Genomic DNA, 576,716 nt, shown 5'->3' with positions numbered 1-576,716 from the left:
GTATTGGGGTTCCAGGAGATCCCTATGGGCTGCAGCATTTCTTTTGCCACCCATAGGGAGCTCTGACAATTCTTACACAGGCCTGCCATTGCAGCCTGCGTGAAATAACGTCCACGTTATTTCACAGCCATTTACCACTGCACTTAAGTAACTTGTAAGTCACCTATATGTCAAACCTTCACCTAGTGACGGTTGGGTGCATGCAAAGTTACTTAGTGTGTGGGCACCCTGGCACTAGCCAAGGTGCCCCCACATCGTTCAGGGCAAATTCCACGGACTTTGTGAGTGCAGGGACACCATTACACGCGTGCACTATACATAGGTCACTACCTATGTATAGTGTCACAATGGTAACTCCGAACATGGCCATGTAACACGTCTAAGATCATGGAATTGTCCCCCTAATGCCATTCTGGCATTGGTCGGACAATTCCATGATCCCCCAGGTCTCTAGCACAGAACCCGGGTACTGCCAAACTGTCTTTCTGGGGTCTCCACTGCAGCTGCTGCTGCTGCCAACCCCTCAGACAGGTTTCTACCCTCCTGGGGTCCAGGCAGCCCTGGCCCAGAAAGGCAGTACAAAGGATTTCCTCTGAGAGAGGGTGTAACACCCTCTCCCTTTGGAAATAGGTGTGAAGGCTGGGGAGGAGTAGCCTCCCCCAGCCTCTGGAAATGCTTTCATGGGCACAGATGGTGCCCATCTCTGCATAAGCCAGTCTACACCGGCTTAGGGATCCCCCAGCCCTGCTCTGGCATGAAACTGGACAAAGGAAAGGGGAGTGACTACTCCCCTGACCTGCACCTCCCAGGGGAGGTGCCCAGAGCTCCTCCAGTGTGTCCCAGACCTCTGCCATCTTGGAAACAGAGGTGTCTGTGGCACACTGGACTGCTCTGAGTGGCCACTGCCAGCAGGTGACGTCAGAGGCTCCTTCTGATAGGCTCTTACCTCTCTTGGTAGCCAATCCTCCTTCCTAGGTAGCCAAACCTCCTTTTCTGGCTATTTAGGGTCTCTGCTTTGGAGAATTCTTCAGATAACAAATGCAAGAGCTCACCAGAGTTCCTCTGCATCTCCCTCTTCACCTTCTGCCAAAGGATCGATTGCTGACTGCTCAGGGCACCTGCAAAATCGCAACAAAGTTGCAAGACGACTTCTAGCAACCTTGTATCGCTTCATCCTGCCGGCTTTCTCGACTGTTTCCAGGTGGTGCATGCTCTGGGGGTAGCCTGCCTCCTCTCTGCACCAGGAGCTCTGAAGAAATCTTCAGTGGGTCGACGGAATCTTCCCCCTGCAACCGCAGGCACCAAAAGACTGCATCACTGGTCCTCTGGGTCCCCTCTCAGCATGACGAGCGTGGTCCCTGGAACTCAGCAACTCTGTCCAAGTGACTCCCACAGTCCAGACACTCCTTCCTGCAGTGCACAACCATCTGAGTTGTCCTCCGGCGTTGTGGGACTCCCTTTTGTGACTTTGGGTGGACTCCGGTTCACTTTTCTTCTAAGTGCCTGTTCAGGTACTTCTGCGGGTGCTGCCTGCTTCTGTGAGGGCTCCCTATGTTGCTGGGCGCTCCCTTTGTCTCCTCTTCCAAGTGGCGACATCCTAGTCTCTCCTGTGCCACAGCAGCACCCATAAACCTTAACCGCGACCCTTGCAGCTAGCAAGGCTTGTTTGCGGTCTTTCTGCGTGGGAACCCCTCTGCAAGCTTCTTCACGAGGTGGGACATCCATCCTTCAACGGGGAAGTTCCTAGTCCTCTTCGTTCTTGCAGAACTCCAGGCTTCTTCCAACAGGTAGCAGCTTCCTTGCACCCTCAGCTGGCATTTCCTGGGCTCCTGCCCATTCTCGACACTGTCGGGACTATTGGACTTGGTCCCCTTGTCTTACAGGTACTCAGGTCTGGAAATCCACTGTTGTTGCATTGCTGGTGTTTGTTCTTCCTGCAGAATCCCCCTATCACGACTTCTGTGCTCTCTGGGGGTAGTAGGTGCACTTTACACCTACCTTTCAGGGTCTTGGGGTGGGCTATTTTTCTAACCCTCACTGTTTTCTTACAGTCCCAGCGACCCTCTTCAAGCTCACATAGGTTTGGGGTCCATTCATGGTTCGCATTCCACTTTTGGAGTATATGGTTTGTGTTGCCCACTATTGCAATCCTATTGCAATCTACTGTAATTTTACACTGTTTGCATTACTTTTCTTGATATTACCTGCATAATTTTGGTTTGTGTACATATATCGTGTGTATATAATTTAACCTCATAATGAGGGTACTCACTGAGATACTTTTGGCATATTGTCATAAAAATAAAGTACCTTTATTTTTAGTACTTCTGTGTATTGTGCTTTCTTATGATATTGTGCGTATGACACCAGTGGTATAGTAGGAGGTTTACATGTCTCCTAGTTCAGCCTAAGCTGCTTTGCCATAGCTACCTTCTATCAGCCTAAGCTGCTAGAAACACCTCTTCTACACTAATAAGGGATAACTGGACCTGGCACAAGGTGTAAGTACCTCTGGTACCCACTACAAGTAAAGCCAGCCTCCTACACCAATATCACCACATATAATCCTATAATCATTGGGTTAGCTTATGACGAACCAATTTCTACCTTTAACTGCAAGTAATGATGTAGAGTGAGCCTTACTATTAATCCAATATGTTCTCACATTTGTTGGCTCCAAGGGATTTCTGCATTGTCTGCTGATGTTACAGTTGGCTATTGTTCCACAAATACACTACCAATGCCTTTGGGGGCGTTGACATGTCAAGATCTTTAAGGTCTATGATCTCTGGGGATTTAGTGGAGCAGGATAGGTCTCATAATGATGTTATGCCTGTAGCATCTCAGACAGAGTCAAAGATAATAATTGTCTTTTGAAATCTATTTAAGAATAAATTAAATACCCAGGATTGGTTAGATTTCATAAAAAGGTTCAGTGTCCTCTGTTTCCAGGAGACATGGGCTATAAACAGGTTTTACACAAATGGATAAATGACTTATCATACCCCTGCTCCTCCACCTGATAAAGGTAGAGTCCAAAGTGTCCTTTGTACACTTCTGTTAACCTTAATATCTGGTGTAGTGGTTTATAATCGTTTTATTTTGCCCTATTATCAGTTAATTGGAGTTTCATTGTCAATTTGTTTTCTTCTTCTTGCTAATTCTTATTATTATACAATATATTTAACTGTGACAGAATGTGTAGAGTAGATGTTTTTGATAAGGAGCAGGAAGCTTTATGCAGTAAGAGTGATGTAGAGACATATATTTTATGGGGCGTGGGGATTTGAAATATATCCTCTTCTAAGGAACTTTGTGGGTATGTTGATTCAGCAGACACAGGTGAATCTCATTTTGGTCATCATGAAAAATGAAAGGCACTGTTTCAGTAAAAACATGGAAACATTGATTTCATCTAGGTAGGAATATATGTCAGTGCTGGGGACAAGGAAAAAAACATTAAAAGAAGAGGCATGGGTAGCACTCCTAGAAGTAGGTTTGATAATGCTGCCTTTTGGCAGGTGATTAATCAACCCTGTTTTAGGGATGTGAATAGTCCAACTACAGAGATTGCTATCCTCCTTCAAGAGTGAATAGAGCATTTTAGCTGTATATACACAACGTTCTGTAGTGGCGGGTAAGTCAGGGAAGAGGATCTAGACCTTGAGGATCCTGGAGTTGATTTAAGCAGCGCTACCTACTAGTATGTACGTTGCAACAAGTTATTTTAATTATTTCCAACAAACTCAGTAGGAATCCTCCAGGTCCAGATAAGCTACCTACCATTAATCTCTTTAGGGAGAATATCGACCTATGGGTCCCACTACATACTAATGTATTGAGTTCAGTGTGTAAGTCTGGAAAATTAGACACCTGGTCAAATGCCTTATTATGTTAACTTTTTAAAAATAAACTGCATGGACCAAAAAGTTATCATCTTGTCTCACTATTGGACTCCTTGGTTAAGGAGATGGGAAGGATACTGCTATCAGGACAGAAAGTGAGGACTGAGGAACATACTATACCATAAGACACACAGTATGGGTTCCATAAAAGCATAGGTACGGTGGACCAATGTTTGAACCTTAGCCTTCTGATTAATAATTATACTCTGGCCAAAAAGTGGACAGTTTATATAGCCTTTGTGGACTTGTCAAGCAAATTTAACTGAGGAAATCATGACAAATTCTGGAACTTGATGATGGAGATGGGGTTAAATTGTCAATTTTTAACCTCATCAGACAAATCTACACTGGGTCCACAGCAAAGGTCAGATATGGGAAGATTCTTGAATGTTTGGAGGCATTTGACGCCTCTGGGGGTATCGGCCACGCCACGGCTTTGTACTTGCACTCTGTTCTTGCACTGTTTCTCTTTATATTATACATCAACAACCTGAAGAGGGTCTTGATAGACAGGTGAAAGGACGTGCCCCAGATAGGGCACCATCCTGTCCCAGCCCTTTTATATGCCAAGGACATGGTATTAATGGCGTGTCCACCAAAAGGAATATAGCTATTGTTAAATACCTCTTTAACCTTGATGGAAGAACGCAACCTTAAAGTTAACCTTTGTAAATCCATAATTAAGAACTGGAAGTCTGTTTAGAGTAAATGTCGTCGTTCTTGGTAAATCATGTCCAACTTAGTTTGGCTCCTTTTCCTATTTGGGGGTTCAATATAATTCACAGGTTACATGGAAGCCTTTGATGATGGCTAGGAATCATCAGTTTTACACAGTCATTACCACATTATTAAAGTTTGCCTCCAAATGTAGGATGAAACCCATAGAAGAAATAGATAAAATATGTCGACTCAAGTTTGTGTCTTTGGTTATTTATGGGGCGAGAGTTTGGGATCAACCAATTTACAGGTTTTTGAAAATTCCTGCTTAAGAAGACTGCCAGCTGCAGTACTTTCGAAGGTCTAATTCGGCTCCGCCCTCTCCTTCTGCTGCACAGGATTTAAACGCAGTCGGAGGTCCTTCTTAATCGGCACATTGTCGAAGATTGCATTTCACTGGATTCAGCATCAGTGATGCCGTGGTTGATATCTATCAAAACGTTAGGTATGTGTGTGGGTGGGTGGACCGGAGTTTCACGATAACACAAAGACCTTAAATGAGATTAGCAAAGCTGATTTTAAAGTACTATTCTCAAATAAATTGATAGATTTAACGAGGATTGTTACACACTATAGACATTTGTGTTGCGTCGCTACTGGAAGAATGTGACTAGGGCTTAGATTTTAAACGATCTGTCTCATGTGTTGGATTTTAATTCTTATTTTACGGCATTTTACTAGCACCTAATGTTTGCATGTTATATTTTATTTTTGTCGACGGTCATTTGAAATCATGGAATTTTTCGATGAAATGGTTTTGAGTTATATGCATGTGTACGTGTGCTTTCATGGTTTTCTTTCGTATGAAAACAAAATAAACTTTATCAACTGAAACTGAACTAATAGCTGCTTCACACAACACATCTGTCACCAGGTCTAGCACATCTTGGAAGCAGATTTCCTTAGGGAATAGCTTTAGTGAATGTAGAAAATGTGTGCAGAAAATGTCATTTTTAAACCAGATTTTGTAAAGCAGAAAAAGTTAAGTTTAAATTGTGTTAATAAGTCAGCAATTTCTTCTTCACGCTTTGGTAGTGATGGAGTGTTAACTACTCCCAAATTAATTTGAGATGTAAGTAAATCATTAATGATATGTGGGTTGGCATTAGTAAGGGGGTTGTGGAGAGTCTGAAGCTGGAGTCTGAAGGTTATGTGTAGAAACAGTTTAAAGTAGCGAATAATTTTAAGTGAAGTAACTCTAACTCAGCCATAGGACAGAGATAAGATGCTGATGGCCTGAGTTCTTTAAACTCCGTACAACTATAGAAGAGGGGTTTTTATAGTTTGTTTGGTACAAATCTTCATGGATTTCTTTGGTACTGTCACAATGTGACAAAATGAGATCTTTGAATGATGAGGGAGAGGAAAGGCGAGGGATCTGAAGGCAGGAGGAATGAAGTATGGACAGGACAATGATGGGGAAGGAAATAGAGGGATGGCAATGCAGGTGGGGGAGAGGGGAAAAAGTAAGGGAGCTAGAGGAAGAGTTTGTGGGGAAATAGCAAACAGAGAGAGGGAGTGACAACCAGCGGAGAAAAAAGGGAAGAGATAGAAATGGAATGAAGGAAAAGGGAAGGTACGAAAGAGCAAGAGAGATGTCTCCCTCATGAATCCACCTCAAATGTCCCTATGCTTATCGCTAATTGCCAGCCTAAGTGTATAAATTAGCTGCCCCCTACCTAGTTCTCTCAAACTAGACTTGGTAACTTTGCCTCCACAGTGCTTGTTTCCAACGACCAGACATAGCTTACCCTAAAATAATTTTCTCCTAATACCAACCTTCATGATTTCTTCTTCCACAGTAATAGGCCGCCATTTTCAAAAAGTATGTATACAGTCCTACAGAAGCCTCAGTGGCCAATCATTTGAGACTATGAATACTTACTACTGTGCTAAGCATTTGTTCCTACTCTCACTTGGGTCCATCTTCATTGTACCACATGTCATGTGTTATTCCCACCTCTACTTTACAAAACGTTCAAGTCACCTCCTCTAGTCAGCAGGGCACCACTTAAAGCCAAGAGCAGCAGAGCATGTGGCCAAATGCAAAACTTCTCTCCTCTGTAGAAAAATCTGTTGACTGGGAGGAAAGTGTAATTCGCAGCCCCTGGAGACCAGACCACCACATGAGAGTGATTAAAACCCACTAAAAGAAAATATATCATAATACCAAACTTTTTCAGCTGCAGCAGACCATCAGCATTTCCTCTTACTAACCGACAGGGGGTTCTCTGCTGGGCTATCAACTCCAAAATGTATGCACTTTGTCCATGCTCAAAAAATGAACTCTGTCTGTCAGGCAGAGATGCTTCTGAATAAACAGATACACACACATTGCTGAACACAGGTGGACACTGAATTGCCTCGGGGAAGAGAGACGAGCATTTCACAATTTGGCTAATATCCTGGTATATCACATTTAATGAAATTTTGCAAGCACACAAAGATGGATTTATTGGTGAAATAAACCGCAGGAGCTCCAGGATGATGACAGAGTGAAATAACAGCATCTTAAACATGAAGATTAAGTATAACAGTGTAGGCGGATCAGGCCAGCAGTGACTGTCTCATAAGTGTAATACTGAATGACATGAGTGCCATCCATGAATTATATTCCACCATCAACGTTTATTCGCGGCGTACAAATTTACAGAGGGCATAAGTGAGCTAGATAGATCATTAACATTTAGAAGACTACTTAAATGCGTGTAGTGACGAAAGTCTTTGCAGCGTGGACAGCAGTACACCCCTTACTTCCCTGCTTTTCTCACAGACCCTGTGTGCTTACCCAAGTGTTCTTAAAATCTTCAAGCCTATGAGAGGTGCCCTAATGTGGACTGTTTTCATTAAAGTGCAAAGCTTAAGTAGAGCATCCGCAGTGCCCCTCTGCCTTCTCACTCGGATATTATGCTCTCCCATGCTCGAAACTAATTAGTAATGAAGAGTGCACCACTGATTTTTTGTCCTCTGGATATGGTGCCTTTGGCCCTCTTGGTAAAACCTGTTCTGTCCCTTAAATGTTGTGCGTTTCACTTCGTCCATGTTAGAAATTAGGTTTTTGGTTGAAGGGGGTATGAGCCCTCCTCCTGCAGCCTTTGCAATTTTTGTCAAGGTGAACTTCAAAAAGTCACTACATTAACCTGTGCTTAACAGTTTGGTAGTTTGGCAGGCTTAGCCTAAGGGCATGTGTAGAGTATTTATGTAGCACTTAAACAGTAATACAGTAAAAACACAACACAAGAAAAATCCCATACCAATTTTGAAAAATGTAGTAAAGTTTAGTAAATTATTTGACAACAAAATGACAATAATCTAATCAATAGAACTGGAGTTATGAATTCTGAAAGGCTTTAGTAAAAACTAGCACCGAAAAGATTGGAGCACCACCCGCGAGCTCCCTGTCCTACAAGACCAGGTCAAAGCTGAATCTTATACCCAACCATGATGGAGTGCAGTTTAAATACCCGAGGTAGATTGGACTCGGTCGCAGCTTACCTATGGACTTAGAAGAATTTTTGAAGAAAAATGTCTGGGCAGATAAAGTTCATCGGGGAAGGCAGATGGCGGTGTCTGAGAAGAAGGCATCAACCTCTGGGGGCCTCTGGACAAAGCCACTGTAAAGATTTCTATGTTCTGACTTAGGGCCCGATTTAGAGTTTGGTGGACAGGTTACCAGTGGCGGCCGGCAGCTCTAGGAGGAAGGGGGGTGGGCAGGGCAAACACACTCATTCTTTCACACACAGACACGCACGCACATCCATTAACAACACTCATACCATTCAAACATGCACGTATGCACCAAACATTCATTTTTTTAAAACATCACACACACTCATTCTTTCACACACGCATGCATGCACATCCATTAACAACATTCATACCATTCAAACATGCATGCACGCACCAAACATTCAATTTGAAACATCACACACATACACACACACACTTACCTTCGGCCTCCAGGTCCCAGGAGGGTTGGGACTGCTGCCTTCCCACATTGGCTGACCTTAGGTCAGCCAATGAGGGAAGGCAGCAGTCCCAGCCTCGTCACAGAGTGGGATGGGGTCAGTGAGACTGCTGACCCCACTCTGTGACGAAGTGTCACTGATTGACACTCGCCCTGGGCACTTCAGGGCTTAAACTCCCAGGGAGAGTGTCAATTAGTGATGCTTTCCTCATCACCCAGGGGAGGGCATCGAGGCACCTTTGCTGGGCAGAGGAGGTCATGCCCATAGGAGCTGTGATCTCCTCAGCCCAGCAAAGTTCAGCTCAGGCAACCAGGAGTCTGCGCAAATCGTGCATGTCTGCTCCTGGCTGCCTGACCTGAACATGAAGAGTGTCTGTCAGGCTGACCTTTGTTCAGCCTGACAGACACTCTTCATGGGGGGCAAAAGGTGGAGGGGTGTGGCCCCTCCGCCCTAAAGGACGGGCCGCCACTGCAGGTTACTCTGTCCCAAATGTGATGGATATTTCTTCCCATTTATTACAATTTCCATAGACTATTTGGGATCGTACTACAGCTAACAGGATATCCGTAACATCTGTGACAGAGTAACCCCCTCCGCTAAACTTTAAATCAGGCCCTTCGTCTGTTTTGGAAGTTGAAAATCTCCAGGTGACGAAGCTGCAGGCTGTAGCTGACAAGGGCTCCATGAGACTGGATACCCCTTCTGCAAGGTGCAGATGAACAAAATTTGCTGTTGCTGAGAAGAACATGGTGGGAGATACTGCAAAGTCAGGCTGACCTACAATGCACCTTGGGCCGATGAGCAAGCAGGTAGGTCCTGGTCTCCTTATGGTCTCTGGCACTTTTTTTGGCTTGAAAGTCCCAATTTTTGACTTTAGGATATCTGGTCACCCTTAGTACCACTTCAAAGCATCCATGACCTGGTGAGCACCACTTGAGAGTGGGATTCACTTCAAGCAAGGTCCAAGTGCAGGGTTCAAGTTGTTGGAACTTTTTGTTTCCCTGTAGCTCAGAACAGGAGGCGCGCCAACTAGCCCTTGGAGTCATTCTGGTAGTCCTGGGTTCAAGTAGCAAAACATTCCTTCAGCAGCAGGACAGTCTTCGGAGGGTCCAAGGATAGTTTCCAGCAGCAGAGCAGTGCGCTGAAGTACCATGCAGTTTCAAGCAGTTGAGCAGTATTCTGAACTGTGGGACAGGCCTTTGAATAGTCCTCCGCAAGTCCAGGAGTGAACTAAAGATTGGTTATGGCTGTTCTATTTTTTACCAGGTTCCAACTTTGAAGTTACTGAAACTTCTGGAGTCCCCCTCATAGATGGTTCTGTAATTTCCCTCTCTGGTCCGAGGATGTCTGGGATGACAAAAGGCTAGTGTGAAGTCCTTTGTGGGTGTGCTGAGGCAACTCCTTTGACATGTAAGTAAGGCTGTGCAGCCAATAAAAACAATTTCAGCAAACAGGAGGGGAGTAGGCAAAAATATTTGAGGGAACACCACTTCAAGGCTGACGGGTCTAACAACACTGTGTGCACCCTGTGGTTGTTCCTAAGATAGAATATATGGAGTCCCTGTGCCACACGGATGGTGCAGCATGGTATGGTGGTTCACTGCATTAGTGTTAAATCTTCCCCTGAATCCTCCTGTTTGCACAGCCCTTTGTTTCTGCACCTTGGAGGCACTGCAGTAAGATGGACAATATTTGTTTCTGGTCTATGGTAGATTTTGAGCCCTGAGATCTACCCTGTGACACATCTCTCTGAAACCAACTTGAATGTTTAGGCAGTTCTGCACCCCGACCTTCCCAGTAACAGGATTGGAACATTTGGGATGTCTAACCCATGACTTCCTAATCAGCATCTCTTTGGCAATTTGTTTGCCCCTCTCAATTTATGGTTGGATGGAACTGAAAACCTGATGGTAGGTTCCCCTCTGATTGTTTTCTTGTATCCTGCTAAGGCCCACAGTTTAGATTGACTCAAACTGTATGAAGAATCCCCACAAATCTAGCTAAGGTCCACAGCAAAGCAAGCCCTCCTTCACTCCTCACTATTGGGGGCACAATTTAGCATTGGCTGTCTAAAAAAATGTTAGGTTGGTCTACTGGCTCTTTTTCAACTAGGTCTGTCTCTTGGGCCTTTTATCCTCATCATTCTCCAGCTTCAGAATGGAAGTTCCACATTCACGCAGGCTCCACTACACAGGACCTGGACACTTTGTGTTTATAAGTCAGCACAAAGCGTTCTCCATTAACCATTGAACTAGCTTTCTAATCTCAGGCATTTAAAACAGAGCCTGAGAGAATGTCTCTTAACAGTCGACTATCAAGTAGATAGGAATTCTCCTAGTAGTAGGCAGCTATCTTCAGTATTCAGTACCATTCAGCTCTCAGGCTGTGAGTAATCATGCATGGGGTTTTAAAGGCTAAAGCAATCTATGATTGGTGACAGCCTTGAACAAATGAAACTCAAGATCTCACAATTGCCAGCTTCAAACTGTCAGCAAGGTGAATCAGTTACTGTTTCAGAAATGTATTTTTCTGTAGCAGAGATCCCAGGGTCATGCTACCAGTAGCAGACCTGCGTTTTCTGCTGCCTTTGGTGAAAAGACCCAGCTAAGACATTCACACATCCACCTTCCACAAAGACACACACAGTCAATCCTTCAAACACTTAACCTATGTGTTTAGTATATATATATATATATATATATATATATATATATATATAGATATAAAAGTTGCAAGGCACATGCAGACTTCATTACTCTTTACAAATGAATATATTTCAACAGACAGCTCAACTACCCACTGTCCAGTGACAAAAGAAATGAAGGAATAAAGTGATTTCTTAGAAAACAGGCACGCTTATGTTGTTATGATTTGCATGGGTAATTCATTACGTTGATATGAGGGTTCTGTTAACAACGTGTAACATAGCATATGAGATCCCAGATTTAAGAGGGCCTAGCGCCTCCGTGCACCACACTAGCGTTTTTTTTTAATGCTAATGTGGCCTAACGAGGCCAAAATCACTGCGCCAAATTAACAAAGTGCTGCATTGCGTGCATTGCGCCTCTTTGTAACCTTTTGTGCTACATTATGCAGGTGCCATGCATAATGTATGCAAAGGGGGCATTATCCCATGGGGGAGGGGCAAAAAATGGTGCAAAGAAATCTAAGAGATTTCTTTATGTCCCTTTTTTTGGCACTTTTAACGCCTGCTCAAAGCAGGCATTAAAAGAGGGCCCACCATTGTTTACAAAGGGTCCCTATGTACTGTTCAAGGTTAGCATAAAAATGTGGGCACCAACCCTGAACAGTACAACAATAGCGTAAAAAATGTTGCCGCTATTACCCCCTACCCTGCGCCATAGTGCTCCGTATCACAGATACGGCGCACACATCATGGCCGTACGGGGGCGCTAAGAGGCGCTGCACTACTGTGCAGCGTCACTTTCCTTAAATCTGTCCCAAGATTTCTTATTGTTTCTTTGTTAATGATGTTCGGCATTTCGATTGTTTGGGTGGTACGAAAAGTACACATATTATCACAGGTCTCCTGCATATTTAAATATATTACTCAGCTTTAACAAAAACATTTCTGAAAAAAAGCTGTCTTGCGTCGCACATTTAAAGCATGCACCGTTCACTGATGCCGAACAAAAAACAGCAGCATTTGTTTTTTCAAAAAAGTAATGTTCTGGGGCTCATGAGAGATAATTGGATATCTATCACAGTTCTGTATCCACCTGAAAGACAATTCGATACATTTAAATCGTTCAGATTTTCTTACTTTGTGAGGTACTTGTCACTTTCTGGGATGAAAGAGGTTTGCCTGTGATGACGCAAAAGTACTAATTAGAAATTATTTATGAATGCTTCTGTAAAGAAATGAGTAGAAAAATGAATAATACAGAAAATAATGTGCACGTTTGAAATTGTGACCACGGGGTGTGGCCGCCCATGTTAACGAAAATATTAAAAAGAAGACTCACATATACATAAATGATGAAAATGTACTAAAAATAATGTAGTAATGTGACATATTGAAAGATATGGCCTACGTTTTATTAATTATGTGCCTTAACTTAGCAATTGTCTGGGCCTAGTCTTAACAGGCCTCATCGCAGAAGCTGTGTTTCTAATGGTAAAATGTAAAACCGTTGGTGAAAGATGAACTAACCGTGAACTGCCTATTGTTTAACAAAATCTGCTTAGCAAGGAGTGTGAACTGACGGACAGAAGATGGTAGAGTTAGAAATGTAGCAACTATTGTGTAAGACAAACGAGGTGTACTTTCCCAGGACTTGAACAATGAAGACACTGACTGGAGAAGAAGAAGCAACATTTTCGATACCTGACGAGCCGGATGATGAGGACATTGCAAGACGAACAAATCAACAGTCTGAGAACCATGAAATACTAGAATCTATAGATTTGGTGTGTTTTAGCCATTGGCTATGTCAATAAACGTGTGACTAATTTACCAATTAGGATTTAGGGGACAGCCTGGGGGACTTTGATATAACATTGTGACCTAGGGAAAAGATTTTTAGATGGAGAGGGGAGAGATAGATGGATAGAGAGAGGGGAGCAGACTTTATTGAATTTACAGCAGTGACTCGAGATTTTGTCATTGGGCTCGACTCTCTGACTGAGAGCCTGATGTGATGCTGATCAACTGAAGACCTGATGAACAAAGGCTTACTCTGTTGCCTACCCATACCGAGGATAGATAGATATGACAATGTGACTGAATTGCATTGCCTTACTTTCTAGGTACCAACTGCACTGTTTATGTAGTATTCCTTATTTAAATGCTTTCTCCAAATTGTGCTCTAAATTGTTTTCGCATGACGTCCCCCATACTAATGCTGATACTTAAGGTTTCTCTATATGACGGTACTTGACATGACGTTTGACAATTGATTGACGGACAAATTCTGCTGAACTTATGCCACTAACTGGGTTATTGGTATTGATCTTCTTGTTGATTTGTGTTTATGCACTAGAATGTATCTTGATGCAAGCTTTGATTAGATTATGTGCATGGCATGTTCTGATTGACTAATCGTGGTTTCTTGAATTGAATAAAGTTTGAATTAACTTCATGCCTTAGTATTGTAACCAAAGGGCAATAAAATTACCAAATGTACATTTGAGGTGTGGTTATGCATGACTGAAAGGTCATGGTGTGTCTACCATTTGATGTACTTGATTAATTAGTTAATGCTTTGACTAATGTTATTGAAACTGTGCATTGATTATTGTGTACACTTGTCACAGTGTGGCTAGGATACTCCATGCGAATCAAAAGTTTCATCGACCTATACACGTCACCTTGTAAGTTTACTTATTAAGGACCAACGCGCTACCACCTGCGGGTAGATCCTGCCACCCAGGCAAATATTGGGCTGTGCCAGGTTTTAGGGCTGACTCTGTGTACAATAGTAAAACTGAATGTCAGACCACTGCTTCACTTATATCCCTCTATCTCTCTCTTCAAATTCCAGCCAAGGCTCACCTAATCCAGTTCTGTTTCCGAAGGATCAATGAATATATTTAACTCTATAGCTATGAACTGCTCAGCTCCTAGGGTGTGGGTCTGTTTGCCTGGAGATGATTTCTCTACAAGGCAGACCAAGTGCTGAATGTTCCTTTTATAGCGAAGTGGGGTCTAGCTCAGGAAAACAGGTTGCACGTCCTTCCTGAGGTCCATTGCACAAGTAGGCATTCGAAGCCAGCCATTTTATTATTGTAAGAGGGCAACTATGAGGTTTGTCGAATTTCCTGAAAATCTCTAGGAAAATGTGTCTCTGTCAATAATTTCACTTTTAATCAGTGAACTAGCAGTAGAAGGAAGCACATGGCCAGCAGGTGGCCATTTCTTCAGCAGCTCTTAGGATGTCATCTATCACCTGCAACGTAGTTATTTCTGTACTATGATAGGGAATGAAATCCTGATTGATATCTAAAATCTTCTCAGCAAAGTTCCACTGAATCAGATGTGCTGCTGCAGAGAAGAATGTTGTTGGACCATCCTCAATCTTTGGCCCAGTGACGATGCACCTTTGTTGGATTAGCTTGGCTGGTTGGTCTCGATCACCCGTCAGTTCTCAGAGCAAAAGTTGGAAAAAAGTTTCTAAGTACCAAGCTTTAGGAAACTTTAGGAAGAGTACACTTTAACCTCAGTCAAGGGTCCAGAGCTTTGGGGACAATACTGGAGGGTCAAGACTCATTCCAGAAGAGACGAGCAGCAGGGTCCAGTGTAGGTCTCTGGAAGCTTGTTGTAACCCTATAGCTCAAACAAGAGGCCATCCAACTGACCCTTAGACTCACATCTGGGGTCTTAGGTTCAAGGCAAGCAGGCCCAGTCTTCTGTCAGATTTTTCAGACAGCAGAGCAGTCTTTCGTCTGCATCTTCACAGGTCCAGGACTGTGCTGAGGAGGATACTTAGGGTGCCATATTTATGCCCAGTGCTACTATGTGAGAGGTGAAATATCATGACTGATCCCTAACCAGGGGTAAAAGTTCCCAGGGGTGACCCTCCTCACCTTTGCTGCATGTTCTGTGTGCTATACTGTAACCTATTCCACAGTGTTCTTCTGTACTAATGTCAAAAATAAAATAACCTTTGCTCCCCTAGACAGACTTATCTGTGCCCACTCAGAGGTGTGTCTATGATAATGAGCAACCCCTCCCTTGAGGTCACTCAAGACCATTTCTGTGGATTGTCACTGTTCCATGGCATTGGTGCCTGGCTGGCTAGCAGGGCGAAGAAGCAATTAGGCTTAAGGGTTTGTTACATTTGCTTGTGGCAGGGTATGCTACTTTTGCAGTGTAACTAAGAACCTGGGTACAGCCTGGATGGACATCCTGTCATGGTCATAAATCATCTCCCTGCACCCAAGCACTTTGTCCACTGTCAGGGAGCAATACACACCTCACCACAGGATAGCCATCAACAGTCAGTTGATACAGACACTAGCAGAATGTCACATTTGACTTAGGCAGAAAAATTCCAACTTTCTAAAAGTGGCATTTTTAACATCATTTGAAATCCTACTTTACCATTAGCTTGGATTTAAATTACTATGGCCCTCATTACGACCTTGGCGGGCGGGCGGCTTCGGACCGCCGGGCGGCCGCCAATGCAGCCACACTCCAACTGCGGCCATTAGGAGATCCCTGCCGGCCCAGCGGGGATCTCGGCCGCAACACAGGAGCTGGCTCCAAATGGAGCTGGCGGTGTTGCGGCCGTGCGACGGGTGCAGTTGCACCCATCGCGCTTTTCACTGTCTGCACAGCAGACAGTGAAAAGCTGCACGGGCCCTGTCAGGGGGCCCCTGCACTGCCCATGCCAGTGGCATGTGGCATGGGCAGTGCAGGGGCCAGTGGCATGGTCAGTGCAGGGGCCCCCAGGGGCCCCACGACTCCCCGTACCGCCAGCCTTTTCCTGGCGGTTCAAACCGCCAGGAAAAGGCTGGCGGTAGGGGGACTCGTAATCCCCTGGGCAGCGCTGCTAGCAGCGCTGCCCTGGCGGATTAAATCCACCGGGACCAATGTGGCGGTAAACCGCCGGTCCCGGCGGTGCGACCACAGCGCTTCCGCCGTGGTCGTGATACCATGGGAAGCACCGCCAGCCTGTTGGCGGTGCTTCCGTCAGAACAGCCCTGGTGGTCTTGGACCGCCAGGGTTGTAATGACCCCACATGTGTTTGAGTCATAGAATCATGGTTCTACCTATTCCCAAACTAAAGTTACATATTATGATCTGTTAATTGTAACATAGTGCTTTTCTATTTGAAGAGCCAGCCTTGCCATGGGAAAAAAATACTTTGACATTTTTTCAATGCCAGGTCATGCACAACTTAAGTACCTTTGTCCTATTTATTTTATAAATATGATGCACCTTGCCCTATGGGCACTTAGTACCTATCTTAGGAGTGATTTATAAGTACTAAAAAGGAAGGTTTGGACATGCCAAAAGGTTTATTTTTCCAAGTCAAAATGGCAGTTTAAAACTACCCACCCCGGCTGCAAAGTTGATCGGTAGACATGTTTAAAGTGTGACTTTAGTGGGTGGCACAATCAGTAGTGCAGTCCCTACCAGCGTTTAACTTACAGGCCCTGAGTATTTGTTGTACCATATATTTGGGGCTTTTAGGTCAATTAAATATGCAAATCAGGGATATTACAATGTTATCTTCTTTAAAAGGAAGAGCACAAACACTGTACCACTGGTTAGCAGGAGTAAAGTGTGCAGAGCCTTGTGGCCACAATAACTGGGTCGGCTGCAGAAAGCAAACAAATCTAGGGGAATATCATGCAAAAGATGGTCATTTCCAACACCTTGCCAATGAACTCTCCATTACTGTGAGGGTCTCTAGACACAGCTGCTACTCTGGGCCCTGCCCCTCCTGAGGCACCACCTCCTCATTCACAGTGTCAATGGTTTTGAAGTTTTCACGGTGATCCCAGTAGGAATGACCTGTTGCCCTAAAGTATGTAACAACACATATATTTACTGAATCATGGACTACAGACTATCAGGACAATTCAAAATAAATCTGAGGGGAATATTTGTACTGTTTGCATTGGATTTGCGTCATTTCTTTTTATGCAAATTCGGCGCAAACTTAACTCCATATTTATAATTTGGCGCTAGACCCGTCTAGCGCCAAATTTATGGAGTGAGAGTCATTTTTGTACCGTGGAAACCTACCTTGAGTTAATGACATGCAAGGTAGGCGTTCCCGGGCAAAAAATGACTCAAAGGCATTTGCGCCTTATTTATACTCCTGTGCAAAAATGACGCACGGGATTGGGAGGGCCTTAAAAAATTACTTTAAACCGGTTTAGAGTCATTTTTTATCGCCGGGGTTAGGGCGGGAATTAAGGGACCTGTGGGCTAATTTCCATGGTCTCCGACCATGGAAGCAGTCCACATATGCCCTTCCCTGCCCAGAGGGACACCCGCTGCCACCCTCGCCCACCCCTGGAGGACACCCATGGATGGGGGGACCCATCTGCGGTAAGTGGAGGTAAGTATTTTTTTTTATGTAGAAGTGGCATAAGGGGGCCTACCTTGGGCCCCCCTACATGCCACTGTGCCCAATGGCCATGCCCAGGGGACAGAAGTCCCCTGAGCATGGCCATTGGGCAGGGGAGCATGACTCCTGTCTTTCCTAAGACAGGAGTAATTTCCATGGAGGTTGTGCATCAAAAAATGACGCTAGTCAGCTTAGAGTCAATATTCTGGACTCTAACCTGACTTGCACCATTCTTTGGTGCACAACCCCCAGTCTTCCCTACACCTCCGCTGCCCGGTTAGAGTAATTTAATTTGCCGCTAACTGGGCCGCAGCGCCGGCTACCGTCATTCCATAAATAGGACGCCCGGCTGGCGCGTTGGAATGGTGGTAGACGGTTTTATACTTTTTGTATAACACGTCAAAAAGTATAAATATGGGCCTAAGAATCTTAACTTTCAAATGAGCCAACAGCTCTCAAGTAGCTACCTGCCATGTGATTATGGGTAAGTCCTGTAATCATCCAGTGAGGCCAAAGAACAAGAAATTGTTTTGAAGTAGAGACCATAGGCGCATGCATTTGAGCAGGGAAAGCATTAGGCAACAATAGCCAAGGATGTTGACTCCTAAATGGCACCTGTGCTTACAACCTTAAAAGGCGAGACTACAGTTTGACTGTCAGTCTCTTCCTTAGCTGCTAGTGACAGATTAGATCATATTCAAGGCCTAATTCTGATGCTTAGTTGTGGCTGCCCCAAGGACCCTTGACTCCATATTATGATGGGTCCCACTGGCTCAGAGCAGAGCTCAGTGCCTATCTTATGCACCTGCAGAGGTAATGTCAATTCATATAACTTAATATTTCTCAGAATTAGTTCATTACTTTCCACAGCACAGATCAGAAACAGAAAGAAGCAAACATTCAATCAATCAACCAACCAGGATTTGTATAGTGTGCAAATCACCCAGGACGGTGTCCGGGTACTTGGTCCAGGCTGCTTGGTGGCTTCAGTCGAAAAGCCAGGTCTTGAGTCTCCTTCTAAACTCCTGAAGGGATGGAGAGATCTGAAAGTGGAAGGAGAGGCTGTTCCAGGATTTACCAGTGAGGTAAGAGAAGTAACAACCTCCATTGTTGCTGCAGTGGGTGTGGGGGGTGCGAGTGAGGAAGAGCAAAGAGGAGTGCAGGAGTCTAGAGGTTAGGTGGATGCTCAGGAGCTGGTTGAAGTACGCTGGTCCTTGGTTGTGGAGGGCTTTTTATGTGTGTGTCAGAATCTTGAATTGGTATCTCTTGTGGAGGGGGAGCCAGTGAAGTTTCTTCTGGTGGGGAGTAATGTAGGTCCATCTGGGGAGGTCAAGGATGAGTCTGTCTGCTGAGATCTAGATGGTGTGCAGTCTTTTCAAGAGGTGTGATGTGATTCCAGTGTAGACAGCATTGCCATAGTCCAGGCAGTTGGTAAGGAGGGCTTAAGTGATGTGGCTTCTGACCAGAGTGGTAGACATTAAAAGATCTTTCCTAGGATGTAGAGGGTGAGGAAGCAGGCAGTGGATAACCCGTTGACCTAGCTCTTCATGGTGAGTTTGCTGTCTAATATGATGCTGAGCTTCCAGGCTTGGTCTTTGGTAGTGAGGAGGTCCCAAGTCGACAGGCCACCAGGAGTTCAGAACTTCTGTCTTGTCTGTGTTGTGTCTGCAGCAGTTGTCTCGCTACCAGTTGGTGATGCTATCATGCAGAGGTGGAAGTTGGTCTTCATGGTGGAGGGGTCTCTGGACAGCGAGAGGATGAGCTGGATGTTGTCTGCGTAGGAGATGATGGTGAGTCTATGGTTTCTGACAATCTTGGCCAGGAGGGTCATGCAAGTGTTGAAAAGGGTGAGGCTGAAAGATAAGCCTGGAGGGACCCTGCAGATGGTGATCTGAAGTGAAAGGAGGAAGGTGGACCATCTGAGTTCTTCCAGAGAGGAAGGATGCGATCCGTCTCAGGGCTTCATCTTGGATGCCGATTTGATGAAACCTCTTGATCAGGGTGTGGTGGGAGATGATGTCAAAGGCCACTGAGATGCGAGGAGGATTAGGGTGGCTGAATCTCTCCTGTCGAGGATGGTTCTCATGTCAAACATGCCAGTAAACAGGGCAGTTTTCATGCTGTGGTTGGAGCAGAATCTAGATTTGGATGTGTTCGGAAGATGGTTGTTTTCTACATATTCAGTGAGTTGCTGGTTGATGGCCTTTTCTAGGACTTTGGCAGGGAAGGGGAGCAGGGAGATGGGTCGATAGTTTCTGCGCTCAGAGGGGCTGGCTGTAGGTTTCTTGAGTAGTGGTTTGATCTCAACATGTTTCCAGTCATCCGGGTAGATGGTTGAGGTGATACATGTGTTGAAGATGTCTATGAGCTTGCTGCTGATGGTGTATTGCTGAGATTGAACATGTGGTGTGGGCAGGGGTCATTGGGAGCTCCTGAGTGGATGGAACACATGATGTTGGTGATGTTCTGTGTGGTAAGCTGGTTCCAGACAGTGGCCCTGTTGTAAGTGGGGTTGCCTGTGTGAGCTAGGAGTTAGAGGGTGAGGGCAGCAGTGGGTTGGGTTCTGATGTTTCTGTATATGGTGGCTATCTTGTCATGGAAGAAGTCAGCTAGGGTGTGGCAGAGTTCCTGGGAGGGGGTGATGATGTTCTAAGTCGCTGCAGGGTTGGATAACTCCCTGATAATGCTGAAGATTTCTTTGCTGTGGTTGGAGCTGGCTAAAATTCAGTTGGTTAGGGTGATCCTTCTGGTGTTTTTCAGGAGTCTGTGGTACTGTATGGGGGAGGTCTTGATAGCGGTCTGGTTAGCGGGTTCCTTGGTGGTGTGCCATCTCCTTTCCAGTTGTTTGCAGGTTTGTTTCAAGGTTCTCAGTTCCAGGGTGTACCAGCTGGATTTTTAGGAGTATCAGATGGGTTTGGATGGCTTGCTGGGAATGACCCTGTCAGCACTATTGGAGATCCAAGTGGTAACGCTTGTTCGATATTCGAGGAGGTGCCGGGGAGAGAAGTTGAGGGTATCCGTTCATTGACTTTCAGATATTCTGTTCCAGCTGCAGAGAGAGATGCTGGACAGTCTGGAGGTGTGGCTGAGGCCTGCTATGTAGGCGAAGTGGACGATTGCGTGGTTTGTCCAGGTGAGCTTGGTGGTGTGGCTGTATTTGACTCTGTTGCTTGTGGTGAAAATAGGGTCTAGCCTGTGTCTTGTGATGTGCATGGGGTGACTAGCTAGGTGAGGCCCATGGTGTTCATGCTGTCCAGAAGGTTGGCGTGTTGGTGTCATGTGGTAGTCAAGGTGGAAATTGAGGTCTCCAAGGAAGATGTAGAGTTCAGTGTTGAAGGATTGGGGAGGCGAGGAACTTGAGGATGGAATTGCAGAAGCCAGCAGGGGGTCCTGGGGGTCTGTAGGAGAGGGTGTCTCTAATGGTGGTTTTGCCATCTATTCTAAGCTAGAAGTTGAGGTATTCGATGACGGAGGTGATGTGGTCCATAGCAGCGGTGCAGTGGATGAACCTGCTGCAGGAGTCTGCTGCACAGCTACACTGTGGCCTCCATTAAGTGGGTCCTGGGAGGGACCCAGGTAGGCTGGCAACAAGAAGCGGGTGGTGAGAAGCATATGGAGGGAAAGCGTAATGGCAGGATCGGTACTGTGTGGACCAGCGGCAAAAAGCTCAAAACTAGAGCTAGTCTATAGCCACAGAAAATAAAGCTACAAACACAAATAAATCCAGCTGACCAGGACTGTCAATGGCAGGAGAAGCCCCAGCAGTGATAGCACAGCAGGGGCACAACGGAGGAAAGAGACACTGCGAGTAGAGAGAGGGAACTGGTGAGGACCTGGGTTGCTCATTGTTAACTGTTGCTCATCATTGCTCACTGTTTCTTAATGGTCCTGTCTGAAAAGGAGCTCTATGTCAGACTAATATTGAGCTAAATGAATTGACTTTATAAGGTCTAGGGCCATCACTGAGCTCTCCACTGATACTGCGGAGTCCTTTATGAAATGCCACCTGGTATCTTATCTAGAACATCTCAAGAAATCAGCTACTAGAACATATTTAGTCAATTTCACTGTTCCCCATGATGCCAGCAAATCAGTTCTGCCATCAAAGGTGACGGATTCACTGGGGTTCATCTTAATAGAACATCTTATCCTGTCAACTGTGACTGTAAGAGGACTATTCGTACATCACTGTAGCTAATTCTTAACTAAAAATCGAGTTTCACCTTCTGCAGCCGAACATTACTATCAGACAGCTCAATTTGTTAAGCACACTAAATAAATTATTCAGCTCATTTTCTTGTTACCTTAACGTATATGGTTGAATAAAACACTGAATAATATTGAAAACATAAGGGGATACGTTAAATCAACAAAGGTTAAACCATACTAAGTAAAATTCAAAGTTTCTAAAGTTGCGACGATGCACTGTTGTGAATTGGGTTACTAGCTAAGCCAGGTGAAACCCTTCCCAAGCAGCAATCACAATTTTTGCCAAGTTGAAACACAAGTAAACCCTAAATTAACCTGTGTTTAACCTTTTAGTAGCATGGCACAAAGCAGTCAGTCTTAACTTAGATGTAAGTTATAAAGAAGTAACTAAGAAGTAAGGCATGAAGTATTTATGCAGCTCTTCAAACAGTAATAAAGTGAAAACACAACAAAAGAAAAATCCCACACCAATTTAGAAAGAAAGGGCAAAAATAATACATTATTTGACACTAAAATGACAAAAATGCAATCAGTGGAATCGGACATATGGAATTTCCAAATTTGAGGTAAAAACAGTACCCAGATCACTAAGCACCAACTGTGGTTATCTGGCTGTACCAGATTGTGACAAAGACACAAGTTCAGGCTGACCACAATGGAGCATGGGCTGGATACAGGAACCCAGTAAGGCCCTCAGAACAAGAGTATCTTAAATACTGGTTGCGGATTGATGCGAGATCTCGCATTGAGGATGCATTGTGCAGCACAGGTGATGCGAACTCCTAGGGTCGAGATGCGTCACCCAGCAGCAGTTCTCAGAAGCGGCGAGGCTGCAATGCGAGGACCTATGTTGTCATTGAGGATACAGTTGATGAGGGGCTTGCAATGCTAAGTCCTGTGTGAAAGATTTGTCGCACACCAGCTGTTTCTGAAAATGTTGCAGAACTCATGATGCGGAGTCCTGCATCATCGCCCGAAATGGTATTGACGAGGGGCTTGTTCTGCGAAGGCCTGTATATAGAATGTGCCATGCAGCATCGCTTCGATAAGGCTGAGAGCTGCAATGCGAATACCTGTCTCAGAGTTGTGTAGCACATTTCTTCTGATGTGGAGGTTTGTGAGCTGATTCGCTGCATTGGTTCTGCTGGGACCACAGCTGAACTGTCAGAGCACCTTCGGGTACACTTCTAAGGATTTAGGACTGGGGTGCCACCACTTGGGAGGGTAGGACTCACAGCAGACAGAGTCCAGGTGCTGGGCTCAAACGTTCAGTCCTTGAGACTCTGATCAGGAGCCTGAGATTCTGGTTAGAAGGCCAGTCAAGTAGCCCTTGGAATCACTCTGGTGGTCCCGGGTTCAAGATGCAGGTCAATCCTTTTCACTCAGTCAAGAGGACAGCAGGGCAGCGGAGTGGCAGTCCGTCTTGCAGCAAAGTATCACAGCGGTCCTTATGAGTCTTCCACAGGTCATGATGTGTACTGAAGATTTGGGTCAGAGGGTCCAATATTTATACCTGATGCCCACTTTGAAGTAGGAGAAAGTTCTGGCGGTTTCCACCCACAGAGGTGTATAGGATGTCCTACTTTTCTGCCCTGGCCCCAGATTGTCTGGGTCACAAAACACTAGTGACAAACCATTTATGAGCGAGCTCAGGCAGAGACTTTGTGATGTGCAAGTGTGGTAGATGACAGCTCCTCCCCACCATCAAATCAGAGATGGCCCATCCTGCCAACACCTAAGGCCCTTTGTCTCACTGTCTTTGGGGGGGGGGCAATAAACAAAGACCAACTGCCATATACACCTACTCATGTGACACAGGATGCAGGAAGCATAATTCAAATGGTTGGAACAAGAAAATGCCTACTTTCTAAATGTGCCATTTTCAGAATTGTGACTTAAAATTCAACTTTACCACAAACAAAGGCTTTACATTATAATGCTTTAAACACCAAACTCAACATTTCTCCCAATTGAAAGTTATCACTTATTAAATGTAATAAATAAATCCAATATAATCCCATGGGAGTGCTAGGCCGTGCAGTAGTGAAAAGCAAATTTAAGATTGTTTCATTACCAGTACAAGTAGAAGTCAAGAGCACAAGTTCAACATTTTAAATACACTACACCCTGCCCTATGAGCTGTTTAGGGCTCATTCTAGGGCTCATATGTATAAAAAGGGGAGGATTAGGCCTAGCAAAAGGTTTATTTTGCTAGGTTGAGTTGGCAGTTTCAATTGCACAAACAGGCTGAAATTCCAGGCCTGAGAGATGTTTAAAAGGCTTTTTAAGTGGGCGGCACAATGAGGGGCAGCTCCTCCACTAAAGGGGAGGAGCGTTGTCCTGCTGCTTTTAGCAGAAGAAAAATAGAATGATAATAAAAACTCGTTATTATCATTTTAGTTTTTTGCTGAGCCAGGATAGTGCGGGCGAGGCTGGAGGGAGGAGTGGTGGTATGTACACCTTAAGTGCACATGTCTGTCTGGCCAGCCATGTTGTGTCGGACAAACAGACATGCATACTTTGCATTTCTCCACCTGGCTGTATTTCACAGCCAGGAGGAGAAAGTGCACAGGGTGCTACTCGCTCTGTGAGCGCCAAACTAGTCTGTTCACACCAATCATGGTGCTGCTGTTATGCTGGTGAGAGCAGTGTTGTGATTCACTGAGGGGAGTCAGGAAGCCTGTGTGCATCCGGATGAAGAGGTGGATGGAGGAGATGAACAAGTCTCCCATCCTGACCAGGTAAGTGTTTTTTTTTTTAAACCATTTAAAAAACAAAAATTTAATCCCAATCTGGTCTGCCACCCCGTGCAGTGGCAGCCACCACTGGGCACAATCAGTACTACAGTTCCACTAATAGAATTTTAGTTACAGGCTCTGGGTACATGTAATACCACTTTACTAGGGATTTAGAAGTAAATTAAAGTGACAATTTGTTGTAAGCCAATTTCATCATGTTTAAAGGAGAGAGCACAATAGTACTGGTGAGCTGTGGTAAAGTGCACAGAGTCCCAAGTCCAACAAAAAAGAGATCAGCAAAAAGGTAGAGGAGGAGGAAGGAAAAGATTTTTGGGGACGACAACCCTAATCCTGTCAGGTGAGTGTATAAATCCACCAAGCAGAATAACACATTTTTACTTATGAAAAATCGTCTTCTGATTTTACTCCTGAGGCTGTGAATCTGTGACAGCAGAAGTGGTGAATTCAGAAGATGTTTGCTTGTGAGCAAAGAAGCCGGTTACATTTCTTCAAAGGTGCACACTGTCTTTATAAATATCTGAAATAATAATTTCAAAGATTACTCGCCCTGGTCTCTGTCTCGGATGCATCGGATGTGAATAGCTCCCGTGGAAGCCAGATGGTGATGTGAGGTCTGTGAAGGTAATCTTGAGTGTCAATGTGAGGCACTAAATATTGGGTGTTAGGTTTGTAATATTGTTTAACTAGCCAGGGAGAAGTTATAAAAATATATATAAAAACAAATCTTATCTGTAAGCAATGTTCTTATAAGTAAACTTGACATAGAAATTATCTCAAGGGAAACGAATCTCCTCAGAGACACTGTAGAAACTATTGACTTTAGGCACAATACTTCAAAGATTCCTACAAATAATATGTTTAAGTATGAAATGTGATACAGTGATTGCCTGGGTACACCTCTGTGGGCTTCATCTGGAGTTACAGTTGAGATCCATTTTTTTATCTTTTATGAGCATGAAATCCATTCAGGGTGTGAATGTGATAATTTTCCTGTTCTGATCGCTCTCGCAAAACATTGAAGCACATTGAAATAGAGTAAAACATACATTGTGACTTGCAGAACAAATGTGCTAAATGATAAGTGGTATATTTTCCCTGCCTCATTCCGGTATCTATTTTAGTACCCATTTTCAGCTTAAATGTGGTAGTTCCCACGTAGTTGGCCCAAAACAGGCACTTCTTCCTGTTATAAAAAAGTAAAAAGTAATGGATTACGGTTACGCCTAGGTAGGTTGAACCTAGAGACAGTGTTAACTGTCTCATCAGCCTCATGTTTTCTCAAAACAATATATAATAAAATATAATCATACTCACAAACAAATGGCTGTAGGTCATCCTGCTTCAGACTTTGGTTAGACAATGATTCCTGCACATGTTGGTTGAGTCCATATAATAACTTAATGTGATACTTAATGGAGAGGCAAAGTGCATATTGTATTATTGTTTTGCCATTCCAAGATGGCCCCCACCTAGTGTGAGCATCAAGTTTTTATGTTTTTATTGCAAGCATATGCACGCCATCTTTAGTAGGCAACATGTTTTCTTTTTCTTTTTTTGATCATTCCACTGTATGCTAGCATTTTTTCTTTTAAAAAGAACACAATGTTTTCTTTGAAGGTGTCGGCACGTCTGACATTATCTATTTATTCCAATAAGTTGATAAGGGGATGGGTGTATTGGGTCGATGGACCTTTGGACTTGTTTCAATCAATCAATCAATCAGGGATTTGTAAAGCGCACTACTCACCTGTGAGAGTCTCAAGGCGCTGAGGAGGGGAGGGGGAGAGTATGGGGGGAGGTGCTGCTATGTTTAAGATGTTCACACCCTTAAGCCAGTACATATCATGTATATCAACAAAACAATCGATAAAATTATTTCGAGTCAGAAATTTCCCACACACCATGACCCTTTGGCCAGGAATAACCACACCTTTAGTATCAATTAGAAAATGTATTTCCCTAGATTAACAATGCTAGTATCACGTAAATTAGTCTCAAAACCACATGATATAAGTACAAAAACAACATAGGTTGATCGAATCTCCTAAAGAATCTCAACTTAATTAAGGCATTAATGACTAGTATTTCTAAAACTAAGGTACAGATCAACAGCAAGAGCAGTTGCACAATAGAAATAACATACATTGAAATTCTACAGCAGAGTAACATCACATCAGTATTTTAGCTGAATGGAAGTAAATCTCTCCAGCCTCAGATTAGCATCAGCATGACTGGGCTTCATGCAAAAGTTCAAGTCAACATCAATTTGGAAAATATCTAACTATGGTTCTATCAAAAGGCAGCATTTGGTACCTAGAAACAAAAGACAAATCAGTAGTAAAGACATTTGCATATTAGGATACCTGTCCTTTTATGGATTAGCAAGCGGTAATTAGACTTCATCAGGTGGGCATCAGCACGGCAGCAACAGGACATGGGAGGGGAAAATGGTTCAGGATCAGGGACTCTTAGCTCTCTAAACCATTTAAAAGAAGTATCTAAGGCAGGGAGTAAAGGCGAATCGAGCTCTAAGCATCGAGGGCAAGAATGAACACCAGCATTCATACATGGAGCACGAAGATAACAGTGGAGGTCTCAGCAGAAAAGTATTGAAGTGACCCAAAAGAAGGAGCTCTGAGAGCGGCCACACAAGTTCTGAGTGCAGTGCAGTTAAGTTAAAGTAGGCCCATGTTGTAGTTGGTCAGAGAATCATACGATAGCCATTAGTCCAATAAAATTAATATTCAAAATCAGAGATATATCTAAACAGTCTTTCTCACGTTGATGATTGGTTCTTCTCCCTTTACTCACATTGTTGACTTTGTCAAGAAGCAACATTTAGTATCTTTCCGTCAGTAGATTCATTGTTAGTTCCTGGGAACATTATTTTCTTATACATCTCAACTAAATACTTGTAACAATTTTAGAACATTCATGTTTCTACACACACTAACTAAAACACAGTTGCTAATGAAGACAGGAAAAACATTTGCTCATTCATAAGATTTGGTTAGCCTTCAATTAGAAACAATTACCTTGAGATCACATTTTATTCTGGCCCTGCATTTTTATAAATAAACGGTAGTGCAATACCAAGGCTTAGGCCTTGTTAGCTTGAGGCCCACAATTAATTTAAGCAAATACATAACATTTAATTGTAAGTATGACATATTACTGCATTTTATTAGTAATTTAAACTCTAAATAAACATTAATATCTTTCAATACAACATTTTTACCTTATGTGGTGGCCATTCAAGTGTGCAATTTTTTTGAGTTACATATTATTTTTTCTTATGCATATTCAAAATAAAAAATACATCAAATATTAATTAGTAAACTTTCAGCGCTCACAAAGGCCAAGTGGCCTTTACCCACAAAGGTTTGCATTGACTGGATTCACATAGCCTATAGCGGCACCCAAGTATGGCTGAGCCTTTACCTCCAAAGCGATCTCGTTTGTGAATCATTATGAATCATTGTTTGTAGGCAAGTGAGCCTTATTTTTACAGATTCCACGCAGCTCTCAACTTTAGGTTCTGGGTGATTAAATGTTTCAGTGGATATTCTGGCCTCATGTCTTGCAACTGTCCCAACTCTGCTCCTTGACAGTGAGCATTGTGACTGTGTGTGAGCACTGTGTCTGTCTGTAAAAGCAGAGGAAGAGGTATGCCACTGTGAGTGCTTGGTGAGCATGGTGTCTGCGTACATGTATACTGAGCAGTGTTTTGTGAATAAATGGTGATGATTGTGCCTTTTTGAATGTTGACCTAGCATTGTGTTTTGTGAGTACAGGGTAAGCTGTCTGACTACAGGATGAATGGCATGCCTGCATCACTGCAGGGGTGAGGGGTGTGCCTGTGTAAGTGCAACGTGAGAGTTTGTCTTCAGGCCGGACTGGTTGTTCTGCCATTTGACGGTTTCATGCTGAGCTGCAGGCTAACTGAAGCTTTCAGAGCAGGATGGGCTGGCAAGATCCAAGCATGCCTTGAAGGCCCCATTATCACTTGAAGACTCCAGTGATATGGGGTTGGTACAAACATTTTGTCAAGAGCTAATATTCTTTTCCAGTCCAACTCAGGTGTGCCTGTGTGCCAGCTGCTACATGAGTGCAGGGCACTTGCATGTCATATTTTTTATATACGTGCACCATGCTGGGGGCAAACTTATTGACTTTGCTAATGGTCGTCTTTAGTGTGATTGAGTGTACATGCCTTAGCTGCGTGCAATCTCACTGGGATGTAAGTAAAAGTGAAATACACCAGAGTCCGTTGGGAACATCAGTGGAGAAAAGCCTTAGCGAGGAATATTATCTCTTCTGGTGGAGTGCTCAGCTGTTACTTTAACCTATAGCAGATGTACTGTGCAAAATAAATTAATCTAAAATCCACTCACTTTTGAGGACTTCGGACCTCTAAATGATTATATATTCGTGCAATCTGGGATCTCATGTGTTTGTTATTTCTTTAGTAGTACATTGTGAACCAATCACTATGTTTAAATATACATAGCACTTGCAAGATGGGTAAGTGATAAGTGATAGCATGATGTGTTTATGTGCAAAGTTATGACAATATTAAGAATATTCTGGAAAATCTCCAGTCAGTGGTACATTAGAAGTGAAATTGGAGTTTTATTGAAGAAGAATTTTTCTAAAAATGTAGGTAAGTTTTTGTTTTTTTGACACCCTTAAAAGGTGGGTGAATCAGCCAACACATATTGCGCACCTTAATTGTCATGCAGGTCTGAGACTTGTTAAAAGCAATATCAAGTTGTAGCGGATAAATGAAATAACAGAAAATTAATGTGGACAAGATGTTAAGTTCAGTCAAATGAGACATTGAAGGTGTTTAGCTGAGTTTTTGACCTGTGTATGTCCTATTTGTCTATCAATGTGGTAGGTACAGGCTAATATTTTGACCATATGAAATTTCTAATATTTAATTTATCTGATAAAACTTGATATGGCCTTGAAAAAGCTCCAGGCCTGCATGTCAATTATGGGGCAAAACACATGATTTATAAAAATGATTCTTTAATAAATATTCCAATTTCACTACTAATGTAAAACTGGCTGGAGGCTTTTTAGAATATTCTTAATATTGCCACACTGTCTGCCTAAAAACATCATTCTAGAATTAATTTTGTGGGATGAAGTGGTGTTGCCCACTCATGGGTCTAAATAATTAATGATTAAAAGCCATTTAGGGAAACATAGCCCCTGAGTTTTACCTCTTCTTCTAAGACTCCATTATATGTCAGATCTTGTGACACTGTGGCTTACTCCATCCACTACAGGCATATGTGTTTGACACCTTTGTAACATGAATTGTGTGGTGAGTACAATTGAGCTGGGTAATAATAAAAATCTGTCATCCTTTCAATAGCACTAACAGTCCTCCTTATGATGAATGTTTAATCGGCAAATGCACCTTATTTGGGGTACTTAGAAAATGGTGCTTAATGTTTTGCAAAGTTTTACCTGAAAATTGTTTACATTTGCTTTCCTTTAGTGATAATGTAATGACGGTTATCTGAAGGATTCAGCTTGACTTGTTTTTACGTGTCAGGAAAGGACAGTATCATTCTTTCAGCCTCCATTAATTCTATGGAGTTGGATTTGTTTAGAAAAGACATAAGATACATAAGATATAAAGTGATAGTGAGGTCTCCTGGGCACCTTAGCTTTCTAGTGTAATGTCTGAGTTTTCTTCCTTGTACTGTGCACTTCACTAATGTTACTGGGCCCTATTCACAAAGGCAAACTTAGATCAAAAGTCTAAACTTAGACCAAAAATCTAACTTTAATCATAGTAAAGACCTTTGGTCTAAGTTTACCTTGGCAAATCAGACCCATATTCTTTATAAATAAATCGTGTTCCCCTTTCACTAGTTGCTGTATTTTCTTGCTCTTGTATTCAGTGTCTATAGACTACAATTACAATTGACAGTAGGCAAGTTCATTTTTAGGAAGTGGTGGTAAAGAAGAGTCTCTTAAGATGGCATGTGGCCTCTTGCTATCTTATGCATTCTCCCTACTACCTTAATATTCTCTGCTCCTCAGCCAGTGAGTGAGGTCATTGTATGATTGGAATGTTGACAGTGTTTGTGCTTGGATGAATGGACATTTGGGGGTGAGAAGGGATGAGCGGCAGGATGCTGCTCCTGGTGGGGCTTTATCTGTAGCCTACAACTAAGCTAATAAACCTACCTCTTTTACAGCCTACCAGCATCCATTATTGATTACAACACATACAGTGATTGCAAATTGGTTGATAAAATGGAGCCTTCTCTACCACAATCACTGGATAATGCCAGAAAGACCTGGAGTTTTGCTAATGTGCATATGGCCCTCCTAAGTGGGCATGGGCATGTATCAGCCTGTATTTTGAATAGACCCAGTTGACATTTTAATCATGCCAGTGTAATTCATGTAATTTTATTATTTTCATATTACTCTTCTTACGTGAAAATCCTGAAATTAGTCCATTGCACAAAATATCAGACTTACATGCCACTTTTCCAGTGAGCTCACAAGAATAACATTAATGTCCAGAATGCGAGCTACTTTCACTCCCACCACATGTTTTTTTTTTTCTCTTTTTTGCTTTATTTTATTTTACTGCAAAATGGTTCCTTGCGTCAAAAATTGATGTAAGGATGAACTTCACACTAAAATGTAGTGCTAAATGACAGGTTTCCATTTCAAGTAATTATGTGTCAATTCAATAAATTTTCGCATAATTTCACATAATGATGTGAAACCAAATTACAAAGACTTCACACACACCTTCTTGACCTGATGTTTCACAGCATAATGTGAATAGAACAATTATGTCTATATTTAAGTTACAATCTTAGTTATTACATCAACCCCTGTAATATCTTAGCACATAATATTTTCAACTGCCCTCTACAGACTTAACTGAATATTTGCATATACCCCTGATGTAACCAGGAGTACAATAAATTGCAGTTGTACAACTGCCTACAACTCAATTTACAATATCCTACAATGCCTTCCTCTATTCTATTATCAGTTATTTCTTTGTCTACCACTTTCTTTAATTCCATGTTGACAGTCTGACATTTAGCCTGGTGATTACTGTGTTCATATGGCTTTTACTCCCACATGCAACATTAATTATTCAATATAATTTCTTTCTCTTTGTCCCTTCATTACTGTGCTCTCTGCCAAATTGTTGTTGTCGCAGCTCATTAAGGGAGGACTACAAGCACAGATAAAACACAAATGGGGTTGTCGTGTAAGTAGCAACAGGGGGCAAAGAAGCGGGATGAACACAGCATTGATAAGGATAGTTATTCTAGTTGATTACTATTGTCCTGCTTCGACATGGAAACTGAAGAGAATCTTGCTAGGAAATACATGAACGGGTTGTTGACTGAAGCCGGATCAGCTGAACACGGGGAACCATAACACTTCAACACCCTCGTCCATAACCATTGTTGGGCTCTGTTTATTAGGACCTGTGATAGCATTGTTTTAACTAGTGTAATTCTCTCCAGCATAATTATTCATAATTACCTCAAAATGACACATGATTATGCGTAATTCTGTAAGAAGCGTAATCCAGCATTTAGCTCCATTTTCTTAGTGCAAAATGCACCCTTGCATCCAAAAAGGGCCAGAGAATGCATTTTCGCTGCAAAAATAGCACCAAATGGTACAGGACACAAATGGTAATAGGTAGCAGCGGCTTACTCTCACTTAGTTCATTGTTCCTGTGCACATGCTGTAGGATTTGTGTCCCAAACTACTCTTAATTTCTCAAAATGGCATAATACCATAATTTTGATAATTTTGTGTCACAAGAGTAATCCATAATTACTGAAATTACTCCGATTACTTTGGCATCATTATAATTTCTCCTCAGCATACTCTCAACATGACTTCTTGTACAATTAGGGGTGATTGATTGTGTTACCATGGGAACTATGCTTAGCTTCTGACGTCCATCTCCACTCTTCAGAAGCCCTTTGTAAAAGGGTGGACTATTGACTGTTAGCATTTAGTCTAATGATTCTTGAAAACTGACTGTTTCAATTTCTGAAACGTGCCCCTCAGAGAAGTTTGGACTTCCTTAGCAGTTTGAGTTTTCTAAGGAAAAGGGAGAAGAGCACTATATATATCTGACTATTATTTCTTATAAATCGGGGAAGTCACCTCACTTGAGGCTCAAGTAGTACTGTTTTGCTTTTGCTTGCGTGCGTAATTGTGTTCCTTCACACCCACTGCCTTGTGTAAACATTTATAATCCAGCGATGGACGCTATTTTCCTTTTCTCATTTGTGCATCCTTTTTGCATTCACTGTTTTCTTTCTTTGGCACTGTGTTTCTTTTGTGTTGGTGAGTCTGTATGTGGCTTTAATTTTAATGACAGAATTATGTAGTTTCGCCTAGTGAAGAATCACTTGTTGGATTTGCACAATATGCAAAAAAGGAAGCCGAATTCCAGTGTAATCATAAACATGTGGGGTTGAAATAAATTGGGGTTTTTCTAAAGAAGATGGATGTTGTTAGACCTGACAGCCTTAGGGTGGTCACCCCTAACGGTTTGCCTGCCTCCCTCCACATTTTGACACTGTTTTTGCTGGTTTTAGGACTCTGCGTACTTCACCAATGCTAACCAGTGCTAAAGTGCATATGCTCTCTCCCTTAAAGCATGGTGACATTGGCTCATACCCAATTGGCTTATTTAATTTACTTATAAGTCCCTAGTAAAGTGCACTACATGTGCCCAGGGCCTGTAAATTAAATGCTACTAGTGGGCCTGCAGCACTGATTGTGACACCCCTTTAAGTAGTGCCTTTACCAGGTCTAAGCCCTGCCATTGCAAGGCCTGTGTGTGCAGTTTCACTGCCAATTTGACTTGGCATTAAAAGTACTTGTCAAGCCATAAACTCCCCTTTTTCTACATATAAGTCATTCCTAACTTAGACTCTAGGTAACCCCTAGGGTAGGGTGCTATGTAGATAAAAGGCAGGACATTTACCTGTGTAGTTTATAGGTCCTGGAAGTGTAAAACTCTTAAATTCGTTTTTCACTGCTGTGAGGCCTGCTCCTTTCATTGATTAACATTAGGGCTACCCTCATATACTGTTTGAGTGGTAGATTCTGATCTGAAAGGTGTAAGGAGGTCATATTTAGTATGGCCAGAATAGTAATACAGAATCCTGCTGACTGGTGAAGTTGGATTGAATATTACTATTTTAGAAATGGCACTTTTAGAAAGTGAGCATTTCTCTCCACTTAAATCCTTCCGTGCCTTACAATCCACGTCTGGCTAGGTTAGTTGACAGTTCCCTTGTGCATTTCACTCAGAAAACACAGGATGCTCAGTCACATCTGCACACATCTGCATATTGAATGGGTCTTCCAGGGCTGGGAGGGCGGAGGGCTGACACTTACATGTCAAAGGACTGTGGCCTGCCCTCAAACAATGGATTGCCAAACCCCATACTGGGACCCTGGCAGACAGGATTGTACTGAAAGGGAAACTTGTGGACTTCTCAGCCACTCTTTGAAGTTTCCCTTACTTCAAAGGCACAGTTGGGTATTTAAACTGGGTCCCTGACACTACCAAGCCAGACACTTCTTGGCAAGATACCTGCTGGGAAAGAAACTCTGAACCAAAACCTGCAACCTGCTAAGAGAAGCCGCCTGGCTGCCCAAAGGACTCACCTGACTGCTTTGCTGTAAAGGACTGCTGCCTTGCTGTTGCCCTACTGCCTTGCTGCCCTCTGGTTCTGCTGAGAAGTACTCTCCAAGGGCTTGGATTGAGCTTGCCTCCTGTTTTCTGAAGTCTCAGGGCCAAAAAGACTTAGGGGGTTATTACAACTTTGGAGGAGGTGTTAATCCGTCCCAAAAGTGACGGATATACCACCAGCCGTATTACGAGTTCCATAGGATATAATGGAGTCGTAATACGGCTGGTGGTATATCCGTCACTTTACCTTCACTTTTGGGACGGATTAACACCTCCTCCAAAGTTGTAATAACCCCCTTAATCTCTGCAAAGAACTCCTTGTGCGACACACAGCCTGCTGGAAACGATGCACAGCCTGCACCGTGATGAGAAAATTGCCGCATTGCCGAGCCAGACCGACACAGCCCGGCTCCCCGAGTGGAGATTGATGCAGCGCCAGTGTTGCGACCGGAACTTTGACGCATGGCCCACCGGATCGACGCATCGCCAAGCCAGAGCAATGCAGCCCAACTTCCTGCTACAAGAATCGATGCAGCGCCTCCCATGCGGCAGAAATTTCCCTGCATCACCCACCAGATCGACACAGCTCCTGTGACTTCGTCCTGCATGCCCTGAATTCTCCACATCGTTCCCGGGGCATCCGAATACCTCGCAACTCGAAGAGGATCAAGTCTGCGCGCTGGAAATCAACGCAAAGCCCTTGCTGCGTGGAAAAGCATTGAATGTTTGTGTGCGCCCGGAGAAACCGACGCACACCTTCCCTTTTTCCATGCATTTTCTCCTCTGTGGTCCTATGCGGATAATTTAGATGCAAATCAAGTACTTTGCGCTCGCCAGAGACCATTGTTGTTTTTATGAACTAAAAGACTCTTCTTTTTTATTACAAAAGTGATAGTTCAACATGTATTTATAAAATCTTGATTGTTTTTACCTTAATCTACTCAGATAAATATACTATATTTTTTTAAACCTGTGTGGTGTAATTTTGTGGTGCTTATACTGTGTTATTGCATGATTTATTGCACAAATATTTTACACATTGCCTACTAAGTTAAGCCTGACTGCTCAGTGCCAAGCTACCAAAGGGTGGGCACAGGATAATTTGGATTGTGTGTGACTTATCCTGACTAGGGAGAGGGTCCATGCTTGGACAGGGGGTGACCTGACTGCCAACCAAAGACCCCATTTCTAACAGACGTCCATAAAAAAACAATCTAAAACGACTTGATTTACGTGTTCCATTGTTGGCACAGTTCTAAATTACAAGCAAGTTGTTGGTGGCACATTGACCAGGTGTGCCGTCATAGCCTTTCTGCCCATCATATAAGAGGACCAGAAATAGAGGATCATATTAAGGAATTACTGAAACTAACGAAAATCATGATATGAAATCCATTTTAGTAAGTTAGCTTTCATTTTCGGGAATATTAAATTGTGGCACATCCTCTTAATTCCCATACACCCTGCTGTTTTTCAAAAGTGTTTGAGATTGACATTTTTCCATTACTTTGGCTCATCTTCCTGCTCTTAACCAGACAAGCAAACTACTCTCTTCTAAATAACCAGGAATTCTTTATTGCATCCAACCAATATTTATACATCAGTGAAGAATGCGGGATGGGAAGCAGATCACATGTGTGGTAATGCTCTCTATTATGTATTTTAAAAGTTAATTAAGAGCACAACCTCACAGATGACATACAAAGAGACTGCGCCTCTGGCGAGAGAATGGTGGAGGCCACTGGAGCATCCCCTGTCCATATGACGCCCAGTCCCATTGAGGTCGGCACACACACTGCCACGCAACACTGCCACTCAGCATAAAAGCAGAGAACGCTAGATGGTGTCCCAGATAGTTAATTCTTCAGAATATTGTTGAACTAACGGCAGGCTATAGAGGAAATACCTTTCTATTAAAAGCACTGATTCTCCATCTGTAAATGCATCACTGGTCCTGCTGTATGTGTGTTTGAATACACGAACCTCGTGTGCATGGCGTTAATATAATTGATTATCTTGTACCTGGGTCAGATATTCTTCGTATAACGGAATGGTGAATAACTTGCCACACAGCTGTTTCAGGCTGTAGAGGTGGACTGAGCATTGTATATAACGAAGGCTTTCCAGCAAGAGACGCTCAGCATACTGAGACTTCAGACTGAAACTATTACTAACTTTCACTCTACCACCGAAACTTATTCTTTCCAGTTATCACCAGGAATCTCTTACCCACTTGTTCACAGGTATTAACATTTTCCAGCAGAGTGATCGAAGCATTGAACTACTAAATCTACTCAAAAGCACACAAACACGATCAAAAGTACGACTGTAAAATGAAAAGGATATTAAATTAAATGTCTGGAAATTATGTCAAGGAAGCATTTCCACATATTGTTGGAGAGAAGAAATTCCTCTCAAATTTTAGACGGAAACAATGACTGGATAAGAAACACATTGAACACAAGCACTCGATTGATTATTGCACCTGTCTTGGAGTGAAAGTAAAATTTGCACCCTAGGGGGGCGTGGCCAAGGCGTCAAGATGGCGGTCGCACTTTCGTAGTGCTCAGGACCCCTCTGTCATCCGCCTCTCATAAAATCACTCTCCGTGCACATCAACATCGTGAACGCTTCAACTGAGTTCCTTTATCCTGCCCTGTCCCGTGTGGCGAGTTTCCGGCCCTCTCGGCCCCGTGGGGCTGAGGTTTTGGCTGATAGGAGTTCTGCCGCTGCTTTCCCATCAAGATGGCGGCTGGGAGATGGCTCTGAGGCGCGGCACGCTGCGGTGGAGCAGAGGCGGCGGCCCGGGCGGCCTGGAAGCGGGCCCGTGGACCCCGAAGCAGAGGAGGTGCTGGCCGCGGCCGGGGCCGCCGTGACTGGAGGAGATCGAGGTAGGCCCCGGGCCGGCGGCGGCGCGACTCTCCGGCCCCCCCACCCTTGTTTCCCCCCCTCCCCGTGGTGACCGAGGGCCGGGAGGGGGTCAGGGGCACTCCATGGGCCACGACGGATGCGGGACCTGTCGGGCCCAGAGCCCGATATTAAGAGGAGGACCGGGGACCGCTGGGGGGACCTCCTGAGCAGACCAGAGCTCGCCGGGACACAGAGACCCCTGCTGAAGCTGCTGCGGGCCGAGACGCAGGACCGGGGTGTGGTGCCTGCCGGGGTGTGATCGGCCGGAAAGCCGAACCGGCTGGCTTGTTCTCTCTCCCCCCCGGGACGGGGGACTCTGTGGCAGGACGGAGCACAAGTGAAAGGTTTTGGAGCCCGGGGCCGACTGCAGTCCAGGGCCTAAACAACACATCGCCTCGAGGTGAGGTAAAAGTAAACAAGCAGCAACCACAAATGTGTGCTGGGATAAACGATGGGACACCAAGAGGTGAATCTGGACCTTCCGGGCCCGTGAGCAGGAAAGGGTCTCGTCTCTGTCCTTCGGACCATGGCTGGGTGCGGCCTGGGGGTGGCACGTAAGGGACTACAGGGAGCGCCCTCCTTTTTCACCCTTTTCTCAATTGCTGACACCCCTCCTCTGGACGCCAGGCATCCTTACCGGCTTTACAGGGGAGAAGTCCCAGGACCATACCGAGTGAACAAAACGCCACCAGGGTAAAGGTCACAAAAGGAGACAATAACAAAACAAAACAGTAAGTGGAAATAGACTCTGCCACACCGTGTTCCCCCAAATACCTCCGGAACTATCTAATAGACTCACAAACTAAGATATACCACAAGGGGAACCAGACTAGACCCCTTGATATCTCCCATCAGGCCCTACAATAGGGCAGAATGAAATTGACAGTCCTCTGCAACCCTAGAGAGGCTAAAACTGTACCCATCATCATGAGCAAAGACAAAGCGATCAAACAAACAACGGCACAAACCCGGATGGACCAATTCACCACAGGTAGAGTGGGCTCACGGTCGGACGACCCAACCACAAATGGCGGTAATAACCCACACACATCGTCCAGCTACCTGGAGGCGATCCTACAGGCGATTCAGGCCTCACAGTCAGCAGTCGAATAAAAAATAGGGGAGGTTGGAGTGGATGTCGCCCTGATCTGGCAAGATCTCCGCAATGCAGTATCCCGAATCACAGAGTCTGAGTCCAGAATCTCCACGGCAGAAGATGAAATAACAACTCTAAAAACCCAAATTTCAATGCTGACCAAACACACCTCAGATCTACACAGGAGGGCTGAAGACGTCGAAAATAGATCTCGTCGTAACAATCTTCGTCTGGTGGGTCTTCCCAAGGCCACTGCAGAATCATCGTTGGATACGTTCCTGGAGGAGTGGTTCCGGTCCTGGTTGCCGGCAGAACACCTCACGCCATGGTTCACAATCGAACGTGCCCATAGGTCGCTGCGCACGAGACCTCCGCCATGCTCCCCACCCAGGCCAGTAATAATCCGCCTCTTCAACTTCAAGGACAGAGACCTGGTCCTGCGAGAGGCTCGCTCCAAGGATAGCCTCCTCTGCAATGGAACGAAAGTACTCCTTTTCCCAGATTACACACTAGAAGTACAGCAACAACGCCACTCGTTTATGGAAGTGAAACAAAAACTTAGATCAATGGACATCCAGTATCGTCTCTTGTTCCCAGCAAGATTCCGGGTGATCTATAATAACGAAACCTACTTCTTTGAGCAGCCGACCACGGCGTGGACCTGGCTAATGGAAGAAACCCCACTAGACATGCACAGTGCAAGATCGCGGCCACCGCTTAAGACAACTCACCCAAGAGGGCAACAACTGATGCGCAGCCAGCGCACACGCTCTCGGAAACGAAGAGGAAGACATAGATCCAGCACGGACTCCCCTTCGGGGGTCCATCGATCGGAACCCGGACACCCACATTCGAAAGAGAATTCCAGAGCCACCCTGACAGGCCTAAAGCCACAAGACACAACTGGGGTCCAGTTGGAGACACAAGATGACTCTGACTTGTCCCGTAGTCCAATTCTGTGACTGCAGGGGTGGTACTTATTCTGAGACAGACTTAAGACAATGAACTCAGAAACAGAAGCGTTGTCTAACTTGATCACACATCGAATATTACACACTCATGCATGATCCGATGCTAGGGAGGGGTCCACCGCCACCGATAACACAGCCTCACCACTCGAAAGCCACCTCGCCAGTTTTAGAAGTCAGGGGTTAGATATATGGGCGACAGATGCTTCTTGGGGGAAGTATGGGGTGGGGAGGGAGTTGGGGGGCAAAGGGGTTTCGGCCTCGTTCTAAAGGCCAATGTTAGAATTTGTATGCAAAGGCAAGGTTCATATTTCCTTTTAATCAAGACACAGGACAGGATGCTTAATGATTTGACAGATATGATAGAGCCTGGGGACCGGCAGAGGGAAGATCGAGAGAAAAGTCCCTCAGAGTCGTACAAGCTAGTAGCTAAAGGTTGGCTCAACAACTGTAAAATTCCACCTACAATCACACACCCCCCATGAATCAAGTACAAATTAGGTCATGGAACATCAACGGGCAAAATTAAATGTACCGCAGTATTCACCTTCATACATAGACACCATCCAGAAATACTTATGTTGCAGGAAACCCACCTTCTAGGGGACAAATGTCCATTCCTGACTCGTAGGGGGTTCGATAGAGTGTACTATGCGGGATACACATGTGGATCGCGAGGAGTAGCCATCTCACTACATCGTGCCTTCCCTATGACACACATCCAAGTACGTAGAGACCAACAGGGGTGGTTTGTAGCCATTACCGGTAAAGTAGAAGGGAGCATATTTAATATAATAAGTATCTACGCCCACCTCTCCCTAGTTAGTTCAACCCTCCAGGCTCTCACAAAACTTCTTTCTGTCTTACCCCCTGGACACACTATACTAGGCGGTGACTTCAACGCAACCCCGGATCTGACCTTAGATGTAGACGGCCCACTCACCACATATGGACGTACACTGGCAACCGAAATTAAGGGGTGGTTATCTGCCACGGGATTATGTGACGCATGGCGGATTTGGCATCCGAGGCAGAGACAATTCACTCACACCTCAGCAGCCCATGCCTCCCAATCCAGAATAGACCTGATGCTTCTTCCGAGCACAGACTGTACAAACCTCTCACACATCGAGATTCTTGCCAGAGGAATCTCTGACCATGCCCCTCTCCGGCTCATACTAGGCCCGGCCTGCCCCCGGCGTCGCCCCATGTGGCAGATAAGCGCATGGTACCTCCAAGATGAATACTTTAAAGAACAAGTATGCCAGGCACAAGTAGAATACTTCCACCTAAATGAAGGTTCGGTAACCTCGGAGGGCACTCTATGGGTGGCAGGGAAGGCGGTACTACGAGGTATGGCCAAAAATCTGATACGTAATCAGGAACGTGCCAAAACGCTACATATCTCACAGCTAGAGCTCCGAGCAATAAACCTCGAAAGAGACAACGTAATAAACCCAAGCGAGAAACTGACGCAACAACTCCTCCTAATCTGTGAGGAGATACGGGGTCAATCCCTGGAAGCCGCGAAACATTTATGGAGGGCCAGCACCAGAAGGATATATGGCTGGGGGGACAAGACTGGGAAGATGCTGTATTGGTTGGTCTCCCGGGATCAGGCCTCCAGGATCGTCCCTGAAATTTATGACGGGGGTGAGGCCCTGGTTATGGGTCATATCGAAATTGCAAATGCTTTCGCCAAATACTATCATACACTGTACCAAGCATCTACACAAATAGACTTACATCAAACATGTCAACTACTTGACGAGATCCCCCTCCCACAGTTACCTATGGTGGAAGCACAGCTTTTAGAGGAACCCATTAGAGAGGAAGAAATTGGGATGGTGATCTCGACATTAAACGCTGGCAAGACACCTGGTCCTGATGGGTTCCCCCCAGAATATTATAAGGCATTTAAAGAAGACGTGATCCCACGTCTCCTATGCCTTTTTGCTGAAATAGGAAAAGGTGGATCCTTTCCTCCGGAACTAGATACTGCCATGATCGTGGTGCTCCCCAAAACCCAGCCCCCTTCGCCCCACTGCGCGGATTACAGACCAATATTATTGATTAACACAGAAATTTAAATTTTCGCCTCTATCCTTGCCATTCGCATTAAAACGGTCCTGCCGCAGCTAATCCATCCTGACCAATGTGGGTTTATGGCAACCTGCAGCACACAACACTGTATCCGCCGGTTACATGTAGCCTTGGCGGAGAGGCGCCGGTTGCCCCGAAGCCTGGCCCTCCTGCTCATAGATTTTGAAAAGGCTTTTGATTCGGTGGACTGGGGATTCTTTCTACTGGTGCTCCGATGGGCGGGAATAGGAAAACAATTTTGCCACCTAATTAAAGCACTATACACTAACCCTACGGCCTGTGTACAGGTTAATGGGACCATATCCCACAGGTTCGACATCCGTAGAGGTGGGACAGGGATGTCCTCATCCCCTCTTTTGTTTACCCTGACCATTGAGCCTCTAGCCCAGATGATCAGAGCGGACTCAGTATACCGAGGATGGAAATGGGGTCCATCTCATGAAGACAGGAGAGCCCTATACGCAGATGACGTTCTGCTATATATGGAAGAACCCAGTATAACTGGTCCAAGGAGCCTTTGCCTTCTAAGGAAACATGAACTAATCTCAGGTCTCAGGATGAACTCCACCAAATCAATCCTGATCCCGCTAGCATACACACAAGATTGCTTCGATTGGCAGAATACCATACCCATACGCAAATTAAGTTTTAAATACCTAGGGATTTGGGTAACCCTTCTGCCTGAATTAACATGGGCCAAAAATCTGTCTCCACTGCTAACAAAAATCAAAACAGACATGCAGAGATGGCAAACCCTCTCCTTGAATGTGATGGGGCGGGTGGCCCTATACAAAATGATGATCTTGCCGAGACTCCTATACATATTCCAAAATGTTTCCATCCTCATCCCCCACTCTTGGTTCAAAAATCTCGAAAGTATCACGGGAAGAATTCTATGGAGAGGTAATAGACATTGAGTAGCTGTACAATATTGCCGGAGAGGAATGTACGACAGAGGTCTGGGTGTGTCAGACCCCTATCTATATTACCTGACTACCCAATTGATAGTGGTCCATGACTAGTTTAACGGGGGATGGGATGACCCGGCATGTAAGACAGAATTGACACTCCTGGGGTTTCCGCAGGTTCTAGACATACTGTACGGAGCATCACTTCCTCGTGACATGGAGGAAACAACCAAAGTGGTCTTCCTGGCTAGGCGAGCTGTGCTACGCCACACTCACTGGAATACCGTTATAACCCTCCAGACTCCGCTATGGAGAGGGAAATGGATGTCTGCCTTGGCCACGCTGGAGGGATTTGCAACATGGGACCTAATAGGCATTTCCCTATTTGGAGACATATGGAAAGGTAAGGCCATTAAATCATTCCAAGACCTACAAACAGAATTTCAACTAAACCAGACACAGGGGGTCATTCTGACCCTGGCGGCCGGTGACCGCCAGGGTCACCGACCACGGGAGCACCACCAACAGACTGGCGGTGCTCCCAAGGGCATTCTGACCGCGGCGGTTCAGCCGCGGTCAGAAAGGGTAAACCGGCGGTCTCCCGCCGGTTTACCGCTGCCCCATTGAATCCTCCATGGCGGCGGAGCGCGCTCCGCCGCCATGGGGATTCAGACACCCCCTACCGCCATCCTGTTCATGGCGGGAAACCCGCCATGAACAGGATGTCGGTAGGGGGTGCCGCGGGGCCCCTGGGGGCCCCTGCAGTGCCCATGCCAGTGGCATGGGCACTGCAGGGGCCCCCGTAAGAGGGCCCCACAAAGTATTTCAGTGTCTGCTTTGCAGACACTGAAATACGTGACGGGTGCAACTGCACCCGTCGCACCCCAGCAACTACGCCGGCTCAATTCTGAGCCGGCGTCCTCGTTGCAGGGGCATTTCCGCTGGGCCGGCGGGCGCTCTTTTGGAGAGCGCCCGCCGGCCCAGCGGAAATGTTTGAATGGCCGCCGCGGTCTTTTGACCGCGGTGCGGTCATTTGTCGTCGGTACCTTGGCGGACGGCGGAATGACCCCCACAGTTCTTTAGATACCTTCAACTAAGACACGCACTGCGAACCCACTTGCCCACCACAGGCCCCATACCAGACTTTAACCCACTGGAAGCCAAAATTCTCATGGGAAAGATGGAGGGAAAAGGCATTTCTCAACTTAACAAAGCTTTAATCAACAACACTCCTGATAACTTAGCCATTTTTAGGACTAAGTGGGAATCATGGGTCGGACCCCTAGAGGAAACGGAATGGAGGGAAGCCTTGATGGCACCCAAGGTATTGGCAATCTCGGCAAGGTTCAGCATAATACAATTCTACTATTTATATGGGGCCTATCTAACACCATCCAAACTACAGAAAATGGGAGCCCGTCCGTCTGCCAAATGCCCAAGATGCCCGTATAAACCAGCAGATTTCTTTGACATGGTATGGACCTGTCAAAAATTACAAAAATACTGGGAAGGGGTGATCCGAGATATAGGAAGGGCTCTGGGTCAAAAAATACAAAAATCAGCCAAGCTAATCCTATTGGGGGTAATGGAAGAAAGGGGAGGAACACGTGCTAAACGAGCACTGACAGCTACGCCATTGTTGGTCGCTAAGCGAGATATTGCCGCAGCGTGGACGTCCCCAGAAGGCCTGTCGATCCAGAAATGGAGAAAGGGGGTGGACTGGTATGCCAATCAGGAGAAACTGGTATTTGAGCCTAGAGGGTGCCCACACAAATTCGAAAAGATATGGGGATGATGGCTAGAATAAATGACATAAACCAGATACGTAATAGGATACATAATGTTTCACAGGAGCACTGTGGGGACAAGAGCTGCCGAAAATACCACAACCCATTATTGTTGATGGCGAACAATGATGCCATAGTAATGATAAGATGTACAAATTCCATGCGTCCTTGTCTTGTACTTGAACCTGTTTTTCTTTCCTTTTCTGTATATGTTCGAAAAACAATAAAAATTTGTTTATCACAAAAAAAAATTGCACCCTAGATTGCCCACCATGGTTGGATCTGCTTTACCCTAATGCTGGCTAAAACTTAACACTGTGGGGCACATGCAGATTTCCTAAGATTTTGTGTCAGTCCCCATGCCAACTCATTTCTGGTATTTACTAAGTCATGCAAAGCCACTTTAGATGGCTTTGTTTGGGTTTAGTAAATGTAAAGTAACACAACACAACACATAGCGCTGCCTTGCATTATATTGCATCAGCTATGGCACTAGCTAGTCCTGTGCTTAAAAACTTTGCTGAAAAAATGGAAAAATACTTTGTTACTTTTCTAGCTCTTTGTGGATGCAAACCCTCTGTTTTAAAACTCTTCTAAAAAACAGGCATTTGATGTGAGCAGTTTTAGAGTATCAATGGTGTAGTGTAGTGTTTCATACAAAGGAGCTTCCCTCCACATAAACCTTGGGAGCTACCCAGAGTTACCTACATTCTTTTTTACATAATTTATATGGCACTCTAAGACACAAAGGCTTTTGCTATGACTTATACTTTGTCCTCCTTTGTGTCTGGACAAAGCTATGCCTCTCTGACAAGTTGAAATAAAATTAAAACATGTGTCAGGAACTGCTTTTATTCATTCAAGGTTAACTTGGATGGCATTCTACTACTCCAAAGCTGTATTATCTTCCCTGGAGTGGTTTTCAACTCTGCATGAATGCCACTTGGCAATTGTATACCTAAAGAAAACTATGCTATGTGGTGATCAGTTTTAGAGTGATGTTGTAGAGTGTTCAATTGTTGTGATGGAAAGGTCTGTTACATGGTGATGGACACATATATCTCTGCCATGAGTGCCCCACCTCTAACGATAGAAAACAAGGTAATGGATGGAATGCTTGAATTAATCTCAGCCACTGGAAGTCACTCAGGCCGCATCGCTTTTCACCCACCATGCCACCTCAGTTTGGACCCAGCCATATGAAAATTAGTCTTGACCCTGCTCCTCATGGGGACAATCCACCCTGAACTGTCAGGCCAGGTCCTCCCTTAACTGGAACACAAGCAACTTAAGAGACCTAGTTAAGGCTCTTCAGCCAGGTATAGCTTAGTTTCAGTAGCACAGTGAGCCCAGGACCAGCCTCTGGGCATACCCGTTGCACTTATGTAAAAACAACAAGGTCAGGGATGGAATGCTTGAATTAATCTCAGTCCATGGCAACTGCCCAGGAAGCATTCAAATTCATAATTTTTCACCCAGTATGCCACCTTAGTTTGGACCCAGCCATATGAAATCAGTCTTGACCCTGCTGCTCATGGGAGCAGTCCAGCCTGAACTACTATGCCAGGACCTCCCTGAACCGGAACACAAGCAAGTCCCTAAGTGGGACAGGTATGCCCAGACCTGGGTCCCGTGCACACTGTGCCACTGGAAAGAAGCTTTTCCTGGCAGATAAGCCCATAAGTAGGGCGAAACCTGTTCTGGGTTGCTTGTGTTCTGGGAATGCTTAAGGTATATATGGAACTAACTTTTTACATGTGCAGGTGAATTTCAGTACTTCAGGATGCCGTTTTGTTTGGTGCCAACTTCCATTGTGTTTCAAAAATTGTTTGTATTCTTTTTTGGTACCATGGTTTGAGTAGCCACTTTACAAGATGACATCCTGATTTGTTTTCATTTGTTATACTACTGAATTAAGTGATAGCATTGCTTTGCAATATAGCTCTACATTTCGAAAATCATTACTTTTGTCCAATAAAGTGGAGTAGTTAGGTCACTAAATATCAGGTGAGGAAATAAAGATCAAAGAGACCTTGCTGCACTCATTTGAATAAAAGACTAGCTCAAGTAATTTTTTGATCTTTGCAAGTATTTTCTAGGTTTGTTGTTTACAGCTGCTTATTCACTAAGATTAGACATTGAGATAAGGTTGAAGAAAGGTGTCAAGATGACACCAGAAGGGAAAAATAAGTACGTTTTTCATTCCCTCAGACATTATAAAGCTTCCAGTTCTTAGACTAATTTCACAGAATGCCAGGTGTAGTGTCACAGTTGAAGGTGTGATAGACTTTGAGCAATGCTTACTCAAATGAGGAATAATTAAGAAAAAGCTGTGGATTTTGCCTTCTGAGATTTTCGTGATTCTGAGAAACGGTTAGCATTATTGACTGTGAAGACGAAACAGCATGTGGTTGGAGTGTGCAACATTTCAAGTCTTACTTACCAGGCATTGCCTTTTTATTTGAATGAATCCCAATCTACTTTCATTCCTATTGAATGTTAACTGTATAGCTACAAATTCGTAATTTGTTGCTTGTTTTCAGTTTAGCTAATTTGTATGTGTATAGTTTTTATGTTAAATCGATACAGGTTTGATGTGATTGATGCTATTAGTATTTATTCACAGGCAGTTAGTGGGGTTGTGTGACCTGAAGAAATAGCCATGGGTAAACTACTGGAAGAAGTTAGTACGTCCATGAGGAATGACTAGCCTATATACCAGGCTTTAGTGTCTCAGTCCTGGACGTAGTTTAGGGACTGTCACTGGTAGCATGTGCTACTACTGAAGAAACTGTTGCTATCCAGGAAATGCTTTTATAACCCCTAGCATGTTGGTCACAGGTACATCCTCCAGAACATAAACCTAACACAGTTTTTTAGGAGCCTTTTTCATATTTTTATTTATTAAGGCAGATCATACATGGCCACAAGTGAAAGAAGCTGGGAAAACCTCAGTCATGCCTAAAAGGTGGGAAAACTGGATGGGGATAGGGGGAGAAGGAAGAGAGATTTAGTGGGAAGTATAGGAGAAAGGTTGAAAGACTGGCGTGGAAGTCTTAGTAGTTATATTGTGCCATTTCATACAATAATTATGTAAGGAGGTTGAGTAAACCCTTTCTTTATTTAACAGTGGGTTTTGCATTACAAATCAGACTTTTTGAAGTCTGGCTATAAATGAACCTTGAAGAATACATGTAGAATGTATTTCAAGTAGCGCTGTGGGCTTATTACCTGCTTCCTAGATCTCCACACTATGCCCCTCCTCTCTACACCTCTCCAATCTGCACCACTCTACCAACTCCAGTCCACTCCACTTCACTCTACGCCTCTCCACTATGCGCAAATCGACTTTATCCCACTTAACTCTATGCAACTCTACTAAATGCAACTCTACTCTACTCCACTCTGCACTATGCCACTCTACTCTATGCCACTCCAAGGCACTCTACACCACACCACTACACTCTGTACCACTCTACTCAGTGCCACTCTATGCCACTTTCTGCAACTCCACTCTACTCTATGCCATTTGACTCTACACCGCTCGACTCTACTCTATGCCACTTACCCAATGTCACCCTACTCTACACCACCCCCGTCCACTCTACACTTCTCTAGTGTACACCACTCATTTCCGTATCACTCTATGCCATTCCACTCTACTCCACTCTCCTCTACACCACTCTACTCTATGTCACACAACTCTATGTCACACAATTCTATGCCAATCTACGTCATGTCACAACTTTGATCCATTCTGAACAGCAGCCATGCTGCTGCATAGCAATGCTAAAAGTCAATGGTAAAGCCAAAAGCTCTCACATAGGTGAGACCTATTGGTTTTGCCAGTGCTTGTTCTGTATCATTACTCATAGAATTTTGCGCCTTCACTATTCATTCAGAACCACCAGCAATACTACCTCTTGGTTTTGTTTCCAGGCTTTCCCAACCATGAGACAAATCTATAGGTGTGTGATCACCTCACCAGCTTCTACCCTCTGCAAGTTCAAAAGCTCACACAGTACCCAATTTATAGCGTGAGGTCATCTTCCAAGACATCCACAAGAACTCCCAGGACTCTGAGTTGCCTACTCCTCTGCAAATTGTCCAGTCCCTCTGAGTTGTCCTCCATTTTCACTAGGGCATCAACTGCAGCCCATCAATAATATTCCAGCGCCTGCAAATCGTCAGTCCCGTTCAAATTTACCTCTAGGACATGCACAGAGGAACTCATGCCCTCCTGGACCTTGGCCATTATCATTAGCCCACTGTGCTTGGGCCCGCTAATGTGTATTTTATCCCAGAAACTGCCATTTCAATCACTTAGGGCCTCCCATAAACGTTAGTTTTTAACTCTTGTATATACTGGAGAAGGGCCCTCTCCCACAAGGAGACGGAATCGTCCTCTCCCTCTTTCCCCCTGCATCTGTTGGCATTAGCCAAGCATGACTTCTCAGTGACTAGTCCTAAACACCCTCACTCTCAACGTGATGACAGCTGCATTCTACAGTCAGTTCCACTCACTCCCTTTAGACCGTAGACAGGGCAAGCCCACAGTGATGATAATGCCTATGTGGTTGGATTCTAATAGAAAGGATCACGGTCCCCTCAGTCATAGGGAATGTGTATGTCTCTCCAGCATGCTCCTTGGCTCCTATATAAACACAGACCTCTCCATGTAGGCCACAGTTCCAGGTAAACCGTGGTGGTGCTGACGTCTTTACCAAAAGAAGTATTTCTTCTTTATTATTGTCAGAGGATAGAGACAACCAAGGTAGGTATTGGCGCCAGGTACCAACGATTGCACACCCAGAAGGTCAGTGTGAGAGTAATATCTCAGCTCCTTTATTACTGAATACCAGGGGTGGCTCCTCCATTAGGGTGGAGGAGTGTCGCCCCACGCCAGCAGTATACTGGATGACAGCCTTGGAGGGGAGTGCACAGAGCACTCCCCTCAAAGTGCATGAGTGTTTGGCTGGCCGTCTCGGGCCGGCCATACACACATGCGTTGTAGGCTTTCTCTAGCCCATCAACACCGTTGTTGGGCTGGAGAGAGCCTGCACAGGCTCCCAGTCTGCCTGCTTCCCAGCCAATCCTGACCTTGCTCTGAGCAGCGCCAGGATTGGCGCAGGGCATGCTGGGAGCCTGTGCCTGCAATGCCAGCGAGACGGACGAGAGGAGCGGCGCAGCGAGAAGCGAGGTAGGTTTTTATTTTTATTTTTTATTATTTTTTCAACCCGCTCCGCGTGATGCCCCCACCCCCCTCCTCAATAACAGAGCGAGACGTGGCTGCTGAATAGACCAGATAACTCTGAAGAGACTGGAGGTAACATCAATTTCACTTTCGGTTTTTCATGGAGCATTTGGAGGGCAAAACCGATTTACTCTTAAGAGCTTCTAAGATGGGTATGAGAATTACAGTGTCTCTGACAATAAGACAATTCCAAATTAAAATATGGCCTGACCAATTTAATCTTTGGATATTGGGAACGTAACCAGGATGCTTCTAAGGTCAGAGAACATGCTGGAGCATAACTCACATAAAAACTTAAACACTCATGAGTCCAATTTCTGTGACCATCAGTATCCGAGTAGTTTACTAAGCTACACTCCTAGAAATCAAAAAATTCCTGTATGATGGCTTTTGTCAAAACATTGCTGCAAATGGAGAGAGAAATCTTCTTTTGGAATCCTGCACCAACAAAACAATCAGAGGCTCCATAGTCCAGTATAGAAAGCCATGGTGTGTTACCATGAAATGTGCTGATGGTGACTGCCAAATGGAAAAGAGTCTTTCTTAAAGGAAAACATGTGTTTTCTTGTAATGAAGGACAAATTCTAACATAATGTCCTGCTTCTCCTTATCAAATGCAAAGTCCATCTTTTCGTCTTCAGTCTTTTCCCTCTCATGTCAATATGTTTCTTAAAGAGCCGGTTTGCACTGGTTCTCCTGAAAATATGTCTACTTTCCCTGTTTTGGATATGGCTACCAAGGCTGGATGCTAGTGAATTAATTATTTTTACCACAATGAGCACGTTGTTGTGCATCAGTTTATACATTTAAATCTATTAAAGAATTAACTGTGGAGGGATGAGTTACTCCTAGGACATTCATCCTTAATTTCGTCTCTTAGGCCTTACTTGATGAAAATAACTAATGCATGTATCCAAATCTCTGAATCCCTGTTTAAGGTTAGGTAAACTCACATAAGCTGGATGATTGGTCTGTCTTGTTTTAAAAATACATCATAACGGTTTCAGGAAATTATCAAAGTGAAATATTAACGGGCTGTCATTCATTACCAGGGGAGTGGCCCATGACAGAGTATCCTTGGTCAAATTACTTTAGAGTGGTAAACGTTGATGACTTGAGGGTGGGCCAAAAAATTAGGAGTAAGTGATAAACTCCTCTCCGCCAGCAGTGTTTACGGAGTTTTAGCCACTCTGAGTTACACATGTATTACACCTGACAGCCTTAGGGTGGTCTTACCCCAAACTTTTCATATTTTTGCCTTACCTTTTTGCTGGCTTAGGACTCTGAGCACTTTACCACTGCTGACCAGTGCTAAAGTGCATGTGCTCTGTCTCCTAAACATGGTTTGATTGGTACATCTACAATTGGCAAATTTAATTTACTTGCATGTCCCTAGTAGTTAGTCAAAATTACTTTATTCGGCAAATGCATAGCCATAAAATATACATAAGAGAAACGTACACAGCAATAAAAGAAAGGAGGAATAAAATGAATACAAGAATAAAATTCAATTTGTTAAACAGCACCCCCACACCCTGAAAGACACCCATGTGTGGGTAAAAACATGTAATCTAACAGCCAATATGTATTCTAAGAGGGGGCAGTGTACCTTGTTACCCCTCTATATATCTCCTTGATCTTACAGCAGCTTTTAAAAAGGCACAGACTCCTTGACGCACTTCGTGAGAATTTACCAAAAGGAGGTTACACAATGCATCCTTACTCTTCCTAAAGCCTAAATATCTTAAAAGTGGTTTTAAAATGCATTAAAATACAATCTAAAACAGGTACAGAAAAACATAAAAAGCAACAAGGAGTGCTCTCATTGATCATTACAAGGACAAGCTGTCCCTGAAAGTGCCACCTGTGTTCCCAACTCTGGGAAACTCAAAAGCCACACCACAGTATCAGCCCTAAAGTTGGAAAGGAGAGACCTTTCTCATCATGACAAAGGGAGAGTGAGATACAAAACATCATGAATCCTTGTTTAAGGTTAAGTAGGCTGGTCACTTGGTCTGTCTTTTTCCACAAATATGTCAGAACTTTTTTCATGAAATTATCAGAGTGTAATATTTACGGGCTGTCATTCATTGCCAGGGGAGTGACCCATGATAGGGTATCCTTGGTCAAATAAGATAAAATAAAAGCTACTTTTGATTGCTCAGCGTTGATGACTTGAGGGTGGTCAAAAAAATTAGGGCTGGATGATAAACTCCACTCCGCCTGCAGTGTTCACTGAGTTTTGGCCACTCTGCGTTACACATGTATTAGATCTGACAGCCTTAGGGTGGTCTTACCCCAAACTTATTGTATGTGTGCCTCACCTTTTTGCTTATTTCTTTTTGCTGGCTTTAGGACTCTGAGCACTTTACCACTCCTGACCAGCACTAAAGTGCATGTGCTCTGTCCCCTAAACATGGTTTGATTGGTACATCCACAATTGGCATATTTAATTTACTTACATGTCCCTAGTATTCAGTCAGAATTACTTTATTCGGAAAATGCATAGCCTTAAAAGACACATAAGAGTAATTTACACATCAATAAGAGAAAAGAGTAATAAAATGAATACAAGAATAAATTTACCTTCATTAAATAGCATCCCCCCGCAAGACACCCATATGTGGGTAAAAACATTTAGGGACTTATTATGACCTTGGCGGATGTGATACTCTGTCTCAAATGTGATGGATATCCCGTCCGCTGTATTACAAGTTCAAATATATGGAACTTGTAAAACGGAGGGCGGGATATCGGTCACGTTTGTGACAGAGTATCCCATCCTCCAAGGTCATACTCAGGCCCATAATCTATCAGCCAGTATTCTAGGATGGGCTAGTGCCTCTTGTTACCCCTCCATACATCTCCTAAATCTTACAACAGCTTTTAAAAAGGCACAGACCCCTACACACACTTCGTAGGAATTTAACAAAATGAGGTTACCCATTGCATCCTTACACTTCCTAAAGCCTAAATATCTTTAAAGTGGTTTTAAAAAGGCTTTAAAATATAATCTAAAAAAAGTTACAGAAAATCATAAAAAGCAACAAGGGGTGCTCTGAATAATCATGACAGAATTCCTGAAAGTGCCACATGTGTGCCCAAACCTGGGAAACCCAAAAGCCACACCACAGTACCAGCTCTGAAGTGGAAAAGGAGAGACTTTTCTCACCGTGATAAAGGGAAAGTGAAATACGAAACATCATGTTCAAATATACGAAAGTCACAATACAGTTTAACAGACTTTTTATTCACTTCACTCACAAATGTCTGGAAATGACAATGGTCTAAATACAGCCGTTTTCTCTTTTGCTTCGCCGATTTCCTGATTGTGTCTGGTAAATCAAACAGATTTGATAGATTCAAAATATCACACATTTCGTGCACAGAGGCTAACCACAGGCTGGCAAGTATATTAACTAAACTAAAGCAATCCATAATAATATCCCTGTTTACCTTTGTCTCGCCGTTAGACCAGTTGCTAATCTATAGAAAAAATGGAGCCAGCTTAGCTTGGCCAGGTCACTGATGAATAGGAGCTTGAGTTCTGTGTGCAGGATGAAGTTCGAACTTGAGGGCCGAAATGCATTATCCCCCTGCAAATATGGTTTTCTTCAGACTGGAGAGCGCCAGTATTGAAAAAATCCAAAATCCCAGCCCCTTAGAGTTTAGCGGGGAAACACTGAACATTATAGGTGTTAAGGATTTGGGAGATGGGCCCCTTTCTGTCCCCCGGGAGGTAGGTTTAAAATCGCTCCAGCTGCTCTACTAAACCTCAGGTGTGCATTTCTTATCACGTGCCATGCCCCTGCACTACTAAAAGTAACCCCTGAGTAGCTACAATTATTTATCCTCCCCAGGGGATTCCCCTTCACCATTATCATAGCCAGGTGTTTCTTTCCAGGTCCACAAGCCATTATTTACACCTTGCTGTAATTAGTGAGTAGATTCAGTTCTTTAATAAAGGAAACAACATTTTCTACAAGTAAACGCTCCCCTGGGGGCGTGCTATTAGAACTGCATAGTCTGCGAAGTTTAATGCAGGAACAAAATCCGTCTTACTTTTAGGGGTGTCACTAGTAACTGTACCCAGGGTGGAACACAGGTTGTTAATGTAGACCACAAAGGGCAGTGGGATCAGAATAGAACCCTTGAACACCCTCCGAACAAGCGGGAAAGAATCTAGTAACTCACCGGCTTTGCCAAACCGAACCCTGGCAGCCAGATTCTCATGAAGGGACTATAAGAGGTTAACTAGCTCCACCCCCACCCCTAGATCCAGCAACATCAGTAAGAGTTTACTCCTGTTGACAAAGTCAAAGGCGGTAGAAAAGTCCATAAGAGCCAGGTACAGTGGACAGTGCTTGGCGATGTTGTAGTTGTCAATTATAACATGCAGATTTAAGCACTGTTCAACTGTATCCAGGCCCTTCGAAAACCGAATTGATAGGGGCATCGGATGTTATTTCCATTCGCCCAGAAATTAAGCCAGTTAAAAATCACCCTCCTAGTTATTTTTTACCAAACTATCAATTAAGGAGGTGGAGCAGTAACACTGGGTGAATTACGATCCCCTTTCCTAAAAATCAGCACAATGATAGAAAGAGGCCATGATTTCGGCATCTGCTTAACCAGAGAGGTATTAGAGGTATATGTTAAAAGAAGCACCCACAGCTCTATGTTACACTTAATCAGGTCCATAGGGACTCCATCTAGGCATGGAGCTTTACCACTGGCACACTGTGTTATTGCCAAAATAACTTCCTCCAATGTGAAATGCAGAGTCAGTGAGTCTGCTAGTCATGCTATAGAATGGCCATCATCATTAAGATGATAAATAATCCTAAACTTAGAGACCCATTCGCATCCCGAGACATTGCCACAAAGGAGAGAGTTGGAAGGAGCATCCCTGGATTTGATCCTATTCACCAGCTCCCAAAAGGTCTTCAAATTTTTAGACTGGGAAGCTTGTTCTAAATTATCCCAGTCTTTCTGAAGCAATTCTTTTTTCCTACACCTAATGGCACATTTATATGCCTTGCAGGCCTCGTAAATCGATAGGGGGTAATTAGGTTTCTCAGATAAGGCCTTCCTAAGCCAGTGGTTAGCTACAGAGCAAGAATTGTCAAACCACCTGTGCCCTTCCAGTCTATTCTTAAGAGGTTGTACAAGGAACGTAGAAGGACTGCTTGATGCAATGATTTAAAGATTTAAAATGACTCATCATCGCATCCCCTTGTGCATCCAACAGACATGACATAAAGTCATCAAATGAGTCTTCAGAAACGTCCTTATGAAACCCCCCAGGTCCTTAGGTGCCACACCAACCTTAGGCCATCACTTGTGTGTTGGTTAATGGGGATTGAGGCATCAGGAGGTACCACCCTTTACAGTGGGAAGATAACTTCCAGGAATAAGGCATTATGGTCGCTCCATTCCATGGCAAGAGTACCTCCTTGATGGTAGTATGTCCTTGGTTAAAAAGATTCAATCAATACTAGAGGCTCGACCATGTCCCCTAAATGTGGGCAATTTCCTCTTCTCCTTACAGAACCATTCCATGACATTATTGAGATCAAGGGTGGCCAAGTACCCCTCCAGTTCCTGCCCTCTGTTGTCCGATCTCCTCAGCTGAAGATCCAGGGATCCAGCCCCTGAGCCATTTTGCTTGACTCTATGTTTGCATTGAGGCTCCCACAAAGGAGATTTGAAATTTGTTTCAGTTTGGTGGGACCTCTGGGATTCATCTCAGTTAGGAAAACACACAGGTGTTTAAGAAGACTACATTTATGAAATCGTTATTATAAAAACTAACCAGATGAAAAGAGAAACTGCTTATCACATCCTTAACCAGCATTGCCAAAAAAGCCGGATTTCCTGACTCAACTAATGACACATTCACACTCATAATAATACTGACCCACACAGAGAGTGCCCTCTGAGAGCTGCCAAAGGGCATGGTTGGACAGGAAAACATGTAAAACCCAACAAGAGCCTACGCTTGTTACCCAAGTTTCCTGTAAAACTGCAAAGTCATAGTGACCAACTAAGTCCAGCCAGGCTTTGATCTTTTCTTTAAAGCCAGCAATGTTCCAGCTCAGTAGATTAAAAGATAGAGCAGAATCCCCCAGATTGAGACCCGTGGAACCCTCTGACAGATGGTTCTTACACAGAGGATTGAAATCAATGGGATGAAATGACGCTGGAGGGTGAGACCCACCATCAGTGTTGCTCAAGAGGCAATCCACATTGGAAAGAACATCAAATCTGTTTGCTAAGGGTATAGGAGCCAGAGCACTTGAGCACTGCTGTGAAGCCATAATCTGTCCCGATGCGCGGGCTGCAGTATCTGCATAGCAAAGCCATCCAGGTGTGCCCAGATTCCGACTTGGATACCCATGGACAGACTGGCCTGCCACGGATCCAAAGTTCCAGTAGGGGGCCTATAGAAAAAGCTGAGGACAACCACACCAATGCTGCCCCTCCCTCCCTCCAAGGTAGTTGGACCAAAGGGGATGCTCCATTCCAGAGATGGAGAGTTGAAATTTACTATGATGCAATGACCTTCTACAGTGACAGGGTAGAATGTCCTTTGCACACAAAAAATAAAACCCTCTATTGTGTGCCAACCTGTCTAGAACTTCATTACCAAGCTCTACAGTGGACTCCTCCTGCCCTCTGTGCAACAGAGGGACTCTCACAAGGACGGCCACATAGGGACAATCAGCAGGAGGTAGGTTGAAAGTCGGCAGTAGCAGATTAGGTCAATGGGAGGACGGCCTTTCCATTCCACGAGAAGTGCATGAGCTGCCTTGACTTACAGGTGGGGCGGCATTCCACGCATGTTGAGGGGCAATAGAGAAGTTATATTCCCCCTTCTTGCCGTTGCTGGCACTTGCAACTGACTCTGGGTTATAGGGTAGCCCTCAGGCAAATGTTTGCTTGCCCCAGAGGTGTTTGAACTAAAAACATGTCTGACCTGAGGGGGAGTGGTGGGCCCCCTCAAACAAGAATGATTAGTACCAGGGAAAAGGAAGTGAGACAATAATTCCCAAGAGGTGGGATATCTTGTGGGTGCGAGAGGGTTTCCATCAGCTGGTCTAAATTCAGGAGCCTCACCATCACCGGTAAGAGTTCAGTTCTGAGCAGTACCTTAATTGTTCCACAACAGATGTCCCATAATTTCTCCCCGCTGATATACACCGACGAGGAAACCTCAGGAGATCCCTCCACACAAGCAGAAATAGTGCGAGTCAGATTATTAAGGGTGATTGACTCTCTCAGGCAGACATTGTGTAAATCGGTGATCTGGGTAACCTGTACTGACTGGGCTGACTGGGAGGTGTTTAAACGTCAGACCTTTCCCTCTCTTAGTACCGCTCTTTGATTTAATATGGACTTACGAGGACTGATCATTAGACAGAGCAGGTACTTTCACATCATCTTTAATGTTGGTGGCTCCCACAAGGGCTAAAGGCAAAGGATTTAGTGTCTCTGCAGTCCTCAATTCAGGGTGTGCTGCCTCTCTATGATGGTGACAAGGGGTCCCTGTCTCACTGCCCAATAAGAGCTGCCTCTCTGTGAGAGCAATTTCCGTGTTATTTACCCCCATTGCCCTCACTAACATCTGGTCAAAGGAGGTGCCTTTTGAGGGAGGAGTGGGGGTCAAACTGTACCAGCTGCCTTTTTCTTACCCATAATGTCTTAAATGGCAAAGTGTGCACCAGCACCCAGCAAGAGATGAAAGGCTTTTAAAAAAGTTTTCACATGAAGAGGCCAGCCACAAAGCACCCCCAGTGCAGAACCAAGAGGGGTGTCCCAGCCCAGCCTCCTCTGGGTTCAACGAGCGTGGATGGGCCCACCCTAGGCTTGGGCTTTGCCTGGGCACGTCCTGCACGGCAGGACCTGGAGATGGGCTTTATAGCACTAGGGTAATTTTCAGCAGGTGAGCACTGGTAGGGGTTGCCCCTATGCTCACTGACTTCTGGGATGCCAAGTCCCTCACCAAACTTCTCTTGCACTGCAGGGCCTGGAGATGTGCTTTATAGTGCTAAGGCAATTTGGGGGAGGTGAGCATGGTTAGGGGCAGCTTCCTATGCCCCATTAACTTCTGGGATGCCTGGTCCCTTACCAAACGTCTCTCACAGTAGTAAATTGCTCTCCATGTGCCCCTGGCCCATAAATTAAATGCTACTAGTGGGACTGCAGCACTGCTTGTGCCACCCACTCAAGTAGTTGCAGAGCCTGTCAGTGCAGTTTACATTTCCATGTAGACTTGGCATTTAAACCTTCTTGCCTGGCCTTAAACTCCCTTTTTATTACATATGAGTCACCTCTAAGGAAGGCCCTAGGTCGCCGATAGGGCAGGGTGTTCTGTAACTAAAAGGTTGGAAGTGTACTTTTAAGTTTTATTTGTCCTGGTAGTGAAAGTTTGTACCCCTCTAATAGGTGAACACTGGGGATTCCTTATTACATTTAATATGCTGTAATTTCTAAATGAGAAGGAGTAGTTACATCATGCTTAGTACCTATGGAATTGTAATGGTAAATCCTCTTTAATGATAAAATCTGTTTTATTGTTACAATTTTGAAAATGCCACTTCTAGAAAGTTGGCATTTTCCTTTTCCTAAGCTCTGTGTACTTGCAGCCTGTCTCCAATACATGACCGGCTGTGTGAGAGCTGGGATTATGCATTTCCCCCAGCCAGCCAGAACTCTTAAGTTGGATTGATGGGCCATCAACATCCTGATGGGCCATCTGGGGCATGATGGGAAAGGGGAGCTGACTGGTTCAACACAAAGCACTGCATAGCCCCTGCGTTGAGCCTGGAGCCAAGCAGGAAGAAATGACCTCTGTGCACTTCAAAGACCCTTCTTTGATTTAACCACACTTCAAAGGCACAGCTGGGTATAAGTAGTAGAACTCTGACCCTACCAACTCAGTACACTGCTGAACCTATGAAAACCTCTGTCAGGGAGAAGGACTGCTGTGCTACTATAAGGACTGCCACTCTGGACTGCTGCTCTGGAAGAACTGCTTTTCTACTGTGCTTCCCCGCTGCCTGCTGCCCTCTGCCCTGACGAGGAAGGGCTGGACCCATCTTACTTGAACACAGAGTGAATCCAAGGGCTTGCTGGCTTGCCTCCGGTTCTTCTGAAGTTTCAGGGACACAAAAGACTTTGCCTCATCATCACCTACAGCACCTAGAGTTTCCTTGCTGCAAATCTTGCCCTGCCATGTGGTGCCAACCTAGTCCTGGGCCCTTGAAAGTTGGTATAAAGTGCTGCAACTGCTAGGAGTCAGGCTTCTTCATCGGACCCGGTGCATCTTTGCTTTTCAGCGTATCCTCGTAGTTGTGAGTATGAGATCCGGCCAGATTGCACCTGGAACCGGCACATCACCATTGAACTGCCGCACTGGAACCACCCTATCACTGTATTGCTGCCACTTCAGGGAGACAATTGACACATTCCCTCCACTGCGTGAAGAAACCCAGCACATCGGTTTTGGAACCAGAGCATCTCAGAACCAGCACTTTGTCTTCAGAGCCAGCGCATCACCACTGTTGTGTGGGGAAAGTCGACTCCTTACCTCAACTGCAGGGCCAACACATACGCATCACTCGGCTGCACCCCACATCTAGCTGTTACAACTAGGATCAAGGTACATTTGTTCAGGGAGCCTTGCATGGTCCCCGTATCCGGCCCACACTCCATCACAGTCAGCCTGAACTCTTGACTTTGCCCCAAAAAATCATATCTCAACTTCTACTTATTGGATTTTTGTTGTTTTCATCTTGTTTAATTTAGAAAAATATAATCTGTTTTTCTAACTTAGTGGAGTCCATTTGTGTTTTTTTCACTGTGTTTGAAGTGTTGCACAAATACTTTACACATTGCCTCTTAAGTTAAACCTCACTGCTCTGTGCCAAACCACCAGAGGGTGAAAAGAGGTTAACTGAAAATGTGCATCTGACTTACCCTGACTAGGATTGTGGCTCATGCTTAAACAGGGTGCATACCTTTAACAACCCGAAACCCAATCTCTAATAGCATGTAACACGGAGTTCTGGCCAAATTCCACCAACTGCAGCATAGTGAAGTTTTTTCTTGGGCATGGCTCACCAACAGCGGCAAACCCTAGAGTGCTTTTTTGAAGTTACGAGGTCACCCACAGAGATTGTTCCAATGCGGTCTGTCATGGGCGGTCATGACTGTTCATGTTGGGAAAGCTGCAGCTCGATTAGAAAATCTACTCGAGCGGAAGCAAAACCAACTCCAGTAGCAGTGTCCACTTGTGCTCTGCATGGTGCCGTTCATGCTGGTTTCTCAGCGCGGAACAATCTCCTGATTCTAAAAACCCAGCATGATGTACCAATTTCCACCCACTCCATTTCCACAAACTCCATTGAATGTTGCTGATTTTTTTGTAACTTTTTTTGTAACTCCTCGGAATTCCACAGACTAAAACTCCATTAGTTACACCCACCCCTATATAAAATTCAACCTCCATTGACTGCCAAATTCTGTCCAAGAAGGAGGTCTGCCCTATTTTCTTCTGGTACACCCATCACGAAGAATGCAAGTTAATGTTTGACTTGTGGTTTTAGCTCCCTACATCATTGTTGAACCACTTCCTGTAGATGCACTAGGAGTGGAGGACTGTTCACTATTTGTTGTGACAGAGAAATATTTTGATTCAGTGAGTATCATTAAGGAATTTGCTTCATTCAGTTCAGCTGATTCCTATCAAGCTTTCTCTAGTTCTCCCTGAATTTAAGGTGCAGCCTGGGCAGTAGCTTGTAGAAGATTTACACTGGTTTCCTTATTTTGCCAATCTGTCAAATGAGCGTGAATGTTGGGAAGAAGATGTACAATGAAAATCCCCACCATTCAGTATTAAGCCTCAGGAAATTGCTAATCAAATGAAGACGTATGCTACAAGCCGCCTGTAAAAAAGTGATGAAAGAAAAACTGTTTGTGTTGAGCAGGAGCTCAGTCAAGTAATCTTGGCATATTCTTTCCTCCTTAAAGAACATAATTAATATATCAGCATCCACAATCAGACACTTCCAAAACATGTAACCAATTTGTAGAAAAAAAGAAAATAAATGTATGATTACCTCAAAGTTATAAAACTGGATGGGAAACTGAGCCCCTTTGGAACTGGGCAGTGCCTATGAACTCAGTCACCTCTAGGAGGGACTGCAGAAAGCAAAAAAGAAAACAAGCAAATCTAACAAATAATAGCATGGAGCATTGGTGTGAATCCAGTCAATTGGACAACTTCCCCTCTGACTCCATTAGACCTTTCCACCAATCCATTTAGGTCAGGGCATTCAAGGACATCCATTGATGTATGATTCCACTCTTCTCATAGAACTCCATTATCTTTGCTGAAGTGAACTGAATGCTATTGTCCATGGCACTCCAAATGGCAAAACGTTTTTTGGAATAAATATTTTACAAGATACCAAGACTGCTTCAGCAGAATCCTCTCTAATTTGCAATGTAGTCAGGCAAAACAAATGTATTTCTTCCCCACCCAACAATCCAAACAGATCTGGAAATTCAAGAGCACTATCATGGCCTGGTCCTCATATCTTTCACTGGGTATATTTGATTTCACTCATGCTACAATTTGATTATCCATACAGGGCCATTGATAATATGTGTTAACACTTGTCTTTGTAAAAGTGTTACCGAAATACTATTTATGGCCACCTTGGTAATACATCAGCCCAGTGATTCTGGAACAAGAAAATCAGTATCCCCTCTTTATCACTCATCCCTCAACAAACACCTCCACTTTAACTTAATAAAATGGAGATGAGTCCATAGGCATCAATTCGCCAAAATGCCAGGGTAAGTGGAAAATACATCATCTTTCCTTTGACCTATGATGACATCATAGGGAGTGATATCACATGACCTATTACCCTGTTGGCATTACACAAAGTGAAGTCAATTAATCTTTGTGACCAATGCCATAACATGTTTGGAAAATTAGCATACTTATGGACATGCTGGGATATAACAACATGCTGGAGTGGAGTGGAGAACCGTAGAAGTGATGTAGAGCAGAGTGTGTACAGTGGAGATGAGTGGCAGAGAGTGGTGTAGAGTGGAGTGGCATAACGTGATATAGAGTAGGATGGTGTAGAGCAGACTGAAGTTGCATGGAGTGGTGTAAAGTGCTGTAAAGTCGGTAAGACCGGCATAGAGTAGAGTTGCATAGATTAGAGTGGCATAGAGTGAAGTGCCATAGACTGTAATGGCATAGAGTTAAGATGTGTGAAGTACAGTCACGTAGAGTGGAGTGGCACTTAGTGGCATGGTGTAGTGTTGAGTGGCATAGAGTAGAGTGAAGTGGCACAGAATAGAGAGGAGTGGTGTAAAGTCGAGTGGTGTAGAGTGTGGTGGCGTAGAGAAGAGTGATTTAGAATAGAGTGGCATAGGTTGGAGAAACATAGAGTGGTGTGGCATAGAGTGCAGTAAGGTGGCGTACAGTGAAATATTGTAGAGTGGCAAAAAGTGGAGTGGCGTACAGTGGAATAGGGATGAACGGCAGGCAGTGGAGTTTTGTAGAGTGGAAGGGCATAGAGTGGAAAGGTGTTGAATGGAGTGACTTAGAGTGGAGTAGAGTAGAGTGGCATAGAGTGTTGTGGACTGAAGGGCTGTACAGTGGCAGAGAGTGACATAGGGTGCTCTGTAGTGACATAGAGTAGAGTGTAGCAGAGTAGAATATAGCTGTGTAGAGTAGGTGGAGTAGCAAGGAGTAAAGTGAAGTGGGGTAAAATAAAGTGGCATAGAGTGGAATGGAGTGGCATGGAGTGGCTTGAAGTGGCATAGAGTGCAGTGGAGAGGAGTGGTGTAGTGTTGAGTTGCATAGAGTATAATTGCAGAGTGGTGTAGAGTGGAATAGAGTGATAAGAAGTACAGTGACATAAAGCTGAGTCATGTAGAGTGGTGTTGGAGTGGTGTGGAGTGGCATGGATTTGCATTAAGTGGCTTGGAGTGTCATTAAGTAGAGTGGTATAGAGCAGAGTGGAATGAGTGGAGTGGCGTTGCCGCGTAGGCTCTCATTATCCTAATGAGACTACTGGATTTTTTGGGCAGCAAGATTGTTCACAGTGTGGGGGACTTAGTCTAACCCACGATGAAGGACCCTTGTCACCCCAAATTCGGGTTATGCTCCGGCTAACTAGCAGTCCCTCATCTCTCCCGAAGGGAAGATACAATTGGGCAGCCGAGCGCATGACAACTTAGTATTTCCCAGGGAAGTCATGGTCACTCAGGTTACAAACAGTTCTCTCATACAACGTGCGGTCTCATATATAAATGACAAAGGCAGTTTGAGTTTTAAAGATTAGTTTCATAAAACAACTGCATTTTAGATAACAAGGCGTGAGCCGCAATAACCAGAACCATACAACACAGTAAGATGGAAATAGTAACGAGGAGAGTGAAACATAAAAATAAGGCTATCATGTTGTAACTAAATTCTCTAAGTTATATTTCGAGCACAACATGTGAAGCTCTAAACCTGCCTTTCTGGTTTCCATGGGAGGACATCAACCCTCATACCTGAGCAAAGGCCTGTGATCTGGATCAGCATCTACAACAGGGCAGTCAGGATCTAGTTGTGGGTTCCTGGTTGGAATCTCCCTCTCACATGTACTGGGACTAGAAAGTGTTTTTATACTATTGATGTGAACTAACACCCCGATGTTCCTGCATAAGAATGTGTACTGTCTACGAACCATAAAGACTAAACTTCTACCACGTCTATCGGCAATGTACCAGACTGTATCCTTGACTGAAGCACAGAGTGAGCAAGAATGTATTGTTTGCGAACACAGCACTGAAGTAAGCTAAACAGTGTGATAGAAGGAAAATAAAACAAGACCGTGAAACTGGTTATTGTAAAATAACAGTGCGAGGCTAAAATAAAATGCATCTAGGGCAAAGTGCACAGAGGCCTAATACGTTAAGCTAACGCGCATAAAGCTACAATACAAATGGCCACACTACACCCTTGCCTTGTCGGTAGAAAGTGGTTTAAGCCGAAGCTAAAATATAATTCAAACCCTATCACATTTCAATATGTTAAGTCTACATCAAAGCATATTAATCCTAAATTTAAAACGTGAGCATGCGGCAAAAATGTCGAATCTCAAATCACAATGTCATTTTAAAAAAGTTCAATTCGAGTTGTCATGGAAAGCAGGAGAGTCTCCACTTCAGCAGATGACAAAACCGGAAAATCCATGCCAAAGACTATTAAGGAGCAGGTGTGTTCCAAAGCCCCAGTGTCAACCAAGGCGGCATCCCATGCAGAGCCTGCAAACAAGTTAATATCAACTTCCTCCAGGAAGGGTATCCTCGTAATTAGCTTCTCGAAGCAAACGCAGCCGCAGCGCGCATGTCTGGTAATGAGCCCTCATCTGGAACATCAACAGATCAGCATCAACCACTGGGGGACGTTGCTGTGAGAGACAGACGTCCAGTGCATGTTCAAAAGAGCACCAAAGGCACCGAAACACGGGCTGCACACAATCCAAAACCGGTCTGAATGACAGAGACCAGTCACACCCCAAAAGCTCCAGGAGTGTTGCACCAAAGTGCTGCATCATGCGTTCACGACACAGCTGCGCTGATGGGAGCGCCCACATTCGTCCTCGTTCCGGCGGGGCAGCCATTGCGTAAAAACAACAGCAACAGCAAAATGTCGGCTAATAAAGCCAAAGTTATCGGAAACCCTTCAAAAATGCTTCCGAAAATTGTATGAATAGCCAAAGGTATCAAACCGAATATGGAAGAGAAGGTATGAATGAAACCAACACCAACGGCTTTGAAAAAATGTGCTAATCCAGCCGTGCTGGACGCATTAAATATACGTCCCACGAGTTCACCAAAGTGGCTCGGAAAGTTGGTATTTAACAGGGACTGTATTTCCGCTGATGACCTTGCCACCTGAACTGCCTAGGTCTCGCGTGCAGATGTAAGGGCCACATGCTTCTGAAACAATAAAGCCTTCATTCTACTTAACTTGTCGAAATTCACCTTGGAAGTAGCAATGTGAGGCCAAATATCCGCTACCTCCCTAATTTTAGTGGGGGGAAACAACACACTTCCGCAGCAAGTAACAACCTTAGTGACCGAAACAACGTAAACTATTCCGGCCCGCATGCCACAACAGTCTTTATTATTGATGAGGACGTAGCTGCCGTTTGAAAGCACCTGGAATGTGCTTTTAATCAAGGGGACTGGAACTCCCTTCAGATAGCAAGCCAAGTTGGCAACCGAGGCATTGCACGCCCCATGCATGGAGAGCTGCTTACAAATCATCGAATGGCTGACTGAATTCTCGCATTCACTACCGCTAAGAAAGACTTCTCTCATACCATTGAGACATTTGTATAAGAAGGGAAGCTCCCACACCTCATGGATGTAACTATCTCTCAACTTCTCATATCTGCCTACCGGAACATGTTTCAGACAAGAAGTGAACTGTAATGTAGAAAGAGGCAGATTAATAACCCCTTGTATTAACCGATCCACAGAGGGAATCTCAGTCACGGTAAAAGGCAATCTTTCTAACTTCTCAATATTGAGCATGACAGAAGTCGCCTCCTTCTTAGCCATTAGTTGTTGTTGTCGCGTTAAATTAAAGGAAAATAATATTTCCCTGGCACTGATGTGCTGCCACGGAATGCGACCCGCCTTCAATGTTTGAAGTGTCCAACCCAACTGCATATTGGACCTGGTCTGACTCTGTCCATGATATAAAAAAGACATATCAGATCGTATAATGTCTATAGCAGAAGAAACAATGTTGTTAATAGTATATATCCGGTCGGATTAAGTGTAAATTCCATTATCCATAACAGCTAATACCTCTTTCAGATTTTCCTGATCTATCAGCCTTAACCGGGCTGCAGCCTCTTGTTGGGAAAGTTTCCATATCTCATTGTATACTTCATACAAGAAACGCTTCCTACGTGGTATCTTCGGGCCTTCCAAAATACCTGTAAGTCAGTGTTATTAGACAGGAGAGTGAGATGTGTCTTAACTGCATCTAGCGAGGATGATTTTAACCATTTTTGGCACAATTTTCCCACACTATATGTAGTAATTATGTCAGCATGTTCTGGCGATATATAGCGAGGGTCTGACCTACTTGTCCGGAACCCCCCCCGAGGAGGTGACAAAACGTTGATGACACTCGTGGGTGTCTATGGGCCACAATAACCACCCACCTGGACGTGTCAATGAAGTGTTAAATGTACCATTCTGGACCCAATCTGTAAGATCACAAAAAAAGTGGCATTGACGTATTTCTGCCAGTTAATAAATTTTGCAGGGACAGGTATATTGGGCATGTTCAATTCTCTGATCATGGCTAAGCCCAAACAGCTAGTCTGTTGTACTGTTTCATTCAAAAAAATCATTTCGACGGGAATGAGACATGCTCTAAACAATGTTTCTCTACCCCTAGTTTGCCAATGTTTTTTTCCCCAAACACTTTTCAAATCATTTTTTTTTTACCAATATTCATAACCTTCAATTGACAGCCGAGAAACAAAGGAATCTGAATATATGAATTTCGTATTAGTCAACAACATTTGTTTATCTTTAGATGGCGTTAATCAAAAATAATATGACTTAGCACTCATTTGATGGTGCCCAGAAAACTACGTAAATTTATCAAAATAAGTTTTGGAACTCCCTTTAGGGGGAGTCAGGCAATGTTCCCATTGTGCATAGTCAAATACTGATTTTGGACTACTTGCTTTGTGGATGAAATGGTGCCCATAATAATTATAGCAAAACATGTCACCATAATTGTCTTTAAACTGGTAAACATCTTCATTTTCATAAACAGTATAATATTGCAATTACGTCATCATTGAATCCACCGTTTTCACATCCCAATCATCAGAAACAATGCCTGGTATTACTATATTATTCATAGATAACTTTAGGACATACGGTATTTGAATTATCTCAGTGGGACCGTATACATCAAACATCACTTTATCTCGCACAATCCCATCAGGAATTGGTATAGCAGAAATGTTCACAGAAGACAAGTCTCTTTGGACCCTATGTGATGAAAAATGTGGTTTCAACACCTCCTCCACCTGTCCAAAGCCTGTGATCTGGATCAGCACCTGCAACAGGGCAGTCAGGATCTAGTTGTGGGTTCCTGGTCGGAATCTCCCTCTCAGGTGTACTGGGACCAGAAAGTGCTTTTATACTATTGTTGTGAACTAACACCCCGATGTTCCTGCGTAAGAATGTGTACTGTCTACGAACCATAAAGACTAAACTTCTACCACGTCTATCGGCAATGTACCAGGCTGTATCCTTGACTGAAGCACAGAGTGAGCAAGAATGTATTGTTTGCGAACACAGCACTGAAGTAAGCTAAACAGTGTGATAGAAGGAAAATAAAACAAGACGGTGAAACTAGTTATTGTAAAATAACAGTGCGAGGCTAAAATAAAATACATCTAGGGCAAAGTGCACAGAGGCCTAATACGTTAAGCTAACACGCATAAAGCTACAATAAAAATGGCCAGAGTAGAGTGGAGAGGCATATGGTGGTACGTTATGTGTTATCTTGATTTGTAGAGCACGACTTATCACCCAATAGGATGTCCAGGCACTGTAGACTAGAGTGGAGTGGCATATTGTAGAGTAGCATAGAGTGAAGTAGCCTAGAGTGATGTAGAGTGGCAAGGAGTGATGTTGAGTAGTATAGAGTAGAGTGGAGTGCCGTTGAATAGAGTTGTGTTAGAGTAGAGTGGAGTGACATAGAGTAGAGTGACATAGAGTAGAGTGGCATAGAGTAGTGTGGCATAGCATGGAATGGGGTGGTGTAGAGTGGAGTGGCATAGAGTGGAGTGCCTTACAAACATGGAATATAATGGTATAGAATGGAGTAGAGTGGCATAGAGTGTAATGCAGTAGAATGTAGTGGAATGGCATAGAGTAGAGTGGAGTGGCGTAGAGTGGAGTGTGGTAAAGTACAGTGGTGTACAGTACCATAGAGTAGAGTGGAAAGGCATATGTTGGTAAATTATGTTTTATCTTGATTTGTAGAGTACGACTTATCACCCGATAGGATGTCCAGGCACTGAAGACTAGAGTGGAGTGGCGTAGTGTAGGGTAGCATAGAGTGGAGTAGCCTAGACTGATGTTGAGTGGCATGGAGTGATTTGGAGTAGTGTAGAGTAGAGTGGAGTGGCATAGAATAGAGTTGTGTTAGAGTAGAGTGACATGCCATATCTTAGAGTGACATAGAGTAGAGCGGCATAAATTAGTGGCACAGTGTTGCATAACATGCAGTGGGGTGGTGTAGAGTAGGGTGGCATAGAGTGGAGTATCTTACAGTGGTGTGAAGGGTAGTGGCATTGAGTGGAGTGGTGTAGAGTGATGTAGAGTGGAGTAGTATATAGTAGAGTAGAGAAAAATGACATAGAGTAGAATGGTATAAAGTGCCATGGAATGGCATAGAGTGGAATGGCATAGAGCTGAGAGTTGTTTAGTAGAGTGACATAGAATAAAGTGGCATAGAGAAAAGTGGAGTGCCATTCAGTAGAGTTGATTGGTGTAGTGTAGACCGAAGTAGCACAGAGCAGCATAGAGTGGCTTGGAGTGGCTTAAAGTGCGGAGTAAAATGGAGTGGCAAGGAGTTCAGCAGTGTTGACTGGAGTGAAAGAGAGTGGTATATGGTAGCGCAGGGTAGGATCTTAGAGTGGCATGTAGTGGCATAGAGTGGGATAGTATTGAATGTGGGGACATAGAGTAAAGTAGCAAAGTGGCTTTGAGTAGAGTGACATAGTGTGAAGTGGTGTAGAGTAGAGTGGGGTAGAATGGAGAGGTGCAGACCGTCATAGAATGGAGTGGTGTACAGTAGAATGGGCTGGCATGGAAAAGAGTGGATAGGAGTAGAGTGGAATGGCATCAAGTGGAGCAGTGTAGAGTACAATAGCATAGAGTGGCATTGAGTGGCGTAGAGTGAAATGGACTAGCATAGAGTAGAGTGGCGAAGATTGGAGTGGCGTAGTGTAGCGAGGAGTGGCAGAGAGTGGATCTGTATAGAGTAGAATGGACTGGAGTATAGTGGTGTAGAGTGGCATCGAGCAGTGTGGCGTTAGTGATGTGAAGTCACATAGAGTAGAGTGGAGTGGAGTAGAGTAGAATGACATGGAGTAATATGGTGTAGCACAGAGTATAGTGGAATTGCGTAGAGTAGAGTGGAGTGGTGTAGAATAGAGTGGAGTGGCCTAGAGATAGTGGAGTGTTGTAGCACTGAGTGGTTTTGAGTCGCCATTAGTAGAGTGGTATAGAGTAGAATGGCATAGAGTGGCAAGGAATTGCATAGAGTGGAATGGAGTGATATACAATAGAGTGGAGTGGCATAGAGTGCAGCAGCTCAAGTGACATAGAGTTGAGTGGCATAGAATGGAGTGGCATAGTGTGGACTCACGTACATTTGAGTTTCAGAGAGTGGCATAGAGTAGAGTGAACGGCGTAAAGTAGAGTGGAGTGGCATAGTGTGGAGAGGCATAAAGTAGAGTGGTGTAGGGTGAGATGGTGTGAAGTGGCATTGAAAGGTGTAGAGTGCCATGAAAAGGCATACAGTGGAGTGGCAACGAGGGGCATAGAGTAGAATGCAGTAGAGTGCTATGGAGTGGTGTAGAGTTGGGTAAAGTGGTGTGTGGTATAGTGTCATAGAGTTGAGTGACATGCAGTGGAGTGGCTTGGCCTAGAGTTGAGTAGTGTAGAGTGGTATGGCATAGAGTGGAGGTGCATAGAGTAGAGTGAGTTGGTGTAGAGCTATGTGACGTAGAGTGGCATAGAGTAGAGTGCAGTTGCATACAGTTAAGTGGCATAGAATGGCATAGAGCGGAGTGCAGTGGCACAGAGTAGAGTGGCATAGAGTGGAGTGGTGTAGAGTGGCACGGAGTGGTATAGAGAGGTGTGGAGTGGCTTAGTGTGGAGTTGATGCATAGATAGAGTGGTACAGACTAGAGCAGAGTGGCAGAGAGTGGAGTGGTGTGGCATAACGCAGAGTTTCATTGAGTAGAAAGAAGTGATGTAAAGTACTGTGGCCTGGAGGAAAATTGGCATAGAGCAAAGTGGCATAGAGTACAGTGACTAGAATAGAGGAGGGTAGAGTGATGTGGAGTGGCATAGAGTGGTGTGGAGTGGACTGGCATAAAGTTGCATAGAGTGAAGTGGCATAGAGTAGAGTGGTGTAGAGTGGAGTGCTCTAATATGGAGTGGAGCAGAGTGGGGTAGAGTGGCCTTGAGCGGAGTTGAGTGGCATCAAGTGGATTGGCATGGCCTAGAGTGGAGTAGTTTAGAGTGGTGAGGCATAGGTTTGTGAAAGGTATGGGACGTAAAGGAGGTGAATTGCTAAAAAGCAATGAAAACAGGCATGTGGTAGCAAGCATCATGAAGGTGTGAATATTTTGGGACATGGCTGAGGAGGCCAAGATGGTGGACAAAAACTGATTGAGCTCCGCACCGCAATCCCGTCATCCCGATCTTTTCTTAGTGAGAGGCAGCCATCGGGACCCCTAGTTACACACTGCGGCTGGGGGCTAAGTAGAGGAACCATCCAAGATGAAACTGAACGACATCTGGCATCGGGGATCTGGTTTTGCCGCCACCCTGCTCTGGGTCCATGCCAGAGTAGCACTCGAGCCGGGCCTGCTGCTGCCAATGAAGGGAGCTATCTAGCCCTGCATTGGCTGAGAGTAATGAGTTGTTAAACCCCCCTTCCTTCCCCCTGTCTGTCACCAGGCTCCAAGGAATACACTACAGACAGTCTGTTCCAGAAGCTAGGCAGTGGGCTGCTGGGCCAAGAAACCATTGAGCTACCCCTGACGCTGTCTCCAGATGACTTGATTGGGCTTTAACTGGTGGAATCACGTGCCTTGCTTTTGTAAACTGCTGGGGCCTGGGGGAGAGCCTGCTATCGGCGACCTGTCTTACCACTGCCACTTAGCATGATTCTGGGGAGGATCGCACAATCCCCGACTCATATACTTAATGCTTCCTCCTGGACCGCCTGGCATTCCTGGCTAAGTTCTCGACCAATCCTGCCACTCCCACTTCCTGTTGCAGATCCGGAGTGACAGCCTGGGCTACCTGTCAACCACATCCTGGAATTGCTGTATCGAACTTTCATAATGGTCCTAGACCCATCATGGTGAGACTGTGTATTTTATCATCAACTTTGTGGGGGCATGTACGTCATCTGCTTCTACTGTCCTCTTTTTGGGGACCCCAGATCAGTGAGTGACTGTGCTTACATTTTTCAAACTTCCCCTTCTCCCCACTCCACTTTCCTGCCTCTGCTGCTGCCACAGGTACCACCACCGGAGTTGTCTAGGACCCATGACCTAGACTGAAGTGCCATTGCCATTGACGTCTGCTGACTCATTGGGGGATCACCCTCTTGGAGACGAACCATCATATCACCATAAACTAGTCTTATGTGCCATGTTCTGCAGCATTATTTTTAAGAAATCAGATTTTTCAAAACCTTTGTAAATACTGTTGTGACAACACATACTTTCAGAAGCCATATACTGTGAAGAGGCAATCAGCACATTTGTTTTCTACTCTCTCTTGACCTCTCCTACTGCAGTTTTACCTCATGCACCTCACCATGTCTGGATCTCTCTAGAACTGAACTCACCTGATATGCTCCTCCAGCTCTGCAATACCTATCATATAACAGCTGGCTTCCTTAGTGCCCATTTTAATGTCCTGTTCTCTGACTGCACTGCATGGCTACTCGTGATGTGATGTGAGGTGTTGTGGATTGCTATAACACTCACACGCAGGCCCAGACCTGCAGCACACACAACCTTCACTGTACACCTTCATCAACAGTCCTTAATCATGGTGCACCCAAGGACTGGTGCTACTGCTGCAAACTCCTGTGTGTCAACCGGGTTCTCAGCGTATTGCTGAACTGAAACATCGCTCTAAAGACTCTGAATCAGTTACTGGCAACCTTGATGTGGTTGCTTGCTGCCATAGAATGATGCCATGTATCCCTAGAATTGAATATTGTTGCCGTTGCCTCATATCTTACCCTGCTGTGGGATGATTATTGAAAACCTACTGGTAGGATGTCTTCAAGGAGAAAGCAGTGGCAACCCTCCAGTGCAAACTAAAGATCTGCAATCCCATCTCACCACTGTAAAGTACAGTGGTGTACAGTACCATAGAGTAGAGTGGAAAGGCATATGTTGGTAAATTATGTTTTATCTTGATTTGTAGAGTACAACTTATCACCCGATAGGATGTCCAGGCACTGAAGACTAGAGTGGAGTGGCGTAGTGTAGGGTAGCATAGAGTGGAGAAGCCTAGACTGATGTAGAGTGGCATGGAGTGATTTGGAGTAGTGTAGAGTAGAGTGGAGTGGCATAGAATAGAGTTGTGTTAGAGTAGAGTGACATGCCATATCTTAGAGTGACATAGAGTAGAGCGGCATAAATTAGAGTGGCACAGTGTTGCATAACATGCAGTGGGGTGGTGTAGAGTAGGGTGGCATAGAGTGGAGTGTCTTACAGTGGTGTGAAAGGTAGTGGCATTGAGTGGAGTGGTGTAAATTGATGTAGAGTGGAGTAGTATATAGTAGAGTAGAGGAAAATGACATAGAGTAGAATGGTATAAAGTGCCATGGAATGGCATAGAGTATAGAGTGGAATGGCATAGAGCTCAGAGTTGTATAGTAGAGTGACATAGAATAAAGTGCCATAGAGAAAAGTGGAGTGCCATTCAGTAGAGTTGATTGGTGTAGTGTAGACCGAAGTAGCACAGAGCAGCATAGAGTGGCTTGGAGTGGCTTAAAGTGCGGAGTAAAATGGAGTGGCAAGGAGTTCAGCAGTGTTGAGTGGAGTGAAAGAGAGTGGTATATGGAAGCGCAGGGTAGGATCTTAGAGTGGCATGTAGTGGCATAGAGTGGGATAGTATTGAATGTGGGGACATAGAATAAAGTAGCAAAGTGGGTTTGAGTAGAGTGACATAGTGTGAAGTGGTGTAGAGTAGAGTGGGGTAGAATGGAGAGGTGCAGAGCGTCATAGAATGGAGTGGCGTACAGTAGAATGGGCTGGCATAGAAAAGAGTGGATAGGAGTAGAGTGGAATGGCATCAAGTGGAGCAGTGTAGAGTACAATAGCATAGAGTGGCATTGAGTGGCGTAGAGTGAAGTGGACTAGCATAGAGTAGAGTGGCAAAGACTGGAGTGGCGTAGTGTAGCGAGGAGTGGCAGAGAGTGGATCTGTATAGAGTAGAATGGACTGGAGTATAGTGGTGTAGAGTGGCATCGAGCAGTGTGGCGTTAGTGATCAATCAATCAATCAATCACGATATTTATAAAGCGCGCTATGTACCCGTCAGGGTTTCGAGGCGCTGGGGGGAGGGGGGGGGGGGGTGGAGGTGTGCTGCAGTTAGCGGTCGAAGAGCCAGGTTTTGAGGAGTCTCCTGAAGGTGAGGAGGTCCTGGGTCTGGTGTAGAGATGTGGGGAGAGAGTTCCAGGACTTGGCGGCGAGGAAGGAGAAGGATCTGCCGCCGCAGGTCTTGCGCTGGATTCGGGGGACGATGGCGAGGGCGAGGTTGGCGGATCGAAGTTGACGTGTGGGAGCGTAGAAATTGAGTCTGGAGTTGAGGTAGGAGGGTCCGGCGTTGTGAAGTGCCTTGTGAGCGTGGGTGAGGAGTTTAAAGGTGATCCTCTTCTCCACCGGGAGCCAGTGGAGTTCCCTCAGGTGAGGGGAGATGTGACATCAGCGGGGTATGTCGAGGATCAGTCGGGCGGAGGCATTTTGGATACGCTGGAGTCGTTTGATGTCTTTGGTTGGGATGCCTGTGTAGAGTGCGTTGCCGTAGTCAAGTCTGCTGCTGACGAGGGCTTGGGTCACCATCTTTCTGGTCTCTGTTGGAATCCACTTGAAGATTCTGCGGAGCATGCGGAGGGTGTTGAAACAGGAGGAGGAGACGGTGCTGACCTGTTTGGACATGGTGAGTGCAGAGTCCAGGATGAAGCTGAGGTTTCTTGCGTGGCTGGCAGGGGTGGGTGGGGGTCCGAGGTCGGCGGGCCACCATGAGTCGTTCCAGGCCGAAGGAGAGCGCCCGAGGATGAGGATTTCCGTCTTGTCGGAGTTGAGTTTCAGGCGACTGTTGTTCATCCATTCGGCGATGGATTTTAGTCCTTCGTGGAGGTTTGTTTTGGCGGTGAGTGGGTCTTTGGTCAGGGAGAGGACGAGCTGGGTGTCGTCGGCGTAGGAGATGATGCTGAGGTGATGCTGGCGGGCCAGTTTTGCGAGGGGGGCCATGTAGACGTTGAACAAAGTAGGGCTGAGGGAGGATCCTTGGGGGACGCCGCAGATGAGGTTGGTGGCTTTGGAGCGAAAGGGGGAGAGTCGGACTCTCTGAGTTATGTCGGAGAGAAAGGATGAGATCCAGTGGAGGGCTTTGTCTTGGATGCCGGCTTCCTGGAGGCGGGTCAGTAGGGTGCGGTGGCAGACTGTGTCAAAAGCGGCTGATAGGTCGAGAAGGATGAGGGCCGAGGTTTCGCCGTTGTCCATTTCATGTCTGATGTCATCTGTGGCGGTGAGGAGAGCAGTCTCCGTGCTGTGGTTTCGTCTGAATCCGGATTGTGAGGGGTCCAGGATGGAGTTGTCTTCGAGGAAGTGGGTGAGTTGTGTGTTGACGATCTTCTCGATGACTTTTGCTGGAAAAGGGAGGAGAGAGATCGGGCGGAAGTTTTTGAGATCGTTGGGGTCGGCCTTGGGTTTCTTGAGGAGGGGTTGGATTTCAGCGTGTTTCCAGCTGTCCGGGAAGGTGGCGGAAGTGAAGGAGAGGTTGATGATCTTGCGGAGTTTGGGGGCGATGGTGGTGTTGGCTGTGTTGAAAACATGATGAGGGCATGGGTCCGTGGGGGAGCCTGAGTGGATGGTGTTCATGGTTGCCATGGTTTTTGCTTCGTCCACGTGGGTCCAGGCGGTGAGGCGGCAGTCGCGGTTGGAGACGTCGGGGGGGGGATCTGGCGGTGGGCCGGTGTTGAAGCTGTTGTGGATGGTAGCGATTTTCTGGTGGAAGAAGGTAGAGAGGTCGTCGCAGAGTTTCTGGGAGGGTGGGATGTCGTTGGCGTTGGCTTTTGGATTTGAGAGTTCTTTCACGATGCCGAAGAGTTCTTTGCAGTCGTGGGCGTTGTTGTTGATGCGTTCGGTGAAGTGGGCGCGCTTGGCGACGCGGATCCGTTGGTGGTGTTCACGGTTTGCGTCTTTGAGGGAGGCGAGGTTGTCGGGCGTGCGTTCTAGGATCCATTTCTTTTTGAGCTTCTGACAACGGCTTTTGGAGGTGGTTAGTTCGTGTGTGAACCAGGCTGTTTTTTTCTTTCCTTGGTTGGCGGTGGGCTTCTTGAGTGGGGCTAAGGTGTTGGCGCAGTCAAGGATCCATTGATGGAGGTTGATGGCGGCTGTGCTCGGGTCGGTCGCGTCAGGTGGAGGGTTTTAAACGAGGGTGCTGGTCAGTTGGTCTTGGGTGACTTTGCCCCAGCGGCGGTAGGGGGGTAGATGGATGCGGTGCTGCTCGGTAATTTTCTTATAGGAGAAATGGACGCAGTGATGGTCGGTCCAGTAGAGTTCGGAGGTGTGGCTGAAAGAGATGTGGTTGCTTGAGGTGAAGAGGGGGTCGAGGGTGTGTCCAGCGATGTGGGTGGGAGTGTTGACCAGCTGGCGGAGTCCGAGGTTGAGGAGGTTGGAGGTCAGTGCTGCGGTGTTGACGTCGTTGATATTTTCCATATGGTAGTTTAGGTCTCCCAGGAGGATGTAATCCGGGGAAGCGAGGGCGTGGGTGCTTGCGAGGTCGGCAATGGTGTCGCTGAAGGGGGCTCTTGGTCCTGGAGGGCGGTATATGAGGGTTCCTCTGAGGGTCGTGTTGGGGTCTGTGTGGATCTGGAAGTGGAGGTGTTCGGCTGTCTTGAGGGTGTCGTCAGTGTCGGTGTGGATTTTGAGGGAAGCTTTGTGAGCGATGGCTATTCCGCCGCCGATTCCGTTGGTTCGGTCTCTTCTGGTGATTTTGTAACCGTCCGGATGGCGATGGCGATGTCCGGAGCCGAGGAGTCGTTCCACCAGGTTTCGGTCAGGAAGGCCACGTCGGGTGCAGTGGAGTCGAGCAAATCCCAGAGCTCGATGGCGTGTTTTCGTGCGGAGCGGGTGTTGATGAGGATGCAGTTCAGGTGGTTGGGGTTGAGTGATTCTATTGTTGGTTTTGTCGTTCTGATGCAGGAGAAGTTGCAGGAGCGGCAGGAAAAAGGTCCTTTAGTGTGCTTCGGGGACGCCAGGAAGCACTCCGTGGAGGAGCCGGTGTTGAAAGCGCGGAGTTCGTTGGCTGAGTAGCGGACGCGGGGGGCGCGAGGACCAGGGGGGGTGGCACGGGGCGCGGTCCAGGCGCGGATGGGCGCAGACTGGCTTGCCTCTGGTGCGCCTCCGGCGCGCCAGCGGCGCGCCCGCTGCGCAGACGCGCAGCGCCAGCCATTAAGAAGGGAGGGGGGAGGGGGGAGGGAGGAGCAGCTGGTAGGCGGGAGGCGGGAGGGAGCGGCAAATGGGGGCGCGAGGGGGGCGGGGCCGCAGGGAGGCAGCGGCCGGGATCGGGGAGCGCACAAGGGGCAAAAACACAGAAAACGAGCAAAACTAAAGGCAGTCACAATAAGAAAAACCACACAATAAGAAATACAATACTGGCACAATACACGATCGGGGAGACAGCAATCAGGGGGGCACAATGGGGGCAGAAGCGCCGGCGGCGAGGCGCAGAAATAACGAAAAACAACTTACGGGACGGCGGAAGCGGCACACGGGTCAAGTGAGCCCACTAGCCACCAGGGATGAGGCGCAGGAGGATGCCTGCGGGTGGAGGAGGGCCTCGAACACGCAAACGGCAGCGTGGTCGTGGGACAGAGGCAGGAGGCAGCAGGTTGGTGCTGCGGTCGTGGGGGGCGAGCTCAGGACCTAAAACAGGTCAGAGTTCGCTCACTCGCGACGCGCAGCGCCAGCCAGTAAGAAGGGAGGGGGGAGGGGGGAGGGAGGAGCAGCTGGGAGGCGGGAGGCGGGAGGGAGCGGCAAATGGGGGCGCGAGGGGGGCGGGCCGCAGGGAGGCAGCGGCAGGGATCGGGGAGCGCACAAGGGGCAAAAACACAGAAAACGAGCAAAACTAAAGGCAGTCACAATAAGAAAAACCACACAATAAGAAATACAATACTGGCACAATACACGATCGGGGAGACAGCAATCAGGGGGGCACAATGGGGGCAGAAGCGCCGGCGGCGAGGCGCAGAAAAAACGAAAAACAACTTACGGGACGGCGGAAGCGGCACACGGGTCAAGTGAGCCCACTAGCCACCAGGGATGAGGCGCAGGAGGATGCCTGCGGGTGGAGGAGGGCGTCGAACCCACAAACGGCAGCGTGGTCGTGGGACAGAGGCAGGAGGCAGCAGGTTGGTGCTGCGGTCGTGGGGGGCGAGCTCAGGACCTAAAACAGGTCAGAGTTCGCTCACTCGCGACGCGCAGCGCCAGCCATTAAGAAGGGAGGGGGGAGGGAGGAGCAGCTGGGAGGCGGGAGCCGGGAGGGAGCGGCAAATGGGGGCGCGAGGGGGGCGGGCCGCAGGGAGGCAGCGGCAGGGATCGGGGAGCGCACAAGGGGCAAAAACACAGAAAACGAGCAAAACTAAAGGCAGTCACAATAAGAAAAACCACACAATAAGAAATACAATACTGGCACAATACACGATCGGGGAGACAGCAATCAGGGGGGCACAATGGGGGCAGAAGCGCCGGCGGCGAGGCGCAGAAATAACGAAAAACAACTTACGGGACGGCGGAAGCGGCACACGGGTCAAGTGAGCCCACTAGCCACCAGGGATGAGGCGCAGGAGGATGCCTGCGGGTGGAGGAGGGCCTCGAACACGCAAACGGCAGCGTGGTCGTGGGACAGAGGCAGGAGGCAGCAGGTTGGTGCTGCGGTCGTGGGGGGCGAGCTCAGGACCTAAAACAGGTCAGAGTTCGCTCACTCGCGACGCGCAGCGCCAGCCAGTAAGAAGGGAGGGGGGAGGGGGGAGGGAGGAGCAGCTGGGAGGCGGGAGGCGGGAGGGAGCGGCAAATGGGGGCGCGAGGGGGGCGGGCCGCAGGGAGGCAGCGGCAGGGATCGGGGAGCGCACAAGGGGCAAAAACACAGAAAACGAGCAAAACTAAAGGCAGTCACAATAAGAAAAACCACACAATAAGAAATACAATACTGGCACAATACACGATCGGGGAGACAGCAATCAGGGGGGCACAATGGGGGCAGAAGCGCCGGCGGCGAGGCGCAGAAAAAACGAAAAACAACTTACGGGACGGCGGAAGCGGCACACGGGTCAAGTGAGCCCACTAGCCACCAGGGATGAGGCGCAGGAGGATGCCTGCGGGTGGAGGAGGGCGTCGAACCCACAAACGGCAGCGTGGTCGTGGGACAGAGGCAGGAGGCAGCAGGTTGGTGCTGCGGTCGTGGGGGGCGAGCTCAGGACCTAAAACAGGTCAGAGTTCGCTCACTCGCGACGCGCAGCGCCAGCCATTAAGAAGGGAGGGGGGAGGGAGGAGCAGCTGGGTGGAGGCGGGAGGGAGCGGCAAATGGGGGCGTGAGGGGGGCGGGCCGCAGGGAGGCAGCGGCAGGGATCGGGGAGCGAACAAGGGGGAAAAACACAGAAAACGAGCAAAACTAAAGGCAGTCACAATAAGAAAAACCACACAATAAGAAATACAATACTGGCACAATACACGATCGGGGAGACAGCAATCAGGGGGGCACAATGGGGGCAGAAGCGCCGGCGGCGAGGCGCAGAAAAAACGAAAAACAACTTACGGGACAGCGGAAGCGGCACACGGGTCAAGTGAGCCCACTAGCCACCAGGGATGAGGCTCAGGAGGATGCCTGCGGGTGGAGGAGGGCCTCGAAAACGCAAACGGCAGAGTGGTCGTGGGACAGAGGCAGGAGGCAGCAGGTTGGTGCTGCGGTCGTGGGGGGCGAGCTCAGGACCTAAAACAGGTCAGAGTTCGCTCACTCGCGACGCGCAGCGCCAGCCATTAAGAAGGGAGGGGGGAGGGAGGAGCAGCTGGGAGGCGGGAGGCGGGAGCGGCAAATGGGGGCGCGAGGGGGGCGGGGCCGCAGGGAGGCAGCGGCAGGGATCGGGGAGCGCACAAGGGGCAAAAACACAGAAAACGAGCAAAACTAAAGGCAGTCACAATAAGAAAAACCACACAATAAGAAATACAATACTGGCACAATACACGATCGGGGAGACAGCAATCAGGGGGGCACAATGGGGGCAGAAGCGCCGGCGGCGAGGCGCAGAAAAAACGAAAAACAACTTACGGGACGGCGGAAGCGGCACACGGGTCAAGTGAGCCCACTAGCCACCAGGGATGAGGCGCAGGAGGATGCCTGCGGGTGGAGGAGGGCCTCGAACACGCAAACGGCAGCGTGGTCGTGGGACAGAGGCAGGAGGCAGCAGGTTGGTGCTGCGGTCGTGGGGGGCGAGCTCAGGACCTAAAACAGGTCAGAGTTCGCTCACTCGCGACGCGCAGCGCCAGCCATTAAGAAGGGAGGGGGGAGGGAGGAGCAGCTGGGAGGCGGGAGGCGGGAGGGAGCGGGAAATGGGGGCGTGAGGGGGGAGGGGCCGCAGGGAGGCAGCGGCAGGGATCGGGGAGCGCACAAGGGGCAAAAACACAGAAAACGAGCAAAACTAAAGGCAGTCACAATAAGAAAAACCACACAATAAGAAATACAATACTGGCACAATACACGATTGGGGAGACAGCAATCAGGGGGGCACAATGGGGGCAGAAGCGCCGGCGGCGAGGCGCAGAAAAAACGAAAAACAACTTACGGGACGGCGGAAGCGGCACACGGGTCAAGTGAGCCCACTAGCCACCAGGGATGAGGCGCAGGAGGATGCCTGCGGGTGGAGGAGGGCCTCGAACACGCAAACGGCAGCATGGTCGTGGGACAGAGGCAGGAGGCAGCAGGTTGGTGCTGCGGTCGTGGGGGGCGAGCTCAGGACCTAAAACAAGTGATGTGAAGTCGCATAGAGTAGAGTGGAGTGGAGTAGAGTAGAATGACACAGAGTAATATGGTGTGGCACAGAGTATAGTGAAATTGCGTAGAGTAGAGTGGAGTGGTGTAGAATGGAGTGGAGTGGCCTAGAGATAGTGGAGTGTTGTAGCACTGAGTGGTTTTGAGTCGCCTTTAGTAGAGTGGTATAGAGTAGAATGGCATAGAGTGGCAAGGAATTGCATAGAGTGGAATGGAGTGACATACAATAGAGTGGAGTGGCATAGAGTGCAGCAGCTCAAGTGACATAGAGTTGAGTGGCATAGAATGGAGTGGCATAGTGTGGACTCACGTACATTTGAGTTTCAGAGAGTGGCATAGAGTAGAGTGAACGGCGTAAAGTAGAGTGGAGTGGCATAGTGTGGAGAGGCATAAAGTAGAGTGGTGTAGGGTGAGATGGTGTGAAGTGGCATTGAAAGGTGTAGAGTGCCATGAAAAGGCATACAGTGGAGTGGCAACGAGGGGCATAGAGTAGAATGCAGTAGAGTGCTATGGAGTGGTGTAGAGTCGGGTAAAGTGGTGTGTGGTATAGTGTCATAGAGTTGAGTGACATGCAGTGGAGTGGCTTGGCCTAGAGTTGAGTAGTGTAGAGTGGTATGGCATAGAGTGGAGGTGCATAGAGTAGAGTGAGTTGGTGTAGAGCTTTGTGACGTAGAGTGGCATAGAGTAGAGTGCAGTTGCATACAGTTAAGTGGCATAGAATGGCATAGAGCGGAGTGCAGTGGCACAGAGTAGAGTGGCATAGAGTGGAGTGGTGTAGAGTGGCACGGAGTGGTATAGAGAGGTGTGGAGTGGCTTAGTGTGGAGTTGATGCATAGATAGAGTAGTACAGACTAGAGCAGAGTGGCAGAGAGTGGAGTGGTGTGGCATAATGCAGAGTTTCATAGAGTAGAAAGAAGTAATGTAAAGTACTGTGGCCTGGAAGAAAATTGGCATAGAGCAAAGTGGCATAGAGTACAGTGTCTAGAATAGAGGAGGGTAGAGTGATGTGGAGTGGCGTAGAGTGGTGTGGAGTGGACTGGCATAAAGCTGCATAGAGTGAAGTGGCATAGAGTAGAGTGGTGTAGAGTGGAGTTCTCTAATATGGAGTGGAGCAGAGTGGGGTAGAGTGGGGTTGAGCGGAGTTGAGTGGCATCAAGTGGATTGGCATGGCCTAGAGTGGAGTAGTTTAGAGTGGTGAGGCATAGGTTTGTGAAAGGTATGGGACGTAAAGGAGGTGAATTGCTAAAAAGCAATGAAAACAGGCATGTGGTAGCAAGCATCATGAAGGTGTGAATATTTTGGGACATGGCTGAGGAGGCCAAGATGGTGGACAAAAACTGATTGAGCTCCGCACCGCAATCCCGTCATCCCGATCTTTTCTTAGTGAGAGGCAGCCATCGGGACCCCTAGTTACACACTGCGGCTGGGGGCTAAGTAGAGGAACCATCCAAGCTGAAACTGAACGACATCTGGCATCGGGGGATCTGGTTTTGCCGCCACCCTGCTCTGGGTCCATGCCAGAGTAGCACTCGAGCCGGGCCTGCTGCTGCCAATGAAGGGAGCTATCTAGCCCTGCATTGGCTGAGAGTGATGAGTTGTTAAACCCCCCTGCCTTCCCCTGTCTGTCACCAGGCTCCAAGGAATACACTACAGACAGTCTGCTCCTGCAGCTATGCTGTGGGCTGCTGGGCCAAGAAACCATTGAGCTACCCCTGACGCTGTCTCCAGATGACTTGATTGGGCTTTAACTGGTGGAATCACCTGCCTTGCTTTTGTAAACTGCTGGGGCCTGGGGGAGAGCCTACTATCAGCGACCTGTCTTACCACTGCCACTTAGCATGATTCTGGGGAGGATCGCACAACCCCTGATTCATATACTTAATGCTTCCTCCTGGACCGCCTGGCATTCCTGGCTAAGTTCTCGACCAATCCTGCCACTCCCACTTCCTGTTGCAGATCCGGAGTGACAGCCTGGGCTACCTGTCAACCACATCCTGGAATTGCTGTATCCAACTTTCATAATGGTCCTAGACCCAGCATGGTGAGACTGTGTATTTTATCATCAACTTTGTGGGGGCATGTACGTCATCTGCTTCTACTGTCCTCTTTTTGGGGACCCCAGATCAGTGAGTGACTGTGCTTACATTTTTCAAACTTCCCCTTCTCCCCACTCCACTTTCCTGTCTCTGCTGCTGCCACAGGTACCACCACCGGAGGTGTCTAGGACCCATGACCTAGACTGAAGTGCCATTGCCATTGACGTCTGCTGACTCATTGGGGGATCACCCTCTTGGAGACGAACCATCATATCACCATAAACTAGTCTTATGTGCCATGTTCTGCAGCATTATTTTTAAGAAATCAGATTCTTCAAAACCTTTGTAAATACTGTTGTGACAACACATACTTTCAGAAGCCATATACTGTGAAGAGGCAATCAGCACACTTGTTTTCTACTCTCTCTTGACCTCTCCTACTGCAGTTTTACCTCATGCACCTCACCATGTCTGGATCTCTCTAGAACTGAACTCACCTGATATGCTCCTCCAGCTCTGCAATACCTATCATATAACAGCTGGCTTCCTTAGTGCCCATTTTAATGTTCTGTTCTCTGACTGCACTGCATGGCTACTCGTGATGTGAGGTGTTGTGGATTGCTATAACACTCACACGCAGGCCCAGACCTGCAGCACACACAACCTTCACTGTACACCTTCATCAACAGTCCTTAATCATGGTGCACCCAAGGACTGGTGCTACTGCTGCAAACTCCTGTGTGTCCACTGGGTTCTCAGCGTATTGCTGAACTGAAACATCGCTCTAAAGACTCTGAATTAGTTACTGGCAAACTTGATGTGGTTGCTTGCTGCCATAGAATGATGCCATGTATCCCTAGAATTGAATATTGTTGCCGTTGCCTCAGATCTTACCCTGCTGTGGGATGATTATTGAAAACCTACCGGTAGGATGTCTTCAAGGAGAAAGCAGTGGCAACCCTCCAGCGCAAACTAAAGATCTGCAATCCCTTCTCACCACTGTAAAGGAGAAGATCCATGCCCTGGAAAATCTTGTAGAAAATGCTGAGGCCATATCTTGATGGAACAATATCAGAGTAGTGCCCTCCCCAAACCCCCCAGGGGGGGATAAGGGCAATCATGCAGAGGCAAATATAGAAATCTTGATATGAAGCTTAATTCCTGTGGAAATACTGTCACCATTCTTCTCCCTCCTGGTACTCTACTCCACCCGTTGATAGCACATTTATGCACTATCCAGATAGGAATGTTGTCTTAAATGAAGCACGCAAGCAGGACAATCTGAGAGTTGACAGTGTCAAAGGCATGCTATTCCCAGACTAGACATTAGTGGTTCAACAGAAACAACACACTTTCCTTGAAGTTAAACGCAAACCCAGGGAACATTATATTCAATATACACTTCTCTTTCCAGCCCACCTCTGAGTTTAGACTGATGACACAATATCATTCTGAAAGATCGCTTGAACACAGTCTTCTTTGTAAGAAGCAGGATCTTTAATATAAGATATAGTTATACAAGAAACACCTCAGCCTACAGCTAATCCTTCCTTCGTTCTCCTTCTGCCTCTCCTCTCCTCCAACTGTCGCTGTCTCCAAGGAGACTCCAGCATTCTGTGTCAATACATTCTAGGCCTAGAATACCACACATCTTCCCCTTATTAACCAAAACTAAACATATATATATTTTTTTTTAACACAATACAATAAGAAATAAATAACTAATACAACTATACCATTCACACACATTGTTACACCATTACTCACATTGTTACATAGATTTATACAAAGTCCACTAACGATTTAGGACGTCTAATGATCCTAGAGCTCTTTCTCATTTTGACATTGTCATCTCTTTGTTCACTCTTTTTCCCATAACTTTTCACAGATACATCTTCCCCCACCCCAGTGATTTTTACCACTCTCCCAACATTCCATATCCTATGATCTTCAGTTTTTACAGCATTCTTCATGACTTTTAACACTTTGAGGGGAGAAGAGAATTTAGAATGACTATTAGACAGACCAAAACGAGGATTTCTTACTTTGACAATATCACCTACAGAAATCTCAATTTTCTTTACTGCCTTCCTTCTGTCAAAATTGGCCTTTCTCTCAAAAGCTTTTCTAACCTCTCTATCCATTTTACTTTCTTTTTTAAGCCCAAAGTCTGGTTCTAAAGCTACTTTGTCATTCACCCAAGATGGACACACACATTCACCCAAGATGGACACATCTGTGTGTTAGGTTTTCTGCGCCTGAACAACTCAAACGGTGTGAGACCTGTGCTTGTATGAGGAGTCAATCTGTAATTCCTGATTTTATGCAAAATCTCCTCCTTCCAACACTTGTTATTAACAAGAGCCATTTGAATAGTTTCTTTTAGTACCCTATTTAATCTCTCCACCATACCATTAGTCTCGGGATGATAAAGAGAGGCCCTCTTATGTGTAATTCCCTTGTCACTAAGAAATCTCTCCATGTCTCGAGAGACAAGCTGTACACCATTGTCCGTGAGGATGGAAGATGGGAACCCTTCCCTATCAAAGATTTGATTAAGGAAGTCTATGACAACTTGCGTTTCTACCGAAGATGTGATCCCAATTTCAGGCCATCTCGAATACATGTCTATTAAAACTAAGACATACTTGTCAGTGCTGGAATACCTAATAGGTCCTAAGATGTCCAATGAAACATCCTGCCACGGTTCCCTAGGCAGTTCCCTCACCTCCATAGGTTGGACTCTGCACATCAAGGTCTTATCAGCTCTAGAACACTCCAAACACTCCCTAACTCTCCGCTCAATTTGTACATCCATTCCCGGCCACCAATACGAGAGTCTCAATCTTTCCTTAGTTTTAGAGATACCAGGATGACTCTCATGCGCTATAGAAATGAGTTCTTCCCTTAGTTGCACTGGAGGAACAAGTTTGGTCCCCCTCAATAATAGATCCCCTTGAGAGGACAATTCATCCCTGACCCTCCAGAAACCACAAAAGCATTCATCTTGTTTCTCGGTGCCATCCCATCCATATTTGACTTTTTTTAGAACATCTTGTACCACTTTATCATTACTAAGACCAGTCATCCACTCATCCTCTTTGATTATACCTTTCCTAATCATGCATACATCAAAATCATCAAGACTCTCAGTAAGTTGATCTTCAAGATCAGAAACTTCATTCACAAGTCTGGAAAAACAATCCGCAACAAGATTCTGAGCCCCAGGTACATAATGCACATCAAAACAAAATTCCTGTAAGGTTACTACCCATTTTCTAATCCTTCCTGAAATCGAATCCAACCCCTTTTTTTCAAAAACTTCTTTCAGTGGTTTGTGGTCAGTTCTCACACAGAACTTACTACCCCAAACAAATTTTCTTAGTTTGTTTATCGCCCAAAATACAGCTAGCGCCTCCCTCTCGATGACAGAATAATTTAATTCTGCTCCCTTTAAACACCTCGAGATGAAAAGTATAGTCTTTTCCACCCCGTTGTGAACTTGAAGTAGAACAGCACCAAGACCTTTGGCACTAGCATCAGCCATAATGATAGATTGTTGACTTGGATCAAAGCTTTGCAAGCACGGAGCACATTTCAGGTCATGTTTTATCTTCTCAAATTCATCTTCACAAGCTTTGTCCCATCGAAATGTAACTCCCTTTCTAACCAACCCTCTAATGGCTTTGGTTTTCTCCGCAAAGTTGACTACAAATTTACTATAAAATTCTGCCATCCCTAAAAACTTCATCACTTCTTCCTTTGAAGTTGGGCTCGCAAGATTATCAATCGCACTCACTAAATTTCTTTTTGGCTCGATACCATGAGAAGAGATCCTATGCCCCAAATAATCAATTTCACTAAGATTGAACTTGCATTTTTCTGCTTTCAACGTTCGGCCACTTTCCCTTAGTCTCTGGAGAACTTGCCGTACCCTTGTATTATGTTCGGATGCATCTTTGCCATGCACTAGAATATCATCTTGGTATATCTTGACGCCATGAATCCCCTCAAGGACCCTCTCTATGGCACGTTGAAATACAGCAGCCGCTGAGACCAAACCAAAAGGCATACGGACAAACCTGTAAGTACCAAAGGGAGTTATGAAAGCTGTCAAGTCCTGAGAATTTTTGTGAAGCTTAACCTGGTGGTATGCAGAGGTCAAGTCAATAGATGAAAAACATTTAGCATCACTGAGAAGCGCTAACATTTCATTAATGTTGGGCAATGGATAGTGATCCACTATCACACATCTATTAAGCTCTCTCAAGTCCACACATAATCTCGGATCACCATTAGATTTTACCGCCATCACCACTGGAGCCAACCACTCAGTGGCTTCAACTTTCTCAATTATTTCATCCCGTTCCAGCCTCTCTAATTCTGTTCTCATTTTCTCCTTCACCATCAAAGGAACCCCTCTAACTTTACTGACTACAGGTGTAACACCTTCTCTTAACCTGATCTCATGAACATAGCCCTTCAAACATCCAAGTTCAGCCTGAAAAAGATTAGAAAATTCCTGCTCATAGGAGGGTCTACCATTATCTACCGTATTAACACAGTCTAAACTCTTCAGCCTAACAGACGGGGACTCGTTAGGATCAAGGTAAACCCTTAAATCTTTCTGATGAGACCAACTGATGAGGGAATCACCTCTAATAGAGACATATACCTTGCCAGCTATGAGTCAATCCACATATTGAATGGAACCTATAAAATACCCCAACAGCTTGATAGGTTCACCGCCATATCCTTTAGGAGAAATATCTGGTTTGAATAATTTTACAGAGGATTTCAAATGTTTATCAAATATTCCCATAGGAATTAATGTGATCTTTGCTCCTGAATCAAACATCATAGGGACACATACACCTTCAATACGTACAACCTCCACTGGGCCACTTATTCCATTTTTTATTTGTAACACAAATTCTTTTGGGGAATCTTCATCCTCCAATGTTATTTCTTGGACCCCTTTCTTTTGTGAACTAGAATTTTTGCAGCATGAAGTGACATGTCCCTTCTTACCACAATTTTTACAAAAAACCTTCCAACCTACGCAACCTTTGAAATTAGCATAGTGGCCAAACTCACCACATCTGTAACATCTTCCCTGTACCCCCTTCTTAACTTTGGAGCTATTGAAATTATCCTTCACTGATTTCTGAGGATTTGTCTTATCTTGTACATACCCTCCTTGACTGACAAGATGAACTTCATCCCCCTTTCCCTGTGAACTTGTCTTCCTGATCACATCAAGACAAGCTGAGCTATGTTCATGTGTTTTAGCAATAGATATCACCTCATAAAGTGACGGATTGTCTTTAATCCAAAAAGATTCTTTCGCTTTATCAACGTTGCATCCCAACATGAATTGATCTCTCAATCTTTCATCTTTACTGCTACCAAAACCACATGTGGAAGCTAGTTTCCGAAGTACAGTAATGTATTCCTCTACAGATTCTCCAGATCTTTGAAATCTTTTTCCAAAATGATACCTCTCCAAGACTGTGGAAATTTTCGGTAAGTAATGTAAGTCTAGTTTTTTAATACAGATTTCAAAGTCATTGAGATCTCCTGCATCTTCAACCGTAAGTTCAGGTAGATTTTCAAAGACTTCCTGTCCTTCAGAACCTAAACAATGCATCAGAAGAGACATTTTCCTTTCCGCATTTAGAGAGGTGCCACAAACTCGAGCATAGTGCGCAAAAACACTTTTCCATTTTTTCCACGGAATTAGTGGTTCACCAGGAGAAGGCAAAAAAAATGGTGGACAAGTAACATTCTGCATATTGTAAATTTCTGACAGTATCTTGTGCCTGTGTTATATTTAAAAAAAAACGTAAAATTAAATACACAATACAAATTAAGATGGCCGCCAGGAACTTCGACTCATATGATTCTTAATGTGCAAGATGGCAGCCAAGATGTGAGAATGAGTCTTGACACACAGAAACACGAAGTAACTTAAAATGGCTGCCAGAAATTTCAACTCAAATGCCTCTTGATGTAGTAAGATGGCCGCCAAAACGTGAGAATGAGGCTTGACACACAGAATCGCAAAGCAACATAAAATGGCCGCCAGGAACTTTAACTTGTCTGTCACTTGATGTAGCAAGATGGCCACCAAGGCATGAGAACGAGGCTTTACACGCTTAACAATGAGCGTATGCGGATGACGCAACCAGGAGAGAAGAAAGCTGTTCCGGTTCGCTGTAATTACCTTACTGTAGGTTAACGCTGTGCCGGTTTTGCCGTATTGATAGTCTCTCGAGTAAGCACGTGTCCGAGATAGTCGAGCTGTTGCTGTAAGTTAGCGCTGTGCCGGTTTCGCCGTGTTGATACTCTCTTGAGTGAGCGCGTGTCTGAGATAGGCGAGCTGCGCCGGTAGGCAAGGCAGCGCGTGGTTAACAATTAGCGCGAGCCTAAGCACCCGCTGAGCGTAGCGCGAGCAACAGTGTATATAAGTCTGGCCAGTCGACAATATACACTAGACACACAGCACAGCCCCTCCAAAAAAATAACAGACTGCTCCAGAGAACAGCGTGGCCACAAAAAAAACTTGAGATCGCACAATTACCAGGATAGGTAGTTGAGGTGTTCCGACTTCATAAGGGGTTTCAGCATCCCATCCTCGTCGCCAGTGAAAGATCGCTTGAACACAGTCTTCTTTGTAAGAAGCAGGATCTTTAATATAAGATATAGTTATACAAGAAACACCTCAGCCTACAGCTAATCCTTCCTTCGTTCTCTTTCTGCCTCTCCTCTCCTCCAACTGTCGCTGTCTCCAAGGAGACTCCAGCATTCTGTGTCAATACATTCTAGGCCTAGAATACCACACATTCTTCAATAAGAATTGGTCCTGGATGGAAAACTGCGGAATATCAAGCCCTGGCCCAACTGCGACCCCTTGCAGAGGGTCTTTGACTGCAGGGAAGAAATGCGAGAAATGTGCACGATGCCCATCTTTTGTGCCCTCCAGGTGCACAGCTCCCCAAACCAGGAGGAAGTTATCCAGGAATGCCATAAGGCACTACAGACGGCAGCGGACTTTGAGACCCTATTCCACACCACAGTGTGGATGAGGATGAATCCAAATCTCCAAGAGACAATGACTCACTCATCTCTGACATTGTTCCCCCAAGCTCGGATGAGATGCCCACGGTGACTACTCAGACATCAAGCAATATCCCTTAATGCACAGTTTGACTGTACTTGTGTGTTTGATATACTTGACTTTGCCATTTCCTTCATATATTGTTTGAGGTAGATTTCTTATCTCCATTGTCATTGTTTTTGTCAGACTAATCTTTGTTTCTGGGCCCTTCTTACTGTCTTGTGTCTTTAGGTTCACTTACTTAAGCTATGTGAGGATCTCGATGCTAGCCCAGATCGCTGACTCTTCTCCACTTCCTTTTAGCTGTGGCCGCTGTTCGACATAACACTTTCCTGCTCACCCCCTAGACTGGCTTCTTTCTAACAGTCCTATAGCTTCACTAATTTGGGCAGGCGCCTGTTGTACTCTTGCTCTTAATGGTATTCAATGTTCATTGTTCCTTTGTTGCATTTTTGTTTCTTTATTGTTGTACACTGCACTCACTCATAACTAATGCACTAAGTCAGGGTCAATGGTACCCAGCCGGGGCACCATGGGAACATACATCTGCGGACACCATGCCATGGCCGCTACTAATGCTATCACTTGGAATGTGAGAGATACCCATACTACATCTCATTGCTATGCAGTATATCCCCCTATACCCCACTGACAGATACACCTAGCATACCTGAAAGAGTCACACATCACAGACCGTGGTGCACTTAGTCTACAGAAGAAATGGAGGGGCCAGGTGTTCTCCATCAATTATTCCACCTTTGCTCGGGAAATATTGACATTGATTGGGGCGGGAGTCCCTGTTGCTGCTACATACACAATCATAGACCCAGAAGACCAATACGTATTGGTTGAGGGTTGTCTAGATGGTAAACAATTGCTCCTTGGAGCACTGTGTGCACTCAATATTGAACAAGCTCTATGCCTCATTGCCCTATCAATGACTTTGGTCTGCAGGAGTGACATACCCTGGGTACTAGGTGGGGATTTTAACAATATCTTAGACATGGGATTGGACTGCTCCTTTCCACTCTTACCTGCACACTGTAGCTACCTCTAATGCACACAACCTTACTACATGATTACAACATTGGGAACTACTGGATGTCTGGCACCACTGTAATCATAATACCGGAGTATATTCCTTTTTACTCACATGCATGTGTATTGCATGTTCACATCAATAGGTTTGTTTGTATTTGTGACCTTATCCTGCATGTTACACATACGAATATCTTGGCCACACCTATTCTGGCCATAACCAACTCCAATTACAGTTATGCTGGGAATAGGTCGCTCTGCCCATGCTCTCCTGGACATTGCAGATATCCACACTGGAGGACCCCCTGTTTTGAGTATCAATCAATGAGTATATCACTAAATATTTTGACATCAATACTGGTTCCGCCTCCTCTCCCTTGATCGAATGGGACGCATTTAAAGTGTCTGATCAAGGTCACTGTATGCATAAAGCACTAAACATGCACCACCATCTCACTAAAGACATTACTAACTTGGAGGGTCACCTATAAGGGTTTGAGGAACTCACACATTTCTCCAGTACCACCCAGGAACAACTACACACGTCCAGATGTGAACATCTTGCATTACTGGAAAGACTACGCTGTCTTAATTATGCAGAACACACTAAGAGAACAGATGCCGATGCAGTCCGCCTAGGACATGGCTGATACGTCAGGAGGTGGACAGATGTCCTATCCTCTCTATACGTACAATGCAGGGCAGTTATTGCACACCCAAAGGGAAATACACGCCGATTTTACAAGTCATTATGGGCCAGATGTATCATACAACTGATTTGCGATTCTCAAATAGCGATTTTTAAGAAATCGCTATTTCAGAAATGCAAAAAGGTATGTATGATTTTTGCGATTCGGTAATAACGATTTCTTAAAAATTGCAAATGCTATTACCGAATCGCAAATAGAGAATCTGTCCCCATTCGCACCTATGGGCCTGTTGGCCCATATCTGCAAATTTTTTGCCTTTCCAAAATTGCGATTTCTTAACCAGAAATCACAATTTTGGAAATGCAAAACCTCAGGGTGCTGGGGGCCTAAGTCCCCCTCTGCTGCACCCCAAATGTTTTTGGGGGGACATGCAAGGTGCACACATGCCAAAAGGGCATGTGTGCTTTACATGTACATTTTAAAAATGCATTTTAAATACATTTTTAAATTTTGCACATGGTTACCACCAGGTTCACCTGGTGGTAAATAGCGATTCATAAATGCCCAAATCGCATTTAGGAATGGCTTCATACATGTGCTAAGAAATCGCAGATAAGGAATCCTTATTTGCGATTTCTTATTTAGAGAGTCGCAATTTGCGACTCTCTAAACAGGGTCGCAATTTTAAGGAATCGCTATTTTTGCGATTCCTTAAAATTGCATTCAGAAAGTCTTTCATACATTCGGAACTGGCTTTTTGCATTCGCAAACGGGCATTCGCACCGTTTGCGAATGCAAAAAACCTTGATACATCTGGCCCCATATACTGTTAAATGCATCTGCTATTGCGGTACCCATGGGAGCCATCAATGACTTGCTGTACTACCCCAGATATCATCAGATCATAGGGAAGAACTTAATGGAGACATCACTATCTTTGAAGTGCAGGCAGCAATCTCTATGTCCTGATGGGTCACCATCAGAATTTTATAAAGTGTATGCACCCCTCCTGGTAAAAACAGCCAGAATTAAACAATTGGATGTCAAATCTCTAATCCCATAGCAATACAGAGCGGCATCCACCAGGGCTGCCTGTTATCTCCCCTCTTGTTTTCTTTGGCACTAGAACCTTTAGCATAGCTTTTCCATACCAGGGTCAGCATTGGAGAATTCCCCTGGGAGACGTTACACACTCAGTCCCCCTTTATGCAGATAACATATTGCTCTACCTCAAAGATATTCGATCTGTACCTCTTCCTATTGAGAGATTCCTGGCTGAATTGGCCACCATTTCTGGCCTTAAAGTTAACTGGACTAAATATTGCCTCTTTCCTTTTCGCACTAACAGTCCAGACCCGTAACATAGTCTGCATGGTGTCCAACGTACCTGGCAGGCTTCTACATTTCGTTTTCTCGGGATATGCATATATCATGTCCCTGAAGGCCTCCTAGAGGGTATGTCGTTCGTGATGTCGCTGTGCTGCACACGAACAGTTCTCTTTCTGTCAATCTCTGCTGCCGTCAGTGGTGGGAAGGGTGGCTCTAAAGAAAATGGTGTTTTTTCCTAGACTCTTCTTATACTTTGCCAATCTCCCTCTTCATCCACTGGCCCTTCTATTGTTTTCTGGCACATCTGATGGGTGATCTTATCTGGCACAATATATTTGCGCAAACCAGCGCTTTCTAAACTCTACCTCCCAAACGACTGAGCGGGACTTAATGTACCTAATCTCGAACATTATTATTTGGCCTCCTAATTACAGTGGATGGCACAATGGTTTGTGGTTTGGAATCTAGCAGGTACAGCTACGCTCCTTCCCCATTGGATCTGGAACGCCAACTTGCCATTTTTCATCCTCTCACAAAGGCGTTGTTGCTGACTGTGCTTCTCCTTAAAGTCCCTTATTCCTGCTTATTAGTGCTTCCTTAGGGCGATTCAACCTTTTTCCCCAGAACTGCCACTATTTAATGTGCCTTGTGGAAGCGTGTTTACTTCCTTTAGGGAATTAACATAATGGCACGCTGCACGTTTACATAGTGCAGGTGATTTATATCGTTACAGAACCCTCCTTGCCACTGAGGAACTCTTGGCTGACTTTGACCTTCTGCCAGGCCAGTTTCTGTTGCACGCTTCCTTTCTTGGTGTGTTGAACCAGTTATGGGGAGAGATACAACTGGAACCTCAGCAAAATCTTGTCATTCAGTACCTTTATGTCTTGGGTGCAGGTAGCCATCTGACCCATTGGCTGGCTGACGTCTGTAGTGTTGAGGGTTCTATGCCCTCATACTGCTAAAAATTTACAACACGGACACATGGTTACTGTCTTGGTAACTGGCCCTGGATGTGTGCTCTGAAACCCTTTTATTTGAATGGTCACCTGGCTGGTGACTCCTGTGATGGATGGGTGTGGGGTGAATGGTGGAAGCACGTCATCTGGCAACACTAAAATGAGTCCAGACAGACTCTACATCCCTCCCTAACTTTATTCCAAAGAGACAAACTATTGCAGGCCAAATGAAGGCGTCACCGAGGAACAGCCAACAGGATCACAATCAAGTCGAGCTTGGAGTTGCAAGGGTAGTTGTCATAGGGTCTGTGTGCTCTGGCTGTCAGGACTTAAGTGCACTGGCCTTTGCCTGATAGTCTTTGGGTGACCAGTCTCCATCCGTTACCTCAGTGATTCCTGGTGCCTGTCATGGAGCTGCCTCTGAAACATCTCTCTGGTCGGCATTCATCTCTCACTGGATTTCCCTTGAGGCTCTTGCCCCTGGATTGCCATTGGACTGCATGGACTGTGCCGCTCTGAGGGGGGCTTTGCGGAACTCCCAAAAGGGCTACGTCTAAGCCTCGTGCAACCCCACAGATGGATGGTCCAATGGTCAAGTATGCTCTCTTTGGCATGTCTCAGGTTCACGGAGGCTCATGGCAGGTTTCTGGGTGGTCAGCCTCCCACTGTGCCAGAGATGCCTTGTCAAACTGTAGTTTGTTTTCTGACATTGGCTCCACTCTGGTAGTGCAGTGCTCCTTAGGTGGCATGGGTGATGCACCTGGTAATATTGACGATCTTACCATCTATTTGTTTAGATCAACAGGTGGCAATGTCTTGCTTAGAGAAGTGATGACTTGAGAGACTTCGTAGCCACTTGCAGTTTTCGTTCAGCATGTGCAGTTACCAGCACGGATGTCATCGTTGTCAGACAGCCAGTGACAGGTGGCTGGATGGTTGCACTGAGAGACGTGGGGCCTGGATGCAGTTCGCACATGGTAGTGGCTTGCAGTTGGTCCACCTGTGGAGCTGTCTTCAGTGACACCTGTTCACCCTGTTGGCTGGCTTGTGTTGATGTATGCCCTCTCTGGTACTGGTACAAGTCCTCAGTCCTACTGTACTTCTCCCTTTCTCATTGCGCACCTGTGCTGACAGGTCTGTCACACAACTTTGTTTCCTCAAAACTTCTCAACATGGCGTCATGCCACGTTCCTTGCTCTTCTCCTCTCCATTTCGTTTCATGATGTGGTGTTGCGCCATGGGTCGCATGTTGCGTCACATGTACCTCTTGCTGGCTTGTGTGCTGCACCTTGGATGGTGCATCTTCTTCCTTTGCAGCCTCTCACAGGCTTAGTGCTGTCAATAGGACGTGATTCCTTCTTCTTGTGCACCTCACACCGGTCTGGTCCCTTCCTCAGGGATGTTCTAGGTAGTCCGCTCCCAGATGTGATGGTCACCTTTCCTTCTTCCTGTCTTCACTTAAGGGCTCATTGCTTGCGCCTCAAGACTATGCCATTGCAGAGCTTGCGCTCGCTTCCATTTGCTTGGCAGGGTTGATCACTTCTCATGACAAGCTCACTGTCAGGCCAAGGGTGGCCATCTGGTGCTGGTGTGTGACCAGCTGACATGGCCTCTTCCAACTGGCATATTGTCTAGTCCTTTAGGCCACTCTCTCTTTCAGGCTCCTGCCCGTGCTGTCCGATTGCCAGCTGCGGCTATCGGCGCACCTCTAATAGTGTCTCTTCCACCATTTTTGTTGGTTCCGGTCATTCCCGTACTCCGGGCCTGCGGTGGCGAACGTTTACCGCTCCAGTGTGTGTTGCACACATTCTCCTTGTGTCCTACTTGGGGGCCTGTGGCAATTTGAGGCTTTGCTGCTTGGCTGGGGCAGTTTTGGACATTGTGTGTGTATAAGCAGTCTATTGCATGTAGCAGCAGAGCAGTTTTCCTCCTGCCGTGTGCTTTGCAGGAGCTATGGTGCTAGCATGGGGAACTGCCACCAGGTGGCACTGTGATTGCTGCTCCTCTGTGGACTTGGTATTTCTCCTGAGACTGCGGGCCTTGCAGTTCATGCAGACGCTATGTGAAGAGATATCGGGCACGATTAATTGGAGAAGCAGTGCTGGCTGTTTGCAGATGTGGTGAGGGGCTGCTAAGAGTAGGTGCAGCCTTGCTCTTCTTCCCTAATGGCAGGCACGATAAACAACCAGCAGTGCGGTGTGGTAAAGTGACCACCAGTTGGTGCTACGGTCAACTCAAGAGGCCACAGCAGCCTTCCCACATGCTGCAGGCCACGCAGGTGCTAGATGTGCAGGGATTCACTCTATGCTATGCGGGTGCGGCATGAGCTACATGCTGCTGGTGGCGCTGCAGCAGCCGCCTTCATCATTGGTCGACTCGTGCACATGCTGCTGGCCCCAGTGTTGCCACTCATGCTGGCAAGCGGTTGTAGAGGCTGGCAGCAGAAATGGACGTATGCCCCCTCACCATCAGGTAATGATCTGCGGTGCCGGCCAGCCGACTGTTGGAGAACACCGCAGCTCCCTGTTCAGTCATGATGTGGCTCACACAGGCGCTGGAGGTGAGCGGGTGATGGGCTGCTACAGTCTTGGGGTGTCAGGGCTGCTTAAACTTTTTTTTTCACCCCAAGGTCGTTAGCCCCCCGGCACTGCATGCCGGGCACTTATGCGGGTGCAGTTTTCCGCTGTACTCCTTTCCATTGCTCCAGATGGGTGTCAGCATGGCTGGGCATTTAGGAGCATGCTGCCTCACACTGTGGCTCCATATCTCGTTGTTTTGTTTTGTTTTTTTCACTGAAGGGACGACGGGCAGCGTAGGGGTGGGAATGCTGGTTCAGGGCTCAAGCATGTCGCACCATGTCGGGAGGGCTTTTCCTCCTCCCCTTCCACTGGGATAGACGGTGGCAAGTGGGGCAGCTACCACATGCCTCAGCATGGACCTGCGGTGACCCTTTCTTACTTTGAGGGTCCACGGGGCTTGTTCTGTTGTTGGCGCTGTCTCCTCTTGGTGCTCTTCGTTGTTGCACCTCCTTCTCTTTTGTCCGCCCACTCTGCTCCCACATCAGTTCGTCTTGCTGTCTTACTGTAGGTGGGAGCTTCAAAGGATATATCTCCCCCACAAATGCTGTAGCCACCACATACTCAGGGTTCAACCCACTCATCGCCTTTGTAGTGTTGGGGGCTCTAGGCCCTCATGGTGCTAAGGATTAACCACACAGGCACATGGTTACTGCCTTGGTAATTGGCCTCGGATATGCGCACCCATACTCTTTTATTTGCACTAGATTGAGTCCAGCCAGATTCTACAGCACCTTCTGCATACTTATGGCTGTTCCCCTCACCGCACTATGTCGTCACTGGGATACGGACCTTAGATGCACGTGTACTTATAGTGAATGGCAAACCATCTTAACTTACCGTTCTTTAGTGTCCAGAAACACCCGTTTTCAGTTAATTAAATTACATATCTTACACAGAGCTCATGTGCCTCCCAGCAGAATGCACCTTATTTTCATCGTACCGGCGCTGATTGTCCTGTTTTTTGGCTCCTGATGTGAAACTTTTACACACAGCTTTGTCCTGCCCATCACTGACAGATTGCTGTGGAGCTGTCACTGCGCATTTGGCACGCTGCACGGGCACTATAGTGACTTACTTTTGGGAAGTATGCATCTTGGGATTCAACCACCACCTCACAAAATACAGAGCTGCAATACGGTTTGCGAACCTAGCTCTACTATAAGTGAAACCATTGATCACCCACAGGGCCAGCTTTAGGACTGGTGGCGCCCTGTGCAACAATTTATTGTGGCACCCACCACCCCATGACTTCCTCCTCAGTTTCACTCACTACTGCCCGGCAAATGTGCCCCTTATCTCTCCATCACTGCACTTTCACATACATTGTGTTTTAAAGCACTTGTAAAGGCTGGCTTTACTAATCCACTAAAATATAGGGGCATATTTAAGAGCCCTAGCACCATTCTAAGGCCATATAAGCGTCATTTGTTTGTACACTGATGTGGCGTTAGAAGGCCAAAAACACCATGCCATTTTTACAAAGTGGTGCAATGCATGCACTGCGTCACTTTGTATCCCTTTGCGCTACATTATGCCTGTGCCAGGCATAATGTATGCAAAGATGGCATTCCCCCTTTGGCTGGACCCAAAAAATGGCACAAAGAAATCTGACAGATTTCTTTGCGTTGTTTTTTTCCTGCACTTTTAACACCTGCTCAGAGCAGGCGTTAAAAGGAGGCGTATGTTGGTTACAATGGGACTCAGGGTGCTTTACAGGATTAACATCAACATTTCTCACTCTAATCCTGCAAAGTGCCGGACTAGCGTAAAAAAATCTGACCCTAGTCCCATAACTACCGCCATGTTGTGCCATGTTTTAAATACAGTGCACACATGGTGGCGTTTGGGGAGCACTAAGGGGTGCAAGAAAAGTGGTGCAGCACTTTGGGCAGCGCCACTTTTTTCAAATATGCCCCGTAGGGGCATATTTAAGAGCCCCTGGTGGCATTCTAATGCCACATTAGTGTAATTTCTTTAAGCTAATGTGGCGTTAGAAGGCCAAAAACGCAGCGTCATATTTAAAAAGTGGCGCAATGCATGCATTGCACCACTTTGTAACCCTTTGCGCTACATTATTCCAGTGCCAGGCACACTGTATGCAAAGGGGGCATAACCCCGTTAGAGGGGCTAAAAAAGGCGCAAAGAAATGTGACAGATTTCTTTGCATCATTTTTTTCCAGCGCTTTTAATGTCTGCTCAGAGCAGACATTAAAAGGAGGCTTCCATTGATTACAATAGGCCTCTGGGTGCTTTGCAGGATTAGCATCAACATTTTTTATGCTAATCCTGCAAAGCACCGGACTAGCATAAAAATTCTGACGCTACTCCCCTAACTACCGCCACGGTGCGCCATATTTTAAATATGACGGACACATGGTGACATTGGGGGGGGTACTAAGGGGCACAAGAAAAGTGGTGCAGACTGTGTGCAGCACCACTTTTTCAAACATGCCGCATAGGGCAGTGCTTCATTTGTAAATAAAAAGGTGCTGGTGCCCAAAGCCCTCTTTTTAAACACGCGGCTGCTGCAATTAAATATGTGAACACGGAATACAGAGGCAGCGTAATCCTGAAGCCATCTCGGGCCTCCTCAATCCGTTTACAGGCACTCTCTGCCCCTTCAGCTCACTCTTGCTGATTACTGCTTTTTCCCATTGTGACGCTTTTTTGTTTTTCTCTTCTATAGTCTTTCCAATATGTGTCTTTTTCTCGCAGCAGATGCTTGAGGCAGAAAAATATGCGCCGGCCCTCAAAAATAGGTGCTGGTGCTCTGTACCGGAAACAACACGCACAAATTAAGCACTGCCACAGGGGCATATTTAAGAGCCCCTAGTGCCATTCTAATACCACATTAGCATCAATTTTTACACTAATGTGGTGTTAGACGGCCAAAAACGCTGAGCCATATTTACAAGGAGGCGCAATGCAAGCAGTGCTCCACTTTGTAACCCTTTGCACTACATTATGTCTGCGCCAGGCATAATGTATGCAAAGGGGCATCCCCCCATTAGGGAGACAAAAAAATGACACAAAGAAATCTGTTAGATTTCTTTTGCGTCAATTTTTTCTGGAACTTTTAATGCCTGCTTAGAGCAGGCATTAAAAGGCAGCTTCTATTGGTTACAATGGGCCTCTGGGTGCTTTGCAAAATTAACGTAAAATAATTTGATGCTAATCCTGCAAAGCGCCGGACAAGCGTATTTCTGATGCTAGTCCCCTAACTGCCATCATGGTGCGCAGTATTTTAAATGTGAACCACACATGGTGGCGTTAGGGGGGTGCTAAGGGGTGCAAGAAAAGTGGTGATGTACTGCGTGCAGTGCCACTTTTCTTAAATATGCCCCATAGTTCAGTTTTTTTCAGCAAGCGTATTAACCCTCTATGCTACTTTATGTTGAGTCAAAGCTGCCACTAGGCAAAACTCCAATCTCTCTCTCTAGCAGGAATATTAATCACAAGAGGAATTTTGACATTTTAATTGTTTCTTGAAGGCTGGACGCACAAGGAACTTTTCAGCACGTGCTTTTAAATCGCAAGTTTCAAAAGTTATTGCTAAACACAGCGCCCCCATGAGGTCAGCGCCCGGTGCGGTCGCACCGCTCGCACTGCCCAAAAGCCGGCCCTGAATTCAGCCATAAATGGAAAGCAGTCACCCCACTGGCTGTTTCGGCATGGATTTTATCCATGTTGATGCGGGCCCCGGTGGAGAGCACCTTACTCTGCAGAGAAGAGGTGAAAGGTCTCTGTAAATACCCCATTTATTAAACATGGGGTGCACTTCTGGGAAAATAGTGCAAGGTTACATCCAGGGCCAGCTTTAGGACTGGTGGCGCCCTGTGCAACAGTTTATTGTGGCGGCCACCACCTCATGACCTCCTTCTCAGTTTCACTTACTACTGCCCGGCAAATGTGCCCCTTATCTCTCCATCGCCGCCCTTTCACATACATTGTGTTTTAAAGCACTTGTAAAGGCTGGCTTTACTAATCCACTAAAATATAGGGGCATATTTAAGAGCCCTAGAGCCATTCTAATGCCACATTAGCGTTATTTGTTTTCCCAGTAATGTGGCGTTAGAAGGCCAAAAACACCATGCCATATTTACAAAGTGGTGCAATGCATGCATTGCGCCACTTTGATCCCTTTACGCTACATTAGGCCTGCGCCAGGCATAATGTATGCAAAGATGTCATTCCCCCTTTGGGGGGGGGGCAAAAAAATGGCGCAAAGAAATCTGACAGATTTCTTTGCGTTGTTTTTTTCCGGCACTTTCAACACCTGCTCGGAGCAGGCGTTAAAAGGAGGCGTATGTTGGTTACAATGGGACTCAGGGAGCTTTGCAGGATTAGCATCAACATTTCTCTCTCTAATCCTGCAAAGCGCCGGACTAGCAAAAAAAAATCTGACCCTAGTCCCCTAACTACCGCCATGTTGTGCTGTGTTTTAAATACAGTGCACACATGGTGGCTTTTGGGGAGCACTAAGGGGTGCAAAAAAAGTGCTGCAGCACTTTGTGCAGCGCCACTTTTTTCAAATATGCCCCATAGGGGCATATTGAAGAGCCCCTGCTGGCATTCTAATGCCACATTAGTGTAATTTTTTTAAGCTAATGTGGCAATTGAAAGCCAAAAACACGGCTCCATATTTACAAAGTAGCGCAATGCATGCATTGCCCCATTTTGTAACCCTTTGCGCTACATTATTCCTGTGCAGGGCATAATGTATGCAACGGGGGCATCCCCCGTTAGAGGGGCCAAAAAAATGGCGCAAAGAAATCTTTCTTTGCGTCATGTTTTTCCAGCGCTTTTAACGCCTGCTCAGAGTAGGATTTAAAAGGAGGCTTCCATTGATTACAATAGGCCTCTGGTTGCTTTGCAGGATTAGCATCACCGGTTTGATGCTAATCCTGCAAAGCACCGGACTAGCATAAAAAATTCTGGCGCTCGTCCCCTACTGCCATGGTGCGCCATATTTTAAATATGATGGACAAATGGTGGCGTTAGGGGGGGCGCTAAGGGGCACAAGAAAAGTGGCGCAGCACTCTGTGCAGCACCACTTTTTTCAAATATGCCCCATAGGGCAGTGCATAATTTGTAAATAAAAAGGTGCCGGTGCCCAAAGCCCTCCTCTTAAACACGCAGCTGCTGCAATTAAATGTGTGAACACGGAATACAGAGGCAGCGTAATCCTAAAGCCATCTCGGGCCTCTTACAGGCACTCTCTGCCCCTTCAGCTCACACTTGCGTATTTCTGCTCTTTCCCATTGTCACGCTTTTTTGTTTGTTTCTTCCTCCGTCTTTCCAATACGTGTCTTTTTCTCGCAGAAGATGCTTGAGGCAGAAAAATAAGCGCCCCCCCTCAAAAATAAGTGCCGGAGCTCTGTGCCGGAAACAACAAGCACAAATTAAGCACTGCCATAGGGGCATATTTAAGAGGCCCTAGTGCCATTCTAACACCACATTAGTGTCAATTTGTGCACTAATGTGGCGTTAGAGGGCCAGAAACATTGAGCCATATTTACAAAGAGGCGCAATGCAAGATTACTTTTGCATCAATTTCTTACAGCACTTTTAACGCCTGCTCAGAGCAGGCATTAAAAGTAGGCTTCAGTTGGTTACAATGGGCTTCTGGGTGCTTTGCAAGATTAGCGTAAAACATTTTGATGCTACTCCTGCAAGGCGCCAGACCAGCATTTTTCTGACGCTAGTCCCCTAACTACCACCATGGTGCCCAGTATTTTAAATATGAACCACACATGACGGCGTTAGGGGCCTGCTAAGGGGTGCAAGAAAAGTGGCGCTGCACTATGTGCAGTGCCACTTTTCTTAAATATGCCCCATAGTTCTGTTTTTTTTCAGCAAGCATATTAACCCTCTATGCTACTTTATGTTGAGTCAAAGCTGCCACTAGGCAAAACTCCAATCTCTCTCCCTAGCAGGAATATTATTCACAAGAGGAATCTTGACATTTTAATTGTTTCTTGAAGGCTGGACGCACAAGGAACTTTTCAGTACATGCTTTTAAATCACAAGTTTCTAAAGTTATTGCTAAATACAGCGCCCCCATGAGGTCAGCGCCCGGTGCGGTCGCACCGCTCGCACTGCCCAAAAGCCAGCCCTGGGTACATCCACTACCTAACAACCGTCTTGTGAGCTCTTGAGCTGTATACCCCCATCTTCACCCCCTACACTCCCCGCACTATGGTACAACAACTGTACTGGGCGACTAATGTGGCGCTGTTGATATTGCAACAGGATTTGTATGACCCCAGAGGCAAAACTCGGCTTCCCCATCTTTATGACTTTCCATTCTGTCATTTTGAGTGAGTGCAAGCTTATTTCATATTACACTGTTTACTATTTCCTTTATTTGAATATTGGTTTTTATTATAACTGTTATAAATTTAATTTTATTAGGCATCTCTGTAATACAACAGGCCTCCCACATATGCGCCCTGAGTTATTAGTTTACACACTCTTTACTATTTTGCTGTAGTCCTACTAGCCATGTAACTTTAGGCGTGTAATCTTTTCAGTGTGTCCTGTACCATGTAACTGAACTTCGTACACCCTTTTTTTCCACACAAACTGTATAGCCAATTCTCTGTGGAACATGCTTTGTGTTATAATAGAAAAATGTTTTAAAATGCCAAAAAAGAAAGGTGTGATTGTGTTATTAGTGTAGCATGTATGAATTATAATGGCTGAATCCAACCCACACAAGATGTAATTTTATTTTAGTTGTATGAGTATGCCATAAGATGCAGGCATAGATAAACCATGTCCAAAAATGTGTTTGCAAACAGAATAGACTGAGAAGGCAGCACGAGAACTGGATACAGAGGAAGTGTATGGAAAAGCCGATGTGTGCAGTGATAAACAATATAAAAATGTAAAAAGATGCATATAAAAAGTACAGCAGTGAAAGATATAGTATTTGAATGCTAGTGCAGAGAACGGACACTAATTAAGATGAATCATTCTGTGCTTGAACAACACAAAGAAAAGACAGTGACGCCTGGAACGGACTGACCAATAAGGAGGCAGCAAATAATAGTGACAATGTTCTTAATTAATGGAAAGCAATGGGTGGGCTCCAAGCCCTTTATAGTAAACAATACCCCTGTATGCCAGCAGACAGTAAATACGATGTCAGCAGGCAAGACCTAAAAATCAATGATGATGTGTGAGAAGTGAATACTGCACTTTCGAGATTTGAATGCCACCACTTGTGGTCAGGAAAAGTGAGTTGCTGAGTATTGAACAAGAGCTTATGGTGAAAGGATCTCAGTCCTCAGTGGACTATCGAGCAGTGCCTGATTCACACCCATTCATTCACACATGCACTCACACACCCATTCCCAGCACTCACTAATACACATACATTCAAACATGCACGCACGCACCAACCATAAAAATAAAATAAAACTTACTTCGAGAGCAGCAGCTCCGACAGGAAAGCCTTGGAGGTTCCAGAAGGATTGGGACTGCTGCCTTCCTTCATTGGCTGACCTCAGCAATCCCAATCTCAACACAGAATGGGAGGAAGTCGGTGAGACTGCTGACCCAACCCCACTCTGTGACGAGGACTTAAAACTGAATTGCCCAGATCCAAAACAATCAGTGACACTGCCCCTCATCATTAGGGGGAAGGCTTTGAGGCACCTCTGTCAGGTTGAAGAGGTCACATACACAGGAACTGTGACTTCTTGAGCCCAGCAAAGTTCAGCTCAGGCAGCCAGGAGCCTGCGCATTTAGCGGATGTCCAGCTCCTGGCTGCCTAACCTGAACCAGAAGAGTGTCTGTCAGGCTGACTTAAGTTCAGCCTGACAAAAACTCTTCTTGCCCGAAAAAGGGTGGGGATGTTGCCTCTCAGCCCGTACAGACAGGCCGCTGCTGCTGCTATCGAGTGAATTTGAAAGTACAGCATCAAGGAAACAGTCATTTTCTTGCAGGTGGAATCGTGAAGGGCCTTTCTGTAGAGACTGGAAGGGTGACTTAAGACGATTGAGGTGCTCTGTCTTGCATAGGGTGCCTGCTATGTATCAGGAGTGTGCGGTATCTGTTCACCTCAGTGTTTGCAAGATTGAGGACTGTCTCAATGAAGGGAGTGTGGATACAAATATTCCCATTGGAAAATATGTCACTGATATTTATAGGTATCTGATTGTCTTTCTCTTGTTCTTTTCTACTCCTCTGCCCTTTTGAGCCTCTGGGATGTGGGGTGTGGAGTGGGGGCACTAGACTGTGTATTTTTAATATGGGGGAAAGGCAATATTTAGCACCGTTTTCTCTCTTCCCTTTGGGGTTGAGAAAACAAACTACCGAGGTTTTCACTTGAGTCTCCCCAAGTGCCACAGCCAGCTCAGGTTTCCCTGAGCTAACATGCATTTATTGACATTTGGCACAAACAGTTTTGGACTCTCTGAATTCACACGTCACCCTGTTGGGTAAAAACAGCTAAGATCTCCAAGATCTAGCTTGTACCTGTCTTTTTGTCATGGACAGTTCCGGTTTCCCTGGAAGTCTCGCATTTGAAATACTAGTTGTCAAAGAACTCACACAAGTCTTTGCAATTTGCAGAGATGGCTTAGGTATGACATTAAGTTATACAAGTCTTCGTGTTTGGAACAAACAACTGAGGTCTTCATGAACTTACAATAGTCTCCATAAGACAGCTTAAGTCTCTTTCAACTCATACAAGTCTCCTCAATTGGCAGAGACAACGTTGGTTTTTCTAGATATACACTAGTCTCCCTGATAGGCACCAACGTCTGTTGACCGCACACACATTTTCCAGATTGGCACAAATAGTTTAGGTCACCCTGAGCTCAGACGTATCTCTCTGACTTTCAGACAACTTAACTGTCTCTGAACTCCTAGCTGTCTCCCCAGTTACATGTGCAGCCCAGGTTCCCCATAACTAACAAAACCCTCCCTGATTTGTCCAGGTCTCCCTGATTTCACACAAGCCTCCCTGATTGGTGAAGGGTACACAGGCTTTTCTGGACTCACATGTCTCTTATCGTATTGAAAAATCAGGCAATTATCCCCTTTTAATGCCCAATTATTTCTGGACTTATATGTTTCTTCCCATATTGCAAAATAGGGCAATTATCCCCAAACATTGTAAAGTGTAGAACATCAACCTGGTGATGTTTTGTGATCCGAGTCCTGCATTTGGAACCTATGTGTTATTATTGTCAGCGTGATCATACAAACGGAGGTAAATTATAAGGAAGCATAAAGTACAATACCGACCTTGAAACACATGCAAACCCATGCATATGACGTGAACATAAAGACAGCGACCTTCAAGCTATGATGTGTGCATTTCCCAGTGCCACGTCCTTCTATCAGAAAGAAAGCTGTTGCTCCCAAAATAAATTATTTCTTTTATTCATAATAAACATAATGCGGTCCACACAAAACTTGAAATCATAATAATGCGGCTTGTTAGAGCTGTAAATAGCAGGAGTTATTGTTCCTCAAATCAATGGAATTCAGTGTATATTAATGAGTGGGAGGAAACGTTAGGTTGTGTGCCATTTTACGGTGGTAATTCAAATAGTATCTTGAATAGGGTTAGACGCTATTAATTTCACGAACTGCTAAACCTTCTTGAAATTTGAGCATTTTGACAACCCTCCAGCAAACACCCGAGTCCCAAAAACAACATTACTAACCTTTGTTGGTTCTCACCAGGACACTTCTCTCATGACCTACTTTTCATCTGAGTAATTTTGGCCCTCATTACAAGTTTGGTGGTCTTATGGCAAGACCACTGTGCTGGCAGCTGCCAAAATACTGCCAGTGATGTGGCGGTACATGACTGCCGTAATACGAGTCACAAAAGGAAGACCACCCAAATAAAGCCACAAATCCTAACCCACCAGGCCTACAAAGGACAGAGGAGAGATGGTCCCACGATGAGCACCACCACACCGACAATATCCTGCAGTCCATATTACACAAACCACAAATCAGCATGGTGGTCATTGCATGGCAGAAAACCATTGGCGGTGCGAATCGCCATGGTCTTAAAATCACCTCCACCAGAACCTGACACCACATTGGACAGTCTGAATACCCCACACCTGACACACATACACACACCACACACACCTGCTCACTGCACAATATAACACATCCTCACACACACCCACAATCCTTTGCAACCACAACTACTGACAGAGACATTGAGGAGCACACCAACGGAGGACACTGCACGTCGATACCATAGGCACCAACACACTTCCCACGCATGACACACCACAAAACTGTACCAGCAACACAATACACACATCGGCACTGCACACAAACACCAGATACCACCAGCATACACAACCAAACACCCCACCCCACCACGCACCCTAAACTGCACCCTACACACACAACACACCCCCCCCCACCCACAGCACAACCACCATGTCCCGTCTGAAGCACCCACGTTTCACAGATGCAGAGTTGAGAGTCATGGTAGATGAAATTATCAGGGTAGAGCCACAACTGTTTGGAGCTCAGGTCACGAAAACCTCAATAGCCAGGAAAATGGAGGTATGGTGGAGGATCCTTGACAGGGTCAACTCAGTGGGCACCCATCCACGCACAAGAGAGGACATCAGGAAGAGGTGCAATGACCTACAGAGGAAGGTGCTTTCCATGGCATCACGTCACCAGATTGGCATCAACAAGATTGGCGGTGGGCCCCCACCTACTCCCCCTGAGTTCACATTGTGGGAGGAGAAGTTCTTAGACACAATGACGCAAAACTGCGCTAACGCAGTTTTGCGTCAAAAAAATTAGCGCCGGCTAACGCCATTCTGAAGCGCCATGCGGGCGCCGTATTTATTGAATGACGTTAGCCGGCGTTAGCCGCCGGTGCCGTCTGGTGTGCGTTAAAAAAAACGACGTACACCAGGCAGTGCCGGCGTAGGGGAAAATGGAGCTTGGGCGTCAAGAAATGGGGCAAGTCAATTTTTTCGCCTCAACCCGATTTGCGCCATTTTTTACGACTCCCAACCCCCATAGAAATGACTCCTGTCTTAGCAAAGACAGGAGTCATGCCCCCTTGCCCAATGGCCATGCCCAGGGGACTTCAGTCCCCTGGGCATGGTCATTGGGCATAGTGGCATGTAGGGGGGCACAAATCAGGCCCCCCTATGCCACAAACATTTTTTAAAAAAATACTTAACTGATCTTACCTTAATGTCCCTGGGATGGGTCCCTCCAGCCTTGGGTGTCCTCCTGGGGTGGGCAAGGGTGACAGGGGGTGTCCCTTGGGGCATGGGAGGGCACCTCTGGGCTCCTTCAGAGCCCACCGGTCCCTTAACGCCTGCCTTTTGCAGGCGCTAAAAAACAGCGCAAAAGCGGCCGTACGTCATTTTTTTTGACCCGCCCACTCCCGGGCGTGATTTTTGCCCAGGAGTATAAATCCGACGCACATGCCTCGGAGTCGATTTTTTAGACGGGAACGCCTACCTTGCATATAATTAACGCAAAGTAGGTGTCCACGCTAAAAAATGACGCTAACTCCATGGACTTTGGCGCTAGGCGCGTCTAACGCCAAAGTATAAATATGGAGTTAGTTTTGCGTCGAAATTGCGTCAAAAAAAACGACGCAATTCCGGCGCAAACAGAGTATAAATATGCCCCAATGCATCCTGACGGCCTGACTGGAATAATCAGAGGACTCGACTCTGGTAAGTGAACAACATTCCCCAGGCACCAACGACTCCTGTCCAGCATGCGTCCCCACCACCCATCACTCCCTAATCCACCCCATCTCACACTTCTGCACCCCAATCACCCCACACCCCTCTCCTGCATGCCAAACCACCCCATTGCCACCATTCCCATACAGTCCCTCCCTAATGAATGGACAACAATCACAATGCCAAGCACCACAACTTGCACAATGCATCACTCCCTACACATCAAAAGATCACAGTCCCACTTCACAGTGGAACACCTGCATGGAAAACCATAGCACATGCCACACCAACTGGATGGTTCCACTGCGTTCCAACACTTGGCAATGACAGCAATGCTATCGACTATCCTCAACCCTCAATGGAAAATGGAAACAATGGGACAATCCGTCATCCGCAAGCAATGTCTGTGGTGCTGCATCTGTCATTGCCATCACTGGGAAGCAAGTCAAGCTACTTCATGCATCAGACAATGATGGGAACAGGTACATCTCCACAATGTGACTCTCTCCCTTTCCATCCACAGGCCCGCTTCCACTGCCACCAGATAGCAGATGCCAGAGATGGACAGCCCTCCCCAGGATGAAGGCCCCAGTGGATGTCTGGATATTGAGGACTTGCCTGGCCCATCCGGGACAACTGGTTAGTCCACCACCAGCCCCAACCTGGACACATCGGAGTCCCCCACCCATAGGGCTAATACAGCACAGCCAGCCCTTCATCCCCAAACCTGTGTCCAAGGACAGTCCAATCAGCAGTGTGCCCCACTGTGAGATCTGGCATCCTTGGCATGGTCTTCCCTGTCTTTTTTGCCTCTGCTCCCCATGTTTTGACTGTGTGCTGGACTCTGTTTTTGCTGTTATTGGTACTCTGGGCACTCTACCACTGCTGATCAGTGCTAAAGTACAAGTGCTCATGTGTAAAGTGTATATGTAATTGGGTTTTCCATGATTGACATATTTGATTTACTAGTAAGCCCCTAGTAAAGTGCACTAGAGGTGCCCACGGCCTGTAAATCAAATGCTACTAGGTGGGCCTGCAGCACTGGTTGTGTCACCCACATTAGTAGCCCTGTAAACATGGCTCAGACCTGGAACTGCAGTGTCAGTGTGTGCAGTTTTAAACTGCCAATTCGACTTGGCAAGTGTACCTACTTGGCAGGCCTAAACCTTCCCTTTTCATAAAAATAAAGCACCCCTAAGGTAGCCCCATGGGCAAGGTGAAGTGTATGTTAAAGGTGGGACATGTACTGATGTGTTTTATATGTTATAACAGTGAAATACTGCTCAATTCCATTTTTACTGTTGAAAGGCCTAGCTCTCTAATAGGTTAACATGGGAGCTACCTTTAAATATCCTTAAAGTGCAGTTTCCTTTTGAGAGCAGATAGAAATGTGGAGTTTGGAGTCTCTGAACTTCAACCATTCTGTGACTCTGCCTGTTTGTGGATTCCCTGTCTGGGTCAGACTAACAGTTGAGCTGTTTGTGAATCTCTTCTAGACAGTGACACAAAGAGAGCTGGGGTGTAGCTTGCAAATCCCGATGAGCTACAGTGGAGGGAGAAGTAGTCACTTACACCTGAATGGGCTGTGCCTGCCCTCACACAATGCAGTCTCCAACCACCAGGTGTGTATCTGGGGCCTGAGATTTTCATTTGAAGTTTGCCTACTTCAAAGGCAGAAAGTGGTATAAGTAGTGGACCCAAAACCCCAGACTTTAGATCATTTCCTGATCCAAGAAGAACCTCTGCCAAGGAGAAAAGCTGAAGTGCTGAGGAGGTTTGCTGCCCCTGCCTGTGAGTGTGCTTTGTTGGGCTATCCTGCAGTTGCTGCTTCTGCCTGTGAAAAGGGACAAACACTGGACTTTGTTGTGTATTCCTGCTTGAGAAGAATCTCCAAGGGCTTGGACTGAGCTTACCTCCTGTTTTGAAATCTCAGGGCCATCAAAGACTTCCTCTGCTAGCACCTGCACTTTCTGCTGAGACTCCTGCCCTGCCAGGTGGTGCCCTGTCCAGTCCCTGGGCCCTTGAAAGGTGAAGTTGGCAGAACAAGAGCTGAAATCCATGCACAGAAAGCCATGTGGGCAAATTTTCAACGCAACGTCTGCAACGCATCTGATAAACGACCCGCCACCCGCTTCGTGGCTAAAATCGACACTCCACCTGTATCGTGGCTGGGAAATCGATGCATTGCGGCTGGAGAAACGACACAACACCCGCTTGTGGCTGCTGATAACAACGAAAACCCCACGCAGTGCGTTTTCCTAAAAGGTGTGACCGAACTACACATTATCAGTGGACGTCAAAGTAATCGTGAATCAACCTATTGTCCTGCAAAGGTCTGTGAGATAGACAGAAAGGGGTGCATTATGCAGCAAGGATGATAGTAGAGCAGACAAATTCTGTATACATGTGTGAAGGGAGCCAACAGGCAAGACAGGAACCAGAGCTGCACCACACGAACGCCCTGCCAATAGATCAAGACATGCTATCACAGCTGTCACAATAGGAGTCAATGTTGGCCACTCAACACACACTGTGATGCCACTCTACATGACTTTGTCCTTATATCTGTGTCACCCATGCAGGTCAGCACCCATCGGAAAAGGGGGATTTGGCATGCCATCGCCAAGCAAGTGCGGTCCCTGTGGGGCTTTAGCTGGCAGAGCACCCACTGCAGAAAGCGGTGGGAGGACCTGAGACAGTGGGCACGTAAGACTGCAGAGGCCCAGCTGGGGACATCCTCCCAATGAGGGAGGGGTGCCCGTCAAACCCTGACCCCCCTAATGGCCCTCATTTTGGTAGTGACCTACCCTGAGGTGGATGGGCACTTAAAGGCAGCACAGCAGCGGCAAGGGGGTAAGTACACCTTGATATTGTCATGCATGTATGGCTTTGGCTACTAGTGGAAGATGTAGCATAGGTCATTGGTAGATGCACGTCCACTATGGGTATCAGCCACCCTGGCAGGATTGGTTTCAAAGATGTGTGTCCATACCATGCAGACAGTCACTTATGAGGAAATTTACTTCCAATTTGGGGTTTGTGTGGTCACCCTCAACAAAGTTTAAGAGCCCAGCTCATACCATCAGCATCAGTACACCTGAGGTGTCAGGGCATTGCCATCAGTATCAGCCTACCACTGTGACAAAGGTAATTAGAAAGTCCTCAATCAGCTGCCATGTACTGTATGTGTAGCTGCCCACAGTGGACCCAGATGTCGCAGTGCTATTTGTCAGTGGATAAGTGGCCATGCTACCTACCCATGCAGGATTTCGCTTGAGTAAGGAGTACAGTATATGTCTCCATAAACAACTATGAGAATGTGCCAAGCACTGGGAAAGTGTGACTAGTATGACCCTCATCAAGTACATGAGTGCTATTAATTCACCATCAGCAGTTTACATCAACATAGCTGTAATTTCCCCTATGGTGTCCATGGCATAGCAGCAGATACTGATGTTGTTACTGTGTAAATGTTGAGTCAGTATTGACCCATTGCACCCTGTCCTTCTCTGCCACCCTCTCTCCCTCTCCTCCTCTGTCTTTGTGTGCATCAGCATCATCAGGCGAAGGAGAAGGGGCACCAGAAAGTGAGGAAGATGCAGCCCCCGGGAACCAGGAGGCTGACACCAGCAGAGCCGAGGGGACCAGTGGATCAGAGGGCAAGGGAGTGCCGCGGGGAGCAGGATCGATGACAACATCTTTAGATTCCTCCTCCGATGGGTGCTCCTGGTGGTGGTGGACCAATCTGGGATCATCCCAGCACCATCCTTGTATGCCCCCCCTTATCAGCACTGCCCTCCCTGTAGCTCCCCACCCAGTTGCCATGCCCGCTCTCCCAGGAGGGTGGGCATCTCTTTCACCGCAGGCACCTTTGCCGCTGCCCCAGTGAGCCCTGCTGCCCTCAATGAGGAGGCTATTGACCTCATGAGGTCCATCTCTGTGGGCAGTCAACAATCAAAAATGCCATCCAGGGACTGGCATCACAGATGCAGCATTCCAGTGCCTACCTGGAAGGCATTCATGGTGCCCTGGCTGCCCTACAGAGGCTCTGGCCTCCTCATTGACAGCAGCCAGTGTCCCTTCTTCTTCCGTCTCCCCTCCAACCACCTGTTCCCAATCCCACAGCCTTCTCCCCTCACCCATTCAAGACACACTTTCATACCAACATGCATCCACATCAACTGACACAGTTCACAAGGACAAACACAAACACCACAAAAGACACCAAAGCCATGCACACTCACAAAAGACACATGCAGACACAACAACATCCACTCCCTACACAGACTTCCCACCACCTCCACCCTCACAGGCACTACACCACTCATACCTGCAGTCACCACATCATCACTCCAAGACCCTGCCACAAGTGCACTCATTCCCACCGTCATCACAATAGTAGACCCCCATACATGCACCTCATACACCACATGCGCACTCAGCACAACTGTCAACACCCTAAATGCAGCACATCCACCCTACCTGCAGACACCACCACAACATACATTCACACATCTGCCCTGCCATCTCCCTGCATCTCCTCCCCACTCCTCCCACTACACTCGCCAGCACTCACCCATACAACAGTCACACAGCACACACATGGCATCCACGCTCGCACCTGCAACCAAGGCACCTCATCGTACACACCTCATGACCACTACCTCTCCCTCCACTCCCATACATTTATCCCATGACCAACCTTGTGCCCCTAAGAAACGTTTTCCTGCAAGAATTTTCTCTTTTCCCTCCCACTGTCCCAGTCCCTGTCCCCCCAAGCACCCTGTTACCCTCCACAAACCCCTGCCTTCCACCTCCCAGTCCTCTCATGGTCCCCGTGGTACAAGCCATACCCCTCCTCAACCTAAGACTTCTACCCCACAAAGGCCAAGGTTACCCCTTCCAAACCCAGACCCAAGCCCCCTCCTCCAAAATCAAAGTCCAAACCTAAACCCCCCAAACCAAACCAAAGCACCCCCCTCCAAGCCAACACCTAAGGACCCCCCTCAAAACCCAAACCCCCACCTCGGGCACCCCCTTCACCCCAGAGGTGCCTGCATGCCCCATTGATGCCCCTGCCACGTGGAGGCCAGTCAGGAGTCAAGTTGGGACCATGGATATTGCCCTGTGTGCCTGGGGAGCACAATACAGTTGGACTGTCCAGTAGGCCTACATTGTATATAGTTACTTTTGATTTGCACATTTTGATATTACATATCTGCACCACAGACCCATTGGTGTTGAGGGTAACAAACTTGTCCTGGCTTTCCTTCCACATTTAGTATGTGTGGCATATGTGTGAATTGTTGTGTGTGGTTGTGTGTGAGTGTGTGTATGTGTGTATGTGTATTGCTATGGGTGTTTGTTTGCATGTGTGTGTGGCCGTCGCTAGCCATGGTGGGTGTGTGTGTTGTGTGTGGGTGTGTATTAATGTCCTTCCCTCCAGTGTGTGCTAGGCAGGTGTACTTACGGTTGGTGTCTTGGTCGCCATCACTGGTTCTAGAGTTGTATGGCCAGCAGGAGCATTGGGAAGACTTTCAGTTCAGGTTCTGTGGTGGCTGCGTACGTGCCTGTGTTCCTGAAGGTAAGTGACCCCTTTTATGTTGTTTGTTTCCACCAGGCTTTTCGTGTCATGGCAGCAGAAATCCTGGAGGTGTGTGACCTTGTAATATGGTTGGTGGAAACATACTCCCCGATGGCCTGGAGATGCATTCCACCGGCCTTGGCGGACAGTCCTCACTGGTGGGACTGGCGGTGACTTGGTTGTGTTCGCTTCAGACCACCGCCATGGTCATAATATGCAGTCTGTTCTTCCAGGCCCGCAGCTGTGCGACTGCCATCTCCACTGCGGCGGTCCTCAGACCGCCAAACTCGCAATGAGGGCCTGTGATCTGAGTCATGGCGGTGTGGCTCCTGAATAGTGAGTCCAGAAGATCGTGGTACACTAATATGGTGGACAAAATATTAAAGGACAAAATATCTTAACGATAAATAGATATAGATTTTGCACACCAAACTTCACATCTACGGGATTTGAGACTGTAGAGTTAAGAGTCAATAATAGTAAATCTATACTTCCCTATGTACACTTCCCTGTCTCTTGATATTTTGTCCAAGAAATTAGTGCATCCCTGTGTTCCTTTTAATGCAGATTTTCAAAGGTTTCTTCACAGTGTGACTGCCAAACACCATCAATGATGGTCAGGATTCCTTGGAACACAATGAATACATTTGAGTACTCCTTCATAGCCCATTGCTTTTAGCCTATTTCAGCCTATTTAGGAGTGCATTATATAAAAAAATTTACATTTTGTCTCATCTTTACAAAATGTTTCCTTGTTGGTGAGGGGTACCTTCCTGGATAAAACATGGCACTCACATTCAACAGGCAGTCTACAGTTTAGGGGCAATGCGTTCCGGATATTGACACTCCACCCCTTTTAGACTTCACCAGCAGCGACTGTTTGTGTTTGCCTTTAATGTGACCCCTGGTTTGAAAGTTCAGTAAGTGTGACTGACCACACCATGCTTTCCGGAATATTTTTATCCCAATTTAGGGAGAAATGCTGCTCTAAAATGACATACCTAGCCCATTTTTAGGGTCGAAAAGGTCTTGGAACCTGACTGTTGCTTACCATTTGTTGGCTTGCGTGACACTCTTCTTAACAGCCTTGTAATTGGTCACTGCAGACCTAATATAATTTCCGTTCCTGTCTGTGGAGCAGGGACCAAGCTCTGATTGATTCAACGTAATCAATGCCCATCCGCAATCCCTATTTAATTGAGGTACTATTTTGTTGTTTTTAACTTTAAGTGCCAGGCACACAGAAGGCATGTGGCTTGCAAAACGTGCCCAGCAGGAAAACAAAATTGCAAAGATTTATTTCTATGGTTAACTTTTATTTTGCCAAGTCTTCTTTTCTCACTTTGCACTCATGTTTTTTTCTGTTTTTGCCTGTGGGTGGTGTTCTCCAAAGATGAGGATTATTTTATTCTAAGTATTGGAAATCAGCATTTTTTTATTTCTTCTGTGTAATTTCTAAATTATATTTTAAACCTTTGATTATGCAGTGCACCCCAATCCACCCCATCCAATATGCCAACTCCAATCCATGCCAATCCACCACTACCCACCTTACACCAATTCACCACTCAATCCAATTCACACCACTCCAATCCAAACCACTCACCCCAATCCACCCCACTACAACCCACCCCACTTCAATCTGCCACACTTCAATCTGTCCCACTCCAATCCAAAACAATCTTCCCCATTCCAAACCAAAACAATCTGCCTTACTCCAATCTAAAACAATCTGCCCCACTCCTATCGAAAACAATCTGCCTCACTCCAGTTCCCCCTACTCCAATCCAAAACAATTTACTGCCCTCCAAATCAAAACAGTGTGCTCCACTCCAATCCAAAACAATCCGCCCCACTCCAATCCACCCCACTCCAATCCAATCCACCTCCCAGAATCCAATCCAGCCTATTCCATTCAAATCCATCCCCTTCAATCCAATCTACCCCACAAAAATCCAATCCAGCCAAATCCAATCTATCCCACTGCAATCCACACACCCCACCTCAATCCACACTAAAACACAATACAATCCACCTTACTCCAGTCCATCTCTCCAATCCAGTTCATCCCCAACACCAATCCACCCCACCCAATCACCTCAATCCAATCCACCCCAGTCCAGTTCACATCACTCAATCCAATCCACCTCACTCCAATCCAATCACCCCCACTGCAATCTACTCCACTCTAACCCACCCACTCCAATTCACCTCACTGCATTCCACCTCACTCCAGTCCCCCACTTTAACCTACCCAATACAATCCATTTCACCCCACTCTTATCCAACCCACCTCAATGCAATGCACCCAACTCCAATTCACCACACTCCATCCCAATCCAAACCACCCCACTCCAATCCAATCCACCCCAATCCAATCCACCCCACTCCAGTCCACAACATCCAAATCTAATCCACCCACTCCAATCTTATCAGACCCACTACAGTCCACCCCATTCCACTATAGTCCAATCCACCCCACTCTACCCCAATCCAATCCACTCTACCTCAATCCAATCCACCCCACCCCAGCTCAGCCCACTCCACTCCAGTTAATTCCATCCCACTCCAATCCAACCCATTCAAACCCAACCTATTCCAATCCAGTCCACCCACTCCAGTCCAATCCTCCCCATGCCAATCCAATCCACCTCATTTAATCCAATCCACCTCCCTCCAGTCCAGTCCAATCCACCCCACTCCAGTCCTCTCCACTCCAGTCCACTCCATCTAATTCAGCCAGGTCCAAACCACCATACTCTAACCCAATCCAATCCACCCCAAACCAATCTACCCTACCCCACCCCAGTCCCAACACTCCAATCCAATCTATCCACCCCACACTAATATAATCCACTCCACTCCAATCCACCCATCAAATCCACCTCACCCCATTTCAACCCACCCCACGTGAATCCACCCCACTTCTCTCCAATCCTCCTCACTACCTCAAGCCACTCTAACCCACTCCATCCTATTCCACCTTCACTCCACTCCACTCTACGGCACTCCACTCTATGCCACACCACTCTTCCCCACTCCTCTTTATGACACTGCACTCTACAACACACTCTGCCACTGAACCACTGAACTCTATGTCCCTCTACTCAACTCTTTGACACTCTAACAAATCCAGTCTACAACACTATACTCCCTCCACTCCATTCAAGGACACTCCATGCCACTTACTTATAGCAATGCTGAACAGCAGCCATACTGGTGTACAACATGGCAGAAACACATTGCCAAAGCCAATAGCTCTTGCATGAGAGAGACCTATTGACTTTGCCAAAAGTTGCAAAATGTTTTTATTGTATGTCAAAATATTGAGACCAGAAATCTACACCTGCATATTACTCCAAAATATTGACTATCGCTATATAGTGTAAGCAAGGACAGGGGAACAGATTTACTATTCTAACTCCACATCCCCTTATTTTGATGATGGAGTTCAAGTCGATATTGTGGATCTTATCACATAAACAGAGCACCACAGGTGCTAAGTTACCCAGTCTCTTCCACAGTTTTGAGTTGGCTGCTATTTTAAGTAGCTGAATAACTGGAGCAGCACTATTTTCACACTCTCAGAGGAGCTAATCTACCTCTGAATAATTGAAATGGACTTACCCCTGTGGTAGAATATTGTGTTATACGATACTCACATACCTTTCTTTTCATCTCACTCTCCCAACCAATGCCTTGTACTTGCGCAATTTGTAAACTTTCCTTCAGCACTTTGATGACCACACCATTGGATTCGGGATACTTTAATGCTGCCTTTTTATGCATAATACCTCTCTCCCTCAAGAAAAGTTCCACTGATTCGGAGGTGAATTGAACCCCATTATCAGGGAGTATAGAAGATGGAAAACTTTCCTTCTCAAAAAGTTCTTCTAGGAAACAAATTACATCTTTCACCTAAAAAAAGTTCACTATTTTAAAGTCTGGCCACCTGGAATACATATCAATACAAACCATGAGGAGCGACCTTTGACCCTGTCACTAGGCAGGTCGCTCCCCCCATCTGCCACGCAGCCCCCTGTGGGTTGAACCTCCGTTGCCGCTTTTGCCGCCTGACTACTCGCTCCCTTTTTTATTCTGTACCCCTGCGTTTGGCTTCTGTGCCACTTTGTTTTGCTTTCTGTACCACTGTGCTCTGTTGTCCCTCTCCCGCTGTCTTTTCCCATCGTTTTTTCCCCAGGTTTTCCCCGGGTTTTTCCCTCGCCGCTGAGCCCCTGCTGCCCCGCCCCTTCACTCCCATTGGCCGCCCGCTCCCACCTCCCAGCTGCTCCTCCCTCCCTCTGCCCTCATATGGAGGCTGTGTCTGCGCTCGTCCACGCCTGGACCGCACCCAGCACCAGAACCCCTGGAACCTGCACCCCCCGCAACGCACCCCCCGCTATGCCAGACTGCACTACGATGCAAGCACCCTCCACGCACTCAACACCAGACGAGACCACCCCTGCTACCGGGCCACCCTGAAACGCACCCAGGGGCCTTTCACCTGCCGGAACTGCAGATTCACCAGCATCCAACCCTCCATACCACCAGCCAGAGAACCCAACCACCTCTGCTGCATCCTCCTCAACACCCGCTCCGCTCGCAAGCACGCCATCGAACTCTGGGACCTCCTAGACTCCACCGCCCCCGACGTCGCCTTCCTGACGGAGAACTGGCTGAACGCCACCTCAGCACCAGACATCGCCATAGCCATCCCACAGGGCTACAAGATCTCCCGCAGAGACCGCACCAACGGAGTGAGAGGAGGAATCGCCATCATCCACAAAGACTCCATCAAAATCTCAACGAACACCGATGACACCCTCACCACCACCCAGCACATGCACTTCCAGATCCACACCGACCCCAACACCACCCTCAGAGGAACTCTCATTTACAGACCTCCTGGACCCGCCCACAGTTCAGTGACACCATCGCCGACCTCATCAGCACCCACGCCCTGGCTTCCACTGACTACATCCTCCTCGGGGACCTGAACTTCCACCTCGAGAACAACAACGACGCCAACTCCACCTGATCGACAACCTCACCAACCTCGGACTCAAACAGCTCGTAATGACACCTACTCACGCTGCTGGACACATGCTCGACCCCATCTTTTCCACAAGCCCCCACGTCTCCTTCAACCACACCACCGAACCACACTGGACCTACCACAGATGCGTCCACTTCACCTTCAGAAAACCCACCACTGCACCCAACAGCTACCACGCTGCTGCTGGGGCAAGGTCACTGAGGACCAACTGACTACCGCCCTCGCCCTGAGACCACCCACCGATCCCACCGACCCAGACACCGCCGCGACCAACCTCACACAGTGGATCAATGACTGCGCCAACACCCTCGCCCCTCTCAAGACCTCTACAACCAACCACACCAACAAGAAAGCCGCCTGGTTCACCAAGGACCTCCGGATCTCCAAGCACACCTGTCGGAAGCTGGAGAAGAAATGGCTCCACGACCGAACACCAGACAACCACACAGCCCTCAAGAGCACCACCCGCAGACACCACCAACTCATCAGGACTGCCAAGAAGACCGCCTTCAACGACCGCCTAGACAACAACGCACACAACACCAAAGAGCTCTTCAGCATCGTGAAAGAACTCTCCAACCCCAGCTCCAACACCAACGACATCCCGTCATCTCAAGACCTGTGCGACTCCCTGGCCACCTTCTTCCAACGCAAGATCACCAACATCCACAACAGCTTCAACTCCGACCCCCCCCCGCACCCACCACCGAGTCCACCACCCCTGCGACTACCACTCGCACCAGTCGCCTGACCGTCTGTTCCAGCGTCAGCGACGAAGACACCATCAAAACCATGAACTCCATCCACTCCGGATCCCCATCGGACCCCTGCCCTCACCACGTCTTCAAAAAAGCCAGCGCAACCGTCGCGCCCCACCTCCGGAAAACAATCAACTGTTCCTTCGAGACAGCAACCTTCCGAGAAAGCTGGAAGCACGCCGAGATCAACGCCCTTCTGAAGAAGCCCAAGGCGGACCCCAAGGACCTCAAGAACTTCCGGCCCATCTCCCTGCTCCCCTTCCCGGCAAAAGTGACCGAGAAGATTGTCAACAAACAGCTGACCCGCTACCTCGAAGTTAACAACATCCTGGACCCTTCCCAATCCGGTTTTCGCAGTAACCACAGCACCGAGACCGCCCTCATCGCCGCCACTGACGACATCCGGACCCTGATGGACAAAGGAGAAACAGCCGCCCTCATCCTCCTGGACCTATCAGCAGCCTTTGACACGGTCTCCCACCGCACCCTATCAGCACACCTCCATGATGCCGGTATCCAAGAGAAGGCCCTGGCCTGGACCACATCCTTCCTCTCCGGCAGAACCCAGAGCGTCTGCCTCCCACCCTTCCGCTCCAAAACCCCCAAGATCATCTGCGGTGTCCCACAGGGATCCTCCCTCAGCCCGACACTGTTCAATATCTACATGGCCCCCTCTCCCACGTCGCACGACAACACAACCTCAACATCATCTCCTACGCCGACGACACCCAGCTGATCATATCCCTCACCGAAGATCCCCTCACCGCCAAAGCTAACCTCCACCGAGGAATGAAGGCCGTAGCCGACTGGATGAAGGACAGCAGACTGAAGCTGAACTCAGACAAGACGGAGGTCCTCAATTCTCGGACCCACCCCATCAGCCTGGGACGACTCTTGGTGGCCCACGTCACTAGGCACAGCCCCAGAACCCACGGACCACGCACGCAACCTGGGGGTCATCCTCGACTCCACTCTCTCCATGACCAGGCAAGTCAACGCCGTCTCCGCGTCCTGCTTCAACACCCTCCGTATGCTCCGCAGGATCTTCAAATGGATCCCCCTCGACACGAGAAAAACCGTTACCCAGGCCCTCATCACCAACAGACTCGACTACGGGAACGCCCTCTACTCAGGAACTACAAACAAGCTCCTGAGATGACTCCAACGCATCCAGAACGCCTCAGCCCGACTCATCCTCGATGTCCTTCGCCGCAGCCACATCACACTCCACCTGAGAGGCCTGCACTGGCTCCCCGTCAACAAAAGGATAACCTTCAAGCTCCTGATCCACGCACACAAAGCACTGCACAACACCGGACCCACCTACCTCAACAACCGACTCAGCTTCCACACCCCCACCCGAAGCCTCTGCTCAGCCAACCTAGCCCTCGCCACAGTCCCCCGCATCCGAAAAACCGCCGCCGGCGGAAGATCCTTTTCCTACCTCGCCGCCAAGACCTGGAACACTCTCCCCACCATCCTACGACAGACCCAGGACCTGCTGGCCTTCAGAAGACTCCTCAAGACCTAGCTCTTTGACCAGTAGCACCCCCCACCCCCTCCCCAGCACCTTGAGACCCTCGCGGGTATGTAGCGCGCTTTACAAATGCAGTGATTGATTGATTGATTGATTGATTGATATCGATCAACAGATTTCAATCTGACTGGTCTGAATATGTCCAATGCTATATCTAGCCAGGGCCCTGCAGCTTCTTCTCTTGGTTGTGTCCTGTACTTCAAATTTTTGTCAGATTGGACACACCCATGACAACTTCTCAACTCTCTCTATACCTTGATATCCATAGCTGGCCACCAGTAACAAATCCTAACCCTCTCTTTTGTCTTAGAAATTCCTATGTGACTGGCATGAGCATGATCCACTAATTTTTTTCTTAAACTGTGAGGCAGATTTTATTTGCTGCCCCTCACGAACAACACTTCCACGACAGATAATTCATTTCTCACCTGTCAAAAACCTAGCAAACCCTCATCACACTGCTGTTTGGTACACCATTCCTTATGTATCATTTCTATGACTTTCTGTTAAATCTCATATTTTAATAATTCATTTTTCCAGTCTGTCTCTTGAATTACTACGTTTGTTACCACACATACATTATCTTCCTCTTCAAAGTCTTCACCAGCAAAATAATCTCCATCACCTTTGTCCCAGACATCAGTTTCCTCACCATTCTGTACTCCACAGAGCCTCAAGAGACAGTCTGCTTGTACATTCAATACTCCAGGCATATACGGCACCTCATACTCAAACTCTTGCAAAGCTACGGCCCATTTCTGAATCCTTTACGACAACATGTCAATCCCTTTTTTTCATAAATAATTCTCTGGGAGGCTTATGATCAGTTATTATTTCAAATTTGTGCCCTCACAGAAATTTCTTTAACTTCTTCACCGACCAGTATACACCCAAAATTTCCTTTTCCACTACTGAGTAATTGCGTTCAGCTCCTCTCAAACCTCTCAATATGAAATGTATAGTTCTAGTTTCCCCATGGTTTTTGCATCATTACGGCGTCTAGGCCACTAGAACTGACATCTAACATTATTATGATTTTATCATTGGTGTAAAAACTGCCTAAGTCTGATGCATTCTCCAGACTTTTCTTGATGACTTGAAATTCACACTCACATTGTTCACACCAGCTAAATTGTTTTCCTGTACTTAGCAACCACCTCTAATTTTCTGTCCTTTCTGCAAACTTGGGCACAATCTTGTTGTAAAACTCTTCCATCCCTAAGAATTCTACTACCTTGTCCTTGCTTTGTGGGGCTGGCAAATTCTTCATAGAATCTACTAATCCAACTCTAGGTTGTATACCCCTTTACGATATTTCATGACCTAAATACTCGACATTAGATACACTGATTTTACATTTTTCAGATTTTAATGTTAAACTACTCCTATGCAATCTGCTTAAAACCTCCCCCAACCTCTCATCATGTTTACACAAATCAGCCCCAAATAGTAGGAGATCATCTTGATATATCTTCACCCCTTTTATTCCACACAAAATTCTCTCCATTGCTCTTTGAAATACTGAGGCTGCTGATATTAGGCCAAATGGCATCTTGAGAAATTTGAATTTACCAAACGGAGTGACAAATGTGGTCAGTTCTTGATACAAAGGATGTATTTTTATTTGATGGTCTGCTGACCTTAGATCAAGTGTAAAGAAATGTTTGGCACCATTCAATTACCATAGCATTTCCCCAATGTTAGGAAGTTGATAATGATCCACAATCACCAACGTCTTTAATTCTCTTGAGTCAACACGCAATCTGGCCTTTCCTCTGGCTTTCCATGCCATTAGTACAGGTGCTACCCATTCTGAGGACTCAACATCTTTAATAATGCCATCTTTAACAAACTTTTCAATTTCTTCCCTCATCTTCTCTTTTACTGCTATTGGAACTCCTCTCCATTTTGCAACTTTAGGTTGAGCGTTAGATTTAAGCCTGATCTTATGCATGTAATTCTTGAGACAGCCCAAATCCTTTCTAAACAACTCTGGAAAGTTATTCACCCACACACTCCTATTTTCTGACACACTCTCAGCTTTGGGAATCTCTCTGAGTTTGAGTGGGGGCTTTCATTTGGATCCACATGCACAAATAAGTCACGTGGGTGAAACCAACTAATCAGAGTCTTCTTTACTAGAAATATATATTTTTGCTGCTGCTAATCTTTTTTTTAATTTGATGGTACCCCAGAAGTAACTTAGCAATTTAATTGGTTTCCCTCCATCTCCTATGGGTTTAATGTCCGGTTTCATCGACTTGACTTTACCTTTCAAACATTGGTCATAAAATGCTTTAGGTATCAATGTTATCTTAGCACCTGAGTCAAACAAAATCTAACCCTCCTGACCATTTATCAAAATCATTTTCATCAGACCATCAGGGGACCCATGTTTTGTTTGCAAAATCTGGTCTGCACTCACTGATTCTACATCACGTACATCCTCTTCATAGTCAATCTCCCTTACTTTCTTTGCACCATGTTTTGACCTACAACACTTGGCGAAGTGACCTTTCTTCCCGCAGGTTTTGCAAACTATTTTCCAAGCTGGACAATCTTTATTGTTTTTTACTTTACTCTCCACCGCACTACTTTGTACTCTTTTTGTCACAACATTTTCTTCTTTATCACCATTGTCTTTATCTGTGATGGCACCAAGAAGAACCTCTACACACTTTTTTAAGTGTTCATTAGTTTTTGCAGTTACCAACACCTCATTCAAGGAGGGGTTGTCTCTCTGTCACACATTTTCCTTTGCGTTCTCTAGTGAGCATCCTTGCATAAACTAATCCCTTAATCGTTCTTCATATGAATTACCAAATGCACCTGTCAAGGCTAATTTTTGCAATTCAGTTGTATACTGTTCTACTGACTCACTCTGGCTTTCCATTCTTTTTCCAAATTGATAGCATTCAAATACTGTGCTCATCTTGGAAAAGTAGTGTAAATCTAACTTTTTTATACAAATTTTGTGTTCATTAAGGCTTGCTGCTTCATTATCTGATACATCAGGAAGATTTTCAAATACTTCCTGCCCTTCTGTACCCAAACAATGCACCAATAAAGGCATTTTCCTTTCTGCACTAAGTGATGTCCCACATACGTTGGCATAGTTGTTGAAGACTTTCCTCAATTCCTGCCACTGTACTGGGGGATCAGTTGGTAATACTAAAAAAGAATGGTGCCACCAGAACATTCTGCATAATACACTGTATGATTTTCCTCAAGGAATACCTAAAAAAAACAGTGCCTAGAGATGTGCAAGCCCAAATATTTGATGAAGTACAAAGCTTGTCTCTGCAACACTTGTCATCACCCAACACACTGTACCACATCATATACTTGAGTGGTGTGTGTATGACTGATCAATGCACTGTTCATCAAACTTGAAACTGGATTCAGTATAATGTTGCTGCTGCCCGCATTGATTCAAGTTCTTCCTTGTTTGCTTGTCACTGCTTGACACATATCTCCTCCAGAATAAATATTGCCAAAATGTAGTCTTACCGGTGTCCGTATCACCGTGTGGATATGCTTTTCCTACAAAATGAAGCATTTGTTTTACTTCATTTCTACCTTTCGCTTCACGCCTGCATGAATTTAGTTAATTGTCAGTGTGCATAACAAGAGTTGTGAAAGTGTGTTGTTGCTTGGCAATGCTAGATGCTGAGACATTCTCCCTGTCTTAGTGACACGTGACACATCAACGTCAGACTGCTGCATCAGTTGACACGTTAGATGAGGTGCTCGTAACTAGAGACACTGCTAGCCATGATGCACAAGCTGGAGAGAGCGAGGACCTCACTGCTGTTATTCGCTCAGGTAATGATGTTCACCACTGAATCTAGAAATATTCATAACTTTACCCTTTTTTCTGATGACCTTTTCTCTCGAAGAACTTCACTGCTCTTTAGATGGATCTGCTAAGTTAGGGCATTCTTTTTTGGTAATGTAAAAGACTTGCAATTCACTTTCTTTCACTTCCAGCGTCCCCCGTTGCACGTCGCTCGTTTCCAAAATGTGGAAGTATCATTAATATGGAGGCGTCATCAGTTGATAAATGATTCCTTTATTTAAGTCCAAATGTATTAGCCCCATCCAAGACTTCCTCCACCTGAGTCAGCTATCAACTGACTTGTTATACATTCCAGTGATGATGTATTCAGTATTCCATGAATATGCATCTCATCTATTTACCACACACTATCTCTTGGAAATGTCAAACAGTAAATATACATTCATCAGAGAGGGACACTGCAATTGATATTTTAAAGCAACGCTGCAAAGAGGGGGTAATGTCCCTAAAAACTCATCCCTGTGAGTTTCACCTTCAAAAAGAGATGCCATGTAATTGTATTTGACAACTTGTGCACAGTACACCAGTTCCCAGATGTTTGAGAAAACGTAGACACTTTTGGAAAAACAAGGCATTTTGGGCCAGATGTAGCACACAGTTGGCACATCGCTAACAGCAAATTTCGCTGTTTGCGACGTGCAAACTGCACTTGGCAATGCACAAAACCAATTTCGTGATTCGGTTACCTGGTTACCGAATCGTAAAATGAGTTTGCGAGTCGCAATTAGGAAGGGGGGTCCCCTTCCTAATTGCGAGTCGCAGTGCAATGCCAGAATTGCTTTGTGACCGTGAACGCAGTCGCAAAGGAATCGCAGTTAGCACCCATTTCAAATGGGTGCTAACCCATTCGCAAAAGGGAACGGGTCCCTATGGGACCCCTTCCCCTTTGTGAATGTCATTAAAAAAAAAATTTGGGAGCAGGCTGTGGTCCTATGGACCACTGACTGCTCTGAAAAAATTAAACAAAAACGTTTCATTTTTTAGTTTTGTAATACATCTCGTTTTCCTTTAAGGAAAACGGGCTGCATTACAAAAAAAAAACTGCTTTCTTTAAAAGCAGTCACAGACATGGTGGTCTGCTGTCTCCAGCAGGCCACCATTCCTGTGAGTGCTGCGAGTCTCAAGGGGGTCGCAAATTGTGACCCACCTCATTAATATTAATGAGGTGGGCCTTTGCAACCCCCTTGGAATCCTACATTCCAATTTGCGACTTGCAAATTGCGAGTCGCCCTGACTCGCAATTTGCAAGTCGCAAATTGGAATATACCGACATCTGGCCCCAAGTACTGTAAATGTAACAGTCACATATCACTAAAGTTGCATCAAAATTTACGAGGCCTGACCACGTTTGTCTCCCTGGAGAGGGTATTTCAAATTTGTTGCATGGCTTTTAGTCTGTGTTCTGTAGAAATCTTTTTATAATGGTCATTGCAATGATTGTTTAAAGACATAGGCGGTCATTCTGACTGCGGCGGTCGGCAGTCGCCGCCCGCCAAGCGGTTCCCGCCGAAAGACCGCTCCGCGGTCAAAAGACCGCGGCGGCCAATCCGGCTTTCCCGCTGGGCCGGCGGGTGACCGCCAGAAGACTGCCGGCCGGCCCAGCGGGAAAGCCCCTTCAACAATGAAGCTGGCTCGGAATGGAGCCGGTGGAGTTACAGGGGTGCGACGGGTGCAGTGGCACCCGTCGCAATTTTCACTGTCTGCACAGCAGAGAGTGAAAATCTTTGTGGGGCCCTGTTAGGGGGCCCCACAGCACCCATTCCCGCCATCCTGGTTCTGGCGGTGGACACCGCCAGAAACAGGCTGGCGGGAAGGCGGTCGGAATCCACATGGCGGTGCTGCAAGCAGCGCCGCCATGGCGGATTCCCTGGGCCAGCGGGAAACCTGCGGGAAACCGCCGGCTCCCCTTTTCTGACCGCGGCTTTACCGCCGCGGTCAGAATCGCCCAGGAAGCACCGCCAGCCTGTTGGCGGTGCTATCCGCCGCCCTCCGCCATGGCGGTCATGGACCGCCAGGGTCAGAATGACCCCCATAGGGCCTGGTTTAGATCTTGGTGGATGAGAATACTCTGTCACAAACGTGATGGATATCCCGTCTGCCGTATTACGATAGCCTATGTAGGTTGTAATATGGCAGATGGGATATCCGTCACGTTTATGATGGAGTACTCCATCCGTCAAAATGTAATCAGGCCCATAGTTCAGGTGCAAGTTTTTCAAGGTGTAATTGTGATTTGCATAGGGACAATACAGGACTATAATAACACCATGTTACAATTTTGGAAATGGCAAAAATGTGTTAAACTAATGTGCACTGTAGGAAACTGGGTTATGAGTCGAAGGGTGTGAGAGCCCTTTCTCAGGGTGAACCACAAAAGTCACTACATAAATCTGTGCTTAACCCTCTTGTAGCTTGACACAGAAGCAGTTGGGTTTAACTTTAGAGGCAATTTGTGAAGTAGCTTTGCAAGTAAAAATCTAAAAAAACTATTTATAAAAAAATAGAGCATTTTTATAAATGAAATAACTATAAAACAACAGAAGTCAGTAGAACTGGTACATTTTTTAAGTTTCAGGTACAAAAAAGAACCAGGAAGCACTAATAGCCACTTGCGGTTACCTGGTCAAGCATGCCTGGGTCACAGTCACAAGTTGGAGATGATCGTGATGGAGCACAGGTCAGAATCAGGGACCAGGTTCATCCCAATGAAGAGTGTACCATTGATAAGTCTTAGTTCATCCAATGAGCTTCATCTGAAGCTTTCTGCTGGCAGTTGATGCAGTCAGTCACTGTTTGACGCAAGAGTGGGTCTTGTTGAAACTTCTCATTGGCAGGAGACGTGGTGACCGCTGCTAAAGCGAAGACCCAGCTCACAGTCCAGAGGAGCCCAAAACTCATGGATTTTCACCTGGATGCAAATTTTATAGATTTGTAGCAGAAGGAGTACACTCTGGTGGTAGCCAAGTGTCCATGACCTAGGTGGCACTTCTTGAGGATCAGGCCTTACTTTAGCAAAGGCCAGCAGCAGGGCTCGGGCAGATACAGGTAGTACTGGTTAGCCAGTCAGTTTCTGGGAGGTGTCTGGAAGCTTGTTGTTTCCCTGCAACTCAAACAGGATGTCAACCAACTGACCCTTGGAATCACTTCTGTGAATACTGGGTTCAAACAAGCAGGTCCAGTCTTCCTTCCTCAGATAGCATGGCAGTCCTTCTGAACCATTCACAGGTCCAGGATTTTTCTGATTAGAGGTTATGAAGGTGCCACATTTACACCTAATGTCAGCTAATGTATTGGGACAATCTTTGACCTACTTCCCAAACTGGTTCTGGTCAGTTCTTCCCCTGGGTTTGGATCCAAACCGTCTAGGGTGATAAAGGAAAGAGCAGGCCTAGGCAGTCATTACAACATTGGCGGTAAAAGCCGCATACCGCTGTGCAGAAGACCGCCAACAAACCGCTGCGGCCGCAGAAAACCGCCACAGCTATTCTGACCCACAGCAGGGAATCCGCCAAAATTCAGACGCCCACACAAGTCCGCCACAACAAAGGTCAGTGATAAACTGGCGATACCAAAACCTCCACCGTCACGCCAACAGAAATACGCCCACACTATCACGACACACAAATCCACGTGGCGGTCTTTCAACCGCAATATTCCATTGGCGGTACACACCGCTGTGCTCCAAATACACACACATATACAAAACACTACCACATTGGACAATTCAAAATACACACACCTGATACACATACACACACCACTCCTACACACCCAATACAATATAAAACACACACCCACATCACCCACAAACTCCTACGACCAAAAATCATGAACGAAGGCCAGAGAGAGACTCCACCATCAACAATGCTAGCATCTACAGGCACACAACACCATCACCCATAGAACTTCCACGCACCTCACACTACACACCACTACATATCAGCACACTTATCACCACACACACCACCCCACAATCACCTACACCACCCCATGGCACGGCAAATACACCCCAGGTTCTCGGAGGAGGAGCTCAGGGTCATGGTGGAGGAAATCGTACGGGTAGAGCCACAGCTATTCGGATCACAGGTGCAGCACACCTCAATTGCAAGGAAGATGGAGCTATGGCGAAGAATAGTGGACAGGGTCAACGCAGTGGGACAGCACCCAAGAAGGTGCGTTCCGTGGTCTCAATAAACCACCTTGCGGTTCAGCGGACTGGCTGCGGGCCCCCAAATCCTGCCCCACAACTAACAACATGGGAGGAGCAGGTCTTGGCGATTCTGCATCCTGAGGGCCTCGCATGAGTAGGTGGAGGAATGGACTCTGGTAAGTCAAATCTTAACTATTACATCCTCCACCCTACCTGCATGCCAGCACATACCCCCACCCTCACCCTAACCCCATCACTCTAACTCCTCACAAATGTCCCAACATCACAAACCACACATCCTAACACCAAGCCCTGCATGCAACAACAAAGCATGGACACCCATCACAAAAGCATGGCCACTGCACATACCCATACACCCCCCTAACCCATCATCACACAAGGTCCCACACAGGAATGCAAGCACTGGGGTACACGGTCACCCACCCATTGCACACCATGCCACACACAGATGTAATAAACATCCTTTTATACCCCTGCAGGACCCCTACCCAACGTCACCGGACAGGAGGGTCCACACATGTCCTCACCACCAACAGAAGAGGACCACAGTGATGACAGCACCTCTGTCCAACTGGATCTAGATGACCAGCCCAGCACATCGGGGACCTCGGGACAGTCGGTTCCCCTCACCCAGTCACAGGCCACCACAGACCTTCCCCCCTCTGGAAACACCCATGGAGCCCATACCTCTGTCCCCAGGACACGTCAATTAGCAGTGTGTCCACCACTGCAGGGAACCCAGGCTAACCCACCACCCCAACAACAACAGGGACCTGGGGGCAGTGGTAGTGGGCACACGGTCCAGGGGACGGAGGCCCAGGAACACAGGGGAACTGGGAGGGCTGCTGCGCGACAGGGGGCGGACAGGCCCAGGGAACCCACTCTCCACGAGGCCCTCTCCAACATCATGGGAGCATACCACCACTCCCAGGAGATGATGGCAACGGTACTGGCCAAGTTTCAGGAGACCCAGCGCCTGCAGGAGGAACAGTATTTGGGCTTCAGGGAGGAACTCAGAACCATCAATTCCACCCTGGGCACCATCGTAGGGGTGCTGAAGGAAGTCGTCAACACCTGGAGGGACACTGTGGCACTACAAGGGGCCCCTGACACTAGCCTGGACAATGAACTGGCCACCACCTCCGCCGGCGCTAGTGGACAGGAGGCACCACCACAGGACCACCACACCAGCACCCCACCCCCTGCAGAGGGAGAACCACCTCGCAAACGGTCCCTGAGATCCAGGACAAAGACAGAGAACGATGCCAAGACCCCAGACAAGAAATCAGACCACCCTGATTGTCATCCTACTGTCCCACTTTGTGAACCTGACCATCCTTAAACTGCCCCAGCTCCACTTCCTATGCCCATTTGGGCAATGCACCTGTGAGACTAATAGACTGGACTCTGCCATGGACATTCCTCCGCCATCACCCCTCACCATTTTGCTTCCCCCTCCAATTTTGAGCACTAAAATAAACACCCTTAAAGCAGAAAACAATCTGGAGTCAGTCTGTGATTTCAAAATAGTGTATTAGCAATTACAGTGTCAAAATGTTCTTTCAAATGCAATGTCAACATACCTATGTCACACAGCTCTAGTTATTGAGGAAACAAAGCAGATATCACACTGTAGGACCCACATCTGTGAAATCGTAAGGGAAAATGACAACTCAGTGACCATACACTGGGTGAAAACGACAGACAGTAGCGAGGTGCTAGTGTTAAAGTACATGTAGTAGGCAGGTTTGTATTCTTACCTGTGTTTCACTGGAAATATTGCTGGATCACTGAGTCCCTGTTGTGCATGTCTTCTTCTTCTGCTTCCTCGTCTTCACTGTCCACAGGCTCCACAGCTGCAACAACACCGCCATCTGGACCATCCTCCTGCAGAAAAGGCACCTGTGATCGCAAAGCCAAGTTGTGAAGCATACAGCAGGCCTCGATAATCTGGCACACCTTCTTTGGTGAGTAGAAGAGGGATCCACCTGTCATATGGAGGCACCAGAACCTGGCCTTCAGGAGGCCGAAGGTTAGCTCGATCACCCTCCTAGTTCGCCCATGGGCCTCATTGTAGCGTTCCTCTGCCCTTGTCCTGGGATTCCTCACTGGGGTCAGTAGCCATGACAGGTTGGGGTAACCAGAGTCACCTGCAAATGGCGAGGGACAACTGTTAGACACACACTAACCTGTAGGGATAACCCCAGACCAAGACAACCATTCCCACTGTCTTGCTTCCAGGTGCTCACCTAATAGCCACACACGGTGCCTCTGGAGTTGACCCATCACATAAGGGATGCTGCTATTCCGCAGGATGTAGGCGTCATGCACTGAGCTAGGGAACTTGGCATTCACATGGGAGATGTACTGGTCGGCCAAACATACCATCTGTACATTCATCGAATGATAACTCTTCCGGTTTCTGTACACCTGTTCACTCCTGTGGGGGGGTACCGAAGCCACATGTGTCCTATGAATGGCATCTATGATGTTGGGGATATTTCCCAGGGCATAGAAATCACCTTTCACTGTTTGCAAATCCTCCACCTGAGGGAACACGATGTAGCTCCGCATGTGTGTCAGCAGGGCAGACAACACTCTGGACAACATGTTGGAAAACATAGGCTGGGACATCCCTGATGCTATGGCCACTGTTGTTTGAAATGACCCACTTGCAAGGAAATGGAGCACTGACAGCACCTGCACTTGAGGGGGGATTCCTGTGGGATGGCGGATAGCTGACATCAGGTCTGGCTCCAACTGGGTACGCAGTTCCTGGATTGTGGCACGGTCAAGCCTGTATGTGATGATCACACGTCTTTCCTCCATTGTCGACATGTCCACCAATGGTCGGTACACCGGAGGACACCGCCATCTCCTCACATGTCCCAGTGGACGGTGCCTATGAAGGACAACAGCGAGCACAGAGTCAACCAACTCAGAGGTACGTACCCACAGCTTACACAGAACACCAATCATAATCTAAAAAGTGGCCTGTATGTGTGTTGAGCCTAGGCCTAGGCATGTGTGACGCAGTTGAAAATGAAGCCATGTGTGCCCCTGAAATGGCGGCTGCCTGACCTCTAAAGTGGGACAATGGGATGTGAGGTAACTGCGCTGACGTTGTACACCGTCGCGGTAGGCGGTCGAAGACCGCGGCGCAATGCTGCATTGGTTAACATTGGACCCTATGGGTCCCAGGAGCCAATGACGATGTACGCCGACTGTGACGGTACGCACCGCTGCGGACGTGACTGCCATTTTCTATCACTTCAATCACTCGATACCTGATCTTCGACAGGAGAGGACCTACACTGCAAGTGCTGCTGTGACCTCGGTCTGGAAGAGACAATGGCTTGAGTGGGGAAAGGGCCCCTGCCTTCACATCGGAGGAGGTGGAGAAACTCATGGATGGGGTCCTCCCCCAGTACACGCTACTCTACGGTCCTCCAGACAAACAGGTAAGTACACTGGTGTTGAAGTAAGCCTCAGCAAGGCCTACTAGTGCAAGGGGTTCACCCTTCTCTCCTCAGACCATATAGAAAGAAGTTGGCACAGAAACTGAAATAAAAGACAAAGGCCCTCATTCCGAGCCTGGCGGGCGGCGGAGGCCGCCCGCCAGGCTTCCCCCCTCCGAAATACCGCTCCGCGGTCGTAAGACCGCGGAGGGTATTCCGAGTTTTCCCCTGGGCTGGCGGGCGGTCTTCACAAGACCGCCCGCCAGCCCAGGGGAAAACTCCCTTCCCACGATGACGCCGGCTCGTAATAGAGCCGGCGGAGTGGGAAGGTGCGACGGGTGCAGTTGCACCCGTCGCGTATTTCAGTGTCTGCTTTGCAGACACTGAAATACTTTTAGGGGCCCTCTTACGGGGGCCCCTGCCGTGCCCATGCCATAGGCATGGGCACGGCAGGGGCCCCCAGGGGCCCCGCGACTCCCCCTCCCGCCATCCGGTTCCCGGCGGGAGAACCGCCAGGAACTGGATGGCGGGAGGGGGAGTCGGAATCCCCATGCCGGCGCAGCATGCTGCGCCGGCTTGGAGGATTCCTTTGGGGCAGCGGGAAACCGGCGGGAGACCGCCGGTTTCCCTTCTCTGACCGCGGCTGAGCCGCCGCGGTCAGAATGCCCCGCGGGGCACCGCCGGCCTGTCGGCGGTGCCACCGCGTCCCACGGCCCTGGCGGACTTGTTCCGCCAGGGTCGTAATGACCCCCAAAGTTTATTAAACCTCATGAGGTGGTACTACAGTTCAAACAGCACGCTTCGGTAATGTTTGAAGTAGCACACTGAACTGAGAGAGCATGGTCCTTTAATACCCAGGCAGGGGCTAAAAGGAGGTGGTACAATTATAGAAGCAAGACTTACATACATGTAAGGTCATGTGGAAATGCACAGTCGACAGGTAGGAGGGGCTAACAGTTTTCAAGGACTAACAGCTGCAGACCTTACTGGGCATGTGCAAAAGTGGGAGATGCTAAATATAACTTGTCACTAGGCAGATTTTCAAGAGTAGTTAACAGAAAGGTAGGACAGAGCACATGGTGAGCACATGACAGCATGTGGCAGAGAAAATGGCTGCCATGAATACAAAATGGATTCCGCGAAATGTTCACAATAGTTACTAAATACAAGATGTCTTCTGCTAATGCTTAATCTAATCGCTGCTAAACTACAACAGACAACCCTTTCAGCATTAGCTGAAGACATTTGTCTTTCTGGGATAATCTAAATATTCATCTTGTATATTTATGCTCATCATTTCAGCTATTTCCTTATCTAACATGTGTTGTGCTTTCATTTCTGTAATATTTCTTTTGGTAGGCATACAAGCAGTAATACACATGGAGCAGAACATTGGACCACACTGAATACAGATACAGCATGTGAAAAATATTGCAATCATTACACACAGGATAGTCAGTAGTTTACATCCCCAGGCGGAAACAAGAGCCCAAAACCATCCAGAAAAAGTCCAAGTACCAGTCTCTGTGTGGATTTCTGCAGCAATTTTATGCAATTTAGATATTGCATCATATACTGAAGGTGAGTGATCTGGAATAAAAACACAGCAACTACTACCGATGATGCGACATGCACCACCTCAGTCAGCTAATATCACATCTAGTACCATACAATTTTGGAGCGCTACAATCCTCGCAATTTGGAGCTCCTCAGTAATATTCCCAAGTGCCAGAGCTGCCTGATTGGTAACAGCTTCCACAACCCTAGTCAATCCTCTCACTTTCCTACTGTTTAACGCAGCACCCACAAAGGAAAACAACCCTAACATATTGTTGCAGGCTAGTATCCGTTTGGTCTACCTCATTTGTACTTATTGCCCTTTTATATCTATTTTTAATGATGTCATTGAACAGTTTAAAATCTCGGTGATATGATGCAGGGGCCAAAAACACAGGGGGTAATAGAAAAGATACATAACACACACCTGACCACCCAACAGGTAGTTGGTAATATCCATAGTTACCACAAACAAAATATGTATTATGTGAAGCTGTAAAACTACTATTATTTACACCCTCAATAGTTAAAATCAAGGTACAATCGCTTATCCCTACTGGAAGTCGCACAATGCTACGTATACATAAATCTGCTTTAGTTTTTGTAACAGAAATCACAAATTGTTCTTTCTTGTCAGAGTCTCTTATATTTGTGAAGACATATGGTATTGAAACATTGTCCGGTTGATACTCTTCCCATTCCCACTTAGTTCCTTTGGCTTGGGGATACCCATCTTTGTCTTGGTAGCATACTTTATTAAGGCGAAAAAGAAGTCCGCCTTCTGTACGTTTTCCAAATGCAAACAAAAGCGTATACCAAGCTTGACAAGAACCATTGTGTGAAAAAGGAAGAGGAATTAAAGGTGTTCCTCCTTTCTTTTGATGCACAGGTATCATTCCACATACCCAACAGTTAGTAGTATTTGTAGCATTATGAGCATGATGCAACATCTTAATGGAAGTATTATTGAAGTACGATTGACGGTGCTTCTGCTCCTGATAGGGAAGCGTAAAGTAATAGTGATCCTCTGGTACTGGAGTGGTGGCAACAAAAAACTCACGAGCAGGAGCCTTCTTTTCAACAAACCAAGTGATTATTGCTATAATCACCAAAACAACAACAAACTCCATAGTACTAATGATCAGTTTGTTATTCATTTTAGCAACACTGATAATCGACCCTTTCAGAAATGAATTAAAAACAATCGTTGGAGCTCTTATCCCTGGGCAGCCGCTGATTTCTTCACCACGGGCCAAGACGGGTGTCACTACTCTAATGCATGGGTGATCCCCCCCCTTGCCACATTGGCTCTCCGTTTCATTAACCCAGGGCGGTAGCTCACCAGTTTTTTTTTTTTTTAAATCAGATTCTTTCCTCGGTCTCAAATTATATCGCGACACTCCAGAAGTCGTATGGTCCGGGAAGACCTCTGTAGATTCGTCAGGTGATATAACACGGCCTTTCTCCATAGTCAAAATCTCTCGATGATCGGTCAGCACAGCAGGTTCCACCAAGGTAGGTAGCACTCTTTTGCAGTGAGTACTATGGAACCAATTCTTTCGGTTCATCACTCGAACTGCTGTCCTTGTCGCAAGGAGCACCTGTTCTGGGCCTCGCCACCTTGGTTCCAAGCTGCTTGATCTTTCAAAGGACTTAATCATCACCTGGTCACCAGGTCGGAGTTCATGGCCTTCACCCATAGATATGTCAGGAAGTGCTTCTCGAACCTGTTGATGAATAGAAACCAAATTGTGGGATAACTGTGCCAAATAATCATTCATCAGGACACAAGGTACATCATATACAGAATTTGGCTTAGGAACTCCCCAAATGTTCATTGGCCTCCCAAAAACCACTTCAAAAGGTCTAAGGCCGATTCGAGAGTGTGACACTGACCTAATAGACAATAATGCCAACGGTAATGCATCCGGCCAAGTTAAGGATGTGGAAGCCTGTATCTTCGCTAACTTCAGCTTCAAAGTAGCATTATACCTTTCCACCAACCCTGCTGATTGTGGGTGGAAAACTGCATGGAATTTCTGTTTGATCCCTAATCCTTTCAGGACATACTTAATAACTTCCCCGTTATCATTCCATAAAAGTCTGCAAACACCAAACCTAGGGAAAAATTATTTCAAAAGCACCTTTGCTGTTGTAATGGCAGTATTATCCTTTGTGGGGTACACCTCTATCCATTTACTGAAGGCACATACCACCACCAAGACATACTTTAAATTGTTGCAGCGTTCAAGCTGAATTTAATCCATTTGTAGAACTTCAAAAGGTGCAGTCGGTGTAGCAAACCCTCCCGCAGGAGTACGTGTCCCTTTTCTAGGATTGTATTGTAAAGAGATCAAACAAGACTGTACTACTCTCTTAGCTGTACTGGAAATTTCTGGATGCTCCCAAACCTGCGTAAGCAACTTTGTTATTGTTGAAGCTCCAACATGTGCCAGCCCATGTGCCATCTGAACCATAGGTTGTACAGAAGCTATAGGCAATTTTCATTTATCCATCTGCTTATTCCGCCAACAGCCCTCATCATCCAATTCTCCTTCTTCAGACCATTGCTCACGTTCTTTCACAGAAGCAGATTTCTGTATATCTAATAGGTCTTGTCTAGCATTATTCCAACGTTCAGCTTGTGACTTCACTACATACATAGAAGTAGTACTTCACTGCATCGCAGTCTCACGTGCTACGCGGTCCGCAAGAGCATTACCTTGCCCCATCTTATCGGTCACATTCTTGTGTGCACTACATTTCACAATAGCTAGTTTCTTTGGATATTGCAATGCAGTCAAGAGGTTATGCACTAATTCTCCGTGCATTATCTGTATCCCGTGGGATGTGAGAAAGCCTCTCTCCTTCCAAAGCAAACCAAAATCATGAGCCACTCCAAAAGCATAGCGGCTGTCTGTATAAATGTTCACACATAAGTCAGTACTAAGCTCACATGCTCGTGTCAAAGCTATTAGTTCAGCTGCTTGAGCTGACTTCTGCGGTATACGAGCTGTCTCCACTACTGTGTGTATTGTGGTGATTGCAAATGCAGCTGAGGTCGTACCGTCTGGCAACTTCAAACAAGACCCACCAACCCACGGTTCCCCGTCTACATCTGGAAGGGGCGTATCTTGTAAATCAATAAGACCCTTTGTCTGTTCTTCGGTAAGGAATATACAATCATGTGTTTCTTGTGACTGAGGCTGAGTCACCGGATATGACAACAAAGTGGCTGGGTTTAATGTTGCACATCTCTTCAGTGTAATGTGAGGATTCATATCCTGTCATGCGAGCGCTAGTTAAATGTTGGGTCTTTGTTTGATTTAAAAGAGCATCAACCGTATGGGGTACTAACACCAACAGCTTATGTGACAGAACTATCCCTTCACTCTAACGTATTGACACAGCTGTTGTGGCAACTGAACGAAAACGCTTGAGCGACAGGGTCAAGTACTGCTGAAAAATATGCACAGGGACGCTGCTTATCGCCATGTGTCTGTACTAAAACTGACAATGCACATCCATCTTTCTCATGTACGTAAAGTGCAAAAGGCTTCATGTAATCTGGAGTACCTAACACTGGTGCTGAACAAAGGGCTTGTCGTAGCTGCCGGAAAGCAGTCTCACATTCATCTGTCCATGGGAGGGGCATTGGAGTATCTTCAGTCAAAAGTGCTAGCAAAGGTTTGACAATGTGTGAAAACCCTTATATCCATTGCCTACAAAAAGAAGTAAGACCAAGGAATGCACGAACATCTTTCTGAGTAGAGGGTACTGGTGTGTCTAAAATTGCTTGAATACGGTCTGATGTAAGTGCACGGCCCTCCTTAGACAAAAGGTGACCTAAATAGGTTACCTTTGGTCTACAATATTGCAATTTCTTTCGGGACACTTTATGATGGTGTGAAGCAAGAAAAGAAAGTAAGGACAAAGTGCACTTTTCACATTGCTCAGGGGTATCAGCCGCCAACAAAATATCATCGACATATTGTATGAGAGCCACACCTTCAGGCAAAACAAAAGAATCAAGTTGTCGTTTTAACGCTTGACTATAAATACTTGGACTCTCAGTATAGCCTTGAGGAACTCTGCAAAATCTAGTTGATCATTTATTCAAAGTAAAACCAAACAAATATCGGCTGTCAGGGTGAATAGGGATCGAAAAGAAAGCATTCTTCAAGTCTATCACAGAGAACGTAGTTGGTGTCGGGGGAACCAAAGTAAGAAGTGTCGTGATGTCAGATACCACAGGATATTGTGGTATCACAATCTTATTGACTTCTCGTAAATCAATAATGAATCGGTAAATCCTGGTATCAGTATCCTTTTTCAGAATAGGAAGAATCGGACTGTTACAAACATTATTCAGAACTTCCTCAACAACTCCAGCTGCAATAAGATCATGCACAATTCATGTGAGTGCTTCTTCGCCCTCCTGTGAAATTTTGTATTGAGGCAAACGTGGCAATACAGCTCCCTCCTTGACACTAATATGTACCGGTGGAATAATCATTTGTCCCACATCAGTATCTGAAGTAGCCCACAAAGTACTAGGGAGTGAAGCTAATGCAATATCCTCTTTAACAAGATAAACTCTTTCCATCACAGGATGATTATCATTTAAAATAACACGCACCCCTTCAGGAGAGCATCGCATTGTAGCCCTGAAATACTTGAGCATATCAAGACCCACAATATTGTCTGGTGTATTTGGAGAAAGCAAAAATGGACATGGAGCAGTAAATTTATCAACATGGAATGCAAGTGGTTGTGACAATGGGCTAGGGCAAGGTGTTCCATCGAAACCTATCGATGTAATGGTTAAGCCAGACAGGGGAGCCCTTGGAATCAATTGTTTAGACAAGGCACTACGAGTAGCTCCTGTATCAACCAGAAACTGATCAGTAGAACCCAAAACATGTGCTGTTCCATAGGGACCCCTCTGATCTACTGGAACTTCAACTGATTCCTTACCCCATCCTAGGCAATCCTACACATAAGCAGAATCTTGGAAATCAGGCTGCACATGGTTAGACATCTGGTATTGGTTCCGTCTATCAAAAGTGTTAAACCCATCCTGCCCTCGTACATTAGCATCAACCCTAGCATGATCATTCGTGCTTCTTCTAGGTCCTGAATATCCTGAGCGATTTCTCATTCGTCCCCGACCACGTGAACACTGCTGAACACGTAGTGCTGGACAATTGGCAGCCCAATGCCCAAATTTCTTACAATACGCACACTGATCAACAGACAAATTCGAACGAGTGTAAGAAGGACCATAAGATCCACGTCCACCTCTATCACTATCTCTAAAAAGCGGACCATAAGCTTGAGCCAACACAACCTTCGTCTTTAATTCTTTCATCTTTTTATCCTCGCTACCTTTTGCTTCTAATTCCTGACGTTCATAATACTGAGCCATAGTCAAAAGAGAAACCGGAGTAGAGGAAGTCCATGAACTTTCACTAGCTTTTAGATGACTAGCTATTCCTGGTAACAGATTTGCAACATATTTATCGACAAACAAATGTCTGCCCGTATCATCTGACAATAACTGGCCGCTAAGATCATGAAATGCTTCTTCAAAGCGTGTAAAGAAATCAGAGACCGATTCATCTGCCTTTTGCTTACAAGACGCTAAAACAGTCCAATCTATCTTTTTAGGGGGAATAATCGTTTTTAACGTAACTAATATGGCTGCAGGAAGATCTAGAATCAACTGATATGGCTTTTTCGCAGGTTCCCTATCCCCGTCCATCTGTTCTAATTCTTTCCATGACACCCCAAAAACTACACGATCATAAATTTTACGAACAGTTCTCCACATATCTGGCGGTAATATCAATCTGAAAAATAAATCAATGTCAGCCAAAGTCATAATACAAGAACTAATTGCTCCCTCAACTTCCTCATAAAAGGCGGCTGGATATTTCCGTGGGTCGGGTAATGCTGTTTTAAGTGCCATTACATCTGCCCTATTCCAAGGAGTATACACCCAATTATAAATAAAATAACCCTTAGCATCAACAGAAGTTTTATCATCACTTGTACCCAATCCTGTAGGAGGAACATACAAAGGTGCGGCCTCCCGCATTGGTTTCGCGTGAACTATCATAGTCTTATCTGTTCCGAAGATGGAAGCTTGCACCCCGCCGGTCTGAGATGTCCGTGCAACTACGTCCACAGCCCTTTTCTCCTCTTGCAAATGGACTGCCACCACACATAATTTCACCAAACGCCTGATTGCATCACCCACCTGGGAGAAAACAAAAAGACCATCACGCATTTGCTTATGATCAGCTGCTACATCATCGGGCTCTAACTCATTAGAATATTTCCGATATAGTTCAATAACTTCTGAGCCAAATGCCTCAGTAAAATATAGTTGCTCCTTTTCCGTCCACCCTTTCATGTTGTCTAAAAGTTCAGAAGCAGAGACAACGCTACGAATTGTTTTACGAGCAATAGATCTAAGCTCAGACGCACGGTCTGCAGGCAACATAGAGCGACTGTCCCGCATCTTCTGTTGCTCCGAACTGGAGACCTTAGCTAACTCATGCGGGCAGAAGGAACGACATACGGAGGTGGAGGGCGATCTAGTAACAAAATATCATCATGTGGTTTATTAAGGATAGGATAGAGAGGTTGCCTAACGGTGTATTGGCCAGTTACCTGTAATTTACGTTCTTTCTCTTCTAGCTCCTTTAAGTCATTTATTTCTTTCTTTCTCATTTCCAATACTTTCACATATACATTCTTCCGCTGCTCTTTCTCAAGCAAGGCTTGCTCACGCTTCACTCGTCCACGCACTTCTTTCTCCCACATTCGTACACAGTCAAAAATATCTTGCCTAGACTTTCGCTTACACATACATTGTTCCACATACTCAATCTTTCGCAAATCAAATGACCCATGCATAGGCCAACGTAACTCAGGATCCACACGAGCGTATTTATTCCATAATGTGCTGTACATTATAGAAGAAAGACCATGTTTAACATACATATCTCTATTGGGCGTCCCCTCTGTAGGTGCCGGTTTTGATTCTTCCAGTCTCAAATTGGTACCATTACAAAAGCAACACATCCTACGAAGTGCGCTAAAAACAGGCATGCCAAAAATAGTGCAGAATATGCAATATTATAATCAAAGTAGCACTTAAGGTGCCGTTCAAATCAAAATTAAATTGGAGAAAATTCTCCTCATTACCTGCCTATATAAATTGCAATTTATATATCAATTCAAAGGACACAAATTGACTAGTCACCCAAAACACGAGAGCCACAGTAAGTAGAGCTAAACTTCATTACCAAACAAAGGCATCAAAACCCACAGCAAGTGCCATAAAACGGCTCTTACCAGTCACAGGGTGTCCAGGTTCCAACTGACAAGTTCTAAAATCGACCAAATGGTCACTGCATGACGAATGAACAAAAAGGATCTCAGTCGAGGACTGGCGCCACCTGGATGGTCAAATCAGAAAGAAGGGAAAAACGCCGTGGTTGCCAAGACTCGGGTCTCCTCAGGCATTGATCGTCTGCAGCGAGATCCCAATCCTTCACTGCGACCAATCCGTTGGGCGTCCGAGTCGCCGATGAGTCCCTGTTCGGGCACCAATTTGTTGAAGTAAGCCTCAGCAAGGCCTACTAGTGCAAGGGGTTCACCCTTCTCTGCACAAAGTCCTCAGACCATATAGGAAGAAGTTGGCAGAGAAACTGAAATAAAAGACAAAATTTATTAAACCTCATGAGGTGGTACTACAGTTCAAACAGCACCCTTCGGTAATGTTTGAAGTAGCACACTGAACAGAGAGAGCATGGTCCTTTTATAGCCATGCAGGGGCTAAAAGGAGGTGGTACAATTATAGAAGCAAGACTTACATACTGTACATGTAAGGTCCTGTGGAAATGCACAGTCGACAGGTAGGAGGGGCTAACAGTTTTCAAGGACTAACAGCTGCAGACCTTACTGGGCATGTGCGAAAGTGGGAGATGCTAAATATAACTTGTCACTAGGCAGATTTTCAAGAGTAGTTAACAGAAAGGTAGGACAGAGCACATGGTGAGCACATGGCAGAATGTGGCAGAGAAAATGGCTGCCATGAATACAAAATGGATTCCGCGAAATGTTCACAATAGTTACTAAATACAAGATGTCTTCTGCTAATGCTTAATCTAATCGCTGCTAAACTACAACACTGGGAGCATGTTGTATGGGCTATGCCTGTGTGGAGAGGGGTGGATGTAAGAAGGAAGGGGAGAGAGTGCGGCGTGCATGAAACAACAGGGAGTGCATGTGCCACATGGCAAGGGTAGGGATGGGGGCCAATGACTGTGACGGTGCAGTTGGTAATAAGTTTCTCTTCCCCCTGTACAAATCATGTAGATCAGCGCCCACCAGAAAAAAGATATTTGGTGTGCCATCACCAAGGACGTCCGGACCCTGGGGGTCTACCACAGACGGAGCACCCACTGCCGGAAAAGATGGGAGGACATTCGCCGCTGGAGCAAGAAGATGGCGGAGGCTCAGCTGGAGATGGCCTCCCAGCGTGGGAGGGGTGCCCGTTGCACCATGACCCCCCTGAAGTTCAGGATCCTGGCAGTGGCGTACCCGGAGTTGGATGGGCGCTTGAGGGCACCACAGCAGCCACAAGGAGATGAGTACACTCTCAATCTGCTGATTTTGCGCACAGTGAAGGTTTCAGGGTGGGGGAGCGGGCTGTGGGTTTCCCTAGGCCAGGGCGAGTTCCGTAGGCAAGGTCCCTCCGTAAGGCAGGCCGTGTGGTACCCCACCGCACCTCTGTCGAGTGCCAAGTACACATAGTCATGCCCCTGTGTCATCCATGTGTGCAGATGTCGTCCATAACCTAGTAGGCCATTTCCCAGGGATTGAAAAGTGGAACCCAAGAGCACGGCGTAGTGCAGGGGGCTTCTGTGTCTGTCGTGTCCGCCAACGGTAGCGGTATTGCATGCACTCAACATGTCTTTCTTCTGTCTTCCCCCCCCTTTTTGTGGTCTCCCTGTTCTTGTGTGCATTAGCATCATCAGGCGGAGGAGCAGTGTCACCGGAGCACGAGGGGGCTGCATCCCACATGGCCATGGAGGGCCACACTACGGAATCGGACTTCACCAGTGGGAGGGAGGGTGAGGGGAGCTCCACGGCGGGGACAGGAGCTGAGACCAGTGACACGGACTCGTCCTCTGATGGGAGCTCCCTTGTGGTGGTGGCAACATCTGTGCCCCCTATCTACAGGTACAGCCGCCACCCCCCTTCCAGCACCGCCCTCCCAGCAGCCCCTCAGCCTTTGCCCCGTGCCCGCTCACCCAGGATGGTGGGCATCACCTTCGCCCCAGGCACCTCAGGCCCTGCCCCAGTAACCCCTGCTGCCCTCAGTGAGGAGGCCATTGACCTCCTCAGGTCCCTCATTGTTGGGCAGTCTACCATTTTGAATGCCATCCAGGGTGTAGAAAGGCAGTTGCAACAAACAAATGTATTCCTGGAGGGCATTCATTCTGGTCAGATGGCCCTTCAGCGAGCTTTTCAGACTCTGGCCTCAGCACTGATGGCAGCCATTGTCCCTGTCTCTAGCCTCCCCCCTCCAACTTCCTCAACCCAGACCCAATCCCCTGTACCCCAGCCTATCCCAAGCACACCTCTAGGCCAGCATGCACACACGTCAACACACCAGGGAAGCTCAGGCAAATATAAGCACCACACATCCCTCAGGCAAGCATCACACACATGCAGACACACCAACATCCACTGCCTCCACTGCGTCCCCCTCCTCCTCGTCTCCTCCTCCCTCCCAGTCTCGTCTACACTCACACCTGCATGCACTACCTCTACAGCCACTACTGCCATCACCAGCACACACACCACCACACCCCGCTCAAGTGCAGTCACCACCCCCACTACCCTTCACATGTCCCCTGTGTCCTCTCCCAGTGTGTCTGTGACGCCCCCTCCCAAGATACACAAACGCAGGCACACACACACCCAACAGCCATCCACCTCACAACAGCCTCCAGTGCATGCACCTTCACCCAAAGTCACCAAACGAACACCTCCTACAACCACAACCTCTTCCTCCACTCCCAAACCCCCTCCAGCTACCTGTCCCAATGTCTCCCAAAAACGTTTCCTGTCCAACCTTGACCTCTTGGCCACACCTCCCTCACCCCGTCCGTCTCCTAGGTCCCGAACTAGCACCTCAGCCACAACATCTCCGGGACCAGTGGTGCCTGTAGTCACCGGAATCTGGAATGCACCGGCCACCAGGGCAGCCAGTGTGGCATGGAGCCACAGCACAGACAGTCCCCCACCTGTCAAGCATCAGAAGTTGGCCAGTGCCCGGCGGGAGAGAGGGAAGACTCCATCCACCAAAGCCGCTCCCACGGCTACAGGTGGGAGTGTGGAGTCAGCTGTGACACCTTCCAAGGTGGGGAAGGGGCACAAGAAACTCAGCAAGTCTGGGAAGAGCAGCACGGCGGAGAAGACCGCCATCATCCCCACTGCCCAGGAGGCCACCGCCACCAGCCGTGCTGCCCAGGAGGCCTCCGCCAACACCAGCCCAGCTGCCCAGGAAGCCACCGCCACCAGCCCGGCTGCCCAGGAGGCCACCGCCACCAGTCCTGCTGCCCAGGAGGCCACCAGCCCTTCTGCCCAGGAGGCCACCAGCCCAGCTGCCCAGGAGGCCACCGTCACCACCAGCCCTGCTGCCCAGGAGGCCACCGTCAGCACCAGCCCAGCTGCCCAGGAGGCGACCGCCATCATCCCCGCTGTCCAGGAGGCCACCATCAGCACCAGCCCAGCTGCCCAGGAGGCGACGGCCATCATCCCCGCTGCCCAGGAGGTCACCGTCAGCACCAGCCCAGCTGCCCAGGAGGCGACCGCCATCATCCCCGCTGCCCAGGAGGCCACAGCCGTCATCCCCACTGGGACAGAGAGGACCGCCAGCACAAGCCCCGATGGGCCATGAAGGACCGCCAGCACAAGCCCCGCTGGGCTAAAGAGAACCAACCGCCAGCACAAGCCCCGCTGGGACAGAGAGGACCGCCAGCACAAGCCCTGCTGGGCTGCAGAGGACCGGCAGCACAAGCCCCGCTGGGACAGAGAGGACCGCCAGCACAAGCCCTGCTGGGCCATGAAGGACCGCCAGCAGCTGAGTCACTGCAAAGGAGCCCGCCGCTCCAAGCACCGCTGAACAGGATACCGCTGTCTCAAGCACCGCTGAACAGGGCACTGCCATCTCAAGCAGCGCTGAATAGGGCACCGCCGTCTCAAGCACCGCTAAACAGGGCACCGCCATCTCAAGCAACGCTGGCCCATGAGCGCCAAGGGCACTGACGCTACTGAGTCCGTCACGGGCAGAATGAAGCACTCTGGGCACCATGCCCCCTCCAGAACCAGTGGAGAGATACATCCACTACCTCTCTCCTTAGCAGGATGAAGCACTTTGGGCACAAAGCCCCCTCCAGATCCAATGGAGAGATCCATCCACTACCTCTGTCCATAGCAGAATGAAGCACTCTGGGCACCATGCCCCCTCCAGAACCAGTGGAGAGATACATCCACTACCTCTGTCCTTAGCAGAATGAAGCACTCTGGGCACAAAGCCCCCTCCAGAACCAGTGGAGAGATACATCCACTACCTCTGTCCTTAGCAGGATGAAGCACTCTGGGCACAAAGCCCCCTCCAGAACCAGTGGAGAGATCCATCCACTACCTCTGTCCTTAGCAGAATGAAGCACTCTGGGCACCATGCCCCCTCCAGAACCAGTGGAGATGTCCATCCACTATATCTGTCCTTAGCAGGATGAAGCACTCTGGGCACAATGCCCCCTCCAGAACCAGTGGAGACTGTAATCCACTTGAGAGACTGTGGCTTTGCACTCCCCAGGATTGAACAGTGGGCCACCCACCCACTGTAAAGACTTGAGAGACTGTGGCTTTGCACTCCCCAGGATAATGCAGTGGGCAACCCAACCACTGTAGAGACTTGAGAGACTGTGGCTTTGCACTCCCCAGGATAATGCAGTGGGCAACCCACCCACTGTAGAGACTTGAGAGACTGTGGCTTTGCACTCCCCAGGATTGAACAGTGGGCAACCTACCCACTGGAGAGACTTGAGAGACTGTGGCTTTACACTCCCCAGGATTGAACAGTGGGCAACCCACCCACTGTAGAGACTTGAGAGACTGTGGCTTTGCACTCCCCAGGATTGAACAGTGGGCATGTGGCCCTCTCGTGGATTTGGCGTCGCGCAATCAACCGGCTGAGGTGCCCCCCCTTTCCCTCCCCCTGAGGTGCCTGTTTTGTTGCTCGCTGATACCCCTGCAGTGTTCTCTCCGTCATGGTTGGGGATCTTGTGTGGTCCTCGCCCATACCGTGTGGGCCCAGTGTTCCACAGACTTAATTGGAGCACTACCTGGACTACTATGCTTGGTGTATATTTTGTACATGGTGTATATATATATTTTTGCCTACTTGATTTTAATATATTACAATGGTTACACTCATTTTCTTTTGTCTTTGCATTCTTCCGGGGGCGTTGGGGGCTGTAATTGTGATGTATCAATATGTATTAGTGTGTGTGTTGTAGTGGGTGAGGGTGGGGGTGATGCATGTGTGTGCCTGTTTTTTCCCTCTCCCCTCCCCTGTGTCATAGGTGCAGTACTCACCGTGGTCTTCGCCGCCGGAGTTCGTGCTCCTGGTAGAGGAGCAGGAAGACTATCACAGGGAGAATTTGGAGTTCCAGATCCATGGTGTCCTAGTTCCTCGTGGGGTGTGTAGAGGTGAGCGTTTTCCCTTCGGAATCCTGTTTCCGCTGTGTTTTTATCCGCGGTGAATCCACCCCAGTAAAGGTGGCAGATTGGTAAGTTGTGATACTGTGGGCGGTACTTTGTCCTCCGTCTGTCTGTTGGCGGTGACCCCCACGCTGTTTGTTTGTACCGCCATGGCGGTCGGAGTATTAAAGTGGCTGTCTTTGTTGGCAGTTTCCACCACGTTCGTAATTGCAAACATTTTACCGCCGGCCTGTTGGCGGTCTTCCCGCCGCTTAAACACCGACCGCCAGGGTTGTAATGACCACCCTAGTGTCTAATCTCTTTGTGTGTGCTGCAGGCAGGGTCCTTCGAAGTGCAGGAAGGACAGGACACAACTCCTCCCCAGCCATCCGGTCAGGAAGCCCAAATCCCTCCAACGCATATCTGGAAGGAAAACACAACCTACAACAGGGAAGCCATTCATAGTAATGTGACCTTGGACACTGGCAGAAAGGCACATTTTGGTTTAGGCAGAAAAATGCCAAGTTTGCAAAAGTGCCCTATTTAGAGTAGTAACTTAAAATCCGACTTTACCATTAAAGAGGACTTTAAATTACAATCCAAAAGAGCAGGAGGATCATTTTTCTATCGGGTCCCAAACTGAAGTTATCACTTACTAAGTGTATCATGGTGACCAAGTATTAGTCTATGGGAGGGATAGCCTTGCAACAGTGAAAAAAAACTTTAGGAATTTTTCATTGTCAGGACATTGAACACACATGTCCTAATTATTAAATATCATGCTCCCTGACGTAGGATCAGTTAGGGCCTACCTTAGGGGTGACTTAAAAGTTTTAAAAAGGAAAGCTTAGGTCTGGCAAAAGGCTTATTTTTGCCAGGTCGCAATTAGCAGGTTACAATTCTGCACTAAAGTCTGCAGCGGCAGGCCTGAGACATGTTTACAGTGCTACTCTAATGGGTGGCTGTAGACCGGTCAGTGTTAGGGCGTTCTTTCCCAAAAACATTGATGATCTTATTGTTGCTGGTCTGAGGACTCTGTTCACATTACCAATGCTAACCAGTGCTATTGTGCATGTGCTCTGTATGGCAAAGATGGCGAGAGGTTGAGATGCACTTCTCGGTCTCTCCGGCTCTGTCGCTCTAAAGCTCGGCATAGCACCTTTACCGCTGGGCATTTGGTGCCCCCTGGGCTTTCCTCAGATCTCTGCCACTACTAAACACGGTTTGTCTCCCGGTGAGCACAAGGAGCTCCTGCTGGGTGCTCATACTTCAAGCATGTCCCTGCCTGGCCACCACGAGGAGTGCAGTGGCAGACATCATGGAGGGAGGTTGAGCAACGGCCTGCTCGGAGACCTCCACCCAACCTGCTTAGGAGACGTGTACAACCTCCCACACATGCTCCACTCATGAAGGGACGTGACCAAGGGACAGAGCACAGAGTGGCAAAGTGTATGCCGATTGTCGGCTTTCCGGGAAAGGAGGCGAGTTGGACCTGGACCCGTGCTTAATGCAAAGAGAGGCGGTGAGTGTGGATTCAATTGGAGGGCTGCCACCATCTCAAACAGAAGGCCTGTTACATAGAAGCCCTCTCTGCTCCCCCATGTCACCAGCTTGACTTACCAGCCTGCAGAGGAGGGCACGCGGCCTCCAAGAATACTGTAATCTACGCACAGCATACCTCTCAGCACAACCCACAAAGACCTCAAGTCATATGCCACAGACTGCCCTCAGTTTGCTGCTGACTCATTGAACCCTTTTGAGGCATGGACAGAGAACCAGAATAACGCCTTTGTGGGCAATGACTCATGTGCCCTTTGTACAAACAACGGGTGTAGAATATCACCCAGGCCAAGGTTGCACACCAACCACCGGTAGTATGACCAGTGCAACCTCTGGGGACCACTGGCCTTTTCTCCCCTCACGTGCAACTTCCCATCAACTTACCTGCATTGACAGCCACATCACTTGCATGATCCCATGATCCCACTCCTTCTGCTGCTTTCTGTGGATCAGAGTTCAACGCACTGATACCGCTTAAACATTTAGGCCCTTGCATGTGGCTGGGGAGGCTGAGGGGCATGAAGAATCACTAGGGCCTGGAGGGGACTTGGCAGCTCCCAGATGAAGAGCGCCCTCCCTTCCCCCATGACACATGTGACAGATCCTGTAATGCTACAAAGGCCTGAGGTGAATATGGGTAAAGGGGCCCCGCATTTCACACAAGGAACAGTCATACAACAGCCCCTCACCAGGTCTGCCGCCAAGTCTAAGAAAAAACGCTCCCTTAAAGAGATGCTCATGAAACCAACAGGATCGGTCTGAGATGCCATATCACCCCCAAAAGAGGCTGACACCCCCGTTGAGATGGTGGATAAAGAGGATCCGGTGACTTGATTGTTTCATGAGGCCCTGTTTTCCTTCCTTAAAGATGACTTACAAGCAATGAAGAGAGGTCTGTGAACAGCCTTGAGGGAGGTTTGCTGTAACGTGGTGGAACTAGGGGATAGAGTCTTGGTGGTGGAGGGCCATGAAACTGGAAAAGACGAGGAGGCTGAATGGCTACATCAAGAGGACCTACGCTTGTGAAAGCAACATTTTGAACTCCAGACCCATGCTGAAGACCTTGAGAATTGTTTCCAAAGGAACAATGTGCACATCCACTGGGTCCCATTGAAAGCAGAAGGACCGGACCTCGGTGGGTATGTGAAGGCTCTTTTCTGTCACATCCTGGCCACCACTGAAGACATGGAGCTAAAACTAGATCGAGTGGGGACGCCCAGACCAAATGGGGCACCACCAGCAGACATATTGACTTGCATCCATAATTTCCAGCTGAAGGAGGAGATTCTTAACAAAGCCAGAGAGAAACACTGAATACAACTTTGACACCACACCCCTGTCCTCTATCAATACTTGTCTGCAATCACGCTGCAGATGCACCATGAGTTTCACCCTGTAATGGTCCATCTTTGAAATGTGGGCATTACCTACTCATGGGGACACCCGTTCAGGATCATATTCCAACATGATGGAAACCTGCTCCAGCTACATTCCCTGCGGGAAGCATGCAGCATATTGGGCATTGTGGATCCTAATACCCAAACTGGCCACGAGGACTCTCCCACTGACAAACCCCACAAGAAGACCTGATGGCACCTTATCAAAAGCCCTTCTATCAAAGCTCACCTGGATTCTGCTACCATGACCAAGGAGAGACAGTCACTGATTCAGGCACCCTCCTGGAGTGCTGATAACCCTGGGGGGGTGCTGATTGCACAGAGACCTCTTGTAGGCTTACCGTTCCTGACTGGGTGGGAGGGCACTTTGAGGGCAGGGCAAGGGAGCTGTGTACCCTGTTTGGTGATAATCTCTGGGAGACTCTGCCCATTGTCCGGGGCTAATAGCCCATGATCCACCTGCCTATGTCAACGACCATCAGAGATGGACTTATGCCTATTGTGTTGAATGTTACAGTTCTTCTTACTTTTTCTGTTTTGGGGGGTTTTCAGCAGTACTGATACATTCCCAGACTTCTTACATTGGTGCTCTTCATGCACTACCTGCCACTACGAGCTCACACATTTTTCTATCTGTATCTTCCACAGCTCCTGTTACCTGTGAGGTTAAAAGACTGATCCTCAATGTTTTGGCCTCAACAATCCCACCAAACAGAGATCAATCATGTCCCTCCAAAAATGTATACCGTATACAATCTAGATGGTTCCTGTGGCAACTGGGGTCCATCAATGCCACAAAAAGGGGCGATATGGCTATATTATTTTCCTCCCGGTTTTGAGTCGACATACTCTCCAAAGTGACAGAAATTCAGGGACGACTTCTCACATATAGAATATGAGTAGGAACACTACAGTTTAGTGTAGCTAATATTTACACTCTCAACCAGTGTCATGAATCATTTATCCTAAACGCACTTTCTTCTTTATTGCAAACCCTGTACAAAGCCATATTGACTGGGGGCGATCTAAATTTAGTCATGGACAATGATCTTGATTGATCAGCCCAGCTCTTTGACCAGGCTGGAGCTATGACACCTCAGGGACATAGCTGGTTAGCGGATTGTGGACTGGCTACGTGTGGCGACTACAATATCCCACCTCCAAAGCTTACTCTCACTATTCTGCATCACACAAAACATATGCCCGGATAAATTACTTCCTGGCTTCCTCTGACATTATGACTCTCGTCCAAGACTCAGACATAGCTCTGAGAACACTCTCGGACCATGCCCCCTTGACCTTACCTACGGGCCTCACTCATGCCCACCAACCACCATCGATGTCACCTTAGAGACACTTTACTTCAGGCCCCCTTTATTGTTGCAGCCCTGAGGCAAAATATACCAGCTTAAATGCAGATCAATGACACTGGTCAGGTCACTATGTCCTCCCTCTGGGAAACTCTTAAGTTAGTTCTGAGGGGTGAATTTATTGCCACCTCAGCTTCAGAAAGCCACCTTTGCAAAGAAAAACAGCAGACCCTCGAACAGAAAGTCTCAGAACTCCAGACAATCCACAAACACACAGGTGCATCTCAAATCTACGACCTGAAGCATCTAGACCTCAATAGAGCGGAGTAAGCATTACTCTGACTGAAGCATAAGTTCTACCTAGGGGACAACAGTTGTGAAAAGCTCCTGGCACACCAACTGTGAGCTCAACGGCAGTCCAGAAGTGTCCAAGCAATCAGACATCCAGATCACAGAGGCATTAAAGACTTTCTATGAAACCCTGTATACGGGGATCAGGGAATAAGTGAAGACCCCTCATTTACCTTTTGACGCATTCAGTAACACAGCTCCCTTTACACACAGATGAGTCCCTTGATCACCCCACACATTTTGAGGAGGTGATCTCTGCCATTGCCGGCCTGAAGTCCACAAAGTCTCCAGGTCCAGGTGGCTTCTCACCACTTTTTTATAAAAACCTTTTGCCATGACTTAGCCCCTATCTTGACAAAGCTCTTCAACACCTTTGCTTCTTCGCGTTCCCTCACTGACTTTATTCTTGAGTCATCCATAGAGGTTATATCTAAGTAGACAAAAACCCCACCTTGTGTGGGTCTTATAGACCAATATCTCTCCTCACCATTGATGCCAAACTATTCACCAGCGTGCTGGCGCACCGTCTTAGCCCGTACATGTTAGGGCTAGTCTCCCAGGACCAGGCTGGCTTTATCTCAGGGTATCAGTGTGGAGACAACACTAGACGTCTCTACCATCTGATGGATAAAGTCTCACGCTTCACTGGCTTAACGCCTCCAACCAAATCCCAGCACATCTGACGTCATGTTCAGGGGTGAACAACACCTCATCAGCTTATATGCTGATGACGTGATCCTAGCCATCTCAATCCCCTTGCTGTCCCTACCAGCCATGGTCCAGGAGATGAAGACTTTTGGTAAATACTCCGGCTTCAAGATGAACATGGGGAAATCACTTATCCTGAACCTTTCTGCCTCTCCACAGACTGAAGCGGCCCTCAGAGCCCAATTCCTATTCGAATGGGCTCATCCCATGATCCCCTATCTGAGAATCCAAAGAGCAGTCGCTATAACGTACAATTTACTTAAACTATGACATCTGACTAAACAGATTAAGATGAACATTGTGAGGTGGGATAGGCTAGGCCTTTCCTGGTTCCGCCGGATCGCTGCTGTAAAGCTGACTGTACTTCCAAAAATCCTCAATTTATTCCATGCTTTACCACTGGCACCACCTAGACACACCCTGCAGTCCCTTCAGCTCTCTATCAATCGATTCATATGGGGAGGATGGAAACCTCACTTGCATAAGAAGCTATTGTATCAGACATCAAAGGAGGACGGTCTCACTGCCCCGTCTCGTGTGCGATATTACTATGCCTCGCAGCTTCAATTTATGGTAGAGTGGAGTAGACAGCTTACTGAGAAACACTGTTTTTTCATGGACCAAGCAGGGCGGGCTCCCATATATGGAAGGAACCATGACTCCCAAGGAAGCACTGAGCCTGGGGGACGTATCCCTAACCTGTAACACAAGCTGTCTCTCATGTCTGGGACACAGTGGCAACAAGAGTGGGGTTGATATCCTCCCCTTTTCCTATGATATCAATTTTAGATAACCCAGCCTTCACTCCCAGGCAGCAACCCGAGCGATTCCGGCACTGACAGGAGGGGGAAGGAGGATGGGAGCGCTGTTTGATCCACAAGGGATCATCCCCTTTGAACAGCTTAAAATAGACTACGTCCTAATAGAAGCAGACCGGGTCCACTATCCACAGATGCGACACGGCCACAAGCAGAATACCTTTTGACACACTTTGAGTGATGGCTGATTCTCAAGTGCAACAACAAGAGCCTGATCACTGAACTGATGCCATCCTCGGTAATTGGGAGTCCAAAACCCATACATCTGGACAGCAGAGATGGGAGGAAGAACTCAGCAGGACCATATCCGATGCCGAATGGGAGGATATCTGTCACACAGCCAGACACACAATACCTCTAGCACAGAGACAGCATACAAGATAGTATCCTATTGGTTCTTAACCCCGGATAGAGTAGGAGCTTGGCTTCCCAACTGCTCCAAAGATTGCTGGAGAGAATGTGGGGTGACAGGTACATTGATTCAACTGCTATGGCACTGTCCTAAACTTTTGGAATTCTGGGGAAATATACTGGACGAAGTAGACAGGGCCTTCAAGACCTCAATTCCCCACTTTCCGGACTACACCTTGCTTGGATTCCCTAATCCTCTGACGTTATCTCAACACTCCTGAAAGGTCGGCACATGGCACTAGCACTAAGAGCAATCCTGGTCTTATTGGGATCTGATAAAATCCCTCAATACACAGCTTGGCTGGATACATTATGGTTAATATTAGGTATGGAAAGACTGTTGCTTTCCTTGGATCAAAGATTGGAAGACTATGCTACAAACTGGGCTCCCTTTATACGTATACTCTCCACTGAACTCAATGAACTGACCTGCCCTACTTACCTGAAATTACTAAATGTGTTATCCACTCCGAAAAGCTTCACCATGCACACAGTATCATGACTCCCTTACCACCTTCACATGACATGCACACCATTCTTAGACTTGACAGACTCCTGTCTAGTACAACCTAACCCTATTGTTGGAAGGAATGGGGGAAAGGGGTTGTTGTGTTGTTTAAAGGAAATGGGCATAATGCTAATGATGCTGCTGGCCTCTGGGTTGTGGGCAATCAGCTGTGTCATTCCTGTTGCCTTATACGACACGCTGCCAGCCCCTCGGGTTATAGGTGAATGGCTGTGTATTGACTTCATTCATGTGACGTTCAATAAACAGAATTGAACCAAAAAGTGCATGTACTCACTCCTTAAATCTTGGTAATGTTGATAGTCCCCAATTGGCATGTTTACCTTGCTGTTAAGTCCCTAGTAACATGGTACTACCTTTACCCAGGGTCTGTAAATTAAATACTACTAGTGGGCCTCCAGCACACATTGTGCCACCCACTTAAGTAGGCCTTTAAACATGTCTCAGATCTGCCAGTGCAGCCTATGTGGGCAGTTTTAAGATGCCATTTTGACCTGGAAAACCAAACTTTTTGCCAGGCCCAAACCTTCTTTTTTTCATACATACAAGTCAACCCTAGGGTAGGCCCAGTCAGTGGAGAGAGCAGGATGCCGTGTAATTAAAAAGATGGACACATACCCTTAAGTTCGACATGTTCTGGCAGGGAAAATCTCTTACATTAATTTTTCACAACTGCATGGCCAACCTCTGCCATTTGAGAACATTGGATTTACTTATTAGATTTAATTACCTGTAGCTTCCAGAGAGAACAAGTAGTCAGTTCATGTTTGGTGCATTTGGAATTGTATTTAAAAACACTATCTTATGGTAAAGTAGGATTTTGAATTACAATTTTGAGATTGCCACTTTTAGAAAGTTGGCGTTTTCCCATGTTAGCCTTTTAGTGCATGCAGCCTGTCTCTGTGTCCCATCAGTGAGTGTAACTGATAGGTGGGCTTTGTGTATTCCTCCTAAGCAGTCACACACAATAGAGACCTTAGGTGTACCTGCATGGGCCATCACTGCCAGGATGGGAGGGTGGAACTGGGCACAAGCCTACTTACAATTGAATAGGCTGTGCCCTGCCTCCACACAAAGGACTACATATGCCCTTTATTAAATCTGGTGCCAGGGCAGGCTGCAGATTTTATGCTGCTAATGTTACCTTAATGGTGCTAGCTCTGAATTTGTGCCTCCGCACAAGGGGCTGCTGTTAGAAAATGGGGTTCCTGGTTGGCTAGGGTTGCTACCTCAGCCAAGCTGGAACCACAACTCTAGTCAGGGTGGGGGAGCTACACACCTAAGATAACCCATGCTAATGCCCTTGGTAGCTTGGCACAAGCAGTCAGGCTTATTCCAGAGGCAATGTGTAAAGTGTTGGCATGACACACACACACACTAGTGACACAATAAATATGCCACAAAAAACTCCACAACAAGTCATATAAAAATATAGGCCCTCATTACAACATTGGCGGTAAAAGCCGCTTACCGCCGTGCAGAAGACCGCCAACACACCGCCGCGGCCGCAGAATTCCGCCACAGCTATTATGACCCACATTTCGGAATCCGCCAAAATTCAGACACCCACACAAGTCCGCCACACCAAAGGTCAGTGATAAACTGGCGAAAACAAAACCTCCACCATCACGCCAACAGAAATACAGCCACACTATCACGACACACGAATCCACACGGCGGACTTTCAACCGAGGTATTCCATTGGCGGTACACACCGCCAAGCTCAAAATACACACACTTCTACAAAACACAGCCACATTGGACAATTCGAAATACACACACCTGATACACATACACACACCACTCCCACACACCCATTACAATATAAAACACACACCCACATCACCCACAAACCACTACTACCAAAAATTCCGAAAGAAGGCCAGAGAGAGACAGCACCAGCAAGAACAACAGCATCCACAGGCACACAACACCATCACCCACAGAACTTCCACGCACCTCACACAACACACCACTACATATCAGCACACTTATCACCACACACTCCACCCCACACATCACCTACACCACCCCATGGCACGGCAAAGACACCCAAGGTTCTCGTAGGAGGAGCTCAGGGTCATGGTGGAGGAAATCGTCCGGGTAGAGCCACAGCTATTCGAATCACAGGTGCAGCACACCTCAATTGCAAGGAAGATGCAGCTATGGCGAAGAATAGTGGACAGGGTCACCGCAGTGGGACAGCACCCAAGAAATCGGGAGGACATCAGGAAGAGGTGGAATAACCTACGGTGGAAGGTGTGTTCCATGGTCTCACGACACCACCTGGCGGTTCAGCGGACTGGCGGCGGACCCCCGCCTCCTCCCCCACAACTAACAACATGGGAGGAGCAGGTCTTGGCAATTCTGCATCCTGAGGGCCTCTCAGGAGTAGGTGGAGGAATGGGCTCTGGTAAGACGAATCTTAACTATTACATCCCCCACCCTATCTGCATGCCATCACATACCCCAACCCTCACCCTCACCCCCAGCACTCAAACTCCTCACATATGTCCCAACATCACAAACCACCCATCCCAACACCAAGCCCTGCATGCAACAACAAAGCATGGACACCCATCACTAAAGCATGCCCACTGCACATACCCATGCAACCCCCTAAACCATCATCACACAAGGTCCCACACAGGAATGCAAGCACTGGGAAACATGGTTACCCACCCATTGCACACCATGACACACACAGATGTAATAACCATCCTTTTATACCCCTGCAGGACCCCTACCAAACGTCACCGGACAGGAGGGTCCACACATGTCCACACCACCAACAGAAGAGTCCCACAGTGATGACAGCAGCTCTGTCAACTGGATCTAGATGACCAGCCCGGCCCATCGGGGACCTCGGGACAGTCGGTTCCCCTCAACCAGTCACAAGCCACCACAGACCTTCCCCCCTCTGGAAACACCAGCACAGCACCCACCCAGCGGGCCCATACCTCCGTCCCCAGGACACGTCAATCAGCTGTGTGTCCACCACTACAGGGAACCCAGGATAACCCACCACCCCAACAACAACAGGGACCTGGGGGCAGTGGTAGTGGGCACACGGTCCAGGGGACGGAGGCCCAGGAACACAGGGGAACTGGGAGGGCTGCTGTGCGACAGGGGCCGGACAGGCCAAAGGAACCCACTCTCCACAAGGCCCTCTCCCCATCATGGGAGCCTACCACCACTCCCAGGAGACGATGGCAACGGTACTGGCCAAGTTTCAGGAGACCCCGCGCCTGCAGGAGGAACAGTATATGGGCTTTAGAGATTAATTCAGAACCATCAGCTCCAACCTAGGCACCATCGTAGGGGTGCTGAAGGAACTCGTCAACACCAGGAGGGACACTGTGGCACTACAAGGGGCCCCTGACACTAGCATGGACGATGAATTGCCCACCACCTCCTCCGGCGCTAGTGGACAGGATGCCCCACCACAGGACCACCACACCAGCACCCCACCCCCTGCAGAGGGAGAACCACCCCGCAAAGGGTCCCTGAGATCTAGGAACAAGACAGAGCACGATGCCACGATCCCCGCCAAGAAATGAGACCACCCTGATTGTCATCCTACTGTCCCACTTTGTCACCCTGTCCATACTTAAACTGCCCCAGCACCACTTCCTATGCCCATATGGGCAATGCACCTGTGAGACTAATAGACTGGACTCTGCCATGGACATTCCTCCGCCATCACCCCTCACCATTTTACTACCCCCTCCAATATTGAACACTTAAATAAACACACTTAAAGCACAAAACAATCTGGAGTCTGTCTGTGCTTTCGAAATAGTGTATTAGCAATTACAGTGACAAAATGCTCTTTCAATTGTAATGTCAACATACCTATCTCACACAGCTCTAGTCCATGAGGAATCTAAGCAGATGTCACACAGTGGAACCCACATCAGTGAAATCGTAAGGGAAAGTGACATCTCAGTGACCATACACTGGGTTAAAACGACAGACAGTAGAGAGGTAGTAGTGTTAAAGTACATGTAGTAGGCAGGTCTGTACTCTTACCTGTGTCTCACTGGAAATATTGCTGGATCACTGAGTCCCTGCTGTTCATGTCTTCTTCCGCAGCTTCCTCGTCTTCACTGTCCACAGGCTCCACAGCTGCCACAACACCGCCATCTGGACCATCCTCCTGCAGAAAAGGCACCTGTCATCGCAAAGCCAAGTTGTGAAGCATGCAGAAGGCCACGATGATCTGGCACACCTTCTTTGGTGAGTAGAATAGGGATCCACCTGTCATATGGAGGCACTGGAACCTGGCCTTCAGGAGGCCGAAGGTCCGCTCGATCACCCTCCTAGTTCGCCCATGGGCCTCATTGTAGCATTCCTCTGCCCTTGTTCTGGGATTCCTCACTGGGGTCAGTAGCCATGACAGGTTGGGGTAACCAGAGTCACCTGAAAATGGCGAGGGACAACTGTTAGACACGCACTAACCAGGAGGGATATCCCCAGACCCAGACAACCATTCCCACTGTCTTGCTTCCAGGTGCTCCCCTAATAGCCACACACGGTGCCTCTGGAGTTGACCCATCACATAAGGGATGCTGCTTTTCCACAGGATGTAGGCGTCATGCACTGAGCCAGGGAACATGGCATTCACATGGGAGATGTACTGGTCTGCCAAACATACCATCTGTACATTCATCGAATGATAACTCTTCCGGTTTCTGTACACCTGTTCACTCCTGTGAGGGGGGACTAAAGCCACATGGGTCCCATCAGTGTCACCTATGATGTTGGGGATGTGTCCCAGGGCATAGAAATCGGCTTTCACTGTAGGCAAATCCTCCACCCTAGGAAAAACAATGTAGCTCCTCATGTGTTTCAGAAGGGCAGACAACACTCTGGACAATATGTTGGAAAACATAGGCTGGGACATCCCTGATCCTATGGCCACTGTTGTTTGAAAACACCCACTTGCAAGGAAATGGAGCATTGACAGCACCCGCACTTGAGGGGGGATTCCTGTGGGATGGCGGATTGCTGATATCAGGTCTGGCTCCAACTGGGTACACAGTTCCTGGATTGTGGCACGGTCAAGCCTGTATATGATAATCACATGTCGCTCCTCCATTGTCGACAGGTCCACCAACGGTAGGTACACCGGAGGATGCCGCCATCTCCTCACATGTCCCAGCGGACGGTGCCTATGAAGGACAACAGCGAGCACAGAGTCAAACAACTCAGAGGTACGTACCCACAGTTTACACAGAACACCATTCATACACAAAAGGTGGCCTGTATGTGTGTTGAGTCTAGGCCTAAGGATGTGTGACGCAGTTGAAAATGAAGCCATGTGGGCCCCTGAAATGGCGGCTGCCTGACCTCTAAAGTGGGACAATGGGATGTGAGGTAACTGCGCTGGCGTTGTACACCGTCGCGGTAGGCGGTCGAAGACCGTGGCGCAATGCTGCATTGGTGAACATTGGACCCTATGGGTCCCAGGAGCCAATGACGATGTACGCCGGCGGTGACGGTACACCCCGCCGCGGACGTGACCACCATTTTCTATCTGTTCAATCACTCGATACCTGATCTTCGACAGGAGAGGACCTACACTGCAAGTGCTTCTGTAACCTCGGTCTGGAAGAGACAATGGCTTGAGTGTCTAGGGAAAAGGCCCCTGTCTTCACATCGGAGGAGTTGGAGAAACTTGTGGATGGGGTCCTCCCCCAGTATACGCTACTCTACGGTCCTCCAGAAAAACAGGTAAGTACACAGGAAGCATGTTGCATGGGCTATGCCTGTGTGGAGAGGGCTGGATGTTAGAAGGAAGGGGGGAGAGTGTTGCGTGCATGAAAGACGGTGAATGCATGTGCCACATGGCAAGGGTAGGGATGGGGGCCAATCAGTTTGACTGTGCAGTTGGTAATAACTCCTCTTTTTCCCCTGTACATTTCATGTAGGTCAGCGCCCACCAGAAAAAATATATTTGGCGTGCCATCGCCAAGGACGTCGGGACCTTGGGGGTCTACCACAGACGGAGCACCCACTGCCGGAAAAGATGGGAGGACATTCGCCGCTGGAGCAAGAAGACGGCGGAGGCTCAGCTGGGGATGGCCTCCCAACGTGGGAGAGGTGCCCGTCGCACCATGACCCCCTGATGTTCAGGATCCTGGCGGTGGCCTACCCGGAGTTGGATGGCCGCTTGAGGGCATCACAGCAGCCACAAGGGGGTGAGTACACTCTCATTCTGCTGACTTTGCGTGCAGTGGAGGTGTCTGGGTGGGGGAGGTGGGCTGTGGGTTTCCCTAGGCCAGGGCGAGTTCCGTAGGCAAGGCCCCTCCGTAACGCAGGCGATGTGGCACCCCACCCCACCTCTGTAGAGTGACAACTACAACTAGTCATGCCCCTGTGTCATCTATGTGTGCAGATGTCGTCCATAGCCTTGTAGGCCATTTCCCAGGAATTGAACAGTGGAGCCCAAGAGCGCGGCATAGTGCAGGGGGCTTCTGTGTCTGTCGTGTCCGCCAACGGTAGCGGTATTGCATGCACTCAACATGTCTTTCTTCTGTCGTCGTCCCCCTTTTTGTGGTCTCCCTGTTCTTGTGTGCATTAGCATCATCAGGCGGAGGAGCAGTGTCACCGGAGCACGAGGGGGCTGCATCCCACATGGCCATGGAGGGCCACACTACGGACTCGGACTTCACCAGTGGGACGGAGGGTGAGGGGAGCTCCACGGCGGGGACAGGAGCTTAGACCAGTGACACAGACTCGTCCTCTGATGGGAGCTCCCTTGTGGTGGCGGCAACATCTGTGCCACCCCCATCTACAGGTACAGCCACCACCCCCCCTTCCAGCACCGCCCTCCCAGCAGCCCCTCAGCCTTCGCCCCGTTCCAGCTCACCCGGGAGGGTGGGCATCACCTTCACCCTAGGCACCTCAGGCCCTGCCCCAGTCACCCCTGCTGCCCTCAGTGAGGAGGCCATTGACCTCCTCAGGTCCCTCACTGTTGGGCAGTCTACCATTTTGAATGCCATCCAGGGTGTAGAAAGGCAGTTGCAACATAAAATGCATTGCTGGAGGGCATTCATTCTGGTCAGGCGGCCCTTCAGCGAGCTTTTCAGATACTGGCCTCAGCACTGATGGCAGCCATTATCCCAGTGTCTAGCCTCCCCCCTCCAACTTCCTCCACCCCGACCCAATCCCCTGTACCTCAGCCTATCCCAAGCACACCTACAGACCAGCATGCACACACGTCAACACACAAGGGAAGCTCAGGCAAACATAAGCACCACACATCCCACAGGCACTCACGCAAGCATCACACACATGCAGACACACCAACATCCACTGCCTCCACTGTGTCCCCCTCCTCCTCGTCTCCCTCCTCCCTCCCAGTCTCATGTACACTCACACCTGCATGGACTACCTCTACAGTCACTACGTCCCTATCCAGCACACCCACCAGCACACCCCGCTCACGCGCAGTCACCACCCCCACTACCATTCACACGTCCCCTGTGTCCTCTCCCAGTGTGTCTGTGACACCCCATCCCAAAATACACAAACACAGGCACATACCCACCCAACAGCCATCCACCTCACGACAGCCTCCAGTGCATGCACCTTCACCCAAAGTCAGCAAACATACACCCCCTACAACCACCACCTCTTCCTCCACTCCCAAACCCCCTCCAGCTACCCGTCCCAGTGTGTCCAAAAACCTTTTCCTGTCCAACCTTGACATCTTTCCCACACCTCCCCCACCCCGTCCGCCGTCTCCTAGGTCCCAAACGAGCACCTCAGCCACAACATCTCCGAGACCAGTGGTGCCTGTAGTCACCGGAATCTGGAGAGCACCGGCCACCAGGGCAGCCAGTGTGGCACGGAGCCACAGCACAGACAGTCCCCCACCTGTGAAGCATCAGAAATTGGCCAGTGCCAGGCGGGAGAGGGGGAAGACTCCAGCCACTTAAGCCGCTCCCAGGGGTCCCGCTGGGACTATGGAGTCAGCTGTGACACCTTCCGAAGTGGGGAAGGGCCTCAAGAAACTCAGCAAGTCTGGGAAGAGCAGCACGTCGGAGAAGACCACCATCATCCCCGCTGCCCAGGAGGCCACCTCCAGCACAATCCCAGCTGCCCAGGACAGCCTGCCAGCACAAGCCCAGCTGCCCAGGACAGGACCGCCAGCACAAGCCCAGCTGCCCAGGACAGGCCCGCCAGCACAAGCCCAGCTGCTGAGGACAGGACCGCCAGCACCAGCCCACCTGCCCAGGAGGCCACCGCCAGCACAAGCCCCGCTGGGCCATGAAGGACCACCAGAAAAAGCCCAACTGGGCCATGAAGGACCGCCAGTAAAAGAGCCCTGCTGGGCCATGAAGGACCGCCAGCAGCTGAGTCCCTGCAATGGAGACCGCCACCTTAAGCACCGCTGAACAGGGCACCGCCATCTCAAGCACCCCTGCACAGGGCACCGCCATCTCAAGCACCGATGCACAGGGCACTGCCATCTCAAGCACCGCTGAACAGGGCACCGCCGTCTCAAGCACCGCTGAACAGGGCACCGCCATCTCAAGCAACGCTGGCCCATGAGCGCCAAGGGCACTGACGCTACTGAGTCCGTCACAGGCAGAATGAAGCACTCTGGGCAACATGCCCCCTCCTGAACCAGTGGAGGGATACATCCACTACCTCTGTCCTTAGCAGGAAGAAGCACTTTGGGCACAAAGCCCCCTCCAGAACCAGTGGAGAGATCCATCCACTACCTCTGTCCATAGCAGAATGAAGCACTCTGGGCACCATGCCCCCTCCAGAACCAGTGGAGAGATACATCCACTACCTCTGTCCTTAGCAGAATGAAGTACTCTGGGCACAAAGCCCCCTCCAGAACCAGTGGAGAGATACATCCACTACCTCTGTCCTTAGCAGGATGAAGCACTCTGGGCACCATGCCCCCTCCAGAACCAGTGGAGAGGTCCATCCACTATCTCTGTCCTTAGCAGGATGAAGCACTCTGGGCACAATGCCCCCTCCAGAACCAGTGGAGACTGTAATCCACTACCTCTGTCCTTAGCAGGATGAAGCACTCTGGGCAGCATGCCCCCTCCAGAACCAGTGGAGACTGTTATCCACTACCTCTGTCCTTAGCAGGATGAAGCACTCTGGGCACCATGCCCCCTCCAGAACCAGTGGAGAGATCCATCCACTACCTCTGTCCTTAGCTGGATGAAGCACTCTGGGCACCATGCCCCCTCCAGAACCAGTGGAGACTGTCATCCACTACCTCTGTCCTTAGCAGGATGAAGCACTCCGGGCACCATGCCCACTCCAGAACCAGTGGAGAGATCCATCCACTACCTCTGTCCTTAGCAGGATGAAGCACTCTGGGCACCATGCCCCCTCCAGAACCAGTGGAGAGATCCATCCACTACCTCTGTCCTTAGCAGGATGAAGCACTCCGGGCACCATGCTCCCTCCAGAACCAGTGGAGACTGTTATCCACTTGAGAGACTGTGGCTTTGCACTCCCCAGGATATGGCAGTGGGCAAATCAACCACTGTAGAGACTTGTGAGACTGTGGCTTTGCACTCCCCAGGATATGGCAGTGGGCAAACCACCCACTGTAGAGACTTGAGAGACTGTGGCTTTGCACTCCCCAGGATGGAACAGTGGGCATGTGGCCCCCTCGTGGATTTGGCGTCGTGCACTCAAGCGGCTGAGGTGCCCCCCCTTTCCCTCCCCCTGAGGTGCCAGTTTAGTTGCTCTCTGATGCCCCTGCAGTGTTCTCTCCGTCATGGTCGGGGATCTTGTGTGGGCCTCGCCCATACCGTGTGGTCCCAGTGTTCCACGGACTTTCTTAGAGCACTACCTGGACTACTATGCTTGGTATATATTTTGTACATGGTGTATATATTTATTTCTGCCTACTTGCTTTTAATATATTACAATGGTTACACTCATTTTCTATTGTCTTTGCATTCTTCCGATGGGTTTGGGGGGTGTAACTTTGATGGACTGATTTGGATTAGTGTGTGTGTTGTAGTGGGTGAGGGTGGGGGTGTTGTGTGTGTATGTCCCTGTTTTTTCCCTCCCCCCTCCCCTGTGTCGTAGGTGCAGTACTCAATGTGGTCTTCGCCGCCGGTGTTCGTGCTCCTGGTAGAGGAGCAGGAAGACTATTGCAGGGAGAATTTGGAGTTCCAGATCCATGGCGTCCTCGTTCCTCGTGGGATGTGTAGAGGTGAGCGTTTTTCCTTCGGGATTCCTATTTCCGCCTTGTTTTTATCCGCAGTGAATCCACCCCGGAAAAGGTGGCGGATTGGCCTGTCATAATAGTGTGGGCGGTACATTGTCTCCCGCCTGTCTGTTGGCGGTGACCGCCGCGCTGTTTGTTTGTAACGCCGTGGCGGTCGGAGTGTTAAAGTGGCTGTCTTTGTTGGCGGTTTCCGCCGCGGTTGTAATTGCTATTTTTTTTACCTCGGCCTGTTGGCGGTCTTACCGCCGCTTTAACACCGATCGCCAGGGTTGTAATGACCACCATAGTGTATAGCATTAAATATCATTGGACCAAAAATGACATAGATCAGTAATATTCTGCTAATATAGCAGTTGTTAGATCATCATAGTGCAGACTTAAATAAACGCTCTGGTATTGCACATGACACACAAAACACTGTCACAAATGTCAAAACATCATTAGTAATGCCCCAAAAAGAAACATTTCCATACGTCTGTGCTTACATCACTAGGGGACACAAATGACATCCAATGGTGCAAATAATGTCACCCACCCTCAGGAGATCTGGCATCCCTGCACCTTTGTTGTCTGACGGGTAGTAAATACCAACGCAACTTGGTCCCCCAGGGCTCCTGTGCCCCTGTTACATGAGGAGGGGATGAGGCATAACAAAACCTGCCAGTGCAGGAGCTCCCACGCTCCTAGTATTCCAAAGGTGGTTTTATCTTGGTAATAGAGAAGCAGCCGGCGCCTCACATGGGGACCGCAAGCACTGGAGTCACTCTCCTAGCTGTGGGGAGGGGTCCCGAATAAGGCTACGGTGGGGGAAGCTCTCCCTGGGCTTCCCCGTGTTAGGGCTTAGTAGGGGCCGCTGCCTGCAGTGGGGTCGGGCATCAGCTCAGGAGGGACCAGGCCCTGATGACTCCTTCCCCAAGTGGAGAAAGAACCACTCGGCAGCCACCCATGTCCGTACGGCATGGCAGCTGCCTCTCACACTATACCTTCAGTCATGAGGGGTGCATCCGGAGCCCTCCAGGGCCTCTCGGACCGCTATCTCTTCTTCTCAAGGCAGCCCAGCTAAGGTACACCCCCTCACCACAGGCCGGCTCCTTCCTTTGTTCCCATCCGGGTCGCGGCAGTGATTGCTCACAAGCAGGTGCTCACTTGTGCCCTGGAGGCACTACAGGAAGCGTGCTCGTCCAGGCTATTAGCAGAGGCTGCAGGTGGGCTCCTTTACGTCTCCTGCTGGGGGAAAAGGGGCCCACAACCATAGTGACCATGGGGGCACTCCCTGCACCAAAGCAGATAAAAATGAAGCACTCTTATTGCGTTGCTTTAGAAGGAGATGAAACGCTCTTCATGTGCTGGAACAGTGGAGCAGGGAAAACTCTACTCACGCCCTACACTGCCTATGGAGAGAAGGCTAGAGAAACAGAAATGTAGGGAGGCACACCACCCAGCCCCAGGAGACAGCTGTGGGGGCACAAAGCTGCAGGGCCCAGCGAGCAGGCCAGAAAAAGGGCCCTGAGGAAACAGTGGCAGTCCCTCTAATGACCTAGCAAGTCACAGGTCAAACCAACAGCAGAGCAGTCCCAAGGCAGTTCCTGGCAAGTCCTTCCAGCAGTCTCTTGTGTCCAGTCAATCAGTGTCTGTTCTGTTTTCTGAGTTTAAATCATTGGGAACAGCCCCTATACATATACTCATTTTGCCCAGCTTCTAGAGGTGAGGAGAAGGTTCCAACCAGCTCTAACAAGTTCCAGGATGCCCCTTCTTTTCCACACTGGCTCCAGACAACAGTAGGGGGTAAACCAGCCTTTTGTGTCTGGTAGGACACAGTCTACACAAATGTAAGTGCACCCCACCTCTACCTCTCCCAGCTCAGGAAGACCACCCAGTATGCAGATGTACTCCTATTACACCTCAACCCTCCCTGCATGAAGGCTGTCTAGAAAGTACGCACAAAACCCAGCTGTCACTCTACTCCAGATGTAGATTGGAGTCAAGCTGTAAAAGTACCAGAGCTATAAGCAGAGAGAAATGCCCAAAAGTGGCATTTCTACAATGGTAAGAAAAAATCCACCTACACCCGTAAGCAGCATTTCTCACTACCATTCCAACCATACCAAACATACCCATGCCACCCCTCATAGACCATAAAATATCACTGAGCCACATGAAAGAGCATTTCCAATGCACTCCTATGAGGTAGGCGGCAATCACAGAAATGAGAAACCAAATAGGCTATTTGTCACTTCTAAGACAGGCCACACAACAGGACATATGTCCTACCTCTCACTTACACAGCACCCTGCCCTAGGGTCTACCTTAGGGGTGACATATGTAGTAAAAGGGCAGTTCCAGGCCTGGCAAGTACATTTAGATGCCAGGTCCATGTGAGAGTTAACTGCGCACGAAGGCTCTGCGGTAGCAGGCCTGTAACAGGTTTGAAAGGCTACTTCTGTGGGTGGTGCATGCTGTGCTGCAGGCCCACTAGTAGCGTTTAATTTACAGGCTGTGGGATTAAGAGATACCATTGTTCAAGGGACTTACAAGTAAATTAAATAAGCCAATCATACCAAATTTAGAAGGGAGAGCACATGCACTTGAGCACTGATCAGCAGTGATAAAGTGCCCATAGCCTAGAGCCAACAGAAAGAGCTCAGGAAAATAGGAGGAGGAAGGCTAAATGTTTGGGGATCGCCCTTCAGAAAGGGCCAGGTCCAACTGCTGCATGCGCCCTTTAGCAAATCTGGAGCGAGGGCAGACTGCAGACTTTATACTGCTAATATTACCTTATTGCTGCTAGCTGTGAATTTAGGGGCACTTCAGTTGCTATTTTCACTTTACACTTTATGCTGCTAATAATAACTGATTGCTGCCAGCTGTGAATTTGGGGGCAATTCATTATCACTGCTAGTTTTGGGGGCTATATTTTAAATATGCTTTAAAAACTATTTTATCCAAAGCGTGTCAGCAGTAGTGTGTTCACAACACACCAGCCCTGCCCTGCAGTCTTAAAGTAGGGAGTGTTTTCATCCACCATTTTATGGGAGAGGCTCACAGTCTGGTCGTTAACTGACTACATGCATATACATGCGGGCGCTGCACGGTGGCAGTAAGATCGCTGTCACTTCTCTTGCTATCAAGACTTTAAACTTTATTCAGCTAATATTAGCTGATTGCTGCTAGTTATAAACTTGGGGGCACTTCTGTTGCTATTTGCACTGTCCACTTTATGCTGCTAATAATATCTTATTGTGCTAGTTGTGAATTTGGGGGCAATTTAGCATTGCTGCTAGGTTTGGGGGCTATCTTCTAAATTTGTTTTTAAAACTATTTTATCCAAAGTGTGTTGACAGTTGTGTGTTCAAATGACACAGGTCCTGCCTCACAGTCTTCAAGTAGGGTAGTGTTTTCAGCCACCATTTTGGGGGATAGGTTAGTGTTCTGGTCATTGACTAACTACATGCATAGAAATACGGGTGCTTCATGGACGCGCCGCTGACATGCCACTGGGCTGGGGTGCCACTGGGCTGCCAAAGGCAACCCAGTCTTCAACCATCCATACCCAGCCATCACCAGAACCCCTGCACATTTCACTCCAGGTAAGCAGGCAAGGCTTATTTAGAAACATGATGCCCTACTAACACTGTGTAAGAATTATAACTCAGCTAGAGATAAATGCACTGTATGGGCACCAGGTTACACTGAGGGCCCCTTTTCTTGATAAAATTACAAGTTGAGAGGTTGGCCTAATGAGAAGCCTGTCATAGTTGAGCATCCCATAACCACAATAATTCTGAAGTCTTGGATTTTAAATGTCTATACCTTAATGCTGGGTCCCGTCCCGTCCAAGACACTGCATGAAATCTGGAACTTAATTAACGATGCCAATCCAGACCTTGTCTATATCAACAAAACATGGATTAGCAGCTGTGCACTGTTAGAGGTTACTGCCGCAGGGCTAATCAGTTATAAGATTTTGAAATGCGACAGAGAAGGGGTAGGTAGACCTATTATCTTTAAGGATTTGTATCCTTGCTCTGTGGGATGCAGTACCCTGATGGACGATTTAGCCTTCCAGCTGTCCTGTAACTCATTGGTGCTATTTGGAGGTGCTATTTTCCACCAACCGCCCAGATATAACTCTCAATTAACATCTGATCTCTTTAGCTGGTTGTCCCCTTTAGTTTTCAAATATGATTATTTTTTGGTGATTGGCGATCTTAACTTGCATTATGAAGTCTCAAAGAACTCACCTACCTAAGAGGCTTTGAAACAATGGATTAGGACCCATGAGGATTAAGACCCACTAGACAGGGCATGCCCTAGATCTGCTATTTTATCATTTTTCACAATTAGGATCCACAAGTTTGACCCGTTGCATTGGTCAGACCATTTCTTAATGAATTTCTCATTGACGCTACCAGAATATAAGAAAAAACAACAAATCTTCTCTCAGCCCCGAAAATAACTTGGAGAAAAGTTAATATGGACTCTTTTATAGGTAATTTCTGTCCTCCTGAGCAAGAAGAAAGTATGCTTTTAGAAACGTTCTTAGAAGATTTCAACTCAACCCTTAAAAGGGCTCTTGATGGCTGCGCTCCTTGGAAGTTAAGTAGCTCATCTAGACACTCCCCATCAAATAAATGGTATTCCATGGAAGTGAGGATAGGGAAGAGAAACTGCAAAGTGTTAGAACACATGTGCAGCCCCTGAACTGCACAGATGACTGCCTGGCATATGGAACAGAGATACAAATGTACCATAAAGTGCTCAAAACAGCAAAAAAAAAAAGACTACTTTATCAAAAGATTGGAAGAAAATAGTGGTTCCTCCAAAGAACTATTTAAAATTGTAAAAGAACTGGAACACCCTACTAGTTTAAATCAAACTATCAATGCCTCGGCTGAGCGTTGCGAAGAGAAGTCCAGATATTTGTAACAACAAAAGAGAAAACATCTACTCGACTTTTGAAACTCAACCCCCCTCTAAAAGAGTTGTCATAGAAACACCTAGACCTTCACGAAAAAGCAGTGCCTCATTTAGGCACTTTTGAGAGTTTTTCAGTTGATCAGGTGGAAAAGAAAATGTCAGAGGAAATATCTGGCTCTCCTTTGAACCAAATCCCCATTTTATTTATTCCCGCTTGGCCTCCATTTTAAGCCCCTTTTAACCAAGATTTTAAACTTTTCCCTGACCAATACTGAGTACCCCGCTACATGGAAGCAGGCTGTGATTTTATCTCTGGCAAAGAAAGCAGGGATCGATATCTCTGTTTTACCTAATTGTCATCCAATATCTCTGCTGCCACACATGTCTAAAATGTTTGCAAGACTAGTTAATGTCCATCTGACATCTTTCCTAGAAAACAATAATTTATTGGATGTGTTGCAACCTGATTTCAGGGTCAAGCACAGCATGGGAGTCACTTCACTGGCCTTACTGGACAGCATTAGATTAGAAGTGGATCAAGGAAGGGCTGCGGTTTCGATCCTGTTGGATCTATGCGCAGCCTTCTACACAGTCTCTCATTGTCAGCTGATAAAAATATTACATAAGAATGGGTTGCACTTAAAACCCTTAAAATGGTTTGGTTTATTTTTAAATAAAAGAACTCAGTCAACTCAGATGGACACTTTTAGTTCCACCCTCCACATACCTAAATGTGGGGTTCCGTAAGGTTCCCCGCTTAGCCTGACACTGTTTAATGGCTATGTCTCTCCCCTGGCTGGTATTGTCAGAGACTGTGGCTTTAAAATCTGCTCCTATGCTGGCAACACTCAGCTTGTTATCTCCATAGGGTTAACACAAACAAAGACACAGGAGAACCTCACTGGTTGTCAGTCAGAGGTAGCCTGGATGAAAGCACATTGTCTGAAGCTCTATGCTGAAGCAATACGGATTTTGCTTTTTGGAGGCACCATCAGCATCTGGGAAACTTCATGGTGACTGACATCATTGGCCACGGCTCCAAAACCTAGAAGGGTAGCAATGAATCTTTGATTCCTGATAGCTGATTCCCCCTCCTTGCTGTGTCACATCAATGCGACCTGTGACAAATGTTTTGGCCTACTCAGACGTCTATGTAAACTCTTTTGCTGTATTGCAGTGGACTGGCGAAGGACAGTAATCCCGCCATTGTTCAACAGTAGACCGGATTGTGACAGCACCCTATATCTAGGAATAGCAGATTTTGTATTTACTCTGTCACAGGCTATCCAAAATGAGGCAGGTAGACTCATCTGTAATAGTGCTCAAAACAGCTGAGTTTCACTGTGATTAAATACCCCTTACTGGCTGCCAGTCCACAAGAGGGCTAAATTTAAGCTGTTATTCCATGTCCACAAAGCACTTTACGATATTAGATTTCTATAGCCCTGCATGAGCTCTGCACTCAGCCAAATTAGTGCTGGTCAAGGCCAAATGTATTACAATAACAGAATGGGTGTTCGCTCTTTCACTCACTTGGCAGATGCTCATTGGAACTTTCTAGCTGCCGAGCTTTGTCTGACTTTATAGCATGCCAGGTTCAGGAAGAGGTAAAAGACTGAGGCCCTCATTACAACCGCCGCCCGCCAAGTTGTAACCGCTGTGCGGCCGCCACTGCGGCCGCACTCCCGCGGAGGCCATTACGACATCCCTGTTGGGCCGGCCAGCGGAAACCAAGTTTCCGCCCGCCGGCCCAGCAGGGATGTTGGCCGCAACACGGGAGCCGGCTCCAAATGGAGCCGGTGGTGTAGCGGCGGTGCGACGGGTGCAGTTGCACCCGTCACGCTTTTCACTGTCTGCTATGCAGACAGTGAAAATCTCCATGGGGCTGTGCCAGGGGGCCCCTGCACAGCCCATGCCAAAGGCCCCGCGACTCCCCTTTCCGCCAGCCTTTTCATGGCAGTTCCTACCACCATGAAAAGGCTGGCGGGAGGGGGACTCGTAATCCCCTGGGCAGCGCTGCAAGCAGTGCTGCCCTGGAGGATTAAATCTGCCGGGGCAGTGCTACTGCGGTGCTTCCGCCGCGGTCGTAATACCCAAGATTGCACCGCCAGCCTGTTGGCGGTGCAATCGACGAAACAAAGACCGCCGCCAGGGTTGTCATGAGGGCATGACTATTTTCCTTATAAATGCCTGCGAAATGTCTACAGGATTTAAAGTTGATCTAGCTCTGTGAGATCACTGTTGGGTGAGTGTTGCTTTAGAAATAATTTAAATATATAAATAAATAAATAAGGGGAGGAAGGAAACCTGTGCACCTCAAAGGGAAACCTCTAGAAGCTTCTTCCACTTCAAACGAGGCTCCTGGTAGAAATATTGGACTTCAGATGCCAACTCTTCAGTACACATCTGGACCTGTGGAGACTCTGTCACGAAGAAGGACTGCTGTGCTGCTAAGAGGATTGCCACTTTGGTAGGCTGCTGCCCTACTGGACAACTGCCTTGCTACCCTGCCGTCCTGCTGCCCTGCTGCCCTGCTGCCCTCCTGCCTGAATCAGAGGGATTTGGCCTGCACCTGAATGCAGGACTCCCTGAGTGACTCCAAGAGCTGGTCACCTATTCAGAACCACAGGGACATACCATGCTCCAAATCACCTAAGCCAGCACCAAGATCCAGCTGGAGCAAGTCCCTGACCCACAAGTGGCGGTCCTCAGGTCCTTGGACCTTGGTGTGACCTTACAAAATCTGAATTAAAGTTTTTGGGGTCTTCGCAACCATGAATTGGCCCACTGACACCAAGACTTTGTCACTCATACAACCCACCAATGCAAAGTTCTATCAGCCTGACCCTTCGTGCTATACTATCGACCGCTCACAGGGATTGCCACCATGACAACAACAACTTCACACTACAGCAACACCTGTCCACAAAGCCAGGCCTGCTCTTCCCGACACATCCATGACCATCCAGGACGCTTCCCTGTGGCCCTTCCACTGTGAACGGAACTCTTTGTACTGGACTGGGAAGGTAACTTTTCAGTTGGCCTGACCTTGTCCTTGTACCTTACCTCCACTCCAGTGAGAGCGACCAAACCATGTGACTTTCTCCTCATCTCGCATGGCCAGATAGCCTTTGACTCTTTGGAACTTTTGACACTATTTCCACTTAAATCTTTAAAATTGCATATCTCTGGTTCCACTGATTAGATAGTGTCAATTTGTGCTTGTTTTATTGATTAAAATCTACTTAATTTTTCTAATCTGGTGTGAGATCCTTTTGAGGTCTGTTTTCTCTAAGTTACTGTTTGAAGTGTTGCACAAATACTTTACACATTATCTCTAAGTTAAGCCTGACTGCTCTGTGTTGAGTTACAGATGGTTAAGGACAGGTTAATTTGGGTATTGCTTGTGACTTCACCCTGAAAAGAATTGCGGCTGTGCTTGATTAAGGTTTTGCCCCTCAATCAGTAATACAATTTCTTACAGTGACACAATAAGTGCTGCAGCCCCCTTGTCGTATTTAATTTACTGGTCAGGGGTACATGAAATAACATTTACTAGAGACTTATAAGTAAATTAAATGTGCCAAGTGGCTGTATGTTAATTTCACCATATATAAGTGAGAGAGCACAAGCACTTTTACAACTTGGTAGCAGGGGAAAAGTGCACAGCACAACTAAAACAGTTTCAGCAAAGGAAGGCAAAAATCTGAGTTGCTCCTGCAGAGAGGGCCCAGTCCAACTTGCACACTTTATAAAAATATTTGGGGCATGTAAAACCAGTGGACGGTGATAGACCCAAGCCTGACTTATGTCAGTCACCAAGGAGGCTCCATTCCCACAGAACAGAGGATCAACCTTTTATCCATTTTCGGCATGTCCACAGTTTATTTAAGACATATTTTGAAGAGACATAGAATGATTGATGGTCTTTCTTAAGCTGGGTCTTTAACATCATCTGAAATTAAGAATTTACCAATAGCATTAAATATAAAAAAGCAATCTCAGATGTGCTCTTGCCTTCATGAACCGAGTTTGTCAGCTTTGACAGCAAGTGGCAGTTGTCTAGGCTTAGGTGGCATACTACGCCAGTGAGAGTGCGGTAATGCTGACCAAGTGTCTATGCACCCCGTTCTCTGCATGGAGCAGAAGTTAAATTCACTGTCATTTAAAGTTCCTACTCCTACTACGCCTCTGTAGTTGCCCTCTGCATGTGCAATGTGCAATCACTCACTGATGTAAGCCTCACCCTTTAGGTGGCAGGACTTTGGGAATTCAGAAGTCATTAATGATCTGCTGGTGAGCAGCACCCAATCACCCCCAGCTGCTGTGTGTTAAGTGCAATTCTGAGTAGTAGTAAATAATATATCCATGTCAGCCAGCCAACCATGTTCCCTTGATACATGTCTATAGCCATGCATGACAGTGTCACACAACAGATCCAGTTGCAGGGTGTTATGGAGTGTCCTACTATAGTTGTGTGCCAAATACATCTGCAGCTCTAGGGGTAGCATACATTTCTCCCAAAGTAAAGTCAAGAATCTTCACACTTTCCAAAGTTTACAACTTTATCCACCTCACTTTCTCACAGCACAGCTCTCAGTCTTTGTAAAGCTGTGATATAAACATATAACCCACTAACTCTGTGTTTTTCGCTCAATTTAGATGCCTGTGATGGATAATCCTTTTGATTAATCTTACAGATGGAGCTCACCTAGGTGGGAGAGGGACCTCACTTGTTGTGAATGTGATGCCTTCACTGTTAGCTCACTGCCCTGCTACTACTACTAGCACCATTAAGAAGGCTCCTTGGAAAACCCTGAAGTAAGTTTTGGAAGATCACGAGAGTTAGCAGCCATCACTTCATCTATTCAGGTAAGAGAACTATGGACTGAAGTGAACTGGTGTAGTTAGGTAGTAACTAACGTCTACTGCAGTGCAGACAAGTACTTTGATCATACTTGTTTACATAGGTTGTTGTAGGCAATCTAGGCAATGACAGCATACCCTACCCCCCTAATGGTCAATAATATATATTCAGAGGGTAGTAGGACATGGGTCTATCTAGCTATAATGAACTATACATACACTTTGATAAGCAGATTTTAAAAACTGGCTGTGCAAAGTAAAAGCAAAACACAAAAAACCTTCTTCAGGTATAAAGTATCAGAACAATACTGTTTCTTTTCATTTTGAACCATATAAATAGAAGTTTTAAAACCCACCCCGTCCACCCACAACAAGCCCACCCCTCACCCCAAACAAATCATCCCATCCCCAACCAATGTCGAAAACCATTCTCATAAAAACTAGTCCAGCAAGTGGCAAAATCCCAGTCCCTTCCCAATTCCTTTCCTCTCCACCCACAGCAAAATTCCCTCCCACCAAAAGAAAAAATAAAATAGGGCTAGAAGAGGGCGTTCTCAATGTGGACCCAGCACGCCTACAGGTTTTCCTCCAGGCATCCCATCTGACAGCTCAGCTGCGTTAGTTGCTGAGAGACACTGTACTGAAATTAGTAGTCTGAGCGGGTGGGGCCGCTTGGGTTGCTCTACAGGCAGCTGCCAACAGCACTGGCAGTATTGTTGCTGGGAGGTTGGAGGCACTGGTGGCTGGCTGGATGAACTGGGGCCCAGGACATTGTCACGTGCCTCTGCCGCCTCCTCCTCCAGAACCACCAGCCATTGGTATTCTGCCTGGATAGCTTCAAAACTCTGCCACCGCAACCAGGTTGCTATCCTGTGCCATATTGGTGGTAGTTTAGCAGCATTAGGTGTATCAAGTAAATAAAATAAAAAAATAAAAACACAAATTGTAAACAATGCTCTGTATAAACTCTTGTTCAAAATTGTATAGTGGCACAGTAGCAGTGCATTGCTGATCTCCTAGGCCCATTGGAATGTAATATGATTACGAGTCACAGGGACATTTTGTACCCACATATGCCACACATAAAAGCACTGATTGGTTGAAAGGAGTTAAGGCTCAATAACAGCACACAAGATTTTAAAAAGTTATTTTTTTGTTTAATAGGATTTCTTAGTAAAAAACCAGACAGACATTCTGTGTCAAGAACGAAAAATAGCTTTCCTCTAAATAATGAATAAGGCATTTTGAACTATGGAGAACAAGTATCCTTGTTGTGCTAAAGAGATGGAGGCATGCTAGCTAGCACATTGGGCACTTTGCTACTCTCAGAAGTCTGCAGTTGGGGTAGCTTTAATGAACAATTGCCTTACTTTAATTCCAGATGCCCTGCTCTTATCCAAATGGACTTTATTTCTACCCTGATTCCAAAGAGGCAGGTGAATAATAATAATACTATGTCACACATGCCACGTATAAAATGTGGATATCCTGTCTGCCATAAGTATATAGTGAGAAAAATGATGAACTGCAGTAAAGGGAAAGGAACAGGATATATGGATTGTCTTTGGCATGTTTGCCACAGAGCATCCCATCCGCATAACTCAAAATCAGGCGATTAGTTCCACTTTACTCCATGGCCTCACACCCCAAAATAAATTATTTCCAACAAATACATTGACTTGGCAGTAAGGAAAGGAAACTTAACTTACTCTACTAGAGGGTGAGTTAGAGGGATTAGGCAGAGTAGGAAGAGGTTTTGCTATATAATAGTGGGGTCTCACTAATGATCATTGCCATTGTACTTGTTCTTTGGCTTAGTCAGTCACTATAGTTGATGAATGTCAAAAGGGAAAAACTTGAACAGGCGTAAATCCATTATGGAAGCCATGAAATGTATAAATCGCCTGGCCAGAAAAATGTGCCAAGAATGGATTTTTCTTTTTTTTTAGTCGGCTGGGATAGAACTTAGGAATGAATGAAAGAGTGAAGTACTAGGAAGTGAGGTGACTGAGTTGGCATTGGGAGGAAAGTGAAACACACACCTTATGTTCAGTTTGCAAATTGCAATGCATTGAAAACTTTGTAAATGCTGCTTTAGCCGAAGCAAAAGCACATTGCACAGCCATCACTTCAGTGCCAACTTGAACCATGCTGCAGTTAGGTCAGGGGTGGTGCAATTCTGTGGGCAGGGAGGTGATTAATGGTGATGGTTGGGCTATATTTCTCCCTCGCTTAACAAAAACAGTGAGTCAAGGAAGTAGATAGAAAATTAAAACACAGCCCACTTTGAACCAAAGCATTCTCAAAATGAAGCAAGCAAAGTAGGTGAGCACACCACTCTCCAGAAGAGCTCCCTTGTTTCTTCATCCAAGTAATTTTCCATTCATCCTTTTATTGTTCTATTCCCCATTGGTTGCCCATCCTTTAAGCTTTACATTCTCTCATCCAGTCTTTCACCATTCCAATCCGTCCATCTGTCCACATATATCCATCCATCCATCCATCTATCCATCCATCCATTTATCCATTCACCTATCCGTCCTTTCAACTATCCTTTGCTTTCACCGACCTATCCATTTGCCCACCCATGCATTCTTCCACCCATCCACCCGTTCAACATTTGTTTAACTCACACAAACATCCTTTCACCAATTCACCCTTTTACCCAGCCAGACATCCTTTCACCCACCGTGCATCCTATCACCCACCCATGCATCCTTTCACTGATATTCCATTTCATTCATCCTTTCTTTTAGCCTTCCATCCTTCTTTCCTTTTTCGATAAGCTCATAATTTTTATTGTTCATCATTAGCTTTTGTCTGCTGAGTTGCAGATATAAGAGGCCATTAAGAACTCAAACCCCACTGTAACTTCTAAAGTGGGGGGTTCATGATGCCCTCGAAGTGAGTATACTATTAATGGTCAATCAGCAAGCAATGTGACTTACCACTGCCCGTCCCTGCTGCCGCAGGGACTCCCACTACAACCACAGCTGCATCTGCTGCACTGGTGCTGTCTGCTGGCCCTGAGGGGCTGTGTGGCTACAAACGAACATTACACATTTTAGATGTGTGATACGCATCTCTTTATTATTTTTATAACAAAATAAAACTGCAGTATATCACTTCAGGTAGGTTAGCAGTATCACTTTGGGCATTTGACTGATGACAATGTTAGAAAAGCCAGGTAGTCAATCAAACCAAAAATGTTTTGTAATGGAGAAGGTTAGAAATGGGGTCTTTGGTTGGCAGTCAGGTTGCCACCTGTCCAAGCAAGGACCCTCACTCTAGTCAGGGTAAAAGAGAATCACCCTCAGCTAACACCCGCTCACCCCGTTGGTAGCTTGGCACCAGCAGTAGACTTAACTTCAGAGTGCTAGGTGTAAAGTATTTGTACCAACACACACAATACCTTAATACAAACACTACAAAATGACCCAACACAGGTTTAGAAAAATAGAGAATATTTATCTAAACAAAACAAGACCAAAACTACAAAAATCCACAATACACAAGTCAAGTTACCAATTAAAAAGCAAAAAGAGTCTTCATGTACTTTTAAACACACACTAACACTGTTAGCGTGAAAATGTACCTTGGGTGCATCAAAAATAACCCACACAGGCAAGTGTGCGTCAAAAAGGGCTTGCGATGCGTCGGTTTCACTCACGAGCGAGACCTTGCATCGTTTCTCCTTTCGTCGGGTTGTGGCTCGTCGTTTCTTCTCTCCGCAGGAGAGCGATGTGGCGATCCGGTCAACACTCTCGGGTCCGGGCAGGCCTTGCATTGTTTTTACACACCCATCGGTACTTGCGTCGGAAGTCCAGCCGCAGGATGATCCGAAAACCACGCAGCGCGGGTTGCAATCTCACCAGCCTCCATCAGCGATGCTGCACGTCGTTTCTCCAGCTCCGTGCGTCGATTCTTCAGTCGCCAAGCCAGCGGCGTGTCGATTTTTCAGCCGCAGATCGGAGTTGCGTCGATCTTTTCCCTAAACGGCATTCTGTGTGTGGATTTCTTCCTCTTAGGCTGCCAGCTGCTCCTTTCAGGGTTACAGGAACTGGATGGGCACCACGGGGCAAAGTAGAAGTCTCTCCAGAGACTCCACGTGCTGGCAGAGAGAAGTCTTTGCTGTCCCTGAGACTTCCAACAACAGGAGGCAAGCTCTAAATCAAGCCCTTGGAGGTCTTCACAAGATGGAAGGCACACAAAGTCCATTCTTTGCCCTCTTACCCTGGCAGAAGCAGCAACTGCAGGATAGCTCCACAAAGCACAGTCACAGGCAGGGTAGCTCTTCTTCCTCAGCTCTTCAGTTCTTCTCCAGGCAGAGGTTCCTCTTGGTTTCCAGAAGTGTTCTAAAGTCTGTGATTTTGGGTGCCCTTCTTATACCCAATTTCGCCTTTGAAGTAGGTCTACTTCAAAGCAAAGTCTCTCTTGAATGTGAAATCCTGCCTTGGCCAGGCCAGGCCCCAGACACTCAACAGGGGGTTGGAGACTGCATTGTGTGAGGGCAGGCACAGCCTCCCCTCCCTTCTAGCACAGATGGCTCATCAGGAAATGCAGACGACACCCCAGCTCCCTTTGAGTCACTGTCTAGTGAGAGGTGCAACCAGCCCAACTGTCAAACTGACCCAGACAGGGAATCCACAAACAGGCAGAGTCACAGAAATGGTAAAGGCAAGAAAATGCTCACTTTCTAAAAGTGGCATTTTCAAACACACATTCTCAAAATCAACTTTACTAAAAGATGTATTTTTAAATTGTGAGCTCAGAGACCCCAAACTGCAGATGTTCATGTGCTCCCAAAGGGAATCTACACTTTAATCATATTTAAAGGTAGCCCCCCATGTTAACCTATGAGAGGGACAGGCTTTGCAACAGTGAAAAACTAATTTAGTAATATTTCACTGTTAGGACATATAAAACACATTACTCTATGTCCTACCTTAACCATACACTGCACCCTGCCCTTGGGGCTACTGGGGTCTACCTTAGGGGTGTCTTACATGTCAGAAAAGGGAATGTTTAGGCCTGGCAAGTGGGTACACTTGCCAGGTCGAATTTACAGTTAAAACTGCACACACAGACACTGCAGTGGCAGGTCTGAGACATGATTACAGAGCTACTTACGTGGGTGGCACAACCAGTGCTGCAGGCCCACTAATAGCATTTGATTTACAGACCCTGGGCACCTCTAGTGCACCGTACTAGGGACTTACTAAAAAATCAAATATGCCAATCATGGATAAGCCAATTACATATACATTTTGTAAAGGAGCACTTGCACTTTAGCACTGGTTAGCAGTGGTAAAGTGCCCGGAGTAACAAAAACAGCAAAATCAGAGTCCAGCACACATCACCAACCTGGGAAACAGAGGCAAAACGTTAAGGGAGACCACGCCAACGATGAAAAGTCTAACAGAGGAACAAAGCTATGATGCCTCTGGGGCATTGAAGTGCAATGAAGGGGTAGAATAATAATTAGTCATTGAAGGACTTACGGTCTTGGTTTGCAACTACAATGGCACCATACTCATACTACTTTCCAGCCATGTTGCACTGTCATAGAAACTGCTGGCATACTGCTGTAGGAATGAATGATAATACATACAACACAACATTGTGGGGGTGGTCCACCTCTTGTTTCACTGTTTGAGCATGAGCAAGAAAAAGAAAGACTTCCCAAACAACATATGGATAATAGCTTACTTGGGCATGCAATCCTCACAGTAGACTAGCTGCCCTAAAATCCGCTCTCTTAGTCTTACAGCACCAGTCCACAAGATATGGAAGTGGAGGTCATCTACAATTGTGATACAGTTCATACTAAAAGGTCGGACTGTGTATTTAGGATGACAGAACTTCAGAACGTGAGGACTGACTCTGTCTTCACCATCAAGAGCTGTTGGCCCACTTCCTAGCTAGCTTACAGTGACTCACCTGACCCCACAACCTTCCCAGGGCAACAGATGATTTTGGTAACCTCAGACATGACACTCTGACTCCCAGGAGTCGTGGAAACAGACTTTACCCTTTTCTTTGTTTTACTCATGCGTGCCCCTGGTGAACACAAGAAAGAGACGAATAAAGGTTTTCAAACATTTATTGAATCAATAGTATTCTTGCATAGAGCGAATGAGCTGTGAGTATTAGACAGGTGAAACAGAGCATTGTAACCAGTGTTACTAACATGGTGAAAAGAATGAGTGGTCCAACCATGGTAATCTTAGATCTATATCTTCCTACCTATTACTGTCTGCATTCTGAGAGCATAGCGGGTATACCCTCTTCCCCTGCCTGATCTAGAAGGATAGTCTGAGACCCTACCTGGAGATCTAAGCCTGGCAGCTAGTCCAGAGTGAACTTCTCTGCATGATGGAATATCAGTGTCAGCAGAGCTGCATGTAGAACACAGGAATCGTTCCAGGAAAGTTGTGGAAAGCATACTCCTCTGACCCCTGTGGGGCAAACCAAATCAAAACTACACTGTGTTGAAGGCACAACTCTGATGCAATGATATGTCTAGATGTTAGAAGCTGTCTCTGAATGGGCAAAGCAAGCACTAGGATATATTTTTCTGTGTTCCTAGCCTTGAACAGAGTGTACAGATTACATAGCAACAAGGGATTTCTTAAAACTATCAACATGTACAGCTTTTTCTCAAAACAATATCATGCAAATATAAAGTGTGTAAAATGTCATGACACAGTAGACGGGTACTTTGCAGGGTTGCATTATGTACAGTGGTAGTCTTTGTTCCATAGATAACTAGAGAAGTCTTTCAGTTCCTGCATGTTTTACTACTTTTGCTAGCCTCATGGGTGTTCAAGATGCATCAAAACTGGAACAAAGATCTCACCTCTAACTCTGAAAACAAAGTCCATTTTGGATATTCCCTTGCTCAGAATGTAGAATAGCCATCTTTGAAAGATGAAAACTGAATTGCAAGTCTGATTGCTTCCTTGAATGGCAATCGGATGGTGTAGATGAATGTAATTCACGTAGTGCCATATGGCGTACAGCGCAATGCACACAGCTGTAAGCATTAAGTAAGATCCTTACTCCTGTTGTGCATAAAAGGACAGAGTATGACTGAGAATGGTGTTCTCACCTGATTAGTAATATCCCAACTCTATAAATAAACTTCTGCAACTTGCTTGGAAATTGCTTGGGTAGTCCTCTACACAGTTATGTGTATTTAGTGTGCTTTCACTTTCAGATGCGTTCAACCCTTAATATTCTTGTAGCCCAGACATTCTTACATTATGGTTGTGATCCTATGTATTATTTGCAATTTTAATATATATATATATATATATATATATATATGGAATACACCTTATGTTTGGATCTCAGTTCCAACATTAGATGTAACATTCTACTTATGACCATTCTTGTTTGTAGGTTCACTTTTTCGCTCAGAAGTCCCAGCCAGGATTTAAAAATGTATGTTATCTTATACACTGTACTTGGTGATTGTGTTTTATTTGTATTTTGATTGAACTCCTGTTTTTAATAATTTTACATGACTTTGCATTGTTTTATTATGATGTTTTGTGGTGTATGTTTGTAATTTACTTCTGTGGTAAGTAATAATATGACCCAATAAAGTTGATCTGTCTGACTGTGGAGTACAAGTTTAAAATAATGACTTACATATTCATGGTGTTTTTTGTCACAGACCGGAACCTTCTAACACTAAACATACATAAGTCACAACAGCCCACTGAACCAACCATAATTCAATTCCTCGGCTCCCTGGTTGCACACACAGACCGCTCCAGTGCATTAATAGTGGTTTCATAATGTACCATAGAACATTTCCGCTGATTAACTTAATTTGCATTTGTTTTTATATGTGGTTACCTGAAGGTGAAAACATGATACAGAATATTTTGTTTTTTACGTCACGACTTTGACTCCGCCCCCACGATCACCCACCATCTCCATCATTGAGCACAGTTCCTATTCTTTGTTTTTGTAATGCACTTTGACCGCTGCCGACGAGGAACAAATAACCTAATATTGCTGGCATACAATTCAAGAGCTTGATTTCAGAGGAGAGCTAGCTCTGAGAAACGGGTGCCCCTGTGAAATAAGGCACGGCTGCTTTCTACAATACAGCTTTCGTGTCAGGTATCCTTAAGCAATGTTCACTAACTCAGAGCGCGCCTCAGACAGTGCAGAGGCAGTGAAGGGTAAACGCGCAGTCAAGCAGGGAGAGCTGGAAAAAAAATCAGGCCGGATCTGAATGCAGACAGAAAACGCTTCTGAGACTGACCCACCCCCCAGCGCAAAGGGGAAGGCCTGCGAGAGTCCGGCACACGCTGCTTTCTCAGGCAGACTCCAGGGCATTGTGATGCAGATAGGGTCAGGAGGATAGAGGGGGAGAGGGAGCAGGGCGGATGGGAATGGTAAGAGTAGAAGAGGGTGCGCATGGGAAAGAGGGTGGGGGTGGAGAAAGAGAAGTTGGTGGAGGGGTGGGGACAATTTGAAATGAGAGGAGGGCACTCGGGGTGGAGATATGTTGTGGGAGGTGGACGGGACTAAACATCGCAGCTTTTTAAAAAGAGTGAATCGACCAAGGACGCTCCTCCCACTAAACGTCACTGGACACATGAGACAAAACAGGAGATGTCCAGACACTTGTTTCACACACAGACGCGCACCTGAACCGGCATAAAGCACAACACTGGCTTCCCAGCTAAGGAGGGGCAGCACATCCACCTGTCTCACGCGCACACCCTGGGGGCTACGAGCAGCAGCACGTGCACAGCCTCGATGCATGGGATGGTGGAGGGCGACACAGAGGAGTGGTCCTGCTCTTGGAGGAGATAAGCTGCAACTGCACATGAGGTCACACATGAAGAAACGGACCCTGTGACTGCCAGGAGTATCTGGCACAAAAGGGGGTACCAGGCTAACCGCAGCTCCGCCTCCACAGACCGTACAGGGGCTGTTTGTTTCAGCACCCGGACAGCTCCCCAGTCTTACATCTGGCTACACAACTCAGGTGTCCGCTTCAGCACCCGGACAGCTCCCCCCTCCCTGCGTACCTCACCCCAGGGGTCCGCCTTTTACATCGCTGGACGGCTGTCCAGTCCCGGAGTATCGCGCCTCTGGGGTCCGCCTTTCTTTACCCGGACGTCTATCCAGTCTGAACGTACCTCGCCCCTGGGATCCGCCTTTCATTACCCACACGACGTCCCCGTCACTGCACACCTCGCCCCAGGGGTGAGCATCTTCAGCACCCGGACTGGTGGTAGTGCCGCCACCTTGACTCCCTCCCTTCACAGCCTGCACTCGCACCCCCTGCCCTGCTGGTTGGCATACACGCCGCGGGTGGCTCGTGGCCATGGCGAGCGTCCAGCAAGGGGAGAAGCTGCTTTTCGAGAAGTTCTGGAGGGGCACTTTCAAGGCCGTGGCTACCCCCAGACTAGGAAGCTGCATAATGACGAGTATCACCGCCGCCCGGAGGGCACTGCCCAGGTAAGGCGGTTGTTTTCTTTCTAACATTACCGCCACCCAGTCACGAGGTCTCTGTCAATGACATCGGGACTTTCTGTGTGGCTCTCCTCAGAAAAGGGTTACTTGTCACAAACATCACAGTCTCCCCTGTATCTCTGCTCTAGTGAAGGGTGAATTCGGTTTCTAGCACTCACTAGGTGAGAGATCTCTTCCACCAATATCAGCATCTCCCACAGACCTCGACCAATGTACGGCACCATTGTCCCTAACATCCCCCCTCCATCGGAACTCTGCCAAGGTGAGAGAAGAGGGTGCCTCGTATAGCCCTGCCAAGTAGGTGTCAGAACACTTAGCAGCAGATGAAGGGTAACACGGGATGTGAAGGGGAGTTCGACTGGGCTCAAACGTGCACAAGGTCCCGCTTCTTTTAACCACAGAATCCCATACAATTAACTTAGCCATGTTTTCCGTTACATTTGTTCCTTTACCTTAATTTCCTTTGTCCATGTTATCCCTTTCCTCTTGCACGTGTTTTCTATTCCCCTTGCTCATGTTAACTCATTTTCCTTTTCACTTGCCAATGTCATTACATTCCTATAGCCCATTGTAGCCCTTTCCTCCTGACCATGTTTCCATTAATCTTGACTTTGTTACTTCATTCCTCTTGCTCATGTTTTTCCATCCCTCTTGCTCATTTTTCCATTCACCTTGCCCGTGGCATTCCATTCCTTTTGCCCATGATAACCCATTCCCCGTGTCCATGTTATTCCATTTATCTTGCCCATGTAATTTAATTCCCTTTTACCATTCTAGTCTATTCCTTTCGTCCATGTTATTCCATTCCTCTTGCCCATGTTACTTCATTCCTCTAGCTCGTGCTTTCCATTCCATTGCCAATGGAACTGTCCATGTGCTTTTCGATTTCTCTAGCCAATGTTATTTTAATCCTGTAGAGCAGGTTATTTTCTTGCCCGTGTTTCCGTTCATCGTACCCGTGTTACTTTATTATTCTTGCTTGTGCTTTTTTCAGTTCTCTTGCCCATTTGTCCAGTACTCTTGCCCATGTTCATCCATTTCTCTTGGTCCTGTTTTCTATTTCTCGTGACAATGCTTCCCCATTCCTCTTGCACGTGTTATTCCTTTCCTCATGCAAATTATTTCCATTTCTCTTGCCTGTGTTATTCAATTCCTCTTGCCAATATTATTCTATTTCTCTTACCTATGTTTTTCATTCTTCATGCCGGTGCTACTCCATTACTCTTGCCCATGGTATTTCATTCTTCTTACCCATGTTTTCCGTTCCTCTTTCCAAGGTGTTCCATTTCTGTTGTCCATGGTTTTCCATTCTTCTTATCCATGTTTTACATTCCTCTTGCCTGTGGTATTCTATTCATCTTGCAAACGTTAGTCCATTCCTCGTGGGCTTCATATCCTTATGTACTGTGAAAGCTAAGGACGAGATCTGCATGTTTCTCTTTTCATGGCTGTCTCCCCAAGCCCAGTCTGTGACCTTCCCTGGCTGTCCCGTGGGTCTGCATGGCTTCTTGTCCGGGCTTATGAGATGTACAAGCCATAGGACTTTGTTTCCAGACACAGTTTCCTAGTGAAGCCTGAGTGGGATTGTCGTCATTAAATAACCCATGCGGGGAGCTTCCCGTTGTATCTTTGCTTTTCTGTGCTCTCACTGATTGTCCCCGGCGTTCACTCTGCAGCCGGCTCAGGCATGTTGTAGTAGTTTTAGGACGAAAAGTGTCCATGTCCGTTATTGGCCCAAGGATGCACTTTACGGTATAAAAAAAAATATAATGAAGAATTATGTATGACACGTTCAGCTCATTTGCATTCTCCTTGTGTCCCCCTCCCCCGACAATTAGATTTTTACCAGAATGAAGTCTCAGTTACATGATGCGGCACTATGGAATAATCTCAGGCATTTTGTGTAAAAGTTGTAATGTGAAATGCTAGAAATTCATAAGATTACGTTGGCATGAATTACATTTCGTCCTGGCCTTCACAATTCTTTTGACCTACGCATTTCTACTCTTCTTTACTGCCACTGGCTGAGATTAATTCTAGCGTTCTATCCATCACTTAGTAGTCTACTTCAGTGTGACGCCCTAAAATGAATAGGCCGAGACACGTGGGACTTGTGCACACTGTGTCACTGTACACAAGCCATGCCTGACTAATAAGTCCTTATGGCAAAACTGGTCTTAGGTTTCTTGCGTTCAGTTCACGGAGGACTTGACTTGGTACAGCAGGCTGGATGGTTCCCACTTGGGCAGGGTCAAGAATGATTTGCATATGGCTGGGTCTAAACTGAGGTGGCATAGTGTGCAAAATGAATGTTGAACTGGGATGCAGACTGAGTAATTACCAGTGGCTAAAATGAATTCAAGCATTCCATCCATCACTTTTTTGTGTACTAGCAGTACAGGTGGCAGTTAAAGGGGTGCCCTTGCTGCCATGATACTCAGTGCATGGAAAGAAGTGTGAGCTCTCATATTTGATACACATTTTCCCTGCACACTAACCAACTGCTCTAGCCACCATCCAATGTATAAAGCCAGTGACAGGCAGTGTGTGGGGACAAGCAGTTGGCTCTTCTCTCCCCTGTGCATTCTTCCTGCACATTACCTTTTTGCTGCCCTATAGTATAGGAGGATGGAGAGTGCCTTGCAGCGAGCTCTCCTCCCTCCTGCACATTGTTCATGCATTCTACGCATATGCTGCCTGTGGTAACGATTACATGTAGCAGGGTGGTGAGGGCCCTGGTTCCTGCAGGTTCTTCTTGCACATTGGCATCATATGGCCTGTAAAACTCAGCATAGGCACAGCACTGTGGTTAGGTCCCTCTCCTCTACTCAGCGCACTTCCCCAGCATATCATCCATCTGCTGACTGTGGCACTTTTTCCCTGAACGTACTCACAGCACATTATCCATCAGGCTGTAATGGTGAGCTCTCATCGTCCCTCCACTTCATTTCTCTGTCTATCCAGCACATAGTCTGTCAGCAGCTTGTGATAGTACACAAGGGCAGTGCCTGTGGGGGATGGAGGCATGAGCTCTCTTCTTCTCTGAGCACTCTCCCAGCACATACTCTGTCTGCAGCCTATGATACCCAGGACAGGAAGAGCAGTGCCTGGGGGGGTCGTTGGAGGGAGGGAGCTCTCATCGTCTCCGAGCAATCCCCCAGCACATAACCTGTCTGCCTGTGGTACCCAGGACTGGAAGAGTAGTGCCTGAGGTGATGGAGGGGCAAGATCTCTTCTCTGAGCACTCTCCCAGCACATAACCTGTCTGCAGCTTGTGGTACCCAGGACAAGAAGAGCAGCCCCTGAGTGGGATGGGGGGTTAACTCTTTTCTTCTCTGAGCACTCTCCCAGCACATGACCTGCCTGCACCCTGTGGTACCCATGCAGGAAGAGCAGTGCCTGGGGGGGAGGGGGTTGCGGGGGTAGAAGGGTGAGCTTGCTTCTTCTCTGAATATTCTCTCAGCATATCACCCATCTGGAGTCTGTGATGCATTTTACTGGTAGTGCAGTGACTGTGGGGGGGTAAGCCCTCCTCTCCCCTGCCCACTTTCCCAGCACATTACCACATGCCGCCTGTGGTCCTTACAACAGGTAGAGTAGTGCCAGTGGGAGATGGAGTGTGGAACTCTTACATTCACTTCTACTTAGCACATTCAGCATCTGCTCTCTGTGACACTCAATGCAGGTAGTGCAGTACCAGTGGAAGTAAGCTTTTCTCTTCCCTCCCCACTCTCCAAGCACTTTACCCATCGGCTCCCTGTGATAGTACAGGTAGAGCAGTGCCTGTGGGGATGAGCTCTCCTCTTGCCTACCCACTCTCCCAGCACATTATCATTTTGAAACTTTGATACTCAGTACAGGTAGAACTGTGCCTGTGGGGGTTGGGCTTTCGTCTTCCAAGCCCACTGTACCAGTTCATTATCCTTCTACAGTCTCTGATACTCAGTACAGGTAAAATAGTGCCGGAATAGGGTGAGGGCTTTCCTCCTCCTTTTCCACTCTCCCAGTACATTATCCTTCTGCAGCCTGTGATACTCAGTACATGTAGAGCAGTGTCTGTGTGTGTATGTTTGGGGGGGAGGGCGGTTGTTTCCCTCTCCACTTTCCCAGTACATCATCCTTCTACAGCTTGTGATACTCAGTGAAGGTAGAGCAGTGTCTGTGTGGGTGTGTGGGATGGGGGAGCTGGAGTGGTGGTTCCCCCTCACTCTCTGCTCTCCAAATACATCATCCTTCCACAGCCTGTGATACTCAGTGCATGTGGAGCAGTGCCTATGTGTGTGGGGGCCGATGGGAGGGCTGGAGTGGTGGTCTCCTTCTCACTCTCCGCTCTCCCAGTACATCATCCCTCCACAGCCTCTGATACTCAGTGCAGGTAGAGCAGTGCCTGTGTGTGAGGGGAGGGGCGCTGGGAGGGCTGGGGAGGTGGTTTCCTTCTCACTCTCCGCTCTCCCAGTACACCATCCTTCCACAGCTTGTGATACTCAGTGCATGTGGAGCAGTGCCTGTGTGTGTTTGTGTGTGGAGGGGGAGGGGGACAGGAGTGGTGGTTTCCTCCTCACTCTCCACTCTCCCAGTACATCATCCTTCCACAGCCTGTGATACTCAATGCAGGTAGAGCAGTGGCTGTGTGAGAGGGGAGGGGCGATGGGAGAGCTGGGGAGGTGGTTTCCCTCTCACTCTCCGCTCTCCCAGTACATCATCCTTCCACAGCCTGTGATACTCAGTGCATGTGGAGCAGTGCCTGTGTGTGTTTGTGTGTGGAGGGGGAGGGGGACGGGAGTGGTGGTTTCCTCCTCACTCTCCACTCTCCCAGTACATCATCCTTCCACAGCCTGTGATACTCAATGCAGGTAGAGCAGTGGCTGTGTGAGAGGGGAGGGGCGATGGGAGGGCTGGGGAGGTGGTTTCCCTCTCACTCTCCGCTCTCCCAGTACATCATCCTTCCACAGCCTGTGATACTCAGTGCATGTGGAGCAGTGCCTATGTGTGTGGGGGGCCGATGGGAGGGCTGGAGTGGTGGTTTCCTTCTCACTCTCCGCTCTCCCAGTACATCATCCTTCCACAGCCTGTGATACTCAGTGCATGTGGAGCAGTGCCTGTGTGTGTGTGTGGAGGGGGGCGGGAGTGGTGGTTTCCTCCTCACTCTCCACTCTACCAGTACATCATCCCTCCACAGCCTGTGATACTCAGTGCATGTGGAGCAGTGCCTGTGTGTGTGTGTGTGGAGGGGGGCGGGAGTGGTGGTTTCCTCCTCACTCTCCACTCTACCAGTACATCATCCCTCCACAGCCTGTGATACTCCGTGCAGGTGGAGCAGTGGCTGTGTGGTAAGCTGTCCTCTTGCCGGCACAGTCCCCATCTGGCGCCCCGCACAGGGCTGCAGATGATGATAAGAGGCACCCGCCCCGGCCCCGGAGGATGGAGCCTGGAGCCCTCTTTGTGTGCCAGGCTTTCATCCCTTTGTGGGTCTGCTGCCAGAGCGTGTCATGCAGGACATCTGCTCAGGGAGGCGCGAGGGGCGGGGGCAGGCAGCTTAATGGGCAAAGCACCAGCTGCCAGAGCTGCGCAGAGCTCCCGGGGGTCACGGGGTCACACCTCCGGTTCTCCCTGCCTCCCCCCCCCCCCACTGTTGTTGATACCCCGAGTGGGATGAGCAGACCTGGGGCTACTAGGATAGAGGGCACCGAGACTCTCCTGTGGCGCGTTAGCTCGACAGAAGGAGGGCAGTGTCTGTGCCCTCTGGGTGTGTCTGTGCAAGAAGATACGCTGGATTATGGAGGAGGGAAATATATAAGGATGGCACATTTACATGGGCACTGGATAGCGAGAGGGGTGAGAGGAAGGCTCAAAAAGAGGTCCAGCACGGAACGAGACAGGGGCAGGGCAGGGAGAGATGGTGAGACAGGGCGTGATAAAAAGGAAAAAATACAAATTATGGAGGTTTGGAGAGAGAGAGAGATAAATAGAGTCCAAAATATGTCAGGACAATGACCGCTGACACACATACAAAGAGTCAAACATACAAGGACAAGGAAGAGATACACAAAGACAAAAACCCACATGCTCAAATAAAGAAAGACGAGCAGGCCAAAAAAGGCACACGCCAAATGTGAGACGAGAAAATAAAAAAAACTGCGAAAGAAAGATTAATAGGCTAAGAAAGACTTAAAGGAGAACACAAACAAAATGTATACATGTATATAGAAAGAAAGAAAGAGAGAAATAACAGTAGACCTTGCCGGAACTTTAAACATTTTTGGAAACAGATAGCCTTGTCAGCTGGAAACGCGCTGACAACATATTCATTCTTTACATTAAATATTTAGGTCGATGGCAGGAGCCAGGGCTAATTTAATGTATTTAAAGCCGGCCGTTTAAGATGCAATTTCTTCTGAGTTTGCTTCTGCGCAGGAAGAAGCCTGTGGAGACGTTCTACCTGGAGCAACGATTCCCTGGATGTACTGCGCAGCGCTATGTGGTCTAGCACCTACATAAAATGGCTTCTACAACTACGGTTTTGGGACCTCCCCAAAATTGTTAGTCTCCCACTCTCCCTTTCTTCAAGACGTAAAAATATTCAAGTGCGCTGTGAACCTTTTTCACAAACTGACCACGCAAATCACTATCAGTTCGCTGTCGAGCAGGTCATGTTTGAAATGCTTCTGCTGTGTGTTTTCTGTAACGCATCTCCTCCAATATGAATGAATGAATGAACGAATGCCTGAATTAGCCAATGAATGCGGACAATTTCCAAAGAGTGACTGAAGCCCTGCAAGACAGTTTCCAGGCGCCAGGATCTGATTCGGAATGTCTCCCTCTTATAAAAAACAATGATTCTGCTAGCCGCACAGACGAGGGCGACTTCAGGGATCCACTGACCTCTGAACCTGCTGTCGCACTAGTGGACTAACCAGCAGCCCCCAGACTGCCGATACCTGCTTGCAATATATAGATTTAATGCCTGAAAGCGAATAAAGCAGAGCTTTCCTCTAGGGCACCCATGCTGCAGAACACACGCTGCGCATGAAAGGAAGCTGTGGATGGAGGAACTCATACAATCCTATGCTTCTTTATTTGTATTATACACTGTGTATCAAGGATGGCTGAACAGAGACAGAAGCCTGGGTGAAATTTTAATCACACCTGCATAATTCGAGAAATGTCTGGGGTGCATCGAATCAGTTACATACTCGCCATCAGCTAGCAGTTAATTGTTGTGTTTGTTTTCAGCCGCGGTGCTGTTAGTCCTTCATTTTGTCAGATCCGGCACTTCCCTTATACAGCCCACCGTGGTGTCTGTGACGATGCTGTATAGGAGAGTCCCTCTTTTATTTTCCGGGCTGCATGATGTTCTCTTCCTGGCTGTGGCCTGTAGGAGCTGCCTCTGTGTGATGCGGGGGTCCCTGGCATGTTAGTTTGTAAATGCCCTGGGGCCATGTGTTTGTGTGTTGGGAGTGGGGGAGGGGAGGAAGGAGAAGGGCGGGCGGTGAGTTAATTGGCTCACAAAGTGTCCGCGACAATGGAAGAAAAGAAAGACTTCGTGACAAAGATACTCACAAAACATTTGCTATTTGTGAGCGCTTTAGGCCTTCATAAGGGAAGCAAAGGAGGTGGACGGAGCAACTAGGCTTCCAAACCCTAACTATCTGCCCCTTCCTGCTTGGAATGCCCCTTCAGAACACTCCCCGCCCAACCGCACTCAAACTCACAACCCTTGGGAGGATAAATTCCTCGCTAAAGATAAAGCCACATCATTTCAGCCTCATGAAAGGGGACAGCGGATGCTTCTGGTTCTTAGTGTACATGGATGCTAATGTTTTCACATTTTCAAAGCTGATGAATATTCAACATTTAATCTGAGGGAGTCTAACTAATCCAGTGATTTTTTTGCCTTAACAGCTCTACTTTTCTGAGTAAAGGTATTTATATGGATTGTTAAACTATTGGATCTGGAGAAAGCTAGAACACGCAGGATTTAGCTAAGAGATAATATTTAATTTCCAGATAAGCACTTTATTTTATTAACAGAGAATAAAGTAAAGCCTAGTTGTAAAACATCAACTATGATCATGTTAAAATATCATTGCACTCTTTCGGATTATTTGTGAACTGTTCATAAGAAACTGTCTCTAGCACAAATTGCACTGGAAAATGAGATCCGTCAGGAGCCCCATCTTAGTCCTGTACATTGGTTAGGTCACTCCTCTAACAACTAGCACGTGAGCTACATGATCAAATGTCTAAGATCAGCCCTCCCATCACGGCCCAGGCTTCTTATAACTCTTGATTTTCTCATCACTTTGTCACCATTGTGCGATACATAAGTATGGGAGTATCTACCGAAAGTCTCTATCATTGGTGGGTGGTAGATTGGTTTCTCTACCACCATCTCAATACAGGAAACAATCCCCATTTAAGTCATCAGGAATAATTCATACTTATTAAAAGTGTTCTTCTGTGATTGCTCACTTTATGAATGAATCGGATCAGATTAAAAAGCATCCATAATGGACATATCCAGTTTTGAAGTTTTAAATACCTGAAAAAAGTACTTCTCTTAGGATTAAACTCATCTTGAACAACTTTGTGTGGGTTTGAATATTCATGTAGCAAGGGTGTTGTCATGATGTATTGAGGTTCATTGGCAGGGCTGTGTGAGATCCTGAGTGCCAGACATCCAAGGAGAAGGGCAGATATGTAAAGATTGGGATGATTCAGCAGATTTCTTTGTGATCAGGTCATTGAAAGTTAGAGTAGAGTGTGTTTCTGGTGCTGGAGTAGGAGAGTGATGCAGACAGGAAGTGAGGTTTTTCTGGACAGCAGGGTGTTCATCCACTTGCTGGAATAGCTCTGAGTGCTGCAGGACAAGGTGTTGGTGCATCTGCAGATCAGTCGTGGCTCAGACTAACTGTGAGGGTGGCGGGGGTGTTGTAATTTAGGATTGGGGTGTTTCACTAGAGCTGCTACTCTCGGGCCTTCATCGGGAGGGGTGCTGGCAGCATGAGACTGGTGTAATAGTAGGTTTAGAGGGGACAGCGGGAGAGGAACACTGCAGAGGAGAGTTGTATAGAAAGCTTGCAGGTGATAGTGCAAGATCAATGAGAGCGGTTCAAGGAAAAAGAGGCGGAGCAGGGTTGCTGAGTGGAGGATGTCAGTGAAGATCCATGATCAGGGGGAGGTTAGTAGACTGGTTCAGGGAACAAGTGCAGAGAAGAAACTTTCGGGTCAAAGGTAAGAAGTGTAGGTGAGAGGAGCAGAAATGAGAGGTACAGGGTATAGTGAATGGTACAGGTGGAGCAGAGAGGTGAAAGGGAAAAGTGCAAGGAAAGGTGCAGATTGATAAAAGGTACAGGAGATGGGGTGTTACTGCAATATATATTCCCGAAATAGGCGAAGCAGGCACTATATAAATGCAATTAAACTACTTCAATATATGAAAACATTGATTTATAAAAAAAAAATATCGATGTCTTTTAAATATATTTGACAGACTAAGAATTTTCCAGATTTACGCTAGCATTAAAGAAAAACAATTTGCATATTTCATTTTTCATGGAAAAAGCAAGGAGAGTGATCACATCCTAGACATACGTTTACAGTGGATTCGTCACTTTGTTGACCGCATTCTCCCACTCTGAGCTCCTGCGGTTTGCAGCAAGGACCAGACAATAGGATGAACTTGGTACAGTCAGGTGTGAGAGGTAGGAGAGGATCACACATGGTGTCTGTGCTGCTAAGAGACACCCCCAGCAAAACTGCCACCACAGCCACTTGAAAGACAGCGTGACAGAGGAGACCCCATGCACGTTCCTGTAGAATGGACATTATTTAGAGATAACAGTCCCAGGCTAAGACCCCAGCTTCCCAGAGCACTTGTGTGCGAAATAAGGCAGTGTCTAAAGAAAGAAGTGCCAACCCCTCAAACCACAACTCCCTGCTCACATTCAGCATGGAATGAAAGGTGGTGAGCCCTGATAAATAAATCAGACACTCAACAACGGCGCTATGCGGACAGTCTGAGTGCAATATAAAGCATTTGGGGCATATTTACAAGAAAGTGGCCCATTGGTTCTGATGCACCACTTTTCTTGCGTCACCCCTGCCCCACCTAACAAAACCATGGTTGTTCCATATTTACAATACGGTGTACCATGGTGGTTGTTAAGACAATATCGTCAACATTTTTTAGGCTATTGTGGCACTTTGCTGCATTAGCGTAAAAAATGTTGACGCTAGTGCAGCAAAGCAAAGGGAGGCCATTTGATTTAAATGGGTGCGTCATTTTAAAAATGACAGAAAAAATGGTGCAGTGAAATCTTGTAAATTTCACTGTGCCATTTTTTCGGGCCTCCCTGCGTGGAAATACCCCCTTGCATACATTATGCCTGGCGCAGGCATAATGAGGCGCAAGGGGTTGAAAAGTGGCACAATGCAAGCATTGCTCCATTTTGTAAATACTACATGGGAGAAAGGCCTCCTTAACGCTGCCTTGGCATAAAAAAATGATGCCAGGGCGGCGCAAGGTGGTGCTAGGGGCTTGTAAATATGCCCCTTTATGTAGAAACACACATGAGATTTCCACCTCCCTGCTGACAGTCTGAGGGTAATACTAGGCAGAGTGGCTAGATTTAAACACTCCAACCTCAAGCCCAGCTTCCCACTGACCGTCTGTATGAAATGTGAGGCAGTGTCTCTAGGGAAATGTAGCACTGGTTTAACACTGACAGTCTGAGTGAAACATAAGTTACTGTATCTAGAAACTAACATCACTGTCCCCAGTTCCAGTACTCAGGCCCCAAACCCAAGCCCAACGCCTCAGTGACTTACTGTATGAAAGGTAAGGCAGTGTGCCTAGAAACATACTACAGACTCAAAACCCACTCTATGCTCACAGTCTGGGTGAAACATAAGGTACGGTATCTAGAAACACACATCACTGACTCCAGCTCCCCTTGGCAGTCTAGGTGTAATTTTAGATATTGTGGCTAAATTTAACCACCACAAAATCAAGCCACAGCTTCCCACTGGACCTTTGTATGAAATGTAAGGCAGTGTGTCTAGAAACATATATCACAGACTCAACACTAGACGTCTGCTGACAGTCTGGGCGAAGCATAAGGTACCATATGTAGAAGCACACATCACTGGCTCCAGCTCCCCGCTGACAGTCTGAGTGTAATGTTAGGCAATGTGGCTAAAATTAAACACCACAACCTCAAACACCAGCTCCCCACTAAAGGACTGTATGGGATGTAAGGCAGTGTGTCTAGAAATATACATCACAGACTCAACACCAGATGTGAGCTGTCAGTCTGAACTACACATACATTGCTGAATCTAGAAACATACAGCAAGGTATCCAGCTCCCGCTAACAATCTGAGTGTAACATTAGGAAATGTGCCTAGATTTAAACACTACATAATCAAGCCCCGGCTTTTCACTGACCGTCTGTATGAAACGAGTGTAATATTAGACAGTGTGGAAAGAATTACAAACTCCAACCTCAAATCCCAGCTCCTCTCTGCTTACCCACATGAAATGTAATACCCGAACTCCCAGCACATGATCTGTATGAAATGTAGGGCAGTGTGCCTAGAAATATACATCACAGGCTAAAAACACAAATTCCAGCCCATTGTCTAAATGGAATATAAAGCAGGGTGCCTCGAAACATACATCACAGACAGAAGCCCCAAATCCCAGCACGTGGCCTATATGGAATATAAGGCAATGTGCCTTGAATCATACATCACAGGCTCAAGCCTCAAATCCAAGCACATACTATATTTGGAATATAAGGCAGTGTGCCTTGAAACATACATCACAGGCTCAAACCCCAAATCCCAGCACATGGTCCATTTGGAATAAGAGGCAGTGTGTCTATAAATATCCATTAGAGACTCAAGCCCCAACTCACTCACAATAGTTTGTATGGAAAATAAGGCTAGAAATATACATTGGACGTTCAAGTCCAGCTCCCCACTGCCAGTTTATGTGAAATATAAGGCAGTGTGTCTAGAAATATACATTGGACGTTCAAGTCCAGCTCCCCACTGCCAGTTTATGTGAAATATAAGGCAGTGTGTCTAAAAGCATACATCACAGGCTTAACCTCAACTCCTTGAAATATAAGTAAGTGTGCCTTTAATCATACATCAAAGGTTCAAGCACCATCTCCCCACTGACACTATATGTGGAATAAGACAGTGAAGCCATAAACAAACACATCAATCCCCAGTTTCCTGCTTACAGTCTGTGTGAAATGTAAGGCAGTGTTTCTAGAAACATACATCACAGGCTCATACCATGCTTCCTGGTCACAGTTTGTCTGAAATACAAGATAGTTCATATAGAAACATACTTCAAGGGCTAGTCATGACCCAGTTCCTCACTGACTCGGAAATAAGCAGAGTGTTCAACAACATATATGAATGGCTCCATGAAGTAAACTCTTGAAATGTAGAAGATAAAATTCTGGGAACAGCAGAAGTTCTATATATGAGTTTATTCTTCAAGATATACATGACAGGAACTCCAGCCTCACGTCAAAGCTGCTCCACTCATCTCCAACTGACAACTCTCACATTCCCGACTCTCTCATGTATGGAGCAGCATGGGGGGAAGCGGAACATACCAACAACCAAATAATATTAAAACAATAAAAGGAATTTAAAGAAAGACAAGTGTCACATAATATGAACAAAATATTAACTAAAAGATTTGAACTATACCACACTCCAGTTGCCAGCTTACAGTCTGTGTGTAATGGCAGTGTGTGTAGTAACAAACATCACAGACACAGCACCACATTGACACCCAGACAGTCTGTCAGCTGAATCTTGTGTTATCCTAGCATAAGGGGATGAACTTCCAAGCAGGACTTGATTTGTAAAAAAATAAATAATTAAATACCTGCATGCCAGGGCCCTTGTCAGGAGGCCACTGCAGCTTGCACCGTCCATTGCCCCTGTCAGCACTGATAATGACAGTACCAACACTATCAACCATTAGGGGGTGGCATGGCCAACCATCACGGAAGATGGCCACTTCTTGAAGCAGCTCCTGTCACTGCTGCATAAATACCCTTATATTCGTATAAGTATCCAGTTACCACACTAAGAAAACCCAATACCAGCACTTTGAAACCTCAGCAGTAGCAGGCTCTTCTGCCACTGGGGTCCAGTTCTCTCTCCCCGGCATGGGAAACCGAGTGGCCTCTCCAGCAAGGATTTTCGGCTGCCCCGGGAGAATCAGCACTGAGGTGGCAGAAAGGGTCAGCGGCAAGGGCAGACGTCCAAAGGTGCTGGATTGCCTCCATTGTGAACCGCACCCAGTGACCTGCAGCTGGACCGCTGTGTGGCCCGAATGCTGCTGCTGAGAGGAGCATGAAGTGATGGCCTGAGAAAGGACCGTTGATGCCTGGGACCTCCAGATGGGGCAAGTGACTGCAGAGTGGCATGCCTGAAGTGAGGGCCTTCCCCCCACAAACACATTACAGACAATAAACTCTGCGCTTCTTGACCGAGAGGGCGGTGGGGTTAGCCCTGATTCAGACCATAGGGCATCCCGTTGCAGGGGCCTGACTATCCCGGCTGTGGCCCTCACAGGCGGTGCCTGCATCTGCAACACCACTTACGATCACCACCTTGGAGCATCTAAGAGCACAGAGGGAGAAAATCAGCTTTAAAGTTGCTATGGATGCAGAAGGGCAGGGGTAAACCCTGCAGAATAGAAACTCTCCCATTTGGATGCGGTAAGAAAACACAGCAGGCAGCTCCAACTACAGAAAGTGATTGTCGGGGCCCAGTGGTTACTGCTTTGCAACTTTTTGAATCCCCTCTGATACACATCTCTTGACACTAAAAACTGTTTGCTTTGTCAATGGGGATTATCGTCGGGGGTGCCCTCCCACACTCCACACTGCTGAGGGGGAGAACTTGTTTGTTGAAGCACAGTCCCGAGGGGACTAGAGGGGGACCAGGGACTTGGGACTTGCTGTCTGCCCCTCTGCAGGGTGATGGGCGACTACCACCAACTGGTCCCACCATACAGGGCAGGACACCAGGGAGATTGCAGTGAGGAAAAGGGAAAACCAGCAGGCTGCAGGCGGGCTTGTTTTTCGCCCACTGGCAGGCAGTGGCAAGTACCTTAGTGCCCTCCCCCTCCCAGGGGCGATGATGGGAGGCAAGGGCAACCACACTGTCAACCAAACTAAACTGGATAAATACATCTAGCCAAAGGAGGTTGTGGTGGTGAAGGAACAGTGAATTTCATTGCCAAGGCCCCCAGACTGCAAAACCTCCCTCCCTCAGTGATATAATGGCAGCAATACAAACAATCTGCACAGCCGTTGAAGGCAAAATTGGCACAGCCTGCATTGAAGTTATCTTGATGCAAGCAGATCTTCACAAAATCGGTGCCCATGTCAAAGAAGCGGGAGAATCAATCTCTAGCCTGCAGACAGACTCCAAAGTACTGAAGACCCAAGTCAAAGAATTGGGTGCTACGACAACGGCCCTAGAGGCGAAACTGGAGGATTTTGAAGTGCGATCAGGGAGAAACAACATCTGCATAATTGGAGTCCCAGAGCAGTCAGAGGGGCAGACGGTTGATTTATTTGTGGAAGATCTCATACTTAAACAACTGCAACCCTCAGACCTCTCGAAATACTTCTCTGTGGAGCGGACCCACAGAGTACAGGGTGGTCCACCAAAACTGGGAGCTCCACCACACCCTATAATATTACGCATCTTCAATTATCGTGACTGAGGCATCATACTGTATGCCGCTCACAGTCCCCCTGCTAGTCACATGTGATCATGCAACCTTCTTCCAGGAATTTACACTCCACATGCAAAAACTATGACAGTCCTTTCTTGAAGTCAAAAAAGGATTGAGGGAGTGTGAAATAAAGCACTCCATGTTATTCCTAGTTAGGTTGCAAATTTATATACGTCCAAAACTACAAGATGCAGCTTTCCTGAACCTCGGTGCAGTCCTCCTTTGACTCCCTAGGGAGAACTAGTTCTGGGAGGAGACTTAAATGCAGTGTTGTGTGAAGCCAGCAACCAATGGCCTTCTCACCATATGTCATCCGTCCACCGACCACTAGCTGACCTTATGTCAACGACTGGCCTCATGGATACATGCCATGCCTTTAACTCCACAGCATGATAATATACATATCACTCGGGAGCACATGGTAGCCTTTCACACATATATTATATGATTACCCTGGCTTAGCAGTTCCCCCAAATGGGCAAGGGTCACCATCTGGCCAGGGGTATCTCTGACCATTCCCCAGTTTACACAGTCTATGGACTGACGGACCATGGGAGCCGACTGAGAATGATTCTCAATCCTTGGTACCTTAAAATACTTCACATATGAACAATCCTTTGCGAAACCACAGAGCAATACTTGAATGAAAACAAGGAATCGTTTGACTCTGCACAAACTTTGTGGGAAGCTTATAAAACTATGATAAGAGTTCAGGGAGTAGCCTTGATAGCGCACAATAAAAAAAGAGGCCCCGATTGGAAACACTTGAAAGGGAAATCTGGGACTTGGAATCCCAACTAGTTGCAGGTGGACAGTGGAATATACAAAATACTCTCTCCTTGAAACAAAAGGAATACAGAGATGTAGCAACAAATGCTGCAAGGGCCTGTCACGAGCCACTCAACACAGCCTATATGAGATGGGAGATAGAGCTGGGAGGCTTCTGGCTTGGCTGGATGAAAGAGAGGCAGCTTCTCAGTGGGTCCCTGAGATCTTATAGGAGGGGGGTGAAAGAGCAAGAGACAGGCAGGGTGTGGCTACTGCCTTTGCGGATTACTATGCCCACCTATACTTCTCGAAATCTGCAGCTACAGAAGCAGACTTTCATGAGTTGCTATCTGACATACGGATGTTGATTCTTTTACAGGCTGATCAGGAGTCCCTAGAACAGGAATTGCCAGAAAGTGAAACAATGTAAGCAATCAGTGATTTGGTTTCAGGTAAAGCAATGGGCCCAAATGGCCTACCTACAGAACTCTACAATCTTACTGCAGTGAAAATTGCCCCCCATCTGTTGAGGATGTTTTTGGATTACCGCGAGATCAGAATATTGCCCAAGGACCGGAGAGTAGCTACCGTAGTGGTCCTACACAAGGAGAATAAACCACCTGAAAGGTGTGCCTCCTACAGGTCAATATCATGCAAAGATGAAAATCCTGGCGAGGCTCTGAGTGACGCAATTGGTCAAAGTGATTGGATCATTGGTCCACCCGGATCAATCGGGCTTCATTCTGGGGAGAAACACAGCACTGAATCTGTGGCGCCTGCATGAACTCCTGGGCCATGAGTCGAGAATTTGGGAGGCAGCCCTTGTGCTGTCTCTCGAAGTGCAGATGGTATTTGATACAGTGGGGTGGTCAATCATGCATGCAGTACTGGAGAAGTTGGGGCTTTGCCCCCGCTGTGTGTCCTGGATATTGCTTCTGTATTCCGACTTCCCTGCTCAGGTGACGGTAAACGAAGGCACATCTGCTCTATTCCACCACCAACGAGGCACAAGGCAGGGCTATCCACTCTCCCACCTAATTTATGCCCTGATCCTGAAGCAACTTGTGGCCTGGATCCAAGGGGATCCTTTGATTAGGGGACTACGATGGACAGCAGATTGGGAGGACAAAATGTTCCTATATCCAGATGATATCCTTATTTATGTAGCTGATCCAACTCTCATTCTTAACAGGATAATTGACATATTCACAATCTTCCAGCACCACTCAGGTTACACCATCAACTGGAGAAAGTCCTTGCTATATGTCCACCAGGGACCTGCACTGCATTTGTCTGCTGGCTGCGTGGCTCGGGTGGTCACAGGGGGATTTCGTTACCTGGCGATCTACATCACTAGGCACCCATGATCTCATTGTGCAACATTGGCAGACTCTATCCCTTTCCCTTCTGGATAGGGTAGTTTTATTTAAAATGAAGGCCCTCCCTCGCTTCTTGTGTATACTCCAAGATTCACCCTACCCAGTCCTGCAGACCTACTTTTGGGCAATTGATGGTATAGCCTGCACTCTTCTCTGCAATGGAAGGCCTCCTAAGATAGTATTCCAGAAATTAACACAAGGCTGAAACGATGGAAGGATTGCTCTTCCTGATCTCCAAAAATACAATTGGGCGTCACAGTTAATAGTTGGAAATCACTAGGTTCACTTAGCGGAAGACGAAACCAGCCTATAGAATGGATAGAAGAAACATGCACCCAGGGGGTTATTTAAGAGCTATCTATGGCAGATTGTGCGCCACACACCTCCCGAACCCTACTAAGGTCACACTAGCTCTTTGGCATACAGCCTTAAGTGCAATGGGCTGGTGGAATAGAATCACACAAGCCACTGCCTTGTGGGACACTGCATAATTGGGCACCCGGGCCTTACAGGGAGGCTTTCTAGGGTAGGTGACTTGTGGAAACAAGGTGAGGTGCCCCCATTCACACATTTACAAAAATAATACCATATGGCGCCCACTGAGACCTATTGATATCTACAAATCCTTCACGCACTACAAAACGTACTCTCTATGAGTGAAGAGCGGCCCAAGTCCTCCCTACTAGAAAACCGTTTGTTAGATGAGTACATGCCCAGGAAGGCGATCTCCCTCACCTACCAAAAGTTATTAAATGATTCTTCTGACCCCATGCTCCTTTTACAAGAGTGCTGGGAGCGATATGTGGGGGCCTGAAAGATGATGAATGGCTGGAGGTCCTAGCGTCCCTAGGGAGGTGGCCATAAGGTCAAGATTTTGCCTGATGCAGATCAAAATTCTCCATAGTCTTACTAAGCACGCACAACATTGGCCAAAATTGGTAGAACAGATACGGCACTCTTCCCCAAAAAATGTGGAGAGAATGGGGAACTTCTTTCATATGTTATTGGGCTGCTTGACATTCCAGAAATATTGGACAGATGTGTTTGACTGTAACAGAAGTGTCTGTGGATGTGCTATGGAACTAGTAGCAAAGTGCTGCCTCCTAAATGTTTGGGATGAGACTGATCGCACCCGTGTGGACCGCATTTGGTCCACACTGAGACTGATGACGGCTAAACGCAACATAGCACTGCTATAGGGAGCTGAAGCCCCACCACACCTTGAAGAGTGGAAGAGAGATATGGACTGGTGTATACAGGGGGAACCCTTGGTGTACAAAAGCAAATGTCTGAACAAATGGACATAGGTATGGGGGAAGTGGAATACATATCATGCTTAATTGTATGCTCCTGTTACAAACACTCATCAAGATGTCTGGGGCCAAAGATATCATATTTCTGGTGTTACCCTGTAGGTTGCATGGGGGTTCCGGGGTCACGTAATTACGATGGGAACTGAATACTGTGTACCAATACTTTTTTTCACTGAGATATTTGAGACAATGTCACCATGAATGTTTATGTTTTATATGCAATAAAAAGATCTTTTAAAAAACACTACTATCACACTCCTAGAATGTGACAATTCAGACTATTCCAGGCCCTCAAAACTATAAGAATGGCTTTAGCATCAGGTATTAGTAATTTATAATGTATATTGAATTAATAAACAACTGTTTCTGTGCTCATCTATAAATTAGACAAACACTGCCACTATGTGACAGAATGTCATCAGTACTGGTGCTGACAATTAAGTGCCGTGCCGAGCACCGGAAACCACTGGCTCAACTTAAGCACTACTTCCAAGGTGGGGCACCATGAGGCACCCTTCCAGGCAAATAACAGTGACATTGTCCTCAAACCTGCATCTTCTTCTTGCTAAAATATATTGTGGGGTTACTATACTCCTACTGACACCGATCAGGAATCTTCTTTCTACTTGTCCAGAAAGTTTTGATACATTAATGAGGAGCCGAAAAATAAAGGAAGATCTTGCATATTTTTGTTATCCACAATCCGGTTTTTGGTGATATAACTCTTCAAAATGTAAGGCTTTAGCAAATTCAAAAGCTTAAATACAATAATTACAAATAAAACACTGCAAGGTATGCCTAATGGAGAGGGTTTTGCATCCCAAAATGCTACAAACCATTATGGCTTTCTAAACATGGATAAAGGGCAACATGGAGGGAGACAACTGGTAGAACTGGTTCTGTCGAAGGGTATGTGGCTACTCTCCACTTCTACAAGATGAAATTCACCCCAGGAAACAGAATGGAAGCCTTATTATAAACAACCCAATGGACATTGTGCCCTACTCCTCCTGAGCACCTATTGTTTTATTTGAAGAGTCTCAGAGAGCGGGATGGAAGTCAAGGGAGATGTATCACCCATTTAACCCAGGATAAGAAGAAAACCAAACATTAACACATCCCCCATAACTGCTGACACACTCTATGGCAAAGATGTATGCTGCCTCTCCTTTCTCTCAGGTACCTCAGGTATACCACAATTCCTGGGATTAAGGACAGCAATACTGATATTTTGAGGACTCATGTAGGTTAATACTAAAACTATATGTATAATAATATGCTTATGTATAGAGGCTTTCAGTCGACCGTCATGTACATTAGACTATTATTGTGTTATTCACATTTTGATTCTATCCATAACAGCATGGGGCAGGGGGTCAGCTCACTTTGGCCATTGGCTAACTTTTCTACGAGTGCCTGCATTCTGCCTTTTCTCAAGGAGCACACCTACAAACAAAGTAGTTCCCTTCAGTGCCAGGGACTACTATTGCAATGTATTCTTTGCTAATGTCTTTTTGTTTTTAAATTGAGGTAAGCCTGGCGGTTTCCCCAACACTAAAGGTTTTCAAAAACCTTGACAAAAACAAAACAAGCATTGACTAAACCAGAAAACTGGCAGTCAGCGCCAGACCTACTGACTTTGCCAAAGCTTATTCTTATTGATTGTTGATTTTCAGACAGGCTTTATTTCAGGGGCGGGCCCATGTCTACTTCTGTAAATAAATCTTGGAAAGAAAGGAATTTATGTTTATTTGTGCCTACCAGTTGCTTACAATAGAGAATCAGACACTGCCATATTTCTGGCACTGACAGAGGCAGTTCTGCTACAGTATCGAAAACAGCACAGCATGTTTCCTGCCTGGATGTCTCTCTAGCCCACAGCTGGTGGAAATCTGGGTCCTCCTCTCTTCCTATAATGTACTACATGTCTAAATATTGGCATTCGTACCCGACTCTTCTATTACCTTCTGTGTCATGGGTATTTATATTATTGTGGCAGCATTAGCTTCATGATGAGGAACAGCACAGCAGGACCATGTTTTAATTGTAGCTATGAGTCGGTAGGTGGCTCGTAAAGACAAAGACCTGCTCTATAATAAGCATTGGCAAAGTCAGTAAGCCTGGGTTTAGTGTCCTAACACAAGCATGCAAAAGTGTGCATTTGTGCATCTTTTAACAACTAGGAGAGGGTAATTGAAAACAGTACCATATGTATTGCACTGCATGCAGTCCATTAAGGGTAGACATATTCACACAATAGCATCAGGCGAGGAATACTCCTGTGACCTGAGCCAGGATGTAATTGACAAAGTTGGCCAACAGAAAGTCAACATCCCATGTGTGTGTGTGTGTGTGCGCGCATGAGCGCGTGCGGTGTGTGTGCATGAAAAGTTTCATCCATCTCAGCTCCTTTCTGAAACTTGATAGGGTCATATTCAAGAGGCGACCAGTTAAAAGGTGTCAACCAACTAAAAGTGGGTGCCAAAACACATTTTCCCCATGCAATTTCCCATAGGATATTTAAGAAGTGATACAGAAGAATGGCTAAACAGAGTTACAACAAATTTGCCAGAAAGGTAGATTTTTATTTTAAAAAATTTGCTTTTTGTAATTCGTGGTTCTTTGTCATTTTTTGGTGCTTTGGAAAAGTTGCTTGCCCAACACAAAAACTTGAGTGCTTTCTCCACCCCTACACATCAGAGGAAATCTAATGTTTGGCTATCTTCATGGAGTATTGCTCCTCTTATTAATAGAAACATACAGTTCCTTTCATACTAAAGACCTTTCTTCATCAAGAACTATACAGCTTTCATCTAAGTTTCATTACTAGCCTTGCTCACTGCTCCGAGCCAGAAACAGACGAGCCACGGTTCACAACCTGGCACCATCATAGCACAGACTCATCTGTGATAATGAACGCCAAGCTGTAATAGGGTAAGGCAGAGGAGAACAGATGGGGTCCCAGATTTTAGAAGCAGGGTTTGTCTTCATCAGAATCACCTCTTGGAAAGAAATCTGCCTTAACGTTTCAGGTACTGCATTCTGAAATTGGACCTATGTGCCCTGAGTGGTAAGCTTCTGCCAACCTCAAGTCATAACTTGCATCAAGAGAGCCCAGAGGTATTGGTCACACTGCTTGGCAAGCTAGGCGGCTAATTAGCTGAGCAGCCAACAGCACTGCCAGGCACTATCCAGCATGGCAGCCAATCACACATCACATTCACGCCACCCGCTGCTCCTCCCGCTCTCTTGTTTTTCAATTTTGCAGTCTATTTCTTTTTAACCTGCCAGTATATTTGACATTGGCTGAAAGTAGCCACATTGATAATTCTGGAAACTGAAGTATTCTGTTTAACCACAAACATCAACATATAGAGCTTAAGCAGAAGCATAATCAAACTACCTTAACCATGCCCTCTAAAAGTACTTGTGGAAGGTTTAAAACCTGAATCCCCATGGCAGACACTTCTGTTGTGCTAAACGAAAGGTTAGGATGCAGTATTACATGCAGTCAGGCACCCAGGGGTACAAGCCCTCTTATCATGTTATGTAATAATCTGGAGCACCAGACAGATGATTTAAAATAGTACAGATCTAGATTAACAAGTCATAGATTTCTTTTCAATTTTCCTTTTTATTGGTAGGTAAACAACATAAAAAGTGATGCAGTATCCATCTTAAAACTTCCAGATTACAATCGTTGTCTCCATATGTTCTGTAAACAACTAATGGAATGTACAACCAGCCTTAAAGCTTCCAGATTTCAATTGTTGTCTCCGTATATTCTGTACACAGTTAACACGAAGTACAAACAGCCAACACGTGTTTCGTCTTGTAGATAAGACTTCTTCAGGGCTTAAACAATATCATGCTATGTCAGTCAATGATTGTTGCCTAAAAAGAGATCAAAGAGCAACAACCAACAAAGATTCGAAAATCACTTTGATAAGTGCTGGCAAATCAATATCCCGTAAAGTCCAAAAGGTAAGTACGAAATGTATAGAATGGATAACAATAGCCACAATCATAAGACAAGACCGAAGACTCACTGATAAGTGTTATATATTCTTGAGGTCTACCCCCACAAACAGAGAGTATGGCAAGCTGAAACGTCAATGAGCCCTTTTACCATGCCTGGGACATTCCCATGCAAACGCTGCCCCCGTTAAATAAGCAACACTATTTGAATCTGATAAACACATAACCCCCTTTGAAGGTAGAAGAAAGGGAGAAATAGCTCCCCGCTTAGAATAGGCATGAGCTGCTCTCTGAAGTGTACTGCTATCTCAGCAGATGAATTATCTTCTATGGAAAAAACTCAAAACCCTACATTTACACAAAACTAAGGAGTTTATTGTGGTTTATTTTTCTTTACAGCCCAGGAGAGGCCACTAAGGGGAAATGCTGGCATCAATCACACTAGACATTGTGCTTCCCAGAGGCAGGCAATACACTATTTTCAGCAGCTAGAACAGCCCTTGTTCTGTATGTAGTCACCTGGGACACTTTAAACAAAAAAAACAAGATTAGTGTGCTGGCTTGCCTATTCAATCACAGCTTACATTTAAGAGCACACACTGCGAACAAGCTGTAGGGTTGGAGACGCGTGATGTTATAGTCTCAGTTCCACACAGGTAACCGGTATGATCATGAGCACACACATTCTTTCAATGTGTGGAAGTAGTGTGACTACATGTACTTGAGATGCTATATTCTTTTTATTTTATAGTGCTACATGTTGGAAAAAGAAACACATGGAGGCAAGCAAGGAAAACATAGGTAATTGTGGATGTCAGATGTGTTAATAGACTATGGGGATCATTACGACCCTGGCGGACGGCGGAGAAGCGGCGGTAAGACCGCCAACAGGCTGGCGGTCTTTTTTGGGGAATTATGACCATAGCGGTTACCGCAATGGTCATCCGCCGCTTCTCCGTTCCGCCCGCCAGGGCGGAGACGACCGCTGGGCTGGAGACCTGGGTCTCCAGCCCGGCGATCGTCACTATACCGCCGGCGGTATTTGGACCCAGCTTACCGCCATGGATTTCCTGCGGTTGGAAATGCCATGAAATCCATGGCGGTAAGCACTATCAGTGCCAGGGAATTCTTTCACTGGCACTGATAGCGGTCTCCCCCACCCCCACCCCGACTCCCTCCCCTACACCCCCCACCACCCCTGCCACCCCCCAAAGGTGGCAGGACCCCCCTCCCCACCCCGACCCCCAACATCACTTCACTCATGCACACAAGACACGCACGCAGGCACCACCAACACACATACACGCACACACACTGACATACATGCAAACATGGCGAAGAAGGTGGCGGATGCCAGAGACTGCTTGCACATCTGCAAAGCGTATGTCAATAGTGAAATCCGAGCGAAGTCATAAAATTTAAACAATATGGTGTTGGGTGCAGGCTAGCCCTAACACCTGCCACTACAGGTGTCGGAGGGCCACACACTGAAGAGTGGGTGGTTGCCTAAATATTGAAAGAAGAGTGGCCAGGGCACACCAATAGCATGAATCCTGATAATGTTCAAGAATAAATAGAAAGTTCGTTCTTGGAAGATGATGTGTAGATATTTATTATAAGTGCAGGTAGAAAGTAGAAATCTCAATCAAAAGACTGCATTGTACAAAATGACCATGTGTCCAGAGCAGCCAGATGGTGATAAATGGTCAAAGTGAAACACTCTGCCAAAACCCCGACGTGCACGGCACTGGTTTATTCGCTCCACAAATACTTGAGGCTTATCATGGCCATCATTTGCCCATACTATTTGATTTCTCCCAAGGACTCATGGCTACCAGCAGCTTGATCTATGTACCTTTCGTGTTTACATATAATGTTTTATATACATCTGAAGCCTTGACAAAGTCTTGAAGACGAAACACGTGTTGGCTGTTTTGCTGTATGGACTTATTGTTACATTCGAACATCCTATTGTAACTTTGACCATTTATCACCATCTGGCTGCTCTGGACACATGGTCATTTTGTACAACGTAGTCTTTTGATTGAGATTTCTACTTTCTACCTGCACTTATAATAAATATCTACACATCATCTTCCGTAACGAACTTTCTATTTATTCTTGAACATTATCAGGATCAGGATTCATGCTATTGGTGTGCCCTAGCCACTCTTCTTTCAATACATGCAAACATCCACACACACAGTCAGACACGCACACCCACATTCAAACATACACGCACACAACCATGCAGACATATCTACAGACATACATACACTCATTCCCATACTCACGACACCCACGCAAGCATACAGGCACTCAGACATCCCCACTACATACACACACGCACACCCCCATGCACGCACACAGCACACAACACCCCCCATCCCCCTCCCCTCACGGACAATCGACTTACCTGGTCCAACGATCCTCCAGTAGGGGACGCAAGCCATGGGGGCTGCTCTGCCGACACCACACCGTCAATAGAACTCCGCCACGCCGAATCACAGGACGTGATTCGGTGGGCGGTGTTCTGTTGACGTGGTGGTGGAGGTGGAGCAACCTCCACTTCCCCGCCGCCTGCCAGTATGGCTGTTGGCGGCTCTACGTCCGAAAAAGGACGGAGAGCTACCAACAGTCATAATACACCGAGCGGCAAATCGCCACCACTGGCGGTCTTCCGCACGGCGGTCCCTCGGCGGTCTTGAGAAAAGACCGCCAAGGTCAAAATGACCACCTATATCTTCAACACACACTGCCTACTGAATCAACTTTTGGTACTGCCAATTTAGTTTTACTTACAAAAGTAATTGAGGCACAGGTAATTTGCCTCTGGCAGACCAAGATGTAGTTTTTAACTTCTACATTCATACACTGTTATTGAGTGATTTGGCTGTGTGAAAAAGACAGGTGTGGGTGGGTTTCGTGGGTATTTAGCAGCTGACACCTGGATGATGTTGTTGGGAGGAGAAGAAGGTCTGGAAGTGTATTTTGTGGTCACGGCTCCCAGACATCTCGCTGTATTTGATAAGGAAAGTGAGTCAATTGGTACGACATTGGGACAGGAGAGGGATGTACGAGCTGTTAATGCCAGGAAATGAATTACTTCTGCTTTGGATGAGTTAAACATTTATGTAGGATTTATGAATGTCTATAAGATGTTCTGTAATCTGAGCCAGAGGTGCAGGACAAAGAAGGGAGAGAAAATTAAAGATCATTGACATAGAGATGATAGGAGAAAGTGAAGTGTAACTGTACATGCCACACCGCAAGCTTGAAGGTGAGCCTGCTAAATGTAATTCCTGCAATGCCTGGCGAGAAGAAAGGAGCAATCAAGGTTAGTGATATAAAATATAAAAATCTGCTGAAAGAACTTACAGCCATATTTATGACCCCAGTTGCATCACACTTGCACCACGCAATGTAGTGCATGTGTGATGCAAACCAAAAATTAGATTTATGAAGACACGTAAGGCTACCTTGTGTGGACCTGAGTGGCTTCATAAATCCCAAGTTAAGCAGCACAGCGCAAATCACTAGGTTGCCTTACTCTATACCAGGGAGGCATTCCATGGGTGTTGCGTGAGTGTTTCCACGCAACATCCATGAATTTTGACGTAATCCCAGATTTCCTGGAAGTGGATGTAGCAAAGGTTTTTACCCATTCTGTGTCTGTGGGAAAAAGTGTTCGTACATATGGCCCCAAGATCCTACACTTCCCCAGGTGAAGCGTAACAAGGAGAAATATCTTTATTTCTCCTCATTTTTAGGTCGAGCATAGCGCTGCTTTTCCGACATATTGGAAAACCTAGAAATGTGTCAGAATACAGGGATCACCCAAGCTCCACTCATGTACGGCTCCCCAGCGCAGTGTAACACAAGGCCGCAACTTGTGCGGCTTTGCATTACACCATATTTACCAAGCCACGCAGAGTGCCTCTGATTGGCATGGCAAATCTCATTCAATTTAATGCTGCCGTTTGGTTGTATTATGAACGCACATATCTGGCTGATGATAGTTAGTAGGGCCCGTTTTTGCCACCCTCTGGTTTTTTAAAGTGATGAAGTCACAATTTGGAAGAAGCTTTTCTTGAATGCAAATTGCGACTCTTGTCTTTTCACAAGTTAAGCATTGAAAAGAACGAATTCAAAACTATGCTTTTTGATCCCTAAAAAGGATATGCATGTGTAGGGTCCACATACATATTTAAAAGAGGGAGCATGTGAATACAGCAGAGGGGGAAATAAGAAACATGAACGGCTAGGCACAGGTTGTCCTCGAGCTCTCTAGTACTTGCAGGGCTCTGTACGGACAAGGGCCTCCACAAGGCAGACTAGGTTTTACTTGTAGTCTGAAATCAGAGAAAGGGCTGGGAGAGGGCTTGTGAATGCACGAGAGGTCGTAGGCAGTCTCTTGTCCAAATAATCGTCAGCGCTTCTTCGCTTCCATACAATACAGGCCCCTGCTGATTTTGCGCATGCGTGCATGTGCGTGGATGTGCGCCCTCCTCTCTAGTCCCAGCCCTCCTTGTGAATGTACTCAAACACCAGGTGCTGAGCACTCTTTGTCCTCGCTCAGGTGTCCTATTTCAGCAGACCGGGACAGAGGACACCCTTTGGGACTCGGGGTGTAGGGTTTCTAGGCTGGCAGCAGGCAGTGTCATTCACCGTCCCTGGAGGCATTATCCTGATATCTCATTCCTCAGCCAGGTGTAGACTGTGGCTCTGGCAGACTCCCCATTGTTACTGAAAACCCCTGTTTACGCAGTCACCTCTTTCACCTCATCGCTCACTTGAGATTAGAAAAGGATTGAGGCAGAGGTGTCCACTTTTAGATCGAGGAAAAAAGTGTCACCTTCTACATGAGGTACACAATATTATACGTTCTTCAACAGATGCTGCAGCAAGGGGAGTAAAATAGGCAGCCTGTTTCCTACAGTTAGCAGGATAACAAAAGACATGAAAGACGCTGTTAAGTGGAGCAAATACTCAAGGTTGTCCCATCCTATGCGAGATGCTACACATTATGAACTTCATAGCTCACGTCACTTTAGAGTCTGCCACTTGAACTTTTATGCTTCACATTATGAATGCAGAAGTCCATAAGCCACAAAGTGGTATCAGTGCAAGCACCATGAGTGACTCAGTATTTCACACTGATAGCCGTGTACTATAAAAAGGCCCCCGAGTCTAGTACATTTAAGCGTGTACTCCCACTTCTCCATGCTTATCGGCTCCTCGTATCTTACCATTTCTTTTCTTCCCTGTGATGCATTCCCTAATCATTCATTTTAAAAGTCCATCCTGTATGAATTCCTCCTCCTTAGCATGAAAGTCTTTCATCTGTTATCTAAAGGTTATGACATTTCTTGGTGGGAGATACTCTCAGTGAGTTGAGATGAGGTGTGAGGTAAAATTATATTGAAATTTAATCCAGAAAAAAAGTCAATAAAAACACTTTTTGTGATGTTGCTCTTGTTTTTTTATATGCTCATGACAGTAAGTCAAATTTGGAACCTCCACCTGACTTTGGTAAGACATAATGAACACTGATGAGTTTTAGAACTGAGGAGATCCAGCAGGTGGTTTGAATGGTTTAACCTTGCCCCGGTGGTGAAATCCAACAGCAGCAATATTATTCTGCTTTATCAACTGTCTCCATTTTAGAGTTTGTTGCTGATTATATACTCCGAATATCTTGCAGTCCCTAATTACCCCAGAAAAAACAGAACTGATATCAATAAACTAAAAACGTAAAATAATGGTGCGGAATTAGTAGATTAAGATTTAAAATCAAGGAATTCATCATCGTTGATAAAGTATTTGAAAGGGTCGAAACCTCTCATATTTAGGATTAACTCTTGCAACATTTAACACCTGGGAACTGCACATTAATACAGTACCAGGAGGTTGGAATTGTTGGCAGATGGATACCGCCTAAGGGTTCGATCAGTTATTTTGTTCTACATTCAATCCATAACACAAACAAAACTTAACAAATTAACTTGGTCACTGTATAAGGGTGGGAGTTGTAGTGAGCAACAGAAAAAAGCATGCAGAATTGGTGCCCTGCTCCACCTACACACAGTACTAACTGCCTTGTTGCAAGCTGAAAGCACCTGGGTTACCAGTTGAAGTTCAAGGTCACAAAACGTGGAGGTCTGTGCAGCCAAGGGGGAAGTGGCCCGCTCATTCCATCTCTCTGGCCTGTGCTGTGAGGTTTCAATGTATCAAACAGCAAATCTGCGAAGAAGGGATATCTGAATCATGAAGCTAGAGCCTGGACTTTCCTTCTAGCGTGTTCATCATCTGCAGGTTGCCTCCAGATCACGCAGGCTATAAACCAAGTTCCATAAAAGAATACAGGTCCCTCGGCCACCGAGAATAGTCAGACGGTCTGAGAAAGCTAACTTGGCCTGCTACATTTTGGGTCAGTGCTTCGTTTAAAGGCTATTTTCTTATGGTTGTTACACTCACATGGGTCGATAAGCGATATTATTATTTTTAATTTTGTATGCTAAGGTGTAAGCGATAACATCCTCAATAAAAATGAATATCTTCTCCCCAGCCACCCCAGAAAGTGGTAGCTTTGAAAGGGGCTGTAACTGATTAAGGTAAAAGCTTTGTGTTAAGTTTCCAAAACTCGACACCGGCTGATGTTGCAACTGCAGTATGGACAGTCAGCAATTTCTGCTTTAGCTACTATATAATACCTCGCAAAGGCCAACGCGATACCTGCTCCCACTCCGAAGGCTTCATGCGGTTGAAGTCTCCTCAGCAGGCTGCAGTATGAAAGGATGCTGTCATATTCGCCCATTGTCTCCGGTGGACGACTCCAGCCTTACTGATAAGTGGGCGAATTAAAACACAGAAACCAAACTGTTAGTGATTTCGGATAAAAAGAAAAAGTGGTTGTGAATGAAAAGAGAATCTTAGTAGGGTTAATCGTGGGTGGCCTGGGTAAAATAAATTCTAACGTTTTACAACAGAAAGATATCTGAAGGGCACCCTGAGTACCAAAATATGATACTCATTTTCAAGTCTTGATTCTGTTTGCTATCTTGGTTGTGACTCAAGACCACTGGGCAGGTGTTCCTTAAAGTGAGTCATTCTGACTTCGGATTGTTCAGTGAGTCCACACTGGTGCAAATGCATATATCTGCCACAGCGACAGCTTCGGAAGGAGTATGTCTCTTAATCCGATTAACAGGATCCCCCTTGAACCAACAGAGCACTAAATCTATTTGATTCTATTCCAAGGTAACTGTGGGATGAAGGACCTAATTAGCACTTGAGCTCTTATCCTCAGTGTAGCCCAGGGCTGTGCTAACTCAATAAGGTATGGCATGCCCTCCAGACAACATAGCATGGAGGCATGGTATGGGAGGTGAACCCCATCATGCCGTGTTTCTATGTTAGTGGCCCTGTGACCCTTGAGGGGTCCAGGCTTCGGTTGCCTCTGCAGAGGTACTGCCAATGCACTGCCAGTGTTTCTGGAGCAACCCTCAGGCCTAACATTGAAGAAGGACAAGCAACATTTCCATGGAGGTCCACCCACAAAAGGGTTCTAGAATGATCCACAAGCACATATCTTGAGAGCCTTTTTAGGTCTGTAGCATGGTACTGTTGTACAAGGCGATGCACACAAATCCTTGCTAACGAGAGAACTCCCTCTTTGTATTATGTGGCCATCAGCTTTTGAGCTATGCAGTTGGTATAACAGAGGTGGACGCAAAGGTCTGAGAACCCTTCCATAGTACCAAACGGTACCGAAACCACTGAAAACTAGCACAAATATCTGATAATTTTCCTGGGCGCTATGCGGATAAAACCCCCATTTTTGTTGCTTCTCTACACAGTTTTGATCCATCGTTGCCAGTCTGAAGTAGCATAGCACGCATCTTGTTGCTTCACAGTGCCATGTGTGATGCTCTTATTGTAGCACTGTACAGATACTGTTTAGGAAGTGTAGAACACTTGCAAAACTACATGGCACTTATTGTAGGTTTGTAGTTGTCGATTCAGTTGCCGTAGTGTTCTGTTTCCAATATTTTTAAACTCTTTCTGCATTACTTTTCAGCCATTGTTGATGCATTGCACAGGACATGTTGCACAAATATATGTTTATTTTTGCAAATATTCACATCTTTTTTGTGGGGTACAGTAACTCTTGCTGCAGCAGTGCCTGTTTCTTGTTGCAGCCCTGTATATTGTTTAATTGCTCACTGTAAATCGGCACTACTTTTGTTTCGACACTTTGCAGCTCCTGCTCCAAGGCTACGTTTTGTTGCTGAATTACTACATGACTCTATTGTTGCAGAATGGTCTTTTGCTGAAGGACTTTGCAGCCCGTATGCATTGCTACAAATGATCCTGTTGCCTGATTTTTGCGCTCGTTGCAAATGTGCACCATTCTTGTTACAACACTGAGCAGCTTTTATTGCAGCGCATCAGTTGTGCAGGCTCTCCAATGCAAACTACACCGAGTGGGTTATTTATCGTGGATCATGAACCTGGTCTTAAATCAACCTAACTGTGCTCATGAATTTACACTAAATGTGAACTATACAAAAATTAAAAGGAGTGAGTCAGTGACACCTTGCATTTTAGTCACATTAAAAAAACAATATTATCGGCAATAAATTTACTCAGGAGTCCTCGAGTCAAATGTTGCAATTTCAAACGATTTCTGATATTCCCATTCCTTAAATTTGGATCAGTATTCTCCATGCAAACGTAGGAGCAGGTCCCATGACGTCCAACAAGTGACCTACCGAATCATCTGTCTCTTCTGTTTTTAATCCTCCATTTAATGCATCTTCTAAAAGCCCCCTTCAATTAAATTTCAGAAAAGCCCCTATCAAGTGACTGCCCCATTCAAGTACAGAAGCTTCGTATACATTTTATAGGCTTATCCTGATAGGGGCATTGTTCCCCCATCATGGAAAACAGAGGGACAGGACCAACTTTAATATTCTCATATTTCGTTTACACAGGGCTGTAAGGACACACATTACCCTAGCCTACAGCGTGGAGAAGAAAGGATGACAGATGCCCAGCTCAAGTGGGTCAGATTAACCCTTCCCCCTCCCCGTGAACGACTGGATTGAGGGTTATAAAGGGATTATCTTTGCCTGAGCTTCGTGCTTATTTGTTCCTGTATGAATCGCTGCAGTGGAGTCAGCCGGCCTTGAGTCAACACGCTTTCCAATTTAAAGGGTTGTGAGAGAGGCCTACTAGGTTTCCCAGGCCGTTCTGTGCATCTGAGTGCTTCTTCCTACTAACTCAACTGACCACTGCATGGTCGGCTGGCTGCATTGAACACATTGGGGTCGGCCATTTTATGGATGAAGCTGTGTTAATGCAACAGGTGCAGTGGGCCAGGGCTCGGGGCCATGAAGGAACCATTGCACCTCTATTATGGCCTCCTTTTTCTACACAGTCAGGATGGGGAAGGGGAGCCTTTCTCTTATTTACATTCAGGCTCATGGCACACCTGCAACGCCAGAAGGTGCAATTCTGATGTAGAATCACTTCCCTCTAGGTGATCACATTTATTGTGGCAGACACCTTCGGTGCTGCAGCTCCTCCTCCAAGGTCATCTTGTAAAGATGTACTTGTGCCATGGTTATAGGCTGTGTAATTCTGCCCCACAGAGGAACATGTGTGCTGGGGTGCGTGCTCAGTGGTGTGTCTCATGATTAGTGGGCTTCCTCAGGCCCGCTGCATGGTTCTTTGCCACTTATTGTGACAGAGAATAAAGCTGAGGTGATCTTTGTCAATAAAAAAGGTGCATTACAGACTCCTCAAACTCTGAGGCTAATTCACTAAGATTGTTCTGATGTTAAAGCGATTCATGCCTGGAAGAAGTCAGTCCCACTGAGCTTACACGTTTGAAGAGTACTTCAATGAGACTTATAAGGAGTCCACACAAACCCCTGGCCGCAGACCCACTCAGCTGTTTGCAATAAATTATGCTACATGTGGAGTCCTCAGTGCTCCTCTACCAACTTACATTAGGGTGCATACATTTCACACTGTATAAACTCCCAAAAATGCACACCAATGTGAGCTCATCAAGGTGCTTACACACCTCAAGGCCCCGCTGTCCTCATTACAAACCATCACACCTCCCCCACATATCTTCAAACGGGGTAGAATCTCTTCGCAGAGAAACATGCAAAATGGCTTCCATTCGGATGCTTGGTTATCATTGGCCAAGTAGCACTGGGCTGAGGCTTTTGAGGGGGTCCTGCACCCCAATGATGTCTGTCTCAAAACAACCAAAAGGGGCGTGGAGCCATTTTCCTTGTTTTTACAGGGTCTATGCCATCCTTACTATGTCATTATTCGTCCTCCTTTTGTAGTCACCTCGGGCAGAAATCCTCTGTCAACCCAAGCAACTCTGGGCCTTATTTTGAGTTCGTTTGGGCAGATTAAATACAGTCACCAAGGTGGAGTACTTTACTCCCACCATGGCAGGGGTACTCTGGTAGCCAAAGTTAGAGATATGTGCCAACCCAGCGAATATCTTTTGCATATCTTGTAAATATATTGAAAGTTTGACAGACAGCTCCATCAACATGATAGAACCATACATACATTTTATTTTTATTTTCAGAAAGTGAGAAAGAAAACCTCAAAGCTGGATTTTCTTTTTGAAAATAAAAATAAAATGATGTGCCCCCACGCCATAGGAGATTTTTCTCATGGCATAGGTATCAATTTTCAGTGTTCATCTGGCAGTGACGGGCAGCAAGTACTGGCCATGTGTTTGCCCACTCTACACTGGGAACGTGAACACATGGCTAAACCTCCAATGGCCATTACTCTGTTGAACTGTCAGAGGTGTATGTAGGCAGAGGGGACAGACTACTTGGCTGTCTACATACTGAACTTCCACTCGACTCTAAATGAGGTGGGTGAAAATTCACTTTGGTGGAAAGAGTCCTCTCTTGCCTTTGCAAGAGAGTTGCCTCTCCGCCAAAGTCTAATTCAGTCCCATGTGATTCAACTAACCTCCGATACCGAGATGTTATATTAATATATACATATATTGTCCCTACGGGTGGGAAATTGTTTCTCATTTGGATCCTATCAGCTTCTCAGCTCCCGGAAAGTACCTTGTACAGCAGCTTTTGTTTTGCTTGTAATCCGTACTTAAAGCTTTCACTTTGACCATTTTACTGCGTCCACCTTAAACAGCGCCCAGAAGCCTTCAGGGGTCCCAGTCACCCTGTAGACAACTCTGCAAAGAGTTATTATTGTTATTATTGTTATTGTTATTATTATCATCATCATCATCATTGCGGTTTCATATACCACCAACTTTGGTTAATGGAGTTCATTTTTTTTTTGTACGGGGTGTTTAAGTGATTTGCACGGCAGCACTAGCCGTTAGCCGCTTTTTTCCCCTAAAATAACGGGGCAGTGGCGGTAAACCGAGCAAGAAAGAGCTAGCACGGGTTCCCACGATAGGCAGGCTATGGCAGCTGTCTTTTCCCACAACCCACCGCCTGCCGAGGCCCCCCTCTCCTGCACCCCATGCACGAAGACAAGCACAATGCATGGGCAGCTTGCAAGTGTGGAATTAGCTGATCTTTTCCTTCGCCCCTCCCCCTCCTCAGCTAATTGCCTCCACTACACACAGATTCCTTTCATTCCGTTCTATCCCATGGACCCACAAACCCCCACAGAGGCGCCCGCCATCTGCCCTTGGAGAGGAAATAGAAGGGACCGCTTGCAATAACCACAACCTGTTTCTGCTCCGCACAGACAGCCAATCCTGCCCCAATAATAGACTGCCTTCTGTTCCACAAAGCCTTGCTGCCATCCAAGAGTCTCTGCTTCCCTACACAGCACTGCTACGGTGACCTCGGCATGCTTCCTGCACTAGAGAGCCATTTTATCAAATTGTCACTACGCCATCCCGAATACCTTCAAGCGTCTGTCCAACCAGCCCTTCCACAGTGGCTGCAACCTATCTTCTGTCTACTCAGCCGTGATACAGTAATCGCAGCCTGCGCGGCCACAGTGACATCAGTATTCTTCTACCCACCAGCCCTGATGCAGTAACAACAGTCAGCCTTCTGTCCATCCTGTCCTACTACAGTAACCCCTTCCTGCATCTTGCACACCAGCCCTGCTTGTACAACTGTCTTGGGGTATCATATATATATAAATACACTTGCTTATAGTATTTAACTCTGACTTTATATCGGAAACGACGACCTTCGCTGGCCTGCTGTGCTAAACAATAAAGGATGCTCATTCATTCAGGGATACTCCTTCGCTTCAAGGCTGCAGCCGATGAATTGCTCAAAATGCACTAGGAGAGAGGAGTAGGTCGCATTGCTGAATTTCTAGTTTAGCGGGGTGGGAGAGTTTCTCCAATTGTTACACTAGATTACATTGAAAAAGACACCGGCCAGCCAGTCTCAAGGGGTAGCAAACAGAAATAATGTCGGGGTGTAGCGGGAGCGCTGGAAAACAGGGGCATGTGGCTGCATTCAGGTATGCCCTGATTGATTATTCCCTCGTATTGATGTACCAATTCATGGTTGCAAAGGAGACGTCTGGGGGGTGCTATGGGAAGCGATGTGCAATCGAATATCGAGTACTGAAAGAGGATTTGTACATAATACTTAATTGCGTTTAATCGTCACTTTCTCGAGGCTCTTGAGTAACAGGTTTAACGTGTATACTCTTCATTGGTACTCAGTTTTTGATACTCAGAAGGGTGAAAGCGTAAGTCTTCCTGTTAGACTGACACTTGCAGACACATTTACAATGATATATCTGTAGAAGGCTCGTTACCCACTGAAGTTTGCACATGGAATGAGAACTTTGAAGTTTGTGTATTAAGAAAAAATATCTCTTCAGCAGGTGCATTAACCTCGGCGCTCATTCTAATTAAGATATTTCTTGAGAGGGAGGATCTGAGCGATTGGGGTGCATATGAACGTATAAAGGCAGGCAAACACTAGACAGAATTTAAAAATATTTGAAGAGTTTAACAAAACTAATAGGAATCGGGGAATACTGCTATGCTTGTTAACAAGGGGACTGATCCATAGATAGTCTGCAAGGCCACTCAGCTGGGGCACAGTTTATATATTTTTATTATTGTTTGCATAAAACACTACAAACATGAATGGCTTCTGGTCATAAAGGAGATAGGCATCACGATTAATTTTGTAGAGATGAGCAGTGGAGAGGATAAGACACATGGCTCTCCTTGTAAATATCTTTACATTACAAATTTAGGGCAAAGAAAAAAACACATTTCTCTTTTTCCAGTCCTGCATATCTAAGAATCTCCACTTATTTATTTAGATTGATTCTTTGTCTGAGGAAGAGTCCTAAGAGTCCGAGGTCTGGAAATGAGACAGAATTTTTGGTCAGTCCTAATACATCTACCCAAACTTAATGCAAAATCAACCAAAAATAATAGGTTCACTCAAAAACAGAATAATCAAACATCACTATAAGGTGAAGAATGTACAGCAGCAAAATGCCACTCAATAAATTTTCCTTGCGTGGCCAAGTGGGATGTTTCCTAAAAAAGACAGTTACCCTCATCTAATACGAGTTGCATTCTTCATCATTTGGGGACTCCTCTCTACAATAATCAGGTTGGTGCATAACTGGCTCCTTTAAGTGCTCCAAGCCAGGGTAGAGGTTCTGATCGGGTTCCCTCACCAGTGAGGCTTCATAGTGGGCAGAAACATTGTTACATCCTGATTTAGGTGTAATGCATTCTGTCTCTCTAGTTTCCCAGATACCTGCTGCTCAGCCAGTGTGTGTTGTCATAAAATGTTTATGTATGTCTGGAGAACTTAGTTAAAGAAAGTTGGCTGAGCAGCAGGATGGTGCTCCTGGGGGGGCATTGATACAGCATTGATACACCACTTTTAACCTGTAACTAAGACTTTGTTCTTCAAATAAACTTCATCATAAAACCTATGTTACTTGCCTACCAAGGATCTATCTGTGACTGCAACAATCGCGACAAGTTGGAAACTAACCGACACATAGAAGGAAAGTGAAGAGGAGGCAAAATTACAAAGAAAAACAAGGATATTTAAAGGGGAAAAGTGGACACCCTGCGCCCCACCACTATCTCAATCCATCAGACAGCCTGCGCTTTGTGAGGGAAATCTGCTTAATGGTTAACAGAAGAACATAGTATGCAGCATTTATGATGAAGAGTGAACCAGCAGTGAGTAGCATCAGCCATTTGAAGCTATGAAGTGCAACTTTATGGTACACTGTGGGTAACAGTAATGGATTGCAGCAAGAGTCTGAAGATGTCAGGGGGCTTATGTTAATGCAACACTAGAGTTGTATAGCAGCAGGATTGTAGAGCCCTAGGAAGCACTTAAATTGCCGTGCTGTAACAGTTTGCCACAAGCACTTTTGAACAAAGGTTCAAACAAAGTTTGAAGGGGGCCGCTCGCAGCAACAAACTCTGATTTAGCCTCTTTAAGTTACGGTAGAAGTGCGCACTTAGATGTGAGTCCCTGTCTGTTGGTGTTATTATTGTTCAAAAAGACATGCTTAATCAGTGCGTGCAGTGAAGCCAGGAGAAGCGCCTGTATATTTTCCTTGAGTGTGTGCCATCTGTGAAAATAACGCATTCTGCGAGTTCCAGAACTCATCAGCGTTGCCATGGGATGGTGTCACGCGCATGAGAAGAAATCGATCAGTGCGTGAGTTGATGGCGGGTGTGTATGTGTTTAAAACGTGAGTCCAAGCCATTGTGAGTAATCAGATGACATACTGTCTGTGCGTGTATGTGCCGGGGTGAAGCGGCACCACATGTGGGTGCAGGCGCCACATAGTTGTGAGTGCCCCCAAATGTTATAGTAGGAGCAGGGAAATGGAGGAGGCACTGCATGTGTGTGCACTGTTATGCCAGAACTTGTGAGGGATTGTGCTGACCTGCTGCATGCGTTGTAGCGCATATGAGGAAACATGCACAATTCAGCCCCATCATCATTAGCGCAATTCCTGTGTATCGCTGATTAGGAAAAGAAAACTGGTGAATCCTTGCTGAGTGGTCTGTCTTGGAGAGGAGTGAAGATCATGCTTGCCATCTCCCAAGTCCATATAGAGAAGGGACTATCCTCTTAGTGGCTGTATACAGTAGAAGAGTACGATAATTTGGAGGCCACTATGGATTGAGAAAGGACTTATACAGTGATTTCATGCTGGTGCTGGAGTTTTGAGAGCAATTTCGGGTGAGAGTTCGCTCACCAGGGATGTTGGGTGTTATTGGTGATATTATTCTATGCCATGCTGAGTTTGTAATGCCATGTTAAGTATATATCTGAGTGTATTTTTGAATGCTATTCTGAACTTGCTGCCTGTGTATTTTCATTAATGCCATGCTGAGTTTGCTGCCTGCGTATATTTTCAATGCTATTCTGGATTTGCTGCTTATGTATATTTCTAGTAATGCCATGCTAGATTTGTTGCCTGTGTATATGTTCAATGCTATTCTGAATTTGTTACCTGTTTATGTAATGTGATGCTGAATTGGTTTCCTGAGGATATTTTTGATGTTTTCTGAATTAGTTACCATTGTAAATTTTTATTGATGCCATGATGAATTGGCATATGCAGGATAGGATGAGTGTATGTGTGGTGTACCTTGTCCTGCGTGGTATATAGTGGAAAGAGAAGGTGCTTTATTTTGTCAGGAGTGGTTCTAAGTGTATGTAGTATCCTGTGGCTCAAGGAAAAGCGAAGATTGAGAGATATCTTTTCTCTACTGCTTGGGTGAGGGTGAGTGGAAGACACCCGTTGAGTTAAATTTTATGTAGTATCCTGTTGTTTGGGGCGAGCAAGGGTTGAAGCTTCCCTTTGCCTACTTTTGTCATACATGGGTGAGGGTGGCAATATACCCATTTTGTATTAGAGATTGTGGATTGGCTCTAATGTTATGAAGTATCCTGTGGTGCAAGGGTGAGTGAGGGTTGGAAGATACTCTTTGCCTACTGTTGTTATGCATGAGTATTGTTGGAAAGGGCCCTTTTAGAAATAGCTTTCTGGTTCAAAGAGACCTTTTTTATGAATTGCTACCTGAGTACACAAGATACCCTGTGTTTTGGGGATGAGTGTAGGGGTGAAAGAGGCCCCTCTCTGTGGTCAGAAGATGCCCTGTGTTTTAGGGGATGAGTGTGGGGGTGAAAGAGACTCTTTTCTATGGTCACAAGATGCCCTTTGTTTCGGGGATGAGTGTTGGGTAAAAGAGACCTCTTTTCTATAGTTATTAGAAGTCCTGAGTTTCGGGAAAGAGTGTAGGTTGAAAGATACCTTTTACTTTGCCTTCTGTAGTGAGAGTTGAAAGATACTCTGTTATTAAGTTCAAGATGCTATTGGGTTGTAAGAGACCCTTTGCATACTTCTTTGATGAGGGTTGAAAGATACCCATTATGTATTTTTATTATTTTCTAAGGGGGGAAATGTGTTACATCCGGATTTAGGTGGAATGCACTCTCTCTCCCTAGTTTCTCAGATACTTGCTGGTCAGGCAGTCGGTGTACAATGTCATAGAATTGTGTTTATGCCTGGAGAAATCAGTTGGAGAGAATGGGCTTAGCAACAGTGCGCTGCTCCTGGTGGGGCATTGATACCTCATTGATACATCACCTTTAACCTGAAACTAAGACTTTGTTCTTCAAATAATCTTCATTATAAAACCTACATTACCTGCCTACTGAGGATTTTTCTTTGATTGCAACAAACATGTAGAAAGCACATTAGGAAACTGCATCACTCATCTCTCCGAGGGTATTATTTTTCAATATGTGACACAGGGTTAGAAATAAAACATAAAATTAGCTTTAACCACCATCGGCTCATTTTAAATCTCTCTCTGATCCTTTTTAGCTCACCAACAAGGAGTAGTTTGGGCTCAATTGATCTGTGCACAACACTCATCTAAAATATAATATTACATCAATTTAACATGATCGTGGACACATAAAGAATCTGCTACCACTACTAAGAGCTATCAATGGATCCTACTACACACTAACATGTTGGTCATAGTTAGAAATTGGCCAATGATGAAGCATGCCACTGGAAATGGGTGAGAGCAACTTATCCTTTTAAGGCAGATCCCAGAATCCCATTTGGAAGAGCAAGGAGATTTCTCCAGAGGTACTTGATCCTTTACCAATTTTCACCTTAGAACTTGTTTAGCTATTCCATCCCAAGGCAGTCCGCTTACTTTGGTTGTATTTGCTTTATTTGTTGTTGTTACCATGACCTTCAAGCCCTAAGTAGCCATTTGGGTTTTGAATTAGTGTTTTGGTTTTGAAAACACTATAGCTAAACTGGAGAAGTTGGATGGTGTCTTCTATATTGAAGGCAACAGAGAGAGGATGGAAGATCAGCACCCTAAAGAAACCTGTTGTTTGTGTCCTCAAGCATGTTATCCTAGACATTTTCCTGTGCTGTCTTTGCTCATGTTGAGGCCCAAATCTGGGCGAGTAGGTGTCCACTATTTTGTTGGCTTCTAGAGCACAATTGAAGATTAGTGGTAACCATATTTTCCATGATGTTAGCATCCAATGGGACTCTTGTGATGAGGTTGTAATTGTTTGAGCCAGCTAAGTCAGGGGTGGCCATGCCAGGAGTAGAGCAATCAGAGTGCATGACAGGACATTCTTACGTTTCTTACTTGATGGGAGCTATTGATGAATGCTGAGAGTGGGATTGTGGCTATGGCCTGTTTATGGACAGTGGTGATGACAGTCGAGTATGGGTCAATCAGATGAAAAGGAGTTCCACTTCCAACTTCTATGCATTCTATGAGAAGGATAGTTTGAGGGTTTCTTTTTCATTCTTTCTTGATCGGAAACTCAAGTATGCACAGCATATTTGGAGTCTCTTAGTGGAGATTTTAGTGGATGATACAGACGAGTTTAATGGTGCTTCTGGCTTCATTCTTCACCAAATGCAGGGGGAACTGAACTAGGGTTAAATGTAATACTTTCTGGTTCCCAAGATGTTTCTGTCTGTAGATTGGGACACTGCTTTTACTGGAGCAAGATGAAGCTTAGTTACTACAGACAGCAGGAAAATCTCATTATCTAGTCTTGAAAAGGCAAGAGACTGTACCACTTGTTTGAAATATTTGTCAGGTAGCAAAGGTTTGATCACATGCAGCAGTCTAATTTCGAATTGTGTTCATTTAGCTAAAAAGTGTATGTGGGTTTTGAGGATGAGATTCTTGGCGAGCATAAATTCTAGTTGCATAGTTCGATCCATCAATAAGTGAGAATCTTCGATGTTGAGAGCATTTATTCATGCTTGCACCGGGGCTGAGCAACTGAGTGACAAAATCAGTTAGAATACCGTTTTATATGGTATGATCTCACTTGTGCTGGATTACCAAGCCTGAATTCTTTCTCGATTGTTAACAAGGAACGCAGTGTTTTCAGGGGAGGCTACTTTCAGGTAGAGTTATGTGTCATCTATGTAGAAGTGGTAAGACATGCTGGAGGTTTTCTGTAGAGAACCAACGTGTTCTATGTACAGGTTTAAATGTTTGTGCCATAGCATAGACCCTTGTGTACACCATATTGGAGAAGTCTGGGTTTGAAGTGAGATTTTAATGGATGGGCATTGATTGTCACAATAGCAGAAAAACCCTTTCACCAGGATCTGAATGGCACTCACTGTAGTTCAGCAGGGAACCTTGGAAAGTTACAAAATAAAGAACATCCTGAACATTGCTTTCTCAGCAGTGCACAGATATTACATTACAGACGCCACAGAGTGTTTTTTTTTCCCAATGATTTTGCCTGAAATGAAAAACACACAAGAATTGCAAAAAAAAAAAAGAGAAAGGCTTGCTCCCATAAAATAAATGTGCACTATTATTCTGCAAGTATGAATAGCTGTCAATGCAATCTGGCTAAAGCTTTGTCATGCTAACTGAACCATGGTTATAGTAAGCATTATTTCTAATTAGTAAAAACTCACTCACAAAGTCAAAATATTTCTTGAATATGTATCTGTTTTCATGATAGATGGCCTTGTGAGTTTTTCATGTATTTTAGGGTGAAAGCACATGTTCCCAGCGGCAGTTTCTATTTGAGGGAAGGAGACCATTGCCCCCCCCCCCCCCCCCCCCCCCCGCTGCACGCCACACTAAACGTGAACAATAGAATGGTAATGAAATGATTTCATTGCCATTTTTTTTTCACAAGTTGTGCCGCAGCAGTAAGGCCTGCCCCTTTGCAGGAGAAATAAGGTGCATGTCCTCCTTTGAACAGAGGACTAGAGCAGTTCTGGCCAGACACTGCAAAGTACGAGTCAGTTTGGCTTGTGTTGGCCAAACTGACATGCGCTTCATTGAAGCTCTCCACCCAGCTGCCTTGGATAGCTGGGTGGAGACCAAGCACAGGCCTAAAAGGCCTGAACGAGTGTCTGGACAGCCTGCTCCATCCAATCCTGGCCCTGCTCTCATGCTGTTTACAAGCATGACAGCAGCACCAGGAGATTGTTTAGGGAAGTTTCCTCTTCCACTCGTGCCGGTTGGAGTTTGGAAAGGACACAGAGGACAACACAGCTCGGGTAAGTTCAGTTATTTTATTTTTCTTTTAATGTAATGCTCGCCCATGTTTTATTGTGCATGCTTGTGTTTGTGTGCTATTTTCACTGTTTGTTTGATCAGTGGGGCACTTCGCTCACCCCACCACTTTGATATATTACCGGCCACTGCTGGATGTTCCACAACAGATGGGCTACAGGGTGCAGCACATACCGGCAGCCACAACCTACCATTTGATAGGTACCTTCTGTAGCATTTAGTATTACACACTTCTAGAATACTTGGATTCCGCCTCAGCCTATTGCACAGCGATTCTTCTTTTCTGGACATTGCAAACACTCCTGGGTCTATCTTGCTTTCTCCCCTCTTACAATTGCGCCCTCTTTCCTCATTCACACTCTAGAGCAGCCTCCTAGCAGCAGATAGCACATTATAAATCAGCAATACATAAATAAATACATAAATAAACAAATAAATAATTGCCAGTTTTCTTCTGCTTTCCCTTCTACTTTACTTATAGTATATCACACCGTCCTATGTGCACACACTACAAACCTGACTGCTGACAATTGTGTGCAAACAACAACTTTAACATGATAAGTATCTCACCTCAGTGAAGGTGTGCGCGCACTCTCTCTCTCTCTCTCTCGGCAATGCTGTCTGTCTTCAGCACCATGGGCAAGCCTCCTGTGTGAACCTGTCTCAGCCGAGAACCTCAGGCAAAGACTTAAATAACTAGACCTTTCAAAATGGATATAGCTCTTACTTATCACAGTTATGGAGCTCTCTAAATAACAGGTTACTTACGTTAATGGCACTCAATTTAGTAACCTCTGAAGAAGGAAAGGCCGACCACCTGCTGGGATTCAAAATCGCCAGCTGCAGGTCACAGAGGATACCATTTTACACACTAAGCCCTCATGTAGGTAACTGTATGAATTAAGCAAAATGGACAACTCACCTGCCTATGAAAATACCAGCATACAACTGGAATATTTTCCTTTGAAATATTGTGGAGCAAAAATATTGTAGTCAGAATATTGACTACCAAAAATGCCATGAAGGTACACATATATTTTGTGACAATAGTAGATGATCTACTACTTAGTTCCATATATATACGTATATATATATATATATATATATATATATATATATATATATATATATATGTGTGTATATGTGTATATACATGTGTGTGTATATATGTGTATAACACATGCCCTAAGGTAATTATAACTCAAGCCTCGCCATGCACAGTTTTTTCGTAAACAATTTTATTGCAAATATTGATTGATATTATCAGTGAGGTTACCAAAATGTCCTGAGTGCCGTAATTTGTGGGGTAATTAGCAGTGCTTGACATGGGCGTGAGTTATAGTTATCTTGAGGCACAAGTTATAGTAAGAGCTAAGGGGTCAAGGTGTCCCTACCTTGGCCTCTTTTCTTACTTTTCACATTTTTGTCTGGGACTTGGCTGAAGCTGAGTCCCAACATGGCTGCCAACATTTCCTTGTTAAAGTGTTGGCAGCAGTGTTTAATTTGTGCTTGTTGTTTCCGGTGCTGAGCACCGACACTTATTTTTGAGGGCCAGTGCTTATTCTTCTGCTTCAAGCATTTGCTGTGAACAAAAGACGCATCTGGGAAAGACGAGGAAGAGAAAAACGAAAAAGCGTCACAAAGGAAGAAAGCAGAAAGCTGCAACAGTGAACTGAAGGGGCAGGGAGTGGCTTTCTATGGATTGAAGTGGCCCGTGGTGGCTTCAGGATTACACTGCCTTAGTATTCTGTGCTTGCACATTTAATTGCAGCGGGCACGTATTTCAGAGGAGAGCTTTGGGCACCAGCACCTTTTTATTTACAAATTAAGCACTGGTTGGCAGCTAATCAGATCTCAGGATGAGATCGGGAGGGTTTGTGGAACCTTCACTTCCCTATATATAAAAGTATTTTTTTTTCTTTAAATACTAAAAACTACTGAATGGATTTACATTAAATAACAAAAAGGTCACCTTCTGGACCAGAAGCTACCTTTTTGCCGTACCGTGATCAAGACTGCGATAGTCGAAACGCGTTGGTGGTGATGATGGGTTGTTTTCGAACACATTAAAGAATTAGACAAAGGGGGTGATTCTGACCTCGGCGGTAAAATGCCCTTACCGCCGGTCAGAAGACCGCCATAACACCGCCGCGGCCGCGGTCAACCGCCACGGTCATTCTGACCCATAACGGCCAAACCTCCAAAAATCCGTCCTCCACTGCAGCCCGCCACATCGGCGGGCAGCGATAAACTGGAGATGACCAAACCTCCACCGTCACGCCAACAGAAATACGCCCATGCCATTACGACCCACGAATCCACACGGCGGTCATTCAAACGCGGTATTCCATTGGCGCTACACACCGCCGCGGTCAGAATACACACACATCACCAAAACACAGCCACATTGGACAATTTGAAAAACACACACCTGATACACATACACACACCACTCCCACACAATCAACCAACTATAAAACACACACCCACATCACCCACAAACCCCTGCGACCCCAAATACTGAGAGAAGGAGAGAGAGACACAGCAGACAATCCAAAGCAAGACACACTGAGGCACACTACACCATCACACACACCACATAGTAGCACAAAGCACCACTCACCAACACACTCCTCATCACATACACCACCCCACACCTCACCCACACCACCCCATGGCACCCCAAAGGCATCCACGCTTTTCAGACCAAGAACTCCGGGTCATGGTGGAGGAAATCCTAAGAGTGGAACCCCAGCTCTTCGGCTCGCAGGTGCAGCACACCAGTATAGCCAGGAAGGCAGAGCTATGGCAGCGGATCGTGGACAGGGTCAACGCGGTGGGACAGCATCCCAGGAATAGGGAGGACATCCGCAAAAGATGGAACGACCTACGGGGGAAGGTCCGGTCGATGGTCTCGAGGCACAACATCGCGGTCCAGAAGACTGGCGGCGGACCCCCACCCACCCCTCCCGAATTTACATCGTGGGAACAAGAGGTCTTGACCATCCTGCATCCTCAGGGCCTCGCAGGAGTAGCCGGAGGAATGGACTCTGGTAAGTCCCATCTCAACTACTATATCCCCCACACCCCACCAGCATGCCAACCCACACCCCCACCCTCACCCCCAACCCCCCAGCACACATCCTTCCTGACAATGTCTCACCAGCACAACCCACCCATCCCAACACCAACTCCTGCATGCCAACACAAACCATGGGCACCCATCACCTAAGCATGACCACTGCACTAACCCCTCCCCCCCACTAAATACCCTCACAACACCTCCCTCCAGGGAATGCCTGCACTGGGGGACAAGGGCACCCACAACACGCATGCTATTGCACACACAGAAACAATAACCAAACTCTCTTACCCCATGCAGGACCCGAACGACAACACACCAGCCAGGAGGGTCCAGAAGTGTCCATCCCACCACCGGAACAGGCCCACACTGAGGATAGCAGCTCTGTCGACAGTGAACCTGATGACCAGCCCGGACCATCGGGGACCTCTGGGCAGTCGGTTCCCCTCACCCAGACACAGGCCACACCAGACCCGAACCCCTCTGCCGACACCAGCACAGCTCCCACCCAGCGGGCCCATGCCTCTGTCTCTAGGACAGCTCAATCAGCGGTGTGTCTGCCACTACAGGGCACCCAGGCTAACCCGACACCCCAACAACAACAGGGACCTGGGGGCAGTGGGAGCGGGCACACCGGCCAGGGGACAGAGGCCGGGGGAAACCGGGCAGCTCGGAGGGCTGCTGTGCGACAGGGGAGGGAGGAGAGGCCCAGGGAACCCACTCCCCAAGAGGCCCTCACCACCCTCATGGGGGCCTACCACCACTCCCAAGAAACGATGGCGACGGTACTGACCAGGTTCACTGAGATCCAGGCACAGCAGGAGGAACGCTACATGGGCTTCAGGGAGGAGCTGAGAATCATCGGGACCGCAATGGGGACCATCGTCCTGGCCCTCCACAGGATAGAGGACGCGTTGCGGGACCATGGTGCACCACACAGGGCCCCTGTCACTAGGCCGGACCAGGAACAGCCTACCACCTCCGCCGGCGCTAGTGGACAGGAGGTCCCAACACCTCGACAGCCCCCCAGAACCCCACCTCCTGCTGAAGAACAACCACCCCGTAAGAGGAGCCTGAGACCAAAGAAAAAGACAGAGTAGGATGTCAAGACCCCCGCCAGCAGGACATACCCCCTCAAGTCTTCCCACTGTCCCACATTGCCACCCTGTCCAACCATGAACTGCCTATGCTCCATCCTTCCACAGGCAAAAGAACAATGCACCTGTGAGACTGAGAACTGGACTCTGCCATGGATATTCCTCCACCCCCACCCATCACCCTTAGAATCACATGTACCGGTATCTAGCACTGTAAATAAATCACATTTTGCACAGAAACCTGTTTTGAGTCATGCTGTATTATTACCAAAGGGATAACATATTACTGTTCAATTTCTGTTCTGTCAATTAGTCATGACAACATACCAATGTCAATACGCTGTATTTCATGGGCGAACCAAGCAGAAGTCAGGTACTGAGTCAGACAGCACTGAGAAGGGAAGGGAAAGGCATAAATTAATAAAAAACATCTGTGGGGAACTACAGAAAGTATAGATGCAGGAGGCTAGAAGCAATTGTGAAATGGCGTGGGTGATTCTTACCTGGGTGTTACTGGAAATACTGTTGTATCACTCTGTCCCTATTGTCTGTGTCGTCCTCAAAGTCTTCCTCCTCTTCACTCTCCACAGGCTCCACGGCTTCTACAACACCACCATCTGGACCATCCTCCTGCAGGAAAGGCACCTGGCGTCGCAAAGCCAGGTTGTGAAGCATACAGCACGCCACGATGATATGGCACACCTTCTTTGGTGAGTACATTAGGGATCCACCAGTCATATGCAGGCACCTAAATCTGGCCTTCAGGAGGCCAAAGGTTCGCTCAATCACCCTCCTTGTACGCCCATGGGCCTCATTGTAGCGTTCCTCTGCCCTTGTCCGGGGATTCCTTACTGGGGTCAGTAGCCACGGCAGGTTGGGGTAACCAGAGTCACCTATTAGCCACACACGTTGTCTCTGTAGCTGCTCCATCACATAGGGGATGCTGCTATTTCGCATCACATACGCGTCATGCACTGACCCTGGGAACTTGGCATTTACATGGGAGATGTACTGGTCAGCCAAACAGACCACCTGGACATTCATCGAATGATAATTCTTTCTGTTTCGGTACACCTGCTCATCGTCTTTTGGGGGTACCAAAGCCACATGGGTCCCATCAATGGCACCAATGATGTTGGGGATATGTCCAAGGGCATAGAAATCACCCTTCACTGTGGGCAAGTCACCCTCCTCGGGGAAAATGATGTAGCTCCGCATGAGTTTCATCAGGGCAGACAACACTCTGCTCAAAATCTTTGAAAACATAGGCTGAGACATTCCAGATGACATGGCCACTGTGGTCTGGAATGACCCACTGGCCAAAAAATGGAGGACTGACAAAACCTGCACCAGAGGGGGAATCCCTGTGGGTTGGCGGATGGGGGACATCAGGGCTGGCTCCAGCTGGGCACACAGTTCATGGATAGTGGCACGGTCAAGTCGGTATCGAAGGATTATATGGCGTTCTTCCATTGTCGACAGGTCCACCAGCGGTCGGTACACGCGAGGATTCCTCCTTCTCATCCCAAGTCCCAGCGGACGGTGCCTAGGAAGGACAACATGGAGCACAGAGTTAGCCAAACCACAGGTACGTACAGACAGCTTGCACAGTTAAAGAATGGCAATGGGTTGAAAGGCGTGTATGTGTGGCAATGCAAGGCCTAGGCCTGTGTGTCGCAGTCAAAATTAAGCCATGTGGGCCCTTGAAATGGCGGCTGCCTGACCTGTGAAGTGGGACAATGGGATGTGAGGTCACTGCGCTGGCGGGGCACACCGTGGCGGTAGGCGGTCGAAGACCGCGGCGCAAAGCCGCATTGGTTAACATTGAAGCCTATGGGTTTCAGGAGCCAATAACGAAGTGCGCCGGCGGTCGCGGTACGCACCGCCGCGGTACGCACCGCCGCGGACGTGACCGCCATTTTCTATCTGCTTAATCACTCGAGACCTGATCATCCACAGGAGAGGACCTATACTGCAAGTGCTGCTGTGACCTCGGTCTGGAAGATACAATGGCTGCTGTGACTGGGGAAAGGGCCCCTGCCTTCACGTCTGAAGAATTGGACAAGCTCGTGGATGGGGTCCTCCCCCAGTATGCGCTACTCTACGGTCCTCCAGACCAACAAGTGAGTACCCCGGGTGCTAATGGAATGGGCTATGCCTGTGTGGATTGGGGTGGATGTAAGTTGGTGGGGTGGGGTGGGGGGCGAATGAGGAGTGCAACGCCCGACAGATGAGAGCATGTGCCATATGGCAAAGTGGGTGGGGGGGGCCAATTACATCTAACATGCAGGCCATTGATGATTTCCTCCTTTCCACCCTGTACATGTCTAATAGGTCAGCGCCCATCAGAAGATCGATATTTGGCGTGCCATCGCCAAGGAAGTCCGGACCTTGGGGGTCCACAACAGACGGGGCACCCACTGCCGCAAGAGGTGGGAGGACATCCGCCACGGAACAAGGAAGACCGCAGAAACACTGCTGGGGATGGCCTCCCAACCTAGGAGGGGTGCCAGTCGCACCATGACCCCCCTGATGTCCCGGATCCTGGCGGTGGCCTACCCTGAATTGGATGGGCGCTTTAAGACATCACAGCAGACACAAGGGGGTGAGTATCAGCACATTCTCCTATCTTTCTGCGCAGTGGAGGCGTCTGGGTGGGGGAGGAGGGCTGTGGGTGACATTAGGCCAGGGCGCTTTCTGTAGTGTAGTCCTCTCCCTTAGGCATGGCCCTGTGCCCCCGGCCCCCACCTCTGTAGGGTGACAAGTACAGCCATTGAAGGTCCAGCATCTCCCATGTGCGCGTTTGACGTCTCTTGGCCTGTTGTCTTAGTCAGTGGTACTGAGTAGTGTACCCCGAATGCGCGGCTTAGTGCATTAGGCACCTGTGTCTGTCCTCTCCGCCAACGGTGTTGACATTGCATGCACTCAACCTGGTCTTCTTTTTTCTCCCCCCACCCTTTCTCTTCATCTTCTTGTGCATGTGTGCATTAGCATCATCAGGCGGAGGAGATATGGCATCGGAGCACGAGGGAGCTGCAGGACACAAGGCCCCGGTGGGCCCAGGAACAGACACTGAGGGCACCAGTGATCCGGAGGGCGAGGGGAGCACCACGACGGGGACCGCTGGTGAGAGCAGCGAAAGCGACACGTCCTCGGATGGGAGCTCCCTAGGGGTGGCGGCAACATCCGTGCCCCCCGCCTCTACAGGTACAGCCGCCACCCAGCGCACCAGCCCCGCCCTCCCAGCAGCCCCTCAGTCTTCGCTCCGTGCCGCTTCGCCCAGGAAGGCGCGCGTCTCCTTCGCCCCAGGCACCTCAGCCCCTGCCCCTGTTGCCCCTGCTGCCCTCAGTGCGGAGCTCATTGACCTGGTAAGGACGCTCATTGTTGGGCAGACGACCCTTCTGAATGCCATCCAGGGTGTGCAAAGGGAGGTGCAACAGAGCAATGCGTACCTGGAGGGCATTCATTCGGGTCAGGCTGCCCATCAACGAGCGTTCACTGCTCTGGCCTCAGCACTGACGGCAGCCATTGTCCCTGTTTCCAGCCTCCCTCTTCTGACTGCCTCCAGCCTGTCTCTGTCTCCTGTTCCTCAGCCTATCCCATCCACACCATCAGACCAGCCTGCACACACCTCAATACCCAAGAGCAGCTCATCCAAACACAAGCACCACAGATCCCGCAAACACTCACCCGAGCAACACCCAGATGCAGACATGCCAACAGCCACTGCCACCCCTGTGTCCCCCTCCTCCTCGTCTCCCTCCTCCCTCCCTGTGACGTCTACACTCACACCTGCATGCACCCCAACATCAGCCAGTGCTTCCATCACCACCTCACCCTCCAGTACAGTCCACACTCGTGCAGTCACCACCCCCACTGCCATGTACACGTCCCCTGTGTCCTCTCCCACTGTGTCTGTCACCCCCTCTTCCAAGACACACAAACGCAGGCAACCACCCACCCAACAGCCATCCACCTCACGACAGCCTACAGCACCAGCACCTTCACCCAATGACAGCACACCTGACTCTCCTACAACCACCTCCTCTACCTCCACTTCCATCTCCACTCCTCCAACCCTTTACCTTGGCCCTAAAAAACTTTTCCTGGCTAACCTTAACCTCTTTCCCCCCGATGACCTCCCCCATCCATCTTCAAAGAGTCCCAAGAGCACCGCAGCCACCACCAGCCCAGCTTCGGGTGTCACTGTTGTGCCTGGGTTCTGGAGCCCACCCTTTGCCAGCAGTGACACATCGAGCTGCAGCAAGGACACGTCCAGCCCCCCCCCCGGCAAGAGGACCCGCAAAACCAAGGACCGCCGTGCGAGGACCGACAGGGCTGCCCCCAAGGAGCAATGTGCGGCCACTTCACCACCCACACCATCTGGGGGAGGCAAGGGCCCGAGAGCCCCATCAAAGGAGCGGAAGGGCAGCAGGAGCGCGGAGAAGGTGGACCCCACATGCCACATCCCAGCTGGGAAGGAGGACACTAAGGAGGCCAGGAGTCCGTCCCCGAAGGGTCCAGATACGTCACGGTCCGAGGGCGACTGAACACGGAGTCCAGGCCAGGTCTGGCTCCCTTGACCTGCTGGATGGGCACCGCTGAACAGGGCCCGCGATGCAGAAGAGCACCGCTGAACAGGGCCCGCGGTGCAGAAGAGCACCGCTGAACAGGGCCCCGCCGTGGAGATAGGCACCGCTGAACAGGGCCTGCGGTGCAGAAGAGCACCGCTGAACAGGGCCCCGCCCTGGAGATAGGCACCGCTGAACAGGGCCCCGCCGTCTCAAGCACCGCTCCGCTGGGCCCCGCCGTCTCAAGCACCGCTCCGCTGGGCCCTTCCTCTCAAGCACCGCTCCGCTGGGCCCCGCCGTCTCAAGCACCGCTCCGCTGGGCCCTTCCTCTCAAGCACCGCTCCGCTGGGCCCTTCCTCTCAAGCACCGCTCCGCTGGGCCCCGCCGTCTCAAGCACCGCTCCGCTGGGCCCCGCCGTCTCAAGCACTGCTCCGCTGGGCCCTTCCTCTCAAGCACCGCTGAACAGGGCCCGCCGTCTCAAGCACCGCTCCGCTGGGCCCCGCCGTCTCAAGCACCGCTGGGTTCTGGAGCCCACCCTTTGCCAGCAGTGACACATCGAGCTGCAGCAAGGACACGTCCAGCCCCCCCCCCCGGCAAGAGGACCCGCAAAACCAAGGACCGCCGTGCGAGGACCGACAGGGCTGCCCCCAAGGAGCAATGTGCGGCCACTTCACCACCCACACCATCTGGGGGAGGCAAGGGCCCGAGAGCCCCATCAAAGGAGCGGAAGGGCAGCAGGAGCGCGGAGAAGGTGGACCCCACATGCCACATCCCAGCTGGGAAGGAGGACACTAAGGAGGCCAGGAGTCCGTCCCCGAAGGGTCCAGATACGTCACGGTCCGAGGGCGACTGAACACGGAGTCCAGGCCAGGTCTGGCTCCCTTGACCTGCTGGATGGGCACCGCTGAACAGGGCCCGCGATGCAGAAGAGCACCGCTGAACAGGGCCCGCGGTGCAGAAGAGCACCGCTGAACAGGGCCCCGCCGTGGAGATAGGCACCGCTGAACAGGGCCCGCGGTGCAGAAGAGCACCGCTGAACAGGGCCCCGCCGTGGAGATAGGCACCGCTGAACAGGGCCCCGCCGTCTCAAGCACTGCTCCGCTGGGCCCCGCCGTCTCAAGCACCGCTCCGCTGGGCCCTTCCTCTCAAGCACCGCTGAACAGGGCCCGCCGTCTCAAGCACCGCTCCGCTGGGCCCCGCCGTCTCAAGCACCGCTCCGCTGGGCCCTTCCTCTCAAGCACCGCTCCGCTGGGCCCCGCCGTCTCAAGCACCGCTCCGCTGGGCCCTTCCTCTCAAGCACCGCTCCGCTGGGCCCCGCCGTCTCAAGCACCGCTCCGCTGGGCCCTTCCTCTCAAGCACCGCTCCGCTGGGCCCTTCCTCTCAAGCACCGCTCCGCTGGGCCCCGCCGTCTCAAGCACCGCTCCGCTGGGCCCTTCCTCTCAAGCACCGCTGAACAGGGCACCGCCATCTCAAGCACCGTTGATGGTTCATTGTGCCCACCATGCCTCCTCCTTGACCAGTGGAGACTGTCATCCACATCATGGACTGTGGCTTTGCACTCCCCAGGATGGTCCAGTGGGCAATCCACACACTGCAGAGACTTGAGAGACTGTGGCTTTGCACTCCCCAGGTTGGTCCAGTGGGCAGCCCACCCACTGTAGAGACATTGAGAGACTGTGGCTTTGCACTCCCCAGGTTGGTCCAGTGGGCAGCCCACCCACTGTAGAGACATTGAGAGACTGTGGCTTTGCACTCCCCAGGTTGGTCCAGTGGGCAGCCCACCCACTGTAGAGACATTGAGAGACTGTGGCTTTGCACTCCCCAGGTTGGTCCAGTGGGCAGCCCACCCACTGTAGAGACATTGAGAGACTGTGGCTTTGCACTCCCCAGGTTGGTCCAGTGGGCAGCCCACCCACTGTAGAGACATTGAGAGACTGTGGCTTTGCACTCCCCAGGATTGAACAGTGGGCATGGTGGCTCCTCGTGGATCTGGCGTCGTGGACTCATGTGGCTGTGGTGCCCCCCTCTTCCCTTCCCCCTGAGGTGCCTGTAGTTTTTACATCTGATGCCCCTGCAGTGTTCTCTCCAAAGGACTCAGGTCTCCTGTGTGGGCTTTGCCCTTGTTTCTCAAGACTTTGGCCCACGGACATGCTGAATTCGTAGGATGTGCAGGACTTGGTACTTCAGTTATACACTGATGTGTATGTCATTTGTTTTGTTGTGGATATCTTTCATGGTTGTACGCTAATTTTCTGGAGCTTTTTGGTACATAAATATTTATTCCAAATATGATTATGTCCTAGCATTTTTCAGGGGTGTTTGGGTGGTGTCACTGTGACTTGGTGCTCTGCATTGGTGAGTACATGATTGGGGGGGCGCATATGTGTGTGCCCGTAACCTTTCGTCCTCCCCCTCCCGTGTGTCGTAGGTGCAGTACTCACCGTTGTCGTCTGCGCCGGACTTCGTACTCGTGGTAGATGAGAAGGTAGACGAGAGCAGGTATGATGTTCAATTCGGGTTCCATGCTGTCCTCCGTCCTCGTGGAGTGCGTAGAGGTGAGCGTTTTCCCGTTCGTAGTCTGTTTCCGCCGTGTTTTTATCGGCGGTGCTCCCGCCCCGGAAAAGGTGGCGGATTGGTGAGTTATGATAGTGTGGGCGGTACATTGTCTGCCGCCTGCCTGTTGGCGGTGACCGCCGCGCTGTTTGTCTGTACCGCCGCGGCGGTCGGAGTGTTAAGTTGGCGGGCTGTGTTGGCGGTTCTCGCCAGGGTCAGAATTCCATTTTTTGGACTGCCAGCCTGTTGGCGGGTTGGCCGCCACTTTAACACCGACCGCCAGGGTTAGAATCACCCCCAAAGTCTTTTGGAGTGCTGCGTTTTGTTTTTGGAAGAATATATATATAAATATGTGTGTGTCTATATGTGTATATATATTTTTTATATATGTACATACACACATATATATGTGTGTGTGTACATATATATTATATATGTACATATATGTACACACACACACACACACACACACACACACACATATATATATATATATATATATATATATATATATATATATATATATATATATATATATAGCTCAATACTCTAACTCTTTGATTGCTGCTGCGCTGGTGCCCATTCACAAAGTGATTGACAAAATCCACATGCTAAGTTTTACCAAAGAGCACAACACTCCAAAGGTATTGACGTTCTGCTTATTTTATTAAATCAAAGATAAAAGCGAAAAATGCCAACTTGTTTCAACAGCACAGGTTCTTGTTTAGTTTTTCTACATCTCATTATCTAAAATTTTCAGGTTGGTAAAGTGGGTTGCCCCATTTCTGTACTTAGATTTTTCAGTCTGGGCTTCACTTTGCGGTGGCACTTTTGGAAGTGATTTATTTCTCACCACCAGTTTATTTACCATAGAAGCTGAAATGGCAATACTGGGTTTCTAAATGAGGGAAATTAGAATCTAGAAACTCAACATTTCATGAATCTGGATCCTCCACACGGTCTTTTTTAAATATTGCCGAACTATGACACTGTCATTTCGATGCAATAGAAGTTGTAGAAAACACTCTTTCAGTTGAAGGTTTCTAGGCAATCATAAGGATGAGCACCATTTAGGAAAAAAATAAAAACTGCTTATTGACATCAAAGGGGTTGGCTGAAGATCAAACATATAGGTCTTGAGTTCTTTCCTGAAAGACGATGGGAGGGCACATTTTGTTGTGCAGAAGGGGTTGTATATATGCAGAAGGTGCTAGACATGAAAATGAGTGACTGCCAAATGTTGATTTTCAGAATCCTGGAATCTTCAGCAAAGATCTAATATGAGTTCACATATCGTATGTCCATGTTCAGGTAGGGATCGGGCATTAAATAACTTAAAAGAATGAGGCATGAGACTGGCATGATTATCAAACACAGCAGGAAATTAGGTTCTCCATAGAAGACGTTTCAACTTTTTTTTAACATATAACCATTAAGGAAGCTTACTGCTTTCTTGAGGTATCTGTTAGGAGTGGGTGGAACTTGCAATATTTCATTCTGTGGAGTTACATAAAATGCTATGAGATTCCACTGAGTTCTCCCAATGGGAGGAAAAAATGCATGTTGTGCTGCAATTCAGCATGAAAAGCAACATGTGGTATGCAGGAGTCACAACCATTTGGGGTGATTTTGCTGCGACTTGAGTAGAAAATCTGCTCGAGAAGCAGCCCTCTGACCATGACTGCTCGCATTAGAAAAATGCGCCGGAAGGTTTTGTGGCAACCAGAAATAATTTTAGGGGTTGCCAAATCTTGCTCGTGATCAGCTTACTTGCTGGAGCCATGCGGTGTTCCCATTGTCACACATTGCTCAAACAGGAAAAAAATTCTACCATGTGATGATTGGCGCAAGTTGGCTGGAACTGAACGTTAAATAAGTAACACTGAGTTACCAAATTCCTTCAATTTCCCAAGTGAAATTAAAAATTCCACGAATCCTAATATGCAATGGGGTACTGGAGTAGAAGTGCTTTTGCTTCAGCAGGGGAAGGGTGAATTTTGTTATAAAAGATGCTGCATATCTTGCACCTGGTCCAGTTTGGACCCAGCTGGGTGCAGATAGGCTTGCAGTGTGGCTTTGGCATGAGAGCCACACAGAAGTGTAAGAGTCTTCCTTAAATGACCATTCACCCAGAACATCAGAGGACAAATTCCTCCAGCTCATTTAAATTGTAACATGTATATGACAAGTAACTCTGTTCCACAGGGTAAATATTCAGTGCTCAGAAGAGTGTACTAATTTTGTGCTTAAAAACTTTAACCCCTTTACAGACAGTATTTGAATAATATACTACGTCTGTAGGAGCACACTTTGGCTGTCTCCGTGCTTGGGAGCTGACAAGTGAGAACCTTTATGTGCTACGCCTTAAAGCAGAGTATAATGGCACATTGAGATACTGTGATATGCACTTAATCATGCTGCAGAAATTAGGCTCAATTTCAGTACCTTCCACATATTACCAAAGAATGATAGAACATTACATGAAAAAGACTGATGTGCAAGGTCAAAAATCTGAACCTCATCAGGGTCATCTTAGCCTTTCATCCATCTGAGGTTGATGCACTGTAAATATAGTGCTTCAGGTGTCAATAGTGCTGTAGTAAGCACTGTCGGCAAAAAAATGTTGTTGTTATTTTGTTTGTGTTTGTCTAGTTAAAGGCATTAATCACTTCTAGGGAATTTATTTTTACCTGGATGACCATGTCGGTGTAACATTCTGCATAGTAGCACCACAAACATCTGAGCTAGGGTGGTTGATTAAATAGTGATTTTAGGAAGTTGTGCGCCACCGGTGTGATAATGCACTACTTCTGCCTTGGCGTCCTACTTTTTGATGAAGCTGATGTGAATTCTCCATGACCTGCCTTGTGAAAACCAAGGCTTGCCTCTGCATAAGAATCAGAACAAACTGGAGATCTGGGTGTACGCCAGATGGGCTAGAAGAGGGGCGGGTGACAGCAACACAAGTCAACAGGCAGCATACTGGAAGCAGGAGGACAGGTGGAGGAGTGCTGGGTCTTTGGCCCTAAGCCCTCATGCAACACAAAGGAGGACACCGACACATGGTTACTGTACATAGAACTGGCCCAGTGCATATACGCCTGGCCCCTTTTATTGGCAGGGTCAACTGACAGGTGAAACCTGTGATGGATGGGTGTGAGGTGCGTATGACAGGCCAGCCCTCTGGGAGTGGCTGGCAAACTAGTATAAGGTCAAACACTAGAACGTGTCCAGCAGGACACTACATTCCTCCCAAACTTTATTCAAAGAAAACAAATGAGTCCAACCTGTGGGAAAAAATGAACAATAAAGTAAAACACCACTGAGTTTGTTCAGGCAATCCGCAGGACATGACGAGTGGACAAATACTGTTGGGAGCACTCAGCTTCACGACATGCATCCACAGTTTAACTAGAAGACCCTGGGCACGAAATGGAGTGTGGATGGAGTCTGGCTCTCTCAATCATGTCTTTGGGGGTTTCAGTCCACCTGGGCGCTGTTGTTCAGTCCCACCTGGTCTCACGGTGTTGAAGTTTATTTAAATAGTTCAATTTGGAGGTGCATCAGGAGCAGTGGAGGAGTCTGCTGCAGAGATGTCTTTAGAGGCGACATGACTCCCTGAAAGCAAACCCTCAAAGACGGAGATGGGGGAATGGTGATAGGACATCTCTTTCTGAGGCCTTGGTGCTGGGATTCTCTCACACCAGAATTTCCTTGAGGCCCTTTGCGCTGGGTTGCTACAGGGCTGTGTGTTCTGTGCGGGGCCTCTCATGGGCCGTGCAAAGGGGTTGCTGCGGAACACCAAACAAGGACATGTACAGAATACTTGTGCAACCACATGATTAGGTGATACAATGGTCAGGTGTGCTCTCTTCAGCAGGCTCAGGTGCACATGGGGTCTAACAGATGGCCTCTGAGTGATGAGTCTCCCACAGCACCAGGAATGCCTCAATGGTCTCTGACTGTTTCATAGGCAGAAGCTTCCATTCTGGTGGTACGATGCTCCGTAGATGGTTCTGGTGAAGCATATGGTAAAGATGACAATTTTACCATTTGACAACTTGTTCTACAGGTGGCAATGTCTTGCTTGGAGTGAGAATTACTAGGGAGAGAGTGTGGCCATTAGTGGTTCTTCTTCTTCTTCTTTGGCATGTGCAGTCACTATCAGTGATGCCATCTGTCACAAGCAGCCGGTGACAGTTGTCTGGATGGCCACACTGTAAAGCGGGGGGCAGCTAAGCGGTTCATTAACTCCAGCAGCTAACTTTTGGTACTCCCTCTGTGATGTCACCAGTGACACCGCTGCACTCCGGTGACTGGCTTGTGTTGATTAATACACTCTCCAGTAGTGGCACAAGTCCTTGGTCTTGTTGCTCTTCTCCCTTTCTCCTGCGCACCTGTGGTTGTTGAAATCTTCCATGTGACGGGTCTGTCACGCACCTTTCTCTCCTCTTCTGTCTTCTTCTTCTTTGCGATGTTCCATTGCGCCACTCTCTTCACTCTTCTGACAGGCCTCTCTTGTTCATAGGACTGTTTCTCTTTTCCTCTTTCTTCTGATCAGGCCTCTCGCTGTCATGCTCTTGTCACAGGGATCTTCCTGGTCGCGTCCTGTTCAAAGGACTGCTTTTTTTCTCCTCTTTCTTCTGACCAGGCCTCTCCCTGTGATGCTCTGTTCACAGGTACCTCCCTGGTCACAACCTGTACATAGCACTGTTTCTCTTCCTCACTATGGACCTCTCACAGATCGTGTCTTGTGCGCAGGACTTGATTCTTCACTTCCTCGTTGACCTCTCACAGGTCCAGTCCCTTCCTGAGGTATCTTCTTGTTGCTCCGCTCCCTGGATGGAGGGTCACCTTTCTTCTATCTTCTCTTCTTCACTCGAGGATGTAGTGCTTGCTTCTCAGGGCTATGCCATCATGGCACTTGGTCCTGCCTAAGTGCGGGCGTGCTTGGCATGGTCTGTCACTCTGTACGACATGCTCAATGACAGGCCAACGGTGGCCATTCAGTGCTTGGGTGGCCGGCTGGTGTGACCTCTTCTATGCAACATTACTTTTCATTCTCTGAGGGCTCTCTCTCTCTGGGGCTCCAGCCTTTGGTGTCAGATTTCTAGGTGCTGCTCTTTGCGCACCTCTGAGCTTGTGCTGTTGGTCTCTCATCTTTTGTCAGGTGCATTCTGTGAGCTGGTGCCCCGTCAGGCAGTAGTTGGGCTGGTAGACGGTCTCTCTCAGTGGGCGCTCTCTGCTGCCACCTTGTGTACCAGTTTCTCTCTCTTGTGGTTGTGGCGGTTCACCACTGGAGGGCTGCCGGTGCTGTCTTCTTGCTTGCAATGGCAGCAGATGGCCACTCACGGGTAGATACCGCTTGCTTCTCTCATCGGGGGCTTTCCTTCTCCACCGACGGCCGCTGCTGTCAGGCCAATGTGTAATCAGTTTTCTCAGGGAAAAACAGAATTCTGGAAGTACTTACAGGCTGATGAGCTGGGTCTTGTGGGGATTGACACCCTCCTCTGCTATTGTGCTCCTTTTCTTTTTCTTGGGGTGCTGCCTTCTTAGGGTTTGCTGCTTTGGGCTGGGCTGCCTTTGGTTTCCTTTGGGCACTCTGTGGGGGTTCAGTCTCTTGATGCAGTGCCACAAATGACTCTTCTTATCCTGTGGTGGCTCTGGCAGCACATGCCCGCTAGGTGGTGCTGAAGCTGTCTCTACTATTAGGTCGTGGCAACTTTCCTCAGCTGCTGGCCGTGCAGCACTTCACTTACTCGCTGAGAGGCAACCCTCTGGACTCTGGGCACAAAGCAAGTTGAGAGGGGCTTTATCATTTGCATCAATGTCTCTGTTTGTAATTTGGAACCACTGGTTGCGGTGCCAACACGTGGCCGCTTGGTGGCACTTCAGACACTACAGAAGGCCATGGCAGCTTCAATCAACTGCGGGCCTTGCTGCTCTATTACGAACATGTCTCTCACCAGGGCACTGCAATTGCAGCATGTGAAGCAGACCAGTATCCCTGTCGACAGGGAGGTATCAGGGGGTGCGTTCTCTCACTGCTGCTCCGATAGCTGCTGCTTTAGTTTACTGTGGGTAATAACTGGCAGCACACAGCTGGGAATACTGGTGCGGGGCTTCCCTCAAAGCTTAGTCTTGTTAATAGGTTACACAGCCGCCGGAGCACCACTCACCAGGCCATCATAATGTTTTCCATACACTGTGCAGTTCACCGCAGGCAGGTGGGGCGCCACACTTCCACAGTAGTTGCCCAAAGCAAAACTCGCAGAGGCACTCCTTATGCGCAGCAGTGACTGCCTGGGCCTGGGAGCAGCAGGTGCTGCTCTTGCGGGCATTTCAGCTGCCATGAGGTGATTGCAGTGTCGAACCCATGCAGGTGTTGAAGGTGCGGGGGTTCTCAACTCTTGCAATGAGGGTTGGCAGCGTAGAGGTGCCCCAAAGGCAGTGCTGACTGTGAACCTTCACCCCCTTTCGTTTCTCTCAAACCTCCGGGCCAGTCAGTATAGCAGGCAGCTGCAAGAGGGTATGGACGACGGATGCCATCGAGCTCACTCTCTGGGTGGCCTCATTCCTGCCCTGCCTCGGGTGCTATAGTGCTGGCAGCACGTGAGGGGGTACCTTATGCTCTGGCTTCACTTCCCCCCACGTGGAACAACAGAGTTGCTGCCAGCCCACACGTGGGCCAGACCCGCTCATCACCATTGTAGGGTCTTGGGCCCTAGACCCTCATGCAGCACAAAGGAGGACACAGACACATGATTACTGTACATGGAACTGGACCATGGCACGGGCGACCAGCCCCTTTTACTGGCAGGGTCACCTGACCAGTGATGCCTCTAATGGATGGTTGTGGGGTGAATATGACAGGCCAGGCCTCGGGGAGCAGCTGGCACGCTAGTATAAGGTCAAACACTAGAACATGTCAAGCAGGACCCTACAGGGGCATGTCATGGCCACAGGGAAAGAGGTGGGGTGGGAGAACAACGGCAGTGGGGTTAAGTATAGTAAGATGGTAAGAGGGAAAGGGGCAGACCACAATGGGGAATTCTGCCATGGAGAGAGGACAAAAGTACAAACAAGAAGGAGGGAGACATGGTCCCCGCAAATAACACCAGGGAAAACATTATGAAGCAGAGAAAAGAGAATTGTCGTGAGAGGATATGACAGGCATCATATCTGCTGCATCATAAGTCCCAGTTTACTGCCTACCATTGTAATGTACAGAGACTCTCTGCCTGTAGGCAGTGTTGTCGCTTGTTGGGTGTCTTCTAGTGCTTAATTTGTGATAGAAAGGTGCCCAAAGCTCTGATAAAAAACTCTGATAACTAAGGGTGTGCTGAATACCAAGGCTGAAAGTCTTTAATCCATTACCAGACACTTCTTGCCCCTTTGTCTTCACCTTGCAGGGTCCTGTTTTCAGTTTGTGATATTTTTGCCATCATTTTCTTCCTCCATCTTTCCAATCTGTGTAAGTTTTGGCTAACACCATTCATAAACATTACTAAAGCTCCTGGTATTAGATACACAACCATAATGCCAATTAAATGCATTGCTTATGACCTCACACATTTTTTTACAGATTACATCATCAAAAAGAAATTAATTGTGGCATAACAGACACCACAAATTAAGGCATTTTTTAAATAAAATTGCTGAATGGGATATATATAGACTTTTTTCTCCCCAGATTTTTGAGATAACAGCTGGATGTTGATTTTGCAGTTATGCAAATATATTTAATATGTTTAAGGATATTTATTGCATGGCTATTTAACAACAATTACTATTTAAAATATATAATTTGTAGTAAATAATCTACTTGGTGATGAGACTATTGCGTGTCTTACAGCTTCATTTATATCTATAAGAATCCCTGTTACCAGTGAAAGTAAATGCAGCATCATTTCTCTCCATTTAATGTTTGTGAGTGCCGCTGCAGCAGCATTTCTCGAGTGTATAATTTATTTAATTATGTCCACCTGCTGACTGTGGTGTAGCAAGTTTGCATCGCCATTTAATATCTGTTAGAATGCCTCTTGCTTTTCAGTCTAATTACAACAGCCAGTTTTTTTACCTACATAAACTCTGGACCTCTTGTTGCTGACTTTGATACCAGTGGTAGCAGCTGCAAATCTCAAGAGGAGGGGCAGGTGGGGAGTGGGGGGAGGGAATAAACAAAAATAATTAAAAAAAATAAACGTACCTTTTCTTGCTGCTGCCAGCTGCCTCGATCCTCTTCTGATGGTGCTAGTGTCCAAGCAGCACCTAGGACACCAGCACAGGTTCCCCATGCAATCCGGGTGCTGCTCTCATGCTATGCTTAGCATGAGAACATCGCCAGGATTGGTCTAAGCATCTTGTTCTGCCACTCAGACACTGTGTGGGAGTCTGTGTAGTTTCTCCAATCTGTCTGTGCAACACAGTCGGGTTGGAGAAACCTAAGTGCGCCTGTCAGTTTGGCCGGCCTGAGACATCCAGCCAAACTGACATGCGCACTCCATTCCTCCTCCCCCTCCCAAGGCTCAGCCCGCCCCTCCCTACACCTGCCGGCTAAGCCAGCAGCTGAAAATTAAAACAATCACAAAACATCTTTTTATTTTTCAGCTGCTGGCTCTTAGCTGGGGGTGGGGGAGGCAGGGCGATACTCCTTCGCTATTGCAAAGGAGTCATCCCTGTGTGATACAGCAGGTTTTCCATCTCTATGCAGTCTCTTTGATAACATCTGAAGGAACTGAAGCTGTACCCTTCTGTATAATTCATGTGAGAACATTTAGTTGTTGGTAGCTGTAGTGATTGTCATATATGATGTTATCAGTCATGCTATCACGGATGTCTTTTATAATGTCATCTGTGCTATGAGATCATGGGCTGCAAATCTGAGTGTAATGAGTTATTTTATTTTTTTGTTTCAAATATTTTTTTGATTCTCCAAGTAAAACAAAAAACACGCAAAGAGCACAGTGAATTTCAAGGGATCCAAACAAACAATGGAATGCCACATACATTAAAGGGCAACAGAAAACATAAAATCAAATGTAAGTACAAAAAGTCAAACCAAAGATATTGGTGCTCTTCACATCCAAAGGAAGACATAACCTTAACAACATGTTCACTTCATCAAGGAATGTTAAGCAAATTTGCAGATAGTAGAGAAGAGCACCACATAATAATAATAATACTAATGTTGATAATAACTACCAATTATATATACGTAGAGGATGGCACATAAAAGTCAACTAATCATAGGTCTCTGGAGTGTATTCATAATGATGAGAATAAAAAAGAAGAAGGGAAAAGGAAGAAATAGTAAACAAAAAGAATAGAACACATGATAAGAGAGAAAGGAGAGGAGAATAAGAGGGGAAAAGTGAATAGGGAAAAGGGGGAAAATGCCATGAGGATATAAACCACAGTTCAGTATTAGTACTACTTGCAGATAAAAAAAGTGAGGAAAGAGTAAAAATAAAATAAAAAGTTCTGTAGAAAAGTGGTAGTAAAAAACTTCATTATGCTATAGCCATATAGGCATCCAGAGTTTGCCAAAGTGTTGCGATGAGACAGGTGTTCTTGGATAGATTGATAGATTATTGTGTATACTGCTAAGGTAAGCAATCCAGGCCCATCATGCATGGAAAGAACCATTGTTTTAAGCTTTCCATTCTAACAAGAAAACTTTTACAGCCACTGTCAAACGTAAGCACAATAAAGCCACATCTTTATCAGATAGACCTAAGGATGCGTTCAGTACATACGGTCCTGGGATGATAAGAGGAATAGAAAGGGGAAAGATATTATAAAAATACTAGTGATACAGTCATGAACTTCCTTCTAATAGGTAGAGAGGTATTTGCACATATAAAACATAGGATCACAGGTACTGGTGGTCTCCTTACAAGAACAGCAGAGATCAGAATCAAGCAAGTTTACCTTAAACATTCTATATGTAGCCCAACTGAGGAGATGGGCAGTGTAGAAGTGGGTTTGAGACAAAGTTATGAATAGTTTATTACGAAGGAAGGTTGAAGAAATATTTGTCCAATTATCTCTGTGAATGGGTGGGAAATGTGTCTCTTGTAAGTATGGTAGCCATTGTTTTTTAAGAGGTGATGAGGGATTAACTAGAGCACTAAGTAGCGTTTTGTAAATTTTTGACGCTACATGACCACCTCGACTTACTTGTTGGAAAAATAAAGAAAAATTCGAGGGAGGAATGTACCAAGTTTTGAAATCTTCGCTATCATTTTTAAAAAGCTATAAAAGTCCATATTAAATAATGAGTATTTGGTCTGTAAAGGGCAAATGAGAGAGGGCGGTCATCCTCCATCAGATTAGATACTACATTGATATATTTTGCGTGCCAAACCGGACCTATGTCAGATAAAATTATCGTAGACGTTTTTGAGTTCTTCAATAAGGAGATAGCTGAGGATTTAGGTAGGCTAGGAGAGATAGATTTGCCCAAAAGTCTAAGAGCTTGAATTGTATCACAGAAAATACCATAGTTAAAGCTGAAAAGAGTATGGAGACATGAGATGCCATTCAAGTAAGAGCCAAGGACCGAGCCATATTAACCGAAGTGTCAAGCCAGCCCACACTACAGGCCACAAGGAAAGCTGTTTGATAGTCAAACCAGTTTGGCAAGTCACATCCACCCATGGAGAGCGGAAGTCTACGTTTCTTAAGACTTATCCTAGGGTTTTTATTAGACCACAAGAAGTTAGATACTAATTTATCTAAAAAAGAGAAAAAATTAGGGGACAGCCGGACAGAAAGTATTATGGCCAAAAAATTAACAAGGTGCATGACCACCATCTTCAGGGTCTCCAGTCTACCCCACCAAGAATTTAATTAAGACGACCATGAAGATAATTGATCTTTGATTTTATCTAATATCTTTTGTTCGTTTGTAGTTATCGATTTCGCCAGGCCCCTGGAAAACCGTATGCCAAGATTTGAAATCATTTTTGGCTGCCAATGAAGGCCTGAATGTCCAATACAAGAAGCATGACAACAAACATTTAAAGGCATAACCTCCATTTTGTCTCTGTTCAACAAGTATCCAAAAAATTCTGGAAGAAATTAGATTATAGAAGGGACTTTAGGAATAGTGTTATTACATTTTTCAGAAAATATAAGAATATCATTTGCATATGCAGTTGTTTTAAATGTATGTGAGGAAACAGTAATGCCACTAATGTATGGATAGCCAGTAATCAACACCAGCAGAGGGTCTATATCCAAAAGGAATAACAATGAAGATAGAGGGACGCCTTGTCGAGTATCTTGGAGTAAAGGAAAAGGGGAAGAAAGAGCCCCATTAATCCTTATTCTAGCAAAGAGGTTTGTGTAAAAGAACATAACCGATAAAGAAAAAACATTACCTGGATTATAGCGATCCAAGGCAGCCTTAAGGAAGGGCCAATATACCTTATCAAATGCCTTTTCAGCATCTAAGACTATTGCACGGAGGCCAAGGAATCAGAAAGGGCTGCTTTCTCGATAATGTGAAAAAAAAGTGCCAGTTTGTGACTGATAAATGAATTTAGGAATAAAGGATGGGTCTATAATGTTTCAGTTCAAGATGGTCCTTCACCTCTTTGGGAATTACAACTGTAGTAGCTTCAGCAGCAGTACCTGTAACTGTGCTGGACATAGCGAAGTGATGTAACAAATATTCCAAAAGGGGCAAAATTGTATCGGAAATAGTTTGATAGCAATTAAATCGGGAGGCCATCCAGCCAATGAGCCTTGCTCCCAGGAATAAGTTTAAATGTCTGTATAATTTCCCTCATTTTGATTGGTTTATTAAGAGGGCTATTTTCCGCATCTGAGAGAGATTTCATAGGAACAGAGTTGAGAAAGATCACATATGCTTTCCCGAAGCTCCAATTTTTGGTTCTTAGAATATTTAATATATCTGCTGCCTTAGTTTTATTGACCCTTGAGAAACTATGGCCCATATTTATACTTTTTTAGCGCCGCATTTACATCATTTTTTGAAGCAAAAGTGGCGCAAACTTTCAAAATACAATTGTATTTTGTAAGTTTGCACTGCTTTTGTGTCAAAAAATGATGCAAATGCGGTGCTAAAAAAGTATAAATATCGGCCTATATGTGACGAGTCAATAGATTTATTGTGTCTAAATTTAAGATATGCAGCTAGGGACTTACTGCCCTTATTTAAATAGAAGAGTTTTTTACTTTTTTGAACTTGGACTGCTAAATGAGCTCTCTTGCTGATGATGGAATTATTTTCATTTTTGAGTCCTGTATTCTATTCCAATATTGAAGATTCCATGAAATGTCTATAAATAGAGGTCTTGTCTTTATTTAGCTTATGAGGAGAGGCCCAAGAGGCCTTGATATCCCTATTTCTTTTAGCCATCTGACTAATAGAGAAACCCCTGATAGCACATGTCAAAGCATCCCAAAAGACTACTGGGGAGGAAACCGATAAAGAGTTTTCATCAGAAATTGGGAGAATTCCTTATTCAGCCATATTCTGTCCTTCTCAGAATCAAGTAATTCAGTGTTCATTATCCGTACGCAACGCTCGGGACGTTTGGGGTAGAACACAAAAGACACAATGATAGCAGCATGATCAGACACTAGAATAGGTTCTGTTGTCTACGACATTTATACAAACAGGCCAATCTGTATGTAGGAGGGATGATATGAAGGATCATTGATCAAACAATAATGACCTGTCATCGTAAGCCAAAAACATATCAAATGGAATGGATTATCAAACTGCACACAAGCAATCAAGTTAATAAGTATAGGTAACGTATGGTCAATAAGACAAAAACCATTAGCATGCAAGGGGAAATTACATAAATATAGAAATCAAAATATCCGTTATTTATTGCAAAAGAAATAAGTAAACATCTATAGCACACCATAGAAAGAGGAGAGAGAGAAGAAGATGAGGAAGAAGAATAAGAAGATAACATCTTTCCCTCCTCTAGCCTTCCCCACCTCTCCCCTCCATCCTGCAAAATGCCATACAAATGGAATGAACATATAACATGAAGAGAAAAAAAATAAAAAATAAAAAATACCAACCATTAGTCACAAAACTACACATAAATGAAAACATTGGACCGCAATCATAGTAAAATGGTTCATCCTGGGCCCCCAGCGCTGTGAAATTCACTCGACAGGCTCCTCAGCGGTCCCCCCTCTGATAATGCCATCAGAGTGGTGGTTGCATCATGGACTTGAAGGCTCCGACGCAGTGGTGGCTCCATGGAGCTCACAGGAGCGCCGCCGTCCAGTGCGGTGCTCAAACCACGCCCCATAATGAGCTATCTTATGACTTTGAAATGTCCCTTTTGAGGTTGTGTCGGACTATTTACAAAACATTGGGACCGAAGAACGTAGCTTTACATTCACACAAAAATAACAGTCCTGATATATTAAGGTGCAGTCAGTGGAATATGAACCAATGTGATATATTTTTGTGTGACACAAAAATATGCACATTTGGCACAGTGTTATCCTTTCTATAGATCGTTTTTTTAATTAGATGTCTATCGAAAATGGTGCTGGTCCAAACAATCACAACCATTGCTCTGAAGAAGTAAAGCGAGAGCACACTGCTTAGTGCATAACAGGGTTTTTTCTTTTCAAGAAACGTTTTTTTTTTTGTTTTTTTTTTCATAAATTGGACATCTGAAGTGGCCTTCAAATGTTGTGTGAAACATTTCCTGCTGCTCTGAACTATGTGCAGCTGCACATGGGCCACTGTAACCCGCCCCCCCCAGCACTATTGTTCTGTGATTGCTCACCAAAGAAATTCCTATTATTGCTCCTGGACTGGCAGGACTTTGGACAAGTGGGAACAGCATAGCAGTCAATCTCACGCAGTTTGCCATAGGGAAGTGCTCAACAGTAACAGATAAATGAAATCCCTGTGCTGAGGGCCTCTGTGCTTGGAACCCATTCGTCCTGGCAAAATGTACCTCATGTTAATTTCCTAGGGTAGGGTGTCTCACCCTGTATGTTTGAATCCACACCTGTGGAGCCTGGGCCAACTGGGTGGTCTGAAAACTTTGTACACTTTCAAAAGCCGAACTTTCCCACATTTTTTCAACTTCGTTGGATAAGTATTTCACTTCGAACACCACTATCAACAACTAATACAAGTGATTCCTTTTCTGGTATGAGTAACATGGCAAATCACCCAAAAGTCAAATGCTCTTGGATGGGAGATGATTTTCATTTGCTTGGCCAGCTTGTTACTCCCATGAGTCTTCATTAGGACCAGAGAAAAGAAAAGTAGACAAAGACTCTTTTGGCAAATTTATTGAGGAGTACAACAAATAAAATTAATTTTTAAAAGCTCTGTCTGCAGCACCCTTGGTTCTTTGTTACATCAGTTACAGGATGAACCAGCCCCATCCTACATCTCTACTTATAACTAGCGCCAAACTTTATACTAGTCTTTTCAAATTCCCATCTTCATCCTTTGGGTATCGTCGCCATGTCTGTAATCAGCTACCCTTCCGAGGAAGTCTTTTTATCACAATGCTTTATACATTAGGACATTACATATATTAAAGAGATAACATTGAATTGAAGGTGGTACGGAAGACCAATGTCGCCTCTTTTCATCATCACATATCATTTAAAAATAAAGATGAATTGGTTTTCAGGAGAGCAAGCTTCACAATAAATATCCTAGAAGTAATATTTAAATCATAGTCGCAAGCTGGAAATCTTTGACGTTATTTCTACCTTCAGGTAGATCATGAAAGTTCAAAGTTTTCATTTTCTGAAAAGAAACGTAAAAATCGCCCAGGAAAGATTTTGTAGGAGGAAGACATATGAAACCAACTTTTGTGGGTGAAATTTTCCCCCCTCCGCACACAGATATTTTTTGGAGGAAAATCTCTGGTAAACGTTGTGTTGCTTTTCCTGAAAATATACTCCTATGCAAAACTGTGCAAAGCCAAAGATCTTGCAACCCGCAATAATTCCGCACCCCCCCAAAATAATACAGTGCACAAAATAGCTGTGCTATTCAACTCCGGATCTTCTGCTTTCAAAAAAGGCATCTTCTCTTTCAGGCATCACCACCTATGTGTTCCACTGGGTATTTCCAACATCTAGATTCACACCCATTGTTAGAGCCCCGTTTTAATTTTTTCCTGTTCCATAATTTCATCGCACCACTGCACAACTGCAGCACAGTGGGAAATTACACTTTCAGTCAGAAATGTGCTAATTCATTTTGTGAAAGTTACAGAAAAATGCCTGTGAGCACAAAGTGATTTCTTATTTGATTATGTTACAAGGGACAGGTAGCTATTCATGTGGACTTCTCACCGTCATTCAGATGATAGGCAATGAAAGGGCTTCATAAAGCAGTCCAAAAAGGCTGCAACACCAAGGCACAACTCTTTCTTACTTTATCTTCTCTCTCCCTCCTCCACTTCTTTACCAAGTCAGCATTAGCTTTATGCCGCATAGACAATTACAATACACAATACCGTTTAACTAAACAATGTCAGCACATAACATCCAGAGTGATTAAGTTGTTCAATGATATTGAAACTTGCTTTGCAGAAAGTAGCTCACTGAAGGCTATATCCATAAGTGCACTGATCCTTTTTTTGACTTATAACTTGAATCCAAAACTCTTGAATACTGGTTATTAATTTGTATGAGCTTCACGCCATCCTTACACGCAGGTTTGGGAGACAGAGATCCCTTGTTTGCCTCCTTACTCTCATGAGTCCGTAACTTTTTCTCGTTCACTCTTTTATACCCTTTTCACTTCAGCTCAATTTAAAAACCGCATGTAAGAGCTAGTTTGCTACATTCACATACTAAACCCTACCTTAATGTCTGTCACAGTCGACACAAAATACAGCCTGCAGCTGACTTATTGACCCATCACCAGAACAATGGCACACCACCAAATCAAACCCACACTTCTTATTAACATATTTGCAGCAATTCCGTTCCACACCACAAATGAACTCTTTGCAACACCAGTGATACCACCACCAACCAACCCATTATTCACTGCTAGCTAATTCAGTGTATCCCACCAAGCAACACAATATCACAGAACCAAAGAACACAATATTGTACCATAAATTAAATTCGAGGTATACCTTCAAGCAACTCAATGTCACACCATCAACTAACTCAAAGATACCCACACTAATTCAAATCAACTCAACCTTAATGCCACACTACCTAATACAGTATCACACCATCAACTAAGTCAGTGGCATACCCCCCCCCAGCTGAATCAAGTTTGCATTATACACTAACTCAATGAGATGGCACTATTTGATTTAATTTTAGATCACCAGCTAAGTCAGTGTCACACCACCAACCAAACCAAGACCTGAATTAGAGTTTGGCAGACAATGTAAATGTGGTTAGGGTGGCTGAGTACTTTACATCCACCACCCTGCCTTTACTCTGCCCACCAAATTTAGATTTCCTCCTGGCCTTGATATGAACTCTCTGGGTTTGTGTTAACCGCCATTACAGTGGTTCATACAAAGCCATTTAAAAAATTGGTGTGCATCCTTGATTGGCGACAGAACCTTACACAAACTTTTTTACGTTTTTTATTTGAAAAAATTCAGACTCCAGAAGTGTGAGTTTATTTTTGGAAAAGAAAAACTAATGGCCCAGACACCATGGGAGTTGTCTTCCATGATGTGGGGGTAATTTTGTAGGTCAAGCAAGCAAGCGCTCTGACCTGTTGTAAGTATTGTGGGCTTTTACCCAGGTCCACCGCATGCTCATCACTATCACTCTTTCATGGGCTTGCCTTTCAAAAATCCTTTGTTACCATTGGGAAATGCTTTACGTTTGTCCCTCCTTGGGGCAGTTTGGTTACCGCCTTGGCCGTCGACCCTGTTACATGGCTAATTGCACGTTTGCCGATACATTTGACTGCGAGCAAGCTTTTTTTTCCTTTTGTGTCTCTCCTTTGCGCTCATGCTCATGGCGGCCATGGAGCTTTGAATCACCTTGCTTATGTCAACTGTTTTACTTTTCATTTTCAATTTACGTGGCAAGAAATGTCCAGTTAGGAATTTACTACGTTATTAGCTCAAACTCGAGACCCATTGCATTGCAAATGCTTGTTTTATTTTACTTCTACTCACCACCAATATCCTGATGGTGAAGGACAATAAAAACAAAATACCCACTCTCTCTAAATATGGTGGACATTCGGATGCCTTACCTCTGACACCCCATAGCCCTTTGTGACATCAGAGAAAGTTTTACCCTGACAGAGTAAGTTTTCCTCTACTGCCACAGACCTGTCGGCCTGTCTGGTTCTAAATCAGCAGGCGGGCCATCTGAGACTTTAGCTGACAGGGCTGCAATGGAGTACCCTGTCCACTAAACTTTAAGTCAGATGATCAGTGTCTTACTAACAGTCATATCAATGTCACACTGCCAAATAATTCAGTCTCAGCCCACCAACCACTGCGATACTGCAGTACCATCTAACTCGATCGAACACTACCATCTAACTCATTACACCCTTCGCGACCAACAAACTCAACCAAAACAAATTCAGTGGTTCACAGTCAGCTAACTCAACATTGCATCACACTCGAAGTTTCGCATTGAGCCAATTTAAGCTTTCCCTTTTCTTGGCTGTAAAAATTGTTCTTGGGTGATTGTATGATGATGGGATAATGTCAGATTTATAAGGATTAAAGAAGAAAGCTAGGCAACAGAAAAGCAATGGTATGTATCTTATGTAAGGGTGTATGATAAATAGACTTGTTAACTTTTTCTCATCTATTGGACCATCAGAAATATGTAACTGAAAAAAGGTTCTTGCCTAGCACAGGGCAGTACGTGCTATGGATTATAGTAAGTTATGTGCACCCTGGTGTCTGTAAGAGATATCAGAGTACCCATTCATGAAAGGAAAACAGAACTGTACCAGATAGTGTGCAGCCATCAGATCACTAGCAGTGTAATAACCAGGGTTACCTGCTGGTAAATTGTTCTAATTGGATACAGCTTAGCCTCATACCATGAGGGAGTAATATCAGTGGTGACAATGGAGCAGAAATGGTGCAAATGGTGCTAATTAAATCAAGCAAAATGGATCCTCTGTCGCCCTGCTGGGTAGTAGGAGACAGTCATCATTACGGTGCAGTAGGACAGTGAACAGAATTGGGCCCAGATGCTAAAGCACCTGCTGCACTAGTGATTGCTACGCCAAAGAGAGGAAGCCACATACACTTAATCTCTTGTATGCATATAACTCAAATCTACGTGGCTAATTGAAATGGAAATTTAAGAAAAGCATCTAGATCAAGAACACATCCCAGTTCGAAAATGGTTTAAAAATGAAAATTTGAATTTAAATGGACATTAGATTGAATCATTATTTGAAAATTAAATTGATTTAAATTTTTGTCTTTTTCTTTGACTTCCCTCGCTCTTAAACCTGATCCTAATACTTACTGTGCATGATTCCTCATCATAACCCAAACTCGTATCCCTCACCTTGCCCATTTCTTTAACTCTAGCCATAACTTTCAACCTAAACCTAGCTCACCCCTTTTTACCAAACTCTGTAGCAATAGCGTTCAACATAAACTTAATTCACACATTCTTCCTAACAATTACTCTATCTTTAGTCCTTTCCCAACCCTTTAACTATAACCATAACTTTCAGCTTAAACCTAGCTCTCGCACTCATCGTAGTCATTAGCCTATCTCTCGTCCTTACACACCCCATAAACTATAATCATAACATTCAGCTTAAACATAACTCTCACATGCATTCCAATCATTGCTCTAGTGCCAGTCTTTACCTACCCAGTAAACAAAATCTTCTCCCTATCATCATCACTTGAAACATAACTCTCACCTCAACCTGAAGCACATTCCTCACCTATATCTCATCTGGGCTAACTCTAACTGCTTACCTTTTCTCAACCTAATCTCCAAATCAAAATGCTTACTTTCTTACTAACTGCTTTTTCAACCATTTATTCCAAGTACAGTTAATTAGAACTAATTTATTGAAACTAGCCACTGATTACCACATACCTGATGTCAACTAAGTACCATGGAGTTCTCTCAATAGTGCCAGATAGAACTAGAACTGAGAAGGAGACAAATGGGATCATTTAGAGTTTGTCAGAGCACGGCATAAATTGACCTGCCATACTCAAAATTCTCCCGCCCTAGTTAGATTTGGTGGAAGCACTGAGAGGCAGATTTAAGAAAAGTGGAGCTGCACCCAGTGCAGCGCCACTTTCCTTGCACCTCTTAGCACCCCTTTACTGCGACCATGTATGTGCCGTATTTAAAATAGGGCGCACCATGGCGTAGGGTAGGGGGAAATAGTGTCAGACTTTTTGATGCCATTAATGCATGCATCGCACCACTTTGTAAACCTGGTGCTGCAATTTTGGCATCGTTGGCCCACATTAGTGTAAAAAAATGACACTAATGTGGCACAAGGAGGCGCTAGGCCCTCTTAAATCTGGGCCTGAGGTTCCAGTGGTGTAGCCTGAACTAGCTCCACCAATGTAAGCCTGTGTCCTGACAGCCCATCTATCACAGGGATATCTGGTTAAAGTGACTGTCAACCTCCCATACATAGGGCGGACACTCATTACTAGTCTCTACCCAGGTTTGCTATGTGAGATGTATCCTTCGTCTGACTAAATCTTTCCACATTAGGTTAATTGTTATGTTGTTCTTAAAACAAAATCCAGATGTGGGAGTGTGCATTTGTGGCAAAATACTTTGCAAAATGGGTGCATTAAACACGGTGTCTACTCAGTAAAGTTCAGTATCAACAATGGAGTGCTGAACTGTCAGCTCCACTGAAGGCACAGTGATTCGATCCTTGCTTTCAGGGATCTTTACATTTGGCAGGTTTTCCTCCACCAGGGAGCTAAGGTCTTGCCTTCTACAGAAATCGCAGGTTGCTGTTCACCTGGCACGATCTAAATGGCCCACGATATTGTAGTGCAAGGGCTGGCATATGACTTTCTATTACCAAGAACACCATTTTCCCTACTGCAAATGATTTTAATAATACTAAGTATTGCACATGAGCTATTTCTCTGCAACTCACAGATGTTACCTTTGTATAATTTACTGTTGCTCAGTTTATTCTTCTTGCACACCTGGCAGTTTCAGGTGTCCATCCATGGGCTCAAACTCAAGATCCCCAGGTCATAGCAAACAACAAGAAACACGAGTTAACTCACTGAGCCATCTTGCCAACACACATGCAATGAGGTGACCAAGGACCACAGCTGCCAGAGCGCATTGGGTTGTTCAATGAATGTCCAGGATTTGAGCAGTGTGTTCGTAATCCAATGGTGCCTTCTGGTGATCTTATTCACAGTACATATTTCATGATGAGTACTTGGGGAGTGCTGAGGATATGTTATGCATTTGTGAGATACCTACACTTGACCATGATCATAGCTTCAGTACACCAGCAGGGCTAGAGAAATAAACAATCATAGATCAGGCACATGTGAGTGACTATGCCCATCCCTGCAAGCATGCGATGATACAGTGGCTTGTCCAGATATAATTTTAAGTCCCTACAGACCACTTCCACACTGACTTGGACCAGGAAGTCTATTCAGAGCAGAGACTTACAGAACATACTTTTAACACTGAAAGCTTCTGAAATCGACCCCCGCCTTCTGTTAAAGCAGTGGCTCAGTGGAGTAATGAATCCATTAAAGAGATCTGTGTTTCACTTCAATGTCACGGGTTCTAATCTTATGAGGCAGTCAGCCCTTCATCCTTCTCGATTTGTGAAATGAATACCACTGGGTACCAAAAACATCTGTATTTCAAACACAAGACTTGGGTGAACATATGCGTGTTATTCCTTTATTATGTTTTAGGTAGAACGCGTCTTTGCGCGCAGACATCTCTTAAGGCAGCAGATATGTTTTCTCACTTGTCTTTACCATTTTTCGACATTTGAGAAGTAAAGTAATACAGTTAAACAAATTACTCAGCGAGCAAAACCTCGCACATCCCCCAGCCTACTCACAAGAACCGCAGTCTTTCATTCAATATTCATAGAGTGTTCGTCCTGTTAATAGCAGACATCTGCAGCTACTTATACTGTGAGGCTTCAGAGAGTACTCGGAAAACAACGAGGGAAACCAAACAGGAGATAAATGAAAGACTGAGGGAGACCAAAGAAGAGAGGACAGGCAAAGAGTGGCAGCTGGTGGTCTTTGAAAGTGGTGGGAAGTAATACCCTCCCAGATATTCAGTGAGAGATCAAAGCAAACATCTCTTCCTTGAGGACAGTTTGTCGGTATTTCGCTCCCCTCCCCATCACAAAATGTGAAGAGATGAGAGCAAATAGTGCATTTGTAACACACCTGTCACATTCGTTTGCTTAAATGCCACAGGTTCTGAACTGACCTTCATGAAAAACTCCATTATTCATGGTGTGCCAAAGAAGCCTGAGCCCAAAGTCGCACTCCGAAACAGGTGTCAAAAGGTTTCTAACATAATTTCAATAAAGGATATCTAAAAAAAATCAGTGGTGATAGAGGCAGGTCAAAAAATGTAGGTGCACTTATTTTCCTTTTTCCATCTTGCCCCTTCCAAATAACTTCTAAGTCTTAGATGACTTAAAATCTCCATGCAATAGGCAGGCTGTAAAAATATTTACATTTACACAAATTGTGCAGTGGCATTGCAAGGGGCCATGCGTCCTAACGTAAGCAAGTAATGTGACCTCACACACTAGTTGGATAGTAAACAATGGCCATAATTTGGGCAACATGGGCTGATTGACCAATGGGTCCCAGTGCCATTGCACCTGTGTCACCATTGATACCCAGACCCCAAAATATTTTACAATTTTAGCTATTAAACATTCTTGCTAGACAGGCTTGAAAGGTTCCTGCAGCAGAGCATTTACACAGGCAAACCCTCTTACTAGTTCTGAAAAAAACAAGTTTCTCAAATCCTATGGACCGTTTCTTCTAAAACTAAAAATATTAGCTTTAAATATGAGCTCGAAAATACATTACATTTGGGCCCAAACCTTAGTTCATCTGCTTATAAAAATGCTCACCTTGCTATCAAATGACAATGTTTCGTTGTGGATAAATAAACTAATTTCACCCAAACCAAACATATTACTTTCACAAAAAATAATTGTTCTGTAAGATCACTAATTTATTTTGAGTAAATAGATGTTTGGTGCTGTGCTAAAACATCAATTTGATGTTTTCATTAAGTACTCATTTGTATTGCTTTCATAGAAGGGCTGATTCTACCTTGCATCTTGACCTTGTGCCATGGATGCCAACAATATGCTAAAAATTACCATTGTGTGTTAGGGTAAGCGGAATACCAAAGTAGGCATTGTTTTGTCATGGATAGCCGAAAAACCACCAAGAATTACTACAAATATACAGGAGTCAGCATTATATGATTGGTGTGCAATATTATTTCACCTGTTCATAAAAATGACAGTGATTGCCTCCATAAGCAAAGCTTAGCATTACACAATGGGTGGGCAGCATAATGGCATAGATGCCTATAACTGTCCAAGATTACCACCACTTTATCGAAGCCAACATTAAACTTAGGTTGGGCAGTAGGGATCATGTGCCTCATTTCACATTTTTAATATCAATTTGCACTTGTATCGACCTTGTCAATGTTGTCTACCAACAACTCATCAAGGTAAGTAGGTGTACAGTTTATAATTGTAAATCTATACGCCCCAATATGTGGTTACCTTGACAATATGTTTGCAGATGATATTCTGGAGTCAATATATGTGCACGTCAATATTACTGACCTCACCATTGTGACGTAAAACCACAGTGGGATCTTCAGTTAACAGCAACAACTTGTTTGTCTAACATTCAGGAAGTGAACAAATCTTAGTACACCATTAAGCATTAGAAAATCAATTGACCAATAGTTGTATGTGCATACTTTATTGTTGTAGTGTAAAAATGTATTATCAATCAATCAAGTAGAAATTCAGGTTAACCCTGGTAATAATCCACTGATTTTTCTGTTCTTCCAAGATACTCTGCTCTTAGTCAATCATTAACTTTATTTCGGAAGTATGTCATAAAAAGCATATAAAACATCTTATTTACAAACATAAATACACTTGAGCATAAGAAGACAATTTTGGTCATTAAGAAACTATAAAAATCCTACATTAAATGACGTACTAAAAATTTCCAAGATAGATGGCAATGACATAAAAACTAAAATTATCAATAAAATCAAAGCGTCCATGAAAAGCTTACAATCCTATAGCAGTTTCTAATTACCAATGCATTACTATTCAAATAAAAAACTGCGTGGCACATGTCTATTGTAATTAGTTTTTGTAAAAATTCCATTGCAGACTGATAATTCTTAATACCTGCCTGATGCAATAAGGGAATCAAGAAAGTGCTTCTTGTGCCTGAATATAGTGAGATGTGCTCTACTTTGTGGCATTGTCACAGTGAAATGGGGGTAGGGCACGCTCCCAAGCACACTGTGTCAGGAAAATAAATTTACAATGGATTAAATTTATTCTAAGATATGTTAAATAAAGCAGATAATATACGTTCTCAGTCCATCCCAAATCCAGTTCAATGGATTTAACTGTTGAAGTTTGCACATAATACTCAGCTGTTTTCATATTCAAAGCTCCTCAATAATCTGCATGGCGAGATTTCACAATAGCCTTAGCACAGGGCAAAATGTGATTTGGAGATGTAAACATTTCTATAAGGCCCAGTTTGTAGAAACATGATTTTACATACAGCAGCCATGGTATCTTACAATATCTAGAGATAAACAATCTGACATGCGTGCTGTCACCAAATCTGCCTCTGGATTTTGCCAACACTTGATCCATAAAAAGGAGAGGTGCGATTTTTATCTGGTCACCTATATAAGGTAGGCCCAACTCTTCATGCTATAATAAATTTGCAGTATTCTTTGAAACTGCAAGCATCCTACATGTAAATCTGTTTTCTATTCGTTGGAGCATGTCAATTTTTTGGTACCCCATACACTTGCCCCATATAGAGCAGCAGAGATGCATTTAGATTTATACAAGGCTATCATCTCAGACAGGTTTTTATGTTTGAGCCTCCTTGGAAATCGGAAAATGGCCTCCACATTCCTTCCCATTTGTTACGATTTCACATGGAGATGGGATTTTCATTTTAGGGATCAGCTAAAAACAATTCCTAAATGGCTAAATTCATTTGTTGTTTTTAAAAGTGTACCACCCATTCTAAAGTGCTTTAGTTTTGTACGTAATGGCCCACATGTCGTAGTATATGATTTTGAATAGTTTACTTTCAAAGTCAGGCCCTCTATGTACTATGTAAAATTAAATAAATTAGCCTATATCAGGCTGGGGCCAATTTATCTCCTTTTCAAAAATAGGGACAAGGGTGGTCAATTTCCATGACTCAGGGATTTCACCCTCAACTGTGCCTTTGAAGACATTTGTTAACACGGGCCCCACAATTCAATGTTTGATTTAAAAAGATCAACTGGGACCCCATTAAGGTTGGTTGCCTTTCCAGAGGCCGATTTATTTATTGCTAGAACTGCTTTGGTTACCTCAATTGTGATATCTAGTGATGCTCGGGCTAGGTCTATTTCAGAGGAATTATTTAAATCTCCCATTTGCAGGCTTCTCTCTTTCAGTAGGTTGGAAAACAGCTGTAAAATGGGATACCCATCGAGCTTCTGGGATTCTGACTTCTACCTTGGATGTATCATAATCAGAGAAAAAAATGATTGTTATGACCTTGGGGAACCTGGCACTATCCCTTAAAGAGGCGACCACAATCACATCTTCCCATATTACCCTCTTCCTTTCCTTCACAACTCTCTAGTACTCACGTCTAGCCTTTTAGTCACACCTAGGGTTACCTGGTGTTAATTTAGTGCAGCTTTTCTTCTCAAACTGATAGAAAGGCTGAAATTCTAAACATTTGTAATGACAAATGCTAAATCTGGTGCCTTGCAAGCACTCATTTTTGGCGACCAAGACATATTTTTCATCATCAATCTTTGGTTTCAAGAGAACGTAAGTAAATCAGAAAAGGAAGACAGAAGGAGGAAGAAAATGAGGAAAACAATGACAAAGGGACAAAGGCAGAGATAATAAGGAGCCTGCAAGAGGGAGATAAAGTGACACGGATTGTAGGCTGGAGGAAGAAGGAGGCATGAGGTGGATTCAAAATTAAGAATGCTTATTATTCAGTGCTGGTGCTGAGTTCCTAAGAAAAGCGTTGGCTCCTTGTACTTATTTTTGTTTACGAATAAGCATGGACTTGTCCTGCTACTATGAAATGCTCTTCTGCTACTTGAAGTGAGGTCCCTGCCACATTAAACACTTAAGTAACAGCATTTGACACAGTGGCATCCAGATTTTAAAAACACCCATTTAAGCTGAGGCTTCCTGCTTCACTTTATTACATTTTTCCAGTTTGCTACACTCGTGGACTGACTGTGACTTTGTTTATACATTTGCTAACTTTGGGGGTTATTCTAACTTTGGAGGAGTGTTAATCCGTCCCAAAAGTGACGGTAAAGTGACGGATATACCACCAGCCGTATTACGAGTTCCATAGGATATAATGGACTCGTAATACGGCTGGTGGTAAATCCGTCACTTTTCCGTCACTTTTGGGACAGATTAACACCTCCTCCAAAGTTAGAATAACCCCCTTTGTGTCTGTCCCATTGCACAGAGGCATGTGGTGGCTCTGTTCTCACTACTTTTTCCTACCATGTTGCTTCCATAGAAATATTGCTTTGTAGGGCCCAACAATTTCAGTATACTCGGGGAAAGGAGCTGTGATCCTCAGGACACTGAGCATACAATATCTATCTTGACTATAATATCCTACTACATGCAGCAACCCAATGCCACAGCAGCGATATCATAATTCCTATCAGGCTACAAGTTCAACTGATCTAAGTCAGAAACCTCTACCTAAGTACATAAAATGATTTAGCCTTCCATATTTTATTGTCTAGTTATCTTATTGAGGGAATTTGTATAGCAAACACCTTTCTTTGTGGGCTAGCAGAGTGCTAAACATACAACCAGTGTTGTGGGTCACTCCATGCTGCTCAGAGAGGTGTGGACAGATATTTTCATAATGTTTGAGAGTAGAAACATGAGTACAGACAGAGATGCATGAACAGTACATGAGCCGAGGACATGACAAGAGCAATGGGGAGAATAAGGAATAAAGGGAGGAATTTCAGCTAGGAACCCGGTCATTCTGAAATTAAGCATTCGAGACGTTCTGGCTCTGAACGAGGCTAGTTTTCTTATTTACTCTCTGACACCTTCCCATGGTTTCAGGTGATAACATGGTAACAATAACAACACAGTACAAACAGCACCTCAATATCTTCAGGGAGGCGGAGATGGGCATTGCATTCACAGTGCTCTGTCGGTCCTGTGGCCTCATATTGTTATACAAAATATTAATTTGGAACCCACTGGCCATGCAGGACTCCAGAGGGATTGACTCCTATTGGTTTCAGGCTGAGCGGCTCCAGCCTGACTCAGGTAATTGGCCTTGGCTGCAGACACGCCGTCCCTCCTCCTTGTCTGCTACATATGTATCCTTTGCAGTCCAGGAAGTGAATTCATGTTCTCTCTGTTGATTGATAGGGAGGCGGAAAGCTACAGCCCTCACCACATACATTTTCATGAATTTCTGGTTGCCTCTTTTGGCTGTGTGGGAAAGCTCCTGTTTGCTATTTTAACTGACAAACAATATTCTGCCTTGCCTACGCAATGTTTCCAGGGATGTTAGCGCATATCAACTAGCCCTGCTCATTAAGGACTGTTAGGGCGACCTGAGTGCAGAAAAGGGGCAGGCATTCGCTTTGCTGCCTTAGCACCACTTCAGTAAAACTGCTGACGTACCTTTGTCCATCCCTAATCCAAAGCATCCTTGTCCTTAAAATACTGGGATCCCTCACAGACTACTCAGTCCCATCGGCGATGTCCTCCACTACATTTCTAGAGCTTGCTTTGCCTTGTTTGCCTGCACATAGATAGCATCTGTTGAAAAGTAATCTTTGTCTTTCGATATAAACACACTGATGTCTGATGCATTTCCCGTTGCCAGGCTGCTTGTGCTAATTCATGCCCCTGGCACACACATATAGCTGCACTGGCCATACATGCCAGCCTCAGTGTAGAGTGCTTGGTGAGACAACCATCTCCCTCCTCTTCATCAGCCTATACTTGACCCTTCCAGTCACTTGTTGGCCACCTTATTCGATTCTCTGCAACCGATACTACTGCCAAAGGGTGGAGGGTATGGATCTGCCAGCCATTAGCTGGACGAGTGCCAATACGCCTAACATGGACTCCATCCACTGTTTGGCATGGTTATGTGACAATGCCTACTGCCGCTAATATTTATTTCCTAATTTGTTTTGCAATGGGGGTTTGTTGCCCTTTAAGATCAGAGCAGGCCCTCTTCCCTTCAAACATGTTGAATATATGGAGTGCTTCAATGAGGTAAAATAAAAAGAGTGAAGACACTGGAAGGGATTTGATGTTTGTTTTCTAAACTATGAGGGGGGCATTTATGTATATGTTTTCGAAGGTTTTGCTGCTGGACACGAGTTCTTAATAAATATATGAAATTTGTGAGTTTAAGGGTCTTATTTAGTGTTTGGCAGAGGGGTTACTCTTCAAACATGGCAGATATCCCTTCCACATTAAAAGTGACATTGGATATAATGTACTTGTAAAAGGGCAGACGGTATATCCATCACTTTGGTGATGGAATAATCAGTCTGCCGAACTCTAAATCACACCCAAAGCTTGTTCTTATGAATGAACAGCCAAAATGGGCTGCTTATGTGCTAAGTGAAAAATTCTTAAAGCCCTGCAATTGTTTCAGGATAGTTATCTATTCGGTTTTACTTAGTGTGGAACATGGATAGTAGATTTTTATGTGGTCTTCCCCATTTCTTCCAGTTCCATAAATACTTTTAATGATATATTTCTCAGCAGAAGGAAATGATGTAGCCAAGATGCCAGAATTCTTTAGGATCAGCACACCCACCCTCATGTATGCCTGCCAGGGCGCATGATCATGGAGTATGTGGGATTCTTCACATCTCTTTCAATTATTGCTGGCTCCTGAATTGGACAGGTTACGTATCATGGCGGGATAGTGGTATGGAGCTGAAGGGGTGGTGGAAGGCTTGGTATTCAAGTCTCAGCTATCAGTTTGAGGGCAAAGCAACTCTTAATGGCACTGTAGGGAAATGGCTGGCTGTGACAGACAGAGGCCTTCTTACTCCCTTCCTAAAAACCGTACTGTACACACCAAAGGCCTTTTCAGAGTTAGAGAGTTCTCCATGTGCTGATAAATCTTCGGATGGACAAACATGTAAAAACTTTTGGGGCACATGCTAATTGGTTCAGTGGAAGTAATTATCTACAGGACCATCCCCAAGGCAAGAACCAGCTCTTGCAGCTATTGGATGAATGATCCACATTAGGGTGGTCCTTTTTGTCTTTTTGTCTAGTGAGCCCATTTCCATTGTAAATGGCTTCCGTGTAAGCTCATAGGCTTGTAAGTATAGCCATTTCCTTCAACTTGTTACTTTTGTGGTGAGCTCCACTCACTGGCAGACGTCCTCTTCTATGTTTGAGACAGTAGATATGTACCTTTCTGAGCATCACCTAAGTGTTGCTAGTCCTTGTCTGCTTTCGTAATTTATCATGTTTTAATCACCATTCTTCCATTGATCAGTTTCTTCTTCTGCTCACATGGTATGTTCCTAGATTTGCTCGTCATCTGTGTGATCTGTGTTGGATTTCCAGTTACCATCTGGTCGATTAGCATTTAGCTAAATATAAGTCTACTGGCCACTCCCTTTTCATCAATTTTTGGCATCGCCTCTATCCTCATGTGCTGGCTCCATCCTGACACAGATTTACTGGCACTTTACACCATCATAAAGTCAGCAAAGTGGTACAAAGCAATGCATTGTGTTTACTTTCCAGCCCAAAAGGTTGTTCTCACTCCAAAGGTGCCCTTTTTCAGAGCAAACCTTCACTGTATACATGCATTTTACATGCTCCTTCTATGTTTGTCTACACATACGATCCTCTACTGGAAGGGTGTGCTTCCAGTGCCAATCGTATGCGAGGCAAGGCATGAGGCTGCGTGTAGTGCACCAGGGGAGACAGCAGCCCAGTCTCAATATCTCAGTAGATATACCTCTGCCCTGTATTTTTCATCTTGCCCAACGCAGCGCAGTGGATTTGGTTGCTGCGCTGTGTTGCGTTACAAATGAGCAAATCTATCCCCCGTCCGCCTAGCCCCCCCCCATCCCCACCCCTCCGACCCACCCACCTTTTTGTCTGTCTCAAGCAGCGCAGTAAATCAAAATCGCCCAGGCGTGACACCTACTTCTTGGTTCAACCTATTCCTTATTTTATGCACTGAAACTTGGTTCCCACATCATTTTTATAAAACCAGATCCTATTCATGTCATTTTTTTCTATCAAAACTAGAGCACCGCTTTCTGGTCTGATGCTTTAGAATAGAATCTTTCTCATCTAAACGTTCGCGCATTGAATAAGCGCTCAAGAATTATTTTGCCAAAAATAATATATAATTGTTCCAAGTGGGATTTTGTAAAACGTGTGCACTGATGGTGCTACTGTGACAAAGCAAAGCGCGAACTGGGGGGGGGGGGGGGGCGGGGAGGGTGAGAGGGGGAGCACTTGTCATTGACTTCATGCAAGCAAGGCATGGCTTTACTAGTTCTCTGTCGCCTATTCCTTTTTTTTGCACTTTTGTACAACGCAAACTCGACCTAAAGACATTGTTGCGCTTTGCACGAGCACCAGTTACATTGTGCAAGGTTGCACTCACTTGTTTAGGCGCAGCTAGATTAAGCAATGGATCCAGAATCCCAGGTTGAATTCAGTCGACACCCAGACTGGAGCATGTCATTGGTTGCCCAAGTCAAAAGTCGGCAGCTCTGGCCATAACTTTGCATATTTTCTTCCTCACCCAGCACTTCATTCCCAGAAGGAAGAGTTCGGTTTCCAGTACTTAGTTGCGACTCTTATAGTGCCTTAATTGTGCCAACATCACACATACAGCCTTCTCGCTTTTTATCATTCTATTTCACTCTCGCATTCTCTCCCTCCTGTATGTTCAGTTGCCCCTCAGACTCTTCTCCGACTTTCGGTGCCTGCTGAGTTGCTGCTCCGGGCCAGGAGAGGGCAGTATTTCCCTGTGAGCGTGTACTCGCCTTTACAAAAATCTAGTAATGGTTACTCTTGCTGTGATATTGGCTGGGAAATATCTGACATATTAAAGGACTTTTGAGGCATAAAAATGTTAATTTCCACAAAAGAAGGTATAATAACACAATGAAGCTAGAAAACGTCTCCTTCGTTTACACTGCCAGCAACCCGTCCCATTTCTGAACACGAATTATGTTCTTAACATGTTTTTTCATGTAGCACCCTCCAACATTTTAACCGTTTTTCTTTCTGCAACCTAGTGAAAACTTGGCCAAAAATGGAAGGTGCTTCCATTGTATTGTATTTTATTGTAGTGTTTGGTACTCCATTGCAGCATTTATATTCCCTTGGGGGGGAGGTGGGTGGAGCCTGGGAGTGGAAATGAGGTGTATGTGCGCGTGTGTGTGGGGGGGGGCATGTGTGCGCGCGCGCGTCTGTGTGTGTTGTGTGTGAATCTTGCAGTATTGAATGAATACACGTATGATTGGAATTGGTAGAGCACAGGCAGCTACCCAAAAGAGGTTCTGGTCTCTACCCGTAAGCCTAGGTCCCATTGCAGATATTGCCCTTAGGTGCCGGAAAAAATACAACTCTTGATTTACTTCCTAAACAGGTACTCCTATTTAATGTAAGGAGAAAAGCACGGAGGCTGTTCCAGGCTTTTGATGCCAAGTAAGCGAAAGACCTGCCTTCCGATCTAAACCTCTTGAACTTGGGAATTTGGAAGATGTTTGAGTCTGACGATCGCAAGCATCTGTTGATGACATAATGTTGCAATCTAACTGAGAGGTATTCCCGGCCTGATCCACAAAGAGATCTATGTGTTTCCATAAAGGCTTTTAAAAAGAACCCGTTTTTGCACACAGAGCCAATGCAGTTCCTCTAGACGGGTTGTCATATGTGTGTGGCAGGGAAATTTGGTTATTTTCATGGTCTGGCTTCACAGCACAGCTGTCGCCAGATGATTACTTGAGCATCACTAGAAAGAGGTTTTGGCTTTATCCTGATATTGGGAGCCATGAGTACATGTTTTGATTGGGTAGAAGTAGTGTACTTCCACCAAAGAACTGCTTGCCTGTGATCATTTTGCTTATTTACCAAGCTGCCTGAGCTCAAACTTTCAGTGGCATTCAGTGTAATGCTATTAAACAGTCTTAAAGAACTATAATTTATGGTGTTTTTCTATGGCAGCAGCACAGATGGGAATACGTAGTTATTCACCCACATGAATCTCTAGATCTGATTTTAAAGTGCAACTGCCACCTGACCTTTTAACATACACCAATACTATTCTTCATTTCTTTGCTTACATATAAAAAAATATTCATTTTATGGGTGAGCGCAAAGTGCTCCATCCCCTGTAGTAATCTCTCTTTGGGCTTCCAACCACGCCCATGTCACGTCAGTCACTTTCATTGGTTTGTGGGCTTGCCTTTTAAAATCCACTTGCTTTCATTTGTGAAAGGCATGCATACATCATGCCTTTTTCCGGTGTTTAGACCACCTACACAGCACCGGCAAACTACTGAAAACAGACGTGGCTCGATGTTTTCAGCATGGTTTCTCTGGTCTACTTTTTCTGTTTATTTTCCATGCAGCACGATCACGCTGGGGTTTACTTAGCGCGATCATGCTCGGTTTTTCCGTTTTCAAATTCAGCAGGATCACGTTGCATTTTACATAGTGCGATCGAGCTGCGTTTTTTTTCTTTTAATTCGTGTGGCAAGAAAAGTCCGGTTAGGATATTACAACGCTAATAGCTTTAACTCAAGCAAATGTGAGACCCGTTGCATTGAAAATGCTTGTTTTCGTTGTATGTTTCACAATACCATGAAACATTCCTTTAAAGTCAGTCCTATCAGCATTGCCAATGCTTTTTAAACACCTAAGTGTGTATGTGTCCATGCTTGCACGTTTATATTTACATATGTGTATGCCTGTGAGTGTTTGTAGATGTGGAGAGACTGTGGGGGTCATTCCGACCCCGGCGGGCGGCGGGTGCCGCCCGCCGGGCGGAGACCGGCAAAAGACCATACCGCGGTCAAATGACCGCGGCAGTCATTTTGACTTTCCCGCTGGGCAGGCGGGCGACCGCCAAAAGGCCGCCCGCCCGGCCAGCGGGAAAGCCCCAGCAACGATGAAGCCGGCTCCGAATGGAGCCGGCGGAGTTGCTGGTGTGCGACGGGTGCAGTGGCACCCATCGCGATTTTCAGTGTCTGCTTTGCAGACACTGAAAATCTTAATGGGGCCCTGTTAGGAGGCCCCTGCAGTGCCCAGGGGCCCCACGACACCCGTTCCCGCCAGCCTCTTGCTGGCGGTGTAAACCACCAGGAACAGGCTGGCGGGAAGGGGGTCGGAATCCCCATGGCGGCGCTGCTTGCAGCGCCGCCGTGGAGGATTCCCTGGGGCAGGGGAAAACCGGCGGGAAACCGCCAGTTTCCCTTTTCTGACCGCGGCGGTAGAATTGCCCCTGAAGCACCGCCAGCCTGTTGTCGGTGCTTCCTCCGTCCCCGGCCCTGGCGGTCATCGGGATGAGGCCCTGTGTGTGCCTGAGTGTTACCTATGCAGTATCATTGCTGATTTGTGACTGGAGCTTGCACTTCTCCCTGTGCTCTGCCAGTTCTTTTTCTGAGGGAAGCTTGCACTCAACTTCCTGCACTGTATCTGTGCTACGGTGTGCAGGCTGCTTCTGCCGATGTTGTTCACACCTGTCAGTACTGCTCTGCAATCAGCACACCCATGCAGCAGCCGGTAAAGGGCCTGAAAGAACTTTTCACCTGGAGAGTATGTTAGCCTCTGCTTCTGGATTCAAAATGACAATGCCATTTATTGCTTTGGAAAATGAGGTATTCTCCTTTTCAGGCACACATAATCAACCGACATATATACTGTAATATTAATCTTAACATTTCTTAGGTTACTTTCCAGAAATGCCAAGTGACTGTTCTCTCGGTCCTTCATTTCTCAGGAACATATTTTGAAATTTGCAAATGCTTACATCAGTGTCAGGGAAACCATCACTCATATCAGCATTTTGAGACGCTGCCTTTGTGCAACACAATTGTTGCTGCCTTGCAGAAAGTAGGGCTTTGGCTGAAGTTACTAGTTGGTATAGAAATGTCCTCTGCATGGTAACAGATGTCTACCCCTGCCATGAGTGCACAACAGTACTGTTCTCTGGGTCCCTATTGCTGATTTGTGTGTTGTAGGCAAACATGGGTCATGCGTGTGCGCCATGACATAGGTCTATCTCATGGATTGCAGTCTTGTTGGACCCAGAAGGGTGCCCAAAGGTCTACCCTCATGTATGGTGGTGTCAGTTTACGATGTGGCAATCATTAATAGTGAACAGATCCTTTTTACCCTGTATCAATAGAGTGAGGCTTTCAGGCTTGCTTACCTTTTTGAAAGTTCCACTTCTGTGTGCTAATCTCACAGTTGGCCTACATCAGATAGATGAGGAGTGTTGCACAGCCATGAGTAGTGACTCTGCAAAGGATGTATGTGTGCCGGGGAAGGGTGCTGTAAATCGTCAGAGCAGTACTGTGCAGTTTATGTGTAGTTAGTGCATGTACTGGGTGTATATATGCCTGTTGGGAATGCATTATATGAGAGATGGTGTGCTGTGCAGTGCATGGCAATGAAAGTATGTGTTGGGTGTATGTGTGTTTAAGTGAAGTACCATACAGGAACGGTGAAGTGTTTTGCACCTTGCATATGGTGAATGTGTGTGCTGTCAGTGTGTGTTTATTTGCAAATAGCACACACCAGTACAATATCGAAAATATACAGTACTGAAAAGTGTGCACAGACTGCGTGTACTAAATGCTGTGTGTCTCTAATGGCACAATGCATGGAGGTAACAGTACTGTAGAGTAAGTGTGCTATGAATGCACACTGACTGCAAGTGTGATTGCAAGGGTACATTAAATGGAGGATCCTAGGTTCCATTTTGGGAAGCCCATGCCTGCCTGGTAAAGACATGAGGAGAAGAGGAATCCCCCTAGATGGATTTATGTGTTGCCGAATTTCTATGAGCTGGGTGGGACACACTGGTGGAAGGGAGGAAGAGACTCCCCCCTTTAAACTTAAAAAGGGTGCCATCTGAATGAGTGAGAGATCACAAGGAAAGGGCCTGAACACATCTCAGTTAGGGTTTATGAGGGAATCATAAATAGTAGGGCTGGGAGACTTGGATTAAACTTTAAATTTATGTATCACTGTGGCTAACATCCAGGTGTGAACTCTGGTGACTCCCATGAACTGTTGTAGGTCTATCAACTTTAGAGTACACTTAGCAGACTGTGAAAGCACGACAGGTGTGTGAGCAGGAGAAGGTCTGCAAGACTTCTGCCTCTGACCAGGACTGGGGGTAAAGGCTGCTAGTCTCCCTGCTGGCTGACGGGACATCACCCAGGGAAACCAAAATCACCTGCCCTGGAGCCTGGAGCACCAGCACCTGCCTGCTTGCCAAGACCAGTGTGCCCTGTGAGGAAGAAAGAGAGCAAGCGAGCAGGTTCTGGTGGGGAACCCTACCAAGAGGACTCCCCGAGTGAGGTATGAAGAAACGGCTGTGCACTGGTCATTGACCCCGTGTGTGGAAATATTCAGTGACCCTCATATGCTAGTGCTGTGCAAGTGCTGTGTGGGAAGTGTCAGCCCTGCAGCACCTATTTGCCATGACTCCGTATGTCAGAGGGGGCCATTGTTCAATTATTTGCTGCTAGAAGCGTCAAGACATGGTATCACCTTGATCGGCATCCCCGTATGCCAGGAGGGCACTATGGTGAGGGTGAGCATGGGGGAGAAGTCTGAACCTCTGTGAAGAGTAGCACAGCAACTGTATGTAACCCTGTATGCCTGGAGGGGCTGCTTGCACTCACATTTCCAGGAGGTTGAACAGGAGATTGTGGTTGTGATATAGGAGTTCATACCAAGGCCTGCACCTGACTGATTCCCCATGGACCATGAATGACACCGCCTGAGACGTTGCACCCTTGCTCGGCACTAGTCAGGTGCCAGAGGATTGAATCCCATCCCCTCTCGTAAGGGGAAGAGTAACCTACCTAGACTTCGAGGAGCAGGAACAGTTCTGATCACGTGCCCGACAGCCAGCCCGACTTCACCAAACAGGATCTGGACTTTTGAGTGCCCATGAAGAGAGCACTAACTACACTGCTAAACACTTAAATATCGCCGGGTGTGTTAACCTAAAAATGGGCCTGTGGGACTCCGGGGGAATCGCTGCTAACAGAGCTGCAGCACCATAGACAATTTTGACTAATTCCTGAAGAGTAAAAGGGGAGCTCCTGACTACAGCCTATTAGTGAGGAATCCCTGGATGCAGCCACCAGTGAATGGGGAATAACCCTGACCACATTATAAGGAAGAGGGTGAAACAGGGATTTGCCTGACAACTACCAGAGCCCTGACCGCAAGGAGATTGTATTATTGTTCATAAATATTGTCATTCCTTTGAATATGTAGAGTTAAACAATAAAACACTTCTTTTCCTTATTGAGTATTGGACTGGACATCGATTTATTGATTGTACTGTGTGACTTTGAGTTATGAGTCATGCCCACTTACCTGTACCTACACTTCCCCCACTGAGGAAGCCTTTGACTGCTCGCACACAGCTACCTTTGAGGGTCAAAGCAACATTTTACAGCTTTTAATCCACTTCACTCAACAGGTAGTTTATCTGTCCCTGGCAGTAACTGTATGTACTGCTGACAGACCAATTTCAACTCTACAACTGAATAAAAATGCACATTCTGGAGAGACATAACATAGTACAGGAACTCTAAAAAAATCATGGGAACACAAACACATATACACACACAAGCATAACATATTCAGCACCTTGTGTTTTCTCCAGGAGCAACAAACACCCCTAGTGCCTTGATATGAGGTTGACTGTAGGCTGATTGTTCTCCACGTAGATCAATAGTTTGTCCTTGGGCGATATTGGCTTCATATTTGTCCACTGTGCAGGAGTTTGTCACAATGACAGCAAGAGCACGCAGGCAGGAGAGGGACATACGATGTGTCAGCAAGGATGAGTGACTGGTAGCGGGCATGCCAAGTTTCAAGGCTTATAGCTTCCTCCTTCCCGCTGCCTGCGCACATTAATCTCATCTTAAAATGGCGGCGAGGGTGGGCCGTGAGCCAAGCGTCGGAGGAAGGTCCTTTCTGTCACCTCCTGCTCAGCCTCAAATATCCTATGCCAAACCACCCATACTTCCTTTATTATAGCACATAGTCGTGAGATTACGTTTTGGTATATATCTTTTTTTTAAAAAAATATTTTTTTGCGTTTTAGTAAGTGATGTAAAAACGCAACAGACTCAATAGTGTTGAAAAAGAGCCCTAGGGCCTACTTTCGCAGACATGTCGTGTATGACATCCAGTCCTTCTGCCAATACAGGGGACTCTAGAAAGTCAGACTGAATCAATCACTTTGAGTCAAGTGAATGAGTGACCAGAGAAGTGGATAAAGGCGGTCTTTGACACTGTTCTACACAAAAGACTTATAAACAATTGACACTGCCTCAGGAAGACAACAAAATGGTTAAACTATGATTAGTGGGCCTAGTGCTGCTTCGACATGAGGGTTCGGACATTGATAAGACAAGTGACTGCAGGATTCTGTGTTAATACTTAAATAAGATTTGTCCAAAGTTAGACTACAGTGGACTGATCCTTGGCAGATTTGCAAGGCACCCAAATAAGATACCTGTGTTGCAATGTCGGTGAATATCCCAAAAATCAGACATGGAACAACTCTTAGCGTAGGCAAATGTTGGGCAATCTTGACTTAAACTGAAACAGGTTTTTTCATGCTTTTCAAAAGCATTGGTAGGATCATGGTATGCAGTTTGGCCTTAATCTACGAAGTTAGTAGTTGCCTATAAATCTACGTGAAGTAAGTGTAGTTGCATAGGCGATCAAAACATATGACTGTTAGACTCAAACAACCATATTCATTAGCAGGGCCACTTCTTCTGATGTCTGACTTTACACCAAGTGCTAAAATGAAGAGTTATGTTCAGTCAAACCTGAGGTGAAGCATACAAACCTGTACTTGCGGATATACAAAAAATACTACAGTAATGTTCCCTGTGAATGAAAGCCTGATTGACACACATTTACGATTCCATAGGCCCTCAGGTGTATGCCTAGCCTTGTGGAAATCCAATACTCTTTACCCTCTTCACAGAACTTCTATGCACAGGTGTATATTCATTAGGAATTTCGTTTATTTAGGCAAGTATTTCGATTTTATAGTTTGTTGCACCTCTCAGTCGTACCTATGTGCCACTTAATGAGTGGGGGTTCTGAGCTAGCTGCAGAGAATTTTCATATGAGGTCTGGATCCTCAACAAGAGGTAGGATTGGTGTGAGCCAGGTCAGCTTGAAGGCATAATCTGTAAATACTCAGGCCCATATTTATACTTTTTTAGCACCCCATTTGCCCACCTTTTTAACGCAAAAGCGAAGCAAACTTCCAAAATACAATTGTACTTTGTAAGTTTGCGCCGCTTTTGTGTCAGAAAATTACGCAAATGCGGCGCTAAAAAAGTATAAATATGGGCCTCAGTTCCTACAGCTGTTTAAACCAGGGAGCCAAATCACAAAGGTATTCACGAGTACATGAAGTAGTACTCCTGTCCATCTTCACCTACCCTTAAGTGCCTCTGTGAATTGGCTCCAAAACATCTAAAATAGGAGTGTTCATGGAATATTAATGTACAATTATCACAAATAGAAAGGACTGTGAGCAGTACACCTGGGATACTATCTCACCTACCCATAAATGCCTTTGAAATTGTTCCATATGAGTTAAGGATTATAAACTGCCAGTACAAAGCTCTACACAGAAACTGTATGTATTAGCTTTCAGTTGTTGTGTTGAACCTCCCCATGTCTTTTAGAGGCACTAGTCTCTTAAAGCATCTCCACAGTCGTCCAGAAGCCAGCCAGTCCCTGCATCAGGACCTCTTCTGCAGCCATTACCTGGCTGGAAAGCGGTGGCATTTTCAGCACTAGGCTGGCGCGGTCCACAATGGTACTTGCGGAAAGCGGATGAGCCGGACAGCACACCGAAGGCTGAATTGGATTATTGAATTTTTTCTTAGTACTGAACTCTCAGTCCTATTACTGTCTAGATGAAAAATTATCTAGTTCCCAGCGAGATAAAACATGTCACATTAAGAGAGATGTCAACGAAAGAGATACCCTTCTTCGAAGCAACTTGATTGAATTTCCAGGACCGCTGCACAGTGTTAGCGAGATGAAAAGGCCGTACCAAGCTCAGAAAATATGAAGTGCAAGCGTACCACGGAGGGCCAGACAGCAGGGGGTCACTCAGAATGAAGCGTCTCTGGGCCTCAGTATACTAAGCTCTTGAACCTGGTGCAACCAGAGCCAGAGGCGTAATGTCAACCTCTGGTGACCCATGCAGTGTATGGTGGTGATTGTAGGTGGCTGTGCTCAAGGCCACTGAACTTCTCATGAGCTATCCCCAGGTTAGTCAGGGGTGTAATGGAGAACTTAATTTTGATTAAACTACTAAAAAGAATCTTGCCACAAGGGACTTCATTCTCTCAGAGTGGCATGCAGGCAACGTCACAACCTGTCCCCTCCTCTACCATGACAAAAAGTTACATGGCCTTTTCCACAGTGAAACAGGTTAACTAATCTCAGGGCATCCATTCTCTGTAAGAGCAGAATTGAAAACAAGCATTGGCAAAGCAAAAGGACTATCTTGCATTTTGAGTACTGAATACATTATTACACAAAAGTCTGACGCAATAAAACAAAAATGTATTCCCTTGGGTATACAACGTATCTATAAAATAGAGAATTTAATGTGCAATGATTCCATTGACCTTTCAGAAAATAATTCCTTGTGCATTAGAAAGCAACTGTACTGAAGGGGATGAAATATTAGACCAAACAGCCAATAGCTTGAGGTGAGAAAAAGGTTATTCTAGGTAGAGCCAAAGATCCCTCCATTTATGTTTTAAAGTTTTAAGTTGATAAAAATTGTTAAAAACAGCTGTGCTGTCAGGACCCACTTAAAAAGGAATGTGGATGACAACGACATTTGCTGCTCGGCCAGTGAGGAGCCAAAGTAGGAGTGCCGAGGTGGACTGCTTAGCCCAGGTCTAGTATTTATTTGTGTATTTAGCTGTTTATATTGCGTACCACATCATAGTGCTTCAGACAGAGCATAGATTCAATTACAGTCAATAGCAGACAGGAGTCAAATTGAGCATAGTACATAAAAAAAAACTAGTCAACAGGTAATCGACTTTTAAGAGAAAGGTTGGGAAATAATTAGACAATTGTAACAAAGCACGGTGAAGGTGGATTTTCAGATGTTTCCTGGATGTGCTAAGGGTGTCTACAGTTCTAATTTCAGGGAGTAGTGAGTTCCAGACAGAGGTTACTCTGCCAGAGAATTAGTGTTTCAGTGCATGAGATATTTTGAAGTGAGAGACTTCTAAATGAAGAGAGTTTCAGTTCCTTGGGTTTCTTAGGCCTCCTGAAACCATTAGAATCTCATACAGATGTAAGGCTGTAAGGCTGTAAGGCTGTAAGGCTGTAAGGTGTGGTCAGTGGTAGGCCGTGTGTAAAAAAGTTCATTCTTAATATGACACCCTAAATCCTGGCACTGGTGAAATCTTCAGTATTGTAGTTCCTTGAGAAGCATATCAGGCTCATCCTACCCTGGTATGGTGGACCCACAGCGTAGAGCAGGAGGCGTGCAGGAAGTCTACATTTGACATGCTAAGGAGGTGCAGCTATAAGAAACGTACATTTTGTCAATTAGTATTTGTTTTTTCAACATAAAATTGTGGGACTACTAGTATTAATTAAACCGATTTCAATCTCTTTAAGCACTGTATATATCACTCCCTTCATTTCATGCTCTCCCATTTAAAGTCTCCACTCTACACCCTCCACACCTGCGCCCGCTCCAAAAATATTACCCACAAAACACACAATCCATACTGTCTGAAAAGCAACAATGTGGTGTGTGCTTGGCCATAGATTTTGCTGGCGACCAAAGGGAGCGAAACATCGACTGGGTCAAAACTACAAATCCACCGATTGTTAACATTGTGAAATTATTTTTCAAACCGATTTGCATATCTATTTAACTTTTGCAAATTAAGTTGGTTTTCAACACTGGGCCTGGTTTGCATATACGATGCATGCAAAATATATTTAAAAATCAGATTCTTTGATGTTTTGTTTTAAAAAATAACCATGCACAGAGGGCAGCATGCCACCTTTTGTAATCGCTCTTCGAGAAGTGACTTCGATGGCATGCGCTCCAATACTTCAGGTATTAAGCGGGTATTAAAAGGTTAGCACCAGGTGGATACTAACAGTTCTGTTGAAGGGGGTACCAGATATCAAGTTATAGTGACTCAAGGGTCCAAATCATGTCAACATGGGCTTGAAAAGACATGGCAGGGCTGCCTAACAAAGTTGTGACTTTCAAATTGTTAAGTCTTGACTTACAAGCCCTAGCAGAGGGAGAGTGTAGTGTTCCCCTGTATTGTGAGTCAAGGAGGAGAGAGATAGAACTAATGTAGAGTAAACAGCGAACACTGTTGATTTCTGGCTCTGTGGACAATTGATTGCTTTCTGTTCTGAAAGAACGTGTAAGTGTGTTAAATAAGGTGATTAGAAAAGCTAATGGCTTCTGGCAGACGTATATATTGATCAAAAGTCGCCAGTATCCGAGTCCTAGTACCAAAGCATAGTGTCTTTAAAAATACACTCAGAACATTTGATTAATTTACTGAAAAAGACCCCTTATAATTGTCTCAATAAAACTTGCCTTTCCTTTGTAAGTCTCACCTATACAGCATATGCGTTGTCTCTTTGAGACCGTTTGTTTTTTATCAGCGGGCTTAGAAATGCCCATTGATTACCATTGGCTGGCTTCCTTGTCAGTCTGATTGTTTGCTTTTTATTGTTTAGCTCCTGTAGGCTTCCTTCCTCTTTGTGTGTTTTCCCCTTCCTTGGAGCAATAACACATTGCTTGTGTCCTTCTGAAGGTCATTTTTAGGTTCTACTGGTTTCTTTCTATTTAAGCACTCCACCACAATGTGTCTTTTCCCATCTGGCTCCTTTGCACCACTTTTACCACCTCAGGTTCTTCCCCTGGTAGTGTGGCGTGCCGGCACCCATCCTTCTTCCTTTCATTGTCCTATTGACTTTCCCCCACTCTCCCTTCCACCCTATGTGTTGGCTTGCCCCCACCCTCCTTCCTGTTGTCCAGGTTGCCTTGTTATCTCTTCCTCCCATTATCTTTGTTACATCACACCCTACCATTCCCCTCTCCAGCAGTAGAAAACAAAAAGTGCTATGACACCGCCTGTGCTGGCTGCGTCATAGCATTTCTTTTTAACTTTCAGCCAAGCTGCAGAGCAGCCATGCTGCTATACAACATGGCAAAAATTTTTGACAAAGTCAATACCTTGATCAAAGAAGACATTGGTTTTGCCAATGCTTGTTATCATTTACTCACTGGAGCTGTATCGTAGTGCCTTGAAACACGGCATGATACTATTTTTTATGGCAAAACAAAGCATGCTACATTGTTGGGGAAAATGCAGTAGCGAGTTGGTGCAGCAGGAGTAGCAAACCATAAAACATTCAGAACAAAATGTAACAAGAATGTAACCATTTTCAAGAATTTAAGATTACTCGTGGATTCGGGGAACTTTTTGTACTCTAACCAAGTGATTTCCAAACTTTTCAGAACCATTACACACTTTTTGAATGACAAACCTTCGTGACCCACCTAGCTTTAATGGGCATGAGGTGAGCAATTTTTTTTAAAGTAACTAAAGAATCATTTAACTCACTGCCATTTATACATATCACATTTTCCATTGTAATTGCCTCTACATTTTCACAGACAAACAGTTTTACTGATAAAACCCTATTGGATACAAAGGACAATTGAGTTTCAGCTAATATTTTTCAATTTTTACACCACCAAGTGAAGTGTCTTGATTTATTTTGATACTATAAAAAGCTTTGTGTCCAGCAACCTTCATAATTTAAACACGTTTTTCAATTTTGCTTTTATAACTGCTGAATGTATACATTTCATTTACAGATATCTTACATGTTGTGTGTTACAAACAAATGACATCCTACAACCTAACCTTTCACACTCCATGTAGCTCAGAAAGACTGCCACATATTCTACTTTATGTCTCTTTCCCTAACTGCAAAGTGAGAGGAGTTTGTAAACAACAATGTTCATGTTTAACAAATAAGCAGCAATTAGTCAGAAGACATAGCCTGGCATTTAAAGTCTATCTCTGAAGGGCAGCAGACGTGAGAAGATAAATACAGAATTTAAAGGCATCTTTATTTATTGCATGGATTTTCACAACCCACCAAAATTAGGGCAAACACTTTGGGAAAGACAGCACTAAGGGACATTCAAGTGGGTTCAAATTTATTTGGGTGTTCTAAATTGGCTATGCAACTTATTAGCAATTGCCTCTCTCTTCTTTCAATTTGACTTCTAGGATTTAGATTAAAGTATTCATTTGAATTTGAAAGAATAAATACATTTATCACTTAAATATAATTAACTCACAGAAGTCTCAAACACGTGACAGATAACACAAGTACCCAGAACGATCAACGGTGCTCAAGGTTTCAAGGTTTTTATTTATGAGTACAGAACTCCAAAAAGGTCCACATAAAACAATTGTAAAACACAAGTGGTCATAAAAACATTACAGCCACAGAATAAATATACACAATTCTAATTATAAAAGCCATCAAGTTATTTCAAACATATCATCAATATAAATTGCAAAACTATTTAAAATAGTTCAAAATACGATAACAAAACATTTTATTGGGGGGCATGTAAAGTGACTGCAGTGCTTCCGTAGCTGAATGCCGTGACGTAATGAAACCTAAGTCGTCCCTCCCCCGTGGGCCCAGTCACGGGACTGCCACTCGTGCACAGTGTACTGTTCTGAGGGGACGCCCTGGAGCTTGTGACCCCTCCCAACACTGCAGGCAGTGTGGGCCTTTGTTACGCCACTTGCTAAACGTAAAGAAAGTCGCAAGCATTTTGGTCTCAGCCATCTATGTCGTAGTGATGAGAGTGCTGGACAGACAAACAGGACGTGCTTCAAATCCTGGTGCCCATTCTTACATAAGTTACAGTTTGGAGGGGTCCCATACCACTTAGCCAGGAGGGTTGAAAGTGGAAGCATCCCCAGCCTCAACAGGATCCAGAACTGCCTCAGCCCATGAGGTAAGTTCCAGACAATGTACGGTTGTAACCTCCTCATAGTAATTGAGTTAATTATGTACTGAAAATCCCTTTTTTTGTAGCACCTATCACTATCCACATGGCAACGTAATGCCCAGGTACCCTGCTTTAGGACGGCTTTTAATTGTTCCACTGCAAGAGATAAAACAAAGTCAGGGTCTATTTTTAAATCTTCTGCTGCCATTATAAAATTTCTATATATCACGGATCTATCCTTTCTCTCATTCAATAATTCTTTCTTTATTAGGTGCCACAAACGTTTTCTTTGCTCGTTGCTATATAAGCAACTCAATGTACTACCCCAGCCAGACCCTGAACATACACACTTCTTAATCCCATTTCCAACCTCGCGGCCACGGCTGGGGTCACAGGGTTTACGGAAGTGATATTTCTTAGCAGTTGTCCTTCCAATATATTTAAGAAACTCCATGTGGCCACCTCAAGTGCCTCAATGTCATACTGTAGGGTAGCAGGAATTATTGCTCTATGTGCTTCTAATAAGTAGAGGGAATGTCTTCTGCCCATAGCCTGATAGAGAGCCTAGGCCTGGGCTTTGTGCTTGATATTTTCAATATGGGGCCTATTGCTGAGGGTATTACACATTACCCTGCCCAAAAAGGTGCGAGAATTTACATGTTCTAGTTTTCGAGTGCCCATAGTCCAAGGGAAGTTATTAAATTTAGGTTTCTTCCTACTGTGAAAGCCCATAATTTTAGTTTTCGTGCTATTAATCTTTAAGTGATGATTAGCAAAAAATTGTTGTAGAGCCTTCAAATGTCTATTTAAACCTTAAGGGGTAAGATCTAGGATTATTATATCATCTGCATATAGCAGACAAACTATCTCATTACCACCAATGGATGGAGCGAAGCCCTCACTCCGGAAAAGATAGCCTGGGAGGTCTGACATATACAAAGAGGCGCCCTTGCTTTATGCCATTCGAGGTTGTTACTTTTTCAGAGAGACCCCTATCTCCCCTAATAACACTCTGCACCATGTGGAGAAATGAAGAGCAATCATAGTTGTAACAAAGTCTGAGGCATTCCCAGCCTCATCAACTTCTTCCACAGTAAGGTGCAATCTACTTTGTCGAAAGCTGTGGAGAAGTTTATGAATGCTGCATAGATTGCCCCTCCCTTGCCCTTACATACTTTTCAATAATGAACTGAAGGGCCACTTTACTATCAGTTGTTCCATTTTCCAAAACCTGGTTTGCTCCATGGGAATTATATTGTTATCATCTGCCAATTCATTTATTTGAGTCAAAAGACACTTCACAAAACTTCCCCCACAGCATAAGGAGAGCTATCTGTTGATAATTCCCAGGCAATTTTCTATCTACTTTTTTGTATAACAGGACTATAATACTTCATGTCCTGATAGGGGGAACTTTGCTATTCTTATAGCAGTCTTTAAAAACCGGGAGCAATATTTTGCTCCATAGTAATGTTGGTTTTATGACAGAGATGAATTCATCAGGCCGCATTGCTGCCTATGTATGCATCCCTCATATAGCTACTTTAAATTCACTAACTGATGGGGAGTGAGGAGAGCATTTACCCCTTTCTAGATTAAGATAGTCATTTTTTCCCATTTGCTGCAAATAACTCGGAGATTAAGTCAGTCCATTTAACGTCTTCTATTTCCTAGGGTGATAACCTTACTCTTGTATCACAGACTTCTGCAGCTAGGACCAAAACGACCTAATTTCCCCCTTTCTCACTGCCTCTCTCAGATTTATCCAAAGTCAATCCTGATTCTCTTTTCAAAGGCTGGCCTTAAGCCTACTTCTTCTCCCCTTTAATAACAAAATCCTCACCTCCCTTTCAATTGAGAATGTCAGATATTGTCTTCTAAGCTGTTCAGTTCTATATTCAAAAGCAGAGCAGGGAGGGAAACTGGATTAAAATTACTCTTGGGTGATCTTTGTTTTACACACCTTGTAACTGTTTCATAAAAGCAGCAAAGTATTCCAGTTTAGTCGCCATCCAGGTACGTAGTGTTGCAATAGTGGTTTCTAATATGTCCTTTAATTCAATGAGCATCCTATGATGCCACTGTGTTCTTCCTCTATTTTTATTAAATTTAGATAAGGACCCATCAAATCTCCAGGAGCAGGAAGGTGTCATACTCAAGCCCAGAATAAAGATCACCAAACTATGGCCACTGATGCTAACGTCTGCTATTTTTAAATCACCTAATAGATGGAAGGAAGTACACCCGACCACTACGTTATACAAAATAGCTCCATCCTTTAAAGATTTACTTGTTAACTGTGCCGAGGTGTCAGAGCCTATCCTCCCATTTGCAATGATACAATCACTATCTTTCATATAATCTAATAGAAGAAACTCTCTCTCTTTTTTTTTTATGGAAAAGAAATAGGAGTGACACAGAGGGCTTCCTCCTTTCAGTGCTGCATGACTGGTTCAAGGCATAATTCAAAGGTTTACAATTCAAATTCCCTGCTAAAATTACATAAACTGGCTGATCCTTGTCAAGATGATTTTTAATGAAAGAAAAAACCTTATGTACAAGGGTGTCATATATGGCCTCAGGAGGGATATAGGCATTTCCCAATAGAAGTGGAGGAACCCCTTTCACCCTACCTGACTGCAGGATTAATGCCATAAGTAAATCAGAGGGTCTCCATACCACTTATTATTCCAAATATACCTATTGGTTAAGAGAAATGCTACACCCCCACTTTGCATTTCCCCTTCTAAAAGGTTTAGCTTTACAATAAAAAAAACATAATCGGCACACTATAACTTTGTATCACACCAAGTTTCCTGGAGACAAATCACATCCATTTGTAAGGCACTTAATAGCTGGGGCTTTTCCCTACTGTTCTTTATAACAGCAGCGCTCAAGGAAACAAATTTTAATTCAGTGCTAATTCTGGGAATAAAGTGGATGATTGTTCACACAAACATTATTTAGGACCCCAGGCAACCAATTCCATCTCTGTGTTTCCTCATGAGTATTTATATCTAAATGTACAATGGGTTCCCTATAAACCACCCATCTGTCATTATTTGCAAGGCTTAAGCATTGGCTCTTAAAGTTTCCTTGCTATGCAAGGAAAAGGACAAATCTCATTCTGGACATTGCCCTGAGAAGAGTACATACCAATCTCAAACCCACCCCTCCCTTCTAAAACATGAAACATATCAATTCCACTACATTGTAAACATTCACCATTCTCTAAGATATTTTTTACAATAGTTCTAGAGAAAAAAGACACCCTTGACTTAATTCCAGCCCATGTGTCTTATAAAGAAATTAAATTCAGATCTCTACTATGGATTGAATTCAGCACCGCAATATCCTTAAAGTAGGACAACAATGCACGCTGAATCAGAATTACATTGGGATCAAAAAGTGGAATGAAGTACAACACACTGGTTTCCACATTAGACTGTATTTGCACTATAACGGCGCCTTCTGAGGGGCTTTAGGTCCCTTATTTGTATTTGATACCACAATGGGTTCAGGAAAGACGTAATAGTAGAGAGGTGATGAGCTGGAGCTTACAAAGTTCCTCCTGATTCCTCAGCACTCTCTGTACTCAAGGGAGTGACAGTTGGTTGTCAAAGGCTTATCGCTGTGCAATCCAGCTGCAACATCTGCAGCAACTTTTCTGTCCTGGGAAACAGCTTGGGCCCCTCTAACCCTGGGCAATGTTCAGACTTTTGAACAGGAACTGCTTCATCTCTAAAACTGAGTTTAGGGCGTCCTTTCTTTGTAAGTCTCCGATTGGGCAGTTTTTTCCCTTTCTGTTTTTTTTTTTTTTTGTTTTTGCTGGGCAGTGCCCGAGTCACTGAATTCTGCATTTTGGCTAGCATTAAGATTAAAAATAGGATATAATTATTTTTCCGCACACACGCTTTCCATTGTTGACCCGCTAGCTGTGTAAGTTATTGATGTTCTTCCTCACTAGATTTGCAATTTGTTTTTGCTGCTTGGGGGCAAAAGACCTTCTGTGATTGAACCCTCCTTGAGGCATCTTTTACACCGATCACCGGATTGCCCACCAATGAAGCCATAGCCCCAACCTCCTCAGCTTTCTTTCTGGTGCTTAGTTCCATTAATATCGTGGTTACTGCATCAAGGGTGGCTTCTGAACCCTCTACACATTTTTCCAGCAAGTTCAAGATGGATGATAGGAGTCTCTCCAGACTGAGAAAAGTTGCTGATATCTTCACCTCATGATATGGGGGATTATCCAACTGATTTGCCTTTTTATCCAATTCGGAAGTTTTCAAGAGGATTGATTTGAAGGAGCACTACTGAATAATTGCAGCCAAGTAGGCAAAATTGGTGGAGAGGAAAGCAGGGATGGGATTTAGAACCCTTACTTTGGCACCCATATTTTCTACAAAACTCCAAATCAATATCGGGTAACATAAAATCTTCCATGAAGATACTCTTGTTTGCCCTTTGAAAATGCTCCTCCGATGGAGGACGCGCTGGCACACCCTTTAAGATAGGAGCTAGTGTTAGCTTGTCGGATGGTTTATGAGAAAGTGTACACTCCTGACATAATATACCCAGATCTTTCCATGAAGCTGGACCTCACTAAGCATTAGCAGATACCTTTTCACCAGAGATATTACTTTCAGGGCCATCACACAAAAATTAGTCAATTGCACTCTGCAGATTAAATTCTCCCGTTTGCTCTATGGTGCCCATTGTGACCTCCTGGTGAGTCTTCTCAATAGCCTAAGTGGAAATAATTAATTCTTGACATTAAAAGCGGTAACCAAGGGGTTTCTATTGTGTAAGAAGTTAGTTCTGGTTTTTGCTCAAGACCACCCCGGTAACAGGTGCCCAGATCTTAATTTCTTTGCTGTCATTGTCATTCTGGATTTCCATTGCTAGATGCTGGAACTATGCTGTGTCTCTACTTAGATTATAGTTCACCAATTAAGCTAATTAGTGGGCCAGGTCCTTATTAAGGATTACATTTCTTCTATTCAGTGGGTCAGAGCACCTCCAACATTAGCGTAGGCATACGTTATCAATTCTAGCTTTATATTACTACTGACTCGCCTCTACAGAGAACACCAGGTGGTTAGACGCACTCTTCGTGTAGCCAGCCCAATTCAAAGATGTAAAAAGCCCCCTTGTGAGACTGAACCTGGCTGAACTTAAAAACTTATGAGGGAGAACTGTCAAAAAGCTGATTGCATACAGAGGGCCCCTTAAAATCAAACTCCAAACATTCAAAGGATAAAGATAATTCCACTCCAAATGTTGGTGCAAAGAGAAGGAAAGAAGGGGCCTAAAGGAAGGGGTGTGAGGCAACAAGCAGCACCGCAACCTAACACAGCCGCTTCCGCTGCTGAATATACTCTCCTTCTGGTGAGGTCCCCCCTAATGGGGAACCACAGTCACAACACGACCCCTCCTATACACCTCCTTTCTGCTGAATTCCACAAGACTTATAGGCTGCAGGCCATTTTCAAGCTCTGGAAAGACAGCAGGGATCTGATGCTGCCGCCGCCCGACAGTCCTCTGATGAAGGGAGGGTGCCATTCAAGTTGCCTGGTCGCACCACTTGCACCTATTTGTTTCTTGCTGCTCACTGCGAGCAGTGTCCTCACCGCCCCATCGTATCTGAATTGGCATCTGTAAGTGCGGTGTCTGCAGCGAGTGGTGCTCACCATGAGCAGCATCCTCACAGCCCCATATGATCAACAATGCTCATTTAAATTTCTTAGAAATATGAAAGACTGAGTAGCATGTGCTAGAATTTGATTCAATGTTTTATTAGGATGCACAACTGCATCAGGAACAAGTACAATAACCAGAAAAGCTATCTATCCTAATCTGCCTGATCTTTCTCCTATGGCATCATAAGGCACCCCTTCCTCTCACAGTTATCTTCTCTTTGCCTCCATAAAGGTCAGTCCCACTGTTCTTGTCTACTTCCCCTTCAGTCCCCATCCTACGCCTGTCCTAACCCCAGAGAATCTCTGCTACACTCCCTGTTTTTGTGTTTTCTCTGATCCAGTGCAACAATAACTTCATCTCACATGCGGCCTTTGCCCTCCTCTCATCACTCCCTAGTTTTTTCCTTTGCTAGCTGCTACACTGTTTCTTCTCTATCACTCCTTGCACTGGGTTTACCCTGGTTCCTCTACTATGGTCCTCTCCTTTCTCTCCTTTCTCTCCTTTCTCTTCAGCTCCAGTATATCATTCTTTGCTTTGAGAGTCCCTCTGCCACCCTCCTTTACCCCCCACATCTTTTTGGCACTGCCTCCCTTGCACTCTATCTTCTCTAGCACTCCAACCCCATCCTACCTATCCCTCTGACCCATCCCTCTTTGCTCAGGTTTCTCCCTCATGTTCCCACATGTTTCAGAGAAACACCCTTTCAGTATAGAGCCAGGCCTTGCAAATGCAGGTTTATGAATAATGGAGCAGCCACTGGCAGCCCAGACAATCCAGCTCATCGGGACAGACTCAGTAATAGAGATGTCCTCTGCCTATGAGACTGCAGCGGAGGAGGGCTGATTCAGGCTGCCCTTGAAGTGTGGAGGTACTTGCATTCTGTATGATGAGGTAGCTGGCTGCGTGCTTGTGACATCAACACTATGGGACATATTTAAGAGCCCCTAGCACCATTTTTGCACCACCATAGCATCATTATTTTTACGCTAAGGTGGGGCTAAAGTGGCTTTTCTGACATGCTTTATTTACACAGTGGCCCAATGCATGCATTGCGCCACTTTGTAACCCCTTGTGCCACATTATGCTTGCGCCAGGCATAATGTATGTGAGGGGGATTTCCGGCACTAGAATGCCTGCAACAATGGTGCAGTGAAATTTAAAAGATTTAAATTTGCCATTTTTGGTGTAATTTTCAATGCCTGCTCGGAGCAGGCATTAAAATGACGTTTCCATAGTAACCTATGGGCCTTCTGGCACTTTGCTGCACTAGAGTCAACATTTTTGACGTTAGTGAAGCAAAGCACCACATTAGCATCAAAGATTTTGACACTAATATGCTAATGACCGCCATGGTGTGCCGTATCATGAATATGGTGCAACAATGGTGTAGTTAGGTGCCGGTAGGGGAGCGCAAGAAAAGTGGCATTTCCTAGCTGATGCGCCACTTTTTCTTAAATATGGGCCTGTGATTCCAAAGTGGACAGCCACATGCCCACTTCAGGAGCTTCCCCACACTACATGCGGTCACTCACTAATCCTTAAAACAATCACTTGTGGGTCACTGCGGCATGAAATGCCGCACTCACAAGTAATCTGTGGGTACACTGAACAGTTGTGATATACACAATAGGGTACATTCATAGGGTGCTTTACGTGCAGTAATCCCTTCCAGTGCTGGAACTGGAAAAAATACTCTGTGAGCCATACATTCGCAGTCATGGTGTGGCATCTTTTAGGAGGTTGAGTCACGAGGGTGAATTCATGAAAAGCAGAGTCTGACAGTCAAATTATACATTGATTTTTTTAAAAGCAATTCAGCAACGAAATTGGCAACAAGGGCAAACGTGATAGTAAATCTGTTCTCGTTCACATAATTTATCACAAAGCACTGCACTTTAAACTATTTTATGGAATTAAGACACCTGCTACAAATATCTATGTGGCCAGCAATTTTTAGGGCATGGTAATGGTAAGATCACTCTGGTGCAATTGGAGATCTGTGTTTTGACTCATAAATTAAATTAGGGGGTTTAAGTGCCTATTGCTAAGCACATCGTGTACAGTGCAGATCATAGGTTTGTATATGAGGAGAAGGGCTAAGTGGGTTACTGTTTTTGACAAAGATCGTTTTTGTTGCTTTCATCAGTTGCAAACTTTTCATTTAGCACAACGAGCTGTGACCCGACCTCAAGGAGCTGCTTACAAACTGTAAGGCGCAGGGCTGGAACACTAATGTTTTTTCACAATCTGTCATTAATGTAAGGTTTCAAAAATGGTTTGGGTAGTAATAAAGCTTTAGTAGTACAGACAATCGCAGTCAAGGTGTTATATTTAAATTCCTGGCTTTGCGTTTGTTCTAACCAACACTCTTAACATATAATATCTACCAGTAAGGACGAAATGGGGCACACACCCTGTAACTCCCATTGTCTTATATAATATTTACTGTACATTGATTTACACACTTGTCTGATTTATTGTCTCTGTATGATGTGTATGTGTAATGTAAAGTGATCTAACACCCTCCATTGCAGTGGTTACTGCTCTAAAAGAATTAAATAAAAAATAAATTAGTCAGTGCTATTCAAGTCACCACTTGTGTAATTACATATACAAACAGATACATCTGACATTCTTACAGTGCATGCTTATCTCTCACATTCAGGGGCTGAACAAAGTCAGAAACCTGCCACCAAATTACAGTTTCTCTTAAGTACATGTGAAGCGATAACAAGCTGTGTGTCTTTGTCTCCTTCCATTGCATTGACAGCTAGTTGATAGGCTCCAGATAGCGCCCAGCTATGAGGATACTGGAACAAAAGCAGGGCGAATGGCATTTAAATCAGGCCTTTCTTTTGGTCCCAGTTGGAAATGAAAATAAGAAAGCCCCTTCGCCACCTGCAGGCTGCTGCTTGCAATGAAAAGCAGACAATATATGGGGCTTTTGAATATGTCCTGGTATCAGCCATTTGTGCAGAGACCAATTCAGTAAATTTCACTGGGGGCTGCCTGCTCCCTGATCGAGCTCAACAATAGCAGCTGGATCCGGGATCCAGCTGGTTTACCCTCAGTTGCTGCACTAATTGCCTGCCATTGAAAGAGAAAAATTGTTTCCAAAGGGAAGGCGCTTGGGACTGAAGTGTCAGTGCTACACCCTTATGAATTTGGTGTTCAAAATAGCGCAACCGATAAGTTGAGCGATGCAATAAAAACGATTACATTATACAAAACACTTGTTATGAAAGAGTTTACAAGTAATAAGATTTTATTGATTCACAGAGCTTCCATATTCATAGTACGATAATCAGAGATAGTGACAAAAATTCAGTGTGTGTCTTAAATGATAAAAAGACAAGAAAATATGGAACTTTGACAGACCAACATTGTACAGAAAACTTAAGAATGTATGGGGGAGAGTTGTTGGTATGAAGTCTGCACATAGTAAGGGCATCAATATGACAGAAGATCAGATTTATCGCTTGTCCGTTTTTACTGGCCCATTTTGCTGTATGTGTGTGTGTGTGTGTGCATGTATATATATAGCTCATCCCTGCATACCTTTATTCCTATACCTTTGCAATAGCCTCTGCTCCACCGCAATAGCTCACAAGCCTTTTCAAATCCCTCTGTATCACTTCAGTGGCCCCGTTATTAGAACCCAGAGGCCACCAGGTGGCCCTTGCCCCAACACCGCCACACAGAGACCGACAAAGACTGTCTGTTATTTCATTAGTAGGAGTTTATTTACAACAATGGGATTAAACACACACAGTTAAATTTCAATTAAACATTAAGGGGGTCATTCTGACCCTGGCGGTAAAATCCACCAGGGCCAACGACCGCGGGAGCACCGCCAACAGGCTGGCGGTGCTCCCATGGGCATTCTGACCGCGGCGGTACAGCCGCAGTCAGAAACGGGAAACCGGCGGTGTACCGCCGGTGTCCCACTGGTTTCCCGCTGCCCTGGGGAATCCTCCATGGCGGCGCAGCTTGCTGCGCCGCCATGGGGATTCCGACCCCCATACCGCCATCCTGTTCCTGGCGGTTTTGGCCGCCGGGAACAGAATGGCGGTATGGGGTGTCATGGGGCCCCTGGGGGCCCCTGCAGTGCCCATGCCAATGGCATGGGAACTGCAGGGGCCCCCGTAACAGGGCCCCACAAAGATTTTCAGTGTCTGCCATGCAGACACTGAAAATTGTGACGGGTGCAACTGCACCCGTCGCACCCCTTCCACTCCGTCGGCTCTATTCGGAGCCGGCATCCTCATGGAAGGGTGTTTCCCGCTGGGCTGGCGGGCGGCCTTCTGGCGGTCGCCCGCCAGCCCAGCGGGAAACCCAGAATACCCGCGGCGGTCTTTTGACCGCGCAGCGGTATTCTGGCGGTCCCTGCCAGGCCGGAGGCTTCCGCCGCCGGCCGGGGTCAGAATGACCCCCTAAATGTATAACATTTCAATAAAATACTTCAATCAATCAAGTCATAAATCTTGCTAACACCCTGACATCTGAAAGGATCCCTCCGCGTCCCGAACTTCCATTGGACCACACCGGTGAACCGTAATTCACCTCTATCCCTGGGGGGTAGGGTGTTCCCCACACCTAACCGTCCCTTGTCCTCGTGCTCCAGGTTCCGCCCCCTCCCCAAACCCCCAAGCTGGTGTGTACATCCGCAGGTTGGTTCAGGACTGCAGGATCCTACCTTTGGTGTTATCCAGGGGACCCTGCCTTGGGGAACCCTCTGTAACTTAGGGTGACTTTAGTATCTCTTCTCCCGCCACAAGGGCGACCAGGGGTCCAGAGGTCCTTCGTCCTCCCCACCCCCAAACAAGCTGTGAGAAAAAGCCCTAATGTCCGCGATGAAATGGTCCGTGCCCGCATCAGATAAATGCACCCCATCTCTATGAAAGATGTCTGCACCTTTTAGCAGTCTGTGTGGGATATTCTATCAGCAGCCTGGCCCAGGACACAACCTTGACATTTCCGCATTAAGTCAACGTGCAAACACATTCATGGTCCTAGATTTAGTGTTCATGCCCCAGTTGTGACGGGGTACCATATGCGACCACGCAATGGCAGTGTTCGGGAATTCCTTGAATAACAGGGTGATTTCCGTTAAAATCTCTTCTCTGAGAGCTTCGCGCCCCAATCGAACCAGGTCATTTCCACCTATATGTATGACGATGAGGTCTGGGAACTGGAGTCCCTCGCACCCTTTCGCCATCTTCACCAGTTGCTGCCGCTGAGTGACTCCTAGTCCACGAATCCCACACCACCGAAAGGCCACGTCACAAATTGCCGCCAGCTTAGGCTTATGGAGCAGTTGCAAACTGTAGGCCGCCAACCGGACAAAGGAGTGCCCGAGCACCCAAACCACATTAGATGGCATAATACAGAAATGAAAGAAACCAGCATGAGTAACCAGCACCTAAAGGATCAAAAAACAGGCATGTGTATCACTTATCATTGCAACTCAGGCCTGATGTAACGTTTATAGAAATGGGATGACCATCTACCAATTGTCTTCACTTCTCCAGGTGACATCCCAGCACCAGCCGCTAGGGTAGCCACCCCAATCTGTAATGAATGCGGTGAGTAACCCTGTGAATCTACCCCAGAAGCCTCTAGTGCCGCTGTCATTACTGCTGAGAACTGGTACCGTGATAAGCACTCCACGTTCTTGTGAATAAACAAAGCTGGGGCCCCAGAGGCTGGGTGAGGAAAGGCCGGGTCCTTACTGGGTGGGGCACTTAAGTACCCACCCATCGGATGCGGTGCCAGCGACGAGGAAATGATGTGGCCCGCGTGACCCCTGTAGCAAGCACTTCCGCCCTCCCACCTCGTGAGGTGAGAGGACGGAAGTGCCCAAAGCCAGCCAACGCACGACTAGTGCGCAGGGCTCGGGCCACAGTGGCCCCGTGATCTAAGAGCGCGCCCCGCCATTTGGGGGGGCCCTCGACCATTCTCTTATGGCCCCAGCATGTCTTCACTGGTCTCTGTACCTATTCAAGATCCGCTATGTTTCTTCTGAGGTGACTACATTGCTCCAATGGTCCAGGGCAGCACATCAATTCAAAGGCATCTACACCCCATTAATGACTCCTGCCGGCCTTCCAATTTCTTTGTCAATGTGGCTGTTTTTAAATGAAGCTAATGTTATCATTTGTTCTAATTTCTCTAAATACTACAATAGAATGTTCAAACCACTTGAACATACTATTTTGACATACTCTCCAGGTGCAGATAGTGGTTCGTGTTGGGGCTGGTCTATAAATCCAATGCTGGGAAACCGTTACAAAGGAATATGTGAAGACAGTACTAAAGCTCTCAGGAGCCATGACTTGAAGAAGCAGTCCAAACTATCAAACATGTGTTGACTAAGGCTCACAGTGTACACATTCTTTTACTAAGTGTATGGATGTACGGATCATTTAATTACAAGTAGGGGACTGTTGAATGATAATGATTGGATTCCTTTCTCTAAGCACTAAGAATAGGAATAAAAAACTGGATTTTTTAAATTTCAAGAGAAAAAGAGGTTATTGGAACAGCGATGAAGTGTTGCATTACTTGTGTGCTATATATTGCCACTGGGATTCAGAGCTTAGCTTCAGGGATGGACATCTCAGAGGACTGCTACATGTATGCAGAGCCAGGCCTCCAGGGAAGGACAATTGAGGGGATTACCGCAGGGATGCAGAGATTTGCTCAAAGGAGGGACACCTCCTGGGGTTACAGAGCCTGTCGGACATCTCAGGGAATGGCCAGAGGGATGCCAAGCTTCACTTCAGGGATGGAAAAGTCACGGGATACAGAGCTTTGTTTCAGTGATGAACAGCTCAGGAGATTGCCACAGGGATGCAGAGCCTTGACTCCAATGATCAACACCTCAGAGGATTGTCATAGGGATGCAGAGCTTTGCTCCAGGGATGGACAGTTCAGTGAATTGCCAAGGGAATGCGGGCCTTTGCTTCAGCGATAGACAGTTCAGAGAATTGCCACAGAGATAAATAGCTTTGCATCCAGGGATGGATGTGAAAGTCAGAAAACTGGCACAGGCAGACAGCACTTCACTCTCGGGGATGGACAGGTTGTGGGATAGCTTCAGAGATACAGGTTTTCACCACCGAGGATCATGGGGTTGTCACAAGAATAGCTAGTTTAACTTTTCGTAATGGATGAACAGTTCAAGAGGACATTGTCTCACAGATGCCTAAATCTTCACAATCAGGACTTGGTACTGCATGGGGTTCTTACTCGGATGCAGCACTTGAACTCCAAGGACAACAAGTTGAGGGCTTGCTGTGGAGATATAAATACTTTGCCTCAAATGATCTTCGATTTAGGGGACGCTTGTGGGCCTCCCCTTCACAACCCTGGATAAGCAGATAAAGGAATTGTCACAGGCACATGGTAACCTTAATATGAGATGGGGAATTCAGGTGATTGTCATGAGAGGACTGAACTTCAACATTGAAGGATATTAGTTTATAGGATAATTACAGAGGTGCAGTGCTTCACCACCAGGGATGGGTGGTTTAAGAGTGTGTCATGGGTGTCAAAAGCATGACTTCCTGACAGAGATCGATAGCCCGGCAAATAATCAAGGTGCTACATAGTCTCCTCTTCAGAGGTGACTCAAGCAGAGGATTGTTCCAGTTACACTGCGATCATGCCCCAGGGACTAGTGGAGGAAAGTAAAAAAATTATGATGGGTGGAATACTTGAATTAATATCAGCCGCTGGTCATTACTTGGACCACATTCCTATCCATTGTTTTTTTGCACACCAAGGCACCTTAGACAGGAATCAGCCATATGCAAATAAGCCTTTGTGCTGCCGCCAGAGACAGGCGTATCAGAGCCTAGTCACAAGCAGTTGCAGCTTGGATCCAGAGGACTCTGGGACTTTTTACAGACATACAGAGCTGCACGGTTTAGAGGAAGCTTTATTCCTAGAAATGGAGAGATCAGAAGATTTCACAGAGCAGTTCACCTCTAGGGCTGAAGGACTCAGAGGGTCGCCACAGTGAAGCCGAGCCTGTCATCTGTGGAGGAGGGATAGCTGGGATAGCTTTGTGGATCTAATAGCCTTATCCTCTAAGACACAATGGATCAAAGAAGAAGTAAATGGAGGCACAGCCATCATACCCAGATATCTGATGGCTCAGGGAATCAGCGAGGTGGGGCAGTTCACAAAGTCACAAAAATAAGCTGTAAACAGCAGCTACGCTTAGAAGGCAAATGAGCACGTCTTGGTAATTTACACACATTTCGGTGTGCAGTCTGTGAAAATGTACAAAGAAATCTAAGTAATTCATGAAGTAAGTCATCGCTCACAGGCTCGGCTCGCACAACATGCATTTTGCATAACTTGTGCTTGTACGGAGCGCCACGTCTGGGCTCCTCAAGGCTTTTTGAGTAATACTAACGTCTGAGTCCCTTTGGTACACCCATTCTGGTCACGGCTGGCCGTAGCACATGGGCATGTGACTGCTCACTTGCACCTCAAGCAATTGACTTGCAGCAAAGTCGATTCCAACACATTTCTTTAAAATACGAGATGAGTGGAAAAAATATATGCGGCATTTACTCCTTTGTGGTTGTTCTCCTAGTATTTGTTCTATATCAGACCTCTCCTTGGAAATACACATTTTGTACCAGCAGATATGGTCATTTACATGCTCCACCACTTATTGCACCCACCATATGGATTCTAGTCTCGTCATGCGTTGTGCAAATTGCTCAAGTGCCAAGTCACAAATGCATTACACAGACATCTGCACACACATCGCCCATTAATTTAGCTTGGTCAGTCATGCACTGGGTGTGTGGTGCAAGAGGAACCACTGCACATCCGAAAATTCAAAATAATGTCCTTATTCTTCCATATAGTTTATCCGTTGTAGCATCCGCAAAAGTGTTCAATGTGAAGACAGCCTACACGTGTTTCGTCGTAATAACGACTTTTTCAAGGCTTACTGATATAGTGTATGGTACTCAATATATGTCATTTATGCCACGATCTATTATTCAGAGAGAGGAATCCTTTTGTGTGTGAAGATACTTCATGTTAAATTCGTAGGTGCAATTTAGAATTAAATCAATGGTTGCATCCAGACCATAATAAGTCCATACATCGGTCTGTGTACGCCTCATGTATTTCCTCTGTGTATTTTGTTGTAATTTTAGTTCTCGTTTGTGAACTGGGCCTAGTGAATATATCACTTTATCTGGCAATGTTCCACGGTTGTCTTGCCTGTGATTTACCAGCTCTTTGTGAGAGAGAAGCTTTCCCTGATACTAGCATATCTGAGCTAGTAAGGCATGACTTAAAACAATAGGCATTGGTTCTGAGGCCCAGTCACTCTTCTGTGTGACATAGATTACCCTTCTGTTATCTGTGCCCTGATTGGTGTGTGTGAGGTAAGTTTTCATTACTGCTGTCTGTGCTGTACGTGCTCTGTGTGGAGAATACTTAATCCTCTATTCTTCTCTATTGGAACAGTAATGCTTGTGTTGGGTAAGGAGCCACTGCTTTTGCTTGGGTAGTTTGCTTGTGTGGGAGGAATGTTTGTATTGCTGTTCCCCTTACCAGTTATGGAAGGTAGCAATACTTCTACAAGCCCTGTACTGCACTTGCCTGTGCTGTCTTTGTTATGTATGCGGGGTGTTTGAGCTGCTGTTGTCTGCACAGTAGCTGTGCTTTGTGAGGAATTCTTGCCCTGCTGCTTCCTGGGCTGTTGCACTGCCTGATGACGCTCACAGTGCAGCAGTCTGTTTGGTACTTGTTATGTCAGAGGATGCTTGAAATGCTACAGCTTGCGTTGTACGTGCTCTGTCTGAGGACACCTGCACCACTCTTGCTGTTTGTATGGTATATATTCTATGTGAGAGAAGCTTGCATTTTCTTTACAGTACCTATTTTGTCTGAGCATACTAGTAGCATTGCCGCCTGTGCTGTGCTTGTTGTGCTGAGGACATCTTCCCTGCTGCTGTCTCTGCAGCACCTGTTCCACATGATGTTGCGCTGTGCTGCAGCAGCCTGTGCTGCACGTCGCACTGCTGCTGTCTGTGCTCTGTGGCTCTCTGTAATGAGGATGCTTGTACCGCTACAATCCATTCTGTACCAGTAATGTTTGTGTTAGGTAGGTATTTGCTGCGGTTTCCTGTTCTGTACCTTTTTCTGTGTTTACAGGAAGCTTGCTCTGCTGTAGTTGTTGCTCACGTTTATGAGTTTGGGAAGACAGTTGAGCTGATTTCTGTGCTTAACTTATTCTCTTTGAAGTATGCTTTTACTGCTGCTGTTTGTACTGTGCGTGTCGCTTGTAAAGAATCTGGCACTGCCTTTGTGTGTCCTGTACCTCTTGTTTCTGAGGATACTTGCAGTGCTGCTGCCTGGACTTTACTTAAATTGTCTGACGAGCCTTACTTTGCTGTTGTACAGCAATAGCTCTATGTGAGGGAAACGTGTCCCAATACTGTCTGCACTGTCCAATTTCTGTTTAAGGATATTTGCACTTCTCCTCTTTGTACACTATTTATATATACCTGCCCATGTATGTTTCCAATGATGTCCAATTATGCCTTTTCTGTCTGAGGATGCTTGCACCCAGTGGCGGCCGGCAGCTTTAGGAGGGAGGGGGGCGGGAGGGATACACACAAACACACACACACACACTCATTCTATTACACACAGACATGCACGCACGCACATCCATTAACAACACTCATACCATTCAAACATGCACGCACCAAACATTCATTTTAAAAGATCGCACACACTCATTCTTTCACACACGCACGCACGCACATCCATTAACAACACTCATAACACTCAAACATGCACGCTGGCACCAAACATTCAATTTAAAACATCACACACATACACACACACTTACCTTCAGCCTCCAGGTCCCAGGAGGGTTTGGACTGCTGCCTTCCCTCATTGGCTGGCCTTAGGTCAGCCAATGAGGGAAGGCAGCAGTCCCAGCCTCGTCACAGTGTGGGATGGGGTCAGTAAGACTGCTGATTCCACCCCACTCTGTGACGAAGTGTCACTGATTGACACTCGCCCTCGGCACTTTAGGGCTTAACCCTGAGGCGTCCAGGGAGAGTGTCAATTGGTGACGCTTTCCTCGTCCCCCAGGGGAGGGCCTTGAGGCCCTTTTGCTGAGCCGAGGAGGTCACGCCCATAGGAGCTGTGACCTCCTCAGCCCAGCAAAATTCAGTTCAGGCAGCCAGGAGTCTGCGCAAATCGCGCATGTCTGCTCTTGGCTGCCTGAGCTGAACATGGAGAGTGTCTGTAAGGCTGACCTTTGTTCAGCCTGACAGACACTCTACATGAGGGGCAAAAGGTGGGGGGGGTGCCCCCCCACCCCAAAGGACGGGCCGACACTGCTTGCACCGCTGATATCAATGTTGTAGCTGTTCTGTCTGAGTATGGTTGGATTGCTGACCTGAACGAAGCTTGCACTGCTTTAGCTTGTGCTGCACATGGGCTGTTTTACTGCTGCTCTCTGAGAGGCATCCCTCGTTTGCAAGGGAAGCTATTGTCTGTGCTATGTCGGTTGTGTCTAAGGTTGCTTACAACACTGCTGTTATTGTCCTGTGTGAAAGAAGGTTGCGCTGCTGTTGCCTAAGTTACACATGTTTTTATTCTATGTTATAAGTACTGCTGCTGCCTGCGCTGTACATGTTCTAATAAAGGTTGATTGCACTGCTGTCGGTGTTGTACCTGCACTGTGTGAAAGAATCTTGAACTGCTGCTGCCTGTGCTGTAAATATTCTATTTGAGGTTACATGCACTGCTGCTGCCGGTGTTGTGCCTCTTCCGTGTGAAAGAATCTTGAACTGCTGCAGCCTGTGCGTTAGATGTTCTATTCCATGTTACCTGCACTGCTGCTGCCAGTGTTGCACCTGTTCTATGTGAGGAAAGCTTTCATTGCTGTGGTCTGTGTTGTACCTGTTTTGTCTAATGTCGCTCACAATACTACTTTTCTTGTCCTGTAGTAAAATACATTTGCCCTGCTGTTGTCTGTATTGTATATATTCTATTTGAGGTTACTTGCACTGCTGTTGGTGTTGTGCCTGTTCTGTGTGGAAGAAGCGTGCAATGTCTCTGCCTGCGCTTTAAATGTTCTATCCTGTAGTATTTGCACTTCTGCTGGTGGTGTTGTAGCTATTCTATGCAAGGAAAGCTTGCATTGCTGTTGTCTGTGCTGTTCGTTTCTGTCTAATGTTGTTTATAATACGGCAGTTCTTTTCCTGTGTTAAAAGTTAAAGAAGCTTGAGTTGTTGCTGCTTGTGTTATAGAAGCTCTATCCTATGTTACCTGTACTGTTGCTGCCCGTGCTGCACGTATTCTATTTGAGTAAAGCTTGCACTGCTGTTGTCTGTGCTGTACATATTCTATTTGAGGTTATATGCACTGCTGCTGGTGTTGTGCCTATTCTGTGTGAAGGAAGCTTTTACTGCTGTTGCCTCTGAACTACATATTCTATTCTGTGTTACTTGCACTACTGCTTCAGGTGTTGTACCTGTTCTATGTGAGTGAAGCTTGTATTGCTGTTGTCTGTGCTGTTTCTGTCCTGTCTAAGGTTGCTTGCAATACTTCTGTTCTTGTCCTGCATGAAAGAATCTTGCACTGCTTTTGTCTGTGCTATATATGTTCTAATTGAGGTTTCTAGCACTGCTGCTGCCTGCGCTATAGATGTTCTGTTCTATGTTACTTGCACTGCTGCTTCTGGTGTTGTACATGTTCTATGTGAGAGAAGCCTGTATTGCTGTTCTCTGTGCTGATTTTGTTTTGTCTAAGGTTGCTTTCATACTGCTGTTCTGGTTGGTGTGACTGAAGCTTGCTTTGATGTTGCCTCTGATGTACATGTTCTATTGGAGGTTACTTTCACTGCTGCTGTTTGTGTTGTACCTGTCCTATGTAAGAGAAGCTTTTATTGCTGTTGTATGTGCTGTTTCTGTTCTGTCTAAGGTTGCTCTTAATACTGCTGTACTTGTCCTGTGTGAAACAAGCTTACACTGCTGTTGTCTATGTATATTCTATTTGAGGTTATATGCACTGCTGCTGCTGGTGTTGTGCCTGTTCTGTATGAAAGAAGCTTGCTCTGCTGCTGCCTGTGCTTTTGATGTTCTATTCTATGTTACTTGGACTGCTGCTTACGGTGTTGTACCTGTTCTATGTAAGAGAAGCCTGTATTGCTGTTGTCTATGCTGTTTCTGTTCTGTCTAAGGTTGCTTGCAATACTTCTGTTCTTGTCCTGCATGAAAAAATCTTGCACTGCTGTTGTCTGTGCTATACATGTTCTAATTGAGGTTGCTTGCATTGCTGCTGCCTGCACTATAGATGTTATGTTCTATGTTATGTGCACTGCTGCTTCTGGTGTTGTACATGTTCTATGTGAGAGAAACCTGTATTGCTGTTGTCTGTGCTGATTTTGTTTTGTCTAAGGTTGCTTTCATACTGCTGTTCTTGTTGGTGTGACTGAAGCTTGCTTTGATGTTGCCTCTGATGTACATGTTCTGTTGGAGGTTACTTGCACTGCTGCTGTTTGTGTTGTACCTGTTCTATGTGAGGAAGGCTTGCATTGCTGTTGTCTTTGCTGTTTTTGTTCTGTATAAGGTTGCTTGCAAAACTGCTGTTCTTGTCCCATGTGAGGAAGCTTGCACTGCTGCTGCCTGTGCTACACATAATTTATTTGGGGTTACTTGCACTGCTGCCGGTGTTGTGCCTGTTCCTTGTGAAAGAAGCTTCACTGCAGCTGCCTGTGCAACAGGTGTTCTATTCTACGTTACTTGCACTGCTGTGTTCTGTCGAAAGTTCTTTAAAATATTTATTTTCTTCTTACCTGTGAAAGAAGCTTGCACTGCTGTTGTCTGTGATGTACATATTCTATTTGATGTTACTTGCACTGCTATTGGTGTGGTACCTGTTCTATGTGAAAAAAGCTTGCATTGCTGCTGCATGTACTATAGATGTACTTTTCTATGTTTCACATGTTATTTGTACTGCTGCTTCCAATGTTGTGTATGTGAGAGAAGCTTGTAATGCTGTTGTCTGTGCTGTTTTTGTTCTGTCTAAGGTTGCTTGCAATACTACTGTTCTTGTCCTGTGTGAAAGAAGCTTGCACTGCTGCTGCCCGTAATGTAAACATTCAATTCTATGTTACATGCACTGTTGCTTCCGGTGTTATAACCATTCTATGTGAGAGACGCTTTCATTGCTGTTGTCTGTGCCGTACATATTTTATTTGAGGTTACTTGCACTGCTGTCGGTGTTGTACTTGTTTTATGTGAAAGAAGCTTGCACTGCTGCTGCATTCTGTGTTACTTGAACTGCTACATCTGGTGTTGTACCTATTCTATGTGAGAGAAGCTTGCATTGCTGTTGTCTGTGCTGTTTTCTGTTCGAAGGTTGCTTACAATACTGCTGTTTTTGCCCCATGTGAAAGAAGCTTGTACTGCTGTTGCCTCTGATGTACATGTTCTATTGGAGGTTAGTGGCACTGCTGTTGTTTGGTTTGTACCTGTTCTTTCTGAGGGAAGCTTGCACAGCTGAGTTGTTTCTGGTTAAAGTTGCTTACAGCACTGCTGTTCTTGCCCTGTGTAAGGGAAGCTTGCACTCCACCGGCCCTTTAACTTATGGTAAATGAACGATATCAGATTTGAATCCTGCATAACTGAAAAGTGCAACTACAGTAACACAAAGGACGCCCCCAAGGCACTTGGGCGCACCAAGAAATTGTTTAGAGAAAACTTCTTAATAGTTTAAAATCACAGTTGCCTCTCACATCCAGGCAAAGGTGCCTTTGACTGCGTAGTACAGCTGCCACTGGTACCAGTGAATTAAAATGCAGTGAAAATGTAGATTGACTCAGTCCTGCCAGAACCCAATCTGCGAGGAAAAAACCCTCGCTGATTTGCTATTATCATTTCCAATAACACGCCGCAGGGCTCCCGCCTGATTATAGTAAAGTGCCTTTCAGCGAGGCAAAGGAAAAGCTTTTTGCCGAACCCAAAAGCCTCGCAACAGCCTATTTACTGGGATTATGTCCCCCCACGTTGTGTCCATCACATAGATCGTCACACTGAGACCCGAGAACTTCCAGCTGCTCGTATGTGTGCGCGCGCGATCGCTCGTGTTTCGTGCCTAAGGCCCGGGCCTAGAAATCAGTAGCAACTTTCTTATTTTACAGCCATTGTCATGCTTTTTCGAAATGTGAATTAACCCACCTATTTTACAAAAAAATGCAGGACACTCTTGGGGGCACGGTATTTGTTGGTAACAAGTAAAATCTGACACGCTCGGAATGTTTTTTTCATTGTTGGAATACATTATTGCATTTCAAGTAGGTGTGAGGTGATTCTGGAAAGGTGCATCCTGCCCTGTCTGTGCTCTGGAGCTCTACACTGCATAAGTCCTGGAGAGGTGCGGTGACAGTGAGACTGCAACACAGCGTCCCAAAAGCTGAACACAAGTCTTTCGAACGTATGTACTATGCACAGGATTGGGATAAGGTGTAGCGTGTGAACTGCAAAAATGGTGAAGGTGTAGTCTACATTTCCAATCCCAGCTCACCCACGTGGTAGTATCGTGTGCTTGTGGGCACATCACTTCCTTCGTCAGTGTTTCGCTGTCCTTACTTGCCTCCATGGAAAGTGGTAATGGCTAGTATTGCAAGCTTTATATAAACATTCAATACATTTTAAAAAATGGGCTTTTGGGTTTTATGAACGCTTAAAATAGATCACTTTAAATATGATCTCTCTCTGTCACTGACACAAAGCTACTGTGAAGAACGAAACGTGATGCAACGTTTGCACCAAAAAACAAATACTTCCCGCGTCCGGGTCTCCTTTCATGTGTTCAGAGAGGGCAGGTATTGATCTGACCACCATATTTTGTCTATTGGAAGAACTTCGTTTGATTCTATCTCGATGTTAATCCAGGATGGCGTGCATCAAATTCACTTTAAAGTCTAGTTAACAACCAATGAAAACCAGGTGAATAGGGCAGTAAAGCTGTGGAATAGGAACCAAACTGCTTCCATCGGATGAAAGCCAAGAAGCTGGTACTGCCTGTACATGAAACATTCAAAAGGTGATTGGCGGAATGCTTGCAACAAGTCTAGCCACTGGCAATCCTTCGGGGTAGCATTCCAACCAATCCTTCTTATGACCTCCCCTGCCACCACAGATTTAATCCAATCATATGCAAATCATCTTCAATCTCCTCCCATAGCAACAATCAAGACAGAATTGTCAGGCCAGGTTTTTCCCAAACCGGAACACAAGCAACCCCAGACTGGTTTACTCTGATTGGGGCTCATCAGTCAGGTGTAGCTTTGTTCCTGTGGCACACTGAGCAAGGGGCCTACATATGGGCATACTTGCCACTTAGGACGTCACACAAAGCACACAAAAGTTGATGGCTGAAATGATTGCAACAAGTCTAACCACTGGCAATCTCTCGGGGTAACATCCCAGCCCACGGTTCTTTTCTCGCCGTGCCTCTTCAGTTTGGACCCAGCCATATACAAATCGGTCTTGACCCTGCTCCATTTAGGAAGCATTCCAGTCGGAACTGCCAGGCCAGGTCCTCTCTCAAGTGGAACACAAGCAATCCGAAGACCAGGTTTGCCCTGTTTGGGGCTTATCAGTTGGGTGTAGCTTGGTTCGAGTGGCACAGTGAATAAGGAACACATGTCTGGGCATACTCTTGCCACTTGGGGAGTTGCATCATCTTTTGTGTGTTTGATGTACCAGCTGTACATGTGCTGTGCTATATAACTAGACTTTTTTGGGGGTCTTCTTTTAAACTTTATATAGTGTGAACACAATCCATGGGCATTGGAGTGCTTTACATGGGTACCAGTTATATTACACAAACCATATCCATTTTTTAATTTTAGGCACAGGGAGATTAACTGTTTTAACCAGAATCACATAATGGTAAGGCTATGCCAGGGCTTGAGCCTGGTTCGCCAGTTGCCATGATGCTACATGTTGATAACAACTTTGCACGCTGACAGTCTGGCACCTTCTGTGAACACCAGACTGACACCAAATGTGACTGTTAAGAAAAGGACCCCGGGTATTCAGGAAATGTGTTTAAAAAAGGAAACTCTTTTTACAAGTGGCACTGGTGCCGCCTTTGCGCCAGCTGCTTTTCCTTCTTCTCTAGTACTGCTGCTGCTTGTGCTGAAGCATATGAGACAGAGAGAGCAGACAAGGGCGGTTTGCAGACGCTTTCTGCTGACGAGGAAGTCATTGGGAGATTTTAACTTCAGGGAGACAAGCTATCCAATGCTGATGAAAGCTTGCTAGGAAGAAAGGGGAAGAAGAGGAGGGAGAAGCAGCACTCACCTTAGAGCCTTCAATTCTGCTCTTGTCAGGTGGTGTGCTAAGGTCAGCAGTGCCAGCAGTGCTCAGATCATTGCAGTGATCAATGTGTAAAATAATAAGTGCCAGGGTTCAAGATATTTCTCAGGAGGCTACTTGCACCGCTTATGGCCCCTGTGATCCCTGTCAAACACCAGTACCAGTGACAACTATATTCCATTACAGCCCCAGTCCCACAAATGTGATAATTTGGACTGCTCTATGTGGCCCAAAGCCATAAGAACTGCATGAGCACCTTGGCAGTATAATTATTTTTTGTTGTATATTGAATTTTTGAACACTTTGCTCATATGCTTTTTAAAAAACAAAATGTATGCCAGCACCACTATGTTGAGGCGCTTCATAAATATGTACCTGTGCCATGAAATAAGTGCCAGTGCCGAGCACCAGCAAACACCTGCACAAATTAAGCACTGGTACAATGTCTACTTGGATGTTGCCCATTGAGCATAGACTGCAAGTACTCCTCTTTGACACAATGAACAGAAGCACCATCAAATCATTTGTGTGCTCATATTCAAATTATTCTACAACTCTTGTAGAAGTAGAGATTTCTGTATTACAATTGTTGTGCAACCTGGTTACCCTACCACCCATTTGTAACTGGTCAGCTGGAATTTCTACGAAGAAAACTGTTCACAAGATCCTTAACCCAGCAAAAAAGGCTCACCAGTGTGCACCTAGCCAGTTCTGGGTCTCATTGCAGTCTTTACCTCATCCCACGTCCAACTACAAGTTTCTTCGACTGGCTGAAACGAGGATTGGTGTGCACTTGTGAAGTTCTTCCATCCTACTTCATGAGGTGTTCTTTTTTAAACTTTGTACACTTTCTGAAATTCACGATATCTGCAAAGTCTTAAGAACAGATGCAAGCAAACGCTTACTTAATTAGCCTGAGAATTTTCAATTTTTTTTTTATTTGAACATTTTACAGCAAAATATTTGTCCTTAGGTGAAGTTGTTCAAGTTTGCCAAAGTACATAAAATTTGCAATTTTATTATTTGCAAATGGTGTGCAATTCACCAACAAAACTGAAGTCTAAAATACCCCCTGCCTGAAATCCTTACAGAGCTCTTCACCACTGCGCATGACCCCATCCCCTTTATTTTACGGTCACACTATCTGTTTTATCTTATCGTGGTATGGCAGGCACTATATTAAGGCCAGTGTTAGGAGCTGCCTCGAGAGGGCGCCAGTCTGCAGCAAAAGGGCCTAAAGCGGACTTAGTGGTATCTGTAAGTGAGTTATAACACGGTAAAATGTATTTTGCCTGAGACTCAAAAGAATCTGTGCAATTGAGGTGCACGGAAGAAGAACAAGAAGTATAGATAATGGTTTCGATTTTACACCTGCTTTAATTTCTTCTGAGTTGTCAAACTGAGATAATTGTGGTCCAGCGTATTCCAAGAAGGGTAAGAACCCAATTCTCGATCAGGAATGTAGTCTAAACTCTAACACTATTTGACCCATGCACAGATGCTCCCTTGGTATGTCTTTGGTTTGTTTGTCACAGACCCAGGTTTGGGGCTCGTCTTCCTTCTCTGACGTGCCATAAACACAACACATAGTACAATAGCTTACATTATAATGTGAATGTTAATTGTGAAAAGGAATCTTCCATAGACATTTGCTACATGAATACAGAGGCAAAGCTAAGATGGCTAAGTGGGGTTATGCAGCCCCCGTGGATCTGAGTGGATCCTAATTACCACATATTTAAATCTCACTAAGCCTCTCATCCTTCCAAGGAGTGCTACAGAGTTGTGTAACAGAGAAAGTAGCTATGTAAGTGCCATGAAGCCGCAAAAGCTGAGCTAGCAAGTGCTGCATAGAAATGCAAGTGAATTAAGCTATTAGATAACCCTGCAGCATCTTCTTTAAATGTGTCCTTTTCTGTTTTTTCTCAGTGGGGATCTCACCAGTTACTTGGTATACCCACCAAAGAACAGGACCATCCAGGCAGCTGAAGGGGTTGGGGCACGAGAGACCTCCCAAATCAATGGCTGCGTGAAGGAGCGTGATGAAACAAAACTCAGCCGCCACAGGACACGCAGGTGAGACAACTGCTGAAAAAGGCACAATGGGCCACACTTGCAAAACATTTTGTTGAATTTCAGGAGTAAGTCACACCTATTCACAGAAGTGACTTTGGGAATCGCCCCAACCTGTTTGTGAGGGAAATGTCTTCATCATTTCTTGAAGGGGTTCTAATACTCAGGCCTCCTTCATGTAATGACGGTCAATGGAGAGCATCCCTGTTCTGGTTATAACTAGGGTGGTTCAGGTAAGAAGGGTGGTTCAGGTAAGAAGGGTGGTTCGGGTAAGAAGGGTGGTTCAGGTAAGAAGGTGCAAGACAGAGATAGCCAGGCTGTGCATATCTCAGAACGAGATGGTTTTACTTCCAGTTGAGAAGGTTGTTGTTCAGGATAGAGTAGGCATAGTTCAAGAAGCTTATTTTCTTCCTGCACATAAAATCTACAAAAAAACTGTTGCGAGCAGCCATTTCCACCACTACCCAAAAAATGTACGCTTCCTCCAATTCCTCTAGGGAAGTATTTTCGACAGTCAGAGATCTTCATCTTGCAAAGTAGTTGCCCCTCAGCCATCAGCTGCACTTTGTATCTCGTGGCTTCACGTTTTTTCAGACACAACTTATACAATGAAATGTACTTTTAAAGATACTTGGTTAGTTCAAGTTAGTCCTTAACTTTAAAAATATAAGTGCCAGAGCCTAAGTAATTCCACTGCTACTGCCACCCCCACAAATCCAGACACTTCTCGAGAATGACAGTGGCAGAATTAGCTACTAACCAACACATTTAAAATAGTGTGGCACTTTGACTTTTTTCAGGTGAAACCAAGCAGGAGGGATGGCCTGGAAGTGCGATTTTTATTATTTTGTAATACATTGAATTGCTAACCTCTCGTGCTGTGCTAAAAACATAAACCGAGGGGACCACCATGTGGGGCACGTTCATAAACATACGCAGTGTTTCAGAATAAGTGCTGCCAAGCACCGGCAAACACAGGCACAAATTAAGCTCCAGGTGAATCAGATGAATGTGCCATTTTCCCCTTTAACTCTGTTGCCACTACTTTTACATTATCTGAGTTCTCGTCACTCACTTTAGACACACTGGAAACTTTACTGTTCAGGACAAAATCAGGTTCGCCTTTAGATACTTGACAACCTGATATACTTCATAAGGTTGCACTGGTGGTCACTAATTTTACTACATTTGTATGACTTGTCCATTTATGGAAGTTACAGTTAAGGATGATTGGACAAAGACCTTGGTTGCCCCATTGTTCCCAACAATTACTAGCCTATCCTCTCCTACCTTTACCAGCAAAATATATTTGATTAACACGTTATTACTCAGTTACCTCATATCTACTCCCAGGAAATGTTGTGTTCCTCTGAGTCAGGTTTTGTCTACTTGGTAGTACTGAATATGCTCTACTTGTTGTGGCTGATGAGTTTAGAATGCTCATGAAGTAGGGCGACTCTTATGCCCAAATTATGCTTCATCTGTCCAAAGCATTTAATACAGTATCCTACTCAGTTGTACTTACCCATCTTGCTGCTGGTGGTGTACAGGAAATGCTTGGCCTGGTTTTCACCTTTCTTTAAGCAACCCTCCCAAGCCCTGCATTCCTACCTTTTGCTCGGAGTTTCATCCCTTGGCCTTGGGTTTTTTGAGGGGTGTGTGTCTGTAATTCGCGTTACGTGCCTTTTTGTTCATTTACAAAATGTTTTGCGAAAATTATGCAAAATTACCTGAAATGCAAACATGGGAGTTAGCGCTATGTTTCAGTGTGAAATGCAAATTCACGTCCATTTTGGATGCAAGGGCACACTTCTTGCAAAAAAAATTCAAAAAACAAGCATCAACATAGGTCGCATTGCTCCTGCGCTCTTGTGCTATGATCTTGTTGCAAACACAATGTACATATTGACATTATTTCAGAAATTTTGCATAACAAGCAGAACACAAATTTCTCGAAATTATGTGAATTACGCTGTCGTAGCTGAAATAACAGCCAGGCCTAGTCACACTATGCTCAGAGCTGAGCCCCTTTCGTTTCAACATTTACGCACTGAGCTCCATACTTTTAAAACAATTGCATCTCCTCGCTCATTAAGGGCCATATTTATACTTTTTGACGCAAAACTGCGCTAACGCAGTTTTGCGTCAAAAAAATTAGCGCCGGCTTACGCCATTCTGAAGCGCCATGCGGGCGCTGTATTTATTCAATGACGTTAGCCGGCGTTAGCCGGCGTTAGCCGCCGGCGCTGCCTGGTGTGCGTGAAAAAAATGACGTACACCAGGCAGCGCCGGCGTAGGGGAATATGGAGCTTGGGCGCCAAAAAATGGGGCAAGTCAGGCTGAGGCAAATTTTTCACCTCAACCCGATTTGCGCCATTTTTTTCGACTCCCAACCCCCATTGAAATGACTCCTGTCTTAGCAAAGACAGGAGTCATGCCCCCTTGCCCAATGGCCATGCCCAGGGGACTTATGTCCCCTGGGCATGGTCATTGGGCATAGTGGCATTTAGGGGGGCACAAATCAGGCCCCCCTATGCCACAAAAAAATATTAAAAAAAATACTTACCTGAACTTACCTTAATGTCCCTGGGATGGGTCCCTCCAGCCTTGGGCGTCCTCCTGGGGTGGGCAAGGGTGACAGGGGGTGTCCCTGGGGGCCTGGGAGGGCACCTCAGGGCTCCTTCCGAACCCACAGGTCCCTTAACGCCTGCCCTGACCAGGCGCTAAAAAACGGCGCAAAAGCGGCTGGACGTCATTTTTTTTGACCCGCCCACTCCCGGGCGTGAATTTTGCCCGGGAGTGTAAATACGGCGCACATGCCTCGGAGTCAATTTTTTAGACGGGAACGCCTACCTTGCATATCATTAACGCAAAGTAGGTGTCCACGCTCAAAAAAATGACGCAAACTCCATGGACTTTGGCGCTAGACGCGTCTAACGCCAAAGTATAAATATGGAGTTAGTTTTGCGTCGGAATTGCGTAAAAAAAAATGACCCTAAATTTGTTCATATCTGTGGCCTATCTTTGATGTCATAGGCGGACAATACTCAGTGCTAGGGCTCAGATTTACTTTCACATATCTTTATCTGAAATGGCCAGTTTGACGAATTCCAGTAGGCTGAAGCTTAACTCTGATAAAACAGAGATCTTGGGAATGGGCAGCTCTTTTTCGAAGCAAACCTCAGCATGTTGGCCATCCAAGCAAGGTTCTGCCCCAACTCACCGTGACACTATCAACAATCTAGATTTTTCGGCTCAACTCTTACTTTTTCAGTTCAAATACAAAGGATTGAATCAAAATGCGTAAGACCAGGATAGCAGGTTGTGTTTTCTCCTATCAGGGCTCGAAACTATGGAATACTCTCCCTTTCACTCTTAGCAAGGAAAGCTGATTTTTTATGGTCCATAAAAAAACAAAAAAGTATCTATTTCCATCTGATAGTAGTTCTTTTCTGTTATTCTCTTTGGATTCTGCTTAGCACCATGCCATCCTTCTCAATCAATCAATCAATCAGTCAAGGTAGGTGGGCTGCTTTACAAGGGTAGCTCAATGTTGGGTGACAGTAAGTCAGATTTACGTGAGTGCAGATTTAATTAGAGTGGTTGCAGTTCAGCACAGGGCCTGTGTTGCTGAGGAAATCAGGGGCGTAGCTTCCATTGGTGCAGCAGGTGCAGTGGCACTTGGGCACATAGGATTGAGGAGCCTACTGAATCCTGTTTGTTGCTGTATTTTATCATTCAGACCGCAGCCGTGAGGCCCATTTGCTTCCTGGCACTAGGGTCCATGACACACTGGCTACGCTACTGAGGTGAAGGCCAGTTATCACAGGATAGCATATTTTCTTTGACTGTAGCTACTTAGTTTAGCCTTTCAGAAAGTTAAATGAGTTGCTGGTAAGTGTTCGACTTCAGTCGACAAACCCTGTCATCTTTGTAGTGTCCGGACACAAACGTGGATACATTGCACTAGAGAACGCCAAACATTAAAAGCATTTGGTTAGGAGGGTTGTAGTTCACATTTCACACTTGAACAATTCCCAGACGAGTTTGAAATGCTTGTCGCAATCACACCAGGATCACACCAGTGTCCAGGTTCGGACGCCCTTCAATTTTGCTTTCTGCTTTCCACAGTGGAGAGCCCCGAGATTAAATTGCACTTCGAGGTATGCAAATGATGTTGTTTTTATTTATCGCAAGTCCTCGGCTGGATCTGCTCAGTGGATATACTGTACAATGGCTCTTTTCCAAGGCATTCTATCTTTGCACTTTGCCACTTTCAAATTAACAATTACAATTATTTTGTAAAATAAATCAGAAATGCCTTGAGCGGCCTGGGATCCTTTTAGTTCTGCTTAGCCAGAGAAAATGTAAATAAGTCGGGCTGAAAAAATAGGTCAAAGCTTTTATGCGATGCATACCTGTAAAAACAACAAGCATTAAAAAGCCAAATGGGTTTTGCTGTATTGTTCACATACAGGCATACACTGATAGAGATCACATGTGGATGCATATATACAGACTGAGCAACACACATAGACATCCATGCACCTACAGATCTACATAATTACACACGTTGACATGCACAGAGAGCCCCACACATACCAGTACCAGTGACCATGGACCTTTCAGCACCTATGGAATGAGCCCGCCAGAAATTGCATGTCACCTGCACACATTCTAACAGACATGGATGCACCATTGCACACACACCAATACTCAGAGGCTCTCTCACTCACAGAAACACGCACACACACAAGCACACATGCACAAAACACGCACATCCATACATACAATCACACACAACACAAAAATAGCAAGCAAGCAGGCTTACATGGATGGCCAGGTTTATGGACAGAGAGATGCATGGACAGATGGGTGCAGGCTTTGTGTACACCTCCGCCCTGATTTTGAGGAAGGTTTTAATGGTAATTCTGTCACAAGTCAGCAGGGTTCCCTTCTCCATAACCTGCTACTCTACATTGAGGTGCCTTTGGGTTCAACATTGTGGGGGTTTAAGTGCTGCCAGAACTGGTGGCAGACCAGCAACTCAACCTAGTGTAACTGGTCTCACACTATTTTTGCCACTGTATGAGCAATGAAAGAATACCACAGAAACTGTGGCAGCCTTCCACTAAAGCAAAATTGATTATGACTCTTTAACACACACCGGAATACACGGCATATTGGGGAATCGTGAAATCTTGGTAATGACAATATTTTCCTCTTTGCAGATACAATCCTATTGCACACGATTCTAGTGGCAATCCCGCCACCCATCATTGACATCATAACATTTTTGCTGGAGGTTTCCCCATTGCAGAAACCAGGGGTGGTTTCTCCATTAGGGCTCAGGGGCTGCGCCCCCACTGAAATTCCTACACATTACTGCTGAAACATTAATTAGATAAATTTATTTAGAAATACGTTCATATCTCTAAACAAATAGGTGTATTTAAGTCTAGGCTGTCTGTCCCAGGCTGCCTGCCCTGCCTCACTCTGAAACTGGAGACAGGAGCCAAGCAGTAAATCAAATTTCTGCTATGTGATGCATGATGTAGAACACACCGTTCTCAAGCCCTTCAGTGCCATTGTAGTCTATGGTGGTATGTACTGTAGGCCATCACGGTTTTGGGCATCAGAGTCTCCATCCCTGCATGAGGGCAGCCGCGTGCCATTTATAGGCATAGATCCCACACATTAGAGTTTATGCAAGTACGTGTAACTTCGTGCTTTGTCCTTGGTAATGATCACTGTTATAATGCTAATCTTGTATTATGTATATTGTGCTGATACCCCAGGACACGTTCACGACCCCTCCCCCGTGACACCCCAGGTTCCTGGCAGCATATCTCGGCCCCATTAGAAGTAGAACTGCTGTATTTTTTCCCCTGTGAAATTGATCCAAAAAAAGAGCAGCATTTTGTTCGCTAGCGAAGTTTTTCCTAATATCCGAGTAAAGTGCAGAAGGAGAACTATGTGCTTATAGTAAAGACAGTTATCTGCTGTTCAGTCGTAAAACTGGCCCTATCTTCATGCCCTTAACATTAATGATAAAAATATGTATTGCTTTACGAACATTGTCAAAATTAAAGCAATGTATGTCAATTTAGTTTCTCTCTTATTTATTTCACGTTTTACTTAATTTTGCATTCCCCTATTTTATCATGTTGTGTTTCTGTATTTTTTTCTCTGCATCTTATTACTCTTGCATAGTGCATACTTTGAGCCATGCCAGGTGTTTATTAGGGGCTTTGATTGAGAGCTCTGACACTGAAGCCAAAAGCAAAGCAAAGTGCCTGTCAGTGGGTTGACCTCTCTGCAGAGCACACAGACCTCAAGTATTCCAGTTGCAATTGCAATTCTGTGGAAATGCGTGTGAAGGGGTACACAGATGTCAGAATATTTACAAGGCAAAAGCAAAAGGAAATAAATTGCTAAAATGTGAGTGAGTGCAGTGTGTGTTTGGAAACGGTGAACTGAGGGAGATTAGAGGAAGTGCATTCGGGGAAGAGTGAAAAGAGGGAGCTCAGGAGAAAAAAGAGGCAGTTGAAAATGTGCAGTTGGCAAGATTTTCAGAGAAAAAAGGCATATATATCTAACATAAGGCACAATTAACTGACCGCCAAAACACCTTCCACAGGCATCAATATTATTTAATTCACAGACTCACAATTTCAGAATTGAAACATTTCCAATGGTAATTATTTATAACAAATCATTGTTGTTACTCATTAATCTTAAACAGCCATTGACAAAGCCAATCGTACTGACAGGTTTTGGGTGTATGTCAGTTGTTGAGTATATATCTGGATGAAATTACATCACAGATAGAAACCAACATGCTTGTTGGGTGGTACACAATGGGAGTAACAGAAATATTCTTTACATGTTCCCTTTTAGAGAGCCCCCACTTTTTCAACCTACTTAAAGACTCGTCTGCACATTTTTCCATATGACTGATTACAAGCAGCAGCTGTGGGTACTTCTCGAAGCCTGGTTAGAGCATTTTCTTCCAAAGTTGATGCCACATGCATTGCAAGACACTGACCAAGCACACACTTTAAATAGTTGACATTGTCACGCTGTACAATTTACAAATTATAGCAACTGTTGAACATATTACTGAAGTAAGATATGTGGCAGTTTTTAATGTGTTTAATATTTTAAGACTATATATTCCCATTGCATTATAAGCCTTGCTTTATCACTAAATTATTTTGCTTTAAAATGCACCATTTGCCAATCTTCTTTCATTTTTTCTTTGGGAGGAGGACCCACTCTGCACCCCATGTTTGTGCATTAAGCTTGTTCACATCGCTTGCTACATAAAAGTAACACCCAACTTTAATGGCCCACCACTTTCAAATGTCACCAGCCCCCACTAGCAGGAACACTATGTTTGCAGGTGAGATTGCTGCTGACATTTTAAAAACATTGAATGTGGCACATCTGCCATATTTAAATAAAACAGTGCATGTGCCTTTGAATGTAGAATGTCATCCTCAACACATTATATCTCAATCTCAGTCCAGAGTGAAATAATAGACTAAAAATGCAGACTATGAAAATTACCACCCTTAGATATATTTTTCTTATTTTTTGCCTATTGTAGAATAAGGTTTGCTCACTGTTAAAACTCCAGTGGTAACATATTTAGGCTCAAATGGTTGGTAGAGGGGTTTGGTGTATCTTAAAGTTTTTGTAGGCAGTAGTCCTGCCAAGTTTTCTAGGTCCATGAGTGATGTCCTGCTCCAGTCCAGTTTTTCCTTTCAATTCCGGGACTTTTAGTTTATTTATTTCATTATAAAACAGAACTACAAGTCCAAGAATTAAATGGAAAGAAACTGGACTGGAGCAGCACATCCATCATGAACCTGGGAAACTTGGCGGCTATTAGGCAGCTATTGTGTGTGGGGAATATCTTGGGATTCTTTATTTTACATCTAACATATTTTTGCATGTGGGTATTGACAAAAGCAGGTCAAAATGCACAAAATGAGATGCTGCTTCAAAATATTTCCTGCAAGCCTTTCACCTGTGGAAATGTTTTCCTGAGTGGCAAACAAGGGGGTTAAAAGCAAACATTCATTTGCATACCTAATTCACAGAAAGATTTGCTGGAATATGCACGTGGCACTCCTCTCATACCCCAATGGTGGACATGACTTACCATAGGCCTGTTGCTGCGGAAGAGGCAATGCAGACATGGTACAGAAGCACTTTCTGACTGCATTGCAGACCCTGTCCACCTTCACTTGTGAAATACCTGTGAAGTGGAATGCAGACTTGCATTCCCACCCCTAAGGTATGGGTGTAAATGTCTTTATTAACATGTACTAGTTCGTTAAAGCCTCTATATATACATATTCTCACAAGGATGGCACAGTATGAGGGTGGGAGTTTGATGACATCATCTTATTCAAGTGGTTTACGGGTGCCTGTGCATAACAGGGCAGTGGCCATGTTTCTCCTGCTTTGTTGTAAGTGGAAGTTGAGCCCAAAAAAACCTGTGCTGTGTCTGCTCAGCACTTTGCCCTACCACTGTCTGTAGACTCCAAATGTGAGCCGGGAACTTTACACTGAAATTGCATCTGCCTATGTGTAGGGGTGCACTTGGTACATCTAAGTTTGCAAGTCCAAATTCATTAATCAGTGATATTTTTCAATCTATTATTTCACATGCTACCATCACTTGTCTCTGTCTTTGTGCCTTGTCCTTATCTTTTGACTATCCCAATATTTGGGCACTGCTTAAAAATGTAAGCTGTACTATTAAGAACGCTAGATCCATATTTGCATTCAGTGGTTTTGAGAGCATCACTACATGTGACACCTGCGTAACTGAAATCTTGGCTTGAGTATCATGGGCATCCGCGTGGGGGGGTGAGGGGACCTGGAGAGAACAGGAGGGCGCTGGGCACCTCTCCCTGGATTTAGGTACAGCCTAGTTTGCAGGCTCACTATGCAGCATAACACTATGGCCGCCGTAGTGTTACGCAGCCTCCACTAGTACGCCCACGGCCCCAACCAAAATCAGTCCGGTACGCCCACCTCCTTAAAAAAATTCTGCAGACGCCCATGGCCCGAGTTGTGATTTCTTTTCAAATAATAGCATCTTTCCTGCACAAAGGCAACAGAATGTGAAAAAAAACACTCAAAAATGCAATTTGTTTGAGCTACAGTGCTATAAAAGTCATTTCTCTGAAATGAAGAATCCGTGTACGCATGTGGAATACATCTCAGATGGGGAACATCTTGTTCTGCTGATCACAGTGCGCTTGAGTTCCTGCAGGATTGTGCATAAGCAGTGCATCAGTTCCAGTCTATCCGCAGAGGGCAGTCGGTAAAGTACCTGCACTTCTACTTTTTAGGAAGAAGCCGGAAACAAACGGGGTGTTTCCTACGATAACCAAACCAAAAATGTAAACTCCTGGATCGATAATTGACATCGGAATGGATGTTGTGGGGGGAACTATCCAAGAAAGTCCTGTCACTGGCTCCTTGATATAAAAGTATACCAGGTGAACGCTGTGCCAGTCCCGTCTCCTTCCCATCTGAGTAGCCAATGTAAGTGTCTGTTACAGGATTTCTCCCTGTTCCCCGACACTGTCACTGGTAATAACTATGTAAAGATTAATTTTCCCCACAATATTAACATTTGTAATCACTGTGCTCGGACTACCTCCATGCCTTATAGCTATCAGTGATAGTAACGTGTAAAGACTACTCTTTCCCATAAAATACTATCGCTTGTAATTACTATGCAAGGACTACCATCATTCCTGAAGCTATCACTGCTAATAACTGTGTATAGACAACTCTTTCATACAATACTAACACTTGTGTAAATACTGTGCCAGGACCAGTTCCATCCCCTGATAATATAACTGGTAATAACTGGGTAACTCTTTCCCATAGATACTAACTCTTGTAATACCTATGCCAAGACTACCTCCATCGATGACTCTCTCACTCCTAATAACCATGTAATGACTATTCTTTTCTGCACTACTAACTCTTAAAGTAACTATGCCACAACTACTGTTTTCCTGCAATACCTTCACTGATAAAAAATTGTGTAAAGACTACTCTTTGTCACAATAATAACACTTTCTTTACTGAGCCAGGACCACTTCCATCCGCCATACTATAACTGGTAATAACTGTGTAAAGACTGAATAAATACTATTGCTTGATATAACTCTGCCAAGACTTCCACCATCAATGATTCTCTTCATGCGAATAACTGTGTAAAGACTACTCATTATACGATAACAGCACTTGAAATTACTATGTCAAGGCTACCTTCATTGCTGATACTATCATTGCTAATAACTGTGTAAAGACTACTCTTTCATACATTACTAACACTTGTGTCATTACTGTGCCAGGACTAGTTCCATCCCTTGATTGGTAATAACTGTGCAGACACTACTCTTCAAAAAAGACTACTTCTATCGCCCAATACTATAACTGGTATCAACCATGTAAAGACTGTTCTTTCCCATAAATACTAACACTTACAATAGCTATGCCAGGATTAAATCCATCCCCCGATTCTATCACTGGTAACACCTGTGTGAAGCCTATTCTTTCCCACCAACTCTAATGCGTGTATGGCTCCCTCCGTCCCTCAATGCTATCACTGGTATTAACTATGTGAATACTATTCTTGCCACAATACTGATGCTTGCAATAACTATGCCAGGACTACTTCCATCCCTGATACTATCACTGGTAATAAGTGTGTAAAGAATATTTTTCCCACAATACTAGAACTTGTAATAACTATGACAGAACTACCTCCTCGCCCTAATAGTGTCACTGATAATAACTATGTAAAAACCCTTCTTTCACACAATACTAATGCTTGTAATTACTAAGCTAGGACTACCTCCATTCCCCAATACTATGGCTGGTAACAACTGCATAAAGGCTACTTTTACCACAATACTAACAGCTGTATTAATTTCAGTCCTTAATTTGTAATAGAATAAATGTTGGGGCCAAAGCATTGCTCAGAAGCCGGACGATTCTAACAAATGTCCTGGTTGCCGAATACCAAGGTTGCGTAATCTTGATTCCACTTCATGCCTCTTTCATGTGACACCAGACAGTCATTGTCATTTACCTCACTCTTTCATGTGCTTTGCTTCTTTGTCAGTTTTATTTACGGTGCCAGGGCTGCTTCCTTCCACCAATACTGTTCTTGATAGCAACTGTTCCAAGACTTCCTCTTTCTCCCAATACCACTGATGAAAATAATTTTGCAGGGATCATCTTCTTCCTCCTAAAATACCCATCTCTATAAATACGTTTCCTGGACCTGCCTCTGTCCCCAAGTACCGTCAATGATAACTGTGCTAGGATCTTCACCCTCCCCCACTTTTGTCACTGATAATACCTGCCTCCTTCCCTCAACACCCAATACAAATGCTTGTACTTACTATGCCAGAGCCACCTTTGGTGCCCGGGAGACATCCAATAAAGGGATCTATGTCTGAGGCTGCTTACCAGAGGTGGAACTGTCCAATATTTTGTTTTTACTTTAGATAAAAACCACATAGGACAACCTGCATGGAAGTCAAAGGAGGGACGTAGAAAAAGAACAGTGTTCTTGCTAGACAGGTCTAGAAATGATATTTGATTCAGATAAAGTAGGTTGTGACTGATAACCAAATTGAGGTGGCCCGGGCAGAAGGGTGCAGAAAATTGTCACCAAAAGCCACAAATGGTATTGAGAATGTAGAGCTCAAATTTAGTTAAAGTAGAAGTGAAGTAAGGAAATGATCCTGTCTGCTGCAGTCTCCGAGGCATATGCTTCTCCTTTGACATGGCTGCATGGTGTGAGTGGGGCGTGGGTTTGATGGTAGGACGAGTGCAGTGGTGTGCAGTCCTAACATAAGTCCTGAATGTGCCTTTAAGGCATAAGCTAGCATAAAACTGAAGTACTGTATTGTCCCCATCTTGACTCAAGATGATGTCATTATGAGCTTGAAGGCTCCCCGTCTGAATAGGAGTCACGTGGTTGTAGCTCACTCACAATAGTAACTATTTTTCCCCGAAAAATACACTTCCCCTAGTAAAGTATGTGCAGATTTGTGTGTGTCAGTGAGTATTGGTAAATGACAGATCAAATGCTGAATACCCACATATTGAAACAAGCAAAAAGAGCACCCTTCTATCTTTTGAAATTGGATGTGCAGATGTTGGCATGCAGTTTAAGATTTAACCCTATTCTCTGTTAATACATATGTGCATCGGCCATGTCTTTGGCTAAGAAAACAACCTATGAATTTCATCGATACAAAATTATTCAGGAAAAACTCTCATTTATTTTATTGGTACACGTTACACCCAAACATTATGGTGTGGATTGTGTTTCATGACATATACCAGGGGTACTTGCAAACATTTTCATAGGTGCCAAAAGATTGGGTCTTTGATCTGACCGAGGACTGCATCCATGCTAGCAGGGTGATGGTAGGGCTGGGGGTAGAGAGGTTATCGGGCAAGAGGGGGGTTATTGGGTAGATGGTTGGAGGGGAAGTGAAGCATATACATCTAGTGGCTGAACTGCACAATGTGAAACCAGAAAACCTATTAGTTATTCCCAGCTTCCCCACTTTACCAAATTTTGCGATCCTACGCAATTGTTTTATTTCACTTTCACTCCTTTATCTTCACTATTACATGTAAGAGGACCTTGGAATACATGACCTCTGGATGTGCACTGTACAAAAACCTCTCCTTTCTTGATTTAATAAACTGTTATGTTGTTCACATACAATGAAATAAACATTGCGTAATGTATTTAAAAATGTCCCCACAGGTAAGTGGTGCAGGGCACCATAGTTACTTCCTTTCTTTAATGTCAATGAACCTTTAAATAAATCGTTGCCTGTTTATTGAACATCCTTTTGATGTTTGGGCAGAGTCGAGTAAGCAGCAGCCTAGTCCTGCTGTGGACCAGGGGGTTGCCTGTAAATGTCAGAAAGGCCACATATGGCTCTGGGGCTTTCTTATAGTATCACTGACATATACTATAGAATGGTGACATATAGAGCCCAAAAAGGGTTTGGGATATCTCAATTAATTAGGACAGAAGGGCAATGTGCTTAGAAGAGAGAGCGGAGAATGTTTTTCATTGAGAAGCTTTGAGAATTAAATATTTACCCTTCTAATCCATGCATAGTGTAGCACAATTGTGGTTTATGTTCATAAAGTGTCAGGTCACCCTGGCCTTGAACCGAGCAAATGAGACTGGCTCTCCTGGTTCAATTTCACAAAAGCTATGGGTAGGTGTGAACCACACCCTTGAAATGAGACATTAGCAGTGTCAGTCAAAGAGTGAGTGAACGACAAGTCCCATTGCACCAGCATCTTTTATTGGTATTTAAAATAATAGTTATGCCGGCACCCCTCTCCTTATCACAGACCAGCAATGACCAAGAGAAACAATACACCTATTACTTACCAGTAATCTTCATTAGCCTGAGCCCTCCATATCACAGTCCTGCCCCATGAGGTGGCCATTCCACCCAGAGGCAGTTTCCAGTATTAAGCATTTACAAAAACAATCTCACAGAGGTTTCCGCCTGTCAGCATAGCGGGAAACAGGCGGCAGCATTGCCTCCAGCTCATAATCTAGCCGGCAACAATGCTGTCACCTGCAGGGTGTGCCAGCACCCTCGCAATGTTCACTGTCTGGACAGCAGACAGTGAACATTGCAATGGTGCTGGGCAGGGGGACCCTGCACTGCCAACGCCAAGTGCATGGGCAGTAAAGGGGCCCACCTGTGGCCCCAAACACCTGTTTGCTGCCAGCCTTTTCATGGTAGTGACACTGTCATGAAAAGGCTCGCAGAGACTAAGGTCGTAATCCGCAGGGCAGCGCTGGCGAATTGTGACCTCCACCCATCGTCAACCCATCAGGATCAGCAATCCCGGCAAAGATGGCGGAACCCTCGCTCTCTGACCGCCAGGGCCTTAATGAGGCAGTTGGACCACTAACAGCAGTGGCGGTCCTGACTCCCACCACGGGACTAGCAGTCTTAAAACCGCCAGCTTCGTAATGAGGCCCTTAATGTTTTCTATTAGGCTCTCACACTCCTTCACCTTTTCAAGCCTCAATACTGTACAGTTTATCCCGGAAACTATAGCATCCCAGAGCCTGAACTCATCAAATTTTACTTTGTTTGGTGATTTAAATATCAATCTGGATGATCCCTTTTGCATTGTTCCACACATTTTTCCAATTTATTTCATAGCAGTTCAACTGGAGTAGGTTGTTACACTCTCCATCCATAACAAGAGACATATTCTGGACCCTGTTTTTACCAATATGTTTCATGTGATTGTACATGAGACACTGTCTTTCCCTTGGACTGACCATTTTTTGATCAAGCTTGATATCCCATGCCCAGTGATCATAGTTCTAAAGGCTCCTTCTTCCACCCTAGTTAGACAATGGTCAAAACTTGCCCTTAAAAGGTGGACAGAAGGCCTTCGGACGACAGTTTACAGTCAGCAGGGCAATGTCAATCTGGATTATAAAACATTTGAGGAGTGGATTGTGACATCATTGGACATGGTGGTTCCCAGAAAAATGCATAAACCATCCCGTAATAAAATTACAGGTATTTGATTTACCCCTGAGATTAGGGAAGTTAAAAAACAATGTAAAAGAGAAGAAATGAGACGGAGAGTGCAATATAATGATGAGAAAGATTATTTATTAAAAAAAGCTCTGAAAATTTATCAAAACACAATCAGGACTGCTAGGACTGCAGGCATTGCTAATAGGGTTGGTCAGTCCTCAAATGTTTCTAAGGAAATCATTAAGATTGTAAATTCTTCCATAAAACCTAAAGTGTCTGGAATAGGGCCCCCTCCCTCTAAGGAACGATGTAAAGAATTTGCTAAATTGTTTATCAGTAAGCTCAATCGTATCTTTAGATCTTTGGGAGGAAACTCAATTTTCTCAGATGATTTGGTAGAGGGTCCTTTGAAAAATGTCACTGCTCCTATTCTGTCTGTTGTCCCTCCGCTGGACTGCAATGCAGTTAGGGCAGTAGCCATCACTATTAAATTGGACTCTCTAGTGGACCCAGCTCCTCTTGACATGTTGTTGAAGGCTGGTGATATTTTGGTATCCACTCTTACCATTGTATATAATCTGTTGTTTTAAAAGGGTCAAGTACTGGACCTCTGGAAGCATGCAATTGTGAGTCCTTTGCTGAAAAACCCTTGTTAGACCCAGATAAAGCTGAGAACTACAGACCTATCTTCCTGTTGCCTGGTATTATTAGTAAGATCATTGAGAAACAGGTCAATAAGTAGTTGTCTGACTTTCTGGAAACCCATAATCTTCAACAAACTCAGACCGGTTTCCATCCTGGATACTGTACGGAGACTGTTCTTTTACTGGACTCTGAAGAGAACATGAAAATGGCAAATCTTGGTAGCTCGGCAGCACTCATTCTTTTGGATCTAAGCTCGGCATTTGATACGGTCTCCCATGTCAGCCTTAGGTACAGGCTAGATAAGCTTGGTATCAAAGGCAAAGCACTTAACTGGCTGTCTACTTTTGTGGAGAACAGAGGTTTTCAGTTTAGAGAACGTCCCTGTTTGTCAGACAGTTATCAGCTCAAATGTGGTGTACCTCAAGGTTCTTCCTTGAGTCCCACCTCCTTTAATGTTTAAGTATGCCCATTAGCAGATATTATTTATTCAGACGTTTTTTAATGGTGTCCTATGCAGGCAACCCTCCAATTGTTGTCTCATTGACCCCCAACTCCATGGCCAATTTGTCCAAGTGTTTGGAGCAAGTACATAACTGGATGACGAAGAGCTGTCTTAAACTGAATGGTGACAAAACTGAGGTGATGGTGATTGGAAATAATCCCTCCCTGTGGGATCAGTTTAGCTGGGCCATATGTCTGGGGAAACATCTCATCCCGATAGAGGAGGTAAAGAGCCTAGGAGTTCTCCTAGATAAAGAGCTTACGATCGCATCTCAGGCCAGTATGGTAACAGGGGCCTGTTTTGCCCTGTTAAGAGCCCTTAGGAAGACAATTATGTCGCTCCCAGTGGAGACGCAGAGAATAGTAATTCAAGGTCTCATCCTATCTCGGCTAGATTATGGAAACTCTCTCTTCTTTGGCAGCCAAGAGTATGTCATCAAGAGGCTGCAGATTATTCAAAATGCCGCAGTTAGAGAACTGGCATCCATAATCATTTTCCTTGATTGCAGACAGCACAGTCAGCCTTGACCAGCCTGCACTGGCTACGAGTAAAAAAAAAGGATCTACTTTAAAACTTTATGTATAGTTCATAAAGTAAAATATGCTCAAAGACTACACATTCTCAGACACCTAATCACTCCTTAATGTACAACACGTAAATAAGAATCAAATAAGCAGTCCCTTTTGACCACGCCCAGGATCATCAGAACCAGGAGTGGTGTCAGATCTTTTGCGTTTATGGCAGCTAAGCTTTGGAGTTCCATCACTATTCAACTAAGAGCCAATCATAAATTGTTTTACGGACCTATCTCTTTCCATAAACTGTTTGCTTATCTGTCAGTTTCCTTGTTTGTCCTGTTAGTGCTAGGAAGTCCCTTTGGGTAGCTATGTACTTTACAAGTCTTCTTGACATTGACTCTGAGTTTGTGAATACCAAAAAGTAGCAAACATACTCAAAAGCGTAAACTTACATAAAAGTGTAAGTTACTTTTGTGAATCAGTCCCAATATGTGTAAAGTAACACTTACCTTAAAAGCACTGAGACAGGTCCAAGCAGGGGGTGGGCGAAAGGGTGGTGGATATAAAGAGGGGAGAACAGCAGTATTATGTGGGAATAAAAGAAATACTCAGTTAAAGTTTTTTTATAAAGGCTTGAAAATTGAAACTATCTCTATGAGGTGGGGCCACCGCTTGCTGTATGGACTTGGATGGGGATGACGGGCAAATGGGTAATGGCGCCTTCCTGGTCACACATTAAAGAAATGTAAAGATAAAGAGGGCACAAAAATATCCATGGCACATTTTAAACTTTTTATGTTTTACATGACTACAACCTACATGCTTCCCAGCAAATAAAAAGTCACCCAAACGTATCTATGTTTTATTGACGAAGTAAAACTATGGTTATCTTCTGTGCAGAATTGTTGAAATATTTGTCTGATTAATTAGAACTATGGGACTATTTTTAGCAAAATCAGTTGAAATCCAGAGAAAACTTCTCAAATGCTAAAATTGTCCTTTGGGTTTGCCAGGTGTGAATAAGCTTTGCATTTCTGTTTTTTGTATCTGCCAAGGGGCAGCATAGAGATGTTTTCACAAGTGGAGTAGAATGGTGACTTTTCATTTTCTAAATATCTCTTTCTGGAGTGTTGTTTCAGGTGGGGTTGTTAGTGGTGTTACCCCCCTTAATAAATGTATTTTCTGAAAAACAGTTGGGTATGGGTGCTTTCAGTTGGATATGGTGAGGTGACTGTCAGATTTCCCCAGGAATTTTTACATACACAAAGACAAACACACATACACACTTTTTCCCACTCTGTTTTGTTCGTTAATTTACAAAATGATTTGATTTCTCTCACTTGGTACTCATACCAATACACATTCCACTCCCTTTCCACTGCCCCTTAAGCCTCTCTCATGCACCTTGCTTGTTGTATGATGGCAGATTCTGCCAAGGATCGCTGCAGAACTGAGAAGTCAAACTCAATATCTGGACCTCTATAATGCAAATAGGAGCATGACCCTGATCTGACTTGGACCAGGGTTAGACTGAGACAGAAAATAGGTCCAGGGACCAAATTAAAAGTGGGCCACCATTAGTAAATCAGATAGCTAAAAATATATAAAGGTAAGCTGTATAGATGTCTTGCAAGGTATCGGAAACAGTATACATTTGTCCTTGTTGCAGGCAATGTTTGTGGTAACATTAGAGAAATCAACAGTAAAAAAACTCCCCACCTGACAATATAAAAAGGCCCACAAACAGCCAAGAAAACAGCCCATACACTGATCTGTGACACCAGCCCTTCTGGCCCTGCCTGACAGTGCTTAATTTGAGCTTGTGGTTGCATGTGGGGCCCACCTGCACTCAGTTTTTGGGGACAACACTTATTTTATCTCATTAGATTAAAAGGCAGGAAAGAAGAGGCAGAGAAAGACAGAGAAATAATGACAAAAAGAGAAAGCAGGGATGAAAAAGAGCTTGCAAGTAAGATTAAAGAGCAGGGAGTGTGTGGGTGGAAGAAGAAGGCATGAGTTGAAATCAAGACAAAGCAGCCTTCGTATTCAGCAAGCATGACCTTTAACAGCACCGGCAGGTGACTCCTGAGGAAATCTTTGCACAGCAGAACTTGTTATTTTATTTTACAAATTAAACACTGCTGCCAAATTGCCCTGTAGACCAGTGTGACTCTTCCCCATGAAAGCCACTGATGTTTGAGCTTATTCTTTACACCCTTGCCCCACCATCCTCAATTATATATTACAAGAGGGGTGACGGATGCTTGATTTCAAGAAGGTAGTCCCTCGTTGGCATGGGGTGTGACCCATGGGTTTGTCAACCAGGTGAGAGAACATGTTTATCTCTGAGTTGATGCAGAGTTACCTATGTGGTGCTGGTGAAAAAGTATTTTGCCCCTTTTTGTTTGTAATACGGTACACAATCACAGTCTGCATCAGGTGCATAATTTGAGTATGCATCCGGCACTGACCAGGACTCTGTGACATTGCAACATAACATAGTATTACCAGAAAATATGTATGCTGGAATTCAGGTTGACATGAAGAGAGGTTTCTACAGGAACCAAAGAAATTAGCAAGACAAGCCAATGAAACATGAATAACAAAGTTTGCAGTAGACAACTTGCTTCTTTGGGCATGCAAAAATTATATGTATGTGTGGTGCAGCAATTCTATCTAAGTTTAGACCTCACCAAGGGAAACAGAATGAGAAGTATTTGAAACTTACACTTCAAGTGTCGTGAAAGCGATATGGATGGGTGCAATGTCTGTGACAGGGTGAGTGTGGTTAGATGCAGTGGTACGCAGGAAGTAATTAATAAAATCCACTCATTTCACAATAGGCTTCAAAATCATACACTGACTGCCGACCACCAGTTAATTGAACAAGACTACCACCTAAGCGAGAAACTGACCACAACACAATACCGGTAAAATGATCACAGGTTGAATCTGTGATGGAAGCATCAGATCCACGTTAGAAGGAAACCAGACTGCTGATAGCTTACAAATACATACCAAAGGTAGAATGTGCACTACATTATAATGTAAATACCACTGACATTGTAATGTATGACAGCAGCACAGGTAGAAGTCAAAGGAGGTATTGAAAGAATGAATAGACCTTTATTTAGTTAATTGAAACCATGAAAATGGTGGATTCCATCGATGCACAACAGCAAACAAATCCTAAGATTCATATTATAATTTATAAATTCTTAAAGACCAATGTAGTTCACCCCATGGTGGTAGCAGAGCATTCTAAAGCAACAGATAGCTGTACAATAGTGTTAAAATCTCACAATACCTTACAATTCCACAATTCAGTTCTCCTTAAGATAACTGTGTGAGACCCTGGTATAACATTTTTAAGACTCTGTGACATCCTCTAAAGTAATTAAATTTAGTTATGAAACATTTACAATTTAAATTATCTGCTGAATAATGGTGGTCTGATTTAGATAAAATTAATTATGATTTCAGTCCTCCTTTGAGGTTATGGAGTTGATTGCATTTTGCATACATTTGACTAAAGCATATGACATTTGCAAGTTTTCCCTATTTAGGACATACCGGATGGCCTCATTGGACCTATGGCAACCACCTTTTAAAAAACCTGGGCCTTAGTCATATAATTCTTTTAGGTAAGAGGTAAGGGCATATGCATACAATGTGTGTCAGAGACTCAATCTTACAGCTGTATAAGTAGAAACTAGTATTTGACATATATATATGAAGACCACACTTGCCAGAAATCCAGGCCTGGAACTAGAAAATGTTGCAAGTGTAAAAAATAGTGTCTGACTGTTTTTAGACATACTGGATACCAAATATGACTGAATGGCATTATCTTTATAGGAATCAACATGTATGGGAAATCTGTTTGCCTTTAAAGGCATTCAAATCAACTGCGTGTGAAATTTCGTTGACTTGTTTCTTAAGAACTTTCTTGAACTGTGCCTGTTGGAAGGGTCCATAGATTATCAGCCTGTAGAGTAAGCAGTGCAAGTTTAAAATAATTTTCCGGGGGTGTGACTAGCAGGAGTTTAAGAGATAGCAGACAGGTTCCCACCTTCAACAGAGAAGCACTGAGTGATCGCAATTCGTGGCAAGTCACCAAACTGGACCATTTAGTAGCAGGGCTGGCTGAGTCTAACTGAATTCTAGCCTTATGTGGCAATGGCTTTGTAGAATTGGGAAGTTGGATGATGTATTTAAAGAGTTTGAACGAAGGCTATAAAGCCACATACAGGCCATTCCCGGAAAAGTCGCAAGACACTGTACCAAAGATGGCAGGTACTTTGCGCGTAAAAACGCAAGTAAAAGGTTTTACTGAAACGTCAAGGTTATTATTATAAAGCCGTTTGATGGCCGCACATAAGCGAAACTGCTTTAGAGGTTTCAAAGGAGAGAAATAGATTTAGAAGTTTTAAAATACAAAATCGCCGAGGTATTACCTGGCAAAATGTGTGTGCGGGGGAGAGGGGAGCGTACAATTACTGCAACGGCATGCAATGGGGCACATTCCTCTTGCTTGTTTTAGGGCACAGTATACTTTATCATTCCACTGCATAAAATACCCATAACGTTTTTTTTTTATTCATGCAGAGGATTCTTCTTGGAGACAGATTAAAATGTGCGTCACAGTTACTGTTCAGTCTGAAACTGCTCAGATTCATTGAGTTCTGCTCGGGCAGTCCGCGTGCAATTGAAGGTAGTAAAAGTCAAGGACATGACGTCATTACAGATCTCGGAAAAAATGATCCGTCCACATCTCGCGTTGTCAGTGTCACCTCTTACCCGACGAAGAACGAAGTTCCGAGCTCTCGCTGCTTAACATTTTGTCTCATTAGCCTTTTAATTCGAAAGGACATCCGGGGTTAAGGAGAAGAGATGGAAAGAGAAGGCACTCAAGAGAAAGAATGACGAGTTCCAAATTACCCAGAACATGTGCAATCTCCCCCACTTAAATCAGCGCCATTAACAAACGGCTTCACATATTCACAGCGTGCCCCACCCACTAAAATCGGACTCATACAATTCAAAAAGAAAACCGTAACACATTTTGTAGGCTCCTTTAAGGAATCCGAGTTTGCCTGTAGAGAGTGGAAGGCTTTGAATCTGTGACAGTATCATGATGGGTAGCGCTGATGCAGGACGGAACTAGGCATTTGTTTTATGCAGCTGCAATGTGTAATAACGTGAATTTATTTAACTGGAAATTTCTCAAGTTAGTGCATTATTTTAGACAATGCGGCTCAGAACCTGGAAGCAAAGTTGTTTCTCAGTTATACTGTACAGTATAAAACATTCACTGTAAACAGCGCAGGCCATCACTATGGGGCCTTATTTTGCAGTATCGAAAGAGCCCATTCTAAGACATAACAAGGTAGATATAAGACACCGTCTGCACGTGAGGGGGTAGTTTTTTTTGTAACATGCAGAAAACGAGGCGTCATTGTCACTGAGCTGAGAAGGGGGAACGACATGATGATTCTCCCAGAGTGGAAAGATCATGCTCCATGCTTGGAACCATATTTGCCTCCTTTGAGGTCTCCATCTTCTTCACTTCAGGTAAGTACAGAGGATGCTCATATCTACTCCTTCCCTTCTACCCTGTCATCAAAAAATCTTTCCAGCTGGCTTACAGACAGAGGCATTACATTGCCCACTGTACTCATATGATTCATTCATTCAAAAAGAAATGATCTGTTTCATTGTCCTGTTAACCTCCCCTCTCCTCGCCGTAATTCCCATTCTCTCAGGTACCTGAGCTTCTCCTCCCTCCAACAGGATAGTCAAAATGCAAGACAGGTGCAGTCGCGTGACGTTTTGTGAAATTTCACAGAAACATAGTATGCAATCAATGAAATCCCCGGCATCTCCTTCTTAAAGCTTTACAAACTTGTTATCGTTATCACCGTACATCGGTGATGGCCGTTCTTGATCTGAGATGGTGAGTTCCACCAGTACTTGTTTTCCGGGACCAGCACTTATTTTTCCGCATCAAAATTTGATCCAAAGCAAGAGTGAGAAAAATGCAAAAGTGGGAGAGAACAAGGAAGAGACCGAAGGAAAAACAGTGACAAAGGGAGAAAGCGACGACGAAACGTAACCTGTAAGAGAGACATAAAGCTGAAGGGACTGTCTGGTCCTGAACCCCAGCACCTTTTTTTTTAGAAATCAAGCAGTGGACAATCGATTTTAATACTTGTTGCTACAAGACTGTTGAATGAGTGATGTATCTGACTCAAAGCGCTTTCAGACTACTGCAAGATGGTCTGTAGTGCTTACAACCCCCCCCCCCCAAAAAAAATACGGACAATTAAAGCTTGAAAGTGTTGATTCACTCAGTGCTGATGGGCTTATGATATAAATGTTTACCCATAAATTGTCTTGAAAGCTTGATGTGTTTCTGGTAACTAGATAAATGGTATATTTGCAGCAGTGCTGACCTCTCAAGACATACATGTGGGCCACAATTAATAACAAGAGGTTTTGCACATTGTAAAACATTTTTTCTCTTTTTTTCCTAGTGGATTTTTCAGTTGACTGGTTTCGATCAGATGCATTTGCAGCATATTGATTATATTTTATATGACCAAAAGAAAAATCAGGAGGTTTCTAATAGTTAAAAAAATAACTACTGCATGCGACATGGCTAGAAGATGGAGCGCAGCTGAGGTCCATACAATCCAGGATTGGAGAAGGTGTGTGGCTGCAGAGAGGGTCACTTATGGGAGCCAGGGCTGCCCTCGGAAATTCCATAAGGTGTCGGGGTTGGTTGGATGAGCTATTATGGACTGGACCTACTGGATGATCCCCAAGAACCCCCGATAGATATCATCTCCCCGAGACAAGATGGTCAATCAATCCGAATGTGGAACATCATGGATGTACTTCAGATTGTGTATTGCAAAGGAAACACTGTGCTTTTCAATTGTTGTACTGTCTTTACGTGGACTCATTGACGCCACTGTAAAAACCTACTTTGTAAATGACCTCTATGCAACAGTTGTTATTGTTGTGATGACTGTGTGTTTGGTATGCATACAAAAATAAATAAAAAGATATTAAAAAAATAACTGCTGAAACCAATAGGCAGTTCAAAGCCTGCTCAACTGTAGAACTGGAATTTGTTGGAATGCTCTTCATAGCTGTCCTTTCTATGTCCAAAACCCCTATGCTACAGAGTGGATTCACTAAAACCTTTTGTTATTTAGTGTTTCATGTATACGATAGAGCTCCCTTGCATGTGTTCACTGGTTTGCGCTGGTGAATTTAATCACTTCCATACAGATTGGTATGGCCTTGCCTTAGACACAACTGGACACTATTGCTAATGCACTGCTTTCCATCTTTTTCACTAAAGCCCTTCATGTGCAAAGGAATCTCAATCAAAACTGACACCTTCGACCAAAGGGAAGAAAAAGAAGAAGAAGTCGGATCGCAAGAAGAGAAGGAGGTTAGTGGCACTGGGATGAGGGGGAAGGTCTTCTCCAACACGGTCATTGTCAACAAGCTACCTGCATATCTATTTTATGTTTATGGTATTAATAATAATAACAACTTTATTTTGAGGACTGCAAGTAACAGGTGTTACTCGTACAAATCGAATGGAACTCAATTTACCAACTGTACCAGTATGTGAGAAATTTTGCTCTGGTCACTTAGCAGTTTTCACCACCGTTTATACTGATATATGCAATGCAAAATGGATTTTATGCAGATAGATGAGTGCAAATGCAGCATTCACGTTTAGTGAAAAGGGTATTGTTCTCTTATTGGACAAGGCAAATATGATGCAAAATTGCCTGGTTACCAGTGTAAAACAGCATAGACCCCGCTGATTTGCTTAAGGCCCCGCGCCAAGATATTGACCTAAAATACTCATAACATGGATAAGATTAACTTAAGTACGCCTTACCTAGGCATGAATGCAAGCAAGTTGTTTATAAATATGATACAGATATTCAGTGGTAATGTAAGAACGTGATTTTTCATTACTTTTATCATCCTTGCATCCAAATTGCCACGTAGGCAGTTGTAGACTGCCTTCCTTCGATTTAATATCTAAAAATTTGCTCAGATCGCTAGTTGATCATAGATACTGATCAATAGTTGCTAAAAGCTAACATTTGTCCTCCTGAAGAGACAGCCTTGCTTTTAGCTTGTTCATTGGCAAATATCCACACTGATATAGATGTCAATAATATAATACAAAATGTATGGCGTGTATAATGAGCTTTACTGGTGAAGTAACACTAAGGACTTGACTAACTTGATTACAAATAGGCCCTGTTGGATGCATTTATTATCACATCTGATACAGATCTAACTCTGGCGAATTCCTCATTTATGAGGTGGAATATTTATCTTATATTCTGAGTTTTTGTGGAAAAGCGTGCAGAATGTGGGGCTAAATGCACCAGCATCAGAGTATCATAGTAAACACAAAGCCTTTGCACCTTGTACATTCCTGCAAGTTTGACCTGGTAATTGCCGGATGCAATAAACATCACATCATTTGTAATTGAGATCTCTGAGCAAACAGCATTTTAACAATTTAATGGGTCACTAAACAAAACGTGCCCAAACTACAAAAAATAGATGAATCACAGCAGTATCATAACATGAAAGTAGCAGTCGGGTCTGCAGCGATTGCACTAATTACATATTTATGATGGAATGTGCTGGAAGAAATATTATTAGTCGATCTTTACAAATTTAAATGGACAGGTGCAAGTAATAGAGGGGTGCACTGAGAAGCTCCGACGGCATGTAGTGGCCACTCAGGCTGGCATTAACTCACTTTTGAGAGACCACTGGGCCACTGCTTACAGTGCAGGCCTTTGGCATCCCCAAGGTGCTCAGGATTGATTTTTGAATGGTCTGTTCCTCCTCCTCCTCACAGAGGGGCAGAAAAAATGTCTTCAGGAGGACCTTGTGTGAAAGAGTTACAAGAAACAGCTAGCGCCATGGCACACTGTAGGGCTTTGGACCCAGATTGATTCCTGGTAGAAAATTATCAGATGTTTAACAGAATGCTGCTGCCCCATTTGCTGGAGACCCTTCAGGAGTCTAAACTCAATGCTTTCCTACCACAGTCCATGCAGGAGGCTCAGATTGTCATGATCCTGAAGCCTGCCGAGTACCAGATGGACCGCAGCTCTTATTGCCCTCTGTTCATGCTTTTGGTTGTTACTAAGAGCCTGATTTAGAGTTTGGTGGATGGGTTACTCCGTCAGAAACGTCATGGATATCCCGTCAGCGTATTACTATTCCCATAGAATTTAATCGGAGTGTAATACTGTGGACGGGATATCCATCATATTTGTGACAGAGTAACACCAACCCTAAACTCTAAATATGGTCCTCAGATCCTAGCTAAGGCCCTGGTGATGCATTTGGGATAAGTGATAACCTGTTTAGTGCACGAAGACCAGTGTGGTTTTATGCCTAGAAGGGGGACACAGATGAACTTGCAGGGGTTGTCCTATGTCCGCCATTCAATGGCAGGCACCAATCTTAGAGCTGTGGTGGCGGCATTAGACAATGAAAAAGCCTGTGATACTCTTGGCTTGGGATTATCTTCGGAAAGTGCGGCAGAGGATGAGACTGGAACTAGTGTTTCTCTCGTGGGTGAGGCTACTTTATATCTAGCTCATGGCACGTGTCTGAATTGGGAATGTGGTTGCTGAGTGTATTTCTAAGGAGAGGGGCACAAGGCAGGCCTCTCCCCTGTCCCCTCTACTGTTCACCCTAGCGATGGAGCATTTGGCGATCTGGCTGCACCACAACATGGTCCGATGGGGGTTGTTGTCGGTGGATACATCCATGTCTCCCTATATTCAGATGATGTGCTATTATACATCACCTAACCGGAGTGTTCAGTGCGTTCACTACTGGAGATCATTACTGTATTTGGAGAGACCTCCTTATTAAGGGTCAACCACCAGAAGTCAGCACTTTTCCCTCTGGCCGAATTAATGGGGGTTGGCACTGCTGCTCTCCCTGAGATGGGGCTACACTAAGAATGCGATCACTTCTATTACCTGGGCATCCAGGTGGCCCATTCTGATGAAGCCAATTATAGTCTGAACACAGTGTGTGTACTCTACCACCTGGAAGCCTCAATCTGCTTCTGTAATCGCCTGCCTCTCCCTGTCATGGGAAGAGTGGCTTTTGCTTCCAATCTGCCTCTGTGTCCTACAAAACTCCCTCTGCCATATGCCACGAATTACCTTTACCAGGCTGAACAGTCCTCTTGTGTCCCCGGTGTGGGACGGTATGAGGAGAAGAGTGAGGTTGGGTGTGTTAAAGTTAGATGTGGAGCTTGGAGGCCTGTGGCTTGTGGGCCTGCAGATGTATTATTTTGCCAGACTGATTCAATACGCAGTGCAGTGGTGTGCAGAGGGCCCAAAAGGAGAAAAAAGACTACTGGCAGAATGGGGCATGAGGGCGGACCTTCCTGGGTATCCGATGAGGGGCTTGAGTCTTCTGGACGACTGTCTATTCATAGTCCGACAGGTCGCCGAGGTCTGGGAACAGGTGGTCATACATGTACTGTGGAGAGCACCATATGCCAGCCTACTGCCCCTTGAATTATTGCCCTGTTCCAAGAGATACAATCCATGATGGATCTAACACAGTGGTATGATGTGGGATGCACCACAGTAGGGAATTTATATTTCAACAGCACTTTCTTCACTTTGGAGGAGATGTTCGACTTCTTTCAACTATGCCCTGGCCAATTTCTGCAAAACGCCAAGGTTTTCCATACAGCACTAGATGTGTGGGTTGGTTTCCTGGTGGAGCCAGAGGGGTCGCAAACACTGCTGCTGCTGATAGATCTGGGCTCCTATAGAGGCTTGATCCCTGGCATATATAAAGCCCTGGAGGCTGACTGTAGGATCGATATGTCACTGTCAGGAGTCATTGAATAGTGGTCAGCTGATCTACCGGAACACCTCACAGATAGCAAAAGGAGATGGGCCTTTGCACAGGTCATTGCTGGCTTCAAGCTCACCGAATTATACTGTCCGCACTGCACCTACCTAACTCCTCACTGGCTTCATAGATTGTACGCTGCACAATCCCTCACTTTCCCCAGATGCGAGGTGGAAGCAACATTCCTCCACTTGACCTGGGACTGGGATGAATTGCAGAATTATTGGGATGGGATACTGCAGTGGCTGTGGGAGATCACACAGGCTGATATAGAGGCCATTATGAAACACTGCTTACTGGGAGTGTTACCAACCACAAAGCGAGGGACTCAGATGAACCAAAGGTTCTCTCTGGTGGGGAAGTATTGGCTAAGGGGTGAATAGCTTTCTACTGGACCTGTGCCATTCCCCACACATTGGAGAATTAGTGGGCAGACCTGTGCAAATGGGTAGTTGTGGAGGAACAGCAGTAGCTTTGGGTGCTCACAGATGAGAATGCGGAGAGGGACCTGGACATATGAAGTGATATGTTGGAATGCTTGGTGGATGAGAGGACTCAACCCGCTGCATCACCTGGTGCTCACCTGAAACAGATCTAGGAACGCCCTCAGTGGACGAGCAGGGTTGAGCCCCTGAAGTTCCAGATGGTGTATTTGCTGATGTTTATGACTGCCGGGAAGATGTGGAGTAGTCCCTCCCCTGGGTCGAGCACTGGCATTCCCTGAGCCCCCTCCCCTCTACTTATTTTGGGTGAAATCCCTCTCCCCCACTCTGTCCTTGGCCCCCGACCCACTCTTACCTTACCAGATAGGGTCCACGGGCAGGGCCTACACTGAGTTTCTGCTGCCGCTGCTGTAGATATGCTCTCTGTTAACTAGGTTTAGACGTTTTGGTTATGATTAAGTTGCTTAGGTAACGTACACTTAAAATGCAGTGCAGTTACAGTTTTACATATTCCCCATCAGACTCGATCTGGGACTGTGTGGTTGTGTGTCAGATCTGCAGTGGCTACTGTAGTGGGTCCCCGTACCTCTAAAGGTTGACTCTTTTTTGTTTCAGTTGTTTATAGCAATTGAAGGCCGCATTGTATTCTTTCTCTGACCTATGTTAAACACCGACTTTTGTGCTGTTTACCTGTATCTTCTGCAACTGCTAAATAAAAACAAGTTTAAAAAAAAGTAGCAGAGGGGTGTGGGGTCCATGTAATGTAGTTTAGGTGGTTCTCTTCACCACTAGGAAACAATTTCTTACACAAGTTGTCATGATTTCCCACGTTGTTGCTAATGGAAGTGTTTTCCCACAACACATTGTTTCGATGATGAAGCTAGATCTGGTAACCACCTCTTAAATTCATTAATACCCCTACAGCTTTATGTGTCAAATAAAGTGTCTCTGATCTTTCTGCAGGTCTCCCTCATACAGTCAGTCACCTGTAAAGAAGAAAAAAAAGAAAAGCTCCAAAAAACACAAGCGAAACAGGTATTTCTCATGCCCAAATAGGTCTATACAACCATTTTAGTGCTTTAGCCAACTCATCACGTGACTGGTGGTAAGAAGACTTTCAGTGTAAGGCTTAGATACTTTAGGCACGGATGAGCAAAGTCTGAAAATAGTTTGAGGTCTAAGCTCAAAAAATCATTATCTCCACATCTCTTCTAATATAGTCTACCATTGGTTGAAAGACCAGGGAGGTAACATGTAGCCAGTCTATGGTCATCAAGTAGGCATTTTGGAAATATTGTTTGAAGGCTAACGGGAAAATTCCCATACTAATACATCTATTGAAGATTCCTCGTAGCTAATGCTCAAGATAATCATTTGCACACTGCAACTGGTACCAGGTCTGGCAGATCCTGAACATTTGTATAAATTGATGATTACAGTGTGTGTTCTTGAACTGTGAGTGGGAAAATTATTTTTTTATGTGGCATCATAAGATTATACAATTGAGACACAAAGGCCCATATTTATACTTTTTTAGCGACGCATTTGCTTCATTTTTTGACGCAAAAACAGCGCAAACTTGCAAAATCCAATTGTATTGTGTAAGTTTGCACCGTTTTTGCGTAAAAAAGTGGCGCAAATGCAGCGCTAAAAAAGTATAAATATGGGCAAAGTTTTTTCAAGACCTTTCAGGGCATAAAGTAAGTGAAATAACTCTAAGCATTATGATGCTGCCGAATGATCACTAGGGATCAAATTCTCTAACAATAGAAAGTATCTGAGAACAGATATATTTCAAGAAATGAGGATAACTCGATATATTCATTCTATTGTTAAGGATTTATCTTTTTTCAAGCAAAATGTTATAAATTTGAGGTATAGGCATAGTACGTTTTACGTAAAACAACTTTATCTTCAATAATGTGAAATGAATTTGTCATCTAAAAAACAGTACAAAATACTGAAAAACAATTACCTCAGACAAAACGTAGTCAGTTTCATGAACTATACAATGTACTAATCACACTCTTGTATATCCCAGAGAAATTAATTCAGGAAAACACACATACAAAATATCCATTCGCAATGTGAATCAGTCACACTTTGCCAATAGTTGTTTGCTGCTGGTACCGGCTTTGTTACTGCTTGCACAATAGTGACTTAGCATTGACAAAGTTAATAGCATTGGACAGCCATCTTGGAATGTTACTTTGTATGCTTCTAATATTGCCAATGGCTTGCGTATAGATACAACATGATGACCATCTTGGAACTGATTAACAATCAGTATAGAAAATAATATTTTATACCATTCCATGATGGCTGTTTTATTGTTAGGAAATGGGTGGTGTGTAAGCTGGGGGGGGGCCATGGAGAGAGAAATGGGGAAGTGAGGAGAGAGAGAGACACTGTGCACCAGCTGCGCCTGGTGTTGCAAAATGAATAGAGGAGGTAGAAGGCAGGTTAGAGAATGATAGGCAGGCTTAGAGAAAGAGATGAGTAAGCAGAACATGCACTCACATCAAGTTCTAAAGCTCAAATGCCACATAAACTACCATTAGGAAAATGTGTTCGCTAACATGACAAGTGGTAAAATATACTCAACCTATCAAAAAGCTTGGTGAAACCCTAATACTCCACTGGTACGACAAACACAAGAACACCACAAGAACAGGAAGAAAGCCATTGAATCAGGAGCAGAATTTGTAATATACAAGAAAGTCATTAAATCATGAGCGAGGAGCACGCAAAACTGATTCTATGTATATGTTCAAGTATTTGGTTACAATGTTGTCTACAACAGACAGCTATAGCAGCCTGTAGCAAGACCACTAAAACATGGACACAAATTTTGAGCAATCCCCTAGGGAAAAATGCCTTTCAGTTGAGATTTCTATATGAATTCAATTAATATTGCCTAAAGCTGACACAGCATTCTGGAGATTAGAATACCACCTTCATCAAGGCATAATAATTGCAACAAAAGCATACATGTTGTAAATTGGTAATATAACTGGAGAACACATTGCATAGTAAGTCTCAAGATAAAATGAAAAATGAAAAAAATACATAATAAAACAATTCAAGGTCATTCTAAATAGCACATACCACTTGCCACAATGTTGCCCTCTAGCCAAAATCTATTTACATAATCATTATACATATTCAAACAAAAACTTTGTTTTCCAAAGCCAAGATACTGAATACCTCCCATACGTATTATATTAATTTATTACTCACCACACTTAGGGCCTGATTTCGAAATTGGCAGACTATTACTCCATCACAAAAGTGATGGATATCCCTTCCACCAAAAATCAAAATCCCATAATATGATATGGGATTTAAATTTTGGTGACGGGATATCTGTCACCGTTGTGATGGAGTAAATCGTCCACCAGTATCTAAATTAGGCCCTTAGTTATCATAACGATCAAAAGACATAGAATCAGTGTAAACTAATAAGGACAAAGAATTTCAAGAAATGAATTCACAAAACCATACATAAAGAGAATAGTTTATGAGTGATTTTTGAAGACTTGACATTAGTTGTCTCTGTGTCTCGTATTTAATGCAATAGTTTGATTCAATTAACTACGTTGTTTTTTTACAACAAAGTCATTCTGTCTCAAATGAGACAGTATGAACCATCAAATATTACTCATCCACCTTTTACTGGATAGTTAATATGAAAACAAATAATTTTGATATTAAGGAGCAATTTCTTATTCATGTATGTAGTCCTTTAACCAACCCTCTTTTATGAAAAAATACATGGTTCTTTCAGTGTACATTTTATGTATATATGGATTTTGATTTATGTAGCATTTATATAGCCAAAAGGCAGCGGCTGTACATAGCCAAAGTCAATAGCACATCAGTCTGGACCAGACCTGCTCAAATTCGCAAGAGAGCAGGTGACACCTTATTATCCCGGTATATTTTTAAATGTAGAATTGTGATTTATATTAATCGCATAATTCACCAACCTCATAAAGTGTAATGAATGTAATAATATTCTCTTCTCAGTTATTATTTGTTACATACACTAAAGAGATGTCAAACTATATATATATTATATTATAAATATATGTGTCGAATTAGGAATAGTAAATCTGTACTTCCCTGTGTGCACTTAGCTTTCGATATCTTGTCCCTCAATATTATGTCCATGATATTCTTGTAGGTCAATATTCTGGTGTTACATATTGAGTAGTACAACTACTGGGTTGTCCTTTTAATCAGAAATGTGGTCAGACTTTTCATTATAAATTAATACGTTTACAAACCCATTTTGAATTTTAAACACTAAAGTGACTGACTCTAGATGACCCCTATTCTTTGACATTTATGCATGAATCACTATTCAGTTACACATGATTGACATATGAATGTTTCCATGTGGAAGTCACTATGGCAAATAAAATATTGTGTGGATCATGCCAAAAACATAGTGTGTAGGGGAGATTAACCTCTGCAAAACGTATCATTTCTCCATCTTGCCCTGCCTCTGCAAACACCATCAGGCACCCTCCTCCAACCTAATTGACCTCAGTCAGGTAGAAAAAGGCACCTTGGGTGGTAAATACAATAGCAGTGAGCCTTTACTTGCTACTTCCATAATGATATATATCTCCCAGAAGAATAAACAATACTTTCCCAGAAGCATAAGCAAAAGCTCCTGGAGATGGTATTTGTAAGTTACACTATGCAATGTTTCGCATCAAATGCTTGACTTCTTTGCCAGAGTTGGTGCCTGTGGTAGTGGAAGGCCTTGTGGTGTGTCTATACACCAATCTTGAAGTGAATGAGCACACATTCGAATGTAGTTTTTGGTTTTCACTAAAGTGGTGTTGTAGAGATCGATGGGTCTTGTGTTCTACCATTCGCACCCTTCTGTAGTGGTGTCATTTTCGCGTTGTTTGAGCAGTAGGAGACGTGAGTCATTTGACCCTCTGCCTAACCTTTACGAGCTGTGGAGGTGTTGTCTGTCACTGTGGGGTCTTGCTCAAACATTTATTTTTCTTTACTGTGATATTAGTGAGTGGTTGTGAGAATAGTAGTGGCACGGTGTATGTAGCTAAGCTGCACTGCATAGGCATTCTGAAGAAGAACAAGGCATCAGGAGGAAGGTGCTGTGCCTGCTCTGTTCCATGAACACCAGGGTGATCTATCTTTGCAAGCTAATCTGGTGGCACAAGTCGTTTGATGCTTCTCTTTTTGGGCCATCACATTTTTTCTTGGATATCCAACTTAATTCTATGTTCTCATTTAGGTCGAGGGGTGCATGAGGGTGTCTTTGGTTGGGGAGGGGTTTGAAGAGACCGTTCGATTTTAAGGATGTGTGGACCTTATTCAAATCTTAAATTGCAATGCATGTAGATTGCATCAGCGTGAAGTCAATAGAAACATAACTTCCCCATTACAGAATTGCTTTAACTGGTGGTGCTGCACAAGCAGCGGCAATGCATGTCCAAGATACCACTCAATGTGAATTGTGATTGTGATTGCGTTTCCTCTATTCCCACTTTTCCCCCACCTAATTTTACCAGCGTCATTGAGCGCTCATCAACCACCTTTGCTTATTGTTGGACTGCTCAGTTAGAAAACATTTCACTCAAAGTCTAAGGGATATTTTTGTTGTCGTTCCAGGTCATCCTCCAAGAAAGGACGACGCAGGTAAGGCCTTGGCACTTTGTGATAAATTGTTATATATATATATATATATTGTATTTCAATTAGCACTTTTCTTGGCTTTAGAATAGTCCATGAACTTAACCGCTGTTTAGGATGTACATATCAGTCATTATGCTCTCACTGATAAAGTGCATATTGTTCAGTGTCCTAAAATTGTGGTTGCAATTTAACATAATTATTGGTCCAATTGTGACATTGCATCAAAACCAGACAATCCCATGCCTGACTAGGCTTAATCACATGTGCCCACATTCATAAAATGTAGTGGTGTTGGACAGTTTTCATTACTTGTACAAAAAAAATGTTTCTCATCAATAAAGCGAAACAAAACATTTAGTTTTCCTTATTTCTTCTTACACTAATAAAAGAAAAAATGTGCCTTTGGAGACAGACCAGAAGACTTGTTCAGCCAGTCTAAGTAATACATAATGGTGTCCCTAACCCAAACAGCCTTTCATCAGTCACAGGCAAGGGCTTATTGCAGACTCCTACAGCGCCTACGGTGTAGCAGGACCCCTTTCCACAGGGAGCCTCAATCTGAGGTCATAACACAGGCCCTGCAGCCCCTGCAGAATAGGGGACCCTAACCCTACAGGGGGGGGCTCTTCCCTTGCAGATGTCCCCCACTCAGACCCAGACCAATGAATAGTTGTGAGATATGAGGTTATGGGGGGGGGAGGGGAGTATAGGGGAAGGGGGTTCTCCTCACATCCTGAGGACGAGCCCCACCATTTTGCATTACGCTACTGCCACATCAGCCCAGAACCTCCGCATGTAAGCGAGCCAGCAAGACAACGCCAATAAGGAGGGATCTGTGATATCTAAGTTTATACGGAGACAACATAATTGAGACAACATAATTGTAGGTTACACCACTGGTGCCAGGCAAGTAATTAGCATTTTCTCCTATATCTGCCGCTGACCTGTTGGTGGGTGGGAATTTCTTTTTAATTGATCTACAACAGCCTTGGATAATGATGTTAACGAGATTGCAGTGATGTTTCCCCTTTTACAGAATCAATGCTCTGTGATTCGTTTCACTCATATGATCTCAGGAGACACTCCTTTAATATAGAACACTTATAATTTCATATCTCCAGAGCCGCTTCGGTGTTCCAAAAGCTATTGCTGCGCTGAGGAACGTGTTCAGCGGAAGGAAGCCTCCCCTGGGCGCATTTCATACCCTATCAGGCTTCTTTGCTTCTAACAATCAAATCACTCTCCTCTCCTGCACTCAGGGTGACGCCACCCTTTCAGTTCTATGACTCTTCGCAAGGCTGTGAACTGTCTGCTACTTTGCAGGCCTCCTGGCCAATTACTCATTTCCCTGCCTGCAGGCCCACCACTCATTTGTAGCCTGACACGTTATTCACAGTCCCTTCAGGACTAAGGGCTGATCCATTTCTTGCAGGTTACCATTCCACTTCTATTCAGGGCCACTGCCTCTTCTTACCGCTTCTGGACTTCCTGGTCCCTTCCACTCCTCAGCGCCCTTTTAGAAATAGACCCGAGCCCGATATAACATAATTGGTAACATAAATAGGATGAAATAGGGAATCCCTATTTCTCCCCATTTTGATTTTAATGCTTAGTGTTAGTAGTTTAATTTTAAGGAGAGTGTACTATAGGTTTCTCATGTTCTCTGGCTTCCCTACTGGTGAGCTAGCAGTTGCATTTCCACTTCTAGCCATGCACACATATCTTCCTACTCCAGTCTTCAGAGCTCCTCATTCTGTTCTTTAGTCTTAGATGGCCCATCCCACTCCTATCCACAGCCATAGACACCTCTTACCTCATTTCACCCCCCCACCACCTCCACCAGTACCTGCAGTACACATTCTCACAAACTCTTCAGCCACTGTTGTGACTAGTCAAGCTTCCTTGACTGCGCATGCCTCCCAGAAGTGCCAGTGTTTTGATGTTTCCTCTGAAACTTGCAGGAGAGTCAAAGAAATAACCCCACACATTAATGGAGAGGACATTTTGCCACTCTAACTCCAATCTTCAACTACTTTGGGAAAGTATTTGTTTTTGGTCGTGCCATATTTTCAGCAAACGAGGAGAGTTAAAAGACAACCTGTCAGTGCCTCTACTTGTAATACCATCACATGTGCACCAGAACATGGGAGGTGCATAGACAGGGAGCTTACACAGATGGAACCCAATAAATCAACTGTGGTTGAGCGTCTCCCAGACCACCCATCCTCTTGGGATGGGTTTCCCAGCTTTTACCTTCTCTCCAGCTCAGTTTTACAGCTCTCCTATGGCTTCTTCAAAGACCAGGGCTTGCAAATGACTTAAACACCATTAATACAACCTGTATTTAATATGAAAGAGAACCATGAGCCGAACCTTCAACTTATTCCATTTTCGCCTCATTTCAAAAGACGGCACCGACAGGAAAGCAGATTCTCTCTCACCCCAATTTCAAAAGTAGCTCTTCACCAAAATTTGCTTTTGCTTTATTGTTAGAGAAACAATTCCAGCAGCACATGCTGCAGCTGCAAATATAAATATGTATTTATTATTCAAAGGACTATGGGGGTTATTACAACTTTGGAGGAGGTGTTAATCTGTCCCAAAAGTGACGGTAAAGTGACGGATATACCACCAGCCGTATTACGAGTTCCATAGGATATAATGGACTCGTAATACGGCTGGTGGTATATCCGTCACTTTACTGACACTTTTGGGACGGATTAACACCACCTCCAAAGTTGTAATAACCCCCTATGTGTTTCAAGCAGTGTCACGGAAAGATCACAGCTCTCATGGTCTGTTTCCACGAGTCGAGTTTGAATGCATGTATAAGTTACTTGTAGAACAAATCTAGCCAAAATGCTTTGCATTACCGTCAGAGGCGGCCGCCGCAAATGTCAGGGGGGCAGGGGAGCACCAGGGAAAACAACTTAAAAAAAACAACTTACCATTCTCATCACGCTGCCGTCTCCTGCTGCCTCGCTCCTCTTGTGATGTTCCAGCATTCACTGGGACACCAGCACACGCTCCCCAGCAATCCTGGCACTCCTTGCATGCTGAACCTAGCATGAAAGCAGCAACAGGATTGGTCTGAGTGGCTCGGACTGCCGCTCAGAGACAGCCCTGTGGTCTGTGTAGTTTCTCCAGCCGGGCTGTTAAAAACAGCTGGGCTGGAGAAACCTAAGTGCGCAGTGTGTTTGGCCAGCCTGCGATGGCCGGCCAAACACACCTGCGCACTTAGGTGCACTCTCTCCTCCTCCCACCTCCCTTGGCCCAGTCCCACCCCTCCCTGCACTGAAGGCTGAGCCAGCTGATGAAAAATAAAACAATAGTATGCTATTGTTTTATTTTTCATCTGGTGGCTCAGCCAATGGGGCGACGCTCCTCCACCATTGCGGAGGAGTCGCCCCTGATTACCGTACAGAGTCAAAGGCAAGGATGCAGCCATTGAGTGATTGGAGAAGTTGCTGGTTTCTGGAAGCATTTCTGCATGTGCTGCTGTTTTCAATATTCCAATCTGTTATGTTATGATATGTTATGCAGCTTGAATCGCCATCAATACACCGATATGTGAATATAAACATGAGGACTGGACTACAGTCTCACAATTAGGATTGTGGTAACTTGAGTGAGATGGAATTCACAAAAGATAGAAAACTAAGCCGTTCATACATGATTCAAATCCCACTCTAAGTATATGCCATGTATTGGAAACAATAGGTCTTCCTACAGACATGTAAAGCTGCTTGTAGCAGAAACCTAATGAGGGCCCATGTACACATTTTCAGAACTAGTGGCGTAACATGGAATGAGGAGGCTGCCCTAAAAAAGGCTGGTGAGGGCCCTGAGAGTCCTGTCATGGGTGGCTAAACCAAGGCCTTTGGGGTGAGCGGAGGGCTCCCTTAAGTGTAGAGGTCGTCCTTCACTGAAGTGCCTTCACTGCACTGCTTTATACCCTTAGTCAGAACGTCCATTACTTATGGAATGTGCGCTTCTTGTTTGTGGGGTGTGAGTTTGGTGAGTTCATGGTCTGTGAATAAGTTCAAGGCCTTTTTTTTCTTCTCTAGTTCCTCCAGCCAAAAGAGTAAAAGCAAAGAAGAAAGAAAACACAGAAAACGGTAAGTTCATTTCCCATGTTTTCAGTTCCAGATGAATATATAATGACAAGCCTAGCACACATTTGGTAGATTACCAGGGTTCATCCATTTCGCTTGCTGAATCATAGTGCTGTCCCTTTCGCTATACTTTATTTCTTTATTTGCACAGGAGGTTTCCAGAGGACGGCACCAGAAATCATTCTACAGCACTGAAACTTTATGGAAGCGCTTCTATTCAGGATTGAACTAAATATGACATGGCTGGACAGTTGTACATGTTTCCAGAAAGAACCTCTGGATGCTGCAACACAATTGCTAAAATAGAGTGACTTGTACACACTTTTATTTGAAGTTGGCATTACTACCACAGAAAAGGTTAAGTGGTCCTAGTACCTGATAGGGCTTCTCCCAAGCCCCAACTCAGCTACAGGCCTGGAAATACACTAGTTTGCCTCTCACTGTCTGATATGTACCACTTTGGGCTAAGCTTGCACTCTCATTACACAGATGAGCCTACACATACCAGAATGCATTAGGGAAGAAAGCACTACATAAGTTACTACCGCCAGATAAGGAACTGCTTTGAAATAACCATATTCGCATATATGTCGAATTCTTATGTTGAACAAGTGGCACAGTACAATGTATATGATGGTGTCTTTAAAGTGCTGCTGAACAAATCTAGCGCGAGATCAATTAAATAATGCACAGGACAACAATACGGACATGAAAACTGTGTCAGGGAAAGGAATGAGCAATAGGGGTGGTGTCAGTAGTGTGCAATCCCAGCATTAGGAGGCGCTATGGGGCAACTACTAAATACATCTTTGGCCCATCCATGTTCTTTGTTACAAATTATTCGAAATTTGCCATAATCCAATCCATGAAAATATGCTTGCTTCTTTTAACTAACCCTCCTTCCAATTTTATTTGTCAGCTTCATGTGGCATTCGTTACGTGGCTTTGCCAATGATGACAAACAAACAAACTAAAGTCATTCCTCACATGTGCTTGGCATCTGGTTGAAAAGTTTAGCACTTAGTCCACTATTATCTCGGTGCACTACAATATTGAAGAGGCCGGGTAAGGGTAATCAACCATAAGTAATCGTAGGTTTAATATAACTCTAGACCACGGCTAAGGTCTGTATCAGTTCTTAAGGCCTGTGAACCTTAGTTACATGCCTGAGCTGGAGGCAAGGGCATATAACGAGAAAGAAGGTCTTTAACAACCAGTATAGCCCAAGGCAGAAGAGCTCTAATGTTGTTGAAGCATTCCACTGGCTGAGAGTTGAGTGTTCTTAATTAAACAGGGAGAAACAGAAAGGCAAGCATTGGAATGTTAGAGCAGACGGTCCAGCCATTATTGGACTTGAGCTGCTTCATTATCTTCAATGGAGCACTCTACATTCCATTGTGCTAATAGGGATTAGAATAAGGTCTGAATAGAGTGAGTGGGCAGAGGACATAAGGTAACAATTATTTAGGATCGTAGTGGGGGCAGCAAAATACAACTATTGCATAAAACCGGTGTTCAGAGTGTTTCCAAGAGATCACAGAGGGATTTTAAACCTATACTGATTAATAATAGTATTCATAACGGGGTCTGATTACATCACTGCTGTTCCTCGGTGAAGAAGGAACATTTGTCATCAGAAAGATATTAATACCCGCTAACGACCACATGGACAAGTTTGTTAGGGAAAACCAAACATGAAATGTATTTTGTTAATCCCTAAAAATCCCTGGCTACCTTGGTTTACGTTATCCCCCTCCATCATTTTTATTTAAATTTATTTATTGGCGTTTTAATCATAATACATATACAGAGAGGTAATACAAAGGTCATAGTCTGCATGTATCATGACATGACATCACAAGTAACATGTAGTACAGTCTGTATCAAGATGGATGCTGGACATGAGTTCAAGGCCACCATATCAAAGTGACAATATGTATACCTGGGGAGAGAAAATCTCAACTCAACAGTTTTATCCCAGGAACTGCCAATTAAAAGAATTGCGGTATAACAATAAGATCCTTAAGTAACATTGCAACCTAGTAGAATAAAAAAATAAACATCTATCTGGATCAAGCAATTTGAGAGAATGTATCTTATCAGTGATGCACTTCGGTGTGGACAGAGAAGGGGGGGAGAGAGGGTAAAGGATATACATCTGTACAGAGTCCCATTGAGCAAGGGAAAGGGAGGATGCAAGGAAGGGCAGTGCACAGTCCGTGAGACATGTAGCTGTGTGTTTCCAAACTAGGTCGGCACTTCTTATTGGCATCATGTTCGACGACTCAGACCTAAGCTGAGTATCAAGTGGACATCCCAAGGAAGAACCCTCTACCAGTGTCAAGCTATCTCAGGCAAGTTTATTTTGTCTGATACATGTTGTATGTGTCCATCCCAGGCCTCAGTGTGAGTAGTGGCTCCTTACAATCTGCGGCAACAAGTCTTGCCTCAGCCTCGGCTACTGCCCATTTGTGGGTCGCTCTCAGCCAAGTATTTACTGTAGGGGGTGTTGCGCCTTCCACTGAATTGCGATAAGGTTCTTGTATAATATAGTCGCTAGATCCGTGAGTTTCAGGTAGTGCTTATTATGTTTAGTACGCAATACTATTCCCAGCAGGCAAACCAGCGGATTAGCGGAAATATGGACCTCCACAATGTCTGATATCAGCTCCATTACCCGGTTCCATGCTCGTTTCAGCAGAGGACACTCCCAAACCATGTGTATAAATGTTGCACCATGTAAATTACATCTAGGACATTTAGGATGCGTCTCAGGAAACATTTTGCTGAGACGATGTGGTCTGAGATAAGTCTGGTGTACATAATTAAACTGTGTGTATTTGAGACGTGTATTGCAGGAGACTTGTTGAACTTGCTCAAGAGCCATGCACCATTGCTTAGATGTAAGTGTCATGGACAAGGAGTCCTCCTAACGCTCCCTACTTTTAGATGGGGAGCCGTTTCCCCCTTGTAGCACTGTGCATAAGGTTGAAATTGCCTTAGGGCCCAAATCGTGAGTTAGTGATACAATGCACCAAACTGGGACAGACCTGCCTCTTGCCATGGTGTTGAGACATATATTTCCTGGAGTTTGTTTAAGGTTGGTAAGCTCCATAAAGGAATCTGGGGCGCATAGGGATGTGGGGCTCGTTTGGTTGTATGCAGCACTTCCATGTTTGTTTGGCAACCTGTATACTCCCTCCTCCCATTGGTTTATCTGGGGAGAAAGCCATCCCAAAAGATCTATATTCCCTAGGAGCTCTTTCACCATGTTACCTTCTTCCGCCGACACCTTCATCAGCCACTTCATTGGCCACTGGAGCTGTGCTGCTGCGAAGTTCAGTTCAAGATCCGGGACCCCAAAGTGCCCTTCTAAGCTAGGGTATTGGAGAACTGAGAGTGACTTCCGTTTCCTTGCCTGACCCCATATGAGGGTTGACAGCAAGCAACATGAGGTGGCAAAAAAGGATGTCAGCAGGAGCACCGGTATGGTTTCGAAGAAATACAATAGTCTTGGGAGGACCAACATCTTTGCAATCAACGCCCTCCCTGTGGGCGACAACAGCAAACGTACCTAGAATTGCAGGGATCGGCGTATGGATGCTAGCGCTTTCCCGTGGTTACCATCCAAAAGGTCCTTGGCCGTGTGGCATACATTCACTCCTAGATACCGAAAGATGTGTAAAGCCCAAGGTAGGCGGTTGACCGGTAGTAGATGGCATTGGGCTTGCTCAACCTTCCGCAATGGGAATATGCAGGACTTACCCCAGTTAATTTTGAGTCCTGTTAAGTCACCAAAGCGTCCAAGTATATCATATAAGTATGCTAGTGTCGAGGTTTGGTCCCGTATGTAAATAAGAACATCGTCGGCATACAAGGAGACAATATGCCTGGCTGTTCCCACCCTAATCCCCCAGTCCGGCCATTTCTTATGTAATATGGCAGCGAGTGGCTCCATAGCTAGGGCAAACAGCACCAGTGACAAAGGGCAACCCTGTCGAGTGCCTTGTTCTACACTGAAGGAGTGTGATAAATATTTGCCTAGCCGAACCTGGCCTTTGGAGTTAATATATAATATTTTAATCCATCACAGAAAATTGAGGCCCATGCCAAAATCTTGTAATATTTGAAGCAAGTAGCTCCAATTAATTGTATCAAATGCCTTTTCAAAATCTAGGGACACTGCAACTGGAACGTTGGGGTCCACTTCTAAGGCATCCACTATATGACATAGGCGTCTGATGTTGAAATGTATGGCTCTATCCAGTATGAAGTCGTTCTGGTCCACATGAATTAAAGTTCGCAATAGGGGGAGTAGCTTATTAGCAAGGATTTTGCTCAATATTTTATAGTCTATATTTAACATAGAAAGTAGTCGGTGAGAACTCACCTCCATGGGGACTCTTCCCGGTTTAGGTACTACAATAATTAGGGCTACACTGAGGGAAGCGGGGAGGGTGCCTCGCCTGTGGGCCTCCATATAGACCATATAGACTTCTAAAAGGCGCAGGGCAAGGGCATGACTATATGTGGCGTAAAATTCAACTGGGAACCCATCAGTACCCGGTGTCTTACCATACGCCATCTGTTGGGTAGCTATCTTGATTTCCTCTAATTGCAGGGGTTGTTCCAGTTCCTGTCTTTGTGATGGTTTCAAAGTGGGAAGTGATCCTTTTAGTAGATATTCCTGTATAAGTTGTAAGGGTGCATCCCCAAGGGGATGAATATAGCTCTTCATAATATTTAGTAAACACGTCATTGATGCCTGTTTGAGTAGTTGTGACATCACCTTTATGATTCCGGATAGCTCCTATCAGTGTTTTTGGTACCTCCGTCCGCAACAACCACGCCAGCACCCTTCCAGGTTTGTCCCCCTCAGCATGCTGGTGGACCATCGAGACTTTATAATCCAAGTCACTCAACCATTGATGTTCCTCCCAGTATCTGCTGCACATTGGCGCCAATCTCGATTTGGCTTGAGGCAATGCAACTGCTTTCCGCTCTGTGGCGCGGAGTTGTGTCTCTAACTCCAGCACACTGCGGGTCAGCACTCTGCGTACCCCCCATGTGGTAGAGATGCAGAGTCCATGCATAGTGACCTTCATAGCTTTCCATTCCCTTTCTCTAGTTGTTCCATTGCCTGTATTGTCAGTGATATATGTGGTTATCTGTGTGGCTATTGTGGTGCGCAACACAGCATCCTGTAAGGCCTCAGTGCACAAGCGCCAGGAAGTTATAGCAGGTCTCGTTCCTCCCCTTTGGAGAGTAACCATGAGCGGGTTCTGATCTGAAAGAGTTCTACACAGGTATTCGGATGTTCATATCAGCGGCCAATACTCTGAATTACAGAAAAGGTCATCTAAGCGTGTGTGTACCTGGTGTCCTGGTGCATAATAGGAGTATTCACGCTCCCCCGGATGACCCATCTGCCAAAGGTCATGGAGGTCCATGTTCCTAGACCACTGCTGAAAGTATTTTGTGGTGTGTATGCACGATGTACCAGATAGCAGGGGAAAGATCTATCCAAGTCTGAATCTTGTGTACAAATATGCGTCCATCAATAGTACCCTCAACCGCCACATATTGGCCCTTGGTATCTATTGATATTCTTTCCTTCACAAAAGGGACCTCAGGAGCAATTCAGACAAGGACCCCTCTGCATAAACAGAGTATCCCGTGCCAAACACTTGCCCAACCCATCTCTTGCTCACCTTTTCTAATTCACGCTTGGTGAGGTGGGTTTCCTGTAAGCAGGCCCGATGTACGTGTTGTCACCTAAGGTATGCATAAATCTTGTTCCTTCTGGCTGGCGTAGCTATGCCCCTGACCTTCCATGTAAGCACATTATAGTTAGTGGCCATACGGAATAGGTAAATGTGTCCATGTCTAGGCATCTCCGATCCCACCTGTATCATATCCACCCCCCCCCTCTGCCGTTACTCCCATCAAGGTATCCAGATAGCGTGAAGAACTCCCCTTCCCCAGCCCTGAGTGTGGAACAACATCATGTAACCCCTTAACAAACTAGGTAATAAGTGAGCAGCAGGTACTTGCATTTCAATCATGTCCGTGCTGGAAAGTTCAACAATGGGAGGCGTGTCCAATTGAAAATATCTTGCGGCGTCAGTGTGTGCCCTCTTGGATTCTTCTGAGGCAGACCCCTGAGTTTGTTTGCAACAACTGACCCCCATGTCTACCTGAGGGCCCCCTGGTCAAATACTTCCCTGGTGCCTAATTGAGTGCTGTCAAGAAGGACATTGTCTTTATAAATCATCTGCAGAGTGAGGTGTGACCCGTGGACTCAGGTGTGCGAGTACAGTGGAAGAGGATGAACCACCAGTATCCGAGCCAGAATCCAGAGTCTGCTCGGTCTGTATGGGTTGGCAGTGCAAAGTGATACTTATTTGACCGCTTCTGCTGCTTCCATTTGATCCCTACTTGGCTTTGACTTGAGTGCTTTCTTTTTCCGAGATCAATTCTTAGGCGTGAGCCACAGCATACTTTCCGTGTTCTTACTCTGTGATCCTGCTAGGTTCTTAGCTTGAAGCCATGTCCAAACATCTTCTGAAGAGTGAAAAATGTGGTTCTGTTCATTATCAGATACACGAAGCTTTGCCGGGAACAGCAGAGCATATTTCAAGTTCACTTCACGTAGGTGTGCCTTGTCCTTGGTGTAGGAGTTACATTGACGTTGCACTGTCATGGTGAAATCTGTATAGGCCGTGATAATGCTGTCTTCATATTTCCAAGGTCCTTTGGTCCGAAACCTCTGAAGGGGCAAGTCTCGGTATTTAAGCAGCCGGGCTATTAATGGTCGTGGTTGGGCACTAGGTGGTGGAGGCCGCCCCGGGATATGGTGTGCCCGTTCAATTGTGAAAAACTTCGGGACCTTGCCTTCTAGTACTGTGTTAGTAAGCCAGCTCTCTAGGAATAGTTTTGCACTGGGACCTTCTTCGTGTTCTGGAAAGCCAAGGTAGCGGATATTATTTTGAAGAGAACATCCTTCCGCATCCTCTGCTCTGCGTTGAAGCGTGGACACCTCGGCCTCCACTCTCTTCAGCTGATCCTTCATCTTCTGGACTGACCGGTTCACAGCATCAAGGGTAGGTTCTGCTTTGCCAACCCAATCGGTTAGCTAGCAGTGATCTGCTCGTAGTAGGTTGACCTCTAAAGAAATTGTGTCAATCCGAGTTTCCAAGGAGAACTTCATGTCCGATATGGCCTGCAGTACCTTGTCAAGTTGTATGGAATGTGTGGCCAGTGTGGCTTCGAGGTGCTGTAGGTGGTTTGAAGCTTTTTCTGGATGGTTGGAGGGTGTTCGGGTTGCAGGCGCCTCCATCAACAGTGTCTTGATGGCCCTAGTCTTCCCCATCATAGTGAACGGTGTGCTGGTGGTCGAGGAAATAGCAGGGTGTTCAGCTTGTCCGTTATCTCCTTCTGTGAATGCTAACTACAATGTCGCGGCCATCGCAGGTGCAGAGGTGTCCTAATGCACCCTCAGGCAGCTGCCCGGATCTCCTCTGGTGTCCCTCTGTCTCCAATGACTAACCCCCAGTAGCTACGGCTACCTTATCTTCAGGCCCATGGGCAGGCGTGTCACCTGGCTCCGGAGGGAGGGGGAATGTCAATGGCCATTGCAGAGGTCTCAACCCAGCGCTGTCCTCATCATTGTAGGCCCTGCACAGCTGCCACTCACCGCCTGGTCAGGTCGCATTGTCCAGGTACCGCTCTTTCCGTCCTGCACCAGCGTTGCTAACAGGTGGGCCCCAGGGAGGATCCCCGATGGCAGTCAGTGGAGCCCAGGCGGCGTGCAGTCTCTCTCCTCCTGGACCCCACAACGCTGCACCTCACCTCCAGGCCCAGCTGGGCTGTGCCTTCGCACCTCGTGGGAGCCCTTGTCAGTACGAGCCCAGATACACTTTGCCTGCTGGCATCTGGGGAGTCGTCACTGGCCCTCGGGAAAGGCCCCAGCACTGCTCAGGCCACCTCTTTGTGAGCCGCAGCCCATCCTGTAGGCCCACACGACCGCAGCGGGCAGATGTGTTCCCTGATATCAGGGGGACCGCCAAGGGGTGTCCCTGGGCCCAGCAGTCACGTCGTCACTCTCTCCCCAACCTCCTGTCGGAGCAGCTCTCTCTCATACCGGGCTGAGCTGCGCACTCTCTGGATGCGGTCCGCCCGTTGCCTGCCGTCTGTGTGCGCAGCTGTGCGCCGGTGATCTCTTCAAGGTAGTATTATCACCGCGGGTCCCCCCAGAGGGTCAGCAGGACAAGGTCTCCCCTCTTCACTGTCATGGGGGCCGGATGTTGCCAATTAAGTAAGGATATTTTTAGGGCTCGCACGGAGCTTCGTGGTCAGCGATCCAGCACGGTCGCCATCTTGGCCATGCCCCCTCCATCATTTATTTGCCATGTGCACCAGTTTTCAACAACCTCTGATAAACCTCTAGAACCCTCAATTCAAAGCAGTTATAGGAAAGGTAGGAACAATATTCTAGCACATTCCCAAACTGAGTAAGAAAAGAACAGTAGAGGCAATTGAAACAATTGACAGTAGAAAACTAATGAAACAGATCAAATCATAAATGAACTAGTTAATTAAGGGGAAATCGTTGCAGAAGTGCAGAGTAAAGAAATTATTCAATCACTTCAAGCTCCCATACTGCACATTGGACAATATGTGCAACAAACTAGAGAATACTACAGATCACTCTCAAAGTCAATAGTAAGATTTCCAGGAGAAAAAGACAGCAGAAGATTTTCAATACCAAAACCAAACAGAAATCCAAGGCAGTTCATTTGATAGTCAGACGCTCAGAGTCATTTTAAGGCATGTTCAAAGTAGGCAATTTTCCAGGGCTCCCATTGTTCAAGGTGTGTCTCTCTCTTTCTCTGTCTCAGCCTCTCTTTCCTCCTCTGCCGCCCTCAGCGCCTGCCCCTCTAACTGTATTTTCCTAACCACCCTCTACATTTCTGCCCATCTCTCTTTCTCCTCTCACATAAGTATTGCTGTATCATTTCTCTCTCCTTCCCTAACCGTACCCCTTTTTACTTCCCTCTCTACTTCTCTGTTTACCACCCTCTATCTTGCTGTTCATGTTACTCCCCTCTGTGCTACTTGTCTTTCTCTACCTCTTTCCTCTACTTTTAGATCATCTTCCTCTTCTTCCTCTCTCTCTCACATTCTCTAAAGCTCTATCTTGCTGTACTTCATCTCTCTCTACCTCACTGATCACTAAACCTCTGACCTTCTCTCCAGGGGTGTGACACATTCCCTGCAGTGCAGAGGGGGCAAGACACCCCATCTGGGGAGTGGGCACTCCCCCACTGTAGGTAATGTCTGTGATCTATATCTATGCATCAGATGCATGGCCAGAGAACGCAGTGGGCAGTTCAACCTGGTGGGACCCTATTCTCTAAATGAAAGCAACTAACAAGATGCTACAATTTGATTGTTGGCAGAACGGGGGGGGGGGGTTCTCCATTCTCTTTAGAGAGTGTGCCAGTGTGGAGCCCCGTTTGCCTTTGGTTGAGTGGTTGAAAATACACCCTGTCCTGGGGAGGAGGGCTCCCCCTGCATGCCACTTCTTCCACCTGAAAGAAATATTGTCATCTAAACATCAGTGACTGACACATGTAGGCATACGTAACTGCCCCTTGTATCCTGAACTTTCCATCTAGGCCCACACACCATTGACAATTGGACACATTCTGAACGAGTCCACTTCAAACCTGACTTCACTTGCGCTTTACAAAATTGATCCTGGGATTCTCCCACTCACGCTTTCCCCCACACCGAGTTCAGAGTGAGGCTAAGACAGCGTGCAGCAAGCCACCTGCTGCCACCCATGGCCTGGGTGTACACTGCATCAGCACACATACTATATGGAAATGGGGTAACCCTGACCTGCCAGGGACAAGGCAGACCCAAACACAGCAGAGGTGTTGTCTCCTGCCTTCTTGCCTCCAGACCATTAATCCTCTATTGCCTATATTGAGATCTTGCAGTTTGGATGGATTTCAAATAAGAGCAAGCCTAGTGGACCTCCCTAACAGGTCTAGCTTTGTTTTTCTGATAATCAGAGTTCAATATAATCCTGTGCTGCTTCTGAGACCTAGCAATGCAGAGAGAGGAAAAAAAACTAAATAGTCATCGTCCGAAGGACTTCAGTGGTGTTCCCAGAAGTGGTGTTCCCAGAAGAGAGCCACCATGCTATAGCTTAGCAATAATTACATTTGTCGAACAATACACATATATTGTAAGCACATGGTGATCATCACTGTACACTTTATAAAGTAGCACTGTAGTTTAAAACACCTCATGCAGAATTCTCTAGCTTGCAGTGCATGTGTTGTAATAAATGAAGAGTCATGTCAGCCTTGTTATCCTTTACAAGTCAATATCTCGAGCACTGTGACTATTAGACTGTAGTGGGCCACCAGACCCCAGCCAGGAGATAAGCCTTAGTCTATAGGAGGACGGGCGCTGGGAATGATTTTTAGCAGTGGTAGTGGTTGTGGATAAGGCAATGAGAAAACGTTTTTTTTTTTTTTTTTCAGGGAGATTTTGAGCAAATATCAGAAAGAATAATCCACTAGGCTGAATTTGGGGAATTTTGGTAAAACTCTTGGAAGTCAATGACATCCATGGTGCCCCAGAACACGTAGTCTCATGTCACATCTTTATATATTTAAAGGTCATTCCTCAGCTGCAGATTTTGTCAGGGGCTAAATTCAATCAACAGAGATCACACGATTCTGGCCCTGCACAGTAAACAGAGACACACCAGCTAGACCGGGGGTCTCTAACCAGTTGATCATGAGCTACTAGTAGCTCACAGATGCCTTCAGGGTAGCACAGCAGCATTGAGTTAATCTTTAAATAAGCACAGGGTCATATTTTCCTTTCAAAGTTAAGAGAAGGCTGTGTTTATTTTTCATTATTATCATCAGGCTGCAGTTAGCAGGACCTGATAAGGAGCAGTGCTGGAGTTAGATTTACAACTCAAGATCAGGCACAGAGGTGAAGAACTGAAGCACTCAGGTATTTAGCTCTTAAATAAAAGTCCTTCTCAACTCAGTAGTGGAGGAGAGAACAAAATGATGCTTCTGAATGATTTTAAATAGGGGAAATTTAAAATGAAAAGTTAACTTAATGATTAAGTTAATTCTTCATTTTAATTTTCTCCCAGTTTAAAGTGTTGCATTTATAAACAGCAGGCCTTGCAACCAGTGGCCAGTAGACACAGTACCATATTTATCACTGAAAAATACAGTCTTTTTTTTTTAATTGGAGAAATTTAAAGTGAGGACAAACATTATGTGGAACATTAGGTCTTAATGTTAATCTCCACGTTAAAATTAAGCCAATTACATCTTAATATTTTATGAAGCATGTTTCTTCACTTTAAATTCCTCCAATGTGAAGAAATGGCTGAATCATTCTGTTATAAATATGGCACAGTGTCTACATGCCACTTAGTGCAAGAGGCCTGCTGTTTGTAAATGCAAATTTTAAATGAGAGAACATTTAAATGATGCGTTTTATGGAGTCAATATAAGCATAAAGGTAACTCTTCAGTTTATTTTTTTCCTATTTCAAAGTGCCCCATTTACACACAGCAGGGATCTTGCTCCCAGTGGCTTGCAGGCATAATGTCATACTTATGTGTGAAAATATAGCCATTTTATAAGTGGGGCAAATGTAAGGTGGAGAAAAATGTTTCAGATTATAAGCATTTTTGCAGATTATTTTTCTGCACTTTAAATTTCTTCCATCTAAAAAAAATGGTTCTCTGTTTGTGTTATACACATAACAGTGACATATATGGCAAAAGGTATGTCCTGTGCCACAAGGTGCATACAACACAGACTCTCATTCAGCCATACACATATATCTCCTTCATACACTCACATGTTCATACAAGACCACACTCACACTGACACTCATGGCAACACTGTCTTAGGGCCCCTAGCCAAGGTGTCTTGTTCAAGCCATAGGATCTGGCTCTATGAACATTAGGCTTAAAGTCAATTAAGCTGTGCGTGCCTGGTAACATTACGCAAGTGGCTTTACCTTCAGTAGCACACAATGAGTTTCACTAATCAGACTTAGCTCGCCCTACAGGAGAGGTTGGAGACCCCTGATCTAGAGGAACCTTTCCAAAAAATGATGTGTTACCTAACAGGTTGACCTCACTGCTCTTGGGAAATAAAGCAGCAAATGGCAGAAGGGAAGGCTGTTCAAGGCATTGGGTGAATACAAGCTACTTTGGCACTTAAAAGTTGAAGGGAAATATCTCCCAGGGATGTTAACTCTAGAGGGCACCTTCTCTGGCCATTCATCTTCAAAGGGTACTTTGACTCTGGCACGACTACGTCAAAGCACAATTGTTTCCTGGCAGTCAGAGAGCAGTAGCCCTTTAATGGAAATGGGCAATAGAGCAGTGGCTCTTTAATATGACAGTGTTGCAATGTGTTCTTCAGTGACATATTGCACCAGGTCATAACGTAAAACATTTATTTTCTGCGACAGTAATATCACAGGTGGTAGTCAAGTTAACTGCTTAAAATTGGGGTGATGGTAGCTGAGAGCAGTGGTGTCATGAACACTAGGGCAAAGAAGGAAGTGGCCCCTGGCTGCTGAACAATAAAATAAATACAGCAATAATCAGGGTGCAGTGGCCACCTCAGATCCGATTGCACTGATGCCACAGCACCTGCTGTAACAATGTGAAATACACCTGTGGCTAAGTGATGAGCAGTGAATTCTCTGCAGCTGTTATGGTCGAGCCTGGACCTTATGGAGCCACTCGCTCCCATCAAGTGCAGGCTGCACTTCAAACGGTGATGACAGTGCAGGTCACTGTGGCTGGCACTGGTGGTGTGCAATATCCTGAACTGTAGGCTTAAGACGGCTCCAAAAATACAATGTTATCCGCAAAGCTCTCACAATGTACCTCTATCGCGACCTGCGCTACGCAACGGTACTTTGACAATCAGAGTGTCTGTGCCATGATTTGATCAGTATCATGACAGGCCTAAGGCATGGTATGCTTCCGTAATGCTCTCTTGTGTTGATTTACACAATTCCCTGAACTCAAATTACTGAGGAATGCAAAAGGATCTCACAATGATCATCTTTATTCATCTGTGGTATGCACTAAACAGTGGTTCTCAACCATTTGACTATTTTGGACCCCCACTTTATCATTCCTGGATCCCCGTGATCCCCACTGAATCATTATTGGAATCTTGAGACCCCCCTCACTAGGTCATTACTGAAAGCCAGGGACACCAGCCTAAATATTGGCGATGATCTGAACACCAAAACAATACAGAAACAAGTATTCTGTCAAACTCATACACAAATGATAACACATTTTATATATTTTCCAATAAATATAAATAAAAAAGTAAATTTTAATAGGAAGGCTGGAGCTTTTCTAAATTTAATTGAAGCCACTCATCATCCATATTATATTCTGTTTGATGCATTGGCCCTGCTCCCACGAATCAATCTGAGGACACTAATTTAGTTTATGGCCTTCAATTTCAAATTCCTTGACTTTTACAGTACGTTTAAAAAATTTCATTTTCATATTTAGCCACTTTATTTATACACACTTTATTAATCAGTTAATATCATTTAATTTTCAAAGCAATCACTCAGGAGGCTTCGCGGACCCTTAGGGGTCCCTGGACCACAGGCTAGGAAACACTGCACTAGGGTCTCAATAAAGTAACATTCACAGAGCTCTCATAGGGCGCTTCTGCCCAGACCAATATAGTGGACTAATGCTGAATACGGACCTCCACATGCACTTTTATCCAAGTAGTGAGGTTTTCACAGTGCTCAAAAGATCATAATTGAAGAAAACAGTTGTATTGCATGTTGATTTCTACTACAGTGGAGCTGATTGGTAAACCCTGTCTTGTGGGGTTAAATACATGTAGTGAGTTACAAGGCAATTGTACAACAAGCATTGGCATAGCCAATAGGTCTCACCTTCAGGACCTTATAAGTATTTAGCCATGCAGCACATTAAACATTTATCAGAGATAAACTGTGTTTGTGCATTCCTTCATACACTTGGCATTAGACTGTAATGGTCAGAATAACCCCTAGAGGGCACCCCAATAAAAATAGTATTTAGAAGAAACATGGTCATGTAACCATATAGTCAGCCCATAGAGGACATTAACACATAAAAAGAGAATGGCAGAGAGCATAGCAGTGTGACCAAATATTCAGCCATTAGAGGGCATAGTGCAGTACACATTTTCAGGCCTACTAGAATATTATTAGAAACAAGGCCCTTTAACCACAAACTACTCCCAGCTGTAAAGCAAAAGCTCCAGCCATGAGGGAGCTTAAAAAGGCATTGAATGGTAGGAGAGGTTATGATTTTGGTGTCCCCCCAAACTAGTGTGGGGACCCAGAAGAAGGACAGAAAAGGAACATCACACTGAACATTTTGGTGGCGGTCCCATCCTCCAAGGATCACTATAGGCTCAGTTATGGGCATAAATGTGTTGTAAAGAGAATGCCCTGCAAAGCATTATGGGTTGAGTATCCCAAGTGCAGGGAATATTGTAGTCTCGGCTCACCGGCTGTGCCAGGGAGAGCTGCTTGTTGAGGGTTTCCCTTGTGTTTTTTTCTATTTAAAAGCGCCATTTTGTATTTTTTTCAACTGCTAAACTTGGGAAGAATTTAGCAATAGGGCTCCATATTTAACCAGTGCTCATGTAAAGTGCTCCAATCTTCTGGTTGAGATCATGCTATATAAAACTGCAAAAAAGAAAAAATATTCCCCCTCCAGCTTGCAGCCTTTGTCCGACGCAAACACCATAAAGAAATAGATCCTAAAGGAAGAAACAACTTACCACCACAAGCTCCTACAATGTGATTCTATCCTGATTCGAAATGTGCTTTAGGTTGGCGTTGCTCAGTTTTTTAAATGTAAATATTGCTCAGTGGATTACAAATGAAGAGAGTAAAACTTTTCATCAGGTGAAGGCACCTGCTGAAAAGGTGCACATAATCTCCGAGTTCATTTGTTTGAATCTCTAATGGACATGTTCATCCTATCATCGTCCTCAAGCTGATAAAAGTACTAACTTTGTAAATTGTGTAATAACAAGCCGTTTTAGTAAAACCTTATGGTCATAAAGTTCAAGTGCTCCATAAATCACCTGGGTGCATACGTGTGAGTGTAGAGTACTGCTTTGACTTGAGCATTAAAAAAGTCCCCCACTCCGTGGGGAACATGGAGTACTTAGTGCACTGTATGAAGAGAGACCATCATTTATTGATGAGCAGATGGCGCAGCAGTGCATTTTGTGCAAGCTGCGGGCTAATGGCCTTCAGGCTCCCATCACAATGAGTTAGGGGAGGGGCTGAGGTCGTGTGTAACACACAAAACAAGTGTCATTCTCAGTAAGACAACTCCATGGATTGATGCACCTTTAATCGAGATCGGGGTGCAACATGGGCGTCACCCCACCAATCCCATTAAAACAGATTAGCAGGTTAAAGTACCAATGCGTAAACCTGTCTGTATCTGCATTTTTTGGATAATTTCAATGAAGATGGTTTATAGCTGGCGTGCCTACTACAGCAGCAGGTTACAGACTAACGCGCCCTCTGCAGAAGTCTGCGTTTTGCTTGGAGCCTATAGGTTACTATCCAAGGTAAGTAGCTTAGGTGGGTAGAGTGCCTGCGGCTGAGATTCGTTTACATCATTCAGTTCAGTTGCAGCAGCACTAACTAAAGATTTTTCATTTTCTGTAAGAAAAATGAACAATTTTGAATTGGGTAGGAATCTGTAAGATAGATAATAATGATAAAAAAACAAACAACCACAGTTATTATTATTCACCCCAACTGGGTTTCTTTTTAACTTGTTCAAAGTGGTTAGCACAGGTCTTTTAAACATAGCAAGTATTTCTCCCATCACCTTTTGTGAGGTGGCATGGATGGCAAAAGAACAATGGGTTGGGATATTCCCAAGCGATTGCCAGTGGTTAGACAAAGTGCAAGCATTCCTCCCATCACCTTTTTATTGTTTCATGTACCGCTAAGTGGCATGGGTATGCCTAGACGTGGGTCCCATGCTCACTTTGTCACTGGAACCAAGACGTATCTGGTTGATGAGCCCATAACAAGGGTGAAACCAGTCCTGAGTTACTTGTGTTGTGATTCAGTGAAGACCTGGCCTAGCAGTTCAGGTTGGACTGTTCCCATGAGGAGCAGGGTCAAGACTGATTTGCCTTTTTGGTTGGGTCCACAGGGTGAGGAAAAGAACAGTGGTTTGGGATGCTACCCCGAGCAATTGCTCTTGATTAGACACATTGCAAGGATTCCTCCCAATGTCTTTCAAGTGTTAGCAGAAGCCTTTTGACATTTATCCTGCTCGCCATTTCAAAACCGTACACTCCAACAATGGAAACACCTGTTTTCTATGGAATTACATGGGGATAACACTATAATACATAGCAAGCAATTAAATGTTTTGGATATTTGCCCTCAATGGACTACCAGTTCTCTGAAGCAGTACAGAATTATACTGAAATTTGATCATCAGAGCGAGAAAGCAAAAATCTGTTGCAAGGCAGGATTTTGTGGTGGATGAAAAACCTAAAATAGCGTGTTTTCTTTACAGTGATACACATTTTAAAAGTTATGGTCTCTAAACTATTAAGGATGCCCTGAGGCAGAGAGATGTGTGGAAGGGGAGGAAAGGAGATATATACAAGCAAGCATCATGGAGGGGACCCCATCAGGTTTCATTACTTTCACTACTGCATTTCTCTGTCTGCCCCTGTTAGAATTAGGGTCTCTAGTTGGCAGTCAGTTTGCACCCTGTCCAAGTAGGGACCCTCACTCCAGTCGGGGTAAGGGAGATACACAGCTCAAATAACCCATGCTCACCCCCTGGGCAGCTTGGCACAAGCAGTCAGGCTTATCTCAGAGGCAATGTGTAAAGTATTTGTACCAACACACACACAGTGAAAACACCACAAAATGACTCCACACTAGTTTAGAAAAATAGACAATATTTATCTGAATCAAACAAGACCAAAATAACAAAAATCCAACATACTCAAGCAAAGACATGAATTTTGAAAGTAAAAAGAGTCTTAATCCATAGAAATCAATGGATGGGTTGTTTTAGCACAAAGTACCTGGTATGTGTCAAAAATAAATCTGCATGGGCGAGCCTGCATCAGAAAAGCAAGTGATGCGTTGATTCCTTGCTCTCAAGTGAGGCCGTGAGTGGATTCTTTCACTGCCGGGTAGATGATGCATTGATTCTTTCCATGCAGGGAAGGGATGCATCAAATTCCGGACAGGGAGCCTCAGGTCTGTCCAGTGATGTTGAAGTTGTTGATTCCCAGGGTCGGTGCGTGGAAAAATCTGTCACGCTGTGCGAAGGGTCCACGTTGAGAACAGGTGCTGCGTCAATTCTCCAGCCGTGAGGCAGGCGCTGTGTCAAATTTTCAGCCACAGGACAGACACTGCATCGATTTTTCTGACACGCATACAGTGGTGCATGGATTTTCCCTCACAGGTTACCAGCTTCTACTTCTAAATGCCCAGTGACTGGATTTGGACCACCAATTAGCAAGTCAAAACTCTCAGCAGAAGGACCCAGGCACTGGCAGATGAAGCCAACAGGGCGCAAGCTCAGTCCAAGCCCTTGGAGAATCTTCACAAGCAGGATACACACCAAAGTCCAGTCTTTGTCCTCTTTAAGGCAGAAGCAGCAACTGCAGGCCAACCAAGCAAAGCACACTCAACAAAGGGGCAATACTCCTCCAGCTCTTCAGCTCTTCTTTGGTAGCAGTTCCTCTTGAACCAGAAGCATTCTAAAAATCTGGGGGTTTGGGGTCCACTACTTATACTAATTTCTGCCTCTGAGTTAGGCAAACTTCAAAGGAAAGTCTCTGTTGTTCACAAGATCCTACCTTACCCAGGCCTGGCCCCAGATACACTCAAGGGGTTGGAGACTGGATTGTGTGAGGACAGGCACAGCCCTTTCAGGTGCAGGTGTCAGCTCCTCCCTCCCCACTCTAGCCCAGGAAGACTCATCAGGATATGCAGGATTTACCTCAGCTCCCTTTGTGTCACTGTCTAGAGGGAATTGACAAACAGCCCAACTGTCAGTCTGACTTAGATGTGGATTCCACAGGCAGGCAGAGGCATAGAATGGATAAGCAAGAAAATGCCCATTTTCTAAAAGTGGCATTTTCAAACAGACAATCTAAAATCCAACTCTGCCAAAAGATGTATTTTTAAATTGTGAGTTCAGAGACCCCACACTCCAAATCTCTATCTGCTCCCAATTGGAAACTGCACTTAAAAGACATTTAAAGGCAGTTCCCATGTTAACCTATGGGAGAGATAGGCCTTGCAATAGTGAAAAACTAATTTGGCAGTGTATCACTATCAGGACATGTAAAACACACCGGTACCTGCCTTACCTCTTAAACACACTGGAAGGCTAGGGCCTGGCAAGTGGCACACTTGCCAGGTTGAATTGGCCGTGCAAAACCGCATACACAGACACTGCAGTAGCAGGTCTCAGATATGTTTACAGGGCCCAATCAGTGCTGCAGGACCACTAGTCGCATCTGATTTACAGGCCCGGGGCGCCTCTCGTGCACTTTACTAGGGACTTACTAGTAAATCAAATATGGCAATCATGTATAACCAATCATAATCTCAATTTACAAAGGGAGCACTTGCACTTCAGCACTGGTCAGAAGTGGTAAAGTGCCCAGAGTACCCAAAACTAACAAAAACAAAGTCCATCACACAGTCAAAAATAAAGGAAGCAGAGGCAAAAAGACATGGGAAACCCTGCCATGGGTGCCAGGTCGAACAGCCCCTTTTTCTGAATAACTCTGTCATCTCATTGTACCACCCTCTACTGCTCTTTTTCTGCCTCACGTATCTTTGTGTCTCACAGCTTGCTCCTTGCCCTGCACCACCTCTTCTACCTCATCCTATCTCTTTATATCTCTTTACATAGCTATACATCTCAATGGACCTACCACCTTCTCTGACTTAATTCTTTCTACCTCATCTCTGCCAATCTCACCTCTCACTCAAATGCAGTTCTTTCTACCCCACCTCTCTTTACATCCTTCTCACAACCTCATCCATCATTCTGCAGCTCTCAGTGCTTAGTATATATGTCTACTTTTAAACTATTTTTCTCTAGCTCACCTCTCTACCTCACTGCTAGCTCTGCTCCTCACTGCTCCATTTCCATCTTACCGCCCTGTACCTCTCCTTAATCAACTTTGCTCTCTCTCAACCTTCTCTCTCCCTTTACCTCATCTATGTCTTTCCATCTGGCTTTACTGCTCTGACTCCTGCCCCTATCTCATACCCCTTTCCTATCTCTCTCTTGCTCTCTCATTATCATGCCTCGCTCCACCCGACATTTCACTCACTACCTCATCTCTCTACCCACCTCTCTCACTACCTAACCTCTCTTTTTCTCTCAACATCATTTCACCTCCGAAACTTCACTCACTCTCTACCTATTGTTTCTACCTTACATCTCACTGCAATGCTCCTTGCTATTTTTCTAAATCTGTTTTTTCTATTCATCGTTGCCTCCAGTATACTGCATCTATATATCACCTCCCTCTCTCTCTCTCTATTTAGCTCTCTCACCACTCTGTCTGTGTGCCCCCTTCTCTGTTTAAATGCACCAACTCTATTTCACCTGTCCCACGTTCTCTCTTTTTTAATACATCTCTATACTTCACTTCTCTATCTTTACCTCACTCCCTCTCTATCATGTTTGCATTGAAATAGGGTTGTTTCTCAATAACACTGTGTTTTGTTAAGTACAGGAAGCATGTATAGCACTAATGCCCAAATTTACAGAAAGTTTGTATTTCTTTTATAATGCAAATACAAAGCACATTGTCAATGTGGGATCTACTATACAACACTAGCCTACATTTGCTTTGGATAGTATTCCAAAGTAACACAAAGTTGTGTAATGCTTTGTCTTGCATTGCTTTGCATCAAGGAGGGTGTTCTATGGGTGGTGCATGGACATTCCGTGCAACCAACCATGGGTTTTAACAAATCCTAATCTACAAAAGAATCATAGACACAGATTTTCACCAAAATCCTATGCCTCCTTGATGTAGGTGCAATGGGGATAAATGTTTTTAAGGAGACCCTGGATCGTCTCATAGTTAATGGTGACTCGTGCTCTTCCTTATCAAGTGTTGATCACTCTATCACATCCTCAGTTGAGGTACACTTCTCTTCAAACAGCCTATTGAGAGCATGCGTCCCTCCAAGAGCATCATCAGGGATCGAACAGTGGGGACCAACCTATGACATTTCAATGTCCCTTGCAAGGATCTGCTGGTGTACAATGATGCAACTTGTGTGCTTGAAGGGCCACACTGGTGAGTCATAGGCTTGGGACACAGAATTGGCCATACACTGCCTTGACCTGATGAAAAGGGTCACCAACCAAGAAGTGAAAGTGTATGCCATCATCATGAACATCTCACTACATGAACCTGATGCCCTTTTGGGCTCTTAGGGGATTGAGAAAAATGCAAACGCTTGTGCAGTGATGAATATTCTAGTTCAACTGTTATACTGGGATGTTTTGGGACTTAAAGGACGGAAGGGGCTGTTCTGAGCATTACAATCAAGATACTACAATATTCGCTGCACTCTGAAAATCGCCCTGTAATGCTTTGCGGGGCATTCCTTTTACAAAACATTTTTGCACATAACTCACCATGTGGTGGTCCTAGGACAATGGGACCACCATCAAAATGTTCAGCACAACTCATTCTTTCATTTCTGTCTACAGCATCTCTGGGTCCGCACACTAGGTTGGGGGAACCCCAAAGTAGTAACCACCCTCATCATTCAATGTCTTTTTAAGCTCTCTCATGGCTGGAACTTTTGTTTTACAGCTGGGAGTAGTTTGTGTTTTAAGGGCCTTGTTTGTAATAGTATTGTAGTAGGCCTGCTAGGCCTTAACATGTGTAAGGCACTACACCCCCTAGGGGCTACGTATATGGTTACACTGCATTATTTTCTGCCATTCTGTTTTCATGTCATTATGCCCTCTAGGGGCTGACTGTATGGTTTCATGATCATGTTTCTTACAAATGTTATTGTTCTAGTGGTGTCCTCTAGGGGCTGTTCTGAGCATTACAGCAAAGATACTACAATAATCTCTGCACTCAGTTTGTGGATCATTCCTTTTACAAAACATTTTTGCTCATAACTCACCACATGACCTGCCCTTTCTGTCTAGGTCATCTCTGAATCCCCACACTAGGTTGGAGGACCCCAAAATAATAATATTAAAAAAATAATTAATAATGGCAATATTTTCATTTTTTGATGTACATAGAGGAAGAAGGTAAATGGAAGTGCTTTAGTTATATGCAGGGCTACTGGAATTATGTGGCAGAGGGGACCCAATTATGTAGCAGAGTTGACCAATTTATGTTGCAAGAAAAGTCCAGTTATGCATTTACAACGCCAATAGCTCTAAATCAAGCAAATGCGAGACATATTGCATTGCAAATGCATGTTGATTATAGTGTCTCTCATGAAACGTCAACAATCTTTTAGACAAATGTTAAAGATGTGCAGTAATGAAAGCACCAAACAATATAGAATGGAGGTGCTATCAGTCTGGGAGATGCATCTGTTAGTGAATAATTGTAAATTCATATGTTGATATGGCATTGTCACTTAGTACCATGAAGGTTTTTAACAAGCTTCTAGAGGCATACCCTTACTGCTCAGCCACTATTTCTCTTTTCAGGTGTCCATACCTGGTTAGATTCACTGGGCAGATATGTTGTGGTGTCAGGAGAGCTGGGTGCTAGACCTGTAACAATACTAAATGTATATGCCCTCACAACCTTCTTGCAATTAGTTACACCTTTTCTAATTGAGTCCCTGGTGAGCTGCTAGTAATTGGGGTGGACTTAACAGACTGATGGCTTAGACAATAAATAGATTCACCTCCCTTGGAGACTTTGTAACCCCTGAAGGCTTTTGCAACCCTATGTGACACATGGTGCCATTACCATACAGTGCAGAGATAGTATACCTTCTACTCGGGTGCACATAAAACCTTTTCTCAAATTGACTATTTTTTGGTCCAGGAGACAGGGACCGTCACTAGCACATGCAACTATGTACGAGGCTGTCAGATCATGCCTGTCTTGAAAATGAAATGGGCAAAATGATATGACTGTAATTTGGAAAACCCTAGGTTCTAACAGTTTTATTTTTCTTGAAATGTTAACCAGTTACTCTGGCCTAACCCAGGCATTCTGTATTGACAAGTTGACAGAGTATAGACAATCTTCCCAAGGACCTGTGTGTACCCGGAACTTAATTCATAAAAAATGAGTGTTGGTACTAAAAGAGCTGCTTATAAGTCTGTGGCTGGTGTCATTAGATGTCAGCAAACTGAATACCAAAGTTGCTTAGACTTCAATCAACCTCAGGCCTCATTATTCCACTACCAGGCACTCCCTGCCCTTTGTATCACTTTTGCAGGTTCCTGCTTTCTCCCTTTGTAACAGCTTTCAAGTCTTTCTCTCCCTCCTTTCCTCTTTGTATGTTTTGCTCTCTGTTCCTCTCAGGAAATGTCAGATTATGAAAAATAAGTGCTGGATCAAAAAATGAGTGTTGGTGGTCCCCACCAGTAAACACTGGTTCAAAATGGTTACTGCAGTGCTACTAAAGTCAAGTTTATCTGTAGCACAATGTGCTTGAGATAGGTCTACTTTGTTGGTTAATATAGTGGCCAAGATCGCAGTGAAGGCACTTGCAAATCAGCTACTTACAGTAATACAAAGCTTAGTCCATTAAAACCAAAGTTGCTTTATGTCACACTAATCACTTGTTATAACATAAAATGATTATTCAATGCACTGGCTCTGTTACAGCAATTTTGAGACCCCCACTAGCAGTCCTTCTCATCAAAACAGCTTTTATGGGGACCGCTATTTCTTCACTTAACCATATTGAATATGGCCCAAATTTCATCTCTTATGTTAGATTGCTATATAGTAGGACCATGCCACAGGTGCGAATAAAATGGTGTCTTGTCAAACCCATTTCCATAATGCATGGTATGCGACTGGACTACCCACTATCGCCACTTTTTCCTTGCTCTGGCAATTGAGTCATTGGCGATACAGTCCACCTAGATGAATAGATCCCAGGATTCCACTGGTCTCCTACTCTTGAAGATGATGTGTTTCTATATGCCGACAACTAACTTTTCTATTGTTAGAAATGGGGCCTCAAGTTGGCAGTGGTTTGCACCCTGTTCAAGTGGGGACCCTCACTCTAGTCAACGTAAGGAAGCCACACAGCTAAGATAACCCCAGTTTACCCCTTAGTAGATGGGCATGAGCAGTCAGGCTTATCTCAGAGACAATGTGTAAAATATTTGAACACACTACTGTAACACTGTGAAAACACCACAAAAGGACTCCACACCAGTTTAGAAAAATAGCTGATATTTATCTGAGTAAAACAAGACCAACACAACAAAAATCCCACATACACAAGGAAAGGTACACATTTTCAAAGATTAAATTATAGTATAGTGCTCAGAAACACAATAGCTCCAATTGAGGCTATGACAATGTCTTGATCAAGTAGTTCCAACAGTCCGACACCTCTCGCGAGGGAGTGCAGGCTGGTCATGGAGACACACGGACCCCCAGGTACAGTACCTTGGAAAACGAAGCGGAAAAAAAGACGTATATAATTGTGGAGGTGAGGCACCGCTGGAGTAGGTGTGGAATTGGTTCTTTACTGCAACAGGGGATGTGAGGCGTTGGTTCCTTACTGCTAGGCAGGGGAGGTGAGGCATTGGTTCTTTATGGTTTCAGGGGAAGTGATGTGGCATCAGTGGCAAAGCATCAGTTCCTTACAACAGAGCAGGTCGATGAATCCATCAGGTGAAGATGCAAGGCATCGACTTCACAGTGCTGCGATCACACTACGGGGCCACAGGTGCTGCGGCAGGGTCAAGCCTGCGGTATCAGTCACTGCACTCAGCGGGGACCACGGCTCAGGTGCAGGCAGTGGTGTGGAGTCAGGCAGCGGCACCAGTTCCGAGTTCACTCTGGAGTCGATAGGCTTGTTTCTTCTTGTTTATACCATAACTCACTCCCAAGAGCCCACATACTGAATTTGACACCACTTGGCAAGTCAAGACTCTCAGCAAGAGAGCCCAGGTGCTGGCAGATGAAGTCTTTTATGTCCCTGAGACTTCTTAACAGGAGGCAAGCTCAGTCCAAGCCCTTGGACAACCTTTGGAAGCAGGATGTAGAAAGCAAAGTCGAGTCCTTTCACTCCCAAAACAGACGCAGCAGGCCAGCACAGTAAAGCAACAGGCAGAGTAGCAGTCCCTCCTACAGTATCCAACTTTTCTTCCTGGCAGAAATGTCCTCAGTCCAGAAGGATTCTAATTTTGTGGTGTCAGAGGTCCAGTACTTATACCCATTTCTTTCTTTGAAGTAGGCAAACTTCAAAGAGAAGCCTTTGTAGAGCATAAGACCCTGCCTTTCCCTGCCCTGGACCCAGACACACTCTAGGGAGTTGGAGACTGTTTTGTGTAAGGGCAGGCACAGCCTTATTCAGGTGCAAGTCTCAGCTCCTCCCACCACTCTAGCTCAGGAAGACCAACCAGGAAATGCAGGGCACACCTCAGCTCCCTTTGTGTGACTGTCTAGAGTAAATTCACAAACAGCCCAAATGTCATCCTGAGCCAGATGTGTATTCCACAGACAGGCAAAGGCACAGCAAGGTTAAGCAAGAGAATGTCAACTTTCTAAAAGTGGCATTTTCAAACTTACAATTCAAAAACCAACATCACCAAAATTTGAGTTTTTAAATTGTGAGTTCAGAGACCTGAAACTCCATATCTCTATTTGCTCCCAATCGGGAAATTACACGTAAAATGTATTTCAAGGAAATCCCCATGTTACCCTATGGGAAAGACAGGTCTTGCAATAGTGAAAAAATGTAGTGGTATTTCACTATCAGGACATGTAAAACCCCCCAGTACATATCCCACCTTTTATATACACTGCACTCTGTCCATGGGACTGCCTTTGGCTTAACTCAGGGTTGACACATGTAGTAAAAGGGAAGGTTTGGACCTGGCAAGTGGATGCACCTGCCAGGTTAAAATGGCAGTTTAAAACTGCACACACAGGCACTGCAGTGGCAGGCCTGAGATATGTTTGCAGGGCTACCATGTGGGTGGCACAATCAGCGCTGCATGTCCACTAGTAGCATTTGATTTACAGGCCCTGGGCAAGCGGCTGCTCCTCTGCTATAGTGGAGGAGCATCGACCCTGCCAGCAGCTTCAAACCTTTTACAATAAAATGATAAAAAATGTGTTTATATCTAGCCAGATAGTACCCCCCCCCAAAAAAAAAAACACCATGGGATGGGAAAGTCAACACAATCCCAAAGCCTCAGCTGAAGGGGGACATTTTTATATATTTTACTGAACACTGGACAATATGCACAGCTGCAGGAGAGGGGAGGAAGGCAGAAAATGTGGTGGGGGATGGTAAAGGATGGCAAGGTGTGTTTTAGATTTTGGTCAAGGAGGAGAGGCCATGTTATGTATGATTCCCCCATTACTCCTCTGCCCCTGCATAAAAGTTGAAAGCAGGGGCAAATGCTTTTTAGGACCATACATAACATAAAGTTAAAGATGAGGGAAAAGCGAATTAGGGTAATGTTTTTCATCTCGGGGTTCTGAGTGACATAATAGACACCTGGAACTTTGCTATCATTGTCTATTTGATGTCACTCAGAACCCCCTTTGTGAAAAACATCCACATCATTCACACCTACCCATCCAGAGAGGTTCTAAGGCATGGGCACTGTGGGGCTCTGGCCCAGGGCCCCAGCCTTTCAGATGCCCCCCTGGCAGAATCTGCTCTGTTTTGCGGAGAGTCTTGCTCTGATGACCTTGAGGAATTCTTCAACAAATTGTTTTAAATACTATTTTCCTTTCCCGATCTTCAATTTAGAGAAATGTTGTATTTATGTTTCAAGCAACAGTTATAAAAAAAAGTGTATTTTAGATTAAATTCGGACCTTACATATGAGAAATGAGTGTCACAGATATTATTTGCAAAAATATTAGTGAACAGCTGCTGTGTTACAATATTGAAAACAGGCATCATTTAGAATTTGGATGAGGGTGAGTCTGCACTCAGTGTCGCGGCCAAAGAGGGCATGAAAGAGGTGAAATTGGATCATAAATGCAGAACTGTTCCTAACAGGGGCCCTCAATATATGCTTGGCCCAGGGTCCCCGAGATCTTTAAGATGGCCCTGTACCCATCTATAATTCTATATGTTATATGCTTACCACGAATGCCAATAAAATGATGCAATACAAAAATAATGAATTTTGATCATTTTCTGTTGCTTTTGAATTATTCTCGACGTATTTTCACAAAGAAAAATGTTGACAATGTTTATATATGCAAAACCTTCTCTTGAAGTTTTTCCAAAATACTCGTTTGAACCTGCAAATTGGGAGAATATTATTCAATTAAAACTCTTAACTTTGAGACGTAGGGAAATAATTGTGAGATTGTACGTGTCTGCCGTAATGTGATGCATAAAGGATGTTATCATTTGAAAGCTGCGTTATAAAAGACATCTATCGCTAATCTGAGCTGAAAATTGTCGTTATCTATGCTTTTTTACTTTGTACACAGGGCGAAGCGCCGTACATAAAGTAACAAGGTATACTATTTATTTTTTTATATCTCAAAGTTCTCGAGGTCGACCACGAAAATCCCACCGGCGCCGGCGCAGGCGCACTCGCTCTGAACGGTCTCACTCCCGATCCTCCAGCTGTGAGAGCAGGTAAGATTCTGCTCAGAATCTGTCATTCTTATATTTGTATAATGTAGCTGGCCTTTTCCTTTATCAGCACTGCAAGTCCAACTCGCTTACTTAATGTTTCCTGTGGTCAAAAATTGCTCACGCTCGGTGGGGAGTTATGCAAAACTCTTCAGCCAGCTAATAGATAATCAACATTTAGCTGCCTGGAGGCGCAGATGTAATTATAATATATTCATCATATGATTACATTATAAACATATGTTCATTCATGTGAAACATCACTATGATTAGGTTTTTCTGAGCTTGGATAATTTTTCATGTGTGTTTTTTATGACTGCTCCCGGCTTAATGCTCCCACAAACTCCTACCATCAATTCAACAGTAACAATATTTATGTCAGCTATTTATACAAAAACCAATACAAAAATTGGTAGTTAGTTTATTGAGCCACAGAAAGTTGACTCAAGCAGTATCCCTTAATGCCAAGGGGAGTAAAAAAAAAGCAGAGAGAAAGGAAATGGGTTTGGGAGACCAAACAGAATCTGTGGGAGCCTAAAGAAAATAAAGAATTAGGGGCATATTTAAGAGCCCCTAGTTCCACCGGAGCATCACTTTTGAGACGCTCCCGTGGTGCTAACCTCTGCTCCATATTTACAAGGAGGTGTAATGCCACTTTTCGTGGTGCTACGCCTCCTTGTAAATATGGGACACTCGGACCCCGTTTTCTGAGTCAGAGGGGCATGCAATGGGTGTTGCTGTGGACGTTCTACCACAACAACCAGTGCTTTTGAGCCTGCCCCAGATGTACGAGAAATCGTAACTCTGTGGCTGTGCCAAAAACTAAGCATGGCAAAAGGAGGAGGAATGCTTTTATTCCTCCTCGTGTTTTGCTTTGTCTATGTATGCTGCATTCTGCATAGGAGAAGAAAAATGCCAATGAAGACTGTTGATGTGTACTAAGGAGTCCCTTCCTGTACATAAACAATCATTCCAAAATGCCGCTTTGGTACTTCTACGTGTGCTGCATTTTGCAGCACACATAGAGGTGCTGAATCGCCATTATAGATTGTTTATGTGTAGGAAGGGACACCTTCCTGCATATTAAAATTGTATCCCCTCAACGCAGACACCCTTGCACGATGGTGCATGGATGCCTGCATTGGCGCCGGCCGCTTAATTCAGCGCTGATGCAGGGGGAAACGCAGGGGTGTGCCGTATTCCTGTAAATATGGCACATCGTTGTGTTTCAAAAGTGGCACAGCGTGGGCCTGCTATTTTTTGCGCAGCACCGCACTGCGCCACTTTTGCATAAATCTGGGCCTTAGAGATTCAGAGAGTGTGTGAGTCCATGGGGCATATTTATGAGCCCCTATCGCCACCTTATACCACATTTGCAGCATTTATTTGGACGCAAATGTAGCATTAAGGTGGCATTTCCCATGTGCCATATTCACAAGGTGGTGCAATGCTGCACTGCGCCACTTTGTAAACCCTTCTGCCACATTATGCCTGCATCAGGCATAACATATGCAAGGGAGGCGTTCACCTGTTAGGGGGGCTGAAAAAATGGCGCATGGAAATCTAAGGGATTTCCTTGCGCCATTTTATGGGCAAATTTAACACCTGCTCAGAGTAGGCATTAAAAAGGGCATACATTTATTTATTATTTATTTACTATGTATTCTGCGGGAGTAGCACCAACATTTTGGAGCTACTCCTTCAGAGTACATCAATAGCATCAAAATAATTGCTATTGCCCCCTACCCTGCGCCATGGTGCGCTGTATTTTAAATACGGCACAGATATGGTGGCGGTAGAGGGTGCTAAGGGGCGCAAGGAAAGTAGCGCACTAGGTGCAGCACCACTTTCCTTAAATCTGCCCCCGTGAGGGTTTCAAGGTTGAATGACTGATATATCTTATTTAGAGAACAGTGTGAAGCAACCTGACACCCTCATTTGCAGTGGTCATTACTCATGAAATAAGCGTGACACAAGAGTTTGTTTCTAACACCATTAAGAAGTATTGTAAAAGTATGAATATCGAGGGGGCATGGGTTATTGAGTAAAGTGGATTCCTAGCACTTCACAAATCCCCCTCCATCCAGTGATTTTAAAGCTCCAACAAGGAAGGCGGATGGATCCTAGTAAACTTGTAGAACATTGACCTGCTGAATATCCCAGAATCTGAAGAAAAGTTGGAGGCATGAAGTGTGCCAATGGGAGAAGAGAGCTGAGGCCACAAAGCAATGCTCTGTCATATGCAGTATGTCACACAAATAGTGATTCAGATCAGCATCCACAAATAGATGCACGCCCTGTTATCTACATTTAGAGGAAGTCTGGGCGAAGGGCCCCTAGATGTGTGTGGATCAACAGTGGTGGGTGCCATTGATTAGGCCCAGCACCTCAGCTATGGTTGTCAAGCCGTCGGAGACTCCAGGCCAGATTTACACGAAAGTGGTGCATCAGCTGTGATGCACCACTTTTCTTGCACCCCCGTGCCACCTTACGATACCATGTGTGTGCCGTATTTACAATACAGCACACCATGGCGCATGTTAGAACAATAGCATCAAAATACATGACGCTATTGTGGTACTTTGCAGGATTAGCGCCATAAATTGTGGCGCTAATCCTGCAAGGTAAAGGGAGGCCCATTGAAAGTATTGGACATGTCATTTTAATGCCTGCTCTGAGCGAGCGTTAAAAATGACACAAAAGATGGCACAGTGAAATGTTGTAGATTTCATTGCGCCATTTTTACCGGCCTCCCTGCGGGGGAACACCCTCTTGCATACATTATGCCTGGCACATGCATAATGTGGTGCAAGGGGCTCAAAGTGCTGCAATGCAAGCATTGAGCCACTTTGTAAATATGGTGAAGGAGAATGGCCTCCTCAACATCACATTAGCATAAAAAAAGTGACATTAGTATGGCACTAAGAGGCACTAAGGCCTTGTAAATCTGGCCCTTTGTGAGGTGCTCAGCCATGATGGTTCAAGCAGTAATGGCCGAATAACAGAGGCCCAGCTTAACTAGTGGCAAAGTCACGATCCCTGACACAGGACTAATTGGTGTGGGGGTTGAGCTGAGTGGTCAGCCCATTCCTGAATTCCCAAATGGGAATAACGAAAGGTCAGATCACAGATGCATTGCCCTGGTCAGGAGGTGACGTAAGCCTGGCTAGATGCCTACCAGCTGTACGCAGAGTGACACAGGCAAGCAGCACAAGATGAACTTGGTCCAGATGCTTGTGGCCAAGGACAGTGTGACCTGGGAGATGCTGTGAGGTCCTGGAGCCTAACAGACTGCTCAGACAGATCAACAGTGATGCCCTGTTTCTGGACACTGGATCAGCTGGTGTGAGGACTGAGGTGTGCAAATGACACTGAGCTGGGCTCCGTGAGTTGTGGTAATCAGAAGCAAGGAGAAAAATGTCCTTGGTCTACATGACTGCTGGGGGCATGTTTAAGGGACTAGTAGGACGTTCCTCACTACTGAAGGTCAATGAAAAACCCTATAGCAATAAAATCAGAGGCTGGAGCTACTGGGGCACTGGGGCACTAGTGCCAGTTTGCTACATCTGCCATGTAAACTTGAGCGGCAGTCCTCTAATACACATCACTGAAACAGAATTACCCCAGGCCAGACTCATTGGCACAGAGGTGTGTGGGTGGGGCATTGCTTCTTATGCTATGCATGCATGATACTCTACCAAACAGGGGATCCTGCTCTGGCTTATCCTCAGGTAGAAGCTATTCATTGTCCAATCCCTCAAAATGGAACTGGGCTAAGTGTGAGACATCTGTGAAGAACCTGCTCCTACATAAACAGCTCTATTGAGACAAAGAACACCATCATCTCCACTTACAGAGTGACTTACTAGATAAATGTCCTGCCCAGCAAGAGAAGATGGAAGGCACCAAGTGTACATGCATCGATTCTTGATGGACATAAAAAATGACATTGGGTCCATCTAGGAGAACTTCAAGGTCTGCTTCACAAAACTAAAGCACATCATCACTTTGCTTGGTGCTAGAGCAGACAGTCTGGTGACGATAACAGGTAACAGCTCTGAACAATAGCATTAGCTTTGGGGGCCATTTACGATCTTTAGGAGCTACACATCAAGCTACTACTCAAACTGAAAGACATAGATGATGATGCCTGGAGGAACAATGTCTGAGTTAGAGCTGCCAAAAAGTCTAAAAGGGAATAACATCAATGGCTTTGTGCAATAATTATTCTGATCAGTAGGTGGAGTGCCTGAAGATCTGATTAAAGAGCATGCACCGGATGAAGAAGACATACAAGTGCTGTGTTCCCCAACATCCATAGATGGGTACACTTTTGTGAGGAAAAAGAAGTTATGACGTCAGTGAGACCAAAGCAGAGCTTTTGTTTAGAAGGCATAAGATCTGACTATCCCAAGACGTGGGACCAACAATCCTTAAATGTCAGAGGGATTTATGACTCATCAAACAGTGGAACCACCAGCATTGCCTAATCTTTGTTTCACAGAGAGAGAAGATGATGAGATTCTTATGAGATACCTCACTGATTCAAAGATTTTATTGGGCATCAGGAGTAAAGAGTGGAGGAGCAAATGAGCCTCTGATCCCAAGAAGCCCTGTAAGGTTCAGGGTGAAATCATACAAAGGGAAAAGAAAGCCCTTCTAGGGAAGGGGCTGAGGCAGGAAGAGCAGAGCTGTTTTGCCATCTGAAAGTTATTTGCCAGAAGGGAGACTATGCACTGAAGATGGAGAAGTCAGACCAAGTAACATGGGAAGGCACCCAGAACTGTGTATGACTGTAAGTGACAGTTGTCAGGGAATAGTGGCGGGGTTGAGGATAGGGAAGGTGATGACCCGGGTAAAACCAATCAAAACTTGTGACCTATGGCTCTACAAAGGTTACAAGGGTTGCATGTTATTTCTGTTTATCGGTTTGTTTGAGCTTGTGTTTTGGGGTGCTTTCAGTCACACAAAGGGGGATATGATTTCTTACATGTGATGATCATAGCTAGGTCAGACAAGGCATCTTACATGTGAAGGTATAAACGGCCTGATGGGACCCTTTAGGAAGGAATCTCTGATCCTCATGCTTGAAAAGTGGACGGGTGTCTTGTTGGTTGGCTATATGGGGGATTGGTTGGGGATATTTGGATTGTGATACTCTTTATCACACATGACCAAAACACTTCTTGTATACACAATTAAATTAGTAAACAATTAATTATGTCATCCTAGATTATAAATGGGATTACACAATTTGAGCAGATTGGCTGGAGAAATCATGTCCTTCATGTATTGAATATTTCTACAGGCTTATTTACTCTGTCCCTTATTTGATATGTGTTTAGATGAAAAATAAGATGATCTCTTAAACCACATCTTCTTTCACTGCCTCACTAAACCTCATCTCCCCTATCCTATTTACTTCTGCAACATATCCGAAGATAATCACATAACACGATTAGCACTACTTACATTCGTTCTTTTGGTTGATGCGATTTGTATTCCTAAAAAAGTGTGTTCACAAAAATGTTCAGTCATGTATAGGGTTAAGATGCCAACTATTTACAATGGTGTTTGCTAGAAATGGGAATCCTGGTTGGGTAGGGTAGGCACCTCAGCCAGGCAGGGACCTCCACTCTAGTCAGGGCAAGGGTGCTACACACCCAAAATAACCCCTGCTCACCCCCTTGGTAGCTTGGCACGAGCAGTCAGGCTTATACCAGAGGCAATGTGTAAAGCGTTTGAACAATACACACAACAGTAGTGACACAATAAATACACCCGAAAGAAAACTCCACAACAAGTTATATAAAAATAAACTGTATTGCATAAAACATCTTTAGACTGAAAATAACATGTATTAGTAATAGCTTGCTACACAAACACTTGTCAGAACATAAATCAGGTCACAAAAATATGCAGCATAATCAGGAAGGCAGAAATATAATGGGGAAATGTAGCTTCTATACGAATCCCCAATCACGCCTTCTACACGAAGATCGTAGCACGTTCTGTAAAGGGAGCATATTTCATCCACATAGGAGCTCCGGCGCTCCTCTTTACCAGGTACGGTAATTCCCCAAAATAGTCCTAACAGAAACAGGGACCTCCATAGAGGGTCACCACCCGGCCCTGCTCTTGGCATACTTAGTGATCTTACAGAGATGCCACCAGAAGTAAAGAGGGGGGACACACTCCCGGAAGACGCGGGAGACCCGAATCGGTCTCTGCACTAAATAGTTCTATCTCAGTTGCCCGTGCAGGCAGGGAGACCTCACTGGATCCACCAGCATTGACAAGGCCTTAAGATAGCCACCCGTTTCCTTGTGGAGCAGCAGTTACCTTCAGAGTTCTTTAATCCTGGGGGTGGACTGCCTGTGGCTCAGCACTCATGCTCCCAAGGCCGGCCGAGAGCCTGAGCAGATGCCACAACCGGCAGTGATGCTGCTCTCCACACCGAAACGGAACGTGGCATTAGTCCAGGGAATCCTCAATTGGAGTGAGCACCCGCTTGTGCCCCTGGGGCACTCAGTAGTGGACACCTGGTTTGCACTCTGGGGAAAATGGCTGGCAGCTGCCACCGCGGTCTTTTGGCCCTCTTGACTGTGTCTCACAGGGAGGTGGAGTCACTCAAGCACAAGGAATATCGAGCACTGCACTCACACTAGACTTGAGACAGCAAGTTATACCCAGCGCTCTTCACACATTGTAAATAAAAAGAATGAACCACTCTTCACGGTCCCAGTCTCAATATGAATTAAGCGCTCTTTGGAGCTTTCCAGGTTGAGTGTAGGGCTCCCCACGCTCTTGGTGCCAATCAAGCACTCCCCTCCGTGCTTCACAAGAGGAAGGGGGACACTCCACCTGTGCCTCTCAACAGGGAGCAGCACCAACAACAATGGAAATGCAGGGGAGACAGGGGGCACCCCACCCTGCCCCTGGAGACAGTTGTGGGGGCACAAGGCTGCAGGCCCCAGGCAAGCAGACCAGCACAAGGGTCCAACTGGAAGCAGTGGCAGTCACAAAGCGGTTCCTGGAGAGTCCCTCCAGCAGCCTCTAATGTACAGTCCATCAGTGTCTTTTGTTTTTGTGAACATGGGGAAGAACCCCTATACTTATACTCAGTTTGCCCAGTTTCTAGAAGTGGGGAGAAGGTTCCAACCAGCTCTAACCAGTTCCAGAATTGCCCCTTCTCCTCCACACTGGCTCCAGACATCAGTAGGGGGTGAAAGCCTTTTGTGTTAGGACAGGCACAGCCTATACAAATGTAAGTGTGCCCTACCTCTACCACTCCGAGACCAGAAAGACCACTCACTGTGCAGATGTACCCCTGTTACGCCTCCACACTCCCTGTTTATTGGCTGTCTGAAAAGTATGCACAAGGCCCAGCTGTCACTCTACCCCAGACATGGATTGGAGTCAAGCTGCAAAAGCACCAGATTTATAAGAGGGGAGAAATGCCTACTTTCTACAAGTGGCATTTCTACAATGGTAATAAAAACACCCACCTACACCAGTAAGCAGCATTTCTCGCTTCCATTCCATCCATACTAAACATGCCCACGCCACACGGCATAGATCAGAAAATACCACTTGGCCATATGGAAGGGCATTCCCAATGCATTCCTATGAGAGAGGCAGCACTCACAGCAGTGAGAAACCAAATAGGCTGTTTGTTACTACTACGATAGGCCACACAACCAGGTGCATGTCCTACCTCTTCCCTACACAGCACCCTGCCCATAGGGCTACCTAGGGCCTACCTTTGGGGTGACATATGCAGTAAAAGGGTATTTCCAGGCCTGGCAAGTAAATTTAGATGCCAGATCCCTGTGGCAGTAAACTGTGTATGCAGGCCCTGCAGTAGCAGGCCTGAGACAGGTTTGCAAGGATACTTCTGTGGGTGGTACAAGCTGCACTGCACGCCCACTATTACCATTTAATTCATAGGCCCTGGGTATAAGGGATACCACTGTACAAGGGACTTACAAGTAAATTAAAAAGGCCAATCAGGTCCAAGCCAATCATATCAAATTTAGAAGGGAGAGCACATGCACTTTAGCACTGATCAGCAGTGATAAAGTGCCCAGTGTCCCAGAGCCAACAAAATGAGGAAGGCAAAAAGTCTGGGGATGACCCTGCAAAAAAGGCCAGGTCCAACAGTGTGTAGAGAGAATATTGGAACCAAAAATATAATGGGATGAAATATTGTGTCAAGAACATCAAAGACAAAAATATTGTGAAGGTAAGTTTCTATAGGTAAGTAAAGTTGTACTCTATATAACTCCACATCTATGTATCTTGACAATACATATCGTGAAGGTACATAGATGTGGAGTTAGGAATAGTAAATCTATACTTTTCTATGGGCATTTTCCTTCTCAATATTTTTGTCCTCAGTATTTTTTACAAGATATTCTGTCCACACAATATTCTTGGTTCCAAAATTCTTTCTGTGATCCATTACATTGTGCCACTGATACTGCTTCTGATTTCGACCATAGTTCAGATAGCTCACTGATGCGTCCAGTGCCACCCACACACTAGATAAGCAAAAAAAGAGTTCAGTCTTGACACACGTTTGTAAGAAATTGTTGCTTGCGAGTTGGCCTCCTCCCCTACATAAATGTATATCAGTATCAGCTAGATGTGGTACAGAGGAAAATCCCATTCATATTATGCAAATATTGTTTTACCTTCATATAAAAATATCTTTTCATTATTTCTGTTCCCATCCATCCTCAGAGAATTTATCTTATGTATCCTCCAGAAGCAACCCCAGTAATATCATCCAGGTATCCCTCCCAAAGACACCTCAGACAGCACAGATCTCCTATGCCTTGGCCTAGGCTTAAGATGATGTAAAGTTTATTGACTCCCAATGGTTTCTGTCAAAATGTTTTGAATGCTTTGAATAGTCTCTATACATTTTTGTCATTAGGTAAATATTTGTATTTCTTCTTTCAAAGGCTTGCAGCCAAGTCTCAGAAGAGAAGTCACAAATCGAAGCGAAGGCGCCCACGCCACAGCTTAAAGGCGACTGAAGAGCAGTGCAACGTGGTAAAAGATCAGTTAGTCTGCTCGCCCATGCAGACACCTGAAACCTGCAGTCCCCTCTCTGTTAAGGACATAGTAAGTACTGAGTGATGGTTCAACTTGTGTCCCAAATATGTTTCAATACATTGGGGATCGTTGACAAGATGGAACCACGGGCATGACTGTCACAGCTTAGTCCTGGTATCTAAAAAAGTCCAACCAAGTCTTCACCAGACAGGATGCCACAGTTAGGGGCACACACAGAGGGCCCGATTACGACCTTGATGGATAGGATACTACGTCACAAACGTGACAGATATCCTGCCCACCATTTTACAAGTTCCCTAAGATATGCTGGAACTTGTAAAACAGCGAGCAGGATATCTGTCACGTTTGTGATGGAGTATCCCATCCCCCAAGGTCGTAATCAGGCCCCTAGTATTTTACCAAGGAGGGAACAGACTTGTTCATGAAGACGATTACTATGCAAGTACTAGTTACTATACTTTCATGCATACTTTCATGGCCAAAGGCTTCTTTTTATTATGCCCTTCTAAAAATAACCAAGGTGATTTGACTTCTCAGGTCCACCACAAGTGCTAAAAAGTTGATTGCAAAACATATAAGGGCTTAGCAAGAGCAAAAGGTGTTCACAAGCATCCCTATTTGATTTCCTTATCTATCCCCTGATGCACACTCAGCTTAGTATTGATTATGTGGCCTCACATTGATAATGGCACAGGAATACATTGCTAAACTGTGTGTAGTGGCTGTCTGTAGAGTATGTCAAAGAGATTATGCTTTCATACGTGTTTAGTGCGCCATGGATTCCGATTTTGTCACATGAACCATGGTGATAGAAAAAGGAAAGCAAAAAATATTCGATCTGGACAGGTGCACAGATCTTTCAGGCTTCCTGTTCAACATGACAATATCTTGGGTACAGATTCCAACTCTGCTGCATGTCGGATCTGTTCATCGGTCCTTATAAATGTCTTTTCTGAAAATGTTGAAAAAAAGATGGGTAGGTGAGTCGGGTAGGAAAAAGTGGGTGGAGTGTTGGATTCAGGAAATATCTGCACTGGACACTAGTGTGGTTGATAGAGCGGCAGATTTTTGTGTCATTTTGTGTGTGATCATTACCTTGATCAGCAGCCACATTAGTGCTCAGACGGCCATACTTTGGAGGGCCAGAATAAATAGGTGTTGCACATTTGGAAACATTGCAATTTAAGATCCTCTCAGCGGCTTTCCGGCCACCTACAGCAGAGGAATACGGGGCATAAGTGCTGTTGAGCTGTAGTGAACATGTGGTAATTTGTGAGTGGCCTATCGGATGGCACAGAGGTGTTGAACAGCAGAAGCCCCAAATCAAGGTCATTCTCGGGGCAAATCAAGAGTCCCTAATCCAGCTGGTAAAATTGACATGATTCAGACCTGTGATCAAGATTCAGACAACAGGCATGTAAGACATGTTTTCACGTGCCTGTTGTTACGTTTGATTATACGTGAATGTACATGTTCTACTTTTTGTGGTGTGACTGTTCATAAGAAAAAGGCAGTTCTATAATAAACCCTCTTTTATCATTCGTTGTTCTGTCAATTTATTGCCCCTATACAGTTTACATTTGTAGTGATACCTTCAATTACAGTATTCTTTGTAGATTTTGTTCATGTTTTTAGTTTTATTTTCATTCTCTTGAAGTGCCTACTCTAGTTTAGTTTTGAGTTAAATTATGAAACTTCTCAGGTTCACAGCTCGTTAAGAAAAGGGTACCAATATGAGGGGCAGATTTAAGAGCCCCTAGCGCCTCCTTGTGCAACATTAGCGTAATTTGTTCACGCTAAGGTGGCCCAATGAGGCCAAAATCGCTGTGCCAAATTTACAAAGTGGCGCAATGCATGCAGTGCACCACTTTGTAACCCTTTCCACTACACTATGTCTGCACCATGCATAATGTATGCAAAGGGGGCGATCCCTTGTTAGGGGGAGCAAAAAAATGGCACAAAGAAATCTAAAAATGTCTTTGCGTCATTTGTTTCTGCATTTTTAATGCCTGCTCAGAGCAGGCGTTAAAAAGAGAAACATCATTTTTCATAATGGCCCTCAATAGGCGTTGCAGGATTAGCATCAAAATATTTTACGCTAACCCTGCAAAGCTCCGAACTAGTGTAAAAAATGTTGACGCTAGTTCCCCTAACTACTGCCATGGTGCACTGCATCTTAGATACGGCACACATATGGTGCCATTACGGGGGCGCTAAGAGGTGTGAGAAAAGTGGCGTTGCACTGGGAGAAGAACCACTTTTCTTAAATCAGGCCCGGAATTGTTAATGGGAAGCGTGTCCATAACATTTCAAGAATGACATCAGGCATACTTGTTGAAGGATGCTACCAAGAGAGGAAGTTAGCTTAAAGATTTATAAAAATTCTTAAATTGTTTGACTTCAGTTGAATGGTCAATATATGCTCTAGGACAGGCAACGAATTTTCAGAGAGAACTTTAATTAGAAAGTTTTGGTAAGTCTTCAACATTGCCTTACCTTTGTGGACACCAGTAGAAAGAATTAAACAAGCATTTGCACTGAAATGGGTCTTGCATTTGCTCTAGTTAGAGCTATTAGTGTTTTATATTCCTAACTGGACTTTTCTTGCCACATAAACTGAAAAGTAAAACAGTTTTACATAAGCAAGCCGAGGGCTGCCATGAGTGCAAAGCAGACACACAAAAGGAAACAGAAGTTTGCTCGCAGTAAAACGTATCGGCAAAAATGCAATTATCCATGTAACAGGGTCAATGTCATGCAAAGTTCTTGATTACTGCCCAGTGAGATCACGCTGCCTGTGAAATAAAAAAAAAAGGTAGTCCAGAAACCATAAAGAAAACATCAAGCCTCGTATGTTTTCAGTAGTTGGCGTGTGCGCTTGAGGAGGGCTAAACAGCAGAAAAGGCATGAAGTGTGCATGCCTTTCACCTATGAAATCAAGCGAATTTTAAAAGGTAAGCCCATGAACCAACCAAACTGATGGGAATGACATGGGCGTGGTTAAAGTCCATAGAGAGATTACACCAGGGACAGAGCACTTTGCGTGCTCGACCCTAAAAATAATGACCAGAAGTGTGTATCCTACCAAAGTAGTGGCCCCCAGAAACGCTGCAATAAAAGCCATGAATAAGGGAATGCAAGTTCTAATACAAGTCACATGCAGACTTGTTTAATCAGATCAGAGAAGCAGAGTCTATTCAAAGGATTGAATATTTCACTTGAAAGCCATAGTAAAAAATCAGTTCCTAAAACTGTAGCAGAGTTGCCTGCGAATATCAATACATATTTAGTTTTATAAATATCTATTAAATATATTATAGCTAGGTCAGCTATAAATTATGTATAAGTATGTTTTTATAGCCACTTGCAACCTGAACTTCTCTCAATTGTTAAAAAGTTTTGCTTGACAAATACACACATGTAACAGTGTTACATTTTTAGGGCCGAATTTAAGAAAAGTGGCGCTGCATCCAATGCAGTGCCACTGTTCTTGCACAAACCTGTGCCTCTCTAACGCCACCATGTGTGCACCATATTTATGATATGGCGCACCATGGCGGTATTATGAACAATAACGTCAAAACATTTTGATGCTATTGTGCCACTTTGCTCCACTAGTTTCAAACATTTTGACGCTAGTGGACCAAAGAGCAAGGAGGCCCATTGATTACAATGGATGCGTCCTTTTAACGCCTACTTTCTTGTAGATTTCATTGTGACATTTTTGCGGGCCTCCTTGCGCCAGAACGCCACCTTTGCATACATTATGCATGTTGCATGCATAATGTGGCACAAAGGGCCGCAAAGTGGTGGAACGCATGCATTGTGCCACCTTGTAGATATGGCGCAGCGATTTTGCAAGCCTAACACCATATTGGTGTAAAAAAATGACGCTAATGTGGTGCTAGGCATTCTTAAATTTGGGTCTTAGTATCTAATGTTACATCATTTTTTTCCAGTGATACATAGTGGACCTGATTTAGACCCCAGCGGATGGGTTGTTCCATGACGCTAGTGACGGATATCCCGTCTGCTGAAATCTAAGTCCTATTATATTCTATGGGATTTAGATTTCAGCAGATGGGATATGCGTCACCCTTGTGATGGAGTAACCTGTCCACCGAGTTCTAAATCAGGCCCAGAGTAATTATAACAATGTAGACAAATGCTCAGAGAGAAACATTCATCTTTTACCTTTTGCTGAGTAGGTGTATTGGAATTTGGAAGACGCCTGTGGGCCAAGGTAATCAGTGTTACTATAATGAGTAAATTGCCATTACTTTCACATCTGTCCTTGTATCGCTGTCATCCTGCACTGACCAATTACGAAGATATGGCGCTAGCAGGGTATTGACAACGTAGTACTGAAATACATTTGTGGTGAATCGGCTGTGAAAGATAGCATGGCTAAGCTCGGCTTCATTTCTGGAAATTGCAGCCACGAATTTAATGCTTAAAGCCTACACCAGGAGTAGACAAGGCGGAGCTACTAATATCTTTGATTACTTTGTGTTTCTAAGAAGTAAAAGATGTTGCACAAAGTCTTCTGACGCACTTAGCTCACTCACTTTTTCACTGGCCTTCAATTCCAGAAAAGGTGCAGATGGTAATGTATTCTCTCTAAAAGCCGCTGCTGTTTGGAGCAGAGCGCCTTGCTATTTCTGGCCAATATCGCAGGTAGAGTGCACTGCCTTTGGTCTGCACCTTTAAATGACTTGGAAAGTGAGATGTTTTACAAATAATGGGGTGCCTCCAACAAACTCGTACCTACTGTGGGTGCAGGGCATTAGTGAAAGGCAGACCAGCTCCTTGAAGCAGTAGGTGCAACTTTCAACGTGCAGGCAGCAACTTGCTGCATTTGAACAAGGGGATGTCTGGGAGTCATGGGACTCTCTTTGTGCCACCAATTTGTGACACATAGTCCGTACGCCCCCCGACCTCCACGTCTATAATAATTCTCCAGAGGCAAAATGTTTCTTCATTTGCATGGACCATGCTCCCATGAAAATGAGTGAACACAACCTTAAGATCGCACCAGCAATACATGCGTGCCGGCACCATCTGTATTACAGACGAAACCATACAAGGGTCTGTGGCCCGCTCGGTAATACTAGAGCGCTATGGAGTGCAGGAACCAGGCACATATGCCTATGTACCTTTGACAATACTGCACATGGAATTCATCAAGCGAAATTTGTATCATGCACTTAAGGAAGACCAGAATGATCTCCTCTTAACCTCACATTATCCTTTCAGCTTTCAATTCTCTGTGTGACGTGAATGCAAGCATAAATGATTTAATTTAGAGGTAGAAGTGTACTTCAGAAGAATTGTTTGCAATAACTACAGTTTTGGGGGTCAGATCATGGACATCCTTTGAAAAGAGCCATGCCCACGTAGTATGAGATACTATACATTGATGTCAGTTAGGAGTTGTGAGTGGCTACGCCTGGCTTGATCCTTTGCACCCACTGACACTGCCTTTGCGACCTTTGACCTAAAAGGTCACAAAACGAGTGCCAAGAAAACTGATTTTTTTATTGCACTAATGTGTATTATTCACTATTAGTGATGTAAAAAGTGAACCATCTGGAATGAGACCTTCACTGGCTGCATCCGTAAGTAAAATAAAAACCTTTAAAATGTATATTGTGTTCTTGCAGTCAGGTGAAAGTGTGTTTGCGTGAGACGGTGTGCATGTGTGAAGAAATGTCTGTATGTGTGATAATGTGTGTGTGTGTGTGTGTGTGTGAGAGAGAGAGAGTGAGATTGAGTGACAAATAGTGAGTGAGACTGAATGAGATTAAATATAAGTAAATGAGTATGAGTGACTGAAGATAAGTGAATTAGAGAAAGAGTGACTGATTGACAGTGAATGAGATTGAATGATACATGGTAGCAGGGAGCGTGATCAAGACTGTGAGTGAGTGACAGTGTGAATAATGGAGGGAGAATGATATTGTGTATAAGTGAGGCTAGGAGTGAGTGCAAATGAGTTTGTCTGTAAAAGTATGAACAAGTTATAGTGCAAGAGAATCAGTAAGTGAGACTAGCAAGTAGTGTACAAAATGAGTACAAGTGAGTTAGAATGACTGAGCAAGAGTGAGTGTGAGGGAGAATGAGTGTGAGTAAGTGAATGTAAGTGAGCATGAGTAAGAATGTATTATTATGCTTGCCTGTTAGCAATTGGACTTGACATCGTCAAAGTAATTGTTGTCTTATGTCAGGGCCACTGAAAATATGTGATTGTGCTGCCGCAATGATTTTTGCATGATTATAGATTTGCTGCATTGCCACACAATCCATCATCTGCCACATAATCTGCAGATTTGCCGCATGTCTTGCCTCACAGTGGAATGTCCTGGACTGGTCACCTCTCTTCTGCTTATTATTATATTTGAGTGTTAACTTGATACTAATGAGGTGCAACTAATGCCCAGATATTGTTACCAAGTTTAACAAGCACTTGCAATGCAATGGGTCTCATGTTTACTCAAGTTAAAGCTATTAGCTCTGTAAACTGCTAACCGGACTTTTCTTGCCACATAAACTGAAAAGTAAAACAGTTTCATATAAGGGAACCCACGGCCGCCATGAGCACAAAGCTAACACATAAAAGGAAACAGAAGTTCGCTCGCAGGAAAACGTATTGGCAAAAGTGCAGTTATCCATGTAACTGGCAAAAAGTGCAATTATCCATGTAACTGGCAGAAGTGCAAATATCCATTTAACAGGGTTGATGGCTTGCAAAGTGCTCTACTACTGTCCAGCAAGATCGCGCTGCCTACGAAATAAAAAGACAAAATAGTGCAGAAATCATACGGAAAACATGGAGCCTTGTACGTTTTCAGTAGTTGGCCGAGGTGGGCCAAACACCAGCAAAGGCATGAAGTAGGCATACCTTTCACTAATTAAATCAAGCTAATTTTAAAAGGCAATCCCACAAACTAACTAAACTGATGGGCTTGACATGGGTGCGGTTAAAAGCCCACACAGACATTACACCAGGGACAGAGCGCTTTGCGCTCAACCCTAAAGATGACAAATTAATGATGTAATTGTATTGCAAACTGTGCTGCATTATGCTGCATAATGTGCCTTTTCTTGCCACATAATTCACTCAACCTCCTGCATAATTTGGCCTTCCTTTCTGCATAATTCCAGTGGCCCTGTTTATAAAAGAACTCATGTTAAAATGCGGGCACAGGAATACTGGAGACAACACATGAATATGGCATGCTACAAGTCCCAAATGCTGGCACTGGCACATAGTAGGCAAATCGTGGTACATACCTGTGGAAAAATGCTGGTGCTGGCAAACCAGAGATACTTTTTGGCATAAGGGAGGCCAACCTTGCATATGGGAGAAGGCCATCCATGTCAAAGTGCTGCCCTGACATAATAGAGGTAACATTGGACATAAAGTTCATCAATTGTATATAAATGGTGCCAATGGCAACATTCTGAAATAGGTATATTGGATGTAATATTTGGGCTTAAATTGTCTCAGCACACCATGAATGAAGGACCTGAATAATTAATGAATGTCAGTTTTTAGCAATATTTGAAAACTGTGCTTTAAAATGCACTTTTAGACCAAATTTGTACAAAATGTTCTCAGTGGGGAGTCCCGATCCAATCTCGACTTCAAAGCAGGCCACAACACTCACTTCTTTTGCACATTACAATTCAGATAAATATTCCCTTGGCATCTCATGTTGGCACCCTAACGGCGATAGCTAAAATGTACATTTGTCTATGTTGTACTATATAAATCATGCAGTTATTATGGAACTTCAGTGATGTAAATTATAGTGATGTAATTATGGTTAATGTCATGCAACATCACTTCCTGGGAAGGTTCAGGGTAAAAATTCATATGATGTGACTTCTGTGATGTCATAAAAGCGATAAAGCTCAGAGGTCTTGTGATGTCAGTTCTGCAATCCCTGGCATTTTGGTGAGTCTATGTCTGCATCTATGAGATACAAGCCATAATACAGTTGGTATGGGACACGGAGAAGCTATCTGACTGGGAAAATTACCATCACAAGGATGGCCTATCATGACCTGCCATCCCATTTTATTAGACGGCCCTCCCAAATGGTTTTATAGTACATGATTCAGACAGAAGACACGCCTAGATGATCAATACTGATTCAAATAATAAGCAATCATCTCAAAATAATTACAATTTGGGAACTGTCAAAGTAAATAAAAAATCTAAATAGTAAACATATGATTTTTGTGAACAAGAAGAAAGGATCAGTGAGATTTGTCCTACCTGGACATGTTTCAAAATGATAATGAGGCCTTAATATGGTAATATAATACTAAAGCTATACTAGTGCTCTACATACATGGAAATGTGTGCAACATTCACAGAAAATGAGTAATTCCAGATACATATTTGTCTTTACAAATTAATTTTCTTGTATTTCGCAAGTGACCAGATGTGGTCACTCAGTGGACTAAAGTATCTACTCCAGGGATCTGTGTTTAACCTTATAGACACAGGATCAGTTTTCACCTCTCCAAGGTCGGTAAAATATGTACCATTGATTTGATAAGCAATAAATATCTGTTATTCAGCTCTAAGATCCCCGGGTAAGAACACACACTTTAAATACAAACTGGGGCCTTTTCACAAAGGTAAATTTATATTGTAAATCTACTACTGTACCTAGGTGTAAATGTACACTTCTTTCTAGTCACCATTTCCTAGGGTAAATTGACACCTAATTTGCAGAAATCTCCTTAAGGGAAACAAATTACATTTTAATATTCTTTAAAAACATTAAAAGTGTTCAAATATAAAATATAAATATAAAGTAAATCATAAGGTGTATTATTGGCATGCGACTAATAAACTACAACGCTACAGCAAAATCAACTCATTAAATTAAACATGTATTAAATAGTTAATTCATTTTAAATATATTTATTTAATTTATAAATACGAAAAAATAAAACAGACATCCCACCCAGTGTAATGTTTTTGTTTTTATGACTACGTATTCAATTATGTTAAATCATATGTGTTGAAATAATTGATAACAGTTTTCTTTTTTACACAAGTTTAAATGTTAAAATAATAAAATATATATTTAGGAAATGTACATTTTTTTAACACTAAACAAAATATATATTTGTATTTTAAAAGTGAAATTAATATAACATTATTTCCTGTGGCGTGATATTGTAAGTACCTAGCTATCATTATTTTCTATGGAAGTGTGTTACAGTATCTGTGAGGGGTCATGTATGGTGCCTGGCTTACTTGAACGCTGGGGTGGAGTAAATTTACTACTGTTTGGTCACTGGTAATGCTTTATTAACTCCAGAACTGTAGTTTGTGCACAGCAATTATATTACTCTGTTGTGGGTGTTCGTAGTAGCCTGACCCTCCTTGTAGCCCTGCTTACTTTTTCCTAAAAACCTCCCATTTTGTAATAGATATTCCTCATGTTCCCACTACTTTCCCTGGGCCCTCACATAATTACTACTAAATAATAAGCTTGCCGTTTTCCCTTCCTGGCGCGAAGATGGTTCGATAGAATTTATCATGCGGGGTTCACAAGAGGCTCGCTCCTTCAGTCAGGGAAGGTTTGTGGCCGTCACCGGTAGATTGGAGGGAGTGACGATCAATATCATTAGTGTATACATCCCCCCAATGATACAGCGCGGAACAACCAAGGAGCTGACACAGCTTGTCTTGGGACTACCCCCGGGACTCACGGTGATGGGTGGGGATTTTAACGCGGTCCCAGACCCTGTAGCGGACTTAAGTGGCCCAATAACAACTCATAGGCGCGAAATGGCGACATGCCTCATGAACTGGCTGACAGCGGTGGGGCTCCACGACATGTGGCGGCTGTGGCACCCGAGACACAGGCAGTTTACCCACACCTCAGCAGCACATGGCTCACAGTCCCGAATTGATCTACTATTACTACCCAGCACTGACTGCAACGCCCTGACTCACACTGAAATTCTAGCAAGAGGCATATTTGACCACGCATCAATCCGATTCGTGATAGGACATGTCGATCCACAAATCGACTCATGTAGAGACTAAACGCCTGGTATTTGCAGGATGAAGGGTTCGGACAGCAATTACAAAAGGCGCAATGTGAATTCTTTACCCTCACTCTGTGAGAAAGTGACAAGACAGCTCTTCCTAATATGAGACAAAATTAAAGGCCAATCATTAGAGGCAGCAAAGGCTCTGTGGAGGGTGAGTATGGCGAAAATATATGGATGGGGGGATAAGACCGGAAAACTGCTACACTGGCTGGGCTCTCAACATAGAGCCTCGAGCATCCTCCCCGAAATATGGGATGGATAACATGGCAATGTGGAAAGGCACCAGGACATAGCGGAGGCCTTTGCCCACTATTACAAAGAGCTCTACTGAGCCTTAGACACGATAGATCCCACCCACGCGCGTAGGCTACTAGATGCTATCTCCCTGCCCCGGCTGCCCCCTTTGGATGTACGAAATTTAGATGAGCCTTTGAGTGAGGAAGAGATAAACAGAGCCATCTCGGAACTGGGAGCTGGAAAGACTCCCGGTCCAGACGGCTACCCATCAGAATACTACAAGAAATACAGAAAGGAACTGATGCCCCATCTAGTGACTCTCTTTGCAGAGGTGGAACAACAGAAATCCTTCACGAGAGGACTAGACGAAGCAACTATAGTAGTAATTCCCAAGTCCCAACCCCCATTGATACAATGTGCGGATTGCAGACCGATATCTTTGATTAACTGCGAGGTCAAGATCCTTGCCACTATCCTTGCGGCACGTCTCAAGAGAGTTCTGCCGCAGCTGGTCCACTCCGACCAATGCTGGTTCATGGCAACTAGAAGTACCCGTCATTGTATCTGTCGACTACACGTGGCCGAGCGTCACAGATTACCACGAGACCTTGCGCTGCTCTTCATAGATTTCGAGAAGGCCTTCGACTCAGTAGATTGGGATTTCCATATCTTGGTGCTCCGACGGGCAGGCATTGGACCGAGGTTCCGCCGCCTAGTCCGAGCGCTGTACGCTGACCCATCGGCCCGAGTACAGGTCAACTGAACCATGTCATCAATCTTCCAAATCAGGCGGGGCACGATGCAGGGTTGCCCACTCTCCCCCCTTCTCTTCGCCCTAGTTATCGAGCCTTTAGCTCAGATGTTTTGGTCGGATCTGGAATATTGTGGATGGAAATTGAGTCATGCCAGAGAGGACAGAATAGCTCTATACACAGACGACGTGCTGCTATATATGAGCACCCCAGGTGTGTCGGGCCCACGCAGTCTCCTACTCCTCAAAAGCTTTGCACTGGCATCAGGCTTGAAAATTAACCCCACAAAATCAATACTAGTCCCCCTGGTAAATACCCGTGACTGCTTTGATTGGCAAGACACTATACCACTTCGTAGACTAAGCTTCAAATATCTGGGGGTCTGGGTGACTCTCCTACCAGAGCTGACATGGGTAAAGAACCTAGACTTGCTGGTGATGCGAGTCAAGACTGACCTGCAGAGATGGCAGACACTGCCGCTGAATGTAATGGGACGAGTGGCCTTATATAAGATGATGATTCTACCCAGATTACTATATCCTTTCCAGAACTTCTCCTTTCCAATCCCCAAATCGTGGTTCCGGTCCCTAGAGGCAACCACAATACTATTTCTCTGGGGGGAGCCAGACACCGAGTGGCGGCAAGATACTGTAAGAAAGGGATATACGAAGGGAGACTAGGAGCGTCTGACCCATACTTGTATTATCTGGCGACACAGTTACTGGTAATACATGATTGGTTTAATGGGGGCTGGTCGGACCCGGCATACCAGGTGGAGTTAGGAATTCTGTGCTTCCTGTGCGTCCTAGATATGTTATATGGTACACCCCACCCACACTCCATGGAAGCGACTACCAAGGCAGTTTTCCTGGCTTGGAGAGCGGCGCTAAGGCATACCCGTTGGAACAATGTGATCACTCAGCAGACTCCGTTATGTAGGGGAAGGTGGATGAGCGCCACAGCTGCACTGGAGGGATTTACGGAATGGGACTTACTAGGGATTTCCTTGACGTGTGGAAGGGAGAGACACTAAAGACCTTCCAGGAACTTCAGTCAGACTTCCAGCTCACCAAAACACAGTTCTTTAGATACCTCCAACTTAGACACGCCATAGGAATACACATTAAGAGAAACCCATTACCAGAATTTAGTCCGCTCAAAGCCAAATTACTTATGGGAAACCTGGGTGGGAAAGGGGTCTCACAAATCTACAAAATGTTAACTAGCAACACATCAGAGGGCTTGGATCTAACTAGGACGGGATGGGAGGCACTAAACACTAGCCATATCGGCGAATCTGCGCACCATACAGTTTGTCTACCTCCACTAAGCATACCTAACACCAGCTAGACTCTACAGAGCCGGGTTGAGGTCAGATGGCCGATGCCCTCGCTGCACGGGCGACCCAGCCGATTTCTTTCACATGGTATGGTCCTGCCCGGTTGTGCAGACCTACTGGAAGAGGGTACTAAATGACTTAAACAAGATATTGGGAATGGAATTGCAACTCTCCGCATGTATGGTGCTGCTGGGGGTAATGGAAGACTTAGGCCCTCATTCTGAATCTGGCGGGCGGCGGAGGCCGCCCGCCAGAATTCAGCCCTCCATAATACCGCTCCGCGGTCAAAAGACCGCGGAGGGTATTATGAGTTTTTCCCTGGGCTGGCGGGCGGTCTCCAAAAGACCGCCCGCCAGCCCAGGGAAAAACTCCCTTCCCACGAGGATGCCGGCTCGTAATCGAGCCGGCGGAGTGGGAAGGTGCGACGGGTGCTACTGCACCCGTCGCGTATTTCACTGTCTGCTATGCAGACAGTGAAATACTAGCGGGCCCTCTTACGGGGCCCCTGCAGTGCCCATGCCATTGGCATGGGCACTGCAGGGGCCCCCAGGGGCCCCACGACAATCCTTACCGCCATCCTGTTCCTGGCGGGCGAGCCGCCAGGAACAGGATGGCGGTAAGGATTGTCAGAATCCCCTCGGCGGCGCAGCGAGCTGCGCCGCCTTGGAGGATTCTTAGGGGCAGTGGAAAACCGGCGGGAGACCGCCGGTTTTCCCTTTCTGACCGCGGCCAAAGCGCCGCGGTCAGAATGCCCAAGGGAGCACCGCCGGCCTGTCGGCGGTGCTCCCGCCCCCGTTGGCCCTGGCGGTTCTCTACCGCCAGGGTCATAATGAGGCCTTTAGTGAGGTCACGGGCGAGGAGAGCCCTTGTTGGGATCGCCCTCTTAGTGGCAAAACGAGACTTTGCTGCAGCTTGGACCTCGTCCTCTGGACCGTCCCTACAGAAATGGAGAACAGGAATGGACTGGTGTGCAAATCAGGAGAAGAGAGTGTACGAATTGAGGGGATGCCCCCGGAAATATGATAAGATATGGGGTCCCTGGCTAGAGGCTTTGTCATAGACTGGACTGATACAACCGTCCCATGGCTTTGCCTAGTTAAAGTAACATATATTCTCCCTCACATATCACAAGTGCAAATGTTAACAATACAAAAAACTGACCTGCTTCGCTCTGTCTGTACCAAATGTTTAGAGTTATATTTTTATGAAAACAATAAAAATTTGTTTATTAAAAAAAATAAAAAAAATAAGCTTACATGTGCAAATTCCCCCTATAGAGAATATAGGAGAGGTAGAAATCTCCTCCTGTGGGATTATGAATTGTATTTGTTGTAGGTAAGTAGTACTATTGTCAGAACCCCTTTCAGAGGACCATGGGATACACAAGGGTTTCCGGGCCCAACCATGGGGATTGAGGCCTTTTGCTCCTGCTGTCCCAGGGCCTGACCTACTATGGATCCTGTGCAACTGTGCAACAAGTAGTCTAAGGCTCCCTCAGGGGGAGGTGTGGAACAGATTAGTGAACTCATGACCCAAAAAGCATGCAGCAGCAGCAATAAATCAGTGACTGGAGTTCACACTTGGACGTCAGCCACAGTGATATGTGCATCAAAAGGTGAATCTTGGACTCCCAGCCCCACATCAGCCCCATCTTCTTCCTGAGATGTGCCCTGTGCCCTGTCCTTTCCCAGTGATCTCCCACTGAATCAAAGAGCATCCATTGAAGAGTTCAGGGGAAGACACTCTCTCCCTTCTCCTGTGTGTCTTACCCAGCTCACAGGAGTTCAGAAATACACAGACCTGTCTGGGGAACCCCTCTACCTCCTCATGTCTTCATCAGGCAGGCCTGAGCCTCCCAAAATGGAACCTAGGAGCCTCCATGTAATGTACCAATATGGGCACTCTGGCACTCAGACTACGTACACAACTCATACAGTGTCCAGCACTATTACCAGGCACACACACACACACACACACACACACACACACACACTCAGCACACACATTCACTCTGCGTGCAATGCTCACTTGCAGCCACACCTACAGCCAGCCCACACATTCACCATGTGGCCTCTGTACAATTCTACGCCCTTCATGCACTGTACTTGTCATAGGTGTACGCAAACCCAGTACACGCACTCACCATGCACACACTGCAATGCACTGCATCTTTCATGTACTGCTCTCCTTGCAGTTACACATACAACCAGTACATGTACCACCATCGCCCACATGCTGCTTTACTCTGGGTGATGGCAGTAACCTACCACCATTATGGGGATAGCGCTTTGGTGCCCCTCTCAGGCCAACAAGACTGTAATCCGTGAGACAGGCCTATTACCTGGTGCACAGGCATGATTCTGGATTACTTGACACAAAAATCAGCATTAGGGATATGAACAACAGTTTAGTTAGGCACTCATGGCAGGGGTACACACCCATTACCATGCTGAGGACATTTCTGTACCAACAACTAATATCCTGAACTATAATTTCAGTTTGTAAATAAGACTATGCTAAGCTGTGGTTTCATAGTTTAAATGGTGCACACCTCTCATCTAACCACAGGTTATCTGGAGTCTTAGAGTTACCATAAATATGCACACATTTCACTTAATTCTTGCAATTTTCCAAATAAATATATCTCCTACCAATAACCCGTAGTAAAATAGGGGTGTATGCTACTTTGGTTGCTTGTTTAATTAACTATGCTTAATTGAAGAAGTAGTGGAATGAACTTCGTCATTGTCAATGTCTATTAAAACGTACAAAAGTCTGACTTTGTGGATGTTCACAACACTGATAAAGTCACTTCCTATCAGGGTTGGCTCTAGGGTGGTGGGACCAGTTCCACTGCACCAGGTGCTGACTTTGGGTGAGGGTGCCGTGTTTGCAAGTATAATATGGTTTTCAAAAAGCACCTGCTGCTGTGTTCCTTGCCGTCACCAGGTTTCATGCTAAAACAAAAATTTCAAGCTAACTCAGGTAATTAATGTTCTCCCTGGAGAGAGATCGGAGTATCATCTAGTAGACATTTTGACTCATCAGAGGGCTAGCACAAAGGGGTAATATGCCTGCTGCAAGGAACCTGTGCCATGCAGATCACAAAGTGCATATAATGTAGATAGATCAGTGGGTTACTGCTTTTTTCAGAGACACCCCTTTGTTACTTGCAGTTTATAAGTTAAAATCCTCATATAGAACAGTTAGCTATTAACTGTCATCAAAGAGCTGCATGCAAACTACAGGGCATAAGTTAGAGGATTATGTTTTCCCCCGGACTTTCATTATCATAATGTTGCAAAAAGGGTACATTTGAGGAGAAAGCAATTCTTATTATTAGAGAATCTCCAACCTCTGTGGTCGTTTTGAATTCTGAGTTTGTGCTTCTGCAGACCAATCATTCTTAAACTATTCTGCCTACCAGGATGGATGAAAGGTGACTCCTAAAACTTGTAGACCTCTGTCTCATGTAACATTTCCTACACACTGATTTACACACGTGTGATGATTGTCTTTGTGTAATCTGTGTGATGTAAAGTGCTCTGATACCCTACATTGGTAGGCGCTACAAACCTAGTTAAATGCATCCGAGAGAGAGTGTTTATGGGGATGTGAGGAGCACAGTTAAAGGGTGGTAGTGATGGAATCTGTGGAGGCGGTGGGCACTGGGGGCGCCAACAAACACTGTCGCACTGGGTGCCACAAGTGCTACAGTCAGCCCTGTTCCTATAACATTCCTAAAAGGATATTATTTTTTCCTTCCATGTGCCATTCTTTCACTGTGGAAATCCAGACAGTTGACAGATTTCTGCCTTCGTTTTGCTACATGCTCCTGCCAAGATCTGCATTTCCTGGCGCAGATTTACAGCTTCCTGCCCTGGAGTCATTAGTCCATTGAGCCACCAGACCTGACTTCTCTCTCTTGAATGAGCCTTCCTCTCCTCACTCACTTGCTTCACAGTAAAGGACCTGTGCATTGAATTTCAGCACCCCTGCGCCCAAAAAAATACCTTGCAGAATGCATTATACTGTTACATCTCGGTCTTTATGGGCTCTCATTTTTTTCTGTTATGCTTTGCGTAACAGACAAAGATGCAATTCCAAGAGTCCTGTTCAAAAACGTTAGGTAAAATTAGGTGTACATGAGAACTATTAGGGGCAGATTTAAGAGCCCCTTGCGCATATATCGCCACATTAGCACCATTTTTTTTTACGCTAATGTGGCTATGTTATGACAAGGGACCATATTTGCATGCATTGTGCCACTTTGTAACCCCTTGCGCCACATTATGCCTGCGCCAGACATAATGTATGCAAAGGGGGCGTTTTCCCCTCAGCGCACCTGAAAAAATGGTGCAAAAAAATCTAAAAGAGTTCTTTGCACCATTTTTTCTGCATTTTTAACTCCTGCTCAGAGCAGTCATCAAAAGAGGGCACACCATTGATTACATTGGTCCCCTATGTACTGTTCAGGGTTAGTGCCAAAATTATGTCGCTAACCCTGAATAGTACATCAATAGCGTCAAAAGTTCTGATGCTATTGCCCCCTACCCTGCGCCATGATGCGCCTATTTTGAATAGTAGGCACACATGGTGGCGGTAGGGGGCACCGGGTGCAGCGCCACTTTTCTTAAATCTGCCCCTTAATGTTATAATGTTGAGATTCGGGCTCTTTGGAAAAGTTTTTGCCTCAGATGGCACTTCTGGACAAATTCTGTGAGTAGAGAGGAATATCTGAGGGTTAAAATTAAAGTCCAGAGAAAGCAGAATGTTGGGTAGCAGAGTTGATGCTTAGAAATGTTTACTTGTCCATTCACACTCGAATCAATTGGAAAACAGTATTTAAATTCTAATAATTTGTTATCAATGTCGAATTTGTAACTTTTAACTCTCCTTTTTGTCAGAAATTTCTAGGAAAGAACAATAAAAATTCTGATGGGCAGGAACCAAAACCGCATAACATTGTACAATTTGTTTTTATTGAGATTCCCGTGAAAATCCCTTTCTTCAACTCACACCCCTTTCATTGTGATATTTGTGGGGGTATGCTCCCAAAAGTTATGTTTCTAGTTACTGGCCTGATTGTAGACATCATTTAATAAATAACCCAGACTTATGTAGATCATTTTTATAACACAGTTGAAGAGATACATAAAAAGTGGGGCTTCCGAGTATCAGCTGCCAAGCAGAAGCTAGCACCAAGAGCACAGAATTGCAGCGCTGGTGGTGAAAGTCGAGGACCTACCCCGACGCCGTGTTCCTGAAATTATTTTACGAGGGTAGGTCCTCGACTTTCACCGCCAGGGCCGCAATTCTGTGCTCTTGGTGATAGACCCTTGTACCCCTAAGGCGCCATTATCTCTGATTGGCATGGGCGACTCTTTTTTTTTATTTACTGACCAGACGTGCAGTGGACATGAGTGAGTGACCAGAATTTGTTTACTTACATGTACCCTATTTGGGTTTATATGATATCTAGAGGAGAAGTTGTGTAGATGTGTTGGACCTTATGAAGCGTCACTGGATCCTTGGTGGCCATTGAGACGCGAAACATGTTGACCTTAGAGTAGAGGGGTTAGGACAGTTTCCTTCTTCCCCCCCAAACGTATTTAGTGTGAGTGCATAAGAAGATTATCTCTTTAGGCACTCCAGTTATTTTTAATTTTAGCCTAAACCAGTTTCTGATACATTAAATTGTGATGGCTTGGGTTTAGAGCAAATTTTATTTGTTGTATATTTTCTCTCCTCACCTTTTTTCCTAAATGTATTAATCCCCGGCACAGCTTAACTTTAAGAATTCCGGTTCAGAGCACCCCTTTCCGAAGGGGTGCCTGTCAGACATTGCAGCACCGGTCTGACGAGGAGCTTGCCCAGTGATGATGCTTGACATCCTAATGGATGTGTGAGGGCTCTCTTTGCTCCTGAGAAAATAGTCCCCCTGTGTATTCGCATTTGCTTTTGGTTCTTTAGGGAACAGTGTACTTTACAATTTGTACAAGTTATGTTGGGAGGCTGTACACTGGACCTATAATCTCCCTGTCCCCCCTTTTTTTGTATTATTAAGATCACTTTTGACATTTCACAAAGTTCTTAGCTTGCTATATCAACTTATACATTAAACATATAAATCTTCACCTGATATCTTGACCTTAGATGCATAAAGTTACCAGACCAGTACAACATGATACAAAAACCTGGTCTTAGGTCAGCTCCAACATTTGCCATTGTGGGTTCCTCCCACTGACTTTAAAGTGCCTCACAGTCATTACATGCAGACCAAGAGGTAAAAAGGTACTTTGATCACAGTGCATATACAATCCTTTAACGTATGGTGAGACTATCCACAAGGATGCAAATTAATTTTGCTTCTCATGCCTGATTTCTTGGAGAAGAAGCTCTGCCTCTGGGAACCAGGCAGAGACCACTAGATCCATTACAGAGAGGTCAGATGGTCAAAATTTGTTTACTCTTCAGAAAAATCAGTACCACTATGAATTGTAGTTGGTCATGGGCTCTTAAATCTGTCATGATAAGCATTCAGAAATCGTCAGTCAGTTCTCGTAGGTGTGTGCAATCTATAGGGGGTAGAAACACAGCCCTGGAGAGTTCAAGAAGCGGGTTTAAAGGCCTTGATGAAAACGTTGAGTGGCAGGCAAGACCTTGCAAGAAGCCACCGTTTTTAAAAGGGTTTGCAGCCTTGTACAGAAAAGGATGTGTCAGATCTACCTATTTATTGGTAGTAGGTTGTGTCAACCCTATAGACAGATGCAGAGCATGTCCCTGTAGAAGTTCATCTCGGGGCATATAGGAGACATTCTTCTACAATCTTGATTGTGGTACTTATAGAGAGAGCCATTTAAGCTCTGTCGGTTTCATGTTCACTGAGCCTGTGTTAATCAGGTAAACCTATAGCCTTTATGGTACGTTGATATCTTTGAAGGTGGTTGGGTTGATATTCTGGGACACCAATAAATATGTATATATGTATCTAAGTATGTTAAGGTAGTACAAATACTGCTGGGAAGTAACTGGATCTGATGAGAAAGTGAAAGACAAAGGGCGCAATATAAAATCAGTTACAACGAAGAAGGTAGAAAGCAGGTTCCTGTCTTACAGGATGGTAGGTTTCTTTGAAGAGATATGTCTTCCATTTCTTTCTCAATTCCAGGCGAGAGGAAACAGTTTGGTATTGCTGGAGATGCTGGTCCATACCCTGGGTGTTTAGAAAGAGAAGGACTGTCTTTTCGTGCCAAATTTATTTGTGCCCATCATATCAATGGGCTCTGGTTTAGAAGGTGTTGTCACCAACGTGTATTGGTGGAGCCAGCTATAAAAGGGAAAGGTTCAGGAGGAGTGAATAGAAGGGTGCATAAGTGGTCCATGCTGGAAAAAGTTTCACTTGTTTACTGCACTGTTTTGAAGGCTTGCTGAGGACTTACTTGAGAAGTCTTGCTTGGTCCTCCACTAATTGGACTAGGAATACATTAGTTGAAAAGGATGGGAGTGATGAAATGTGGGGCATTACTGTATAACGATTACTTCTGATCTGGTGTTTTTGAAGCATGAGGCAACTACTGCCAATCAAATCCTTCACAGTGTTAATGAACCTGAAAACCTCTGGTTTTAGGCTCCGCAGACATTAAGGTGGATCTGCATGTTGTCACAATGTTAATGATAGGATACACTGATGATCTTGAGGAGGATCTAAAAAAAATTATGTATACATTGAAAAGTGTATGTGAAAGACCAGAACGATGTGTGATGCAGCAGGAATTTGTGACCAAGCATGAACCAAAGTCCCACTGTTTGTGAAGTTGCTCACTGCCACTGAAAAATGAATAACAGAGGCTCAAATCTGACCGTGCAAATTCAGGAAAAGTGTTAGGGAATGTAATTATGAAAGCAGTCAGCAGGTATAGATTGCAGTTTCTGTTGGACTTTTTCATCTACTGTTGTGACAGTGTTGTTTCATACACACAATCCAGGAATCCTTATTTTCAGTTGAGAGATCATTATTGATTGTTTGGTAAAGTTAAGTTATAAATGGACATATCTTTCATGGATTGCTCGGTGGTGTGGGAGAATTGATAGGGACAATTGTGAATTTAATATGATTTTGGATCTACTTAGACATTGTTAATAAATACATTGTATAGGTTTACAGAGAACTCTTGGAATGAGGACATGCAAGAGGTGCAGTTTTTGTCACAGAAGGTTTTTGGGATGGTCTGAAAGAGTTTACGTGGCTTTTACAGAATATCTTGTTCTGAATGATTGTTGGTTGCTATTGAGAGAGCTTTGAATTAGGTGTTGCAAGTTTGCATAATGAAAAACAATTATTTGTTGATTTTAGCCCAGCATCATGTGAAGTATTAGCAGCCCAGGTTTTTCCAGTTGTGGCAGAGTGGTACCTTCTAGGTTCAGCCCATGTAGAAGAGAATCTGAATGGAAATACCTTGTTGATTTGCATATGAGAGGTGTCTGAAGGTGGTAACAGGGAAGTTCTTGAGGAGGGAATAAAAAAGGATCATAAGGTAATCATCAATATATTTTCCCTTTGATCTAAAGTAAGTTTTGCTTTGTATGAGTCACTTTTTTGTTAAGGTTGTGGTAACTGGCTAAATGAACAAGAACAGGCGGTCTCTCTAAGGTAAAATAAGTTAGAGAGGTTGGTTAAGTGGGGTTTAGGATGTGTAGCAAGGAGTTTGGGGTTTTATTGTGAAGGAGAGTAAACCTGATGTTATTTTTTAGGTATATGTGTTGCTACCTAGAGTACATTTGTAACAGAGGCATGACTGGTCAGCATCCCTGATTTTAATATTGATGAATGTCAGTTGCTGCCTGGAGAAGGTTCTTAAGAGACGCATGGTTGCAGCTTTGTCAACATCCTCCTGTTCATTGGAATTCTCTTTTGGAGCATTGGGCTTAACAGCAAATTGACAGCCAATGAGAGTTGCATCTCTACTGAACAGTTCACAGCAAACAAACTGGCAGAAGGTCAATGCCTGTGACAAATCTGTGTCTTTATCAGTCCCACCTGTCCTACCCACTGACCTTTGTGGATATTTAATCACTAAGAAAAGAAAATGAAACTGCAACTTTAAATGAAAATGATATCTAAAAAATTCCAAAAAGCATATGAGCATTTGAGGAAAGGGTGTGTGTTTTTTTTCTTGTAATCTGAGATCTCTGATGATGGACTTATGTTACCCGCTCTTCCCTTTCTCTTACACCTTACCTACTAAAGGAGGAGTGCTTGATTGGTAAGTGAACGCTATCCACAAGATGACAGGGTATTTGTTAGAGACAGCTGAACAGAAATATTCAGGGGAGAGTCTTATAGAAGAAAAGCACAGTCAGAATCTCTGTATACTTTAAGTTTCTTTATGTTTTCATTATTACTCAGAAGGGTCTTTTTTATTTTCCATTCTTTCCTTCTTTTCCTTCTTCCTTGATTTCAAGTTCCAAAACAATGTTTAGCTTTTGGGCTTGTTTCTTTTTTTGTGTACTTCACATTGTTTTTGTAATGTCTTGTTTTGTGTATGATAAAGGGAGTTTTTCAAAAAGCCACATTTGAGCTGTCAATAGCCACAGTGGAGACACAAGACCTTTTGGTTGTACTTCTTATCAACTTAATATATACGTTCCAGGATTTCTAGGTCATATATATACACTTCATTGACCAGGTGCCATCCTGCCTCTTATTGAACATGCTATGAACTTTTTATTTCATCTATTCCCCTCAGTTGCATATCAGAATAGGGGACACATTCATTTAAAATACTTCCTGTTTGGGTGTACACTTTTTGTCTTTAACTCAAGTGGGGTGATATGTTCACACATGATATGCAGGACACAATATGTATATCGGACAATATTCTAACAATAATCTGGTACCAGGAGTCCATTTGGTCAATGTTTGAAAGATAAGGAATTTCCTACCAATGTTTCGAGTCTGGGTCTATATCTGTTACAGCATATGGTGACTGACAAACCCAAATTCCTTACAATGATGGACAGGTTCAATAGACATTGAGGTCCACTATCTGTCTTTGAACCAGTTGTGGTTGAAAGTCTCAATCAAACATCTCTCCGATATTTAGATTGTAACACACCTTAGTGTCTTTATGGTTCACCAGTCATTAATGAGCATTTTCAACATACCTTGCTGTTCTTTTTTTAATCATGCCAGACCATGTGGTGATAGAATATTATAATTGATCACAACTCTCTTCAGTCTCTATCCAATTATCTTGTCCTTTTTACATTATGAGGTGGAAAAGCAGATGAAATGGATGAAAACTCCCTTTTGACTCTGCGAAAGAAAACACAATGGTCATGAAGTGTATTCTTCTTGATCATTGTGGAGGTCAAAAATAGGTCCAAGCACACTTAATTTCATGTCAAAGTTTCAGGATGATCACTACATACACATAGAAGTTCCATGTATGGCCAATGTGTACATTTTTTTATGTGGAAATGCTCAAAATCTGCCATTGATGTGGCCCTCCTGGGTCCATATTGGATACTTCAGTTTTACACCATGGGGTTGCCAGCATGTTTACTAGAAGAGAAGTTTAACTTCTCTTCTTTATACTACATAAGGGGTGCACAGTCATTTCAACTAATCCCTTCTGTCTTTGTTTTGAAATTGTATGGAAGGCAAACTGAACAAACCCTAAATCTAGTCTTCCACAATGTTTTGAAATGCAGTGGGGGACAGATTACAGTGATAATAATCCACCTGTGCAACTTTTGCAGTATTAAACCATATAGTTGAGTATGAACTTTAAGAGCCATCAACATGTTTGGATGCTAGTTCTTTGTTTCACTCTTTGGTTGAGGACCTCATGCATGACCTAACAAACAGGGTAGTTTGTGGGAGGCTTAAGTCTTGGAAACATTTTGGGATTTTACATTTTGAAATATGGGAAACCTACTGTTGATCCTTAAAACATATGCTACAGTTAAAGATGCCTTGATACATTTGCCTAGCTAAGATTTCCTCTACACCAAGTCTCTAAATATAAAAGTTAGTATTTTTTATGTGTCTTGCTATTTATTAATTAAAGAGTAACATTCTATGTTTCTGGTCTATATTACAGGATGTTTATTCAATATGTTACTTTAACACCATTGAGGTAAATTGTCCATTATTTAAAAAGTGTAACTAGATTGGTGTGTCTAATATGTTGCACTGGCTGTTGAGAATATTATGGACAAAGAACACCATTAAACCGCAATTGTAAAGAAATTCAAATTCTACTTTGAGATTTCAATAACACCTAAATAAGCATATTTTTTTAATTTATGAAAAGACTGAAGTGGAATCTAAGACGAAACATGCAGGTACTTTATTTCATTGATATGCATCAGAAAATGATGCATTGTTCTACTGATAGCCCTGAATATTCATGATCACAATACAATTTAATGTAAAAGGATTAAACCGTGGTGATAACTTTTGGCTTTAGTTTTGAATATCAAGGCATGCCTTCCTTATGGAAATTTTAAATTTCATTATTAATTGTCATACATATCAAAATCTATTCAAAGAGAATTTTCATTACATATAAATAAAGAGTAATGTTTTCTAAGGGTAATGTCAATTATTATACAATAGGAAAATCTAATGTTTAAAAGTGATTTCATTTTTTAACCTTCCCTGTTGAGATATGTAGTTGGCTTTAAATTCTATGTCACAAATAGTCTTATGCTATGCTAAGACTTGTGATACAGTTATGAGCAATCCTTGTGAGAAACCACATGCATAGAAGATGCTGAACATAATGTGCAATACGCAAGATCATTTCTTTCTCCTTCTTTTCCTATTATTTCACTTTATAATAATACCTATAGAGAACATATGTGATACCAACAATTCTCAAGGGACACAATTTAGATCGGATCTTCATCCAGATGATATGATTCAATATTGTCCAGTTCCACGTACTTGCTCAAACCTAGTAGGAAGGTACTTTTATTAGGCTATCTCATGCATGCTTTAACCAGCCAATATCTCCTTCACATTTGTGGTGTTCCTGTGGCTCTCAGAATTTTGATAAGTCTTGTAGCTTGTGCTACCAGTCACATCGGAATTAAGAGGCAACTCTTAATGAGGGCCAAAGTAGTCTTCTTACATGTGAACATTAACCAGAACTGACCTGAAGCTACTAAAGCATGCATTCTGATGCAACCTATAGATCCAGTGTCTCCACTGTTCCGCTTAGAAGACAGCAGACATCAAAAATAAGAAAATCATTTAACTTCATAAAAGACATTTTCAACTATTATTTGATCCATAATTTTCAAATTTAGATTTGCTTTTTTCTTTTACTTTTTCTTTGTTGTTTTCTCCTCTTATGGTTTTCTGTCTTCCCATGATTTGCATGCTGGGATACCGCACGATGCCTTTCCCCTTTCCCATTAAATCATATTCGGGAAAGGGACGCTTCACTCTGTTACATTTTACCAGTGATATATATTTATTTCATTGGCATTTTCTTTCTGCTACCTTCTTTCTTATTTTCTGTTACAGTATACAGTGCATCATGACAATGATGAATGTGAAAAAAAAATCTTTAACTAGAACCTGTTCTTGTTGGCAATTGTAACCACAACTAATGGGAATAGCTGGAATAATTCATCAAACTCCTCCCTCCTGGCTTTTTCTCATTTCCAGATCTCACCAACTGGATCCACTACTGGACTTCTTACTGTTGCAGGCAGTGGAGTGGATTTCCAGCAAAATCAGAGTGGTCGACTCAAGGAGTACGACTCAGGGAATGAGGAATGCCCTACACAAACCATTCAGGTGGGAGCCTCTGTCTCAAAGGATACTGAGAATGAGAGTCCGAGCTCTGGAGAATTTAACCATGCACTCTCTCCTGGGAAGGATAAAATAGTCCAGAGTGACAACATCTCTGACTCAGGGAATTCCTCTGCCAGCTGCTTTTCTCAGTCCAAAGTGACACCCGCGGAAACTCTCTATACCACGGCTGTGAATCAAGAGGATAGGTAAGTTCCTGGCTGGCATCAGGGAAGGTATTCTCAAAGTCAGCCTTTGCATGTTAGAGAGCTGTTAGGGCCTCTAAAATGTTGTTTACTCATGTGGTTAAAATGCATAAATTACGGTTCCAAGTTCAATTGTGGGATAATAGTTCTTTAAAAAATCTTTGACTTACAACTGAAATCTGTGAGCAGTTTCATTGCAATGAAAGTAACACATCCATAAAACCCCTGTATCATTATGGCTTTCCCTCTGAGAACAAATGGCTGTTCCCCACTACATAACATAGTGTGATAAGGTATAACTAGGGTGCTTTGTAATTTATGTTCCATATGCCACGAAAATGACAGAACATCATTACCAAACTATCATGGTGACATGAATCACACTTCTCAACTAAGGACTTACTGCAACCAAATGTAATATTTAGAACAATTTTATAAAATATTTGTGTGCGAGGTTAAAGAAAAAATATTCATATAACTATACTATTTATTTACCTGTGAGGAAAAAAGTAAATTAATCCTTCTGGGAGTTGCTTTAAAGTAGTAGATATGTCACCATATTTCATTTTTTCAAGGCATACAGCAACTGTATCTCATACTGGCATGCTGATGCAATCTAGCACATTCAAATGCTTTCACTGTAGTATGTTTTAGAGCAATAAAATAGACTGTGATTATTTATTGTAGCATTGTGTCCTATTATTCTAGAGATGGTTTATCAGTTTATCATGCACTGTGATGACATCTGGCACACACGGTAATTAATTAGTTGTCATTATAAGTTTGTGTTGGGAGGCCTGGCTATGCAAGAGAGATAGCATTTGGAGGCATGTGTCTCAGACTCACCACCTCAAAATAGTCCTTTTAAGAATTTAGGACCTGACTTAGGTTTTGACAGACAAGTTACTCTGTCACAACGGTGATGGGTATCGAATCCAACAAAATATAAATCCCATAGAAAATAATGGGATTTATATTTATGCAGAAGGGATATCTGTCACTGTTGTGATGGAGTAACCCGTACTCCAAATTCTAAATCAGGCCCTTAGAGACTTAAGGTTCAAACTTGTAGACTTAAGGTTCAAACTTGTAGAACATTATTTGAATTGCTTGATTTCTCATTATGCTTAACAGTTAGACCACTGAAAGATTAAAACAGCTTTGTTGACAGCTTAAAGAGACCTCAAGATGTATCCCTCCTAGCTCACTTTGCATTGCCAAATATTGTAGCAGATGTTTTCCTTTGTGTTTTGGGTGTAAATGAATATTCCCTAAGGGCACATTATTGATCTGAATCATTTTTATAGTGAAGGGCTAGCATTCTTAATAGGTAGAGCATTTCTTTGATTTCCACTCATGTTGTGTGTGATTGGAAAATGACCCTCATGTTTATAGGATGTCTCACCACTATTAACAGTATTGGCTAAAGTTAAAGATGAATGACGAGTGGTCACTGGTGTTCCTTTGATTTTATTATACCATGATTATAAGGACTTTTTGTTGTCGTCGGTAATCTTTCTGCCCTGGTTTAAAGTATCTTTCATTCACTGTTCATAGCATACTTTCAACCATTTCTCCACCAATTGTCTTTAAAAACAGCTTTAATATTTTGTCATATATGTAGGGATGCGTGCTAAACTCTGCTCCACTAGCAGAGTTTGCTGAGTTTTACCGCTCCACACTCCGCTTGAAGCATGGAGTTGAGCAAAAAGTCTGACAACTGCTGTGTGGCAGAGTTTAACAGTGTCTACCCTTAGTAAGTAAATACCTCCCAATGTCCATTACACAGGGATTGATAAAAAACAATGTGGTGCTTATAAGAACCTCAGTAGTTTAGCAGTGATCTGTAACAAAGTGTTCAGGACGTGAGAAAGCAGAGAGACTTGGCAGTTTGATGGCTGACGCTCAGCAGCATTCGGCATTTCCCACTGATAAGCCTGTTTCACACTCCTCTGCTTCCTCTCTTAGGCTGCTGTCAGGCTACAGAACCCTGAGCCACTATACAGATAGCGCTGACAATAAAGAAGGCCCTGGGCTGCAGCAAAGGTACTCAGAGCCCGGGGTGCAGGGTGCCACCTTGCCCGCACCATTGCACCCGCCTGAAGGAGGATACCAACCCCCATTGAACCCTTTGTTGAGTTCAAGAGTCAGAGATGAAATCAGGAACCACACTTTAGTCCAGGTAAATAAGATGTTTATTAGAGGATGGCACAGTACCTGCCTCAGATCAAGAAGCCAGTCAGCCAGTGACCCATCTGTCTAAGGGACCGGAACACAGGTCACTCAGTACAATACAAATGACATAAGACATATTTAAGTATACACATAAAATGTAAAGGAACAAATCAATGATATAACAACCTTTGACTGATCGAAGTATGGGAACTGATCCCCTTTGTGCACCAATAGCGCCCTATCCACAGCCCATGCGGACTCTGCCCCACTATGCAGCCCAGCAGCAGATTCTGTCCACTCACATCTCTCAGGGTCATGCCAAGCGGGCATCTCAGACTACTTTTACAGGGAATGTGGGTAATTACTTGCAGCATCCCCAGAAACTGCAGACCTCTGTAACATCAGGGCAGCCAGATTTAGCAGTTCCCAGGCACAATCTGCCAGCACACATGCAATACACAGGTGCACAAGCTCAATCCATCGCTTCTCCTCTGACTACTACACATGCACCCATGATGATGTCCAAGTCAGTGCCTAGCAGTCAGAGCCTAGCCTCGCAAGTAAATCTCCCCTCTTCAACGCCTCTCAGTCACAGCTTGGTTCCATCCGTAAATCTTCCCAACTGCATTGCAGAGCAGTCATATTGTGGCTGTGGGTCAGCACTTAAATCTGCCCTCCATGGGGCAGCAAGCATAAGCAGTGATTAACCGTAGTGTAGCTAGGTTGGCCTCACTTCAGCTACACCTCTCCTGCAGCTGCTCTAACCCAGGGGTGCCGATGGGACCACAGGTCCCTCCTCAAAAAGGACTCATGGCAGCGTGGAATGTCCCCATTCCCACAAAACCCCAGGCTCAATGCTAGGAACCGGTGGTTCAAGGATTGAGTAACCAGTAAATCCCAGGTGTCAGCCCCATTCGCCGCCTCAGCCGCTGTCAGCCAGGTCCGCTCAATAGCTTCTGTGGGTACCAGCACCGCACCTGTCATGGCCCAGCCTCCCATTGCACACAACAAGGCGCAGAGTGTTCCTCACTATTTTGCCAGTATGCCGGTGTCTCAGCATATGCCACATCAGATACCTTTAAGTTCTGCTCAACCTCTAAGTTGTGCCCTCACTCATACAATCAGTGGCAAATCAGATTGCAGATGCCAGACGCCTCAGGGGGCACCTGTTGGTCAGTTTACAGCTGTCCATCATCGCCAAAGGCATTTCAGGAATAGGTGGTTCAGCTTCCTTGGCAGGGAGTGGTGGTATCCTAGTGTGCCCAGGTCAGCTTCTTTTCTTGAAGACTTTACCTCTGGTCAATGGCAAGGTAGACAGGTAAGGTCATCCTTGCCATTGTCCAGAGGTATACCCCCTACCCCTTTAGTATACCCCGTTCCACTTTCACAATCTGGTTGACCCAGCAAAGTTGTGTCCTGTGACTTTAAAAACACTCTCTAATACTCTTACGTTGTGCCTTCTGTTTGTGTATTTAGAGTATTGGGATGAGTTGTGCATCTTGTTATGCAGCAGGATGTCATTATCTGGAGCTGAATCTAAGTATGTAGGAGAGGGCAGAACTCTGCAGAATCTTGCTGAGTTTTTATGTAATTCTGCAGAGTTCCACAGAGTAAAACTCCGTGAGTTCCTCCCACCCCTTCATATTTATAAATGTATTATATGGAGATGGGCATTTTTACAAAGGGATAGGAGGTAAGATAGTGGTATTATAGAGCATCCTTTGTTCAATAAAAATAATTATGGCTACTTGTACATTAGCTTATTCAGCAGGGTGAACTCAAATGTTATGGTAGACACATCTTGCACACAATTAAAACTCACTTTCTCAGATGTTAGATAGACAAGGGTATGCATTATCTGTAAAAAACAGTACTTAATATCAGTTTGGCTTGTGTAATAGAGATGTGCTCTGAATTGTTAAACTAAATACACTTGTTAACTTTGAGCAGGGTGGAAGGGGCAGCGCAGTATCAGAAAACCATGAAAAACATGACTGATAATTTTGAAAACTGAAGATGTTTTCACAAAATGAATTTCACACTAATTGGAACAGTATCTAAATATTAAGCCATTCATAGAACATCACCTTTCATAACTGACAGGGAGCATCTCAATATAAGGTAATGTGTAACTAGTTTTCAGATGTAAAAGAGTGTGAGAGAATATTTAGTCCAAACCGTAATTAAATCTCTATTGCTGCCTATCAGATTGTGGATGATAGCCTGGAGGTCATAGAAAGCTACTCTTGTATAATGTAATTTTCTTTAAACACAGTCTTTATTTATCCCTGATTATAGCACACAAAACATGGGAAATCTGATGAACAAAGTGAAACAGCATTATGGGAGGAATGAATAGCGGGTGACTTCATAAATCGAACTAACATGGTTGTGTTCCTGCCCTGTCTAGTTCAGTCAGCAAGAAAAAAGATCTGTATGAACCTTTTAAAGAAAGTGAGTTGTAGGTAACTTTAAGATAATGGTAAAACAGTTCCTGAGTTTAGGGACCTGAACAAAAATAAATCAGTCTGAGTGTTCTAGGAATGGTTCTAGGAGAACAACTGAGGAAGGTAATATGCCTTGGTTGACTCCTGTTTCAAAGTTATTTGGGGGACATTGCTGTTATGCCTTTGATAAACAGTGGACGTTGTAGGTGACCTTGGCTTATATAATCAGCCAGTGTAAAGAAGTAATACACATGGAGCTGCAACTATGAACCACATTTTGGACACATGACTGTTAGAAATTGGGTCTTTGGTTGGCAGTCAGGTTACCACCTGTCCAAGCAAGGACCCTCACTCTAGTCAGGGTAAAGGAGAAACACACCTGGTTAACCTCCACTCACCCCCTTGGTAGCTTGGCACAAGCAGAAAGGCTTAACCCAGAAGCAATGTTTTTGTACCAACACACACAGTAATACAGTGAAAACACTACAAAATGGACACCACACTAGTTTAGAAAAATAGGCAATATTTATCTAAATCAAAGAAGAATAAAACGACAGCAATCCAACGTACACAAGTCAAGATAGGAATTTTTAAAAGAATAATAGTCTTACTCTATAGAAAACAATGGAATTTATTACTCGCAAGTGACACCTTGCGTCGTTTTTCTCCTCACAAAAGAACCATGCGATTTCCGGGTAGGACACCTTGGATCCGCGCCATTCACGATGACTTTGAAGCCCAGGGACGATCCGTGAGAAATCGAGTCACATGGTGTTAGAAAACGGTGCTGTGTAGGATTTGCATCATTATCAGTAGCCGGAGTGTTGATTCTAGCTATGAAGCAGTTGTGGCGTTGTTTATCGGCCACGTTGCAGATGGTGTGTCGAACATTTCCCCGCTTGGCGTTCTGTGTGTGGATTTCAGCTCTTGTTCTGCCAACTTCACCTTTCAAGGGCCCAGGGACTGGATAGGGCACCAATTGGCAGGGCAGGAGTCTCCGGAGAGAGTCCAAGTGCTGGAAGAGGAAGTCTTTGATGGCCCTGAGATTCAAAACAGGAGGCAAGCTCAGTCCGAGCCCTCAGAGATTCTTCTCAAGCCGGAATGCACAACAAAGTCCAGTCTTTGTCCCCTTACACAGGCAGAAGTATCAACTGCAGGATAGCCCAACAAACCACAGTCACAGGCAGGAGCAGCACTTCTCCTCAGCTCTTCGGCTCTTCTCCTTGGCAGAGGTTCCTCTTCGTTCCAGAAGTGATCTAAAGTCTGGGGTTTTGGGTCCAATAGTTATACCCCTTTCTGCCTTTGAAATAGGCAAACTTCAAAGGCGAGTCTCAGTTGTTTATAGGATCCTGCCTTGCCCAGGCCAGGCCCCAGACACACACCAGGGTGTTGGAGACTGCATTTTGTGAGGGCAGGCACAGCCCATTTAGGTGTAAGTGACCACTCCTCCCTCTACTCTAGCTCAGATGGCTCATCAAGATATGCAGGCTACACCCCAGCTCCCTTTCAGTCACTGTCTAGAGGAGATTCACAAACTGCCCAACTGTCAGACTGACCCAGACAGGGAATCCACAAACAGGCAGATTCACAGAATGGGTTAAGCAAGAAAATGTCTACTTTCTAAAAGTGGCATTTTAAAACTAACAATCTAAAGACCAACTCCACTAAAAGATGTATTTTTAAATTGTGAGTTCAGAGATCCCAAACTCCACATTTCTATCAGCTCTCAAAGGGAAACTGCACTTTAACGATATTTAAAGACAGCCCCCATGTTAACCTATGAGAGAGATACACCTTGCAAAAGTGAAAACTGAATTTAGCAGTTTTTCACTGTTAGAACATGTAAAACACATCAGTACATGTCCCAACTTTAACATACACCGCACCCTGCCAATGGGGCTGCATAGTGCCTACCTTAGGGATGCTTTACATGTATAATAAGTGACGGTTTAGGCCTGGCAAGTGGGTACACTTGCCAAATCAAAATGGCAGTTTGAAACTGCACACACAGACACTGCATCGGCAGGTCTGAGCCATGTTTACAGGGCTATTAATGTGGGTGGAACAACCAGTGCTGCAGGCCCACCAGTAGCATTTGCTTTACAGGCCCTGGGCACCTCTTGTGGACTTTACTAGGGACTTACTAGTAAATCAAATGTGCCAGTCATGGAAAAGCCAATTACACCTACATTTTACACAGGAGCACTTGCACTTTAGCACTGGTCAGCAGCGGTAAAGTGCCCAGAGTACCAAAAACAGCAAAAACAGAGTCCAGCACACAGTCAAAACATGGGAAACAGAGGCAAAAAAGATAGGGGAGACCACGCCAAGGATGCCTGGTCTAACATTGAGCATATAAACTGTTAGAATAATGATGATTGAAGCTTAGTAGAGTTTAGACACCAACTACCATAGAGACGGCAGGTGCAATGAAGTGCCTAGTTTTCTCTGCTAGAACTAAATGAACACATATTGCACAATTCGTACCAGTTGTTTATTTAGGATATTTTCAAGTAAGATATAATTTATTCCATTACAGTCTCTGAGAAATCACTGAAAATACAATGAATGATCTGCCCTTGAAAGTTTATTTCCATGCACAATTATTGTGTAGCCTTGGTTATATGAGATAGCATGCAATGCACTTGGAGAATACCCAATGTTGTAGACAAAATATACTGTGAATTGCATATTTGATTTTATCACAGGAAAACCAAAAAGTGCAATGAATCTTTCCAGTTTACTAAGAATCATGGTGACTTCATATTGAAAACATATTTTTGTTCAACATAAGTCCAATCTACGAGTTAAAAAACAGCTCATAAAAGCAACAGAAAGGAACCATTGCCAAGAAGCTGTTAGTTAATCATTATTGCAAACTGAACATGTGCTAACATTTGTTTCATGCTTTATAGCTCATTAAGGGAGTGTGATTATGAATAAAATAACAGGGAAAAGGCATAATATTACACTATACACTGGAACATAAAATAAGAAGAAAATAAAGGAAGACTTGATATTGGATCAATGAAAACTATCTGGCAGTTCTTTAGAAAAGCAGCAAAGTTAACCAGAGCTCAAACCATGTAGAATCAAGCAGATGGTTTAAACAGGATATTCCATTTCCTCCTAGGAAACTCTATTGTGAAGCTATTATGATCAAACCTTTTGCTTTATTGTGAACTCAAATCATTGTAGGAAAGTGTCATTATTGTTCAGTCACCACAGAGCTCAGGGGCATCTGACCACCCCACTGTTAGGCATGACACTGCCAGCTCTTAATAAGAGATTAGGTCACAGAATTCTTTCTTTTATCCATGGAGTGTCAGTGAGCCTTGGCCCCAAGGAAGAGGAAACAAACAGTCTGAAAGGCATCTTTTCATCAGTTCCCTCACTTGATTCTAGGTCTCTGCCTTTGGCACAACAGAGCCATGAGAAGGAAACAGACTATGATACAATCCCACTACTCTCAAGTGAGATCTGTATGAGAAGAGAGAGGAATAGATCATCTCCAATCTACTGGTTCTTAGAAAGGGAAAAATGAGGATAGTGAGGACAGGGTAAACATTGGTGTGGACGGCTCTTCTCACAGCAGTTGGACGGATATATGTCTCTTGCTCACTTTCACTCCTACAGGTATCTTTATAGAAACCATACTCGCCACTGGTACAGCTAGTCTGACAATGACAAGAAAGGAGTAACATTAGGCAATAAAACTCATGTGAGTATCTAAGAAATGATACAATCCCACCCCTTTGTATTTTACTGCATGCTCTATAAGTGATTGCAGGTAACACCACCAGGAAGTACTCAGAAACCTTCCCTGAGATCGGGAGCACCAGGAGATGTTGAGAAGTGATGGTTGTGTCAAATTGCAATATTTGGATTTAGAGCAAGTTGTAAACTCACCTACTGAGGAAATATGGAAGCACAGGAAAAGGAAACATGAGATGAAGAAAGAACAAAACAAAGGTGCAGGGAAATACCAACTAGGCTGAACGAACTGAGCAGGCAGGAACCATACAACTAAGCAGTTGCAAGGCAACATATTCCTACAACTTGGCTGCTTAAATTACACAGGATGCAGTTTTTCTGTGACTCTGATTGGCTGTCCTTTTCTGTCTGACCTAAAAGGCCTTGCTTCTGTATCTTATCCCAGGCCGCCCATAATTGGACCTCCACATTTTCTATAACTCTTGCAGGCATCTCCTTCTGCATGTGCATCTTGTTCCTTTGCAGTGTTTATCAGTGGCTCACTTGTTCTTTCCTTGAGTAATGACAGCAGTAGACCACTCTTTAAAAATACATGGCATGTTACTTCAGCTAATGTCTGATTTCTAGGCAGAAAGAAAGCAAAACTCTTAAATGGTAGAATGGATACAATAAATTCCCATCAAGCTGGATAAACGTCCCCTAGTCCTGTTTCTATACACACTAGTGAAGACCCCCTGCTGAATGTTAATTGTACTGTTAATCAGTGCTTAATTTGTTAATAAAAAAACGTGCCGGAACCCAAAGCCCTTCTCTTAAACACGTGGCTGCTGCAATTAAATGTGTGAACACTGAATTCTGAGGCACCGTAAACCTGAAGCCGTCTTGGGCCTCCTCAATCTATTTAAAGCCACTCCCTGCCCCTTCAGCTCACTCTTGCAGCTTTCTATTTTTCCCCTTTGTGAGGCTTTTTCCTTTTCCTCCTTCTCAGTTTTTCCGATAAGTGTCTTTTGCTAGCAGTAAATACTTGGGGCATAAAAAATAGTACCGTCCCGCAAAAATAAGTCTTGGTGCTCCACACCTTAAAGGACAAGCACAAGTTAAGCATGACTGTTAATGGAGTTGTTACATAGAAGGCGGTAAGAAATTAGAGCTCTAGATAGCTTGTACATATCACTCAAAAGGGTAGCCACAGCTCTAGAGAAGCAAGGGCCAGATGTATCAAGGATTTTACCAATTCAGTGTCTATGGGAAAATGAGTTTGTACATATGGCCCCAACTTCTTATATCATGTTTCTCAAATATCTGAGGACTCCATCAAATCTCCATCAAATTCACTTATTTATTTCTTTGGAGAAAAAATTATGTCATGCAGCATCACAAGAAGTTCCAGCTGGTAGTTTTTTGAGTTTCTGATGCTCCCCACCCCCTCCAACCAGGTTAAAGTGTAAACACATTTCCTATTCCTCACTGTCTAGTGACAATTCCCTCCGTAAGGGATGCGAAATCCACACTGAACACTGCAGCCATTCTAGACAATCATCCAAGGTAAAATAAATGCTGAGGAAAAGAGAGGTGTAGTCTCATACTGTCTGTATAAAACTATTTACCACCTTTAAGAGGACATATCACTATTGATGGTCAACTTATCGGCTGCTAACTTTTTACCACTTTCAACTTTAAAATTGCACCGTTAGTATATAGCAATAATCATTTTTGTACTTTTGCAGTTTTTCACACTGTTAGCACTTATGTATAGAAAGTAAAGATGGAAGAGAATGTCAAAACGTAACACTTTGTATAAAGTATGCGTCTCGGATTTGCTCAGTTGAAATATTATGCCACTATCCAAAAGAATACAATTCAAAGCTCTCTGCATAGCCCATTGGGCAATGCACAACAAGGGCCCACAACTGCTACAGCGGCTGGTAAGCACTTTCAACCCCGGAAGACTTTTACGATCTGCTGACTGGAGGCTTTTCATTTCCTGTGGTCACAAAAGCAAGGAGCGGTGGGTGCCCGTTTGCTGGAAAGCTCTGCCATTATCACTCAGAAAGGAGGAACTCAATTTTAGGAAACTACTGAAGACCTACCTTTTATTTTAGGGTTGAGTGCAAAGCGCTCCATCCCTGGTGTAATCGCTTTGTGGGCTTTTAACCACGCCCATGTCAAGCCCATCCATTTGGTTGGTTCATCCGCTTGCCTTTTAAAATTCGTTGATTTCATTAGTGGAAGGCATGCATACGTCATGTCTCTTCCGGTGTTTAGCCCGCCTCGAGCGCACCGGCCAACTACTGAAAACATATGAGGCTCCATGTTTTCCGTATGGTTTCTGCACTATTTTTCCTCTTTATTTCGTAGGCAGTGCAATCTCGCTGGGCAGAAGTCGAGCGCTTTGCATGATTTTGACCTTGTTACATGGATAATTGCAGTTTTGCTAGTTACATGGATAATTGCACTGTTGGCGGTTACATGGGTAAGTGCACTTTTGCGGTTACATTGATAATTGCACTTTTGCCGATACGTATCACCGCAAGAGAACTTCTGTTTGGTTTGCGCTCATGGTAGCCGTCTGCTCGCTTGTGTGAAACAGTTTTACTTTTCAGTTTATGTGGCAAGAAAAGTCTGGTTAGGAGTTTACAACGCTGATAGCTTGACCCATTGGATCGCAAATGCTTGTTGAGTAATATGACTTCTTATCAATTGACAATTAGCGCTGGGAGGTCCGTTGGATAGCCATGCGCTCCATAGTGACCGACTGGGATATTTTTTCAGGCTGTTTATACAAGTAAATTTCAACAAGCAATATGGTGATTATAACTGCAGGCACTTTCTATATTTATATATCATATAGCTATATGGTATTTTTGTTTTCTAGACCCTGGCAAAATCTCTGTTATGCTAGCATAATCTTGCACAATTTCACAAATTTCACATTATGCTTATTACATGAAATTCGCAAAATTCACAACATTACATTAAAATTCCACTCAGTAAAACTTTAGTGCGAATGTACGGGAAAAACGTGAACAACAAGAATGTGTCTGTTATTCACAGCACTTGTGGTCTTTACACTAGTTTTTACTACAAGAAATGCATCCTCACGTGAAAAATAGACACACAGATCCATGTTTCTGATTTTGCCTTTTTGGAAATCTTGTTTAATTTTTGCAGAACATCACATAAATATGTAAAAACAAATTATGCTAATTTTGCACACCCAGGCAGTTTTTAGTACTAGATCGAGACGGATGGATGGGCAGACCTAGATTGAGAGTTGTAAATGGAAAGAAAGATAGAGATAGTGCTCAGACTGCAACGTGGACAGAAGAACAGACTACATCCAAAAAAGCAAAACGTGCTGCAATTTTTAGATCTCACTACAGCGTTAGCTAGATCTCAAATTCTTCAAATAGTACAAAATGAATTACGGAGAGACGGTGGCCATTTAGCGAGCTCCTTTCAGTCACTAGCTTTCATGTGTTTTCATGGTTTGCCACTGCTTGAATTAGGTCCCCATCAATCTCAAGGTACTTTGTGGGTTTTAAATAATCAATTTGTTAGCCAAAGGTGTGGCATAAAATGTAGTTTGTAGATGAGACAGAATAAGTGACATATTTACTTTGCTTAGTACTTTTTTTAATTTCGCAAGTGCATTTTTGTGGATCCTTGAGACTACCGTAAGGGCACTGTACTACTCACTAATCACCTTTGTGCATTCACCCGCTTTACTCTGCTTTCTTGATAAATGTTGTTGGATTTGTGGCTTGTTTGTTCACAAAGTAAAGATGTGTACAAAGGCCTTTTATGAAAGAAGAAATAAAAGCACTGTCCCGTTCTCAAAAGTTATCTACCCTGAATGATTTTGCTATGTGTATCCTTTAAGATCACCACTTGCAATGCAAACATCATCTGACTCCTTTGCATAGCACTCGTCTTTGAGGCAAATGTTTATAAGATCTGTGAGCAAGGGCCTCATTACCCCAGCCCTCATATCGCTTTAGTCCAAGTTGTTGCTTCATCATCTCCATGCTATAGGATAGCAGGATAAACTCAAACAAGCGCACCCAACTCTTACCCAACTTAAAGACTAGATTTATTGGTTTTGCCAATGCTTATTAGTCTTGTCTTTTCCAAATTCATGTGTAATTGTGGATACTCCAGATGCACACTAACTGCATTTATATAGTGTATTGATGGCTGTGGAGGACGTTTGCAAGATGTTTCTTGAATGACTAGTCAGAGCCCAGGGACTTCAAAGGATTCAGATCCGAACCAGGAGACATGGGCCCTCATTCTGACCTTGGCGGGCGGCGGAGGCCGCCCGCCAAAGTCCCGCCGTCAGGTTACCGTTCCGCGGTCGAAAGACCGCGGCGGTAATTCTGACTTTCCCGCTGGGCTGGCGGGCGGTCTCCTTCAGACCGCCAGCCAGCCCAGCGGGAAAGAGGCTTCCACGATGAAGCCGGCTCGGAATCGAGCCGGCGGAGTGGAAGCTGTGCGACGGGTGCAGTTGCACCCGTCGCGTATTTCACTGTCTGCGCAGCAGACAGTGAAATACATTTAGGGGCCCTCTTACGGGGGCCCCTGCAATGCCCATGCCAGTGGCATGGGCACTGCAGGGGCCCCCAGGGGCCCCGCGACCCCCCCTACCGCCATCCGGATCTCGGCGGTCCGACCGCCGGGATCTGGATGGCGGTAGGGGGGGTCAGAATCCCCGCGGCGGTGCAGCAAGCTGCGCCGCCGCGGAGGATTCAATGGGGCCGCGGTACACTGGCGGGACCCCGCCAGTGGTGCCGGTCCGACCGCGGCTTTACCGCCGCGGTCGGAATCCCCATTGAAGCACCGCCGGCTTGTCGGCGGTGCTCCCGCGGTCCTCCGCCCTGGCGGTCAAAGACCGCCAGGGTCAGAATGAGGGCCATGATTTCTAAGGGTCTCGCATTGCAATAAGTACTTTAGTAAAACGTTCAAGCCCATCCTGCCCAGCGACATTTTTAGGGATTTTCTTTGAGGTCTAAATAGGGAAAGAGCAGGAAGGAGATGAAAGGAATGATACAGAACAGAGAACAAAAAAATAGAGCGATTAGGACAAGGATAGAAAATGATAGAGAATATGAGAAAAATTAGAAAAATTAGCAGGAGAGAGAATGAGCTAGTAAAGCAAGAAACAGGGTCAGGAATAGAAAGAGAGAAATGGTGACTGCGACACAAGAGACCGGTAACTCACTGACTTTCTTATAACAGCTATTACACCCTATCATCTGCTATCAAGGCCCCGGGCATGGTAACAAAGACTTGTTGCTATGCTTTCCTTGAGTTAACTATTGTATTATCCTTTGGTTGTTGTGTTCCCATGTTTGAATGTTTCAGTCTTAGACGGCCATTTGACAATATAAAGTTTGTCATTTTCCCATTAAAAGCTACAACTAATCTTCATACTCCCCCTCCCATATTTGGAGTTGCCAAACCTATTTTTGTTATATCTGTGGTAAACGGATTTCAAGCTAATTATGCTGTTATTATTCACATACATAAAGATATGTATTAGTTCTAGAAAGGATGGCCTTACTGTGTCCTCTTGGCTTCAGAGTCTACTTTAAGGAGCCTACAGATAGGTCTGTGTGCATACAGTGTATGTCATTGAGTGAGTTTAGCTTCTTGGTCCATTAATTACTGACCCCTCAGCATCAACGTTATATATATATTTTAAATGGGGGTTAAAGAAAATAGATTTAAACACATGGCACTCTGCCATATGCTATGGTGGGCTGCTTGGAAATTGTCTATTCAATTGCACAATATTGTTTTTTAGACTTTAGACTGTAAGCACCTAATGGTAAAAAAGTGAAACCACACTGGAATAAACCATGAGACCCCAACAGATATAAATATATTTTTTCCAGAATGTACGGGGCATCCTTTAATCAATAAATTTAATATGTCCAGAAAAGGCAACTGCTTCCAGGTAGATGAGTAGAAACGACTTACAGCTGGTCAAGTGGGGTTTCGACGTGACTGTGATAAAAAATGTTGTGGCTTGGCTAAACCATGCACTTGTCCAACAGCAGTACTTAATTTGTGTTGGTGGTTTCTGGTGCTGGGTATCAGCACTTCTTTTTGAAGGCTGGCACTTATTTTTCTGTCTCAATAATATACTGTGAGCACAATTCACATATGGGAAAGAAGGAGGAAGAGAAAAACGAAAAAGCGTCACAAAGGGAGAAAGCATAAAGTTGCAAGAGTGAGCTGAAGGGGCAGGGAGTGGCTGTAAATGGATTAAGAGGCCCAGGATGGCTTTGGGATTACGCTGCCTCAGTATTCTGTGCTCGCAAGTTTAATTGCAGCAGCCGCATGTTTCAGAGGAGAGCTTTGGCACCTGCACATTTGTATTTACAAATTAAGCACTGTCCAACAGTCTAATTTCAACTAGGGCATGTTGCCTCTTCCTAAGGCCTGGGCTCATCTATGCACTTGTCGCAGTCCATTAAGGCCAATGTATGGTACAAGTAAAAAATAGCTTAACAACTCGGGCCCAGATTTATCAAAGGATTGGGTTGACCTTGTGTCATGCAAAGTAATGTAATGCCAGCAAAATCTTTATGTCATATTTACCAAGCCACGCAACCTGGAACAGCCTTGCATTGAGTGGTAAATCTGGAGTAATACAAGGCAGTGCAAGCCACTGACTTGGGTTACTGTGTGGCAGGAAGGTGTTACATGGGTGGAGAGTAAGTGTTCCCTTGCATTCAACCATGTATTTTGGTGCATTCCCAGATATACCAAGACAGGCAAACCTGAGAATGCATCAAAATGCTACATCTTTGTGATAGAGGTGCAACAAAAAAGAAATATCTTGATTTCTCCTGAATATTTTCCTCTTTCTAAGTTTGCTGCATTCTACAGCACACGTAGAAAGAGGAAAACACCTCTAAGGATTGTTTTTGTGCAGGAAGGTGTCCACTCCTGCACAAAAACAATCCTGCCTGCAATGTAGGCAACCTTGCACCATGATTAAAGTGTGCCTACATTAGCGATAGGCTCCACTGAGTGCACCAGCTCAAAGAGGACAGAAATGCGCCATATGTTAATAAATATTGTGCATTCCTGCTCTCTCCTTTTGACACAGCACTGCAAGTTGCCATTCCTCATTGTGCTGCATCAAATAATACCTCTGGCCATTAGTTGTGGTTAGCTTGAGAATGAAAGCTGCATTACTATTTCTTTTGACTTAAACAATAATTTTGAAATTAGGTGGGCCGATGATTCCTCAGTGAAATATTTATCAATATTCACACAGATTTTGGTAATTCATGTGTCACAGTAAAAAGTTGAAATCCTCATTGCCCTCCCTATAAAACTGAACTTGAGCTCTAAGATACAGGAACAAAATCCACACATAAATATAAGGACAACGTTTAATGGACCATGTCAAAATTGCCGTGGGCATGACCGCTCTTATAATTGTTTTCATTATTCCTGAGCTTACTATTAAAACCCAAGTACTTATAGGAATTTGTCTCAATGCTGGCCTCTTGCACCTCTTCCTGTGCTAAATTGTGAATTCACAAAGATGAAACTATCCCTTTGCAGTGGAGTCCTGTCCCCATGCCTCGGATGCTTGGAGGAGAAGCAGCGGACCCAGGCCTACTCACACACCCGCAGCTTGTCTCAGAGATCACAGTCCAAAAGCCACTCATATGCCAGCTCAAGGAAGTCCTCTTCACGCAGCTCCTCACGCTCTACACGTCATAGGTCTTCTTCAGCAAGATGGTCACGTAGCAGATCCTGCTCTTCAAGGAAAAGGTGAGTTCAGGCAGCAGGATTCCTGCTGAAAATCCCCATGTTCTGTAATGGGCATTCTCTTAGAATTTGTTAATAATATCATTTTAATGCAAATACAAAGAACTGAACCACCATCAGTGTGTCTCAAATTATCTCTAATTCTGTTATCAGGAGCAAAGCCCTGTTACTCTACCAGTGCATTAAAGGTCTTTCCAACTCAGCCCACAATTGCCTTTCACATGTGAATATGTCTTGGCAAAATCAAAATGGCCTCTTGAGGGTTGGGGCCACTGATGATTTTAAGTCTTCTCCTAATGACCTGCCTAATACATGCAGTCCAATCAGGCTTTTTATAGACTAGTCTTACAAGTCAAAATGTCCCCCCCCAAAAGCAGGTGAACAGTGACCGTATATCAGAAAATCTGTACTCATTATTGCTCTAGTGCCTTCGTGTGTCTACATTGTACATTATCTTATCCTCATATTAAAACTGTTTTAATTTTAGAACTCATTTCTAAAAGCTGCATTGTAGAATAGTTCACAAACCTGGACTATCAGAGATCACTGGCGTTGATCTGTAAACTGTGATTTAAATCAAAATAATCTCCTTGTAATTGTGTGTCTGGCTTCCCCTAGACAAGGCTTGCATTTGCCCTTTGACACGGACATATTAAGGTGTCCACACAGCTCTGCTGATAGCTCGCAGAATGATTGTCATGCACTGGAAGGCCCGTACACTCCCAGGGTTGTAACACTTGTGTGTGGCAACGCTACAATGGGGCAAGGCAGAGGCTGTGGCACTCAGGCAAGAGGGGTTGTGAGGGTTGCGTAGGGTTCCCATAGCTGCAGAGTGGGAGGTAATACTCAACATTTGCATGTATTTAAAGAAGAGCTCCCTGAGTAGTCACTGTTCACACTCACTTTTAACCACACGACACACCACCTCGCTCCATTGACTCCCTTACTCTTCCGTCTCTACCACTCCCTTCCTTTCACGCACATTAATCTAACTCCTCTTACCTTTCACTTAAATGAGCACTACTTTAGATATTAAACCCAGCCAATCAACACGCCTCCCAACCCTAGTGTACAGAATCAAAATAAAGGTAACAGGGCTACAGCAGGAAGACCAATACGAATAACCAAAGTATTCACTGTTACGAGAATGCAACTATTATGCCTTAATGTTTTGATTTGTTTCTATGTTCTAAAAATGGACCCATGATCACGATGTGGTTGCTGATATCGTAACTGATATATGTAATCGTTTGTCCTTAAATTGTGTACATGCTTTTGAAAAACAAAAATCATTAAGAAATTGTTTAAAAAAAATATGAAGGTCCCACACAAGAAAATGGTGTTCACATGAACTTGTTCCTCCCTCCAGATCCTACTCAAGATCTCGCAGCTACTCACACAGTTCCAGCAGGAGAAGTTGCGGCAGCGCCAGCTCACGGCCCCGCCGGAGCCCCAGCTACTCTCGCTACAGCCCCAGCAGGTACGTTATGGTTACTACCTTAATAAAAACGGGAAGAAAACAAAACTGGAATTTCTAGTGTAATGTAGTTGACTACCTGCCGACCTAGGGCTAGCTGACGGTCAGAGCTGTCATCATGCACAGCAGGGTTTACAGCTATATAAACACATTATTTCTAAACTCTGTGAATCTCGCTCTGAATTGCAATTTAGCATCTGAAGTTTTGATGACATTTAAAATGCTTTTATGCACTATCTTGCTTGTGGCATTTTAGCAACTACAGCTCTAAAAAATAATTTGAGTTAGACAGACCGTCAAACCCTGAATGCTTAGCAAAGATGACTTCTTGACCTTCATGCTAATATGCATTTCGGGGCAATAAATAGGTCTTTTACAGCTGCCATTAATTCTTATGCAGAGTTATCTACATGTCTGGTATGCCACCTCAATGGAGTTTAAGGCCAAATGTAACACTTGGTGGATTGCCTTTTGGTCCACCATGCCTCCTCTCCCCTGGCAGAAGATTGCCCTATATAGTTACATTTCCCCGCATGCTAGCTGGCATATCTAAAGCCTTCAGTGAAGCTGCTAGTGCAGTGTACTTTGCAGAGCGGGCACCGATTTTGTTTCATCTCACTCAGCACAGTTTTTTGTTTTTCTATGGCCAACTCTCAAATCGTTAAAAACCAAAACCTCCATGACTCTGCTCCAAAGGAGTCATTTGTTTTCTTTGGCTGGTCAAAGCTTTCCAGCCTGCAAACCCAGCCAAAGCTTCGACACCGTAAACTCGGTGCTTCAGTAGTCTGTATATCTAGCAGGCAAGCTCTGAGTTTGGAGGATGTGGCACCTGTTCCTTGTGGTAGATGCATTCCATGAGGCAAGATCTAATTGATTGCCTTAATGACACAGGGTATAGTTGGTCACTTGGTGCCATATCTCTGACCCTTGCTACTATCTGTCATTAAGGACTGCAGTGTTTTTATCTAACACATCTAAAATTCTATGTATAACGCATCGTATGCTATGCTAAAAGGATCTTGGATTGTGTGCCCACCAGTCTACCACCTTTAAGGTTATTGTGGGTAGGGGAGAGACTTGGTGGGATCTGCTCGGCAGAGCAACTGGCGAATGCAGTGAGTGTTTCGGTTGGCAGTCCTTGTACATCACAAAGCTCAGCTGAAGTAAGATGAGGAGAATGGATAGGGCCAATAGGCACATGGTCATCCTCTGGTACATCTAATGTAAAACAATGATACAATATGGGCCTTGCTTGTCAAAAGACAAATCATCCACAGCTATTGGACCATTTCCTTTGCTTTCATTACTCAGGGACCGTGACAGAGAGCGCAGGTATGGCTCCAGTGACAAAGATTCCAAGAAGGACCGGCAGAAGAAAAGACGAAGGTCCTACTCACCCATGAGGAAGCGGAGAAGAGATTCCCCAAGCCATCTGGAAGCTCGAAGAATCACCAGGTGAGTCCGAGCTAGGAACAGAACAAGTGAGCCAACTGCAGAATGGGCATCTTGTCCTGGAGTCAAGCTGGCATGGCCCCTCAGAAAGAGTCAGGCACTCAGAGGGGAAGCTCAGCAGTGTGAAGGATAAAAGAGCAACACTCCTAAATAGGACCAATGAGCTAGATATTTCAAAAGGGAAGTATCAGCTGGACGCACCTGCGGAGTTTCTTCATGTAGCTGAAGTGAAGTTGAGATTGCAGATTTGAGTCTATTGCTTTTTTATCGTCCAGTAACATGTGTTACCACATCTTTGAAAGACCATCAAAAAGATGTGTCAAAAAGTCCTAGCTACCACGAGTCATCAAAGAGGTACACGTTTTTGTTAATGAGGCCACTTTTTGTTTTAGTTTGCGGCCACTATTTATTTTGTGCCCGGCCTATTTTATGCCCCAGTTCAATACTGGTTGCTTGAGAAATGTGAAGCTACTAGACTGATAAGGCACTATTGAAGAGGAAAGCACAGCAAGGTTACATTTTTGCAGTAGTTAGCTGTTGGCCTAACAGAAGTAGAACACTAATCACTATCTTCTCTTTCTATGTAAAACTACTAGGCCTTTTAGAAGGACATGATAGGATATAATGATATTTAATCAGATTGTTAAACTTCTTTGTTGAATCCAGGGCTTACTTTTGGCTACGTTAGGGGAAATAAAAAAAAGCTCTGCCTTCTCCAACCATAGAGGGAAGGTATGAAGCTTAAATGAGTTTTCAGGCCCTGTAAAAATGGAAAGCAAATTAATCCAATGTTGACTTTGAGGGGCAGATTTTCGCACCACTAGTATTGAGGACTGTATTGTGACTGTGGAGAAGAGAAAATTGATGGAGACTAAACAACAGAAGAACTAACCTAGAAGTCCAAGAATAACCTGGGAAACGGATGATTTTTCAAATGATATGAAGAGTTTGAACTCAAGAGACCTGATGGACAAATCAGACGCTCTTTATGAACAAACAGTCCATAAAGGTCAAATTACTCCTCATTGATGAGGGGACCTGCATTGTCCACCTCTGGAGTTACAGGTACTACAGTATAGTAAATCTGACTGTTCGGGGATACCGTAGCAAAATTGAGGGGCTTCTTTTAAAACAGCAGAAAAAAGTAATGCTTCTTGAATGCATATGGTGAAACTATTAGGGCTGCGCTGACATCTCCTTAAATGGGACATTGCTCTGACAAGCAACATGTCGAGCCATAGCTCATTTACAATGAACATGGAGACCCTTAAATGTGGCGCTTGGCATTCACAAGGCAACATAAGTGAAATGAAAGCAAGGAGGGCTTGTCTTCTAGACTACTGCCAATAGTGACATATGGCCTGCAATTTCAAACGAATTCCCTGCCAAGAGCTATAGGTAAACTAAAACTTTTTTGCTCACATCCAAGACTCAAAAACATAGCTGGCCAAAGGCTATTAGTGAGTCATTTTCATGACAAAAAAGAAACACAAATCACACGATGCCACGATCTAAACATAATGTTTGCCTATCAAGGCTAAAATTGCAGTGAACTCTCACTGTGGATCAAAACATCTACATTTGGAGGAAATTGTGCAGTACTATATTGGACAAAAAACAGTAATAATATATTTTTTCCTTTAAGAGTAAATATTCACTATGGATTTCTTAAAAGGTATCATTATGAATTCTAGATTTGACTTACAAAACATTGGCAACAGAGCAATAGATTTTCCTTTCTAAGACCTGACAACAAATGACTTTGATCCACATATTCATAATTTAGGACCTAATGTACAAAGCCATTTTGTGCTTGTAAATCTTATGATTCTCAAAGTCATAGAATCTGCCACCGCAAAATCATTACGACGTAGTAAAACCATTTTGCAAGTCAGAAAAGGATTTCCTGCTCACAAAATGGATTTTTCATCCAATCCGCTGCCTCCAGGTAAAACTCGTAAGGGGTGTATTGCAATTAGGAGAGGCCATGAAAGGGGAGTCCCTCCTAACTGCAATTCAGAACGCAATGTACCAATGGCTTGCGACCACAATTGTGGTTGGAAGCCATTAGTAAGCAGCTACTGACTCCTCAAAGGAGGCTGTAACCCATTTGTAAAGAGGAAGTTTTTTCATTCAACAGCTTTCCCCTTGGGATTTGAGTCAGGTGATCTTGGGGGTAGGGGCCAGGTCTTTAGTCCAGAAGACCACTGCCTGCTCCCACAAGACAGAGGGGGTTATTCTAACTTTGGAGGAGTGTTAATCCGTCCCAAAAGTGATGGTAAAGTGACGGATATACCACCAGCCGTATTACGAGTTCCATAGGATATAATGGACTCGTAATACGGCTGGTGGTAAATCCGTCACTTTTCCGTCACTTTTGGGACGGATTAACACCTCCTCCAAAGTTAGAATAACCCCCAGAGTTTTTTAAAGCACCACTAGTTCTTTTAAGGAACATATCCTGCTTTTTAAAAACATTTTTTAAAGCAGCACTAGTTCCTTTACTGAACAAAAAAATCCTTATTTGAGAATGCTAACACAGGGATGACGATCAGCTGTGCCTTGAGAGACCACACTCACTGTGTTTGTATCCAAACATATTCATATTCATTAGGAAGGGCATTCAGTTACCCCGTGCAACAGGACATTTTGTGACATAACCTATTAGTAAATGTGTACCAAAAATCAGAGACAGGTTGCAAAAAGTTGATGTACAATTTAGCAGTGATTTTTGAGACCTTTCTCCTAGTACCTCAGGTCCTTAATCAGGAGTGGCAAAGAACAAGAACTACGTGAAAGGAACACATACAGAGTTTCCAAGCTTCAAATTACAGGAGCTGTTTTCACAGTGTACACTCCTTTCTGACTGAACTGTAAATGAACGTAGCCATGATTATATCTAGATATTACTTGTGAAACATCTCAGTGTGTCTCAACATGTTCACCTTTCTGTTACATGTTAACGTAACCATGTCTTCTTTGTCCCATTCTCTCTCACCACAGTGCACGGAAGCGTCCCATTCCATATTACCGACCAAGCCCCTCCTCATCCTCTAGCAGTGATAGCAGCTACGCATCCAGTCACGACCGATGGGGTCGCTCCCGCAGTCGGGCCAGCTCCAGGAGTAGCCGGAGCTGGAGCAGCGCCAGCAGTGCAAGCAGCAGGAGCCGGAGTAGGAGCAGGGGGTGGAGCGACCGAAGCAGCCGCAGCAGAAGCTATGACACGGATGGAAGCTACCACAACAGGAGGGGTTAGATCAACCCAAACCTGCTGTCGAAGGCACCTTTCCATGCGCGTGTGCACAGGTTTTCGTGGGCGCATTTGTGTGCCTGTGTGTGTAGGTTATTTTTAAGCACCCCCTTTGGCATAGATTTCTCCTTTTTTCTCGGGCCCAAGTGCAGGTGTCTGTGGAATCTCAAGCTTGTGCTATGTCACTGTGCAACTCCTGGTGTGAGAACAAGGGGTGGGAAGAGAGGCACATAGGGAAGGAAGTGGTGATGGGCTTGTCTGCTGCAATTACACACTAAAGAGTCGACAGGCCCCTCCTACCTCATAATGTCAGCAAACAACAGCAAGTCAGTATACCGAAGGTTACCCTCATCTCACAAGATACAAATTCTGTACAGTGAGCTCTCCTCATACATATTTGGGACCTAAAAGAGGAAGGACAAAAAGGCAGGTTTTTGTGAACCCAGAGGAACAGTGGCTCTTGCATTTCCACACTTCTCACTTCTGAGGAGGGATTCCTCGTTGTGGATGACTTGGGAGGTTTCCTGACAGGTCTGTTCCTCGAAAAACATGTTAGGTTAACTAGGGCAGCAACGTCAACCCAGCTCTAGGTGCTTTTCAGACAGAACCTTCGGCCTGATGTCCAGGTGACCACAATTCCATTTGTATGTGCACAGAAATTTCACCGAACTTAGATCATGAGTGGGGACCAAGCAGGAGTTTGTGCCTGAATTAGGAATATGACTTGGATGCAAAGTACACACAGGCCTGGATATCTGTACCTGTTCAAATTGAGCAAGTGAAACTGCAAAATTCCGAACATTGCACTCAGTAAAGGGCAAAACATGAATTTTTACCATTCCCTTCAGACTCCATCCATACATGATATGGTAGTAATTTGCCCCTGCTGAAACACCAAGCCCTGCATTACCTGTAATTTCCCAAGGTGTTATTACCATCCACAAATCCTGAGGGACTTTGAATGGCCTTCCTCACACCCAAATACTTTTATAGAAAAGCATCAGTGGTTTATTGAGTCTTTAAGCAATTACACAAAGCACAACTATTAGTGGCTTTTTTATTACGAATGTTATGCTTATTTAAATGTATTTTGAGCAATTGGTGCACATTGACCCTGAAATATCTGATTTTGTCAATCAAAATTAGTGGGTATGGAACTTTGTTTATAAGACAGAAAGCAGAAATCCTTGAATATGCTTATCACATTGTGGGGGTCATTATGACAGAAACAGCCATCTGCAGAAGTCCCGACGGGCAGGTTGCTGCCAGTGCGGCCGCCTCCCCACAGGCCCCACTATGAGTTTCCCGCTGGACCAGCGGCCTACAGCATTGACACCAGCTAGTAATAGAGCCGGTGGCAATGGTGTAGTGCATAGGGTGCACCAGCAAAGCAGACAGTGAATATCACGATGGGGCCAGCCGGGGGGCCCCTGCACTGCCCAAGGCAAGCGCTTTGGGGCCCCTGCACCCCATCTCTGGCAGCCGTTTCAGGGCAGTGCAACCTCCATGAAAACCGCTGGTGGAGAAGGGACTTGCAATCCCCAGGATGCGCTGCCCTGGGGGATTAGGACCGCCTGCACCGCTTGTGGTCTGACTGTGATGCTACCGCTGAGGTAGTAATGATGTGGTCCGACATCCACATTGGTGGCGTCCAACCGCTACACCGACTCTGACGATCTTAAGACCACCAGGGTCGTAATGAGGCCCAAAATCTCTGTTTACACAAGACATGTTAAAAAGTTCAGTACCTTATGTGGCAATCCATCAAATCAGTACTATTTCCATAACACCAGAAAATTGCCAGATTTGGAAATGACAACCTGACTATGATAATGAAAATAGCGACTAATTATTATGTGTTGGTTAATATGTGCCAACAGGCCAAAGCACTTGGTAAATATGGAGAACTAATAAAGAAACAAGGATTTCTTGCTTTGTGAACTTGCTTGACCAATAAATCCCACACAGATGCTCTTGTGTACAAGACTGTAAATCCTGTATTAACGTAGAGGGATTTCCTACTGCTATTACCACACCTATTCCAATAGAAACATCATTGGTCATGGGTCACGCCATGTGGTAATACAAATAGCCATGTGATGTCCCCTTGTGAGGTGAGACAGATAAAATGTTAACTTAGCCACTTCTTCAATGTGCAGTGGTTTCTTCAAGAAGAAGCCACAATACTTCCTACATTATGATCTCGAAGCATTTTAGGCAGTTGTCCACTTGCAAAGATCTACGCCATACATCCATCTTGGATTCAGGGCTTTAGATTAAGGAGATGGAAACAATCCATTGGCGTCATACTCTAGGGTGTCTTCAATACTTTGTTCTTTCTGAAAGTTTACACTTAACAATGACATATGAGAATACAGAGACATTTTGAATTTAGAACAAATCCAAAATCTGAACCACTTGAGCGACCTGATGGTCTTAGCATCAATATCTGTGTTTGGAATAATGTTTGGAATCAGTGGTTGGTGGACACCTGTCAAGAATAGCAACGGTGTTTTGTAAGTTCCAGACAATGTTAGTGTATCTGATGTTTACATCTTTAAATGTAGCCATACCAGTTGCTGATATTGTACAACCACGCAAATGCCCTGCACTGTAAGGTCAGACTCACTTAAAGAAGCCCTCACCCATAAAACAGCACTAATTAATTGCCTGTGTGACAACATTGAGCCACAAGAAGTTTCATCCTTTGCTATCACCACCAAGAACATATACTTTAAGCAGGTTTCACTCATAGTGTACTAGCAGAATATTGAGTTTCTGATAGTGATCTACAAGAATAATGGCTGCAGAAAATTCAACTACTACTATATCATCAAGGTAAGTATATATTTAATTGCACATTTACTATTCTTAACTCCACTTTAATTGACCTTTAAGTTTTGTTCCTCACAGTAAGCAATTGTGTAGTTAAGAATAGTAAATCTACACTTACCCATTATATCTTGATTCCAAATCTACTTACCCTCAATAGACTAGGTAAAGGTAGATTTTCTATTCTTAAATCCTCATCTATTTATCTGGAGGAAAGTAGATTTGGAGTTAAGAATTTTACACCTACAGTTACCTATATTAACCTTGACAATTTGCTGGTGGTCGACATTCTGCAATCAATATCGCTATAGACCAACATCTATCCTTGATATTCTGTCATACAACCATCATTCATTCACTAAGTCACTGGGGAAGATGCATTTCAGTGGAAGCTGAAATTATGTAAACGTGTTGCAATTAATGTCAGTCACTCACTTTTCACAAATACTGATGGCATCTCAATGTTTATACTGCGTGGGTAGTAGAGACAAGCCACATTCCTGTATAAGAGATAAGCGATTTCGTGTGGTACGGTTTTTCTAAATTCCATCAATATGGAGGCACTGGAACACTATCCACTGTATAACATAAAATACCTAGGTGGTGCTAGTCTGCACCAGGGTTCTAATAACGGCTATATCAAATTACATATTAGAGGGAGGTTCTATTTTGCTTCATTTCTTTTTACAGTGGCTATTAAATTAATCATATTAACCAATCCGATCCCCTGTATAGTAGAACAGTGTGTCCACGATGAGTACCATCAATGGCTATTGAGGGGTTTCAACAATGTCAAACTTCCCACTGTGAGCCCATCATAAACCCTGCCACTGGCCCTTCTCAGGATCCGAACCGAAAGAACTGCGGGTTTAGAAATGTTGAGCTGGACAAGGATGGGTAACAGGAACTCACACTCTTCTAATCCTACGGCAAAATTAGTCCTAACATGCCCCAGCCTCAGCCTCAGAATGAGGCTCATTACCATCATCAGATGTACTGTACATAGTACATATCAGTGCAGCAAAGAGTTTCACTGCTCCCACCATACTGTTGCATCTCTCACACATTCAGCATGTCCAAGAGTGCAGTGACAGACCACAGTTATTCAGGCGACGGGACATATCACTGGGCAGTGAGGGAAGACTGCTATAAAAGAACAGAACACCGAAGGAAGGTTGAAAGTGGAGTGAGTCGTGCTGAGACCTTTCTTAAGACAGGAAGAAAGGAGGTGTTGCAAAAACATGGTCATGTCTGAAGGTTCTTTTGCACATTACCCATACTTCTGATCTTCGTACTGTAAATGAAGTAAGGGCAGATAAAGGCCCGTGTAAATAATGCAAAATAATAGCGATAATTACAATGTTACTTCACTTGAGATTCTGTGTTGAGGTGGTCTTGGTGAGTAAGGCATTAGGCTAGGCTTAGCAAACCATGACCCCACAGGGACTCCATGCAGCCCAACAGTCAGGGCCAACATGCACTGATCAAAGCTAGCTATTTATTTTATATTTAAGTGTATTTATTGGTCTGCCATCGTAAAAATGAGCGGAATGCACTGTTGAATGTTATTTATTTATTTTATTTTTATGAAATATGTTATTGTTCTGTTAATGTGTTCTGGCTGTTGAATTCACAAAGTTGTAATGTGCTCCAATCGAGCAAACTTTGTAGAAACCAAACTACTTCTCGCAGTATCGATTAGAAGCATGGACTTTTTTTTACCTAATTAGGCTGGACTCCTCTAGGGGAACACATACTGATGGTACCGTTTAAAGGAGGTAAATTATATTTGTGCTGACATATGATGAAGATCAAAAGCAATAAAAGTGGACTAAAACATAATGTTGATTTCTGAAATATTTATTTGCACACAGGAAACCCTTCTGTATAACCCATGTGGCTTCAAACATTGAAAACATTGAAAGTCCTGATACATTTGAATCACAATGCAACTTTCAAGTGCCATAGCAGCAACCTTGTTCAGGGATGTGGCACTTATCCTGCAATGGAGGCCAGCCACTGCATGACAACCCAAATGTAACTAAATCACTACTGTAACACTACTGTTTTTATTGTGTCTTTGGATGCCGTCCTCTTATTTTTATTTTAAATATGTCAATACGGTCATCAGAGAGAGGAAAAAGACAAATAGGTGGCAAAAGTACCGCAAGTAGCACATGGGCCTAGATAGACCTAGTGGATGACGTAGGGAACATCAACATGTTAGTTTAGAAAGTACTCCCTGAGAACAACAGACACAAGCAGATACGGATATCAGAGTTGTATCATAGCTGCGTGGCACTACAGATGAGAATAATCCATGGTCTGTCTGTCGACAGCAAATATGAGATGAACCTGGCTGCCTTTTATGAGGTGTCTTTATACCTGAGTCAAGGTAGGACTAACAAACACACATTCTTGGTCCGGGTCATCTTATGATCTAAATGCATTCCTAAATATTAAAACTGAGAGATCAGCACAGCTATTCCTCCTCCCCACCCTCTGTTCAAATCAACTTGGCTATAACGCCTCATCCCCGAATCTGAGCGGACTTCCCTGGTCTTGGATCATTTCCTCCATTCCCTGGAAGGTCCAGCCCCTTTGTTTTGCTGACCTACTGACCTTTTCTTCACCTGGGACTGCTGGTCCTCCCTTCAGCAAGCTGCATCTCCGAAACTCTATGTGTACTTCTCAAACTCACAAATACTTAACTTTAAAATAAACTTTACTCCAACTTTGTTTCTCCTGGGTATTTCACAGCTGATAGCACTCAGTGACGATCATAACAATTTAAAGAAATCCAACCTCTCCGGAAGGAAAAATCCAAACACCACAAGCATTTAATAACAATGCAGTACACCACATCATAGAAGGTTCAATTTCTCTCAAAGCTTTTCTCCACAAGGAAGATAGAATGTTTAAACAATTATTGGCCCAAATCAAGAACATACTTTATAAAATTTGGTGTCAAGTGGATCAAGCTGGCAGGCCCAATGTCCTATCTGCTTCACAATAGCTGAAATGGCAGCACATCCCTGTGGTCACTAATGTTATATTTACTCCTGCATCACAATGGTGAGCCCCGAGGCCAGTTTCACTGCTTGCGTCTCCAGACAACTTTCAGTCATTGTGCAGCCGCCGCTCAGCTACTCCATTCGAGCAATCCCGCAGTGGGTCATTTGACACCAACGGTATAAAACATTCCGATATTTGATTGCACCACGATCAAACTCAATTGTAAACATTTTGTTTATGATATGTGAACATGTAAAACGTTGTGTGTAAATTATTATAAGTCCTCAGGGTTTATTTTTTGTTTTTCGTATATTTAAATTGTAAATTGTGTCTGTTTATTTAATGTTCAGTAAAGAGAAACCCACCCGGCTCTAGTCCTAATATACCTTCAGCATGGGATTTTCCTCCTGCATATTGTACATACTGTATAATGAGCTGGAAACCGAAAAAGAGGTTCACGTAGCCATATGATTACAGATTGTATTTATTTATTGTATTTACTGAAATGCTGTACAGAGGGTGAATCTAATGTCTGTAGTTCCTGCGATTGCTTCTGTGTCTAGGGGAGTAAAATGAATCCTAATATTTGGTTGCAGAAATTACAGTTTTCACCCATTGTAATGAATGTGGTGCTTCCTAGAGTCGGTGTGCGTGAGTAAATGGTGCCGGCTGTCACCATCACTTGTGACGTACGTTTGATATCAATGCCATGGCAGACAATCAGAATATAAAGTTCTGGCAAACAGCGAGCCAATAAAGATATAGGGTAGTCATAAAAAATGACCTTTTTATCTTTGCATAACGAAACTGTACAGCTGAAATTTTAAGGCACGTGTCTGGTAAACTAAAGTTATGGCCAAATAAAATGTCAAACAATCTGAGCATATAATGTACGTTTCATTTGTTCTGTTGTTGGTGAGTAGTCTAAATTGTCTTTGTGGTTTGTGAATTTCTGGGAAATCAGATATTTTGCTGGCTGGTTGAAACCCGATGGGTTGCTGATTGCCTGGTTTACTGCGCGCTACCTACTCTATGGCGAATCTGTGGGTGACATCTAATCTTAAAAATGTACCCATGTTGCAGTAAAAATAAGCCCTGACTTCTAACAACATTGCACAACTTGTGACACCATAGTGCATCTCTATGAAAATAAGGATTTTTTTTTAATGTGCAGGACAGGCCTTCTGAATATCCTTCACAAGTCCAATAGTGAACTGAAGAGTGGATCTGAGGGTCCTATTTTTTACCTGCCACTAGCTTTAAAGGGAAATAAACTTCTACAGTTTTCCTCCACAGATGGTTATGAAATGTCCTTGCTCCCTGCCCAGGCTCCAAGGGGTATGGGTGACAAAAGACTGGTGTGAAGTTCTGTGTGAGTATGTTGAGGCAGTTCCTTTGAAATATAAGTGGGACAGAAACAGCTTTGCCCCACCCATCCGGGTAGGGTGGCCTATCCTGCCTGTCCTTTGTCCCCCTTTATCTCACTGTCTGGGAGAAATACACAAATGCCAGGTGCCACTTTAATCACAGTTATGTGGCCCAGGACATAGGCGGCTGCAGAAACAAAATGGTTAGGATAACAAAATGTCGGCTTTCTAAAAGTGGTATTTTCGGAATTGTGACTTAAAATCTAACTTTACCCTGGAAGAGGATTTTGTACCTTTTACCTTCCTACCTGTTCCCAAACAAAAGGAATAACTTGTTAAATGGAATACGGTGACCCAATGCTTTTCTATGGGAGAGTAGGTGTCACGGTAGTGAAAAACGAATTTAGGAGTTTTTCACTACCAGGATATTTAAAACTTAAAAGCACATGTCCAAAGTTTCAAATACACTTCACCCTGTCCTATGGACACTTTATGGCCTATGTTAGGGATGACGTAGATGCAATAACATGGGAATCTTAGAGCTAGCAAAAGGGGTATTTGACATGGTGAAATTGGCAGTTTTAAACTGCTCAGAGACTGCAATGGCAGGCCTGAGAGAGACTTTCCTTCCTGCTAGGATGGATTAACAATTTAGAGGACCCAAAGGACAAAGTCCTCTGCATATGGTTTTATCATGCATGGTGGGATGGAGTCATCTATGTAGGATAACGGCTTCAAGTCTGCCAAGATTAGAACTTGAGACTGGATATCAAGTTTCTTGAAGAATGATCACTTTGTCAAGGGTCCTGGTGAGTTATTACAGGGATTATTTGTTTGTGTATTTTTTAATATACTGATTGAAAACGGTGGCTGTGTGTGAAAAAATTGGAATGTTAGATTTTTTTATTGGTTTGATGCATAACTTTATGAAATCTAAGGCCAACATTTTTGGTATTTTATTTATTTTATCCCTACTCTTTAAAAGTTGTTGAAGATGATTCTCTCTAGCCACTCATTTATCTTCACATCGCTGACGAAAGGCCTCATTTACAAATTGGTGGAAGGAGAGCTCAGCCATAAACGTTCAAAGCACACAATCTGCCATTACAGTCCATTGCTTCATTTAAAGTACTGTGTCAGAAACCCTTAATGCTGCAGTCCCTACACAACTGAATCACCTGGTCACAGTAGTAGTAACCACACCTTATTTCAAGCAGTAGCCTCACCCAGCCATAGCTACAAGTTTCCTTCCCAGTCAGGCAAAACAAACGTGGAATTCATCTCCCTCGCCTCCAAACACACACACGCACAAGGAGAACATTTGTATTTGGAGAAAAAAGTTATTTTGAGAAAAGCAAGTTGATATTGCAGATCTCAACTTAAAACACGGTGCTCGTCTGCAAATAGCATACATAGAGAATGGAGATGATCTAACAGCGTGATTCCAGAAACGACTAACACTAAGCAGGTTTCTGTTTACTATTCATTGGTTACCAGTCCAGCCGAGTCTAGTATGAACATCTGCTGCTTTGTCAATAAATGTCTGCATTCACTGACACACAAATGTTTGGTTGTGTTGATTCGAACGGACAATCCAATGTCATAGTCAAAGGTCTAGCATACCTGTCACAGAAAATAAGCTTGTGTGGAAAATAACCTGCAGTCATTGTCAGCGGTCCACATTGGCAGGTTCGCAACCAGGAAGCAGACAGTTTCTGCTGTGTATTGTTATCCTGCCAGAATATCTACCTGCCAGATCTGTTTTTCATTGAAAAAAAACAGGAAGTTCATAGCTGCAATAGTGGATCTGCCTACAGAGCTTACAACTTGCTTCTTCCGACTCATCCAGGGTTCCCAATGGAGACTCAAGGGAGGACAAATACTCTCTTAATGCCTGGCCCAGGCCCTATTTAATGCCTTTCCTCCAATTCCTCTAACCCAAAAGTTGCTGCTCAATAACTAGGTCTGAAGTAAAACAAACGAGAAAAATAAGGGTCAGAAAAAATATTTACACAATTGTTTTATGCCAAAAACTGTTAAAAAATGGTTTGTGAGGGCATTAATATCATACAATGTTGTGAAAATGAAATTGCACTTGCATTAACAGGGAAAAATACTACTAAAATATGACCACCATGTCGGGTGTCGACTTCAGGTAGGAGCAGAAGGGGCACCGACAGAAGGAAGCAAGATGTTAACTATGGAGGTGGGGGAAAAGGGTGAGCAGAAGGAAATCCTATAGCCACTTCCACTAGAATTATGTGACAGGGTAGCGCAAAATGATGTAGATGGGTTAACTTAATTATGTGTGCAAGAAAAGGCAATGTATGTGGTGTTAGCGCATCAGTCCTTAATAAGTAAACTTACAAGGTGACGCGTATAGGTCGATGAATCTTTTGATTTGCCTGGAGTATCCCAGCCATGGAGTGACCAATGTTCTCAATAATCAATGCACAAAATTCAATAACCATTAGACAAAGCATCAATCAATAGTAATTAAAAGCAATAAGCATCACACCATGGCCTTTCAGCCTTGAATAACCACACCTCAATATACGTTTTAGTAATTTTATTTCCTATTGATTACAATACTAAATCATGAGATTAATTCAAACGCAATCCAATTTGATTAAAACCCAGCATCAATTTGTTAGAAGATGCCAAAAAAAATAAACTAATCAAAGCTTGCATCATAGTACATTATAAAGCATTGGCACAAGTCAATAAAAGAATCAAGGGCAATAAATCACTTCTGGTCATGAAGTTCAGCAAAACAGTCCATCAACCCTTTATCTCTGTAATCTGTCAATGTCAGATAAGGAAACCCTCATCTAACCCAGATTAGCATCAGCATGTGGGACTTCATGTAAAACAATTTAGGAACAAGAAATTTTGAAAAAGCATCTAAATATGAAAACTATTTGAGCAGAGCAGTTGGTACCTAGAAAGAAAAGGCACAAAAATGCATTTCAGTCACATTGTCATATCTACCTATCTGCGGGATGGGTCAGCAACAGAGTCAGTCTTTGTCCTCAGGTCATCAGTCGATCAGCATCACATCAGGCTCTCAATCGGAGAGTATGAGCCCAATGACAGAATCTCAAATATCGTCTCTTCTCTAACAACGCAGTTCATAACAGGGTAAGATCTGAGATCTTTTCCCTCTGTCACGTTGTTATATCAAAGTCACCCAGACTATCCCCCAATTTCCAAATGGTCAATTAGTCGTACGTTATTATCTTAACCAATAACGTCCATGTACCAAATATATGAATTCTAATATTTTACAGTTCACATGTTGTTGATTGCTCCACTTTACCATGTTTTCATCATCCGGTTTGTCGGGTATCAAAAATGTTGCATCTTCTTCTGCAGTCAGTGTCTTCATTGTTCAAGTCCTGGGAAAGTACATCTAGCATGCATTACACTCTTTTCAATACTTTCAGGAGTTATCATCTCCTGTGCGTCGTTTCCCATAAAAGCTCCAGTTAAGCATTTTATTAAAACAATGAGCAGTTCACGGTCAGTTCATTTTGTCAGCATTTTCTATTAAACATTAAGAAATTCAGCTTTCTGCATGAGGCCTGGCAGGACTAGGCCAAGACGCCTGCTAGGTTAAGGCCTACAATTATGCAGAACATAGGTTATAACTCTCAATATGACATATTATTACATTAATCTAATCCGTTTTCTATATTTCATGTATGTTAATCACTAATTTAGTACAATACGTAAATACTGGTGGCCAGTATCCGAGGTCACAATTTCAAACATGCACATTATTTTTCTACGTTATTCATTTTCTACTAAATTCATTATTCAGAACACATAAACATTCATTAATAATTTCTAATTAAGACATTCGCATTAACAATCCCTCCTCTGATGACTAAATATGTCATCACACTACCTTTAGCACCTACAAATTCTATAGCCCGATTTCTTCAACAATTTGCGGATTTTTTTCTAACGATTCTTTCCCTGTTTTGTTCTTCCCTCCTCTGATTATTTTTAGACCTTTTCAATTTAATCCTTTGACACAATTTATATAACCCCCATATTCTTAATATGCAAGCTGTTACAATTAATATTTCCTGTATGATTTTTAGTAGTACCCCATTCCAAATATTACTGAGCCAATTTCCCACTGAAGCAAACCCTTTACCAACCTTTTCCCAAACACCTGGTTCTTTCAATTCCTTCAAATCTCTACTTGAATTAGTCAGGTTAGTAAGTAAGGGCCACATGTCCGAAATATAGGATTTGCGACTCGCAAATTGCGAGTCAGAGTGACTTGCAATTTGCGAGTCGCAAAACCTTATGTTCAACAGTGTCAATGACACTGTTTGCGATTCGCAAGGGGGTCGCAAATGAGCTACCTCATGAATATTCATGAGGTAGGTCGCAATTTGCGACCCCCTTGGGAATGGCCGCCCTCACAGGGATGGTGGCCTGCTGGAGACAGCAGACCACCATGTCTGTGACTGCTTTTAAATAAAGCAGTTTTTTTTAAAAAATGCAGCCCGTTTTCCTTAAAGGAAAACGAGATGCATTTCAAAAACAAAAAATGAAAATATTTTCAGTGCCATTCACAAACGGGAAGGGGACCCATGGGGACCCCTTCCCGTTTGCAAATGGGTTAGCACCAGTTTGAAACTGGTGCTAACTGCAATTGTTTTGCAACCGCATTCGCAGTCACAAAACAATCATACATGGGACTGCGACTCACAGTTAGGAAGGGAACACCCCTTCCTAATTGCGACTTGCAAACCCTTTTTGCGATTCAGTAAATAGTTTACCGAATCACAAAAATGGGTCTGTACATTCAAAGTGCATTTTGCATGCCGCAAACGGCCCGATTCGCCATTTGGGACGTGCAAAATGCTACGTCCATGTGGCCCTAAGTCTCTTGTCTCCTTACTATTGTTAGGAATATACGACAACAATGGCTAGAGTTAATAATTTTACAGGCACCGCCATCCTTCGCTAGAAGTATGTCTAAAGCAAGACGATTCTACAGAGTTATTGCTCTATCCGCAGCCAATTCAGTATCTATCAGGAGTATTGCCCCTGTAAAATTTGTCAGCATGTTATCCACAATAGTAGACAACTTTCGAATCTTGATCAAATTCAGGATGACTTCCAGTGAAGGAATCACCGCACCAAATATATCTCCCACTATCGCAGAAGAAGACTCCCTCCTCTGTCTCTTATGATGTAATTCAGTCAATTTCGGAAACGTTTTCATATCCTTTGTCTGGTAAATCTTTGGGAATACTATCCCCAAATAACATGTCTATACCATCCTCTTGTAAGACGGTAAAAAGCATTTAGCCCACAAATATAGTAGATCCCTGGAATCGCAGGGTCCTGACCATTGAACATAAATGTCCATTTACTCTGAAACAGAAACACATTCCCTCGTACCCACAAATAAAGTGTCAGTGCGCGACTTTGGCCTATATATACAAAGCTTCCCTATATGTAATGCAACTAAAGCTAGTTTCCCTTGTGTTTCAATTGCAGTGTAAGCATAATCATTCTTGTAAGTCCTTTTCTCTAAGCCTTTTTCTAATTTTTCTTTTAATGCTTTTCTCCTATCTTCAGTATGGCCTAGGAAGCTCTTCTCCAAAGGTGTAAGCAAGCATGTTAAATTATTCTTGTGAGTGTAAGCAGTCTCAAAGGTTTGTGTAGGCTCCAAGAATCCTCTAACCAATACTATGTCATGATCCTTAGCTACTGTACTTAGATACCTCATGAAAGAAACAAACGAAAACACTACATCATGATTGGAATAAAAATATTGAATATACTCCTGGTCATAAAGCCTTGTTAGTAGCTGACTACAACCTATTCCATAGGTTAGTGGAAGACTATGGTAAGTAATTCATTCCTCAACAGATGAAGGAATTTGTGTGCACACAAGACAATCCATTGCATCCATCGTCTCAACATACTCACTCAATAAGCGATAGAAAACATTAGAAGAAAGTTCTCTTTGAGCATTATTATAATCATGCAAATATTTCTCATCTAACTTAAACTCTTCTAAAGCTGTTAGTGTGGTAGTCTCAGAAACCGAAGCATGGTTAGCTCCTTTTGCATCAAGAACAGACATAACCACAATCAACACTATAAACAAAATTCACACATAATTGCCAACCCAACACCTATATGCTGAAAACGCCTAGCATTTCTAACTTCTCTATTAAACTCAGCCATGATCTCTAAACAATCAGAAAGCAGAGGTAACTCAGAAAAGCGCAGTAAAAACCAAAGATAGACAATTCTTCTTTCAGCAGCTCAGTTCACATCCAGGAACCCTTCTCCTTGTCAAAATCGATTAGCAGCTTGTCACATCCGGTTTTCGAATGTCAAATCAGGTTATCAATGTCTCTTCCAGTTTACTTTCAACAGTCTCTTTTCTCAAAGTGTTTCTCAGATTAGTTTCAACAGTTCAGTCCCTTGCTCATCTTCAGGTTACATCAAAATACTGACTCAGAACTTCCCTATCAAAACAAAAGACATAAACTTGTGTTGCCATTCATTTGTAGTTGCATACGCCCATTCAGGACCTGCGTATCTTTGACTTGCTATTCTCTTTCTCTTCAACTTTCGATCACCACTCAACTCTCCTTCACTTAATTCTTCTTTTCTTGTGGTATCTACTTCTTCCTCTATGTTTTGATCAATAACCACTTCTTTCCTTTTCTCTACTTGTGATTCAGGCCAATTGTCTCCTTTCCTTGAACCTTCTGTCAATATTTTTCTCAGTATTGGACTTGTCTCCTTTTCTTTCTCTGTGGTGTTTTCTCTTGATGGAGCTGCAACAGGCTCAGGAGGAGTCAGATCACTTTGACTTTGATCTATCTCAACTCCTTCCCCTTCTGGGTCTAATTTGTGCTCTGTTTGTTTCTCAAAATCGTCTACTTCTGGGAGAACCCCTGCTGTGCTAGGCTCTCCTGCTGCTTCAGTAGAGATGGATTCTCCAACACCCTCCTGTAGCTCTTTACTTTCGTCTCTTACAGGGGTGATAGACCCATCTTCCACAAGTTCTGGTTTGGCTTCAGGTTCTCCTTGTTCCTTCTCTGGTTCTAGTGCTGCAACTTGCTTTGCAGTTGTTGGTGCTCTCAACAACGCTTCTTCATGATCCACCGGACATGCCACTTTCTTCGTGTGACTTGCATGATTCCAGTTCGTGATCTCTGCCGTCTTCACAGCTGTCGTAGTTGTCAAGATCACCTGATAGGGCCCTCTCCAACGTGGCTCCAAACACGTCTTGCGAACATGTTTTCCGACAACAACCCAGTCGCCGGCTCTCAGGTTGTGCGCTGGATCGTGAATTGGTGGCAGTGTGGTGGCCTCCACCTGGTGAGAAAAAGAGCGAACCACATCAGCCAGACCCTTGCAGTAGTCCAACACCATATCATCTGTAATATTGACAAGTTCATTGGCTGGAACTGCTATCAATCTCATTGCTCTGCCCATAAGAGATCTCGTGGTGCGACAGCCCTGTCTTCCTGTTGAGTGTATTTCTCATTGATATCAACACCAAGGGCAATGCATCTGCCCATTTCAAGTTCGTAGCTGCACACATTTTGGCAATTCTTGATTTTAAAGTACCATTCATCTGCCCCATTAGTCCTGACGCTTCAGGGCGGTAGCTACAATGCAACTTCTGCTCAATGTTTAATGCTGCACACAAGATTTTAATCACCTCGTTATTGAGGTGCGTTTCCCTATCTGATTCTAAAGAGATCGGAAATCCGAAACGTGGTATCAACTCTCTAAGCAACAGCTTCGCTACTGTGAAGCTATCATTTCTCCTTGTAGGGTACACTTCAATCCAATGACTAAAAATGCACACAATTACCAACATATATTTCAGACCTCCACATGCAGGCATCTCAATGAAATCTAATTACATTCTGCTGAATGGACCCCCTGCTCTTCCAATGTGACTCAAATTTACCACGGTCTCTTTTCCTGCATTTAATTGCTGACAAATAACACAGCGATGGCATACTGCTTCAGCAGCTTGTCTAAACTTGGGGTTAAACCAATCAATTTTGAATATACAAACCATGGCATCCCTCCCAATGTGTGCCTGACCATGGTAGTACCTCCCCATCTGAGACAACAAACTATTTGGTAATACTATTTGACCCTCTTCAGATACCCACAGTTCATCCTGTCTCTGAAATTTCAATTTGAGCCATGACCTTTTCTCTTCCTTGTCAACATTACTTTGCTATGTTTTCAATTCTTCTAATGTGTCAATCACCCTTAATGCAAAACTCGTACATGTAATGTCTTCTTCAGACATCAATTCCCATTTGTTTTTTAATAATATACAGTTCAATGTGCAAAATCTTGCGGCTTGATCCGCATATCCATTCCCCAGTGACACGTAGTCCTGCGATCTTAGATGTGCACTGCATTTCACCACGGCAATTTCTTCAGGCAATTGTATTGCATTCAGCAAATCTTTGATTCTTTCACCATTTCTCACTGGTGAGCCAGTAGAAGTCAATAAACCTCTTTGTGACCACAATTGACCAAAATCGTGAACTATTCCAAATCTGTATTGACTCTCTGTAGAGATAGTGACTCTTAATCTAGCAGATACATGGCACACCCTAGTAAGAGCTACCACCTCTGCTACCTGTGCAGAAAATACTCCTCAAAGCCAGGAATCTTCTATGGTACCTCTATTTGTGCACACAGCATATCCTGCTCTCAACGTCCCTGTACCACCTCTGAGACAAAAACCATCAACAAAGACAATTTGGCTATTCTCTTCCAATCGTGTATTTCTAATGTCAGGTCTTGGTTTTGTGCACAACTCAGTTACTCAATGTCTTCCTCCTGTTCAATTTCGGCAGTGTTGCTTGGAAGTAAAGTTGTCGGGTTCAGCACTGTACATCTTTTCAATGTCACATTAGGAGCACCTAAAATGCTCGTCTCATAGCTTGTCAGTCTTGCACCTGTCAAATATTGTGTTTTCGTCCTTGTCAGTAAACTCTCAACTGAGTGAGGGACCATTACAGTTAGTGCATATCCCATCACTACTCCTTCACACTGTGAAAGGCTCTGATCAACTGTGGCAACTGCACACAGACAACCTGGTAAGGCTGATGCAACTGGGTCCAAGGCAGCTGAAAAATATGCTACTGGGCGATGAGCACCTCCATGGACCTGAGTCAAGACAGACAATGAACATGCATCACGCTCATGACAAAACAATATGAAAGGTTTTGTATAATCAGGCATACCCAATGCTGGAGCTCTGCACAAACTCTCTCTCAACTCATTGAACGCTTTCATCTGTTCCTGATCTAATGTTATGGGATTGGTAATGTCCTTATGTGTCAACTTTTGTAATGGCTTTGAAATCTCAGCAAAGTTCAGAATCAACTGTCAACAATAACCTACCATTCCCAGAAATAGCCTAACATCTCTCTGTAAAGTCATGGGACTTCTCTGCAATATCATTGTGATCCTTTCTCTGGAAATTCTCCTCGACCCTTTCTCAATCTGGTGACCCAAATATTTCACTACCTTCTGGCACTACTGCGATTTCAATGGTGACACTTTATGATCAAAGTTTCTCAAATGTTTCATAAGGGCAATCAAGTCATACTTACACTTGTCCCTTGTTTTAGATGCAATTAACAAATCATCAATGTACTGCACTAGAGTCGATTGTGAAAGCATTTCCAATGACTCCAAATTCTTTTTCAAGATCTGATTAAACAAAGATGGTGACTCTGTGTACCCTTGAGGAAGTCTGCACCAACTGTAGACTCTGTCTAGGAAATTGAAACTAAAGAGGAACTGCCTCTCCTCATGAAGAGGCACAGAAAAGAAGGCTTGTGACAAGTCAACCACTGTGAACCATTCTGCATCACATGAAATCTGGAACATTATTACTGCTGGATTGGGCACTACAGGACAACACTTGACCACCATGTCATTTACTTTTCTCATTTTGCCGTTTGCGAGTCGCAAAACGTTTCGTACATCTGGCCCTAAGTCCCTTCCCAGTAGGGATACTTGACATGAATCACAGACTACGAATTTATGCAGTCCCTGGAAGTTACCAATCTTAACTTGCACTGGATCCGTGATCAGATTCGTCAAATGCTTATTTGCTACCCCCACAACCTGAACCGCTCTTCCTGAAAGGGGCAAATTTGGAACTTCTGCACTTCTTACTGTAGTGTGCGTAGCTCTTGTATCCACCAGAAATGAGACCTTGTGACCCATCACCTTTCCTTTCACATAGGGTCCTCTCTGATCTACTTCTAAGGAGGCTGCAAGCACACATGGCTCCTCATCGGAACTATCACTCATCCAATCACCATATTCATTCTCACTCTGTAATGGGAATTGGTGCATAGTGATACTACTTCTGTCTTGTCTCTGACCTGTGACCTGTTCAGTAAGCATCACCTGTTGCTGCTCCATCGGGGCATGAGGTATCTCCATTGCCGTGTCTAGGTACCATAGGAACCTGCTGCGGCATTAGTTGCAACTGTGTCAACTGTGCATGAGGCATCGGCACCTGCTGCATGGGTTGAACATTTTGCATCTGATTCATGTTATTTTGGAAATTTGGATTAGGACCTTTCATCCTTGGCATTCTTACATTTTGAAATGTATTGACATCACCATTTTGCTGAACAACACCTTCCTGCACCATTGTCAGACACTCCCGCTTCCAGTGTCCCACGGTTGCGCAAATGTGACACAGTAATAGCTTCTTCATCCCTTGCACATAATTCTGAACCACTACAGTACTCAAATCCGGACCACAATTCATATTGATTCAACAACCTCTACCTCTCATCTGAGGATGGAACATGACAGTTCCCTGATGCTGTGGTATTTGTTGAACAATGTTCCTTGCACTCCGGTTTAAGCTGCCTTAATCTACATCACCATCGCTTTCTCCTTCAGCTTTTTCTGCTTCGACTCAATCTCATCACTACAGTATTTCACATATTGCAACACCTCATCAATTGGCTTCACTTGCCAGAAAATCAAATGATTCCTAATCATCTGACCTATTTCAGGTCTCAGTCCTTTCACAAACCTGAACACAAAATGCAACATGTCTTTTGGCTCAATCGCTTTCTTGCCACTGTACTCCTTGAATGCTTTCAACATTCTCTCATAATATGCATGTATCGACTTCTTCACCTCCTGCACTGTCCTGTCAATCCTTTGCCAATCAATATTCTTAGACAAAATTCTTGTCTTTAGGAACTCAATCACCTTATAATAGTGCTTCATTACTTCAGGAGATGGTGCACCTGTGGTTCTATCCGTTTCTGGTTCACTTGTCGGCCAATCTACTGCTCTCTTACACTCAACCCACAAATCAGCTGGAACCACAATACCCAGTAAAGTATTCAGGTCCTCCCATAGGCATTTCAAAAGCTTCACAAACCTGTCTGTCTGCTGATACCATTCAACCGGTTTCTCCCTTAATTTTGGATAATCATTTGTGAATGACAGAATATCACTCCTGTGCCACAGAACATGAACATACTGCCCTTCTGGGATCTCTCTCATTGGCAAAATGTTTACTGGATCCTTATCCTTTTGTACACTTTCAGTCTCTTCTTGTGAATCTCATTTCCTTTTATCCTTCTTCTTTGCCCATCTGCCTTTCCACTTTTCTAATGCTCCCCAAATTTGAGCACTCTGCAATAGTTCTTTAAGGTGTGCCTTCATTCCAGCTGACCTCATGTGTTCAAAATCCTTTGCCTCAAAATCTAACCTGTAGCTCTTTTCCAAATGCTTTGTTTTACCGATTTATATATCATGTTTTTCTGCCAGATCTGCAAATCTCTGATGTATCTTGCCCACCTCTCTCATGATTCTAGGACACTGGTATCTTAATTCTGCTTCCGTATAGGATTCTAACCTGTTCACCCCTATTGTTTCCTCGACTAGTTCAGTTATTTCTAAACTCAATCTAAAATGATTGATCTGCTCTTCACTCTTGAACGCATTGTGTGGGGTGTTCAAACTATCTAACCACTGGTTCAGCTGCTGTGCTGTCAATCCCTGTAATGTAATATTACTCACATTTGGTGAGGGCACCTGTACTACACTTGAGTGTTGCGGGGTCATAAGCTTTAAGCTCTGACCTGCGCTTGGGTTATTTACAGCATCAAGTAGTGCGACAAGTGGACTGAGATCCAACAATTACCTCGATCCATCAAAGGTGTGACCCATCGAAAAGACTACTTGAACCTGCTCACTTACTCCCCGCCTCACTAGACTCTGAGACATCTCACCCTGTTCTCCTGTGATTTATTTATTCTGCGCAAACAATTGTACCACTGGACAAACAGTAATCGGCAGCAATATTGCATCTGGGACTGCACTTGCACCTGCATTCTGTGGAAGAGTAACTCCTATACTCTGATTCATAACCGGAGTCAAATCTGACTGCGTTCCTGCCAGTGGTGTAAACCTCGGCATACCTTGCGGCTGTCCTTGGGCATCAAAATCGGAGTCGGCTCAGCCTGGACCAGTAATGGTCTTGGAACCACTTGTTCCGTAGGCACCACTAAGTTTGAAGTTGTCTCAAGAATCAGAACTTCATGATAGATGATTTGTATCGGTGGCAGATGCAACTGTGCCTGGACTACCGAAGCAGTCAACATGTTAGGATTACTCTGCACCACATTTTGTACCTGTCCATTATTAACGTGTACTGGACTCACTGTTCTCATTGCCTGTGCCAGTGCTGTTGGATCAGCACTAGTACACGGACCATCATCATACACTCTTTAGGCCGATGAATCTTTTGACTAAGTGGAACTCTCTGTACTCTATATCGATCAATTTCCTTAAATCAATAATTAATAACGAACATAAGCAATACCTTGATCAACATAACACTTGACAATTAATCCAGAATCTTTTGACTAAGTGGAACTCTCTGTACTCTATATCGATCAATTTCCTTAAATCAATAATTAATAACGAACATAAGCAATACCTTGATCAACATAACACTTGACAATTAATCCAGAATACATTTCGGCGAACCCTGACCTTTCAGTCAGGAATAACCACACCAGTTTATTCAAAGTTAGTGAATTTTATTTCCCTATATTAACAAAGCTAGCACAATATAGATGTGTCTCAACACCAAATGATAAACATATATGAACATTAATAGCTGTCCATAGCGGCGAAACAAGTGTAATCTATGCAGCATTTGAATAACAAGGCATTCGATAATAGCAATGCAAATCACTAGAACTATAATCTGTAATGGGCTAATTGCATACATTGGTCAGCATAGCAAGGTCTCAAATTGCATCATGCGACATATGGAATCCTCGTCTAACCTCAAATTAGCATCGGCATGTGGGACTTCATGCAAAAACAATTTAGCAACATTAATTTAGAAAAACTCCTAACTAGGGCTCTTATCAAAATCAGCAGTTGGTTACCTAAAGGAAAAACAATGCAATTTTACAATTTCCTTTCATATTTACCAATTACGATCAGCAATCAAGGAAGTCTTCGTCTCACAGGTACCGTTTCTCGATCAGCATGGGTACCGTTTCGATCAGCATGGAACGGGGCAAAAGGGGCAGGGGTGGACGGGGCAGTTGCCTCACGGCGGCAAGGTAAAACTACTACTTCATGCAAGGGATCAAATCAAAGTTAAAGTCTCTAGGGCAAGAATCATTAAGGTCTCTTTCTCTCGATTAGAGAAAGCATCAAAGTCTCTTTCAAAATGGCGTCGCAGCAAAGTGGGCCATAATAGCTACGAAGTCTGCAAAATGGCGGGATGTCCAATAATGGCCGTAATGGCTGTAATGGCTGGTAAAGGCTGTAATGGCTACCTTCTTCTCGTGCACCTGGGTTTTTATAGACGACAGTTCAAATCCAGTAGGGTCTTCCATTGGAGGGTTCATAGGTTAGCTTCAAATTGTCCAATCAAAAACGACAGCTTTTACTTAAGCATACATTATCCTTGGAGATGGGTACGCAAGTTGCAACATTGTATACCAATTAGCTCACTTTCAGAGCCTCCATTGTCCGCACCTGCAAATCGACCTTGGAGTAAAGAGAAAATATGCCAGGCTGGCACGAAACCTTAAGATAAGCATGTGAACGATCTCAGTGGAAAAGTACAGCTTCAAGCAAAAATACACGTTTAATAGCACATTGGAAAAATACGAGCATCTAAACCGTGAGACCAGGCCACTAGGCCGAAGCCTCCACTAAAATAATGCTAAGCTAAAACATTTCAAACAAGCAAATCATAGCACACGTTTATGATTATGTCGGATTAGTGCAATTCTAATACACCACGTTATATAAAGCACGCTTATAAATGTTGGCAAACTACTCTGAGGGCACATTTTGTCCCCGTACAATCTTTATTAGTTCGGTTAAAGTCACACATGATTATTTCACACTACGTTTACGTTAATAAATGTAAAACCTTCATTTTCTGCTTCATCAATCCCTCCTCTGATGACTACTTGTCATCACACCAAACCATGCCCACAAATTTTATTCCATTAAAATTCTGTCAGTTCCCTTTTCCTTTTAATTCCCCTAGTTTGCGCTTTGTATTCTTCTGCCATTCTTTTCATAATTTTCTCTTCTTTTCTTCTTTTAATTCTTTCCATAATCATTATTATCCCCCTTTTTATTCCCCAAATTCCAAATATGCAAATTATTACTATTAATATTCCTTCTATTATTTTCAGTAATATTCCATTCCAAATTCCCCCAATCCAATGTCCCACTGAAACAAGTCCTTTTCCAACCTTCTCCCACACTCCTGGTTCTTTCAGTTCCTTCAAATCTGCACTCTCTTTTGTTAGATTAGCAAGCATAGTTTTAATTTTCACACTATTGTCTGGAATATAAGTACAACAGTGTCGTGCACCAAGCATTTTGCAAACGCCACCATCCTTTGCTAAAAGAATGTCTAAAGCAAGCCTATTTTGAAGAGTCATAGCTCTTTCCGCTGCAAGTTCAGCATCTATCAGGATTATAGCACCTGAAAACTTCGTCAACATGTTATCCACTATAGTAGACAACTTTCTTATTTTGATGGAATTCAACACAACTCCCAACGAAGGAATCATGGCTCCAAATATATCTCCTACCACAGCAGCTGCGGTCTCTCTTTTCTGGATACGATGGGATCCAGATGTCTTTTGAATCATCGATAGGTCATCCAGTTGATAAACCTTTGGGAACACTATACCCAAATAACATCTCCCCCACCATCCCTTTTGAAGACGATAATAGGCATTATACCCACAAATGTAATATACACCTGGAATGACAGGGTCAAGTCCGTTCATCATGAATGTCCATTTGGCCTTAAAGATAAACGTATGTTTACACTCACTCGCTCCTACAAAAATGTTGTCATAATAAGATTCACCTCGATATATACAAAATTTCCCTACATGCCAAGCATCTAAAGCTATTTTCCCTTGTGTCTTTATTGCAGCAAAATCATAATTATCTACTGAAGTCCTCTTATGTAGCTCTTTTTCTAATTTCGCTTTCATTTGTGCCCTTCTATCATCTGTACGATCTAAAAAGCTTATTTCTACTGCAGAGAGCGAGCAGGTAAGGTTTTCCCTATGAGCGTGAGCCGTTTCAAAAGGTTGCATTGGCTCGAAAAATTCCCTCATTATTTTAGCATCCCAATCTTTAGCAATCTGACTTAGCTGCACTATTATAGGAACATATGCAAAGGTAACATCATAATTTGAGTAAAAATACTGTATGTTAGTTTGACCATAAAATCTAGACATTACTATACTACATGTAATCCCGTATGTAAGAGGCATGTGGTGATATGTCACCCCTTCCTTCACTGATGTCGGTATCTGTGTACACACATAACAATCTTTTGCATCCATAGTCTCAACATATTCTGTTAGCAAGCGATAGAAAACGTTATACGAAAGCTCTTTCTTATCGTGCAAGAGCCTCTCATCCAATGCTAGTCTTTTCAATGCGGTTAGTTCAGTGACAGTAACAGGAGCAAGAGTAGAAGCATCGATTCTCTCATTCTCAGTCTTACCATGTATTCCAAGCACAATTGCCATTATTATTAGTACACATGCAATTATCAAGCCTATACACACATATTTACAATATTTCTTTCTATTGTTTTGCGTCATGATCTGTATAGAATCAGAGAGCTAGAAGCACCTATAAATGAAACTATTTAGCAATTCAGTTACAAAGCTGAACGAGCGCAATGTTCACACAGTTTTCTTCAGGAGGCCAGTCACTTATCGGTTAGCAGCATTTGTCTCAATTCGGCAATAACTCAGTCTTTATCGGTTTAGCAAATGTCTCATCCGATTTAGCAATGTCTCAGCTGGTTGTTTGTTTCACGTTAGATTGTAGCAAGCAATGTCATTTATCACCCTTTCAATCAACACTGTCCATAAAACTTTTCTTTTCTATTGGTATCTCTTCCTCTTCTTCGTTCTCGATGCTTAGAGATACAACCTCGTCAGTCCAATCGTCATTGACTGCATATGCCCATTCAGGACCGGAATATCTTCTGTTCGGTATCCTTTTCCTTTTCAATTTTGCTTCTCTTTTTGATTCTGCTTCGCTGGTACTTTCCTCTTTTGTCAAGTCCTTTTCTTCACTTGAGGTTGGTACCACGACAGACACTTCCTTTCTTTTCTCTTTCACTTTTGGCCTTTCTCCGTCGTTCAAACCTTCTCCAGTCCTTTGTTTTACTGGTGATATACTTAGTCTCCTCTTTGCACCATGTCCATTTGATGGACCTGCGATCTTTTCTGTAGAAGTTTGAACTGTTTCGTTCTGTTCTGCCTTGTCTCCTCCTTCTGGGGAATCAATCACGTTCTCTTTTTCTTTTTCTGTATCGTCTGCTTCTGGGAAAGCCCTCCTCTGATCAGGCTCTCCTTCTTTTTCACCTCTTTCAAGCCCTTCGTCACCGTTACTTTCTTCAGACTCTTTATCACTTTCAGCTGCTTCAGGTTCTTTGTCACCTTCAGCTGCTTCAGGCTCTTTGCTACCCTCAGCTGCTTCAGGTTCTTTGTCACCTTCAGCTTCTTCGTCGCTGTCTGAACTTTCTCCTTGGTCTTCCCCAAGTGAGTCGGACTCTTCGCCCTCCAATAATATCCCTCTCTCTCCTGCTTCTGCCTGTTCGCTTTCAATTCTGTTTTGTTCTGTCTCAGCACTCAGCACTGTTTTGTCAGGCACTGGCAGTTTTAGCGCTTCAACTTCCTCATCTGTGGGACACAACACCTTCTTTGTGTGACTGGCGTGAATCCAGTTGGGAACCCCCGCACACTTCACAGCGGTAGTTGTCGTCAGGATCACCTGGAAAGGGCCTTTCCAACGGGGTTCCAGACACGACTTTCTCACGTGCTTCTTTACCACGACCCAGTCACCTGCATTCAGTGCGTGTCCTGGACCTTGGATCGGTGGTAAAGTGGTCGCTTCCACCTGGTGAGAGAAAGAGCGAACCACGTCAGCCAGACCCTTGCAGTAGTCTAACACCATATCATCTGTAATATTCAAAAGCGCGTTTGCGGGAACTGCAGGAAGTCTCATAGCCCTGCCCATGAGAATTTCGTGCGGAGACAATCCAGTCTTTCTATCAGGGGTGTTTCTCATTGACATTAGCGCCAAGGGCAATGCGTCAGGCCATTTCAAATTTGTCGATGCACATATTTTCGCCATTCTTGATTTCAGTGTACCATTCATCTGCTCCACCAGTCCTGAGGCCTCAGGGCGATAGCTACAATGCAGCTTTTGCTCAATGTTCAGCGCTTCGCAAAGTAACTTTATCACCTCGTTATTGAAGTGACTTCCCCTATCTGATTCTAAAGAGATCGGGAATCCGAAACGTGGTATTAACTCTCTCAACAATAGCTTTGCAACTGTAAGGCTGTCATTTCTACGTGTGGGGTATGCCTCAATCCAATGACTAAAAATGCACACAATCACCAACACGTACTTCAGACCTCCATGCACAGGCATCTCAATGAAGTTCATCTGCATTCGACTAAAAGGCCCGCTTGCCCTACCAATGTGGCTCGCGTTCACAACTGTTCCCTTTCCTGGGTTCATCTGCTGGCAAGTGACACATCAATGGCAAACGGCTTCTGCAGCTTGACGAAATCTGGGGTTAAACCAATCAGTTTTGAACAATCTTATCATGGCATCTCTCCCTAGGTGAGCTTGCCCATGATAGAACCGCGCAAGCTGTGATAAGAGACTGTTTGGCAAAACAAATTTTCCCTCATTTGAAACCCATAACTCGTCTGGTCTCTTTATACATTGTGATTTAATCCAGGAATCTCTTTCATCCTCCCTGACATTATTTTGTAATGCTTTTAATTCATCTATTGTATCTACGACCTTCAAGGCAAATGCTTCAGCTGGTTCGAGTTCTGGTTCACTTATCGAATTCCATTCATCTCTGAGTAATATACAATTCAAGGCACAAAATCTTGCGACTTGATCCGCATATGCATTTCCCAGAGAAACATAGTCCTGTCCTTTTGTATGAGCACTGCACTTTACCACTGCAACTTCGGCTGGCACTTGAATGGCGTGTAGCAATTCCCTTATCCTCTCCCCGTTCTTCACTGGGGTTCCTGAAGAAGTCAGGAAACCTCTCTGTGACCATAGTTGTCCAAAGTCATGCACAATCCCAAACCCGTATTGACTATCAGTGTAAATGGTGACTTTCATCAATGCAGACAGTTGACATGCTCTGGTAAGGGCTACAAGTTCTGCTACTTGTGCAGAATAGACTCCTTGAAGCCATCCCGCTTCCAAGACCCCTGTTACAGTACATACAGCGTATCCTGCTTTCAAAATCCCCATCCCGTCTCTTAGACATGAACCATCAACAAAAAGAATTTGGTCATTTTCATCAAGCTTAGTATCCTTAATGTCCGGTCGGGGTTTTGTGCAAAATTCAGTCACCTGAAGGCAGTCATGCTCGACGTCTTCAGCATTCTCAATTTCAGCATTTTCTCCAGGGAGCAAGGTTGCTGGATTCAACGTAGTGCACCTTTTCAGCTGCACATTCGGTGAGCCCAGAATGATCGTTTCATACCTTGTGAGTCTTGCTCCAGTCATGTGCTGCGTTCGGGAGCGGGTCAAAAGTATCTCAACTGAGTGAGGGACCATGACTGTTACTGGGTGTCCCATCACTATTCCTTCACTCTGAGTGAGGCTGATACCAACTGCTGCTACGGCTCGCAAACACCCTGGGAGTGCTGCTGCGACCGGATCCAAAGTAGCTGAAAAATACGCTACTGGTCTGTTTACGCCACCATGGGCTTGAGTCAAGACAGACAAAGAACATGCATCACGTTCGTGGCAAAACAATGTGAAAGGCTTTGTGTAATCAGGCATACCTAAAGCTGGAGCCCTGCACATGCATTCTTTCAGTTCAACAAAAGCATCCATCTCATCTCCTTTCAACTCAATTTGATCCAAAGCATCCTTCTGGGTCAGTTTCAGTAGAGGCTTTGCTAGAGTCGAGAAGTTGGGAATCCACTGGCGACAGTAGCCCACCAATCCCAAAAACTTCCTCACCTCCCTCCTTGTCTTTGGTGGACTCATTTGAAGTACGCTTGTTATTCTTTCCTTCATTATTTTCCGTGACCCTTTCTCTATCTGGTGACCCAAGTATTTCACTTTCTTCTGACAGAACTGCAATTTGGAAGGAGACACCTTATGTCCATTCCTTCCCAAATGATTCAACAGAGCAATGGTATCGGCTGTGCAGCCACTTTCTGTCTTTGATGCAACCAGTAAGTCATCAATGTACTGTACTAGGGTTGACTCGAATGGCAATTCTAACTCTTCCAAGTCTTTCTTTAGAATCTGATTGAAGATTGACGGTGACTCAGAAAACCCTTGAGGAATTCGACACCAACTGTACACTCTGTCTAGGAATTTGAAACAAAAGAGGAATTGGCTGTCCTCATGAAGAGGCACAGAAAAGAATGCTTGTGACAAATCGATGACTGAGAACCACTCAGCATCGCAAGGGACCTGGAACATTATCACAGCTGGATTCGGTACTACTGGGCAACATTTGACTATGATGTCATTTATTTTCCTCAAGTCCTGCACAAGTCGGACCTTCCCACTTGGCTTTATTAGTCCCATTATTGGTGAATTACATGGACTGCTTAACACTTCTTTCAGTACCCCCTGTTTTACAAATTCGTCAATAAGTTTAGCAACTTTCATGAGGGTGTCTTGTGCCATGTGGTATTGTGGGGTCTGGGGAAAGATTGCATTGGGCTTTACAGTCACTTTCACTGGTTCCACTCCTTTCATCAATCCCACCTCTTTCCCTGTCATGTCCCACACTTCCTTTCCGACTGTCTCCCGTAATTCAGCTGGAATATCTTCTTCAGTTATCATCGGGAAAAGACAAATCAGAGGATACTCTTCATCTACCGTTTCCATCTCATCCCCCTCTACACTGTCCTCTTCTTCCCCATCACTGCTCGTCTGGATTGTTATTCCTTCGTTCGAACACATGATCGAACAACCCAATTTGCACAATAGGTCTCTTCCTAACAGTGCTATCGGGCTTGAGTCACATACCACAAACTGATGTACCCCTTGATAGTTACCGATGCTGACTGGTACCGGATCTGTTATTGGGTTCGTCAGGTACCTGTTTGCTACTCCCACCACTTGAACTGTCCTCCCTGAGAGTGGCAAATTTGGTACTTCACTGCTCTTAACAGTTGAACGTGTGGCTCCCGTGTCAACCAAGAACGAGACACAATGACCCATTACTCTTCCCTCTACGTACGGACCCTTTTGATCAACTTCCAAGGATGCTGCAAGCACACAATCTCCTTCTTCTTCTGAGCTCTCACTCTCCCATACATTGTTTATTCCACTCTCACTGTGTAATGGGAACTGTTGTACGGTGCCATTTGTACTCATTACCTGACCCGAGACCTGTGGAGGAACCATCACTTGCTGCTGACTCATTGGTGCCAAGGGTATTTGCATTTGCTGATTAGGTACCATAGGTAACTGCTGTTGCATTGGCTGCATTTGCGTCATCTGCATACGGGGCATCTGCTGCGGCTGCATAGGTTGTAATCCCTGCAATTGATTTATGGTCTGAAAATTTGGGTTTGGACCTCTCATTTTCGGTCCCCTCATTGTCTGAAATGCATTGACATCATTATTTTGCTGACCAACACCTACACCTGCACCTGCACCTTCCTGCACCACCATCGGGCACTCGCGTTTCCAATGACCTACGATTCCGCACGCGTGACACGGCATCACCTTCTTCATTGCCTGCACACCCGTCACAACAGTGTTCAAATCCGGACCATTATTCGCAAAACCTCCTCTGCCTCTGGCCTGTGGCTGAAACGCCATGTTTCCCTGCAACTGCGGCTGCGGTTGCGGTACCTGCTGTTGGAACCCTTGCAACCCTTGCAGACCTTGCAAACCTGTCTGAGCTGCCTTAAGCTGCATCATCATCACCTTCTCTTTCAACTTTTTCTGTTTCACTTCAATTTTGTCGCTACAGTATTTCGCATAATTCAATACTTCGTCAATCGGTTTCGACTGCCAGCAAATCAAATGCGACTTTATCATCTGACTTATTTCTGGTCTCAACCCTTCCACAAATCTGAACACAAAATGAAGCATGTCCTTCGCCTCTATTGTTTCCGTGCCACTGTAGTTCTTAAACGCCTTCAACAACCTCTCATAGTAACTATGAATCGATTCTTTAGCCTCTTGGGCAGTGCGATCAATCTTCTGCCAATCCACATTTTTCGCAGCAACCTTCGTCTTCAAATGCTCAATCACCTTGTAGTACAAGCTCATCACCATAGGTGATGGTGCACCCGTCTTCCTGTCTCTCTCTGGTTCACTTGTCGGCCAACCTACAGCTCTTTTGCAATCCTCCCACAAATCTGCCGGAACCACAATCTCAAAGAGAGTGTTCAGGTCTTCCCAGGGGCATTTTGCAAGCTTCACAAACCTATCAGTCTGTTGATACCATTCAATCGGCTTCTCTCTCAGTTTGGGAAAATCGTCCGTAAATGACTGAATGTCGCTTCTGTGCCATGGTACATGTATTAATTTTCCCCCTGCTGTCTCCCTCATTGGTAACATGGTTACTGTCTCGCTGCTTTGTGGTCTTTTCTCATTATGTTCTGTAGCACTGTCCCTCCTCTTTTCCTTTCTCTTTACCCACCTGCTTTCCCACTTGTCTAAGCACCTCCATACTTGTGCACTCTGCAGCAATTCTCTAAGGTGTGCCTTCATGCCTGCTGACCTCATGTGTTCAAAATCTGTGGCCCCAAAATCCAACCTGTAGCTCCTGCTCAAATGTTTTGTCTTGTCTATGTCAACCCCGTTTTTGTCAGCTATTTCCTGCAAGCTTTTATGTACCTTGTTCACTTCCTTCGTAATCTTTGGACATAGATACCTCAACTCTTCTTCCGAGTAGGATTCCAACCTATTCACACCCATAGTCCCTTCCACCAATTCTTGTGCTTCCATGTTCAGCCTCATCCTATTCAGATAATCTTCTCCTTTCCCACTGGCTGAGCCCTGTGTGGAGTTCAGACTGTTGAACCACTGTGTCAGCTGTTGCGCATTTACCCCCATCAGTGTAGCGTTCACATCGACTGCCATTGATGGTTGCGGCAACTTTTCAGTGTTCGATGTTAGAGGTATTATCAGGGGGGGGCTCGACCTCACCAGTGTTGACTGAGCACATATGGGACTAAACTCCATCAGGGATCCGGGTCCAGTCGGCTGAGCCGCTATCGGAGTTATCCCTGGAGTGTTTTCTATGCACCTCCTTTCTGTCCCGTTCTGCAGCATTGATCCCTGACCGCTCATACCTAAATTAGGCTGACTGTACAGAGGTACCGGTGGACCTACAGTAATTGGTAGTGATATCGCATCTGGGTTTTGTCCATTTCCCATGTTCTGTGGCATGTTCATTCCCACACCATGGGTCATCATTGCCGGCATGCCCATATGACTCCCCGTCATTTGAGCATGTGCGTTTCCCCCCTGCATCTGCTTTTGGGGCATCAAAAACTGAGTTGATTCAGCTTGTGCCAATGTCTGGTTGTGACCATTCTGTACTCCCCTTACAGTTTGTTCTAGAATCATTCCTCCACTGTTGTCACCGCTGTAGTACCCTGGCATCTGCGGCTGATAATTTTCTGCTGGTTTCAACATGGGCACATCTGGATATATTCTCCTAACCTGCGGTATCTGCGGGGTGAACAATAAACCCGGGTCCTTAGATCCCGATGACGCTCCTGAACTCTGGGTTTCACTGTTCCGTACCGGTGCCGGAGGGGCAGAACTGGTACTTGGACCTTGTCCATTCTCCGCATAAGGTGGTGGACGGTCGTTCAGCAATTGCATTATTAACTCCTCATCTTCTAACTCCTCTTCTCTTCTCAACTTTTCCTCGTCCTCTCTATCCTTGGAACACTTCCTGTCTGTCTTACAGGTAGCTTTCTTGCCTGCCTCCCCTTCTTCCTTAGTAATTGCGGGAAACAATTTTATCCCCTGCAATACATCTGACCTCCACACCTTCTGTGCATTATCCCACCTAGCATCCGCTAGTGTCTTTTCTACCTTTCTCATCCTGGTCTCAAACTTCTTCTGCTGTTGCTGTCTGGCCATTAGTTCCCAAATCGCTAGAGCCTCAAACTGGGCTGGCCTTGGAGGCACCTTCATGTCGTACATCGTGAATCTCAAATTCTCTAGAATCCTTATATTGAATGTCCCATGTATCGGGAACGCTACGCTCCCATGTTTCTCTGTCAGTTTGTGCCATTGCTTTAGCCATAGACACGGAGCTACCCCCTTCTCTTCCATTACAATGTAAGCTGGTGTGCCTTCGGGCGGCGTCTCCTCTCCTACGCTCGCTTTAATGTAGGACTCCCCCTTCATCGCACTCCTAAATGCTTTAAAGAATTTCATTTTCTCGTCTTTTATTTCACAAAGTTTGTAATCAATAGGTGACTTTAATTCCCGGAATACTCTTCGCTTGCCTTTCCCCTTCCAATCGAGTCCCACGGACTGCGTCCAATCCGTGCGCGACCCTTCTCTGCAACCAACCTATCCCAGCGCGGCTCCTAGTGACGTCACACTCACACACACTGCGGCTGACAAAGCCTCGCGGCTAGTCTTCCTTCACTCAGCTCTTCTCGTAACAACTTCTTGCATGTATCGCGAGCTACCAAAAATTAAAACAGATCTGTCGGTTTACTACAGGAAGGGTAACACAATCGCTTCAGGACCTTAGGGATTTTTCACTAGCCTCGGCAGTTATTCCATCTTTCTCGGTCCCCACGTTCGCAAGCAAATCCGACCCGCGGATCTACTCTCAACTTGTCAATGATCTGTTCTAGTGCACTTAGAATCTTGTCAAAGCCCGAAGTCGAAGTTTCTTTCACTCCCTTAGACACGTACCGACTCGTTGACCACGCCCGATCAACCTACTAAACCGCCCAGACCACAACATGGATCAACATACTCCGGAGTCTCTTGACCTCGCAGGGCCCGTCTCAACAACAACAACCACGTGGACCTTTTTATGCACAAAGCGCCACATGCACATGAAGTTCGACGACTTCCCTACTCTCACACTCGGAGTCGCACCTCCGCTATTTCTATGAAGTTCGACGACTTCTCTACTCCTACACTCGGAGTCGCACCTCCGCTATCTTCTAAAAAGAAAAAAAATCCTCGCAACCTTTTCACACACCCTGCGGCAATAAGCTGTACAAGCGCAAAACCCTAACTTCACTCATACCATCACTAGTACCGCCAACGCCGAATCCACACCTCCATTCTCTCCATTCGCAAGCTCCGAGATCCCGGGAAAGTTGCGGTGGACCTAGCCCATCATCATTCTGTCAATCTGTTTTACCCCAAAAAAATCTAATTCAACTTCTCGAGTGGGGTCTCAAAATGCGTAACCGTTAATTCAACACCATGTACTTTAAGAGTACAGGGTCCCAAAAGACGAAACCGTCCTCTGCTACCATCTACTGATAGAGCGGTCCGTACTAATAATCTGCCTGTATTTTGGACGCTCTTTAGGCCGATAAATCTTTTGACTAAGTGGAACTCTCTGTACTCTATATCGATCAATTTCCTTAAATCAATAATTAATAACGAACATAAGCAATACCTTGATCAACATAACACTTGACAATTAATCCAGAATACATTTCGGCGAACCCTGACCTTTCAGTCAGGAATAACCACACCAGTTTATTCAAAGTTAGTGAATTTTATTTCCCTATATTAACAAAGCTAGCACAATATAGATGTGTCTCAACACCAAATGATAAACATATATGAACATTAATAGCTGTCCATAGCGGCGAAACAAGTGTAATCTATGCAGCATTTGAATAACAAGGCATTCGATAATAGCAATGCAAATCACTAGAACTATAATCTGTAATGGGCTAATTGCATACATTGGTCAGCATAGCAAGGTCTCAAATTGCATCATGCGACATATGGAATCCTCGTCTAACCTCAAATTAGCATCGGCATGTGGGACTTCATGCAAAAACAATTTAGCAACATTAATTTAGAAAAACTCCTAACTAGGGCTCTTATCAAAATCAGCAGTTGGTTACCTAAAGGAAACACAATGCAATTTTACAATTTCCTTTCATATTTACCAATTACGATCAGCAATCAAGGAAGTCTTCGTCTCACAGGTACCGTTTCTCGATCAGCATGGGTACCGTTTCGATCAGCATGGAACGGGGCAAAAGGGGCAGGGGTGGACGGGGCAGTTGCCTCACGGCGGCAAGGTAAAACTACTACTTCATGCAAGGGATCAAATCAAAGTTAAAGTCTCTAGGGCAAGAATCATTAAGGTCTCTTTCTCTCGATTAGAGAAAGCATCAAAGTCTCTTTCAAAATGGCGTCGCAGCAAAGTGGGCCATAATAGCTACGAAGTCTGCAAAATGGCGGGATGTCCAATAATGGCCGTAATGGCTGTAATGGCTGGTAAAGGCTGTAATGGCTACCTTCTTCTCGTGCACCTGGGTTTTTATAGACAACAGTTCAAATCCAGTAGGGTCTTCCATTGGAGGGTTCATAGGTTAGCTTCAAATTGTCCAATCAAAAACGACAGTTCTCAAGCTTTTACTTAAGCATACATTATCCTTGGAGATGGGTACGCAAGTTGCAACATTGTATACCAATTAGCTCACTTTCAGAGCCTCCATTGTCCGCACCTGCAAATCGACCTTGGAGTAAAGAGAAAATATGCCAGGCTGGCACGAAACCTTAAGATAAGCATGTGAACGATCTCAGTGGAAAAGTACAGCTTCAAGCAAAAATACACGTTTAATAGCACATTGGAAAAATACGAGCATCTAAACCGTGAGACCAGGCCACTAGGCCGAAGCCTCCACTAAAATAATGCTAAGCTAAAACATTTCAAACAAGCAAATCATAGCACACGTTTATGATTATGTCGGATTAGTGCAATTCTAATACACCACGTTATATAAAGCACGCTTATAAATGTTGGCAAACTTCTCTGAGGGCACATTTTGTCCCCGTACAATCTTTATTAGTTCGGTTAAAGTTACACATGATTATTTCACACTACGTTTTCGTTAATAAATGTAAAACCTTCATTTTCTGCTTCATCAATCTCTCAGAATCTGCATGATAAAAACCTCATTATCAGAATCCTCCTCCACTATGGAAGACTTCCTTGTTTCCTCCCGTTCAGACGAACCCTTATCTGACTTTTTAGTCGATTTCTTGCCTTCCATCTCATCTTCCTGCGTAATTGCTGGAAACAACTTAACATCCTGCAATGTCACTGCTCTCCATTTCTTCTGTTCCCAATCCCATCTTGCCTCTGCTAGTGACTTCTCTACCTTTCTCACTTTACGCTCAAATTTCATTTGCTGTTGCTGTCTGGCTACCATTTCCCAATGCCTCAATCTGTGCTGGTCTCGGAAGGGGCTTTGATTCACACAGCGCCATCCACAAATGCTCTAGAATTCTCAAATTGAACGTCCCATTCTCGGGAAACATTAAGCTCCCATTTTTTGCTGTCAACTTGCACCACTGCTTCAACCAAAGACATGGTATGACACCTCGCTCTTCCATTACAATGTATGCTGGAGTATTCTCTGGTGGTGTCAGCTCACCTACACTCACTTTAATGTAAGTGCCTCCTCTTAGGGCACTCTTTAACTCCTTGAAAAACTTCATCTTTTCCACTTTTGTGTATTCAGATCAGGAAATGACTCCTACTCCCAAGATAACTTTCACCCACGTTTCCAACCAATTGCCTCTCACGGACGACAGCCAATCCGTGCGCTCCCTTTCTCACTAACCAACCTATCCCAGCGCAGCTCCAGTGACATCACACTCACACACACTACGGATAACAAAGTCTTGCAGCTCGTCCTCCTAAACTCCAATTCACACTAAAAAACTAAATGCAAATCATTGCGAGCACTAACCAAAATCCAATAACCAAAAACAAATCTGCTGGTTTACTACAGGAGGGTAACGCTTCAGAGACCTTACGGATTTTCACTGATGGCCCTTTCACTCATGCAGTTATTCCTCTTTCTTGGTCTCCCAGATTCGCAAGCAAAATTCAACCCACAAATTTTACTCTTAACTGATCAATGGGTCTGTCCTGGTGCACATAGGACTCGCCAAATCTCAGTCGAAATTTCCCTTGCCCACTTTAACTCACATACTGACTTATTGACCACGCCTGATCAACCTACTAAACCAGACAAATTACAACAAATAACCAAATGTCTCCTACACTTGTCAATATACTCCGGAGCCTTAGACCACGCAGGGCCCGTACATCAACAACCACGTGGCCAATTTTTTAGCACAAAGTGCCACACTCATATGAAGTTCGACGACTTCCCTACTCTCATACTGCAGAGTACGCACACTCCTACTAAAACTTAATTTGGAGTACGCAGACTGGTGTACATAGGACTCGCCAAATCTTAGTCGAAATTTCCCTTGCCCACTTTAACTCACACACTGACATGTTGACCACGCCCGATCAACCTACTAAACCAGACAAATTACAACATATAACCAAGTGTCTCCTACACTTGTCAATATACTCCGGAGTCTTAGACCACGCAGGGTCAACAACCACGTGGACAATATTTGAGCACAAAGTGCCACACTCATATGAAGTTTGACGACTTCCCTACTCTCATACTCCTATTAAAACTTCATTTGGAGTATGCAGACTCCCTAACTTTCCTCACATACATCACAATTCATCTGCGATTTGCATAAGCAGTGCAAACGCAACCTATCACTCTCACACTATCACTAAAACGCTGAGAACATACCCAACAGTACTAGCGGGATCCAGGATCTGGGAAAGTCATTTCTGGGCTTAGGGGGACATCATTATTGCTACAATTGTCATTTCGAAAAAAACTAAATCCAAAACTCAATAATGAATAACTAACCAATCTTAAACTACCACCAAAATCATTGGTCACCACATAACTAGTTCTCCAAGGAAACTAACCATCAAGCTGCTACCAAAACCTGTTAGCGCGTTGGTCCTTAATAAGTAAACTTATAAGGTGAAGCATATAGGTTGATTAATCTTTTGATTTGCCTGGAGTATCCCAGCAATGGAGTGACCAATGTTCTCAATAATCAATGCACAAAATTCAATAACCATTAGATAAAGCATCAATCAATAGTAACTAAAAGCAATAAGCATCACACCATGGCCTTTCAGCCTTGAATAACTACACCTCAATATATGTTTTAGTAATTTTATTTCCCTATTGATTACAATACTAAATCATGAGATTAATTCAAACACAATTCAATTTGATTAAAACCCAGCATCAATTTAGAAGACGCCAAAAACATAAAATAATCAAAGCTTGCATCAGAGTACATTATAAAGCATCAGCACAAGTTAATAAAAGAATCAAGGGCAATAAGTCATTTCTGGTCATGAAGTTCAGCAAAACAGTCCATCAACCATTTATCTCTGTAATCTGTCAATGTCATGTAAGGAAACCCTCATCTAACCCAGATTAGCATCAGCATGTGGGACATCATGCAAAACAATTTAGGAACAAGAAATTGAGAAAAAGCATCTACTTAGGAACACTATTTGAGCAGTGCAGTTGGTACCTAGAAAGAAAAGGCACAAAAATGCATTTTAGTCACATTGTCATATCTACCTATCCACGGGATGGGTCAGCAACAGAGTCAGTCTTCGTCCTCAGGTCATCAGTCGATCAGCATCACATCAGGCTCTCAATCGGAGAGTATGAGCCCAATGGCAGAATTTCATATCTCTTCTCTTCTCTAATAACGCAGTTCATAATGGGGTAAGATCTGAGATCTTTTCCCTCTGTCACGTTGTTATATCAAAGTCACCCACACTATCCCCCGAATTTCCAATTTGGTCAATTAGTTGTACATTATTATCTCAGCCAATAATGTCCATATACCAAATCTATGAATTCTAATATTTCAAAGCTCACATGTCATTGATTGGTCCACTTTACGATGTTCTCATCATCAAGCTCGTCAGGTATCAAAAATGTTGCATCTTCTTCTCCAGTCAGTGTCTTTATTGTTTGAGTACTGGGAAAGTACATCTAGCACGCATTACACTCTTTTCTATACTTTCAGGAGTCATCATCTCCTGTTCATCGGTTCCCATAGAAGCTCCAGTTAAGCATTTTATTAAAAAAATGAGCAGTTCACGGTCAGTTCATTTTGTCAGCATTTTCTATTAAACATTAGGAAATTCAGCTTTCTGCATGAGGGCTGACAGGACTAGGCCAAGACACTCGCTAAGTTAAGGCCTACAATTATGCAGAACATAGGTTATAACTCTCAATATGACATATTACTACATTAATCTAATACATATTCGTGTTTGTTAATCACTCATTTAGTACAATTCGTAAATACTGGTAGGCATTCTCCGAGGTCTTAATTTCAAACGTGCACATTATTTTTCTACGTTATTAATTTTCTACTAAATTCATTATTCAGAAAATATAAACATTCATTAATAATTTTTAAGTTAGACATTTGCGTTAACAGTGGCATAATGCAGCACCTTTTTGATAGTATTACTTGCATAATGCAACACTTTTCTGATAGCTTTACTTCATTATTTTGTAATTATTTTCTAATACTGCCTTTTGGCACCTATTTAGTACCAGTTTAACAATCAAAAACAGAAAAAAGATGAAAGATGGCCAGTTAACCTTTGCAAAGGACCTTCCACTGCGTATGGAAAACATAGGCATATTTTTAGCAACTTTTGATCTGTTTGAACTAGAAACATTTTGTTGTTAAATTCTACAGATTATAATGCAAATCATGAAGTATGTGACAAATTTGGCAAATCCATAATTATGCAAAAAAAAAACAAGGCCACAGAATGACATAATTCCAGTGGCCTGCCTATTGGATAGGAATGGAGCACAGTAATGGGGGATAGAAATACCCTCCTATGGCCTGAGAAAGATAGCTCAGGAAGGGAAAGTAAGGACCAAAAATGCTAGAAGATGTAATCAGCTTTGCAGCAGGAAACATATGTAGGAGAAGTGACAGAAAGGGGAAGTTACTGTGGGGTAGAACCTGGAAAGTTGCAGGAGTGTTAACAAAGGGTACAAACGAGGCAACAAGCAAGATAGGTCAGACTTGAGAATACATAAGGGAGTGGATGGAAAATCCCTCATCAAAATGGGGAGCACAAAAAAAGAAGGAGGGAGGGAATGAAGGAAAGAAGAGCTGGAAGGAATGGGGACAGTGTCCATTTCAAAAGAAAGCAGTAGAAGGTATAAACACATTTTCACCACAATATGACTGTACAAGAGCAGCAAAGTCCAACTAATTTTCAACTCAACAGTTTGTGTACTCTACATTTTGAAAGATCATTTAATTACAATCGATCAATGAAAACTTTATTTGGTTGTATCTTATTTTAAAACCATAAACATACAGCACTTTTAAAAAATGTACAACAGATTGCCAGACACAAGCAAGTTAATATTTATTTATACACAATTTACAGAAAAAGAGAACATTTAAAATAAGCATTTGCGACGCAATAGGTCTCGCATTTTCTTGATTTAAAGCTATTGGCATTGTAAATTCATAACTTTTCTTGCCACATAAATTGGTCAACCCTGCCTCATAATTTTGTCTTTTCCTGCCATACAATTCCAGTGGCCCAGCATTTAACTAAAGCACTCCCATTTACATTCTTCCACCATCCTAAAACATATACAATTATCATATAAACCTTTATCAGAAATAAATTTTTGGCATTAGATTGTATTGCTCAAAACACCACAGCAACAATATATTTCAGGAAGGATTGGAGGGTGAAAGGATAGAGGGATTTGGGGGTAAAGATGGAGAGGATAAGTGGAAGTAGTAACAGTGTCATGGGCCCTGGAGTAAGAAAGGAAAATGGCTGACTGCAGTTCCTGCAGGAAAATACAGCAGTAATTAGAGTTGATTGAGGTCCATAGGTCTCTGGGCCCCAGTGCAACTGCACCTGTTCCTCATTTGATAATGAGGCCTCAGGAGAGAATGTGGATGGGGCAGAAAAAGAGACGCAAAAGGAATACAACAGACAAAAGGAAGAAAGAGAAGGGGTCACAAAGAAATAAAATAAAGAAGGGAAAGAAAGAATGAGAAAATGAAAATACAACTAAGAGAAGAAATAGAGCAGAAGTGTGAGACAAAAGAAAAAGGGAAGGAAGAGAGCGAACAATAGATAAAGGGTAAAAAATAATGAAAGAATTGTGAAATAAATAGAAAAATGAACATTAGAGAAAAAAGAGAGATGGTGAGAGAAACAAGCAGTAAAAGAACCAGGGCATGTATGTACTGACACATTTCCCACAGACAGAATGGGAAAACCACTTTGACACTTCGGGTCCCGACAAGTAACTTGTAGCTTCCACATGCGGATGGGAAAAAATAAAATGTGAATTGGTAGATAAGATAAGAAAAACACAAAAGAAAGGAAGGAAGAAAGAACAAAAAAAAGTGAAAAGACACATACCGAGTCAAAGGACAGAGCACATAAAAAAGACAAAGAAAGAATGAAGGAACTGACAATAACAACTGAGGTGCTCTGGCAGACGGCATGTGTTGGGTTCTGGGATGGGCATGGCTAAGGGCCTTGGGGATATGAACTGAGGTGCACTGAGGGAGCTGTGCCCGAGGTCCCAGTACTGGAACAGCAGTGTGTACTGACTGTAACAACTGAGGTGCTCTGGCAGACAGTGTGTGTAAGGTTACTGGCATGGCTGAGGGGCTTAGAGTGTGTGAACTGAGGTGCACTGATGGAGCTGCGCCCGAGGTCCCAGTACTGGACCAGCACTGTGTACTGACTGTAGGAACTGAGGTGCTCTGGCAAACAGCGTGTGTTGGGTTCCTGGCATGGCTGAAGGCTTGGAGTGTGTGAACTGCAGTGCACTGATGGAGCTGCGCTGGAGGTCTCAGTTCTGGAGCAGAAGAGTGTACTGGCTGGGAGAATTGAGGTGCTCTGGCAGACAGTGTGTGTGGGTTTACTGGCACAGCTGAGGGCTTGGAGTGTGTGAACTGCGGTGTACTGATGGAGTTGCACTCGAGGTCCACGTACTGGAGCAGCAGAGTCTACTGATTCTGAGACCTGAGGTGCTCTGGCTGACAGCCTGTGTGGCTTCTGGCACTTGCATGGCTGAGGGCTTTGATTGTGTGAACTGCGGTGCACTGATGGAGCTGCACCCTAGGTCCTAGTACTGGAGCAGCAAAGCGTACTGACTGCAAGAAATGAGGTGCTCTGGCAGACAGGGTGTGAGGTTCCTGGCACTGGCATGGCTGAGGGCTTGGAGTGTGTGAACTGCGGTGCACTGATGGAGCTGCACCCAAGGTCCCAACTGGAGCAGCAGAGTGTTCTGACTGCAAGAACTGAGGTGCTCTGGCAGACAGCCTGTGTGGCTTCTGGCACTTGAATGGCTGAGGGCTTTGAGTGTGTGAACTGCAGTGCACTGATGGAGCTGCACCCAAGGTCATAGTACTTGAGCAGCAAAGTGTACTGACTGCAAGAAATTAGTTGCTCCGGCAGACAGAGTGTAAGGGGTTTCTTTAACTAGTAAGGCTGAGGGCTTGGAGTGTGTGAACTGCGGTGCACTGATGGAGCTGTGCCAGAGGTCCCAGTATTGGAGTAGCAGAGTGTACTGACTGGAAGAACTGAGGTGCTCAGGCAGATAGAAGGTGTGCCTTCTGGCAATTGCATGGCTGAGGGCTTTGAGTGTGTGAACTGCAGTGCACTGATGGAGCTGCACCCAAGGTCCTAGTACTGGAGCAGCAAAGCGTACTGACTGCAAGAAATGAGGTGCTCTGGCAGACAGGGTGTGAGGTTCCTGGCACTGGCATGGCTGAGGGCTTGGAGTGTGTGAACTGCGGTGCACTGATGGAGCTGCACCCAAGGTCCCAACTGGAGCAGCAGAGTGTTCTGACTGCAAGAACTGAGGTGCTCTGGCAGACAGCCTGTGTGGCTTCTGGCACTTGAATGGCTGAGGGCTTTGAGTGTGTGAACTGCAGTGCACTGATGGAGCTGCACCCAAGGTCATAGTACTTGAGCAGCAAAGTGTACTGACTGCAAGAAATTAGTTGCTCCGGCAGACAGAGTGTAAGGGGTTTCTTTAACTAGTAAGGCTGAGGGCTTGGAGTGTGTGAACTGCGGTGCACTGATGGAGCTGTGCCAGAGGTCCCAGTATTGGAGTAGCAGAGTGTACTGACTGGAAGAACTGAGGTGCTCAGGCAGATAGAAGGTGTGCCTTCTGGCAATTGCATGGCTGAGGGCTTTGAGTGTGTGAACTGCAGTGCACTGATGGAGCTGCACCCAAGGTCCTAGTACTTGCGCAGCAAAGTGTACTGACTGCAGGAAATGAGTTGCTCTGGTAGACAGAGTGTAAGGGGTTTCTTTAACTAGCAAGGCTGAGGGCTTGGAGTATGTGAACTGCGATACTCTGATGGAGCTGCGCCGAGGTCTCCGTACTGGAGCAGCAGAGTGGACTGACTTCAAAAACTAAGGGGCTCTGGCAGACAGCGCATATGGGGTTCCTGGCACTGGCAGGGATGAGGGCTTGGAGTGTGTGAGCTGCGGTGCACTGATGGAGCTGCACCCAAGGTCCCAGTACTTGAGCAGCAGAGTGGGCTGACTGCAAGAAATTAGGTGCTCTGGCAGACAGTGTATAAGGGGTTCCTGGCCTTGGCACAGCTGAGGGCTTGGAGTGTGCACTGATGGAGCTGTGAGTGGAATCCCAGTATGCAGTAGAAGTGGGCACTGTCTCTAAGGATTGCAGACCCCTGGTAGAGCTGGGTGCCTAGGCTATAAGCAATCACAAGTGATCCTCCGCCTTTGCGCTCAGCACACAGGCAGGCACACTTGGTAAAGAAAATCCAAACCAAGGAAGGGCGGGAGCCAGGCAGCTGAGAGACAGTGCAGAGAGCCCGCAAAGACCAAAAGTGACCAAGTTAACAGCCCAATTTATAGCCTTGTTTACAGCTTAGCTGAGAGGAAGAAAGCTCTGGAAATGAAAAAGGAATCTTCCCTGGACGGGAGCAGGAAACAACGTAAAAAAAAGTCCCTTACAGACCGGATAAACAGGACAAAACATAATTATACAGTAGTTGGTCCCTGCTCCCACACAGAAGAAGGTGGGACAAAGAGGCATGACTGACCAGTAGCAAGCAAGGATTTTTAAGTGGCACTGAAACTAACTATTTTATGAATATCCGCTTGCATTACCAATGTGTTTCCTAATACATAATAAGTGAGAAATATACCTAGCTAGTATAAAACAAACCTCAGCTGATTCTAACTTCTGAAAGCAGGTAAGTGTGCAAAAACTGTTTCTCAACGGAAGTTTCCTTAATAATGGTTTAATAGGAATGTTTCAGGGTAGTCACAAAAACCAGAAAAACAAGATGCAATGTGAATTGTATTGGGGAATTTTCACAAAGACAATTAGGCAAGGTTCTGGAGAAATTGTTACATTGGGGAACATAACTAGTCAATGAACCATATTTAATCTGAACCAAGTAGGAACTTCTGTTGCAAGCCCTTAGTGTTAGCCACATTCAATTGTAAACCCTCAATAAATGACATATTTAAATGCTGATCTTGATTTGGCCAAAGTGATTCTTTCCTCCTCAAACATGTGAAGGAATACTGTTGCATGCCCCACCATGGTCCCCACCCCTGGGCACACTGATATTGCCACACACAAGGGTCTGCAGGATGTGTATCTGCATATTATTTCCTGGAACAATAATGGCCTTCATCATAAGGTTGAAAGAACTGCAATCTTCCTGACTGCCAAGAGACTACAGACAGCTATTCTGTTCCACCTAGAGGCCCACCTACTGGGTACAAAAGTCCCATTCCTGGTTCAGTATGGGTCTGCTCAGGTGTTTCATTCTGGGTTCATAAGGGGATCAATGGGTACCGCCATCCTGATCAAAAACTGTCTACCATTCGTAGTGCAGAAAGAATAGGCAGACAGGTGGGGAAGTTATATAGCTGTGAGTGGTCTTCCTTATGGACAACCCCTTGCCCTGATCAACATCTATGCCCCACTGCCGCTGGGCTCCTCTATGTTAGGAGTGATCACAGTGTTGCTTGGGTACCTCCTTTACAGCTCCTTTGTAGTTGGGGGACTTGAACAGAGTGGTGGATGATGCTGAGTATAGGCTGTGGGGTTGGACTTCAGATTAGTTGCAGTTGATTTAATCACAAGTGCCTTGTCTTCCTAGAGAAGTATGCTATGAAATGCACTAAGGCGTCCCTAGTTGTGCAATGTATATTTTATTGTATGTGAAAACTTATTGGATTTGTTAAAGAACTTATATGATGAAAGGAGACCGCTCCTTGCTACCGCCTTTTAAAGCTGCTATGGACCTCTCCGATGTCTGACACCAACTCCCTACACAGGAATACACATTTCGCTCTGGGGCTCACAACACTCTTTGCTTTAGATGTAGTGCTACCGGCTAGACCAAGATCCTCACAGATAATTTATTCTGCTGCTCCATGGTTTAATGACACTTTGAGGCTTGAAAAAAATGCTGTAAAGGTCTAGAAAGGGAATGGAGGAAATCATATAATGAGGACCACAAGGTCATTTATAAATTAGTCTCTATTTGAATAAGGTTGGAAAGGCTCATAACTGTCCTCAAACTTTATTTGACATAGTTAGAGAAATTGTAGAACCTAATAAGACAGCACCAGCACAATTGATGTTGGATGATACCTGTGAAGATCTAGCCGACTTCTTTGTCAAAAAGATGCAGAATCCCCAAAGGCCATAATACGTGCCAGGGAACTTATCCCTAGTTTAGAGAGGGAGGAACTGAGCACAGGAGTGATTAAACATTAAACAAATTCACAGCTGGTAGGCCAGGAGCTGGAACAATGGGCCCAGTTGGACCTTTTTCAATTCCTAACCTTACTGCAGACAATCAAATTGGGATCCCCTTTAGATCCCTTCCATCCCTCCAATCTAAGCATTTTAGACCCAGAGATGCTGCAAAGGTTGGTTGGAATACTTAATACCTCATTGGAAGAGGGATGTAAGCCAGAGGCATGGAAAAATGCTATGGTTTTCCCTGTCTTGAAAAAGCCAAGCCTTGATCCTACTATCTGCTACTATCCTATACTATCTGGCCGAAATCCATCTCCATGTTTCTCATCCTCGCGAAGGTCCTGGAAAAACATGTTAATGCTCAGCTAATGGCCTTTCTTGAAAATAATAATAAAGGTTTACATCCTTCACAGTTAGTGTTTATGGTGGGACACAGTACAGAATCCGGTCCCTTGGGGGTCTCTAAACATCTAAGACAGATCCCAGATGAGGGCAGTACGGCAGCACTGATTTTACTTGATCTTAGTGCTGCGTTTGATACAGTGTCCAATCCTATCCTCCGGAAAATGCTTGCAATTTGGGACTGCAAGGTAAGGTGCTAGCATGGCTCTCCTCTTTTCTGGAGAACCACTCGTTCATGTCTTTTCTGGTAGTGTGAGATCCAAGGTGCATGCACCGAAACAAGGTGTTCCTCATGGCTCAGCACTGAGTTCCATGATCTTTAACATTTACATCCGTCCCTTGCAGAGTTGGTGGAGAGCTGTGGCTTGACCCTGTACTCATTTGCGGATGACACTCAAATCATCTTTTCCTTGTCAGCAGTGCTGAGAAACAATACGAGCACCCTAACGTAATGTTTGAGCAGAATCTTTGTGTGGATTGACCTGAATTCTCTCAAGTTAAATGGAGAAAAGACAGAGGTCATGGTTTTGGGGACAAACCCCCAGCTATGAGGCCCTCATCACTGGCCTAGATTGAAATGACTGGCTGTGATAATGCTGGCAGATATCGAAAAAGCATTCAATTCCATTGCATGGGATTATCTTTTTACTCTACTCCACCACCTTATCTTCAGGCCCAAAGTTATGGCATCGGTCAGACAATTGTACATGAACCTTGGCTCCTGTTTATGAGTGGGCAATACCACATCAGAAACCTTCTCAATATCCTGAGGGACAAGACAGGTCTGCCCTCTCTTGCTATTGTTCTTTGCCAAAGCAGTAAACTGTAAACTTCGTACTTGTATAGCACACTACTCACCCGTTAGGGTCTCAAGGCACTGTACGCATACTGCTGTGGAACCCCTCCTGGCTTTTCCCTGTGAGGTGCCCACTCCTGGGCAACCTCCAAGGTGAAGCCAGGCATTCCAGCACTGTTGGGGCCGTTGTGGAGATTAAGCAAGCTATTGCCCAGAGTGGAACCCATGAATTAGATTAGGCACCGATGCGAGAATTAACAGGTCTGAGGAAATTGAGCCCAAGACCCGCCGAGACAGGAATTGAACCCTGGTCCCAGGCCAGATTTCTGCATCAGTGTCTGCCGCTCTAACCATTGAGCCACACTTCTCCACTTGAGCCACACTTCTCCACTGGTAGACCCCCTGGCAGAGTGGCTCTGTATTAATGCTCAGGTGAGAGGCTTCGAATGGGATGATGGGTCTCAGACCAAGTGGCCCTTTATGTGGATGACAAGTATGTTCAGATCAGTAGATCTTCTTGATTGATCCGGATGCCTCCTGACATTGCATGCTCTAATTTCGGTGGACATTTGGGGAAACCTCAGGCTTCTTTAGTAACACGGCCAAATCCAAGAAATTCCCAACCAACTTCTACCCTCACAATCTGGGCTGGACAGAAGACATCCAGATGGCCACACGTGATTTCCATTATTTGGGCATGTGTATTACGCTTACCTTTAAAGAAGCCTTGGAGCAAAGCATACAACCATTAGTGGATAACTTGATCGCCATATTGGCATTGATGTGGCCAATATTGAAACATCCTATTGGGCATCATACTGAACCATAGTTAATGAAAGGGTGTAGGACACCTGTGGAGATACTGCATACATAGTCGAAAAATGGATGCTTCAAGGCACCCCTATGCTTAATTTACTCTATGTGTAATCACCACCTCCGCTGGCGACTAATGTAGTTCTCCAGCTGTGGAGCTCTACCCAGCAGTGTATGGGATGGCACAACAAGCTGACAGTGCAGTCTCCCATGTGGATGGGTACAGCCCTGGCTTAGGTGATAGGTCTCGGCGATTTCATCAGCATCTTAGGGGACTTGATGGTGGGGCTGACCCTCAAATCCTACCAAACTTTGCAACAAGAATTTAAACGCCACATTAATAAATTTTACGACTACCTACAACTAAGGCATGCTTTGACCCCCTAAATTTCAGACTTGGAGGAACTCCCAGAATTCAACCTCTTTGAGGCAGAGCTACTCATCGGTGCTTTCAATCAATCAGGAATTTGAAAATCGCACTACTCACCTGTGAGGGTCTCAAGGTGCTGAGGTAGAGGGGGGAGGTGCTGCTACTGCTCGGACAGCCAGGTCTTGAGAAGTCTCCTGAAGTTAAGGAGGTCTTAGGTCTGATGCAGGTGGGTGGGAACTTTGGGGGTGCTTTGGGGGACCATAAGGTGGCACAGGTCTACAGAATGCTGATAAGATACCAGACTCCTTTGAGGCCCTCCACTCTTCCAGAACACAGGACTTGGGGCCGTTCACTGGCAAGGAGAGGGCGAGGCCATAGTTGCCTCGTTACAATCTCAACCTCCCCAAGGTTTAGATTATTGCAACTGAAATACCACCTTAGGGTTAACTTGACTAGATACAGACTGGGGAAAATGAGTGACATTGTCTCTCCTGATGCTCGGCGTCCGGAGGAGACCTGTTTCACACGTTTTGAAGCTGCCCCAAAGTAGTCTCATACTGGAGACCGGTGATTTCTTGCATGAGCTCAGTGCTACGGTGACCAATACCACTTGACCCCAAGCTAGCCCTTCTACATTTAAACACAACACTCAACAACAATAGACACAAATCGACATTGCTTTGTTTGGGACGAACAGTGGAAAATCAAGGACCTGCCCCTCTGTTGAGGAATGGAAATGGGGAAAGGAGTTTTGTATGAGTATGGAGAAGACCATATATGGCACCAGAGGATGCCCCGAAAGTACACTAAAATATGGGAATCTTGGGTGGTGTACTGAGGCATCACTTTACCCACGGGGCAAATATTGCTGGAAAGCTGGATACCAAAATACGCACATATGAGAGTTCACTACACAGGGGCCGGTCTAATTGCCTGGTGATTAAACATTGCTTGGGGAGCAAACACAAGAGGAGAATTGAACCATTGTGGAAGGGTGGCGAGGAGTCAGATGCCCCTTTGTTATTTGTACTCATTTTACTTTTATTCTTAATCAGGTAAAGTGCTGTACACTTTAAATGTTATTTGCAATGGAAAACTCAATACAATGTTTTAGAAAAACAAATGTGAAGGCACAAGTCCTTAAGCTCCGACCTTCACGCTTGGGTTTGGGTTATCAGGGTAATAAAACAGGGGCCTATCTAGCTTAATATATAAAGTTTTAATATTTCTAAGCCAACGGAGTTCAAAAACCCGGTCCCATGCTAAAGAGTCCCACAGAATTAACCTGTTCAATTTAGGATCCTCTTTTATCTATACCCTGTGACACAGTACAAGGGGGAGAAGCCTTAGAGGATCTTCGATAAATGGCATACTCAAGACATACACAATAAAAACATTAGGTAGTATTGGGGAAGAGGCTGTAGGAGCATTGGACATATTCTTGGTCATGAGATCATGATTCCATTTGCTCAAGTCAATGTCCGAATCGCTAATCTGGATGTTGTCTCCAGTCCGATCTCTGTATTTGTGGTTAATTCTTCTCCCTAGACAGTGTTCATACAACGAATATCAGCTGGGCAGTGGAGCTTGGGGTTCAGTGGTGCCTGCTGTCACACTGCTGCACTCTCGCTGCAGATACAACAGCACTGGGAAGTGGTTCACTTCAAATGCTGACGTAGATGCCTGCACACATCCTAGACTTTAAGGTGCTCAAGGTTTTTATCATTCTTCAGGGGACATTCTCAAGCGGTTGACTGTAGCAACTTTGAAGATCCGTGGCTTACATAATAGTATTTTGGTAACCGGGCAAGGAGAGAGGGCAAAGATTCATGACAATTTGCTGTTTAGAACGTTGAAGGGGTTCATTTTCGTAAATCTCCTTTGTTAGATTTTCTTCATAGTGGAATTTATTCTTCCCTTTGTCAGTTTTACATGTCCCCCTTTTTTAGCAAATAGAACAAGTGTTGGTGGATATGCTGTAAAATGTTTTCCATTGTTTACAGTTACCTTGATGTAGCAAATGCGTGATTTGATTTCCATATTATGTAAAATTCCTTTTGTCCATCATTGTTTTTTTTTTGTCCTCATACACCGCTGGCTCCTAGTCAACTCCATATCGCCTGATTGTACCCTCTCGTATGTGGAGATGACTAATGCCAGGGAGCCCGGATCTCTCTCACTTGAGCCTTAGTGCAGGAATCTGCATCCAAGGAAGAGGGTAATCTGGCCCCTAATCATAGGACGCAAACATGATAGTGCACCCCAATCGTGTATTACTCTCCCGTATCCCTAAATTCCAGCAGCCGTGACCACATTTTTACTTTCTTTTCCTTATTTAATTTGTTCGCCTCCGTGTCCATCTTTGATGTGCCGATAAGGGTGTTGAGCCAGTCTGTATATGAAGGGGAAGACACAGATGCCCATTTCTCACAAATTTCCCTCCTGGCCCAGAGTATCACATAGAATAATACTGTCTTCGTCGCTCTGCTGCTTGCTTCCCCTTCATCCGGTATACTAAAAATTAGTAAAGGAAGACTCACTGAAATATTTTGCTTCACAATGCTTAGGATCGTTTTGCATACCTTTTCCCAGAAGCTATACTCTGCTGGACATTCCAAGAACATATGAATTTTGGACGCACTCAGTAAGCCACATTTTGCACAGTTAACTGCCTCTCCCCCTCTCATCCTAGAAAGCTAACAGGGGGCCAGAAATCCCTGTGCAGGGTAAAAAGATGATTCCTCCTTAATGAGGCAGGTTTAACTACCTTAAATAATGTACACATTGATGTTTCCCACCATACTTGTACTTGACCCAGGGGCATCACTTCCCCCCAAAGGGAGTCAGGTAGCTTAAAGTCACCATCCAACATATCCAATGTACCCCAATACCAACTTCAAACCTTCTTTAACCTCCAATGATTTTTAATTAAATCATCCTCTAACTGATTTGAAGACCTCAGACTAACTTTGACCCTCTGTATCCAATTCCTTAGTTAAATGCACTTCAACCTAGAGGGATTTCCTCTTGTCCGCTCAGTAAGTTCTTCCCAAGATAGTAGAGAAACATCCCTAACTAGGTCCCCCCAAAATTCAATCCCCGCTTTCATAAGGGGCAAAGCCAGTACATCTGTTAAGCACCCAGGGATTCCCAGGGAGTCCCAAACCGGAGTCTATTGACTATAATACTCTATTTTTGCCGCTTGTCGCAACTTGTACCAAGCTTTAGCTGCATCTTGTAGTATTTTCAATCTCACTTTCTTGAAGAATTTAGGGTCACTGAATTTATATAGAAAGTATTTTACTGCGCCTTTTTCCGTGGCTACCATGAATTGAAACATCTCTCCAACCGCCGAACGGTCCTGGGAGGAGAATAGCATTCTAACATTCTTAAGGTGAAATCCCCATGCATAGTAATATATGTCAGGAGTGTAAGGCCACCCTTTTCTTTTCTTCTGTGCAATTTCTTCCATGAGATCCTAGGGCCTTTTTGCTCCCAGATAAAAGAGTTTATTTTCTGTTGAAGCATGACCAGGGTTTTTTTATCCATTTATAAGGGGATAGAATGACAAATGAAATTCAGCTTAGGTAAAATGATAATTTTGAACAAATTGACCATTCCAATAATTGTAAGAGGAAGGTGTACCCATCCTAACATTAGCTTACTACCCTCTGCCTCCTCAAATCACATAGTTGAAAATCTTTCATCATCAATTTGAGATATTGTTGGGACTTTGGTGTACCCATCGACCTGCATTTTACTTACCTATCTAGTTTATTATCTAGAACCACATTAAAGTTCCCAGGCATAATAATCGGATCTGAAAACTCCAAGAGGTGGAAGAAGACCATTCAGAGGGGTTCTATGTCATCACAATTCGAACCATAAAAACCCTCTAAAGTGAATTTCCTACCGCCCAGCTGCAGACTAGCTATAATCCATTTGCCTAATCTATCCACTATCACCTCTGACAGTGTTGCGTTCACCTGCTGTTTAACTAGAATAGCAACTCCCTTAGTATTAAAGTTATGCTCAGTACTAAAAAAGTATTGTACCCGTTTCTGAGTTTTGGACAGGGTTATGCTTTCCTCCTTAGTCAAATGCGTTTCTTGAAGGATTATTATATGAGCTGGGGAATCGCTAAGAAACTCCAAGATTTTTCCAGCCCTCCCTCTAACCCGCAGGCCATTAATATTCCAGGACATTAATTGTATTAGTCTTTTACCGTCTCCCTGGTTCCCTTTAGCCTTATCCAGTTATACTTGAGTAGACTGAGGTGTATGAGGTTATTTTTCCCCTTTTTTCCACATGCTTCCCACTAAGTGCCCCCCTAATGCCCCTACTGTGCCCCCATCTGTGCTCTGTACCCTCCCCTCCCCCCGGAAGAACTCCCCTTTCTATTGGCGGACCTACTGGTCCCATTTAGAGCACCTGTGAGATCCCCGGCTTTCCTTACACGGTAGCCCATTTCCTTATACCTTCCAATAATTCATCCGCTACAGCGGGATCCCTGATGTTATGCATTTTAATATCGTGCATTACACGAAGGTTTGCTGGAAATTTAAGTTGGGCTACCGCACCTACGTTTTTAAACTCCTCCAATCGTTTTCCCAACTCCCATTGTCTATTTAGTGTTGCCCTAGAGAGGTCAGATCTAATCTCAAATGAGAATTCCTCGACTCTTAGAGATATCACACCCAACGCCTTTGCCAGTATTTTTTCTTTCAAAAGGTAAGTTTGAAAGTTCACCAAGATCTTTCGTAGCTTGTTGGGGTTCCTCCGAAACGGATCTCTATGAATTCTCTGACTATCATTCGCAATCTCAACCTCACTTTCGTCCAGTACAATTACCTTTTTGATAAGAGAGACTACACACTTTTTAAAATCTGCTCCCTCCACTCTTTCTGGCACATTTAAAATTCTTAGGTTGTTCCTTCTGGAACTATTTTCTAAATGTTCCAATTTCTCCTGCAGATCACGCTCGTTCCCTTTTAGCAGTTGAATGTCTACTTTATTCCTCCTCAACTCCTCCTTTATAATCTCGACTGATTCCTCAAGGGCTTGAGTTCTAAGTGCCAGGAGGTCATTTTTTCCCCATTGATTCACAAGCCAGCCTTATCGCTCCTTGATTTGCTTCTGAAATCACAAAATCCTTTTAATATTATCTGTGAGTGACTAGAACATGTTTTCCAAAGTACTAGACTCCAGTGACGTGGTCTGTGCTAGATTATCCATTGAAACTAAAGAGTGTGAAGGTTCTATAGGCTCTAAGGGCCCGGGTGGGTCAAAAGTTTCAAGCATCTCCAGTACCGACCTCTCTAGAACATCCACTCCCCCACTGTCCTTGCCTTGATTTATGAGTTGCCATTCATCAATGGGTAACTCTACCAGTGAGGAGGGTATAAACCCCCCCTTCTCAGGCTCCGAGCCTTGCAGAGGAGGGGAACCCTCACTCAGCTCCTGCTCCATCTGACTGCAGGGAGTGTTAGCTATTACTAATTGCAGAGGCTTAAAATAAGCCCCTAGGGATGGGGTAACTTTAGTATTAACAGTGCTTATTCTTTGCTTAATTTTGTTTTACGTAGAATTACACAACTCCTCTTTCCTCAGAGACCTTATCAACCTGTCCTGTAGCTTCCCCCCCTCTTCCCCACCTCCCCAGCGTGAGGCTGAGCCTGTGCTGTCTGTAGTAGTCATTTTATCTTTTCTCTTGTGCCCCCTTTGTTTACATGCAACCAGAATAGGGCCTCTTACCGTCAGACGCTTATACCCCACTTCTGTGGACACAATAGGCCCTCCTATCCCTCCAGCTGCCTTCGCAGGCCCCTGAAACACCACGGAAGTGCTCAACGTTGATCTCGCCAAAGAAGCCCCAGCACGACTTCTGCAGACTCTGCCTGTGCTCCCCCAGAGGGGAACGCGTGATACCACTTGCTGGCTCCTACGGAGCTCCAGGGTGGCGCGAGCCGAGCTTGCGCCCCCACCAGGACCGTCCACACTCCAGCTGCGATCCCCAACAAGAGAAACACACATGAACCCGCTACTCCAGAGCAACAACAACCTGCGAGGGAGTCCTTCCTATGCCCGCTGGGGAGCTCAGGTGAGCGCTCAGCACGCGGCCATCCTGCCGCCCATCATGTTTTCCCAATTTCATTGTTACTCTATATAGAACCTGGGTTTTCTCACTAAAATGTGCTCTTCAGGAAGTTATGCCTCTGTCTTTTTTCTATAGCCCTCTTCTTCTAAAGAAGGATAATGACATTTTCAGGATGTGAAACGTGGGGTCATACTTTACCTCCATTATGAGACATGTAGGAATAATAATAATATATTTATTGGTTCTCAATAGCAGTGACTGCCATGCTGAGATGATGAGTAAGGTTGGTGATGGTCAGGGCCAATGGAGTCATGTGGCAGGGCAGTGCCAAATTATGTGGCAGTATTAGGTAACTTATGCAGCAAGAAACAACTTTATGTGGCATAATAAGGCACATTCTATGATTGTAGTGCTTCATTATATTGTCATTTTTCCACTTGATACCGTACCCTGGGCATTGGTTACACCTACTTCATTAGTACCAGTTTAACACCCAAATAAAGAGATAAGCAACAGTAGGTGACCAGTTCAGCTTTGCAAAGGGCTTTCGACTGTACAGCAACACGTGTTGCTGCGCTTCTATTCAACTTATTTAATGAATAGGCAACAGCACCATAAGTGGCATGCACATGTCCTGAAAATTACTTTTCTAAATTAGGATCTTGGACACCTGTGGTATCATGAGCTGCACATCACTGCCATGACTGAGAAGGTACAGGTGTTATAGAATGTTCTATTTGTAGCTACTCTACAATGTTCAAATAATGATATGCCTTTATAACTAAGGACAGTGAAGAGGTGTCAATGTACTCAAGGAAGTGATACCTGTAGCAGATAATCAGCTAGGATATTATCAACAGGAAGACATTATGAATGGCTTCTTCCCTATACGTCCACCACAGGAGGTACAGAGAAATGCAAGGATGTACTAATTTCTTCGAAAGTTATTGGAAGAAGGGCAGTTTAGAATTAAATGTATTTAGAACACCTACAGGAAAATCACCTGCAACTCATCTGGGCCGGTGTGAAACAACAATGAACTAGGCAACAACATATATATCCCGATGGGCAGCCTCATTGTGGTGTCCGCTATGACTCAATCTTCATATAATGAGTAGTGAAAACAGACCGTCAAGCATGCAGTAGAGTCAACGACCCAACAACAGGTTTTTGCGTATCCCCTCTAGCGGAGAAACCCCCTGGATTCAGAACGTAACCCTAGCACCCTAGACCCTGTTAACCTTCAGGTCCCACCAGCATCCTTATATTGTTTCCTGACTCAGACTGTCCAAGTATGCCCTTACTGACTCAAATAACTAAAGCACTTGGGCCCAGCACCCTTCCAACGCCACATTAGCATAATTTATTTTGCGCTAATGTGGTGTTGGAAGGGCAGAAACGCAGCACCATATTTTCAAAGTGGCGCAATACTGGTATAGCTCCACTTTGTAACCCCTTGAGCCACATTATGCTTGCACCAGGCATAATGTATGCAAGGGGGGGTGGGGGGGTTCTGGCACTAGGGGGCCAAAGAAAATGGCACAAAGGAATCTATAGGATTCCTTTGAGCCATTTTTATCAGTATTTTTTAAAGCCTGCTAAGTGCAGGTGTTAAAAAGAGGCTCCCATTGTGTTCAATGGTCCTCTGGGTGCTTTGCAGGATTAGCGTCAACATTTTTTACGCTAGCCCTGCAAAGCGCTGAACTAGCGTAAAAGATTATGATGCTAGTCCCCTGACTACTGCCATGGTATGTCATATTTTAAATATGGCGCACACACGGTGGAGTTAGGTGGGCGCTAAGGGGAGCAAGAAAAGTGGCGCTGCACTCGGTGCACCACCACTTTTCATAAATCTAGGCCTTAGCATTTCTCATTTCCGTTCTCTTAGGGCCTCATTCACGAGACCCTAGTGGCACACTGCACCACCGGAGCATCATTTTTTTTCACGCTCCCGTGGGGCAGTGTGCCAGCCCATATTCACAAGGCCATGCAAAGCCACCTTGCCAGGCTTTTCAAATATGGACCCTTTTTACGCATAACACTGCATGAAAAGGGCATTCCATGGGTGTTGCTTGGGGTGTTCCCATGCAACACCCATCAAACCTGAAGGAATCCGATGCATTCCCAGATTTACAAGATTCATCTCATGAGTGGCGTAAGACTGATACAATGGAGAGAAATATCTTTATTTCTCCCCGTTCTTTCCTCTTTCTATGTATGCTGCATTTTGCAGCACACATAGAAAGAGGAAAACACCTTTTGTGATTGTTTTTGTGCAGGAAGCTGCCCCTTCCTACACAAAAACAATCATCCCCACAATGCAGAAATCCTTGCACCGTGGTGCAAGGATGCCTGCGTTGGCACATGGCAGCAATTTGCATGCCAGTGCAATGGAAGAGGACAGAAAAGTGCTGTATCTTGTAGGTATAGCGCATTTCTGCCCTTTCCCGGTGGCACAGGGCAGCACAGCAAGATAACTTGCTGCGCCTCCCTTCACCATTGGCCTTGTAAATGAGGCCCTCAATTTGATAAGCAAAGCTGCTGAAGCTGTGAACCCCCTTTTTCCGAAGTACTTGTTTAACCCCCAGCATCCCTTGTCCCTGGCTTAGGGGGCTGAATTGTTTTTGTTGCATGGGCTCTTCAAAAATGTGATCTCTAGCCTCAGATGACAACAGCACTATCATGCCTGTACACCTGACTTTGGGTTCCTTTTATTTACTCCGGTTGGACGTCTGAGATGCTATGGGGAACACGGACAAAACCAGAAATGGGATCCCAGTCAGGAGCTTGTGGATCTGCCTCAATCTTGGCCCACAGTGGGTTCTTGCCCTGAAAGGTCTGTTTAGACGTCTGACAAGATCTCATGCTAAAGTACTGTGAGATGGAAAAGAAGATTCCTTGCAATGGAGATCACCCCGTGTAATCAAGGGCGTAGCTTGGTCAGTATGATCGTGATTGACGTGAGCTTCAAATTTCCCAACTGTCACGCTGGGACATCTTATAAAAAAACACATTTTATGAGTAGAAGGGCATGAGGGGGGCTTAAGGTGCAGTGGAAAGAGAGAGGAGTGTACATTTTAAGGGTATTTAAAACGCAATATTTTTCAAACTAATCAACATTTCTAAGGCCTTCAAAACATAGCTGAAAGAGTGTGTTTTTGTCAGTGTGGGCATGTAAAAATCCCAGGTGAAATCCGATAGACATTTTAACTTACCCGACTGAAAGCACTTGTACCCAACTATTTACAATAGAATACACTTTTTTTAGGGGGGCGTAACACCCCAAACACCCCCATTGGAGCTATGCCCCTGCATGTAATTAAAGGAATAAAAACACTTCTCAGCAGGAATTAGATATTTAGTGAACAGGTACTTAAACTGTTCCTCATTTTTAGCTCTGGGAAATTGCAAATTCTGCACATTACATCTTAAAGAACTAAGACAAAGAAATTTATAATAGGCAACTCCTAAATTAGTTGTTATTTCTTCAATTAAACATCAGTGAGAAGAAGTTAAGAGACAATACCTATTTCAGTCTCTCCCCAGATATCTTAATGGATTCAGCATTAATAAATAATCAATTCTACGGGTGTTAGAGACGGTGACCTGGAGCACTGAGCTCTGGAACATCCAGAAAAAACTGACTGACTTGGAAGACTGCAGTTGCAGGAACAATGTTCGCATTTTCTGGGTCCATGAGTCCTCTGAGTCGCTGGATGTCCCCCAGTTCCTTCGTTCTCTCCTCCCACAGATGTTGGGCAGTTTTTTCGCTTTTCTCCCTGCAGTTCAAATGAGCTCATTGGATGGCCTCCCATTCTGCTTCCTCTCAACAGGGACTGTGCCTGATAGTTGCCTGTTTCCTCTGCCATCAGCAGGTCTGTAGGCTCCTTCTCAAGGCCTGCAAGCATGGCCCATACTCCTACGACGGCACCCAGATCACTTTCTCTGTGGACTACTTTTCTGTGACCCACATCTTACAGAAAAAGTTCCTAGCCTTGCAGCCAGTGCTCCAGAAGTTGGACTTGCACTTTGGCCTCCTGGAACCGGCTGTTATGCCAGTTATGGTCAATGGCACAGTGAAAGAATTCCAGGACCCTGCTGACTTGGAACTTTGGCTGAAGGACATGTAAACCCAGCTGCACTCCTCCATGGACAACTCCCTTACTCCCTCTCTCCCATGGCTGGTACAGCAGAAGAAGGAGGCACATTCCAGACCTTGGGACTTGGACAGACACCCGACTGGATCATCATCACAACAGGAATCAGTTCAGGTCTCTTCTTAAACCTAGATGTTACTTCACCAGCGCCTCCCTCCTGTCATTAACCCTCCCCTGGCCCTTTTGGCTCTTCCCCCTGCATCTTCATGGAGCGGTGGTCCCTCGTGGTGACCTATCATCCCCACTGAAAGTAAAATTAGGTTGATCTTTTCTTGGTTTTTGAGATTGTTGCCCTCTACCTGTTCGTTTCAACATGCCTCCTCATTTTGTGAAGAATCTCTCTGTTTGCTTGCTTAATGCAAACAGCATAACCCTTTTCATCATATGTAGACACTCTAAACACCCAGACGTTACTCTTGTACAAGAAACCCTGCTCACGACGGAGGAGTCAGCTAAGCACAAGGAAGACCGGGTGTGCATGGCTCTCTTCTCTGCAGGGTCTGATGAGGGTTCTGCCTGCGCATGGCTCTGGCACGTTTCCCCCAAGGAAAAAGGGTATGGATTTCTATTCCACAAGAGGCTTCCTGTGTGCATTGTCAAATCCTGGTCAGAGGACCACAGTCTCTATATCTTTGCAAAAAGTCAAACTCATGGAGCAGACCCTGATTGTTGGCTCCATCTATGCCCCTATTGGGGTGAAACATCCTTGGCTCTCTTGCCTCCATAGGCTCCTTACAAAATTTTGCTCCCACAAACTCATCATTGGTGGTTACTGTACCTCAATCCTGGACTTAATTCTGGATAAGTCCAGGAGACTGGACATGTGCCAGGATAATGGCAGGGCTCTGCTCCGCAACCTCATAGAGACTGCTCTTTATATGATGTGTGGCTCCTCCTTGTCCCTACGGACAAGGACTGAACTTACCTCTCTCTAGCCTATGGTTCATAGTTACAACTGAACTAGTTCATGGTGCATGCTGCAACCCAGCCTCTGACTAACACCTGTCACATCGATGTTGGTGGGGTTCTGGATCATGCTCCCATTGCTCTAACTCTGGATCTTCAACTGATGCCGCTACTGCCCCACATCTGTTGCCTGAATGCCCTGTGGCTTAGATCTTCCGGGGAGAAATCGTGACTTCAGGCTCTTCTTTGGAATACCTTGAGCTCAATGCTCCAATGCTATCTTCCTCCCTTCTCCTGTGGGCGGCGAGGAAGGTGTACCCCTGGGGCATGTTGGGGAGGGAGGCAGGCATTGCAGGTTCTGAAGCTGTTGCTAACAGGACTACACTGGAAAAAGATATCCAAACTCTTCTTGAGGCATACTGAGGGTGCCCTACCCCTTTGTCCCAGAGGGCCCTGCTGGCAAGAAAGCTGGGACCTAACAGCTTTTACACATTGGCAGCGGACAAGGCACTGTCCTGTATACGACAGAACATTTAAGAGCATGGCAAGAAGGAAGGACGCCTCCTGGTGATGCAGCTGAGACAACAGGAAGGTCACTCGACTATTCCAGCACTCCAGTCAGATGTTCAGTCTCTTCTGACCCAGACACTGGGCAGGTGTGCAGGAATTCTCTGCCTTCTTCATGGTACTTTACACTACAGTTTGCCCGGCTGATACCATGTGGGAGCTGGCTTTCGTCTCAGTGTCCACCTTCCTACCCTTACCAAGATTGATAGAGCGGCGCTGGACTCTCTCACATCAGTGGAGGAGTTTGATGGGACCTCAAATCTATGCTTACGGATCAGTCCCCCATGGAGGAAGTTTTTTCCCTAGAATTCTACAGGGTTATGAGTGACCCAACTGTCCCCCTTCTTACTGCCACGTTCTGAGAGACTATGGGCCTTATTACGACCTTGACAGAGAAGTTTCCTCCAACACAAATGTGACGGATATCCCGTCCTCAGTATTAAGATCTCCATTGAATATAATAAGATCATAATACGGCGGATGGGATATCAGCCACATTTGTGCTGGAGGAAACTCCTCCGTCAAGGTCGTAATAAGGTCCTATTGTCTGCGGCCTCTCTTCATCTGGAATTTAATAGGGCATACATGTCCCTCATTCCCAAGCTGGGGAAAGACCATCTCCACTGTGCTAATTACTGCTGTCTTTCGATACTGAACTGTGATTGGAAAATCCTAGCCAAGGTCTGGGCCACCAGGCTGGGCCGGATAATCAGGTCACTGATACATGATAACCAGGTGAGTTTTGTGCCTTACTTCTACTCCTTTAACCACCTTTGTACCATGGTGCATGTTACACCTTCCAGGCAGCTCGGAATGCACGCTTGTTGCTCCCACGATATGGAGAAGGCCCTTGACTGGGTTGAATGGCCCTATCGTGTTCATACCATGACTCGCTTCGGTATTGGTCCCAAGGTTATCCAGATAGCCTGCTGCCACTACCAATTCCCTGTAGCCTTAATCCGCTGTAACAGGCTTCTCTCGGATGTGGTCCCCATTAACCAGGCACCAGGCAAGTCTCTCCCCTCTCCTCCTCCTCCTGGAACTACAGTCCCTGGCTGTGGCTATTGGATCCTCATCTCAGGGATCAAGAAGGGAGCTTAAACGCCTGCTGAATGCAGACAATATCCTCCTGACTTGGAGTGACCCAGGGGTACCAACTCCGGATTTTCTGGGTCTTGTGGACTCCTTCGCAGACTTTTCCAGCTATAAGATCAACTGGGCCAAACAAAATGAAGGCCATGCCCTTGAGCCCCCACACCATAGAATGTACTCTGGTCTACCTGCTGGCGGCATGTCCTGCACGGACTCCGCTACCCTAGGGGTCTCTCTACACAGGACTTTCACAGTATGGTGCAGGACAATCTTTATCCACTCCTGGAATTTACGAAACTACACTTTGGTAAATCGTCAGCCCTTCCCTATCTCTGTGGAGCAAGGTTCAGACATTCAAAATAGTGACAGCCCCAGGTTTCAGTTACTTATTTGGCACTCTCCCATTTCACATACCAACTGGCCTTCTCCAGCACCTACTCCAGCAGCTTGACTCCCTAAATATGTCTGGGGTTCTCTGTCCTCATGGCTTGCTTCGGCTAAGCTCTATGCTGCTACGTCTTCTGGGTGCTCAGGCTTCCCCACTTTGGATCCTTCTATCGGACCCTTCAGTTGCCTTAGGGGGCATATCACCTCCTCCCACACAGTGAACTTCTTTTGTGGGTCCAGATTGAGTGGAGCCTTCATGATGCTCCCATTTGGCCTCTTGGTTCTCAACGCTGGGCCACGGGCATTAAGTGATTTGCAAAACCCCATGAGGTTGACAGTGCATGCGATCTGGAGATCGACTCATGCCCTCCCCCCAATTGGCACAATGGATCCATCACGTCTACCATAGTGGTGGCTCAAGTAGTCCTGAGCAGGAATCTCGGAGATCCATCATCTTCTGAATGAGGATACCCCTTGGTCTTTTGAGAGTCTTGTTGCAGACTGCTATATACTGTGCTCTAATTTCTGGTGCTTTCTTCAGCTCCTTCACTTGCAATTATGTACTGGATCCTGCCACCCCCTTGCTCCATGCCTACCTGGTTGTTAGAAATGGGGTCTTTGGTTGGCAGTCAGGAAACCCCCTGTCCAAGCAAGGACCGTCACTCTATCAGGACAAAGGAAAAACACATCCGGTTAACTTCGCTTCACCTCCTTGGTAGCTTGTCACGAGCAGAAAGGCTTAACACAGAGACAATGTGTAAAGTATTTGTACCAACAAACACAGTAATACAGTGAAAACACTATGAAATGACTCAGGTTAGAAAAATAGCCGATATTTATCTGAACAAAACAAGACCAAAATGATAAAAATCCAACATACACATGTTTAGTTATGATTTTTTAAAGAGTAAACTTTGGTACAGAACTTAGAACACAAATGCTTTGAACTGGTGATATCACGGGGTCATGATGGATTCGTTCCCAACAATCCGACGCTAATGACGCCGGTCAAGGAGTCAAATGGGTCCCCAGGAACAGTATCTTGTGAAACTTAGGAAAGAAGCCGGTGCATGGAGTCGGGGATTATGGCGTCGCTGGATCTGATGCGGCGTCGGTTCTGGTGCTGCAGGACAAAGGAGTGGAGGCATCGGGTCCTTGCTGCGGAGTGGTGGAGGTGAGGCAGCGTCTGTGTGAAGAACTGGTCGATATCTGGTGGTCACGACGTGGTGCAGTGAAGTCGGGTGTCACGGACGTCAGTGACACAGTACTTTGGCACTCACGGAGTCGTGGACTTCGGCAGGGCTGCTGCGGCGTCGGGCCTGTGGGGTCATTCCACTCCAGCGAGGACCATGGCTTCAGTTGCAGCCAGCTTCACAGAATCCAAGCCCTTGGAGATACCTCTCAAGCAGGAATATACCACAAAGTCCAGTCTTTGCCCCCTTTCACAGGCAGAAGCAGCAACTGCAGGATAGCCCAACAAAGCACAGGCAGGGACAGCACTTCTTCAGCTCTTCTCCTGGCAGAGGTTCCTCCTGAATCCTTGAAGTGATCTTGAAGTAATTTGAAGTCTGTGGTTTTGGGTCCAATACTTATCCCCCTTTCTGCTTTTGAAGTTGCCCAACTTCAAAGAAAAGTGTCTGTTGTTTACAGGATCCTGCCTTGCCCAAGCCTGGCCCCAGACACACAGCAGGGGGTTGGAGATTGCATTGTGTGAGGGCAGGCCCAGCCCATTCAGGTGGAAGTGACCACACCTCCCTCCACCCTAGCCCAGATGGCTCATCAGGATATGCAGGCTACACCCCAGCTCCCTTTGTGTCACTGTCTAGAGGAGATGCACAAACGGCCCAACTGTCAGTCTGACCCAGACAGGTAATCCACAAACAGGCAAAGTCTCAGAATGGTTATAGCAAGAACATGCCTACTTTCTAAAAGTGCCATTTACAAACTAACAATCTAAAAAACAACTTCACTAAAAGATGTATTTTTAAATTGTGAGTTCAGAGATTTCAAACTCAATTTCTATCAGCTCTCAAAGGGACACTGAACTTTAAGAATATTTGAAGGCAGCCCCTATGTTAATCTGTGAGAAAAATAGGCCTTGCAACAGTAAAACCAAATTTGGTAGTATTTCACTATTAAGACATGTAAAACACAGCAGTACATGCCCCACCTTTAATGTACCCTGCACCCTCCCCATGGGGCTACCTAGGGCCGACCTTAGGGGTGTCTTACATGTAAAAAAAGGAAAGGTTTAGGCTTGGCAAGTGGGTACACTTGCCAAGTCGAATCAGCAGTTTAAAACTGCACACACAGACACCGCAGTGGCAGGTCTGAGCCATGTTTACAGGAATACTCATGTGGGTGGCACAATCAGTGCTGCAGGCCCATTAGTAGCATTTGATTTACAGGCCCTAGGCACCTATAGTGCACTTTACTTGGGACTTACTAGTAAATGGAATATGCAAATTATGGAAAAGCCAATTACACATACAATTTCACATAGAGAGCACTTGCACTTTAGCACTACTCAGCAGGGGTAAAGTGCCCAGAGTAATGTGAGAAGGTAGCCTCTTTCTAGCCTTGTTACCCCCACTTTTGGCCTGTTTGTGAGTGTATGTCAGGGTGTTTGTCACTGTTTTCACTGTCTCACTGGGATCCTGATAGCCAGGCCTCAGTGCTCATAGTGAAAACACCATGTTTTCAGTATGGTTGTTATGTGTTACTGGGATCCTGCTGGTCAGGACCCCAGTGCTCATAGGTTTGTGGCCTATATGTATGTGTCACTGGGACCCTGTCACACAGGGCCCCAGTGCTCATAGGTGTGCATGTATATGTTCCCTGTGTGGTGCCTAACTGTCTCACTGAGGCTCTGCTAACCAGAACCTCAGTGGTTATGCTCTCTCATTACTTTCAAATTGTCACTAACAGGCTAGTGACCAATTTTACCAATTTACATTGGCTTACTGGAACACCCTTATAATTCCCTAGTATATGGTACTGAGGTACCCAGGGTATTGGGGTTCCAGGAGATCCCTATGGGCTGCAGCATTTCTTTTGCCACCCATAGGGAGCTCTGACAATTCTTACACAGGCCTGCCACTGCAGCCTGAGTGAAATAACGTCCACGTTATTTCACAGCCATTTTACACTGCACTTAAGTAACTTATAAGTCACCTATATGTCTAACCTTTACCTGGTAAAGGTTAGGTGCAAAGTTACTTAGTGTGAGGGCACCCTGGCACTAGCCAAGGTGCCCCCACATTGTTCAGAGCCAATTCACTGAACTTTGTGAGTGCGGGGACACCATTACACGCGTGCACTACATATAGGTCACTACCTATATGTAGCTTCACCATGGTAACTCCGAATATGGCCATGTAACATGTCTATGATCATGGAATTGACCCCTCTATGCCATCCTGGCATTGTTGGTACAATTCCATGATCCCAGTGGTCTGTAGCACAGACCCTGGTACTGCCAGACTGCCCTTCCTGGGGTTTCACTGCAGCTGCTGCTGCTACCAACCCCTCAGACAGGCAGCTGCCCTCCTGGGGTCCAGCCAGGCCTGGCCCAGGATGGCAGAACAAAGAACTTCCTCTGAGAGAGGGTGTGACATCCTCTCCCTTTGGAAAATGGTGTGAAGGCAGGGGAGGAGTAGCCTCCCCCAGCCTCTGGAAATGCTTTGTTGGGCACAGATGTGCCCAATTCTGCATAAGCCAGTCTACACCGGTTCAGGGACCCCTTAGCCCCTGCTCTGGCGCGAAACTGGACAAAGGAAAGGGGAGTGACCACTCCCCTGACCTGCACCTCCCCTGGGAGGTGTCCAGAGCTCCTCCAGTGTGCTCCAGACCTCTGCCATCTTGGAAACAGAGGTGCTGCTGGCACACTGGACTGCTCTGAGTGGCCAGTGCCACCAGGTGACGTCAGAGACTCCTTGTGATAGGCTCCTTCAGGTGTTAGTAGCCTTTCCTCTCTCCTAGGTAGCCAAACCCTCTTTTCTGGCTATTTAGGGTCTCTGTCTCTGGGGAAACTTCAGATAACGAATGCATGAGCTCAGCCGAGTTCCTCTGCATCTCCCTCTTCACCTTCTGATAAGGAATCGACCGCTGACCGCGCTGGAAGCCTGCAAACCTGCAACATAGTAGCAAAGACGACTACTGCAACTCTGTAACGCTGATCCTGCCGCCTTCTCGACTGTTTTCCTGCTTGTGCATGCTGTGGGGGTAGCCTGCCTCCTCTCTGCACCAGAAGCTCCGAAGAAATCTCCCGTGGGTCGACGGAATCTTCCCCCTGCAACCGCAGGCACCAAAAAGCTGCATTTCCGGTCCCTTGGGTCTCCTCTCAGCACGACGAGCGAGGTCCCTCGAATCCAGCGACGCTGTCCAAGTGACCCCCACAGTCCAGTGACTCTTCAGCCCAAGTTTGGTGGAGGTAAGTCCTTGCCTCACCTCGCTGGGCTGCATTGCTGGGAACCGCGACTTTGCAAGCTACTCCCGCCCCTGTGCACTTCCGGCGGAAATCCTTCGTGCACAGCCAAGCCTGGGTCCACGGCACTCTAACCTGCATTGCACGACTTTCTAAGTTGGTCTCCGGCGACGTGGGACTCCTTTGTGCAACTTCGGCGAGCACCGTTTCACGCATCCTCGTAGTGCCTGTTTCTGGCACTTCTCCGGGTGCTACCTGCTTCAGTGAGGGCTCTTTGTCTTGCTCGACGTCCCTTCTCTCTGCAGGTCTAATTTGCGACCTCCTGGTCCCTCCTGGGCCCCAGCAGCGTCCAAAAACGCCAAACGCACGATTTGCGTGTAGCAAGGCTTGTTGGCGTCCATCCGGCGGGAAAACACTTCTGCACGACTCTCCAAGGCGTGGGGGATCCATCCTCCAAAGGGGAAGTCTCTAGCCCTTGTCGTTCCTGCAGTATTCACAGTTCTTCAGCCTAGTAAGAGCTTCTTTGCACCAACCGCTGGCATTTCTTGGGCATCTGCCCATCTCCGAGCTGCTTGTGACTTTTGGACTTGGTCCCCTTGTTCCACAGGTACCCTCAGACAGGAATCCATCGTTGTTGCATTGCTGATTTGTGTTTTCCTTGCATTTTCCCTCTAACACGACTATTTTGTCTTTAGGGGAACTTCAGTGCACTTTGCACTCACTTTTCAGGGTCTTGGGGTGGGGTATTTTTCTAACCCTTGCTATTTTCTAATAGTCCCAGCGACCCTCTACAAGGTCACATAGGTTTGGGGTCATTTGTGATTCACATTCCACTTTTGGAGTATATGGTTTGTGTTGCCCCTATCCCTATGTGCTCCCATTGCATCCTATTGTAATTTTACACTGTATGCACTGTTTTCTAAGACTATACTGCTTATTTTTGGTATTGTGTATATATATCTTGTGTATATTTCCTATCCTCTCACTGAGGGTACACTCTAAGATACTTTGGCATATTGTCATAAAAATAAAGTACCTTTATTTTTAGTATAACTGTGTATTGTGTTTTCTTATGATATTGTGCATATGACACTGAGTGGTACTGTAGTAGCTTCACACGTCTCCTAGTTCAGCCTGAGCTGCTTTGCTAAGCTACCATTATCTATCAGCCTAAGCTGCTAGACACCCTATACACTAATAAGGGATAACTGGGCCTGGTACAAGGTGCAAGTACCCCTTGATACTCACTACAAGCCAGTCCAGCCTCCTACATTGGTTGTGCAGCTGTGGGATAAGTGCTTTGAGACTACTTACCACTCTTGTCATTGTACTTTTCATAAGAGAAAAATATACAAAACAAGGTCAGTGTATATACACATAGCCAAAAAGTTTTGCATTTCCTCTTTTCACTCTTTTCTAAGTGCTGAAAAGTACTTCTAAACTTTCAAAAAGTTCTTAAAAGTTTAAAAAGTTTTTTCTGTCTTTCCAAAAAGTTCTGAAAACTTTTTTCTCTTTGTCTATCCCTTTAACTCTCTCTAAAAAATGTCTGGCACAGGCCAAAAAGTTGAACTGTCCAAACTTGCATATGATCACCTTAGCTGGAAAGGAGCAAGGAGTCTCTGCATAGAGAGAGGTTTGAGTGTAGGGAAGAATCCTTCCTTAGAACTGTTAATTAATATGCTTAGAGTACAGGATAAGGCCATAAGTGCCCAATCTGTAGAAAAAGTAGCTAATGGTTCTCAATCTGATCCAGGGACTCCCCCAGGAAAAGGTTCAGGAAAGAAACTTCTCAGCCTGCCCATTACTAGACAGTCTAGCATAGTTGGTACAGAGGTTGAATCACATCATACTGATGATGTGCTCTCACATTATGCTGGTAGCCAAGCTGTTAGGGTGCCCTTGGTAAGGGACAGGTCTCCTTCTGTTCATTCCCATCATACCTCTGTATCTAGAAATGTCCCTCCCACCCTCCCTGATGACAGATTGTTAGAAAGGGAGCTCAATAGATTGAGAGTGGAACAAACCAGACTGAAGCTCAAGAAGCAACAGCTGGATTTGGATAGACAGTCTTTAGAATTAGAGAAGGAAAGACAGAAGTTGGGTTTAGATACCCATGGTGGCAGCAGCAGTATTCCCCATAGTCATCCTGCAAAAGAGCATGATTCCAGGAATCTGCACAAGATAGTTCCCCCTTATAAGGAGGGGGATGACATTAACAAGTGGTTTGCTGCACTTGAGAGGGCCTGTGTTGTACAGGATGTCCCTCAAAGGCAGTGGGCTGCTATCCTATGGCTATCATTTAGTGGAAAGGGTAGGGATAGACTCCTTACTGTGAAAGAAAGTGATGCCAATAATTTTACAGTTCTTAAGAATGCACTCCTGGATGGTTATGGCTTAACCACTGAACAGTACAGGATAAAGTTCAGAGAGACCAAAAAGGAGTCTTCACAAGACTGGGTTGATTTCATTGACCATTCAGTGAAGTCCTTGGAGGGGTGGTTACATGGCAGTAAAGTTACTGATTATGAAAGCCTGTATAACACAATCCTGAGAGAGCATATACTTAATAATTGTGTGTCTGATTTGTTGCACCAGTACCTGGTAGACTCTGATCTGACCTCTCCCCAAGAATTGGGAAAGAAGGCAGACAAATGGGTCAGAACAAGGGTGAACAGAAAAGTTCATACAGGGGGTGACAAAGATGGCAATAAGAAGAAAGATGGTGAAAAATCTCAAGATAAGCATGGGGATAAGGGTAAAACCAAAGATCCCACTTCAAATCTTAAACACTCTTCAGAGGGTGGGGATAAAACAAATTCTTCCTCTTCTTCCCAACCTGCACACATTAAAAAGCCTTGGTGCTTTGTGTGTAAAAACAGAGGCCATAGGCCAGGGGATAAGTCCTGTCCAGGTAAACCCCCTGAGCCTACCACCACTAATACATCAAGCTCTAGTGCCCCTAGCAGTAGTGGTACTAGTGGTGGGACTGCTGGCAACAGTCAAGCAAAGGGTGTAGTTGGGTTCACTTATGGGTCCATAGTGGAAACTGATGTAATCAGTCCCAAGACAGTTTCTGTCACACCTAGTGGCATTGGCCTTGCCACACTGGCTGCTTGTCCCCTTACAATGGATAAGTACAGGCAGACAGTTTCAATAAATGGTGTTGAGGCCTTGGCCTACAGGGACACAGGTGCCAGTTTCACTTTGGTGACTGAAAACCTAGTGCCTCCTGAACAACACATCATTGGACAACAGTATAAGATTATTGATGTCCATATCTCCACTAAGTTTCTTCCCTTAGCTATAATTCAGTTTAGTTGGGGTGGAGTTACTGGCCCTAAGCAGGTGGTGGTATCACCTAGCTTACCTGTAGACTGTCTCTTAGGTAATGACCTAGAGGCCTCAGGTTGGTCTGATGTAGAGTTTTATGCCCATGCAGCCATGCTGGGCATCCCTGAGGAATTGTTCCCTCTCATTTCTACTGAAATGAAAAAGCAAAGGAGAGAAGGCCTGAAAACTCAGGATCCCTCTCCATCAACAGGTAAAAAGGGTATCACAGTATCCCCTAACCACCCTACCATTCAGGATACCATTCCTGTGGTGGGAGAAACCTCTCCTGGGGTGGCACCTGTTCCAAGGGAATCATCAGCTGGCATAGCTGGACTCCCTGAGGTAGAAGTACCTCTCTGTGGGATAACTAACATTGGTGACAAAAAGAGCACCATTTTAGTTAACATGGAGCATCCCTCCAACCCTCCCAGAGAAACTTTAGTGCAGAAACTCTGCACTGCCTCACAACACTTAGGACAGCATCCCTGCCCTAGTGTGGAGCGGATAGGACAGCATCCCTGCCCTGCTCCAACCCAAGAGAAACAGCATCCCTGTTCTCTCTTCCAGCCATATGGACAAAGTTTTTGCCCAGCTATGGCTTTTCTGAGACAGCATCCCTGTCTGGCATTTCCATCACTACAAATAGGTTCAGTGGACAATTCCCACTGCTCTAAACTAAAACTTACTGATAGAAACTCTGAAAATACATCTTCACATTGTTACTTTGCTAAAAAACTTCAAACAGGGTGGTTTACATCCCCACAGGGAAGTAACCATATAGTGGATGATAAAGGGAGTAACCAGTCTATTGCAGAGCTACTCTCTACTTATCACCACTTAGACAATAAAGTCTCAACTGGCCAAGGTTAGCCTTATTGTCCTTCGTTTGGGGGGGGGTTGTGTGAGAAGGTAGCCTCTTTCTAGCCTTGTTACCCCCACTTTTGGCCTGTTTGTGAGTGTATGTCAGGGTGTTTGTCACTGTTTTCACTGTCTCACTGGGATCCTGATAGCCAGGCCTCAGTGCTCATAGTGAAAACACCATGTTTTCAGTATGGTTGTTATGTGTTACTGGGATCCTGCTGGTCAGGACCCCAGTGCTCATAGGTTTGTGGCCTATATGTATGTGTCACTGGGACCCTGTCACACAGGGCCCCAGTGCTCATAGGTGTGCATGTATATGTTCCCTGTGTGGTGCCTAACTGTCTCACTGAGGCTCTGCTAACCAGAACCTCAGTGGTTATGCTCTCTCATTACTTTCAAATTGTCACTAACAGGCTAGTGACCAATTTTACCAATTTACATTGGCTTACTGGAACACCCTTATAATTCCCTAGTATATGGTACTGAGGTACCCAGGGTATTGGGGTTCCAGGAGATCCCTATGGGCTGCAGCATTTCTTTTGCCACCCATAGGGAGCTCTGACAATTCTTACACAGGCCTGCCACTGCAGCCTGAGTGAAATAACGTCCACGTTATTTCACAGCCATTTTACACTGCACTTAAGTAACTTATAAGTCACCTATATGTCTAACCTTTACCTGGTAAAGGTTAGGTGCAAAGTTACTTAGTGTGAGGGCACCCTGGCACTAGCCAAGGTGCCCCCACATTGTTCAGAGCCAATTCACTGAACTTTGTGAGTGCGGGGACACCATTACACGCGTGCACTACATATAGGTCACTACCTATATGTAGCTTCACCATGGTAACTCCGAATATGGCCATGTAACATGTCTATGATCATGGAATTGACCCCTCTATGCCATCCTGGCATTGTTGGTACAATTCCATGATCCCAGTGGTCTGTAGCACAGACCCTGGTACTGCCAGACTGCCCTTCCTGGGGTTTCACTGCAGCTGCTGCTGCTACCAACCCCTCAGACAGGCAGCTGCCCTCCTGGGGTCCAGCCAGGCCTGGCCCAGGATGGCAGAACAAAGAACTTCCTCTGAGAGAGGGTGTGACATCCTCTCCCTTTGGAAAATGGTGTGAAGGCAGGGGAGGAGTAGCCTCCCCCAGCCTCTGGAAATGCTTTGTTGGGCACAGATGTGCCCAATTCTGCATAAGCCAGTCTACACCGGTTCAGGGACCCCTTAGCCCCTGCTCTGGCGCGAAACTGGACAAAGGAAAGGGGAGTGACCACTCCCCTGACCTGCACCTCCCCTGGGAGGTGTCCAGAGCTCCTCCAGTGTGCTCCAGACCTCTGCCATCTTGGAAACAGAGGTGCTGCTGGCACACTGGACTGCTCTGAGTGGCCAGTGCCACCAGGTGACGTCAGAGACTCCTTGTGATAGGCTCCTTCAGGTGTTAGTAGCCTTTCCTCTCTCCTAGGTAGCCAAACCCTCTTTTCTGGCTATTTAGGGTCTCTGTCTCTGGGGAAACTTCAGATAACGAATGCATGAGCTCAGCCGAGTTCCTCTGCATCTCCCTCTTCACCTTCTGATAAGGAATCGACCGCTGACCGCGCTGGAAGCCTGCAAACCTGCAACATAGTAGCAAAGACGACTACTGCAACTCTGTAACGCTGATCCTGCCGCCTTCTCGACTGTTTTCCTGCTTGTGCATGCTGTGGGGGTAGCCTGCCTCCTCTCTGCACCAGAAGCTCCGAAGAAATCTCCCGTGGGTCGACGGAATCTTCCCCCTGCAACCGCAGGCACCAAAAAGCTGCATTTCCGGTCCCTTGGGTCTCCTCTCAGCACGACGAGCGAGGTCCCTCGAATCCAGCGACGCTGTCCAAGTGACCCCCACAGTCCAGTGACTCTTCAGCCCAAGTTTGGTGGAGGTAAGTCCTTGCCTCACCTCGCTGGGCTGCATTGCTGGGAACCGCGACTTTGCAAGCTACTCCCGCCCCTGTGCACTTCCGGCGGAAATCCTTCGTGCACAGCCAAGCCTGGGTCCACGGCACTCTAACCTGCATTGCACGACTTTCTAAGTTGGTCTCCGGCGACGTGGGACTCCTTTGTGCAACTTCGGCGAGCACCGTTTCACGCATCCTCGTAGTGCCTGTTTCTGGCACTTCTCCGGGTGCTACCTGCTTCAGTGAGGGCTCTTTGTCTTGCTCGACGTCCCTTCTCTCTGCAGGTCTAATTTGCGACCTCCTGGTCCCTCCTGGGCCCCAGCAGCGTCCAAAAACGCCAAACGCACGATTTGCGTGTAGCAAGGCTTGTTGGCGTCCATCCGGCGGGAAAACACTTCTGCACGACTCTCCAAGGCGTGGGGGATCCATCCTCCAAAGGGGAAGTCTCTAGCCCTTGTCGTTCCTGCAGTATTCACAGTTCTTCAGCCTAGTAAGAGCTTCTTTGCACCAACCGCTGGCATTTCTTGGGCATCTGCCCATCTCCGAGCTGCTTGTGACTTTTGGACTTGGTCCCCTTGTTCCACAGGTACCCTCAGACAGGAATCCATCGTTGTTGCATTGCTGATTTGTGTTTTCCTTGCATTTTCCCTCTAACACGACTATTTTGTCTTTAGGGGAACTTCAGTGCACTTTGCACTCACTTTTCAGGGTCTTGGGGTGGGGTATTTTTCTAACCCTTGCTATTTTCTAATAGTCCCAGCGACCCTCTACAAGGTCACATAGGTTTGGGGTCATTTGTGATTCACATTCCACTTTTGGAGTGTATGGTTTGTGTTGCCCCTATCCCTATGTGCTCCCATTGCATCCTATTGTAATTTTACACTGTATGCACTGTTTTCTAAGACTATACTGCTTATTTTTGGTATTGTGTATATATATCTTGTGTATATTTCCTATCCTCTCACTGAGGGTACACTCTAAGATACTTTGGCATATTGTCATAAAAATAAAGTACCTTTATTTTTAGTATAACTGTGTATTGTGTTTTCTTATGATATTGTGCATATGACACTGAGTGGTACTGTAGTAGCTTCACACGTCTCCTAGTTCAGCCTGAGCTGCTTTGCTAAGCTACCATTATCTATCAGCCTAAGCTGCTAGACACCCTATACACTAATAAGGGATAACTGGGCCTGGTACAAGGTGCAAGTACCCCTTGATACTCACTACAAGCCAGTCCAGCCTCCTACAAGTAACAAAAACTGCAAAAACAGAGTCCATCACACAGTAACACCTAGGAAGTGGAGGCAAAATGTTAGGGGAGACCACTCTAAGGATGCCAGATCTAACACTGGTGCTCTGGGGCTCTGACAAAAAACTGGTTTCTGGACTTAACTGACTGCTGGTGTCTAAACTGTTCTCCCTGGAGCGCATACTCTGCATTTGCTGACAGGAATGTTTTCTCCTTGACTATTCACTGGAACATTACCTCCTACAGTTGTGGGCTGGGGAGGCCAGGATAAAGTTCTGCTACTTCAAGATTTTGCAAGACTGGCACTGGTCACTGGCTAGACTCCAAGGGGTATGGCTGGTGCCTACGTCGGATTGCTGGCGATGTCAGGCACCAAATTGTGACATTCTTCACATCCTTTGGTCCTGCCCGGATCTTGCGCTCTTCTGGACTGAGTTTGATTATCTCCTGCCGGTCATGTTTGCCAACACCACACCCTTCAGGCTCCCTTGGTGATCCTTCATGACACATGGGGCCTGCTAATACTTTCCTCATACAAGTTTTGATGGGTTGCCTCCCTCCTGACTGCTGCTAAGTTATATATCTTCCCCTGGTGGTCCACCCTGTCTGTTCATACCCAGTAAGACTGGCATGATAGTGTGACAACCACGACAGCACATGCACGCCTAATATACCACCTGAATGACCAGGAGCACCTGTTTACGGGCATCTGGGGCCCCCTCCATTGTGTGGCGGGGTGATGGGGTACCGACCTCTCAGACCCCGGCCCAATGGGAGTTTATTTGTTGTTGTTTCTCCTGCCCTTCTGTTTGCTTGTTGGGGGTTAATAGTTTGTATGTCTGTCGGTTGTGTCAGCCTCCTCCTCCCACTCTGTCACCATCTTCCTGGCTGCCCCCCAGTTTCGTCCTGCTACGTGGCCCCTTAATGGCCTTATCATCATGCCGCCTCTTCCCTACTTCCTCCTCCCCATCCCGCACTGCTTTCTATTCCCTGTGGGCATCCCTGTCTGGATTAATCTCTCTTTCTCCCAGAGTAACCCATTTCTTTTTGTTTGTCCCCCTCCCTTTTCTACACCCTAGATGGTGCTCTTTTCATTCCTCGGACCTGTCTGGCCTACTCCTAGTGGCACTGCCTGCGGACCTCTCCCCTCATTAGGTCGAGCACGCAAGCACTTTGACCTGTTGTAAGTAATGTGGGCTTTTAACCACGCCCATCACTTTCATTTGTTCTTGGGCTTGCATTTCAAAAATCACTTAATGTCATTGGTAAATGTTTTACGTTTTTCCCGTCTTGAGGCTGTTTTTGTCACGCCTTGCAGAGTGCCCTTTGTTACATGGATTATTGCATGTTTGCCGATAAACGTCAGCGTGGGTGAATTTTTTTTTCTTCTTTTGTCTCTCCCCTTCGTGCTGCATGGTGGCTGGAATTATATGGCAGAAAAAAACAAAATTTTGAGGCAGGGCTGACCAATTTATGTAGCAAGAAAAGTCCAGTTATTAATTTACAATGCCAATAGCTGTAACTCAAGCAAATGCAAGACCTATTGCATTGCAAATGCTTGTTGCTGTCTTTGGTAATCCTGGTATGCTTCCTAATATTACTGGCCACAGTGACGGTAATGCATCCACGGGGGAATTTGCCTACCTAGTCGCTGGTTTGGGTTGCTATAATTTCCTCTTTTTTTAGACTGTGTATACGGCAATGCACTTGTATTCCGTTTTTTATGCATGTCCTGTCTTGAAACTCAATAAAGAGCTTTAAAACAAAGAATATAGTACTGCCCTCTTTCGACCCAATGCCAAAGCTTCAGGGACCCATACAATCAAGCGTGCTCTCAATCATGATCCACAGTGAAGTAAATATCCTGACGTTCAGAATGGAACTTAAAATATAACTTTTCTTGTGCTCTCCCATTTCACTATTTCCTCGGTCGATAAGTGCCTGTAGGCAATTCAAGCTATTGCGCTGCTCTGCATGAATCTTCTCCCTATCTCACACTGTAGGAGGGAGTGAAGAACAAACACAGAAAAATACAAAAAGATGTTTACATGTAGGCTGAAAGAAATAATCATAGTGTAAATAACTTACAAACTAAATGAGAAGTGCAATAGTAGTCTTCGTTTTTTTTCTGTGAAATTGAGTTTTAATTTTCATCTTGGTTTTTAACCTTTAGGTGAAATAATAATACGGGTAGGTCAATTAGGAAGGATTAAATAAGATGGATATTCTCTTCTCCAAATTCCTTTCTTCAACCTGTTTAAGAATAATTGTTCCTAGTTCATTGTTGTCCAGAGAGCTGGGTTATGTCTCTGCTTTTATAACAATATCACGCGTCAATGCTCGACCTAGCGTAGACTGATGGAAAACCTTCCCACGTTGCAAAACAAAGGTCTAAAATGAAGGGGCATTTTTACAAGCCTGCAGCGCCACCAGAACGTCACTTTTTGTGACGCTCTGGTGGAGCTGTGCACTGCACCCTATTTACAAGGCGAGGCTAAGCCACTTTTTGTGGCATAACGCCACCTTGCTAACTCCTTAACACACAGCACTTTATGTGGAAGGACCGTGCAATGGGTGTTGCTGTGGGCGTTCCACAGCAACATCCATTGCTTTTGAGACCGCCCCAGATTTACAAGAATTCATAAATCTGAGACAGTGCTAAAATCTAAAGCCACCGCAGAGGTGGCATTAGCATGGCACAACAAGGAGGAATGCCTTTATTCCTTCTTGTTTTTTGCTTTTTCTATGTGTGCTGCATTTTGCAGCACACATAGAAGAAGCAAAATGCCATGGATGATTGTTTATGTGCAGGAAGGCACATCTTCCTGCACATAAACAATCACACTCCTCAACGCAGACACCCTTGCACTATGGTGCAAGGATGCCTGCGTTGGCACAGGCTGCTTATTTTATCGCTGGCACAGGGGAAAACGCAGGGGTACATCCTATTCTCGTAAATATGGCACATCCCTGCATTTCAAAACTGGTGCAGCGCGGCGCTGCTAATTGTGGCTGCGCCAGTTTCTTGTAAATCTGGTCGGAAGTGTTTACAGTTTGTTATGTTGCTTGATCAGAAATCCCACAGTGTTCTGCCATGCATGGATTCCATCTTGTGTCCAGGTTAAATGTACTACACTCACCTTGATCACCTCCATTTTTGAAAATAAAGAAATGCCTCGAGAGGACTGAACAGTTCACCTCGACAAGAAGATATGACCTCTTCTAGAAACCTGGGCAAAAAGTCCAAGGTTTAAATGAGACACTTCTTCCAAGTTTAGCAGGATTCTCGTGGGTGGCTATCTTGGACCCAGAGATTGTGAATAGAAATCTGCACCATCCCACAATCACCACTTTGTAGCTCACAGCCAGATGGGGCAAAGAAGGTAGGCAGAGTTGAGTTTAGGGTCAAGTATGCTAGAGTGCTGCAACTGGAAATCTTTGGTGGAGCAGCTTAGAGCAGGGAACAGTGGACAGCTACCAAGCAGCACCAGCACCCCATTACAGAAAGGACCCCCTCGTGTCAGTATGAAGCACTTCTCCCTTCGGCCAAGGGGGGGACTGAAACGGACCCACTTCTTTCCTTTTTTGAAAGTCCAGGACTTTACCACTTTCGGAAGCTCACAAAGTTCAAAGAAAAATCTGCGATTTTGCGAGTTCACTGACTTCACATCTTTTTAGAGCCCTAACTACTAAAACTACTAATGGATTTAGAGGAAAGGCTTTGAGTTCCGTTTTAGCAGGGAAATAAACCCCTACCTTGACACAGGGATTTTTCCAATGGGAGCCTCCGCGCATTTCTGGAGTAGCGTCATTTTAACAATGCTACTCCAGCAATGCGTGAGTTCGCACCAACAGATGCGTCAGAATTTCTGACGCATCTTTGAAAACATGTGCCATGGAGATCTGCATTGTAAATACAACACATCCATGGTTTTGTTAGGGGATCTTAGGGAAGTGTGAGAAATCTGACGCATCGATGCTGATGCATCAGATTCTTGTAAATGAGGCCCATAGAGCCTTATTTGCAGCTTTGCAGAGCATGAGTACCAACGTAAATATGGTTTCACCACTCTGTTAAGAGTCATGGGGTGCACAAGCTGTACACAAGCAGAGCTTCTGCTAGCTGGTTCAAACGTCTAAACTCCTAGCTCATCCGATAAGGGGCTGTTGGGTCACATTGATGGTCTTATCATCTTATTGAGGACAGAGTGACTATTGCGTAATTTGCCTGTCTGCCATGCAAGGGATGGGGAGCACGGCAGATGAAATGCAGAATGGTCTCCAAACACAGGGAAGCCATTCCCCGAATGTTGGTGTGATTCATTTTTTCTTTAGTAATTCCTGTGTTAGCAGTTTGGTTTCTTTAAACAAAGAAGTTTGCAGAGTAGGTGCTTTGAACATGGTGCCCACTTGACAAACCTCTAGTGCTTTGGAGGTAACAGCCACTCAGCATTTAAGTAGGATGAACAGAGTGTACATGAACATGCATATACATGTGACTGCATCTGTGTTTCAGTGAGCACACAAATGTGTGTTAGAATGTGAATGGAATAGGAAGAAACTGCAAGAAACTGCATAATTTTTTGGAAAGGGTGGAGAGGAGAGGTGACTATGGATCATCACTCTGTCATTCTCCTGTGGGCAAGATGAAGTCATTTGTTGAAGTACGTCTGCAAAATACCGGAATCCATCAGGCCAGACCACTGCAAGCATCTCTGATCCAACTGAACACCCCCTTTCACTCCACATCAGATACAATTAATAGACTATTGCCTGCAGCAGTTGTTCATTTTCTGTTTCTCTGGCAAGGCAATTTCAAGGTCTATAAAGAGTTGGCAGATCAGGGTGACAGACAGACAGGAAATAAACTGACAGAAGGGTGAAGGTGCGTGGGAAGATTCTGCCTTTCTCATTAGGAAGAAATACGACAACTGATAACATTTGCATGACAATATATCATTGTGTTTGTTTTTGCTTGAATATCTATAGCTTTTCACAGGATAATGACGTTAGTAATGAGGATAGAAACATACAGCACAGTAGTCGAAAAGGGCCATCTGTACAGCATGCCAAAGTGAAGCGATTTAAGGGTCGCTAAGACACTAAGGGGGTCATTCCGACCCTGGCGGTCCAAGACCGCCAGGGCCGGGGACCACAGAAGCACCGGCAACAGGCTGGCGGTGCTTCCCAGCCCATTCTGACCGCGGCGGTAAAGCCGCGGTCAGAAAAGGGGATCCGGCGGTTTCCCGCCGGATTTCCCCTGCATGGGCTGATTCCGACCCCCTTCCCGCCATCCTGTTTCTGGCGATTTTTACCGGCAGGAACAGGATGGCGGGAACGGGTGTCGTGGGGCCCCTGGGGGCCCCTGCACTGCCCATGCCACTGGCATGGGCAGTGCAGGGGCCCCCTAACAGGGCCCCATAAAGATTTTCACTGTCTGCTTAACAGACAGTGAAAATCGCGATGGGTGCAACTGCACCCGTCGCACCCCTGCAACTCCGCCGGCTCCATTCGGAGCCGGCTTCCTTGTTGCAGGGCCTTTCCCGCTGGGCCGGCGGGCGCTCTTTTGGCGGTCGCCCACCGGCCCAGCGGGAAAGCCAGAATGGCATCTGCGGTCTTCTGACCACGGAGCGGCCATTTGGCGGTTCCCGCCAGGGTCGGAATGACCCTCTAAGACATCTACACAGAGCCAAGGGAATGGAAATCAATTCCAAAGAATGGAAGCATGTAGCTCTTAAGTATCCCTAGAGTGAGTGCTTGAAGAAGGCTAGAAAGTTGGGATTTTGTAAAATGGTACTTGGTCTCAAAAACATAACTGATAATTGTCTATGAAAGCTTTCCTGATCCTGGTGGCCTTGGCCCTCATCATCCTTATACTCCTTATGGTCACAGTCTTGTTGCTCCTGGTGATCTTGTTTTTTTTTCCTCCTGGTAGTCCTGGTTCTTGCAGTGAACCTGCTTCTCTTCGTCCACTTTGTCCTTGTGTTTCCAGTTATAGCAGCCTTGGTCTTCTGGCCTTTGCACTCTATGTCGTGCAGGAGATAGACCCCACCAGCGGCAAGGTACTGGCACAGATAAGTGGAATGGCATGATGTACCTTTTGATGTAAGTGTGACTATAAAGGACATCGTCCCCCTCCCTGACCAGGAAGTTGGTATCCCCTAAAGTGTCGGGTCAGGAATCTTTGATTTTTTTCTCTCAGGTAGGACTCATATATTTACCACTCAGCTTTTAATAGATTTCCATAATAGATACAGTGGTTGAGAGTAGATATTGAGGGATGCTTGGCCCTGAGGAATGCCTCAGACCCGGTTGGGCTATTGAATGAGGGCAGAAACATGTTGGCCTGTATTTGGATGGTGTGAGTCATATTAGTCAGTAACCATCCCACTTGGTTTTTAATCATAAATGTGGTCCCTATAGAACAAAGTTACTTGTCCAGGGAATTGTAATGTATTTTTAATTTACTGCACTGGATACCGTTACAATCCAGCAGTACTTTGTCTAAGAACTCCCTCCTGCCCTGAGTCCAGCAGGAGGTCGAGTCCGCCCTGGTGGCACTGTTCTACCACAGTGGGGGAGGTCGCCAATGATGAAGCATGAAACTATTATGTGTGTGAGGCTTCCTCTTCCATAAGAAAGGTCGTTCTTGTTCCCCCCCACCTTTTTCTTGCACTTGCACAGAAATTCTGGAGGCATCCTTTTTCGAGTTAGATCCAGTAAGGTTACAGTAGAAACACTGAAGCTTGTATTCTTCCTACAGCTGACTCAATATTTCATGACAGCTCTGATGGAACCTAAACCAGAAATTGATTTGCCTCAAAGCAACATTTGATAGATTGTGTTAGTGATCAGTCTGCTACTGCCTCCAATGACACTCAGGTTTTGTCTTTACATTCAACCTTCACCCACATTTTTAATGTGAGGAGAGACCGACTAAAACGAGTCCAGGGAGAAGCAATATGAAGACCCATTTTGTTGGGGTTGCATGTTTGAACCCTCACAAGTCCTTAATGCATGACTTAGACAAAATGCATTGGTTAGACCTTGCATCCTTGGCGTGGTTTCCCCTGTCTTTTTTCCTCTGCCTCCTGTATTTTTGACTGTGTGCTGGATTTTGTTTTTGCTAGTTTTGATACTCTGGCCGCTTTACCACTGCTGATCCGTGCTAAGTGCAAGTGCTCCATGTGTAAATTGTGATTATGATTGGTTATCCATGATTGGCATATTTGATTTACTAGTAAGTCCCTGGTATAGTGCACAATGTGTGCCCAGGGCCAGTAAATCAAATGCTACCACTAGGCCTGCAGCACTGATTGTGCCACCCATATGAGGAGCCCTGTAAACATGTCTCAGACCTGCCATTGCAGTGTCTGTGTGTGCAGTTTTAAACTACCATGTCGACCTGGTAAGTGCACCCACTTTCCAGGCCCAAACCTTCACTTTCAGTACATGTAAGACCCCCTGAGATAGGCCCAAGGTAGCACCATGGGCAGGGTGCAGTGTATTTAAAACGTAGAACATGTACTAGTGTGTTTTACAAGTCCTGATAGTGAAACACTGCCAAATTCGTTTTTCACTATTGCAAGGCCTATCTCTCCCATAGGTTAACATGGGGATTGCCTTGAAATATCTTTTAAATGTAATTTTCCATTCAGAGCAGATAGAGATGCAGAGTTTGGGGTCTCTGAATTTACAATTTAAAAACCCATCTTTTAGTGACGGTTGTTTTTAAATTGCGTGTTTGAAAATGCCACTTTTAGAAAGTGGACATTTTCTTGCTTAACCATTTTGTGCCTCTGCCTGGCTGTGTAATACACATCTGGGTCAGGATGACAGTTGGTCCAGGTGGAGGATGAACCTGAGAGGGATGCCCCAGAACCTACAGGGGAGCATATGGCTGAACTGGAGGATGTGCCTGAGCTGACCCATTAGCAGCAAGAAGGGGGTCCACCAGGGAGGAGTTCTGGGAGAAACAGAAGACATGCCCTTCTCTTGAGGGTCTGTGGTGGCAGGCTGCACCACCAGGCATCTGGCAAGGAGTCTGGATCACATTGGATCTACTGGGAAAATTGTCTCCTGCCTAGTGAGACTAAGGTTGCTGATCCTGGGGCAGCCTGAGTACTGGTGGTACCTGAGTACTTCAGAACCTTCCTACTGGGTCTGACTCATGATGTGCCTTTGACAGGACATTTGAGGCAGAACAAAACATTTGAGGGGATCGTCACCCACTTTTACGGACCTCAAATGTGAAGGCACTCTGATGCTCATTGTAGGTCTCACCAGATTTGCCAACAAGTGACAAGATTGGGGGTAGATGCAAAGCTCCTCTTCAACCCTTCCCTGTCTGGAGAACACATTTTGAGTGGGTTGGGATCAACATTATGGGACCTCTGGACTCCAAGACAGCCATTGGCAACGGGTACATCCTGGTCTTTGTGGACCATGCCACCCAGAGGCTATCCCTCTGAGGTCAGTGATGGCACCTGTGGTGGGCCCAGCATTGATGGGGATCTTTTCCCACATGGGGTTCCTCAAGGAGGTGGCATCCGACCGGGGTACCAACTTCATATCCACATATTTGAAGTCTCTGAGGAATGGGTGTGGGGTGACCTATAAGTTCACCACTCCTTACCAGCCCCAAGGAAATGGGTTGGTTGAAAATTTCAAACATACCCTGAAAGGCATGATTATGGGTCTGTCAGACTCCATGAGGCATAAGTGGGATGTCCTCTTGCGATGCCTTTTCTTTGCATATAGGGAGGTACAGCAGAAAGGACTTGGCTTTAGCCCTTTTGAGCTGTTGTGCGGGCACCGTGTAAGAGGAATCCTTAACCTGGTGAAAAAAGGCTGGGAGAAAGATCCCAGTGATCCCCCCCAGAATGTATTTAGCTACATGCTGATCTTAAAAAAAAGAGACTGTGCGCTTCAGGAAACTCACTCAGGAGAACCTGGAGGCAAGCCAGGAGGATAGGATTTGAAGCAATGGTATGACCAGAATGCCACTCTGGTTGAGTTTCAACCTGGCCAGAAAGTGTGGATCATGGCCCCAGTAGAGGCTTGCGCTGTACAGGACAAGTGGGCTGTGCCTTTTGAGGTGGTGGATCATCAGAGTAATGTCACCTTCCTGGAGAACTTGCAGACTCCAAGGAACAGGAATATTTGTGACAAATATTGCCAAACCAATAATAGATTATACCTTTCTTCACTAATCCAAATTGTCCACTTGCAGGATATTTCAAATAATCTGCAGGAACAAGAGAGAGAGAGACCACAATCCTCAACAATTTTGTTTACACTTTCAAAACACAAGTCATGGTCAACATCCGTTCTGCCTTCTATCAGCTTCCATTCTGCCTTCCAAATGACACACATTCTAACAACAACAGAATGCTGGTCTTGAACAACCGCCTTCATCTGAACCTAATGGCATTACAAAACCAAGCCTTTATTACATCCAGCTTACACACAATGGCCTCACCTGACGGGAGCATGGGTGAAAGGTTGGTCAAAGCTAGACATACCCACATCGGAAAAAGAAGGTCAGTTTTTGTTGGAAAAATGTGCTGCGTCCATATTGCATTTCACGCCATTTCCAGTCGCCAGCACTAGGTCTACCTACACAAGTGAGGTACCATTTTTATTGGGAGACTTGGAGGAATACCGGGTGGAAGGAATATTGTGGCTCCCTGCAGATTCCAGAGCTTTCCAACACAGAAATGTAGGGAAAATGTGTTTTTAGTCAAAGTTTGAGGTTTGAAAGGAATTCTGGGTAAGCCAAATGTTGTGAGAGCCATACAAGTCAGCCCACCCTGGATTTCCCTAGGTGTCTAGTTTTCAAAAACATATGGGTTGGCGAGGTTTGCCATGGTGCCAGCTGAGCTAGTGTAGCGTGGGGAAAGAGCGGCCACAAACTCAAACAGGCGACTATGTTGATTGAAGTTTATTCCAATAAGGAAAGACCCACAACAGATACTGCTACCTCCGGCTCCTGGAACAACGGTCAATTAGCCGTTGTGACCAAAGCTCCAGAACCCAGAGCAGCCTACCAATGAGAATGAATTCAAATATTACATAACAAAAGAACACATAGAACATAGAGCAATATTACATCACCTATTACATCACCTCCCTCCTTAATACAAAAAAAAAACCTAAGCAAGAACAAAATCATGAAGTTTAGAAGGCAATCTGACAGTTCTAGAAGTACGAGTTGTTATTGGTCTCAAAGAAGACTCAGAAAAATTCACATCTACAGTAGCATCTGAGTTATCATACTGCACTTCTTTAGATACATTGGCGGTCATTAAAACATTGGCGGTAAAAGCCGCTTATCGCCGTGCAGAAGACCGCCAACACACCGCCGCGGCCGCGGAATTCCGCCACAGCTATTATGATCCACATCTCGGAATCCGCCTAAATTCAGACACCCACACAAGTCCGCCACACCAAAGGTCAGTGATAAACTGGCGAAAACAAATCCTCCACCGTCACACCAACAGAAATACGCCCACACTATCACGACACACAAATCCACGCAGCGGTCTTTCAACCGCGGTATTCCATTGGCGGTACACACCGCCGCGCTCAAAATACACACACTCATACAAAACATCCAAACATTGGACAATTCAAAATACACACACCTGACACACATACACACACCACTCCCACACACCCATTACAATATAAAACACACACCCACATCACCCACAAACCCCCACGACAAAAAATTCAGAAAGAAGGCCAGAGAGAGACACCACCAGCAAGAACAACAGCATCCACAGGCACAAAACACCATCACCCACACAACTTCCACGCACCTCACACAACACACCACGACATATCACCACACACTCCACCCCACACATCACCTACACCACCCCATGGCACGGCAAAGACACCCCAGGTTCTCGGAGGAGGAGCTCAGGGTCATGCTGGAGGAAATCGTCCGGGTAGAGCCACAGCTATTCGGAGCACGGGTGCAGCACACCTCCATTGCAAGGAAGATGGAGCTATGGCGAAGAATAGTGGACAGGATCAACGCAGTGGGACAGCACCCAAGAAATCGGGAGGACATCAGGAAAAGGTGGAACGACCAACGGGGGAAGGTGCGTTCCGTGGTCTCAAGACACCACCTGACGGTTCAGCAGACTGGCGGTGGACCCCCACCTCCTTCCCCACAACTAACAACATGGGAGGAGCAGGTCTTGGCGATTCTGCATCCTGAGGGCCTCGCAGGAGTAGGTGGAGGAATGGACTCGGGTAAGTCAAAGCTTTACTATTACATCCCCCACCCTACCTGCATGCTATCACATACCCCCACCCTCACCCTCACCCCCAGCACCCCAACTCCTCACAAATGTCCCAACATCACAAACCACACATCCCAAAACCAAGCCTTGCATGCAACTACAAAGCATGGACACCCATCACCAAAGCATGCCCACTGCACATACCCATACACCCCCCTAAACCACCATCACACAAGCTCCCACACAGGAATGCTAGCACTGGGGTACACACTCACCCACCCATTGCACACCATGACACACACAGATCTAACAAACATCCTTTTAACCCCTGCATGACCCCTACCCAACGTCACCCGACAGGAGGGTCCACACATGTCCACACCACCAACAGAAGAGGCTTACAGTGATGACAGCACCTCTGTCCAACTGGATCTAGATGACCAGCCCGGACCATCGGGGACCTCTGGACAGTCGGTTCCCCTCACACAGGCACAGCCCACCACAGACCTTCCCCCCTCTGGAAACACCAGCACAGGACCCACCCAGCGGGCCCATACCTCCGTCCCCAGGAAACGTCAATCAGCTGTGTGTCCACCACTACAGGGAACCCAGGATAACCCACCACCCCAACAACAACAGGGACCTGGGGGCAGTGGCTGTGGGCACACGGTCCAGGGGACGGAGGCACTGGAACACAGGGGAACTGGGAGGGCTTCCGTGCGACAGGGGGCGGACAGGCCAAGGGAACCCACTCTCCACGAGGCCCTCTCCTCCATCATGGGAGCATATCACCACTCCCAGGAGACGATGGCAATGGTACTGGCCAAGTTTCAGGAGACCCAGCGCATGCAGGAGGAACAGTATATGGGCTTCAGGGAGGAACTCAGAACCATCAGCTCCACCCTGGGCACCATCGTAGGGGTGCTGAAGGAAGTACTCAACACCAGGAGGGACACTGTGGCACTACAAGAGGCCCCTGACACCAGCATGGACGATGAACTGCCCACCACCTCCTCCGGCGCTAGTGGACAGGACGCCCCGCCACAGGACCTCCAGCGCCCCACCCCCTGCAGAGGGGGAACCATCCCGCAAACGGTCCCTGAGATCCAGGAACAAGACAGAGAACGATGCCAAGACCCCTGCCAAGAAATGAGGCCACCCTGATTGTCATCCTACTGTCCCACTTTGTCACCCTGTCCATAACTAAACTGCCCCAGCTCCTCTTCCTATGCCCATTTGGGCAATGCACCTGTGAGACTAACAGACTGGACTCTGCCATGGACACCCCTCCGCCATCACCCCTCACCATTTAATTACCCCCTCCAATATTTTGCATTTAAATAAACACATCTAAAGCACAAAATGATCTGGAGTCTGTCTGTGATTTCGAAATAGTGTATTAGCAATTACAGTGACAAAATGTTTTTGAAATAGTTATGTCAACATACCTATGTCACACAGCCCCAGTCCATGAGGAATCTAAGCAGATGTCACACAGTGGGACCCATATCTGTGAAACCGTAAGGAAAAGTGACAACTCAGTGACCATACACTGGGTGAAAACGACAGACAGGAGGGAGGTAGTAGTGTAAAAGTACATATAGTAGGCAGGATTTTATTCTTACCTGTGTTTCACTGGACATATTGCTGGATCACTGGGTCCCTGTTGTGATTGTCTTCTTCCTCTCCTTCCTCCTCATCACTGTCCACAGGCTCCACAGCTGCCACAACACCGCCATCTGGACCATCCTCCTGCAGAAAAGGCACCTGGCGTCGCAAAGCCAAGTTGTGAAGCATACAGCAGGCCACGATGATCTGGCACACCTTCTTTGGTGAGTAGAATAGGGATCCACCTGTCATATGGAGGCACCTGAACCTGGCCTTCAGGAGGCCGAAGGTCCGCTCGATCACCCTCCTAGTTCGCCCATGGGCCTCGTTGTAGCGTTCCTCTGCCCTGGTCCTGGGATTCCTCACTGGGGTCAGTAGCCATGACAGGTTGGGGTAACCAGAGTCACCTGCAAATGGTGAGGGGCAACTGTTAGACACACACTAACCTGGAGGGATACCCCCAGACCCAGGCAACCATTCCCACTGACTTGCTTCCAGATGCTCACCTAATAGCCACACACAGTGCCTCTGGAGTTGACCCATCACATAAGGGATGCTGCTATTCCGCAGGATGTAGGCGTCATGCAGAGAGCCAGGGAACATGGCATTCACATGGGAGATGTACTGGTCTGCCAAACAGACCATCTGTACATTTATAGAATGATAACTCTTCCGGTTTCTGAACACCTGTTCACTCCTGTGGGGGGGGACCAAAGCCACATGGGTCCCATCAATGGCACCTATGATGTTGGGGATATGTCCCTGGGCATAGAAATCACCTTTCACTGTAGGCAAATCCTCCACCTGAGGGAAAACGATGTAGCTCCGCATGTGTTTCAGAAGGGCAGACAACACTCTGGACAATACGTTGGAAAACATAGGCTGGGACATCCCTGATGCCATGGCCACAGTTGTTTGAAAAGAGCCACTTGCAAGGAAATGGAGCACTGACAGCAACTGGGTACACAGTTCCTGGATTGTGGCACGGTCAAGCCTGTAGTTAATTATCAAATGTCGCTCCTCCGTTGTCGACAGGTCCACCAACGGTCGGTACACCGGAGGATGCCGCCATCTCCTCACATGTCCCAGTGGACGGTGCCTATGAAGGGCAACAGCAAGCACAGAGTCAAACAACTCAGAGGTACGTACCCACAGTTTACACAGAACACCAATCATACACAAAAGGTGGCCTGTATGTGTGTTGAGACTAGGCCTAGGTATGTGTGACGCAGTTGTAAATGAAGCCATGTGGGCCTCTGAAATGGCGGCTGCCTGACCTGTAAAGTGGGACAATGGGATGTGAGCTAACTGCGCTGGCGTTGTACACCGTCGCGCTAGGCGGTCAGAGACCGCGGCGCAATGCTGCATTGGTTAACATTGGACCCTATGGGTCCCAGGAGTCAATGACGATGTACGCCGGCGGTGACGGTACGCACCGCCGTGGACGTGAGCGCCGCGGACGTGACTGCCATTTTCTATCTGTTCAATCACTTGTTACCTGATCTTCGACAGGAGAGGACCTACACTGCAAGTGCTGCTGTGACCTCGGTCTGGAAGAGACTATGGCTCGAGTGTCTGGGGAAAGGGCCCCTGCCTTCACATCGGAGGAGTTGGAGAAGCTCGTGGATGGGGTCCTCCCCCAGTACACGCTACTCTACGGTCCTCCAGACAAACAGGTAAGTACATAGGGAGCATGTTGTATGGGCTATGCCTGTGTGGAGAGGGCTGGATGTAAGTAGGAAGGGGGCAGAGTGCTGCGTGCATGAAAGACGGTGAATGCATGTGCCACATGGCAAGGGTAGGGATAGGGGCCAATCACTTTGACGGTGCAGTTGGTAATGACTTCTCTTCTTCCCCTGTACATTTCATGTAGGTCAGCGCCCACCAGAAGAAAGATATTTGGCGTGCCATCGTCAAGGACGTCCGGACCCTGGGGGTCTACCACAGACGGAGCACCCACTGTCGGAAAAGATGGGAGGACATTCGCCGCTGGAGCAAGAAGATGGCGGAGGCTCAGCTGGGGATGGCCTCCCAACGTGGGAGGGGTGCCCGTTGCACCATGACCCCCCTGATGTTCAAGATCCTGGCGGTGGCCTACCCGGGGTTGGATGGGCGCTTGAGGGCATCACAGCAGACACAAGGGGGTGAGTACACTCTCATTCTGCTGACTTTGCACGCAGTGGAGGTGTCTGGGTGGGGGAGGAGGGCTGTGGGTTTCCCTAGGCCAGGGCGAGTTCCGTAGGCAAGGCCCCTCAGTAAGGCAGGCCATGTGGCACCCCATCCCACCTCTGTAGACTGCAAAGTACAGCTATTCATGCCCCTGTGTCATCTATGTGTGCAGATGTCGTCCATAGCCTTGTAGGCCAATTCCCAGGAATTGAGCAGTGGAGGCCAAGAGCGCGGCGTAGTGCAGGGGGCTTCTGTGTCTGTCTTGTCCGCCGGTAATGCATGCACTCATCATGTCTTTCTTCTGCTGTCCCCCCCACTTTTTGTGGTCTCCCTGTTCTTGTGTGCATTAGCATCATCAGGTGGAGGAGCAGTGGCAACGGAGCACGGGGAGCTGCATCCCACATGGCCCTGGAGGGCGAGACTACAGACTCGGAATTCACCAGTGGGACGAAGGGCGAGGGGAGCTTCACGGCGGGGACAGGAGCTGCAACATCTGTGCCCCTCGCATCTACAGGTACAGCCGCCACCCCCCTACTAGCACCGCCCTCCCAGCAGCCCCTCTGCCTTTGCCCCGTGCCCGCTCACCCAGGAGGGTGGGCATCACCTTCGCCCCAGGCACCTCAGCCCCTGCCCCAGTCACCCCTGCTGCCCTCAGTGAGGAGGCCATTGACCTCCTCAGGTCCCTCGCTGTTGGGCAGTCTACCATTCTGAATGCCATCCAGGGTGTAGAAAGGCAGTTGCAACAAACTAATGCATTCCTGGAGGGCATTCATTCTGGTCAGGCGGCCCTTCACCGAGCTTTTCAAACTCTGGTCTCAGCACTGATGGCAGCCGTTGTCCCCATCTCTAGCCTCCCCCCTCCAACTTCCTCCAACCAGACCCAATCCCCTGTACCTCTGCCTATCCCAAGCACACCTACAGACCAGCATGCACACACGTCAACACACAAAGGAAGCTCAGGCAAACATAAGCACCACACATCCCACAGGCACTCAAGCAAGCAACACACACATGCAGACACACCAACATCCACTGCCTCCACTGTGTCCCCCTCCTCGTCATCTCCCTCCTCCCTCCCAGTCTCGTCTCCACTCACACCTGCATGCACTACCTCTACAGCCACTACGTCCCTCACCAGCACACCCACCAGCACACCCCGCTCACGTGCAGCCACCACCCCCACTACCATTCAGACGTCCCCTGTGTCCTCTCCCAGTGTGTCTGTGACGCCCCATCCCAAGATACACAAACGCAGGCACACACCCACCCAACAGCCATCCACCTCACAACAGCCTCCAGCGCATGCACCTGCACCCAAAGTCACCAAACGTACACCTCCTACTACCACCACCTCTTCCTCCACTCCCAAACCCCCTCCAGCTACCCGTCCCAGTGTGTCCCAAAAATATTTAATGTCCAGCCTTGACCTTTTTCCCACACCTCCCCCACCCCGTCCATCTCATAGGTCCCGAACTAGCACCTCAGCCACAACATCTCCGGGACCAGTGGTGCCTGTAGTCACCGGTATGTGGAGTGCACCGGCCACCAGGACAGCCAGTGTGGCACAGAGCCACAGCACAGCCAGTCCCCCACCTGTGAAGCATCAGAAGTTGGCCAGTGCCTGGCGTGAGAGGGGGAAGACTCCAGCCACCAAAGCCGCTCCCAGGGGTCCCGGTGGGAGTGTGGAGTCAGCTGTGACACCTCCCAAGGTGGGGAAGGGCCACAAGAAACCCGGCAAGCCTGGGAAGAGCTGCACGGCGGAGAAGACCGCCATCATCCCCGCTGCCCAGGAGGGCCCCGCCAGCTCCAGCCCAGCTGCTCAGGAGGGCCCCGCCAGCCCCAGCCCAGCTGCCCAGGAGGGCCCCGCCAGCCCCAGCCCAGCTGCCCAGGAGCCAGCCCAGCTGCCCAGGAGGGCCCCGCCAGCCCCAGCCCAGCTGCCCAGCTGCCCAGGAGGGCCCCACCAGCCCCCGCCCAGCTGCCCAGGAGGGCCCCGCCAGCCCCAGCCCCGCTGATCCATGAAGGACCGCCAGCACAGGCCCCGCTGGGCCATGAAGGACCACCAGCACAAGCCCTGCTGGGCCATGAAGGACCGCCAGCACAAGCCCCACTGGGCCATGAAGGACCGCCAGCACCAGCCCCGCTGGGCCATGAAGGACCGCCAGCACCAGCCCCGCTGGGCCATGAAGGACCACCAGCACAAGCCCCGCTGGGCCATGAAGGACCGCCAGCACAAGCCCCGCTGGGCCATGAAGGACCGCCAGCACAAGCACCGCTGAACAGGGCACCGCCAACTCAAGCACCGCTGAACAGGGCACCGCCAACTCAAGCCCCGCTGTACAGGGCACCGCCAACTCAAGCACAGCTGAACAGGGCACCGCCAACTCAAGCACCGCTGAACAGGGCACCGCCAACTCAAGCACCGCTGAACAGGGCACCGCCAACTCAAACACCGCTAGCCCATGAGCGGCAGGGGCACTGACGCAAATGGGTCCGTCACGGGGTGAGTGATGCACTCTGGGCACCAGTCCCCCTCCAGAACCAGTGGAGAGATCCATCCACTACCTCTGTCCTTCACAGGATGAAGCACTCTGGGCACCAGTCCCCCTCCAGAACCAGTGGAGAGATCCATCCACTACCTCTGTCCTTCACAGGATGAAGCACTCTGGGCACCAGTCCCCCTCCAGAACCAGTGGAGACTGTTATCCACTTGAGAGACTGTAGCTTTGCACTCCCCAGGATTGAACAGTGGGCAAACCACCCACTGTAGAGACTTGAGAGACTGTGGCTTTGCACTCCCCAGGTTTGAACAGTGGGCAAACCACCCACTGAAGAGACTTGAGAGACTGTGGCTTTGCACTCCCCAGGATTGAACAGTGGGCAAACCACCCACTTGTGAGACTTGAGAGACTGTGGCTTTGCACTCCCCAGGATTGAACAGTGGGCAAACCACCCACTTGTGAGACTTGAGAGACTGTGGCTTTGCACTCCCCAGGATTGAACAGTGGGCATTGAGCCCCCTCGTGGATCTGGCGTCGTGCACTCATCCGGCTGAGGTGCCCCCCTTCCCTTCCCCCTGAGGTGCCTGTTGTATTTCATCTGATGCCCCTCCAGTGTTCTCTCTGTTTTGATCTGGTATCGAGTGTGGGCCTCGCCCATGCATTTTGGGCCCAGTGGTCCACGGACTATAAATGGTGCAATACCTGGACTTTTATTATTGGTGTATATATTTGTTTATAGTGTATATATGTTTTGGAGTACTGGATTTTAATAGATTACAATCGTTACAATAATTTCCTTTTGTCTTTGCATTCTTCTGGGGGGTTTGGGGGGTGTAACTGTAATGTATCAACATGTATTAGTGTGTGTGTTGTAGTGGGTGAGGGTGGGGGTGGGGGTGTTGCGTGTGTGTGTCCCTGTTTTTTGCCTCCCCCCTCCCCTGTGTCGTAGGTGCAGTACTCACCGTGGTCTTCGCCGCCGGCGTTCGTGCTCCTGGTAGAGGAGCAGGAAGACTATTGAAGGTAGAATTTGGAGTTCCGGTTCCATGGTGGCCTCGTTCCTCGTGGGTTGTGTAGAGGTGAGCATTTTCCCTTCGAAATTCCTGTTTCCGCCGTGTTTTTATCCGCGGTGAATCCGCCCCGGAAAAGGTGGCGGATTGGCCTGTCATAATAGTGTGTGCGGCACATTGTCTCCCGCCTGTCTGTTGGCGGTGACCGCCGCACTGTTTGTTTGTACCACCGTGGCGGTCTGAGTGTTATAGTGGCTGTCTTTGTTGGCGGTTTCCGCCACGGTCGTAATTGCAATTTTTTTACCTCCGGCCTGGTGGCGGTCTTACCGCCGCTTTAACACCGTCCGCCAGGGTTGTAATGACCACCATTGTCATTTAAGGAAATATTACCATCAGGTAAAATATCAACTGGTAAGGATGATTTGACATTAGCCTGTTCAACATTAGTCTCTACAGGTACAGAATTACTAACATCGTTAACATGGAACTTCCACTATTCATAGAGCGGTACATGTTTTTAAAATGTTTAACTTGCTCAGAATTGAGGGGTACAACACTGTTCTTATTCCACCACCTCTTCCCCTCAAGTAGAACAGATGCCTTTGAGACTTTGGTAATTTTCATTGGTAAAGAAAATTTTGATTTCCCTTTACCCACTTGGAAAGGTTTTTTGACAAGAACCCAATCATTCACACTTAGCTCAACCTAAACATTGTTTCTATTGTCATAGTACTTCTTTTGTTTAAGTTGTCTGTCAAACACTCTATTTCTTAAAACATTGTCTTCTTCCAAACCAGAAGAATGACACCTCCTGTGTAAAATGTCAGACATCCAGTTAGGAGAAAGTTTGGTTCTTTGATCTCTTCCCCTAAGTAATTTGAAAGGAGTAACCCCGGTAGTAGAATGAGGGGTGGTTAAATAAGCCAAAACCTTTTCTTGTAAAAACCCTGCAACATCAGTATTAGACGCCAATGCTGATTGAATTCCTTCTTAAAAAGATAGATTGACCTTTCTACCAAACCATTGGAAGGCGGACTGTATATCGCTACCATAATGTGTTTAACGTCATGTGAGAGGAAAAAACTCACAAAATCTCGTTGACACAAAATGCGTACCGCTGTTACGACTCTGTCGTCCCATTTCTGGGGGGTGCTGTAAGGGGGCTGTCGGAAGCCTGGGGATCACCTTAAACACTTATCTAGAGTCCCTTGCTGACTCCTGTTTGTTTCTCCTTTCTCCATGGTACACATGTGTAGTACTACATTTGCTTCTTGGGACTGCAAATCCCATAATGCACAGCTTGGTAGTCAGGAAAACCCGGATTCTGTTTCCCATTGTTTTCTATGGGAGAAGTCCAGTTGCTCCTTTTCACCGGATCCTCTCCTCCAGGACTTGTAAGTGTCTGAAACTACACACAGCTGAGACCTCTCCTGTGCAGCCCAGCTTGTAACTGCTTATAAGGAGCCATTTCCTCAAGATCCCCGTCATGCATTGGAGTTCGATTCCTATGTGTTACAGACCCTTTGTCGGATGGTGTTTCAGTTTTGTTCCTGTTCTGTTCCAGCTTGATCCTGTTTCCTGTTTCTCTGCCCTGTTCCTGATTGTTCCAGCCAGAGTCTGCTCCCTACTTCCTAGCCTTGTACCTGTTTGTTTCTTCAAGGGGCTGCTCCCTGTTTCTCTGCCCTGCTGCTGCCTTGTTTCAGTCTAAACCTGCTCTCTGTCTCCCAGTCCTGATTACTACTCATTCCTACTACCTGTATTCCAGTCCTGTCCTTGCCTATTCCAGCCAGAGCCTGCTCTCAGTTTCCCAGTCCTATCTCTGTTTGTTCCAGCCAGAGGTTTGCACCCTGTTTTCAAGTCTTAGTCCTGCCTTTACTTCAGCCTGAGCCTCTTCCCAGTTCTTGCCTCTGCCTCTTTGTTTGTTCCCTTCTGTTTCTGTTTCTTCTTGGTTCTTTGTGTCTGGCAAGTGTTCTATCAGTCTTCACCAGTGTATAAGTGTCCCCCTTTGTACTGGGGTTGGCTCCTGGTTTTCAGGAGGCAAATCCAGCCTCCATCCTTGTCTAGTGTTATACGTTGTCTTTCGTGCCTAACAGTGACAGTGTGCTATTGCTGTTTTCTCAGGAATCGCCACTGTGTTTCCAGCTGGACCCACAAGAGCGTGTCCTGTGTATGTAAGTACTATCCTTGTTTGTGCTCTAGGGTCCAGAGACAGAATCACTTCTGCTACCTCCTTTCTATGGGGCTGGCAGGGTGACTATCTGTAAGAGCAAACTGCACAGAGGCATTGAGATTCCCTGTCACTGTGGGAGGTTCTGCGCCTTACTCTGTGTACAACCCCAGCATTTGTACACTAGTAATCCGTTTCCTATTTGTTCACACAAGGGTTGCTCTGCTTTTACTTTCCTGTTTCCTGTGTCTGTCCATAGCTGTCCTTTCCGTGTATGCCTTAAGCTGCTCTTCTGCCCCAGTACACTACCTCTTTAGGATATTCGGTGACCTCAAGGGGTGTCCCAACCAGAGTCCTGATCAGACCCGCCCGAAACCGTGACAGAATGCACGACCCAAAAATTTCAAGCTCCCCAGGCAGCAAAGGCACACACAGACCTAAAATGCTTTCCTGTCATGTTAAGACACCCCTTTCTAAACCTAGACATTCTCTGAAGACCTCTAAAAAAGGCCTTAGTTTAAAGGATCGACTTGTTAAAGAAAATCAAAGATTGCAAATGCAGTACTACATTGCGTGGCTTGCTGATCCATCAATGTTCAACTATTATAATATCTGTGATTATGACCCCCAATCCCTGTCTGTAGAAGAATTACAAAGTAAAAATTAGTTTTTGGAGGTTCTATTACCTCAAACAGGGGAGAATGTTCCTAACAGTGAAAGTGCTTTTGCTACTTCTGCACAATACATTTACTCTCAAGAAAACCTGGTTAATTCCTTGCCTCATGCTAGTGCATCCCAAATTCACTTCCAGGACTCTGTCAAAACAAAGAACCCTGACACTGTTCAAGAAGCCACACTAGGGATTCCCTTGTTTTCTGTTGAGTGCTTCAGCCCATCTAGGCCAGTTTCTCAGAATTCAAAGTGCAGTGCTGACTCTTATAAAGACCTATCAGTCCCTCAGAGCTTTCAAGTCAGCAGGCTAGACCCTGTATCTAAGGGATCATTAAAAACTGTGGGATTCCTTAGTTCAACTCAAATGCCTTGTGCTCCTCCCAAATTGGATGACAGTACATCAGTCTCAATTCCTAAGTGTTGTGCTGACTCGTGTAAAGATCTACCAGTCCCTCAGTGCTTTCAAGTCAGCAGGATAGAACCTGTATCAAAGGGATCAGCAAAAACTGTGGGATTCCTTAGTTCAACTCAAAAGGCTTGTGCTCTTCCCAAACTGGATGATAATACACCAGTCTCAAGCCCTAAAAGCTCTGCTAAACTCTTTTCTATTCTGAGTAGGTTTGATAGCAATATGGACATACACACACTAATAGAGCAGTTTTGACAGATTAAAAGGCAGATATTGGACTTCGATGATGAATATGTTGTAACATACACAAGAAATCGTGCACGTGGGCTCTTTTCATCAATGCATGTTTCACTGTTGCCAGAACCAGACATTCTGTTTATCTGTAAGGTAGAAGAAGTAACAGAGCAGCTGATGGAAACTACTGCAAGGCAATGTGAAAACCTGAAAAAAGAAAATGATCACCAGCTTTGGCTCAAAGAACAGTATGCTACTTCATGTGCCTCTCCAAAGACTACTATAGAGCAGATTGTCCCTTCTATTATTGACAGTCAAAATACCGCTCCAGTTATAAATATATCAGCCTCTTCTTCAGACTCTCTCTCAGCCTTTAGTTCTCCAGTGAAAATTCCTGTACAGTTGACTGAATCTCTGACATCTCTGAGAGATTTGACACCTCTTGATTCAAAGGATGGATCAGAGTCTTCAGAAGGAAGTGTCTCAGCCCCTCAATCAGAACAAATAAAGCCAAAGGAAGAAGAGAGTTCTGATGCAGACTCCAATAGCTGCACCTTAAGAAACCAAGATATGACTTTACTGGAGATTAATGGCAAGTTGTGCAACAGTGTTGAAGAATCTGAATCTAGTGATGACAGTGGTTCCTTCCTTGCAGTGAACAAACCTGCAGATAGTGCTGCTCAAATGGCGCACACACCAGAATTTTCTGATTGTGGGGATACTCCTGCCCTTTCAAACAATATCATAGAATATTCAGATAAAGAAGAGACAGTTCCTGTTTCAAGTGAACTAATGGATTTTTCTGACCGTGAAGAAATACCCGCAATTACTAAGAATGTAATGGACTTCTCAGAAAGTTTAAAAATCTCTTCTGTGTCAAAGCAAACCGTGGAGATTTCAGACAAGGAAGAAAGCCAGCAATCTGAAACTAAACAGCCTGTCATAAGAAATGAGAGCCTTCTCCTAGAACTGGACACAGTTGCAGCCTCAACCACTGATCCTGACCTGCTGATCCCTGCCAATGTGTATCCTGTTTCCAGCTCCACGATTAGTGAAGAACAGATCTCTGAGCTACCGGTATCTGATCTTGATGTAAAATCAGCCACACCAATGTCACCTGCTGTGTCCCTGAAACTAAAGACTCCTGAAAACCAGCAATCTGAAACCGAAGCTCAAGTGCTGAAAGATGTAATATTTCCCACTAAAACTAAAGACTTGAATTTGAATCTTGTATTCGAAGATATGATGATAAGTACTGTTCTTAGTGTTTTATTGCAAGAAACCATCATCAATTCAAAAGCAAGAGCTGAACATGTAGATACCAATGTAAAGGCGATTTCTGAAGAGACTCCGATTCCATTTCTTTCCAAAGAACAACCTTTCAGTGTTAAGAGAGTTGAAGATCAACTACCTGTAGTAGAAACGCTTTGCAAAGAAACCATTTCTGATACCATGAATACACCACAGAGCACTTGCAATGATGAAATCTCAGTCTTGTCTGAAGATCACCCTAAAGAATTAGCTTGTGGAACTTCTACATTTTCAGATGTTAATCCAGGTTCTAAAGACTTAAAAACTCTTGTTGATCCTGAATTTGATACTCCGAATCCATCCAAAACTGAAAATTCAGACTTTTTCATGTTTACCTTGAGACCACCAGCTATCCATGTCTCCCAAGTCTCTATGCTTTGCAAACCTCAGACCACAATCAATGCAAATACTGGTGCAGAAACAGACATATCCTGCTTGTCGGAAGGTGTTACAGACCTGACAGTTACTAATACACCAATTATCTCCTCCAAAGAAGAAAGTATTGAACAGGAAACTAATGTCATAAAGAATACTGCCCATAATGCCATTTCAGATCTCCTTGCTCCTGAATCCACTTCACCAGAAACCAACTCCATGCACTCATCCCATATCACTCGAACAATAAAGAGGAAAGACATCGGAGCCTATATGGGTATTAATACATGCTTTGCTCATTGGAAGATTCACCTATGGCAGGACTGTAAACTTATCCACCAAGGTTGGTGTTGGATTTTCTTGCTGTGGCTTTTCCTCTTCGACTTTTTTCAGCCAAAGGATCACCATCTCTTCTTGAGCAGACTGGTGGGAGGGGGTATACTGTTACGACTCTGTTGTCCCATTTCTGGGGGGTGCTGTAAGGGGACTGCCGGAAGCCTGGGAATCACCTTAAACACTTATCTAGAGTCCCTTTGCTGACTCCTGTTTGTTTCTCCTTTCTCCATGGTACACTTGTGTAGTACTACATTTGCTTCCTGGGACTGCAAATCCCATAATGCACAGCTTGGTAGTCAGGAAAACCCGGATTCTGTTTCCCATTGTTTTCTATGGGAGAAGTCCAGTTGCTCCTTTTCACCGGATCCTCTCCTCCAGGACTTGTAAGTGTCTGAAACTACACACACCTGAGACCTCTCCTGTGCAGCCCAGCTTGGAACTGCTTATAGGCAGCCATTTCCTCAAGATCCCCGTCGTGCATTGGAGTTCGATTCCTTTGTGTTACAGGCCCTTTGTCGGATGGTGTTCTAGTTTTGTTCCTGTTCTGTTCCAGCTTGATCCTGTTTCCTGTTTCTCTGCCCTGTTCCTGATTGTTCCAGCCAGAGTCTGCTCCCTACTTCTTAGCCTTGTACCTGTTTGTTTCTTCAAGGGGCTGCTCCCTGTTTCTCTGCCCTGCTGCTGCCTTGTTTCAGCCTAAACCTGCTCTCTGTTTCCCAGTCCTGTTTACTAGTCATTCCTACTCCCTGTATTGCAGTCCTGTCCTTGCCTGTTCCAGCCAGAGCCTGCTCTCAGTTTCCCAGTCCTATCTCTGTTTGTTCCAGCCAGAGGTTTGCACCCTGTTTTCAAGTCCTAGTCCTGCCTTTACTTCAGCCTGAGCCTCTTCCCAGTTCTTGCCTCTGCCTCTTTGTTTGTTCCCTTCTGTTTCTGTTTCTTCTTGGTTCTTTGTGTCTGGTAAGTGTTCTATCAGTCTTCACCAGTGTATAAGTGTCCCCCTTTGTACTGGGGTTGGCTCCTGGTTTCCAGGAGGCAATTCCAGCCCCCAACCTTGTCTAGTGTTATACGTTGTCTTTCGTGCCTAACAGTGACAGTGTGCTAATGCTGTTTTCTCAGGAATCGCCACTGTGTTTCCAGCTGGACCCACAAGAGCGTGTCCTGTGTATGTAAGTACTATCCTTGTTTGTGCTCTAGGGTCCAGAGACAGAATCACTTCTGCTGCCTCCTTTCTATGGGGCTGGCAGGGTGACTATCTGTAAGAGCAAACTGCACAAAGGTATTGAGATTCCCTGTCACTGTGGGAGGTTCTGCGCCTTACTCTGTGTACAACCCCAGCATTTGTCCACTAGTAATCAGTTTCCTATTTGTTCACAGAAGGGTTGCTCTACTTTTACTTTCCTGTTTCCTGTGTCTGTCCATAGCTGTCCTTTCCGTGTATGCCTTAAGCTGCTCTTCTGCCCCAGTACAATACCTCTTTAGGATATTCGGTGACCTCAAGAGGTGTCCCAACCAGAGTCCTGATCAGACCCGCCCAAAACCGTGACAACCGCTGTCAGTAACCACAGTGCTGACCAGACCTTCCAATCTAAACAATTTACTCAAACAATTGACAACAGCATCAGAATCTGGACTAGACACAAAAGCATAGTAGACCTACATCGAAAAGTAGTCAACAGCCACTAAAAGATACTTCATCTCTTTCGGTAATAATTAAAAAGGACCTGAAAAATCCAGAGCTATTTTATCCCAGGGATTTTGTGGAAAAGGAACCAGGAACATAGGCTTAGTAGAAGTTCTTCAGTGTTTGTCAGAAACTGTGCATTCAGGGAACCTATTGAGGAAATTAACAACTTGTTTGTCTAATCCTGGCCACCAGTAGGACAACTTTAACCTGTTCGTGGTAGCAGAAATGCCCAAATGACCCTCATGAGCTAAACTGATAATTCTGTCCCTGAGTTCAGTAGGAGGAACTACAAGATCGCCGCTTAAACAGATATCACCTTCACACTAAAATTCCTTGGCCACTTGACTGAAACACCTAAGTTGATCTGTTAACTTCTTCTCAGGTGGCCGCTTAGTCTTCAAAGAAATTACAACTTTGGACAAAACGTCATCATTAGACATTGAAGTCACCCACTCTTATTCCATTATATGATAGTCAGACATAGCCAAAACATCCTCCAAACCCACAACACATTCATGTTCTGAATCAGCATCTTTTGAAGCATCATATGCTAAAGGTAAGCGAGATAAACAATCAGCTCGAAAATTCCTGCCACCTTGGATATATTTAGTAATTAAGTTATACTCCTGTAATTTTGATAACAAACGAACCAAACATGCTGACACTTTGCCTAGACCATCGCCATTCAACAGAAAAACAAGCGGCTTATGATCAGTATATAAATCGCAACTGGTCCCCCATATGTATGTTTTAAATTTCTGAACAGCCCACGCACATGCTAAAGCCTCTCTCTCAATAGTACTGTGTTTCTGCCTCAGACAAAGTCCTGGAAGCAAAAGCTACAGTATTTTCCTTACCATCAACCCACTGACCGAAAACGGCACCTAATCCTCTCAAACTTGCATCACCCATAATAAATGATTTTCCAGATGGATTGAAAGGCTGCAAAGCAGGAGCATTGATGACCCAATCCTTCACTTTCTCAAAGACAACATTTAAGTTCTCGTTCCACTCAAACTTGATTCCTTTCTTGAGAAGGGATCTCAAAGGCTGTACTTCCATGGCATACCCAGGAACAAACCTAGCATAGTACTCACAAAGTCCTAAAAATGACCTCAAGCATCCTTGTCAGCGGGAGGACATTCATTTCTAACAGCATCCAAGTTGCTAAACTTAGGCCTAATCCCATCCCCTGAATTAATGTGGCCTAAATATTCAATTTCCTCAACCATAAATTTACATTTGGGTTTGACTGTCATGCCTTTGTCCTTGAGAATTCATAGAACGTTATTCAAAACTTCCATGTGTTTTTCTTCTGTATCTGTGTGAATCAAAATGTCATCCTGGAACGCCTGCACTTGTGGTAAGTCACAGAAGAGTTCATCCATCAGCTTCTGGAAAACACTCGCCGCTGAAGCAAGATCAAACGGTAACCGCAAGTACTTATATGCACCAAAGGGGGTTACAAAAGTAGTTATAGCCTGAGAATTTTCACTTAACGGAATTTGGTGGTAAGCAGAGTGTAGATCAATAGTAGAAAACATTTTTGGACCTCCCAACTTACTAATCATCTCTTGAATATGTGGGAGAGGGTGACAATCTAATAGTATATTTTTATTAACAGATCTCAAATCTACACACAATCTCAAATTCCCATCTTTTTTCTTAGTGATCACAATGGGAGAAACCCACTCTGAGGAATCTGTTGGTGTGATTATACCTTCACTTTGTAATTTGTGCAGTAAAGCCTTCAAATCTGTCCTGACGCTCAAGGTAACAGGCCTCACTTTGTGTACTACTGGAAACGCATCCTTCTTTAATTTAATGCAATGTTCTAAACCACGCACAGTGCCTACTTGGTCTCTAAAGACTTCAGGAAACAAACTGATCATGCAGTTCATAATGTTGTTAGGAATGGTGACATTAGCAATGTGGTCAGGTGACAGTGATTCTGGCAATTTACCCAGAGCAACAGGAACTGCATGTCCAGGTCTGAGAATGATACCTAAACGAGCTAAGTCCCTCCAACCCACAATGCCATGCCCTTTGACAGCCACATATATCTTGGTGTAAATGGTTCTGCTTAAACACCGTAAATTGGACCACAAATAACCAAGCAAAACTATGTCGTAACCCCCAAATGCCCTAGGAGTGATGTCAGGAGTATGTAAATCAATGGTACTCAGCCATAATTTAAAGAAAGTCTGATCAGCTAAAATAGTAATGGGCGCTCCTGAATCAGCTAATACAAGAATTTTGTTAGAACAAACAAAAATGTCACATAAAGCACTCTTGATGACCTTCTCAGGTTTACCACAAAATACGTCTGGAAGATCAACAGTTAATAAGACATTTGAAAATTGGCTAGAACATTGTGCAATTTCATCACCAACATCCACATTGCTGATTTTAACTTTGTTAGAGAAATTTTTATTGGTGTTCTGAGCTAAGCAAACATTATGGAAATGACCCACCTTACGACAAAAATTGCACCTTTTACCAAGTGCAGGACAAGAGGGATCATTACCAATGTGCAATTTGGAGCCACAACGAAAACCCAATCGTGAAGGTTTTTCTGATCGTCCATGAGACTAAGATTTACCCATTTTTTCTTGCTTGTTAGAAACTGCACAAATAGTTCCATCAATAACCATGCAATCAACAGTGGAACTCTGAATAGCTAAAACTCTGGAAGTAGTTATTGACCTCTCCTGTATCTTTGTGTGGAAACAATAAAAAACAAATCGATCACGAATATACACATTAACATTAGGTCCAAACTCACATTTAGAGGCTAGAACCGCAAATTTGCAACATATTCGTCAACAGTTTCATCAGATGATTGCTTGCACATCGCAAAGTTGAATCTCTCTAATAAAACGCTGGATTCATCAGAGTATTGTTTCTTCATTCTTTCTAATCCTTCAATGTAGCAGTTCCACGCCGTATCACCACTACCCGGTGGAGCAATTGACGGTAAATTATCAAAGATGCGTTGGCCTGCAACCCCAAGATGATTAAAGAGCAAAGCCATTTTCCTATGAGGCGAAACATTATTTGCATCAATGGCCGTTAAATAATTTTCACAGATGCATAGCCATTCTGTCCATTTAATATCTGGTTTCCCTGCCTTCTGAAAAAATGCTTGAGGTTGTACTATACCTTGAGCGGCAGCCATAGATGCTGCAACAATAAATGTATGACAAACAAAGTAAGTTTTTCAGAAAATGCTTGGATGTTACTATGGCAACACTTGTCCAGAGATAATTCCGCCCAATGTAGTTCGTGTACGTAAGCACACAGGCAGGCTATGACATTGACAGTAACTGGAGCAATACAGTAAACTGTGGTAAATGTCAGACACGTTCCTAAGATGAACAACGTCTACAATCCCCACAAGCAATGGTGCGCATCGTGTTGCCAAGCAGCTTGCGTAAACAGTACGTGGAGCCGAATGCGCGCGTGAGATGAGACACGTGTTGCCAAGCAACTTGCGCGGCATCTGAACGAGCGATCTCAAGAAACAATTGCACACGTCATGTTGCTAAGCAACGTGCGCGAGCACCGTCAACTGCATCCACAGCCTCCGATTAGGAAATAATTAGTGTGAACCATAAAGCGGGCTCACTGGGTATACAAAACGAAGCCAAAAGAAGAGGTCAGCATAACTGGAAACCTTCCGAAAATGGTACATCCGCTCAAGCGTATAGAAATCTGTCGGTGGGCCCTTCCTGTAGCCAGCCCCACTCCTGGTACCAAATTGTAGTGTGGTGAAAGAGCAGCCACAAACTCAAACAGACGACTATGTTGATTGAAGTTTATTCCAATAAGGAAAGACCCACAATAAGATACTGCTACCTCCGGCTCCTGGAACAACAGTCAACTGGCCGTGGTGACCAAAGCTCCAGAACCCAGAGCAGCCTACCAATGCAAATTAATTCAAATATTATATAACAAAAGAACACATAGAACACAGAGCAATATTACATCACCTATTGCATCAAGGGCCCAAAATCTAGAGCTACCCAAATCAGAAAAAAAGGGTCAGTTTTTGTTGGAAAAATGTACTGCATCAGTATTGAATTTTGGACCATTGCCTGTTGCGGGCACTAGGTCTACCAACACAACTGAGGTACCATTTTTATTGGGAGACTTGTGGGAGCATAGAGTAGTAGAACATTTGTAATTACCAATTAGATTTCACTGCATTTGTACCTTTCAAATATAAGCCAATGTATAAGACAGATGACTGTGGACACCCACAAATTTAGAGATGTAGAAATAACCACTGCTCCTAAACTTATATCTTGTGCCCATTTAAAAAATATATACGTTTCCTTGATACAAATTTTTCACTCTGTCTATTTCACTTTAAGAATTGATCTACACGTGCTTCTCAATGAAAACCCATGTACATTGCAGCTCAGTTGTTTGCTCTGGGTAGCTTAGGTTCTTGGAGAACCTACAAACCCTACATCTCCCCACAACTAAAGTGGCCTAGTAGACGTAATAGTATATTGCTTTTGTTAATCTTCCATTGTGACAAAAAGTTACAGATGAAAATGTTGTCACAAAAACATTTTTTTTCCTACTCACATTCAATATTGTTTTTTTCCAACAGTTATTTTCCCTGGGAAAAACTTGAGGGATCCACAAATATGACTCCTTACAGAATTTGGAATTGTGTCCACTTTTCAGAAACCTTTAGCTTTTCTGGATCATTCATTGGTTTCATTCTGGTTTCCATCACAAACTGGAAGTAGGTTGAGAGCACAAAATACAGGAAAATAGGTCACCTTTTAGAAAACTGGTAACACTATGGTACAATAGTTTTTTTTTTATTCAGCTCTGCATGTTCCCAAAATCTGGGAAGATGGTGCCTTTAGTACAACAAACTGCAGATGCCATTTTTAGGACACAAATGAGACACTATTATCTGGAGCACTTTTTCCCTACTCTGGAACACATACTATGTATCTGTCTGAACTTTCTGGACTTGAAGAGAAAACATCTGTGTCAATCTTTCATTAAGTACAAAACACAAACAGTCAAAGCTGTTGTTTCTCACTTCAAACGTACTGCTTCATCAGTAAACTGCTCAAATATCTTGACTTTACTCATCGAAGAATTGTCTCTTTCACTCTTACTGGCACCTTAACTAGGCACCTCACTCACTGAGCTATGAATTCACTGCCAAGCAGACTCAGGAATGCAGCTTTTAAGATGATTTGCTCATTTTAGGTCAATTTAAAGACAACTTGTTTATAATGGATTGAGTCTTATCCTCATTTATACTTATGATTGATTTACTTTAATACAATCAATATTAATCCATTAATGCAGGAGCTGGCTCTGTAACAACACACAGGTGTGTGAACAAAAGAGAGGGGTCGTTACACAAAAGACCCTTGGGGAGCATGTCTGAAGATTCTAAGCACCAGCCACGTAAGAATCAATCTGATTTGAAAGTGCTTCTAAGAACAGACAATCTCACACAACAGTCTGGCTCAGTCGGAGTTTTGGGCAAATTAATTTTGTTGTGGTGATTAAGACTTCCTATGCATTACATGAAATACACTTGGCAGCTCATCTGCCTTAAAATTGTGAAAGAGGTATGCCCACACATACAAGTCATACCAGACAAAATTTGTATGGTAAATGACTTACTCAATTGGCAATAATTAGCTTTTTTAAATGGAGAAATAAGCAACATAGCATTGTGTGGTTTTGTGTAGAAAATTGGCTTTCTGTAACTTTATTAGGGTGTTACTGCTGATTACTTGAGAGATAATGATGGTGTTTGTATCACGCAAACTGGGCACAAACTCAAAACTCCACTATGTCCACTTGCGTGGACCTTGTCTCAAACTGAGGCTAAATTCAGAAATGTGATAACATCTCAATGACAGACATGACAGATAGGAGTGAGTTAGCACACCATGAATGTTTCATGACAAATGAGCATGGTTACAATCTCAAATTTCATCAGTTGAATCATATATCATCATCAAGAATACTTTATTTGATTGAATTCAACAATCATAAAAGCAGATAATTCATATTAAAAACATCACTCAATATTTGAAATGATAAAATAACACAAATAAGTCAGACCATACCTAAAAGGACCATAAAGCGAGATTTCGTTACAAGGAAATAAATAACTTCTCATAAAAACCACAATTCAAAAACAGGGCAGATAAAATCAATAAAACAGTATATTTTAAGACAAAAACTATTATCGTTAATAAAATGCATTTAAAATTTATGCAAATAAGAAACCCTGTCTAGGTTAACTAATAATGTGATCTAGCCTTCATCACTGCACATAAAAATAAAGCTATTCCATTGCAAATCATAGTTGATGATAGGGACAAGAGATAATTGAAGGCTGGGCGACATTGTTTAAAGTGCATTGATTTTAAAAATGGGATCACAAACACGTTCCTTAAATCTGTATAAAATTTACAGAAAAAGAGAATGTGTATTGTGCTTTGGTCAGACACTGAATCACAAGGACATTTTGCCAAGACTGGAGTCCAATCGTTAGTACTCGGAAAACTGACAAGACGATGAAAAATCTCTAATCTTAGGCGCGTAAGAACGAACCGATGCCTTGGATTCAGTACATTAGTCAAATATAATTCCATGCCATCTGTTTGTTGCAACATGAAATTCCTCATTACGCTGGGTTTCTTTACCTCAGTGGCCCATCTTAAATCGGCCAAGTGAGTAAGGCAGATATTTTTCAATTCCTTCCTGGAGATTGTTTCCAGTTTTGCCAGGGTGGAATATAACTCGGGATAGCCCAGCTCTATGAAAAAATTAATTATGTAGTTTAGCCATGGAATTTTCAGCGGATAAGATAATGCCAATGCATCTTCTAAAATGGCCCTGTTCAGCCTAGCGGAATCAGAAGTCCATACTTTATGCCATAATAGGATTGGTTGAATCCGAATTAAGTCTATAAGGTATGATACCCCCAATTCCATATGGCATACCAGTATAAGGGTGGATTTTGGAACGCTTAAAATGAACTTTAAAAAATCATTTTCAACTAGCTGCAAGATATTACAGTTCCTATATCCCCAGAGTCCTGCCCTGTACAATGCAACAGAGACACATTTTACAATGTACAATGTCATCGTACCCTTGGGGGTCGCTCTAACAACCTTTTTCGATTTTTTTTTTTACAGCCATAGTAGTTTTAGAAAATGACAGCTTCCTCGATTTTATGGCTTATGACCATGTACCTTCATTATCAAACGTAATGCCTAGGTATGAAAAGGTTCATGTGTCATCTAGTTTTGTGCCTTTTAACATGATCTGTGGTTTCTTTATAGAATTTCTACCACATGTCATCAAGAAGGTTTTAGAGTGATTAATTCTGAGACCTAAGGCTTCCATATACTTATCAAAGGTTGTAAGTAGCCTCTGCAATGCTCCCGGAGTGCGGGCCATCAGAACGGCATCGTCCGCATACAAAAGTACTGGGATCTTACGAGAACCAACTTGTGGGAGGTCACTGCAAGCATCAGATAATACCCCCTCTAGGTTGTTAATATATAAAGCAAACAGTAGGGGCGGTAGTACACAGCCTTGCCGTACCCCCCATTCAATAGGAAAGGCTGAAGTGCATTCACCCTGAAGCCCATAACGCACCTTGGCTTTAGCTCCGGCATATAGTTCCCTAATAAAATGGACAATAGTTGGGTCTACCCCCATGTCCAATAAAATAGGCCATAGTTAGCTATGGACCACGCAGTCAAATGCTGAAGTCAGGTCGAGAAACACCAGGTATAAGGCTCCAGCCTTGGCCCTCATATATTTACCAAGTATAATATCTAAGTTCAGAGCCTGCTCCATAGTCCCTATTCCAGCTCTAAAGCCATATTGCAAGTCCGTAAGGATATAGTTTTCTTCCGTCCAATCTCGTAGCCTGGTTAAAACAATTCGTCCAGCAATCTTTGCAAGAGTATCAAGCAGGGAGATTGGGCGATAACATGCAGGATTTTGACGATCTCCCTTTTTAAAGATAGGAACGATGATGGACTCAGCCCAGGTCGGGATAAAGACTGTGGCACAGCAAGCACGTAAAACTTGAGTTAATAGCGGGCCCCAAAGTGAAACGTTAGACTTATAAATATCAATTGGGACTCCATCTGGGACTCGCGCTTTACCGCTTTTACTGGCATTAATTGCGTCTATAACCTCTTTTAGACTAAATGGTGGAATAATAGATTGGGAAACTGGTCTCAGAGGGTTTGGTTCCAGGGCCAAAGCTTTTGCGGAGTATATGCTAGAGAAAAAGGAAACCCAATCCTCTTCAGTAATGGCTATTTCAATTGTTGGTGGCGTTCCATCACACAGAAGAGGAAAGTTTACAATTTTCCAAAATTTAACATTGTCGTTCTGAAGGCTTGCTTCATGAAGAGAATGCCGGGCCTCATTTTTTCTCCGAAGGCTGATGCCACATTTGTCAGGATTTGGTCTATGTAGGCACTGTTTAAGATTCTTATAGGCTTGAGTACATTCACTATCAAACCATCTTTTGCCTACATAAGGCATAGGTTTGCCAAAACTAACAGTAAGGGAGTCTTTATTTCCAGTAGTAATTACAGTAAAAGCGTTAATGCAAGCCTGCGGGCAGATGTTGTCTGAAAGACAAATTTCAAACTCATTGGAAAATTTGCTCATTAATTGTTTCATGAACCGCGTAGGCTCAAGCTGTGACCACCGGATAGTATAACGATTTCTTGCTCCCAATTCAATATTCTCTACCTTCTCTGTTGGTTCCTTATGTTTGGTGATGGCTTGAGGCAGTGCAAGGCTTAAACTTTGAGGGTAGTGATCACTAAACAGAGCATCTTGAATTTTATACTCGGATACATAAGAAATAAAATTATTAGATAATAATATAAAATCAATTGTTGTGTTAGCATGTCTGCCATTAAATGTGGGTTTTAGCTGTGATTTACAATGATTTAGACTATTGCACAAGAGGAGGTCAAATTTAAATAATGTTTCATTCAACAAATTGCCATAATGATTATGTATAAAATGGTATGAATCATCATCTCCACCCGTGCCAAAGAGACAAGATTTTTCCACAGATTGAGGACACAAGTGTGTATTAAAATCACCCCCCCACACAATAAAAGTCTCATTATGCGCTGAGTTACATGCTCGATCCAGGTCTCCCTGCAGCAGCTTGAGAACGGAAGAGAAACTTTGTTGAGGAACATTATTGTAAAAATGAATGATCACCATTTGTGCAATAGTTTTTAGTTCACATGTGATCAATTGATAAAACGAATTAGAAATTAATCTAACATCCTTAATTAAATTTAACTTGTTAGAAATGAAAGTGCACAACCCACCTTTTGCCCTGCCCCGTGAGCAAGGAACGGCGGGGGTATGAAATGTCCTAAAATCGTTTATGTGGATAGGATCCACGGACCAAGTCTCTTGTAAAGTCACCCAGGAGAAGGATTGAATATATTCTAACCAGTCTTCATTCTTAATTTTAGAGCGCAGACCCACCAAATTCCAAAATAAAAATGAGAAATCCTCTCCCCGAGTTTTAATACCTTGCCCCGCGGAAGACTGTTTGGTTACTTTATCCTTTAGTTGGATAGAAAGTCCACTTATTGACGCTTCATTGTTGACAAATTGACTTGGTAGGACTTCCATCTCCGTCCGTTCATCTCCATTACTCTCCACCAAACCGTCCCCACCCTTTAGTAGATCAGAAACTGGGATTAGCATAGTAGTCATAGGCCCACCCACTTCCTGATCGAATGGTAGTCAATCAACGCCTTCCAAAGAGAGAGCATGAAATCTATTGTTGGTTGGGATCGAGTAGTATCTCTCCAGCCTAGTTATTTGTTTCTCAGGATTAGGACCAGGACAGACCTGGTCGAGATTGTGCGTGTAAAAGAAACCCAGGGGCAACAATATGATGCCATAGTCCGTAATCTGCCGCGGATTTAAGTGGCTCAGAATGTCTTCGACCAGTTTCGGGGATTTAAAGGAAAGTACCACACAGTCACCCCTAAATAACTTCTGGTTCTTACCCACCCATTTTACCCTCCTAACCATTTTAATATCCTCAAAGAGGACTTCTGTCCTGCCAGGTTTCATACGGGTTCCAATCCAGTTCAAGGATTTCTTCCTCAACGCTGTCCATGATTCCCTGTAATCCCCAGAAAGGGTAAGGAAATTTGCAAGGACTATCACATAGGGAGTTGCCGCTGGTGGCAGATCTAATATATCTCTTGATGTTGAAAAAGAATCCCGGGAAAATTTCAGGCTGGTCGATGTTTCCCCTCTGTTTGACTGTGCTTTTTGATGTGGGGGACTACTGATACTAACTAGTGGAAAGCATAAGTCTACATGTCTTTGGATAGGCTGAGGCATATGTGATGACTGTTTGTGCACTATTAAAGGATTGCTATTTGGATCTGAATCGTCACAGTGTTGTGTGGTGACGGCTGTTACACTTGCAAACTGAGCCTTCATTAAATTAAACATTGTCTCCACGTTTTCCTCCAATCGTGTAAAAGGTTCAATCATTTGGTCAAAAAAGGGCCTGACTAAAAGTTCCAAGGAGTTAATAGTGTCTGAGGGATTCATTTTCGTGTTCACTGTGGGTTGTACATTCCTCTGACCAAGTTTTGTATTCTCGCAGACGATATGTACGTATTGAGTAGGTTCCGTGAGTGAGGGTCAAGAGTTACCACGTCTAATCTTATCAAGTGGCTCTTGACTGGGGGTTTTATCCTTACTTACTAATTTGGGTTTCCTTAAACGTTTGGGAGAGGGTGGGTGGTCACCGTCATCTGAAATAAAATCAGTTGTATCTTGGATACATCCATTCTGACTTCTAATTTGGGGTCCAGTTGCCGGGAAATTGGTCAATTTTGCTGGTAGAGGGAAATGGGGAGGGCCCAAAGGGCCCTTCTGAGTTAAAATCTTTTCCTCAACATTAGTAATTTGTTTATCAATTGCCCCCATAGCTCCTGAAATGAATTTTAATATTGTTGAATGGTCTTTCTGGGAGGTAGTATCTTTTATAATAGATTGCTTCCTTTTACCCATTCTCGCTAGTTATTCGATCCTACAAAAAAAAAAAAACGGTAGTTTTGATAAAAATACACTGTTCCCCACTGATAGAAGAAGTAAAACGAACAATGTGAGCCTGTAGCAGAAATAAGCCGCAAAAATTACTTCCGCATTACTAAAGGGCTGTTTTACAGAGTCATCAGAGAAACAAAATGGGAGCCCTGCTACGGAAAATCAAAAAGAATAAAAAGTGCCTGTTTAAGGCTTAATAGCCCAAACCAATAATCGCAGGGAAGATGTCAGGGGGGTGGCCCAGCCCAGCCTCTGCCAGGCGCTGACGGGCGAAGGACGGGCCTGCCCTTGGCCCGGGCGCCGCCCGCGCACGTCCCGCAAGGCGGGAGCGCTGCCGTGAATTTAAAGGGCCTTCTTCTCCTCTGGCCCGACGTCAGCAGCAGGTAATTAGCACGACCCGCTGGGCGGGCACTACAATGTAGCACAGAAGAGGGGCTCCTCCCTGCCCCGACACCAAAGATCAGCGCGTCCCAGGAGGCGGGAGCGCTGCAGTGAATTTAAAGGGCCTTCTTCTCCTCCGGCCCGACGTCAGCAGCAGGTAATTAGCACGACCCGCTGGGCAGGCACGCTACAATGTAGCACAGAAGAGGGGCTCCTCCCTACCCCGACACCAAAGATCAGCGCGTCCCAGGAGGCGGGAGCGCTGCCGTGAATTTAAAGGGCCTTCTTCTCCTCCGGCCCGACGTCAGCAGCAGGTAATTAGCGCTACCCGCTGGGCGGGCGCGGTACAATGTAGCACAGAAGAGGGGCTCCTCCCTGCCCCGACACCAAAGATCAGCGCGTCCCCATCATATATCAATAATCACCTGAATACAACATTTATGAATATAGTGCACGCCAGTCAATTAGAGAATGCAAGAACAATTTATTAAAGGACAGCGCTACAATTGACGCTGGTGCCGGGGCAGGAGCCCTTTAACTTTTTGGAGCATGCGGGATGCTCTGATTGGCCGCAGGGCAGGGGAAGCCCTTTAACTTCAGGAAAGCGCTCCCGCTGCCGCGGGATGCGCTACAATTGACGCTGGTGCCGGGGCAGGAGCCCTTTAACTTTTTGGAGCGTGCGGGACGCTCTGATTGGCCGCAGGGCAGGGGAAGCCCTTTAACTTCAGGAAAGCGCTCCCGCTGCCGCGGGACGTGCGCGGGCAGCGCCCGGGCAAAGCCCGGGCCAAGGTCGGGCCCATCCTTCGCCCGTCATCACCAGGAGGAGGCTGGGCTGGGCCCCCCTCTTTAATTCTTCGTTGGGCCCCCCCCCCGGGACAGACTTGTATAACTCTGGTGCTAACTGATCTACGAGGAGGAGAAAAGGAAGTCTTAATTACTCTGGGTCAGATGTGGATTTCCCCTGTCTTGTTTAGCCTTTGACACGGTGCGAAGGCCCAGGAGCATTTCAATAGGCTTTTTGTACGTCGGCCACACAAGTGAGGACGTTCCTTATATATGACATTTGACTCTTGAGTAATTTGGGAACTGCGAGTACTGACTGTTGACTGTGATTTTGCTTTTTAATCCCTAAGTTACCTAATTGGGGTAGTGTATTGCAGTGGACTGGCAAGCTAATTAAATTGGCACTTCTTCTCTTGTCCCACCATCCATATTGGAATAAGTTTGATACCACATAAAATATGAGTAAAAGGAAGCATTCAAAATTGAATCACCCTTCAAATCTAAAAGATAGTACATCTATATTAAAATATATTTCAGGGGCGATGGGAATGATGGATAAACAAATCGCTACTGTGGAAGGGAAACAGTTGATGCCTAAAGAACAAACGTCCAAATTATTAAAACATATTGGGATGCCTAATAATTCTACGCTTAGAGATCACGGGGTTACGAAAATAGAAGTAAGGCACGCAAATGGATGTATTAAAGATACCTCGAATCTAATTAATTCCCTGGATGATCTTTCCCCTGTAGCTAAACGCCCAAGGAAACCGGCGGTAGAAACTGTAGATAAGACCCCAAAGAAACGCCAAAGAAAGACTCAATAACCACCCTAGTCAAAAAGCCTTTAAAGAAAGTATCTCGAAAGAAATCTTCCAGCAATTTAGGGGACACAACTCGATCTCTCCTCAAAAATCTTCATGAATCAGTAAATACTTTGAAATTATCTATGGGGGCCACTTTGGACTCTATGTCAGAGCACTTAAAAGTGGTGGAGAGTAAACTTGAGGCAGGCTTAGGAATTATAAAGGCTTTACAACCTGAAGACATATATTACGCGAAAAAAGATTCCAGTACCCCACTGCTGACTCCAAATTATGAGAGTAATACCCAACTTGTCACGCAAGATAGGACAAATGATCTATATTCAAATTTAAAGCCCCTGAGAAAACTACAACCACCACCATCAGTATTAAATAATAATCAATTATACCTGACTTCAATGCCTTTGACTAAAGTACAAACACTTCCATTACAACCAAATTCCAGATCATTAAAATCAACAAATAATATTTTACCTAGGACGGTGATAACCCAGCCCCAGTTAAGCTTAGGAGGGAGTCAATCCAGTAGGACAAGATCCTCGAAGCTTATACACTCTCCAAGTGACCTTTTACATCTCCCCCCGGAGGTAACTCCGTATGTAGTGGTCTTGGCTAATGTTCCATCTATAGATGATCAACAGCGGGAATCATGGTCGGCTTTGAGAAACAAGGCTCTTAACTGGATAGGAATACGTTTGGGCTCTGGAATGGTGGGGGTCCTCTTTGATGAGATAAAAATGGTCAGAAGAGTTAAGTGGATAGGAAGTAGTAAGAAAGCACTGGAAGGAGATTATGTGGTCCTTTCATTTAGATCTCCAGACTTGAATTAGTAGCAAGGCAAGCCACACCTCAAGGAATCCCGTTATTACCTCTGGGTTTCTTCTATCAAAGACCTGCAGGGTATAACTCTAAGAATCCACAACCAGTAAGAAGAACATCTTTAACCAGATCAGGCCCTATCCCTTCGTGTAATAGATTACATCCTCTTACAACTTTAGAAGATCTAGATTGACTCAGTATGAAGAAGAAAGACCTTTCCCACGAAATGGCCCAGGAAGTACATACAGAAGGGCCTGGCATGACTAAGGAAGATATACCCTACAAAGAGGTACCTGTGAGAAATACAATAGGAATACAGTTAAACCAGAGAAACCTCCCTTCAAATGTAACTCATTCAATAGATGGCGGCATACCTCTCCGAATTCCAAATGACCCGTATTGTCAATCTCAACAGAAAGCAGAAATAGCCTTACTTTATTGGAATATTGCAGGCCTAACTAACAAGATCAGTAATGAGATTTGGGTGAGCTTTATAGACGATTTCTCATGTATATGACTCCAGGAGACTTGGCTATTAAATGCTGTCCATATAAACGGCTATAAAACATTCCATACACCAGCCGTACAGACCAGACATGGCAGGCCAAAAGGAGGCCTATGTACATATATTTCCAATAAGTTATGCTTACAGAATTTAGAGATGCAAACTATGAGCTCACATTACCAAATGATAGAGAGTAATTTGGATCATAAGACTCATTTAGTAATTATTAACTTTTATAATAATGTATCTCCAGGAGAATTTTCTAATACTCTAATGGCGATGGGAGAGGATCTAAATAAAATATGTACAAATAATAGACGTGAGATCTTTATTATTTGGGGTGGTGATTTTAATGTCCATCCTTGTAAAAAACTCTCGGAAAAGGTATGTGGCTGGGATCTTGAAGGCACTGGTTTAAGACTTCACTTCTCACATAACATCCAAGGAGATGCAATGACTTCAATGGCTCAAAATTATAACTTGTCTTTTGTAAACGAATTACACTCTGAAGAATTTCAGTTTAAACCAACTTACAATGGAAGGGGTGCTAACACTGTGATTGACTATGTCTTAATGTCAAACCATTTCGCACATTATCTTACTAACTATATTCTGCATGACATCGCAATTAGTGATCACTTCCCTAAGAGCCTGAATCTCTCACTAACCTCCTTTATATCGGCTAAAGCTGACAGGGCCACGCTGGTAAATGACATTGAATTAGTTTCGCGCAATGGATACACACTGTGATGGTCTCAGACAGATCCAAAGATTCTACTGAAGCAGTTAATATGCGATTTAGATCCAGGAAAATGCTTAAGTGCTTTTACACAGATCACGCAAGCCGTAAAAGAAGCTCTTACTATTAGAAGAGGAAAGGCGGGACAGAAAAGGGAAACGGGCTGGTTTGGCCACAGTTGTACAAAAGAACATAAGAGACTAAAAAAGGCTTTAAGTGCCCCAAAAAGAAGCCTGACTGAAATATGTATGTGTAGACAGGAATTTAAGATAGCTATGGAAAAAAGGAAATCGATTTTGAAAGGAACCTTGTGGGAAACCTTACACAAAGCAAGCTGTATGAAGGATAATATCCTCTTCTGGAAAACAATAAACTCTCCTGTACTGGGGGATAGATATACCCCTAGGATGGAAATTGCCATCTCTGAAGAGGACTGGATTGCATATTTTTCCAAGATATATTCGCAGGCTAGTGATATCAATCCCACAGATTCCGCAAAGGGCCCAGGCCCCCAGGAAGGCCCACGTCTGACCATAACCCCTCAGTTCAGCTTAGAGGGGGTAGTGGAAGCCATAAACTCAAGCAAAGCAGGGAAAGCGCTGGGTCCCGATGGCATTCTGATAGATTTGTATAAGGCCAATACGGAGCTATGGGGTCCTCTACTGACTCAGACATTGAGGGCCATTTGTATTCGAGGACCCTTACCATTGTGGCGAGACTCTAATATTGTCCCTATATATAAAAAAGGTGATCGCCTCAATCCAGCCTGCTACAGGCCAATCTCCCTGCTTGATACATCAGATAAACTAGCAGGAAGAATTATTCTGAACAGACTGCAAATATGGGCGGAAGAAAAGGGCGTTTTATCTCCAGTACAGTATGGCTTTCGCACAGGAATAGGTACAGTGGAGCAGAGTCTGAATTTAAGCATTATTATCGGGAATTATACAAGGATTAGAGCAGGTCATTTGTATTTGGCCTTTATAGACTTATCATCAGCATTTGACTATGTACTACATGACAAGCTATGGGACATCTTAAGCAGCATGGGGGTAGAACCAACTATAATTCAATTCATACGGGACATGTACACAGGGTGTAGAGCAAGAGTAAGGTATGGGTTAAGAGGAGAATGCACTAGCCCTTTTGGCATATATAGGGGAGTGTTCCAAGGCTGTGTTCTTGCTCCATTCCTGTTTTCAATGTATATAAATAATCTAGAAAGTGAATTGATAAGTAAATGTAAAGACCTACCTCAAATAGGTAATTGCGCTGTCCCGGCATTACTCTATGCAGATGACGCAGTACTTATGGCCAGGACACCACTAGCTCTTCAAAAACTATTAACTACTTGTATTACTTTTATGTCAGACTTGGGACTCACCGTTAATCGTTCTAAAATGTTTATTATGAACTGCAGTAGTAAACGCGGTAAGACTTACAACACCACCATCCAGGACGAGAGGGTCAAAATAGCTCGATCATTCTCATATTTGGGCATAATGTTTGACAAACAGGGTTCTTGGGCGCATTGTATGAAAACGAAAAGAGATCAGATCATTAAGACAACGGCGGCTTTAAGGTTTTTTTCAAAAAGGCTCGGGGGTATTACCCCGCCGAATATGATAAAAATCTACAAAGCCAAGTGTATTCCGGCCGCTATGTATGGGTCAGGAATTTGGAGGTATATCAACTGTAACCTGGTCCAGACGGTGGAAAATGATTTTCTCAGATACCTGTTAATGGTACCAAATTGTACATCATCGTTCATCAGTCACTCGGAGTTGGGGGTCCCCTTTTTAGCTGATTTGATAAAGATCCAGCCATTATTGTTATGGCATAAAGTCTGGACTTCTGAGCACACTGGATTAAATAAGGCTATTTTGTCTGATTGCATGGCGTCAACATACTCATCGAGGGTCCCCTGGTTGAGATATATTATGACCTTCTTCGAAAATATGGGTAGTGAAGATTATTACACAAACCCAGTTTCGTTGGGAAAAATTACCAGGAAGGAATTGAGGGCCTTGACATTAAAGTATTTAGAAGAACTGCGATGGGAGGCAGAATCAAAAAAGGCCAGTGTTCTGCCTAACCAATTAATTCTGTCGGTGGAGGGCATGCAGTCCTTTGGTAAATGTGGTAAACCACCAACACAGTTTTGTTCTTACAAGACTAAGAATAGATACCTTTCACCACTTAGTAACTTTCCCAACTATGAATGACTGGAGTACCATTCTAAGGTTATGTCCCTGTGACGCAAAGGCATCTCAAACTACGATCCATGTGGTCTTATTCTGCAAATTTTATGCTAAGAAGAGAAGGCGCTTATTAGTGCCCCTTTTGAGATCAATTAACTTGCGCCAGTGTCGTACTGCGTATGTTAGCCTTCAGGTTTTATCTTCTATTGAGATGTGTGGAATTTTGGCTGACGTTTTCTGTTCTGTATTAACTGTAAGAAAGTCTATGGGGGTAGTGGTGTAATTTTAATCAGCTCTTTTAAATATCTGCTAATGGAAAATTTAATGATATGTATTTTATTCTTGTTATTTATTCTTTTATTATTTTACTCTATCTATTTATTGTGTTATTATATTTAGATGTATTATATTTGATACTTTTATGACTTGCTGAAAGTTGAATAAATGTATTACTACTACTACTATTAAAGGACAGAATATTCAAATTTCAAGAACTTCTGTTTCCCTGAAGGGAATATCTCTAATGCTAATCTAAGGTTATGTTGAATCATGGAAATTCAGAAGCAGCAGGTCTCAGCAAATATAGGATTGCACATAGAACTAAATGAAGGTTCATATAAGAATAAGAAGAAATGTGCTTGATTTCAAGAATAACTCTATGAGCAGAAAGATAAAGTGCATTAGGTCTCAAGAGATGGAAAAGGGACATCTGCCTGCAAGAGTTGACATAGATAAGTCAGACTAACGGAAGACAGATTCACACAGGTCAAACATTATATTTCACCTCACTGATACATTGTACAGGTTCTCATCAAGTAAGAACCAATCAAAATTAAACATTTGCGGTGAGTTTGGTGTCAGACTTCTTCTGATGGATAGTACAATACTAGATTCTTACATGACCGCATCCTTAATAATATCTCACAAAGGAGTATCCACCTCCTCTGCGTCCCATCATGTGCAGGTGCTGAGAACTATTGTTAAACCAATTATTTGCAACAAACATGACCTTTACACAGTAAGCAAACAAAAAAATAATACAGTTAAAGAGAACACAGTGACTCTGGTGCCTGGAACAGAGAGAGTGTTTGTTTTATATTCAATATTGAGACTGGCGTCTAAGGCCTATGCCAACTCATGTCAATTTTAAGATGCAGATATCCCAACTTTAGTTAATCAAAAACATATAAACCACTTCTTTCACTAAATCTAAGTGTATAATAATGTATGTACACATACAAGTAATAGTTATGTGTGTTACAGGTTAACATATCATTAAGTGCAATTAAATGATGATGACACTGCGTCACCACCGCTATTAACCTGTTTCATTGGATGGCATGATGTCTGCAGTTATTGTACAAAAGAGATTTAATCTTTCCAGCTAAAGATCATTCTTCTATATCAGCTAAATTTAAGATGCTGTTGAATATTACTTATTGTAGAATTGTGTGGACCTGATAATGGATTGTTTCAAGTCAGTGGGAAAGATGTACAGGGGAGCATCTCCCTGATCTGACCAATACAAATCTGAATCACCTTAAAGTTAGGGTAAGCCATATGCAGAGCTGAACATGTTGTCAAATTAGAAGGATAGATGAGTCACTGCATCCCATATGATGTGTGGAATATATGGTGTTTTAATCATGCCTGAGGTACCCAATAGAAAAGGACATTCTCTGGGGCACTTTCAATATATTTTTAACACTTATTTGGTACCCTTCTACAATCCAGCATTTACTTGTCTAAGAGCTCCCGACAATGGTCAACTCCATCAAGGCGGTATTCATATACCAATGTGTGAAAAATCATCTATGATAAAGCATACCACATTATATTGTAGGTGAGGCGATTTCTCCAAAATCTTTTAGAATTCCTATATGGTAAACCAAGAAGAAGCCTTTTTTTACCTCTTCATTTTTAGTGCATTATCATTATATAGTGAAACAAATATTGACCCAGAAATAAGTTACAGTTCTTCCAAGTTGGTCTTTTATTTTAATTTTATTAAGTTGTTTTTTCCATGTTTTCAGAGAACAGCTCTGTAGTTCACCTGGCAATGTTTGTGCAATGGTTGATGAGTTTGCAACCAGCACGTGTTTTACCCATCAGTGGAGTGTATGTTGAAAGCTTTCCCAAGGCTGATACTCTAATATTTCAACACGCAATGTCGTGAGTTTAGGGAAGTGGGTAGCAAGTGGAAAAGTCTTTAGTAAGATGCATTGCATTTCCAAGACAAGTGATTCCAGCACACTTGATTGGGAGCCAGTTGAAGCTTACAGAGCCATCATTAATAGAATTCGAAGTCAACATACAACCTAAAGAATTTCCAAACTTCTTTAGGCTTCAAGGATACAAAGATTTTATTGCATAATCACTGACCTACTAAAATATTACCGATCTTGCCTGAACTCGAGTGTTTAAGATGAGTGATTATCTCTTCATATGTATTACCATTTTTTCATTCTGAGGAACAAAAATAGAAGTCATTGTATACCACTGATTGGAAATCCCTTGCAATGTATAATAATAAACTCGGACTTGCATACTAATAAAATAGCTAAATGATCAAAAAAGACACGATTATGGCACACAGAAAACAATCTGCAAGTATATGAAAAGATAGTTCATACAAAACACCAAAGTTACATTTTGGTTCAAGACCATGAAAAATAACCTCATAAAACTTTCTTGTGATGGCACGTTTACAGATTAGCTGATTCTGTACTGATCTCAACTATCTGGTATTAACGAAAGAGTTCGAGAACTAACCAGAACCAAAAGTAAGCTTCACAACACACCAAGAAATAGAGGCGAGTTGGCTGAAACTTTAACACAATGGGGTTCATTAATGCAAGATGGGATTAATAAGGCGTTTTCAAATTCAATATTAGGTGATTAACAGAGATTAATATATTACAGAAACTATAGACGTATTTACACTGCACAATGAATTAGAATACTTTTTATATTATACGTTGCATACAAATTTACATAATGTCAAATAAATTATGTAATAATTAAAATGAAAACATAATACCTTAAAAAATAGCAAAACATCTAGGGATAAGAAGAAAAGGAATAATATATTAAAAATAATAATAAAAAAGGAAGTTGGGAAAGGGAACATATTTAGGAAAAAGACATATGTGTCAACATAAATTAAATACCAGTATGAACAAGGGAGAAGTCCGAAAATTAAAATACCCCTCTTTGATCTAAAGCTCTGATGGCCCCAAGCGAGCAAAGCAAATGAGCCCAACCCTCCTTAGAAAAGCTCTCTTGTCTCTTTGGTCCAAGCATCTATCGATTCATCCTTTCACCCTTTCACCCACCTATTCATTCTTTAATCCATTAGTGTGTTTTTCCACACGCTATCCATCCACCCACACTGCCATCCTTTGATCCTTCCATTCACTCAGCTATCCATCAATCTATACATTCCTATATCCATTCAGATATCCATTCATCTTCTCTGCTGTCCATCCACTCTGTCATCCATCCGAATTGCAATCCATCCATCTACTCTGCCAGCCATCCATCCATCCACTCTGCCATCCATTCACTCTGTCATCCATCCATGCACTCTGCTATTCATCAATCTACCATTCACCCTTCCTTCCATCCATCCATCCACCCATCCATCCATCAATCCACTCTGCCACCCATCCACTCATCCATCCATTCATCCATCCATTCATCCATCCATTCTCATATCCATCATCCATACATCCACTCTGCCATCCATTCACTCATCTTTTCACCCAGACGATCATCCATCCCCTTACTCTGTCATCCTTTCATCTGTCCACCCACCAGTCATCCTTTTTCTCTGCCATGCTTTCATCTGGCCATTCATCTATCCATGCACCCACCCTTTCACCCACTCATTCATCCATCCATTCCCCCATCCATCTTTCCTTCCTTTAATCCTTCCTTTTATTCAGTATTCCTCTCCCTGGCCTTTCCCTTGTCTATTTACCCAACTTTCCTTCTTCCATGCCCCTGCTTGCTTTTCAATTGGTGCCAAGTTGCTTTTATTTAAAATGTATATTTAAATTAATTATTAGCTTTTGTCTGCGAGTTGCAGACAGAAGAAGCCTTTAACGAATCCAACCCCCACTGTCGCTGCTAAAGCGGGTGTTATAACAGGGCTGTGCCCTAGCATATCACTGTACGTCTATTTAATATTTGATGTATGGATATTAACTATTATATGCATATTTCACTTTTTTGTTACTTCTTCAATGTTATACTTATGTTTTTTTCCCAGGGGTAATACATCCTGCGATGTCATCTACATCAAAGGTAATTTCGTCACCTCATGAAAATAAATCTGTCTATTGCCTTGCACCCTCCACTCACCTCTCCCATATAACGCCCATCATATTACTCCACCCAGACACAAAATCAACCTTCTATGCCCTTTGAAAAAAAAAGATAACCAATTCCTTTGATTAGCTCAACATGTAAACGTTCGCAAGGACAATATTCGTTAGCACAGTTGTGCTGTTCCTCTTGAAAGATTGCTTCTTTTTCCAGCCTGAAAATTCACCCACAGGAAAGCACACCTCTCCGCCTCCTTGCTACCAGTTACTGGCAATACTAGCACACTCTCACTGTTGTACCCACACATAAGGATAGAACTCATTCCCTGTCCTCCTAACAGTCTTACATTCTGTAGGACTAACACAGACAGTGCACAGAACCTTTGGTTCATTGTTTGCCAGTGAGCTGCCCTTCATTACCAAAGTATAACATTAAAGAGTTGTAAAAAGACTACATAGAGGGCTGGCAAATGCATAGTATCCTCTGCTCCTACAGGCAATGCTACCATATTGTTTTTCTCTCACCACCACCAGGCTCACTGGTCTCATTTATTCATATCTTCCTTCACATTTAGCAACTTAAATGTGTACCTAGCACAGGGAATTATAAATAACTGCTCATTCAATTAAAAATTATCAAAAACTAACAAACTTTTGCCTCATGAAAACATGGAGCAAAACGGCATGGTCTGAATCCTGCACCCTCCACAAATGCATTCTAAATGTGAGCTTGAGCTCTCATCTGGTTCAGGTCCTCTGAAGCAAGTGCTCATGGCTCTCAGAGTATGAGCCTCAAACGAATCCTAAGGTAAGGACCTGAACAATCAATCAATCAATCAATCAAAGCAGTTATAAAGCGTGCTATGTACCCGTTAGGGTTTCAAGGCGCTGAGGGGGGGAGGGGGGGTTGGGTAGCTGCTATCGGTTGAAGAGCCATGTCTTGAGGAGCCTCCTGAAGGTGAGGAGGTCCTGGGTCTGGCGCAGGGAGGTGGGGAGTGAGTTCCAGGTCTTGGCGGCGAGGTAGGAGAAGGAGAACATTGGAAGCCTTGTCCTGGACACACTAGGAGAAGACTTCAGTCCCTTTTTGAAGCGTTCAACTTTAAACCCCACTGCATCTGTCCGACCGGTAGTCCGAGTATCTAGGAATGTGAGCTTCTGCTTCAGTTGTGAGCCCACAGATACATGCATCTATTAGGAAGCGGTTGCCTCATTATCTAGGCTGCCCTCGAACACCTCTGATAGGGTACTATGATGTCTTCTAGCTTCACTCTTATTTTCATACCTCCCTTCCACTGCTTTGCCTCTTCATACAGTTTCATGCCCTCGCTCCCTATTGTCAGTCATCCACACATGACCACCTCCCACAATGCACTATAACTCTGTCTGGTGGTATACCAGCGTTGTGGAGAAGACCACACCATCCACTAGATGATATCCTTATTTTTCAACTCCTTTCCTATGTTTTAGTCCCTCTTTTCTTCGCCGCTACCACGCTCAGCGATTTGAGTCGAACTTAAGGTGGCATAAAGTGCTGCAGAAGTACATAAAATGAACATAAAACCACACAACTCAGTCGTGCTATCTAATGTACTAATGCTTTGCATGTATTCGTTTAGCTGAAGCATTGCTTCCTGTTGAGAGATGTGCACCTCCAACTCCCCAGGTAGTGCTAGGTCAGATGTGTTATTAGAACATTGGAAGGTTGGCAGCTCCATTGAAAACAATGGAGTGCTGCGGGCTTTTACTGGCCGGTAAAAGTCAGCAGCGCCAACATTCCAATGTTCGCTTTGTTCACAGCAACAGCTGTGAACAAAGCCTCAGGGAGCCCGAGGGGATTTTAATCCCCTCGGGCTCCGTGAGCAATTTGTTTTATCTAATAGAACATTCTGCCCTGAGTGACAGAATGTTCTAATAGCCTTAGAATCCGCTACGGCCTTGGGCTCGGGCATTTAATGCGGGAGAGGCCCTTTAATAGCCGGTAGAGCCCGCTACGGCGGGTTCTAAGGCTATAATAGAACTCCTCCAGTATCCTCCAGCATAAACCTTGTGCTGCACAAAGTGGAAGGCTTTAAAAGGTTGAATAACCAAAGTGTGAAGGACGAATTATGAAGAAAAAATTCAGTTCTTCTTTCTGATGATTAGCGAGTAAACATATCAATAGTTTGTGGCTGCTCCTGGAGTTGAAAAGCTTGCCCATGTCAGTCAGTAATCATCAGCAAAGAGGGGGATATCTAGTAAGGACAGCTGTGTGGATTGGGGGAATCGACAGAACGGGCCACTGCATGTTCTTCCCAGTGTCCCTTTCCCCAGTGTGCCACCTTTTGGATTTCAACTCAATGGCACTTTGCAAATGCAGATTCAGAGATGAGGGATCTACTGTCCCTTGCAGGCTTCCTTTTCTGTATTTCTAGTTGGTAGCTTGGATTTGCAGAAAAAAATCCTGTCTCTTGAATTTTGATGGGGCAGGAATTCAGAGAATCTTGTGACAAGTTTCTTACAGTTCTAACAGGTTGATGAAGCAACACAGCACAAAGAATTGCCCGGGTTACATTGCAATCTTCGCACTGTGATGAGACTTTACGAATCAAGCTTTTAACCTGGGTTTCCCTACAAGGCTGCTTAGGAAAGCTTTGGTTTCACTGGCAAAGGAAAGTACAACATACTATATAGAGCAATACTCAGATTACTTACTGGTAATTGCTGTATGCCACGTCCTACTTCCTCGCTTTATTTTATTGCTAGTGAGGCTGTCCTGCCACATGAGACTCAATAACAAGCTGTGAAATAAAAAACCCTTTCACTCTCGACCGCTCCTAATGTGAGTATATAGTTCGAATGACAAAATAATACAATTGCTCCATTCTGGAAGGGTGAATAAATAAAAGGGAGGGAGTAGAACTTGGTGTAATGCAATTACCTGTAAGTAATAAGAGCATTATCTCTGCATCCCTCACTCGCTTTACTTCATAACTAGTGAGATGTAGCAAGCAAAAAAATACAATGGAGAACTGTAGTTGAATGTATCAAACAAAATTACTTTAATGGCATAGCTCACTCGTACTCTATTCATAGAGAAGAGTATCTTATAAACCAACACCTAATCTAAAAGAGTTTCTTATTGAGACGTTCTAATGCTTAACAAAAGTGGAAATGGTCAACCAAGTAGCGGCCCTACAGATCTCAGAAATAGATGCCCCTTGCAATTCAGTCATTGGGAGGACATACTCTGAGTAGAACTTCCTTGAATTCCCACGGGTGCAACCTTGTGCACAGAATCATAAGCCATGGAAATAACGGATCTGACCCATCTGCTTAAGGCAGCAGTCATTGGGTTTTCACCTTCACTTGAAGGCCCATAAGTCACAAGCAATGATTCAGTTTTCCTAGATGGCTGAACCCTGTCTAAATAAGCTACAAGAGCCCTTCTAACATACAAGTTACATTTTATTTTCTCAGAAGAAGCAGAGGATTCTATACTATTCATGAGTTCTTATAGAGCACATGGTTACCCGGAGGTCTCCCAGTGCCAAGCAAGTCAGAAGGGGCATAAGCAGGAAAATAAATAGTTATCAAAAAGCCAGGTCTTGAAGGCTTTCTGAAAAGAAAGTTAATGCTCTAGGCAGCGCAATTCAAGAGGTAATAGGTTCCAAAGTCGGTGGGGGGGGGGGGGGCAGGTAAGCAATGCCACCCCCCCCCCCCAACAGGTCCACTGAATCCTGGGCACCTTCAAAAGATGAGTAGAGGATGGAGATAGCAGTCCCTCCAGAAGATAAGGAGTAGTTATTAACAGTCATGTGAAGAAGGAAGAGTGTTTTGAACTGGACTCGACGAGTCACTGGAAGCCAGTAAAGACCACATTAGGCTGTGGCCATAGCCAAGTGTCTGGGAATATTCAGCAACAAACGAGCTGCTGAATTTTTTATAGTCTGTAAACATTTTGTGACATAAGAGGGAGAGCCAAGGAACACAGCATTCCCATAGTCTAGCCGGGCTAGCACCAGGGCCTGTACGACCACTTTTCTGGCCGCAAAGGGGAGGACATGAAGGATTTTCCATAGCACTGGCAGAGTGCCAAAACAGCTGGCAGTGGGTTTTGTGGCATGTTGACACATGGACAGCCCAGCTTCTAATCAGATGCTGAGACTCGTTATTGACTCTTTAGAGCTGGGGAGGCTGCGAAGGTAGTCTGGCAGAGGGCTAGGGACCAAGAAAATAGAGTGGTTATCTAACAGCATAATCTGTGTTTTGTCCTCATTTTAGGATAGATAAAACTTTTTGAAATTATCTCCTGTTTCCTGTGCAATCACAAATTTACTATAACAACAAAGGATCGAACCACAAACAGCACTATTCTATCCCGAAACCTTTGCAAAACGGGAGCTTATGTGAAAGAGTACTCAGCTCTTCCAGTCGCCTGGCCGAAGTTATTGCTACCAGAAAAAAAGATTTGAGAGTAAGAAGTTCTAAATCCTGCACCTCCAAAGAGTCAAAGGACGGTTTAAATTAAGCATCCAAATCTAAAAGTAAACCCAGTGATGGAAAGGATTTTGGAGGAGTAGTATACATGTTTTCTAGCCCCTTAAAAAGTCTAGGACACCAAGCTATCTCTATCCCTTAAATTCCACTGTGAAGCTCTGAATGCCTTAATGGCCGCCTAGTGGACTCTAAGAACGGGAATCTTTCATCCTTACCTGAATCAATCCTGTAAGAACTACAACACATGGAGTAAATACACAATAGTGTGACTATAATCTCTAGTGGTACACCAATTACAAAAGATACGACAATCTCTACCATAAGATTTGAGAGTAGAGGACCTCCTAGAGGTTTAAAGGGTCGAAGTCTGGAACACCCTGAAGCTTTAAGCCCATTTCCTCAAGTACCAAGTCGTTAATTGTAGCTTCTCAAGAGACTCCGTCCCAAAGACAGGAAATAGGAGAGGAGATGGAAGAATTGGAAGCCTCCATTTCTGAGAGATACTCATTGCTGTTAGAAGCGGGAACCAATTGACTCATGGCCACGCTGGAGCAATCAGTATGACTTTGACTTTTTCTGACTTAAACCTCACTAGTGAGAGTATGATTATTGGGAAGGGAGAAAAGGTGCACAACAGACTAGAAGGCAACATGAAAGTGCAGCTATCACCCACATTCTCTTGTCTCTCCCGCGAGCAAAACCTAAACGCCTTGGTATCTATTGGTGATGCAAATAGACCCAGGACTTGTTGACCCCCACCTCTGAGTCAAAAGCCTGAAAATGTTTGGATGGAGGAAAACATTCTGGAAAGAAGGTATCTGCCTGTTGAGGTTGTCTGATCGCTTGTTCGATGTTCCCTGAATGTGAATTGCTGACGGTGAAGTCAAGAACCTCCAAGCCCAATGCAAACATTCTTTGATCAATTCTTGTCAAGGCTAGAGATTTTACATCCCCCTGCCTGCTTATGCTAGCCCTGGCTATCATACTGTCTATACAAATTAGGACTGAGTTGCCCTGATCTTCTGAGCGAAGAATCTCAGTGCTAGTCTCACAGCATCCAGCTTCCTCCAAATGACCCCCCAGATGATTTCTAGATGATTTTCGAGCTTCTATAACAGTTCAAAGGCCCTGAACCTTATGGTCTTCTAACCAAGCTCCCCAACCTGACAGACGGGTGCCCGTTGTTATGGCTAGAGGAAGTGGATGTGCTAACAGTACTCTATCCATGACATGGTAATGCATTAACCATCATGCCAGGGTCCTATTCACTCAAAAAGACACTGGAATTGATTTTGTCAAGTCCACAGATGCTGAGGACCAATTTTGGAGAATTCACGTCACCAGACTGTTCAGGTGGAATCTTGCCCATGGGTCTATACACAGTGTGGAGCCTAAATCTCACTGTACCCTCAACCAAGAGAGAACTGGTAGAGCCTCCTGAGAGAGAAGATCATTGACGTGAGCATGTACAGTTTGGACTCTCTTCTGTGTTAAGGTAACCATCCGTAAATCTGTCTGAAATCTTGCTCCTCTGAAGTCCACGTCTTGGGATACTATCAGACTCGCTTGCCCCAATTTACGAGGAAACCATGCTCTAGAAAAACCAATAACACTCTGGTTATCTGGTAAGAGCAAAAGTCTTCTTGCAGGAGCCTAAACCAGCCAGGCGTCTAGATAAGGATGCAGGAGAATGTCCTCCAAGTGCCATAAAGCAACCAGAGGAGCAATCACCTTTGTAAAAACCTTCAGGAAGAATTTGCACCCAAAGGGAAGGACCCTGAATTAGTTGTGATTGTCGCCTACTGCAAACCACGGATATTTCTGTAAGAGTCCTGAATTGGTATGTGAAGGTATACACCCTGTAAGTCTATGGATGCCAAAACTCTTCTGGATTTACCAAGGGAACAATTGTCTGGAGGGACACCCTGCAGAAGCGTATCATTGTTACCCATGATACCCTTTGGAATCTGTACAATTGCTTTTCTTGAGGGAGAACTGTATCTATTCGATCCAACAATGCCCAAAGTTTGGCATCATGGCTTGGGATCTGAGTCAAGATTATATCTGTTTCTGGAGGCAGACTTGAAATCTTGATTGCATAGCCCTTTCTAAGTATGCTCAGAACCCACTTTTCTGTGACATTCTGTTCCCAAACCTGAACAAACCGGGCGAATCCTTCTGCCAAATGAATCAATTACCTCTACTTTTTGATTGTCATGACTTCTTCTTGGCTGGTCCAGCGTTTTTGAAAGAATCCTGCTTCAGAGAATACCTTATGAACAGGTTTACTCGTTTTCTATGTGTTCATAACTTGGAGTGTTTCCTGAGAGAAGATTTTGAAAAGAAAGGCCAATATTTGTGAGCTACACTTCCATTTATAGGATATAGCATGCTTATTATTCTTAAAAGCCTTGGAAATGTTATCTGATGCGGATTTGTAGAGCGCATAGCTACCCGAAGGCTTTCCAGTGCTATGTAAGTTGTAGCGTTCACCTTCAAGCCTGTCAATTATGCCAAAGGAATTCATTTGAGTAGAGCCAGGTTTGGGTAGAGCCAGGTTCATCCAAAGAGTCTGGTGGTCATTACAACCCTGGCGGACGGTGTTAAAATAGCTGCAGGGTCCCTCCAGGGCACTGACGCTGGCGGTGGTCTCCGGACCAGTGACGATTGTGCTGCCCTCCTGGGCACTGACTCTGGCGGTGGTCTCCGGACCAGTGACAAGTGTGCTGCCCTCCTGGGCAATGACTCTGGCGGTGGTCTCCGGACCAGTGACGACAGTGCTGCCCTCCTGGGCACTGACTCTGGCGGTGGTCTCCGGACCAGTGACGACAGTGCTGCCCTCCTGGGCAATGACTCTGGCGGTGGTCTCCGGACCAGTGACGACAGTGCTGCCCTCCTGGGCGCTGACTCTGGCGGTGGTCTCCGGACCAGTGACGACTGTGCTGCCCTCCTGGGCACTGACTCTGGCGGTGGTCTCTGGACCAGTGACGATTGTGCTGCCCTCCTGGGCAATGACTCTGGCGGTGGTCTCCGGACCAGTGACGACAGTGCTGCCCTCCTGGGCACTGTCTCTGGCGGTGGTCTCCGGACCAGTGACGACAGTGCTGCCCTCCTGGGCACTGACTCTGGCTGTGGTCTCCGGACCTGTGACGACAGTGCTGGCGGTGGCGTCCCGGCCGCCGGGGAGGATGGCGCCCTTGTCTGCCGTGCTGCTCTTCCCAGACTGTGCAGACTGCTTCTGGCCCTTCACCACCTTTGGAGGAGTCACAGCTGACTCGGCACTCCCCCTGGGACCCTTGTGAGCAGTTTTGCCGCCAGGAGTCTTCACCCTGTCCCGTCGGGCACTTTCCAACTTTAGGTGCTTTACAGGGGGTGGACTGGCAGTGCTTTGGCTCCGTGTCACACTGGCTGCCCTGGTGGCCGGTGCACTCCACACACCTTGAACACGCACCACTGGTACTGGACTTTTTTTGGCTGAGGTGCTACTACGGGACCTATGAATTGGAGGGGTGGGGGTGGTGGCAAAGAGGTCAACGTTGCTGAGGAAGAGTTGCTGACGAAGACTGGGATGGGTAGCTGGAGGGGGTCTGGGAGTGGAGGAAGAGGCGGTGGTTGTAGGAGGTGTAACTTTAGGTGATTTGGGTGCAGGTGCAGGTACTGGAGGCTGTCGTGAGGTGGATGGATGTTGGGTGTGTGGGTGCCCGCGTTTGTGTACTTTGGGAGGGGGCGTCACAGACACACTGGGAGTGGACACAGAGGACGTGTAAATGGTAGTGGGGGTGGTGAGTGCAGGTGAGCGGGGTGTGGTGCTGGGTGTTCTGGTGCGAGTCCTAGTGCCTGTAGATGTAGTGCATGCAGGTGAGAGTGTAGACGACACTAGGAGGGAGGAGGGAGATGACGAGGAGGGGGACACAGTGGAGGCAGTGGATGTTATTTTGTCTGTATGTGGGTGATGCTTGTTTGAGTGCCTGTGGGTTGTGTGGTGCTTATGTTTGCCTGAGCTACTTTTGTGTGTTGAGGTGTATGCATGCTTGTCTGATGGTGTGCTTGGGATAGGCTGGGATACAGGGGACTGGGTCTGGGTGGAGGGATTTGGAGGGGGGAGGCTAGACACAGGGACAATGGCTGCCATCAGTGCTGAGGCCAGAGATTGCAGGATTCGATGAAGGGCAGCCTGACCAGAATGAATGCCCTCCAGGAATGCATTACTGTGTTGCAACTCCCTTTCTACACCCTGGATGGCATTCACAATGGTAGACTGCCCAACAGTGAGTGACCTGAGGAGGTCAATGGCCTCCTCACTGAGGGCAGCAGGGGTGACAGGGGCAGGGGCTGAGGTGCCTGGGGCGAAGGTGATGCCCACCCTCCTGGGTGAGCGGGCACGGAGCGAAGGCTGAGGGGCTGCTGGGAGGGTGGTGCTGGTAGGGGGGGTGGCGGCTGTACCTGTAGAAGTGGGGGGCACAGATGGTGCCGCCACCACAAGGGAGCTCCCATCGGCGGACGAGTCCGTGTCGCTGTTTGGTGATCCGGTGACCGACGTGAAGCTCCCCTCGCCCACCGTCCCACTGGTGTATTCAGAGTCTGTGGTGTGGCCCTCCATGGCCATGTGGGATGCAGCTCCCTCGTGTTCCGGTGCCACTGTACCTCCACCTGATGATGCTGATGCACACAAGAACAGGGAGAGCACAAAAAGGAGGGGGGACGACAGAAGAAAAACAGGTTGAGTGCATGGCTTACCGCTACCGTTGGCGGACAATACAGACACAGCAGCCCCCTGCACTACGCCGTGCTCTTGGCCTCTACAGATGCAATTACTGGGATCTACCCTACATGGCTATGGTGGTCATCTGCACACATAGATGACACAGGGGCATGTATACCTGTACTTGACACTCTACAGAGGTGGGGTGCCACATGGCCTGCATTACGGAGGGGTCTAGCCTACGGAACTCGCCCTGGCCTAGGGAAACCCACAGCCCTCCTCCCCCACCCAAACCCCTCCACTGCGCGCAAAGTCCGCAGAATGAGTGTGTACTCACCTCCTTGTGTCTGCTGTGATGCCCTCAAGCACCCATCCAACTCAGGGTAGGCCACGTTGGGAGGCCATCCCCAGCTGAGCCTCCGCCGTCTTCTTGCTCCAGCGGCGAATGTCCTCCCATCTTTTCCGGCAGTGGGTGCCCCGTCTCTGGTGGACGCCCAAGGTCCGGACGTCCTTGGCGATGGCACGCCAAATGTCCTTCTTCTGGTGGGCGCTGACCTACATGACATGTACAGGGGAAGAAGAGAAGTCATTAACAACAGCACCGTCGAAGTGGGTGGCCTCCATCCCTACCCTTGCCATGTGGCACATGCATTCACAGTCCTTCATGTTCCCTGACCTCTGCCCACTTCCTACTGACATCCAGCCCTCTCCACCTAGGCATAGCCCATACAACGTGCTCCCTGTGTACTTACCTGTTGGTCTGGAGGACCGTAGAGTAGCGTGTACTGGGGGAGGACCCCATCCAGGAGCTTCTCCAACGCCTGAGCAGTGAAGGCAGGGGCCCTTTCCCCAGACGCAGCAGCCATTGTCCCTTCCAGACCGAGGTCACAGCAGCACTTGCAGTGTAGGTCCTCTCCTGTCGTAGATCAGGTATCAAGTGACTTAACAGATAGAAAATGGCGGTCACGTCCGCGGCGGTGACGTCCGCGGCGGTGCGTCTCATCACCGCCGGCGCACTTCATCATTGGCTCCTGGGACCCATAGGGTCCAATGTTAACCAATGCAGCATTGCGCCGTGGTCTACGACCGCCTATCGCAACGGTGTACAACGCCAGCGCAGATACCTCAGATCCCATTGTCCCAGTTTAGAGGTCAGGCAGCTGCCATTTCAGGGGCCCACATGGCTTCATTTACTACTGCGTCACACATACCTAGGCCTACACTCAACACACATAGAGGAAGAGTTTTGTATTTGGTGTCGTGTTCTGTGTAGCTGTGGGTACATACCTGGGAATTTGTTGACTCTGTGGTCGCTGTTGTCCTTCCTAGGCACCGTCAGCTGGGACATGTGAGGAGATGGCGGAATCCTCCGGTGTACCGACCGCTGGTGGACCTGTTGACAATGGAGGAGCGACATTTAATCATCATCTACAGGTTTGACCGTGCCACTATCCAGGAACTGTGTACCCAGTTGGAGCCAGACCTGATCTCACCAATCCGCCATCCCACCGGAATCCCCCCTCAAGTGCAGGTGCTATCAGTGCTCCATTTCCTTGCAAGTGGGTCTTTTCAGACAACAGTGGCCATGGCATCAGGGATGTCCCAGCCTATGTTTTCCAACGTATTGTCCAGAGTGTTGTCTGCCCTGCTGAAACACGTAAGGAGCTACATCGTTTTCCCTCAGGTGGAGGATTTGGCTACAGTTAAAGGTGACTTCTATGCCCTGGGACATATCCCCAACATCATAGGTGCTATTGATGGGACCCATGTAGCTCTGGTCCCCCCCACAGGAGTGAACAGGTGTACAGGAACCGGAAGAGTTATCATTCCATGAATGTACAGATGTTATGTTTGGCAGACCAGTACATCTCCCAGGTAAATGCTATGTTCCCTGGCTCAGTGCATGACGCCTACATCCTGCTGAATAGCAGCATCCCTGATATGATGGGTCAACTCCAGAGGCACCGGGTGTGGCTATTAGGGGACTCTGGTTACCCCAACCTGTCATGGCTATTGACCCCAGTGAGGAATCCCAGGACCAGGGCAGAGGAACGCTACAATGAGGCCCATGGGCGTACTAGGAGGGTGATCGAACGCACCTTCGGCCTCCTGAAGGTCAGGTTCAGGTGCCTCCATATGACAGGTGGTTCCCTATTCTACTCACCAAAGAAGGTGTGCCAGATCATCATCGCCTGCTCGATGCTTCACAATCTTGCTTTGCGACGCCAGGTGCCTTTTCTGCAGGAGGATGGTCCAGATGGCGGTGTTGTGGCAGCTGTGGAGCCTGTGGAGTCTGTGGACAGTGATGAGGAGGAAGCTGAGGAAGAAGACATAGAGAACAGGGAGTCAGTCATACAGCAATATTTCCAGTGACACACAGGTGAGAACATTTTTTTTCACTATTATATTCACTTTCACACTTCTACCTCTATCCTGTCTGTCATTTAGTAGCAGTATTTGGTAACTGAGTTGAACCTTTCCATTACGGTTTCACAGGTGTGGTTACCAACGTGTGTCATCTGCTTGCATCCTTCATGGACTTGTGATGTGTGACATAGGTATGTTGGCATGACAATAGAAAACGCATTTTGACACTGTGATTGATAATACAAATTTACCAAATCACAGACTGACTCCAGATTGTTTTGTGCTTCAAGGGTGTATATTTAAGTGCTCAAAAATGGAGGGGGGTTGTAAAATGGTGATGTGGGATGGTGGAGGAATGTCCATGGCAGAGTCCAGTCTATTCGTCTCACAGGTGCTTTGCCCATATGGGCATAGGAAGTGGAGCTGGGGCAGTTCCAATCTAGACAGGTTAACAAAGTGGGACAGTGGGAGGACAATCAGGGTGGTCTTATTTCCAGGCGGGGGTCTTGCCATCTTGCTCTGTCCTGTTCCTGGATCTCAGGGACCGCTTGCGGGGTGGTTGTCCGTCTGCAGGGGGTGGGGTGCTGGTGTGGTGGTCCTGTGGCGGGGCGTCCTGTCCACTAGTGCTGGCAGAGGCGGTGGGCAGTTCATCGTCCATGCTAGTGTCAGGGGCCCCTTGGAGTGCCATGGTGTCCCTCATGGTCTTTTGTATGTCCTTCAGCACCCCTACGATGGTGCCCAGGGTGGAGCTGATGGTTCTGAGCTCCTCCCTGAACCCCAAATACTGCTCCTCCTGCATGCGCTGGGTCTCCTGAAACTTGGCCAGGACCGTCGCCATTGTCTCCTGGGAGTGGTGGTATGCTCCCATGATGGAGGAGAGGGCCTCGTGGAGGGTGGGTTCCCTTGGCCTGTCCGCCCCCTGTCGCACAGCAGCCCTCCCAGTTCCCCTGTGTTCCTGGTCCTCCGTCCCCTGGACCGTGTGCCCACTACCACTGCCCCCAGGTCCCTGTTGTTGTTGGGGTCGTGGGTTATCCTGGGTTCCCTGTAGTGGTGGACACACAGCTGATTGACGTGTTCTGGGTACTGAGGGATGGGCCCGCTGGGTGGGTGCTGTGCTGGTGTTACCAGAGGGTGGAAGGTCAGTGTTGGGCTGTGCCTGTGCGAGGGGAACTGACTGTCCCGAGGCCCACGATGATCCGGGCTGGTCATCTGGATCCAGTTGGCCAGAGCTGCTGTCGTCACTGTGGGCCTCTTCTGTGGGTGGAGTGGAAATGTCTGGACCCTCCTGTGTGGTGACGTTCCGTAGTGGTCCTGCAGGGGTATAAGAGCATGATTATTGCATGTGTGTGTTTCATGGTGTGCAATGGGTGGGTGTGCGTGTACCCCAGTGCTGTGCTGTCTCATGATGGTTAGGGGGTTGTTATGGGTATGTGCAGTGAGCATGCTTTAGTGATGGGTGACCATGCTTAGTTGTGTCATGCAGGGCTTGGTGTTGGGATGGGTGGTTTGTGTTATTAGTACATTAGTGAGGAGTTGGAGTGATAGGGGAGGGGTTGAGGGTGGGGGTGTGTGATAGCATGCAGGTAGGGTGGGGGATATGATAGTTAAGATTTGACTTACCAGTGTCCATTCCTCCACTGACTCCTCCGAGGCCCTCTGGATGCATGATGGTCAAGACTTGCTCCTCCCATGTTGTTAGTTGTGGGGAAGGAGATGGGGGTCCGCCGCCAGTCCGCTGAACCGCGATGTTGTGCCTGGAGACCACAGAACGCACCTTCCCCCGTAGGTCGTTCCACCTCTTCCTGATGTCCTCCCGATTTCTTGGATGCTGTCCCACAGCGTTGACCCTGTTCACGATTCTGCACCATAGCTCCATCTTCCTGGCTATGGAGGTGTGCTGCACCTGTGAGCCAAATAGCTGTGGCTCTACCCGGAGGATTTCCTCCACCATGACCCTGAGCTCCTCCTCGGAAAACCTGGGGTGTCTTTGGCGTGACATGGGGTGATGTGGGTGATGTGTGGGGTGGTGTATGTGTTGATGTGTGTGGTGCTGTGTAGTGGTGTGTGATGTTTTGTGCGTGGACTGTTGTATGGGTGATGGTGTTGTGTGCCTTTGTGTGGTGGGGTTCTCAATTGCTGTGCTCTCTGTCTCTCGGCTTCCTCAAAATTTCTGGTCGTAGGGGTTTGTGGGTGATGTGGGTGTGTGTTTTATATTGTGTTGGGTGTGTGGAAGTGGTGTTTGTATGTGTATCATGTGTGTGTATTTGGAATTGTCCAATGTGGCGGTGTTTTGGAGATGTGTGTGTTTTTTGAGCGCGGCGGTGTGTACCGCCAATGGAATACCGCGGTTGAAAGACCGCCGCGTGGATTCGTGGGACGTGATAGCATGGGCGTGTTTCTGTTGGCGTGACAGTGGAGGATTTGTTTTCGCCAGTTTATCACTGACCTTTGGTGTGGCGGACTTGTGTGGGTGTCTGTATTTCGGCGGATTCCGAGATGTGTGTCTTAATAGCTGTGGCGGAATTCCGCGGCAGTGTATTGGCGGTCTTCTGCACGGCGGTAAGCGGCTTTTACTGCCAATGTTGTAATGACCCCCTCTGTCTTGCCGCTGTGAGAGTACCAGAAGATATCACAGGACTTAGCACCATCTTAAATATAATTTCATTAAGGAGTATAGGATGATGCTCTTTAAGCCCAAAAAGTCTGGACATACTTGACCTTTTTTTGAATCACCACAACCAATTTATCAAAGTCTTTCACTAAACTCTAGGCTGTATAAGTCAAATAGGTTCCTGTCTTAGTAGCTAAATTAATTGCAGCAAAAGTCCTTTTCATAGCAGAGTCCTCCTTCTTATCAGAAGTATCAATTTGAGTCGAATACTCAGGAATAATAGAGGTTCTGCCAATCAACATAGCCAGGGTTGCATCGACCTTTATGTTATGAGGAAGAGAATCCTCCCCTTCCAATAAATAGATTTTCTCCACAAACCTTGGAATGCAAGTTTCATCCATATTTTTCCACTCCCTCTTCACCTTGTCCTTAATACTGCCATGAAAAGATCAATCACCACTGATGAGCGTTTCACATATTGAGAGTATGAAGTCTCATCTCCCTCATCCAACTGAATCAAAGTAAAGCCCAGATTCTCTCAAAGATGTGACAAAATCTCTCCCATCTCCTTTCTGTCACAAATTTCCCAGAGAATGTGGAAGTTTTTTCAATATCAGAATTTGAGGTGTCTTGGTCATCATGTTTCTTGGAACCGGAATCCCCAAGCCTTATGGAGCCTTTGGGTCTGCCGGCTACAGACCTTAAAAACGTCTCCTCCATAGTGTTCTGAATCTCACTCTGGGTCATGAGAGGAGGCACCACATTAGCAGGAGGACTCCTAAATCCACTCCTGAACATCGTGCAGGTATGGGCTCCTCATCCTCAGAAGACAAAAAAGGATATGTTACCTCTTAGCTGCTCTTTCCCCTTCCATTCTAAAAAAAGGATAAAGGAAAAATGGGAAAATACTGCTTAATTTCATGGGAACAAAGGCAAAAGCAACAACTAATAACGATCTGCCTTACCAATGCCCCCAATCTTTGTCAAAAATCAAGTGAACCACAATTAAGAGAACAACTCAATCTCCTTACAAAGTATAAATAAAGGGATAGTGTGCAACCACACAAAAGGCCACTTATCTATTTCCTTTCTTCAGTGCACTGCCAAATTCCCCTGGCACTCCAAGCAGCACAACTGTTGTTGGTCCTTAAAAAGGAAGCACATCCCCAGCCTCTTGGGAGCGGGATAAACTCCGTTGCCAACTCCCACACTGTTTCAGTGCTCCAGGCAGTGCCAAAGAGCTTTGCAGACATCGCAGCGACCCGTAGCTTGACTAGATTGCTCAGCGTCCAATCATGCCACAGCATTCCAACCAATCCTTGAATCCTCAAAAATTGCCATTGTGGGCCTGCTGAGGCCCCTCCATCACCAGCTGCCTGGTAAGCATCTTCATAAGAGGAAAAGCTTAGGAGGAGTAGCAGGGGTGAGGGTTTTTATTTTGCAGCTTGGTATTAGGTTCCATGATGCAGGACCACCTCACTAATAATGAAGTAAATCGAGAGAGGGACGCTAAGGTAGCGATACTTCCACACATAGAGGTCAGTACTTTTATTCCACATGAGTTAAATGGACATTTGTTTAGTGGGCCTGCCTTTTATAGACACATCTTCTATGGACAAGTCTGTAGGAACCTGCTAGATACCCCGATAGTCACATGCTTTTGACTGACTAGCATGTATGTTGAAGTCAGAAATTGATCAGCCTCACCTGATGTATGAGCTATTTCCCTACATCCCCAGCAGTCTTTAAGTAGTATGGTCCTATTCGAAAATCTCCTAATTCCCTATTAGCTGCCTCTTGCTGCAGCTTTGGAACGTTCTTCGTAATAGGATATTGCCTGACATGGCTTGCCAATGACATGGAGCCACATGCCGACCTGTGACAGTCAACTGGGTTCCCAAACGTCATGAGTGCAACAGCTGACTCACTTCCAAGGATTGCAACTGCTAATTAATTGCTCTCGCCAGTTGATGAATGCTGCAGTCTCAGCAAACTCAGGGCGCGGCCTGTGGGCAGTAGAGAGGCCTGTGTGATTCAGCCCCCCTTCCCAGAAGGAGAGCACCGCCTGGTATCCATGTACACTGCTCCTTCAAAGTGGAATGCCAACCATTTCACAAGGTTGCTGAACATTTTCCTTTGAAAAGTTTAACATTGATGTATCGTTCTTCAAGGGCACCTGTCAGTTGCACGTCAGTAAATCTTTTTCCACTTAAGGCGAATCCAATGAGGTCACCTTTTCCACGTTTCCTTTACTGGAAATACACGTCAACTTCCCGAGCATGAAGGGTTCCTTCACAGTCTCCAACAGTTCTCTCCCAGTACATGAATCTGCCTATCTAAGAATCAAATAACAATGATCATTTCCAGTTGTGCCCTACTGATGCAAAAAGTTAAATGGAATGTTTGCTGTAACTATACAATGAAAACAAAAATAATATCCTAGTAAAAGGAAAAAAACAATAATTTTAGCCAAATAACATAAGAAACAAATTATTCCCTCAATAACATACATAAAGAATGAACCTTTCAGGGACTGATGTGTGACATTGATGAAATCCATCCACAACTCTCTGCGAACACTGGTATATTTACAATGATTCACTGAAATCCAGTGGCCGCATGAATTTAATGAAACTTTTTTACTCCTGAAGTAATGATACAAAAATACCATAGAAGACAAAAATTCACTGGTTCTAATAACATTTGCGAAAGGCATTGTTTGGCCTTCGATTTATATTCTGGTGTTAATAAATTGTGCACACATTATAATGCTGTTTTTTGCATTCAGCACAAATATTTACCGATAGGGGAAAACACTCATATTGCGCTTCACTCATATTATGTTGGAGTATTAAAATGGCACATGTTGCTCTTGCACGTGCTCCCGGTGGTGCAGGAACAGCTTTCAGGGTGAGGGTGCTGGCATCAATGTTACAACATGAAGTTATAGGGATTGTGAAAACTCTGTCACATAAGAGCCGTCATTTACAGACAGCACGTTTTCAATTGAAAAGGCCGCAAAGTTCACACTGACATGCAATTTTACTGATAAAACTATAAGGCACACAAATGATAATGTGTTGGTTTTCAGCAAATCATTTCTATTTGCACATCACCAAGTGAAGTGTCTTGTTTTGTTTTGCTCCTAATAAAATCTTTCTCGCAATCAGATTTCAGAATGCCAAACAATGTGCTTCATTTGTGATTTCCGAACTGCTAAACTGATAAATGTTTCAGCTATTTTACAAGTGTTTAAATAATGTATGTTAGATCAAAGCTGACATCCCACATCCTGTCCTTTATAAACCTTCCACCCCAGCAAGATTGTCAGATAGTTCACTTTATAAAATCCTCCAACTTTGCAGTCTGAGATCTAAACACCAAACTCCATGTTAAAAGAATAAACAGTAATATGTCAAAAGACAGAACCTGACATTTGACCCCTGTCTTTGGAAGCACAGTAAATGTGACAAGACAAAAAATAATGTTTCAATGCATCTTTATTGCCCATTCTCCTTCTGAAATACTGCATGTTTCTTTCGGGGTTGCTGCAGCACACTGGATCTGCAGGATGCTTACTATCATGTGCCGGTGTATCCGTCGTCTCAGCAGTGTCTGCAATTCTGTCAAAAGTGGGTGAATTATCAGTTTACAGTGCTTCTTTACAGTCTCCGCTCTGTGCTATGTGTGTTCACCAATATGGTGGCACCACTGGTGGCCCTCCTTCATCTTCAGGGGTGTCTCCTTTGCCGTTATTTGGACAATTGGCTCCTACATGCTCTGTCACAGGTGGATTTTCGGTGGGACCTTCATTCAGTATATACTGTGCTTCAGGCTCATGGTTTCCTGCTCAATTGGGACCAGTGCCAGTTGGTCCCATCTCAGGATTTGACTTTTATTAGGACCCGATTTCGCACGGATCTCAACAAGGTGTTCTTGCCTCCTGCCAGGGTTCCGGATCTAGGTTCCTTGGCCAGGGTCCTGTTGGCCAGTCCTGCAGTTTCACTTCGGACTTGGCTTTGTCTGTTGGGTTTCATGGTGACAGCAGTTTTTACAGTGCCGTGGGAATGCTTTCATCTATGCCCCTTGTGGGTCCATCTTCTGTCCCACTGGATCCTCACTCGGAGGATTTTGAGTTGGGGGATCCAGTGTCTCCAGAGACTTTGGGGGACTTGAGGTGGTCGTCCGTCCCTTCCAATCTGCTGCAAGGGCTACCCTTGCAACCGGATCCACCCTTGATTCTCACAATGGATGGCAGTTCCCTGACTTGGAGGGCCACCTTAGGGGATCAGTCCATTCAAGCCCGCTGGTCTTTTAAGGAGAGCCACAGGTCTTCCAATTGGAGGGTACTGATGGCTGGGGTCCGCGATGTCCGGCAGTTCTATCACTTTCTGGAGGGTCATCATCTTGTGGTGAGGTTCGACAATCGGGTGACAGTGACTTATTTGAACAATCAAGGGTGTATTCATCCCAGGTCCCTCAATGCTGTAGTTTTGCCTTTGTTTCACTGGGGCAATTACATCTTCTCTCTCTCAGGGTAGTGCTCTTCAAGGAGTGGACAATGATGTGGCGGATACCCTCAGCCAGGTTTTTCCTTCTTTACAAGAACTGCCTCTCTTGGTGCTAGTGTTCTGGCAGGTGTTGATAGTTCAGTGTTCCCTACCTGGATCTCTTTGCTACCCACCTCAATGCTCAGGTATACCTCTTTTGTGACAGGTCTCCACAGGATGGGGGGTTGGGGGTAAATGCCCTGTCGATCTCCTGGCCCACTTGCCTGCTGTACGCCTTCCCTCTAGTAGCATTAATTTCCCACTTTCTGGCTCGATTATGGAGGGAGTCTTGGGTTGTGATTTTGGTGGCTCCTTTCTGGCCCAGGAGGTCGTGGTTTTCCATTCTCAGCAGATTGGCTGTTGAGGGACCCTCGTTGATTCCGTCTTCTCCATTTCCTCTCTGGTCACCTCCCTCATTGGATGTACAGAGGCTGAGACTGTCAGTTGTAAGTTGAGAGGCAGGGACTCCAGAGAAGGGGCTTGCTCAGGCATCTGGCCGTAGCTGTGCAGCACTCTATGAAGCCTGCCACTCTTCAATCATACAATCATCACTGGGGTCATTTTTGGAAATGGTGTGAGCCTGTGGGGGTTCTCTCCTTTAGATTGCTCTCTGCCCATGGTCCATCAGTTTTTGTAGGACGGTTTTGAGAAGAGACTGGCAGTGTCCACTTTGTTTGTGCAGTGGGCTATGATTAAAGCTTTCCGGTCTCCTTAAAGTAACCTGCAGGCCGTGGATGAATTGGTGGTCCATTTGCTCCAGAGTTTTTCTCTGGATCGCCCATTGTCTAAGTCTTTTTTTCCCTTCTGGGATTTGCCATTAGTTCTGAGGGCCTTGGTTTCAGCTCTTTTTGAGCCTCTGGCAACCTTTAAGGTGGTCTTTTTGGTGGCCATCACTTTGGCTCGACATCTTGGGGAAATAAGCGCTCCTAAGGCCAGGAAACCTTTCTTGTCTTTTTCAGATGATGGGATAGTTTTGCATCATAATTCCTCCTTTGTTCCCAAGGTTCCTTCCAAGTTTCACTGTTTGCAGGAAGTTGTCTTCCCTGCCTTGGGTTCTCTGGGCGGGGATGCCTCGGTGTCAGACTATTCTTTGCTGGATGTGAAAAGGACTTTGAGGTTGTATTTGGATAGTCTTTTGAGGCTACCTCTAGTGGTGAGAAGGCCTCGTCTGTTTATTTTGGCAGGTGGATTAAGCAGACTATTGCACTAGCCTATTCTGTATCTATGGTTCCTTCTCCGGCGGGGGTCCAGGGCAGGTCTTCCCGGGGGTGGCAGCTTCCTGGGCTGAGCTTAGAGGGGTGCCCATTCATGAAATCTGCCACGCTGCTACCCGGGCTTCCTCTAATACTTTTGTCAGTTATTACCGATTGTAGAGTATTTTGTGCTCTGATGCTAGCTTTGGCCTGGGGAGTTCTGAGAGCCGGCTGTTCTTGAGTTGTTTTTGTTTCTTGATTCTGCAAATAAATCACTGTTAGGATTACTGTATTGGTTGACTGGTCTCCCTTCTTGTGGTTTCTTCTCGGTTCTGTCCAGTTTTCAGGAGGCCAGTTCTGGCTGCTTGGGTATTCTCCACTTAGTGATGAATTGGACGAGGACTAGATGGACCTGGAGGTAATGTTCTATTACTTACAGGTAATCTTCAGTACCCCTTGTCCAGTTGTCCTTGTCCCATTCATCTTACCCCTCCCTCCTGTACCGCGGCCTTCTGTTAAGGGCTTGGTAGCACAGGTGGAATGCTGGGTAAGTACAGCTTATGTACTACCAGAGGGAGGGGGTGTACCAGCATTCCCCATGTTCTTTTTTTCTATCTTGGAGATAGTTATCTCCAATTAGTGATGAATGGGATGAGGACAACAGGACCAGGAGTAATGTAGATTAACGGCAAGTAATAGAACATCACCAAGCATTTGCAAACTGGGTGTGGGTGAGATAAAAGTTTGTGAATGTCCTCAAACTCTCGAGTTTGGAGTATTATCAAACTTTTCAGGTCGTGACTACCAAGAAACATCCATCAGCCCAATGTACGATTTTAATATTAGTAATACGACTCTGTCTTGGGACAAAATTGTGCATGGTTTTATTGTTTTACGAGTGTAAGTTCACTTTTCGTGAATTTCTTGCAATCGTACATTAAGCTATTTGTGGCTGTAAGTTGTACTTACATGTGCAAATTGCTGAGTGATTTAGACCTGATATCGCCTTTAAATGTAGGTGATTCAAATTAATGTGAATCACTGACAATTGTAGTGATTCAGATTTTGCCCAGATTATTCACCTGTAGTCATTTATTCCATCCTGTCTTGATATAGAATTATTCAAAGATTTGTGGAACTATCATGAAATCACATCTGAATCTTAGAAAACAGGCCCTGAAGTCTATGATTCCTTTTGTAGAAACCTCCCAACCCCTGACATTTTGACTTCCGCCAAATTTATTTTATTTTTATACATATTTGACAATCAGATTGTCAGACAGAATAAAATAAATGTATGGACTTCATCAAAAGATGTTGATATAATAATAATATTAACAGTACTACTACTACTACTACTACTAATAATAATAATAATAATAATATACTTCTACTATTGATAATAATATTAATCATAATAATGCCTGCACTGGTTAAGTTACTTTACTTAACTGCCATCAACACAATGCTGAGCAGCCCCCTCTTACTCATGCACATTATGGCGATCATTTTGAACTTGGCGGTAATGACTGCACCGTCGGCGGTGGCGGTAACTACCGCCAACAGGCCAGTGGTGCAGACCGCCAAATAATGAAACATAGGAGAAACAGCCAGCGGCCCATCCACCCACCGTCATCTTGGAAGTACTGCTGACAATGGCAGAGGCCTTCTCCAGGCTGGTGGAAAGGCCCAACCCAACCAGCATATTATGAACACCACACCGCCATCAGTTCCGGAGCAGGAATAACCACCACTCAAAGCCTGCCAGAAACGACCCATATAAAGGTAAACACTCACCGGAGGCACACAGAACACGCCGATGCTGACATGGAGCAAGAGTTGGAAATAATGCAGTGCTTCTCCTTGCCATATTCCTCCAGGACCATGACCACCGACGAAGACAATGATGGTAAGTCCCCCAGCCTAGCACACAAGGGAGGAAAGGGCACAATTACATACACACCCATCCCACCCACACCGCAATGCACACCCAACCCCTCCCACCACCCCAAGCCATACACACCCTAACAAAATGTACTTACCAGACACAAGCCAACAAATACCTGCACCAATGCACACACCTGTGCACACCACACCCCCACAGGGAAACGCTGCACAACGGCTCAATTTAGCACCAACAGGTCTACTGAGCAGCAAATTTTAATTCCAAAAATTATTTACAAAAGACCATTGTCCAGTACAAAGTCCCTGTAGGGCAAAGATGGCCCACACTAGACTCCCACGATCTAAAGGAATGGGGCAGCCTGGCACCTCAAGGTTCAGGGGCAGGGGGTGCAGGGGGGTGGGGATGCAGGTTTGGAAGGGGGGGTCTTGGGCGTAGGTTCTAGAGGTGAAGAGGGTTTGGGCTTGCCCTTGGGAGGAGGAGTGGGCCTGGACTGGGGGGTGGCAGAGGGACCAGGGGCAACACGGACCTTCTTCTTCTCTGGGGAATGGGCACGGGAATGGGTAGGGCAGACTGCAGAGGACTTGGATGAGGAAGGAGTGGGTTTCTGGAGGTCAAGGGAATATTTAGGTACAAGACGGGGTGAGCCAGTGGGTTCGAACAGGTCAACATGGGAGAGGGAAAGCTTACGAGGTGCAGCTGGAGGGGTTTTGTTTGGAGACAGGTTTGGGAGTGGAAGATGAGGGAGTGGAGGTATGAGGTGTAGGTCTGTTGTGCTTGAATGCAGGTGCCTGTACAGTATGCCCATGTTTGGTGGATGTGTGTGGAGTGGATGTCTGGGAGTGTTTCTGTGTCCTGGGAGGAGGGGAGTGGACGCAGTGGGGGAGGTGAATGTTACTGTGTCTGCCTTTGAGTGTTGGGTATGTGCCTGCATGTGGTGGGGTGTGTGGTGCTTGTGTTTGTCTGCCTGCTTCTTGGATGTTGATTTGGGTGCATGGCTGTCTGGATGTGTGCTTGGGATGGGAGAAGGGAGTGGGGTGCTGGAAGGGGTAGTGGTTGTGGGAGGGGGGATGGAAAGACCAGGGACACTGGCTGCCGTCAAGAAAAGTCCAGAGCCGTAAAGATCGCTGGAGGCCAGACATGGTATTGTGAATGCCTTCCAGGAACGCATTGCATTGCTGCATCTGGAATACCATCCCCTGTAGGGCATTCACAGTGGTTGCCTGACCAACAGAGATGCTTCTCAGGAGGTCAATAGCCACTTTAGTGAGGGCAGCAGGGCTAACAGGGGCAGGAGATGAGGTGCCTGGGGCAAAGGAGACACCCACCCTCCTGGGTGAGCAGTCACGGGCTACACACTGGGGATCTACTGGGAGGGCGGTGATGGTATGGGGGTGGCGGAAGATGACAAGGAATGGCTGAGCCAAGTAGGCTCCTCCACCACCAGAGAGCTGCCAACGGAGGAGGTGTCTGAGTCACTACCTGCAGTGGTAGTTGCTCCCCTGTGGTACTCCCCTCGCCCTCAAACCCACTGGTCCCCTTGGCATTGGTGGACTCTGCCTCCTGGGAACCGTGGACTGCAGCATCCCCACTCGCCGGTGCCTCAGCTCCATTGGCAGATGATGCTAAAGCACACAAGGACACTAGAGCACAGAGGGGGGGACCAAACAAGAAAGAAGTAGGTCAAATCTAGATCAAACATACCTGTTGGCACACATACACCCCCACCCATCTTATGCACTAACCCCTAGCAGACAGAATAATTGACCTGAATGTGCCCCTGACTGCTAGGCAACATCCCACTGTACACTACATGACCATCCTGGCCATCTACTCTGATACACTTTGCAATGGGACACAATGAGAGACGTTGGCAAGACAACAAATTTGCTAATCCATGAGGCTACATCTAAACCAATAGCCCAAACATGGGACCCCTCACAGGCCTACATTCCCAGACATATCTAACTAAGGACACTATCCCACGGAAGTAGAGGGGGGCAGAACTGCAGGGACACACCTGTCTATGGGCCTGCCACTACACTGCATGCACCCCATGGCACCTAACTACACTCAGCATAGTAGCATCACATTAGTGTAGGTACTCACCCCCTTGTGGCTGCAGTGCTGCCCTCAAGCGTCCATCCAAATCGGGATAGGCCACCGCCAGTAAGCGGGCCATTGGCGGGGGTCAGAATTCGACCCGCACCGCTCGTTCTTTGTGAGTCTGTGCCCAGCTGGGCCTCCCCAGTCCTCCAGGCCCAGCGCCACAGGTCCTCCCACCACTTCCTGCAGTGGGTGCTCTGCCGGTTGTAGATCCCAAGGGTCCGCACTTCCTTTACAATGGCTTGCCACATTCCTTTCTTCTGATGGGCGCTGACCTGCATGGGACACACAAGATAAAGAAACAGACGTCATTGTGGGTGTCCCATACACAAATGGCAAGCCAGTTCGACCTCACATGGCCCAGGGAGACACACATATTGACAATAGCCAAGACAACAACTGCCAGACACATTACAGGTAAGCATCCAAATAGCCAACAAAAACACCTACAGGCATCCGCCACATTCACACACATTCAAGGAAGACTAATAGCAACTTACCTGAGCCTCTGGTGGCCCATACAGCTTCGCATACAGGGGAAGGACCCAGTCCACCAGCTTCTCAAGCTCCTCTGTGGTGAAGGCCAGGGCCCATCCCCCTGTGACACGTGCCATTCTAAGGACCAGAGTCAGGACACAGCAGCTCATGCAGTGGAGTTCTATTACTCTCGAAGTGCAGAAGTAAAGTGGCAAGGGCATAGCAAAATGACGGTATTTACCGCAGCGGTGTGCACCATCACCACTGGCGGTGATCGTGATTGGCCCTGCTTCCCCATAGACACCAATGTTATCCAATGATGAGGTGCACAGTGGTGAACACTGCCTACTGCCATGATGACTACCGCCAGCAGAATGAAGTCACTTCTTACACTACACTACCTGTAGGGCAGGGGGCTGCCATTTTGCATACATCACGCCTTCAAAGTCTCTCCGGGGTCCTAATCCATGGCTCCTTTTCTTTCCCCCTTCATTGAGTAATGGTATGATCAGTGATCCTCCTCATGGAATTATAGTGGGAAGTGTGCCTACACTGTGATGCGATGCAATATACACACCACACCAGACAATGCCCTGTCAGGATTACCAAGTTCCCTGCGTCTGTGTGAGAAGCAATAGTGTTGCATGTACAAATTGAAATTAGGAATATTGGGATTGAAGTGTTTGTGGCAGCTCAATGTGTCTCTATTCCCCCCATAGGTACAGACCTATGCGGCGAGGGAGGGCCTCATCTGTTTACAGACCCCTGGTTGATCTGGCCACCATGGAGGAACGTCATATCATCATCACTTACAGCCTAAATCGAGCCACTATCCTGGAACTCTGTGCACAAATGGAGCCTGTTCTGATGCCAGCTAATAGGAATCCTTATGCCATCCCTACAACTGTGCAGGTACTATCTGTGCTACATATTCTGCCCACGGGCTCATCCAAATGACAGTGGGCATGGCAGACGGAGTATCTCAGCCAATGTTCAGCCACATCCTGTCTAAATTTCTGGATTCCTTCATGCAACACCTGCAGAGTTATGTCCAGTTTCCCCAAAGGGCTGATCTAACCCTCATCAAATCTGGATTTTATGCTTTTGCAAATATTCCCCATGTGATAGGTGCCATTGATGGTACCCACATAGCCCTCATACCCCCAAGAGTAAATAAACAGGTGTTCAGAAATCGTAAAAGCTTTCACTCCATGAATGTCCAATTGGTGTGTACCACTGATCAGTCCATTACTCATGTCAATGCAAGGTTCCCAGGATCAGTCCATGACTCCTTTGTCCTGAGAAACAGCAGTGTGCCACACATGATGGGACAACTACAGGGGGACAGAGTTTGGCTCATAGATGAGTGTGTATGACACTGGATCAATTACATAGCTGACAGGCAGGGGCTATATGCAAGTAGATTTTGTGTGTTTCAAACCTCTTTCGCCCACTTGTGCAGGGGAATCTGGCTACCCAAACATGCAATGGCTCTTGAGACCTATGAGGAATCCCAGGACAGATGCAGAAATCCATTATAATGAGGCACATGGTTGCACTAGGAGGGTTATTGAGAGGACCATGGGACTCCTGAAGGCAAGATTTTCCTGCATCCATCTCTCTGGAGTGTCCCTGTGCTATGTCACTGACACCGTTTGTCAGATAGTGGTAGCCTGCTGGATGCTGCACAACTTGGCTCTGAGGAAAGCTACTCCACTACTGGATGAGGTGGACGCTGTCCAACCACTCCTGCCACCTCAGAGGATGGATGAGAGTGATGGGGAAGTTGAGGGGGAAGACATCAACTCCAGGACCCAGCTAATCTGGCTATACTTCCAGTGACTCTCAGGTAGTGTTCTATTTTACCAATGGGTTTACTGCATTGTTTCAGGGTGGCTTATGTGCAAAGTGCTGTGGGGTCCCTTACCAGTGATGTGTAGACTTCATGTGTGAAGAAGGAGATGCGTGTTACAGCATAAGAATGTACAGTGTGACATACTTCGAACACTGCAGTCTGTTAGATCCCCTCATGCAATACAACAGCATTATGATGGAAACTGGCTACTATAGTCACATTTACATCTGTTTACTCATATTAATGAAGGACAGCTATTTTGAGTGCACAGGTGTATTTATTTAAACAAAAAACATCCACGAGTGATGGGACAGTGTAAGGGAGTGGGCACATGGTGAACAATATACTCAGGTACATTTCCACAGCTGTTGGTTGCACAGGGGCATGGTTCATAGGGCCATTGGACGACGGTGAAATGGCAGTGGCATGTCAACAAGGTAGCTCAGTGGCACACAGGGGAGACAGTTCAGGGCAGAGTCACTTCCTGGGGGTGGGCTTTGTCTTGGCTGGTGTTTCACAGGGATGTCTGGGTCTGAGGGCACGTTTGTGAGGGGGAAGCTGGGCTGCAGGGGAAGGGGTGCTGGAGTCCTGTGAGTCCTCTGGCAGTGCAACAAGTCCACTAGCAGCTACAGATATGGATGGCAGGGCATTGTCCTGGCTAGTGGAAGGTACCTGTAGGTGGGTGGAGGACTAAGGCTGGCTGTTCTACTGGCGCTGCAGCACCCCTGCAATGGTGGCCATGGTAGCATTAAGCTGTTTGCATTGCTCCATGGCCCTGGGATGGTGTGCTAACTACAGCCTCTGATTCTCCTCCAGCATTGCCAGGATCTGGCACACCCTGTCCTGGGAATGGTGGTATGCTCCCAGGGCTTCAGCAATGGCCTCCTGGGCAGCAGCATCCCTCCTTGGGCCACCCCCCTGATCCACTGCTCCCATCCCAATGGCTCTAGCCCCCTGTACCTGTTTCCCCTGCACAGGTTTGGCAGTCCCACTTGCACTGGGCCCTTCATCATCCTGCCTGGTGGTAAGTGGAGACTCTGGACTCTATACTCGTGGCCTGGAGACACTGGTGTGGGGATGTTGGGCCACAGCTGATGGTGGAGGCTGAGTGGTTGGGGTGTCAGTGGTGTCCTGGGTGGGGCTACTGGATGGTGAGTGTCCAGGGCTGTGGGATGGGCCAGGGATCTCCTCTGTGTCCAGACATCTCTCTGCACTCTCCTGAGTGGGGCCTTTGTCTTCAGGTGGAGTACTGGCATTCCTTGACGTCTCCGTCCGGGTGACATGGGTGGTGGTGCCTGTGTGTGTGAGAACAGAGATGTGGGTGTCCTGCACTTTCTTGTCCCTTTCAGCACTGCTTAGGAATTATTGGTGATTCCATTCCCATGTGGTAGCATGCAGGATCGCTTGGTGTTCTTTTGGATGCATTTGGTGAGCGGGCAGTAGTGCATTCTGGGTGTTGTGGTGCTCCTGCCATTTCATGCATGGGTTGGTGACTGTGCACAGGGGGCTGGATAGTGATTTGTAGGCGCTGTGGGCATGCAGGGGACATGGGTTGGAGTGTGTGGGTGTTGTTGGCTGAGTAAGGAATGGGGGCATGGTGGTAGTGAGAGGGATGGGGTGATACATGCATTGCAGGTGTAGTTGACTTACCCGAGTCCAGTCCTCCAGGGAGTCTAGTGAGGAGGAGGTAGGGGACCACCCCCAGTCATCTGTACGGTGATGTTGTGTCGTGATGCCATGGAACGCACCTTCCCCCGCATGTCTTTCCATCTCTTCCTGATGTCATCCCTTGTGCATGGATGGAATCCTACTATGTTGACTTTGTTGACAATCCTCTGCCATAGCTCCATCTTCTTGACCAAGGGCGTCAACGGGGATACGTGCTAAGAAAAGTGCCAAGTAGACAGACAAGAAAAACAGTGAAAAAAAGGAAAAACAAGAGGACAAGCAGGAAAGGCAGAAAGCAGACAAAGGCAGATGGGCCTCGATCTCAGAGTCGGCAGTCGTGGTGGCAGCAGCAGGTGGAGCTATGCAGGAGGGAGCGGCAAAAGCTGACCAGAAAGGTAAGGTGAATCACACCTCACTGTGCAGCGGCCACCCTTAAGAAGGGGAGGGAGGTGGGAGGGCCTGTACAGCTGGGAGGCTGGGACGCAGGAAAAGCGCTTTGTGAGTGGGGCTGCGGGGGCAGCAGCGGCAGGGAGGAAAGCGCAGAAAATTGGCAACAGGGAAACACGCTAAGAAAAGGGCCTCCATGGACCCCACGCCTCACCAAACCTTGAACTCTTGGGCCCCATCACTATATAGGAAACCCTGAAACTCATGAACTCCATCCACTCGGGAACACCCTTGAATCTGTCCCCACATCACATTTTCAACCTGGCCTGCATCACCATCACATCAGAGCTCTGCAGGACTATCAACCGATCGTTCAACACTCCACCTTCCCATCCGACTGGATGAACGCAGAGATCAACCTGTTACTCAAGAAACCTACCACCGATCCAAGGGAGTTGAAAAACTACAGACTCATCTCTCTGCCCCCCTTCCCAGCCAAAGTAATGGAAAAGGCTGTCAACCAGCAACTCACCGAATTCCTGGAGACACACCAGATCCTAGACCCATCCCAATCCAAAATCAGGAGCAACCACAATACCTAAACAGCACTCCTAACAGCCACTGACGACATACGCGCAGTACCTGACCACAGAGATGTAGCTGAACTCATCCTCCTCGACCTCTTTGCCGCATTTGACGCCGTCTCCCACTCCACCCTCTGCGCCAGACTCCACGACGCTGGCATCTGCGATGAAGCACTGGAATAAATCATACCATTTCTAGCCGCAAGAACACAGACTGTCAGACTACCACTTTTCACATTGGAACCCAAAGAAACATGCTGCAGAGTACCCCAGGGATCCTTACTCAGCCCGACACTCTTCAACATCTACATAGTTCACTCTCAAAAACCACCAAACAACACAGCCTAAACATTGTCTCCTATGCAGAAGATACCCAACTGATCCTTTCCCTGACCAAAGACCCAACAAAGGCCAAAAGAAACTTCCACAATGGAATAAGAGTAGTCGCCACCTAGATGGAAGCCAGCTGCCTCAAACTCAACTCGGACAAAACTGAGAACCTCGTACACGGCTCCACCCCATCCACCTGGAACGACTCCTGGTGGCTTACTGCCCTGGGAAACTCCCCCGCGCCCACCAACCACACATGCAATCTGGGCATCATCCTGGACTCCTCTCTGTCCATGACCTGTCAAGTCAACGCCATTTTGTAGTCATGCTTCCACACCATGTGACTCCTTCGAAAGATCTTGAAAGAGACAAGCAGGACAGTCACCCACAAATATGTGACAGAACAACTAGGTCCTAAACAACTATAGCCTAAACCACTACTGCTAAACAACTAAAAAGTCTCTACAACTAAGTACTGAACAACCACTGTCTAAACAACAATTGTGCCTGAATTCAGGATGTTTCCCGTCACCCACTCACTCATCAGTAGCAAACTTGACTACAGCAACGCACTCTATGCCGGCATCACAAAGAAACTGCTATCAAGACTACAAAGAATTCAGAATGCAGCAGCCAGGCTCATCCTGGACATTCCCCAACACAGCCACATCTCCTCCCACCTCAAAGACTTACACTGGCTCCCAGTCAACAAATACATCACTTACAAGCTACTGACACACACATACAAGGCACTACACAACATAGGACCAGCCTACGTCAACAACCGCCTCACCTTCTACGCACCCAACAGACATCTCCAATCTTCCCAGCTTGCCCTCGCAGCCATTCTCAGAATCTGAAAAAGTACAGCTGGGGAAGATCCACGCTACTACTCAAACTCAGACAGACCGCATCACTAAAGCAATTCAGGAAGGACCTCAAGACCTAGCTATTTGAGAGAGCAGCACATCCGCAACAGCGCCGTGAGACCCCACGGGTGATAAGTCACGCTATAGAATTAACTGGATTGATTGATTGATTGAGTGATTGATTGACTCATCCTAAACTTCCAGACTCCATACTATAGTTCAAATGAAGAACGAGTGAAAATAGAAACCAAAACAAGATTTACCTTCCAGACGTTTCGCAAGTGGCACTGCACTGTCATCTCCAGGACAAACACATTATGGTGGTCTTTATGACATTGGCGGTGACAGTTAAAGTGGTGGTAATACTGCCAACAGGCTGGCGGTAATTACCGCCAAATTCTGACCATGGTGGTGATAACTCCCATAGACAGCCAATGTACCACACCATCCGCAAGGGTGTTAACATCACACACCACGGTGGTAGCCACCAACAGCCAGGCGGAAGGCAAGGTACCGCCCACCCTATCATGACACTGCAATCTGCCACGATTTCAGGGGTGGTACCAACGCCATTAAAAGTCTGGCGGAAACACATCACAGAAGCCCAAAGACCCACCAACAGAGACACATAGAAGATCAACAATGCCATGGAACCAGAACTTCAAGTCTTCCTGATGCTCTTCTACGCCGTGTTGCACCCGGAACACCAACGTCAACGAAGACGACAACGGTGAGTGCTGCAGCTAACACACAAGGGAGGGAGGGAGGAAAAGGAGAGTGACACACAGACGCACAACACCTACCATTCACGCACACACTCCAGATACACAATCAGCTGCAGACGTAAATCAATGGCACAGGACACACTGCATAATAAATACAAGGACTACAGGTCGGCAGTACTGAAATTGTAATTGCAAGGCAAAAGCCACCATATGAACCAATTTTAGAACAGAGATACATAAACAATTGTCCAGAAAGGGCCAATGCCCAGTCCAAAGTCCATAAGGCCCACATGACCACAGGGCACAGTTCAATCGCCAACTTGATCCTGACTAACTACGCACAAAACTGTGCAGGGGCAACATCACTGAAGTGGACAGATACCTCAGGCGGAAGGCGGGGTGTGGGGCACCTCAGCTGAAGTTGGGAACTTGCCCACTGGTTCTGGAGGGGGCTCCATGCCCATTTCCCAATGCTGGGGAGTACAAGGTCACAGTCTCTCAGGTGGGGAGCTTGCCCACTGATCCTGGAGGGGGGCTCCTTGTGCAACAGTCCCTGGAGCGTGGCCTATATGCCCTCTGCTGGAGGTGAGGGCTGCTGTGTCTCTGCTGGGGGAGGTATCTCCTGGGCAGCCTCTGCTGGAGATGAGGGCTGCTGTGTCACAGCTGGAGATGAGGGCTTCTTTCCAGTCATTGGTGGTTGAGTGGGAACCTTTTCTTGCATTGGAGGTTGAGTAGGAACCTTTATTTGCATTAGTGGTTGAGTGGGAACCCTTACTTGCATTGGTGGTTAAGTGGGAAGCTTACCCCTCCTGGCTGGCGGAGTGGGATCCTTCCCTTTCCTGGCTGGTGGAGTGGGATCCTTCCCTTTCCTGGATGGTGGAGTGGGATCCTTTCCTGGCTGGTGGAATGGGATCCTTCCCTTTCCTGGCTGGTGGAGTGGGATCCTTCCCTTTCCTGGCAGGTAGAATGTGATCCTTCCATTTCTTGGCTGGTGGAGTGGGATCCTTGACTGTCTTGCCTCCACAACTAGGAGGTGCCTCCACTGTCCCCGTGGACTGTTTGGCTGAAGTGCTGGGCTGGGTCATTAAGGAAAAGCTTCTTAGGGGCATTGGGGTGGGATGTAGGAGGAGGGATGGGAGTGGAGGTTAAGGGAGTGGTTGTTGGAGGAGTACATCTGCTGGATTTGGGTGCAGGTGCATGAGCAGTGTGCTGATGTGAGGTGGATGGCTGTTGGGTGTCTGAGTGCCTGCATTTGTGTGTTTTAGGAGGGAGGGACAGGCAGGGTGGGAGAGGACACAGGGGACGGGTGGATGGATGTTGTTTGTGGAGGTGTCTGCTAGTGAGGTATGTGTGCTGCTTGGTGTGGTAAGGCTGGTGGTGGCTGTTGAAGCAGTGCATGCAGGTGTGAGTGTGGACGTGACTGTGAGGGAGGTAGAAGAGGGGGAGAGAGGAGGTTGGGAGACAGTGGAGGCAGTGGATATGTGTGCAACTGTCTGGTGTTGTGTGTGTGCTTGCAGACTGAAGTGTGGTGCCTGTGTTTGACTCTGCCACTCTTGTGTGATGTCTTGTGTGCATGCTCGTCTGTATGTGTGCATTGGATAGGCTGGGGTTCAGGAGACTGGGACTGGGAAGTGGTAGTTGGAGGGGGACGGTAGAAACAGGGACAATGGCTGCCATCAGAGAGGAGGCAAGAGCCTGAATACATTTATGTTAGGCCATCAATGCACAATGGATGCCCTCCAGGAATGCATTGCATTGCTGCATTTGGGATGCCAGTCCTTGGATGGCATTCACAGTGGTTGACTGCCCTACAGAGATGGATCTCAGGAGGTCAAAAGCCTCCTAACTCAAGGCAGCAGGGATGACTGGTGCACTGCCTGAGGTGCCTGGGGCGAAGGAGATGCCCACCCTCATGGGTGAGCGGGCACAGGCA

General features: G+C 45.3%; 1 protein-coding gene across 2 annotated transcripts; it reads left to right on the top strand.

Moving 5' to 3' along the window:
- The first annotated feature begins 181,453 nt into the window (after positions 1-181,453).
- Positions 181,454-430,102, top strand: SRRM4 (serine/arginine repetitive matrix 4). Of its 2 annotated transcripts, XM_069214473.1 has the most exons (13): positions 181,454-182,289; positions 304,081-304,227; positions 327,862-327,954; positions 332,846-332,917; positions 337,535-337,561; positions 341,626-341,676; positions 368,524-368,616; positions 377,583-377,745; positions 402,797-403,131; positions 419,049-419,261; positions 420,628-420,738; positions 422,047-422,190; positions 425,191-430,102. In XM_069214473.1, exons 1-13 carry the CDS (start codon positions 182,156-182,158, stop codon positions 425,441-425,443), a joined length of 1,836 nt encoding a protein of 611 aa, XP_069070574.1. In that variant the 5' UTR covers positions 181,454-182,155; the 3' UTR covers positions 425,444-430,102. The 2 variants fall into 2 exon arrangements, with proteins under 2 accessions (XP_069070574.1, XP_069070575.1); XM_069214474.1 differs by lacking the exon at positions 332,846-332,917.
- Positions 430,103-576,716: the final 146,614 nt, after the last annotated feature.

Source organism: Pleurodeles waltl, chromosome 11, assembly GCF_031143425.1.
Source record: "Pleurodeles waltl isolate 20211129_DDA chromosome 11, aPleWal1.hap1.20221129, whole genome shotgun sequence".
Classification (NCBI taxonomy): domain Eukaryota; kingdom Metazoa; phylum Chordata; class Amphibia; order Caudata; family Salamandridae; genus Pleurodeles; species Pleurodeles waltl.
Note: the sequence above shows the minus strand (reverse complement) of the source record. Positions and strands in the feature narration are given on the sequence as shown.

Excerpts from the sequence above, each read along its gene's own strand:
- SRRM4 (XM_069214473.1), top strand. The coding sequence starts at position 182,156 with ATGGCGAGCGTCCAGCAAGGGGAGAAGCTGCTTTTCGAGAAGTTCTGG. Across the intron at positions 182,290-304,080 it reads GCCCGGAGGGCACTGCCCAG|TGGGGATCTCACCAGTTACT; the intron begins GTAAGGCGGTTG and ends GTTTTTTCTCAG. Across the intron at positions 403,132-419,048 it reads GCTGTGAATCAAGAGGATAG|TGGAGTCCTGTCCCCATGCC; the intron begins GTAAGTTCCTGG and ends ATCCCTTTGCAG.